The sequence below is a fragment of the Podarcis cretensis genome (genome assembly GCF_951804945.1).
Source record: "Podarcis cretensis genome assembly, chromosome: 17".
NCBI lineage: Eukaryota > Metazoa > Chordata > Lepidosauria > Squamata > Lacertidae > Podarcis > Podarcis cretensis.
In genome coordinates, this window is record NC_137187.1 from 37,468,075 (window position 1) to 38,025,733 (window position 557,659).

At 47.1% G+C, this 557,659-nt stretch overlaps 15 protein-coding genes and 2 long non-coding RNA genes across 38 annotated transcripts; 13 read left to right on the forward strand and 4 right to left on the reverse strand.

Moving 5' to 3' along the window:
- Positions 1 to 1,333: 1,333 nt before the first annotated feature.
- Positions 1,334 to 14,134, forward strand: GPKOW (G-patch domain and KOW motifs; the record flags this gene model as incomplete). The annotated part of the gene is given in 12 exon segments (XM_079960086.1): positions 1,334 to 1,354; positions 1,356 to 1,663; positions 3,129 to 3,274; positions 4,228 to 4,367; positions 4,468 to 4,574; positions 6,072 to 6,282; positions 7,611 to 7,743; positions 7,958 to 8,093; positions 9,137 to 9,293; positions 9,802 to 9,871; positions 10,488 to 10,573; positions 12,923 to 14,134. Coding segments are annotated over 12 exon segments (1,647 nt in total). The 3' UTR covers positions 13,055 to 14,134.
- Positions 14,135 to 15,428: 1,294 nt separating this feature from the next.
- Positions 15,429 to 26,411, forward strand: WDR45 (WD repeat domain 45). Its single transcript, XM_079960115.1, has 11 exons — positions 15,429 to 15,566; positions 17,126 to 17,237; positions 17,801 to 17,875; positions 17,979 to 18,083; positions 19,004 to 19,109; positions 19,972 to 20,066; positions 20,205 to 20,284; positions 22,231 to 22,439; positions 24,903 to 25,004; positions 25,086 to 25,231; positions 25,896 to 26,411. Exons 2-11 carry the CDS (start codon positions 17,189 to 17,191, stop codon positions 26,003 to 26,005), a joined length of 1,077 nt encoding a protein of 358 aa, XP_079816241.1. The 5' UTR covers positions 15,429 to 15,566; positions 17,126 to 17,188; the 3' UTR covers positions 26,006 to 26,411.
- A 3,109-nt stretch (positions 26,412 to 29,520) lies between these two features.
- PRAF2 (PRA1 domain family member 2) lies at positions 29,521 to 37,473 on the forward strand. Its single transcript, XM_079960161.1, has 3 exons — positions 29,521 to 29,730; positions 33,571 to 33,788; positions 35,939 to 37,473. Exons 1-3 carry the CDS (start codon positions 29,552 to 29,554, stop codon positions 36,076 to 36,078), a joined length of 537 nt encoding a protein of 178 aa, XP_079816287.1. The 5' UTR covers positions 29,521 to 29,551; the 3' UTR covers positions 36,079 to 37,473.
- A 6,067-nt stretch (positions 37,474 to 43,540) lies between these two features.
- CCDC120 (coiled-coil domain containing 120) lies at positions 43,541 to 87,277 on the reverse strand. 10 transcript variants are annotated; one of them, XM_079960077.1, is made up of 10 exons: positions 64,173 to 64,309; positions 56,816 to 56,961; positions 55,076 to 55,209; positions 52,171 to 52,284; positions 51,861 to 52,083; positions 51,167 to 51,223; positions 49,840 to 50,038; positions 47,330 to 47,434; positions 45,746 to 46,441; positions 43,541 to 45,264 (listed from the first exon to the last, which is right to left on the reverse strand). In XM_079960077.1, the coding sequence occupies exons 2-10, from the start codon at positions 56,862 to 56,864 to the stop codon at positions 45,174 to 45,176; spliced, it is 1,668 nt and encodes a 555-aa protein (XP_079816203.1). In that variant the 5' UTR covers positions 56,865 to 56,961; positions 64,173 to 64,309; the 3' UTR covers positions 43,541 to 45,173. The 10 variants fall into 10 exon arrangements, with proteins under 10 accessions (XP_079816203.1, XP_079816205.1, XP_079816204.1 ...); XM_079960079.1 differs by lacking the exons at positions 43,541 to 45,264; positions 64,173 to 64,309 and adding an exon at positions 87,124 to 87,277 and having other exon boundaries at positions 45,283 to 46,441; positions 49,840 to 50,083; XM_079960078.1 differs by lacking the exons at positions 43,541 to 45,264; positions 64,173 to 64,309 and adding an exon at positions 86,815 to 87,018 and having other exon boundaries at positions 45,283 to 46,441; positions 49,840 to 50,083.
- Positions 87,278 to 96,862: 9,585 nt separating this feature from the next.
- LOC307206799 lies at positions 96,863 to 432,702 on the reverse strand. The gene is made up of 3 exons (XR_013834505.1): positions 432,456 to 432,702; positions 99,473 to 99,794; positions 96,863 to 96,932 (listed from the first exon to the last, which is right to left on the reverse strand). It is a non-coding gene; the product is annotated as an uncharacterized lncRNA (long non-coding RNA).
- TFE3 (transcription factor binding to IGHM enhancer 3) lies at positions 100,264 to 136,818 on the forward strand. 2 transcript variants are annotated; one of them, XM_079960094.1, is made up of 10 exons: positions 100,264 to 100,617; positions 115,595 to 115,708; positions 123,052 to 123,265; positions 125,466 to 125,741; positions 125,857 to 125,946; positions 126,445 to 126,562; positions 126,694 to 126,750; positions 130,822 to 130,897; positions 134,168 to 134,315; positions 134,429 to 136,818. In XM_079960094.1, exons 1-10 carry the CDS (start codon positions 100,508 to 100,510, stop codon positions 134,735 to 134,737), a joined length of 1,512 nt encoding a protein of 503 aa, XP_079816220.1. In that variant the 5' UTR covers positions 100,264 to 100,507; the 3' UTR covers positions 134,738 to 136,818. The 2 variants fall into 2 exon arrangements, with proteins under 2 accessions (XP_079816220.1, XP_079816219.1); XM_079960093.1 differs by having other exon boundaries at positions 100,265 to 100,617; positions 126,691 to 126,750.
- On the forward strand, positions 127,186 to 129,437 carry LOC307206789. Its single transcript, XR_013834495.1, has 3 exons — positions 127,186 to 127,983; positions 128,228 to 128,639; positions 128,955 to 129,437. It is a non-coding gene; the product is annotated as an uncharacterized lncRNA (long non-coding RNA).
- GRIPAP1 (GRIP1 associated protein 1) lies at positions 143,685 to 219,487 on the forward strand. Of its 2 annotated transcripts, XM_079960018.1 has the most exons (26): positions 143,685 to 143,965; positions 149,019 to 149,085; positions 150,377 to 150,438; positions 150,619 to 150,645; positions 151,926 to 152,033; positions 152,965 to 153,118; positions 154,116 to 154,339; positions 155,803 to 155,850; positions 155,993 to 156,024; positions 156,358 to 156,405; positions 157,712 to 157,811; positions 159,768 to 159,845; positions 165,105 to 165,197; positions 165,667 to 165,801; positions 172,941 to 173,036; positions 174,643 to 174,855; positions 179,040 to 179,153; positions 179,307 to 179,384; positions 180,911 to 181,006; positions 182,580 to 182,636; positions 184,768 to 184,867; positions 195,240 to 195,367; positions 197,532 to 197,660; positions 198,965 to 199,058; positions 210,058 to 210,212; positions 218,389 to 219,487. In XM_079960018.1, exons 1-26 carry the CDS (start codon positions 143,924 to 143,926, stop codon positions 218,479 to 218,481), a joined length of 2,571 nt encoding a protein of 856 aa, XP_079816144.1. In that variant the 5' UTR covers positions 143,685 to 143,923; the 3' UTR covers positions 218,482 to 219,487. The 2 variants fall into 2 exon arrangements, with proteins under 2 accessions (XP_079816144.1, XP_079816145.1); XM_079960019.1 differs by lacking the exon at positions 165,105 to 165,197 and having other exon boundaries at positions 143,686 to 143,965.
- Positions 262,550 to 337,255, forward strand: KCND1 (potassium voltage-gated channel subfamily D member 1). 2 transcript variants are annotated; one of them, XM_079960050.1, is made up of 7 exons: positions 262,550 to 262,641; positions 264,632 to 266,428; positions 321,516 to 321,678; positions 321,803 to 321,886; positions 323,626 to 323,721; positions 325,030 to 325,277; positions 336,506 to 337,255. In XM_079960050.1, exons 2-7 carry the CDS (start codon positions 265,314 to 265,316, stop codon positions 336,720 to 336,722), a joined length of 1,923 nt encoding a protein of 640 aa, XP_079816176.1. In that variant the 5' UTR covers positions 262,550 to 262,641; positions 264,632 to 265,313; the 3' UTR covers positions 336,723 to 337,255. The 2 variants fall into 2 exon arrangements, with proteins under 2 accessions (XP_079816176.1, XP_079816175.1); XM_079960049.1 differs by lacking the exon at positions 262,550 to 262,641 and adding an exon at positions 263,345 to 263,561.
- OTUD5 (OTU deubiquitinase 5) lies at positions 345,670 to 394,267 on the forward strand. Of its 2 annotated transcripts, none has more exons than XM_079960074.1 (9): positions 345,670 to 346,269; positions 358,407 to 358,500; positions 384,519 to 384,583; positions 386,212 to 386,368; positions 386,548 to 386,696; positions 389,168 to 389,353; positions 389,535 to 389,745; positions 390,985 to 391,098; positions 392,133 to 394,267. In XM_079960074.1, exons 1-9 carry the CDS (start codon positions 345,685 to 345,687, stop codon positions 392,252 to 392,254), a joined length of 1,683 nt encoding a protein of 560 aa, XP_079816200.1. In that variant the 5' UTR covers positions 345,670 to 345,684; the 3' UTR covers positions 392,255 to 394,267. The 2 variants fall into 2 exon arrangements, with proteins under 2 accessions (XP_079816200.1, XP_079816201.1); XM_079960075.1 differs by having other exon boundaries at positions 358,410 to 358,500.
- PIM2 (Pim-2 proto-oncogene, serine/threonine kinase) lies at positions 406,124 to 413,964 on the forward strand. Its single transcript, XM_079960132.1, has 6 exons — positions 406,124 to 406,322; positions 410,326 to 410,432; positions 411,035 to 411,085; positions 411,197 to 411,569; positions 412,306 to 412,482; positions 413,329 to 413,964. The coding sequence occupies exons 1-6, from the start codon at positions 406,283 to 406,285 to the stop codon at positions 413,493 to 413,495; spliced, it is 915 nt and encodes a 304-aa protein (XP_079816258.1). The 5' UTR covers positions 406,124 to 406,282; the 3' UTR covers positions 413,496 to 413,964.
- A 707-nt stretch (positions 432,703 to 433,409) lies between the features above and the next one.
- Positions 433,410 to 452,141, forward strand: SLC35A2 (solute carrier family 35 member A2). Its single transcript, XM_079958624.1, has 5 exons — positions 433,410 to 433,543; positions 437,561 to 437,743; positions 439,758 to 439,909; positions 440,862 to 441,583; positions 450,205 to 452,141. The coding sequence occupies exons 1-5, from the start codon at positions 433,486 to 433,488 to the stop codon at positions 450,230 to 450,232; spliced, it is 1,143 nt and encodes a 380-aa protein (XP_079814750.1). The 5' UTR covers positions 433,410 to 433,485; the 3' UTR covers positions 450,233 to 452,141.
- Positions 452,142 to 453,151: 1,010 nt separating this feature from the next.
- Positions 453,152 to 459,702, reverse strand: PQBP1 (polyglutamine binding protein 1). The gene is made up of 7 exons (XM_079958623.1): positions 459,549 to 459,702; positions 457,619 to 457,749; positions 457,076 to 457,187; positions 455,596 to 455,705; positions 454,659 to 454,772; positions 454,437 to 454,497; positions 453,152 to 453,363 (listed from the first exon to the last, which is right to left on the reverse strand). The coding sequence occupies exons 2-7, from the start codon at positions 457,683 to 457,685 to the stop codon at positions 453,207 to 453,209; spliced, it is 621 nt and encodes a 206-aa protein (XP_079814749.1). The 5' UTR covers positions 457,686 to 457,749; positions 459,549 to 459,702; the 3' UTR covers positions 453,152 to 453,206.
- Positions 459,703 to 465,518: 5,816 nt separating this feature from the next.
- Positions 465,519 to 481,439, forward strand: TIMM17B (translocase of inner mitochondrial membrane 17B). Its single transcript, XM_079960162.1, has 6 exons — positions 465,519 to 465,626; positions 468,405 to 468,504; positions 477,593 to 477,656; positions 479,198 to 479,326; positions 479,976 to 480,086; positions 480,956 to 481,439. Exons 1-6 carry the CDS (start codon positions 465,601 to 465,603, stop codon positions 481,042 to 481,044), a joined length of 519 nt encoding a protein of 172 aa, XP_079816288.1. The 5' UTR covers positions 465,519 to 465,600; the 3' UTR covers positions 481,045 to 481,439.
- Positions 481,440 to 482,051: 612 nt separating this feature from the next.
- On the reverse strand, positions 482,052 to 489,185 carry LOC307206767 (chemokine-like protein TAFA-1). Its single transcript, XM_079960178.1, has 5 exons — positions 488,521 to 489,185; positions 484,456 to 484,634; positions 483,702 to 483,842; positions 482,967 to 483,091; positions 482,052 to 482,781 (listed from the first exon to the last, which is right to left on the reverse strand). The coding sequence occupies exons 2-5, from the start codon at positions 484,601 to 484,603 to the stop codon at positions 482,764 to 482,766; spliced, it is 432 nt and encodes a 143-aa protein (XP_079816304.1). The 5' UTR covers positions 484,604 to 484,634; positions 488,521 to 489,185; the 3' UTR covers positions 482,052 to 482,763.
- A 9,209-nt stretch (positions 489,186 to 498,394) lies between these two features.
- CDK20 (cyclin dependent kinase 20) lies at positions 498,395 to 513,243 on the forward strand. Of its 8 annotated transcripts, none has more exons than XM_079960120.1 (9): positions 498,395 to 498,453; positions 500,783 to 500,865; positions 500,980 to 501,093; positions 504,984 to 505,172; positions 505,322 to 505,443; positions 506,076 to 506,138; positions 508,411 to 508,534; positions 508,672 to 508,827; positions 512,613 to 513,243. In XM_079960120.1, exons 2-9 carry the CDS (start codon positions 500,791 to 500,793, stop codon positions 512,799 to 512,801), a joined length of 1,032 nt encoding a protein of 343 aa, XP_079816246.1. In that variant the 5' UTR covers positions 498,395 to 498,453; positions 500,783 to 500,790; the 3' UTR covers positions 512,802 to 513,243. The 8 variants fall into 8 exon arrangements, with proteins under 8 accessions (XP_079816246.1, XP_079816242.1, XP_079816248.1 ...); XM_079960116.1 differs by having other exon boundaries at positions 498,425 to 498,514; XM_079960119.1 differs by having other exon boundaries at positions 498,426 to 498,508.
- A 15,040-nt stretch (positions 513,244 to 528,283) lies between these two features.
- Positions 528,284 to 552,690, forward strand: GATA1 (GATA binding protein 1). Of its 2 annotated transcripts, none has more exons than XM_079960112.1 (7): positions 528,284 to 529,251; positions 543,351 to 543,564; positions 544,874 to 545,257; positions 546,221 to 546,366; positions 546,573 to 546,698; positions 549,970 to 551,486; positions 551,540 to 552,690. In XM_079960112.1, exons 2-6 carry the CDS (start codon positions 543,393 to 543,395, stop codon positions 550,282 to 550,284), a joined length of 1,143 nt encoding a protein of 380 aa, XP_079816238.1. In that variant the 5' UTR covers positions 528,284 to 529,251; positions 543,351 to 543,392; the 3' UTR covers positions 550,285 to 551,486; positions 551,540 to 552,690. The 2 variants fall into 2 exon arrangements, with proteins under 2 accessions (XP_079816238.1, XP_079816237.1); XM_079960111.1 differs by having other exon boundaries at positions 528,285 to 529,269.
- Positions 552,691 to 557,659: the final 4,969 nt, after the last annotated feature.

Sequence of the window (557,659 nt, forward strand, 5' to 3'; positions counted from 1 at the left end):
CCAGGGGCCAGCGCTGTCCGGAGACACTTCCGGGTCATGTGGCCAGCGTGACATCGCTGCTCTGGCCAGAGCCAGAGCCAGAGCCGCACACGGAAACGCCGTTTACCTTCCCGCTGGTAAGCGGTCCCTATTTATCTACTTGCACCCGGAGGTGCTTTCGAACTGCTAGGTTGGCAGGCGCTGGGACTGAGCAGCGGGAGCGCACCCCGCCGCAGGGATTCGAACCACCGACCTTTCGATCGGCAAGCCCTAGGCGCTGAGGCTTTAACCCACAGCGCCACCTGCGTCCCTATGCCACCTGCGTCCCTATGCCACCTATTAGTTCCTAATTCTTCTTGTATTCCAGGACTGGGTGCTAGCACTGTGAAAGGGTTCCCGGGTGGAGATTTAGCCTAACCTCAGCTTCTTGTTGCAAAGAGACCACAAACGGAAAATGAAGCTGTAAACCTGTTTTGAATCCGCAGCACTTCAGAATGAAAGGTGGAGACAGGCTTGTGAACGATTTGCTACTCTATACCAAAATAATTAAATCTTTCTGGGGGGGGGGGAATTCCCTTGGGCAGAGAAACGTGGTGCGGTGTGTCAAGGTGTGTGTGTGAAAGACTCCATCCCAGTTTTCTCCTTGACATTCCACATTTCTGTGTGCAGGGTGAGCCCATCATGCGAGTCCTCACATGCAGCGTTGAAATGGTGCAACCCAGAAACAAGTCCCCACTCCACCCTACCCAGCTTCCTATAAATCTTAGATCTGAGAGACGCTGTTGGTCTGGAAAGGCAGACAGGCAGGATTCATACTAACGTAACCGCCCTGTGACCTAAATCTAATAAATAAACAAGCTCTCTGCAGCTGCTTAGCGTCGTAACAAGGAGAAGCCAACAGGTGAAGAAATGCAACCGATGGAACAGAGCTTCATCTGTTGAATGTCTGCCTGTCCCACCAATTTCAGAGATCACGGAGTCCCAAAGGAGGCCTAGACTGGCTACCCCAAAACGCGCCGTCCCTTCCCCATGGAGGTATAAATCCCATATATACCGGAAGCCAGTCGCCCGCTGAAAACGTCCCGCGGTGGCTGTTTTTCACATGGCGGAAATGGATGGCCAATGCAAGGATCTGTAACTATGCCCCGCACTACGCATGCGCAAAGGGTATTGCAGTAAGCGAGGCGCTGCTCGCTCGTCTGCGTCAGTATAGCGCATGCGCAGTTTGGATGCCTTGCGAGCCTCCCGGATCACTGCGCTTGCGCCGGCGCCTTCTGGCTGTCGCAAGGAAGCACGGGAGTTGTAGTGTTTCTCTGATTTGAGAGAGTCGAGAAGCCCTCTGCCGCGCTGCACCATGGGAGTTATAGTTATTCCTCCCCCCCGACCCGCTTGCTCTCCCACGGAGACGGGAGGGGCCCGGGAACTCCGTCTCCCATGATGCTCAGCGGGCGACGCAAGTGACGCCAAAGGCACGCGAGGGAGGGAAGGAGCGACGAGGAAGCGAAGGGAAAATGGCGGACGGGGCCGAGAAGCCAGCGGGGGCGCAAGCTGCCCCGGTGTCGTTCGGCTTCACGCGGACAACCGGGCGGAGGCGGTTTCTTTTCGTGACGGGGCAGGATGGCGGCAGCGAAGCGAAGCAGGAGCCTGATTTCCTCTCCGCCATTGAGGGGCGCGAGTTGCAAAGGTAGTTGTTGTTGGGGGCGGCGGCGGCGGCGGGGGTCGTCTGCGCGGCGCCTCAGTCGCTCGCTTGAGCGGCTGGTTTAGGCTGCGCCTGGCCAAGCCGCGCCTATCCCTGGCGGGCTCGGTGGTGCCGCTTCTGGCGTGGCTGAGGAGAGAGAGAGACGGGGAGGGGGAGATATCCCTGCATGCAGAAAGCTAGCGTGCCAGGCTCTGCCTTCGCCTTCTCTCCGAGATGGCAGAGGGGATGTCACAGGGCTTTGGGTTAATCATTTATTTTAGAGTGTTGGTTCTCAGGTTTTTCCCCCTCTGGGTCGCACTTTCAGATAAAAAGTTTGCTTGCAGCACACCGATTTTTTATTGATAATACACTGGGAAACAAAAAGCAACAACTCCCAGCCCTTGATCGGGGTGGGAATTCTGCCTGTCTCTTCCCTATCCATACTCACGCTACTTAACCATCCCTGATCCTTGGTCATGTGGCTGAGGCAGACAGGAAGCCCACAAACATCTGGAGGGCCACAGGTTGCCAATCTGTTGCAGATGCTGCACAAAACACTTGCATCCCAATGTGTGTTCAGGACTTTCTACCACAATACAGACACAGAGATGTGTTTTCCTAATGAACTTAAATTCTTCACCGTGGAGGGGAGGGGAGAGGGAAGGGTGACATGGGGTCGTGATGCAAGTGAAAGGTATACAGTATTTTTCGTTGAAAGACACAAGTATTCCTTAGCAAAGGACGAACATTAATCTTTCAACAATGTAGTGTTAGTTGCTGGTCATATCAGCAAGTGACAGTAGATGCATTTCTTACCTGTATTACTGTTTTTGTCAGTCATTTGCAGGCTCAGTAACCTTTATTTTTCCCCCTTAAGTTCCTCTGCAGTGCATGTGAAGGCATTTGAAAAAGTTTGTGCTCTTCTGCAGTTGTTGTTGTGGTCCAAAATTGCTGTGTGTGTGTGTGTGTGTGTTTGTAACACAACAAATTACCTGAATGTGTTGGTCAATGGTGGGGGAACCTCTGGCTGGTGGGCCTTATTAAGCCCACCAGACCTCCCCGTTTGCCTTGAAAGGTTGTTTTGGCCAGGCCATGCTCATCTGTCAGTCATTTGATAGCATAGGACAGGTAGAGCCACTGTTGCAAACAGTTTCAAAAGAAAGAATCAGGAGTGCACTCTAAATCATATAATGCCAGGTGATTGACAGGTGACCCCTGCTGACCTGTCAAAGTGTCCTGCAGTGGGTTGGCCCATATCCTGCTCCTCACCCCAAGGGAAACTACAAATCAGTAGTCCTGGCTCTACCAGTATGTTTTGTTCAAAGCAGTTTCTGTTTCTCCCACCAAGTTTGAGGGCACCAGTTGGGTGATGGAATGAAGCTTGTCAGAATTTCACCCCATTGTACTTTGCTATCCCTCTGTGAGTAGACAAGCCCTGTTGTGGTCTTAATTGGTGTATGCTCCTCTGCAGTGTTCGGCCAGCCCCACCACCGAAAGAGCTTGTCATTCCCCTGATCCAGAAGAACAAATGGAAGAAGCCAGGGGACCCTGCACCACCCCAGGAACAGGACGGGAACAGCTGCGTAGAGGCCCAAGCAGTCAGGGAGCTCATTGAAGGTGAGCACTCCTTACTCCACCTTTAGAATTGCAGCCTTCTCCCATCCTTGAGAACTGGAGCAGAAAACATCAGGTTGGATTTTTTTACCCCATTGGTCATCACAGTAACCAGACAGGCTAGTCACCTCATTCTTAGGCTGTGGAGGCATAAGTGACTCTGAATTGGTAGGAAATGGTCCTTGTCAGTGGAGTTGACAAAAAGCGTTTCTGGTCACTATTGCAACATCAAGGTTCAGGAGGCACTCCCAAGGCTGTGAAGCTGAGGTCAGGATTGTTTATCACTATCAGGCTTGCTTACTCCACCTTAGGTGACTGTTGACACTCTTTAAAAATGAAGAATGTGGTACAAATATCCAGATATTTTGGTTTTTGCAAACAGCTGTACTATATGCTGGACCTTTGTCCTCTCCCACCCCACAGCCTGCCTAGGAAGGACTGCTTGATTCTGAGGTTTCTTGCCTTAGCTCTGCAGTATGTTGCTTATGCTTCAGCTAATTGTTTCGCCATACGCAGTAAGGACATTAAATCACGAAATAGAACCTAATTGTTTTTATCATGGTTTGATGAATATCAGTTTGTGGTAACACAGACATTTTCCTTTTTTGTTGGAGGCACCAGTGTTGTGGAATGCCCTCTCTGCTGAAATATGCAAGGCTGCTTGGTTTTGTCAATCTGCTAGCTCTTGAAGACACACCTGTTTAGACAATCATTCCCCTGAACATGAACCTGTTGATCTAACTGTTTTAATTGATCCTTTTAACTGCTCTAATTGTTAAGCTTTTAAACCAGCTTGTTGTACTTTATATTTTAGTAGAATTGTTTTGTGGCACATTTTTATTGCGTGTGGATAGTTCATAATGGGCTTTCTACTTGTAAAATGTTTAGAAGCCATTTTGGTGTGTGAGCAGTATATAAATTAATAAATGATAACAACTTGATCTCTTTGCATTCAGAATCTAGGAAGTCACGGGAGCAATGGGAGAGTGGCACCAAGATAGACCCTACACTTTCCATTCCCCTCCTCATGCAGAATCGTGTCCCTGATGGCTATGAAGATGGAGATAAAGTGGATGTTAGCCTCCGACCAGAATCGGTAATAGTGGTGGTGGGTCTCTGTAGACAACCTTCTGAGCTCCTATTCAGGAGAGTTTAATACTTGTCCTCTTTTTCTTTTCCTCCCCTCACATTGTTAGTCAACTGAGGCAGATTATGAAGAGGTACCAGTAGAAGCCTATGGTCTTGCCATGCTGAAGGGCATGGGCTGGAAAGCAGGCGAGGGCATTGGGAACACCTTCAAGCAGTGAGTCCTTGCTGAGCTATTTGGGGAGTTCCCTCCCTCCCTTAAGTCCCCCCTTTTTTGTTTTTTGTTTTTTTGTTTGTTACTGTGTTATGTACTTTCGTGTTTTTATATTGTAAACAGCCCTGTGATCCTTGGATGAAGGGTGGTATAGAAATTTAATTAATAATAATAAAACAAAAAATCTCAAGGAGCTAATGGTCCAGATTCTGGCAGTTCACAAATAACTGATGGGAAGGGAGAGGAAGGGGATTGGATGTGCGGAGGTTCGGATAATAATTTAATCTACTCTAGATTTGGACTCCATCCTATTTCTGCATGCTTGTGTGGGCTGCACTGCTGGGACAGTGATAACTGAACATGGTGGACTCCACAAGGACATAAAGCAGGGGGTTTGGAGTGGCCTGCTTTGCAACTGTGAAACTCTCTTCACTTTGCTGGAATGCTCCACAGCATTAATCCTTGCTGAAGCTACTTTTCTAATGGCCACAATTAAGCAGGTGGGGAGTAATTTTTAACCCATTTCTAGTATTTTAATAAAAGTTCTGCAGACAGGTTGTATTGAACTAGGGGTTTAGCATCTTTAGCATTAAGCCTCTGGTGTGGGCCAGCAGCAGCTTGAACAAGGATGTAGCCGAAAGATTATAGCTGAAAATACAGATACATTAGGGCGCATGCCTTATCTCAATCCAAGGGCAGTTACCAATATATTCCAAGCCAGTTATGAGCTAAATAGTCCCAGTTCTGCACCAAAAAAAGTTCCTGGCAGTGGCCTGTCACATGTCACAGACATCATAAAGCAATTTTGTTTAGAAAAAAGCTTCTGCAGGTTAAAGTGACCCAGAGCTGAAGTGAATTTAGCTGCAATCCTAAGAAGGTTGTTGGAGAGAGGCATTCAGAAGGGAAGAAAAGGTGGAGCTGGAACAGTGTTGAGAGAGAGAGAGAGAGAGAACCCCAGGAATGGGGAACCTTTGATCCTCCAGATGTTGTTGGACCTCAACTCCCATTTATCCTTGACCATTGGCCAAGCTGGTTGGGACTGATGGGAGTTGGGGGTCCCTAAAGACTGAGAAGGTCATGGGTTCTCCACCCCTCCTGTAGCCAATTGCTTGGTAGAATTGGCAGCGTTCTGAATTCAAAAGTAAATAATGGTTTTCCCAGCTTAGTTGGTGATGGGCTGTGGTAAACCCTTTGTAAATGCCTCTGGCTTGGCATGCCTAGCCCTCACTTGTAGATGCAGCTCTGTAGCATTGCAACCTTTGTTCCCATGGATGCTGAAATCTCTCCTTCGAGACACCCCAAATTTGCTTGGCGGAAACTTTCCCCGGTGAGTTGTGGCTGTGCCATGATTCAAGTCCACTGCTTCCATACCCACTTCTGTCCATTATGCAACAGTACAGGGTTGTCTTCTTGTGGGTAGAAACGCTGCCCCAAATTGGACAGAGTCAGTGATGTGTTTCTTTCTCATCCCATCCTGCTCCTCTTCTTGCTCACCTTAAGAGACGTGAAGCCTCCGGAGCACCGTCTTCGACCCAAGGGTCTGGGCCTTGGAGCAGACCGCTCAGCAGCCCAGGATTTGCAATCCTCAGCACCCCGGCGACCTCCCAAACCTGGCGAGGAGCCTTCCAAGAGCAAGGATGAGCCATTGGGATTGGTTCCAGGAGGTGCAGTCTACATTGAGGCTGGACCTCACAAGGAGCTGTATGGGAAGGTGAGCTGTTTCTTTCTGCGAACTCCTGCTATTTGTCACTTTGTGCTCAGGTCTGTGTTGACCCGGGGTTTAGTGTTCTGCAAGCAAGCAGGAGGGGCTCCTGAGAGAGGCATAAACATTCACTAAGGAAGACATATAGCCTCTACCCTGACTCTTTCTACCCAACTTAATGCTTATACAGCTCAGGACCAGGATACTTGAAAGAGTGTCTCTTTATATTCCCAGTCAATCTTACCCACTCCACAATATAAGAAGTGGGCTATTAGTGCTGCGGCACCCATCCTTTGGAAAATTATCCCCTGTTAAATATTAGCCAAGCACCATCTGCATTCCCCCCCCCCCCAATTACTGAAGACATTTCTTTTCCAACAAGACTTTTAGGTAGAGATCTTTCCTAGTCTGCTTCTATCCTGGAATTGTTTTTAAAATGTAAATAGGGTTTGGTTTTTTGCTTGTTGTATGCCGCCCTGTGCTGCTTTGGGAGGAAGGGTGGAATATAAATAAAATAAATATGTGCATCATAATTGAATCAGAAGGTGGAGAATGGACCCACCCACAGGGCAGCCTGTGACATAAGACTGACTGGATCCTGCCACCTTTTTCATCAGGGCTGTGGGCTGATACAGCTGGTTTTCCAGGTTTTAATTTCTTCCTTGGGATGTCTTTCTTGGTACCTTTTTGCAGGTGGTTATGGTGAGGACTTTCAGCTGCCTCAAAGTCTTTGTACTAGTTTGGTGGGGTCAGCCTATTTTGGGTCTTTGAGTTGAGGTTTGCTTTGTAAGTGTTGCAGAAAGTCCATACACAGTATAGGTTCTATTCTTTGTTCTTTGTTCCTGCTCTACAGGCTTCTCAGTGGAAAGAGAGATAGAGATAGATAGATAGATAGATAGATAGATAGATAGATAGATAGATAGATAGCTGAGCTTGGTCCGATTTATGAGCAAGGACCATAACAAAACAATGCTCTGGTTTTTCATATTTGCCTGTCTTTTTCCTACTTTGGGAAGAGATTACTATTTGTGGGTTGAATCCAACTCCATCTGTTCATGAGCAGAAAGGACTTCCACTTGCACAACACAACTGCCCCATTATTTCTCTCCACCCACCTCCACAGCCCCCCAGATCTGTTCCAGATGATCTGCCAATCCTCCAGAGCAGATTTTGAGGGTCATGCAGGGGAGGGAGGAGCAGAAGGGGAAAACCTGTTATGTAAGTAGTAGTCAACTTTAGCACCCACCCTGTAAATTCTGCATTTTTGTTACACCCAAGGCATTCTGAACATTGTAGTTTTCTGAATGACGTTTTGCTTCCCTCTTGCTCTTCCATAGATTGAAGGCGTAGATGGAGATAATGCTCGTGTCATGGTGAAATTGGCCATTGGTGGGAAAACAGTAACTGTGAGCCAGCATGGAGTCCGACCTGTGACCCAGAAGGAATACGATAAACTGGCCAAAGACCTGAGTAAGTTTTGGCTCCCTTCCCTAATGAGGTCACCTAATGTTGCCTTCAGTTCTTCCTTTGTGATCTATTCTGGGGTTTCCCATACAGATTTCTGACATTTGCCTGTGTCTTGCTTTGGGGGCTTGGGTTGCAAATGAGCAGACAGCTTATGCAGCCTCCTCCTTTCAGTCTGAGCGTCCCCTCAAGTTTGCTGTTTTTGCCCCTCCCACTGCAGGCCGCCTCAGTAAGGCCCACAAGGAGAAGGAGGCAGAACAGGGGAATGGGACCAAGTACGAATCAGATCACAGAACTTCAGAGGACAAAAAGGAGGAGAAGGAGAGGAAAAGGAAGCACCCACCTGGGGCCGAGAGGTAATGGCATCAGTATAGGGTGGAGCATCTGTGCTGCCAGTTCTGGAGAAGCAACTGTACCAGCATCCTCTTTGCTAGTGACTTAGTCAAGGCTAGATTATCCACAGAATGTCTTTAGGCCTCAAGAGGAGCCTCTGCCAGAACACTGTGCATCTTTTAACTTTGCTTCAAAGACCGCTCAGGTTAACTGACAGCCGTTGAAGCTGACAGTGGACTAGTTTGCAAGTCATGCTAAGTCACAGTAAGAATAAACGTTGGTTTAGCTGTGAACAAGCTGCATGCTGGCACTTGTGGAGAAACAAACTGCAAGTCTTGACTTAGTGTTACGTTTGAACCAGAGCGTGTGGTTTGCTTCTGTCCAACCCAGGAGCCAAGAACAAACCCTGAGAGAGTTCACCCAGCACCTGGTGAGCTTCTTTAGGTAGTGAAAATTATTCCGTTATTCCAACCCCCGGGCTGTGTTTTACTTGATAACAAAGCTTTTCATCTCAATATAATCTGGTACAGTTTAAACCATGGATCTGGAACCTGGGGCTCTCCAGATATTTTTGGACTCCAACACTCTTCTATGCCAGTCAGAGGTGATTGGAGCTATCGTTCTAACAGCTTCCAGAACAGACATCCCCAACTTGCGGCCTACAACTCCCATGATCCCTAGCTAACAGGACCAATGGTTAGGGATGATGGGAATTGTAGTCCAAAACATCTGGAGGGCTGAAGGTTAGGGATGCCTTTTCTAAAATACAAGGAGAGCCCTGCAGGATTAGACTGGTGGCCCATCTAGTGCATCATTCTGTTCTCACAGTAGCCAGCCAGGTGTCTCAGAGGAAATGCGCAAGCAAGACCTAAGTACAAGAGCACTCTTCCCAGCTGCAGTTTTCGGTGACTGATCTTCAGAACATACTGAGCATGGAGGCAGAGCATAGCCATCATGGCTAGCAGTCACTGATCTGGAGGGCCATGGGTTACTTGCCCCTGGTTTTAGCAGCAATCCCTCATGAGTGGCACTAATACTTGACTGCTTCTGTGCCTTTTGCTCATAGAGATGACCGTGCTGTGAAGCAGAATAAGGGTGGCGGTGGCAGCAGCAGCAGCAGCAATAGCAATTCCTCTTCCAGATCTTCTCACTGGTTGCGGCGAGACCTGCGGGTCCGCTTTGTGGATAAGCTCTTCAAGGGAGGCAAATACTACAATACCAAGGTATTTCATGGAAGTTCCCTTTTTAACATGGGCCAGTTTTATAGGAGGCCTCACTCAGCCCCCCTCCCCCACTTGCTGCTGTCCATTGAAACAGTTGCCAGCGCTGCAGCAGAGCATGTATGCTAAGTCTGCACCCATGCCATCTGTCATTTGGGCCATAGGATGGATTTCCAAAGTTAATTGTCTTGAGTGGGTGGGGGACCCTTCATCCAACGTTGGGCTACAGCGGGGCTGGGTATTTTTGGAGAGTTGCTTATTTGAAAACAACAACTATATAAATATGCAGCAATTGCATCAAAACCTCTCTGCACTCCCCCATTAAAAGCTGTGGTGATGCATTCCTGAGAGATGCCCGTGCCACTTCAGAATGTGAATGCTTAAACTCCCTTTTGATCAGAGTTCCCCACGCACCCAAGACCAAGCCTGTACCTGAGCTCTAATCTTAGAGGCAAAATGGCATGAAATCTTGTGCTGGCTTCTCCCCTCACCCTACCCCACTCCCCTCCAGATGGTAATCGAAGATGTCCTCAAGCCAGACTCATGTGTCTGCCGAACAGAAGAGGGTCGCGTTCTGGATGGTGAGTGTGTTCCTGACTCTTCCTGACTATCCCTGGCTTTCCCTTGGAACCTGAGGCTGTCTTTGTGTAGTTAAACTGCCCTCGTATAGTTAAGGTAGAAGAACATTTTCCTATTCTTAACCAGTAAACAGTAAGGACCAGAGTGCTTAAAAGGCTAGGTGCTTCACCCCACACCATTAGAACCCCAGTTTGTTTTTGGAGCCCCTCCCAAGTGGATCCAGTTTGTCATCTGCAACTTGGAAGGGGAAGGGTAGAAAATATAGGTGGACTCTGCTGCAAAGGGGCCTTCCTATAGGAAAGTGAGAGATCTCTCTCTATGGCAGCCAAAGCCCTAGCTTCAGCCAAGGGGTAGCAGGAGGGTCTTAGAATGTGACTTGTAATTAGATGGAGAAACTGTGGGTGACCAGGCCAGTGGCCCACCAAACTGTTGCTACTTCATCTGACCTCTTCTAATGGCTGAAGTAGTAGCCTCTGGGATAGTTTAGTTGGTAGAGCATGAGACTCTTAATCTTAGGGTCCCTCTCACATTGGGCAAAAGGACTCCTGCATTGAAAGGAGTTGGACTAGATGGCCCTGTGGTCCCTTCCTTCCAACTCTCTGATTCCTCCTTCCACAGGAATTCACGAATCCATGCTGGAGACAGTTATCCCTCGAAGTGATTCGGACTTGGTCATGGTGGTGCTAGGGGAACAGGCTGGCCGGGTGAGTCACAGATCACGATGGGTGGGGCCTGAGCCATTACCATGAGACAGGTTGGGCCTCTCGTGAAATGAGCCTGGTATTGATGGCAGAGGAGCAACAGCGGAGCACTTCTTCCAGGTGCAAGAGAATCCAGAGAGTTGCTGGGGAGGTCTCTGAGCTTCTCTTTATATTGGAATATGAGCTGCGCAATTCTACTTTAAAAACACACACACATGTAAATTATGCAAATGAAGTGAGAGATTCAAGGAAGCACTGGACAGAGAACAACACTAGTGGCGGTGGGGGGGTGGGGCTTCTTTGTTGTCTTGGCTTCAGAAACATGTAGCCTACATTCCTGATTCAGCTTCCTGGGTGTAGCTTTTAAGCTAAGGCTTTGCTCAAATGGTCTTCAGTGTCAAGACTCGACAAATTCCTAACAGTAATGTTTCAATGTTAGTCCTACTTGGAGTGTACTCACTGAAATTAATGGACATCACTAACAGGTCCAGCCATTTCAGTAAATCTGCTCTAAGTATGGTGGTTGAATACAACCCAGTGTCTCTGAGCATGTGTAGCGTGCTTTTTCCTCTCTTACCACAGCCACCTCTTGCATGTAAAAATGTCATTCCCCTCTCACTCTATATCCCATGGGTTCAAGGTGGCAAGCAATACTTTAAATTTATTTATTTAAAATGATGTGGGCTTATGTCTTACAGTTATTGCAATAAAGATGATGCATAAGCTACATAAGCGGGTGCTAGATGTGATTGTTGGAAAGCAATAGCAGTATTTTGAATTTTATCTGCAGACCTCTTGGAGAACAGTTGAATGGTTAGGGTTTGTTCATTTTTAATCTAGGGTGGGGAATAGAGGAGGGTGACTTTTCTCCTTTCCTTCCCCACACATTATCCCATAAGATAGCTGATATTGCAAAGAAATGAGACACTAAGCTAACATTTGTGTCAGTATGCCTTTAAAATATTTATAAAGCTCTGATATTAAAAACAAAACATTCAGAGTGGTTCCAAACAAGAAAACCTAATCCACGATAAAACTAATACAGTAATTCATAAACTTGGATTAAAAATGCAGTACACACAGCAGATGGTATGTGCCAGGCCAATATTATTGGGTAGGGAAGGCCTGGGTGATCAGAAGAGGTAATTTATAATCATCTTTTCATTAAAATCAATCCCAGAATGGGGTGCAATATACAAGTATATGATACATGATAAAATAGAACAATATGAAAAACCAGACAGCAATGATAAACCAAATTGGCATCCGAATGCTGTAAGAGTGACAATATTTGTCAACTAACCAAATCCCTGTGTAAATAAAAATGTGCCAAAAAAATGCCTACAGCCCATCAGGGTTAGTGTCAGCCTAATTAGCAAAGGCAGGGGTGCCACTATAGAAAATTCCTTCTCACACATCTCCACACCTTGCACAGTCAGCAGGTGTGGCCCTGGTAAGAGCGTGTCTGTAAGCTCTCCAAAGACTGGCCTGGTGCATAGGGCTTTATGTCCACATAGGCACCTTGAATGTGGCTTGGTAGCTAATTGGCAGCCAGTGCAGCTCCTGTACACCTGGTGCTGCATGTTCACAGTTAGCCACTGTTCTCTCCAACCTTGCTGCCGTGTTGCTGCTTCTGAACCAAGCCTAAAAGCAGCCCTGCACTGCAGCAATCCAGTTGCGAAGTTACAAATGCATGCACTGCTGTGGCTAAGCTGTCCCTGTCCAAGTGACTCCCATAACCAGAGCTGCAAACAGCAGGCAGTGTTCGCTGATAAAGCTCATGCCAATGTTGAAGTCTTAACTTGAAAAGTCAAGGGCAGAAGGAAAAGTGGAGCTAAGCACACATATACGCATGGTGTGTGATGATATGCAGTGTGTCAGGGAATGCATGGAGAGAGCAGTGCATGCTTGCATCTGTTAGGTAAAGGTAAAGGGACCCCTGACCATTAGGTCCAGTCGTGACCGACTCTGGGGTTGCAGCGCTCATCTTGCTTTATTGGCCGAGGGAGCTGGCATACAGCTTCCGGGTCATGTGGCCAGCACGACTAAGCCACTTCTGGCGAACCAGAGCAGCGCACCGAAACACAGTTTACCTTCTCGCTGGAGCAGTACCTATTTATCTACTTGCACTTGGCATGCTTTCGAACTGCTAGGTGGGCAGGAGCAGGGACTGAGCAACGGGAGCTCACCCCGTTGCGGGGATTCGAACCGCCGACCTTCTGATCGGCAAGTCCTAGGCTCTGTGGTTTAACCCACAGCGCCACCCACGTCCCGTGCTTGCATCTGTTAAAAAACACCCAAACCCTCTGCAGTCTCAGGCAATGAATTACTCTCTGCTCTCTCTCCACCTAGGTGGGCCGCATTCTTCGTCGAGACAAGGCACAGAGCTGTGCACTGGTGCAGCTGCAGCAGGAAGATGAGAAGGTCTTGACACTAGAGTATGATGCTGTCTGTCACTATGTTGGTGGATCAGAGGACGACTGAGCTCCCTCCAGAATACATAACATCTGCAGGACAGAGGAACTCCTAGACTGAAGGGGCAGCCTTGTTTCTTCAGGGCGGGGAGTGGAACGCTGAGCACATTAGAGGACAATGAACAAGACCGCCTCCATGTTTGAGGCAGGTGCTCAAATCACCCCCACAATTTTCTAGAGTGTTTTTTTAAATATATATATATGTGAGCTCTAGGTGTGAGGCTGCTTGCAATGTGCACAGACTTGTTTCTAAACCAATGACAGCACTCTAGAACCTGAGTGTCAAAGATTGCCAAAGGCAAGAACATACACAGTGAATGAAATCTAGAGCACAGCCAAATAAGTTGCGGGTCAACTCTTGTTCTAGAGCAACAAGCAATTAGGCTGGCCCCAGATCAAAGCAGTCTAAATCTGTCTGATACAGATCCAGGATTCTCGGGGGCTCCTTAATCAGTAATACCTTTCGGTATCTCTTTTTGAACTCTAGGCTGTGCTCTAGAGATGGACTACTGCAATTTGTAGGATCTACATAGGAGGGAGAGTGGTATTGTGTGTGTGTGTAGGTGAGATAGCTTGCTCTTAATCTAAAAATGCTTTTGAGCATTCAGGGATGGAATCTAAAATAATGTGTGTCTGTCCTGGGTTTTCCAGAATGGTGCCTATTGTTGCTGATAGACCTATGCTTACAGTGTCTGTGGGAATATATCTTCAAGCAATTCATGGCCAGAGGAGAATACACATTGCCTTGTACTAAACTGATGGTCTTTCATGAGGACAAGAGATGAGGCATTTACCAGGGTATGCCCAAAAGAAGGAAGTACACTTATCTTAAAGTCATTCTATAGCAATAGCTTGAGAATGCTGACCTGCACAAATTTGGTCATCTTAACTGGGTGTCTGTGCACTCTAAAGAGTTGTGTAAGTGGTTACCTAAAAGTGGCATGTGGAAAATACATGTCTTCCTAACTTGCTTTCATCTGCTGTGGAAATGAACATGGGAGGACCCAGCTTTCAAATGAACCAACTTCCATGAATTTCTTTTTAGTTAAATTGTGCTGTAAGCTGTAAATAAACCTCATATTTTTCCTTCTCTTTGTGTGGTTGGTAGTATGATTCTGAGGACAGGTGCAACTGTCTCTCTGCCATTGTGACCCTTGGTTCCTTAGGCAGATTGCCTTGATGTTGTTGTTGTTGTTTAGTTGTGTCCGACTCTTCATGACCCCATGGACCAGAGCACACCAGGCACTCCTGTCTTCCACTGCCTCCCGCAGTTTGGTCAAACTCATGCTGGTAGCTTTGAGAACACTGTCCAACCATCTTGTCCTGTCATCTCCTTCTCCTTGCACCCTCCATTTCCCCCAACATCAGGGTCTTTTCCAGGGAGTCTTCTCTTCTCATGAGGTGGCCAAAGTATTGGAGCCTCAGCTTCAGGATCTGTCCTTCCAGTGAGCACTCAGGGCTGATTTCCTTAAGAATGAATACGTTTGATCTTCTTGCAGTCCATGGGACTCTCAAGAGTCTCCTCCAGCACCATAATTCAAAAGCATCAATTCTTTGGCGATCAGCCACCTTTATGGTCCAGCTCTCACTTCCATACATCACTACTGGGAAAACCATGGCTTTAAGTATATGGACCTTTAGCACCCTGTAATTTGACAGTAGGTTTTAGCCCACTTGGGCTTTTCCAGACCTGATTTTAATCTGTGGTATCTCTTTACTAGATAATCAGTGTGGTGCTGAGAGAGAATGGGGCCACTACCTTGCCCTTAAAGCCTTCATCAGTGCTACGCCCTGTCTGTGGAAAAAATCTCACCTACAGGCACAATTCCTCCCCATCTGTTCCTCTGCCAGGTTTAATTCTACATGAAGCTAGCTGGGATCATATCCACTCCATTGCACAGTGCAATGGGGCTTCCTCCTCATTACATTGTCCTGGGATAGCTCAAGTCAAGTACAGCATGAGAAGCTTAATCTCAGGGTCGTGGGTTCGAGCCCCACGTTGGGCATTGCAGGGGGTTGGACTAGATGACCCTCGTGGGCCCTTCCAACCCTATGATTCCAAAATACTGTGTCTACTTTTGGAATCATCCAGTCACTAGCAGACTACGTACTCGCTGCCAGAGCAGCAGTGCTGAAAGGGAGGTTATGCATCTCCTCTTCTGCCTCTTAAGCTTCAACTCGAGGCCAAAACCGGCCGGCAACGCCGAAAAGCTCGGAGTTGCCAGTTTTAAAAATGGCCGCTCCGAAGTCTCCCCGCTCCCGCTCGCCTTCCTTCCAGTTTCAAAAATGGCCGCCCTATGGCGATACGGCTCCGAAGGTTCCCTCCCTCCCCGCGGCCTTTCTTGCAGTTTCCAATATGACTGCTGAGGCTTCAGAGTCCCTTCTGTGTCACGTGATACGGAGCCGCTCTGCGCCTCCTCTCGGTGGCCTGGGCAAAGCTACCCTGGACGGGCGGCTGGTGTTGACTGCGAGGGGAGCGCGACGTCCATGTAAACAAGGCAGGGGAAGAAGGGGCGCCGCAGGTGAGGAGGGGGCGCCCGGAGGGAAGGAGGGCAGGGCGCTCCGGGCACCTTTGGGGGCAGGAAGAGGTCGAAGGGACGTGCCTGGATCCGAACTGAGATCCATGGGTTTGCGTGAGAGGATTTGGGGAGGCAGGAAAAGAGGTTGGGGGGCCTGGCTGTGCCCCGTAAGGTCGGGCGGGGGGCGGGAAGAGAAGGCACTTTATTATTACCAATTTTATATATATATATACACACACACACCTATGTATTTTTATATATGCACACCCCACCCTTTCCCCTGACAGGGACTCAAAGTGACTTACAGATAAAATAATAACAGCTAAAAACATAGGGGGGGGGATCATCATTAAAGACAATTAAATATATAATTGTCTAGATATTCCATTTTCAATGTATATTCATTTATTTATTTAGAGCATTTGTACCTTGGCTCATCAGCCAAAACAGCTCCCAGATCAGCGTACATAAAATCAAAGCAAGACTACCCACAGGCTTACATTCTAATTAAGAAATAAAAATGCCACACACAAGGGAAAAAGGACAAGGAGGGAAGAGGAAAATAGAAAACTCAAAACTCAGGCACCAATTTCTAGACTGTCCTTCTTCTATTGAGCAGCTGACAGAGTTCAGAGGCGCCTGATGGAGCCGGGCTCCAGCAAAGCTCATGCAATGAACCCTGATTCCTATATCTCTTCCTCTCCCTTTGAGGCAGCTTGACGAAATGGCTGCCCCCAGATGACAGTTGAGAGGAGAGGAGGCCTGAAGAAGCTGGCCTCTTGCAGCAGAGCTAATGGGAAAACTTACAGATTGTAATTATTTGGTTTTCCAAAGTTGGAGGGTATTCCAAATTCTGGGAGCATCCACCATCGCGAAGGCCCTCTCCTAGGCTTCAGTTGCAGGGGCATTTACAGAGAATTACCTCCCAAGTGGGAAAACGGATCGGAGGAAGCCACAGGTGCAGGTTATGGTACAATAAGACTTGGGGAAAGTGGAAGAATCCGGTAAGGATCCCATTTCAGAGCTGGTTAGCTGGAGGCAGTGAGAGGCAGTACTGGGGATCTGGGGCCAAGGGAGGGTGCCATGGGGGTTGTTATGGGCAGTAGAGAGAATCTGAAGAGAAAAACATCTTGTATAAGGAGGGACAAGACTGGCAGTAACCAGCATCAGAGATTGGGATGTCCCAGGACAATAATAATATTACTGTAATAATAATAATAATAATTTATTTACCGTATATCCCACCCATCTGGCTGGGTTTCTTCAGCCACTCTAGGTGGCTTCCAAAAAAAGATTAAAAACACATTAAAACATCAGTCATTAAAAACTTCCCTAAACAAGACTGACTTCAGATGTCTTCTAAACATCAGATAGTTGTTTATTTCTTTGACATCTTGATGACAAGATTTGTAAGCTGGAGGAGCAGGAAACAATGAGAATAACAAATGTAACAGGAAAGTATTGGAGCTGCTTTTCATGTCCTTGGCATTGCTCCTCTGTGTTGATTGCTGTTTCTGACTTCCTCCTCTCCCTGTCATGGCAACCGTCACGTTGGGAAACAGTGTGTGGGAGCAGGCACCCCCTGTGTTCCTGACCCCACTGAGGGGTGTGCCCACAGGCTCATCATGGCACAGCAACGTGGGGTCAACAGCCTCCGCTTCAACCAAGATCAGAGTAAGTGATCTCCTCCTACTGGATCTCCAGCTTGGATCCTCCACTGCACTTTTACTAGGAGTTATGAGCTCCCCCAAAACTGAGCCTTTCTTTTTGGAGAACAGAAGGATCTTGGGCCCTGAGGAGGCACTGTCAGCCTAACATCTGAGGGCAGTGTGTGCCTCTGACTAAAGCTTTCCATTGTGGTTAACTTCCAAATTGTGGGGTGCTGGGACTCAGGCCTACCTCAAAGCTCTTCTCACAATCCCAAGTAATTGGAAAGTATGCAGTGGTTACTTATGGGTGAAAGAAAAGTCCTTTGTTGCTGCTTGGAGGCTTATAGCTTCATTTGCTTTAGGGCTGGGCCCTAGCATTGACTGCAGGGCTTCATCCTGACTCAGGCTAAACTTTCAAATGCTACATTTTCAGTGTGTGTTTATTTCCTTTCCTTTATTTTATATGCTGCTTCTCCCTCCAGCCCCTGCAAAATCAAAATTTAAAAAACCCTAAAAGTGGTTTGTGACAATAAAAATATACATACAAAATAGCCAGGCATGTTTGATCCGCTCCTTCTTCCACTGTAGGCTGCTTCTGCTGTGCTATGGAGACTGGGGTTCGGATCTATAATGTGGAACCTCTCATGGAGAAAGGCCACCTTGGTAAGAAATGGGGGGGCCTGAAAATGGAATTGTGGGGCACCTGTTTCTTCTACAAGCAGGTGTGTGTCCTAAAAGTACCCCTCTCTCTTTTTCCTTCTGCCAGATCATGAACAGGTGGGCAGTGTGGGATTGGTTGAAATGTTACACCGATCCAATCTCCTTGCTATTGTTGGTGGAGGTGGCAACCCCAAATTCTCTGAGATCTCAGGTATGTATCAAGGGAAAGAAGGGAGGGAGGCTGTCAGAACATACCGTATTTTTTGCTCTGTAAGACGCACTTTTTCCCTCCTAAAAATTAAGGGGAAATGTGTTTGTGTGTCTTATGGGGTGAATGCAGGCTGTGCAGCTATCCTAGAAGCCAGAACAGCAAGAGGGAGCGCTGTGCAGCGCTCCCTCTTGCTGTTCTAGCTTCTGGCTTAGCCGCACGCAGCCTCTTCAGGGCAGCGGGGAGCCTTCATCCCGCTGCCCTGAAGAGGGTGCACAGCTATCCCAGAAGCCAGCTATCCCTGCGCACCAATCCCTATTGCTCTTCTGGCTTCGGGGATAGTCACGCAAAGCCTCTTGAGCGCAGCGGGAGCGCTCCTGCCTCTTCGCTCAAGAGGCTTTGCGTTGCTTTCTTGTTTCTTGTTTTCCTCCTCTAAAAACTAGGTGCGTCTTGTGGTCAGATGCATCTTATAGAGCGAAAAAATAAATTACAGTGGTACCTCGCAAGACGAATGCCTCGCAAGACGAAAAACGCGCAAGACGAAAGAGTTTTCCGTTTTTTGAGTCGTTCCGCAAGGCGAATTTCCCTATGGGCTTGCTTCGCAAGACGAAACGTCTTGCGAGTTCTTGCGAGTTTGTTTCCTTTTTCTTAAAGCCGCTAAGCCGTTAATAGCCGCTAAGCTGCTAATAGCTGTGCTTCGCAAGACGAAAAAACCGCAAGACGAAGAGACTTGCGGAACGGATTAATTTCGTCTTGCGAGGCACCACTGTAGCGATCTGGCATAGTTGTGATTTCTGGAGATATATAATTTGCTTCACTTTCATCACTGAAAACTTATAACCTCCAAAGAGGGGGGAAGTTATCTCCTTGTTGGTTTTCTATGATTTTCTTCTCTCACCCCCCCCCCAATGTTTCCTTTGTAGTCTTGATCTGGGATGATGCCCGTGAAGGGAAGGAAGGCAAAGAGAAGCTGGTGCTAGAATTCACCTTCACCAAGCCAGCCCTGGCTGTTCGCATGAGGCATGACAAGTATGTTGAAGAATCATCCTGTTTCACCAGGTTCTGGAGCTGAAGTGGGGTGGGGGTATATGGAGTTGTGTTCACAGCAGAGGAAAAATTAGGATAGAAATGAAGGCACACTATCTTCATTTCTAGTACTCTTGTGTATGGCGTTTCCAAATCCAGATTTTGCTCCCAGGAATGTGCTTAAAACCCAGCTGTCCATATCAACACAACACAACTAATCGTGTGCCGATTGACTGTCGTTTGAAGTGAGTGGACTTAACAATTTAACAGCCTTGATGACGGTGACAATAAAACAAAAGCATCAGCCAAAAAACAGAAGGATCCAACATAAGTCTTGCAATAAAAAAACAGGACTACAGTAGAATGAACACATGAATGTGTACAGGTTTTTTTAATGCTGTAAATGTGGCAATGAGAGGATGACGTCTGTACAGCCATGCACTATCTGTGCCTCATAGTTTCACCACCATCAGGTCTTGGGAACTTTATATGTTTGTGTATTTTTTCCCAAGGGACCTTTTTCTGCCTGTGTTAGGAACAGAAGCATATTTTACTCTGCATGTGCCAAATTTGAGAAAGGGAGAGAGGCATTTAGATTTTTTTGAACATATATCTGCCGGAATGTAAGCTTGGATCATGGGTTCTCATCTGAGTCCTCCGTGGTGATAAAGAACTGAAGTTTTCCTTTTTCAAAAATGTGCTCTATAGCCAAAGGAGCAGCTCTGCCATTAATGCAAAGTCAGCCACATCCTTTACAGAACATTTCTCAGATATATATGCATGTATAGATGCACACGTGCAGGGAGAGAGTTTAAATTACAATCCATTTAGTTCTATACTTTTATTTTGCTCTTCCCACTTCCAGGATCATCATTGTGTTGCGGAATCGAATCTACGTCTACTCCTTCCCAGATAACCCCACCAAGCTCTTTGAGTTTGACACTCGGGAAAATCCCAAAGGTATGAGCCCCATACAGTCTCTCTTTCCTGCTACCTTTACCTGAACAGCCCCTTCTTAGCAGACTCCATCGCAGTCCTATTCATGTATGAGAATCGAGCCCAGCTTTGATTGTTGTCTGCTTTTCCCTTGTACCTCAGGTCTCTGTGATCTCTGCCCCAGCTTGGAGAAGCAGCTCCTGGTTTTCCCTGGGCATAAATGTGGCAGTTTGCAGCTAGTGGTAAGTGGAGAGGGCAGGAAAGGTAGGCATAGGATAACCATCAACAAACCCATCCTTAGTCAGTGCTAGCTTATTATCACTGTCATTTAACAATTTGGAACTGCCTCTGTTGAGCAGTACCAAGGCTCTTTCTAATCACAAAAAACAACCTGAGTCATTCAGAACCAAAGGCGGTTTATCCCATTCCCATGTACAGTGGTGCCTCGCAAGACGAAAAGAATCCGTTCCGCGAGTCTCTTCGTCTAGCGGTTTTTTCGTCTTGCGAAGCAAGCCCATTAGCGGATTAGCGGATTAGCTCTATTAGAGGCTTAGCGGATCAGCTGATAAGCGGCTTAGCGGATCAGCTGATAAGTGGCTTAGCGGATCAGCTGTTAAGCGGCTTAGCGGATCAGCTGTTAAGCGGCTTAGCGGATCAGCTGATAAGCGGCTTAGTGGCTTAGAAAAAAGGGGGGGAAAGGAAAAAAACCCCGCAGGAACATGCAATACATTTTCGTCTTGCGAAGCAAGCCCATAGGAAATTCATTTTGCAGAGCACCTCCAGACCGGAAAACCCTTTCGTCTAGCAGGTTTTCCGTCTTGCGAGGCATTCGTCTTGCGGGGCACCACTGTAGTACAGGAAAGGTCAAGGGCATTATCATTACTCATCTAGGATTATGTCCAAAGCTGCCAGTGTAATTCTTCTGGTGCAGTACCCTGCATGTACCCCAAAATCTACCCAGAGGAACCCCCAACCCTCTGGCGCTGGTTTTGAGGGCTTGCGGGGGGTTGGAGAGAGCAGGAGAGGAAGAGCATATGGAAGTCCCTTGTCGTTGCAGAGACATGTTGTAGGATGTATGCTGGCAGGTGGAACTTCAGTTTCCTGGCTCAGTTATTGGATATTTTTGCTCATTTGCAGATTCTAGTTTTTTATTGATATTGTTTATTTTGCTTGGTTAAGCAGCCATGTTCACAGATGGATTATCAAGCAGTCACAGGCAGGGTGTGAACATGGTTACACATCCCTAGTATTGAAACAATTCAGAATTCTGTGTCCTGCATCATGAAAAGCTGTGTGTGTGTGTGTGCGTCAAGGTAAACAGTTTGCATATGTATTATATGGGATCAATTGAACAAAGTCATTGCACAGCTTCCACACATGCCACAGAACTTCCACTGCACTTAAAAAAAAAAAAAAAAAGGTAAAGGATCCCTGGATGGTTAAGTCCAGTCAAAGGCGACTATGGGGTGTAGTGCTCATCTTGCTTTCGGGCTGAAGGAGCCGGCGTTTGTTCATAGACAGCTTTCTGGGTTATGCAGGCAGCATGACTAAACCACTTCTGGTTCAACGGAATACCGTGACCGAAGCCAGAGCACACGGAAAAGCCGTTTACCTTCCCACCACAGCAGTACCTATTTATCTACTTGCGCTGGTGTGTTTTCAAACTGCTAAGTTGGTAGAAGCTGGGACAGAGCAATGGGAGCTCACTCCATCACTGGGATTCGAACCACCAACCTTCCGATCAGCAAGCCCAAGAGGCATAGTGGTTTAGACCACAGTGCCACCCGCTTCCCTACTGCTCCCCTTTACCTTACCGCACTAGCAGAAGTTGCATAGTGGCTTCCATTGTATTCAGCTTTATTTTACGGGGATGAGTAAGATCTATGCAGGGCACTGATTGCCTCACTCCCTGGTTAAGGGGGGAAGGGAGAATGCAAGCATGATGTGGCACATGATCAGTCCTTACAAACCATAGGGTTTAGGAGGGGTGTTCTGTCTAGACCAGCCTCCCATGTTTGTGGCTGTGCTGAAACTTGATATTCCCAGTCAAGTGCTAGTATGTGAATCACTAGTTCATTTAGAACCCCACCTTCCGGCTGCTCAGTCACGTGACTTGGAGCAAGCAAGGCTGCGTATTGAATCATGCTGCTGCTTCTTTTGACCAAAAACTATTTTGTCCCCAACTTAGGATCTTTCCAGCACCAAGCCTGGGACCTCCTCTGCCCCCTTCACGATCAACGCCCACCAGAGCGAGATTGCCTGCATCTCTCTCAATCAGCAGGGAACTGTGGTGGCCTCTGCCTCTAAGAAAGGGACCCTCATCCGCCTCTTTGACACCCAGACCAAGGAGAAGCTGGTGGAGCTCAGGAGGGGGACAGATCCAGCTACCCTGTACTGGTGAGAAACAACACACTCCCAGCCATGCATGTTAGGAATACATTCTTCACGAAATAGGTTAATAGTTCCTCGAAACTTTAAAAAGGCGTTTCAGAAGTTTCTTCAATGTATAGGAGTGGCACTCCAAGCTTCATTGATGTCAGCTGGAGATGCAGTTAAAAGGAGGAAGTTGAGTTTGCAATGTGAGGCACGAGGAGAGTATACATACGCTGTTAGTACACTTGCTTACAGCTATCTGAAGAAGTGTGCATGCACACAAAAGCTCATACCAATAACAAACTTAGCTGGTCTCTAAGGTGCTACTGGAAGGAATTTTTTTATTTTGTTTCGACTACGCTAGACTGACATGGCTACCTACCTGCTTACAGCTAATTTCGATATATGGTGAAGTGTGCTACTGATACTATGAGTTTGCGGTATCAGGACTGTTTATTACTAGACTGAAAGTATACCGTGCCGAAGAGAGGAAGAAGGACTGTAAATAGTTTGTAGATGGTAGTAGCTAAAAATGCTTGTATAACGTAGTAGTAGTAAGAAGAAGAAGAAGAAGAAGAAGAAGAAGAAGAAGAAGAAGAAGAAGAAGAAGAAGAAGAAGTTATTATTTATACCCCGCCCATCGGGCTGAGTTTCCCCAGCCACTCTGGGCAGCTCCCAATTGAGTGTTAAAAACAATACAGCATTAAATATTAAAAACTTCCCTAAACAGAGCTGCCTTCAGATGTCTTTTAAAGATAGGATAGCTGTTTATTTCCTTCACATCTGAAGGGAGGGCGTTCCACAGGGCGGGCGCCACTACCGAGAAGACGCTCTGTCTGGTTCCCTGTAACCTCACTTTTCGCAATGAGGGAACCGCCAGAAGGCCCTTGGCGCTGGATCTCAGTGTCTGGGCTGAACAATGGGCGTGGAGACGCTCCTTCAGGTATATAGGACCGAGGCCGTTCAGGGCCTTAAAGGTCAGCACCAACACTTTGAATTGTGCTCGGAAACATACTGGGAGCCAATGCAGATCTCTCAGGACCAGTGTTATGTGGTCCCAGTGGCCACTCCCAGTCACCAGTCTAGCTGCCACATTCTGAATTAATTGCAGTTTCCGGGTCACCTTCAAAGGTAGCCCCATGTAGAGCACATTGCAGTAGTCCAAGCGGGAGACTATGCTTGCATAAAGTAATTCTTGATTGTGCATTCGAGTGTGGCTACAGTTCTTGTCATCTGCCGCCAGGGAAACTCTGCTAGACACTTTGGGAAGCAGTTATGGTCGGTAACCTCTAATAATGCACTGGGTCCTCAGCCACAGAGTACTCCTAAGATACACGTTTAGAGGTGCTCAGCCATTGAGCAATGCTGTACTCACTTCACCTGGGGCAGCAAGCCCCGCTGCTGCATAGATGTCCCACCCACTGATGCCAAGCATGTGTGCTGCCCTAGCAAGGCCTGTGGTGGTGTGATCTCATGAACTGCCGGAAAGCAGAACTGCATGTTGCTGTTGGTCCTCCGATTACAGCTTGCAGATCACGTGTCCCAGGTGGTTCACGATCAAAGATGAGTAGAAGGCTATTTTGGAAGCAGAACAGCTACAGTTATTTTCAGGGATAGGGCCCTCCCAGGTGTTGTTGGAAGCCCCTCAGCCCCCACCAGCATGGCCCTCGTATTTATGGGACCGCCTCTCCTGGTCTGCCCCGCAGAGGACCTTAAGGTCCATGAATAACCATAGTTTAGCAGTCCTGGGCCCTAAGGAAGTCAAACTACCCTCCACCAGGGCCAGGGCCTTTTCAGTGATGGCTCCAACCTGTTGGAATGCTCTGTCCCATGAGACTAGGGCCCTTCAGGATTTAACCTCCTTCTGTCAGGCCTGTAAGACAGAGCTATTCCACCTGGCCTTTAATTTGAATTCAGCCTGATCTTTTATTTCTCTTCTCTTCCCTCCCCCTCCCCTTTTATGAAGATTACCCACTCGGAGACCCCACAGCTAATTCTCCCCTGGCCTCCTCGCTGGCCCAAGTAGGACTAATTCAGCCAGCTAGGCCTGGGGATTATCTAATGCTTATTTCCCCTAAATTGATTTCTGAATTTTGGATTTTATTGTTATTCATGTTTTTATACTGTATTTTATGCTGCTTTTACAATTAAGTGTTTTAAATTTGTTGTTAGCCGCCCTGAGCCCGGTTTTTGAACCGGGAAGGGTGGGGTATAAATAAGAAATTATTATTATTATTATTATTATTATTATTATTATTATTATTATTATTATTAGTGGCCAGGTGGGCATGGCAGTCCAGCAACATTGAGGATCATTGGGCAGATAGTTTTGTGGGGCTTTGGGGAGATGCTCTGCAGTGGCGACTCTACTTTTACCTCTCCTGCTCTTTTTGCAGGGAATTCGTTATTGCGTGGATGCAGTGGTGGGAAAGAGATTTTTAATCAGGCGTCCTCACCGATCACCTTAACCTTCTCTTCTCTCCACAGCATTAACTTCAGCCACGACTCTTCATTTCTCTGTGCCTCCAGTGACAAAGGGACCGTCCACATCTTTGCCCTGAAGGATACCCGCCTAAATCGGCGCTCAGCGTAGGTAGTTGGTTGGTGCGCTTGAGGGGAAAGTGTTGCCGCCTGTACTGTTCTGACACTCTTCCTTCCCTCCTCTTGCAGGCTGGCCCGTGTGGGGAAGGTCGGGCCCATGATAGGCCAGTACGTGGATTCTCAGTGGAGTCTGGCCAGCTTCACGGTGCCAGCGGAGTCTGCCTGCATCTGCGCCTTTGGCAGGAATACCTCCAAGAACGTCAACTCGGTCATTGGTGAGTGGCACCGATGGGTGGCTGTGGGTGACTCTGTTGTATCGGCTGCTGGACAGCTCGCTGCAGAACAGCTGCGGCTGTGCCCCATGGCCAGCCCTGCCTCGGATGATGGTTTGGCTGCCACTGAACAGCAACAAATTGCCTGTTGTGGAGTTTATTGTTATAATTTCTTCCCACACTCCCACAGCTTGGCCACAGACATAGGTAAGGTAAAGGTAAAGGGACCCCTGACCATTAGGTCCAGTTGTGGACGACTCTGGGGTTGTGGCTCTTATCTCGCTTTATTGGCCGAGGGAGCCGGCGTACAGCTTCCGGGTCATGTGGCCAGCATGACTAAGCTGCTTCTGGCAAACCAGAGCAGCGTACGGAAACGCCGTTTACCTTCCCTCTGGAGTGGTACCTATTTATCTACTTGCACTTTGACATGCTTTTGAACTGCTAGGTTGGCAGGAGCAGGGACCGAGCAATGGGAGCTCACCCCGTCGCAGGGATTCGAACTGCCGACCTTCTGATCGGCAAGTCCTAGGCTCTGTGGTTTAACCCACAGCACCACTCACGGACATAGGAGGGAGGCCCAATTTTGAACTTCCTTCCTCGTAAGCTCTCTTTGGATAATCGTTCCTGCTGTGTCCAGAGTGTCTCAGTTCTATTTCTCCTCTTACAGCTATCTGCGTCGATGGCACTTTCCACAAATACGTCTTTACCCCGGACGGCAATTGCAACCGCGAGGCCTTTGACGTCTACCTGGATATATGTGACGATGATGACTTTTGAGCTCAGCTGAGTCCCTGCCATGGGCAGGCAGAAGACGCATGCTGGGCAACTGGGGGAGCATTTGCTTTGGGGCATGTTAAGGACCCAGGCTGGGAAAGAACAAGGTTCTGGTGGGAATCCCACTGGACTTTTATGACGGGGTGGGATAGATCCTCAGAGAACTCTCGTCTCAATGCTGTCGCCTCAGGTATCCTGTTCCTATGCTCCCTTTGCCTGGCTACCCATCCCATGTGGGACTAGTGAGAAGGCTCAGTGGGGTGGAGTGTTTGGAAAGAGAACTTTTCAGATTCTGCTCAGCCTGGATTTTGGAAGCTGGGGAGGCAGGTTCTCAGCTCTTGTCAGACATTTGGAGGGGGCAGGGTGGAGAAGGGGTAGAACTATCATTAAAGTTCAAGTGCAAATGCTTCTCATTTGCTTTATTGTCATTCTGTAAGGGGTGGAAGACAGAGGCTGAAGAATCCAGACCTATCCTAGGACTAATAGTCCTCTTGGGGGTCATTCATTTGTATCATTTGGGAGGGAATGAATAATCACTTTGTGTGGAGGTGTGGTAGGGATGAGGGGGAAGTGTTGTTTGAAAAATGGTAGGCCACAGATCATGAGCCAATGCTATTAGGTGTACCTCCCTGCCCCCTGAACACCCTTTTTCTTCACATGGATTTCTGTTTTGAGATCCAGTGTGGTGTAGTGGTTAAGAGCAGTAGACTCGTAATCTGGGGAACCGGGTTCGCTTCCCTGCTCCTCCACATGCAGCTGCTGGGTGACCTTGGGCCAGTCACACTTCTCTGAAGTCTCTCAGCCCCACTCACCTCACAGAGTGTTTGTTGTGGGGGAGGAAGGGAAAGGAGAATGTTAGCCGCTTTGAGACTCTTTAGGGTAGTGATAAAGCGGGATATCAAATCCAAACTCTTCTTCTTCTTCTTTTGTGCATTTTGGCTCCAGTAAGTGCAATTTAGCAAGCTCCCACGATGCATCTGATGCAACAGTAAAAGTTCAGAGGAACTTGCTTTATATTCTCTTTCATTCATAGGCAGAAGGCTGGTTAGATTCCTTATCAACAAACTACTACTGCATGGACAGGGAGTTCTTGCTTAAATGTTTGCATCAATGATCTCCTCTTGTACTTCTGAAGTGGTACAATCCAGACACAGATCATTATGTTGCTCTTAACACACTCTACTAGTTATTTTTGGTGCAGTTTTGCATCCAGCTGTTCAAATCCACACAAGGGGGTGAGCTCCTGTTTGCTCTGTCCTAGATCCTGCCAACCTAGCAGTTTGAAAGTATACCAGTGCATGTAGATAAATAAGTACCACTGTGGCGGGAAGGTAAACGGCATTTCCATGTGCTCTGGCTTCTGTCATGGTGTTTGTGCACCAGAAGCGATTTAGTCATGCTGGCCACATTACCCGGAAAGCTATCTGTGGACAAATGCCGGCTCCCTCGACCTGAAAGCGGAGATGAGCACCACACCCCGTAGTCGCCTTTGACTGGACTCAACCATCCAGGCGTCCTTTACCTTTACCTATCATACAGATAGCCATGGCTACAAGTGATCTTGCAAAGCAATTTTAAAAACCCAAAAACAAATACCTGATTTTTGGAAAATGAAAATATTTTCTGTTGATCATTTTCAGTGGACTTCCTTTGGTTTTCTGGAAGCAAGTCCTATTTCTAAGAAAGTGTGCAGCCTGATCCTATGCATGCATATTCCAAAGTAAGTCCCACTGTGTTTAATGGGTTTTCCCAGTAGTGATGTATGGAAGTGAGAGCTGGACCATAAAGAAGGCTGATCACTGAAGAATTGATGCTTTTGAATTATGGTGCTGGAGGAGACTCTTGAGAGTCCCATGGACTGCAAGAAGATCAAACGTATTCATTCTTAAGGAAATCAGCCCTGAGTGCTCACTGGAAGGACAGATTGTGAAGCTGAGGCTCCAGTACTTTGGCCACCTCATGAGAAGAGAAGACTCCCTGGAGAAGACCCTGATGTTGGGAAAGATGGAGGGCACAAGGAGAAGGGGGCGACAGAGGACGAGATGGTTGGATAGTGTTTTCGAGGTTACCAGCATGAGTCTGACCAAGCTGCGGGGGGCAGTGGAGGACAGGAGTGCCTGGCGTTCTCTGGTCCAGGGGGGCACGAAGAGTCGGACACGACTAAACGACTAAACAACAACAACTCTAAATTAAGTATGCACAGAACCGAAGCTTGCACAAACCTATCCTCTTGCATCTGGTTGGACTACAACTCCCATCACCCCTGACCACTGGGTCTGGTAGTTAGGGATGATGGGAGGAGTTGTCCAACAACAAGCATGAGAATGGCTGATAGGCTGTTGAGGAGAATGGGAAATAGAGGGCCTGGAGAAGTCTTGCATCCACAGAAGGGCATCACCCAGTGGTATTTTGGCAGTCTATTTGAAATATTTTAATAAACAAAAGAAGATAATTGATGTTCAGCCAACAACAATTATATATTTCACACCCAGACTGAGGTGGAGCCACTTGGGAAAACATGGGAGGGAAAGGGAACAAAATGAATGTTGCAACCTGTAAACATCAACAATGTAGAAAAATAAAGGGAAATTTCCACATATGGATCGCAACATTACAAAACAGGAATCTTGTATTTTGAGAAAGAACCCAAAATATAAAAATTCTTGGAAGGCAATTAAAGAGTGGCAATAGAGCTGGATGTCCAGTTTGATTGACGTTTACTGGAATCCCATTATATGCATGGCAAAGCTGCAGTCTATGCACTTCCATCGGAGGAAGCTGGGCTGACCTCAGCGGCACATGCTGTGCAAAGTGCCCTGATCACAGTGGGCTGCTTATTATTCCCCACCCCACCCCACCCAAAAACTGCAGGCACTTTTATGCTTCTCTTAAAATAAAGCTTTAAAATAGTAATCAAGAATCTAAACTTCTGCGTGTTTTAAAATATGGTTGGGTTTTTCTTGATGTTATTTTAGGGTTGCTATAGTTCATAGCTTTGTTGAGCATTTTTTTTAAAAAATCCAATTGTAAAGCTTTTTAATTTTTTTAGGAAAATCTCCCCAAAAGCCACTGCTGACCTGGGTTGCTGTAGGTCCGGACTGTCACGGACACATAAGCGTTTGGCGTTGTTTTCGACTACCATATTCCGGCTATGTCCGGACGTATGGCAACCCTATTTATTGTTTTATCATTTTGTAAACCGGCTTTGTGTTGAATATTTGCTATATGGTCATTTATGGACCTAATAGGTATCTAAAGCCATTTGCCACTGTTGCTGTATGAAGGTTTTATTTTATTTGTTTTTTATCTTATACTTTGGGAATGTACACCCAGGTGTGTTTTTCCCCTTTAATTTTTTTTTTTGGGGGGGGGGCAAGAGAGTGGGGCCCTAAGCTATAACTTGTTCAGTTTCTACGTAAGCGCGCCACTGGATGCGAGCCCCGTTCCCACTCCCGGGACTACAATTCCCATCGCTCCCCGCGGCGAGGCCCGTGCTCGCCGCGGTGCATCCTGGGGCTGGTAGTCCCGTCCCGCCGCCGGCCCGCGAAGATGTCCGAGGTGCGGCTGCCGCCGGTGCGGGCGCTGGAGGATTTCTTGCTGGGCTCCAGCCGGCTGTCTCCGCCGGACGTGCGAGACCTGCAGCGCTGGCACAACCGCGTCGTCAACAACCTGCTGTACTACCAGAGCAACTACCTGCTGGTGCTGGGCGCGGGGCTGCTGCTCGGAGGGTCAGTCCGGCGCCGGGGCCAGGCGGGTGCGGGGGGTGGTCAAAGGAGGAGCGGGGTGGAAGCGGGTTAAATCCAGGGGGAAGCCCCAAATGCCTTGAGTTGGGGGCCGGATGGAGGTTGGATGAGGCCCTCAGCTACTAAAGGCAATGGGGCCCTTGATATCCTCCGCTGTCCTTTGTCAACAACAAATTGTCGCTCTTTTTGTGTGTTGACTGCATGCTATATGGTAATTTATGGACCTAATAGGCATCTAAAGCCATTTGCACATAACAAAATATGTATTTGTTGAGCTGAAATGCAATTAAGAAGAACTATATTAATAGTAAAATACAATTAAGAAGAAGTATATTTTTTTGGGGGGGGGGGTGGCCAAGAGAGTGGGGCCCTAAACTATAGCTTGTTTAGCTTATACGTAAATCCGGCACTGGATTTAATGCATGTTCTGGCTTTGTCCATGGGCGTAGCTGGGATTTTTGTTGGGGGGGGGAGCAGGCCTTTTGTTGGGGCAGAACCTCAGTTTGCTATGCATTTTAATTGACTTTTATTGATTTAGGGGGGCAGCTGCCCCTCCCTGCCCCCCCTCTACTCCCATGGTTTTGGCTCTCCTTTGTGTATCCACGGTTGCAGATGCTGTAAATTGGTGATGGAGGAGTCACCACGGCTGGATGCTGTTGGACTCCAACTCCCATCAGGGGCAGGCAAGGTGGCCAGAGGGGAAGGGACGAAGGGGACTGTATTCCAGCGCGATAGGGCAAGGCTGCAGGCTGCTTCTCCATTAAAGAAATCCCTATGGGTAGGAAGGGGAAAGAGATGTGCAAGGTGGAATCGCCTCTTTCCTAACCTCCCCTCCTCACTTCCTTACATTTTATTTATTGCTCTTGCGGTGCCTGTAGCGGTAAGATGACACATTGCGAGCTGAAGCTTTTGGCCACAACTCCTCTCCAACCTGGGAAAAGGGTTGCGCGTATGGGGGACTGTGGTTAAACGCATAGGGGCGGCCAACTAGGCCCAGTAAAAAAGGGAGGCAACTCTAGTACAAGCAGCAGGGCTTCTCTTAAACTGAGCCCAGAGCTCGATCATAGAATTGTAGAATTGGGAGGGTCACATTTAGTTCAACCCCAGGAAGCTGTTGTCAGTGCAAGAGCCTAAGATCCTGTGTTCCTTACCAGTCAAATTGTTGAGGGGAGGCAGTTCAGGATTCCAAACATGCTCCCCCACCCCCCAATCCTTTATTCCCTCTCCTATACACAGTTACATGAGAATAGGTCTCGTGGAATTTACTGGAACTTACTTCCCAGTAGGGACACGGGTGGCGCTGTGAGTTAAACCACAGAGCCTAGGACTTGCCAATCAGAAGGTCAGCGGTTCGAATCTCTGCGACGGGGTGAGCTCCCGTTGCTCGGTCCCTGCTCCTGCCCACCTAGCAGTTCTAAAGCATGTCAAAGTGCAAATAGATAAATAGGTACCACTCCGGTGGGAAGGGAAACGGCGTTTCCGTGCGCTGCTCTGGTTTGCCAGAAGCGGCTTAGTCACGCTGGCCACATGACCCGGATGCTGTCTGCGGACAAATGCCAGCTCCCTTGGCTAGTAAAGTGAGATGAGCGCCGCAACCCCTTTACCTTTAGACATATATAGTGTTTTACGAAAAACTGCTCCCTTTCCCTTATGGGGTACGGAGCCCATATTGAGTCCTTAAGTGGGATCCCTATTGGTAGGAGAAAACAACAGAGGCCATCCAGAGTATATTGAGAAGCTAAGTGGCCTGATCTTTATTCAAGGAACTGTTTCAACAGGGTCCCCACTCACCACACGCAGGAGGGAGGAGAACCCGTAACAATGGTGCGCAAGCCCTTATATAGACTTTTGAAATTACCCACCCTGTAGCCCAAGACCTCCCCCCTCCAAAAAAACCCCCCACCATATATACATCAGCAAAAACAAGACCTGGAGCTGACTGTGGCTCAGATCATCAGCTTCTTATAGCAAAATTCAAGCTTAAACTGAAGAAAGTAGTTACAGATAGGTAGCCGTGTTGGTCTGCCATAGTCAAAACAAAATTAAAAAATTCCTTCCAGTAGCACCTTAAAGACCAACTAAGTTAGTTCTTGGTATGAGCTTTCGTGTGCATGCACACTTCTTCAGATACACTGGGCCAGTAAGATACAATCTAAATCAAATCCCTTATGAATACACAGTGGAAGTGAGGAACAGGCTCACCCTATTCACACACAAATACGCCCTTAAGACAGGATTTGTAAGCAAAAAGACAATGGGAAGGCTTTCCCCATTTGCCTCCCTTACTGCAGAGGAATATCTGAGGTCATTGGGAGAGTCAAAATGGCTTCAGGATTGCTCTCCCATATATGGTTCATATGTTTAGATGTGTGTGCATTTATGATTATTTATTCTATATTTGAGACCTTAAAATTCTTATAACAATGGTATTGCCTGGAAACATGGCTTCTGAGAACAGGAGAATTTTCTTCCAGGATTGAGGTTCATCTAGGTCAGCATTCTCCCTTCCAAGTGAACGGTGAGGTGGTGGGTGATACCAAATGGTTCAGGATGGTGAAATCCAGAATGGATTATTAAGAGGACCGAAAGGATGTCCTTGCAGGAGAGGTGAATGGCAGGCACTCCGACAGAACAGAGATTAGATTAGGGTTGCCATATTTCAAAAAGTGAAAATCTGGACACAAAAGTTGTTGAGCTCCCCCCCCCTTTTTTTTTTCTTTTTGGCCAAAGTTGTTGAACTTGTTTTGGAACTATTTTTAATGAAATTTGCTAAAATCTACACTACTGACATTGACTGCCATTCAGCCGGATTTTCCCAGACATTTCAGCAATTTGCACCCGGAAATCTGTTTACAAGGACTGAACACCGGCTATGTCCAGGAAATTCTGGACATATGGCAACCCTAGATTAGATGCAACTCTAAAGCTGCATATACCTGCAATGAAACTGCAATGTTCCATTTAGCCCTGAGAGAAGCGAGAAATAGCAGAATCAGTGTTGCAGAATCATTTCTGCCAAGGTTCTCTGATATCTGCATTATTTTTAGCAGGACTCGTGGTGATCTCTTGTAAACAAAGCTTATTGATCTGTCTTCTATGCATTTGTTCATCATCCTGTGCAAAATGGGTTTTAAGGCAAATTGCAGCAAAAAAATATAGTGCACATAACAAAATACAAAATCCCATAAAAATAAGCAGAAATAAACAGCCATTATAAGTGATCATACACTAAATCCCAGCAATTAAAACTCCCCAACCACCCAGTAATATTAGCACAATCATCGGAAAATGACAAATCAACAGTCAGTGATCAGGAAAGAGTCTGGGAGAAAAGAAAAATATTGAAGTGGTGCCGGAAGTCAGTGGCAGATAAGCTGCTTTAGGGGGAATATTCCACAGGGTGATAGGGGGTGGGGATGAGAGCTAAAAAGGCCCTTATTCATTTCACCACCCTTCAGTGTCCCACCCCATGACCAGTTCTCTGGCCAAATAGTAAAGGCCGCTACTTAAAATGGGTGTTAAAAGTAAGGACCAGCCCACAAGACCACCTCATGCTAACAGGATATATTGTCTTGAAATGGAATCATAGGAGCCAACTCCTAGAGGCCTGTGCGGGCTTCAGCCCCCACAATAAAATATTTGAGGGGGCTGCCCTGCCTCCAAGTTGATGGACATCACCGTTCAAATGGAGTTTGTGCACTGCGTCATGTGATCAGTGGTGCGGGGTGGGGCTGACCTGGGCACCCCAATATTTTATTCAAGTGGGCACCCCTGAATGGAATTGACATTGCATTCCTAGTTCCCACCCTGCCCATTTCCTTGCAGGTACTTTCGCCCCTTGTTGACTCTGCTGAGTGCTGCTCTCGTGACGCTGATCTTTGTGGGCTTCATCTGGGCGGCTGAAAACAAGGCTCCCGTGCGACGCTTCCGGCGGAATTACCCCGGCACCTGCCTCCTTGCCATCCTCGGCTCGGCGTACTTTCTGGTGTCTCTTCTCGATGGCTCTGCCACCTTCTTGTTTTTCATCGCTCTGCCCATAACGTGTAAGTCCCGAAAGGGAAATGGGGTAGACGCGGCATGGGCGCATCCAGGTTAATGTGATTGTTGTGTCTTGTTGCTGAGATCTTGCAAATCTAGTGCGCTGTTAATGTTTGCATGGAACTTTAGCTTCAATATAGAATAATTCAGTAGTGCAATAAGCAGAACAATTTGCATTCTCCGACCATTCCTGAGTAGAATCTATTCTGGCATGGAAACCACAGTATTTATTTATTTTTTGAATAATTTTTTATTATTAAAACAATTCAACATTAATACATACATGTTACGAATATACAAACATACATTTCATACAATCCTTAAAAGTATTCATACATACCCACACATACCTCAATCTGTGGGATTGAATGTGGGTAAGTAGAAAACCACAATATCTTAGCTTTCTCTTAAAATAAAAAAAACTCTAGTTCTCATAGAGGTTCAGATGAATCTGAAAACACACAGCCTCTGCAAAAAGCCCCAGTGCTCAGGGGTCTACCTCCCAAATGTGCTGGACCCCACATTCTGCACAAACCTCCACGTAGGTAGATTGAAGACAAACCTTCCTACATGCAACTGGGTAAGTTGCCTGAACATCAAAACTAGTTGCATCACTGCATGGCTATTAAATTTGTTCATTGAACAGCTGTAATGGTTGATTGAAGGCTAGTGTTAATCTGTGTTCCAGTCTGACTTTTGTTAGTTCTACAAAGACCAAGTCTAGGTTGATGCTCAGACACTTCCTTCTGTAATATGTGTGTAAGACAAAATGTCCTATATTTACACACCAATCAGTTCTTCCCTGCGGTGTTTCCATGATACAGTTAGGGCTCAGTGCATGTTGCAGTGCTGCTGGAGCCCAGAAAACCTACATCATGTTGTATTAAGTCCAGAGTATCTCAGCTTTCACTTTTTTAAAAAAGTAAGGTTGTAGTGCTGGTGGTTGAGAAGTTAAGCTCGAAAGTGTTTGGCGCAACGGCGGAAATCTTTTGATGAGTAGGAGCCAGTCGGGGGGCTTCTGTGATCTGCATGGCTCCTTCCTTTATCCAGAATCAAGTATGCACAATTATTAAAAATGCAGAAAGAGCCATCCAATTTAAGAGGAATCATGCAAATTTGCTCTTTTCACTTAGTTTATTTTGCTTTCAGCATTTTATTTTATAGTATTTTTTATTATGTCTGCAGGAAGCTTTCTTTTAATAGGTTGTTTTTGGCATGGTTGCTTTGCGGCTGCTCCAGCAAAGCTGGAGAGACAGTCGAGATAATGACCTGGGGGACTGACCTGATTCTTCCTTTGGAACTGCCTGCAACTCCCCTGACTCTCATGGTGCTAGTCCCTTCTAGTGCATGCTTCCCTTCTTGAAGGAAGAGATCTGTAGCAGGGGAACATAAGTTATTTCTTTTTCCATGTTTTGCCTCTAACACTTCAATTCCCTTGTAATAAACCAAAATCTGCCCTTATTCCCTTATGGGGGACTCAAGAGTCCTTATAGAGTCCTTTGTAGGTTCTCCATCGGTCGGAGGAAAAAACCAGAGGCCAACCAGAGAATATTGAGAAGCAAAGCAGCTAGTAAGCCTGATCTTTATTGAACTGTTGCAACAGGGTGCCCCCTTCACACAGAGGAGAAGGAGGAGGACCCCGAACAAAGGTGTGCCCGCCCTTATATAGACATTTTAAATTGCCCACCTTGGAGTCAAAGACCACCACCCCAGATACATCATACCTACATCACAGAAAGGGCAGGCAAAAGCGGAAATCTGAGTGGGTTGTTTACCTCATGTCTGGCAAGTTACCTGTTAATGCTTACTGGATTGATACCCTGGGGAGCCTGGCCAGTTTTTTGTAATGATAAGTACTTAGTTCCTGAGCCAAGTCACAGGCTCACCCTATTCATACACAGACATACCCTTAAGGCAGCATTTGTGAAAGAAAAGACAATGGGGAGGCTCTTCCATTTGACCTTGCAGAAAAAACACCTGGTCAGCCTGGGAGTCAAAATGGCTCCCTGGCTGCTCTCCTGTGGGGCTTCAGACATGTGGCCTATATATCTATGTATGTGTTTGCCTGGTACATTTATGAACCTTTATTATATACGTAAGACCTTAATTTATTTATTTCACCCTTCTACCTCCCCCAACCCTTTCGCCACTGCAGTGACCCTCATCCATGCCTCCCTGCGTCTCCGGAACCTCAAAAACAAGATTGAGAACAAGATAGAGAGCATCGGACTCAAGCGCACTCCCATGGGTCTGCTCCTGGAAGCCCTAGGACAGGAACAGGAAGCCGGATCCTAGACGATTCCCTTTTAATTCTCCCTTTTCCCTTTGGAAATATGCTACCTTCCTTCCATTGACTGTTCACTTTCCCCCTCTCTGATCCCTAGCCTGTGTGCTGTCTGTTCACTTAACCCAACCTAGTGGCCCAGCTATGAGCTCATGCAAAAGGCGGCCTGTGTCCTGTGGATCAGAGCAGATGGCCATTGGGACTCCCTGTCCCCAATGAATGAGGCTTGATAGCAGAGTAGAAGGGGAACAGCAAATAGAGTGGAAACCAAGGTAGTGTTTCTTACTGGCCGTTAAGTATTAAGTACTGAGACTCTTTACCTGTTTAAGTTTAAAAGGGTTCCAGTGCATGAGAAAGGGAGAAGAAGCTGAAAATAAGATTTATGAAAGACAAGACTGTATTATCTTTTTTATAAAAAACAACAACAACTGGTGTAAAATGTTAGACTGTAGTATGCCTAGACACATTTAAAAAAACAAACGACCCAAGGATCAGGACTTGATCCTACAGCAAAGAACAGTAGCCAGCCAACCAATTAAAAGGGAGCCTCGTTCTAATTATTCCAAGCGCGGGCGAACTTTAGTATTTACTAGTATAGCATTACTTAGCATTTATATAGCAGCTCCAAACACTCCCAAGTGCTCCACCTACAGCATGTACTCCTTTCAACAGCCATGTTGTGCAACTCAGTATTTGATCCCCCACATTGCAGCTAGAGGGAGGTGGGGCCTGCAGAAAGCTGCTCTTCTGTAGAACACCTGGCCTCTTGTTTTCAGAAAAGGGAGATTAGGCAAGAGTTCGGATTGGATGGAGGAAAGGGGAAAAGTAATTTTGAAGAAGCTCTAGCTAGGTCAGAAATGGGGAGCCTTTTCTTGAACTACAGCTCACGTGTCTCTGGCCATTGGGCTAGTAATTCATTAACCTTGTGGGCTTCCCTTATCTTATGCATTGTGTGGAAAGGACACTCCAAAGTTCAGAAGCTGTGTAGCAACCTATACATTCCGCTCCGCAGAGGGAACCCCCAGCCCAGGCAAACAGCGAGAGGTTCTTAAGAGGAGCAGAAGAGGCTTGTCTAGCCGTTTCCAGAGACCAATCGGGCAGAGTTTGACTCCTTGTCTTTTGCGGAGTCCTTATAGTATTCAAAACTTCAGAGAATGGACCAAACCCTGGTATAGTGTGTCTTTAAGAGATGTAGCTGAAGGGTAGGATGTTTTAATAAAATGAAGGAGCTTGGAGATTCTACAAGCATTGCCAAAATTAATAACTGTCCAAGGGGTTCAAATATTGTATCTCTCCATTTCTTCTATATGCAGTTTGCATTTCTTGGGTAATGGGAGGAAATCAGTTTCAAAACCCTCTGTATGGCACTTCTTTTGTTAAAAAAATGTTATTGATTGACAAAATGACTTAATCACTAAGTCTCTCTCTCTCTCTCTCTCTCTCTCTCTCTCTGTGTGTGTGTGTGTGTGTGTGTGTGTGTGTGTGAAGGGGAGGTGACTGCCTCTGTACCTCTCAATTTTGTGTGTATGAGGAAGGATAAAGCAAGCACAACCATTGCAACCTCCATGAATCGCGCCTCCTTTTACTGGAGCCCTATGCCCAGCAGTGGATTCCTTCAATCTCTCTTGCCCGATTCATGACCCTTCTGCCAATGTGCCCCTCAATTAAACTGTGTGCTAATTTGATTTTTCTGTGCCAGCAAACATTTCTGCTTGCCGGACGGGACAATCTTCCCTCTCCTCCCCCTGCCCGTTCTTCTAGGGGTTCTCGAACAGTCCCCTGAACCAATTTAGGAGGACAAGGCCTGTTATGCTAGCAGAACTCTTTGTGCTGGTTCCTGCTAGAGTATCTGTTTCGCTGAATCCAGCCCTGTATGTATAAGACCAGGAATCCATAGCTGAAGGAGGCCTTTCTTGGCTCTCTCCATAGGTTGTGCTTTGGTTTCAGCCATCTGTGTGCTCGACAGCAGTGCCAGCTTATTAATACAACTAAGTATTTCTACAACACTTGCCAGTGCTCAAAGGTCTTCTCTTACGTCACAGCTGGGGAACCTGTAGGATTCCAGAAGTTGGCCACTCTGAGGTCAGGATCAGCTCTTGGCCTGATCCCTCAGGGTTCTTCCTGTGTTCAGAACTGGTCCAAGATGTTTTGCTGCCCACGGCAGATCAGCAAATGCCTCCCCTCCCTGAGTCCAGCTGCATAGCTCCCAGGGCCAGCCAAGTTATTTTGGCACCCGGAGTCAGAATATCCCACAAAGTTATTCCATAACAAGTTGCTTTCATGGCACCCAAAACCTGCTCACCTCACCCTGCCTAATGGTGAAGTCAGCCTTGCCCCCTCCTTCCTGGGAGTGTGGTTGGGTACCCATTCTTTTCTTCCTATTCCTTGGGGCCAGTTTGCTAAAGGTGAGGTCAGTTGGACTGAGCAGAATAATAATAATAATAATAATAATAATAATAATAATAATAATAATAATATGCTGCCCCAGCCACTTTGGGCAGCTTCCCACAAAATACTAAAAACCCCAGACATTAAAAACTTCTCTATACGGGGCTGACTTCAGATGTCTCAGGAAAGTCAGATAGTTGTTTATTTCCTTGACATCTGATGGAAGGGTATTCCATAGGGTGGGTGCCACTACCAAGTAGGCCCTGTGCCTGGTTCCCTGTACCTTCACTTCTCACAGTGAGGGAACCGCCAGAAGGCCCTTGGTGCTGAATCTCCCTGTCTGGGCTGAATGATGGGGGTGTATACAAGGTATACAGGGCCAAAGCTGTTTAGAGCTTTAAAAATCATTTTGAACTTAACAGCAGAGGCTTTCTTCATTAACCCTTTTATCCCCCAGGCAGCGCACAGTATTTTCAGGACCTGCTTTCCAACACTAAACCCCACCCCACTCCTCAAATTTGTTTTACAGAGGATTAAGAAAACACATGGCACTAACCAACAAGTTGTCACAGGTTGACTATGACAATGTGGGCTTAAAAACAAAAGTAGACAAATCAGAAACTGCGTCCCATCTGATGAAATTCAGTCAGCAGCTCTCCCAGGTCTGAAGGGAGTTCGTGTCAACCCTGCAGTTTCAGCGGGTCCTGCCAATTATTTCATTAGGGACCTCCTATCCAAAGCATGCAGTCTCTCATTTGTGGCCCTGCATCCTTGAGTTAATGGGATACAGCATTTGATAACCACAACTAAGAGCTATTTTCCTATATTATAATTACAAACTTCCCCACAGTATTTTCTGAGGAACTGCAATTTGTGAAAAGGTTAATTTTCTCCCAATTGGAGCACACTCTAGGAACACCGGAGTAGAAGTTGGGTCAGGATGCATCTCTCTGTTCTCTCAGCCTTGATGGCTAAATGACTGTATGAGTGTGAACCCAATTTAAAATCACAGTGCTTGAGGAGATATGAAAGGTCTGTCTCAGATGCCTTTAATGCAGGCCAGCCATCAACTGAGGAAGCAAAATGAACTGTTCTAAAGTTTAAGGTAGTTGCCACCTTAAGCATACTTATCAACATCTCTGGGACTTCCAACAAAATACAGTGGTCCCTCGAGTTACAAACGCTTTGCATTACAAACTCCACTAACCTGGAAGTAGTTGCTCTGGTTTGCGAACTTTGCCCCAGGATGAGAATGGAAATCGTGTGGCGGCAGCGGGAGGGCCCATTAGCAAAAGCACGCCTCAGGTTAAAAATGGACCTCTGGAATGAATTAAGTTCGTAACCCGAGGTACCACTGTAGGGCTAGTTATGGGCATTGCGAAGTGCTCATAACTGCTGCTTTTTAACATCTACATGAAGCCGCTGGGAGAGATCATCAGGGGGTTTGGCCTGGGTGTCTATCAATATGCAGATGATACCCAGCTCTACCTCTCCTTTAAATCAGAACCAGCGAAGGCGGTGAAGGTCCTGTGTGAGTGCCTGGAGGCAGTTGGAGGATGGATGGCAGCTAATGGATTGAGGTTGAATCCTGACAAGACAGAAGTACTGTTTTGGGGGGATGGGGCGGGCAGGTGTGGAGGACTCCCCTGGTCCTGAATGAGGCAGCTGTGCCCCTGAAGGACCAGGTGTGCAGCCTGGGAGTGATTTTGGACTCACAGCTGTCCATGGAGGCGCAGGTCAATTCTGTATCCAGGGCAGCTGTCTACCAACTCCACCTGGTACGCAGGCTGAGACCCTACCTGCCCGCCGACTGTCTCGCCAGAGTGGTGCATGCTCTGGTTATCTCTCGCTTGGACTACCGCAATGCGCTCTACGTGGGGCTACCTTTGAAGGTGACCCGGAAACTACAACTAATCCAGAATGCGGCAGCTAGACTGGTGACTGGGAGCAGCTGCCGAGACCATATAACACCGGTCCTGAAAGTCCTATATTGCCTCCCAGTACATTTCCGAGCATAGTTCAAAGTGTTGGTGCTGACCTTTAAAGCCCTGAATGGCTTCGGCTCAGTATACCTGAAGGAGCATCTCCACCCCCATCGTTCTGCCTGGATGCTGAGGTCCAGCACCGAGGGCCTTCTGGCGGTTCCCTCAGGGCGAGAAGCAAAGCTACAGGGAATCAGGCAGAGGGCTTTCTCGGTAGTGGCGCCCGCCCTGTGGAACGCCCTCCCACCAGATGTCACAAGATAAACAACTACCTGACATTTAGAAGACATCTGAAGGCAGCCCTGTTTAGAGAAGTTTTTAATGTGTGACATTTTAATGTATTTTTAATCTTCGTTGGAAGCCACCCAGAGTGGCAGGGAAAACCCAGTCAGATGGCCGGGGTACAAATATTATTATTATTATTATTAAACTAATTGAGTCAAGTTTAAATTGTTATTACTCTGGCTCTTCCTAGAATTCGATATTGTATTTAAATGCACTATTGCAAATTGACGGCTTTGGAAACTGATCCACACATGGAACTTGATGCACAAAACAAGAAGAGAAAGGCATTGGTTTGTGTGCAGTGGAATTTTGCTTCAACTGGAGGGAGTGGCAATTCCTCCTTATTACTGCAGCCACCTAAAAAGTTGCTTTGGAATGCTTGTGAGAAATAGCATGGGAGACAGGAATCAGCTGAAATCCGTGTCCTGATCCCTTTTTCAAGCAAGGCCATGGACCCCAGCCCCCTCCACAAACAAGGGAGTCCTTCTGTTGGCAGACAAGAAACTCTAGATCCAGCCCATTCACTCAATTTCACCCAGCGCTTGGGTTTGCTAGAGTTCACCCAGTGCACATGTTCAGACAGGATGCAGCCATGAAAAAAGACCAAGGGAAGTGTGAGTTATATTTGCATTTTTTTTAAAAGCAGCTATATACTGCAACCTATTATGTCTGCAGGTGGCGCTGTGGGTTAAAGCCTCAGCGCCTAGGGCTTGCCGATCGAAAGGTCGGCGGTTCGAATCCCTGCGGCGGGGTGCGCTCCCGCTGCTCGGTCCCAGCGCCTGCCAACCTAGCAGTTCGAAAGCACCTCCGGGTGCAAGTAGATAAATAGGGACCGCTTACCAGCGGGAAGGTAAACGGCGTTTCCGTGTGCGGCTCTGGCTCGCCAGAGCAGCGATGTCACGCTGGCCACGTGACCCGGAAGTGTCTCCGGACAGCGCTGGCCCCTGGCCTCTTAAGTGAGATGGGCGCACAACCCCAGAGTCTGTCAAGACTGGCCCGTACGGGCAGGGGTACCTTTACCTTTACCTTTTATTATGTCTGGGGTTTTTTTACATTTCTGCATCCCCTTGAAAATAAAGGACAGTGCTTACCACGACACTATTTTGGATATACACTTGAATTAGTGAGTTGCTTTACTTAAAACAGTTGTTTTTGCATCTTAATCAACAGCAGTTTGCTCCAATAGTGATCTTGGATGGTGAGTGCTGCCAAAGATCGGACACAAAATGTGGGCCCAGGAGGGAGGAATCGGCAAACTCTGAGGTTTGCTGAAACACAAAAAAAGAGAGGAAAACCTTGAGGAGGTAATCCCACAAAAAATAAAATAAAATGCAACGAGCATGCTGAATGTTTAATCAGCTGGAAAATAAATACAGAAAAACAGGCCAGGTGGATGAGAAAGCCCTAAGGAACATTGAGACCTGTGAGTCTTGGCTCATCTAGTCTCCCAGTGTCTACACTGACTGGTCACAGCTCTCTAGGATTTGCAACCCTACCTGGAGATGCAGGGGATTGAATCATCAGCCTTCTGCATGCAAAACAGTTGTACAGTGGATGCTCGGGTTGCGAATGTGATCCATGCGGGACGCACGTTCGCAACCTGCAGCGTTTGCAACACACAGCGGTGCTTCTGCACATGCACAAAGCATGATTTAGTGCTTCTGCGCATGCGCGACCGCCGAAACCTGGAAGTAACCTGTTCCGGTACTTCCGGGTTTCGGTGGTCCATAACCCGAAAAAACACAACCTGAAGTGTCTGTAACCCGAGGTATGACTGTACCACCTCTGAGCTATGGTCAGGACTGTAGCTAGGGGGTGGTGAGGTGGGCCCCCACCAGGGCCGAGGCTGAGGAGGGGGAGCAAAATCGGCTTTAAAATATGTCCATAAATATGCCTACAAATAAAAATATAAATTATTGCTTCTTAAGAAAAGGTTTTGAATAAAGGGTGAATTGAATGGGTGGAGGGGGTGGGGTTTGGAGAGGCGGTAAGAAGAGCTAATTTGTCCATGGCTAGGCGTCGCAATCTGGATGTTCCTGCCACGGACGGTAGATCACCTAGCTATTGTTCTGGCTATGGTCCTTCCACTAGTAGAATGGCCCGTTGCAGAAATGGGAGCACTCTTGCCAAGAAGTGAGAGCACGCTGCAACATTTTGTTGCAGGGGGCCCCTTGCAATGTGTTGAGGAAGGGCTGGAAGTGTGCGCGGCAATTTTGGTGCAGGTGCAGTTTTTCCTCTGCCCATTGAGTAATTACGGAGTTTTCACCAAGCGTAGCCATTACAAGCAAAGGATTTACAGACCAGAGAATACTTTTGGTGTTGGTGCTGCAACCAACCTACTTTTGAAGACATCAAGAACAAGATAAGTGTGTGTGGCAGGGAAGGTAAACTAATCACACAGCCCACCGGGTTTGTGTGTGGATACATCTCATACCCCCCAACATGTCCCAGAGGAAACCACAATCTCACACGAGAGCATGGCTCAAAGAAAATGGGATATTGAGGGGTATGATATCTATGAACTTAAAAACTTTCCGAATGTTTACATCGGTCAAGTCACTGGGAGCTAGTTGCTTCTCTTAAGCCTGTTCAGACAAGGCGAATGCCCCACTTTGCCTCTCAGCGCACAGGGGGAAAATTCTGATTGCTCTCTTAGTGACTCTATGTATAGAACCAGGAAAGAGTAGCCGTTCCCTATTAATGCAGAGCAAAACAGAATCCAGAGGGCCAGGAGTGGATTCCCCTGTCTGCTCTCCTGCACCAAGAACACACGACACTTCGACTCGGTACCTGAAGCCACCACACAACACAGCCTCACTCGCCTTTACAATCTTTATTATAGAAACCCTTTCTCATTTCATATGCACAGTGCTCAGTTTTACATTCAGGCCCCCAATATACAATCTGTACAGCAGTGAATATTAAAAAGACACACAAGACAGTGACTCTGCTGCTGTGAACCTTGGTCCGTCACAGAGGGAAGTGGCGATAGGGGTGGGGGTGGGGAGAAGAGCCCTCCTTTATCCCTCCTTCACCCCACCCCCTCCCTGCCCTCAAATATGATCTGGATTCAATGGGCAAAAACTGAGATTATTAAACGACGTGACCACTTGTTGTGCAGCTGTGAAGAGGAAAAACCATCACATTTTTTAAAAAAGCTTTTAAATGAAAGCAAGGGGTTTTGTTTTCTTCATAACATTGCAGGGGGGGGCGGTGGCATGGCTGAATGGGGTTCGCGAAGGGGTCTCTCTGCCTGTGCTTTTTAGACATGGGACAGGCAGTGCTGCACACTGGGGCTGCTGTGTGGCAAACACCCATGTTTACAGAGATCTTCCCACATGTGAAAAGTCTGCCTGCCTGTTTTCCCGTGGGAGCCACACTCGCCCACGGACCGAGTCAAATTTCGCACTCGCAGCTGTAACAGAAACCCCCGCGGTTCCCACAGCCACCATAACGGGCGGCCGTTTCAGCAGGTAGCTTCTGACACCACCCCCCTTTCTACATAATTTTTTTAATAGATGGGGCACTAAGCCTGTGGCCCTCAAAGGTCTTGTCGGGTTCCCAACTGCCTTAAGTCCCAGGCAGCAAAGCCATGGGTCACTGTTATGCAACAACCTCTGGGCAACGACCGGGGGGGGGGGGGCAGAGAGAGATATGTTCCTCACCTTCGATTTGAGATGAACTGAAAGCAAGAACTCTCATCCTATAGCACCCATCCTAGTTTCACCTGCCAGGAAGCAGCTGGAGTTTTTTTTTTTTTTTAAGGAGATTGCATTTCCCTTACCTGGAGTCCCTTTTCTGCAAAAGTCTCCCCCACAACACCCCTTGTCAGAAGTGGGCAGGGGGATTGCTCAAGGGTGTGGGTGTGTGAGGTGGGTGTAGATTATTTCCCCCTTTTCCGGACATTTTTAAAGAGAACTGAAATTCCACAGTCTGCGCTATGCAGCCTTTGGGCCCCAAGAAACATCTGCACACCCCTCCACGATACATTCCAGGATCTCGGGTTGAAAACGCCACACCCTGACCCACAGCACCAGGGCAGAATTGTTGCACCACTCCTTGGGAACACAAGAGGGTGCAACCTGCAGCAGTTAAACCCTTTGCGGGGGAGTGAGTGGCAGTGGGGTACAGTAAATACATATCCCCCCTAAAAAAAATCTCAAATGGGAAAAGTTTAATAATGTGTAGGAAGAACTGGAGAGGCATCCTTGGCCTCCCCAAAGTTGTGTGTCCAGTGTGACATGCAACAACCCCCCTTCACACTCTCAATTTCTCTCTCACGCACACATACACACACAGATATATAGATATAGTATATAAACCCTGCCAGCAGGGAATTCCCGCCCCCCCCCCAACATGGTGTAACACACGCACACACGAGGCACCAGCGAAGAAAAGAAAGAGAGACCAAACTCCATTTCCCCTTGGGGGAAAAAAGCAGAGTGGGGGGGTCAGACCAATGTCCCCGGGGGTGGCTGCTCTGTGGAGTCCAAGCTGTAGAGGCCAGCAGAGTCATCTATGTAAAGCAGTTCCCCAAAGGGTCTTGAGAGGGCATAGCAGGGCATCAAAAGGCGGAAAGAGAGGGAGGGAGAGAGAGAAAAAGAAGAAGAAAAGAATTAGGCAAGGAGGAACACAGCAAGAAGTATAGAGATCTTCCTTTCGTCCCATGACAGTCCACCCCAAACTCCAGCCCCTTGGCCGCTCAATTGATCCCCTACAAATCCTTCGGAAATGGACCAAGAGGTAGCAACGAAAGGTTGCTCCTCCACCCCCCAAAACCCCCCCAATAATGCACTTTTAGTGGGTGGGGAGAAACAACAACAGAAAACAAAGCACAAGAATTCCCAAGCAGCTGGGGAAAAGTGCAGCATGGTGGAAGTGCCCGAAGAAAAAAAAGGAGAGCATAAAGACAGACAGACAGACAGACTCTGCGGAAGTGGTGCTAGGGGGTCGGGCGTTAGGCAAGCAGGATGAACGGGGCGGATGCAGTTACCGGGGCAAATAGTGCAGTCGTGCCCCATACCTGCCATATAGCGGCTGCCCGGCGTAGCTCACTGAGTGGGGCAGCCCCCCTGGCGCCCCATAGTAGCCCGTCTCAGGGTTGGCGGCAGCTGGCTCGTAGTAGCCGCGGAGCGGCTGGTGGCTGGGGTGCGAGGGTCCCCGTCTCTCCAGCGCCCCTCGCTGGCTGACTCCGGCGTTGCGCAGGTACCAGTCCCGGAGTCCCTCCAGGGCCAGGGCTTTGTGGAAGTTGCGCTGAGGGGGCAGCGGGGGCCCATAACCGACCTCCCGGGACTGGGGGGGCAACAGCGGGCCGCAGGATTTGGTGCGGGCAGCCGGCCGGGCTCGGCGCTGCAGCGGGCTCTCGGAAAAGGCCCCCCACTCCAGCTGGGGGGGCCCGTCCCGGCGCGAAAGGTGGTCGCCGCCGCCCCAGCACCTGCGTTCCAGGTAGTAGTCCAGAAGGAGGTCGTTGTAAGGGGGCCGAGGGTTGCGGCCAGAGATGGAAGGGGTCAGGGCCTCCGCACTTTTAAAAGGGGGTGCAGCGGGGAACAGAGGGTCATCTGAAGGGGCCCGCTCAATCAGGGCTTCTGAGCTGTTGCTGCGACGGGTCCGAGCGGCGAAGAGGGAGGCCCGGTCAGCGCTGGTGTCGCGGCTCGGGGGTCCGAGCTGGGAGTCATGGCTGCCTGACCATTGCCGGGGGTGCAGAGCTGGAGCCTCGGACCTGAGACAGAGAAAGAGAGAGAAGTGTCAAGAGAAGCCATTCCAGATGTTTGTGGAATCTGTTGAAGATGTGTGGAGAAAGTAACGGGTTTGGCAGTCATGCAATAATTATCTGGGGTAAAACAGGTGTATCGCATACTCTCTGATAATTCTTCTAGGGTATCTTAAAGGAAGATGCGAGATCAGAACATTCTAATTTAGATGGGGCTTTGTTAACAGTTGCCAAAATATTGAAATGGCATATTCCAGTGGTTCCAACACAACAAGAATGGCTTGATAAAAATTTGTTGCCACTATGACTCAATTAACAGAACAGTCTGTTTAAGGCAAACATACAGGTAGAGAAAGATCCCCCTTTATTAAATATATGAAACGAGAACATCAACTAGAATTATTTAAAGCCTTTTCAGTGCTGCAGTTATAATAATTTACGATACAGAAACTTAAAACAATATTTAATATAACATTTTATAATGTATTTATAGCTGTATCACATGAGGTTAAAGTTTACTTTAACATAGAATGATTTAGATGTCAATTTGGTGACTGTTAGAATGTAGTAGGTCTATAATTATAAAGACATCTATAAAATGTGACTTTCTTATCTTGTAATAATAATTATGATCAGTGTTTTTTTCTTTCTAAAAAAATGTTTAGGGGTATTCTCATTTTCCTACTCATATTGAAATACTGCCCCTCAATGAGGCCAAACTTAGATTCACAAAATGTTTAGGGGTATGTGTACCCCAGCACACCCCCCCCTAGAGAAAAAGCACTGATTATGATCAGCTAAACTTCTCACAAATTCCACATACACCCCCACCCCACTCTGCCTCCAGCCCAACCTCACATCCAGCCGCTGTGGGTGGAAACCCAGCATTTTGCCTACCTGAACTGGTGTCCGCCTGTGCAAGCACTTCTTGTCAACACTGGGGTTGCAGGCACACTCCGGCCCTCGAAGCTGGAAGCACTCCTGGGGAGCGTGCGGCTTGGGCTGAAAACAAGCGAAGACAAAATAATTCCTAAAAGAGCCAGTCCCATTCTGCACCCATGTACACCACTGTGTACATGCTCACATGTGTGTGTGTGAACTGTAATACGTGAACTGTAATCCCATGAACATCTTCCGCTTCCAAGCAGGTATGTGCTAGCTCTAAGAAGCTGAGTTACAAGTAGTTCAGTTCTGCTTGCAGAAAACACCAGTAAAGGTAAAGGTAAAGGGACCCCTGACCATTAGGTCCAGTCGTGGCCGACTCTGGGGTTGCGGCACTCATCTCGCTTTATTGGCCAAGGGAGCTGGCATACAGCTTCCGGGTCCTGTGGCCAGCATGACTAAGGCGCTTCTGGTGAACCAGAGCAGCACACGGAAATGCCGTTTACCTTCCCGCCGGAGCAGTACCTATTTATCTACTTGCAACTTTGACGTGCTTTCGAACTGCTAGGTTGGCAGGAGCAGGGACCGAGCAACGGGAGCTCACCCCGCCGTGGGGATTTGAACCACCAACCTTCTGATTGGCAAGTCCTAGGCTCTGTGGTTTAACCCACAGCACCACCTGTGTCCCTAGAAAACACCAGAGTGCCCTCAAAATGTTCTTGGACTACAACGTCCATAATCCCAGGTCATTCAACATGCTGACTAGGGTTCAAGGAAGTCTCAAGACCATCTGCAGGGCTACTGCTCCAAAAGCTGACCCTAGAGGCAAAGGTGTCAAGAGAGACTGGAAGTGCCAATGTCTATCATCCTTATGAATCTGGGAAGAAGGGCACCATCTCTGATCTGCCCTTATTGTTGAGACAAAAGGCAGTGCCAGTTGGCTGGGTTTCTTATTCCACTGTTATATGTAGCAGCTAATTTTCCCTTCTTAATAATAATAATAATAATATATTTTTTTTATTTATATGGCGCCCATCTGACTGGATTGCCCTAGCCACTCTGGGCAGCTTCCAGCAAAATATAAAAACAGAATTAAATATCAACCTTTAAAGTGCTCCCTATACAGGGCTGCCTTCAGATGTCTTCTAAAGGTTGTATAGTTACAGCCTTGACATCAGCTGGGAGGGCATTCCACAGGGTGGGCGCCACTACCGAGAAGGCCCTCTGCCTGGTTCCCTGTAACCACACTTCTATCAGTGGGGGAACCACCAGAAAGCCCTCAGTGTCTGGGCTGAATGATGGGGGTGGAAACGCTCCTTCAGGTCTACTGGGACGAGGCCATTTAGGGCTTTAAAGGTCAGCACCAACACCTTGAATTGTGCCTGGAAACATACTGGGAGCCAATGCAGGTCTTTTAGGAAGAGTTGTATGGTCTCCCCATCTCCAACCTTTAAGGAAAATCAGCTGCTACACATGTGGCCAGGTGAATGTGCAACTGAATGAGGGAGCAAACTCCGGAGGAGGCAGAGCAGGAGACGCCATTTAAGATTGCTAACGTTAAATAAGTTGGAGTTCTTGTTATTAAATATACCAAGAAAAAAGCACACCAAGAACTCAGGCCAATGTAAGTTTCAATAGTGGGAGTGGTCCCTACTCACAAATCATAGTCAATAGTAACAAAAACTAATCCATTCAAAAGTATGTATTCTGACAACGATTACAAACTCAAATAGAGATTACAAACTCTAACAGAGATTATAAACTCAAACTCAAAAATATGTATAACACGAATTAGAGATAAGAGTTTAGGAGTAGAGATAAGTTCATGTTAGTCCATAGATTTGTCGTGGAGGTCTTAGTTTCAATCATTGAGCAGAAGTCAGAAGTCAATTATGGATCAGAAACCAGGACAGGGCCCTGTTTCGATGTATTCACCTTCATCAGCTAATTTTTAAAGGGTTAACAAGTGTGGGTAGATCAATGGGTATATTGAGCTTTTCTGTGCATTTTGTTATCCTTGAGAAACGTAGAAAAAAACAGGATATATTTATCCAAAAGTCTTCAAACTTACACAACCCTTTAAAAATTAGCTGATGAAGGTCAATACATCGAAACAGGGCCCTGTCCTGGTTTCTAATCCATAATTTAAGATTGCTAGGCAGGCATCATTTTTTTTTTTTTTAAGTTTCTCTCTGTTGAAGAAACAAACCCAAACACCCTGCCATAGAAGGCCAGCACTTGGGCTACAGTCTACCTCACTCCCTTTCTCTGTCATAGGCCAGCTTTCTATTGTCGGGGAGCTGTGTGTTTTGCATTTTTATGTGGGGCGGCATTCAAAAATGGCACCCTGCCTCTTCAGCCTGAAGTTCTACAGTCCCACCTCCTTCTGCTGCTCACGTCCTTGCAATGGGCCCTTAAGGGGGCTCCCTGGGCGTCAATCAGCGCAGCAGCAAACTCCCTCCTCCCCTGGATCACTTTGCTACTGGAGAGACACATGCAAAAGGCCAAAGGCATCTCCTAGTCACCTGGCAGGACTGGCAACAGAGTTCCTGCGGTCCTTGCCCTCGTTGTACAGGTCCGGCTGCAAAAGCCGCCATCCTGGTCGGCGGTCGGGGCTGCTGGAGATGGCACGCAGGTGATCTCGGGCCTTAGGCGGCGAAGGACGGTCAAAAAAAGTCCCCTGGTGGTTGGAGACTTTGGAGGGGTGGAAGCTGTGGGGGTCGTCTGAGGACAGAGCACAGGGCACAGAGTAGAAGCATCCACACACCCCTACCTCGGCAAAAACAACAACAATAAAAAAATATGGTAGTCCAATAGTTTATGCTTTCTGAACATAAATGTGATCATCCTCAGCCTGGATATTTCAGATGCTGATAACGCCACGGTTGCAGGTTTGATCCCCCGCATTGCAGGGGGTTGGACTAGAATGGACTACAAGGCAAGGGAGAAAGGGGCAGAAAGCATGCTGTTATGCAGCTGCTGCCTGCAGTCTGGAATGGTACAGCCCAGGAGCAGTTTTACCATAGGATGAGGGTCCTTCGGAGGAGGACCAGGGAGTTCCTAGAGGAGGTACCAGCTCATCCGACTCAGTTACCCCCGGCATGCAGCATCAGCTGGGTTTTGTGCTCTCACTCGGCTGGGCGAATCAACAGCACTGCTCAGTGCTGGGGCCACACCTGCTCCTCTGTTCTCCTGGTGCCCCAACACCGTGGGGACAGTAAACGATGCTACAGGCCAATGAGTCACCCTCCTTAGATGTGCCCATTTTGAGGGCAGAAAGTAAGTAACACCAACAAAGCTGTTTTGGCCACGTTACATTTGAGGGTTTCTTCGCCACCTTTGATTTGGTCCAGCAAATGTGCTATGAGAAGGTTCTCTTCCCCTACCCTGACCCCTTCCACATTAGAACCAAAGCTGTCAACTTTTCCCTTTTCTTACGAGGAATCCTATTCGGAATAAGGGAATTTCCCTTAAAAAATGGGAACATTTGACAGCTATGGTTAGAACATGCTTCTTCCAAGAAGCTGACTCCAAAGTAGGGTTTATTTTCAATTCATGTCCGGATCCCATTGATGACACTATGCACTCAGATCAGGCATTAATTAAGATGCCACCCACAAACACACCCCTTTATATTAGCAGGCTGGCAGGCAAGACTTTGAGCACACTTATGCAGAGTCCCTTTGCTTCATCATTTCCGGGGCGAAAGATGAGGGACCAAGGGAGCCTGAGCCTTCAGCACCTCTCATTTGACAAAGGCACCCCTTTAGCCTCTTGTCGTTTACCCAGAACCACCAACCGCTCCCTCCTTAATCTAGGAAAGAAACGCACGGGGCCGCAGACCACACTTACCATTTTCATGGCTGGCCGATTCGGAGAGGGAGCTGCTCTCTGAATGAAAAGCCTCTTCTTTTTTGTTTTGTTTTGATGAAAGAGAGATAAATCAGGGATCAATCAGAAAACAGGGTGTGATGACTAACATTCCTCATAATATTCCAGAAGGAAAGGGTGGGTACAGAGCATTTTGGATTGGAGATTCACTCCTACAAGAGGAGGAATCATGGTAGGAAACCCTCACATTGCCAGAAAATGCACTCACTCTATTGGGCTACCAGGGGAAGGGACCCCTTTTGGACTGAGAGTCCTTATCCCAGTGGAAAGCTGTCAAGGGCTGCATTCCAGCAGTGGTTAGGGCCACCCACAAAATATGCCCTGGAGGGTCTCCCTGCTCCCGTGAAGCAGATTTTGAAGGTGTGCATAAGATTATGAAGGCTGCAGTGGAATGGAGAGGAAGGGGAAGATGTTCCATGGCACAAACCAGAGGCGGGGAACATGTGGCCCTCCCAGCGTTGCTGGACTCCAACTCCCTTCGCCTCCAGGCTGCATGGTCAATGTTGGGAGCTGGAGTGTGGCAACACATGAAGGACCTCTCTGGCTCCCCCACCCCGGGCACAAGCAGAAATCTTCTGCACAATCGGTACAGCAGGGTGGACTGCGCCCACAGATAGCAGAGGGACAGGGTTTAAAGGGTGGACGAGCAACGCACCATGGCTGCCCCTCTGGGGGGGCCCTTTGCCTAGTCGCACCCGGAACTCTGCCACCTGAGCCTCCAGCTCCCGGAGGCGCTGGGCGGCGTCTGCCTGGACCTGCCTCCGGCGGCGGCGCTGCTCAGCCGTCAGATCTGGAGCCACGGTGAGGCGCCGGGCGGCCTCTGCCACTTGCTGTTGCAGAGCTAGCTCCTGAGTCAGCTCCTCCAGAGAAGGCGCTTCCTGCAAGGCAATGGGAGGATTGTCAGAGCCGCCCCTGAAACCCCCCTCTCTCTCCACCACTCGATCTCCCCCACCCCCTCTGCTCACCTCATTCTTGAGGGCAGTGGGAATTCGGTAGGCAACTGCCGTCCTCCGGCGCACAGGCTGGGGTCTTTCCCCTGGTTCCAGTGGGTATTCGGGAGGCAACTGTCCTGTCAGTTCCTGGCAATGGGAAGGGATGCAAGCGGCATTTGTCAATACTGCCCAGGTGAGGCATCCTGGGCCAGGCTGGGACACCTGTGCATCTTCTGCGCTCAAGATTAAAATTCTGCACCAAGACCAGCTGGATTTTGGTAGCTCACACAAAACCAGCCAGATCTGCATGCATTTACTTGTTTTGCAGTGCACTTCCAAAACCGATCTGTCGCAGTTCACAACCTCTAAAAGCTTTACTTCAATAATTTCTACAGTGGTGCCTCGCAAGACGAAATTAATCCGTTCCGTGAGGCTCTTCGTATAGCGGTTTTTTTGTCTTGCGAAGCAAGCCCATTGACAGCTTAGCGGATTAGCGCTATTAGCGGTTTAGCGGCTTTTAGCAATCAGCTGATAAGCGGCTTATCAGCGGATCAGCTGATAAGCGGCTTAGCGGCTTAGGAAAAGGGGGGGGGAAGGGGAAAAAACCCACAGGAACTCGCAAGGCATTTTCGTCTTGCGAAGCAAGCCCATAGGGAAATTCGTTTTGCGAAGCACCTCCAAAACGGAAAACCCTTTCGTCTAGCGGGTTTTCCGTCTTGTGAGGCGTTCTTCTTGCGGGGCACCACTGTATTTGATTTCACAAGTGTAAAGTTATAACAATACCAAATACATTTTCATATTTTAGAGATTTCTCTGAAACTCCAGACTTCCCGCCATCCCCTCCCTGGGTCCTATATTGTCAACGTTTTCAACTGCGTAATATTTCACCGTCCATATTTTGCATCTCTCCATATCGCCCATGGTATTTGTTACGTTTCGAGTGTTATTAGGATCCTGCTAGCGTTTTCATTCTCTTACAGTGGTTCTCCTAAATAAACCTTCCCTGTTCTTTCTTGAAAAAAAATAAAAAATAAAAGCTTTGCTTCAGGGATGATGAATCTATGTCCCACCCAGAGGCTGCTGGACTCCATCTCCCATCGTCCTTGAACACTGGGCATGCTGATGAGAGTGGCTGAAGGGAGCTGGACTCCCAACAGCAACTGGAGAGCCACAGGCTCCCCATCCCCGTCCTAGATGATATGAATCCAACTTATGTAGAATAATGAAAGGTTGGATGGAATCTTGATGGTCAACTAGTCTTCTCCCCCTTGCTCAACGCAGGACCTGCAGTGCAGCATTGTTAAGAGTTGTTTGACAGTGGAACAGGCTTCCTTCAGAGGTGGTGGCGAGCCGCCCTTTGCTGGAGGGAGTTAAACAGAGGCTGGTTGGCCACCTGTCCGGGATGCTGCACTGTGGGATGTGGGATGCAACCCAAGGAAAGTGCAGGGAACCAGAGTTTGGCCATATGTTTGGCAGGACATCCTGCCAGGCCAAATTCTGAATCCCTGAACTTTTTCTTGCATTGCATCCCACATTTGTCATACTCCAGAGTAGACCCACTGAAATTGGTGGATGTGGCTAACTTGGGTCCATTCATTCCGCTGGGCCTGCTCTGAATAGAACCTGCTTGGTTCTACTAGTCTTCCCCTCTAGAGTAACAGAGAACAAGTCTACTCCATCTTCTGTGTGACGGCTCTCCAGATGCATGAAGACGGCTGTTGAGTCTCGCCTTCATCTCCTCTTCTCCCGGCTAAAAGCGCCCATCTGTTTTTCAACCGTTCCTCAAATCACTTGAGTTTCTACACCCCCTGACCCACCTGTCTGCCCTGCTCGAGTTGCACTCCAGTTTGTCAATGCCGTTCTGAAAATGTGGCACCCAGTGGCCTGACCAGCACAGGCTGGAAGTATTATTTCTCAAAGAGGCCTTCCCCGTGTGCTCCTCTTCATGCTTCCAGGCCCAGGGATGGAACTCTGACCTATCTATGTCTAACAAAGCACAGAGCAGGGCCTACTTGGGGGTGGCCTCTGCTGGCATTTTCTTACACGTGAAGGAAGACAGCCAGCCCATTACCCAAACTCTTTCCAATGTCAGCTTTTAACTGAAATCTTAAGGAGACATTTTTTCCAGAGAAAAATTCAAGGTTTTTCCTTTTTTTTCTTAGAAAAAGGAGTCTGCTTGGCAGAATTTTTTTCATGATTGAGAATCGCATAGCCAGGGACGGAGAACTTTAAAGCATTAAGACCAGAAGGTGGAAACAAGGTTGAAAACAACGAGAAGAGGCAGGACTGAAGATTTGGAGATATGCTTCAGAGGTCCAGACTATGGGGAGCCCGGAAAAATTAATAATTACAATTTGGTCTTTTTTTAAATTTTAGTTTCTTGTTTTTAATTGGATTATGATGTGGATATGTTGATTGGCTGTTTTTATTGGAAAATCAATAAAAATGTTTTTTAAAAAGAAAAAGGAGTCCGCTTGGCAGAATTTTTTTCAAACACCCTTCACTTTCTTTGGTGTGTGTGTGTGTATGTTGGCCATACTACCCCCCTTTTTTTCAGAGAAAAAAGAAAGAAACTCTGCTCCTGCCACTGCTAAGGGTGACCTCCTTCCCCAAGACACCACTGGATTGCTGTTCATCTCCTGGGTTCCTCTGCCCCAATTTCTCTACCCACAAATAGGGAGAAGAATTTCAAGAGGCCTCGACTTTTACTTCTCCTTGGATTTCACCCTCTGCTCCCCAGCAGACACAGACCAGGAATTTGCCCTCTTGAAACTGAGATTCTCGAGAATCTACCGTCTTGACGGGACACAGGCTGCTTTCTACATCCAGGGACGATTTTAACTTTCCACGTTGCCAGAACTGTCTTGGCTAGTCCTAGAGGCAGCGCCAGCCCCTCGCCCGCCCACATCAAGCTGTGCTCCGGCCAACGGGTACTCACAGCCTCCTGAAGGCAAATGCGGCGCAGCTCCTTAAGGCGCAGGCTGAGAACTTGCTGGAGCGACCGCTGCTTCTCCAGCAGCTCTTGCACCCGCTCCAGCCGGATCCGCGGACAGAGATCCCGCTGCAAAGCCTCTGTGGGGGAAAGAGCGGAGCAGATGATTAAAGCGGGGGGGGGGGGTCCTTTTCCAGCCTGAGGGCCACAGTCCCTGGTGGGCAATGTTCTGAGGGCCACATGCCAGGGGTGGGCGGCAAAAGCTAGCAGAGCAACAAACTCAAATTTCATCATCTTCTTCTTCTTTGAAGATAATCTTTATTGATTTTATAACTACATACTATGCATATACAGGGATGCAGGTGGCGCTGTGGGTTAAACCACAGAGCCTAGGGCTTGCCGATCAGAAGGTCGGCAGTTCGAATCCCCACGACGGGGTGAGCTCCCGTTGCTCGGTCCCTGCTCCTGCCAACCTAGCAGTTTGAAAGCACGTCAAAGGGCAAGTAGATAAATAGGTACTGCTCCAGCGGGAAGGTAAACGGCGTTTCCGTGTGCTGCTCTGGTTTGCCAGAAGCGACTTAGTCATGCTGGCCACATGACCCAGAAACTGTACACTGGCTCCCTTGGCCAATAAAGCGAGATGAGCCCCGCAACCCCAGTTGGTCACGACTGGACCTAATGGTCAGGGGTTCCTTTACCTTTTTACTATGCATATACACATTACTTTACATTTACATTTACTCCTAAGAGTTGACTTCCCTCCTTCCTTCTTCTGGCTTTTTAATGTCGTCTCTACGTTTTTCACATTGTCTTTATTGATTTTGTATATTGTTATTCTTCTTTCAACTTTATCCGTACAGTGTCTATATACAAATAAATCTTTCTGTATGTACGCGTCTTGTTGTTTGTCTATATTCATTTAAAGATACAATTAGTTACCTTGATTGTATTTTACATATTAATTCATATTGTCATTAACATCCAATAAAGTTTCTTTTAATTTCCCATTATGAGGTTTATTTCCATTCTACTGATTTCACTATTTCACCTTATCCTGTATATAACATAAATTTTCCCCATTCTTTTTGAAATGTTCCATCGCCCTGTTGTTGAATTTCCCCCGTTAATTTAGCTATTTCCGCATATTCCATGACCTTATACTGCCACTCTTCTGGAATATGCGGAAATAGCCAAATTAACGGGGGAAATTTGACAACAGGATGATGGAACATTTCAAATTTCATGTTTGTATGGTAGGTGAGTTTCTACACCCACACACATACATAAAACACACCCTCCCTGTTTGTCAAGAGGCAGGATCAGAGTTCAAGGGCACACACTTGGGGTGCAAAGCAGCGTGAGGGGTGAGGGCTGGGGAGAGGGGATGTGGCTGAGAGAGTTTCAAGGGTCCCATAAAGGGGTCTGGAAGGCAACATTGAGCCCCCAGGTCCGTGTTTCCCCACACCTGAATAAAAGGGTCAGCGAAGGTTTGAAATCCATGGCATGTCCCAGATTTAACTCTCACAGAAACATACATTTCATACAATGTTTGTATATTCGTAATATGTATTAATGTTGAATTATTTGAATAATAAAATATTTAAATAAAAAATAATTTAAAAAAAGATTTAACTCTCACACGGTGCAGAAATGGGAGGACGAGGTGATCAGCCAGGCAGGAAGGGAAAAAGTTGGTTTTTTTTGGGGGGGGGGAGGGTGTCATCAGATGTATCAGTCGGAAGGTACCTGAAGAGCTGTAGCTGGATGAGTTGATGAGTTGTCCCTTCAGCTCCATGTCTGGAAGATTGGTTTGTCTCCTGCTTCCGAGGGAGGGGAATCACTTTGATCCAAGACCCACCTGGAACTCCCGGATGGGGGGCCTCAGCTGGTTACTGCCATAGGGAGACAAGGAGAGAGTAAGAAGCGGGTGTGATTCTGCGGATGTAAGCAGCTGAGTCATCTGTGGAGGGCAGGATGCTACAGGAGAGGGATGAAAAAAAGGGAGAGATAGAATCTGCCTGAAGTCAGTGGAGGGCAGGCAATATCACAAGGAAACAGCAAGAAAGTAGAGTAGCATCTCAGACTATGGAGGGCTGAGGAGCATGGGCAGAGTGCACATCTATTCAGGATTAGGAAAGCTGGGCACAGAGGAGGTTCTGGAGAGCCACTCTCCCCCCAAGAGAGGGTTTTGTCTCCACAGGAATGCTTTGCTTCCCTCAGCTGCCACTAGACAGGTAGACCTTGAATGGGACTGGCATTTCCAGGTTCTTCCATGGCACACAGCCAATGGTCAGAGCAGGGCTGGGTACATTCTTGTGCCCCCCATCTCCGCCATGGGGCACAGCGGGGCTTATATGGTATTGGAAAGGGAGGCAGAGCAATGTAGGCTGAAGCGTCCCAAGGGTGGCATTTTACCCAAGCATCGCTAGCCCCACAAGTGTGCTGGAATCAAGGCTGCACTAAAGGAGGAAAGAGGAAATGTTTCCTTATTATCTGAAGGAGCGTCTCCACCCCCATCGTTCTGCCCGGACACTGAGGTCCAATGCCAAGCGCCTTCTGGCGGTTCCCTCGCTGCGAGAAGCCAAGTTACAGGGAACCAGGCAGAGGGCCTTCTCAGTGGTGGCGCCTGCCCTGTGGAACGCCCTCCCACCAGATGTCAAAGAGAAAAACAACTACCAGACTTTTAGAAGACATCTGAAAGGCAGCCCTGTTCAGGGAAGCTTTTAATGTTTGATGTATTATGGTATTTTAATATTTTGTTGGAAGCTGCCCAGAGTGGCTGGGGAAGCCCAGCCAGATGGGCAGGGGTATAAATAGATTATTATTATTATTATTATTATTATTATTATTATTATTATTATCTCCCCAGGTCTTTCTTCAGGAACTCTTCCATGTACCTGAAGTGCAAGCTATGACAGCCATCACAGATCCACCCGATGGGCAGGTCCCAGAAGGAGACTACGATTGGCTGTGGGATCCCAGCCTTTCTCTTACATCAGGGCTGAGTTTACCTGTGGTGCTCCAGATGTTTTTGGACTACAACTCCCATCATCCCTGACTACTGGTCATGTTGACATTCTCACCATGAGGAGCGGGAGGACTTCTTGCAGAAGAGACTCCTGTCTCAGAGGATGCTCAGCTTCAACAGGTCACTCAACCTACTTCATGGTGACTAGGGGCTCCAGTGAGTACAGACAGAATCACCTCAATCTGGCCATTCCTGGACCACATTCTGGGGCTTGTTGGAACCATAACCCAGCAGCCAGGGATGATGGGAGTTGTAGTACAACAGCATCCGATGACCAAAGGCTCCCCTCCCATCCCTGTTCAGGGGCAGTATTTTGGCCAGTTTTGAGTTGCTGAGGTTAAGTCAGTAATTGTGGGGGTATCATGGATTAGGAACAAACATTAGGCTCTGCCAGGGTCAGACCACCTAGTTCAGCAGTCTGCGGCCAGATAAATAGTCCAGGAAACCATGTGAAGATAAACACCACCACCGCCATCTTGCTTGCCCCACGGCATCTAATAATCACAGGCATATTGGCTCTTGAATATGGACACTGCATTTAGCAATTACATTTCCCTGCTGTAGCTTCACTCTAATTGGCTAGACAAGCTTTTAAAAGCTATGGTTTGCCTGTCTCATGCCCCCGCAATAGTGCTCTCCGCTGAAAGAAGCGTTTTACATGTATTACGTTGATTGGTATAATTCAGGGTTTCCTTGACAGAGAACGAGACCCAGTTATTAGAGAGGGAGAGAAACCTGAACCTCTCCCTCGTACCTGAGGCTGGCTCAAAGCCAGCACTCCGGATGGGGTAGAAACTGAAGTGCCCCCACCCCCAGCTCCCCTCCCCTCCACCCGGCTCGCCAGTCAACTCATATGTCCACAGACATCCAGGGTGGGAAGTCTGGGGGCAGCGAGACAGCTGGCCAGCTCTCCACATTTCTGGGCCCGGGCCAAAGCCCACAGCTGCTTCCCTGCGAGACCAGATCAAGGCCGAGCCCAGCTGGGAGTCCAGAGAAGAGCCAGGAAGCCTCCCCGAGTTACGTAACTAATCCCAGTTGCAGCAGAGACCAGAACTGCTCTGGGCATGAATCACACCGAGAAAGACATTCACATCAGGTACAAGGGCTGCAGAAAGCGTTCCCCGCATGCCCTGTGGAGCGTAGACGCACCTTGCGCCAAAGATTCTTCTTCCTTGTGCCACAACACTTAATGCATTCATCACTCCCCCCCCCAACCCCAATTCTCTTTCTCGTACACATACAGCATTGCCAAATGTGAACCCACGGAGCCGAAATTCACACGCACGTCTACGCCTCAATGAGAAGATCGGTCGCGTTGCACGCCAGCGTGACGAACGTGGGAAAGGGAAGGGTATGGGGTGGCACAGATCAGAGGCTCTGCCAGCCTCTCCTCTCTCCCCCTTCCCTGCCCCAGGCTCTACCGCAGTCAATTCCTTTGCTATGACTGTTTAGTGTCAACACCTTTCTCCCTACCCCTCCCAGACACTGCTGGCGGCTCCCTGTTCCCAGGGAGTGGATGAGGGAGGGATCTGCTGTGAGACAGGGTGGAAGAAGGCAGAGCTGTTGCATGTACCCTGTGGTAAAAACAAGCAAACCTGAGCCAAGGAAACCCAAATTGAGTGCTGACAGCACATCAGCTCCCCACATATTCTATTGCTTTGCAGAACTTTTTCTCCTGAAATAAAATGTCCAGGGGGAGGGGTGTTGCTGAGGGTTCAAGGTGACAGCCTGGTGTAGATCCAGATCAGGGGTCAGCAACCTTTTCCAGCCATGGGCCGGTCCACTGTCCCTCAGACCATGTGGTGGGCCGGACTATACTGTATTTGGGGGAGGGGGGAATGAATGAATTCCTATGCCCCACAAATAACCCAGAAATGCATTTTAAATAAAAGGACACATTCTACTCATGTAAAAACACCAGACAGGCCCCACAAATCACCCAGAGATGCATTTTAAATAAAACCACACACTCTACTCATGTAAAAACATGCTGATTCCCGGACCGTCCGCGGGCCGGATTTAGAAGGCAGTTGGGCTGGATCCGGCCCCTGGGCCTTACTTTGCCTACCCATGGACTAGATCAGGGATCAGCGAACTTTTTCAGCAGGGGGGCGGTCCACCACCCCTCAGACCATGTGATGGGCCGGACTATATATATTTTTTTTGGGGGGATGAACAAATTCCTATGCCCCACAAATAACACAGATGCATTTTAAATAAAAGAACACATTCAACTCATGTAAAAACATGCTGATTCCCGGACTGGATTGAGAAGGCGATTGGGCTGCATCCGGCCCATGGGCCTTAGGTTGCCTACCCCTGATCCAGAGCTTTGTGGTGCTTTGAGAAAGAGCACATTAGTGGACCCCTCCCCTCTCCTTACCTGAGACTCCCTCCACCCACAAAGTCGTCTATCCTGCAGCAGAGGGAGCATTAGCTCAGGGGCAGAGCAGGCACACTTGGTGTGCAAATGGTCCTGGTTCAAACCCTGGCATCTCTGGGTAGGGCTGGGAAAGATTCAAATCGCTAGAGTCGCTACCCATCAGTATCAAGAATACTGAGTCACATGGACCGATCAATGTGACTCAGATATGAGGCAGCTTCCAATGACCCTATGAAAACACGCTTTTTTGCTCTGCTCAAGACTCTGACTTTCTCATGTACGGCTGGAATAGGGGCATTTGGGGCTTGCTGATCAGAAGGTCGGCGGTTTGAATCCCCACGACGGGGTGAGCTCCCATTGCTCAGTCCCTGCTCCTGCCCACCTAGCAGTTCGAAAGCATGCCAAAAAGTGCAAGTAGATAAATAGGTACCGCTCCGGTGGGAAGGTAAACGGCGTTTCCGTGCGCTGCTCTGGTTCGCCAGAAGCGGCTTAGTCCTGCTGGCCACATGACCTGGAAGCTGTACGCCGGCTCCCTCGGCCAGTAAAGCGAGATGAGCGCCGCAACCCCAGAGTTGTCCGCGACTGGACCTAATGGCCAGGGGTCCCTTTACCTTTACCAGCCTGTGGTTGAAGCACCAGGCCCTCTGCACACATGATGCAGGGGCATAGAATATAAACAGCCTTGAACTATGCTGTGCTAAAGGGGGCACAGTAATAATAATAATAATAATAATAATAATAATAATAATAATTTATACCCTGCCCATCTGGCTGGGTTTCCCCAGCCACTCTGGGTGGCTTCCCACAAAATATTAAAACATTAAACACTGTCTATTTAATGTCTACTAAAGATTAGAAGCTTCCCTAAATAGGGCTTCCTTCAGATGTCTTCTAAAAGTCTGGTAGTTGTTTTTCTCTTTGACATCTGGTGGGAGGACATTCCACAGGGCGGGTGCCACTACCGAGAAGGCCCTCTGCCTGGTTCCCTGTAACCTCACTTCTCAAAGCAAGGGAACCGCCAGAAGGCCCTCGGCACTGGACCTCAGTGTCCAGGCAGAATGATGGGGGTAGAGATGCTTCCATAGGGTTGGAATTTACCGGTATTTTCTCACTTGGGTGACTGTATGGCTTTCCCCAATCCAATTCATCCTTGTTTACGGTCCCGTAAAAGCTGCTATCATTCCTGTTTTACATATGGCAGAAACGGAGAAAGCCAAAGGGAGGGGGTGAACCCAGGCCTGCAGGGTTCTGAAACTCTTACCCCTGGCTTATTCTCGAAACAAAAGAGCAAATCAAGGTTGAGACCAGAAGAACAGTAGCTGGAGGGTAAATTCAGGTAGGTTTGAGGAGGAGGACAGGAAAAATAAAGAGAAAGAGGGGGAGGGGGAGGGAGGGAGGGAGGGAACCCAGCATTTTATGAGCTGGGATTGTGATGCATGGGCAGAGTTCAGCAGGTGGAGCCCTTCCCCGGAAATCCTTGCAACACCTGGTCACGTCATCTTGGCTGGCTGCCTGAGGCAAAGGTTCACCTAATCCCCAGACAAGAGTCAAAATGGGCAGGCCAAAACCTATCTTCCAGAGTCAGCAAGGTAGCAATTTCCTGCAACCCCTCCCCCCTAGATCTTGCCTCCAAAAGCATTAATTTCCACCCTGGAATCACCTCCGAGAGCAAAATATACCATCCAGGAATCCTGGCTTCCAGTCACAGCTGTTTTTGAGCCAGGACTCAGCCCCAGGACTCTTTTTCAATACCTGGGCTCACCCCTGAACACACAAAGCAGACAGAGCGCCTCTGAGCACGGGTGCCACAATCGGAGCCACAATCAAGCTCCACCACACATTACAGAGAAAGAGGATTTCAAGCTAAAGAAGGAGATTTCTAAGCAGTCTTAGGTCCCAGTAATGCCAGAAATGAAGAACTATTTCACATTTTTCCTCTATATTCCACAGCCCTCCTTACTTTAGCCAGCTCAATTGTTCGCTCAAGGCTTAATGGCTGAGGGAGAACTTGAACCTGGGTCTCCCCAATCTTAGCCTGACACTCTAACCACCTACACTACAGTGTTTCTCATGTGGTAAGAAGACCAAATCACGTACAGTACTTTGTTTCTCTTCACTGGGTCATATTGGGTTGGCAATGAACCTGGGGTTCAAGTCCCTGTTTAAGCCAATAACTCATTCAGTGGGTCTGGAACAAACCGGGACCTCACTTACCCTCAGTTTTCCTCACCTGTGTAATGGGATGGCTAGTGTCCGACCTCAGAATTGTACAGAAGCACAGTAGTTATCCCGGGCATTTATGTAGCGTTTCTGCATGCTGAAAAACCCTTGTGATATTTACAGCGACTTTGTAAAGTAGTTGAGCATCATTATTACTCACAGATAGCTCAGTTGGTAGAGCATGAGACTTAATCTCAGGGTCGTTTTGCGTTGGGCGAAAGATTCCTGCATTGCGGGGGTTGGACTAAATGATCTTTGTGGTCCCTTCCAACTCTACAGTTCTATGATTCTAGCTCTATACTGCAAAAGTGGGGGCTGGAGCTGGGAGAGAGCAGCTTGCCACCTGGTGAGTTGATGGCAAAGGCATGCATGATTCAAACCCAGGACTTTTGATTCATAGTTAGTCTCTTACAGCCACAAAGCTGTGCCAAGTCTATACATAAAATTAATGTACAACAAAGTAATTAGTGTTTGGAAGAGAAGCAGTGCCATCATTACATTTCAAATGCCTCGGTGATCAGGCATCGGGGATATTTCCAGCCTTGTTTTAAATAATAATCCCATCTGCCTGGGTTTCTCTCCCACACCCATTCTGAGAAAGCCTGTTGTAAAAGACACGTGTCTACTCGGAACTCTGATCCACTGCTGCAAAAGACACGCGTCTACTCGGAACTCTGATCCACTGCTGCAAAAGACACGTGTCTACTCGGAACTCTGATCCACTTCTGCAAAAGACACGCGTCTACTCGGAACTCTGATCCACTTCTGCAAAAGACACGCGTCAACTCGGAACTCTGATCCACTGCTGCAAAAGACACGCGTCTACTCGGAACTCTGATCCACTGCTGCAAAAGACACGCGTCTACTCGGAACTCTGATCCACTGAGTTCAGTGGGACTTCACTGGGGGAATAATGCGCACAGGACTGAAGCATCCCCTTCCCCCAAGTCTTCCTGCTGTGTTTTCTAAGGACAGAAAGGTGCGGCCAATTCCTTCCAAAGCCAAATACTTTTAAGGTTCAAGGAAGGACCCTCGTCCCGTGCTCAGCTCGGAGCAAATCCGAGCGCGCTCTTTCTCCTCCGGCGCCGACCCCTCTCTCTCCGCTCTCCCACCTGGAAGCGGCACCTTCGTGGGAAACACCCGCAACTTCTCCAAAGTTTCCAAGGCGCGCCCCCCACCTCGTGCCCCTTCGCCCCCAACTCAGGCTCCCCCTGCGCCGCCAACCCCGCCCGGCAGCTTAGAAATCAGGAAACAAAGCAGAAAAAGGAAACGTGGGGCTTTAACCAGGAGCTTCCATCCCGAGAGATGTCTTGGGGGGGGGGGTTAGGATCCCTGACCCCCCCCGGAAACGGCTGGGATCGCCCTCCTGCCCCGTCGCTTCCCACCCCCCTCCCCAAAAAAAAACTTTTGCAAACTTGCCCGAACTTTGGGCGACTCTAAGTGGGCGCCTCCCCCGCGACGCGCGCCCTCACCTCGCTCCTTCCTTGGCTGGTCGGGGGCGAGCTGGGGAAGAGGCCGGCGCTCCCCCAAACGGGCCAAGGGCGGCAGCGCTGGCCGAACCCGAACTGCCTGCGGAGGAGAAGAAGGCGCCGCCAAAGGCAGCCGGGGAGGGGGAGGGGCCACACCTGTTAACCCTCGCCTGGCCGCGGGCTGGCCAAGCGCAGAGGCGGGCAGGCCAGTGGGGGAGGGGATTTTGGGAAAGAGGGAAAAGGGGGGGGGTAGGTAGATCTTTTGGGAGGGAGAACCCTTCTTCTTTCTTTCACCCCAGATGGGCATGGGTGTGCGGGTGGCCGGCGCTCTTCACGTGCTCAGAAGCACCCTTGAAGGACAACTCTTGTTGTTGTTGTGTCCGACTCTTTGTGACCCGATGGACCAGAGCACGCCAGGCACTCCTGTCTTCTGATGACTATGAGGGCCACTCCATTTCTTTTACGGGATTCTTGCCCACAGTAGTAGATGTGATGGTCATCTGAACTGAATTCACCCATTCCCGTCCATTTTAGTTCCCTGATGCCCAGGATGTCAATATTTATTCTTGCCATCTCATTTTTGACCACCTCCAACTTACCCAGGTTCATGGTTCTTACATTCCAGGTTCCTATGCAATAATTTTCTTTACAGCATTGGACTTTCCTTTCGCTTCCAGGCATATCCGCAACTGAGCGTCCTTTCAGCTTTGGCCCAGCCGCTTCATCAGCTCTGAATCTACTTGTACTTGCCCTCCGCTCTTCCCCAGTAGCATGTTGGACGCCTTCCGACCTGAGGGGCTCATCTTCCAGCGTCATAACTTTTATATGCCTGTTGTCTTTGTCCATGGAGTTTTCTTGGCAGGGATACTGGAGTGGCTTGCCGGTTCCTGCTCCAGGTGGATCACGTTTGGTCCAAACTTTTCACTATGACCTGTCCATCTTGGGTGGCCCTGCACGGCATAGCTCATAGCTTCTCTGAGTTATTCAAGCCCCTTCACCACAGCAAGGCAGTGATCAATGAAGGGGTGAAGGACAACTAGCCAACCACAACTAAGGTGCCTCTCCCCCACCAGGAGGGGGCAGCAGAGGGGCCACCACCTACACAGGGAATGGGGACCGGGGATGGGACACATACTCCATGCTCAATTATCTGGTTGGAGGGGGTGTGGTGGACATGGTGTCCGCCAGATGTTGATGGACTACAATTCCCATCATCCCTGACCACTGCCCATACTGGCAGCAGTTGAGGAGAGTTGTAGTCCAACAGCTGAAAGGAACTAGTTGCCACCTCTGCATAGTAAACACAACCCAAGGCAGTTCATCCTTTCCAACAGGATGGAGGCACAAAACACATATGGGCAAACAGGCAGCGGATATACAGTGGTACCTCGGGTTACATACACTTCAGGTTACATACACTCCACTAACCCAGAAATAGTACCTTGGGTTAAGAACTTTGCTTCGGGATGAGAACAGAAATCGTGCAACGGCGGCGAGAGGCCCCATTAACTAAAGTGGTGCTTCAGGTTAAGAACAGTTTCAGGTTAAGAACGGACCTCTGGAACGAATTAAGTACGTAACCAGAGGTACCACTGTACAGTGAAGTAACACACAGTGTTATAACACACACATCTGCCTTTCTCTTTACTGCCCCGTGGGGCAGATTTATTTAAGCCTGGTGTAGAGGGTGGTGGAAGTAGGTTGTAAAGTTTCTGCCATTGTTTTTTGTGAGCTTGATGGGTTATCTTTGATTTCCTGGATATTTTTGCTTTTCTTTTTCTTTGCTTCTGGTTTAGTAATGAATGTAAAAGCCAAGTAAAAACACTCTTCCCAAAACCCTTAAACACGCACACACACACACACACACACACACACAGCACCCCCACTGCCCAACCCTAGCCATTGTTTAGCTCACACTGTGCAAAATCCGAGTTCACAGATCAATTCCAAGGACTGATTTAATGTCTGTTTTCAGAGATGCTCCTGCAACCATTGCATTGAGGAATAATTCCTGGAGGGGGAAAAGTTCCTGATTTCATCAGCTTAAACCTCCAAATGAGGTTGTTGTAGCTTTCCCTGGTTTGTAGCTTCCTGCATGCTGTTGTGCTACCCATTTGGATTCAAGGAGGAAACATGGGGAGGTGAGAGCCCTTTAACATATTTTGCGGGATGAACCAACAGGTAGAATTCTGGACTGGACCATTGCAGACCAGAGGTGGGGGGGATGCGTTGTTCACTGTTCTCCCAGATGAACAAGAAGCTTTAAAGCTGCCAACAAAACAGGGAAATACTGAGGTTTGCTGTACAGTATTTATGGAGCTGTGTCTTGCTGTTTTTAGCACAGGAAAGTGCTGAAAAACGGGGGGTGGGGGGTGGGGAACACCCACATCCCACACTGCAGTCTGAAGAACTCCAGTCCAGAATTCTACCACTTGGTTCTGGACATTGCGGGCCTGGTCTACTCGTGGGCAAGAACGGAGGTGGCAATGGAATGGGCTGCACCATTCCTGGAGGCCAGAAGAACTCCAGGAATGACTGCTGCTGATGCATTTCTTTAAAATCCTGCAGAAATAATGGCATCAAATAAGGGTAGAGGTTGCAGCCTAGCTTTCTCTCTGTTGTGCTACTTGCTTGCAAGGTAGATTCATTTGTATACCAAGAGAATTATGCTTAAAATGCCGCCCTCACGGTGATGCAATCCATTATACCTATTTATCAGCTTCGCATCCTGCCAAGCAGTTCATAAATCCTGCCCTCCCCTCCCCCCTCCGGCTTCCTTTGTATCCTCACAACACCCCTGTAAGGTAGGTTCGCCTGCTTGGGACTCTACCACTTCTTTCTGCTGCATGTAGGGACCTGGCCATGTACACAGATTTTAAAATGATACCATAAACGTGGCATCAGCATGTAGCAAAGGAATGTGGGAATCTGCCTTATACCAATTCAGACCATCGGCAACAGCCCCCCACCCCCCAATTTCCGAGACAGGGGTCTTTCCCAGCCATATATGGCAATGGTGGGATTTGAACTCGGTGCCTTGAGATAAAAGCCCTCCCTTCACCTTAGGCCTGTTGTCTATTTGCAGTATGGTAGCGCTGCAGAGAGCTTGCTGGGGAGACCATGCATTAAAAAGAAAGGGACTCAAAAATAACTTAAACAAGGTTTTAATTACAAAAAAAACCAAAAACTCCTTATACACTAAATACATCAACAACAAACCAGACCCAACCACCAACCCAACCCCCAGGGTAATGGTAGAGCTAGGTGCTGCTCCTTATATACTCCATGCAAATGCTGACACACCTTAATCAATGCAACTCAGCAGCACCTGCTATGTTTCACAGCTGTAAAGCTGGGTATCGTTATCTTGCTCTGGCCCTTGCTCTGGCCCCTTAAAGACATACACATTAGGTGGAACAATGATGAACCTTTACATTTAAAGTAACCATTCAACAAGGCCAAGCACCAATCGACCATAAATCAGTGGGTAAAGGTAAAGGGACCCCTGACCATTAGGTCTAGTCGTGGCCGACTCTGGGGTCGCGGCGCTCATCTCACTTTATTGGCCGAGGGAGCCGGCGTACAGCTTCCAGGTCATGTGGCCAGCATGACTAAGCCACTTCTGGCAAACCAGAGCAGTGCACGGAAACGCCGTTTACCTTCCCGCCAGAGCGGTACCTATTTATCTGCTTGCACTTTGACGTGCTTTCGAAATGCTAGGTTTGCAGGAGCAGAGACCAAGCAACGGGAGCTCACCCCGTCGCGGGGATTCGAACCGCCGACCTTCTGATTGGCAAGTCCTAGGCTCTGTGGTTTAACCCACAACACCACCTGTGTCAGACCATTGGCAACAGTGTCCCCCCCCCCCCCCCGCGATTTCCGAGACAGGGGTCTTTCCCAGCCATATATGGCAACCGTGGGATTTGAACTCAGTGCCTTGAGATAAAAGCCCTCCCTTCACCTTAGGCCAAGCACCAAGGGACCCCTGACCATTAGGTCCTGTCATGACTGACTCTGGGGTTGCGGCACTCGTCTCGCTTTATTGGCCGAGGGAGCCGGCATACAGCTTCCGGGTCATGTGGCCAGCATGACTAAGCCGCTTCTGGCGAACCAGAACAGCACACGGAAACGCCGTTTACCTTCCCGCCGGAGCGGTACCTATTTATCTACTTGCACTTTGATGTGCTTTCGAACTGCTAGGTTTGCAGGAGCAGCGACCGAGCAACGGGTGCGCCCCGTTGCAGGGATTTGAACTGCTGACCTTCTGATCGGCAAGCCCTAGGCTCTGTGGATTAACCCACAGCGCCACCTGCGTCAGACCACTGGCAACAGCGCCCCCCCTGCAATTTCTGAGACAGAGGCCTTTCCCAGCCATATATGGCAATGGTGGGATTTGAACTCGGTGCCTTGAGATAAAAGCCCTCCCTTCACCTTAGGCCACGCACCAATGGACCATAAATCAGTGGGTAACGTAACAATAATTAGTAATAATTTTATTATTTCTACCCCGCCCATCTGGCTGGGTTTCCCCAGCCACTCTGAGCAGCTTCCAGCACCTGTAAAAACATAATAAAACGTCAGGCATGTTGACAGGCTTGTGAGATATGCACATAATCTTCACCACCTGGAACACTCTCTTGTGAATCCAGACACCTTTTCATTCCTCAAACTCCTGAGCACCCCCTCCTCTAGCTCAGTCCCGCCTCCCTGCCCCCTCCCACCCCTCTGTCCCAGAGAGTGGTACAGCCCAGCTCTCAGTACTGCTGCCCTGTGTTTGTCTTAGCCTGGGATGAGATCAGATTCCGCACATTCCTGGCTCCCTGCCCTGCAGGTAGAAGCAGAGAGCATGAGCCAAAGGGCCCCAAAGCATCCCCAGAGTGACCGCCCTGAGCCTCTCGCTCCATCTAGTGGTTGTCTGACCCCTTTCACAAAGACCTGCCATTTATTTCAAAAGAACTGGTATAACAAGGGCCATATGGTTGCTGTTCCTACCACATTCTTACAACAGCAGATTGTTGCACAGTAAAGTGTGTTGCCGAGAGAGGGAGGGAGGGAGAGAGTTTCGGCTATCACTACATCTCGATCTAACCAAAACCACAAAGCTGCCGAGAAAAAAGAATCATCTCTCTGCCCATTTCCATCTTGCCACCTTCCTAGGAAAAAAGCAAGCTTCCAAGCTGACTCGAATTAACAACACCATGGGCATACAGTTATTTTTTTAATTAAAAAAAAAAATTATCACTAAGCATTTATACAACGCAGCTCAAGGATTCAAAGAACTTCTTGTGCTCGGTAATTCTTACTAGGGCTGCGATGCAATTTTAAGAAGACGTATTGATCAGTTAATCAGATAAATTTCAGGGCAAGCCTATCTTTTGGCTCAGCTACCAGATATGGCTGTGAATGTATTAAAGCATGTTATGAATGGTGCTGTTTTTGGCAGAAATGACCGGCAGAATCCGCGACCAAGAGAAAGAGACTGTGGAAGAAGACTGGAAGAAGTTTAAGACGTATCTCAAGAATTATTATAAAATTGAGGAGTGCTAAAATGCTGAGGGAAAGGAAGATGTAGAATTGCAGCGGTAAACTGTGTTTGATTTTAGGGTGGAATTGAAAAGGAGAATGAATTTATATTTAATTGGCTAAGAAGGGTTGCTGAACAATTGTTTAAAATTAAGGATGCAAAAAGGGGAAGGTATGGGGAAGTCCGGGAAAAGAGGTTTATGGAAATAAGGTAAAGAAAATATGACTTTTTGTGTTTGCTTTTTATGTTGTTTTTGTGTATGTTAAAAATTTGGAAATCAATAAAAATTTTATTTAAAAAAAAAATGAATGGTGCTGTTTTTAGCTCGGAAGCAACAGCTTGGGGAAAAGCTGCATCTCGGAGGCAGAACATCTGCCTTGCATGCAGAAATTCCAAAGCTCAGGTGCCAGGTAGGGCTGCATACACCTGTAAGAGAGAAAACACGCCACACTTTTAAAGGCAGTTACCCCTCAGGAGGGAGTTCAATCTATCATTTAATTTCAGTTCAGCATCATGATCCCTTTCTCAGTTCTGATCCATTAGCAGCCTGCGCCCCCCCCCCAAAAAAAAATGGTCCACAGAATGCCCTGCCAAACTCCCTGCAATATTTTGCAACATGCTGCTGCTACTGAGCTATCCTACCTTGCAATGTCAACTGAAATGTAGTCCACAGACCCTTAATTACCTGCCAGCTTCAGTCTGTTGCTCTTGGTTCAAAAAATGCATTTTCTCCAGTTACTACCTTGATCTCTCCAGGATCTGCAACAAAACCCCTACTCTCCATGGCTGAAGCTCCTGGGATGAGGAGGGGAGAAGAACGGGGGAAATGAAAACCTTTGTGTGTGGCTGGGTAACATGCTCAGAGGGAAAAATGGGGCTGGCTGGTCTGAAAAGCTAACAGAATTGAGCAGAAAGTAAGTCGGGAAATTATTTGGGGGTTTTATGAAATCCATTACTTGGAACGTGCATGGATATATAGCTTTTAAGGTAAAGGGATCACTGACCATTAGGTCTAGTCGTGGCCGACTCTGGGGTTGCGGCGCTCATCTCGCTTTACTGGCCGAGGGAGCCGGCGTACAGCTTCCAGGTCATGTGGCCAGCATGACTAAGCCGCTTCTGGCAAACCGGAGCAGCGCACAGAAATGCCGTTTACCTTCCCGCCGGAGCAGTACCTATTTATCTACTTGTACTTTGACTTGCTTTCGAACTGTTAGGTGGGCAGGAGCAGGGACCGAGCAACGGGAGCTCACCCCGTCGTGGGGATTCGAACCGCCGACCTTCTGATCAGCAAGTCCTAGGCTCTGTGGTTTAACCCACAGAGCCACCCGTGTCCCTATATAGCTTATATTTCCTTTCAAAATAATGAATCTTTTGGAGTTGTAAAAATCTAAGACCTTTCTGAAGTATTGTATATTATACAAACAAGTACAGGCTAGGATCTTAAGCAACTTCAACTTGACAAGCAAGCTTGTATAAGGATTTTGGCTTTAAAAAAGTGTAATAATAGAATATTAATTTTTAAAAAATTTAAAGCATATTTAGGTTCTTCTGGATATGGAACAAGTTATATAGAAAACCTCTGTGGTTCCTGCTGCACTGCACATTTCACACGCCAGCACATTGCTATTGTGAAAGAATGCAGGGGAACAGAGAATCAGAAACCATGTACTCCCACAGGTCACTCCCCAATCCCAAAGAACAGAACATTGCTTCCAGTCTGATGCCAATATTTTTATAGCCAAGAACAGCACAGGGCAGGCAGGTCTGCTAATATCTGATTCTGGAACTCAGATCTTTGATATCCTCTTCTTAGGAACAACCAAAGTTTTTGATAGAGCAAGCAAGCTTTTGACTTACACTGAACACTTCTTCAGGCTGCATGCTAAACAGAACATTTGTGTCACTGGTGAGAGAGAGTTATGCCACTGCTTTGCTCTGAAGACAAGCGCTCTGGAGGGGAGAGGAAAGTGCGCACAACACGGGAAATCCCAAGACAGAGTAAAAATCACAGTCTCTCCAGAATCACCGCTGTACCACACTACAGTGGTACCTTGGTTCTCAAACTTAATCCATTCCGGAAGACCGTTCCAAAACCAAGGTATTCCAAAACCAAGGCGCGCTTTCCCATAGAAAGTAATGCAAAATGGATTAATCCGTTCCAGACTTTCAAAAACAACCCCTAATGTAGCTATTTAACATGAATTTTACTATCTAATGCGACCATTGATCCATAAAATGAAAGCAGTAAATAATGTACAGTGGAACCTCAGGTTACGGCAGGGATCTGCCGCAACCAGAAAACGACGCAACCCAAAGTGTCGCGTCTGTGCATGTGCATGGTGTGATTTAGCGCTTCTGCACGTGCGCAAATGGTGCGAACCCGGAAATAAATCCGTTCCCGTACTTCCGGGTTTGCGCCAGTTGCAAGCTGAGGGTGACGTAAGCCGGAGGCAACGTAACCTGAGGCTCCACTGTACTGCAGTCACACAATCAATCAATCAATCAGCAGCTGAACTTGGTTACACACAGTCACAAAAAAAAAGAAAAAAGAGCCGCAAAAACAAAAACGCAAAATAAATAGCAAAAACAGACAGACCTCAGCGTAACACTCAAAATGGAAGCATGGCACTCAAAACGGAAGTGTGGTACTCAAAATGGAGCACGTTCAGCTTCCGAAAAAAGTTTGCAAATTGGAACACTTACTTCCTGGTTTGCAGTGTTTGGGTTCCAAGTTGTTTGGGTACCAAGACGTTTGAGAACCAAGGTACCACTGTAGTCAGGGGTGGTGCTGAAGCTCATATGTCACTTGCACGTGGAAAGACAGAGCAACTGAATTCACAAAGGGGACATGGCCTTAACACACACACTGTTCCCAAAACATCACCCGCAGCCAGCAAAGAACCCACTGCTCAAAGTTCTGCAGGCAAGGGTTCGAATTCTGCTCTGCTCCTGACAGTCACCACTCTGGAGCACAGCACACGTTTGGGAAACAAGGAGAAACCGACGCAACACCCTGCCCACATAGCTCCCTGGCCAGGAGGGTTCAAGACCCACTAAGGAAGAAAGAGACACTATTGACAAGCAGACAGGACATAAAACAAGGACAGACCCACCCCAAGAGCTGCCTCCTACTGTGCCTTGTTTATACATAGAGCACCGGGTTGAAGAACAGGAGATAAATAAAGAAATAAATTTTTATTTATATCCTGCACTCCCCAGCCAAGACCAGGCTCAGGGAGATTAACACCGAATATAAATACAGTAAAAATATTAAACACCAAAAACCAAACAAACAGTTGGTTAAAATATAAGTTTGAATACCGTTTAAAATGCAGCTTAAAATGCAGCCTCGTTTTAGTGGTAGCCCATAGATCAAAGCCATAAGGGGAGAAAACGTCAAATATTCACCAGGGGCAACTATCCATGCTGGTCCTACATGGGCCAGCAAAAGAGCCGAGGGAAATTTTATATACAAAATCCCATATTAGGGGTTCCATTAAAAAAAAAAAATGAGAGGGGGGTGTTAGACTGAGTCTAGCCCAAAGGCCAGGCACAACAGCTCCATCTTGCAGGCCCTGCGGAAAGAGGTCAAATCCCACACGGCCCTGATCTCCTGCGGTAAGGCGTTCTACCAGGCCGGGGCCAGAGCTGAAAAGGCCCTGGCCCTGGTTGAGGCCAATCTAACCTCCTGGGAGTCTGATGGGAGTCTGAGCCCCATAGGGGAAAGGGAGGAAGCAGACCCACTCGCTGTGGGTGGGTCAATTGTTATAGGGACATAGGAAATGGGTTTCTACTGAGGCTATGTGCACATTCGAGGCAGAAGGGGCATTTTCCTCCTCCCTCCCACATTTAAAGTAGCTTTTTTACGCGGCTGTTCACATCAAAGAGGCGGTGGAGAGCCCTTCGCCCAATGCCCATTACCCAATGCGTTTCCCTGCGCCAAACTCACTGAAGCTGTCCTCTGCGCATGGGCAGTGGCTGCTTGAAATGTACACCCTCACGGCTAACACCATGCGCATTTGGCTTCAAACACCAGCGGCGAGAGCGCGTGCTGGAGCCAGAGGAAGCGGTAATGTATGTGCCCAGCCTGAGTCAGGCTGCTGGGTCCATCTAGCTCAGAATTGTCCAAACTGACTGCCAGCAGCAATCCAAGATTTCAGGCACAGGTTTGGATTTAAGAAGTTCTTGCTGATTGCTTGCGTTGGTGCTGCGCCTTGCGCTAACCCAGATCCATACAGTGGTACCTTGGGTTAAGTACTTAATTCGTTCCGGAGGTCCGTTCTTAACCTGAAACTGTTCTTAACCTGAAGCACCACTTTAGCTAATGGGGCCTCCCGCTGCTGCTGCGCCGCCAGAGCACGATTTCTGTTCTCTCTCTTTTTTCTTTTTTTTTACTTGGTGGTTTCCTTTTATTATTATACATTTTATAAATTTCCCTCCAATTCTTCGTTCAATCCCGCATACAACAAATCATAGTTATTTTTTGACTTCCTTCAACGTCTCTGACAATCATCCGTAGTTACACCTTTAATACACATTCCCTTCTTTCGTATTGCCATTTTTCCTCCTTACTCCTATTATTTCTCATAAACAATACTTATTTTCTTTTTTTACAGTGCCTTTTTTTACAGAGCACGATTTCTGTTCTCATCCTCAAGCAAAGTTCTTAACCTGAGGTAATATTTCTGGGTTAGCGGAGTCTGTAACCTGAAGCGTATGTAACCCGAGGTACCACTGTAAGTGGGTGAAGCAGAGGTATTTTGAGGCAGAGAACCAAGCGAATCTTGTTTGGAAATACAAAACCAGCAATTATTCAGCGGAAGCCTGGGCTGTTTTCCTCCATACCTGCAGTGCTTTCTCTCGCCACCAAAAACAGACCCTCTGCAAATAAGTGTTGTTTGGGGGGGGGGGCGGGGGGGGGAAATGTTGAAAGAGGAAACGGTCCTTATGACACAGCAATGCCCCCTAGTGATTGTCTTATTTCTTGCAGCAGAAAAGTGCCTATTGATCAGGTCTTTTGGGCCTTGATCTATAACGTGGCCTGCCCTGCTAAACTCTTCCTTGTACTCATCTCCAGCCTATCAGAAATATTCCCAGCAGAAGACAGAACAGCAAGTCCAGCACCTATTTAGCTTTCCCACACAGACAAGTCTCTACTGATAACAGAAATAGCCAAGCCTCAATATGCAGTATATAATGGTCATTTTGTCGTATTTGTGGCTTGTTATTGTTGACTCTCCTCCCCCCACTTTCTCTCCGTTCACTTCTTTCTTTCCTTCCTTCCTTCTTTCCTTCCTTCCTTCTTTCCTTCCTTCCTTCTTTCCCTTATGTTCTGGTTTTCAGGTGTAAAAATGGCTACAAAAGCTCAAAATCACTATTTTTGGGGTTGGTCTCCCCCAAAAAGCTCAATAATTTTGGTGGTTTCCTAAAAAAAATGAATTTTACTTTTTGAAATATGCCAACCCTGCCCTGATCGCCTCTTCCGCCATCAAACTGTAAGGTTTCTGGAACCAGACTTTTTCGTGTGCATGGAAACTCTGTGAATCACTGTGTACATTGATGGGTCTATATTAAAAGGCGAATCTTAATATTTATAATATACAGCTGCCCACCCTCTCTGCTTCCGACATAACGCTAATTCCTTTATCCAGAGATAAATAGTAAAAAAAGGCCATCTTGCCTGTTTTGTATTTTCCTTTTAACATGGAATCACAATGGCTGGGGTCACTCCCACCCTTCTCTTTCTTACTTTGCGTGACGGGTGGAAAAGAAACAAATGACATCAGTTCAGCTCTGGAGTTATTTAGGTTCTTTGCTTTCTTTCTTTCCCCAAGCCGGAAAAGGAATCATGTGAAATAAACCTTCCCTGGCTAATTCTCTTCCCAGTGCACTTGCAGCGCTTGGGGTTTCCTGCCACAGGAAACTTGCTTTGCTGGCTGCAGGCAAGTGAACAAAGCTCTCCCGGATCCTCCCACGCCAGCCCCCCCCCTCCTTTGGTCAATAACGGGAACCAACAGCATCTTGCAACCCTTCCCTAACTCTCCAACTTGAGAGGCACCGCGGCAGCCGGTGAGGGATCGACGTCATAAATCGCCAGCTCCTACCCTCAGAGGAGGCTGCATCAAGGATAAGCAGATTCCAGAACCCGCCATCGCTCTCCACCTTCTCTGGAAAACGCAGTCTTCTATGTCTGCCGGTGCCATCGTGAATGCAGCCCGCCCCCCAGCTGTAGCTGGACCCCAACCCCCACCAACACGATCAGGGATGATGACAGCCGGAGTCCAGCAGCAAGGGGAGGGCCTTCTGGCGGTTCCTTCACTGCGAGAAGCGAAGTTACAGGGAACCAGGCAGAGGGCCTTCTTGGTAGTGGCACCCTCCCTGTGGAACACCCTCCCACCAGATGTCAAAAAGATAAACAACTACCTGACGTTTAGAAGACATCTGAAGGCAGCCCTGCTTAGGGAAGCTTTGAATGACTGATGTTTTAATGTACAGTCATACCTCGGGTTACACATGCTTCAGGTTGTGTTTTTTCGGGTTGCGGACTGCCGAAACCCAGAAGTACCGGAACGGGTTACTTCCGGGTTTCGGCGGTCGCGCATGCACAGATGCGCTAAATTGTGCATGTGCAGATGCGCCGAATCGCAACCCAAGTGTCCACTGTATTTTAAATCTTTTGTTGGAAGCCGCCCAGAGTGGCTGGGGAAACCCAGCCAGATGGGCGGGGTATAAATATATTATTATTATTATTATTATTATTATTATTATTATTATTACAGTGGTGCCCCGCAAGACGAATGCCTCGCAAGACGGAAAACTCGCTAGACGAAAGAGTTTTCCGTTTTGGAGGTGCTTCACAAAACGAATTTCCTATGGGCTTGCTTCACAAGACGAAAATGTCTTGCGGGTTTTTTCCCCTCCCCCCCTTTTTCTAAGCCGCTTATCAGCTAGCCCGATAAGCCGCTAAAAGCCGCTAAGCCGCTAATAGCGCTAATCCGCTAAGCCGTCAATGGGCTTGCTTTGCAAGACAAAAAAAACCACTAGACGAAGAGAATCGCAGAACGGATTCTTTTCGTCTTGCGAGGCACCACTGTATTTTTGATCCTTGCTGGGCTACAGTGTTGGGGCTCCTGAGAAGGGCCAGGTTAAAGATTCAAATCAATTCTTGATCTGGGAATCCTTCCAGGCTGGTGCTGATTCCATTCCATATTGTTTGTGCTGTGTTTGAGGCACCCAAGCGACCTCTCTGGGGTGCAAGCCTGGGCAGTGTGTATGGAGGTCCTGAGATGCCCAGACAAGACCCTCCTCTTGGCCTCTCTGATGTGGTCCAAAGGAAAGCAGAGCAAGACGTTTGGCACCAGCTTGATTGCCGGAAGGAGGCACACGAGGCACCATCCAACCGCCTTAGGGACTCCACTCCAGATTTGTGTAGACTTTACTCCTTAGCTTTTTTTTCTCCTGAAGTTGTCACACAAAGCAGTGGGTACTGACTGTCCCTCAGAGTTTGCTCCCAAAGTGTGCTGGGCCCAGGGGTAACCCATGAAACGCGGTCCAGGTCCAGTCCAGAATCTGAAGGTTCTGCCAGGAGTCAGTCTGACAGGGCCAAGGCAGGACACAAGTTAGGAAACCAGGCAAGGACAGGTGCAGGATCTAGCATACAGCAATGTTGCTCCTGCAACCTGGGGCGGGGTCTGACAGCCTTTTATCTTTGTCAGGGTAATGGCCGGTCCTGATCCCCCGGCGACTCACCTCCCTGTCTCGCCCGAAGGTGAGCACTCCTCCTGCGAGTACTCAGGTCTCTCCTTCTCTCAGACCTTAGTCTCTGCAGCTTGGGAGACGTCAGTGGGTTACTAGACCCAGGGGCCGCCTCAGCCTCCTCTGACCCAACTGGTAGTGGAGCAGCTGTGAGCGATGGCCCAGCTGAAGGCAACGAGGTAATCCCTACATCTGGAGCCAGGGCAGGCTCAGGCCCCTGACTCGGCCCAGCTGGTGCTTGTTGCAGGGGAACCTGGCAGACTGGGACTCTTCAGGATCAGGCCCCAGACTTGGTTCAGATGATGCCTGAGGCAAAGGATCTGGTGCGGACTGAAACTCCTCTGGTTCCGAGTCCGAGCCTGAGCCAGAGTCCCAGGCCATCACACAAAGCTTTTCTCACAAATGACAACAGCTACAAGGCAGTGAAGGCTTTCCTTCTCCTAGATGGGCTATGGTACCTTCCCAGGTTGACAAGCCTCATCTGCCCCTCATTTCCCTACAGCACATTCAGTAACTGCCTTCTTGACTGTTGGACCCGCTATCCGTCTCGTCCACTCAATCTACCGCTGCCCGCCCTCCATCACATCCCAGCAAATTCAGGCTCGGCAGTTCTCTCCAACTGGAAAGTCTTTCACAATGAACCACCCCCCAAAGATCCGGCTTTTCGCAATAAGGAAAGTAACTGGGGAAAGGCACCAAAAAAAAGTGTGCGGCAATACATGCTTTGATGCAGCAGCGTCTAACCTCCCCGCAAACGAATCAGGATGAACGCTCAATAAACAGGCCACCCAGAAGCGGGCCAGGTAACATCAGAGTTACCGTCTCTCAGCCTGACTCGCCTAACAAGGATGTTGTGAAAATAAAATGGAGAGGTGGGTAGTGAGTTCGTGGGGGGGGGGGGAGATACAAATCAATATACTTCATCTGTAAGCAGCTGCCTCATTAGGCGAGGAATTACTGTATAAACAATGGCCTCCATCCCAAAAGCAGCTGCCACACACACTCGCTAAATGCATCTTAAAGGCAGGCTTCAAGGCTTCCCATCCACAAACATATTCACTGTAATATTGGGGCAGAAGAAGAAGCAGCAGCAGCTGCCTGCTGGCGGCCACGAGACTTGGGTACCACCAATGCTCAGCAAAAGGTCCTGATTCAGCAACTACACTTAACAACCGTGATCCAAAATGCTGCCCCAAAAAGGTTAACGGAATTTGCCACCTGGTTTGACTCTGAGTGCAGACAGGCAAAGGGACACCTGCAGAGAGCTTACCATAGATATAGGACCTCCAGGTTGCCTCTCTTATTTACTGCATACGTTTCTCTTAGATGGAAGTACAAACAACTAATTAAATGGAAAAGACAGAGAGCCAAAAGAAACTCCTGGTACAGCCTAATAAAGGCCTCGCACATCTGTAATGTTTTATGGTTGCTATGACCATTGGCTAATGCGAATAAAGTTTTATCTATCTATCCTGATTCAGCAATTGTGGTAACACAAGGGGCCACAGTGATTTTAAAGATACAGGGATGCGGGTGGTGCTGTGGGTTAAACCACAGAGCCTAGGTCGGCGGTTCGAATTCCCACGACGGGGTGAGCTCCCGTTGTTTGGTCCCAGCTCCTGCCAACCTAGCAGTTTGAAAGCACGTCCAGGTGCAAGTAGATAAATAGGTATCGCTCCGGTGGGAAGGTATACGGCGTTTTCGTGCGCTGCTCTGATTTGCCAGAAGCAGCTTAGTCATGCTGGCCACATGACCCAGAAGCTGTACGCCGGCTCCCTTAGGGCAATAAAGCGAGATGAGCGCCGCAACCCCAGAGTCGGCCACGACTGGACCTAATGGTCAGTGGTCCCTTTACCTTTTAAGGGTGGGATGGCCAACCTGTGGTTAACATCTGGAGGTCCACAGTTAACCACCCCTTGTTCCTCGGTGTGGAAAATCTGAGGAAACATGAAACTACAATCACGTAGCTTTCAACCTGCTCTCCGGTCTGCCTTGGCCTCAGACAGTGACAACCAGATTACTACCTGCCTGGCTCAAATGTGGTTGTGCCTCTGGACTGCCAGGAATCAAATCCATCTCTACACATGGTACCACTCAGAGGATTTTTCTCCTGGGAGAAATTCTTTCCAATAGCTGATGGCAAGGATGAAATCTGCTCCCCATTCTGAGATAAACCCTGTAGCAACTGACCATTGGAAGCTGGGATCCTTCATACATCCCTTTTGCTATTCTAGCCCATGTCAACAAATGTAATCAGGAGGTCTTTTGTCTAAATGCAAATGGACTCTGGGAAAGTGTGTGGATAATTAATTAGAAGGTCTGCAAGGTTATACCTCCTTGCAAGCGGGGAATGTAGGTAATTAAGACTTTGTGTGTCATCCATGGCTAAAGACATGTGTCCACAACAAAACAGGAATTAGCTCCACCAACTATGTGCTATGGATGTAGTTAACCCCTCTGAACCAATTGTTGTGTCATTATACTTCATTATATGCTTTAAATAAAGTGCTCTGACCATCAGACATTCTGGTCCGCGACCAGTAACAGTTACAATCTACGTGCCCACTTATCATGTTTAGTATTGCTGTTATTATTAATCACCATGATAATCTGATTTAATATGCATACACATTATAATTAAGGTGTCTTTTCCAAGCACACAAAATGCCCTGTGTGGTGGAGACACATCACTAAACGTATGGCCATCTCCCAGTTAACCAATGTTCAAAATGTTCAATTACACTAGTATTATCCGGCATTGTATTTATGGGCCAAAGAGAAGCAAACTGTTCTCTTGCAATATTTTAAAACAACTAGCTGTTCAAAAGGTATTGCTATTCTGAAAGAACAGTAAAAACTGACTTGCCACTTTCCCCAGTATTCTGATCCCAACAACAACCAGCCCAACACAATTGGATGCTTCTTGCAAGAACATCTTCGTTCTTTGGCTCCAGAATCTGGTACTTTGAACATGAAGACACGTTCTGCTGAAATAAACATTATATTTTGCTGCCTATGTTTTGGATAATTATGCCTGTTCGTTAATAGGAGAAGCCTGGTCTGAGCAACTGTATTTGTAGTGGAATGCAACAGCCATTAGTGCAGGCCCCCAGTGCTTAAAAAAAATGTTTAGGGGTACTCTCATTTTGAGGGACGTGGGTGGCGCTGTGGGTTAAACCACAGAGCCTAGGATTTGCCGATCAGAAGGTTGGTGGTTCGAATCCCCGCGACTAGGTGAGCTCCCGTTGCTCGGTCCCTGCTCCTGCCAACCTAGCAGTTCAAAAGCACATCAAGGTGCAAGTAGATAAATAGGTACCGCTCCAGCAGGAAGGTAAATGGTGTTTCCGTTCACTGCTCTGGTTCGCCAGAAGCGGCTTAGTCATGCTGGCCACATGACCTGGAAGCTGTACGCCGGCTCCCTCGGCCAATAAAGCGGGATGAGCGCCGCAACCCCAGAGTCGACCACGACTGGACCTAATGGTCAGGGGTCCCTTTACCTTTACTCTCATTTTGACTCAAGAAAATCACCATTTTTTAGTTCAAGTAGGGAAAAAATAAATACTGTAAATGGACAAAACTACAAAGATTCACAAAATGTTTAGGGATATGCGTACCCCTGCATCCCCCCAGGAAAAAAAATACTGGGTGCCTGAGCTAAGCTGAGCTGGGTAATGACAGGGCAGAGGGCCTTCTCAGAAAAGACGCCCCATTTCTATAATTCCCTCCCCAACCAGGATGCCAACCTTCCTATATTTTCAGTGCCAAGCAAATATATTTTTGTTCTCCGAGGCCTTTAAGATGTGTGTTTTAAACTGTTTCGATCAGCTGCTTTTAATTTCTGGGTCTTGGTGGTGATTATTTGTGTTCAACTTGGTATCGATTTTATTGCTATTTTGTTTTGCTAGAAACCACCCTGGGAACACTTTGCTGAAGGGCAATAAACGTACAAAACAAAGAAACCATAAAGAAAATAACGTCATGGTTATTGGATCCAACCTCCGTCCCACAGAGGGCATATCAGGGAACACTGCAAATAATACTTGCAGCTCAGTTTTACTAAAATAAAACATACCTGCACATGGATATTGATCCAATAATTGCACTTTAATTGATGACGAAGCGTTTTTGGGTGCCAGCACAAGGTTCACTGGCTCTCACATTTAGCCAGGAGCAGGCGAAATAACTTCCAAAAGAGTCTAGAGGTCAAGGCTTCATGACAAGAAATGTGTTTTGGGGGCAGGAGGTTGGGGGGAGGACTGTGGAAATGAAACGAGGGTTGCCTAGGGTTGCCAGCAGATCTCCCGAGGCTTAGATCGGCTCCATACGCACCATATACTTCTCCCCTCAAATAATTATGAGAACTGTAGTTTATGCCTTGCAGTGCTGCAATGCTCAGCACCCATGACAAACTACAGTTTTCTTTGGGGAGAAAAATGTCTTTTAAATGCATGGTGTGTACACGGCCCCTGAGACTCAGTTGTGGCGGCTCATGAGGGTGGGCTTATTTTAATTTTTTTTAATTTTCTGAAAAATACCACCAGCCTCTCCTTTCAATCTGATCTCCCCTTTGAGAATACATTTTATTATGCCTGTATTGGTATTTGCCTGTTAGTAACGCCCTCCCACGGAAAGAGAATTGCTGAGCCAGAATGAAGGTGGGAGAGAGAGGGTTTCGCTCTAACTTCAGACTTGACGGAAAAGGCTGGCTATGTGGGCCTGGTGGAAAATTAGGCCCCCATCACACCAGACCCTCCGAGTGTCCCTGTTCTCCAGGGAATGTTCCAGATTTACAGAAGCCATCCAGGTTTCTGATTTGATCCCGGAATGTCCCACTTTTCCTTAGGACGTCCCTATTTTCATCAGAGAAATGTTGGAGGGTATGGAGTTATGCAACCCCCGAGCCAAGGAGCTCAACCTATACAACCTTTAGAAGACATCTGAAGGAAGTTTTTTAATGTTTAATGTTTTGTCATGTTTTTATATATGCCGGAAGCTGCCCAGAGTGGCTGGGAAAACCCAGGGGTATAATTAATAATAATAATAATAATAATAATAATAATAATAATAATAATATATTTATTTATACCCCGCCCTCCCCGGCCAGGGCCAGGCTCAGGGCAGCTGACACCAAATATGAATTACAATAAAATGTAATAGAAAAACAACAACAGCAAACAATTAAAATACAGCTTAAAATACAGCCTCATTTTAGTAGTAGCCCATAAATCAAGACCATCAAGGGAGGAAACATCAGGTATTCACCCGAGCCAGCTATCCATGCTGCTCCTACATGTGCCAGCAAAAAAGCCAAGGGAAAATTTATATACCAAATCCCATATAAGGGGTCAGAGTGAGTCTAAGTGATAAAATTATTATCAGTGGTGGGTTTTTTTCCTGGGATTACGCATGGGTACACAGCGCTGGCACCTTTTTTTCTAGAAGCAAAGCACTGGTGATGGACGTCCCTATTTTCATCGGAGAAATGTTGGAGGCCATCTCCTACTATAAAGATGAGGCCCCATGGAGCTACCTGTGAACTGATTTCATCATTTTCCCATTAAGCACTTCCAACCGGAGAGGGAGGAGACCCAGGAGAAGAAAGAATCTGGACCACTATAAAGACCTAAGCTGAGAACATCTGGTCCCACATTCTGCTCTCAAAAGTGCCCAGCAAGATGCCCACAGGCTTTGTCCCTCCTTTAGTGAGTCTAGGTGATTTTGGCCAAGAGAGTGGAAGCCAGGATTTGGGGTCTGTTGGGGTGGGGGTGGGGCAAGTACTTTCTCTGGTTCCCACTTATCCGTCTGCCTCCCACTCCTTCCTCTTCCATTGAAGTTGGGATTAGAAAGTTTGCAGGGGAAGAAGCTGTCACCTGACTTTAAATCGGCTTAGAAAGGGGAAAAAAGGGGGAGACCAGAGAAGGACTCCAGAGGAATAATTCTCCCTGCTCCTTCCCACTTAATGCCCCTTCCCATCAGGAGACAAGGGGCCCCCTCAAAGCTCCCAGCCATGCATTTGGAGGGCTTAACTCTCTAAATCCTTTCACCCACCGTCCGCACACAACACAGCAGAAGTCTAGGGCGCTCTCTTCTTCCTGTTCTAATCCTCTGCAACAGGTCTCCTCTCCCTTCCCAGGGCCAGATTCCTTTCTCCTGGACCCGCCCTGAGGAGGGGAATGAAGGAATGTGGATCGTGAACATAAAAAGTCCAGCTTAAAAGGAAAGCACTCAGGGCGTGGAATGCACCACACACAGCGGAGACCTGGACTGCACATTGCATCAGGGCTTGTGAAAACTATTAGCCTCTGAGCTTCAAAGACACACAGACACACAGACACACACGGTTTTTACCCCGCACTCCAGCCAAAAAGGCTCCCACGGGTGTGTGTATACAGTCAACTAAAACAAAACCATTGTTTCCTTCTCAGTCTTGACTGCATACACACCACACATTAAAGACACATAACTTCTCCCCAACAATATTGTGAACTGTAGTTTGGAAATTGTAGCTGGGGATGGGGGATAAACTCCTCTGAAATATGTTCTCCTCTCTCCTCTCATTACCCCCGCCAAAGCTTTCTTCACTGTATAATCAGTTTTTCCTGTTCCTGCACTTCCTGTTCCAGTAGGTTTTAGATGCTGCAGGCCAGTCTCTCTACAATTTCCACCAAGTGGACCCCGCTCACAAACTTGCAATCCTTCCCTCCCAATGGTAACAACATCAGATAAAGGTAAAGGTACCCCTGACCGTTAGGTCCCGGCTCATCTTGCTCTATAGGCTGAGGGAGCCAGCGTTTGTCCGCAGACAGCTTCTGGGTCATGTGGCCAGCATGACTAAGCCGCTTCTGGCGAAACCACAGCAGCGCATGGAAACGCCGTTTACCTTCCCGCCGGAGCAGTACCTATTTATCTACTTGCACTGGTGTGCTTTCGAACTGCTAGGTTGGCAGGAGCAGGGACCGAGCAACGGGAGCTCACCCCGTCGCAGAGATTTGAACCGCCGACCTTCTGATCGGCAAGTCCTAGGCTCAGTGGTTTAGACCACAGTGCCACCCGCATCCCTGCAACCCTTGCCTCCCAATGGTAACAACATCAGATAGTTGCTAGGCAATTCACCAAGTGCTTCCTTCCTCCCTGGCTTGCCTGGAGGAATGGAACAGCCCAGGAAGCGACACAGAAGCAGCTGATCTGCCTTAGACCAAATTTGTGTTCCTCTCACCCCACCCTGGCACATGCTGAAGTCGTTACTAATAACCTTTGGAGGTGGAAATCCTGGACTGGCTTGTGGGTCCTGATCCAAATTTGATCCAGGGTGCACATCTGGCGCACACATTCAAATCCAGGAATTCTAGCTTGCCTCTCTTTTGATCCAGCCCTCTCTCAGTTCCCAGGCCTGCCCCCCCCCCCCCCAGCCACTGGTTAAGTTATTAGTTGATGTGTGCACCTGACAAAAGTCGGCTCAAGTGATGCCACAATAAATTTGTACCACTTTGAGCTTCATGCCCCCTTGTTATCTTTGATGGAGTAGATTAGCACGTCTACCCCTCTGGTGTCTGCTTTCTAGTTACAGAAAAATCCCATTGATTCTTCCACCGGTGTTAGTGGGGGTGGGGGAGAGGAGTGGATGGGATTCACCACCAGCCCGGTAAATTAAACTAGGTCAGCCTGCCGCAGAGCTGCTCCCAGTCTCCCTGCACTAGGCCAGCAACTGCTTTGCAATTGGGAACAGGACCCAGAAGTTCCAGCTTCCACCATGTACAGCCTTGGTCTCCCTAGACTTCATTTACTCCTTCTGTTTGGGTCGCTTCCAAACACAGGGGTCCCAATTCTCAGGCACCCCTCCACACACTGCTGAGCTGTTGACCCGCTGTCTCCCGAGGCTTTGGCCCTGATCAGGCTGGGTCTCCTTTCATTCCGCTTTCTGCCCTGTTTCACTCATTCAATATTTAACCGGTCCCTGTGGCTAATTCGCAGTGTGATATGAGATGGGTGGGTGTGTTCCTGCCGCGATCGGTGTCAGCCCTGGTTACTACAGAGGGTGGTTTTGGTTTCGGCGTCAGGTTAATTCACAAGGGGATTGTATCTTCCCAAAAAGCACCAAAGACCCAAACAAATGGGAAGTGCAAGTTTGTCTTGCTAGAGTGATGCAGCCGTCTCTCTGGCTAGGGCTGAGCAACTGTGTATTCAAGAGGTTTATTTCTCCAAGACGGAAAGGCTTCTATTTCTGGGGTGGCTGCGGAGAGGAGCTGTTTATGCAGCGATCCTTCACCCAAACACTCAAGGTTCAGACATTTCTCCTGCACAGGGAGGGGTTATTATGCCAGGAATGCACTAACCCACACCAAATCACAGCCGTTTCCTGACTAGAGGAGGGGAAAAGGTCACAGTGTCCACATCCAGGTATCAGTCATATGTCATTTGTCCATCTAATGAGGTTTCTGCCCTCTGTTGACTCTCCAGAGGTGGGGAGAAAGGCTCGCTTCCGCTGCATGCCCCCTACCAACATTACCATATATAGCAGCTGATACTTAATCATGCCCACCAACTCACACAGATTCTCCCGCAGAGGAGTGGGAAGTGGTCTAGACAGGCCTGCCAGGGTGTCCTATAATGAGAGATTGGGGTTTTTGCTCTGCCACAACTCTGGGGGACTCACTTAAAGGCAAAGTGATGTGCTCTACCAGATCTTCTGTCTGCTGCCCTTACCCATTCCCCACAGTTCCTAAACCTGGGGCTGCATTAGAGCCATTGAACAGAGCCGTGGCCACGGATCCCAGCCCTGCCACAGATCTTGGTACTGGTGCTTGGCAAGCCCCTGTCTCTCCCTGCTAATTTACGATCTGTAAAATGGGAGCAATGCTGACAATTACGCTGCCTTGCAGGATAGCCAAGAGAAACATGCATGCCGTTATCTGCCTTGAAACATAGGAAAGGGGCGGACTTTAAATCTAAATAAAGATGTGATTTCCGATCCCTTGTCCCCTGACGCCCCTACAGAACATGCACAACACACAAAACCCTTGGATCAGAGCTAAGGAATGCCTATGGAGCACAAAGTCTTCCCGTCCCAATTCTGCCCCTTTGTGTTGTTTTCATCTCCTCCTCCTCTTCCCAGCCCCAACACATTGGTGGAAGGTTGGCCCACCGCCAAGGCTGTTTCCCCCTCCCCACAATATTCCCCCTCGTACCCTGAAATAGATGGGGGAGCGGTTTGGCCACCCACCCACCCCCTGTAAACTTTTAAGGTGGGTGGATAGGGAACCACAATAGAGACTCCAGATATATATATATTTTCACATACACACACACACACATATATATATATATGAGAGGCCCCCTCCTCAATTGCCCATCTCCCTGAATGCTTACCATTTCCTACCCGACAATGTGGATTCCCTCTTGATCCGGGTTGGGCTTTTCCTTTTAGCCGTGTAAACAAGCCAGGTGTGTGTATATGTGTGGCCGGGGTCTTCACTCCCAGCGCCGACCCCATCTCCAGCCGGCCAAGCCAGCTTTCTTCCGCCCCATTGGCAAGGGGGTCTCGGGGAATCTCCGTCCCGGGGGGGGGGTTCACCCTTCCCGGGGTTCCGAGCAGGAGGGCGAAATGGGGCGGGGGAGGCGGAGACGCCGCGGGCGGGAATGCGGGGGGGGGGGAAGGTGGTCTTATTGTTTGTTTACCTCCTCGCGTCCGGCCCCTGGCGGGTCATCCTTCTTTCCCGGTGGCGCGTGCGCGCGTCTCCCACTTTCACACAAACACAGACACGCAGAGGCCGGCTGTCGTGCAGGATGGCTGTTGGCTGCACACCCCGACGGACGGGGTGTGTGTGCGTGCGTGTGTGTGTGTGTGTGTGCATGTGCACGCGTGTGCGCGCCTTATTCTCCTGCTGTCTGCTTTAACCCTTCGGGCGCTGGAGACACAGATCTGAGCATCCCTGCTGCATGTATATGTGGGGGGGGGGGTTTCCTCCTCCTCGGAAGCCCCTCCACGCCCTTTTAATCCTGGAAGACCCTGCCGTTTATAATCTCAGGTGTGTGTTTGGGGTGCTGAGAGAGAGAAGACGTAGGTTGCGATTACCAGGTGAGGAGGGAAAAGAAAGGGGTCTCTGCATACGCATATGCTTTGACTTCTCTGGCCACTGGCATTTAAAACAAAGGACAAGATCCAGCCGATATCAAGTACTCCTTCATCCCGATCCTACACAATTTTTTTTTACCTGCAAGTAAATCGTTGATTTACTGATTGTTCCTTAGATCTGGGAGACCACCCGCTTTCCACACCTCTCTCAGTGGATTGATGTCACTCAATCTCGCCTGTGTCCATCCGAAAAATGGAATAAGAAGCTATACTAAACAGTGTGCTTCAACTTGAGCCCCAGAAGCCGTTTTGGATACTGGACGGGGGAGAGAAGAGGTTAACATGACAATAGTGCATCTGAACACGTGCAGAATGCTTAGGGATCCGCTGATAAATCGGGGCTTCTGAATCGAAAGTTGTTTGCTTGCAGGCAGGCTTGAAGAAGCTCCTCTTTAAAAGAAAAGAAATGAAATGAAATCACCACTGTTTGTTGTGAGAATGAAAGTGACTTTGCACTTTCAATGTGATAATGAGGAGCAGTCAGGCAAGGGTGAATGACAAAGACACATTTGCACACAACACAAAGATTAAGTCAAATATACAGCTGCACGACTGTGACAACTGAGAACTGCTGGCTTATTGGTACAATTATGCACACACACTATGGAAATGAATTTTAGCCTGGTTCACACACATGCAGGCTCATCACTCGATGTACGAAATCCAAAGACTATCCGCATGTGTGAATGGTCCGTCACAAACATAACACCGGAGACAGTTTCATGTTATCTCACTACACATGCAATAGTGTTAGTTATGTCAGTTCATGCACTCAGTTGCCAGTCACCAAAGTCTGATTCCCACATGTGTGTGCACATCATTAAAGGTAAAGGTAAAGGGACCCCTGACCATTAGGTCCAATCGTGACCGACTCTGGGGTTGCGCGCTAATCTCGCTTTATTGGACGAGGGAGTTGGCGTACAGCTTCCGGGTCATGTGGCCAGCAGCACTAAGTTGCTTCTGGCGAACCAGAGCAGCACACGGAAATGCCGTTTACCTTCCCGCCGGAGCGGTACCTATTTATCTACTTGCACTTTGATGTGCTTTCGAACTACTAGGTTGGCAGGAGCAGGGAGGGAGCAACGCAGTGGCGTAGCGTGGGCAGTGCAGGGGGGGTCGGCCGCACCGGGCGCAACATCTGGGGGTTAGGGTTAGGGGGCGCAAATCCACGGGTTAGGGGGCGCAAATCCATGGGTTAGGGGGCGCAAATTACTTGCCTTGCCCCGGGTGCTGACAACCCACGCTACGCCACTGGAGCAACGGGAGCTCACCCCGTTGCGGGGATTCGAACCGCCAACCTTCTGATCGGCAAGTCCTAGGCTCTGTGGTTTAACCCACAGTGCCACCTGTGTCCTGTGCACATCATTAGATCTACTTTAATGCTGTAGAAACCAGGCCTGTCCTGACTCCACAGAACTGTATGTGAAGCGCTTGAAACACACAGTATGCCTAGGCATACTGCTCAGAGGTAAGTGTTATTTAGTTTGGTGAAATTAGTTTGGGTATGGGACTGCAGCTAAAGTAGTAGAATGACAGGTACTATAGGTTCAAATGAGAAAGATGCAGGTGTGCCTTCTACCTGACCCACCAAACACTCACTCTGCACCCTAATAAAGGCAGAATTGAGCTCAGTGTGGGAAGAATAAGGCAGGGAAGGGTACAAGGGCATGACTGACAGCTGGAACATGATGCGCAGCGGGTATGGCAGACTGGAAGAGGTGTGGCAGGCCCTCTAGAAAGCCCTGGGAGGCAGGATTAGGCCCGGGCACCAGATGTTCCACCCTGCTACTACAGAAACCAAGAAGAATGGGTAGAGATAACAGGAAGACAGAAGGATAACTGACAGGTGGAATCCATAGTTGCAAAGCAGAAGTAGAGAAGAGAGTAATGAAGAGATAGTGAGTATATACATATACTATATGTATATCCTTAAGTGGATATGATCTCATTTTATTTTCACAGCAGCCTTGTAAGGTAGACTTGGGCTGCATTACACTATACCATGAGTAGGCAAACTAAGGCCCAGGGATCTGGCCCAATCACCTTTTAAATCCGGCCCGTGAATTGTCCAGGAATCAGTGTGTTTTTACATGAGTAGAATGTGTCCTTTTATTTAAAATGCATCTCTGGGTTTATTTGTGGGGCATAGGAATTTGTTCATTTTTTTCTTCTTCAAAATATAGTCCGGCCCCCCACAAGGTCTGAGGGACAATGGACAGGCCCCCTGCTGAAAAAGTTTGCTGACCCCTGCCTATACCTTTAAAGCACATTCTTTTTCCTCAAAGAATTCTGGGGTTGGGTGGGGTGGGGAATATGCTTCTAACACCTGCTTTAAAGTGACAGTGTGTTCAGATCCTTGCCTAGCCCAAGATTAATTTTACATCGGGGATTTGAAGCCAGATCTGTTCTTTGCACCACCCTGCATGCAGAAACGTAGGCACGCAGGACTCCAGAACAGTGCAGGCAGAGGGAGAGAGAGGAGGGAAGCACCGAGAGAGAGTGTTAATCCCTGCAAAGCCTGGCATTGAGCATGGAGGCTAAGGAGGTAAAGAAACTTAATATGAGAACTAATTGGCCAAAATATTCTGAAATTTTAGAACAAGAAGGTGGTGAATTTAAACTACAAAGTTTTGAGAAAATAAAGTCCAAGGTACGGGATTGGCTCCATTATTTTCAAATAATGGAGGCCTACAAACAAGACAGGAAAATCGGTTTCCAGGTGGAGAAATCGAAATTAGAAACAGAACTGTTAGAACCCAATACTAAGAATTTATCAAGAATGTATAACTTGCTGTTGAAGTGGAATACAATAGATGAGACAGTGAAGTCAGCTATGATTAGATGGGCACAGGACATAGGTCATGACATTATGTTTGCTGACTGGGAGCAGTTATGGACCACAGGTATTAAATTCACGGCATGTAATGCCTTACGAGAAAACATTATGAAAATGATTTACAGGTGGTACATGACTCCAGTCAAGCTTGCGAAGATTTATCATTTGCCCAATAACAAATGTTGGAAATGTAAAGAGACTGAAGGTACCTTCTTCCACCTTTGGTGGACCTGCCCAAAGATTAAGGCCTTCTGGGAAATGATTTATAATGAGATTAAGAAAGTACTTAAATGCAATTTTCATAAGAAACCAGAGGCATTTCTCTTGGGTATGGTCGGCCAGCTGGTGCCGAGGAAGGATAAAAACTTCTTTTTGTACGCTACTACGGCAGCAAGGATTCTTCTAGCAAAGTATTGGAAGACACAAGAGCTACCCACGCTGGAGGAATGGCAGGTGAAAGTGATCGACTTTATGGGACTGGCAGAAATGACCGGCAGAATCCGCGACCAAGAGAAAGAGACTGTGGAAGAAGACTGGAAGAAGTTTAAAATATATCTTAAGAGCTACTATAAAATTGAGGAGTGCTAAAATGCTAAGGGAGAGGAAGACGTAGAATTACAGCGGTAAATTTTGTTTGATTTAGGGTGAAATTGAAAGGGAGAATGAATTTATATTTAATTGGCTAAAAGGGTTGTTGAATAATTGTTAAAAATAAAAGGATGCAAAAAGGGGAAGGTATGGGGAAGTCCGAGAAAAGAGGCTTATGGAAATAAGGTTAAGAAATTATGAATTTATGTGTTTGTTTCTATGTTGTTTTTGTTGTGTTTGTTAAAAATTGGAAAATTAATAAAAAATTATTTAAAAAAAACAACAACAAAGCCTGGCATTGAGCAGCCAGCAGTTCGCACAGCTTTGTACACCAGGCATATGCGCGCCCCAAACAGACACAGTCTGTTCCTCGCTATCTCCGTCAGTTCCCGGGAAGACACCGCTCCTCTGCTGCAGGGAGGAAAGAGAGCTTTGCAGACCCAGCCCAGGAGTCCTGCAATGACACCGGCGGCTGCAGGGGATGGTGGTGTTAACAATGCAGGAAAGGGTACCATTTGCCCATCTGCCAGCGCTGCCAAGGGGCCCCCGCGCAGTGCTGCTCGCTCCATCAGCTGAGCTGCAACAGAGGCCCGGGCAGCTGGCAAATCGCCCCATCATTTCCTCGCCTGCATCTTAGGTGGGCTGGAGAGAGCAGGAATCCGGCAGCTTGGAAACCGCAGGTCGTGGCGACAGCGCCCCCTTCTGACTCTGCCTGCAGCCGCAGGCGCGTTCCCTGCGCCCACTTTCAGCGGGGGGCGGGGGAAGCTTTTGATGAAATTTGACTGATGAAATTTAGAGGCAACCAGCCACAGAGCTTGCCTCGGGGACCGCGGTCATTGGGAGGGTGGGAAAATAATTTACTATTTTTTCATTGTGCCGCCTTTACTTTTAAAAAGTTATATTTTCCCCCCAATGTTGGCAGCCTTGAGCAGCTATAGAGAAAAGATGGGGATGGTGGCACATGAAGGGTTAAATAAATCAAATAAATAAACAAACTAGAAAGAGGCTGGATGTGAACCTCAGTGGTCTTGAATTTGATGTTCACCCCATATATGCCTGTGGCATTTATTCAAATAGCACTTTTTAAATATTAAAAGTGATCTGTTTGTATTCCTCTCGCAAAAGGCCGCTAGTCCTATGAGTCTGTCACATTAAAAGAAATGAGAGTGGAAAGAACTGAAGGGGGATCTTGTGGCACGACAAAGACCCACAAATTTGTTATGACCTAAATGTTTTTGAACCATTGCGTGACTTTTCAGCTGTAAGGCTTCAGCATTAACCTTAATGCAATGTTAGATAAAGGTAAAGGGACCCCTGACCATTAGGTCCAGTCATGACCAACTGTGGGGTTGCGGCGCTCATCTCACTTTACTGGCCAAGGGAGCCGGCGTTTGTCCGCAGACAGCTTCCGGGTCATGTGGTCAACATGACTAAGCCGCTTTTGGCGAACCAGAGCAGCGCACGGAAACGCCATTTACCTTCCCGCCGGAGCGGTACCTATTTATCTACTTGCACTTTGACGTGCTTTCGAACTGCTAGGTTGGCAGAAGCAGGGACCGAGCAACAGGAGCTCACCCTGTCGCAGGGATTCGAACCGCCGACCTTCTGATCGGCAAGTCCTAGGCTCTGTGGTTTAACCCACAGCGCTACCCGAGTCCCTTTAGATAGTTAGATAGTTCAGTGCTATTATCATACCCATACTGCAGATGAGGGAGACTGAGGTTGAAGGAGAATGCAGTGTTTATAGATTAATTTTAGACTCTGGGCAATAGTCATATGGAAATCCTCTCTTTGGATAGTAATGTGCATTTGCTTCAACGTATGGCAAGCCATTTGGGAGCCTTCCTGCTCATGGGATTGTGTTTTGTTTTTTACCAGCTGCGCAAATTCGCCACCAGATACCCCACACTAAAAGAAAAAGCCTAATAAACACAAAGCATGCTTTGTTCCTTGCCTGCACCGTGTTTCACTGGCAGTTTCTCCAAAGGAGCCCGTGGCTCTTATGTACTATACAGTGACAATTCATTTGTGCATCTGCCTCAGCTCATTAACAGGCACAAAAAGAGGGAACTTTTCTTAAAGCTCAGATTAATGATTTTGTGGGAATCACAAAATTGTATCACAGAATTGTAACTTTTGCCCAACATGGGGCTCAAACCCACAACCCTTAGATTAAGAGCCCCATGCTCTCCCATCTGAGCTACCCAGGAGTGTCACATAGCTCTGACATCCTAGCGCTTTCATTATATTTATGCAAGGAAGCATTATCTGCCTTGAGATGAAGGTGCAGAAGAGGAGGTTCCAGCCCAAATGAAGGTGTTTTAAATTGCTTTGGGCAGTTTCAGTTTTCAGCACATTCTATTCTTTTGTAATTTGTGTACATGCTGTTCCTGACATGCTGCTTAATAAAGACATATGCCTAATGTGACTGATTGCTGTTCCTTTTTGAAAAACTCTGCATTATCAGCTTTCCAACATCACTACTTCCTGCCTCCACTTTGCGGCTTCCCTAAGGCCTTCAAGTGAGTTCGTGGTAGAGAGAGATGAGATCTGAACCACGGATTTTCTGCTTCACAGCTCATACAGTGGTACCTCGGTTTAAGAACTTAATTCATTCTGGAGGTCCGTTCTTAACCTGAAACTGTTCTTAACCTGAGGTACCACTTTAGCTAATAGGGCCTCTCGCTGCCGCCGCGCGATTTCTGTTCTCATCCTGAAGCAAAGTTCTTAACCCGAGGTATTATCTCTGGGTTAGCGGAGTCTGTAACCTGAAGCGTCTGTAACCTGAAGTGTCTGTAACCCAAGGTACCACTGTACAGTGGTATCTTGGGATGCGAACGGGATCCGTTTCGGAGCCCCGTTCACATCCTGAACAGAACGTAAGACGCAATAGTGCGTCTGCGCGTGTTGTGTTTCACCGCTTCCGCGCATGCGTGTGACGTCATTTTGAACATCTGTGCAAACCTGGAAGCAACGGGCTCTGTTACTTCTGGGTTGCCACAGAGTGCAACCCAAAAATACTTATCCTGAAGTGTATTTGTCCCGAGGTATGACTGTACTTGTAACTGCTGTTCTCCCACCTTTCAGTGCTACTTCTACAGCCTACAGGAGTGACAGGACTCTTTCACGTAAAAAGGTAAAGGTAAAGGACCCCTGACAGTTAAGTCCAGTCATGGCCGACTCTGGGGTTGCGGTGCTCATCTCACTTTACTGGCCGAGGGAGCCGGCGTTTGTCCACAGACAGTTTTTCCGGGTCATGTGGCAAGCACGACTAAGCCGCTTTTGGCGAAACCAGAGCAGCACACGGAAATGCCCTTTTCCTTCCCACCGCAGTGATACCTATTTATCTATTTGCACTTTGACGTGCTTTCAAACTGCCAGGTTGGCAGGAGCAGGGACTGAGCAATGGGAGCTCACCCCGTTGTGGGGATTCGAACTACCGACCTTCTGATCGGCAAGCCCAAGGCTCAGTGGTTTATACCACAGCGTACAGCGACATTAAAAAGAAAGAAAAGCAACCCCAGACTCCAGTTCTGAAGTGGTACACCCCACTAGGGCACCTCAGGATCCAGCCCTTTATTTTATTGCAGGTGTAGGCAATGCTTCTGAGTGTGTGCTCTAGTCTAGCGCTGTTTTGCCAGTTCATTTGCAAATGCAATTTGAGGTGCTCACATTAGCGCTTAAAGCCCTACAGCAGAGCTTTCCAAACTTTCTACGCTGGTGGCACACTTTGTAGACATGCATCATTTCACGACACAATACAGTGGTACCTCGGGTTACATACGCTTCAGGTTACAGACTCCGCTAACCCAGAAACAGTACCTTGGGTTAAGAACTTTGCTTCAGGATGAGAACAGGAATCGTGCTTTGGCGGCAGGGCAGCAGCAGGAGGCCCCATTAGCTAAAGTGGTGCTTCAGGTTAAGAAAAGTTTCAGGTTAAGAACGGACCTCTGGAACGAATTAAGTACTTAACCCGAGGTACCACTGTAATTCAGTTTTACTAGCAAACCGGAGGTTAAACTAACCCCTTTCCATTCCCTCTCCTGGTCAATGCTCTTTATTGGTTTCATTTAATATTACATCTATTCCATTCATCATCAAAAATATCATAGAGTACAAAAAAGAAAAAATCATGAAAAAACACCCAAAATTAATTTAAAAATTCAACACCTCCATAAATCGTAAATAATCTACTTTTCCAGTGTAACTTCCATCTGCCTCACTGTGGGTCATTTCCTCCTTTTTTAACGGTGTCCTTTTTCACCTTATCAATTATCAGCATTATATACACTATATTATCCATCGGTCATGCAATTTGTGAAAATTAATCAAAGCAAACTAAAGATTTTATTTGGGAGCAATGCTTTTTTAAGTACCCTCCATAGCATCCCCACTCTTTTATAAAATTTTGGCTGGTTTGATTCCTGATTATTTCTGTCATTTTTGCAAGTTCCAAATATTCAGAAAGCTTTATCTGCCATTTTTCTCTCGTTGTAATTTTCTTTCCCTCCCAATTCTTAGCAATCAACATTCTCGCTGCTATTGTTGTGTATAGGAATCCCCTTCTTTTATCACTTGGGATATCTGTTGTCAAAATGCCTAGAAGAAAGGCTTCCGGGTTTTGGGGGGCAAATGTTTGTTTAAACTTTTTAAAAATTCCTCATAAATTAATGTATTACAGTATTTTAATATATTTTTTTGGAAGCCGCCCAGAGTGGCTGGGGAAGCGCAGCCAGATGGGCGCAGTATAAAGAATAAAGAATAATAATAATTATTAGTTTCATTTTATTTTTGTATACCCCCACCACCAATCCCTTTCCAACCCTGGGAGCGTTCGCACAACACACCTACAGACTCCAGCCGACACACTAACGTGTCGTGACACACAGTTTGGAGAGCTCTGCCCTACAACAACTTAGGCCCCAAATATCCAAAGGAATGTCTCCATCCCTACTGACCAAGCTTCTTGTGTGCAAGATCTTGGTAGGTGAGACTCCCTCGAGGTCAGGCGAAGCCTTCTTCCCCATCTTCCCTGGCAGAGAAGGGGCAGCATTTGGTGTTTCACCTCAGTTGCCCAAATGTCTTGGACCAGGCCTGCTGTCACCCTCAGAACTGCGGGTGACGGTGGCTCAGGAAAGGGCTTCCTTTGCAGCAGCCACTGAACTATGGACTCCCTCCCTGACGAGGTCCATCTAACATAGTGAAGGCATAGTTCCACTCAGTGGCGTAGCGTGAGGGGTGCAGGGGGGGTCGGCCGCACCGGGCGCAACATCTTGGGGTTAGGGTTAGGGGGCGCAAATCCACGGGTTAGGGGGCGCAAATCCATGGGTTAGGGGGCGCAAATTATTTGCCTTGCCCCGGGTGCTGACAACCCACGCTACGCCACTGGTTCCACTTGGAGTGGCTTTACATGTTTTTACAACTGCAACCATTTTATCTGCTTTTATAATTCTATCTTCTACTGTTGTAAACTGCCCTGCCCAGAGACCATACGGCAGGCGTGTCCAAAGTCCATTTCGGGGGCCTAATCCGGTTTAATCCAGCCCCTGTGGCAGTTTGTTTTCTGGGGTAAAATCCTAAAAAAAACCTCAGCAACTTCTTTTTTTAAAAAATCATTTTTATTGATTTTCCAATAAAAAACATCCAATTAATATATCCAATCATAATACTTTATTATTTCAATTGAAGTATTAAAACCTCAACAACTTCAATCCTAAAAAAAGGTCAACAATATGGGTTAGCCCTCTTGTCGGCCCTCACGGCCCTTCACTACATTAAATCTGGCCCTCTTTGAAAAAAGTTTGGACACCACTCCATATGGTGAAAGGCTGCTAAGAAATATTACGAAAGAAACGAAATAAGTCTATAATATGCCCCAGAATTCCTGATAGTAGAAAATGTGACATCCAGTAGCTCATGGTGATATTCCTAAAAGTGATAAAACAATCATTTGGTGCAATCATACTGGTGGGATTATAAGATAGTAGTAAGGTTATGCCTGAATCCATTATGTTCCATGTTCGATGTCTATGATATACAAGAATACGAGTGGGCACAGCTGACGAAGCCTGGTTGGGTGAAACAAGGAATTATCCTGGAATCCTTGTCTTATTTTCTGCATGTGCCATTCTTCCAAGTTCTTTGTCTGGAACCTGCATACCAGGAACGCTAGAATTCTTGAAATCATCTTCACATGGAACACCACAAGACTGATATTAGAATTCCACCCCATGGATATTGCTAATATAAGAACTGAATAGATTGTATTTCCTGATCAATCTGCTGGACTTTAACGTCTCATAATATTTTTCGTTTATATGATAAGTTGGTCTATTGAATCATAGAATCATAGAAGAGTTGGAAGAGACCACAAGGGCCATCGAGTCCAACCCCCTGCCAAGCAGGAAACACCATCAGAGCACTCCTGACATATGGTTGTCAAGCCTCTGCTTAAAGACCTCCAAAGAAGGAGACTCCACCACACTCCTTGGCAGCAAATTCCACTGTCAAACAGCTCTTACTGTCAGGAAGTTCTTCCTAATGTTTACGTGGAATCTTTTTTCTTGTAGTTTGGAACCATTGCTCCGTGTCCACTTCTCTGGAGCAGCAGAAAACATATATCCTGCTATATGTTGAGTTGCGTTTGAAAACGAATTTCTAGAGTTACATATAGCCTGTTACGTTTGTGTTGTTGGTAGTTAAGGTAATAGCAACTTGTTTGGAAATCAGGAGGTGGGAAGGAATCGGGTATGATTCACCACTAAACTCACATGTGATTATTGTGGGAAATGCCAAGTAACGTGTCTCGGACTGCAGCATAAGGAAGATTTGGAAGATAATGACAACAAATAATATCTATTTTGCTGGTATTTATGAGATTCTGTAGATTCTTTCCTTGTGTGTATGGCAGCTTTATATTGTCTGCTGGCAAAGGGACAAGACAGAAGAGAATGTGAGACAGCAACTATTACCTGTGGTAATGAAACCCACTGATTTATAGAATCATAGACTCTTAAGAGTTAGAAGGGAGCCAAAGGTCATCTAGTTCAAGAAGGACACTGACAAACTGGAACGTGTCCAGAGGAGGGCAACCAAAATGGTCAAAGGCCTGGAAACGATGCCTTATGAGGAACGGCTAAGGGAGCTAGGCATGTTTAGCCTGGAGAAGAGGAGGTTAAGGGGTGATATGATAGCCATGTTCAAATATATAAAAGGATGTCACATAGAGGAGAGAGAAAGGTTGTTTTCTGCTGCTCCAGAGAAGCGGACACGGAGCAATGGTTCCAAACTACAAGAAAGAAGATTCCACCTAAACATTAGGAAGAACTTCCTGACAGTAAGAGCTGTTCGACAGTGGAATTTGCTGCCAAGGAGTGTGGTGGAGTCTCCTTCTTTGGAGGTCTTTAAGCAGAGGCTTGACAACCATATGTCAGGAGTGCTCTGATGGTGTTTCCTGCTTGGCAGGGGGTTGGACTCGATGGCCCTTGTGGTCTCTTCCAACTCTATGATTCTATGATTCTATGATCTAGTCCAACCCCTTGCAATGCATATTCTCTGATGGCAAAGCAATATTGTCATATTTGTCGGTATAACAAATCTCTTCAATAATTTAGGTGCTCTTGCGAAGGAATGAATAAAATATGATATCCGTGAGTAACGACAGAAATTTAGCAAATTCAGACAAGCAAGGCTGGAACAGGGTCTTAGCTGATAGCCGAATTAATACAGGATGGGAAGAGTATTGCAAGTTCCTTTGGGAGAGCACCAGATCACATCCGGACCCTGGAATCTATTTAGCTCGATGCTTCTCTCACAGATCCCAGCTACTGGTTGCCTTAGGGCAGGGGTCTGCAACCCGCGGCTCCGGAGCCGCATGTGGCTCTTTTACACCTTTGCCGCGGCTCTGGGGCGGATACTAACGAGGGGAGGAGGCGCATTGTGCGCCCCGACACTCCCCACTGTGGCGGGCGCTGTACTGGCTGTGACGTCGCATGGGGGCGGTGTGTGCGTTAGTCACGCACCGTCCCGACGTCACCTTCCCGCCCGCCACATTGTAAGGGGCATGTACGCTGGTCACTGCATTGAAAGGGGGCATGTATGCTGGTCACTGCATTAAAAGGGGGCATGTACGCTGGTCACTATTTTGAAGGGGAGTGAAGAACACACACACAAAAAAAGGTAACTTGTTAATTTAATGTTTATTTCTATGAGGAGGAGTAATTCTGAGGGATCAAACAAAGAAATAATAAAAAAGTGACAAAAAAGTTATTTTTATAATGACGAGTTTTGCGGCTCCCAGTTTTTTTCCTTCGGAAACGGGTCCAAGTGGCTCTCTTTGTCTTAAAGGTTGCAGACCCCTGCCTTAGGGAGACCTAACCTCCCCCCCCCAAGTGGCAACATCAAGCAGGTGGCCCATCCGTCTGAAAATGTGAGGTTCAAGGGCGCAAGTCGACAAGCCAGACTCGGACCTGCAATCTCAGTCATCCGCGGCGGCGATCATTCTGCACATGCTCAGAGGCACGCTTGCTAGCGATCCCAGCTGTTGTTGTTGTTGTTTAGTCGTTTAGTCGTGTCCGACTCTTCGTGCCCCCCTGGACCAGAGAACGCCAGGCACTCCTGTCCTCCACTGCCCCCCGCAGCTTGGTCAGACTCATGCTGGTAACCTCGAAAACACTATCCAACCATCTCGTCCTCTGTCGCCCCCTTCTCCTTGTGCCCTCCATCTTTCCCAACAACAGGGTCTTCTCCAGGGAGTCTTCTCTTCTCATGGGGTGGCCAAAGTACTGGAGCCTCAGCTTCACAATCTGTCCTTCCAGTGAGCACTCAGGGCTGATTTCCTTCAGAATGGAGAGGTTTGATCTTCTTGCAGTCCATGGGACTCTCAAGAGTCTCCTCCAGCACCATAATTCAAAAGCACCAATTCTTCGGCGATCAGCCTTCTTTATGGTCCAGCTCTCACTTCCATACATCACTACTGGGAAAACCAGAGCTTTAACTATACGGACCTTTGTTGGCAAGGTGATGTCTCTACTTCTCAAGATGCTGTCTAGGTTTGTCATTGCTTTTCTCCCAAGAAGCAGGCGTCTTTTAATTTCGTGGCTGCTGTCACCATCTTCAGTGATCATGGAGCCCAAGAAAGTAAAATCTCAGCTGAGCGCCGACCAATTTTAAGACCCCGTCGCTTCGCCTTGGCAGAGAGATCGCCTCCGATCCCAGCTCCACCCGGGGGAGGATCCCAGTCTGATGTCATTTCCCGTGGAGATCTCCCCCCGCTTGCTCCCTCTCCAGCCGGAAAATGAAGCAACACTCCGGCTGGATGTTTTTCTCCCGCGCTGGGAGGAGACGGGTCTCTTGAACCCGCCACCCACCCGCAGCTCTTGGGCCTGAATCGCTTCTGCGCCATTCTCCCCAACTTGGATCCGGAGCGCCTCTCCCCGCATTAATCGCCGGGAGCCCCAGATTATCTACCGGGGGGGGGGGCTCCAGTGGGGGGGGGCGGGGGAATGATGTCCCATGACACGAGCGAGAGGCCCCCCAACCCGGAGCCGCCCCCCGCCACCGTCTACGTCCTCGTGGAAGATCCGCGATCCACGGACGCGCTCCAGCTGCTCAGGTGAGAAGGCGCCCCCTGCGCGCTTAGGATCGGGATGAGGATCGGGCGGGGCATCTTCGGCAGGCGCCCCTGGGGAATCCGAGTCGCCTCCCGGATCACTTATCCGTGCAACGGCACTTGTGAATCCCCGTGCAAGGAAGGCCGGCTGCGTTTCCCGCTAGGCTAGCGTTTCCAGGCGCGCGGACGGGACGACTCGTGGGGAGAGGCCCGACGCGTGTCCAATTGGTCCCCGACGGGTGAACGGAGCGGCGTGAAAAAAAGAGAACTCTGCTCTTGTGCACAGGGTCAGAAGTGACTCCTGGAGCACTGGCGTTATTGGGAATCGGGGTCCGTGATTTTTTTCTTCTCTCTCTCTCTCTCTCTCTCTCTCTCCCCGCCCCCATTATGGAAGGGGAAGTGTTGTTTATTGGTTAGGGCTTTTGCAAATATCTTGGAGGCACTGTTAGAAACTGAGATATGAAAGCTAGGAGCTAAATGGCACGTTAAACTTTCTAGGTTGTGGGCACAACAACAGAACGTCTAGGTGCACTTTTTTATAAGGAGAATACCAAGCTGAAAATGAATGAACTGCAGCTAAAATATTATGTTCATTTTTCTAGTCCTTCCCCTGCCCCCCTACCCCTATATATTCTTAAGAGGGTCTCGTTTCCAGTCTTCAGAGAGTAGCTGGAAGTGGGGAGGCAGAAAAGGTACAGTGGAACCTCGGGTTACAGACCCTTCAGGTTAAAGACTTCGCTAACCCAGAAATAGTACCTCGGGTTAAGAACTTTGCTTCAGGATGAGAACAGAAATTGTGCTCCAGCGGTGGGGCGGCAGCGGGAGGCCCCATTAGCTAAAGTGGTGCTTCAGGTTAAGAACAGTTTCAGGTTAAGAACGGACCTCGAAACGAATAAAGTACTTAACCCGAGGTACCTCTGTACTCCTTTCCTTCCGCTCTGCAGTTTTAATCTGAAATCTTAGGCGCAGTACTGTGCCCACAGCTTAGAAACTCCTTGCACTAATGAAATTCCCTGTCACAAAATGCGCCTAGAAAAATGGGAGTTTCGAATCCTGCTTGGAGGCCTATATGCAGTCGATAATACTTTCCTGCTTTCAGTTTAAGACACTTTAGCTGTAGACCAGCTGGGTTTAGGAACTGTGCTACCTTTATTTTATTTCCCTCCTTGCGGTGCATGGCATGTAAAGCTGCTTTTCATCCGAATATGGGCTCACCTGGGTTAAGCACAGAGAGCTGGTTCTAATCTCAGAAGCCTGGCCCTTAGGAAGAAGAGTGGAAAGGAGGTGTCTCTGAGCATGTGCCAAAAGCATGTCTCTTACCACCTCTCACCCAGTTGAGGCTGGACTTCCATGACCTAGGGTTAACTATATAACCCCAATTAAAATGAAAACAGAAGACCTAGACCAAACCCCTTAAGGGAATAGGAATTCCCCTGCAAAATCCAGGCCTCTCGGGTTTGGAAGAGGGACACAAAAGCTCTGTGTCCTGCCGGCTCCTGGTGTTTTCCCAGCCCCGTGGTTTGAATTTGCAGAAAACCACAAAAATATCTGTGTGTTCATGGTGTGTGTCTGGGGGGTGGGAGGACAGAGAAGTAGCTCAGTCAGTGACTCATTTTCCTCCTGTTTTGCTGACAGCAGTGCCTCTCTGGGTGCAGTTAGCTTCCAATTCTTCCCTTTTCTGCAAAAACTTTCTGCTGATCTCAACTTTTACCTGGGAACCGATCAGTGCCAGCCTTGGGCTCTCTTGTTGACTGTCGTTTAAATTCCCATTTCTGCTCCGTTCTCCCTGCCCCCAACCCCCAGGCCACCTGCCTCAGACTCAAGAGCTGGACTTTTGCTGAGATGTGCACTCTTGTCTCACTGGGCTTTGGAAAAACAACAAATGTAGATGATGGACCTTTGAGACGCAAGTCTGACAATGATGTGGGGAACGGGATAGTGGTCTCTGTTGATCAGGGGAGGGATGGGATGGGGAACCTCTGGTCCCCAAGAACATAAGAATGCCAAAGACCTGCTGGATCAGGTGAAGGTCCAATCTAGACCAGCAGCACTCACAAGGCCCAGCCTGGGGAAAAAGCTCAGAAACAGGATTTGAGTGCAACTGCATTTTCCCTCCCTCCAGTAGAGCTAGAATCATAGCTGTCAACCTTCCCTTTTTTTGCGGGAAATTCCCTTATTCCAGCGCCGTTTCCCGCTGCTATCCTGGATTGTTAGATATCCCATAGACTGTCCCCGGGACAGGTGAGGCTGCTGATCCCTTATTTTTGAGGCTGCTGGTCCCTTATTTTCAAATCTGAAAGATGACAGCTATGGCTAGAATATAGCCATCAGGGTTAAAAGACACTTGTATTGCTTGACTACAGCTTCCATTGGCTACATCCCAGACCATTGGCTGGGTGGGAAGACAAATTCTGGGGCCACCTTTGGATAAACTCCAGTAGTCTACCCACATTATGTCTGAAATATGTCTGGGGAGGTGATTGGGGAAACTGTGGACTTAAGAGTAGATACATTTGTGGCTTGTAAGGTATGGGCAGTTTGATGTGGCATTGCGAGACTCGGGTTCAGGTCTTACCTTTCTCATAGACTTTGGTTGCAATCCTAACTAACCCCATTCATTTGGAATAAAGCTCCATTTGATTCAGTAGGATTTGCTTCTGAGTAGACGTGGTTAGGGTTGGGCAGGGGTGAAACTAGGCTTTATTTCACTTGGGTCAAAGACCCAGATTGGCACACACATAGATTGGGAACCTCAACAGCGCCCCTCTGGACAAAGAAAGCTCCCCCCCCCATAGATACAGCTCTGGAATGGGCTTATTGAGTCATTCTCTCTGATCCAGTTTGTCCCATTTGCAAAAACAGGGATAATACTATATTATTTTAATGTATTGTCATGCCTTCTAATAGGCACTCAACCACTAAGTTCACTATCGACTGGAAGTGAAACAGAGCAACACAAAAGAAGCTAGTAGCTTCTACATACTGCCTAGGTGAGATGTGGGGAACTTTTGCTCCTTCAGATGTTGCTGAACTACAACTCTCATCGGCCCCAACCAGTATGGCTAATGACCAGGGATGTTGGGCGTTGTAGTTCAGCAATATCTAGTGGCTCAAAGGTTCCCTACACCTGCCCTAGGTATACGAAAGTATATAAAATTGTAAATTTAAACCATAGCACCCCTCAAAATGGCCTGACAAGGACTTGTGAGTTTCCAGGATGAAATGTTGAGGTACCGGTTGTGGAGATGAGGGAAAGATTGGATCTTGGGAGGGGAGAGAAAAAGGGGAATTAAATCACATCCCTTAGAGCTTCAGAAGCGGGAATCAGGATTGTGGGGTGATGTGAAATTTAAACTCCTTGCCTGTATTATAGAGTGATATTACAGGAGGAAGGATTGGGTGGGGGAGAGGGAATTATTTCCCACTCCCCAAAACACCTCGCCTATATACAGTGGTACCTCAGGTTACAGACACTTCAGGTTACAGACTCCGCTAACCCAGAAATAGTACCTCAGGTTAAGAACTTTGCTTCAGGATGAGAACAGAAATTGGGCTCCGGCGGTGCGGCGGCAGCAGGAGGCCCCATTAGCTAAAGTGGTGCTTCAGGTTAAGAACAGTTTCAGGTTAAGAATGGACCTCCGGAACGAATTAAGTACTTAACCCGAGGTACCATTGTAACTACAAAATGCTGAGGTTGGAACTATAGGAAGCTTCCTTAAGCTGAGTCAGACCATTGCTCTATCTGTCCCAGTATTGTCAACACTGTCTGGCGGCACTTGAGGGTTTCAGAGAGGGGTCTTTTCCAGCCATACCTGGAGATGCTGGCAAAAGCACCTGGGGTCTTTTGGGTGCAGAGCCAGTCCTCTTCCACCAAGGGTAGCTATGTAGCACAGCAGGAGAAGGCTTGTGGGGTGGTCAAGCAAAGGTATCTGCTTCCCCCCTCTCCATGGGGCTTCTGTTCCTTCAGGCTGGCTGGAGTCCCCCCCCCCTTAGGAGAGGAAGACACACTGCAACATTTTGTTGCAGGCTCCCCTTGTCTTATTTCAGCCACATGGGTGATGATCTTTCTCAAATGCAAAAGAAAATGTTTCAGCACACAGATCATTTTGAATAATCCTGCGAATTGTGATGTTAAAAATTAAGTGTCTTAAAAGTTTCAATTTCAGGCGCAGCAAAATCTCACTTTTTGTGCCTTCTGCTTTGCAAGTTTTGTCGCTGGTTCCTTCTGGTCCAGCGCTGGTGCCTGGAAATGTTTAGCTGATACAGTTGCCAAGCCAACTAGTCTCTTTTGCAACATCGTTGAGCGAATGTGTTTGTTTTTTTTTTATCAGTTTGAGCTTTGAGAAACCGTGTTCAAAATATAAAAGTAAAATATTATGATAAATTTACAAGACATAACAGAGACTGATCTGTTTAAAATCTTGCCTCCGATACATTCCTTCCCATGCCTGCAACTCGTTTCTCTGCTCAGGGTGCGGCGACAACGCAGCAAACGAAGATGCTAGTGTTTCCCAACCTTGGGCCTCCAGCTGTTTTTGGACTACAACTCCCATCATCCCTAGCTAGCAAGACCAGTGGTCAGGGATGATGGGAATTGTAGTTCAAAAACAGCTGGAGGCCCAAGGTTGGGAAACACTTATTCCATATTGAAGAATCCAGGCGCGGTCCCTTTAAGCAGTCCCCCCTCCCCCCCCCCCGCTGAAGGAAAGGGCGGGGGCCCCTTGGGGGATTGGAATGAAGCCTCCCTGCCTCCCCCTGGCGGCCAGCGGGGCGCACTGCCGAGCCGCTTGCGCTCCCGGGCTCGCTATTAATAGCTTCCAAACAAGGGCGCGTTTGCGGATGCGCAACACGGATTGCGCTTGCTCGTGTGGATTGGGGGAGAGATCAAGGGAGATCGGGGGTGGGGAAGGGGCTCCCTTGGCGGGAAAGCAGCTGGGGCTTCTGGTGGAGAAGGCGCTGCGCGTGTGCGTGCGACACACACACCCACCCACCCAGGGCGGGCTCTGTTTTTGCGCACCCCTCCTCCCCACGCAGCCAGGGATGCCGGGTTAAAATGCTGCTCCAAAATGGCCCGCACCAGGAAATGCAGCCGCCGCCGCCGCCGCCAGCCCTGGGCAGAGGCCTAAAGTGGGGCAGGGAAGCGAAGGATCGCGGAGAGCTGGTGGAGGAGCAGCCCGAGCAGCCCGCGGCCAGCTGGGGAACAGACGCCGGCAAGGGAGGAGGAGGAGGAGGAGGAGGAAGAGGAGGAGGAGGTGAGCGAGATCCGGGCCCGATCCTAGTTCTCACGGGCTTAGGAAACTCCCAGCAACACCCCCCTCCTTCCCAACATCTGATCTGGTTGGGGGTGTTTTTTTTGGGGGGTGGGGAAGAGAAGAGGTGGAGTTGTGGGCTGGGGTTTATTTTCCAGAAAAGCGCTTTTACGCAAAACCAGCCAGCAGAACGACCTCCTCTCGCAGCTTCTTCTAACACCGCCCTCTGGCGCATCAATGGACACAAATAACGACAGGTCGAAGGAAAGCAAAGAAAAAGACATAACGTGACATTTGAGATTCGGATATTATTTTTTAAATGTGCGCCCCCAACAACCCCAAGTTCGAAATGAATCCCATCTCGTTCAGCGAGCTTGGCGCCCAGCCAAGGATTGCAGGAAGTTTTTGCCACTCCCCTTTCCTCCCCCGGGTTCGTGTCAAGAGAATGAGGGAGTTGGCTTTTTTGTCGGAAGTTACTAGTCCACATGAAGGAGATTGGTGGGGAGGTTTCGTAACTCCTTTGCACAGAGCTGGGCGGCACAGTTTCTTGGAAGAGGAGCTGCTGGGACATCCACTCTTCAAATCTCATCTTTGCTCCTGAGAAGTCATTTAGTGCAGAGATGAGGAACCTTGTGACCCGCTGAGGTAGCAGGAGCCCCATCAGCCATGGCCCAAAACTTCTGCAGGGCCACCGATTCTCAATCCCTTCACTAAGTTGCCTTCTGGTGCAATCCTGTGGCTTTTACTGAGAAGTAATGCCCACTATGGTCATTGGGGCTTATTTACACATTAGCTCTTAAACTAATCAAGTTACAGGGAACCAGGCAGAGGGCCTTCTCGGTAGTGGCACCTGCCCTGTGGAACTCCCTCCCACCAGATGTCAAAGAGAACAACAACTACCAGACTTTTAGAAGACACCTGAAGGCAGCCCTGTTTAGGGAAGCTTTTAATGTTTGATGCATTATGGTATTTCAATATTTTGTTGGAAGCCGCCCAGAGTGGCTGGGGAAGCCTAGTCAGATGGGCGGGGTATAAATAATAATACATTATTATTAATCTGTTCCGGGAGTCCGTTCGACTCCCGAAACCGTTCGAAAACGAAGGCGAGGCTTCCGATTGGCTGCAGCAGCTTCCTGCACTCAAGCGGGAGTAGCTTCGGACGTTCAGCTTCTGAAAAACGTTCACAAACCGGAACACTTACTTCTGGGTTAGTGGCGTTCAGGAGCCGATCTGTTCAACAACTAAGCCATTCGAGAACCAAGGTACCACTGTATAGGATTGCAGCTTTGCAGCACCTAACACAATCTGGAAGTGCCATTGAACTCACTGGGACTTACCTCCGAGTAGATACTTATAGGATTAGTGTGCTTGTCTCCTGTCTGCCATGTGGCACTAATAATACTGACCTTTGCAGGAGCGCACAGAAATACTGTTGATCAGTGTTTTGCAAACTTAGGTCGCTAGCGGTTTTTGGACTACAATTCCCATCATCCCTGACCACTGGTCTTGCTAGCTAGGGATGATGGGAGCTGTCATCCAAAAACAGCTGGAGACCCAAGTTTGGGAAACACCAATTTAGATGAATTGTTTAGGCTGCTGAAACGTGCGATATAAATACTGTCAGCTGATTAGAGAATTTTAGTTGATTAATTTCTGGCTTTTAAACAAGTTGTCTGGTTGGTAAGTTTGATGTACATCAAGCATAGGCAAACTCTGGCCCTCCAGAGGTTTGGGACTACAATTCCCATCATCCCTAGCTAACAGGACCAGTGGTCAGGTGTGATGGGAATTGTAGTCCCAAACCTCTGGAGAACCGGAGTTTGCCTATGCCTGATGTACATATTACCAAACCTCATCATAGATGGTGTTTTTTGTGGCAGTGGTGGGGATATATATTGGAGAGAGTATGAAGTGGACTTACAATATCCTTTCTCAGCCTAGTGATCGCCGGATGTTGTAGGCTTTCAACTCCCATATACCTTGACTGGGGCTGATGGGATTTGGAGTCCAACATCTGTAGGACATCAGGTTCAGGAAGGCTGCTCTTGTTACAACTTTAGCTGAAAAAAACAACCACCACCATTCATTGTGAGCACAAGCTGCCTTCTATTCTATCCCCCCCCCCCCGAATTCTTTGGTAACAGCAGTGTTTATTGCTGTAAAAATAAACACTGCAACAGCTGTAGTTGATGAATCTTCTACTGACAGCTTGCATCCCTAATTGCCGATATTGGCTAAAGCCAATCGTGAATATCTTTGCCCAAAAGTTGCATGGCTGATCCATCCACACACTTAATGAAAAGCAAAGTTCTAATGGAAATGGAGGGGGTAATCCCATGTTGCAGGTTTTAAAATCAGGTTAAGAGGTTTGTTGCTGTTGGATTGTCTAGTGTGCTCATAAATTGATTACAGCCCAACATTTGCGGTACAGATAACCATGAGGATTTCCTTTATGTTGTTGTTCAAATGCTTTTGCACTTGCCCACAGATCTAGAATGTACGTCATAGATAGACTGAGCTGTGTCTTGTGTGAATGCTGCACAAGGGGAATTGTAGAAAGGTTGTTTTGGAAGGCCATGGTAGCGACTGTGGATAGATAAGACTAGGGAGACAGAAATAGTGTGTTGTCTGGAGTAATGGCTTCTATGTTGGTTTGTAATGTGGTATCAATGATTCAGGGGTGCAATCCTATAGGCACTTCCTGGGGAGTAAATCCCCCCGGCCACAGTGGGACATTCTTCCATGTAAACATTTATACGATTATGCTGCTAAGTCTAGAATTTTAAATAGAAAATCAATTCCCTTTAAATTATTTTTTAAAAACCCTGCTCTTCTTTAGGGGCCATGTTTTTAATCAGAGTACTTCTAACTGATTGATCAAGCTGATTAGCTAATTAAGCATTTCAGCTCTAATAATAGCTGATATTTATTTATACTGTACAGCGAATTCAGGTGCGGAGAGTGCTTCACATACTCTGCACTGATGGTGCTGTATATATTGAGAAATCTTTATTGCTGCAAGCAACAATCCTATGGGATGAGACAGTGTTATTCCTTCAGTACTGCAGACAGGGACCTGTGGTTGAGGGTACTGATTAGCCGAAGGCCTGGTGCTTTCATGGCTGAGCTCAAATCTTGAACTGGAGAAGCCCATCTCCCGGTTCATGGGCTTCTCAAACCACTACGCTAGGAAGGGCCAGTCTGTGGTGTTGGACTACACCCCCCACTGTCTCTGACCATTGGCCATGTTGGCTGGGTCTCATGAGAGAACAGCATTGTTTTTGAAAACCCCCAGGCACATTTTGTGACTGGTGCGGGTCCAATGGTGACTGACATCTCCATCTGGCTTCCCCCTCCAACTTTCTTAAGCAGAAGAGCTTATCTATTACATTTATACCCCATCTTTTTCTCCATGGAGTACATGGTTCACTCCCCTCCTCAGTTAATCCCCAAGACAACACTGTGAGGTTGGTTGAGAGACTGACTGGCCCACGGTCATCTAGTGAGCTTCATGTCTGAGTGGGGATTTGAACTCTGATCTCCCAGGTCCTACACCGACACTCTAACCCAGCCTTTCTCAACCTGGGGGTCCCCAGATGTTGTTGGACTACAACTCCCATCACCCCTAGCTAGCAAGGCCAGAGCTCAGGGATGATGGGAATTGTAGTCCAACAACATCTGGGGACCACCCTGGCTTCCTAGAGCAGTGTTTCCCAACCTTGGGCCTCCAGCTGTTTTTGAACTACAGTTCCCACCATCCCTGACCATTGGTCTTGCTAGCTAGGGATGATGGGAGTTGTAGTCCAAAAACAGCTGGAGGCCCAAGGTTGGGAAACACTGTCCTAGAGTATTTCTGCTATGGGGCAGTGCTATAAAAGAAAGTAGGTAAATAAATAAATATGGGGAAAGCCAAACATCCCTTCGAGAAGGATCTGAAATGTTTTCCTTGAAGCTTGAATTTGTTTTATTATAGTTACAGATAGGTAGCCGTGTTGGTCTGCCATAGTCAAAACAAAATAAAAAAATTCCTTCCAGTAGCACCTTAAAGACCAACTAAGCTAGTTCTTGGTATGAGCTTTCGTGTGCATGCACACTTCTTCAGATACACTGAAACAGCTTAGTTGGTCTTTAAGGTGCTACTGGAAGGAATTTTTTTATTTTGTTTTGTTTTATTATGTCTTGTTTTATTTGATGTTTTAACGTGTTGTAAACCACTTTGTAAACGGGACGCGGTTGGCGCTGTGGGTAAAACCACAGTGCCTAGGACTTGCCGATCATATGGTTGGCGGTTCGAATCCCTGCAGCAGGGTGAGCTCCCGTCGTTCGGTCCCAGCTCCTGCCCACCTAGCAGTTCGAAAGCACCCCTAAGTGCAAGTAGATAAATAGATACCGCTTTATAGCGGGAAGGTAAACGGCGTTTCCGTGTGCTGTGCTGGTGCTGGCTCGCCAGCTGCAGCTTCGCCACGCTGGCCACGTGACCCGGAAGTGTCTTCGGACAGCGCTGGCTCCCAGCCTCTTAAGCGAGATGCGCACGCAACCCCAGAGTCGGTCACGACTGGCCCGTACGGGCAGGAGTACCTTTACCTTTACCTTTAAACCACTTTGATATTTTTTTCTTAAACATACAAAACAATAGAAATTAAATGAATAATAATAATGAATCTCACCCCCCCCCCCAAAGCACATCCCTATTCTGTTATGGCGACTGTAACCTAGGTTTAAAATGCCATTTGGTGATAAATTTATATATCTGAGTTTCTAACACTGGTAAAACAGCACCTGAAGGTTCCTCTTCCCCAGGTTTTATGTTATACTGTACCAGTTTTCTCTCCTCTGCCACCCCCAATCTGAGTGGGATGAACTTTTGAGGTTACTTACACAGACCAGGTACAGGTCGTTTTATTCCACGAGTGTGGGCACTTTTGACATTGTGCTAGAGGTGCATATATGTTGATGGGAGGTGTGAAAAGAAAAAGTGTTCTTGTCACAAGTGGGTAAGATGAAACTTGGGAAGGAGATAATGTTGTGGGTCATTTGCCTATTGGTCCAGAAGGTTGACAGGGTGTGTTCATAGGAACCGCTGCATGGCCTGTGGTTCTCTGTGTTGATGCAGGTTGCATGTGTTGAAATTATTTGTGTAGTTGAGGCAGTTGATTCCTTGTATGTGGTGTGTGACTAGCAATTTTACAAGTAGTACATGACTAATAAGAATACTTCAATGTTTATGTAGTGCTTTCAGGAGTGACATTATAGACCAAACAATCCAGACTTTTAATCTACTGCTGCAGTTTGTCAGTTTGTTTTTTTATTGTATTTGGCATTCTACATTGTGTGCAGCTCTGAGAGCCAAGGCTGAAGGCCAGCTAATAAATGTTAAAAAGACTGATACATGCATTGCGATGTGGACCCACATCCTTACTAGAGCATCAGAACCTGCCTTATATAAAGTTAGAACGTGGATCCATTCAGCTCAGTATTGTCTATGCTGGCACCAGATCTTCAAGGTATCAGGCAGCGGGGATTGAATTAGGCACTTTTTTTTATATAGAATATTTATTAAAGTTTTCAAAAAATAGTACAATGTAAAATAAAAAGAAAAAATAACAAAAATACAAAAATACAAAAATAATTAAAAACACATAGAAATTCCATTACTTATTTTCTTTTAACTTATTTTCCAGACCTCCTCGTACCTCCCTTTCTTGTATTCCAATTCAAATTGTTAGTTCAGCAAATCCTTACCATTAAGTTTATAACCCTTTTTTCATATCTTAGAGCATTACAGCTGGAAACCATTTAGTTTCTATCCAACATCATTCTAACATTCCTTAATTTTACAATATTTCTGTAGGTAGTCTTTAAATTTCTTCCAATCTTCTTCCACCGACTCTTCTCCCTGGTCACGGATTCTGCCAGTCATTTCTGCCAATCCCATATAGTCCATCACCTGAATTAGGCACTTTGCAAACCAAGGCGCTGCAAGGCAGTTCAACACCATACACTGAAAGCCCAGCCAATGCACCTTCAAAGCACTTGGCTTATCCCACAGAGTCCTGGGAACTGTAGTTTTCCACACAAGCTACAATTCCCAGCACCCTTAATGAACTACAGTGTTGGATGTGCTTTATGGATCTGCTCACAGTCCCTGTGCTATCAGATGCATGTTGGACAACAATGGTAGTGTTGTAATAGGAATGTATACACTGAGGGGGAACCTAGGAAGCAGGCCAACTCCATATCTGTGCCAAGCTTAGTGTACATTGAATGGAGTTACCAAACTCCTCTAGATTACTCTTTTGAAGTACAGTGGTACCTTGAGTTACAAACACCTTGGGTTACAAACACTTTCGATTACAGACCCCGCTAACCCAGAAGTAGTACCTCAGGTTAAGAACTTGACCTCAGGATGAGAACAGAAATCGTGCAGCAGCAGCGGGAGGCCCCATTAGCTAAAGTGGTATTTCAGGTTAAGAACTGTTTCAGGTTAAGAACAGACCTCCAGAACGAGTTAAGTTCTTAACCAGAGGTACCACTGTAAATATGAAAAGGTTGAGATTTGGCTGGTAGGCTTATGGCCTCTGAGGCAATTTCAGTATGTAGGTACCATCATGTGGGAACAGGTGGTCATTCAGGTACCCTTGTCCCAAACACTTTAGGGCTTTTGTAGGTGGGAACCAGCACTTCTGATTGAACCGAGAAACTGACCGGTAGCCCAGAGTAACTGCTTCAAAACTGGCATGATATATTATACTCCATACTGCTGGCCCCAGTCAAGCAACGGGCTGCTACATTTTGCGCTACCAGTGAATTTGTCAGTCTTAAAAGGTGGCTTAGGATTCCTGTTGTTACCACTATAGGTGTAACTGTCTGCCACACATCTTGGTTTCTGCGGTGTTCAGTCATGTACATTCATCCCACAAGGAGTAGGAACCTAGAGGCCGAGGGATGACAAGGCAGAACCAAGACGTCCCTGGTTGAAATCTTGCCCTTTGCCAGAAACTCCAAAGCTTTAAGCTAGAAGCTTTACAGTTCTGTAACTGTAAAGTTACTCTACTGAACAGAACTCTACAGTTCTGTGGTTCTATGAAGGAGAATGCTATCAATGGCTATTAGCCATGAATAATGGCTATGTTCCGTCTTCACTGTTGAAGGCAGTCTGTCTCTGAATACCAGCTGCCAGGAATCACAAATGTTGTTGAGCTCAGGTCCTGCTTACAGCCTTTTCAGCGGCGTCTGGGTGACATTTGTGAGAACAAGATGCTGGCTTGAGGCAGACAGCTCCACCTCCAGGTCACCACTCAAATGTAGGGATGGTCGTTGTTGTTGTTTAGTCGTTTAGTCGTGTCTGACTCTTCGTGACACCCTGGACCAGAGCACGCCAGGCACTCCTGTCTTCCACTGCCTCCCGCAGTTTCGTCAAAACTCATGCTGGTAGCTTCGAGAACACTATCCAGCCATCTCGTCCTCTGTCGTCCCCTTCTCCTTGTGCCCTCCATCTTTCCCAACATCAGGGTCTTTTCCAGGGAGTCTTCTCTTCTCATGAGGTGGCCAAAGTATTGGAGCCTCAGCTTCAGGATCTGTCCTTCCAGTGAGCACTCAGGGCTGATTTCCTTCCAAATGGAGAGGTTTGATCTTCTTGCAGTCCATGGGACTCTCAAGAGTCTCCTCCAGCACCATAATTCAAAAGCATCAATTCTTTGGCGATCCGCCTTCTTTATGGTCTTTACTACTGACCAACACTGTAGGGTTGTTGCGAGGATTCAGGTACTGTACATGGATGTTCTTTTGAACACCTGAAATGACCTTTATTAAAAGACCAGAGGTTATTGCTGGAAACACTGTGGATAATTTTTAATGTTAAAATACACCATTGGTATTTTTTAGAGGAGCTGTTACCCTGCTAGAGTAGAAGAAAAGCAGACCTGTTAGGAAGATGGGACAAGGTGGCTGGGAGAGGCCAAGTCTAACCCTATATCTGGGTCTGCAAACACAACAACCCCATGTTTCTTAGTTCTGTGGGTGGGATTCTCACTCCTTTCCCCCAGGTTCAGCCCCAATACTGCTATTTTCTTTTTATTATGACATTCTGTGCAGTAGTTGTGAAAGTCTCTTTCGCTTCCTGATATTTGGCACACCAAAGCCTTTCTGTTTTGGTGAGCTTCACAGCCGAGTGGGAATTTGAACCTGGGTCTCCCAAGTCCTCATTCAGCATTCAAATCTCCACAGCACCGGTAGGGGCCTGGGTGGTAGGGCAAAGCTTGTGGAGATACCTTCCCAACGCCAGCACCACTGGGCAGAGCTGGAGCAGAGCAGGTAGCCGTGGGGCTGTGGCCATATGAACACACTGACACAGCCATTCCACTCTTTCTGCTATGCCCACACAGTCCTGGCATCGCTGCTCCCCCGTCTGCTCCGGCCTCATCTTGATAAATTGCAACGAAGTCGGTTTTGGGAGGTGATCTCTGTGCCACTGCCCCATTGTGGCTGCTGTCGTATGCCACGCAGACTTAGGTGTGGGCATTCCACATTCCCATTGGTTCAGCCTTGCTGTGTGAAACAGGACTAAGCTGTACTCTACAGAGATTTAAGGAAGGAAAAGGAGGAACCCGAGCTTACACTGCCGACTGTGGTGGGCGACATGCAGTAAAAGATGGCATCAAGGAAGTCGAGAGAAACTGCAAGTGTTGGTATACTTACAATAGCCTTTTCCCCATTCCAGTTGTTTTGGACTACAACTCCCATCAGCCCCAGCAGGCAAGGCCAAGGATCAGGGATGAGGGGAGTGGTAGTCCAGAACATCTTTGGTGCACCAGTTTGGGAGAACACCCGTCTGCTACATGAACAGTTGTTGCTACAAGAATTCTGGCTTTCTTCCTCAGAAGATCTACATTTGCTCCCAAGACTGAAGATGAACAATTTGAACAACAGTTCTCAAAACAAACAGCGAGAGTGCAGCAAATCAAAAGGCACAATCCATCAAAATAATAAATGCAGCAGGCAGACATAGGTCCATTGCAGCAGCAGTAGAGAGGTCTCTAAAAAGCCATGTTTGCCAGGGCATCTAAAAACACTCTCCGTCTGAAGCCACAACTGAAAAGACCCTGCATTGCTGGGGGTTGGACTAAATGACCCCCTAGTCCCTTCCAACGCTATAATTCTATGATTCCATGACCCTGCACCCCTGCTCTTTCTGGAGATCTGCTGTACTTCTGTCAGTGAGGAACACACAGAGCAGACCACTGGCATTGACACAAGGTGGGTGTGAGTGGGATGAGCATATTAAGAGAAGGCCGTCCCTAATGTACTTTTAAGATGCAGCTTTCCAGATACAAACAGTGTCCTAACTTAAACCTGGAAATGAATAGTCAATCAGTGCAGATTGGACAAGACTGGAATAATATGCTCTGACTAACCTGGCCCAGGTAGCAGTTCAGTGGTGGCATTTCTGCACCTGTTGAATGTTAGGAATGTTTCTTCACATCAGTCCCATGTAGAGTATGTTTCAGGAGTCCAATGTGAAGATTGTGAATGGCCATGGGCAAGTCAGATGTCTCCAGAAAAGGGCACAGCTTGCCTCCTCAGCAAAGCTGGTTAAATGCATGTTTTCTGCTCCTATGGAGAGAGGCTGAGTTGGGTCTGTGTCTCAGCCTGTTGTCCGAGATAATAGCCCTTGCAGTTCAAAGAGAACTCGCCTTTCTGACCCTGTGTCCTTTGTATTTTTCTTCCAACAGCTTCAACTCCCTCCTTCCAGAATCTGGGATTGTGGCTGACATTGACCTGGAGAATATCCTCTCGCTGAGCAGTGACAACTTCTACGAACTGAAGAGCCAGCCCATTGGAGTCAGGTAAGAAGCCTAGAGGGCCGCCATCTTGGAACTGTCTTGTAAGCTTGAGGGTAGGGCCTCTGGGCTGCTGCGGGGAGAGAAGGGGGAGGCTTTCCAAATATCCCAAGATCACCTTGAGGTCAGCTGGGATGATTTGCTTGATCCGCTGCTGTTGCGCAAGTGAACAAGGGAAACAAAGAGGGACCATCCTTTCCTACCTCCTCATATTTGCATCCTTGCGGTGCTTCTGCTACCCCTCCCTGGGGCAAAAGGATGTGTAGATGCCTCCATTCTTTTTCCATGGATGATCCTTAGAGCAGCATGGTGGCTCGTTTAAGGACTTCAGCCTCCTAGGGAGAGGGAAAGAGGCAAGATGACGTGAGGTCAGGCTAAGCTATGGTTTCTCTTTACCTTGCCCACGTCTCCGGACAGAATTGCTGCCCTTGCTGAAGATTCTAATATGGTGGTGCCTTGGTTCTCAAACTTAATCCGTTCCAAAACCAAAGCGTTCCAAAACCAAGGCGCACTTTCCCATAGAAAGTAATGCAAAACAGATTAATCCGTTCCAGACTTTAAAAACAACAATCCCTAAAACAGCATTTTAACATGAATTTTACTATCTAACGAGACCATTGATCCATAAAATGAAAGCAGTAATCAATGTACTGTACTATAAAATAAATTAGGTGGTATTGTAGATGATAAAAATTAAAATTAATTTTTTTTCTTACCTGCACTGATGATAGTCATTGTTTGGATGGGGGGCTTTTATCCATTTCCGCAGTCACACAATCAATCCATCAGTAGCTGGACTGGGTTCCACACAGTCACAAAAACAAATTAACTGAAAAAGCCTCAAAAACAAAAGCGCAAATTAAATATAAAAAACTGAAAGCTCCAAATTTAATCCGTTCTGGAAGTCTGTTTGACTTCCAAAATGTTAGAAAACCAAGGTGCAGCTTCTGATTGGTGCAGGCGCCCCAGAAACAATAGCCGACAACCACATCGGATATTTGGCTTCCGAAAAACAGTTGAAAACTGAAACACTTCCAGGTTTTCGGTGTTTGAGTACCAAGGTGCCACTGTATAGGGGAATGCACGTGTTTAGGAAATGGCCGAGACATCTGCCGACACAGCTAGATTTTTTTTGTCCTTGATCAGGAGACTTAGAAGGAAGTTTCCTTATTTGAAACAGAAGTTAAATTCAGACTGCTTGGGCATTTTCTCCAGCGTAGCGTGGTAAACACTGAATTTTCATAAAGGCCCCAAATGGTTCTTGGGAACAGTTGTGAGGGATTTGTACCCCGGATGTTTCCTTGCACACATGAGGACACCCATTTGCCTTGGTGGCCTGGCATTATGGACTTATACTTTCTCCCTAAGGTTCCTTCCCTGCCCCCATGTCCTCTGTTCCTTTATGAGTCTCTCTGTACAAACGTCTCACTGAGCATGGTGTACAGGCAGCGACCATTCTATTATTATTATTATTATTATTATTATTATTATTATTATTATTATTATTACAGTATTATTATTTATTTTCTTTTTTATACATTTCAATAATTTTTACAGTCATTTTACCATTTCAAAACTCGACTTCCTTCCCCCTCTCCCTGCAGTTCTTTAAATTTATTTTTTATATTTTCTGCATATTCCAAATTAACTTAATTTACTCATTTAGTCATCTCCTTTAAATATATACTGTTATAAAACTGCAGGTTATTGCAACAATCCTGCCAATGTTCTTATCTGTTGACAGTTTATTTGTCAATATAAATATTTCCATTCTTTTATAAAAAGTTTGTTATCTTGGTTTCTTATTTTTCCGGTAAGTTTTGCCATTTCTGCGTATTCCAAAAGGTTTTGTATCCATTCTTCTTTCACTAGGACTGCTTCTTTCCATTTTTTGGGCAAGTGGCATTCTTGCCACTGTAGTCACATACATGAATATATTTCTATACAGTTTGGGTAGTTCTGTCCCTATAATTCCCAAAGGAAGGCAGGCTTCTGGGGTTTTTTAAAGGCGGTGACCATTTTGCATGGGGTTGCCCATGTGTGCATCAGCAAAAGTCGGCGATCGCCTGTCCATTGGACTGGGTTTGGTAGGCACTGACTGTAGAAGCTGGCTGTTGTTCTCTGACCCATGTTCACCTTTGGACTTGGTGAGGCAGGCAGCCATCTGATGCAATCCAAACAGTGGGGAGGGAAGCAAACAAGACAGGGAAATTCCCCTTCTTTGCCAACCCATTGCTGTTTCCTGCAGCCAATTCCTCAGAGCACAAGATCTGCAACTGGCTCAGAGGTAGAGGATCAGTTTTGCATGCAGAATTTCCCACATCAATCCCTGGCATCTCCAGGTGGACCTATGAGTAGGTAGAGTCATGTCTGAAACCCTCGAAAGCTGTTTGCAGTCAGTGAAGACAACAGTGAGCTAGGTGGACCAACAGTCTAGCTTCCTAGTGTAATAAACGAAAATCTGCAATAAACGAAAATCTGCCCTTATTCCCTTATGGGGAACACAAGAGCCCTTAGAGAGTCCTTTGCAGGTTCTCCATCGGTCATTACAGGAATTTACTAATGTTACAGGAATTTAGTAATCACCATTTCAAAGGGTGACAGACTACCAGGAAAATACTGCCAGGAAAGGCAATCAGATAAGGCATTATTAGATAACCAGGGAGACAGGAAAAACAACAACATTCAAATTTCTGTTGTAGACCACCTTTTCTGTGTTGTAGGTATGATGTTTGGGGGGGGTGGTCTTGGGTTACACCCCTTCTGTGATGTCTGTATGATGTATGGAGGGGTGGTCTTGAGCTCCAGGGCAGGGAATTTAAAATGTCTATATAAGGGCAGGCACACCTTTTGTTTGGGGTTCTTCCTCCCTCCTGCATGTGGTGAGTGAGGACCCTGTTGCAACAGATCAATAAAGATCAGGCTTACTAGCTGCTTTGCTTCTCAATATTCTCTGGTTGGCCTCTGTTATTTTCTCCTACCAATAGGGAACCCATGTAAGGACTCTATACGGGCTCTTGGATACCTCATAAGGGAAAAAGGGCATATTTTGTTTACAACAAGGGTGAGGGTATGCCACAGTTTTTCAACTGGCATAGTGGTTTTTTTGTGTATGTGTTTTTACCAGAAGGCCATTTCTTTTACAACTTCTTCCTTGCAGGATGTAGGCAGGGGCTGCTTAAAGAGAGAGATTCAGAGTTGTAGGTTGCAGAGCAGGGAAAGAGAACAATGCAGGGAGATTAGGTGTGTTGGAGGAGAAGGGTTGGGGGCTGCAGTTAAAAAGGACTATGACCAGTGAGTGGAGATAAGCCCTTAATCACAGGGATCTGCCGTTCTTGTGGCTAATTATTAAGCAGAAATTGACCACATATCTTTGAGTTTCTTCCTCACATCCAAGGGGTCCTGAAAATGTTTCTCCCTCTCTCCCCCAGCCCTTTTTCTCTGGGTGTTTCAGTCTGATGATCTGCAGACCAGCTGCAGTTATGTTGTACTCTGTTCATGTTACGGATCAGGACATACTCCCAGCACAATGATCAAAGCAGCCAAGCTTGTTCATTTATTTTGTTACTGTATGGATAGTTAATGGAATTTCCTATCCTTTAATGGCACCCACAATTACTTGTTTAATTTACATATGCAAAGGTGGCCTGCTTATTCATAATAATATACAGATACCTCGGGTTACAGCCGCTTCAGGTTGCGTTTTTTCGGGTTGCGGACTGCCGAAACCCGGAAGTACCGGAATGGGTTACTTCCGGGTTTCAGCAGTTGCGCATGCGCAGAAGCGCTAAATCACGCTTTGTGCATTTGCAGAAGCGCTGAATCGCAACCCGCGCATGAATGCTGTGGGTTGCGAATGTGCATATCGCATGGATCACTGTAATAATAATTCATAATAATTTATATATATCCCGCCCACCTGGCTGGGTTTCCCCAGCCACTCTGGGCAGCTCCTAACCGAATATTAAAATACAGCGTTAAACATTAAAAACTTCCCTAAGCAGGGCTGGCTTTAGGTGTCTTCTAAAAGTCAGATAGTTGTTTATTCCCTTGACATCTGATGGGATGGTGTTCCACAGGGCGGGTGCCACCACCGAGAAGGCCCTCTGCCTGGTTCCCTATAACCTCACTTCTCGCAGTGAGGGAACCGCCAGAAGGCCCTCGGAGCTGGACCTCAGTGTCCGGGCTGAACGGACCTCATCAACCTCTGCGCTCAGGGCCGTCTCTGTTGCAGCACTCTGGATGTGGAACTCTTTCCCACTGGACGTACAGTGGTCCCCCATGTCAGTAGGTCACCATCAAGTCAAGATGTACTTTTTCGTTTGGGTCTGTGGAGGTGACTGATTTATAGAACTGATTTATAGTCTCTTCTGCTGGGTTGTGGGTTCATGACAAGTTTTACAAGTTTCTATGTTGTGTTTGATTTGTTGCTTTTGTAATGAAAATGTTGTCAGCTGCCTCGGGAACTTCTGGGTTCAAGGGCAGGTAATAAGTCCAATAAATAAATAGTCAATAGCACAAAGCCCATTCTTATACATTGTCTGTGTAGTTTTTAAAGCTAGAATGAAACTCCTGGCACTTGTTCAGTCTCCACTCACATAACTTATTTACCACCTCCTCTTTTTAAAAAACAAAAATGAAGACAGACCTTGGTATTTTGTAGGCTGGAAAGAAATTAGACTTTGTGATCTTTATTATTTTTTGTAAAGTTTTATTATTTCATTTTATAATGTGTATGAGAGAGAACATTTATAACAGGCAAATTAAAATATGAAAAACAAAAATATAAAATAGGCATTTAGAATGAGTAGTTGTACATGAGTTAAAATAACGAAGTTCAAGTAAATATTATCAACTTTATCAAATCATCAAGTCTAGTTCCAAATCTGCCATACTTGTGACGAGGGTTGTCTTGAAAATGATGGTTTTGATACATAGGTCATAAAGGAATGCCAGAGCATTTAAAAAGTATCTGGAGGTTCTAGCCTTTGTTGAAATCTGAAATTATAATAATTAAAAATAATAATTTTATTATTTATGTGCCACCCATCTGATTTGGGTTGCCCCATCCATTCTGGGTGGCTCCCAACAAAATATTAAAAACACAATAAACGTCAAACAGTAAAACCTTCCTGATACAGGGCTGCCTTCAGATGTCTCTAGAAAGTCAAATAGTTGTGTATTTCCTTGACGTTTACTGGAAGAGAAGCTCTACAGGAGCAAGCCATGAGAAACAGAGCTGAGTTGGAATCAGTCTTTTTTAATTTTTTTAAAAATTGATTTTACAAATTCATTCACACAAATAATATTCTTGCAAATATTAAAATTTTACACAAGATTCTTTCTCTAAGGAATCTTGTGTAATTATTTAAAACCTGCCAAAGAGTGGAATCTATGTTGAGTGACAATGTGGAATTCAACACTGCTCTCCTCCAGTCGTTCCTTCTGTGCAAGCAGAAGAAGGGGAGAGCCCCTTTAAACTGAGGGCTGAGTTCTGCCCATGACATCAGTGCTAGAGGGCGGGTTTCAAGGCTACAGAGAGAGAGAGAGGATTTGCAAGGTTTGACAGATTGTTGGGAGAACGATTTCCATGGTGACTCTGTAGGGAACAATCTTTGGGAAACACATTGCCCAGGTCAGAGAAGCAATGCTTCACATGGTTTTTAAATGGCATTGCACACTGGAGAAACGGGACGTGGGTGGCGCTGTGGGTTAAAACACTGTGCCCGCTTGGGCTTGCCAATCGAAAGGTCACGGTTCGAATCCTTGCGACTGGGTGAGCTCCCGTTGCTTGGTCCCTGCTCCTGCCAACCTAGCAGTTCAAAAGCACACAGCGCAAGTAGATAAATAGGTACCACTCTGGTGGGAAGTTAAATGCTGTTTCCATGCGCTGCTCTGGTTTCGTCAGAAGCAGCTTATGCTGGCCACATGACCCGGAAAAACTGTCTGTGGAAGCAGAAAAACGCCGGCTCCCTCGGCCTTTAAAGCGAGATGAGCTCTGCAACCCAGAGTCATTCGCAACTGGACTCAATTGTCAGGGGTCCGACTTGCTTCTACCCTCCGTGTTCCTTGTGAAAAAAATCATGAGCAGATGTGGGGAACTTGTGACCCTCCAGAAGTTGCTGGACTACAACTCCCATCAACCCATGCCATTTGCCATAATTTCTAGACCTGATGGGAGTTGCAGTTCAGCCAAATCTGGTGGGCCACAGGTTCCCCATGCCTGAACTTGAAGGGAAAACATTTTTTTTTTTTCATATTTAAAAAAGGAAACCTTGCATAATTTAACGTTTATCCAAATGAAATTCAGGAACATCAGCTTCCCCCCCCACCTGTGGCCTCCATTTTTTTTCAACTTTTTAGAGACACAAGATGGTGATAGGGACAAATATTTAACATTTAACTGAATCCAATGCAGAACTCTGAATGTAGAAAACAAATTTTTCTTTTAAAAGAACTTTACCAACCTACAGTACAGAACTGTTGTCTGACAAAGAGATACACTCAAATGGATTAGAATCTCAGCATTAAGTATTCTATTGACATCCGACATTAAATTCTCCTGTTCAGTAGGTTTTTATTTCTATTCCATCTCTGAGGCTGACCTCCCAGTTTTATACATTTTTTAAAAATAGTTCTCTAATGTGCTTGATCTAAGGTTTCGTTAGTAACACCAGCTTTCGACTGCCTGTTGTGTTCTGCGTCCCTGTTGTGTCTAGGGCAGGGAATCTTGCCACTACAGTGGTATCTCTGGCTGTGAACAGGATCCGTTCTGGAGGCCCATTTGCAACATGAAAAGAGCGCAACCTGCAGCAGAGCGTCTGTGCACGCGTGGGTTGCGATTTGCCGCTTCTGCGCATGCACACGATGTCATTTTGTGATTCTGCACATGCGCGAGCGGCAAAACCCGGAAGTAACCCTTTCCAGTACTTCCGGGTCGCCACGGGACGTAACCTGAAAGAACATAACATGAAGCAACCATAACATGAGGTATGACTGTAGTTTCATTACAGGAGTGTGCAGAACCCTGGTACAGTGGTACCTTGGGAGGTGAACGGGATCCGTTCCGGAGCCCCATTCGCAGCCAGAAACAAACGTAACTAGCGATGGCATGTCTGTGTACACATGAGTCGCTTTTTGCCGCTTCTGCACATGCGCGTGATGTCATTTTGAGCATCTGCGCATGCGCAAGTGGCGAAACCCGAAAGTAACTCACTCCGTTATTTCCGGGTTGCCGCGGAACGCAACTTGAATTCGCTCAACATGAAGCATATTCAACCTGAGGTATGACTGTAGTGAGATTTCCTTGATGGCTGCTGAATGTTCTCTCTCTCCTTCCTCTTCGGCAGCCCTCCGAGTGCCACAGCTCAGGGTCCCGCCATGTCGTCCCGCGTGCTTCTCCGCCAGCAGCTGATGCGGGCGCAGACGCAAGAACAGGAGCGCCGGGAGCAGCAGCAGGCGGCACAGTTCACTTCGGCGCCCCCAGCGCCTTCCACGCCCGCCATTTCCATGAGCCCCCTCGCCCGCCCTGCCCCTGCCCAGGTTCCTGTGGAGGTACTGAAGGTGAGTCGCAAGGAGAGAGGAAGTCCAGGAGGGGTGGTAGTCGGCTCTGATCTTGCCCGGAGGGACTGTGTGGCGGGAGGAGGGCTGGGTGGCCTAGTGGTGGGGGCATTTTCTTCTTTGGGGGTGGGATGCTACAGCACTGTAACAGGGAAAAGTGTAAGATGGCCATGAAATGGTTGATGGCTTGAGCTGGCTAGCATAAGTCATCATTGAAGCGTCTTTCTGCTGCGTGCTTGTGGTACCATTGAGGTTAGTGCTCATTGACTGTTTAGGTCCGTGGGTACATTTGAACTTTTCAGTGGGGGCCACCCTCTCCAGTCACTCCTCTCTCCCCTCCCCCGGATCAGCCCCCACCCAGAGAAACAAAGAGAAAGTACACCCCCCCAACACACAAATGATTTCCCAAAAGTCAGATCCAGCAGAATCTGAGCCTTCGAAAGCGCAATAAAGGCGAAAAAAGGAAGTGGGAAAGAATGTCGCTCTTTCAACTTCCTCCTTAAGCTCTGTGTGCATTTCAAGGGAGAAAAAAGTAGCAATTCTCACCGCTGGGGAGGTAGTGAACAAAATAATAATAATAATAATAATAATAATTGTTATGTAGTGAAGTTTCACCCTGGGCCAGCAGGGGGATACTGTATATAGTTTTCACTCAGGTCTGTAGATAGTTTTCACTCAGGTCCACGTCAGTTATTTTAGGCGGGAAATGCTGGGCTGTTGCTACAATGTTGACAGCCGGCTGCCTATAAAAGCAGGCCGGCTGAGCTGTTTGCAGTCAGTTCTATTCCAGCTTACAAAATAAAGAGCTACTTGGAGAAATCGCTGTGTCGTCTGCTATGTCAACCCACAACTTAATAATAATAATAATAATAATAATAATAATAATAATAATAATAATTTATATCCCTCCCTCCACAGCCAAAGCCGGGCTCAGAGCGCCTAACAACAATAAAAATAGCACAGATTACATAAAAGCACAATCAATTAATTAAAACACATTCTAAAATCAATTCGGAATCAGATTAATGGCAACCATTGGGCTAGAGTTCTATGAGGATTACATAGGGAAGGGGGTCTCAGAGGCTTCACGGGCACCATGCCAGGTGGCATGACATTGGTGGCCTCTGGTTTAGGTAGATCAGTATGGAAAGAAGCTTGGTCAGCAGAGCTGGTGGGCTTGGTGGGTCAGTGGTTCCGCCCCGTGACATGAAGGGTCTTGATCTGGCCTCTTTGATTCTCTTTAAATGCATTATTTATTTCAAACATTTCCATCCTGTCTTTTATTTGGAGAGCTCACGTCTGTTTAATGACCAAGATAACATAACCAAGTTGCCTTCCTCTGACACCGGCGTTTGCTTGTGACTGCATCCATGTCCAGCAGTTGTTACTCAAGGCTAGACTCGTTCTGCTGATGCTTATGCTGCTCAGTTTTAAGAATTACTGGTTTAGACAATCTGTGTCTTTTACGATTGCTGTTGAGCGTGACTATCTCTAGGGTCACAAGCCAGCTGAGGTACTCTTTGGGGTTTGCTATCAACATGCTATAAGGGACGCGGGTGGCACTGTGGGTTAAACCACAGAGACTAGGACTTGCCGATCAGAAGGTTGGCGGTTCGAATCCCCGCAACAGGGTGAGCTCCCGTTACTCGGTCCCTGCTCCTGCCAACCTAGCAGTTCGAAAGCACGTCAAAGTACAAGGAGATAAATAGGTACCGCTCCGGCGGGAAGGTAAATGGCGTTTCCGTGCACTGCTCTGCTTTGCCAGAAGCGGCTTAGTCATGCTGGCCACATGACCCAGAAGCTGCATGCCGGCTCCCTCGGCCAATAAAGCGAGATGAGCACCGCAACCCCAGAGTCTGTCACGGCTGGACCTAATGGTCCCTTTACCCTTTACCTTTACTTTATCAACATGGTGCACCTCGCAATGCTTTGGGCTATAACTCTCCTCATCACTTTGAGCTCAGCCGGGCTCAAGGGATGGGCAGAAGGATCCCATGGAAGAGTCAGCAGCATGCTCTAAGGCAAGGATAGTCCAGAACATCTGGCAAGCACATAGGCTGCCCCTGCAGTTGCTCCTTATTCTTCGAAATGAACCCTTCTCCCTCGTAAGTGCAGAGGTTGGGCTTCAGTCGCTTGAGTTCTGGCTGGCTGGCGTTCTTTTTCCTGTGGCTAATGGCCCTTCTCTTCTCACCTCTGAGCTTAGGTCCAGACCCACCTGGAGAACCCCACCAAGTATCACATCCAACAGGCGCAGAGGCAACAGGTGAAGCAGTACCTCTCCACTGCCATGGGGAGCAAGATAGCAACACAGGCTGTAGCTGGGACAAGTCCGGGGGCCCCCACCTGCTCCCCACAGGCTGCCTCTGCTCCTGAGCCACAACATGGTTTGGCCAAGCAGCCGGGAGTGGCAGGGGGTCCTGGCAGTGCCCCCAATAGCCCCATGGCTATGCTGAACATTGGCTCCAGCTCTGAGAAAGAGGTGAGTAAAACTCTGCCTCAATTACCTTTCGTTTGTCCCTCCCTCCTTGCTTTTATAAAGACTTCTGATTAAGGTCTCTTATCTCAGGTTTAACTGCTTCCCTTTTAAAAATTAGATTGATGATGTAATTGATGAGATCATCAGCCTGGAATCCAGTTACAATGATGAAATCCTTAACTACGGAGGCCTACAGATGCCCAGCACTGTGAGTCGCCTTCTTTGTGGGTTCTCGGCAGAGGCGTGATCGTGGGGGGAAATGGAATTTAAAATGGATCAGAACTTCCAGCCATAGCTAGCACAACTTATAGGGCTGTCAACTGATTATTATTATTTTTTAAAAAACAGCTCATTGATTTAATCTCTGTTGCATTAATGGGTGGAAGTTAATAAATCTTACTTATGCGGAGAAACTTTCCAGCTTCTGCTTTCGTCAGCAGCTCTGATAAAAACGAGAGGATGCTGTTGCTGAATAAAGTTCTCTTTTATTAATCGCGGTAGCATATCTCTTGTTTTAACCAAATCCCCAAAGGGACCTGGAGCCAGCTTGTGTGCAGCGCTGTTGGGTGAATTGTAATTCACCGAAGACCAGAGAGCTGCCAAGGTGGTGTCAGAGCCCTGTGGCCTGGAGACCTTGCCCACTTCTCACTTGGGCCAGTCTTATCCATCTGAATGTAAGTTGAACTCTTCCTATGATTATGTGCAGCTGCCAGTCTCTGGAAACCTCCTGGATGTGTACAACAACCCAGGAATGATGGAGCCAGCTGTGACGGTTAGCAACTCCTGCCCGGCTGACCTGCCCAATATCAAGAGAGAGATGTCAGGTACTGGGAGTTCTTGCCTTCCAAACCAACAGGGCTCAGCAGAAGCAAGAGGCTGTACGGCTGGGAAGGGGTAGCGACTTCAGAGTCATCCCTGACCATCATTTTTGTGGCTTATGTGTCTTCCTTAGCAGAAAATGAAGCCAAAGCATTCCTGAAGGAAAGGCAGAAGAAAGACAACCATAATCTGAGTGAGTACCGTTTTCTGGTGAAAAAGCCATCTTAAAAATGTTTCAAGCGATATTGCGTTGTGTCCCACTTAAGTGCTGCTGAAATTAATGGACGCAAAGTTATTCATGTCTGCAAATTTCAGTGGGCCTGCTCTGAGGATAAGGAGTGCTGTATACCTTGGTGTCGGCAGGAGAGTATTTAGTTATCTGTTTGTTATTTCGAAACCTAAGCATTGCATGGGGACGCGGGTGGCGCTGTGGGTTAAACCACAGAGCCTAGGACTTGCCGATCAGAAGGTCGGCGGTTCGAATCCCCACGACAGGGTGAGCTCCCGTTGCTCGATCCCTGCTCCTGCCAACCTAGCAGTTCAAAAGCACATCAAAGTGCAAGTAGATAAATAAGTACCACTCCGGCGGGAAGGTAAACGGTGTTTCCATGCGCTGCTTTGGTCATGCTGGTCATATGATCCGGAAGCTGTACGCCGGCTCCCTCGGCCAATAAAGCAAGATGAGCGCCGCAACCCCAGAGTCGGTCATGAGTGGACCTAATGGTCAGGGGTCCCTTTACCTTTAAGCATTGTATACTTGGGCAGAGAAGCTTGTAGGTACATAGAAAGGGGCCTTATACTGACTCAAGACAGTTTGCATAGTCTGCTTTGATTGACGGCAGCTCCCCCAGGGTCCCCGACAGAGGATCAGTCTCATCACCAACCAGCATGGCCAAAGTTCAGAGATAAGGGGAGTTGCCATAGAATCAGAGTTGGAAGGGACCAAAAGGTTCATTAGCCCAACCCCCTACAATGCAGGAATCTTTTTGGCCAGCAACCCTGAGATTAAGAGACTCATGCTCTATTAACTGAGCTATCCTAGGAGGGTAGAATTTTGGGGCTAAGCTAGAGTTGATACAGTACACCATGGTAGGCAAACTAAGGACCAGGGGCTGGATCAGGCCCAATCGCCTTCTCAATCTGGCCCATGGATGGTGTGGGAATCAGCGTGGTTTTACATGAGTAGAATGTGCCCTTTTATTTAAAATGCATCTCTGGGTTATTTGTGGGACACAGGAATTTGTTCATTATTTTTTTCCAAAATATAGTCCGGTCTCCCACAAGGTCTGTGGATCGGTCCCCTGCTGAAAAAGGTTGCTGACCCCTGCAGTACATTCTACTGTTTTGGGGTGTTAGCTACTCGAAAGCCTTTGGTCCACTGATGCATTTTAACCTACCAAACCTGAACGCATATTTTAAATTTTGTGTTACCTATTACAGTGGTACCTCGGGTTAAGTCTTAAGTCCGTACTTAACCTGAAACTGTTCTTAACCTGAAACACTTTAGCTAATGGGGCCTCCTGCTGCTGCCGCGCCACCGGAGCACGATTTCTGTTCTCATCCTGAAGCAAAGTTCTTAACCTGAAGCACTATTTCTGGGTTAGCGGAGTCTGTAACCTGAAGCGTATGTAACCTGAAGCATATGTAACCTGAAGCGTATGTAACCCGAGGTACCACTGTATTGTTTTAAAGCAAAGGGCAAGAGGAAATTTGTGGTGGTGTTAACCAAGGTGTATGTTTGGAGGTTTCGATGCTAAACTGGTTGGTCCTGTTGGATTGATCCAAAAGTGGGGTGGGGAATGAGGGATGGTTGGTTGACACCACTCAAACCAGTGTTGGGAGAGGAAGTAGAAGTGCAAGGCTGCTAGGCTTGTGGACCTGGTCAGGTAGGAGTGTGCAAACTGGCTGAGCCAGTTAACAGAGTATGCCCTGGGCTAATCTGATGGGTTAAGAACAGGATTGTCCGACTCAACTTGTTTGGTAGCGGCCATTGTAACTTCGCTCTCTCCCCCCCTGCATTTCTCCAAACATTTTGTGTGATGTACCAACACACCATTTGGGTCCTGTATCTGAGCTGCATTTGTGACCATGTACAGTGGTGCCTCGCAAGACGAAATTAATCCGTTCCGTGAGGCTCTCCGTATAGCGGTTTTTTCGTCTTGCGAAGCAAGCCCATTAGCGCTATTAGCGGTTTAGCGGCTTTTAGCGGATCAGCTGATAAGCGGCTTAGGGCTTAGGAAAAGGGGGAAAAAAGGGAAAAAACCCCGCAGGAACTCGCAAGACATTTTCGTCTTGCGAAGCAAGCCCATAGGGAAATTCGTTTTGCGAAGCGCCTCCAAAACGGAAAACCCTTTCGTCTAGCGGGTTTTCCGTCTTGCGAGGCGTTCGTCTTGCGAGGCACCACTGTATAAGCCTAGATTTTGCACAAGCACTGAGAAAAAAGCACCTTGTGTGGCACTGGAACAGGCTGTGGCACAACAATAGGAGCAAATCCTGCACCAAGATCCCCCAGCTTCTGTGGCAAAAAGGTGCTGGATTCTTGCAACCTTTATAATTATGGAAATTAAGCCTCTTCAGGCAGCTTCTCCTTCACATGCTGATGGTGGTGGGGAAGAACAAGGAGCTACTCAGGTCACTGAATTCCCGACTACTGGAAATATGATTGAGCAGTCTGCCTGGCACCTGAGACTTCACCAGCGGTGCTGCCTACATGCCAGGGCTGGATTTAGGTTTGATGAGGCCCTAAGCTACTGAAGGTAATGGGGCCCTTTATATGTCCAGCTGTCCTTTGTCAACAACCAATTGTGGCTGTTTTTTGTGTTGAATATATGCTATATGGCAATTTATGGACCTAACAGGTATCTAAAGCCATTTGCACATAACAAATCGGAGCCTACACAACACAAAACACTGTTGCAGTATGTAGGTTTTATCTTATACAGTGGTACCTCGGGTTACATGCGCTTCAGGTTACATATGCTTCAGGTTACAGACGCTTCAGGTTACAGACTCCGCTAACCCAGAAATAGTACTTCGGGTTAAGAACTTTGCTTCAGGACGAGAACAGAAATCGTGCAGCGGCGGTGTGGCGGCAGCTGGAGGCCCCATTAGCTAAAGTGGTGCTTCAGGTTAAGAACAGCTTCAGGTTAAGAATGGACCTCCGGAATGAATTAAGTTCTTAAACCGAGGTACCACTGTATTTTGGAAATGTACATCCAGTTTTTTTCCCTTTCAATTTTTTTGGGGCCCCCAAGAGGGTGGGGCCCTAATCTATAGCTTGTTTAGCTTAAACGTAAATCCGGAACTGTTACATATTTACAAGCCTGTCTTTACAACCATAAGGGCTGGAAGCCTGGGTTCTCTCTCTCAGCGGCGTAGCGTGGGTTGTCAGCACCCCGGGGCAAGGCAAGTAATTTGCGCCCCTAACCCCTAACCTGCTGCCGCTGCCAGCTTCTTCTTGCTGCTGCCTGGGCTGGGATATTTATGGTAAGGTAGCCATGGCGGCGGGTCCGTGTCAGGTGATCTGAGATGAGTTGCCGCTGGCGCTGGCGCTGCCGCCCAAACGACGCCGCTTGCCCGGAGGAGGAGGAGGGCAGAGAGGCGAGGAAAATGCAACATGGTCCAGCAGCTGCAGCAGCAGCAGCAGCAGCAGCAGTGGCGCCGCCGCCGCCGTGAGGAGGGGCTGCCTGGCGCGTCCTCCGCGGCCAGCGCTGAGAGCCGCTGCCTGCCGGACACCTTCAGCCTGGACGCGCGCACAGCTCGTCGGTTCCGCGAGACATGGGGCTCTGCTACAGCCTGCGCCCGAGGCTCTTCGGCGACTCCGGAGGCGGCGAGCGCCCCCCCCAGATGTTGCGCCCAGTGCGGCCGGCCCCCCCTGCACCCCCCACGCTACGCCACTGCTCTCTCTAAAGAAACCTGAGATCCTTGGGAAGCTGAATCTGGTGCCCAGTTCCACTTGGTTCTCGACTTGTGTGACATTTCATCATACCCCCAGTCCTGAATCCAGGGCTCATGCCAGTAAGGTATAGTTGGAGGTGTACCAGGCAGAGAGAAATACCTGCCTGGCTTTGGGCAAGGTACCGCATTCTCTGCCTAGCCTACCTTATAGGGCTGAGTTGATCGAATGGCAAAATGCTTTGCTTTCTGGAAAGTGCTGTGGAAATGAGTTTGTGTGTGTGTTATTTTCTTAAACCAATAAAGATAACACGAGTAGCTGTGCTTTAATAATATCTAGTGCCACTTACGTTTCTCTCCCTCTTGGCAGTTGAGCGGCGGCGGCGGTTCAATATCAACGACCGTATCAAAGAGCTGGGGACTCTCATCCCCAAATCGAATGATCCGTAAGTATAGTAGATGAATGACAACTGCTCAGCACCGTGACATAAAGGCCTGTTGGGTGGGGTGTATGCGTGGAGGAAGGCTGTGAGTTCCCCTCCCTTGAGAAGCCTGAAAGTGTAGGCCACCCTCTGCCAACCTGGCACCTCTGGAAGTATTGGGCTACAGCTCTAATAATAAGAATAATAATAAGAATAATAAGAATAATTTTTTATTTATACCCCGCCCTTCCCGGTTCAAAAACTGGGCTCAGGGCGGCTAACAACAAATTTAAAACACTTACCGTATTTTTCGTCCCATAGGATGCACCTAGTTTTTTGGGGGGAAATAAAGGGGAAAAAAATCCCTTTATTTCCCCCCCCAAACCGGGTCGAGGAACAGCGGGATGGCGGTGCTGCACCTCCCCGCTGTCCCCCGAGCTTGTGGGGCTGGCCGATGTCTGCCCGGCGCGAGGGACGCTCTGCTTCAGGGCGCCCCTCGCACAGGGCGGCAGGCTGCTATCCGCAGCGTAGGGAGCCCTGCGGGAACTCCCGCAGGACTCCCCACGCTGCGGATGTGTTCCTGAAGCGCCGGGCGCTCTGCCTTCAGTGCGCCCGGCGCTCCGGGAAGCAGGCTGCTATCCGCCTAGGCTGCAGATGTCTTCCTGAAGCCTGTAGAGCAAGAGGGGTCGGTGCGCACCGACCCCTCTCGCTCTCCAAGCTTCAGCCAAAGCCTGCATTCGCCCCATAGGACGTACCCAGATTTCCCCTTCATTTTTGGAGGGGAAAAAGTGCATCCTATAGGGTGAAAAATACGGTAATTGTAAAAGCAGCATAAAATACAGTATGAAAACATGAATAGCAATAAAATTCAAAATTCAGAAATCAATTTAGGGGAAATAAGCATTAGATAATCCCCAGGCCTAGCTGGCTGAATTAGTCCTACTTGGGCCAGCGAGGAGGCCAGGGGAGAATTAGCTTTGGGGTCTCAGAGCGGGTAATCTTCATAAAAGAGGAGGGGGGAGGGAAGTAAAGGGAAATAAAAGAACAGGCTGAATTCAAATTAAAGGCCAGGCGGAATAGCTCTGTCTTATAGGCCTGACGGAAGGAGGTTAAATCCTGAAGGGCCCTAGTCTCATAGGACAGAGAATTCCACCAGGTCGGAGCCATCACTGAAAAGGCCCTGGCCCTGGTGGAGGGTAGTCTGACTTCCTTAGGGCCCAGGACCTCTAAACTATGGTTATTCATGGACCTTAAGGTCCTCTGCGGGGCATACCAGGAGAGGTGGCCCCGTAAATACGAGGGCCCTAAGCCACCATGAGCTGTGTTCACTGGGGCAGATGGGAGTTGTAATCCAAAATATTGGGGAGGGGGGCACCAGGCTGGTGGCAGTGCATTCATCCACCTTCTAACCACTGTTGTATTCTAAATGTGTCTTCAGTACTGATAGTTTGGGTGGCAAGATTTTTTTGTCCTTTGAGCTATATCTTACCAGTGTATACAGTGCAGAGTAGAATATATTGTATATGTGTCTGTACACTCAAGAAGGATTCATTCTATGAATGCCTCTCCATATGTAGCCAGAATGATACCGTCTGCGTAGAAGTGGGGAGGTGTCAGCAGGCTTGGTGCAACCCCAAAGTTGCAGAAGCTCCAAAATCTTTAGGATAAAATCCCTTGGGTGGCAGGGAAAGGAAAAACTCAGAAAACAAACCAATGAGGGCATGGTATGCCCAGTGGTCATGGAAACTGACTGACTGGCAGGGGGAGAGAAGGAAGGAAGGAATGGAGTATCCTGGCAGTGGGTAGAGAGCCTGCCAGCCATACACACACAGCAACATTTTACATTACTTAGTCCACTAGCCATGATAACTAGGGCTGCAGATTCTAGGGCTGCCATCCTTTATGTGCCCTGCTTGCGAGTGCCATGGGGCATCTGGCTGTTGGAAGCAGGATGCTGGACTCAACCGGACCTTGGCCTGGCAATTCTTATTAGTGTGTATGTATGTATTGGAACGCACGGACCTTAATTTATGAGTTTAAAAAAATGTTTGGAAGCATTTCTAAAAAGACCAGAGGCATTTCTGTTAAGTATTGTTGGCAGGGACATCCTAAATGCCTTTAGGGAGGTATTTTTATATGCAACGGCTGCAGCTCGGACTTTGGTGGCAAAGGGGTGGAAGGAAGAAGACGTCCCGGCAATAACAGATTGGCATAACAAGCTACAAGAATTTGCTGAAATGGCGCAGTTGACAAATAGCCTGAGAGGCAATTCAAAACAAAAATTTAAGGAAAAGTGGAATAGATATAAGATATATGTTCAAAAATACAGTAAAGGTTCGCTGTCTGTGCTAGCATTCGGTTGACGTTGGAGAGGGACTGAGTTGAGAAATAAGACCAAGGGTACATATTGATATAGGAATGTATTAGATAAAATGTAAAGAAATATACAAAAATAAGAGTACTGTACATTCATTTGTAAAAAAGGAATATGCAACGGAATTGACAGGAAGTCCAAAGTGTGTGTGTGTGTGTGTGTGTGTGTGTGTGTATATGAATGATTCTGGAATAGTTTTTTGCCCTTGTTATTTCTTTTTTTCCCCTTTTAGTATATAAACTTTGTAGAGTCATACCTCAGGTTGAAGTAGCTTCAAGTTAAGTATTTTCGGGTTGTGCTCCATGGCGACCCGGAAGTAACAAAGCGCGTTACTTCTGGGTTTTGCCGCTTGCACATGTGCAGACACTCAAAAATGACATCATGCGCATGTGCAGAAGCGGTGAAACGCGACCCACGCACACACAGACGTGCAGTCGCATCTTATGTTTACTTCAGGATGCGAACGGGGCTCTGGAACGGATCCCGTTCGTATCCAGAGGTACCACTGTATACATGTTGAAAATTATAGTATAATAAGCCTTGCGATGTAATATGATAATGAGCCAGTGTGGTGTAGTGCTTAAGAGCGGTAGACTCATAATCTGGGGAACCGGGTTCGCGTCTCCGCTCCTCCACATGCAGCTGCTGGGTGACCTTGGGCCAGTCACAATTCTTTGAAGTCTCTCAGCCTCACTCACCTCACAGAGTGTTTGTTGTGGGGGAGGAAGAGAAAGGAGAATGTTAGCCGCTTTGAGACTCCATAGGTAGTGATAAAGCAGGATATCAAATTCAAACTCTTCTTCTCTTCTACCGATGTAACGTAAGAAATTTAATAAATAAATAAAATTAAAAGGAAGGAAAAAGGAATGAACAGACCTTGCTTGCCCAGGTGACTAGCTCCTCTTCCCCCTCCTCCCTAGGGAGATGCGCTGGAACAAAGGAACCATCCTCAAAGCCTCGGTGGATTACATCCGGAAGCTGCAGAAAGAGCAGCAGCACTCAAAAGAGATGGAACTCCGGCAGCGCAAGTTGGAACAGGCCAACCGCAGCCTGCAGCTGCGAGTGCAGGTAGAAGCAGCAGGTGCCGTGCTCAGGAGGGGGCAGGGGTGGGGTGGGATGCAGAAGGTGTAGTTCAGGCATGCTGCTGGGTCTCACTCTCCCGTCTCTGGTCTCTTCCCCAGGAGCTGGAACTGCAGGTGCAGATGCACGGGCTGCCCTTGACTTCCGCACAGGGGCTTCTGACTCAGCCCTTGGGAGGAGACCCGGTTCCTTCCTTTGCAGAGTCCCTGGACCTGCCCTTTACGGCAGAGGAACTGGGGCTGGGCCTTGCTCTGGGCTCCGACGGGGGAGCCCTGCAGGATGTTCTCATGGACGATGGGACCGCTCTGTCCCCGCTGGGTGCCTCTGATCCGCTCCTCTCCTCCGTCTCGCCTGGCGCCTCTAAGGGCAGCAGCCGCCGCTCCAGTTTCAGCATGGAAGATGATTCGTGATGGCAGCGCTTGGGATTTTTGGGCAGTGGAAGAGGAGCCGGAGAAGGCTCCCGCCCTTACTCACCGTGCCCTGCTCCTGCTCTTGAGTATTCCTCTCCCTCAAATCTTGGAGGCTTCTCCCCTCTACTGCTATAGGCTGTGCCCCTTCCTTTCCCCGACATTCCATATTTTGGGAGAGCTTGAGCTGCTGCCTCTTTAGCAAGAGGGCCATGGGAAAGAGGGCTTGCAGAACCACATAGTACCAGTCCTCCCCTGGAGCAGGAGAAATAGGGTATCCCATCACAAAATGAGGGGCCCTAAGCCTTCTGGACCCAAGCTTCAGAAACTCTGGGAATAGTGGATTTTTGCATTTCCCTAGACCTGCCATTTTAAACGTTAGTAGGGCGTTTCTTTAACACTGTGTGAGGAGCGTATAGCCACAAACCTCAGTTCATCCACTCCAACCCTCAGTTTGCATTCTTGCGCCTTTGCTGTATATAATTTGGGGAAATTAAGGTGGGAGAGGAGGAGGAGAAAGTGGCCTCCTTGCTTTGCATAATTTAGAGGCACTCGCCCCTTTAAAAAAAGTTAGGTTTATTTTATATAGTTATCGGACATTTTTTATTCGTAACTCTCACCCTTTCTTGTTTAAGTCGGCAGATTCAACGTTTTATCAAAACCACCGCTTTTAATTTTTAATTTTTTTTCTTCGTCTCTTTCCTTCAGTTCTGACCTGACCGCAGAAAAACTTGATTTTTGTCCCTTGTGACTTCTTTGTGGGCAAAGAAAGGGAGTGGGGTGCAGAGGTGGAAAAAATTGTGAAATAATGTTCTTGCTCATGTGGTTGCATTTAAGGGTACATTACTGCCACACAGCATTTAATTGTCACCCCATTTGTTTTTTTTAATATAAATGAAGCTATAATCAAGTTTTTTTTATATACTCAAAAACTTTTTGCATACCAAATGGACATTAGGAGAAACAGAGAGCAAATGAGACTGTACTGTTTATTGGATCCACTAGTTTTTTAAAATACTGGAAGCAGGCTTCTGTATGACCCAACTCTTCGTTGGATGTAAAAGTGTGGCCGTAATTGCTGCAGAGACAATCATTTGGGCTCCAGTATTAGCCTCACCACTCTGTGAATGAACCCCCTCAAAACAGAAGTGCTCACCCAGGAGTAGCTGTCTCAAAATATTATCTAAAAGCACTAAGCTTTTATGGCTTTTTAGGGTAACTCATGCCCCTCTAAGAAGTTATTAGATTCTACCTGCCGTCATCCCCTGATCATTGGCCATCCTGGCTGCAGCTGATGGCAGTTTAAATCTAACAGCTTCTAGAGGGTCTTGTGTCTCTCTCGCACTTTAGAATCACAGCATAGTCTGAAGTCTGTGCTGGAAAATGGAATACCAGACGTCTGTCCTTCAGAAAGTGTAATTTTGGTGGGATTTAACTAATGAGGCCTGTTCACAGAAGCCCAGTGCCCGACCCTTCATTTCTAGTAGGGGGCTTCTCTTCATCTCATCCGCACGTCCCATGAAATTGGCTCTGGGGAGGTTGGGAGAACTTCTGGAACAGTGGGCGGGGGATTGCTCCATCTGGCAAGCCAAAAAGGAACAATCATCTTAGCATGATGTTGAATTTCACCCTTTGAAACTGAGAAGAGCTGCCTTACTGGAGGTTGTCACTGGGTAGGAGGAAATATGGGTAGTTTCTAGGCTGGGACCTTTTTGAGCTGGAAATGAGGGTAACAGGAGTGAGTGTTCAATGTAAACCAGACGCTGTAGTGGTATTCCAGTGTGTGTAAGAAGCAAGAGGACCGAGCGCAGAGGAAGTTGCAAAGATGAGATTAGGGCAAGTGGTCGTAGATCTTAAAAGGAGTAGAACTGGGTTCCATTAACAAAAGGTTGAGTCTGATTGAGGAGATGAAAGGGATAGAATTTCAGGCTGAGGGAAGGGGCTGGTTTTCCTGTTGTGGATTCTACATCCTCAATGATGACCCAGATTGCGCCTTCTGTCCTTTTACTTTGTATGTTTAAACATTCCCACTACCAGTACTAGAGGCTTCTAAACAAATAAACCAGCAATGACCATTTTCTATAGATACTGTAGTACCTGTTTCCTCATTGTGTCATGTGGGGAATTCAGTTATGAGTGTATATAAAGAGTTTTTCTCTCTGTTTTTAAAGCCACACTAAGCTGGATGTCATAAGATGGTGGGACTTTGGTGGTGCCATTCACCTAACCAGACCCTGTCAGCGGAAGTGTTGTGCTAAGACTTCTGCTTCCTCTATAGGGCTTTCCTCCCTTCTCTTCCTCCACCCCCGCTGGCCTCCATGGAAGAGAAGGCGCCTTTGGCTCAGGGTGCTGGTCAGAAGATCCCCCAGAGCAGAGCATGGGGAAGGTTTTTTTTTGGGGGGGGGGATGTCATTCTGTCCTGCAAACTGAAATGCTTGCACAGATGGAATAAGAGGAAGAGAGTGATGCTGAATTCCACCCGTGGTGCTGAATAAGGAGACTGCTACTCAGTCCAAACGATGCTGTTAAGGCTGGCAGAAACCAGCAGCCATGAAGTTTTTACATACACCTTATTTTAGGCCAGGGATGGTCAGTTTTTGAATTTGCAGGAGTCACTTGGTTACTCAGGGCAGCATTTCCCCACACCTTGATTAAAATTTTGGTATAGCTGAGGGTGGTGGGGCTTCCAATTTACTATCTATTCTGGGAGTCATATACTAAACCTAGACACAACAAAATTAGGGTCACTAATCCACAGTATACTTTTGCATTCGAGAGTCCAATTCTGAGACCATACGGCTAAATACACATATATCTAGTCAGGAAAGGTGTGCATCAGTATGACTTGTCACTACTTCTTTCACTTGTCACTCTCAGATAGGGATGTGGCAATTTTTCTTGCCGCTTGTGAATATTTTATGGGGCAATGCTGCCAATCATACAGATGTCTATAATAATAATAATAATAATAATAATAATAATAATAATAATAATAATAATTTTATTTATATCCCGCCCTCCCCAGCCGAAGCCGGGCTCAGGGCGGCTAACAACAATAAAACAGTACAACAGTACAACAACACAACATGCTAAAATCAGTCATTATAAAATTAATTCAAATCAAGCCACTGGCAGCCATTGGGCCAGAGCTCCGCGAAGATTGCTGAGGGAGGGAGTCAGGCTGTGCCCTGGCCAAAGGCCTGGTGGAACAGCTCTGCCTTGCAGGCCCTGCGGAAAGATGTCAAGTCCTGCAGGGCCCTAGTCTCTTGTGACAGAGTGTTCCACCAGATCGGAGCCACAGCCAAAAAAGCCCTGGCTCTAGTTGAGGCCAGCCTAACCTCTTTGTGGCCTGGGACCTTCAAGATGTTTTTATTAGAAGACCGTAAGTTTCTCTGAGGGACATACCAGGAGAGGCGGTCCCATGGGTATGAGGGTCCTAGGCCGTATAGGGCTTTAAAGGTTAAAACCAGCACCTTAAACCTGATCCTGTACTCCACCGGGAGCCAGTGCAGCTGGTATAGCACCGGGTGAATGTGATCTCGCAGCGAAGACCCCGTAAGGAGTCTCGCTGCAGCATTCTGCACCCGCTGGAGTTTCTGGGTCAGTCTCAAGGGCAGCCCCACGTAGAGTGAGTTACAATAATCCAGTCTGGAGGTGACTGTCGCGTGGATCACAGTGGCTAGGTCAGGGCAAGAGAGGTAAGGAGCCAACTGCTTAGCTTGGCGGAGATGGAAAAATGCCACCTTTGTTATAGCTGCAATCTGCGCCTCCATGGAAAGGGAGGTGTCGAAGATTACACCCAAACTCTTAACGGACGGTGCTGGCACTAATTGCGCCCCCGCAAGAGATGGGAGTTGCCCCTCTCCAATCCCATATCGTCCCGTCCCAGCCACAGGACCTGTCTTCGAAGGATTTAGCTTCAACCGGCTCCCACGTAACCATCCAGCCACAGCTTCCAAACATCTGGTCAGTGTGTCTGGGGCCGAGTCAGGATGGCCATCTATCAATAGATAGAGTTGGGTGTCATCAGCACACTGATGGCAAACCAGCCCAAAACTCCGGACAAGCTGGGCGAGGGGGCACATAAAGATGTTGAAAAGCTTCGGAGAGAGTATTGCACCCTGAGGTACTCCACACACCAAGGAGTGGTGCAATGACAATTCCCCCCCCCCAGCGCCACCCTCTGTCCCCGACCAGAGAGAAACGAGTGCAGCCACTGAAGGACTGTGCCCTGGATCCCCACGTCGGCAAGGCGGTGGTCCAGGAGTTCGTGATCGACCATGTCGAAAGCTGCTGACAGATCTAGAAGAATCAGCAGCCCCGACTCGTCTCGATCCAGTTGTCTACGAAGATCATCTGTTAGGGCAACCAGAGCCGTCTCGGTCCCATGACCAGCGCGGAAGCCGGACTGGAATGGATCCAGAGCCGATGTTTCATCCAGAAATCCACCAAGCTGTTCAGCAACCGCTCTCTCAATCACCTTACCCAGGAACGGAAGATTCGAAACCGGGTGGTAATTGGATAGATCTAAAGGTTCTAATGATGTTTTCTTTAAGAGCGGGCGCACCACTGCCTCCTTCAGTTCCCCTGGGAATGTCCCCATGCCAAGAGACAAATTGATGATATCCCCCAGGAGGGCCCACACCTCGTCTAGACACGCTCTAATCAGCCAAGACGGGCACGGGTCGAGAGGACAAGTGGTGGGCTTTCCAGCTCGGAGGAGTCTGTCCACATCTGCTGGGGATATCTGGTCGAAGTGGTCCAATACTGGACCCGAGGACAGTCGAGGGGCCTCCAGTTCCTTTATTGTATCCAAATTGGCAGGGAGGTCATGGCGGAGCAACAAGACCTTCTCCGCAAAAAAGCTCGCAAGTGCCTCACAGCTGTGTACCAAATTGTTATTTAAATTTCGCTGTCCCTCAAGGGACGTTAAAGACCTAATTATACTAAATAATTGCGCCGGGCGAGAGCTAGCGGATGCAATGGAGGCTGAGAAGAGTTCACCGCCATCTCGTAGGTTTACATAAAAGCCCTATAAGATGTTCTTGAGGCTCCGTCACAGGCACCCCGCCATACTCGCTCTAGCCGTCTGAGGTCCCGCTTCATTTTCTGGAGCTCCTTGGTAAACCAGGGAGCCCGGTTTCTGCGGGGTCGCAGAGGGTGCTTAGGTGCAATCTCATCGATGGCTGCCAGGAGCTGGATATTCCAGCCCTCAACAAGCTCAATGAGTTGCTGGGGGAGCAAGGTCCCGCAAGGCTTGGCGGAATCTATCAGGGTCCATCAGCCTCTGCGGGCGAGCCCAAATTGGCTCGCCACCTAAGCAAGGTGGGGGTGGAAAGTCAATCCTGGCTTTCAGAGCATAGTGATCAGACCATGGCACCTTCATCAAAGGAGACATGATCACATCTATACCGACGCCAAAGATCAAATCCAGCGTGTGGCCTGCTTGATGTGTGGGGCCCGAAACAAACTGAGAGAGACCTAGTGTCGCCATGGAAGACACCAGGTCCAGAGCCTGTGAGGAGGGAGTGGCATCAGCATGGATGTTGAAGTCCCCCAATACCAATAGGTTAGGGAACTCCAAGGCCCAGCCGGCCACCGCCTCCAGTAGGCCTGACAGGGTGGCTGCTGGTGCGCTAGGTGGCCGGTACACCAGCCAGACAGCCAAGCTCTCCTCGGAGCCCCACACTAGGCCAACACATTCAATGCCGGGGATCGATGGCGATGGTAGAGCCCTGAAAGGACAATCTTCCCGGATTAATAATGCCACCCCTCCCCCCCGGCCCACAGTCCGTGACTGGTGGAGGACGGAGAAACCTGGGGGCGCCATCTCTCGTAAGGTAACTGTTTCCCCTTCGCGCACCCAGGTTTCCGTCACACAAGCCAGGTCGATCCCCTGTGAGATAAAGAAATCTTGCAGGGTGGTGGTTTTGTTGCCTATAGACCTGGCATTGCACAGCACCAGTGATGAAGGTGAGTAATCCTTGCTCACCCTACCCTCGTCCCTCGGGATGAGGCACAGATTGGAAGGGGTACGAGCATATCCATATCTCGATCCCCTTCGCCTATAACATCTGCCCCCACCGCCATACCTCCCTCGCCCCTCCACGGTAGCAATCCCAAGCCTCATATTAGCCTCCATTGATGGCAATTAATGTTATTCTTTCGCAGCCTAAGACAATAAAACCTTAAAGCAATAAAAACAAAAAAAAACAAAAACCCAGAAAACAATAAAATAGAAATAAAAACCGCAAAAATTACAAATCCATCAAAATCAAACAAATTCCCAATCCCACCCAAACATCCATTCCACCCCCATATATAAAAAATCTAAAGGGAAAGGAAAATTTTAAAACATGTTAAAAAGAACTCTGCACCCCTCCGGGTCCTCCTGGGCAGCAGCATCAGTGGCAACAACCGTCCTTGTGAGGCCCCACCCTGGGCCAGATAGTAAGTGGCAGGAGCAGTCCTTGTGAGGCCTGTCAGGCCCCGCCCTGGGCTAGGTGGTAAGTGGCAAGAGCAGGGCCCTCAGGCACTCACACAGCGGAGTCTACCCTTCGTAAGTGGCAGATAACTGTGGTACAAGAACCTGAGGGCGAGTACAGACCTAGTATTTAAAATCTCTTGGTGAGACTGAATGAAAGAACTGTATATTATACACCAGTCAGCTTGAAACCATGTCTGTACTCTAGGAGACTTCAAGAGGCTTAGCGGTTTTTTTTATACGGCAGCCATACTGTGAAATACTGCACAGCTAATGCCAAACCATACTGATAGATACACATATGTGTGTGTTCATGTGTATTTTTATTGGCATCAATCTGTCTTGAGAGACATTACAGTGCACCACCAAAATGACTTCCCTGGGGCACAAGCTTGAATGGAAGTCCAGGGCTGCCCAGATGACAACACCCTCCTCTGCCTCGCTGACGCGGACCAAACAAAAGCAGAGTAATACCTGCAAGAGTTTCTGGAAGGAGGTGTACAAAGCACCATCCAACCACCTTTGTGTAGGGCTTACTCCTTAACCTTTTCTTCTCCTGAATATATCCTGCAAGACAGCAGAGGTTTAGGATCAGTTTTCCAGGTTGGAAAGCCCCATTTGCTCCCCACTTCCCTCTACAGCATGTGCAGAAACCCCCCACTTGACCGTCGGACCCATGATGGTTCTCGTCCATCCACCAGAGCCTGTCTTCACATGCAGGGGAAGCCCCAAGGGGTTGAGACCCATTAGCTCCCTTCACCTGGTTTAGCCAGCCAGTCAAAGCTGCTTCCTGGGATGAAGCTGCTGGCGCATGCTGACAGCTTCTAGGAGCCACAGGTAAGAGCCAAGTGCAGGGTGGAGACCAAAGGTGGACAACATGACTCAGAAGGAGCAGGAAGTGTCACCCACCAGAGGTACTACCCCTCCCCTCCCAACCCGTTTATGTATGTGTATATATTATATACAGACATATATACATACCCATACCCACCCCAATGGCCTCACTGCTGCAAGGCAGCTTCTAGTGCTTCTGCAAGAATAATCCGGCAACGGCAACTATAATCATGTCCTAAACTCTTGTATCCAAGGGCAACCAACCTCCACTGACTGAAAGCCGCTCTAGGAGGGAAATGTGCCTGATCTCCATGGAGCCCACTTCTGCTTCGTGTGAACGTAACTTCCTCTCCCTGACTACCCTGTAAATTGTTGCCGTTTTCTTTAATTCTTTGCGGTAGGGGGCGGAGGAAGGTGGGAATAAGGAGGACATTTAAGTCTTCCCCTCCCACGGTAAGAGTCTAGTAGTTTTCCTAATCTCTGAGAATTATTCTTGCAATAGTTCTACGCCGCACACTTCCTAAAAAATGTCCGCTAAGGGAGAGAAAAAGAAATTGGGAGAAAAGCAATGACAAACCTAGACAGCATCTTGAGAAGTAGAGACATCACCTTGCCAACAAAGGTCCGTATAGTTAAAGCTATGGTTTTCCTAGTAGTGATTTATGGAGGTGAGAGCTGGACCATAAAGAAGGCTGATCGCCGAAGAATTGGTGCTTTTGAATTATGGTGCTGGAGGAGACTCTTGAGAGTCCCATGGACTGCAAGAAGATCAAACCTCTCCATTCTTAAGGAAATCAGCCCTGAGTGCCCACTGGAAGGACAGATCCTGAAGCTGAGGCTCCAATACTTTGGCCACCTCATGAGAAGAGAAGACTCCCTGGAAAAGACCCTGATGTTGGGAAAGATGGAGGGCACAAGGAGAAGGGGACGACAGAGGACGAGATGTGGGACAGTGTTCTCGAAGCTACCAGCATGAGTCTGACCAAACTGCGGGAGGCGGTGGAAGACAGGAGTGCCTGGCGTGCTCTGGTCCATGGGTCACGAAGAGGCGGACACGACTAAACAGCAACAAGAGAGAGAGATATAGTAAAAGGATGGCGCTTGACGACCCTCGTCTGCTTCCAGTCAGGCCAGGAGGGCTGCGGTGCCCCCTCCGCCGAAAGGGGGGCTGTGGAAAGCGCCGAAATCTATACAAGAGCGCGGGCCTCTGTGGGCTCCGCTGCGGCCTCTTCCACCTCCGCGTCTTAAGGCGCAGGGAAAGGAGCGCGCAGCTTCCCTCCGGAGCCAGTGGCCTCCGCACTTTCTCTCTTTCCCCCGTTCCATCCCATAATACTGGCGGGGAAGGGAAGAGGAGAAGCGCGAAGAGTTAAGCTGCCTCCCCACCTCTTGGTCATCTTCGCTCGTCGCGCTTCTCCTCCTCCTCCTCCTCCGCGCTTCCGGTCTTCGGCACCTCTATGCTCCCTTACTTCCGGTCTTCGGCACCTCTATGCTCCCTTACTTCCGGTCTTCGGCACCTCTATGCTCCCTCACTTCCGGTCTTCGGCACCTCTATGCTCCCCTACTTCCGGTCTCCGGCCCGTCTACCCTTCCCACTTCCGGCCTCCAGGCGCCTTTCCCTCTTCCCCCCGCCTTCGCTCATGCCGCTCTGCTTCCGGTGGGAGTGGGGAGGGAGGAGAGAGCGAGAGCGAGAGAGACTGAAACCCCCCATTCAGAGCGTTCCTCTTCCCGGCTTCCTCTCTATGATCTCCTCTTAAAGCCATCCCGGGCCGGTGGGGGCGGGGCTTCTCCCCCTCCTCCTCCCCCGCCTTCCCTCCTCCTCTCGTGGGTCGAACCAAGCAGGATCCGAACCGGGGGCCGGAGGGGGAGGGAAGATGGCGCAGGCCTTGTCTGAGGAGGAGTTCGAGCGCATGCAGGTGCGTAAGGCCGGGCGGCCCGGTGGGTGGGTGGGTGGGGAGCGGAGTGGGGCGGGGGGTTGGGAGGAACAGCACCCAGTGGGTGTCATGAGCGGGGGGTGGGGGTGGGGGTCGTTGAAAGTATTCAGGGCTGGTGGGAGGTCCAGTTGCCATTATGTGGCGCTGTGGGTAAAAGCCTCAGTGCCTAGGGCTTGCTGATCGAAAGGTCGGCGGTTCGAATCCCTGCGGCGGGGTGCGCTCCCGTCGTTTGGTCCCAGCGCCTGCCAACCTAGCAGCTCGAAAGCACCCCCGGGTGCAAGTAGATAAATAGGGACCGCTTACTAGCGGGAAGGTAAACGGCGTTTCCGTGTGCAGCTCTGGCTCGCCAGAGCAGCGATGTCGCGCTGGCCACGTGACCCGGAAGTGTCTCCGGACAGCGCTGGCCCCCGGCCTCTTAAGTGAGATGGGCGCACCAACCCCAGAGTCTGGCAAGACTGGCCCGTACGGGCAGGGGTACCTTTACCTTTACCTTTAGGGTAGAGATGCAGAGAGTGATGATGCCTGAAGATTTGAAGCTGGGGTCCAGAACTGGGTGGGAGCTGTTATTATTTGTTTATTAAATCTGTATAGCACCTTTCACCCCAAGATCACCCATAAAGAGAACCTAAGTACATAATAATAAAACCCCAATAACAAATCAACAACGCCCCCCCCCCCCCAAATACATATTTAAAAGGCTGTAGATTGTTTAATCAAAGGGATGTGGGTGGCGCTGTGGGTTAAACCACAGAGCCTAGGACTTGCTGATCAGAAGGTCAGCAGTTCGAATCCCCATGGCGGGGTGAGCTCCTGTTGCTCAGTCCCTGCTCCTGCCAACCTAGCAGTTCGAAAGCACGTCGAAGTGCAAGTAGATAAATAGGTACCACTCTGGCGGGAAGGTAAATGGTGTTTCCGTGTGCTGCTCTGGTTCGCCAGAAGCAGCTTAGTCATGCTGGCCACATGACCAGAAGCTAATGGTCACTGACTCTGGGGTTGCAGCGATCATCTCGCTTTATTGGCCGAGGGAGCCAGCGTACAGCTTCCGTGTCATGCTGCTAATGGTCAGGGGTCCCTTTACCTTTACCTAGATTGTTTAATCAGTTGTGTGATATATATGTGTGTGTGTGTGCGTTTGCTGCATTTGTTCTTTCGGCTTCATGGTTAAAAACTCATTAGGTCAGGGCTGAGGAGCCTGTGGCCCTCTAGATGAGCCTTTCCCAAGCTTAGGTCCCCAGGTGTTGTTCGACTACAACTCTCATCATCCCTAGCCAGCAGGAAGAGTGGTCAGGGATGATGGGAGTTGTGGTCCAACAACATCTGGGAACTGTCCTCATCCTGCCCTTCAGGTTGAGAATGGCTGCTCTAGATGTTTCTGGGTTGCAGCTCCTATTTTCCCTGACCACTGGGTGTTCCAGCTGGGGCTGGAATTCAGCAAGACCTGGAGGGCCACAGGTTCCCCGCTTGTGCCTTAAATGCATCCCTAAAATTTTAATGTGTGTAAGCCAGCCGTTGGCCTGTGGGAATTATCAAACACAGTACTTTTGAATTGGCAGCCTCTGCTGATGTTTGCTTTAAACCTTTCGGTTTGCTTTCTGTTGCCTCCCCCAAAATTATCATTGGCAAATTCTCATATGAACTGAAAATAATTTTATTTATTTTAATTTATATACTGCCCTTCAGCAAAAGATCTCAGGATGGTTCACAGATTTTTTAAAATAAAAAAACCCATCCTTTTTGTGGCTTCCTGTCTGTGGAATTGTCACCTCCTCTGAACTAAGCTGAGCACCAACACTGACGTCGTTAAAAACCCATGTTCAAAACCCACTTATTTTCTCTGGCCTTCACTGGCCATTACTGCCAGCATTGTGCATTCTTTTTTACGATCTTGTCATTTCAGATGAAAGGCGGTATCTAAATATTTTAAAGAAATAAAGTAGAATAAACATGCTTCCCCCAGCCCACCCTACCATGCTCTAACTCTGCTTTTGCCTTCCCACTTCTTGCTGGACTTGCTGGCCCTCTGTATACTAAGAGACAAAGAGAACGAAGAATGGAGTTCCTTTGCCCTTTAAATCATGTGTGGGGAATCTTTGGTCCGCCAGATGGTGCTCCATCAACCTCAGCAAGTATGGCCAATGGCCAGGGATAATGGAAGTTGTAGTCCAGCAACACCTGGAGGGTCAAAGCTTCTTCACATCTGTTTTAAATAGTTGTAGAAGATGGGATTCTAGCAGTACGCTTTTCTCTCCTGCTACTATTTCCTCTTCTATTTAACCATTCATGGAGCCCTGTTCTCATTTGCTATTTGGTCCTCCTAGCATACACAAATGTATGCCAAGGTATCTTCGCTGATTTCCATCATCTTGCACCTTGCTGTGCCCCAGAATCTTTGAGGGCTCAGTTCATCCCTGCAGGGGAAGCAGTGTCACGTCCTCCTTGGCTTTCTTCTCTTGCTGCTGCTTTCCTCAGTTGTTTCCCCTCTGGCTGCCCTGGAACCCAAGAAGATCAGGCCAAAGGCCCATCTAGTCCAGCTAGTCTGTTTCCAGAGTGGCCAAGCAGATGTCAGTGGGATGTCTGCAAGCAGGACCTGAGAACTGCCCCCTTGTGATTCCTAGCAGCTGGTATTCAGAGACGTAATACCGTACTTGCAACCTTGGAGGTTGAACATAGTCAGTAGCCCTTCCTGACTCACTGCTGAGAGTTTCAGCCCACGCTGCTTTACTTTTGAAGCATGAAAAATGGTGAATGAAGTTCCCATTCTCCAGTTGCTTTTATAAAAGAAGAGATCAAACAATAAAACGGTTAGCACATTTGGAAACCTAAGCAGGGTCTGGCATGGCTTCAAATTGGATGAGATTCCTGCATTGTAGGGCATTGGATAGAAGATACTTGGGGTCCTTTCCAATGCTACAATTCTATGATGATATATCCCATTCCTTGATCTCTTATTCCCACTCCCCAGCCACCTTTGATCCAATAACCAGATCACAGGTTGCTTTTCCAGAGTGCATAAGGGCCCATTGGTCCTTGATTAATCACATGCACAGTGGAGAATTTTACCTGTGAAGTGGCATGTTAATTTCACTATAAGGGTGCTGCCTGTTTCCGCAAGTAAGTTTTTAATGTATACGAGGGAACCTGTAGCCCTACAGATGATCTTGTACTCCAACTCCAATCAGCCCCAGCCACCAGAGCCAGTGGTCAGGGATGATGGGAACTGTAGTCCAACAGCAAGGTTCCCCGTTCCTGATGAATATAACACAGTAAGAAACTTGGTCCACTTCATTTTGTTTTAGGACCTTGAGGGAGTCAGTTCAGTGTCAGGAGAAACCAGCTAGCAGTGAAAGGAGCCATGGAGGGGGTTTGTCATGTGATAAACACAAGGACTCTTTCTGCCCTGTTCCAGACTTGGTTATGTTGACTTTTTGATACCTGCAGCAACTCTTTCCAGCACTCAAACAATGTATGCTTTTTGCTTTGCTGCTGAAACACAAGTATCTCTTGTGGGGAAGAAGGCAGCTGATACAATGATTTCTTTCACAGATCAAAAACATATGCAAGTTGTGGGGTGTGCTGTTGTGAGGGAACAGAGTTAAGACTATAAAGCAGGAGTGGGGAAACCTGTGACCATCCAGTGTTACTGGGCCACAACTCCCATTAGCTGTGACCATTGGCCCTGCTGTCTGGGCTTGATGGGTGTTGTTTGAGTACAACCTCTGGAGTTCCCCAGAAAGTCCCCAGCTCTGAACTCTTGGGTGAAATATGGCCGACTGCGTGGTGTTTGGCACCTCGTCCCACAATCCCAGAGTCATTTATTGGTGGCCAGAAAAACTAGTTGCTATCGAGGCTTTTGATGCCAAAACAGCCTTCCCCAAGCTGGTGCCCTCCCCTCCGGGTGTTTTGGAGTGTTGGTTTTAATGTGGGGAAGGGGTTGTCTGTCTCTTTGGTAGTAAGTCACTTTGGGTTGCCCTGGGCAAGATAAAGCGACTTAACAAATTTAATAATAATAACTCCCATCAGCCCTAGCCTAGGGGTTAGGGGTGATGGGAGCTTTGGCCACAAGTTGGGGAAGGCTGCATTCAAAAATAACAAATGGGGGAAACTGATGCAGACATATGGAAGTCTGATGGCAGTCTTTCCATTTCTTCCAGATTGCTGCATCCATATCCCCCATCTCAAACTCCACGGTAGACATGTATATTACACTTATCCCGAAACAGGAAACGGACCTATTATCTCTTAAAAATTATAGGCCGATCTCTTAATGGATTTTAAGCTGTTTGCAATTATATTAGCACACCGCATGAAAGTGGTATGAAAGGATATAATTCACCCAGACCAGGCCAGATTTCTTCCAGGCTGTCAGATGAAAGACAATATAAGGAATATAATTGAAATAATAGAATATCTGGAGGTGAGAAATGAAAAGTAAGGGGCATGGATGCTTACAGATTCATAGAAGGCTTTTGATAATGTTTCATGGACCTTTATGAAGAAATCTATAGAGATGATGAACTTTGGAGAGTCACTTCTTAAATGGGTGGTTACTGAGATTGGGTCAAGTCCTATCTCTGTGATTGCCTTGAACTGTTACTACTACTACTACTACTACTACTACTTATTATTATTATTATTATTATTATTATTATTATTATTATTATTATGAGATTCTTCTTCTCAGGGTTGTGGGTTTGAGCCCCATGTTGGGCAAAATATTCCTACATTGCAAGGGGTTGGACTAGATGACCCTTTTGGTCCCTTCCAACTCTATGATTCTATGATTGCTGGGCTTCACCTCTGCAAAATGAGAGCAATGCAGGCTTATTTCCTAAAGGTTGAGGACAGATGAAATAAGGTTTGGATTACATTGTCCATAATTCAAAAAGTGCCCCACACATTGTTTCCCAAGGAACTCATGTTCCTGGCCTGGCTTGATCAGTGGAAAAAGCCCTGGGCTCTTGGCCACAAACCTGGCCAGAGTTCTGCATTGACTGGCCCTGCCAGCTTCTTCATTCTTTACTGTTTCTCTCGCTAGGCTCAGCTACTGGAACTTCGGACTCAGAATTACCAGCTTTCTGATGAACTCCGCAAAAACACTGCTGGTAAGAAGCGCACCTTTCTCTGCCAGCCCCCTTGAAACTGCCGGTATCTCTGGTTACTGGGTACAGCATGCTGTTCACAGGCTTCTGTGTTCTGCAACTGAGATTAAAGCAGCGGTTTTCAACCTGTGGGTCCCCAGATGTTGTTGGACTACAACTCCCATCATCCCTGAGCTCTGGCCTTGCTAGCTAGGGGTGATGGGAGTTGTAGTTCAACAACATCTGGGGACCCACAGGTTGAGAAAGGCTGGATTAAAGTATCACAATTACCTTGACTCCTATTTATTTATGTTAATAGTTGCACACATGTAACGTGTGCTCTGTTCTGTGTTTCACAACGGAACTGTTGTAGAGTCTGGAATTTTAAGGAAAATAATGGTTGCAGGAGGAAAACATTAAGTAGGAGTGGCATTTTCTGTACACACCAGGTTACCTGCATGCTGTGGTTTTGTTGGAGCGCAAAAAAACAAAAAGGAAGGGAGGGCAGGATCTGGTGTTGACCACAGAATTCAGCTTTCATTAAAAACCACCAGTAGTCCATATGATTGCAAAGGCATGCTCGGAAGTGTACAGGCAGTGCCTGGTGAAATTGTAAAATTGAAGCAAATTGCCACATCACCTTTCCTGTGGTTAGAGGGTTGGGTGTTGGTGCCCTAACCACAGCCTCTTACCTTCCTATAAGTAGCAGAAGCGGAATAAACTATGCTGAAGTTCCAGGGGCTTGCCAGTCCCCCCGCATCCTTGGACAAGGGATGAAGAGGTTGCCAAACAGAGAACTTCCCTCTCCAGATTGAAGCTCTCTAGCCTTGCCATCAGATAGGAAGTGGGGTTCCACCTCAACCAATCGCTACTGGCATCCTCTTTCGTCCTTTGTCCTTCTTTTGGCTGCTTTTGCCTTCCTTAAGATGACTGGCTGACTGCTCTCTGTGCACTGTTGGAAGGCCTAACATCTTTCTATGCCTTCTTACCTCTTGTGAAACTCCCCTGCTACTCCTGTTTGGCTGTGCTGCTGCCGTGCTCCCCAAGCCTGTGGCCTCTTTGTCATTTCAATGACCAGGAAAAACATCTCACTGCAGCAGAAACATACGCACACTCTGCTTCTGAAATGCGGTAACAAGAGAGGACACGAAACTTGCTCTTTTATATGCATGTATTTAAAATGTTGAGATCCGAGTTCTGTGTCAGATACCAGAGTTCATGTCGTGTTCTACAAGTACAGAATCATAGAAAACCAGCAGCCCTCTCTCTAAAGTACTTCTTCAATTCTGATCCTTTGTTCCTTTGATATTTTTAGAATTAAATGGTCTTCGGCAACGGGTGACCTATTTGGATAAGGAATTTACCAAAGCTCAGAAGGTAAAGTTCTTCATTGCAGTGGATGTGTGGGAGGGAGTGGGGGAACCACAAAACCAAGGCACTGGGCACAAGTGGGTATACCCTGCCATAGAAATAATTGACTCTGACTCTGGGGTGTAATGATAACTGTTTTCCCACCTTCCTATTGATGTATTATTAACCAAATTCTCTCTTTCCCAGGCTCTGAATAAGAGCAAGAAGGCTCAGGTAAGACTTCTTGCATGTGCTGCTTGCTGTGAGTACTCCCAATTATCATCTTACCAAGGTCAACTCCATCTCTCCCATCAACATCTGTCATCATTTGATCATCTGTCTGTCAATGGTTTGGGGAGCACCTCCAACTTGTGGGCCTATCTGAGCCCACCAGGTCCCCCCATTTAGTCCAGCTGTTTTCGCCAGACAACACACCTATTTGCCACACTAGCAGGCGTCTGGATAGGGTGACCGACCCTTTCCACCTGTCAAACTTGGCCTAGAGGTGAGGTGGCGGGAGATCCAGTTCATGTGCCCCTGCTCTGCAAGGCCTCCTTTCCCCTGATGAAGGTCCGCCTCCCCATACGTTGGGAGTATCAATAACCTAAGCTGAGGTGGAGGCAGTCATACCGCACCCCGGAAAAAAATTGATTTCCCTACCCAGCCCTTCTCCACCCCAGATCTTGAAAAAAATCTAGCATTCTGGGAAGATGGGCCATTTGAAGATTCAGGATATGGTGACACAGCTACTGTAGGGATGTGGGTGGCGCTGTGGGTTAAACCACAGAGCCTAGGGCTTGCCGATCAGAAGGTTGGCAGTTTGAATCCCCGCGACGGGGCGAGCTCCCATTGCTCAGTCCCAGCTCCTGCCAACCTAGCAGTTCGAAAGCACGTCAGAGTGCAAGTAGATAGATACTGCTCTGGCGGGAAGGTAAACGGTGTTTCTGTGCGCTGCTCTGGTTCGCCAGAAGCGGCTTAGTCTTGCTGGCCACATGACCCGGAAGCTGTACGCCGGCTCCCTCGGCCAGTAAAGCGAGATGAGCGGCGCAACCCCAGAGTTGGCCACGACTGGACCTAATGGTCAGGGGTCCCTTTACCTTTATCTTTGACTGTCAAGTAGGGGAAAGATCTGGGAACTGGCAGTGGACACTTGAGGTAGGAATAATGCCTTCCAAACATCTTCCACTAAATGTAGAAGGGGGGTCGGGTTTTCCTCCTCCCTCCCTCCCTCCCTTCCAGTTACACCCTTGTCCAATCAAGTACCTCTGCTACCTATCCTATAGGTTGTCACATTTTGCCTATGAGTAAGTACCACTTGCCTAGGGCTGAGAGGCCCTGTATGTTACTGGGAGGTTAGCAGGAAGCTAACAGGAAGATAGTAAGTAGGGGCATTTCCTCTTGTGGTTGGGAAACAAGCAAACAAATCTTCTGCTTGTGGATCAGGTGCTGGCCCTTAGTGGAGGGACAATGAGTCTGTCTTTGAGGTATCATTGAATTCTCTCTTTCCCCCACAGGAGGTGGATGCCTTGCTTAGTGAAAATGAAATGCTTCAGGGAAAACTGCACAGCCAGGAGGATGACTTCAGGCTGCAAAATAGCACTCTCATGCAGGAGCTGTCCAAGGTACTTGACTGCTGAAGTTGCTTCTGCAGTAGCGCTAGGGGCCTACCAGAGGGCGCTGCTGTGAGGCATAATATGGCATTGAGAGTCGCCCAGAATTCTGGCACGGACGTTCACAGGAGCACAAGAAACACACTGTTGTCGGAACACAGTAGGCTAACTGTGTATATGTTGCTGTCTTTTTAGTCTTCCATCCACAGCTGTGGCCACAAGGAGATATTTCCTCCTCCAAGATCTTGTGTCCCCCTACACTGCGTGGGGGGGGGAGTATAAATAAAATTTATTATTATTACACCCTTTCTCATGGTGACCACAGCTTAACAAAATAGGGTACCAGACAGAGAGCATGGTAGATGTGCCAAAGGACCAGCTGTCAAGAGCTGTCTGTCTGATTGCTTGGCTTTCTTTGGGTTTATGAAATAATATATTTTACTCCTGTGCCCCAGCTGGCCAGTCAGACTGGTAGGTGGCACCAGTACAGGGTTTCACCTTCCCCTCCTCCCTCCCCATAGCGTGTTGCTTGAGTCATAGAGACCGAGTTACTGAATGCTTTCCTGCGTGGGAGGCACCTTGTTAGCTGCAGCATTACTGTAATTCTTAGTGTGGGTTAATTAATGTGGGCAGGAGTTTCTGATACAATCATGGGTTTATTTCCAGACCTGTGAAGTTGGAGCTGTTGCAGCCCTTACCTGTACCCTTCCAAAGAACAGTCAGAGGAGCAAAAGAGCTGTGCAGTCGTCATGCTGGAACAGGGCTGGCTCCAACGACTGTTCTTCGGAAGGGTGCAGGTAGCCCCGTTGCTTCCTCTGCGAAAGAAGATCCTGGTGTAGCAGTGTTCCTGTTTCTGCCCAGATGGATCAGCTGTGAATGCCTCCCCACTTCCCTGAAGACTGTGCTGTTGCCCGTAGTTAACCCTCTGGTCTCTCTAACCCAGCTGTGTGCCCAGATCGAGCAGTTGGAGAAAGAGAACAAGAGTCTCCGGGAAGGGGGGCCGGCAGCACCCGAAGGGGCCCCCCCGGCCAGCCCTGCGGATGGGGAGCTGCTGAGGCTCCAGGCAGAGAATGCTGCACTGCAGAAGAACATGGCAGGTACCGCTCTGCATTGGGCTGGGCTTGCTCAGGATAAACACAAGGAAGTCTGGGAAATGGGGTTGGTTGGATGCAGTGGAAGACCAACAAAGTGGAGCACCAAAGAGCCAGGAGTGAATATCTGGTGGCCTCTCGATACTGTTGGGTTGACACTTCCATCAGCCTCAGCCAGTGAGTGGCCAGGGGTGATGGGAGTTGGAGTCCAGCAACATCTGAAGGGCTGTAGCTTTTCCATCCCTGACCATGTATCTGTTGTATAACTCATCTGCATGCTGAACTGTCACTCCAGTCCTGTATTTGTCAAGATCAGGGGTCAACAACCTAAGGCCCATGGGCCACAAGCGACCCATGGGGGTGGTGTAACCAGCCCAAGAGCCACCCACAAACTGAGCCACCCACTTGACGAGTCCCCGCACTAAACCGGCGCAGTGTGGTGCGGCGACTCGCTTCCACGGTGCCAGAAATTGTGTCTGCACAGACGCAGATGTTGGAAATTGCAGGCACGCACGCGTACACACGCGCGATCCAGCCCACAAAGGGATCTCTGCTGGAGTGAACCGGCCCAGGCGAGGTAAACCTTGCCAACCCCTGGTCTAGAGAGAGTTCCTTGCCTGCAGCAGAACACACAAACCTGTGGTCCTCCGGATATTGTTGGACTATAACTCCCGTCATCCCTGATCATAGGCCGTGCTTTCTGGGGCTGCTTGAAGCTGGAGCCCAGCAACGCTTGGAGGCCATAGGTTCCCTAGCTTCCTGCTGCTGGGAGGTTGGAGCCTCCAGAGTTCAGATCCTGTCTCAGATCTGAAATTGCGTGGTCTTGAGTCTTACCAGTCTTTCTCAGGCCCACGACTGTAGCGATGGCAAAGCGCTTGGCACCATTTTCAAAAGGCTGGTTTCAAATAATAATTTCGCAGGGCAAAGGGGCACTGGTTGAGATGGCTTTGGAGGCAATCTGGGTTGAATCTGGGGACCCACAGTGGTGGCTCTTGTTCCTCAGCTTTGCAGGAGCGCTATGAGAAGGAAGTGGCCCGGCAGGGAGAAGACCGAGGTGGCGGGGAGGGTGACGCCTCCGTGGAGTCTCCTCCTGCTGGCCAGGCGGGTTCGGAGCCACAGGCAGCTGAGAGCAGCACCTCCCAGCAGCTGCTGTCCGAGGTGGAACTGAAGTGGCAGACGGAGCGGGAGGAGAAACGGCTCCTGAAGGAGCAGCTGCAGAGCCTCGAGGTGCGTGGGCGTGTGGAGGAGGCACCCTTGGGTGCTGCTGCCAGCCTTTGGCTTCTAGCCAGGAGCGGCAGCTTGAGCTGCGTCAAAAGCAGCCTGCAAGGACAGCTAATGTTTTGCACCCCCTTCTGGAATTCAGATGCTCAGCAAATTAAACCCAGTTCTGGTCTCCCCTCAAAAAACCCTTGCTGGAGAGCATGTGGAAGCCCAGCAAGACGTGGCAGGGAGCTTGGGATTCTGGGCCGAGGGCTACTGTTCAAGCCTTGTGCAGACTAAGGGAAAAGATTAGGCATTCTCCAGTTTTCTGCCATCTACTCCCTGGCTCAGCCTCCCTGTGCCAACTGGGCTCCAGGGGAGCTGGCCCTGATCTGGGTGCTACAAGTCATTCAGTATTTCTTCCCGGCTGTTGCGCACCACCTCCTGCGCCCTGTTCTCACAGGGGCCAACCAGAGGTCTATGGAAAGTGGGACCTTTCTCTCTGCTTGTGATTCCCGGCAGCTGGTTTTCAGAGACCTACTGCCGCTAACAGTGGAGGCAGAGCTTAGCCATCGTGGCTAGAAGCTGCTGATAATCCTCTCTTCTATGAATTTGTCTATATTGGGGGCTGAGTCAGCCCTAGTTTCTTTCCCCCCCCCCCCCTTCAAATTTTTTTCTTCATTTTATAACACAACTTAACAACAAAAACAGAAAAACAGAAAATACAAACTAATTCTTGTATTATCCTTATTTTTTCTAAACATTGTTAGGTGAGCTTCCCCAAGTCTCCCCATCTGATTTTCATTTTACCTCATCTTTAGCAGTTTACATATATCATAATTTTTAAGCATTTTTAATCACACTTACTTTTACCATAAAAGTCTTAACATTTTATCCCTTACAAGTAATACTATTTTAAAATACACTATGTTCTACTTCTAACCGTACAGTCTATATCTACTTCTAAAACTATTCTATATTTTCAAATACTCTTTAAATTTCTTCCAATCTTCTTCCACCGTCTCTTCTCTCTGGTCTCGGAGTCTCCAAGTCTGTTCGGCAAGTTCCATATAGTCCATCATCTTCATCTGCCATTCTTTGATAGTGGGGAAATCCTGTTTCTTCTAGTTCTTCGCTAATAAAATTCTTGCAGCTGTTGTGGCATACAGAAAAAAAGTAACACCCTTTTTGGGGATTTCACCCCCGAGTCAGCCCTAGTTTTTTGGTGGTGGGAATGTCTTGCCCCTCTCTTGCTGCTGCACTAAGCCACCTGTTCCCTTATGGACCAGGCTTTGCCAACCAGGTGTGCTCCAAACATTGTGGATTACAGCTTCCCTTAGCCCCAGCCAGCACAGCTTGATTGTGAAGGCTGTTGCAGACCTATCTGGCAGGGGTCCTGGAAGGGTTTTCAGAGAGAGAGAGAGAGAGAGAGAGGGAGGAGAAGCACTCTGAACCCTTGAGAAATGTGTGCTTTTCTTTGCCTCTTGTAGGCATGCAAGACGACAGAGATGTCTCGGTTGCAGCAAGAACTCAGCAAGGTAAGGAGGAGATGTAAACACCTGTGTGTGCTTTCCACTTCTTGAGGGCAGGAAAAGTGGCTTGGGTGGGCGGCATGGATGTTTTTGAGGGGCGATCATGGTTGCCATTGGGAACTCACAACTTATTCTCTCCCCTGTGCAGCTGGCTGAGAAGCTCAAGAAGAAACAGGAGAGGTAAGTTTCATTCTTATTAGCAGTCAGGACTTTCTGCCACACCCAACTAATAAGCGTGCTTCCTGTCATTGGGCATTGACACGCAGGAGTGTTACAGGCAGGGCTGAGTCTGTTCTGCATCTTTGTAGAATCTGGAATCTGACATTCTGCAACTGGTTTGATTTGGGTTTATATATATGCATATCTTTATTATATATTCTCATATTACACTTCAACAGCATAAAATACTGTGGGGGGAGTTCTTGCTGTGTTTAGGACAGAGTGTTCTTTTGGGAAACCTACCCTGATGCATGTGTTTAACATTTCTCTCTGTCTTGCCTCTCCCATTCTTAGCTTTCTGCGGCTTCAGACCGAAAAGGAAGCTCTTTACAATGACAGCAGGTATGGAGCGAGCTTCCTAGAGCAGGATTTCCCAAACTTAGGTCTCTAGCTGTTTTTGGACTACTCCTCCCATTATCCCTAGCTAGTGGTTCCCAAGTTTGAGAAACCCTGTCCTAGAGCATCTGCCTTTGTGTTGACACTCACACACAGACGCAGTGATTATATGATATACAATATCTTTATTGTCATTGTCCCATACAGAACAATGAAATTGAAAATCTACATAAAACATTCAAAACCCCCTAAAAACTATGAAACCCCATTTTAAAATACAATATACTATAGAGACTCCTTATGCTGCGTTTAGAACCAGAATTGCATTTGCGTAGAAACTGTTTCTCAGGCAGCTAGTCCTGGTCTTTATAACCCTATACCTTCTTCCAGAAGGCAGAAGCTGAAAGAGATCATTTCCAGGGTGCGTACTATCCTGCACTATCTCTGCAGCTTTCTTGTGGCACCTGACAGCATAGATTTGATCCAAGGTGGGAAGAGTGCACCCAGTTATTCTCTCTGCAGTCTTTACAACCCTGGACAGCATTGTTTTTCCCCTGGCCGTGCAGCTCCCAAACCACACACACAGACCATAAGTTAATACACTCTCCACAGTACAATGGTAAAATGCCTTCAACAGGTCCTTCAACAGGTTGGAAACCCAGCCAGATGGGCGGGGAATAAATAATAAATTATTATTGTTTTTATTGGTTCACAGAAAGCCCCCTGGGTGTTGGGGTGGAGCAAAGACTCCTGGAGGGGCAAAGTGAGCAGTAGGCAATGGTGGAAGTCACTGCTGGTGGCTACAGCCTTGACCAGCAGAAGACCACAAAAGGCTGGTGGCATTGCTTGTAGCCTGGCAGGCTGGGACCTGGAAGGTGAGCTTGTGAGGGCCAGTCAGTGGGTGGAATGAGCTGTGTCGCATGCCTGGTTGGGCTGGAGCAAAGGCACATGGGCACATACCCAGGAAGCCCAGGAACTTCCTGCATTGCACTGTGCCAGGAAATGTTGTGTTCTTCCCAGCTCCACCCATATTTTATTGTGCTTTATTTACCCATTTTAAACCTTGACTTTCCACTCTCAGAAGAGTGCTTAAGGCAGCTTAACTACATGTTGCAAGTAATGCAAAGAGCACAGGACACTCGTAGTGATGCAGCACGATATTGAACCGCAACCGGGCAACATGCTGTAGTCAGAGAGGTTAAGGCTGAAAATGAGATTGAAATGGCTGTGAGAATTACCAGTGAGAGGGGAAATGGGTGCATTTTGGTGAACCCCTTCCCTCTGTTGGTAAGCTCTCTTGCCTGCCTTTCAGGACCAAAATTGAGGAGATCCAACAGCGGAAGGAGGATGAACTCAAATCCCTGCAGGTTCGCAACCAGAAGCTGCAGCAGGAGCTTCAGACAGCAAACCAGGTGAGATTTTTTTTTTAATAATATTTATTAAGTTTTTAACAAACAGAAAAAAAAGAATTACCGTATTTTTCACTCGATAACACGCACCAGACCATAACACGCACGTAGTTTTTAGTGTACTTTTCATCTTTGTTGGAAGCCGCCCAGAGTGGCTGGGGAGACCCAGCCAGATGGGCGGGGTAAAAATAATAAATTATTATTATTATTATTATTATTATTATTATTATTATTATAGAAGAGGATAACAAGAAAAAAAATATTCTAAACGAAATAGTGGATATATGATTTTTGTGGTTCATGCTGTGGCCACAGACATGTGATCTGACAGTGAGTTTGGAGTAGCCCAATGCAAAAATCCTGAGGATACATGTGGATCCATGCTTTGTAACCACGGAGGAGGGAAGGAAGGGGAACCATGGATCCTCTGCTCACGACTGCAGCAGATCCCCCCCCCCCGCCACCCGCAGACATTCGCTCCATAACACGCACAGACATTTCCCCTTACTTTCTAGGAGGAAAAAAGTGAGTGTTATGGTGCAAAAAATACGGTACATAACAGTAAACAGTAAACAAAGAACACACAAAGAGAATACAAAAACCGAGATTTAACGTAAAAATAATAATAATAAAAAAATCCCTCTTTCTGATATCTTACAATCATTTACTTATTTTCCTGACTTCCTCACACCTCCCTTTTTTGTATTCCATTTAAAAATTTGTTCAGCAAATTCATACCCTCTTAATTTACCCTTAATTGTTTGTCCTCACATATTCTAACTTCAAATTTTCATCTGATATCAATCCCTCCTTACGTATTCTTATTTTGCCTTATTGCTAGAACCACTTAGTTTCATTCCAACACCATTAACATTCAATAATTCTACAGTCTTTCTGTAGATAGATTTTAAAGTTCTTCCAATCTTCTTCCACCGACTCTTCTCCCTGGTCTCAGATTCTGCCGGTCAAACCAGGTGAGAGTTGCCCTCCCCTTCCTTTGGAAGGGATGAGCTCCAGTTTTAGCTCTGCTCAGGGCACGAGTTCATTGGTTGCCCCTCATGGTTCAGAAATAGAGTTCAGGGCCTTTATTTCTTAAGCTGGAAAACCTGTTGATAGAAGTGTTTCAAAGTTCTGGATTCAAAGCTCAGCCTAGCTCCTCACCTCTGTATCTGTTTCTCTACATCCACCTACCCCATCCTCAGTTCTGAAATCTACATTTGGCATAATTGTGGTCTAGCATGGATAAAGTGTATTTTTATTGCTATGCTGAACTGCCGCAGCTTCCCTCAGGAATCCTAGAAATTGTGGTTCTATGAGGGAGCTGAGGATCTCCACCAGAACATTCCTGGCATCTCACTAAATTACAGTTCACAAAATTCCTTGGTTTGGGGAGAGCTGTGACTGACGTAGGGATGCGGGTGGCGCTGTGATCTAAACCACTGAGCCTAGGGTTTGCTGATCGGAAGGTCAGCGGTTCGAATCCCCGCGACGGGGTGAGCTCCCGTTGCTCGGTCCCATCTCCTGCCAACCTAGCAGTTTGAAAGCACGTCAAAGTGCAAGTAGATAAATAGGTACCGCTGCGGCAGGAACGTAAACAGCGACACATGACCCGGAAGCTGTCTGTGGACAAACGATGGCTCCCTTGGCCAGTAAAGTGAGATGAGCGCCTCAACCCCAGAGTCGTTCGCGACTGGACTTAACTGTCAGGGGTCCTTTACCCTTTTTTAATGACTGACGTACCATAAATAAGCCCAGGCAGAACAGCCTTAAAAACAACAACATTAAAATGGGAAAGGATAGAATATATCATCTCTCTCTCTTGTCTGTTTTGCTGTGAGCCAGATTCCTCCTTATCTACATAGTCCTTATTGGTGAACCACCTGTATATCGGTGACTGGTATGTTGGTGTAATCTTCCTCTGAATCTCACTGCCTGATCAGATTGTTCCTTGCTTCACAGGGCTTCTCAGATTTAAAGGACCAACTGCAGAGCCGTCGGAAAGAGCATGAGGTGGCCCTGCAGGCTCTCCAGGACCAAGTGAGTTCCCTCTGCCACACACCCTCTTTGTTGAGAAACTCTGGTCTGTATCAAACTGGTCCACTATCCCTCAGACCTTCTGGGGGGCTGGACTATATTTTTTGGGGGGAAATGAATGAATTCCTATGCCCCACAAATAACCCAGAGGTGCCTTTTAAATAAAAGGACACATTCTACTCATGTAAAAATGCGCTGATTCCTGGACCATCCGCAGGCCAGATTTAGAAGGCGATTGGGCCGGATCCAGCCCCCGGGCCTTAGTTTGCCTACCCATGTTCTATGCAGAGTAAATAATCTCTCCATTTATAATAATAATAATAATAATAATTTATTATTTGTACCCCGCCCATCTGGCTGGGTTTCCCCAGCCACTCTGGGCGGCTTCCAACAAAGATGAAAGATACACTAAAATGTCACATATTAAAAACTTCCCTGAACAGGGCTGCCTTCAGATGTCTTCTGAATGTCAGGTAGATGTTTATCGCTTTGACATCTGCTGGAAGGGCGTTCCACAGGGCGGGCGCCACTACCGAGAAGGCCCTCTGCCTGGTTCCCTGTAACTTGGCCTCTCGCAGTGAGGGAACCGCCAGAAGGCCCTCGGAGCTGGACCTCAGTGTCCGGGCAGAACGATGGGGGAGGAGACGCTCCTTCAGATATACTGAACATGTATCTTTGTCTTATGGTAATAAATTATTTTATTTTTTTGCTGGGGTGGGTAGGGCAGAACTCCTTGTGAAGCAGCCAGATTTGACACCAAGAAAACGGAATGCTGTGTCCTGTATTTTGCATAATTTTGCTTCTGGTCCCAAAATTTGTTGGGAGCCTCCCAGAGTGGCTGGGGCAACCCGGTCAGATGGGTGGCATATAAATAATAAAAATATTATTGCTACTATTATTTAAAAAGTCTCAAATCCCTGGTGAGTTAGGGACTTGCCCTGCATGTGAAGACAGGTTCTGGAAAGGAGTCCCAGCAAAATAAGAATGGATACAAAAACTTATGGAACATGCAGGAATGGCAAAACTTACTGGAAAAATAAGAAATCAAGATAACGAACTTTTTATAAAAGAATGGAAATGGTTTGTTGAATATTTACAAATAAATTGTAAACAGATAAGAACATTGGTGCGATTATTGTAATAACCTGCAGTTTTATAAGAGTATATATTTAGATGAATAAATGAGTAAATTAAGTTAATTTGGATATGCAGAAAATATAAAAAATAAATTTAAGGAACTGCAGAAAGAGGGGGAAGGAAGTCAAGTTTTGAAATGTTAAAATGATTATAAAATTATTGAAATGTAAGAAAAAGAAAGAAAGGCAAGTCTCTGGTGGATGGAGCAGACAAGAACAATAGTGGTTTTAATGGTCAAGAAGGAGGATTCTATACATGCTGTAGAGGGAAGTGATTGGGCTCTTCAACCTGATAAGAAAGCCCTTCTAGGAGAAGAAAAACTCTGATCCTAAACCTCCGCTACCATGCGGATACCTTTGAGAGGCAATCTGCTATCTGGGCTACCTGACTGATTGTGAATTGTGTTGGAGAGAGGATTTCTCCTCTAAAGAATTGTGCTGTACTTTTAGTTACTGATTTCGGAACTGTAATGCCCACAGGGGATTTCTTGTTCTAAATGTTCAATTTCACTTCCTCCCTTCTCCATCTTGAGCTCCTTCAAAGGATGTTTTACATCTATCTTAAATATCCCATTGCTTGTTCATTTTCATGGTGCATTCTACATTTCTCATGTTCTAAAATCGGAGCAGGAAATGTAGAAATGTGTAAAAGCTACAGAGCAGGGCAAGTTCTGGAGCAAAGAACTATATTATGAGTTTGTAACATTGAGAAGATATGTAGAGTTAATCTAGTGCCCCCATGGTTCCTTCCCTGCCAAAAAATGTTGAAGTGTGAACATTACAAATTGTGTGCTACAGCTCAGATTCTGTACCAGGAAAACTGGATTTTGTAGCTTGCATAGAGTGTGCCAATTTGTATAGTGGCCCACCTCAAATCTGGTGTTAGCGTTTGGTTGCAGTCAATGATGGGGACGCTTTCCTGGTGTGTGGACTCAGTATATGTCCCACCATGCAAGTTCCTTGCACTGGGCTTATCATACACTAACCACTGGAAATCCATCCCCAGCTTTTGAGATTTCACCAATCATTGCCCATATACTTTTACACCAAGTTTTACAGTCTAAAGACCCAGGTTTTTATTTTTAAGGAAAGCTGTGATTCTCAGGATCCTGAATTCTATACCAGTTTCAAAGTCTGTGTGGCACAAACACAGGATTGTGGAGCATATAGCTTTGGATGTGGCCTGAAAAACTGCTGGGGCTTAGTTTGATCTGCCCCTAGGTTTCCCAGACTTGAATTGGGGACTCATAAGAGAGAGAGAGAGAGAGAGAGAGAGAGAGAGAGAGAGAGAGAGAGAGAAAAGAGAGAGAGAGAGACCAAAGAGAAGCTTTGCTTTGGGTATCTTTTCTTCTTCATGATTGAGTTGAAATTAATTGTTGTGTTAGAGAAGAGAAGAACTTGAAGGATTTCTGCTGCTGGTTAGAGTGGCATAGTAAATCCTGGAAGTTTTCACCCTTCTCTAACAGAGTAGATACAGTGGTGCCTCGCAAGACGAAATTAATCCATTCCGCGAGTCTCTTCGTCTAGCGGTTTTTTCGTCTTGCGAAGCAAGCCCATTGACGGATTAGCGGATTAGCGCTATTAGCGGCTTTTAGCGGCTTTTAGTGGCTTATCGGATAAGCGGCTTAGCGGCTTAGAAAAAGGGGGGGGGGAGGAAAAAACCCCCGCAGGAACTCGCAAGACATTTTCGTCTTGTGAAGCAAGCCCATAGGAAATTCGTTTTGCGAAGCACCTCCAAAACGGAAAACCCTTTTGTCTAGCGGGTTTTCCATCTTGCGAGGCATTCGTCTTGCGGGGCACCACTGTACTAGCTCACTATTCTGGAGCCATCTGGATTGTTTTATGCAATCCGTCTGGATCAGCCTAGAAGATGACTTGCCTATTAAAACTGTACAGGGTGCCTCTTCTACGGAGCGCTGTTGGCAGGGGATCCTGGCCAGCGGGTGGTTTTGTCAGGAATCAACTGGAGGGTTTGTTTTCTAACCCCAGGTTATCAGGAGCTGTGGGGTTGGGGGTTGAGTCAGGATATGGAACAGAGCAGGCGGAGGCTCAGCCTTATTTATCAGGGAAAGGCAACTAGCCAGACTCCTAGCCATGGCCTATTCAGGCCAGTCCAGAAGCCAGCCGGCCTGGCAGTGACCGTAGCTGTTCCTGCTGTCCTGAAGAGGACTCTGGGGTGGGGGCCTGTGTCCTGGGGACCTCTGTAGCAGGGATGAGGGACCCGTGCTCCTCTACTGATTCCTGGACTCTAGACTCCTATCATCCTGTATCATTGGCCATGCTGCCTGGGGACAACAGATTCTTTATCCCTACTGCATAGCTTAGCTTGGGGGCTCAGTTGGAGTGCAGAGTTCGTGGTCAGGGTGGATTTGATTTAAATCAAATCGATTTCAATCACGATTTCAATCACTAGTCAGTAAGACTTGAGTTAAATCATTCTTTTACAGAAAGACTCATTCTTGCTGGTATAATCTTAATATTTACAAGCAGATGAAGGTTTATTTTTGGAATAATAAATTTTCAGAGTAGTTTTTACAGTTATATCCAAAATTACAGATTTGGTTACACTATTAGAAATACATAGACAGATAATTATGAAATTATTGTGAGGTTAACTGTTTATATTTGGACAACTTTTCTGCTTTACTTTATTGGAAGGAGAAAAATAATCATTTCCATAATAACAATTTAAACAATTTATTTAGCTAAAACAATAACATTATAGCATATGTATCCATGTTTGTTAACTGGTGTGGTTAAACAATTTAAAAAACAACAACTTAGATTGAGTTTTAGCACACGTGAAAAACTTAAAACAAATCCTTATTTCCTGATGAATAGCCTTTGGACTATAATGTAACTTAAATAGAAAACTTCCTTTAGAAAGAGTTTTCCTCCGAAAGCATTTTATTTTAAAAATCCAATTTTAATTTTAAAAAATCCGATTTAAATCAAAACAATCCAATTTAAATAATAATAAAAAGATTTTTATCCACCCTGTTCATAGTTCAGTGTCCAGACCCTCTGTCTTCTAACTCCACCCGAGTTTAAGAGTGCCCAAGGCACTGTGGGTGAACATAGGAAGGTAAAGGTAAAGGGACCCCTGACCATTAGGTCCAGTTGTGGCCGACTCTGGGGTTGCGGCGCTCATCTCGCTTTATTGGCTGAGGGAGCCGGTGTACAGCTTCCGGGTCATGTGGCCAGCATGACTAAGCCACTTCTGGCGAACCAGAGCAGCGCATGGAAACGCCGTTTACCTTCCCGCCGGAGCGGTACCTATTCATCTACTTGCACTTTGACGTGCTTTCGAACTGCTAGGTTGGCAGGAGCAGGGACCGAGCAACAGGAGCTCACCCCGTTGCGGGGATTCGAACCACCGACCTTCTGATCGGCAAGTCCTAGGCTCTGTGGTTTAACCCACAGCGCCACCCGTGTCCCTACATAGGAAGGTACCTTATACCAAGTCACACCTTTGGTCCGCGTCACTCGGTTTTGTCTGCAGTGATTGGCAATGGCTCTCCAGGGCTTCAGCCCTAACTCGAGAGGTCAGGGATTGAAGCTGGAACCTTTGCAGGCAAACAGATGCCCTGGCCCTGAGCCATAATGTAGAGGGCCTGCCTCGCGCTTGCCAGCTCCCCTCCATAACCTCCTTCTCGACTCCTCCCATCTTACCATCCAGCGATATTTTCCCCTTCGTGTTTTGCTTTCTTTTCCTAGGCCTCTTTTCTTCCTAAGAGGTTTTCCCTCCCCCTCTTCATTTGCATTTATCAACACTCCTCCTTTTTCTAAATATGTCTTGTGCTTATTTTGAGTCTTTAATAACAGTGCCTTGTCTCAATAACTATGTGTACGAAACTTGTTTTGTTTTGTTGGTCTCTTTGAAATTTGCAGTTTGTGTTGATTTCCCCTCCTCATTTGGTTTTAAAGCAAAGGAAACCTGCTTTTTTCTATTAAAAGCAACAACAACCCCCTATTGCAATACTGCTGCCTCCGTGTTCTGCTTTGTATTTTTAATCCCTTCTCTCCTCTTTCTCCTGCTTTGCTCTTTCTTTCTTTCTTTCTTTCTTTCTCCCTGTCTCCCTCTGGTCCCTGTCCTTTGCCCATCCTGTACTTCGTCGGGCATCAGGTTGCTTGCCAAAGTGCGGAGAGCCAGGAACAGGTTGAGACCATTCTGTCTGAGAACGATGCTCTGAGAACCAATCTGGCAGCGTTAGAACAGGTACCAGGCCCTCTGTGGATGCAAGCGCTCAAGAGGGTGGCATAGGGTGGCAGCGGAAGCTGGGATGGGAAAGGCTAAGGCTGGCAATTTTTAACAGGTGTGTGCATGCGCACGCACACATACATGTGCACGCACCCTATTTTCAACTCCAGAGCTCTGAGGCCCCATCTGTACTATACAGTTAAAGCAGCATCATGCCGCTTGAAACAGTCACCAGTTCCCAAAGAATCCTGGGAATTGTAGTTTGTTAAGGGTGCTGAATGTTGTTAGGAGACCCCTGTTCCCCTCACAATTCCCAGATTGGTTTAACAGCCTGTCCCTCTTGACAAGGAACTCTTGGGGAACCTGTGGCCCTCCAGATCCCAGAAGGCCAACCGTGACTTGGGTGGGTGTCCAGTCTACAGGGCATCCTGTGGTTTCCTCAAAAAGCCTTCCCTCTCCCCTGCTCCCCCTCTCTCTCACCATGTAGATACAGACCTCCAAGACCCAAGAGATGAATCTGATGCGAGATCAGGTGGCGGCACTGGGGGTCGAGCTGCAGCAGCGGCAGAGTGAGAAGGAGGTGCTGGCGGCACAGCGGGAGGACCTCAACACTCAGCTGCAGGTAGGCCCAAGGTGCTGTTCCTCCTCACAGGCCTTTTCAGAGGCCCCCAGGGGAGTCTGCTGCAGAATACAGGGGTCAGCTGGCCCACTTTGCATATTCAGGAGGGGAGGGAAGAAGCACTTCTCAGCACACTCCGTTTCCTTCCTTCCTCCCACCACCCTTGGGGCACACTATGCAAAATGGCCAGTTTTAGAACATTTGCTGTTCAGATTGCAATGACAGCAAGAAGGTAGGAAAGCAGGTTTGGGTCCTGCTTCACTGCCCAAAAGTTTGTTTCCATGACTTATTAATTTTCTCCTCTACTTTCATTTTATCTCTTTATAGTACCCCTTCTTGCTTCTAGTCTCCCACTCCACCCCAGCCACGTCTTTCCCTTCCTTTCAACTATTCCTTTGGGTACTTAGTCAATTTTCTCTCCCCCTCCCCTTCACCACCCTTCCTTCTGTTTCCAGGTGAAACGTTACTGTGCTGGACTTTGTCTCTAACTTGTTTTTAGGTGGTGGGTGCGAAACGGTGGTTCAAGTATATTGAGGGATCACTTAACAAAAATGACTTGGTTAAGTTGCGTTTGCCCGTGTTGGAAAAAGTTCCACCCTTTTTTCATTCTTAACTTGGATGGTGAGCACAAAAGGGTATTTAAAGTTCTTAGCATGTACATGAAGTGCTTGTGGCAGGGGCAGAGGGCAGATGTGTGTTCAAAGTGCACCATGTACTTCCGGAGGCGGCGCCATCGGTAATGGCGGATACCCTCTGAAACGGAGGGGGAAGCTCCGCAGAAATCGGGTCCACCGCTACAGCGAAGCGGAGGACCCTCAAAAAACCCACAGGCGGGTGAAGCCTGGGGCCGTGGGGCTCAGCGGGCACGCTTTGCGCCCCCCCGAACTGTCAAAGGAGCCCTGAAAAGAGCTCCGGAGCGGAGCGGGGGTGTAGCGCTGTGCTGGAGCCGATCGCTACTTCTGCGGAGTGAAGCTGCATAGCAGTTACCGGAGAGCGCTGGCCTTTTTCCTGTGAAACATCGGATTAAAACAGCTATCCGTGAGTAAGAATTGGGAACTTGGAAAGATCAAAGTTAAGACCAAGTATTGGACTTTGATTTTGAATTTGAATTTGAACTTGAAACTAGAAACTTGAACTTGAAATTTGAACTTGAAACTAGAAACTTTGATCGGGACTTTGAACTTGAATTTAAAATTCGGACCTGAAATCGGCAAAGTGCAAACAGGAAGTCCGCTTTGCCGATCCTGTAAATAGAATAAAAGCAAGGGACAAGGGAACTTTGAACCACTGACTTGTTTTATATAAAGAGCTAAATTTCACTGTCAGAGCAAAAGAACCCCCCCCCCCCAAGTAGGGAAGGGGGGATAAAAAATCCACCACTTTACTTTTAACACTGATCTGCCGGTCTGTCTTAAATAAATGCAAGGCTACTGTGAAAGTACTGTTTATGGACATTGTAACTTTTGCTACTGAATGCTTAGAAGGACTGGTAACAATCAAGGGAGCCTCCAAATTTATAACTTTTTTACTCTTTTACTCTTGCAACAAATTGGAAAGATAACTGGGGAGCTGATGAAGTTACTCTTTAACAATTATTGAAGAAACAACCTGGTATTCTGCTCCCCTAGAGGAACTGTGTGTTATAGCTGGGGATTTTCCACTGCAGCTGCTATTGTTTATAGCTAAGAAGGAAGCTTGGGAATTGTGTGAGTGACCTTGATTTCTAGAGGCAAGCAATGGAAGAGAAACAACCAGACAAGTTACAGCCTCCAGATAAAGTATCAACAAGAGCAAAAATTAAACAACAGCAGCAGCTGCAGGCACAGCAGCAACTCCAGCATAGAAGAACATCATCAGCAGGACTCTCTGTCCCACAAGCCACAGAAAGGGAAGAATCAAAAGGAACAGGATCGGATTCTGCAACATTAGATAAGATTTTATCGGCTCTGCAAAATTTGACAGCTAAGATTGATCAAAATACTTCAACTATTAAGGACCTGGGGCAAAAAGTAAACGATTTGGGGACGAATGTGAATTCTAACACCCAGGCGATTGACAGACTGGTGCAGGAGTCTAAAGAGACAAAGAAGACAGCGGAGGAAGCCAAAGAGAGGGTATTGGCAGTAGAACAAAAGATACCACCAATAAATAAAAAATTGGATGAATACAAGGTACAATTCTCTTTGATTGAACTTAAAGAGAAACAGACCAACTTGAGAATTAGATCGGTCCCAGAAATAGAAGAAGGAGACTTGATAGAACTGTTGACATCGGAATTTGAGGAGTGCTGGGACCTGGATCCAGAGAAAGAAGAATTTAAGATAGTGAGTGCTTTTCGATTGGGAAGGGTTAAGAGGAAAAATAGGCCGAGAGACTGCTTGATTGCTCTAAGGACAAAAGAGGAAAGAGATAAAATACTGAGTCTACACTACCAGAAAGCACTCGATATCCAAGGGGTGAGAATTGAGATTTTTAAAGATATCCCGAAATACCTGCTTGATCTTAGAACCAATTACGGAAATTTGGTGGACCTGCTAAAAAGAAACGGAATTTTGTTCAGGTGGGAATTCCCACAAGGCCTCTCGTTTACATTTAAAGGAAAGAAAATTAAGATAAGATCAGAGGAAGATAAAGAGAGTTTTCTGAGAAATTTTGGAGAAGAATTACAAAGAGAGGCCAGAACAAAAGACTCGGAAATATTAGGACTGGGACCACCTGACTTAGGAAGAACTCTCTTGGGACTGGACCAACGGAAAGAGATACCGCCGACAAACCAAGAGCAACTTCTAGGAGCAACTGGTGGAACATCAGAATAACAACAACATGTCTCTGCAGATGTTAACTTGGAATGTTCGAGGTTTGAACTCCCCCAGCAAAAGGAAGAGGATTTTTCATATTCTGAAAAAGGAACAACTGGACCTAATTTGCCTACAAGAAACACATATAACAAGACTCCAAAGGAAATTATTGATAAATAAAAAGTTAGGCCAAGACTTTATTTCATCAAATAGTAAAAAAAAGAGGAGTTGTGATCTACGCAAAAGAGAAATTATCACCAAAGTTTCTCCTTAAAGATGAACATGGACGATTTGTGGCAATTGAAATACAATTTCAAGGAGAGAAATTAGTAATAATCGGAGTCTATGCACCTAATGAGGGGAAATCAGAGTTTTATAAGAAACTGCATGAGACGTTAATGGACTTTATAGATCGAAATATCATTTTGATGGGAGATATGAATGGCGTTGTCTCGACATATATGGATAAATCTGAAAGACAAGTAGTCACAAAAGATGGAAGACTACCAAAGACCTTTTTTGAATTGACAGACAATATGGACTTGATTGATATTTGGAGAACTAAAAATCCCCTAGGTAGAGAGGGGACCTTCTTCTCTGAAGCCAATTTGACCTGGACTAGAATAGACCAAATTTGGATTACAAGAGGGATGGCACCCAAGATTCGAAAGGTGGAAATCTGCCCCAAAATCTGCTCCGACCATAACCCAGTGAAGATGGATATGAAACTAACACCCACTGGTTCCTTTAGATGGAGAATGAATGACACCTTGTTTAGAGACTCTGAAATTGTGAAAAAGGCCCAAAAAACACTAAAAGACTACTTTGAGATAAATTTGAAGACTACCGTGGAGAAAAGAGTAATCTGGGATGCAAGTAAAGCCGTAATGAGGGGGTTTCTGATCCAGCAAAATGCTATAAAGAGGAAACTTCAAGAGGAGAAGAAAGAAAAGATTTTAGAGAAAATTAGAGAAGGCGAGAAGAGATTAAGGACTAAACCTAAGTCACAGGACATTCTACGAGAAATTAAATTACATCAGGCACAATACTTGAAAATGGTTAACCAGGATATAGAATGGAAAATTAAACAAATGAGACAAAAAACCTTCGAATCGGCCAATAAGTGTGGAAAGCTGCTAGCTTGGCAGCTGAAGAAAAGACAGAAATTAAATACTGTTACCAATCTTGAAGTAAATGGACGAAATATACAAAACCCACGGGAGATTCAAGACTGCTTCCAGAGATACTTTAAACAACTGTATTCACAAGGGCCACAGAATGAGATTAAAATTGAGAAATTTTTGGAAACAAATGGATTACAAAAAATTTCTCAAGAGAATAAATTAATATTGAACGACAAAATTTCTGAACAGGAGGTTGAAGGTGCCATTAAGAACCTGCAACTAGGCAAGTCTCCAGGCCCGGATGGGCTAACCTCCAAATACTACAAAGACATGAAAGATTACTTAATTCAACCTCTAATGGAGGTTGGCAATGAAATTATGGAAGGGAAAAGAGCGCCGGAGTCGTGGAAAGAAGCTTACATCACGCTTATACCGAAAAATGAGATAGAAAAGACACAACTAAAGAACTACCGCCCCATATCCCTACTTAATGTGGATTATAAAATTTTTGCTGATATTTTAGCTAGAAGATTGAAAAAAGTTTTAGCAACAATGATTCATAAAGACCAAGCTGGCTTTCTCCCAGGCAGACAATTGTCAAATAACACGAGAAACTTAATTGACATTTTAGAGAAGCTACAAGTTAATATAAATACAAAAGCTGTTTTAATATTTATTGATGCGGAGAAAGCCTTTGACAATATTTCGTGGAGCTTTATGAGGAAAAATTTGCAAGGGATGGGGGTTGGAGAAAGGTTTGGAAACGGTATAGGCGCGATTTACTCAGAACAGAAGGCGAAATTAATAGTGAATAATGCAGTAACGGAAGAAGTTAAGATAGAGAAAGGGACACGACAAGGCTGCCCAATTTCCCCTTTGCTTTTTATTTCAGTCCTGGAGGTCTTGCTGAATATGATTAGAAGGGACCAACAGATTCAGGGTATACAGGTCGGAGTTAAACACTATAAACTTAAAGCCTATGCAGATGACCTAGTACTGACGCTACAGGAGCCAATCCCTAGTTCTAAAAGAGCACTGGAAATAATACAAGAATTTGGTCGGGTGGCAGGTTTTAAATTGAATAAATCAAAAACTATGGTTTTAGAGAAAAATTTGACAGCAGTAGAGAAGGAAAGGTTTCAGGAAGAAACAGGTTTAATATTGGTGAAAAAAGTGAAATATCTAGGGGTGAACTTGACTTCGAAGAATGTAAATTTATTTAAAGATAATTATGAGAAGTGTTGGTCAGAAGTGAAAAAAGATCTTGAAATTTGGACAAACTTGAAACTTTCCTTACTGGGTAGAATTGCTGTTATCAAAATGAATGTATTGCCAAGAATGTTGTTTTTGTTTCAGACGCTACAAATCATTGACAAAATGGACTGTTTTGAGAAGTGGCAAAAAGAAATTTCTAGATTTGTCTGGCAGGGCAAAAAGCCCAGAATAAAATACAAAATTCTTACTGACGCAAAGGAAAGAGGGGGGTTTGCCCTGCCGGACTTTAAGTTATATTATGAAGCAGCAGCTTTTTGCTGGCTGAAGGATTGGCTACTTCTTGAAAACACGGATATTTTGGATTTGGAAGGATATGATAACGTTTTTGGGTGGCATGCATATTTGTGGTACGGTAAGGCTAAAGTGTACAAGACATTTAAAAACCATATTGTCAGGAAAGCATTGTTTAATGTCTGGATGAAATACAAAGATTTATTGGAAAATAAAACCCCTAGGTGGCTCTCACCTATGGAAGCAAAGGCCTTAAAAAAGCTTAATATGGAATCTAATTGGCCAAAATATTGGGAAATTCTGGAGCAGGAGGGAGATAAAATGAAATTGCAAAGCTATGAGAAACTTAAGGATAAGGTGCGAGACTGGTTACATTATTTTCAAATAAGAGAGGCCTATCATTTGGACAGGAAAATTGGCTTCCAGGTGGAAAAATCAAAGTTGGAAACAGAATTGTTAGAACCCAATGCTAAGATATTGTCGAGAATGTATAACTTGCTGTTGAAGTGGAATACTGAGGATGAAACGGTAAAATCTGCTATGATAAAATGGGCACAAGACGTTGGTCATAACATTATGTTTGTTGACTGGGAACAGTTGTGGACCACCGGTATGAAATTCACGGCATGTAATGCCTTAAGAGAGAATATTATGAAAATGATATATAGGTGGTACATGACCCCAGTCAAACTTGCAAAAATCTACCATTTGCCCGATAATAAATGTTGGAAATGCAAAGAAACTGAAGGGACATTCTTTCACCTTTGGTGGACGTGCCCAAGGATCAAGGCTTTCTGGGAGATGATATATAATGAACTGAAAAAGGTATTTAAGTATACCTTCTTGAAGAAACCAGAGGCCTTTCTTCTGGGCATGGTCGGCCAATTGGTGCCAAAGAAGGATAGAACTTTCTTTATGTACGCTACAGCAGCAGCAAGAATACTCATCGCAAAGTATTGGAAGACACAAGATCTACCCACTCTGGAAGAATGGCAGATGCAAGTAATAGACTATATGGAACTGGCTGAAATGACTGGCAGAATTCGAGATCAAGGAGAAGAGCAGGTGGAAGAGGACTGGAAGAAGTTTAAAGTCTATCTACAAAAACACTGTAAAATCTTTGAATGTTGAGGACATTGAAAAGGAAAGAAGGGGTTCTAGTGACTGAGTTAAATAAGAGCACAAAGGGAGGGATCAAGAATCAAAATGAACAAAGATTGAGCTTGCTGAACTAATTATTACATAGAATACAAGATCGGGAGGCGGGTGGAAGTAAGGAAAATAAGGTTTTGAAGGTTATAATTGGAAAGTGAGGGATTTCTTTTTGTTTTTTTTTATGTTAAAATCTCCTTTTTTCTCTTCTTTTTTTGTCTATGTTTTCTTTTCTTTTGCAATGTTTGTGAAAACTTTTCTTTTTGTAATGTTTGTGAAAATTTGCTTTTTTTGTTCTTTTTTGTGAAAAATGCAATAAAAATTATTTAAAAAAAAAAAACAAAGTGCACCATGTAGCTGATCTCAGTAATTCTTCTAACAGCCTTGTAAGGTGGGCCAAAATGTGTTACAGGAAATCTATTCTCAGTGATGTGCTCTTGGATGTTTGTAGTCCCTCTGTCAGAGGCCTAAGAGAGTCTGTGACAGAATTGGGGTGCTGAGGAAATAACTTGGGGGACGGGGAAGGGCCTTGCTCTACAGCCATCTTAATTTTCTCCCTTAGGAGTCTCTCCGGGCCAACACTCGTCTCCTGGAGCAGCTACAAGAAATAGGACAGGAGAAGGAGAGATTGTTACAAGACCTTGATGAAACCAGGAAGGTGAGTAGTTTGGGGCAGGAAGGAGGGAGGGGCAGGCAGTGGATTTAATCCTGTTTGGCACCCAGTTTAGCTGAAGAAACTCGCCACTTCACTTTGGACTCTGGCCACATTCAGATGTAGCTTCAAACCATGGTGTAGAACACAGAGCCTGATGCTCCTGTGTTACTTTTTCCTTCCCCCCCTTTGCACCAGGGTTTCTGAACTGGCACCCACTCCAATCATCAGCAAAACCTGGCTTGTTGTTGTGTCTGAATATGGCAAGCTATGGCTTCCTCAAACCATAAAGGTAAAGGGACCCCTGACCATTAGGTCCAGTCGTGGCCGACTCTGGGGTTGCAGCGCTCATCTCGCTTTACTGGCTGAGGGAGCCGGCGTACAGCTTCTGGGTCATGTGGCCAGCAAGACTAAGCCGCTTCTGGCGAACCAGAGCAGCGCACAGAAACACCATTTACCTTCCCGCCAGAGTGGTACCTATTTATCTACTTGCACTTGGACGTGCTTTCGAACTGCTAGGTTGGCAGGAGCAGGGACTGAGCAACGGGATTCAAACCACCGTCCTTCTGATTGGCAAGTCCTAGGCTCTGTGGTTTAACTCACGGCGCCACCCGCATCCCTTTCCTCAAACCATATTTTGCCCTGAATTCTGATTTTCAAAAGGCAAGTAAGAGATCAATTCTAGAAATCCCCAGGTCTGTGATGGGAGGAGTGAGTCTGTGGGTCTGAGTCTCAGCTTTGCTCATGCACGGAACACCGAACAATAGTTTGGCTCTGTCTCTTGATACGGCCAGCCTGTTACCTGCCTTAAACAAGACACAGACTGGATTGCATCCGATCCTAAGCATTTTGAAAACCCACAGCTGATGGGACTGGAGGAAAGTGAAAGACAAGGGAGAAGGGGAAGTCGGGCAAGGAATGGTAGCTTTGAGAACTTGCGGTGAACTGAAGTGGTTCCTGCTGACTCATGAAAGCCTACTGAATTCTGCCTGGTTTCCAGGCTTTCTTGAAAAACTGGCTTATAAGTATAAAACAAAATTTACTAGATTAATAGCTAGAATAGAGATAGACTTATAACCATTCAAGCAGCAAACATACTAAGGTGCCATGTGCAAAACAAGGCCTGGAGTTACTGTAAACATGGAGTGGATAAATGTACAACTCTATCTTAACAAGTTACATGTGCAATAAACATTATACAGACTGGATAAATGAACCGTTCAACAAGTAGCGTAAGTCCAGTCATAGAATGGCAACCCCGTGCTGCCACAATGGCAAGGGTAGCACACTGGAGAATATGAAGAAATTTTTCAAAGCTGTTTTTCAAATATTGAACTGGATGAGATGTTCTTCAAGGGGTCTTGAGTTGGAAACACAAAGCCTTATGCATGGATCAGTCACAAGAAAGCAAATCAAAGCTACCACTCTGGTGAGAATAACACAAATGGGCAAAAGGAGACCTGTTCTCCGGATATATTACAGGTTTCGCTACACGTGTCATCAGTCCGAATGCATGATACAAAATAGTACTCCAATTACAATGTGTGGTAAACCATAAAAATTAGAAAATATCAGTCTCATAAGACTGCTCTGACTTGTGCCTGATTTCTAGACGGCAGAGAAGCGCAAGGCCATGCTAGATGAGATGGCCATTGAGACCCTGCAGGAGAAGGGGCGCCACAAGGAAGAGCTGGGCAACCTCCGACTGCAACACGAGAAAGAGGTGCTCGCTGTGCGGGCGCGATATGAGCGGGAGCTGAGGGAGCTGCATGAGCACAAGAAACGGCAGGAGGACGAGCTGCGTGGCCAGCTGAAGGAGGAGAAGGTACTGGTCAAAGGAGCTTGGGTGCCTGGGCCTGGTCTTCCCATCGAGATGGGCATGTTCATCTTAAGGACTAGAACCTTAGTATATCTTCTTTCAACGAGAGCTGAGGTTTTCAGGAGGCTGAATTTCTGTGCCTTCCATCTGTAGGTACGAGGGTCCTATACGGCCTAGGACCCTCATACCTACGGGACCGCCTCTCCTGGTATGTCCCACGGAGGACCTTACAGTCTTCAAATAAAAACATCTTGGAGATCCTGGGCCACAGGGAGGTTAGGCTGGCCTCAACCAGAGCCAGGGCTTTTTCGGCCGTGGCCCTGATCTGGTGGAACGCTCTGTCACAAGAGACTAGGGCCCTGCGGGACTTGACATCTTTCTGCAGGGCCTGCAAGACAGAGCTGTTCCACTAGCCCTTTGGCCAAGGCCCCCCTCCTTTGGTAATCTTCATAGAACTCTAGCCCAATGGTTGCCATTAATTTGATTCTGAATTGATTTGATTCTGAATTGATTTTAGAATGTATATTTTAATTAATAGATTGTGATTTTATGTAAACTGTGTTACTTTTACTGTTGTTAGCCGCTCTGATCCCGGCTTCAGCTGGGGAGGGTGGGATATAAATAAATTATTATTATTGTTGTTATTATTATTATTATTATTATTATTAAATTTGAAAAGCATTGACTCGCCTCACAATGCCGTTGCGGTGAGAGAATATGCACAGCAAAGGCCACACAGTCCTTTGTAATGCTGTACATTTTTGCTTTCAAAAGCCACTTCCTAGGTCCTATTTCATGCCAGCATCAGTTTCTAGAATGACCAGGAACTTGGGGGCAGACTTGGGGTGGGGGTGGGGGGGATAGATTTACCTCCTGCCCCAGCAGTGTCCCTCGATACTACCTATTCTTACCCCCTCACTGCAAGTGAATGCCTGACATTTTGCCCCAAAGTTCAAAGTAAAGTTTCTTCCTGTTACAACAGGAGCAAAACTTGCCACCTGCTCACCACAGGAGGCATAATCTTGTACATAAAATGTCCAGAGGCATCTTGCCTACCTCCTCCCCTTTCAGTATATCTGAAGGAGTGTCTCCACTCCCATCATCCAGCCCAGACACTGAGGTCCATCTCTGAGGGCCTTCTGGCGGTTCCCTCGCTGCAAGAAGTGAGGTTACAGGGAACCAGGCAGAGGGCCTTCTCTTTTTTATATATATATAATATTTATTGAAATTTTCCATATAATAACAAAACAAAAAGGAAAAATTAAAAAACACAAAAAATATCCAAAAAAGAAAAACAATTAAAAAACCACATAATATTTAAAGAACCTTATCTTCTTTCGGACGCAGGTGGCGCTGTGGGTAAAAGCCTCAGCGCCTAGGGCTTGCCGATCGAAAGGTTGGCGGTTCGAATCCCTGCGGCGGGGTGCGCTCCTGCTGCTCGGTCCCAGCGCCTGCCAACCTAGCAGTTCGAAAGCACCTCCGGGTGCAAGTAGATAAATAGGGACCGCTTACCAGCAGGAAGGTAAACGGCGTTTCCGTGTGCGGCTCTGGCCCTGGCCAGAGCAGCGATGTCACGCTGGCCACGTGACCCGGAAGTGTCTCCGGACAGCGCTGGCCCCTGGCCTCTTGAGTGAGATGGGCGCACAACCCCAGAGTCTGTCAAGACTGGCCCGTACGGGCAGGGGTACCTTTACCTTTACCTTTACCAGCGGGAAGGTAAACGGCGTTTCCGTGTGCGGCTCTGGCCCTGGCCAGAGCAGCGATGTCACGCTGGCCACGTGACCCGGAAGTGTCTCCGGACAGCGCTGGCCCCTGGCCTCTTAAGTGAGATGGGCGCACAACCCCAGAGTCTGTCAAGACTGGCCCGTACGGGCAGGGGTACCTTTACCTTTATCTTCTTTCACCTTATTTCTCAGACCTCCTCCCCCCTCCCCTTCTTGCATTCCAATTTATATTGTCTGCTCAACAAGTTCTTATGGTTTTTCTCAACCTTAGCTTAATAATTTCTTTATTCATGCTATTTATTTTCCTTTTCTTCTTTCTTCCATTTCTCAATTAATTTTAAAAGCCTTATTTCTAATTAATTTAAAAAACCCAATTTTAACTTAATCTTAAACCTTTTTCCTAAAGTCGACCCAAATTTCCCTTCCATAATTTCCCCGCATTCCATAAAAATCGCAAAAGTTATAAAAAGAAAAAAGAACTTAACAAACTATATTTTAACACCCTTTGGATTCCCAAATCCCACCCTCCCTTTCCCGGTTTGATCCCCAAGTCAGTGTCCGTCAATCCATCAATTCTCAGCCTGGATCCCAAACTTCCGAGGCTCCTAAAACTCTTTCCATTTCACTCTGCCGGATTTTTTGACCATCCTTTGTGTTCAACACCAACTCTCGGGGAAGATCTGTCCCAATAATGACCATTTTTCTTCCAAGCAGGCCTCTAAATTTAAAAGTGGAGCTCAAATTTTGTTCCTTAAATTTTTTAAAACTGTATGTCCCAAAAGCTCCAACTTCCATCTTGATCTCACTTGTGCTAAGAGGCCTCTGATCTGCCTTGATCTTCCACAACATTATAGCTTCACCAAATTTTCCACCAAATTTTCCACCAAATCCTCATATGTCTCTTTTTCCACTTTCTCAAATTTATCAGATTTCTTTTGCCCAGCTGCAGCAACTTCTGTTCCAACTTCAAGGGCTTTTGGTTCCACGACAAAGGCTTGTATCAAGTCTCTTCCTGTTCTAGCAAGTTTATTTACTGCTTCATTCAATGTTGTCACCCTTGTAGTCAAAATATTACCCTGGTCCTGGATCTCTCCCTGTAATTCCTGGAGCTTTCCCAGGAGATGAAATGTCCTATTCAGCTCAGTCAGTATTTTTCCACTTACAGCCATTTCTTGCAGTGTTCCAAAACTCCCCTCTAGGGGGATTTTGTTTACTTAGTATCTTTCCAGTTCCAATCCAAAAGTCCAATGTAACTTATTTTTCTTTATTCCCAGCAATTTGTATCCAAATTACAGAAAATCTAACCGGCAGAGTCACCAGAAACAACATTTCCTTTTATTTCCCAGCTTTGACAGCTAGTTTGACAGCTGTCAAAGTCCGTCTCTTTTCAGCAGGCTCTCTCACAGATCACTCCCGGGTCCCGGGGGGTTGCACTTTAACTTTCCAAACCGACTCTTGTCCTCCAGCAAAATTAATTGTAGTGTCCAATCATGAAATTAATAGTTTTTCTCCACAGAGGACAAAGATTTTTCTCTCAGCTTTAGCTCTCTAGTCCTTGCTTTAGGTTGTCTGCAAGGCGGGGGGGGGGGGGGCGGACTTCCTTTTTACACCTCCCCCGGTCGTACCGAATTTAAAGACAAAAATTCCTTTTTAAATCCAATTTCCGTATTACTCATGGGTTGTTGCTTTTAGTCCGAATGTTCAAGGGAAAAAGTCAGCGCTCTCCGTCCATGGCTTGCGGCTTCACTCAGCAGGGGAAGCAGAGGGCTCTCAGCACCGCGCCGCTCCCCCTTCCCTGTTCCGTAGCCTTAAAAAAGGCTCCTTCGCGGGTCGGGAAGGCGCTAATGGTGCCCACCTCAGGCAGAGGGCCTTCTCGATAGTGGCGCCTGCCCTGTGGAACGCCCTCCCAGCAGATGTCAAGGCAATAAACAACTGTTTTACTTTTAAAAGACAACTGAAGGTAGCCCTGTTTAGGGAAGTTTTTAATGTCTGATGCTGTATTGTTTTTAATATTCAGTTGGAAGCCGCCCATAGTGGCTGGGGAAACCCAGCCAGATGGGCGGGGTATAAACAAACAAACAAACAAACAAACAAACAAACAAACAAACAAACAAACAAATATTAAACATACGGCCTTTTTTTCACCCCTTGGCAGGAGCAGGGACTGAGCAACGGGAGCTCACCCCGTCACGGGGATTCGAACCTCTGACCTTCTGATCGGCAAGTCCTAGGCTCTGTGGTTTAACCCACAGTGCCACCCGCGTCTTTAGTTTGCGCTAATTCCCCTGGGCCTGCTGCCTGCATCTGGGATAGCTCAGTTAGTAGAGCATGAGACTCTTAATCTCTGGGTCGTGGGTTCAATCCCCATGCTGGGCAAAAGATTCCTGCATTGCCGAGTTGATAACTCTCAGGGTCCCTTCCAAGTCTCCAATTCTATGATTGTATCCCTTTCTCTTCACCCTTCAGGCGCGCAGTCAGGAACTGGAGTCCATGCAGCAAACCGTGGAAGAGCTGCGCCTCCAAATACAGTCCATGGATGGCACAAAGGGCTGGTTTGAACGGCGGCTGAAAGAGGCGGAGGTGACTGGACCCCCCTTCCCCTTAGTGATATGTCACAGGGCAGAACTGGCGTACCCTACCAGAGGGCCAGTAGGGTCCAAACGCTTGGTTCCCACCCCACCAAGTCTTCCTGTCCTGCTCCAGGGATCTGATTGTTCCCATCCTCTTTCCCAGGAGCTGATAGAGAAGCATCAGCAAGACCACGCAGAGGCCATGCGAGTCTGTAAGGAACAGCATGTGGCTGACTTGCAGGTACAGGAAATATTTTGGGCTTTCCCAATTGGGAGAAATGGCAGTGATCCACTCTGGCCATTGAGCTGCTTCCACAGTCTTGTGGGAGGCTAGTGAACCCAGGTGACGCCGTTGGCGGATGCTCCTCTTTGACTTCTACTCTCCAGCAGCTGCCTTGATGCAGACCGTGTGGGTTACCCAATTCCAGTTAAACTTTTTACTGCACTAGCCATAGGCCATGGCATCATTCAGAAGGAGAACAACAAGAAAAACAACAACAACCATAAAAATCACAGGGCGCCACACATACAATAAAACCACGGTCACGGCTACTAAAATTATTTGCTGCATTAAATAGAATAGAGTAGCAGAAGATTCTCAGGTAAGATGTGCCAAATTAAATATCTGAATCCCCTTTGCAGTTGACTGCTATTTTATCTAGTTCCTTCCTCCTGATCTTCTTAGCTGCCAGCACATAGAGTGCTACTTTATAAGTAACAAAGTCGTCCGTGTCGCTCAGCAGCCATTTCACCCTTTCCACCCTATTCAAATGTGTTCCATTCGTAAACAGGGGTTTTATAAATCGGTCTCTTGGGTCTATATATAATAAATAATGCAATAAATAATGGCATAGGTATGTGTGGGTTACCCTGTGGCAGGAGGTTGATGGGTGAAGTGTCTCTGGTGTGGACCAGCCGTTCGATGCAATGGATTTCTCATCAATTAGCAGGGGTCAGCAAACTTTTTCAGTAGGGGGCCAGTCGACTGTCCGTCACACCTTGTGGGGGGCCGGACTATATTTTAGAGGGGGGGGAGAGAATGAATTCCTATGCCCCACAAATAACTCAGAGATGCATTTTAAATAAAAGCACACATTCTACTCATGTAAAAACACGCTGATTCCTGGACCGTCCACGGGCTGGATTGAGAAGGCGATTGGGCCGCATCCTGCCCCCAGGCCTTAGGTTGCCTACCCATGAATTACAGCAACTGGACAGTGAAGTTCAGTTATTCAGATGACCAGCAGCATGCCTCTTTCACCCTCTTATTTATTTAGCTATTGCTGCAGTCATTCAAAAATGTTTTTTATACTGCCCTACATCAAAATGGATCTCGGGGCAATTTGCAATAATAGGAGCAAGGTGGGGACCCAAATTTAAAATGCAACCACCTGAAGCAGAACAGCACATAAAAGATCAGAAAACATACTTTAAAACACATGGGTGAATCCCCAAAACTAAAAGAGAAGAACATTGGCATTCAGCAGAGGGGAGGAAAGTGGTGGTGGGTGGGTTCTCTCTTGATATCTTTTCGCTTCCGCTCTTTGATTTGGAGTTTTTGGTGATTTTGAGATGTTTGCTGGTCAAATGGGCAGGAGGAAATGACGGGGGGTGCAGGTGGTACGATTAAGCGTGATCCTGTTTTCTTCTCCCCTCCAAGTGCCTCCTCCTCAGCCACTGGCATTTTTAAAACCAGCAACAATTGCAGGGTTGGGAAAATCCTGTATCTGCTCCCCAATGCCTGCTCTTGGGTTTTCTCCTCTGCAGCTAAAGGACCGTGAGGTGGAAGCAACCAAGGAGAAGCTGCGAGAGATTGAAAGAGCGAAGGATGAACACTTGGACACAATCAGCCGACTGAAACAGGTGTGTGTGTGCTGCTGCCTGCCAGCTTTCCCCAGGAACAGGTGCTTAGCAGTATGAGGTTCCTGGGTCCACCTGTTCCCTTCCCTCCTGATGGGTTTGCCCATCTGCTGGATTGTGCCTCTTTTCTTTCCAGCATGCTTGCAGTGTCAGGCACAGATAGGCAGGTGGTGCTGTCCCACCCCAAGTCACATATCCAGACTGGACTTCTGCAGATCCTTCTCAATGAGTCCCGGTTCCCCGTCTGGTGCACTAGGTGGAAAGTGCCCTGTGCTACGTTTGAGTGTAGCAGAGATCCTTGGGTATGGGTCCCTTGGATCTCTCTTCAGATGCCTCACCAGTATTTTTATCCCATTTATCCCAGTTTAGACCAAAGGTTGGACGCGGGTGGCGCTGTGGGTTAAACCACAGAGCCTAGGACTTGCCCATCAGAAGGTCGGCGGTTCGAATCCCCGTTACGGGGTGAGCTCCTGTTGCTTGGTCCCTGCTCCTGCCAACCTAGCAGTTTGAAAGCACGTCAAAGTACAAGTAGATAAATAGGTACCGCTCCGGCTGGCAGGTAAACGGTGTTTCCGTGCACTGCTCTGGTTCACCAGAAGTGGCTTAGTCATGTTGGCCACATGACCCGGAAACTGTACGCCGGCTCCCTCTGCCAATAAAGCGAGATGAGCGCCGCAACCCCAGAACCGTCCACGACTGGACCTAATGGTCAGGGGTCTCTTTACCTTTACTTAGACCAAAGGTTGGGAGATAAAAATGAAAATTGGGAGAGTGAGAGGAGGATTGTGCCCCTGGTGGTGGGTTGAAGGGGGCTGGAGGATTTGGAAGGGAGATCCGTGAGGAGGGACAGCAAAGTGTGAAGATTCTAAGTGTGAATAGTGCTCACTAATTATTCCTTGTCATCCTGCAAGAAAATGACAAGTGGGGTGACACAGGGCTCTGTCCTGGGCCTGTTGTTGTTCAATGTCTTTATAAACGACTTGGACGAAGTAATCGAGGGTATCCTAATCAGATTTGCAGATGACACCAAACTGGGACATAGCTGTCAACCTTCCCTTTCCCCCCCGGGAAATTCCCTTATTCCAGCGCCGTTTCCCGCTGCTTCCCACTGCTATCCCGGATTGTTAGATATCCCGTAGACTGTCCCCGGGACAGGTGAGGCTGCTGATCCCTTATTTTCAAATCTGAGAGTTGACAGCTGTGAACTGGGAGGAGTAGCCAATGCCGCTGAAGACAGAATCAGAATTCAAAATGACCTTAACAGATTAGAGATGTGAGCCAAAACTGAATGTCCAGTCCTCCATGAGGATTAGAAATGTCTCCTTTTTTTTTTTAAAAAAAAAGAGGTATTAGTATTTTTCGGTAAACGGAAGGTGGGACCCGGATTCCACAGCTTTCAGCATAGCCATGATCCACACAACCATTGTCCCCTGCATGATAATTGTTCTGCCTCTCAGAGGGTAAGACGGAGCAGAGAGGAGAATTTTCAAGCATTTTCACCCCCCAAAAGTGTGATAGAAACATCATTTGGCACTTCTGCTCCCAGTGGTTTGTGACAGCCTTGTCTCCCTGGCAGGAAGTGAAGGACACGGTTGACGGGCAGCGGATCCTCGAGAAGAAAGGCAGCGCAGCGGTGAGATGGGCTTTCCCCAAGGGAAGTGGGTTGGGGGGCGGCGAAGGCAAGAGACCCTGCTGATCTTTCTCTTTGAACCCAGGTTGCCATTCCTTGTTGACTCAGGCCTTTAACTGCCCTTCTCCCTCTGGGCTCATTTTATCTTGAGAGTCAGGGCACTCTCTCTCCAAGAAAGCATGTAGCTGGAGGCTGCTGGAGGTCTTGAAGACCCCCTCCCTGAGCTATATTCCCCACCCCTGCTAAAGAGAGAACAGCAGGAGCAGCAGGCCAATAGTTGTCCACTGAAATGTATCACTTGCAGTGGGGTGGGGTATTATGATTGAAGTCCCAGAAAGAAGGAGCTGCTGTGAATTGTGAAGGCGCAACAGCCACTGGGCTCCCCTGGTTTCCCCCCTGCCTGGGTCTTAAGTGCATCAAACTCTGAGCTGCTGCTCCTGCTGCTTTGGGTCTCCTCGCTCTGTGCTGAGCTGCATCTCACACATGCCCTCTTGCCCGTCTGCCTCACTCCCAGCTGGTTATCCGAGCGACCAGACGCAAAGAAGCTGGGATGCAGAGGACAGAATAGCAGCTGCACTCTTCTTTTTATGGACAGCACCTCTTTGCTCCCAGTACGTTTCTGAGCACAATTCAAAGTGTTGGTGTTGACCTTTAAAGCCCTAAACGGCCTCGACCCAGTATACCTGAAGGAGCGTCTCCACCCCCATCGTTCTGCCCGGATGCTGAGGTCCAGCCTGAGGGCCTTCTGGCGGTTCCCTCACTGCGAGAAGCAAAGCTACAGGGAACCAGGCAGAGGGCCTTCTCAGTAGTGATGGCTGCCCTGTGGAACACCAGATGCATCTCCCACCAGATGTCAAAGAGAAAAACAACTACCAGACTTTTAGAAGAAATCTGAAGGCAGCTCTGTTTAGGGAAGTTTTTAATGTGTGATATTTTAATTTATTTTTAATCTTTATTGGAAGCCACCCTGAGTGGCTGGGGAAACCCAGCCAGATGGGCGGGGTACAGATACCGTATTTTTCGCCCTATAGGGCGCACCGGCCCATAGGGCACACTTATTTTTTTGGGGGGGGGGGAATAAAGAATCCCCCCCCCGAGCCCCAAAGAGCAAAGAAGCCATGACAGCGAGCGGGATGGATCCCGCTCGCTGTCTTGGCTTCGTTTTTAGCCTCGGGGCTGGGGGTCCGGGAGCAAAGGCGAGGTTGCGTTCAACCTCGCCATCGCTCCCGGAGCTTGCGGGGCTGGGGGTGGGGGAAGCCCGCCGGGCTCCGCAGGAGTTCCTGCTGGGCTCCACAGGCTTGTGGATAGCTTCCTGAAGCCTGGAGAGCTAGAAGGGTCGGTGTGCACTTACCCCTCTTGCTCTCCAGGCTTCAGGGAAAGCCTGCATTCGCCCCATAGAACGCACACACATTTCCCCTTCATTTTTGGAGGCGAAAAAGTGCATCCTATAGGGCGAAAAATACGGTAAATTATAATTATAATTATAATTATAATAATTATAATTATAATTATAATTATAATTACTACTACTACTATTATGCTGTGATCCCTCTTCCCCTCCCACCCTGCACCGCACTAAGAAATTGCCCCCTTCCCCTGCTTAGATGCTCAGCTCTCCCAAGGCTCTACCCACCCATGATGAGGAGGTCACTGTTGCCTCCAACTGATGCCCAATTTTGAAGGGTTCCAAGATCCCTGGAAGTGTGTGTCTTCTGACCTTTAACTACAGAAGTGCATTAGGGTTAGGGGTCTCCATGGAGTTATTTAGACCGGTGTTTCCTGTTTCCACTGGATAGCAGCTATTTGGGTGGCAGCCTTCGAAGCTGGATGGGGGGAGAACCTCGCTCTTCCCACACTATGGTCCCGGCACTCAGAGCAACAGTTTTCGAACCGGAGCTTAGAAATTGTGATCTGTATGCAACTCTGATCTTTCCTCTGGGTTGGATGGTTGTGGGCTCGCACTGGTGAGAGAAAGGGGGGAGTATTAACTCTGCCCCTGCTCAGTGGCAATGCTGTTGCATTGGCCTGTTCAGGGCTGGGTTCTGGCACAGAAAATGGGTTGTGGGGCTAAGCCTTGCTGAAGCCTGCCTCCAGCCCTGATTTCCCTTGCGCCTCCCTCCCTCTTCTCCAACAGCTGAAGGACCTCAAGAGGCAGCTGCACCTGGAACGGAAGCGAGCGGACAAACTCCAGGAGCGGCTGCAGGAGATCTTGACCAATAGCAAGAGCCGAACAGGTGAGAAGGGGGCTCCTAGGAAGAGGAAGGAACTCCCCCTCCCCTCTAGAGAATGTTGTGCTCAGAAATGGGAGGATTGTCCTGTGTTTCTGTACCTGGAACATATGCACCTGGTCGATCAGCTGTGAAGAGTACAGGTGTTTTCAAAATAGCTATGATTTCCTTGTGAACTACTGGGTAGGAAAGGGGTCGATCAACTGCTGCCCCACCACTGCCTGTGTCTGTCTACAAGAAGGGTGGCGGTATTCCCTGCTGAGGGCCACATGTTGGTGGCAGGTGGTGCCAGAGGCAAAAGTAGGAGGGGCAACAAATGGAAATGTTGCCTTTGTACAGTGAGCTGTTTTCTGCATGCGCCTCCTTACGGGGTCTTCGCTGCGAGATCATATTCATCCAGTGCTTTACCAGCTGCACTGGATCCCGGTGGAGTACAGGGTCAGGTTTAAGGTGCTGGTTTTAACCTTTAAAGCTCTATAAGGCCTAGGACCCTCGTACCTACGGGACCGCCTCTCCTGGTATGTCCCACAGAGGAACTTATGGTCTTCAAACAAAAACATCTTGAAGGTCCCAGGCCACAGAGAGGTTAGGCTGGCCTCAACCAGAGCCAGGGCTTTTTTGGCCGTGGCTCCGATCTGGTGGAACGCTCTGTCAGAAGAGAGTAGGGCCCTGCGGGACTTGACATCTTTCTGCAGTGCCTGCAAGACAGAGCTGTTCCACCAGGACTTTGGCCAGGGCACAGCCTGACTCGCTCCTTTGGCAATCTTCACAGAACTCTAGCCCAATGGTTGCCATCAATTTGATTTGAATTAATTTTATAATGAAATGATTTTAGAATGTTGTATTATTTTATTGTTGTTAGCCGCCCTGAGTCCGGCTTCGGCTGGGGAGGGCGGGATATAAATAAAATTTATTGTTGTTATTATTATTATTAGCACACCCCTCTCCTTCCTCTAGGCAAGCAAAAGGCATTATCAGCATTCTTTCTGGGGGGGGGGGACAGGATACAAAGCAAGGGGGCAGTGAGGGGTGTGGCTTGGGGAGACTGCCAAGGGCCAGAAAGTAAAGTCTGGAGGGCCACATTCAAACCTTAGACTTCCCACCCTGATTTATAAGCATGTGTTCTTTTCAATCGGCAGGCTGAAAGCTGTTCTAAACAGCTTTTAATGCTATGTTTTATACTGCTGTAACCTGCTGTTGGACTTTCTGGTAAAATAATAATATGTAGTGATTGGTGGCTTGTACCCAAGTAGAAAACAGTGTGACAAATTGCCCCGTGGGTGAGCTGATAGGGATCTTGGAAGTAGCTTTTCCTATTCAACTGTCCTTCTCTAGGGGCCCCTTCACACAAAACTCTTCTAACAGGCCCATATTTCATACCCACTAAGATGATATTTGGAGCTGGGTGCACTTTGCCCTAAAAAGAATAATGAGAATCTTGCTCCAATGAAACCTAACTTCGTCTCTAAGAGAAAGCTGTTTTTTTCAGGCTATATAAATCATGCACTTTAAGTTGATCTGCACACTTGATTTCCCAGCGTTTGCTATTTTGCATAATTCTGGTTTCATTACATGTAGAGTGGAGCCAAGAGCTGTGCGTAGGGCCACTCAGGGTTGCCTGCTGACCACTAGAAATTTTATTATTCTGCCACCCCTTCCTGGCTTTTCAGCTTGACCAGCTGTTGCTCACACTTCCTTTGAGTCTGCATGTGGAACTATAAGGACTAGAAACCTGCTTTAAAGCAGAAACAAAGCAAAAACTGATTTTCTCACAGACAAGCTGAATTTTGCACCTTATACTGAATAGGATTTCTTTCCCCCACCCCACAGTTCCTTCAGAATCATAGCATATATATTTAGCCCCAATTATAATGTTAGCAGCACATAACATGTCTGTGTCTTCAACCTCATGTTAGATGCACCCCGGGGAGGAGAGGCAGTGATGACTCATTGTTGTGAGATAATGGAAGGTTTAAAAATGGTGAATGGTAGGCATTTAAAATATTACAGTTTTTAGCAGGTAAAGCGTTTGCGTCTTCAGCTTTTAGATACTGGAGAACTTCCAGACTTGACTCTTGAGACTCAACTGAAGATATGGACTTAGAGCCACCTCTGAATGGAAGAGCCATGATGGATGGAGGCACTGGATTCTTACCAGGCCTGCTTGAGACGTCACCTCTCGCCCCGCAGGGCTGAACAAAGTCCGCTTGAATTCTGTGTTTGGAATAAATGAAGCATTCAGAGCAAATGCATTTCCAGAAAATTTATTAAGAACTTGCTCAGGCAGCAGCTTTCAAAGCTCCTGGCTCAGCGTTGCTGTGAACACGGGTAGCATTCCTAATGGGAAAAACAGCCCCTTCTTCCATCCTCGGACACCGCTGCAGTAGGAAGCCAGCTGCCCAGCTTGTGTTGTGGTCAGTCCGACACCTGGCTGTGTCAGCTGCGTGGCCCAGGGGAGGGTAGAAGGAACTGTGCCAAGGTAGAGTTGACCTGCAGGTGCGTAAGCATGAAAACAGATGATCTCTTAAATGAGCCATCTGGTTGAGGCTTCAGAGAGAGAGAGAGAGAGAGAGGATAATGGGGAAGAGAGAATGTGGGTGTCAGATTTGTGTCTGGCAGCCCTGCACCATGACTGCATATGTTTGTGTGTGTAGGAGTGTTTAATGCTGGGGCAGAGCTGGGTTGTGTGAGGTCACAGTCAGAGCAAGCTGCTCTCCGTGGAGGAAACAGGTGACATCTATGAGGACTGCAAGCAAAAAGGAAGGTAACAGAGGTGGGGAGAGGAAGTCGAAAGGTTGATTCTTTAGAGTATCAACAGGAAACTGGAAGACATTGTCAGGACACAGTAGGAAGAAGAGAACTGTTTGAAAAATGTTCCCTTTTCTATGGGAAGAACTTCCCCTTGCTGCAGATGAAACGCATCAGAGTTTTTAATCAGCGAAGTGAAAGTACAGGGAACCTTGGGAGGAAGTGATCATGTCCTCTTGGGTTTCATTATACACAGGCAAGGGGAAGCTGAGCGTCGTCTTCTTCTTTGACGATCATTTGTAGCTGAGTAAGATTGTCTTCCATGAACACGGTCTTAATGGTGTGTCCGTAAGTGACTGTGGAGGCCAATTCTGGATCCACACGTCCTTCCACAGTTGGGACATAGGTTTCCAGGCGGGAGTTGATCACGGTGTGGATTTGCCAAGTGTGCCTTCCTCTTAGCACGTTTCTCCCTTTCGTCCTAAGTTTGAGAGTCTTCAAAGTCCATGACACCCTTGGTAAAGGCTGTCCTCCAATTAGAGCACTTGCAGACCAGTGTTTCCCAGTTGTCGGTGTTGATGCTACATTTTTAAGGGTTTGGACTATGGGGACCTTCCCACTCTACAATTCTATGATTCTATGCAAGTAAGACTTTCTCAGTGTCTTCTGTCTGACTGAACACTTGGTTTATGTTAAGGGCTTATTGAGAAGGCTTGTGGCTCAGTCGTAGAGCATTGGCTTTGCATGCAAAAGGTTCCAGGTTCAATCCCTCGCATGAGAACCCTGTCTGAAGACCTGGATTGCCCTTGCCTGTCAGCGTAGACCAGTGGGTCTGACCCAATACAAAGCAGCTTCCTGAGTAGACCTGGTTGACCCAAGCTTTTGGGGCTGCTGAATTTCTACCATCTTCCAGTGCACAAAAGAGTTCCATGTAGGAATTTAATCACGTGAAAGTGGCCCATGGCCTTAATTTGGAGACTAGAACTCCTAGCCTTGCCCTGCAGACACCATCTCGCAAGCGAAGGCTGTCTCTTTCACAAGTTCAGTCATTGCCCATCAGTACGGCAGGGGGTGATCCTGGCTTCACCTGGTCTGCAGTTATAAAATAAATAACATAATCTGCACAAAGTGTTTTCAAGCACTCTGAAAGGTGTCCCATCAACTCCTGCAGTCAAGTTCTAGAAACCAGATCTCTTGACCTCCCTTTACATGTTCTAAGCCACTAAACACTGCTCACTTGCTAAAGGACAAAAGCACGGTAAACCTGCCCAGTCTCCTCCTGGGACCACCCACTAGGATCCATTCCTCTCCCAGGAGCACCACCTTGTCCCTTGATGCTGCACCATTTTGCATTTCTTGGGCCACAAGCACAAGATTTCACCCTTGCATCGGGTAATCATTTGCATGCGCTTAGAAAATCTTTCCTTCAACCATAGGCATGCATTCGTTGGGTCGCAAGTGCAGCCCTTTCTCTGCTCCCTGGCTTTGAGGGCGGCAGAGCTGTCAAAAGGTATTTAAAGGAGCAGTTCCTCCATGTTTGAAAGCGATTTTCCTGATTGTGTCCTGCTTCTTTGCCTCCAAGTATGGTTGGGAAAAGGGATTGTCAGCTGTTGCTGCTAGTGCAACCTGCAGAGAACTCTCTCTCTTTTTCTCTCTCTCTGTTCCTCTCCCTCTCTCTCTTTAAAGGAGGCCTTGAAGTGAACGCCATTCCTTCCTTGGTTCCCAAGAGGCACTGTCATTTGGCCCCTGGCAAATTGCTTGGGAGGGATGCCTTTTATCTCCCTGCTTTGATCTAATGCACCCTGGAGTGTGAAGGGACTTTCATTGCCTTCTGAATTCCTCCGTTTTGTGTGTGTTGTGTGTGTGCGCACACACACACACACACTCGCGTCTGTTTTTTCCAGAGCAGCCTGCACAAAAGAGTCCTTCTCCCTCCACAGGGCTTTCTCCCAGCATGGAGTTCTGTTGAAAAGCCATCGTCTGCGTAATCCCCTCTTCTCTCTCCCTCTTAACAAAGAGCCAGTGACCTCCAACTCAGTTTGCTCCTTTAAAAGAAAGAAAGCTGAGCTAAAGAGGAAGAGAGTCACAGGCGGGGGATTGAAAGGCATCAGTTGGTCCCAGGGGAGGTTAGCACTTGAGTTAACAGGTGGGTTTGAAAGGCGCTGGAGGCCACTTGCAGCAGGGAGCTCAGGAGGTGCGTATAGTCAGCAGCTCCCAGCATTGAATGGGTCTCTTGTTTTCACCACCGGATTAAAAATTAACCAGCCGGGCTGGGCAGCTGCAGCACTTGCTTGTAGGATTTCTCACTTCCTACACACCCAGCACTCTCCCTCTGCAAAGCTCTCCGGCAGGCAGGCAGGCAGCACAAATGGCTAGAAATGCCATTTCTGGGCTTGTGGAACAGTCTGGGAACACCAGGTGCTCGGAGTTTAGTGGAGCAAAGTGGAGAAAGGACTTGATAGATCCTTTGGATAGGAGTTCCTCATGAGGCCCCATGCAAGAGCATACCTATTACAAGCTTATGTGTGTGTGTTTGAAAAAAAATTAAAATGCCTCTTTTTGCTCTGTCTTTGATTGAGGCATGGTAGATAAACGGCGACTGTCTGCTTGCCACGTTGCTTTCAGGTTCCGACTCTGTTCCCGCCCTCTATTTCCCTACTCCCCCACTTTTTATAACTAACCACAGTTTTTGAGAATTTTTATTTAGGGATATGTGGCACTCTAGCCTGACTCAAGAAACAGAATCCAGGCTGGAACTGGGCAGGGGTTGGGATTGTGCATATGCAAAGAGTTCTTGGTTCTCAGTGGCTGGGATCAAGAAGGGAGCAGGGTCCACATTTAGCCTTTGGGTGTCCTGGAATACAAAATTTTACTTTCGCCCATAAAAATGAACAGCGTCCATTTTACCCCTGTTTGGGGAATGGCCTCTGCTCAATTGCAGAGTGTACGCCTTGCAAGCAGCCAGTAGCCCAGGTTCAGTCCCTATCACACAAACAGCCCATCCATCGTCACGATGGGCATTTGGCTAATAAAAGGCTCAGAAAGGCTTAAAGTGCTTCACTTCACTTCACTTCAGCGATGCTTACAGCTGCGCTGTACGGGGGCATTCTGATCCCTTGTGTTTCCCATGGCTAGTGGGGGGGGGGGCTGAAGCTGCAGCAGATGTGCCTCACCTTTAACTACCAAACTCGTGGCAGAGGTGGGAGTTGTATCAGTGTCTTCACATTTCCACGTGATGGAGGGGAAATTGGGTCTGCTGCTCATCTTCTCTCTACATTTCCTCTGCTGTCTTTCTAGAGCAGGAATTTGTGCTCTTTTAGTTCTTTTTGGTTTCTTCCAAAGGATACTGTCCATTTTAGCTGTCCCATGGTGTTTTATTTTATCTATAGGGTTTATGGCAAGCTGGTTTATGGCAAAACAACCACAATAACATAAAACACAGTTGGTTAAGACACATTGGTTGTATAGTCGTTTAGCTGTGTCCGACTCTTCGTGACCCCATGGACCAGAGCACACCAGGCACTCCTGTCTTCCACTGCCTCCCGCAGTTTGGTCAAACTCATGTTAGTAGCTTCTGGAACACTGTCCAACCATCTCGTCCTCTCTCATCCCATTCTCAATCTTTCCCAACACCAGGGTCTTCCAACACCTGGAAGTCTTCTCTTCTCATGAGGTGGCCAAAGTCTTGGAGCCTCAGCTTCAGGATCTGTCCTTCCAGTGAGCACTCAGGGCTGATTTCCTTAAGAATAGAGAGGTTTGATCTTCTTGCAGTCCATGGGACTCTCAAGTCTCCTCCAGCACCATAATTCAAAAGCATAAATTCTTCGGCAATCAGCCTTCTTTATCAAAAACAAAATCCAGCAACATTATGCATCATAACAAGCCCAAATTTTCCCTGTAAAAACTACATTTCTGCTTGTCGATTAAAGCCTTGTGAACGTCCTCTGGACAGGAGTTTTGTAACCTCCGCACACTGCTGAGAAGGCTGTGCTTTGTGTAGTTACCCATCCCACTTCAGATGGCAAAGCAAAGCTGAGGGTGACTCAAGGGCCCAGATAACGTCTTATGCAAGACTCCTAGAGCTGGAAAGTGCCTGGCAGGTTTTCTCGTGCAATTCCCTGCTCACTGTGGGATCTGCAACTGCAGCATCCCTGACAGATGACTGTCCGGCCTCTGCTGAAGCACCTGCAAGGAAGGAGAGCTCTCGAGGCAGATTGTCCCACTGTCAAACAGCAACCTTCAAGGTACCAGTGATCTTCAACCTTGTAGTCCAGCATCTTCTGCTATTTTTATTTGAATACAAAAATAAGGTCACACGCCATGTAGATTGTTTCAAGTAATATAATCTGGATGTTAGCAAGACATTAGTGACAGTGGCCAGATTCTTTTTAACTTTATAATTTGTGGTTGTTGTTTTTTTAAAAAAATCACTTTATTCATTAATTCACTGCAGGCTTTAATTCATAGCAGTCTTGCAGTTGTTTCATTGGCAAGCTCCTGCTTTCGCTCACCTCTTTGAAAATCGTATCAAATGATTTGCCAAAGGGGGTCATCCCACATTACGATAAATTTGTATTCACTGTCAAATGATGCAATCCTGGTAGATGAGACCCTTGGGATACCAGCCAAGCCCAGGTAGGAGGACTGAGACAGGAGAACGGGGAAGAAAGGAAAAAGGGCACCTGGATCCCCATTGAGCCAATAGTTTGGGAACCCCTCTGGTCTTGGATACTCATTCCCCTTCCAGAGCCTTCTCTGCAGTCAGCTTTGCTAAAACGCATTTTAAAAAAAACAAAACAAAAGAAGCCAGCTCCGTTGTTTAGGGGGTCTGGTGAATGCACCAGATGGTCTGTACTGGAAGCTGCATTCTGCAATCTGCTGTGTAAAAAGTGTCCCTCGTCTTTTGTGTGTGTGTGTGTGTGTGTGTGTTGGGTGTGTGTGTACTCAAGCAGATTTATATCCTGCCCTTTCTCTAATGAATTCAGGGTGGAGTACACAGTTCCCCACTCCCATTTTTATATAATCACAATAGCCATGTGAGGTAGGTGAGACTGAGAAATAATAACCTACGGTAATCCAGCAAGTTTTGTGCCCAAGCAAGAATGTTAATAGCAAAGTTTTGTTTATTGGACCAAGGGTGGGCTAAATCTTGACCCACTAATGGATTAGTGGGCATTTATTGCTGGGATTCTGAGAGAATGCTTGACTAGCTAGAGCTTGATCTGATCCATTAAGGTACTACTTTATGCTCTTCAGCAGCAAGAATACAGACTCAGGATCACTTCATACATGTGAGTTACACTTTAGCTGTGTTAGAGATCTTGAGTATGTACTCTTGATGTGTACATTATAAAATGCACTGGTAGACTGTGAGCCTTCTGTTTTTTTTATTCTATTTTTAAAAAGATAGACCACACAAGACTAGTTGGTTCATTCCTGTACATCAGCTCTCAGCACTTGGGCTTTGCAGTGTGTTTCAGCACTTTGGACAGCTCCTTGGTCCTATCCCTTAGAATAGAGATGGAGAACTTGGAGTCCGCCAGGGATTGTTGGATCCCATCCCATCATCCCCAACCAGAATGACCAATGCTCAACATCTGGAGGGCCACAGGTTTCTCTTCCTGGCCTTAAGAGAAGAAAATGCAATAATAATGCTAATGCTAATAGTAGTAAGGTAAAGGTACCCCTGATCGTTAGGTCCAGTTGCGGACGACTCTGGGGTTGTGCGCCCATCTCACTCTATAGGCCAAGGGAGCCAGCGTTTGTCCACAGACAGTTTTTCGTCAGCATAACTAAGCCGCTTCTGGCGAACCAGACCAGTGCACAGAAACACTGTTTACCTTCCCGCTGGAGCAGTACCTATTTATCTACTTGCATTTGATGTGCTTTTGAACTGCTAGGTTGGCAGGAGCTGAGACTGAGCAATGGGAGCTCACCCCATCGTGGGGATTCGAACTGCCAACCTTCCGATCGGCAAGCCTAGGCTCTGTTGTTTAGACCACAGCGCCACCTGTGTCCCAGCTAGTAGTAGTAGTAACTTGTGATGTACAAGAGCTCCACAGGAAGCGTTCAGGAATCAAGCTGGATTTTCAGTATGGGTTTATTCAGTTGCAGTCTTGCGGCATCGTAAAACAAGCAGTTGGTATATTCAAGATACACAGCACACAGGTGGAATTATGTTCAGGGAGATGCCATCACTTCTTCACACCCCTACCAATTAACTGAAGTGGGAAGTCAACCATGCCTCTTTAAACTAGCTGGATCAGTTAGGCAACCCCCCATGTCTCGTGATGCTTAGTCATCACATGCAAGGAGAGTGTTTAACTCCTTGATCCCCACAACACTTCAACAGTAACAATATCTTGGACTTCTGCTATGTGTATCCTGACCAGAAATAAAATATAGGGTACCTTTTGGCAGGAAGGATTCCAAATGAGGCTGGCTGGTACATTGAGCATAATCTTTCATGAACGTGAGCAGACATAGCACAGAAGCTTAAAGCTGGGAATTCAACACAAGCAAACCACTTCAGACTGCCAGGAATCTCCCATGTGACAAACACCTTGGGCTTGTGTGCGAACACCATGCTCCCAATACATTAACCATGGTTGGGGAAGTGGGTTTTGGGGTGGGTTCTCTCATATCCCCCTGCTGGCCTTTTGCATGATTGAGAGTTACAATGACACCAACCTTTACAATGGCCAATGTTTCATTTTAACCAGCTTATGGGTCCTGGTGAAGATGCATAGCATTAACCATTCTATAAGAAGTATTAGCTGAGAGTAAAAGCCAGTAGAGGGAAGTTGAATTTGTACAGGGGGTGGAGGCATTGGTCTATGCGACTCTGGGATCCAGCAGCCTGCTCCTGATCCCTAATCTGTGGTTAATGGATTCTGAATGCTTGCCTCCACTGGGAACCTTGTGTGTTCCTGATTATGTAAACAAGATTGGTTCTGTCTAGCTCCTAGGGGCCACTTGGGAGTTCTGCAAAAGCAGAGAGGTGGTTTCTCCTAAGGAAAGAAGTTGGTGTTGTTTTGGGAGGAGATGTGAGAACAGTGAGATCAGTTTAGGACAAGATCCTGCCGCAGAGCAGTGCGGGGTGGGGGTGGGACTAACATCCAAACGCTCAGGTAAATCCTGCTTTGGGCAGACAGTCTCTGACACCATCTTTTTTCAAAATACTCCTTGGGATATGCTAGGAAATAACACCTTCCGAGAAATCAGATCCCCCAGGGAGCTAAACTAACTACTCAGCTGGTTATTTGCAGCCAGGTACTTTCAGAGATTTGAGGGTGGAGAGCGAGAGAGAGAAGAGCCTGAATCTGTGTTTAATATGAACTGGATCTTGTTCATGCCAGCCCCGTTTGAGGAGCAGATACCAGCCTGTGATGTGCAACGGACATTACCTAGGCTATGGTATATGTGTCTGTGTACTTTCTGACTGTTGAAAGTATTGTCTCTGAGCATGTAGAGAGTGTTCTTCCTGTGCCAAGGAGCTGCCCCCAGCTAGCACCTACACACCTGAGGGTTACAGGACAGGCAATGGGGAGCGGCTGTGGCTTTCTAGCCGGTTTGGACCCCAGAACTGCCACCCTTATTTGCGTTTCTAACATTGTGCTCTGCCCTCCAGGAATCGAGGATCTTGTCTTGGCAGATATCAGCTCGCCCAGCAGGGCACAGACAGGAGACAGCAGCAGCATCTCGTCCTTCAGTTACCGTGAAATCATGAAAGAGGGATCTGGAGCCGGCAGCAACAAGGTGAGGCATGATAGGTGTCAAGAGGTTTGGCTGTAGGTGCCAAGGACGCCAGAGCTCTCGAAGGGGTGAGGTCTGTAATTTCTCTTCCTGCCCCTGTAGATGGGAGCAGACACCTGGAGCTTTCCTTTCAAAAGCAGTGCCTTTCCTCAGATTTGAGGAAGGGCCATAGCTCAGTGGTAGATCATTTGCTTTATAAGCGGAAGGTCCCAGGTTCAGTCCCTGGCATTTCTAGGTGGGGTTTGGAAACATCCCTGCCTGAGATCCTGGAGAGCAGCTGCCAGTCACTGTAGACAGTACTGAGATAGATAGACCCAAAGCAGCTTCCTGTGTTCCAAACTTTCACTCCTGGGTTGTTGGTAGTTTTCCTATGGTGCCATTTTAGGGATGGTGCTGCGGGAGTCCCTGTCCCCATGCAACTGGTCTTGCAGACAGCACAAGAACTCCTTAGGATCGCCTCTATTTCTGGCCAGCTCATTTATTCTACCCAGGGGGTGATTGTTTATAACTGGTGGTGTTGGGGGATGAGTGTTCAGGCCCCTGGGCTCTCACTTGTGGGGTGCCTCAGGATTCCGTCCTCTCTCCCATGCTTTTTAACATCTACATGAAGCCACTGGGAGAGATCATCAGGGGGTTTGGGCTGGGTATCCAATATGCAGATGATACCCAGCTCTACCCCCCTTTAAATCAGAACCAGTGAAGGCAGTGAAGGTCCTGTGTGAGTGTCTGGAGGCTGTTGGAGGATGGATGGTGGCTAACGGATTGAGGTTGAATCCTGACAAGACAGAAGTACTGTTCTTGGGGGATAGGGGGCGAGCTGGTGTGGGGGACTCCCTGGTCCTGAATGGGGTAACTGTGCCCCTGAAGGACCAGGTGCACAGCCTGGGAGTCATTTTGGACTCACAGCTGTCCATGGAGGTGCAGGTTAATTCTGTATCCAGGGCAGCTGTCTACCAGCTCCATCTGATAAGCAGGCTGAGACCCTACCTGCCCGCAGACTGTCTTGCCAGAGTGGTGCATGCTCTAGTTATCTTCCACTTGGACTGCAATATGCTCTATGTGGGGCTACCTTTGAAGGTGACTTGGAAACTGCAGTTAATCCAGAATGTGGCAGCTAGACTGGTGAATGGGAGTGGCTGCCGAGACCATATAACACCGGTCCTGAAAGATCTTCATTGGCTCCCAGTATGTTTCTGAGCACAATTCAAAGTGTTGGTGCTGACCTTTAAAGTCCTAAATGGCCTCGGTTCAGTATACCTGAAGGAGCATCTCCACCCCCCATTGTCCAGCCCAGACACTGAGGTCCAGTGCCGAGGGCCTTCTGGCGGTTCCCTCGCTTTGAGAAGTGAGGTTACAGGGAACCAGACAGAGGGCCTTCTTGGTGCCTGCCCTGTGGAACACCCTCCCACCAGATGTCAAGGCAATAAGCAACTATTTTACTTTTAAAAGACAACAGAAGGCCCTCTTTAGGGAAGTTTTTAATGTTCGATGCTGCATTATTTTTAATATTCGGTTGGAAGCCGCCCAGAGTGGCTGGGGAAACCCAGCCAGATGGGCGGGGTATAAATAATAATATATTATTAGTAGTATTAGTATTATTAGTATTAGTATTAGTAGTATTATTATAATTACTGATCAACTTGATCTGTGATCTATGTATTAGCTGCACAAGCCAAAGGAATCCTTTTGTTGTTGTTTTTAAAGGTTGCCTGTGTGTGTGTGTGTGTGTGTGTGTGTGTGGTTGTTTGACCTGCCTTTGAAGTTGCCACAACAAAGACTCTTAAAATAAACTGGGTTTGTTATTACCCACCCCTGCAATATAATCTTGGACATATCCAAGGGAAACTCTCACCCACCCACTGGCTTCTTTTCTCCCAAAGTCTTGTCTGAAGATTGGAGAAAATGGGTTTCTGTAAGAAGAAGAAACAGCCAATCAGTTCTTTATTGGAAAATTGGCCAGGGTGTCAAGCAAGAGGTTCGTCGTCCTACGCTATAGGACGATAGATATTCTGTGGGTGCCTAGCAGCTAGATTGGTAGCTTGGGGCCTGCATCCCTATAATTGTTTTAAAAATGTTTAAAAATTACTTTGGGGTCGGAGGATGATGGATGCAGTGAAAGACTGCTTTGGCTGCCAGCCTGCCTGCCAACCCCCTTCTCTGCTTGCAGTCCACCACAGGCAGCCCGCAGTCACAGTCACAACCCCCTCGGCCAGCTGACCTGTCGGATGAGGAGATCTCTGAGCTCTTCCAGCGTCTGGCAGAAGTTCAGCAGGAGAAATGGCTGCTGGAGGAGAAGGTATGGAAACCTCTGCAGGCCTGGTTTTGGAATGGCAGAATAGGCAGAATAGTACATACTGGCTCTCCTGCAGTATGGCTGGCCCAGCCAGATGTCTGTACACAGTGATACATGCCCAGCTCCCACCAGTGACTGAGAATGTTAACTCTCGGGAGTTTTGCCTGTGCTTGACTCTGTGGTAGGGGTGCAGAACTTTTATCAGCCTGAGGACGGTATTTCCCCTGGATAACTTTTTTCGGAGGGGGGGCATGCGAGGGATGGTGGTAAGATCAGGGGCAAAAAGTAGGTGGGTTGATGGATGTGACTATTAACCTTTGTATAAAGGTAAAGGTACCCCTGACCGTTTGGTCCAGTTGCGGACGACTCTGGGGTTGCGGCGCTCATCTCGCTCTATAGGCCGAGGGGGCCGGCCGGCATTTGTCCGCAGACAGCATGTGGCCAGCATGACTAAGCCTCTTCTGGCAAACCAGAGCAGCACACAGAAACACTGTTTACCTTCCCGCCGGAGCAGTACCTATTTATCTACTTGCACTTGACGTGCTTTTGAACTGCTAGGTTGGCAGGCGCAGGGACTGAGCAACGGGAGCTCACCCCATCGCAGGGATTTGAACTGCCGACCTTCTGATCGGCAAGCCCTAGGCTCTGTGGTTTAGACCACAGCACCACCTGCATCCTATTAACCTTTGTACAGTAGGTTATTTTGAGCCACACACTGCCAGAGGTTCCTACATAGACCCCTGTCCCTGTCAACCATTCAGAAAAGCAAGAGGCGTTGCAGTTTGGGGTTACATTCCATCCACACAAAACACACTTCCGAGAGGGTGTGGAGCAGTACCAGTGAGTAGAATGTGACAGGGCCCAGGCCCTGGCCTAGTGAGAGTCCTGAGGGCCACATCTGGCCCCCAAGGCCTCTAAAGTCCCCAGAGGAGCCACCATGTGGCAGCACATTCTGATCTTTTGGAGATTATTTCCAGAGCCCAGACTGGTGAGATGACTTCCAAGATTAAAGTCAGCGATGTTGGGGTTAGATGAAGAAATATATTTAGCCAGGAGCTCCATCTGTAAAAGCATGAGACTCTTAATCTCATGGTTGTGGGTTCAAGCCCCCCTGGGGGGGGGAACACCTGCATTGCAGAGGGCTGGATTAGATGACCCTCATGATCCCTTGCAACTCTGCAATTCTATGATCCTAGGATCTAAGAGGCACGGGCAGGCCTGCCATTGGTGGAGGTTCTGGATTCCAGGCTTTTGGGGGCAGGTAAGCAGCACTGGCTGTGAGGAATGATGCCATCTCCCTTTGCTAGGTGAAACACCTGGAGGTCAGCAGTGCTTCCATGGCTGAGGACCTGTGTCGGAAGAGTGCCATCATCGAGACCTACGTCATGGACAGCCGCATCGGTGAGGACTCCTGGCAGTCAGGAGGGAATAAGCTTGAGCAAACCAGGGGCTAGTGGCCTTGACCTCAGCTTGGTGGAAGGGGGTGGATCAAAGCAAAGATTGTGTGTCCAGGAATTTCAGGCTAAGAGATCTACTTTGGACACCTGAAGATTCTCTCCGCTTCCATTGGATAGTGGTCCTAGGGAACCCTGAGGCTGCTGAATAGGCTTGCAGCTGAGGTGAGCTCTGAATCGGGGCCTCACACTTGACACAGTTCTCTGGTGGAATTCCCAATGGGTAGTGCCTGGTCAGGCCAGGAGGCAAAGTGAGGCGGTTGCCTTAGGCAGCAGGAACCACCGGTGCAGCAGATCTCAATGTTGATCTTTCTCCTCACCCCCACTTTATGCTTGATGTAGATTTTCTCTCATCCCTTCTTCTGTGGTGAGGGAGGGGCACCATTTTGGGGTCTGCAGGGAATAAGAGGTGATGTTAAGTCAGGAAGGAAGTTCGAGTGGAATGCCCACATCCCTCAGCAGTACTGTCAGCAAATTAGGGGCAGAACTGGGCAGGCGTAGTTGCACCGTCTCCCTTGGTCACAACTGGAGCATAACCAACCGGTCTGAGACTTTCTATATACAGTGGTACCTCGGGTTAAGTACTTAATTCGTTCCGGAGGTCTGTTCTTAACCTGAAACTGTTCTTAACCTGAAGCACCACTTTAGCTAATGGGGCCTCCTGCTTCCGCCACATGATTTCTGTTCTCATCCTGAGGTAAAGTTCTTAACCTGAGGTACTATTTCTGGGTTAGCGGAGTCTGTAACCTGAAGCGTATGTAACCCGAGGTACCACTGTACATAGATCTTAGGAGAAACTGAAGGTGCTTTGGAAATATTTTATAATTAGGGATATACATCCATAAAAGAAATAACATGAATCATAAACAAAAATAGTGTTATAGTTAGAGTCCCCTCCCCACACTAACTTACAAGTCCAGAATCTGACATTATGTCTCAACTTCATTTTAAAGACCAACATCATGGCTGCTAAGGGAAAGAATGTCAAGGGTGTGTGGATAACCTTGACTAAAACTGGGGAAGAAGATGGGTCTCAGAGGGGTCTCCTGAGACTTTGACGCCTCACCTCCTTTTTTGGCTAGCCTCTCTCTTCCACCATGGGGCCATCGCTCTTGTACACGGGGGAAGAGAGAGGATGGTAAAAATTCCACACTTCACACTCTAGAATGGAAAGGAGGTGCCCTTTAAATGTTACACTGGTGCCCTGGGAAATGTCTTTCTGTAGGTTCATCCCATGGCACACCTGTGACATTTCATTAAACGCCTGAAACCATGGGGGGGGGGGGTCCAGCCACGCACAACTTTCCCACTGAATCAGCACCTGCCTGCCCATTCCATGGGAGCAATGCTTTGCCTTCAGCCTGTCCCCCACCTCTTAAGAAAGCCTTGTCCCTGCCTGAAGCATGGGGCGCAGAGTAAATCGGAAGAAGCTAAATCATTTCAAACCGGCCATATTTGCAGAACTCAAGCTTGTGGGGAACAGGCAGGTGTACACATATATAGTGGTACCTCGGGTTAAGTACTTAATTCGTTCTGGAGGTCCGTTCATAACCTGAAACTGTTCTTAACCTGAGGTACCACTTTAGCTAATGGGGCCTCCCGCTGCCGCCACCGTGCGATTTCTGTTCTCATCCTGAAGCAAAGTTCTTAACCCAAGGTACTATTTCTGGGTTAGTGGAGTCTGTAACCTGAAGCGTTTGTAACCTGAAGCGTCTGTAACCTGAGGTACCACTGTATTAGCAGCTCCCCCTTTTTGCATATTTGACTGCTGACGGGCACAGAGTGAATTTGGGCAGCAGGCATGAACCGTGGCCTCTGCGTTAGCAGCCTTGCACGTATTTGGGGGTAGAGCGCAGGTATCCTCTTTTAAGCGCTGGAAAGGTTTTTTGGCCTGTGAAGCTAGGCCACAAAGAGGGGTAGAGCTAGAAAGAGCCCTTTGAAGCGTCCCCTGCCTGCGTGTAGCTGTTCCTCCTCGCCCGTGTCCCTGTCCCTCCCACCTCTGTGTTCCTTCCGTGACAGGCCGGGCCTGCGGAAGGGACCTTTCTGTGCCATTGGTGAAGCCGAGGGGGCAGGCCCCTCCCCCTGCAGCAGCCAGAATGACAGCCTCCGTGGGGACCTGCTGTCAAACCCTGTTAGTGCCTCTTCCCATCACCAGGCACAGACAAAGGCAGGAGGAAAGGGCTGTTCCCACTCGGCTTCGCTGCGGTACAAAGGGAACCATGTGCAGCGCAGCTATCCCAGGTCTCTCTGTCTGGCTGCGCCATCTCCTCCTTTGCACTGCCCTTTCGGCTCTCTGCGGCTCCTCTTGCAGGCCTTACAAAGTCTGCAGTATCTGCTGGAGGGCTTGCTTTTAACACTTCTCCTCAACGTTCTGTAGATTAAAGTCCTGGCTTTTCAGTGTTGGTGCCGACCTTTAAAGCCCTTAACGGCCTTGGTCCTGTATACCTGAAGGAGCTTCTCCACCCCCATCGTCCAGCCCGGACACTGAGATCCAGGGCCGAGGGCCTTCTGGCGGTTCCCTCATTGCGAGAAGTGAGATTACAGGGAACCAGATAGAGGGCCTTCTCGGTAGTGGCACCCGCCCTGTGGAACGCCCTCCACAGGAAAGGAAATAAGTTATCTTTAAAAGACATCTGAAGGCGGCCCTGTTTAGGGAAGTTTTTAATATTTAATGCTGTATTGTTTTTAACACTCGATTGGGAGCCGCCCAGAGTGGCTGGGGAAACTCAGCCAGATGGGTGGGGTATAAATAAATTATTATTATTATTATTATTATTATTATTATTATTATTATTATTATTTATTAATATTATTAGTATTATTATTAAATTATTATTTTGTTTTCCTTACAAGTTTCTAGCCCATGTGGTTGCAGAAATAAGCTTGAAAGAGTTGTGGTTCTGGCTAGAGGCCCTCTGGGAGGTGACTCCACCCGACAGCTCAGTCCCAGGCCAGCCGTCCTCAGTCCCACAAGGTGGTCCGATGGTACAGGATGAAGCAGGTCCAGACAGTGGCCTGTGTGTGGAGGCTGCCTGGGAATTCCCATCTTTGCAGCCGTGCCTTGGTCTGTTGTGGAGGAAAGGCAGGGTAAAAATGAAACAAGTACAAATAAAAATAGATCTGCCCGTTTTTTCCCCCTTCTGCCCACCCATGTCTCACTCCTTCTCCTCTACTGTATAATTTTGCCGCGAGGATGAGAGGACTGAACCCTGTGTGGGTGTGAACATGAGTTCAGTATTAAGCTTCAGATAGGATCCCGAGCTCCATGAATTGTGGGGTCTTCGTTCGCTACACACACACACACACACACAAATTGTGGGGAGAAGTAAGATCTGCTGCCTTGAATAAGCTGCTTCTGTGCTCAGTGCTGGATGGAACTGGTGTCTTAGCATGTTAACTCCGGCATTTCTGAGATCAGATAATCCTTGTGACAGAATTCCTGCTTAATGTTGCTTTTCAGAGAGCAGATCTTTGGTAATGTGGCTTTCACAGCCTCTGTGTTGCTGCCATTTGCCCCCTGGATGGTGCTGGTGGGATCTCTCGATGGCCGCATGTTACCTGCATGGCTAATATTTAAGAGAGAGAGTGCAGGAGAGGCTCTGGTTATGCAATGTGCATCGTTGCCAACGTAGGTTTTGAATTCACATCAGAAACCTGACTGAGGCATCAAGCCTTGTGTGGTGTGAAATTACCCTTGATGTGAAAGGGGGCTGACATGAGGCCCGCTGCCACGGCCCTCAGCCAGGATTCTTTGATATAAGAGAGCTTCAGATCCTTTGCAAGTTTGATTCCACGGATCTTTTCAAAATTCCTCTCTCATACTTCCGGCACCCTTGCCAGCATTCCACCTGGAATGTTCCCAAAGCTTGTTGAAGCTTTTGGAGTTCCCAATTTGGCTTTTGGGCATCATGGTCCCTTGGCTTATTCAATTAGTCTTAACCAAGATGAACCTGCTGAAAATTGTGCCTCGATGGAAGAACATTTCCACAACCTGCATAAATTATACCAAAAAAGGATTTGCATCTGTTTGCATGATGCGTTCTGCTACACCACATGGGACGGAATCAAGATGCTTTGCATTGCAATGAAGCCCCATTTCCTGACCAATGGAGATCCTTCTCCATGTTCCTCCCTCCCTCTATCTACCTTGTACCTTCCAAAATTCCACTCCAGCAGCCTTAAGGACTAGAAGCTTCTTTCCCTTCAAAAAATTAAAATCAAAGCTGCAAAAATCATGCTACTGAAATTTGCATCTGCCACCAGATTCCACAGCTCTGCTGTGTGATTGCAGAACCATAGCCTATACAGAACTTTAGTCCCAACCAACTTGGGGGAAAGGGGGCTAGGCCCCAGATAAGGATCTGACCACGGCTTGCAGTTGCTCTGGTTTTATTCCGGCTACTAGTGAAGTAGAAATTCCACGAGTTTGGGGGGAGTTTGAAGTAGGGAGACAACTGCTCGGGACTTCAGCTTCGCTTTAGGGTGGGTAGAAAGAGCAGAAGCCCCCCGTATCTCTTAAGGAAGTGGCCTCTCTGTGCTTCGTGGGCTTCCTCCTTGGCAAGGGGGAAAGAGATGGAGGAGGAGCAGGGCTCTTAAGTCTTGCATGACTTGGAGATTGGATGTTCCATTATAGGTGGAAGGAGAGTCCAGGGAGAGCTCTCTTGGTTTTTTTGTCCCGCTTTCTGCGCACCAAGGTGGAAAGCACAGGTGGCCCTCGAGTCTCTGCTCTTGGCACGAGAATGTGCGGCTTCAGCAGATTCATTTGGCAAGTCAGTTGGAGCGAGAAGCCAGGTCTCCAGGCCATGAGATTCTCATTCCTGATTCTCATTCCCGAGCCCCTCTCCCACAGACTCTGCAATCCGTCCCCCAGTCCCACAAACCCACATAGCATTCACATAGGGATTGTCTCCTCCGTTCTGCTTTGTTTTCCCTGCCTTTGAGGCCCATCTCTCTCTCCCCCCCCTTCTATAAGAACCCCCACCCTACTTTCACCCCGTTGGTAATCCTGCTTCTATTCCTTTGGCCCACCTGAACTTGCCAAAGAGCAGTGGTGTTGGACTCAGCCACAGTGCTAAGGGCAAGAGAAAGAGGGTCCTGGATGCTGAGGGGCGACATGCAAAGGGCCTCTCCTGTGCTTGGAGGTAAAAATCTGGCAGCCGGGGTGGTGGGTCCTCTTGAGCGGCTGTGGATAAGTTTTCCATACTTCCACGCAGAACTGCGCCGCGGGCAGGGAAGAGGAGCCGGTTATAAATAGCTTGCGCAGGGTCGCCTTCGCCTCAGCTTGGCAACACACAGCCCAGCCAGTGAATATTTCATGAACGCTAAAAATACAAACCTCCTCCTCCTCCTCTTGCATCTTGTGCCACTTCCTTCTGCCTTTGCCTGTCATTCTCAGGCAGATTTGTCCTCCAAATCTTTGTAACTGAACCCAGAAGTCACTGCTGGCCCTTCTGCTCCAACCACTTGACCCCGCTGCCTCAGGAGTCCTCAGGGTGTGTGTGTGTGTGTTTCTCTCTCCAATTAACTCCTCTTTTATTTCTACCTCTCCTACAATATAAACTAGATGGATTTAGCCTCAGGCAATTACCTTAGGTTTTGATAATTGAACTGAGGTTCCCTCTCTCTCTATCTCTGGGAGGGGAATGGGCTCAATGGATTTGGGCTTTGCAGATAGGAGGCAGAGAGGAGAGCAAGATGTTTCAGGTGGGAGGCTTGGTCCAGGGAAAGGATGGTAAGCCTGGTGAATTGTGCGGGGGCAGACAGTGGCTCACACTCTAGGCCAGTGTTTCTCAACCATGGGTCTCCAGCTATTGTTGGACTACAACTCCTATCATCCCTAGCTAGCAGGATCAGTGGTCAGGGATGCTGGGAGTTGAAGTCCAACGACAGCTGGAGACCCGAGGACGCTAAACACTGCTCTAGGCATTATTCCTAAAGCTTGTGAGAGTGGGCCACACTTGTGAACTCTGGGACCAGCCAGAGGAAAGTGGGCCTGATGTCAATGTATTCCTCAGCTAGGAGGATGGAGGGGAGAGAGAGAAGCAGCAACACTAAGGGTGCCACAAACAAAATATTGGTGGTTTTCCATTCCCATTGTAAAAAAAAAAAAAAAGCAAGCATTGACAATTAAATGTTTCCAACTTAGGTTAAAAATGCTATTGAGAGATCCATGGAACAAACCAAACCAAAAGAAAAACGATTCGAGATTGAACAAGTGAGCAGTTTGGCAATGAGGCATACGATATATTGGGAATAGATAGATATATTGGGCCTGAATTATTCTGTTTCTGTGATGCCTCTGCTTTAGTACAGTATGATGTCAGCCCAAAGATTTCATATCTCTATTGCAAAAAATCAAAAACAAAACAAATTGCGGGGAGGGGGGGAGATGATAACATCAGTGGGAAGAAAGGTCTTTTGCACTCAGAAGCCCCACACTGACCGACTTGAGCAGGAGGACTCAGAGGTTGCGGCCCCTACTGGACAGCAGGGGTGATTTTGAAGGTGGAGGAGCTGCCTGGGCTGTTGGAGGCGATGCAGGGATTTCACTGAGTGCTTTTAAGACACGCCTAGTTATTTGGATGCTGCTGCAGGTCTGCCCTCTTTATCAACAGCAGTTAAGCACAGCACAGAGCGAAGTTTTGGCAGGCAAGCGGCCCAAATGCTAATGCACCTGTTATCCTGCCCTAAAGAGCAGCTTCCTAGCTGAGGCAGACTTCATGCTCAGGTTGGCAGAACCTTCTGTTAGTTTAGACTGTTTTCAGGGTGGGCAAAAGGCTGAGTTTCCTCCCGCCTTTCAGTGAATGCTAACAGGCAGAGGTGGGCCCGTGTGGGGTTGCGGTACACGACTTTTGCAGGCTGCAGAATTAGGATTTTTGTTGTTATTGTTTAACAGTGGAGAATTTTAATTTTTAAACTTGCCTATACTCAGCCCTGGGGAAGGGCGCCACAGAGATCATAACTCATGTTGACAATTGTACGCAAGGGACACCGGAGTGGTTGTGGTAGTCACTCAGGGTGAACCGAAGGGTGTCAGAGGCGATTCTGCATACGAGTTGGGTTTGGTGGCGGGAGGAGCGGACGCCGGGAGTCAGGATTCCTGGCTCCTTCCTGTCCTGTGTAAGGCAGGGGCGTTGCGGGGGTGAGCGACGCATGACGGCACAGCCAAGGGATGGAAGGATTTCTGTCTTGAGAGACAGGCCGGCTGATGAGTGCTGAAGCTGCAGAGCAGGTGGGATCGATCGAGTTGTCAGGGTTACTTTAGCTCGGCATCAGTCTGGGGAATCAAGGGAGCAAACTGCAACGGACAGCTACTGGGGCAGCGGGGGGGGGGGGGGGGGAGATGCCTGCAGAAAGAGCACAGGAATCCTGGTGCTCAGCCGTAGCCTTTTCTCTACGACTCTTTCAAGTACTTATTACAAAGCACAGAGGGTGCTACCATCTAAGCTCCGTCCTCGCAGCTGCTTGGAATAGAGCTGTGTGCATAGAACCAGGGCTAGCATGGGAGTTGGTTGGAACTTTTGCACTCTAAAATAACCGGCCCCATAGGAAGGAGTAGAAGCGGGGTCAAACCCAGGGGTGATGGGTCAAGACGTGGAACCTAGAGGAATCTATTGGACCAAGAGAGAACCAGGATGGAACCCGGCAGGTTGTTGGGTGGAGATGGGCAGTAAATTCCAGGTTCTGGTTTCTTGAAATTCGGTACAGTGGTACCTCCGGTTAAGTACTTAATTCGTTCCAGAGGTCTGTTCTTAACCTGAAACTGTTCTTAACCTGAAGCACCACTTTAGCTAATGGGGCCTCCTGCTGCTGCCATGCCGCCGGAGCACGATTTCTGTTCTCATCCTGAAGCAAAGTTCTTAACCCGAGGTAATATTTCTGGGTTAGTGGAGTCTGTAACCTGAAGCGTATGTAACCTGAGGTACCACTGTACTGGTTAACTCACAGATCACGGTTTTACCACGCAGCCTGGTTGACCACTTGGCATCCCTGGGCTCGACTCAATGATGTTGCATCTAGCCTGCAGCCATTCATTCCCTGATATCCCCAGATATGTGCTCCCCAAGTGTGGTTACTCAGTGGTGAAGAGGGAGCACTCTGCACAAGCTCAGAGGAAACTCTTGCTAGTTCATCCAGAGCTCAGCTCTATTTTTTGAAAACAGGCTTCAAAGCGACACATGCATGTGTGTGTGTGTTTTATGATGCCTTTGTACCTGGTCATAGCCTGTGCCCTGCTTGCTTGTTTGCCTAACCCCACCAGTCCAGGCAGTGGCTGTGGTGTTAATGGGGGCCATGTCATCGTCATCCGTCTGGTGAGCCTGCCTTCCCACTCACAGAAGTTGCAAAACAGCAGGAAGGCCTCTTGGCTGTTCCTTCTAGCATACGAGTTAAGAATCTCATTCAGTTCCTCTTCCGCAGTTTTTCTTTTCTGTTTGAAGCCAGTTTCTCAGGGTGGGGGCAGAGAAGATGGGTGGCTGCTGTTATCTGTTCCCCTGCTGTTTTGCTAATTTCGTGGCTGAGCAGGTTTCAGGGAAAGACCCCAAATTTATGTCAGCTCCCTAAGGAGATCAGAGCAGGCCCAGGCTCTGGAGAAGAGGGCAGTGAGCAGTGGTTAGAGAGCAAGGGAGGAGATGGTTGTGGAGAGAGGCGTCTCAGCTGCAGGCTGCCAGTTCTGAAAGGAGGAGCAGGTGATGGGAGGAAAGTGGTGGATGTCACTGTTGTTGTTTTTAGTATACAGTGGTACCTCTGGTTGCAAACAGGATCCGTTCCGGAGTCCCGTTTGCAACCTGAACGGAATGCAACCCGTGTCTGCACATGCACGGGTTGCGATTCGCCACTTCTGTGCATATGCATGGTGTCATTTTGCACATGTGCGCATGCGCGAGTGACGAAACCTGGAAGTAATCCTTTCCAGTACTTCCGGGCCGCTGTGGGACACAACCTGAAAAGACGTAATCTGAACCGAACGTAACAAGAGGTATGAGTGTACTTAATGTAACACCCACTAGCAGGAGAGGAGTGTGTGGTTGTGTTGCCCCTGGGGGAAAACGCTCATTGTTTTAGTGGTTTTTCTAGGCATGGGGACCTGCAAGCAAAGGTGAGATTATTTCAGCACAGCTCCCTCCCAACGCTCATTCAGAGCAAGGGATAGCATGGCCTGTTTTCACTCTGAATTGGCTTTTTGACATTGTCACATGAGCAAATCTGGCGCTGCAATTGCCTCGTGTCTCCCACATGATCCCTGGGATCGCTCAGAGGAGGAAGGGCCTAAGAAGAGAAAGGGGAAATTATTTTCCTCAAGGGTATCTCATGGTATTTGTTACTCCCCTTGGAGAAATGGCCAAGAAGCTCTCAAGGTAGCTTGCAGTAAGCAGACAGTCATATGGAAACCCTGACAATAAAATAACTATAAAACCAGCTCAGCAGCTTGGGGGAGAAGGCCAGCCAGTATCGACCTGAAACCGTGTTTGTTAATGCACTTCCTAGGAGTCTCCAGGGGAAAGAGCCCTCAGAATGGCCTGGGAGACATGGCTCTAGAGGGAGGTGAAATAGCTTGTCTTCTGTTTAGGAAGGGACCTGGGGCAAGACTGCTGTCTGAAAGTCCTGGGCATGAAGTTTGTTGCATTTTGCAAGTTATAATGCTGGTGCTTCTGTCCCATTTTCCAGCATTTCCCTTTTTGCACTGCATTACCGGTTGTGTTATGAAACTTTGGCTTTTCGGCAGTCCAGATTTCAAATGGTGGAAAAGAACTGTAGGCTGGGATGCCGCTCCACCTTTCATCACATGACATTACATGGTGAAATTCTCTGATTTGCAAGTGGAAATGGAGTTGCAAATGGATTTTTTTTCCTGCGAACAATTAAAAATTAGCACTGAACTTCTGCTAGATTCCACCAGATTTCCTGACGTGACTTTTTGCAGTCTCTCTCTCCCTCTCTGATGTGCTAGACCTGTGTCCGATGCTGCTACTTCAGACTGGTGTTGGGGAGAAGTACATCTTCTACACAAGTCCCCTCCGTATCACACGTTTAATATCCAATCACTTTCAATAGTCATGGCTTCTGCCAAAGAATTCTGGGAACTGTAGTTTCTCAAATGAGCTGAAAGCTGTTAGGAGAGACCCCTCTTTCCCTCACAGAGCTACAATTCCCAGTGTGGTGTAACAATCAACCTCCCTTCCCAAGGGGAATAAGGGTCTCCTAACAAGTCAGCGTGGGGACGCAGGTGGCGCTGTGGGTTAAAGCCTCAGCACCTAGGACTTGCCGATCGAAAGGTCGGCGGTTCGAATCCCTGCGACGGGGTGCGCTCCCGCTGCTCGGTCCCAGCGCCTGCCAACCTAGCAGTTCGAAAGCACCTCCGGGTGCAAGTAGATAAATAGGGACCGCTTACCAGCGGGAAGGTAAACGGCGTTTCCGTGTGCGGCTCTGGCTCGCCAGAGCAGCGATGTCACGCTGGCCACGTGACCCGGAAGTGTCTCCGGACAGCGCTGGCCCCTGGCCTCTTAAGTGAGATGGGCGCACAACCCCAGAGTCTGTCAAGACTGGCCCGTACGGGCAGGGGTACCTTTACCTTTACCTTTAACAAGTCAGCACCCTTAAGGAATTACAGTTCCCAGGATGCTTTGTGGGGAAGCCATGACTGTTTACAGTTTTATGATACTTCTTTAAATGTATGGTGCAGATGGGGCTATAGAAAGGTAGTTGTCAAGGAGCAGGATTCTAGCAGAATCCTGACACGCTAGCTTTCTGTGTACAGAGAATTGTTTTCAGGTTAAGGAACACCTAGTCGTGTGAGGCCCCCCTTTGCTCTCACAAATGGTACATCCCTGACAGAGGTTTGTCTCTCCCCCCTGAGAACTAAGTTTGAGATGCCCACCAAACCACAACACACCCACTTCCTCTCTCTCTCTCTCTTGACTCTCTTCCCCTCTGCCCAATTCTGACAGACGTGTCGGGGGCCCACGGGCAAGTCGACCGCAGCAGCCTGAGCAGCGTCTTACGAGACCTGGTGAAGCCGGGAGATGAGAATGTGCGGGAGATGAACAAGAAGCTTCAGAACATGCTGGAGGAGCAGCTGACCAAAAACATGCACTTGCAGAAGGTTTGTGGGCGCAGCCTTGGGGATCACGGGTGAGGTGTGTGCCTGGGGAGGGCGTTATCTGAGGGTGTTAGAGATGGGAGCTGGTTCCAGGAGAACGGCAGAGCCAAGAGAAGACAACAGAGCAACAGCCAGCCCTGAACCCTGCTCCCTGGTCCAAATTGAAAGTGGACATTAACATAGTCCAGATAGATCTCATCTTTCATGGGGTTACGTTCCAGGCTAGCATGCAAAGCCAGAAAAACAAAACAAAAACCCCGACAACTGAGCAAATCACCCAAACACTCCTCTGATGACTCTCCAACCTCCTCCACAACTCTCTCCATGCACCTCCCAAATTCTCTGCAACTTCCTCTGCTCCACCAACTCTCCAGCCACATCCAAATGCTCTCCCAGTGGCCGATGGGTTTGCCAGTCATCTCCCCTTCCCCTCCTTCCCCTTTGCTTTTATGTATTTATTTTTCACCACCAATCCACTTAAAGTTGCAGTCACCTAAAGGAAACCAGCGATCTACCTGTATAGGATTATGGGCACGTCAGCCTGGATAAAGAGTGTGGTGCTGATAACGCCAAGGTTGCAGGTTCAATCCCTGCATGGGGCAGCTGCCTGTTCCTGCATTACAGGGGGTTGGACTAGATGATCCTTGGGGTTCCAGCTCTGCAATTCTATGATTCTATGTGGTTAAAGTGTTCCTAGTTCATGCATGTAACACATACACACAACAGTGCAAGGGAGAAAGTTAGAAGTCCTAGCTAACTTTTTGGAGGGGCAGAAAGCATGAATCCCTAGCCGGAATTAAGATTGCCGGAAGAAATATCAACAACCTCAGATATGCAGATGACACAACCTTGATGGCAGAAAGTGAGGAGGAATTAAAGAACCTTTTATTGAGGGTGAAAGAGAAGAGTGCAAAATATGGTCTGAAGCTCAACATCAAAAAAACGAAGATCATGGCTACTGGTCCCATCACCTCCTGGCAAATAGAAGGGGAAGAAATGGAGGCAGTGAGAGATTTTACTTTCTTGGGCGCCATGATCACTGCAGATGGTGACAGCAGCCACGAAATTAAAAGACGCCTGCTTCTTGGGAGAAGGGCAATGACAGGCCTAGACAGCATCTTGAGAAGTAGAGACATCACCTTGCCAACAAAGGTCCGTATAGTTAAAGCTATGGTTTTCCCAGTAGTGATGTATGGAAGTGAGAGCTGGACCATAAAGAAGGCTGATCGCCGAAGAATTGATGCTTTTGAATTCTGGTGCTGGAGGAGACTCTTGAGAGTCCCATGGACTGCAAGAAGATCAAACCTCTCCATTTTGAAGGAAATCAGCCCTGAGTGCTCACTGGAAGGACAGATTGTGAAGCTGAGGCTCCAGTACTTTGGCCACCTCATGAGAAGAGAAGACTCCCTGGAGAAGACCCTGATGTTGGGAAAGATGGAGGGCACAAGGAGAAGGGGGCGACAGAGGACGAGATGGTTGGATAGTGTTTTCGAGGTTACCAGCATGAGTCTGACCAAGCTGCGGGGGGCAGTGGAGGACAGGAGTGCCTGGCGTTCTCTGGTCCATGGGGTCACGAAGAGTCGGACACGACTAAACGACTAAACAACAACAAAGCATGCCGTTATGCAGCTGCTACTTGCAGTCTGGAATGGTACAGTCCAGGAGCAGTTTTACCATAGGATGAGGGTCCTTCCGAGGAGGAGCAGGAAGCTGCTAGAGGAGGTACCAGGTCATCCCACTCGGTTCCCCCTGCCTGCTGCATCAGCTGGGTTCTGTGCTCTCATAGGTAAAGGGACCCCTGACCATTATCTCCAGTAGGGGCCGACTCTGGGGTTGCGGCGCTCATCTCGCTTTATTGGCTGAGGGAGCTGGCGTACAGTTTCCGGGTCATGTGGCCGGCATAACTAAGCCGCTTCTGGCAAACCAGAGCAGCGCACGGAAACGCCGTTTATCTTCCCACCGCAGCGGTACTTATTTATCTACTTGCACTGTGTGCTTTTCAACTGCTAGGTTGGCAGGAGCTGGGACCGAACAACATCGCGGGGATTCGAACCACCGACCTTTTGATTGGCAAGTCCTAGGCTCTGTGGTTTAACCCACAGCGCCACCCACGTCCCCTGTGCTCTCATCCGGCTTGGCTAATTGACAGCACTGCTCAATGCTGAGGCCACACCTGCTCCTGCAGGCTCGTCTTGTGTTTTTAGAGAGACTTTGCCCCTAGATCTGTTGTTATTGTTTTGTTGTTTTTTGCTTTAACTATTTACTTGCATTTTTACCTTGTATTTTATCCTGTGAACCACCCTGGGGTCTTGTGATGAAGGGCAGTATATTACTATTACTATTACTATTACTATTACTATTATTATTATTATTATTATTATTATCATCATCATCATTTTTATCATCATTTTTAATTTGTATACCGTATTTCTATCTTACAATACTCAAGGCTGCTTACAAGCTGAAGAAACAAAAAACGTACATCTTATAACAATCTAATGCAAAAGAAAAATGTGACAATAAAACATAACTTTAAAATACGTAACCTATATCAAAAAAGTAACGTTCAACAATCACTAGAATAGTATTGAGTAGTAATAATAATAACGTATAAAAGTTAAACAGAAATCCACTCAGCAGTTGCAATAAATAATTTCTAAACTATAATCAATAAAACAACGGCAAACCACAGTACATAAAATAATACAATACAAACTGAGAGGCAGAGACTAGAGGGTGGGGCAAGGCAGGTGGAAGAGACGCCTTGCCTGACGAAATCTCTCCCCTCACAGTACTTCTTCTTATTATTAGACTATTCCTTGCGTGGAAAAGGAACTCTGCACATGCTTAGAAGCACACAACCTGAGGGAGTATGGTTTTTTGGGTATTCCCCCCCCAAAAAAAAAACAATTGGCACATGTAAATTGCATGGGGTCAAGAGAGGAGCCCTTATTGGAGTACCTAGCTTCCCAGGGACTAACAGTGGCAGAAATGGATTAGGTGGGGGAGATGTTCCAGGGAGGGACCCCAGCAAATAGCAGCAGAAGGTGGGGTCAGTGGGAGGAGAGTCCTGCTGCATCTTATCAGGGACATGCAACTGCAAAATGGAGGCAGTAAGGACTTGGGGTGGTTCCAGAACAGGGGTCGGCAAGGTTTACCTCGCCTGGGCTGCTTCACTCCTGCGGAGATCAATCTGTGGGCCGGCACCGTGGAAGCAAGTCCCTGCTCCGCGCTGCGCCGGTTTAGCGCAGTGCTTAGGGACTCGCCGAGTGGGCAGCTCGGTTGAGGGGTGGCTTGTGGGCTGTTTAGATGACCCCCGTGGACCGCTTGTGGGCCGCAGGTTGCCTACCCCTGTTCCAGAGAGATTGCAAACAGGGTGGCAAAGGGGCCAGCTTGGAGGCTGCCATCACAGCGAACCAGCAGCAGGGGCCCAGGGCCCTTCCCCACAAGCCCGCTTTCGTCCCACCCCTGATTTCACACGCAACTTCAGGCGTAGGGCTGGTACATGTACCCAGTCGGTAAGGAACAACTGAGAGCTGAAAGCGAACAACTGAGAGCTGAAAGCTCCACAGCTGCAGGAGATGAGAAGATATTGTCCCCTGGCGAATAAGGGCAGCTGGCAGCTCCTGGGATGCTGGCATCTTTTCCGGGTGCTCCTGCCGTGAGCCCATGGGGGCCGGGCTCCCGCAGCTGCCCTCCCGCTGCCTCTCTCCATCCTCCTGGTCTCGGGATGCAGGTCAAGGTGACTGCGAGGGGAACTGAAGAGGCCAGCGGGAGCCTGGCTCCTGGTACCGAGCGGCAGCTGAGGGAGTAGCAGGTTTCCCTGCCCATTACGAGCCGTGGTGACCTTGAGCTGCAGAGGAGCAGCAGCCGCCGCCACCGCTTCCTTGTGCCAGAGATCTGCTGGGGCTGGAGCCGCCTCTCTCCCCCTGTCACAAATGGGTGACCACCCAAAGCCAGAGAGGGAGGCTGTTCCCTGGGCTGTGGCAAGGCTGCCTCTGGGGCTGAGCAGTCAAACAGAACAGGACAGGGGTGCGCAGGGCAGAAATGGTCCCCGCAGCCTTGAATGGGGGTGGGGGGTGGGGGGTCTGTTCTGGCCATCATAGGGGCATGGCAGCGGGGGTGCTGTGTCCTGGGTCTTGCCGCTTTGGCCCCTCCTCACCCCGGGAAGATGCAGAGGGGTGGAGGAGAGAAGAAGAGGATGCTAAGTGTCCTCCCCAGCCCTTGTGCTCGGAGAGCCATAAATGCTCAGATCCTGCACAAGCGTTCCTTGAGAAGGGGCAGTGAGAGACCAGTGAGAGAAGGGGCAGTGGTACCTCGGGTTACATACGCGTCAGGTTACATACGCTTCAGGTTACAGACTCCGCTAACCCAGAAATAGTACCTCGGGTTAAGAACTTTGCTTCAGGGTGAGAACAGAAATCGTGCTCCAGCGGCACGGCGGCAGCGGGAGGCCCCATTAGCTAAAGTGGTGCTTCAGGTTAAGAACAGTTTCGGGTTAAGAACGGACCCCAAGAACGAATTAAGTACTTAACCCGAGGTACCACTGTATTGAAAATGCATCTCTCGGTTACTTGTGGGGCAAAGGAATTTGTTCATCCCCCCAAAATATATATATATATATAGTGCAGCCCCCCACAAGGTCTGAGGAACTGTGGACCGGCCCCCTGCTGACCCCTGGCTAGCCTTTCTCCCTAGCATATTATTTTTCGATGAGCAGGGAGGGGATTTTGGGGCGGTGATAAGGAATATGGAATTAAGTACTTAACCCCAGGTACCACTGTATAGGATATTCTGAGCATATGCAAAGGGTTTTCTCCCCACTCCACTGTATTCTTCCCTTTGGAAAGCTTGCAGCAGCTTATTGGGGGGGAGTCATGGGAAATATCTCTTCCAATGCACCCCTATCAGCCACAAGAGCTAAGTGAACCCTCCATGTTCAGAGGCAGTGTAACTCCAAATACCAGCTGATGGGGACATAGCAGTCTCCCTGCCCTGCTCTTGCAAGTTTCTCAGAAGCATCTGGCTAACGGCTGCTTAGCAATCAGGGCTTGGTAGACCTTAAGCCTGATCCCGCAAGGCCGTTCATGTGCTCACCTGTTTTAATCACCAGCGCTCACAAACACAGGCTACAGGGAGAGGCGAGAGGGAGCCCGCCCCGGCAAAAGACTTTGCAGCATATTGGCCTCCCCCCCCCACCCTTTCCTTTTTCAATATTAACTTGATGTAGAATCTGATCCTTCCAACGTCCTAATGGAGCAAGGGGACGAAAGAGTGATGTCAGCGGAAAGAGGCGGCTATTTATAGCTGCATCTGAGTGGGGAGGGATGGGGGGGAGTGGAGCTGCTTCAGAGGACGGACTGTCAAGGTTGGGGCTGCAAATGCTGTCTTGGAGACAGGGTGGGTGTGTTGCAGGGGGTGCAAATCCACAGATAATGTGGTGCTGGGGAGGAGGGGTGTGGGGTTTGGGGCAGGTTAAGGTGTGTGGGCGACCTGAGTGGGGGCCTCTAGGGGGCGCTGTGCAGCTGGGAAAGAGGTTGCCAGCCAGAAATACTTCAGGTGGTGGGTTGGAAGAGGCACTGGTCAGAAGGAGCCTGCTGTAGCCGAGGGAGGGAGCGTGGTCTGAGAGACAGCACGCGGCTTGCATCCAAGAGGACCCTTTCGCTATCGAAATCCACACTTGGTTTGTCCTCTCTCTGCCTCTTTTATTGATTGTGATTGGTTCTTTATCTCACGATTTTAAGAAACAGTTTCCCTCTGAACTCAAGCCCAATGGTGATCAATAAGCAATTTTTAACTGCATAATCCCATAATGAATTTATATATTTATAAGGTTTTAATAGGGACGCAGGTGGCGCTGTGGGTTAAAGCCTCAGCGCCTAGGACTTGCTGATCGAAAGGTCGGCGGTTCGAATCCCTGCGGCGAGGTGCGCTCCCGCTGCTCGGTCCCAGCGCCTGCCAACCTAGCAGTTCGAAAGCACCTCCGGGTGCAAGTAGATAAATAGGGACCGCTTACCAGCGGGAAGGTAAACGGCGTTTCCGTGTGTGGCTCTGGCTCGCCAGAGCAGCGATGTCACGCTGGCCACGTGACCCGGAAGTGTCTCCGGACAGCGCTGGCCCCTGGCCTCTTAAGTGAGATGGGCGCACAACCCCAGAGTCTGTCAAGACTGGCCCGTACGGGCAGGGGTACCTTTACCTTTACCTAAGGTTTTAATCCTGCCTCTGGTCACAAGTCATCTCATTGATGTGTGTCAATAGGCAGAGCCTGAAAAGGGTGTCCTCTTCAGATCTGGTGTTTCCTCTTAGCTGCATTTTTCCCCAATACAGTTATACCTCTGGATGCGAACGGTATCAGTTCTGGAGCCCTGTTCACATCCTGAACATAGCTGCCAACTTTTCCCTTTTCTTGCGAGGAATCCTATTCGGAATAAGGGAATTTCCCTTTAAAAAAAGGGAAATGTTGACAGCTATGATCCTGAAGCGAACGCTTGTGTGTGTTGCGATTCGCCGCTTCCTCGCATGTGCGTGACGTCATTTTGAGCGTTTGTGCGAGCGGCAAAACCCAGAAGTAATGTGCTCCGTTACTTCTGGGTCGCCGCGGAGCGCAACCCGAAAACACTCAACCTGAAACTACTTTTTTTTTTTAATAATGTTTATTCAAATTTTAAAGGTTACAAAAAGAAAAAGAAAAAAAAGAAAAGGTAAAAATAAAAAAGACAAAAAAAATCAATTAAAAACAAAGAAAACAAATTGAACCTTTACATAGCTTTCTTTCCTTTACTTGTTTCCTTGACCTCCTCACACCTCCCATTTTTGTATTCTAATTCAATTTGTTTCAGCAAATCCTTCCAACCTTGTTTTTATCTTAATAATTTGTCTTATTATACTATAATTTTACATTCTCTCTTTCACCAATTCATTTTTACTTAATCCTTTATGTCATTTCTGCCAAAACCACATAATTTTCTTTTTCCAACATCTTTCTAACAGTCCTTAATTTTACAATATTTTTGAAGATAAACTTTAAATTTTGTCCAATCTTCTTCCACCGACTCTTCAACCTGAAGCTACTTCAACCCGAGGTGTGACTGTATGGGGCAGGGGACTGAAGCGTTCCATTCCCTTCCTTTCCCAAACTCAGATTTGTGCCTGTGGCTTCTGCCTGTGCCTCTGTTGTCGGGGTTGCCAACTTACTGTTTTGGAAAAAAAGACTCTCCCTGCCCCCCGCCGTCCCTGAAGAGGACAAAGAGAGCTAAGGCAGTAGTGTCTCAGAGGCAAGCCAGAACTTGATGGACCAGAAGCAGGGCTTGAAGAAAACTGGCCGGCCAGGGTGGAGCCTGCAGAACACAGAACCGTAGAATTGGAAGGGGCTGCGGGGGTCCCCTCCAATGCAGGAACCTTTTGCCCAACATGGGGCTTGAATCCATGATCCCGAGCAGAGCCAGGCAGAGGCCCGGGCCAGGTAGATAATGTGCCCCCCCCCTTTTTACCCTGGGGATAACTGAAGTCTTATAGATAAGTAAGTATATAAATAATTTTCACAAAAGTTATGCTGACAAATAATTTTATTTCAAGGCTTGAACAGTATCTGCATATAAAGACAAAATGGAAAATATAAATATACAATAGTGCTTTTTAAAAATACATAGGGAAAAGGATTATTTTAAGTATTTACATTTAAAAATGCTTTCCTAGCTTTCTTTTCTGCGAATTCTTGAATTACGTAGGAAAAATCAATCAACGTCGCCTTATCGTGGTTGATGTTTATCATTGCTAAACCATTTAGGAGTTCTTGACCCAATGTTGATCGAAAGAAAGACTTACCGGTAATTCGTTTTAATATATCGAAACTTCTCCCATTGGAGGCCACTTGTAGCTGGTAATGATAAGAAAATGCGTCATGCAATTAGAAAATTTGGGGAAACGTTTTCCAAATTCAAGTTTAGTATTTGATCGGCCCCCTTTGGAATCGGAGGCCCGGCCCATATGGCCCCCCCTCTGTCTGGGCCTTATCTCGAGATTAAAAGTTTTACCAGGTAGCTGCAAACTTCGACCATTAACCTGAGTAGGGGCCGAGTGTGAATATGGGCAGGGTTTGTCCTGTGGGAGATGATGGCACCATCTTCCTGTGGGCTCAGCTGACCTGCTTCTTCCCCTTCCTTTCTTTCCCCCGCACTAGGATTTGGAAGTGCTCTCCCAGGAGATTGTCCGCCTCAGCAAGGAGTGTGTTCCGTCCCCTGACGCTGAGCCTGCCCTGGATGACGCCGTCTGAGCTCAGTCCCGTCCTGTGATGCCCATCCTTCACTTTGCCCTCGACTGCACTGCTGGCACGGGAGAGGGGGGTGGCTATTGGCGCCTTCTGCCTCCCTCCCAATGGGTCAATTCTCTTAACCTTGTTTTGTTTTAGGGAGGTGTTCAGTCCTCTCCAGCTAGCTGTCTTTCCCCGTCTCAGCGCCAACAAACAAGTTTGCCCTTTAACCGCCTCCCAACTCAGGCCTCCCCACTCCCTGCCCTGAAACGGATTTGTTTCTCCTAAGTAACACACATACTGACTATCCTCTATCTGCTTCTCTTCAAGGCTGTAAATGCTGGCCCTTTAAGAAGCACTGGTTGAGGTGGCCTTCCTGCAGCAGCACTCCTTGTGGGCTGGAGGGCAAACTGCAGCTTGGTTCTTAAAATTGACCCGGGGTGGGGTGGGATGCTGTGAACAGAGGGGAATAACAGAGGAGCTGCAATGCAGAATGGGAGGCATTCCTGCCATGGTAAACAGCCATTTCAAGCACCGCTCTTGAAATACTATTGCTCTAGGGATATTTAACTTTCTCCCAAGCCTCTCTGCCTGCTTCCGACTCTTCAAGCTACGTCTCTGAATCCTACCTTCCTGATTCATTCATAACACCTCCTTCCTCTGTTCTCCCATCACCTTGCATGCTCAGTCAGTCCTGAATCTTATTCTGCCCCAGCTCTGTCCAGCTGTTGCTGCTGTTAATAAAAAAGGTAAAATATTATAGATAAATAAATATAAATATATATATAGATATATATATATATTTGTGCTGATTCCCTCCCTCTGGGCGGGACTTGACCCAAGCGGAGCAAAACCCTTATGTCTCCAGGAGGGGGGGACTCTTGGGGCTCATTCAAGGTTCCAGCTGCACTTTTTTTTCTCCTGTTGGGTGAGGGTAGCGTGTGTGTTTTATTTAACGTATCAATGACTTGTACAAGGCTGTAATTGTTGAGCAACTGATAATGCAAACAATGATTTTTGACTGGCTTCAGCTCTGTGTGTTGTTCTTGTTTTGAGGAGGGGGGGTGAAATGGGGCTGAACTTCCCTTACTTCCCTTGCCTGAGTAAGTTGCTTTCAGCACCCTGGATTCATGGTAAGGGGTGGGGGCTCCTGGGGGGCTGTTCCAATGGCGCTTGACATGCTGTGTTTGCTGGTGTGGCATCGACACCTGAGCTAAGTTCACCCTGCTCTCTCTTTTAAGAGGTTAGACCAGAGTCAGATACCCTCTCCAGTCATCCCCTGCAAATCTTCACTTGCTGGCCCTGCAGTGGATCCTTACTACTGGAAAGAGGCAAGTGGGTGGCATTCGTAGACTTGAGAAGGGTGTTGTGGGGACTTAAGGCACATCACCAAAGTAAAGTGACCCTGGTTCTTCCCCATCCCGGTGTTATAAGAAAAAGCTGCTCCTTTATCCCTTATGGGGTATCCAAGAGCCCGTATAGAGTCCTTATGTAGGTTTTCTGTTGGTAGGAGAAAATAACAGAGGCCAACCAGAGAATATTAAGAAGCAAAGCAGATAGTAAGCCTGATCTTTATTAAACTGTTGCAACAGGGTCCCCCGCTCACCCCACGCAGGGAGGGAGGAGAGGAACCCTGAACACTGGTGTGCAAGCTCTTCTATAGACTTTTGAAATTGCCTACCCTGTAGCTCTACCCTGACGCAGGTGGCGCTGTGGGTTAAAGCCTCAGCGCCTAGGACTTGCCGATCGAAAGGTCGGCGGTTCGAATCCCTGCGGCCAACCTAGCAGTTCGAAAGCACCTCCGGGTGCAAGTAGATAAATAGGGACCGCTTACCAGCGGGAAGGTAAACGGCGTTTCCGTGTGCGGCTCTGGCTCGCCAGAGCAGCGATGTCACGCTGGCCACGTGACCCGGAAGTGTCTCCGGACAGCGCTGGCCCCTGGCCTCTTAAGTGAGATGGGCGCACAACCCCAGAGTCTGTCAAGACTGGCCCGTACGGGCAGGGGTACCTTTACCTTTTTTACCCTGTAGCTCAAGACCACCCCCAAAAACATCATACAGTACATACATCACAGAAAGAGGTAGTGCCCAGCAGAAATTTGAGTGTGTTGCTTCTCTCCTGTACTGCCAGGATACCTGATAATGCCTTATCTGATTGCCTTTTCTGGGCAGCCTGGCCGTTCCTTTGAGATGGTAAATACTTAGTTCCTGAATCTCTTACACCAGGCATGGTCGGCCCTCACGCATGTTCACTTCATCAAATCTGGCCCTCTTTGAAAAAAGTTTGGGCACCCCTGTCTTACGCATATTGATAGTGTGCTCAGCTTCAGATACTTGCCAGACTGTATCTACAGGGAGGTGGAAGCCCCTACAGTCCAAAGACAATTGGAAAGCTTTTCTCATTTCCTTCCTTCTTGCAGAGAAATATTTGAGGTCAATTTGGGAGAGTCAAAATGGCTTCAGGGTTGTTCTCCTGTACTATTTCAGACACGTGGTTTATATACTACTACTACTACTACTACTACTACTACTAATAATAATAATAATAATAATTTATTATTTATACCCCGCCCATCTTGCTGGGCTTCCCCAGCCACTCTGGGCGGCTTCCCAAAAAATATTAAAATACTGTAATACATCAAACATTAAAAGCTTCCCTAAACAGGGCTGCCTTCAGATGTCTTCTAAAAGTCTGGTAGTTGTTGTTCTCTTTGACATCTGGTGGGAGGGCGTTCCACAGGGAGGGCGCCACTACCGAGAAGGCCCTCTGCCTGGTTCCCTGTAACTTGGCTTCTCGCAATGAGGGAACCGCCAGAAGGCCCTCGGCGCTGGATCTCAGTGTCCTGGCTGAACGATGGGGGTGGAGACGCTCCTTCAGATATACTGGACCGAGGCCGTTTAGGGCTTTAAAGGTCAGCACCAACACTTTGAATTGTGCTCGGAAATGTACTGGGAGCCAGTGTAGGTCTTTCAAGGCCGGTGTTATATGGTCTTGGCGGCCGCTCCCAGTCACCAGTCTAGCTGCCGCATTCTGGATTAGTTGTAGTTTCCGAGTCACCTTCAAAGGTAGCCCCACATAGAGCGCATTGCAGTAGTCCAAGCGGGAGATAACCAGAGCATGCACCACTCTGGCGAGACAATCCGCAGGCAGATAGGGTCTCAGCCTACGTACCAGATGGAGCTGGTAAACAGCTGCCCTGGACACATGTATGTATGTGTTTGCCTTGTACATTTATGAACATTTATTTTATCTGTATAAGACCTTAGAATTCCTATAACACCGTGTTCCTTTGACACTCACCAACATTTTGGGTGCTCTCTCAAGTCCTTCTCTTTGTCTGGAAGAGGCAGTGCAAGCCAAGGATTTACTCATGCCTCTCTCCAGACCTTTTGGGAGCTCTCTGCAAAGGGAGAATGGTGGAGCAGTGGGCTCTTGTCTGTGTTTGTGGCCCTGGTGAACACCTGACCTTGCAGGCCCAGCCCCAGAGCTTGGCAACTGCTTGCCCCCCTCCCCAGTGCTTTCATTGAGGAAAGAACTTTCACCTCACAGAGCGGGAATGATCAGCAAGCTCAGCCTTTCCTAGACAAAACCAAAATAATGTTTTTATGTGGGTCTTTCACTGAGATGCCAGGGATTTCAACAGACTTTTATTGCCTCCAAAGTTTGTGTGTGTGCTCTGCTGTTCGTCTGTCAGAGCAGTTCCATAAAAACACAGACTCTTGTTTGACCCTGGCGAAAGAAAAGGCGAGCTTTGAACCTTCCACCCCAGCAAGACAACCTAATGGAAGCTTCTGCAGCTCAACTATTCTGTCCCATAAAAATAGTTAATTTTGCTTCTAAGAGTCAGGTGTACAAATAACCTGCCTCCCCTCCCTCTTTGAAAAATGCTGTGAGGAGAATGGAGGGAGGCTCTGGTAACTAAAATAAGGCAAGCAGGTGTCTCTCAGCTTCTTTCAGAGAAGGTGTCAAATATTCTTTCCAGAGCCCAGATCGCCTCCCATCAGGTGCAAAATTATTTCCATAACCTCATCTCAAGACTTCTGGGTTTGTGATGTTTCTGTGCAGCCTTGAGCACTGCCCTCCCTTGTCAAATGAGAAATGAATGCCTGGCTCTAGAAAGTAACCATCTGGGGAAGAAGGCACGGAGCAATGCTGGACCCCTGCTTTTGAGCTCACTCACAAAACTTCCAAGTGTTTGTCTGCAACCACGAGGGCCGGGATCCTGCTTTGTTTGTGAGGGGAAGAAAGTGGATGAGAAGAGAGAGCATCTCTCATTGTGCAGGTGTCAGCAATAGGATTTCCCAGCTGCGCAGCAACTCGATTGGTGCCCGGATTCAAGCGATGCCTTCGAGGGCAGCTCCGTTTCAGGCTCTCTTCACCCGCAAAGTCTTTCTTTGAGATGCTGAAACCAAAATGCCTGGATTCCTCTTGTTCCTCCCCCGCCCCTCCCTTTCTTCTACTGCTTAAGACGCCTCCGAGAATCTAAATAAAACTGGGCCTTTGATCTGGGGAAACAATAACAATGAAATATTTATCCGTGCATCAGGGACTTAGCAACATTCCAACATGCAGGTGTTGCAAGTCGAGGAGGAGATGCAAATTGTATCCATCAGACTAGTTTCCTACCCCTCCATCAATTCCCCCCCATACTGATTCCCTATATTTGTGGTAGGATACACCTAGGGACGCGGGTGGCGCAGTGGGTTAAACCACAGAGCCTAGGGCTTGCCGATCAGAAGGTCGGCAGTTCGAATCCCCGTGACGGAGTGAGCTCCCTTTGCTCAGTCCCAGCTCCTGCCCACCTAGCAGTTTGAAAGCATGTCAAAGTGAAAGTAGATAAATAGGTACCGCTCCAGTGGGAAGGTAAATGGTGTTTTTGTCCACTGCTCTGGTTTCACCAGAAGCAGCTTAGTCATGCTGGCCACATGACCCGGAAGCTGTACGCCTGCTCCCTCGGCCAATGAAGCGAGATGAGCGCCACAACCCCAGAGTCGACCACGACTGGACCTAATGGTCTGGAGTCCCTTTACCTTTACATGCACCTACCTATAATAAAAACCCAGTATTCCCATTATACCAAGTAACAAACCATTCCAAATGACTCCCTCTTTCCTCCTGTTAGGAAAAGGAAATCGGCTGCAACCCAGGATCCAGTTGAGAGGGATAAAACCTTCCTTTTAGACCAGTTACACCAGGACTTCTTATGCTGTTGAATTGACCTTAATGCTGCTAGCATTTTCACCTGTTTACAGGTATTTTCGAAATACTCCAGAAAGTTTTTCCACTCCACAGCTTCTTGGTCTTAGGTGGACTGCTTACATCCTGATGATAACAGCAACTGATCTGCCTCGCAGGGTGTATTTATATAGCTATTGCATTTCTATTCCTCTGTTTCTCCAAAGAGCTCTAGGTGACATACATGGTTTCCCCCCCCCCCCATTTAATTCCCACAGCAATCCTATGAGATTGGTTAGGCTGAGGGGCAATGAATAGCCCCCAAAGTCAGCCAGGGAGCCTCATGGCTGAGTGGGGATTTGAACCTGGGTCCCTGAGGCCCTAGCCCAGGGCTTGGCAAGGTTTACCTCGCCTGGGCTGGTTCACTCCAGCGGAGATCCCTCTGCAGGCCGGATTGCACATGTGCATGAGTGTGCGTGCCTGCAATTTCCAGTGTCTACATCTGCGCAGACGCGATTTCTGGCGTCTGCGCATGCACAGGCGAGATTTTCGGTGCCGCGGAAGCGAGTTCCTGCACCGCACCAGTTTAGCGTGGTGCGCAGGGACTCACTGAGCAGACAGCTCGGTTCAGGAGCAGCTCATGAGCCGGTTAAACGACCCCTGTGGGCCGCTTGTGGCCCATGGGCCTTAGGCTGCCGACCCCTGCTCTAGCCTGACACTCTAAGCACGACACCACAACGGTGGTGTAGTGGTTAAGACGGTAGACTCGTAATCTGGTGAACCGGGTTCGCTTCCCTGCTCCTCCACATGCAGCTGCTGGGTGACCTTGGGCTAGTCACACTTCTCTGAAGTCTCAGCCTCACTCACCTCACAGAGTGTTTGTTGTGGGGGACGAAGGGAAAGGAGAATGTTATCCGCTTTGAGACTCCTTCGGGTAGTGATAAAGCGGGATATCAAATCCAAACTGTTCTTCTCTCTAAACAATGCAAAATGTTACTCTGATAACGTTTGTCAAGTGGTTTGAACGCTGAAAGTGTTACATAAACATCCAGGATTATTATTTTTGCATAATTTGGCACATGTTTAATACACAAAGCTACTTTTAGAATCTGGGTTCTTGTCACTACAGCCCTTGTGAGTGAAGATGCAGCCTGTAACGTGAGTGGCGTTAACTGTGTAGATGCGCAACTGGTTCTTGTACTCTACAATAAGGAATCCAGAGTAACTACCACTTGCTCATGTGACGCTCACCACAGTTCCTTGCCATCTCTTAAGTTGGGGACAGGTGCTGCAGGCAAGGAGGGCAGGCAGCTCAGATGTGAAGGAAGGCAAGAGAGACACACCTGGAGATTCAAAGCTATACCTGGCATTTTCTTGGTAAGAGGCGGCAAACCCAGCTTACGACCGCTAAGACCTAACACACACATTCAGAAAGAGTCACATTAATTTTAGTTAACAAAAAGTATATAGTGCCCACTTAGTAGGAGACCTCTAAGCAATTTACTAAAAAATAAAAAAATGGTAATGCTGAAAAAATAGAGCAGAGCTGTAAAGTAACACAGAGGCTGAGACTGTGCCACTTGAGGTGGGGAAGTGTATATATGAATGCTCCCCTGTGTACATTTGGGTGTTGTTTTTTTAAGCCCAACAATAAACACTTTGCAATTAAAAAGCTTGTGCGTGATTAAGATGTCACTATAAATAGATAGTTGTATAAATACTATATTTACTTTATAAATAGATGAAATGGGACGGCCAACCTTTTGCAACATTAAGCCTGGATGTTGTAATTGTGGCGCATCCGTGCACCAATTGGGGAGGGGAGCAAAGGATACAGAGATGCTACTGTTTAGCACTAAGCCCCCTGTTCCCATTTAGCAAACAGGCTTGCTAGTTCACCAAGAAAAACAACAACCACCTCTTCTGCCTGTTTGCCTTTAACAATGGCTTTGTTTGCAGATAGCAGCAGGGAGACTTTTCCATGCTGCTGGTAAAAGACACCGGAATGGGGGCTTGCTTTAAAAAAAGGGAGCTGGCAATCCTATCTACCAACTTCAGATGTCTTGCCACCTTTTCCTTTTGTCAGGGTCTTTTTGCTTGATACTGAAATTCAGCCAGTGAAGTTTTTGTTCCTTTATGCGTGTGCAAGGCTGGTGTCCCTAAAAGTGGCAAGCCCTAGGACAGAGGGATGGGCAGGAACGGATGAGGGGAGAGAGAGAGATTGCTGTGTATGTTACATCACAACCAACCAGGAATCCAGGGGGGAATTGGATAACAAGAGATCCGAGGAAAAGAGGACAGTGAGCTGCAGTGAGCAAGACTTCCTGAGAGGTTCGAACTCCATCTGCAGAGCCATTGCGAGTGGAGACATCTTTGTCCTCCAGGGCCACTCTAAAGCAGAACTGCACAGCAGAAAAGAATTGAAGAGACAAAGCAATAAGGCTACAACCAGTGTGTGTGTGTGTTGGTTGGGTTGTGAATGCTGCTCTTGTGATTTCCCTGCTCCTAAATATGCTGAGTGGAGGGACGTGGGTGGCTCTATGGGTTAAACCACAGAGCCTAAGGCTTGCCGATCAGAAGATCGGTGGTTCAAATCTCCGTGACGGGGTGAGCTCCTGTTGCTCGGTCCCTGCTCCTGCCAACCTAGCAATTCGAAAGCATGTCAAAGTGCAAGTAGATAAATAGGTACCACTCCGGCGGGAAGGTAAACGGCATTTCCGTGCGTTGCTCTGGTTCGCCAGAAGCGGCTTAGTCATGCTGGCCACATGACCCGGAAGCTGTACGCCAGCTCCCTCGGCCAATATAGCAAGATGAGCGTCACAACCCCAGAGTCAGCCACAACTGGACCTAATGGTCAGGGGTCCCTTTACCTTTACCTTTAAATATGCTGAGTATCTGCAGAAACAGTCACAGTTCCTGGCCTTCCTGGAGCTATAGATTGCCTCTAGTAGCGATTGTGCCAGGTTGTCGATCAACCTGTCAGGAAAGGTGGGGTGAAAGTGACTTTAAAAAGCGAATCTGGCCATTGGAGGGAGACTTTAGCCTGGACCAGTGAAAGTGTCAAGCCCAGGAACTGCCATGACCATGAGGAAAGGTGAGAAGGGCTGCTCCCAGCTGCTGATTCAAAGAAGGCTCAGGCCTTTGGAGTCCAGTGCATCATGTGCAGACCTCACAGAAGTGAGCATGAGCTATGCAAGCACAGTTTTCCCCCTCTCAACAGCCCTATAAGGTAGCTTAGTCTGAGAGATAGCAGCTGGCCCAAGGTCATGCACAGAGCTTCCTAGCTGAGCAGAGATTTGAACCCATATTTTTCTGGCCAAACTCAGCACTTTGCCTACTGTTGCACCACAGTCAAGTAGAGTCAAGTTTTCAACATGCCTCTGTACCCATGCATCAAACAGCAGCTTCATTGGCTGGAATTAGCAGGTGCTAACACCTCCTCATGCTGTGAAAAACATCATCTGGCTTGTATCTGTGGATCAAGCTGCTGTTGGAGGAGCCCCCTGTGCCAGTGAATTTTCCCTGTCAGTTGGCAACTGTACTTCAGGGTTCTATAATGCCCACGTCCCGCTGGAACGCAAGTCCAGAAGGGAAAGCGCTGTATGCGCTAGAACTCTTCTGAGGCCCCTCCATTTCAATAAGAACTTCCCGATGGAATGTGCTCCTAGTTCAGGACTGCCAACTAGTCAGAAAAAGCCTGCAGACCTGCTCTTGCACTCCTAACAGCAACTCAATTTGCAGGAATTAGCAGCCTATATTAAGGTTTCCAAGGCTAGTAGTGCAGATGGGGAGAGATGTTATTACTTTCCGATGGCTGCAAATTACACGGTTGTTAAAGGGCCAGTTCAAAAGTTGGCAATCCTTTGTTATTCTGTATGTATTATGCATATTTAGGTTTTCTGCCGAGGGCATCTAAGCATCTTGAGCCAGCCTTTGCTGAAGCATCTGGAGAGTTGGGGACAATGATTAATTTCTTTAAAGTGAGGTTGCCAGGCTGCTTTTAAAAGCACAGGAGCAGGTGTGCTGTTAAAAGAAAAGAAGAAAAGTGGGGGGGGGGGAGAGACCTTAACAGATGATCTCCGCAGGCAGCTGGATCGAGGCGGGTCGGGGCTGCTGATTCTTCTAGACCTGTCAGCAGCCTTCGACATGGTCGATCACGAACTCCTGGACCACCGCCTTGCCGACGTGGGGATCCAGGGCACAGTCCTTCAATGGCTGCGCTCGTTTCTCTCTGGTCGGGGACAGAGGGTGGCGCTTGGGGGGGAATTGTCATCCCGCCACTCCTTGGTGTGTGGTGTGCCTCAGGGTGCAATACTCTCCCCGATGCTTTTTAACATCTTTATGCACCCCCTCGCCCAGCTTGTCCGGAGTTTTGGGCTGGGCTGCCATCAGTATGCTGATGACACCCAACTCTATTTGTTGATGGACGGCCACCCGGACTCGGCCCCAGACACACTGATCAGATGCTTGGAGGCTGTGGCTGGATGGTTACGTGGGAGCCGGTTGAAGTTAAATCCTTCGAAGACAGAGGTCCTCTGGCTGGGACGGGACGATATGGGACTGAGGGGGCAACTCCCATCTCTTGCGGGGGTGCAATTAGTGCCAGCACCGTCCGTTAAGAGTTTGGGTGTAATCTTCGATACCTCCCTCTCCATGGAGGCGCAGATTGCAGCTATAACAAAGGCGGCATTTTTTCATCTCCGCCAAGCTAAGCAGTTGGCTCCTTACCTCTCTCGCCCTGACCTAGCCACTGTGATCCACGCAACGGTCACCTCCAGACTGGATTATTGTAACTCGCTCTACGTGGGGCTGCCCTTGAGACTGACCCAGAAACTCCAGCGGGTGCAGAATGCCGCAGCGAGACTCCTTACGGGGTCTTCGCTTAGAGATCACATTCATCCGGTGCTATACCAGCTGCACTGGCTCCCGGTGGAGTACAGGATCAGGTTTAAGGTGCTGGTTTTAACCTTCAAAGCCCTATACGGCCTAGGGCCCTCGTACCTACGGGACCGCCTCTCCTGGTATGCCCCACAGAGGAACTTACGATCTTCAAATAAAAACACCTTGAGGGTCCCAGGCCTCAGAGAGGTTAGGCTGGCCTCAACTAGAGCCAGGGCTTTTTCGGCTGTGGCTCCAACCTGGTGGAACGCTCTGTCACAAGAGACAAGGGCCCTGCAGGACTTGACATCTTTCCGCAGGGCCTGCAAGACAGAGCTGTTCCACCTGGCATTTGGTCAGGGCGCAGCCTGACCCCCTCCTCTGGCAATCTTTACAAAGCTTTAGTTTATGGTTGCCATCAATTTTGATTTTAATTCATTTTTATAATGTTTTATAATGTCATACTGTTTTAGTGTTGTTAGCCGCCCTGAGCCCGGCTTCGGCTGGGGAGGGTGGGATATAAATAAAATTTATTATTATTATTATTATTATTATTATTATTATTATTATTATTATTATTAACTCTCCAGGGAGCTTTTTTTTTGCCTTCCAGCATTTTACAAATATCTGTCTCCAATTCTATCAGGAAAAGAGGTTCTGGAGCCGAGTCCTGGCTTTCATTAAGCCCTGGCCTTATACATAGTTGCCATTGTGGTGCAGTTGATGCAGGACACTGAGAAAATATTGTCCCTTTGCAACCTGACTGCCCAGTAAACTAACTAAAACTACACCAAGAACCCTGGGAACTGTAGTTTCTTAAGAGTAGTTGGAAAATTGTAGCACCGTGAGAAGTAAACTGTATTTCCCATGATTCTTTGCCAAGGGGTGTGTTCTTTAAATGTGTGATGTGTATGCAGCTGCCCAAACATAATGTAAGCTTTGGTTTGTGTAAGCAAATTAAGGAGAGCCGTTTATTATTAGCCTGACACACGTACCCTGCAGGGAATTTGCAGGATTTTTTCTTGATTCCCCATAATGGCTTCATCTCTGTCCTTCACTTGCATTTTAAATTTTCTATACAAAAACGGATCCAGATTCCTGATTGGCAAACACTTTTGGCTAGGATCAGGCAGTATGCAAAATTCACCCCCAATGAATCTTCTTTCTTGGCCAGGAGAAAAACTTTTCTTGATAAAATTGTAAGAATTCCAATTTTCAGAGAAATAAAAGAGCTTGGGGTGGTTTTTTTGGCTGTCCCCATCTAATACAAAGCAGGACTATCTAGCAACTTAAATTAGGCAGCAGTAGCAGCACCTCTGTTCCTGTTCCACTCCCTTCCTGCCTTGTCAGTAGAGAGGGCTTGCCATTGGTCAGTTTTCAAAGCACTCGGGTAGAATAGATCAATGACCATAATATATATTTTTAATGACCATAATATTAATAATCCTTAATTTAGTTTGGTGGAGAGGAATAGATAATTGGAGAAAGGATTCTCAGCGACAAAGGCATGATGGCAAGTATTGATACTTGCTCTCTGTGGGAGGGCTGCCAACTTCTCCATAGTTGTGCCTTAGCATCAGTTTCCAATTAGCAGTAGCTACAGTTTATGTCCCTGTTCTGGAAAGCTTCAGCTGCTGCTAAAGCCACAGAAGCAAGTCAAGCAGAGAGGTGTTGCTTAGAGGGATGGGCCAAGGAGCACAGTCCCCAAATACCTTTCTAGGTGTCTTGAGAGCCAGCGTGGTGTAGTGGTTAAGAGCAGTGGACTCGTAATCTGGTGAACCAGGTTCGCTTCCCTGCTCCTCCACATGCAGCTGCTGGGTGACCTTGGGCTAGTCACACTTCTCTGAAGTCTCTCAGCCTCACTCACCTCACAGAGTGTTTGTTGTGCGGGAGGAAGGGAAAAGAGATTGTGAGCTGCTTTGAGACTCCTTAAGGGGAGTGAAAGGCAGGATATCAAGTCCAAACTCCTCCTCCTCCTCCTCCTCTTCTTCTTTTTCTTCTTCTTGAGTAAGTAATGATTCTGGGCGGGGAGGCGTGATCTGGGTTCCTGAGTAGGATATGAATGTGGGTAAATCAATTTGATTTTATCTAGGGGTGATTTGGCAGATAATGCCTGGGGTTAGTGGAAAGACAATTGAATTGATCTTGTGTGGGTATAGGATCTGTTGGAAATAAACTGGCAGTGCCTGAATTGAAGAGAAGCTGAGCTGGGGGTTAGGTGCAAATTAACTGAAGATTTTATCTGGGGTGATCTGGGTGAGAAATCAGCTGGCTTCTCTTCTGTGCTATATACAGTGGTACCTCGGGTTACATACGCTTCAGGTTACAGACGCTTCAGGTTACAGACTCCGCTAACCCAGAAATAGTGCTTCAGGTTAAGAACTTTGCTTCAGGATGAGAACAGAAATCGTGTTCCGATGATGCAGCGGCAGCAGGAGGCCCCATTAGCTAAAGTGGTCTTCAGGTTAAGAACAGTTTCAGGTTAAGAACGGACCTACGGAACGAATTAAGTACTTAACCCGAGGTACCACTGTACATCCTAAATGTTTGTCTGTGTTTTCACAATGGAATGCCCTCCAAATATTGCTGGACTCCAACTCCCATCATTCCCAACCATTGGCCAAGCTTGCTGGGAGTTGGAGTCCAACACTGTCTGGAAGGCCACAGTTATCCCATCCTTGCCAGTCAGTTGACAATCTTAGCATGGAACCTGTAGCACTAGATGCCTAAAGTTGCCAACATATCTGTGGATAGATTCTCTTGGTGTTTCCAGGTGGACTGTTTATTGAGCTTTCTTTCTTTTTTTTTTTTTTTTGAGGTTTAAAAAAGATCTTTATTGAGCAGATTTTAAAAACCACATACAAAAATATAACAGAGTTAATAACAAGCATATACCAAGCATATAAAAGGAAAACAAACACCAGTGAAGAAGAAAAAAGAAGAAAAAAAAAGAAAAAAGAAAAAAATGAAAAATATAAAGAGTAAGAAAAATACAAGACTTACATACTTACAGACCTACAAACAATAAACCTCCGTCCATCTCGATTTTGGGTTATCTTATCTTATACACTTTCTGCAGTTATTAATACCATCATACTACAACATAGTAGGTGTTAGATACCGTCTGCTGTTAGATTATTAATTCCAAAATTAACCTCCATATAACTTGTAAATTTGTTCCATTCATTTTTTATTTTTGTACTGTTATGATGCCTAATTCTTTGTGTCAATCTCGCTAATTCTATATACTGGTGCAGTCTCACTTGCCAATCTCTGATCGTAGGCATATTGGGGGATTTCCAATTTTGCGCTATTAAAATTCTAGCCGCCGCCATGGCATACTGAATAAAGGTTTGATCCACTTTCTTTATCTCCTCACCAATCATACCTAGGAGAAACGCCTCTGGGGTTTTAGGGAAATTATACTTCAATATTTTTTTCAATTCCTCATATATTTGTCCCCAGAATTTTTTCACCTCGTCACAAGTCCACCAAATATGAAAAAAAGTCCCTACCTTTACTTTGCACCTCCAGCATGTGATGTCTCCAGTTTTATACATCTTCCCCAGTTTTGCCGGGGTTAGGTACCAACGATACATCATTTTTTCTAAATTTTCTCGGAGAGCAGCACATGCCGTGAACTTCATACCCCGCTTCCAAAGTGTCTGCCATTTATTATATTCCACACTGTGACCAAGGTCTCTATCCCATTTAACCATAGCTCCTTTCACCTGTACATCTTTAGTATCCCAGTCCAGTAATTGCTTGTACATTTTAGAAAGAATTTTATTATTACTTTCTAGTATTTCTACCTGATATTTTGACTTTTTTTCGCTCATACCTGATTTTTTATGTTCACTCCAAAGGGCGTTAATTTGGTGGATTTGTATCCATTCCTTAATCTTTTCCTTCATTTCCTCATATGGTCTAAGTTTCCATCCCTCTTCTGTTTTAACTAGGAGATCTTCATACGTCCACCTTTCACCAGTCATATTTACTTTTTTTATTTTAATAATGTCAATCGGGGAGAGCCACCAGGGAGTGCCTGTTTCAATCAGATTTTTATTCCTATTCCACACTTCAAGTAGTGAGCCTCTAATAACATGATTAGAAAAACCTCTGTGGATCTTACCTTTCCCCTGCCACATATAGGCGTGCCAGCCAAACCTGATGTTAAAACCCTCTAGGTCTAATAAATCTGTGTTCTTTAGGGTGGCCCAGTCCTTTATCCAGCATAGACACACTGCCTCATAGTAGAGCCTTATATTAGGGACTGCAAAGCCCCCTCTCTCTCTCGAATCTGTAAGGAGTTTAAATTTAATTCTCGCCCTTTTTCCTTGCCATATAAAATTAGCGAGGGTTTTTTGCCAGTTCTTAAAACAGGTGGTACCTTTGATTACAGGAATATTCTGGAATAAGAATAACAGTCTCGGAAGGATACACATCTTTATCGCTGCCATCCTTCCTGTCCAAGTTAATTTCAACCTATTCCAGGTTTCCAAGTCTTTCTTAATTTCTTGCCACGCCTTATTATAATTATCTTCTATTAAATTTATATTTTTCGGGGTTATCCAGATTCCCAAGTATTTTACCTTATTCACAACCTTAATGCCTATTTTTTGCTCCAACTGAATTTTCTCATGATCATCCACATTTTTTATTAAAATTTTAGTTTTTTTCCTATTTAATTTAAATCCGGACAGATTCCCAAATTCCTCTAAAAGGGCTATTACACTGCTGGTGCTATCCACTGGGTTTTCTAAAGATAAGACCAGATCATCGGCATAAGCCTTTAATTTATACTCTTTTTCTCCAATTCTTATTCCCTTTACCTCAGATGTTTCCCTGATTCTATTTGCAATTACTTCCAGCACCATGATAAATAACAAAGGTGACAAAGGACATCCCTGTCTTGTGCCTTTCATAATCATAAAGGATTTGGAAAGGTTACTGTTAATAATCAATCTGGCCCGTTGCCCTGAATATATAGCCTTTATTCCTTCCCTATAAGGGCCTTCTATTCCTGCCGTTTTCATGCATTGTAATAAAAATTCCCACGAAACATTGTCGAAGGCTTTTTCAGCGTCAATGAAGATCAGGGCCGCCGGAACATCTATCCTCATGTCTAAATATTCAATAACATTTATAATGTGCCGGACATTATCTTTCTGTTGCCTGCCAGGGAGGAATCCCGCTTGATCTTTATGGATATATTTCTTTAAATGCTTCTTTAATCTATTTGCCAGGATATCAGCGAAGATCTTATAGTCGCAATTAAGCAAAGAGATTGGTCTATAATTTCTTATATCTGTTTTCTCAATTTCCGTTTTTGGTATTAAAGTAATGTATGCCTCTTTCCACGATTCAGGGATCTTCCCTCCTTGTAAGATATTATTTATAACGTCAGCAAGCACCGGAGCTAAATATTCCCCTAATGTTTTGTAATATTTAGAGGGCAGACCGTCCGGTCCGGGCGCTTTCCCGGGCTTCATTCTCTTAATAGCCTCATTAATCTCCTCTACTGTGATCTTCTTATTTAGTTGGGCACTATCCTCTTCTGTCATGTATTTCCTTCCAGATTGATCCAGGTACTTCCCTATTTCCAAACTATCCTCCTTTCCTTTTTCATACAACTTCTCAAAAAACTGGACAAACCTTTTTTCTATTTCCTCTGGTTCTTCTATAATCTTATCCTCCAATATCAGTTTATTAATAACCTTTTGTTTATTCCTTTTTCTTAACTGCCACGCAAGTAGCTTCCCCGTTTTATTAGCCGACTCGAAATATTTTTGCTTCATAAACTTGATCTTCCATTCTACCTCTTGATTTAATATGGCTGAGTATTCTGACTGCAACACTTTGGAAATTTGGTTGGTCCTTTCATCCCCCGGCTTCATGGTCAATTTCTTCTCACAGTCTTTTAACTGGGTAAGGATGTCCTCTTTCTTTTGTTCCCTTAATTTCCTTCTATAACTATTTTGTTGTATCAAAAAACCCCTGAGGACTGCCTTGCCGGCGTCCCATACTATATCAATGGGGGTGTCCCTATTCAAGTTTAAATCAAAGTAATTTTTCAGGGTACTTCTAGCCTTTTCCGTCACCTCTTCGGATTCAAATAAATATTCATTCATCCTCCACCTGTATTGTCCCTTTACTTCATTTTTTATTTCCAAGATTATAGGGCAGTGGTCAGAGAGGGTCCTGGGTAGAATTTCACATCTCGCTACCCTAGGCACTAGTCTCCTTGACACCCAAATCTGATCAATTCTGCCCCAACTCTGGTGGGGTTCTGAGAAATGAGTGAACTGTTTTGTAAGGGGGTTTTTATGCCTCCAAATATCAATTAAATCTAGATTTTCCTCGAGGTTCTTAAATGATTTCGGTAATTTCCCCTGGTTAGATTTCCCCTTCTTTATACTTCTATCCAAATCAGGTACCGGAACCCCATTCATGTCTCCAAGCAAAATTAATTTATGGTCTTCCAACTCTAGCAGGATTTGTTCTAATTTTTCAAAGAATTCAGCTCTATTTTCATTTGGAGCATATACCGTCACTACATTAATTTTTTCACCCCGATAATTTAATTGGATTCCCAATATTCTTCCTTCTTTATCGTTACAAATTAACACAGGGTCCCATTTATCCTTAACATAAACCACTACTCCTTTTTTCTTATTTGCCTCCGAATTAATAAATTCTACCCCCAATTTTTTATTTACTAAGATATACTTATGTTTCTTCGCTATATGGGTTTCTTGAAAGCAAATCACATCATAGCTCTTACTTTTCAAAGCCTTCTCAATTTTATTCCTTTTAACTTTTTCGTTCAGCCCATTCACATTCCAAGACAAAAATTTTAATGTGGAGGTTATTATTTAACTATAACCGTTACTGTCCGTAATCACAGGCTATAGACCGAAGCCCTTGTTTCCTGGGAGTTCCTCCTCCTCTGCCGTCTCTTCTCCCACTACGGCTTCTTCTTCTTCGTCTCCTATGTCCTCCACCCTTTCCTCCTTCCCTTGCCCATTCTCCCTCACAATCCCTCTCTCCCCCTCCTGACTTTCCTCTCTGACTCTTATTCTACTTTCGGCCTTTCCAAGTTCTTTTTCATATCTTCTCATAAATTTTTCTGCCTCCTGTGTGTCCATGAGTTTAAATTTTTTATCTTTATAAAAGAAGGTGATCCCTTCTGGGAACTCCCATCTAAATCGTATCCCGTTTCTCTTCAGGGCGGCTACCACTTGTCTATAACCATCTCTTTTGCGTAACAATCTTACTGGTATTTCTTTGTATATAATAATAGGCCTACCGTCAATTCTTAATTTGTTATGGTAGCTCGTTTTTAAGATTAAGTTTTTCATTTCCATTGAATTAAAAATCACTAAGCAGTCCCCCAGAAATTTATTAGCTTTTAAATGTTGTGGTCTCGTCATTCTAAATACATTTTCTATAGCCAACGCCATTTCTTCTTCTTTGAAACCCAACCACTTAGAGAGTTCCTTGACCATTTTCCTTTTTATATCCTCATTCCTTTCTTCCCCTACTCCTCTAAATTTCAGATGTAGCTGTTTTTGCCGCATTTCCGACATAGCTAAATTATCCCAGATCTTATCTTGTGATTTATTTAACTCCCTTAATTCCTCTTTCATCTTAACTGACTCTTTTTTCTGTTCTCTCATCTCTCTCTGCAGTTTTTTGTTGGCTTCCTCAATTATCTTAGATTTAGCAGATAAGTCCTGAATCTTAATGGAGAGTTCTCCAACTGCTTCCTCAATCTTTTTATCAATCATCTCCTGCACTTCTCCCAATTTACCCTCCATGTATGATTCATTCTGCCTAAATTCTTCCTTTATTTTCGCCCATAGGTTATCTAAATCTTTAATTTCCTCTTGGAGGGATTGCTTCCTCTCCCCTGGGGTCCCGCCTCCTCTTCTCCTCTCCTTCCCCAACATTATCAAATCTCTCCCTTAACGGGCTCACAATCTTCTTCCTCTTTTCCCCCTGTGGTCTCCAGTTGCAAATAAAATATTTTACAACTCAGTCCCTTCACGGCAGAACACAAACACGTTCTCAATATATCTCAGTAGTCCAAAATAGTCCCACGGGAGAGTGCCAGAAGGTTCCCCCCCACTTCAGGCTCACTGCTTCTCTTTTTTTTTAAGCCAGTCCTTAATGAACAGAAGTAATGGAGATTGTTAAACCGCTGCAGAGTCTTAGCGCTACAGAGTCTTAACGCGGATTAATAAACCGCTACAGAGTCTTAACGCTGCGGGGTCTGCAACACTTTGGAGTCTCAACGACGTGTAATCCAATTCGTCCCACGCCGGAGTCCTCCGTGCAACCCAACAAAATCAAAGGCAGGGAAGAGTAAACTTATCTGTCTATGCAGAGTAGTAGTGGACAATAAACTCCCCCCAGGGACCGGCTCCAAACAAAAATGCTAAAATGGAGGCACCCTTATTGACCTCCTTGTTAGAAAGTCCTGCAGGTAAGTCTTGGGTTTTTGCAGCTTCTCTCCTAATATCTTCTATATATTCAATCAGTTCCTCAACCCCTATTGCCCACGCGCCCAGACACAAAAAAAAAACCCCGAAAGACCAGGTATTCAACACGTATTCGGTAACGCTGTATTCAGCAGCATGAGATAAAGTAATTAAAAAACTAAAAGCTTTTCATTTGGCATCCTTATTATTATTGATAAAGTCTTATAAGTCCGTGAAATTTCCCTCGGCGATATTGCCGTGAGTTCTCAGTTCGTACTCACTCAGACAGACTTGCTAAAACTTCCTCATTCCTACGACTTCATCTCTGCGCCATTTTAACTCCGCCACCGGGAGGACTCCATACCAAAATCCATAAACATCCAGGCTCCTTCCAGCTTTAAATCCAAACTCTCACTTTGAAAAACACTAAAAGAAACGCTGGGGGATCCTTTCTTATCCTTAAGGAAGCCCGTCGCACTTCTCAGCTGAAGCTAGAGGCATCACACTGTGGAGTTGGTGTCTCCCCGTTCGCGCTCCCGGCCCCGTCGTCCTCGCGTCTTTGTAACCCGAGGAAACGACACGGCCGCTCCAACGCTGCTGGGGCCCTATCCCCCAAGGGTTCCCCCCATGGGGTTTTTGGGGTGCGCAGAGCCTTTGCGTCTCCCCCAAGCCTCCACAATGTGCAGAAAGCCCGAGCGAGGCTCTCCGCGCTTCGTCTCTGTCCGCGACCGGAACCGGAAGTCCTGTTTATTGAGCTTTCTTCTTGATTTGTTTGCAGGGAAATGAGACAACACTGGCTATGGAATGAGTATTAAATTACGTTGGTTAGACGGAACGTTGTGTTAAGGCAATTGTAATCCCACACTTTCCAGTGCATTTTCCTATCACTTTCCTTACTGCAAAAAACCTGACCTTTGGGGAAGTGGGTTTGTTGTGCAAGATCTCTCACTCAGCTGCAATGAGCCAGTATGGGATTGAAACTCACCTGAAAACAGTGACCATGTGGAATTGTCTCTGTGCCTTTAGGAGTTGCAAAATAGGCAGAAATCCACAGGTGAAGTTTCTGTCGTTACACAGCTCCTAAAAGCAAAAGTCTGCAATTGTAGCTTCCGGGTTGGCGCCATCGCCGAATGGCGGACTCCCTCCGAGCTCCGGAGGGAGCCTGCTGGGTAGGGGTTGGGTCCTGCCGCGCCGGCGACGCGGGGACCTTCAAAAACCATGGGCGGTGATGCCCATGGACTTGGTGACTCGGCGGGCACCGTCTGCGCCGCCCCGACCTGCGAAGGAGCCTTTTTAAAGGCTGCGGAGCGGGTGACGGGGGGTGTGTGGTGCTATGAGTCCACTGCTTCCCCTGCCCAGCGAAGCCGCATGCCATTCGGTGGAGAGCAACGACTTCTTCTTTGGAAAATTTTGGATTTGGATTAAAAAGAACAACCCGTGAGTAAATTTATCGGACTTAAAAGGGAAAATTTGACTTACGAATTTGGAGCGAGCGGGGGAGGTGCAAAAAGGAAGTCCGCCCCCCCCTGTTGTAGATGTCTTAACGCAAGGATTTGACAACTAAGATCGAGAGATGAACTTGTTTATTTGAAAAAATTTAATTTCACGAAGGGAAATTACAATAATTGTGCTGGAGGAGAAGATTGGTTTGTGAGAACTAAAATGTAACTCCCCCGGGAACCGGGAGCGATCCGTCATGAGAGACTGGTGAAGAGACACAGAAACTTTGACAGCTGTCAAAGTAGCTGTCAAAGCAGGAAAATAAAAGAGAACTTTGTTACGATGGCTTTGCTGGTTAGATTTGTTACAATTTGGACATAAATTATTGGAAATAAAGGCAACAAGTTATTTGACTTTTGGGTCTGATCTGGAAAGAAATTAAGTTACCATATTCCCTCTAGAGGGAGGTTGGGACATTGCAACAGTAGCAGCAAATGGAAAAATACTATGAAATTGAGCAGGATTTGTTATCTCTTGGGAAAGCTGCAAAAACAAAGCATTATTTTGTCTACAGAGGTTTCTACACTAAAGGAGACAATGGATTTATCTATTGAAGAAAGGAAGGGACTTGACGTAAGTTTATGTTCCTGAATAAATAAAGCCTCTGTGGAGAACAAGAAGTTTCTGAATTAGAAGGTTCTTGCAGCAGAACAGGAAAAGAAACCTGAGGAATAAGAGCTGGACTAAACTCGAAGTTGGAACATTTGGGACATCCAGACTTTAAAAGGATCAAGAAACAGAATTTGAGTTATACTCTTAAACATAGAGGTCTGGATGGAAGAAGAATGATCTTTTCTGAGAGTTTCTCCGAGATTGGACTTTCAGAAACCAAAAGCTATCAAAAGACGGCAAAGTGGAACTGAGACATGGACGTGGGTTCTCCAGTTTGGCAGTAGACAGATGGATGAACTTTGGGGATCGGAACCGGGAAAAGGGGGAGGGAGATTTGGAATCCAAAGGCTGTAAAATTACATATTTTTTCTTTCTTTTTTTTTCTCTTATTTTTTCTTGCTCTATGAAAATAGGGGAATTCGTGGAAGGGAACTGGGGTCAAGCTTAGGGAAGCATAAAAACTATAAGGAGAAATGGTTAAATAAGATAAATTAATTTTGAATAAATGGGTTATTTATAATTATAATAAGGTTTTAAAATTTGGGGTAAGAATTTGTGGAACTAATTTTATGGAATGGGAATACAAGAGGGGGGGGAAGTTCGGGAAAGATGTCAACGAAATTAAGTGTAAACTTTATTCTTTTCTTTTTTCTATCTTTCCTTTTTTATTCTGGAAACTTTAATAAATATTATTTAAAAAAAAAAAAAGCAAAAGTCTGCAATTGTAAAATTGGAACTATCATTGTTGATGACAAGGATAAAGATTGTAAGCTTTCTTTCAAAATCTATAAATGGAGCCGTTAGTCTGATTCAATGTGGGGATGGCAGGTAGATGGATATTCAGGGATGGGAAGGAGCCAGTGTGGGACACGAAATTGAATTTGCAGGAAAAGCACTCTGTTACATCCTCCCTTGCAAAATTGTATTCCTAAGAGCCTCAAAGCTGGATTCAAGGAAGACCTAGATCCTTCCAGTTAGGGTCCCAAAACAGTGAACTGCCACCCTCCAGATGTTGCTAAACTCCAAACTCCACTGTCCTTGACCAGTGGAAATGCTGGCTGGATCTAAAGGGAGCTGGAGTCCAGTGAAACATGGAGGAACACAGGTTGCCCAGCCTCACGTGAAAAATATTGCTTCCCAGCTGATCAGAGAGGAGAAATTCTGGCCTGTTTCTTTGCTTTTATCAGCAACTTGAAAATGATGCTTGTTCGTTTTTCTGTTATGGTTATCTGTGAGCTCCCCAAATTCTCTTTTAAGTTTGGTGCTTTTGTTTGGCTATTTATTTTGCATTTTTGTTTTTGAGACTTTTTTGGTTAATTTGTTTTTGTGACTATGTGGAACCCAGTTCAGCTACTGAATGATTGATGGTGTGACTGCGGAAATGAATAAAAGCCTACCATCCAAACATTGACTATCATCAGTGCAGGTAAGAAATTTTTTGAATTTTTTTTTATCATCTACAATACTGTCTTATTTATTTTATAGTACGGTACATTGATTATTGCTTTCATTTTATGGATCAATAGTCTCATTAGGTAGTAAAGTTCATGTTAAATTGCTGTTTTAGGGGTTGTTTTTAAAAGTCTGGAATGGATTAATCTCTTTTGCATTACTTTTTATGGGAAAGTGTGCCTTGGTTTTGGAACGCTTTGGTTTTGGAACGGACTTCGGGACTTATTAAGTTTGAGAACCAAGGTACCACTGCACCACTCATGTTTGGCGATCAAGCTGCTAATCAATGCACACAAATGGGGGCAAGGGTGCCAACTTGAATAAAATATTGGGGGGGGGCAGGTAACACCCCATGCACATAATTGATCACAAGATGCAGTGCACACACAGCAATGTCCATCAACTTTGGGGGGTCCCAGCTCCCTCTAATATTTTATTTGGGGGGGACTTCAGCCCCTAGGAGTCAGCTCCTATGAACGGGGGCCAGAATACAACCCCTCACCTTGCATGTATCCCTTGCAGGGAAATAAGCTAACTTTTGGTCATGTTACTTGGCTTCCCAGCATTTAAGTGCTCTGTTTCCCCTAACATTTTAAGGGTGGGCTTTCTAGAGCTAGTGTTTCCTTTGAATTAGGCTTGACTGAGGCTGCAAAATGAGGTTAGGGTCTCCAGGCGAAAAAAGAGGACCAGACTCTTGCACCTTCAGTAATTGCGCAGAAGAGCAGGAATTTCAGCAGGTGCTGCTTGCTTTTCTTTAAACATTGATTTTTCTGAATCATTGCCACTTGGCAATGGAAGTGTGAACCAACAATTAAGAGTGCCTCTGAGCATGTATAGACTATAATTCCCCCCCCAGCTAAGCATGCATATCTGGGAATGGAGGGAGCTTCCACAATGGCACTGAGCTCACTTTAGAAATCAACAGTAGGTTGCAATGGATTGGGGTAGTTTGAAAATGGGGGAAGTTGGAACCCTTCTTCTCAGCGCTGGAATGCAGAACAATTCTGCAATGCCATTGAGGAAGAGTTCTGAGAGCGGTCACAATGCTTTGTGTTGGAGCAGGGGAGGTTGTTGTAGCACAATGTATTATGGAACAGTTCATGCTGGGTCTATGCATCTAGTGATTATTATGACCAGTGTCAATGAGCATATCCACTATTCATATTAAAGGACACAACTCCCTTTGCTTTAAAATATAGAGGGGAGAGAGGTTGTTGATGTGTGTTGATAACTTTGCAGTAGTTTCCAGAAGATTAGCCCTGTCACCATTCTGCCTAGATAATCGGTCACTGCAACAATTTCACCTTAGGTAATTGCCACTCTGTCCTTGTTTCATTTATTTCCCCTCCCACTTCACTCCTCTCTCTACATACACAAAAAAACTCCCATGTATGCGCTTACGTTTGCCAATTCAGGATGGAGCTTCGTGCAGCTTGTGACGCAGACGGTGGCCCACAAATGATTCAACCACAATAAATTTGTACTGTCAGAGCTGCCCCTAGGTCCCAGTTCACAGAGGACCAACGCCCGATCGTCGTTATGTACAAAAGTCTTTATTGAAGTTCAACTTCCATTCCAAAGCCGCAGCGCGCAGCCCTACGTCTTAAACCCTAGACCGGCGAAGTCCCGTCTGAATCTCCTCCCCTCTGACACCAGTTTAAGATCCTAGCCCTGCTCCACCTTTTCCGTTGTTCTCTCCTCCTCTGGGTCCTCCTGCCCGCCGGGGCTTTCCCCTTTCTGGACTCTTCTGACGCTGAGTCGGCTGACTCCTCCCCCTGTCTCCGGCGGGCTTTAGGACCCAGTTCCCAATCCTCATTCTCTGCTGTCCCGCGCTCCTGTACATTTGAACTTGCCTCTTGCGCCAACCCAGTGACCTTCCTCCTGACCGCCACACTGCTTCTGTCACTGCTTCCCTCTTCCGGGATACTGCCCGGATCTGACCTCCCCTCCGTTGTCTGGCTCTCCGATGGACGCGTGGCCAGCCCTGACTTATCTTCACTCCCTGGTGTGGAATCCTCTGCCCTCGATACCTGGGACTCTTCCCCCCCACTATGCTCTGGTGGGGAAGCTGGTCCTGATTTCCAACTGCTACTCTGGGAGTCCCTGCTGGCCCCTTGCTCCTGGAGTGTCCCCCTTGGGAATCCCCTTGCCCTGGCCACTGGCGCCCCCTTCTGTGAATCTTCCGATTTGCTGGAGAGGCTCATGGAATCTCTCGGGCCACTGTCATCTTCTCCTACGCTGCCCTCAGATTCTTCCCCTTCGCTCTCCACCTCCCCTCTTCCCTGTGCTTCTGCTCCTGAACCCCTGACATGTACGTTCCCTGTTTGCGCTTCTTAGCCAGCCCCACCCAGCCAGGTGGCCGCCACATGTGTTGGGGAGCAGAACTCCCTTTATCGGCAGCCAACACAAATATCTGAAGAGTACGGAGTTGAGGAAGACTGCCCTTAGTCTTTAAGGTGCCACAAAAAGTCCTTGCTACAGTTATTTTGTGACAGTATTAAAAACCCAAAAAGGTGATGATGCCGCACCTTTTTTGTGCAGTGTCATCTTGAATATATCTTCTCATCTTTGCTGAGAATCTTGCCCTCCCTCTGAAATCTACGCCTCCCCTGCGTGGTCTGATATGGCAGCTCTCCAGGGTCTCCTCTGGAGTGTGGCTAACTGCAGCCGTTATCCTCACTAGAACCTTTCCCTGTCTAGCAGTTGGGGACCCTGTTAAGGGAAGGTGCCACAAAACCCAACCTGAAACCTTCCACAAGCGACAGAGTGTGTTCCATGCATCATGGAGCGAAGACAGCCCTTCCCTCTTTTCGCATCCATGGTTCCACATCCCCCCCCAGGAAGGGGAGGGGGATTCTGGGGAGTGGGGGGGGGGTTGAGTGAGCCTCCTTCTTCTGAAACCGGTTGTTTTTCTGGGGCGCATCTCTCCCAAGCGCTGACATATCGGGGTCACCGTCACCCGCCTGTCGCTGAGCTGGCTTTGAAGGCTCCAGATTAAAGAGCGGTGGCTGTCACAGGTGCCGAGCTAATTGAGAGCTGACGTGGGCACCAGGGGCCTCAGGTGTGCGCGTGTCTATGGAAGGATCCTGCCTCTTCAGAAGAGAGTGGGGCACAGTGAACGCTGGTGGGGGGCACTTGCTCCAGCTCAGACCCACTTTGGAATGGTGTTGGGATGTGTGCTGTGCATAGGATGGGGAGACGGAGTCTGAGGGACCCATAACTAATGGGGGATGCCTCCTCTTAGGGTTCATTACGTTTCCAAGCACAATTCAAAGTGTCGGTGTTGACTTTTAAAGCCCTAAACAGCCCAGTATACCTGAAGGAGTGTCTCCACCCACATCGTTCTGCCCGGATGCTGAGGTCCAGCGCCAAGAGCCTTCAGGTGGTTCCCTCATTGCAAGAAGAAAAAGCCACAGGGAACCAGGCAGAGGGCCTTCTCGGTAGTGGCACCCGCCCTGTGGAACGCTCTCCCACCAGATGTCAAAGAGATAATAATAATAATAATAAATTTATTATTTATTTAGGTAGATAAACAACTACCTAACATTTAGAAGACATCTGAAGGCAGATGCAGGTGGCGCTGTGGGTTAAAGCCTCAGCGCCTAGGACTTGCCGATCGAAAGGTCGGCGGTTCGAATCCCTGCGGCGGGGTGCGCTCCCGCTGCTCGGTCCCAGCGCCTGCCAACCTAGCAGTTCGAAAGCACCCCCGGGTGCAAGTAGATAAATAGGGACCGCTTACCAGCGGGAAGGTAAACGGCGTTTCCGTGTGCGGCTCTGGCTCTGGCCAGAGCAGCGTTGTCACGCTGGCCACGTGACCCGGAAGTGTCTCCGGACAGCGCTGGCCCCTGGCCTCTTGAGTGAGATGGGCGCACAACCCCAGAGTCTGTCAAGACTGGCCCGTACGGGCAGGGGTACCTTTACCTTTACCTTTACCTTTAACATTTAGAAGACATCTGAAGGCAGACCTGTTCAGGGAAGTTTTTAATGTGTGATATTTTAATGTATTTTTAATCTTTGTTGGAAGCCACCCAGAGTGGCTGGGGAAACCCAGCCAGATGGGCGGGGTACAAATAACAAATTAGTATTATTATTACTAATATTTATTATTATTATTATTATTATTATTATTATTATTATTATTATTATTAAGTCATGACGGTTTCCATTCCAAGAGTCACAGAGACTTCATATAGTGACAGTCCATTTGTGATGGATACTTTTCAGTTTGCGCAAGACAAGCATGCGGAATGATGTGGCCCCCTGCTGTGTGCGCTTAGGATCTGTGCTCGTGGTTGCTTAATAAATGCCAGAAAAGCGTGTGACCAGGTCAAGGAGGGTATCAAGGGAGCCATGATCTCACCTACGGAGACTGTAGCAAAAACTCTCCTGTTCCTGAATCTCTCCATTACAATGAAATCACTCTGCCTTTCACGGGCGACAGTCCTAGAATGTGTGGTGACCAGTTGATTCCAGGTTTTTATATTTGAAACTAATTATTTTGCTCCCTTCCTGTCTAGTTTTTAGCATAGCTCTGGGACTGAAACTTGCCCCTCCATGAATGACCTGTGCTGAGAGAGATGAGGGAGAACAGGGTTGAGTACAAACCTGTTGATTCTCCTAGACTTCAGTACAGCTTTTGATAGTATTGACCACATTATCGTTCTGGGCTGCCCTGCCTAGATAGGCTTTCTAGGAGAAGTGGCACACTTTTGCAGTGGCTTTGCTCCTTCTTGGTACGATGAACTACTGCCTCACCCTGTAGCTCAGCGATGGGGAACCTTTGGCCTTCAAGATGTTACTGAGCTACAACTCCCAACTATTGGCCATGCTTGCAGGGACTGATTGGAGTTGCAGGTCAGCAACAACTGGAGGACCAAAAGTTCCTCACAGTTGCCATGCCCCCTCATGTTTCTGAACATCTCAATCAGCCTTCCTCAACCTGATGCCCTCCATATGTTTTGAACTACAACTCCCATTATCCTCAGCCGGCATGGCCAGTAGTCAGGAATGATAGGAGTTGTAGTCCAGCAACATCTTGAAGGCCACAGGTCCCTCACTCCTGATCTAGGCAAAACCACTGAGAGAAGTCATTCACAGATGTGGGCTGGGATTCAAGTGGGTATGCTGGCGATACCCAATTTTGTGTTTCGTTTCCATTGCCTGATTCTGGGGAGGCAATGAAAGTTCTAAACTTGTGTCTCATCACAGTTTTGGAGGAGAGGGCACTGAACAAACTGAAATGTAATCCAGACACAACAAAGGCACTATTGTGGAAGTACTGAAGATCTGGGAAGAGGTATTTTGGTTATGTTAGAATCCAGGGGTCAGCAAACTTTTTCATCAGGGGCCCGGTCCACTGTCCCTTAGACCTTGTGGGGGGCTGGACTATATTTTGAAGGGGAAAAAATGAACGAATTCCTATGCCCCACAAATAACACAGAGGTGCATTTTAAATAAAAGCACACATTCTACTCATGATTCCTGGACCACAGGCTGGATTTAGAAGGCAATTGGGCCAGATTCGGGCCCCGGGCCTTAGTTTGCCTACCCATGTATTAGATGGAGTTTCATTCACCCTAAAGCAACAGGCATGGATTGTAGGGGGTGTTCTTGAACCCATTTCTGCTTACTGGTGACAGTGGAACCAGAAAGCGCCCTTTGCTAACTCCACCGGGTTCTCCAGCTACACTTCCTAGACAAAAGTCAGACCTGGCCTTGGTCACTCATGCCCACGTTCACGGTGGATTACTGAAATACAATCTATGTTGAGGTGTCTCTGAAGGAAGTCCAGGAAGTTCAGTTGGTTCAGAATGCTGTGGCCAGGCTTTCATCTGGGGTCTGCACCACTGACGGTCACTCTGGCTACCAATTTGTGTCTGGGCTCAATTCAAGGTCTGCCTGTGGCTTTTAAAAGCCCTAAGCCACCTGGGACCAGCTTTGGGCTCCTTCAGGAGGAAGGGTGGGGTATAAAGCTCAATAAATAAAATAAAATAAATATCAAGCATTATTGCTCACTGCCCCACCCCACAACTAGCTGGAGATCTGCATTCAGTTGTCAAGCTCGGTTGTCATCCCTTTGTCAAGGTGTGGTTGGTGAGGATGAAGGGAGCAAATGCCTTTGGGGCTGTGGCAAAACGCTATTAAATGGCCTCTCAAGAGAGGCTTCTCTTAAGCAGGTGCTTTATACCATTTTATTACGGAAGGCATTTTATTAAAAAGCAAATATTTGCATTTTGTAAGACAGCTTGATTTAGGGAGCATAAACGCTGAAATAGAGCCTGTCCCATTCAAGCAAGCTGGCAGGTGCTGCCCAAGTTCTACATAAAATGCAGGGTTGCCAACTTTTCCCACTGGCCACAGTCACTGTTTCCTTTTTTTAAATAAACAACTTCATCCATGGGGCATGGGGAGAGATTTAGGAGTGCTCCCAGACACCCTGTTTGTTGAGTAATGCAGGGAGATTAGATGACAACTCTTTAATGAGCTGCATTCACTATGATTTGTTTGCGGAGATGTTAGACAGCTCTTGCGTCAAAGCCAGCATTATCCCACATTCTCTGGTGTGTTCCCCCATCCCTGTCCTTATCACAAAAGACTGATCTTTTGCGGAAGCGTGTTGGTTGCACAAGAGCTCCAAGTCAGCTTTAATTGCTCAGCCTCAATTTGCTGGTATGTGACTGAATCCCACCCAAAAATAGTGGCAGTCTGGAAGTTCCTCAACTCTACTGTGAAAGACTTTGCTCCTTGTTTTTTGTGCACCGGGCTGCTGCTGAAGGCATAAGAGCAGACCAAGCCTATCTGTTTTCTGATCAGTTGGCAACCCTACATGAATGGAAGGTTGACTTATTGGTGGAATAGAAAGAGATTCTGTGGTGGTGATCACATGCAAAGGGGGAGAGGGTTCCTGTGCCTTTAAGAGGGAATTTTAACAGCATAACAGCATGACAAGCTGCACTTCCCATAATACTTTGCTGGTTGCTCCCTTGCTCCTTGCTCCCCTTTGGTGGTCCATGTGTCCCACAATACACATCCTTTCCCAGACTCTATCAATAAAAGTAATTGCAACGAAAGAAAAAGATGTATTCTCCCCAGACCTGCCTTTTGGAACCTTGCTGGTGCTATTGGTCTGTAATTAGTATTTAGAGCAGTGGTTCCCAATTGGTGGTGGTCTGTGGCACCATTCACATAGCAAACCCCCAAGCTTTTTCAGCTGGAACTCACCAGAACTCTGTTCCGGCACCTCTCAGGTGGGCACCATTGTCAATAAGAGAATGAGAGAGGTCTTCGTGGTGAGTTCCGGCACCTACTTTTCTAGAAAAATAGCATTGGCAAAAACTATCAATTCTTTATTTTATTTTTTGAATTAAGGGATCCATGGCTTATCTTTTGAAAAACAGGAGGTCAATAGCACTTAGGTCATTGGGAACCACTGATTTAGAGGAATTTGTCCCCAAGCAGGATGGGGAAGTTGTAACTGCAGGACCAGACACCACTTTGCAGTTGCGCTGTTGAGCCCCTCACCAACATGAAGATGATCAATCCAGGATTTCACAAGTGCGAGGCTCTGCTTTTCTGCAAGTGCCCTCTGGTTGGTCCCTGCTTATTTCCTATTTATTATTTACTTACAATATCTATATCCCAGGAGCCTAGGGTGCCACACATGGTTCTTTCCCTCCCCATTTTATCCTCACAGCCATCCTGTGAAGTAGGTCTTGCTGTGGGAACACCATTATTCTGAACAAGTTAGAGAGCCAGTGTGGTGTAGTGGTTAAGAGCGGTTGACTCGTAATCTGGGGAACCGGGTTCGCTTCTCCGCTCCTCCACCTGCAGCTGCTGGGTGACCTTGGGCCAGTCACACTTCTCTGAAGTCTCTCAGCCCCACTCACCTCACAGAGTGCTTGTTGTGGGGGAGGAAGGGAAAGGAGAATGTTAGCCACTTTGAGATTCCTTAAAGGGAGTTAAAGGCGGGATATCAAATCCAAACTCGTCTTCTTCTCCTTGTGCCCTCCATCTTTCCCAACATCAGGGTCTTTTCCAGGGAGTCTTCTCTTCTCATGAGGTGGCCAAAGTATTGGAGCCTCAGCTCCAGGATCTGTCCTTCCAGTGAGCACTCAGGGCTGATTTCCTTCAGAATGGAGAGGTTTGATCTTCTTGCAGTCCATGGGACTCTCAAGAGTCTCCTCCAGCACCTCTTATCCATTACTGTTGCTTAATGTGGATTGCAGACTTCCTCTACCTCCATTACTTCTCCCCTTTCCATATGACATTCTCCCCCCAAGGAATGGCATTCCCACACTTTCCCAAATACTCCAAAATCCAAATTGAGGGAGGGGGGAAAGTATGGGGCCAACAGAGGGTCAATGGAGGTACAGGAAGCTTACGATCCACCTTAAATGGCAGTATGGATGAGCCCCAGGCCTAGTGTTCCTGGTTGGGTTTGGTATTTTAACATGTCTTCATAGAATCAGAATGGTAGAGTCGGAAGGGACCCTGAGGATCATCTAGTCCAGCCCCCTGCAATGCGGGAATCTCAACTTAGTAATACGTATAGAATCATACATATAGAATGGAGTGGTTATCCTGCATTCTGAACTATCTCTTCTCTGGGCCTAGCGAAGCCACTTTTCCTGGCTCTGCCAACATCTGAGAGGCAGGGGGCTTTTATGGGGAGGAGGAAGGGGTGCCATTGCTCGCATGCCAGCCTTAGAACTGGGAGGGAGAGGTTGGCTTTTGGCCAATGTAATGAACAGCTCTTAGCCAGAGCCTGTATTGATCGCTGCTAAGTGCTGGTTGTTCCCTCATTGCTGATTCAGAGGTTGATTCATGCTGGAGCGTCCAATTCAGAGGAGGTGGGGGAAGGAAAACTCCAGCGGAGGGGATTATTGGAGCGCCCAGTGATGTTGTCCATTACATTGGCCAGTGAGGAGATTCCCAGCTCAAGTGGAAGCTGGTGAATCACTTGATTCCAGCAGGAAATGCTGAGTTGAAGAGGATGGGGTTTCCAGGGGTCTCCCTCCTGCAGATTTCACACATGCTGCATGGGGCCTCTACTGCTACGTAGGTGTCCCAATCCGGATATTGGCAATTCCTCTTGTATCAAGACCTAAGCCTTTAGAGCAGATAGGTGTGGACATGATCTGGATTGGGGAGCTACCAAAAGCACCACCCTGTGCAAAATTTACAGCAGGGGTGGGGGAAGATTACAATATTGCCAGTTCTGTTTCCCCGTCTCAGGTAATGATTTTTTAATGGCAAATCAATTGACCAAATCAAAATTCAATATGCATCTCCATTCGTTTCCTGCTTTTTCAATTGTTCAATTAGCACCATCCATTGCATTGTTAGGCTTGTGTTACGATGCTCACGGTCCTGCTGCATGATGGATTTTGTAGTCTTGAAGCATCAATAACAGCTTTTTATCACACCTGCCTAGATCGTTCAGTGCTACACTGTGATCTTAAAGTTGCACAAGAATGATTCAGCAGTTATGCATTTTTGGGGAGGGTTGGGAGTTGCCACCTGTGCCTTTAAACATCAACCCATCATGCAAAAATTAAGCAAACTTTCTCCACTATCAGTTAATGTCTGAGCCAGGAAAATTTCACCAGCTCAATTCACATGTGTCAAATTGCACAGCAGCTTCTGAGAAAGAAAGGCAGCCCCTCTAGCATTTATCTGGTACAAAAGATGGCAGTACTGCAGGATTTGAGATTGGCTGGGGTTGGGTGCAGGGGAAATCTCATGGTTTGTAGGTAGATGTTGAAATTTAGACAGCAGTGTCTTTGTTTAGTAGACAGAATTCGAGTGATCCAGCTTTCCAGGTTAGGTGAAAGGGCAACAACAAGCAGTAATTACCAGAAGGGACAAAGTGGAAGATTTTTTTTACCAGCTCAGCCTAAAATGCAGAAATGAAATCATGCAGCCGAGGCCTGTCCCCCTGAAGCCTTGCTCTCCATGCCCGGAGAAGCCTCACCTGCTGAATTTACGCCTGCCATGTAGCTACTAAGAGTCTTGAAAAGCATAAAGTGGCAGTGCTCCCGATGATTTGAGGTTTCTTGGGGGAGAACTGTGGGCTGATCAAATGGAGGCACCTTTACAAGGAAGGTTGGTTCAACGAAGCAGCCCTGGCCTTCTGCCTGTGTTACAAGGAGGCATGTTCTCAGGCTTTGCTGAGAAGGCAACTTTGCTGCAGCATAACAGGCAGAAACCAACAGGAAATGTTTTCCTTAGTGAGCAGCTTTACCTGCTGAATTCTGCTTGTCATGCAGCTATCTAAAGGCAACAAGAGCCAGGCATACACCAGTCTTCTCTAACCTACAGCTCTCCAGTTATTTCAGACCACAGATCCCATCAGCCCCAGCGAGGACACAAGCTGCAGCTGATGGAGGGCAGCAGGTTGGGGCTGCTACACTTTACCTGCATCACACAGCATAGAGGAAGCTGCTTGCTACTGAGTCAGATCACTGGTTTGTCCATCTACTTTAGTGTTGTCCACTCTGACTGGCAGCATCTCTCTAGAGTCTCACTTGGGAAGTCTTTCCGATCACCAGCTGCCCAATCCTTTTAACTGGAGATAAAGCAGGAATCGAACCTTGCACCTTCTGCAACTGCAGAGCATGTCCTCGACCACCAGTGCATGGGAACTGAAACAAGGCCCAACGTGCGAATCAAGCCTGACACACAAATTCCAGGTATTGGCCGTGCCATTTGCAGGGCGGGGCAGAGAGGTGGACACAGACACACTTTGGAACTCCCTAACTCAAGAAGGTGGACTGGCTTCCTCCTTGCTGTCCTTCTGCCAGCAGCTGAAGACTTTTGGGAACTGACTGCTTTTAATGAAAGAGCTGGTGTGGTGCTATTTTTATTGTAAATTATGTGTAATTATTGTAAATTATTTGTAATTATATCTATATATCTATATCTATATAGATACACACACACACACACACACACACACACACACACACACACACTTTTAATTCTATCAATGTTTAATTGTTTTTAGCTGTTCTTATTATTATTTATAAGCTGCCATGAGTCCCTGTCAGGGAAGAAGGCAGGGTATAAGTACAATACAGACATACCTCAGGTTACATATGCTTTGGGCTGCTTGTTTTCGGGCTGTGCACCGCGCTGAACCCGGAAGTACCAGAACACGTTACTTCCAGGTTTTGGTGCTCGTGCATGCGCAGAAGTGCCGAATCGCAACCTGTGTGTGTGCAGACACGACGCAGCGGGTTGCGAACACTGAGGGTTGCGAACAGGCCTCCCGCACGGATCACGTTCGCAACTCAAGCGTTCACTGTATACTACTACTACCACTACTAAATGCATATCATACATATTTTAAAAAGCAATCTTGAAATTGAACATTTCATTCACACACACACACACACACACACACACACAGACACGCACATATATGAGAAAGTGAAAAACTGGAGACAAACGTTGAGTTTTTTCCTTCTATTTTGCCAAAGTTGTTGAGCTATTTTTAAGGAAATCCGCTCAAATCTACACTTCTGACATGGGATGACAAGCATCCGGACTTCCCTGGACACATGGCGATTCCCCCGAATCCGCTGTGCGTCCGGAAAATTCTGGAAGCATGGCAGCCCCGGATATGAATAATAAAAGCTCACGTGTATGCTAGCAATACAGCATTTCATTGTAAAGAGCAATGGGACTCAGCCTTACTGAAGCGCTGCGCCCCTTAACAGACCCCGGTGGCCAAGTGGGAAGGGACCCCATCTTGCGCCAAGCGGGTCTCCGAGGGGTCCCCCCCAGGCCGGACTCCTCCCTTGGCGCCCCGTTTCCAGGAGGGAAAGCTGTGGGGTGGAGACGCGGCGTCAGCTCCGGCCCCATGGCTGGCTAGCCTGGCCAGGGGAAGGCGGAAGGCGGTGCCCGGAGAGGCCGCTCGGACAGCAGCGCGCGCACTCACTCGCACCCACGGGTGCCCGCGCTGTGCCACCCCCATCGTCCCCTCCTCTGGGGGGAGCGGGAGGAGGGGGTCTGCAAAAGTACCCAGGCCCCAGGCTGGTACGCAGGGGCTGGAGGCAGTGGCATAGCGTGGGGGGTGCGGGGGGGGGGGGGCGGCCGCACCGGGCGCAACACCTGAGGGTTAGGGGGTGCAAATCCACGGGTTAGGGGGTGCAAATCCACGGGTTAGGGGGTGCAAATTATTTGCCTTGCCCCGGGTGCTGACAACCCACGCTACGCCACTGGCTGGAGGATCTGCAGGGTCAGAAGAAGGTGACCAGGTGGACTTTGGGCATCACCCCGTTTCAGCAGAAGCATCGGGTTCCTTGGGCGGACCAAGAAGAAAGCTTTTTCTGCCCCACACATAGCACTTTAAGCTGCATCACGCACAGTGCGGGATTTACTTATAAGCTAAACAAGCTATAGCTTAGGGCCCCACTCTCTTGCCCCCTCCCAATATACTACTTCTTAGTTGTATTTCACTATTCATATACTTCTTAATTGTCTTTCAGTTCAACAATTACTTTGATAAAATACATATTTTGTTATGTGCAAATGGCTTTAGATACCTATTAGGTCCATAAATTACAATACAGTGGTACCTCGGGTTAAGTACTTAATTCATTCCAGATGTCCGTTCTTAACCTGAAACTGTTCTTAACCTGAAGCACCACTTTAGCTAATGGGGCCTCCTGCTGCTGCAGCGCTGCCAGAGCATGATTTCTGTTCTTATCCTGAAGCAAAGTTATTAACCTGAAGCACTATTTCTGGGTTAGTGGAGTCTGTAACCTGAAGCGTATGTAACCCGAGGTACCACTGTACAGTGGTACCTCTGGTTGCGAACAGGATCCGTTCTGGAGACCCGTTCACAACGTGAAAAGAGCACAACCCACAGCAGCGCGTCTGTGCACATGCGGGTTGCGATTCGCCGCTTCTGCACATGCGCATGACGTCATTTTGCACTTCTGCGCATGCGTGAGCGGCGAAACCCAGAAATAACCCTTTCCGGTACTTGAAAGAACATAACATGAAGCAAACGTAACATGAGGTATGACTGTATAGCATATATTCAACACAAAAAACAGCAACAATTTGTTGACAAAGGACAGCTGGACATATAAAGGGCCCCATTACCTGCAGTAGCTTGAGGGCCTCATCAAATCTAAATCTGGCCCTGGTCAAGCGAGGTAGTGGCAGGGAGAGGGACCGCATGTCCTCACAGAAGATGGAAGAAGTCCCCTGTCTGCTCCAAGAAAAACTTGCAGCTAGTGGGAAAAGGGCCCTCTGTGCAAAGAGGTTCCCCCACCGGCCATGCCAAGCCCGGCCGCAGCACAAAGTGGTGCAGCAGTCCAAGAAAAATTTTACTACTTAATGCTGCCAGTGGTATAATAAACTGGCCCTCAGAGTAGTGGGGATCTGGGGCATACTGTATTTTGGAATGCTCCCTTAAAATACACTATACAGTATATAAGCGACCAACCTCCCAGAGTTTAATACATTCTGTTGGCCATTTAGCCTCCGGCCTTTTGGGAGAAACCAAGACTTTCTCACATGAATCATAGGAAAGGTGAGCTTGAATCTTTATCGTACCTTTCTTCTGCTGCACATGCACAGGGGTCTTCTTTTTTCATTTAGCTTCTGTTTGCAAAAATCACCAATGGATTACTTATGTGCCACCTATTATATTGTGGCATGTGTGCCATAGTTATGGCCATATCTCGCATGGGCCAAATGCAGTGCTGACTGGTGGGGCCTTGGAGATCTTAGGAGCCCAGCATTAGGTGCAGCCAGAACTTCTAGGCCCAGCTGAGGCAAGTTATTGCCTGTACTTTTCTTCATTTCATTTCTCTCTTATCTCACTTGTCCACACATACACACACGCCTATGATGTATAGTCATATCTTGGTTTTCTAACAGCTTAGTTCTCAAATGTTTTGGCTCCCGAACACAGCAAACCCAGAAGTGAGTGTTCCGGTTTGCGAACTATTTTGGAAGCCAAACGTCTGACGGGGCATGCGGCTTCCAACTGGCTGCAGGAAGCTCCAATCAGAAGCCGCGCTTTGGTTTTCGAATGTTTTGGAAGTCGAACAGACTTTCAGAATGGACTCTGTTTGACTTCCAAGGTACGACTGTATAGGTATAGGCCGGCCCTATGATGAGGCAGAGTGAGGCAGCTGCCTCAAGCAGCAGATGTTGAGGTGCAGGGAGTGGCCAGAGCTGTGGGTGCCCTGTGGCCTGAACCTGCATCCGCTATGCTAGCCTGCTGCTTTCGAGTGCAGTACCCATATTGGATCAAGGTTCCACTGCCAGTCCATTTGGCTTCTGTATGTTCCTTAGGAGAAGGCACTGTCTTGTCTTTTGTGGGAATGTTCAGGTGGCAGGAGAGGATATATAGTTTATTAATATCCTTCCTAACTTGTGCTAGCAAGTCCCTTTATTTAGCAGAGTGCATTCCCCTTTACACAGCACAAAACTAGTTGCAAACTCGTGTGAGTTTCTTACAACAATATGCAGTTCAATCTGGCTTGTCCAGATTGAAATGTGTTCTAATATTTTTCTGGTAAAATTCTCACCTAAAAGAATAAAGACACCACAGTCTTATTCATATGCAAGAAAAAGAAAGTTTACTCACGATCAGGCAAAGCGCAGTGTGAACCCTGAAGGCAGGCTTTAGGCTTAAAGTTACAAATTTATATATAAAGGATGTCACATAGAGGAGGGAGAAAGGTTGTTTTCTGCTGCTCCAGAGAAGCGGACACGGAGCAATGGTTCCAAACTACAAGAAAAAAGATTCCACCTAAACATTAGGAAGAACTTCCTGACAGTAAGAGCTGTTCGACAGTGGAATTTGCTGCCAAGGAGTGTGGTGGAGTCTCCTTCTTTGGAGGTCTTTAAGCAGAGGCTTGACAACCATATGTCAGGAGTGCTCTGATGGTGTTTCCTGCTTGGCAGGGGGTTGGACTCAATGGCCCTTGTGGTCTCTTCCAACTCTATGATTCTATGAAGGTAAAGGGACCCCTGACCATTAGGTGCAGTTGTGACCGACTCTGGGGTTGCGGCACTCATCTCGCTTTATTGGCCGAGGGAGCTGGCGTACAGCTTCTGGGTCATGTGGCCAGCATGACTAAGCCACTTCTGGCGAACCAGAGCAGCGCACGGAAACGCCGTTTACCTTCCCGCCGGAGTGGTACCTATTTATCTACTTGCACTTTGACGTGCTTTCGAACTGCTAGGTTGGCAGGAGCAGGGACCGAGCAATGGGAGCTTCCCCCATCGCGGGGATTTGAACCACCGACCTTCTGATTGGCAAGTCCTAGGCTCTGTGGTTTAACCCACAGCGCTACCCGCGTCCCAAACATATATACTAACAAGTTTATCCCATAAAGGAAATGACCTGGGGGACTACTTGGCTGGCAGCCAGCAGTTCATTCCAGGAAGTTCACAGGACGAAAAGAAGATAGGAAGGATAGAGACTGGCAGCCTTCCTTGGCCTTTTCCCAGGTCTGGAAAGGTCACGCCCACCCACTAGTCACATGCAAGGAAGGAAGGATGCTCCAGGCCAGGAGGAACAGGAAGTTTCGACTGGCTGGACCAACGTCCCCTGCATGACTGCTCTAGCAAAACAGGTAATGTTGTACTTGACTGCTCCCAATGGATTACATTCCACATCTTTCACCTTGGGCAGCAAAATGTTTTGCCTTCGACTCAGGATAACATTCCATGTATCTGATGAGCATAAGAAGAGCCCTGTTGGATCCAGCCCAGACCCGAGCTAGCCCAGCCTCTGTTTTCAAACTGATGCTCATAGGAAGTCCACAAGCAGACCCTGAGCACAGCAACAGCAGTTCCCACCAAGTGGTACCCAGAGACATACTGCCTCAAGCAGCCCAGATGGAACACAAGCATCATGGCTGCTAGCTGCTGAAAACCTTTTCCTTCATGAATTTGCCTAATCCTCTTTTAAATCCACTGTATATTGTGGTAGCAAGTTCCTTAGTTTAACTATGTGCTGTGGAAATAAGTACTTTTTGTCTCTGTCCTGAATCTTCCAACATTCAGCTTCACTGGACGCCCCCAAATTCTGATAATATCATGAGAGATGGAGAAAAGCTTTTCGCTATGCAGTTTCTCCATACTTTGTATAATTTTATAGATCTCTTTCATACCTCCTCTAATTCACCTTTTCGCTAAACTAATGCTCCCCCCCAAATGCTGTAACCTTTCCTTGCTCTGCCCCTTTGATCATTTTGGTTGCCCTTGTGTTTTTGTGAACTTTCCCCAGCTCTAAAATACCCTTTTGGGGGGTGAAGTGACCAACCCTTACTGATTCAGGCTAGTGACCCATCTGACTCTTCTCACAGTGGCCAACAAGACACCTGCAGGAAGGCAACAAGCCAGTGCCCTCTCTTGAATTGTGATTCCCACTAACTAGTATTCAGAGACTTCCTGCCTTCAACTGTGGAGGCAGAACATGGACACAGTGGACTGTAGTTCACCCAAGATTTTGCTGTAATCAATTTGTTAGTCTTAAAAGTGCCACAAGACTGTTGGTTGTTTTTCCTACAAAAGACTAATACAGCTACTCTTCTGGAAATGACTTACAATGATTGAAGTTCCCCGTTCAAATCCTACCACAATTCTGACCTAACCTCTAAAAAAACTTAAAATAATATTTACCATGTTTTTGACATATGATTCATATGTTGTTACTATATTTGGTGATTTATCTGACTTTTATTTTCAAGTTGTTTAGCTTATTTGCTGCTCAAAGAACTCTGGTTTGGGGGTGATTTGTGTAATAACTAAATAAAATATTGATGGAGCGCTGTCTCTTAAGTATACCCATCTGTGCATCAAATTCTGCTGACAAAATCCTTCCCTCTTCTCACACCCCCTCTCCCAATACCTTTGCTTTTAAAATCGGACCTCCACCTCGTTTCTGAGGTTGGCAATGTGGTTCTTTGTCCTTGCCTCCATTCCTATATTTCTGCTGATCTGTCCAGCATCATCCAGCACCCGCCTTCTCCTTGTCTTCCTCCAGCCAATTCACATTTTAGCTCTCTGCTGAAGGAAACCAAATGAGCCATTATCTTTGCCTTTGGATATATATGCCCTCACTGGCATGGTCCAGAAAGGGTTCTCTCAGGTAAAGAATGAAGTGGAATGACTCAGTCCACAGGAACTAGGGAGCTTTCCCTGGCAATGACACAACCGGGGTGATGGAGGAAACCAGTGAAGCCGAACGTAGGAAGGTTCAGGGCAAGCAAAAGGAAGTACAGTGGTACCTCGGGTTAAGAACTTAATTCGTTCTGGAGGTCTATTCTTAACCTGAAACTGTTCTTAACCTGAGGTACCACTTTAGCTAATGGGGCCGCCCACTGCCGCTGCCGCACGATTTCTGTTCTCATCCTGAAGCAAAGTTCTTAACCCGAGGTACTATTTTGGGTTAGCGGAGTCTGTAACCTGAAGCGTATGTAACCTGAAGCATATGTAACCCGAGGTACCACTGTACTTCTTCACATAAAGGTAAAGGGACCCCTGACCATTAGGTCCAGTCGTGACCGACTCTGGGGTTGCGGCGCTCATCTTGCTTTACTGGCCAAGGGAGCTGGTGTACAGCTTCCGGGTCATGTGGCCAGCAGGACTAATCCACTTCTGGTGAACCAGAGCAGCACACAGAAACGCCGTTTACCTTCCCGCCGGAGCGGTACCTATTTATCTACTTGCACTTTGAGGTGCTTTCGAACTGCTAGGTTGGCAGGAGCAGGGACCAAGCAACCGGAGCTCACCCCGTCGCGGGGATTCGAACTGCCGACCTTCCGATCGGCAAGTCCTAGGCTCTGTGGTTTAACCCACAGCGCCACCCGTGTCCCTACTACTTCACATAGCACATAGTTAAACTATGGAACTCCCTCCCACAATACGTAGTGATGGGCACCAACATGGCTGATTTTCCAAAGGATTAGACAAGTTCATGGCGGCTGCTATTATTATTATTATTATTATTATTATTATTATTATTATTATTATATTTGCATGCTGCCCATCTGACTGGGTTGCCAGTCAACGGCAACTACCCATTATGTCTATGTTCTTCCTCTGCTGCATGCCTCTGAAAACCAGTTAGTGGGACTCACAGATGGGGAGCATGTTCTTCCACTTATGTCCTGCTTGTGAGCTTAAAGGTAAAGGTAAAGGTACCCCTGCCCGTACGGGCCAGTCTTGACAGACTCTGGGGTTGTGCGCCCATCTCACTTAAGAGGCCAGAGCCAGCGCTGTCCGGAGACACTTCCGGGTCACGTGGCCAGCGTGACATCGCTGCTCTGGCGAGCCAGAGCTGCACACGGAAACGCCGTTTACCTTCCCGCTGGTAAGCGGTCCCTATTTATCTACTTGCACCCGGAGGTGCTTTCGAACTGCTAGGTTGGCAGGCGCTGGGACCGAGCAGCGGGAGCGCACCCCACCACAGGGATTCGAACCGCCGACCTTTCGATCGGCAAGCCCTAGGCGCTGAGGCTTTAACCCACAGCGCCACCTGCGTCCCCGCTTGTGAGCTTACCAGAAGCATTTGGTTGGCCACTTTGGAAAAAAGGACGTCGGTTAATGTGGACCTTTGGCTTGATCCAGTAGGGCTCTTATTATGTTCTGAAAGTATGTACCGTATTTTTTGCTCTATAAGACTCACTTTTTCCCTCCTAAAAAGTAAGGGGAAATGTGTGTGCATCTTATGGAGCAAATGCAGGCTGTGCAGCTATCCCAGAAGCCAGAACAGCAAGAGGGATTGCTGCTTTCACTGTGCAGCGATCCCTCTTGCTGTTCTGGCTTCTGAGATTCAGAATATTTTTTTTCTTGTTTTCCTCCTCGAAAAACAAGGTGCGTCTTGTGGTCTGGTGCGTCTTATAGAGCGAAAAATACGGTATTTTCTGCTTTGCCCCCATCGAAGGAACAAGCACCTTACCAGGAAAAATATGGTAACCCCACTACCAGGGTTGGGCTGTGGGTGTAAGGCTGGTGTGGGAATTGTTGCTAGTGATTTAGAGTTGGGGGGGGCACTAATTAGTTCATCTGTAACCTTCTCAGGGAAGGGACTTGTCTCACTCCCCACCCCACCTTGATGTTGGTGTACATAAATGGTGATATATTATCGACTGATTGTTTTTTGTGAGTAGCTGTTTCTGCCAGAAGGCACTCAGTCAGAGAAATGCACATCAATTAAAAACATAAAGCCAATAATATAGCAAAACTTAAAAATCACCCACACACCACAATAGCCACCAAACCAGTGGGCAAATAAACAAGAGAACATCATTCCTCTCAGCATTAGTTATTGTTAATTCAGGTTGTTTATTAATTCCAGTTGAGAAAAGGCATGACCTCAGGCCTCTAAGCAAAGGACAACACTTCCAGGCTCTCCCCGCGATTGTACCAGTTCAGACGGCAGAGAATAAGTTGCATGTTCTGGATGCTTACACATGGCAATAAAAACTCACTGCACGTAAAAAAACAAAAACGAAACCTAGAATCCCAGAGGGTGAAGTTCTGCCTAGGCCATGGGTAGGCAACCTAAGGCCCGGGGGCTGGATCCGGCCCAATCACCTTCTCAATCTGGCCTACAGACGGTCCGGGAATCAGCGTGTTTTTACATGAGTAGAATGTGTGCTTCTACAGTGGTACCTATGGGACGCAGGTGGCGCTGTGGGTTAAAGCCTCAGCGCCTAGGGCTTGCCGATCGAAAGGTCGGCGGTTCGAATCCCTGCGGCGGGGTGCGCTCCCGCTGCTCGGTCCCAGCGCCTGCCAACCTAGCAGTTCGAAAGCACCTCCGGGTGCAAGTAGATAAATAGGGACCGCTTACCAGCGGGAAGGTAAACGGCGTTTCCGTGTGCGGCTCTGGCTCTGGCCAGAGCAGCGATGTCACGCTGGCCACGTGACCCGGAAGTGTCTCCGGACAGCGCTGGCCCCTGGCCTCTTAAGTGAGATGGGCGCACAACCCCAGAGTCTGTCAAGACTGGCCCGTACGGGCAGGGGTACCTTTACCTTTACAGTGGTACCTTGGGTTACAGACACTTCAGGTTACAGATGCTTCAGGTTAGAGACTCTGCTAACCCAGAAATAGTACCTCAGGTTAAGAACTTTGCTTCAGGATGAGAACAGAAATCGCGTGACAGCAGCAGGAGGCCCCATTAGCCAAAGTTGTACCTCAGGTTAAGAACAGTTTCAGGTTAAGATCTGGACCTCCAGAACGAATTAACTTCTTAACCTGAGGTACCACTGTATTTAAAATGCACCTCTGGATTATTTATGGGGCAAAGGAATTCATTCATCCCCCCCCAAAAAAATATAGTCTGGCCCCCCACTAGGTCTGAGGGACAGTGGACCAGCCCCCTGCTGGAAAAGTTTGCTGACCCCTGGCTAGCCTTTCTCCCTAGCATGTTATTTTTCAGTGAGCAGGGAGGGGATTTTGGGGCGGTGATAAGGAACACGGGAACCCCCCCCCCTGCCCACCTCAAGAAGTGTTACTGTCTTGGGGAGGCACCCAGGGCGGCCTGATCCAGAGGGTGGCACCGCCTGCCAGCCACCTACTCCCTAGAGTTGTGGGGCAGGCATTACAACTGCTGCAGATTTTTCTTGGGGATACAGCCACGGGGCAACTCGGAAGGGAGGAGGATAGAGGGCTCTGCCTCTCCTTGGCTCTGCTCCACCTACTGGGGGGGGGGGGGTCCAGTGGGCACCAGTGAGTTACCACTTTCCCCGGCTGAATCTAGTGGTCCTGGGCCCTAAAGAAGTCAAATTAGCCTCAACCGGAGCCAGGGCCTTTTCAACACTGGCTCCAGCCTGGTGGAAGGCTCTGTCTCATGAGACAAGGGCCCTGCAGGATCTGATTTCTTTCTGCAGGACCTGTAAGACAGAGTTGTTCAGCCTGGCCTTTGGCTTGGAGCCAATTTGATTCCCTCCCCCTCTATTTTTTCCTTTCTCCTTCTGTGATGGAACTCCTATTTGGGGACTTCCCTGGCTTTTTTCTGGCCCATGTAGGACCAGCCTTAGTGAAGACTTGACGTTTTTATCCCCAAAAAGTTTTTGATTTGAGTTTCCACTGAAAGGAGGCTGCATTTTAAATGTTTTAATGTTGTATTTTGATCCTGTTTTTTAAGTTGTATTTTGATCAATTGTTTTATATCCGGTTGTTAGCTGCCCTGAGCCCGGTCTTGGCTGGGGAGGGCGGGGTATAAATTATTATTATTATTATTATTATTATTGATCGTTCCACGGACGGCCTTTTCTATTAGGATGGGACGCCGCCGCTCTGCAGGAGAAGGGAGCTGGGCTCTGTACCGCAGGGCAGTGGTACCCACGGCTTCCACAGGAGGCGCTCCCGGGACGATCCTGGGAGGCTGCTCCTAAAGCGAGAAGCCGTGCAGAAAAGGACGCAGGAGGGGCCGGCAGGTGGGGCTGGGTGGGGGGTGGCCCAAGGGGCGGCTTGCCGCTGCTCCTTACGAGGAGCTGACCCCCTCCCCATGGCGTGCGGATGACACCCCCTCCCTCCTCCTCCCCCCCCCGCCCCAATCCTGAGTGGCACCAAATTTGAAATTCCTGCCGAGGCTCCTAAAGGAGACGCGCGGCGGGAGCGCGATCAAAAGTCGCCTCGGCTGCGCACGGGGAAATCCCGGCTGCCCGGGCGCGCCGAGGGGAGAGCGGGACGTGGTCTGGCGAGGCGAGGGGCGCAGAGGCAGCCAGGGCTGGAGGAGGAGGAGAAGGCAGTGGCGTAGCGTGGGTTGTCAGCACCCGGGGCAAGGCAAGTAATTTACGCCCCCTAACCCGTGGATTTGCGCCCCCTAACCCGTGGATTTGCGCCCCCTAACCCGTGGATTTGCGCCCCCTAACCCGTGGATTTGCACCCCCTAACCCGTGGATTTGCGCCCCCTAACCCGTGGATTTGCGCCCCCTAACCCTAACCCCCAGATGTTGCGCCCGGTGCGGCCCCCCCCCTCCCTGCAACCCCCAGGCTACGCCACTGGGAGAAGGGCGCCGCCTGGGTCCCTCCATCGCTGCCTCGCGCCTTGGAGAGGCCGCCTCCTCTCCTTCGCCCCTCGAGTCTCCAAGACCCCAAGTTAGTTCTCCTGCGGTTCTTTTTTTGCGCTCTCCTTCTTTCCTCCGCCCTCCCCGCGCCCCCTTTTCTCCATTCGTCTTCCGCATCTCCATCTCCCCTTTCTGCACGTTTCCAGCTCTGGCTGTGGATCTGCTTTTTCTGGCTCCGATTCGCCCACCCAAGTCTCTCTCGACCCTCCTGGCCGGGGTTTCTCGCGTCCTCTCCGCTGCTCCGGCCATTCCGTTTCTCCGAGCTGTTCCTTAGCTCGCCCAGCGACTACCAGGCTGCAGCCTTGAATGTCTCCGCGATCCTGCTGAGATCTCTCCATCTCCATCCTTTCTGCATCCTCCTGCCCGTTGCGATTCTCTCCCGCCCAGCCCCCTTTCCTCACCTTCCTCTCTGCCTTCTCCAGTTGAACTTCAGCCTGTCTGCCTACTTCGACCTGCCTGCCCGCCGGTCCACCCATTTCCTCTCCTCCTGTCCAGCCATCCTCCCGCCGCCCCCCCCCCCAGCCCCCTTCCTAGGCTGCGTCTCCCGTCCCCTCCTTCGCCTCCGTCTGCTGCTGGTCCCCAGTCGGTCGGTGCGCTCGCTGCCTGGGGTGCGCGCCTCCGCCGCCTGCGATGCAGCCACTCGCCGCTGCCAACCGCTCGCTCGTGCCCCCTCCCTGCCGAATGCAGCTCGCACACACACACGCGCACACCCTCACTCACACGCACACACACACGCGGCGCCGGGAGGGAGGGAGGGAGGCAGCGCGGCACAGTCAGACGGGCGAGCCAAGGGGAGCGATGAGGATCGGCGCCGTCGGGGGCAACGGGAGCCCTCTCGCCCACGCACGGGGGGCAGCCCGGCACCCCACAGCCGGACACCCCTGGCCCTGCACCGGGGTTTGCGGACGCTCCGCCGCTGCCTGCTACCGGGACAGAGCCAGCACCCAGGGGGTAAGAGGATGGAGATCAGCGACCCGCGGCACGTCGCCCCACGGATGTGCCCCTCTGCCCTCCTTGCCCCATGGGTTCTCCACCCACCTCCCCACGGGGACACCTCTTTCCCCCGAATGTGGCCCTTTCCCGCCACAGATTTGCCCTTCCCCATCCCTTGATTGCCTCCTCCCCATTTCTCCCCCCCCTCCCTCCCCCCTCCACGCCCTGTGCTAGAGATTTGCCTGCCCCTTCCTTAAATTCCATCCCACGCTCCCCAAATCTTGGGGAAGGGGGGGGGTTGTTCTTTTTTAAAAAATTCCCGTTGTTTACTCCTGTCTACAAAGCGATGTAGATTCACTGCCGCCCTCGCCAACCCAAATTGTAGAGAAAAGGGTTTGAGGGTCGGAGATTTCAGGAGACAAAGGGTTAATGGGAAAGTTTGTTCGGACCCTGAACCCCTTCTTCTCCACCCTCTTTCTCTGGGGCTGCCTGCTTGCTCACAGGGAGAGCCCCTGCTCACGCTCCAGGCACCCTTGCAGTTTGCGTTGCCAAACTCCTTGTTGTGTTGCCAAATTCCTGCTCTGCCAAACTCCTTCTTGACAAAACCTTTGCTCTCTTCCTTGACACAGTATTATTAACTGCTCTCATACTCTCTTCCTTAAATGTCCCTTCAAACTCCTTTCCCAATATGAAACTAGCCCTGGCTCCAGCCACTCAACCTCCAACTCAAATCAGCTTAGAACTGGAGGGAGATTACTTAGAAGTAGCTGATCTCAAGTAACCACCCTGCTCTTAGATCCCATCACAGGAATCCTGGACCCCATCATCCTGCCCAGTCTGTGGATCCCCATTTCTTGCCCCCAAACAGAGGAGGGGTTCTGGGTCTCATGTTGCTCATCCCCTAACAGCTACTGTGATGGATATTTTACATAAAACCTTTCTTGTTTTCAGCTTTTGAAACTTGGCTAGTTTATAACTTCAGAACTGCCGCATTCAGTCCAAAAATTGCAGCCTTCAACACTATTATTTCTCTCGCATAGTTTTACTTCTCTCTCTCTTCTCTGTCTCTCTTTTTTCCATTATCACAGCATTGTGTGATCTACCCCTGTGACCATATCAACTGAGACCCCTTCTCTGACTCTGCTCCCACACCAGGAATACTTTCTCTCTTCCTATACATTCTCTCTCCTGCCAGGAAGAAAGAATTAGTGGAGCAGCAGCAGAGGAATACAGCACTCGTACATTGCAGATTTTCAGAGGGGAGTTTCCACTGTTGTTCACAATGCACAGAGCCACATGGGCTGAACATCAGAGAGACTGTGGACCGTGGATCACACTTACCTGCATTGCCTTCCTTTGACCTCTGCCCACAGCTCCTAAAGTTATCAGCACTAACAGTAAGGAGGCATCTTGCCTGGAAAAAACCCTGGATGCTGTTTGAGTGGGAGGCGTCTAGGTCCATGGGGCTTGCTAACATCCATTGAAAAGACCTTGGCTATTACTGTGCTGGGGAGAATAACAGCCTTCGTTCTTGGGTAGACCTGGATTTTGATGTCTGAGACAAGAACTAGACTGGATGACTATGCCTCTGCTGGGGCCCTCTGCTCCACTGATTCTTGGTGATAATTGAGCAAAGAAACCTTTTCAAGAAGGCTTTCAGAGAACGCCTCTTTATCAAAAGCTTTTCCTGGGACGATACTTAGAGCACAGTTGAGTTTGGGTGGTGAGACATTTTAGCAAAGGTTCTGTTGTCTACTAACTGTGTACAACATGGCTGCAGGGGTGGCAACATGGCTGCCCTTTGCCCGGGCAGCAGCTGTGGGCTGGCTCCCACTGGCCAAGAAGCCCATGCCCAAGCCTCCTGCTGACAAGAAACGCCGCAGCGATGAGATCTTGGTAGTCAACGTCAGCGGGAAACGCTTCCAAACTTGGAAGAACACCTTGGACCGTTATCCGGATACCCTGCTGGGCAGCTCAGAGAAGGAATTCTTCTTTGACGAAGACAGCAAGGAGTACTTCTTTGACCGCGACCCAGAGATGTTCCGCCATATCCTCAACTTCTACCGCACTGGCAGACTCCATTACCCCCGCCAGGAGTGCATACAGGCCTTCGATGAAGAGCTGTCATTCTACGGCATCATCCCAGAGCTCATCGGCGACTGCTGCCTGGAGGAATATCGCGACCGCAAGAAGGAGAATGCCGAGCGCCTCGCTGAGGATGAAGAAGCAGAGATGACCAATGACACTGGCCTGCCACCAGACAGCACCTTCCGCCAGCGGCTCTGGAGAGCGTTCGAGAACCCCCACACCAGCACCATGGCTTTGGTCTTCTATTATGTGACTGGGTTCTTCATTGCCGTGTCAGTCATTGCCAATGTGGTGGAGACCATCCCATGCCGGCCCTCTCCTGGGAGGAAGAAGAACTTGCCCTGTGGAGATCGCTTCCCCAAGGCTTTCTTCTGCATGGACACAGCTTGCGTCCTCATCTTCACCTTTGAGTATCTCATGCGCCTCTTTGCCGCCCCAAGCCGATTCAAGTTCATGAAGAGCGTGATGAGCATCATTGACGTGGTTGCCATCATGCCCTATTACATTGGGCTGGTGATGCCAGAAAACGAGAATGTCAGCGGGGCCTTCGTGACGCTGAGGGTGTTCCGTGTCTTCCGTATCTTCAAGTTCTCACGCCACTCGCAAGGGCTGAGGATCCTGGGATACACCCTCAAGAGCTGTGCCTCTGAGCTGGGCTTCCTGCTCTTTTCACTCACCATGGCCATCATAATCTTTGCCACCGTTATGTTCTATGCTGAGAAGGGCACTGCGTCCACCAACTTCACCAGCATCCCTGCTGCCTTCTGGTACACCATCGTCACCATGACCACACTTGGGTGAGTTGCGCACATCCTTGACATAATCACCAAAGGTTTGGCCTCAGTCCCCCACCAACACTACATTCTTCCTCTGCCCTCCTGGAAACCTCATTTCCAGAATCCCCACGTGGACCTCTTGATGGCTGTGCCACCCACTAGCACCCTTGCTTTGTTCAAAAGCACCTCTGACCCAGACTGGTCCCAGACAATGGGATTTGAGGGCTTTCCCTTAGAGGTATGTTACCTCAATGAGACAAGTGAATCCATTGGTGCACTAAAGTCACTTTAGACTCTTGGCCTTATGGAAAAGCCCCTCTTGAGATGGCGATGTGCATTACTTACCTTACCTCGACGTGTGGTAAACCAGCCTTGCTGCATTCAGAGGCCCTCCTGCTCAGTCCGCTGAGTGGAGCCCTGAAGTTCTGCTCTGGTGGTACCAGCATAGACGGCATCTCCCTTGTTCCAAGTTGGAAATAAGTTCCAAGTGCTTAGGAGGTGGATAAGCATGGAGACCATACACAGAGCTATGCTGGGAAAACAGGGTTCTGTTCAGCTGGGAGTGGGCCACCTCTCTTTCCTTTAATGTTTTGACATTAAAGTCAAGCATTTTGTGAACTGGGTCTGCCTAGCTTTCTCTCAGCCACCAAAACACCAGAAAACCGGTCCAGATTTCTGACAGTCCCCAAGTGGGGAAAAGAACATGGCCCCTCACACCTGAATGGTCCAGGTAGCTGTGTGGCACTGTCTTGCAAGGAGCCCTTCAAAAAGTGTTGTGCAAGATGGGGAGGTGCCCAGAAGGGAACCAGCAAGGGGTGGGGTGGTCTGCTGGTGCCAAGGAAGCAGAAGCAGCGAAGAGAAATATGGGTGGGAAGAAGAGTCAGATTGCGGGAAAGGGCTGGGAACGCAGGGAGTAGGGAGCGTTTTCCTAGGAAAGAGAAGCACTTTTGCGTCTACTATGGGTGAGAACTTTATCATGCCCCTCCCAAAATAACATTTCCTTCAGTGCAATGCTCATACCCTCCCTTTCCCCTACGGTTTTCTGGCATGCTTGGACTGCAAGCGGTTGCTGTGCTGTTTTGTAGCACTGGTATTCCCTGTTCAGATTTCACGCTGGAATCCTGAATTTGGATATATTCATTTTAGCATGGTTCCCTTCCTGCGGGAAAATCAAATACTGATTTGGGTGTTTGTAGTTGTGTGCGTGGTGCATGTCTGATCCTCAGAAACTGGTACAGTATTGGAATTCTGGCATTTCAGAATGTTGGCCGTATCCAGGGCCAGTTGACTTTCCTGGGCCAATTGACTGCCTCACTTTTTGTCTGGACTCTGCTGGATATCTTCCATGACATCAGAACAAGAGTAGAAAATCTGGTGTCTCATCAGATTTCTACATAATGTTTCACTTTCCAGTTTATTTCAGGGCTCTGTTGGGGCTGCATTAGCCTCCTCCCCGAGGCTACCAAAAAAAAAGGATGAGGACTATTAATATCGTGCCATCAGTGTACCTTCAGTAAAAGACAAGTCCCTGCCCCAAAGAGTTTAGAGAGCCCGAAGGGGCAACAGAAGGACCGGAGGAAGCAGCAATAATAATAATAATAATGATAATAATAATAATAATTTATTATTTGTACCCCGCCCATCTGGCTGGGTTTCCCCAGCCACTCTGGGCGGCTTCCAACAAAGATGAAAAATACACTAAAATGTCACATATTAAAAACTTCCCTGAACAGGGCTGCCTTCAGATGTCTTCTGAATGTCAGGTAGTTGTTTATCGCTTTGGCATCTGGTGGGAGGGCGCTCCACAGGGAGGGCGCCACCACCGAGAAGGCCCTCTGCCTGGTTCCCTGTAACTTGGCCTCTCGCAGTGAGGGAACCGCCAGAAGGCCCTCGGAGCTGGACCTCAGTGTCCGGGCAGAACGATGGGGGAGGAGACGCTCCTTCAGATATACTGGACCCAAGGCCATTTAGGGCTTTAAAGGTCAGCACCAACACTTTGAATTGTGCTCGCAAGGGATGAATGCAATGTGTGTTTCTGTGGAGGGAATTATTTGGAATGTTTTGTGTGCTAGTTTTGCAGACAGTGTTTTTGGAGGCTCTGCAACCCAGGGTGATTAACAAAGGGCTTTCTTGTACCCCATATATTAATGAAGCATCCATCACTGGCGCCGTCTATTTCTGCATGGCCTGCAAGTGGGTTCCCAACTGAACGAGGATGTTTTATTGTTATTGGGAGGTGTCAGGGGTTCAGTGTTGAATCAAAGTTGGTGAGATTTAAAACCCACCAGCTTCCATCTGGGAGAGATTATAACAGTGCACTGAGACTGCAGGAGGCCTGGCAATTTGTTTCACTTTTCACCCTTCCTTTGAGAAACTCCAAGAGAGGGGAGCACAGGGGTTACCCACTCCCCCATTTTATCTTTACAACAACCCTGTGAGGTAGGTTTTTGCTGAAGGAAGTGCCCCTGGCTCAGAGTGAGCTTGATGGCGACACTCTAACCACTATGCACAACTGCCTTGGGAGCATCTCAGTGCTGCTTGAAGGAAGGAGTAGAGGTGGATCTTGACTGTGAGAAAAAGGAATCCATAAGGCAGAGCTGGGGAAACCTCCAGGTGATGCTGAACTATCCCTGACCACTGGATGTGTCAACTGGGGGTGGTGGGAGCTGAAGCCCACCACATTTGGAGGGGAGCAGGGTCCTGTCTACAAATCAGAGAGGAATGGGATCTGAACTGATAGACAGGTCTGGCAGCTGAGACATAGTGCTTGCCCATCTAGGGTTCCTGGGTCTGCGAGTGTTGTGTCATGGGTTCTGACCTCTTTCTCAGAGTTTCCAGGCAAAGGAGTAAAATGCAACTTCTCTCAGTGCCCATGCCATATGAAAAAATAAAGTGGGGTGCCTCTGCTTTACCAAAAGTGCTATAAAGTTATAATGCAGCAGATGGTACTGCCTGGCCTGAGCTCTAGCTGGTGGCTAGATCCCACTTCCCTGTCCATCAACTGCCATACCAGACATGCCACACACGGGCAGATCTTGCTACCCATCCCACTAGGTGCAAGTCGCAGCCTCCTCCGGCCTTGCTGCCACCCCCCACATCTAGATGCAACCCCTGCTTTTCCAGGCACTTTGCACATGCTCGGAGATACTTTTCGCATGTGCCAAGGATAAGCTCTGCTGTTCCAAACAGATGCAAGGACCAGGCTAGGTTATGGCATAGAATTCGTCGTCGCAGGGAGGGAAGCGACAAGATAAGGAATTTGCGGGGTACCACCTGGCCTCTGTGAATGTTTTCTGGCCTGCTTCCGATCAGGGAATGAATGAATAAATGAATGAATGAATGAATGAGCAATTTCCCAGATCGCTGGACGGGTGGGAGGGGGCTATTTATTATCCTACCAATTGGAACTGCTGCTCTGCTTGAGGCTGAGAGAGTCTGGATGATGGATGAGCTGAGGAAGCCATTGGAGGTGACTTCCGATCTTCTGCACCCCAAAGGGGAGGCTGCGGTTCAGTGAGGTAATAGGACAGCCAGTAATAAGGCTATAGGGCTATAGGGCAGAAGGAGCACGCTTGTTCAGAGACGCTCTGGAGTATGATCCCCTCCCCAATGAACCAGCATTCCTCTGCAGTGGTATTTTCTGCACATTTCAAGCCAGTGAAGGGAAACCAGTTCCTGCAGAGCTGGGACAAACTGAGGCTTGGTTTGGAAATCCAGATTAAAGGCTGGGGCTCTGGGTCAGGATTGATGGGAGCTCACGGCAGAGGAGCAGGCGATAAACAGGTGGTAACCGGTTAGGATGGAAAAAGGAATCATCTTTCTTTCACACATTGCCCTGTCCAAACTTAATGAGAATCCACTGGTTGCTATAACATTTCCCCAATGTCAGCAGCTGAGCTAGCAAGAACTCTTGGCTCCCCCCTTCCCCAGCCCCCACTAGGCCTCTGCTGAGAACTACAATCCTCAATAAATCCATGCCACAATTCCTGAGCCCTTTCTCATCCTCTCCCAGCCCTCAGAGCTGAGGTATATCGAACCTTGGGAGCCCTGGTTCCTGCCCCTTCTCTCCTCTCCTGAAACCCAGCAGTTCCCATTATTGGGAAGCTTTAATTAGCTGCCTTGTTCCCATCCGCTCAATTAAGTTTTAATAACTCGCCTGTGCGTGTGCCAGCGAGGCACCCGCTGTCTGCAAACCACCACCCCAGTTCCCAGCATTGATGAGCTGCCTGTGCAATACACCCTGAAGCGCATTAACGAACAGCGGCTTCTGCTTCTGCTGATGTCCTTTTTCCACAAAAAAGAGGGGCCTAAAGGTGCCCTGGCCACTTCCAACCCCCCCTAACACCCCGCACTGGAATTGAGCCACAAAGGCAGATGTCTTGGGCATCCTCTTCCACAACCCACCCCCCTCCGCTCTGAATAAAGTCTCTTTTGTGTCTCACTGCAATCTTTGCTGGCTCTTCTCCATCTTGCGCTCCTGCATCGCTTCCCCTTTATGCTGGGTGAGTGCAGACTGGCCTTTAGCAGTCTGATACCCTGGCGCAGTGGGTTAAACCACAGAGCCTAGGACTTGCTGATCAGAAGGTCGGCAATTCGAATCCCCACGACGGGGTGAGCTCCCATTGCTCGGTCCCTGCTCCTGCCAACCTAGCAGTTCGAAAGCATGAAGTGCAAGTAGATAAATAGGTACCGCTCCGGCGGGAAGGTAAACGGCATTTCCGTGCGCTGCTCTGGTTCGCCAGAAGCCGCTTAGTCATGCTGGCCACATGACCCGGAAGCTGTACGCCGGCTCCCTCGGCCAATAAAGCGAGATGAGCGCCGCAACCCCAGAGTCGGTCATGACTGGACCTAACGGTCAGGGGTCCCTTTACCTTTACCTTAAGCGGTCAGAATATTAACACGGGCTCACCATCGCCACGACAACCACCGTGGGCCCTGCAGCTCCTTTGGTCTAACAGTGGCAATTCCCGATTCCTCATCCGTGAGGCCACCACCTGCCCTGCCCTTCCTGTACCCTTTGCTTCACAGGAAGCCCCTCACAGCGACCAGCCCCATCTCAGTTCTACCTCCTGTGGAGTGCCTTGCAGTAGGGCTGGCATGGCCTAGGGCACTAGTTGTTGTACCTCACAAAAACCCGAAGATCTGGAGTCAAAAGCCAACGCAGTCATGGAGTTGTACGTTCAAAGCACTCTGGTATCACCTGAGTCACGGAGAATCCCGGGAGCTGTTATTTGTTATGGGCCTTTGAGGTCAGCACCCTGAACAAATGGCGGCTAACAGGATGCTTTGGAGGAAGCCATGACTGGTAGAAAAGTCTTGGGCAAGTCCAATTTCTTTTTTTTTTTTTAATATATTTATTAAGGTTTTACAAAACAAAGAAGGTTAGTAAAGCAAAATAACAAGATAAAAGAAATACAAAGATACACAGGAAAAATTTCAAAATACAAAATACAAAAGGAAAAAGAAAAACACTTAAAAATAAATCCATCTTTTCTTTGTCTTATACTTCCTTTACTTATTTCCCTGACTCCCTCACACCTCCCTTTTCTGTATTCCAATTCACATTATTTAGTTCAGCAAATCCTTTCCCTCTTTGTTTTTAATCTTAATCCAATATCTTAACACATTATAACTTTATATTTTCATCTGTTATCAATCTATTTTTACAGATTCATTTTAACCTTGTTGCTAAAACCACTTCGTTTCAGTCCAACATCATTTTAACTTCCAATAATTTTGCAATATTTCTGCAGATAATCTTTAAATTTCTTCCAGTCTTCTTCCACCAACTCTTCTCCCTGGTCCCGGATTCTGCCAGTCATTTCTGCCAACTCCATATAGTCAATTACTTTCATCTGCCATTCTTCCAGAGTGGGTAGATCTTGTGTCTTCCAATACTTTGCGATAAGTATTCTTGCTGCTGTTGTGGCGTACATAAAGAAAGTTCTTTGGGCAAGTCCAATTTCATTGCCTCCATCTGTAATACAATTGAACTCCCTCCATCTGTAACAGTGAATTACTTCATATTTTAATACAAATTCTCTCTCTCTCTCTCTCTCTCTCTCTCTCTCTCTCTCTCTCTCTGTGTGTGTGTGTGTGTGTGTGTGGACTGGTACCTGGGAGGTGAGATTCAAATCTTGACTCAGCTGTGAAGTTTACTAGGTGACCTTGGGCCAATCACCATTTCTCAGCCTAACCTACCTCACAGGGTTGTTGTGAGGATAAAATGGAGATGGGGGGAACCATGCATGCCAACTTGAGCTCCTTGAAGGAAAAGTGGGGTATAAAGGTAACAGAAAAAACAAAGCACGCATGTTTGCTGCAGTTGGCTGGTTCTTTCAAATCAATGCGTAAAACTTACCCGCTATCTCTCGGCCTCGCTGTCTAACTAGTTATCAAGTCACAGTGCTGTTGTAGGTAGAAGCCACACTGAGCAGAAGTCTTCCTTTCTACTTGCCTCTTAAATGGACAGAACTCCTCTCAGGATCTAAAGAGGCAACTCTTTGTCTCCTAAGTTTGCAACAGACACAGGCTGTCCAATTCCTTCACACTAATATCAGAGAGCCTTTTTATTTTTATTTTTTAAATCCCTAGGCCCTTCGTGCGGGGAACCTCCAGATGTTATTAATCTACAACCCCCATCAGCCCTAGCAAGCATGGCCAATAGGCAGGAATTGTGGGAATTGTAGTTCAGCAACATCTGGAGGGTCCAGCGTTCCCCAGACCTGCCCAAGTCTTTACTTTCTCCATGCCTTCTGCCTTCATTACAGGTAGCTTCTACAGACAGATCTCTGCTTTTCAGTACCCTGCCTTCACTTTACTGACTCCTGGACAGAATTCCTTAACCATACAGCATCTCTGCTGCCTCTGCACCATCCTGCCAACAGCATAGGGCCTCTCTTGTCCCTGAGATGATAAGTCCTAGAGTTTTGGAACCTGTGGCCCACCCACATATTGTCGGACTCCAGCTCCCATCAGCCCCAGCCAGCACAGCCAATAGTCAGGGATGATAGGAGTTGCAGTCCAATGGCAACTGGTTCCTCATTCTGCTTTAAAGGCACCCTCCTTTCATTGGCACCTTCTCCATTTCCCGCCTCCTCCACTTCCCCTTCACTGTGTCCTTTGCCCCCCCTTGCTATGTTGCTTCTCAGGGAGCCTTTCGCCCTCTGGGCGTTGGTGGACTACAACTCCCATCAGCCTAGACTATTAGCCCCAGTAGCTGATGGGAGATGTAGTTCAGCAACTGGAGGACCAAAGCTTCCCTCCCCCTGCTTTAGGCTTCTCTACCACCTAGTAGGCGCTGTGGGTTAAAGCCTCAGCGCCTAGGGCTTGCCGATCGAAAGGTCGGCGGTTCGAATCCCTGCGGCGGGGTGCGCTCCCGCTGCTCGGTCCCAGCGCCTGCCAACCTAGCAGTTCGAAAGCACCTCCGGGTGCAAGTAGATAAATAGGGACCGCTTACCAGCGGGAAGGTAAACGGCGTTTCCGTGTGCGGCTCTGGCTCTGGCTCGCCAGAGCAGCGATGTCACGCTGGCCACGTGACCCGGAAGTGTCTCCGGACAGCGCTGGCCCCTGGCCTCTTAAGTGAGATGGGCGCACAACCCCAGAGTCTGTCAAGACTGGCCCGTACGGGCAGGGGTACCTTTACCTTTACCTTTACCACCTAGTAGACCAGCATTCACTCAGTTTTCTCGTCCTCACACCCGCCCAGCTAACTGGTTCCAAGGACTTAGCAAAAGCTCTCCATGCATGGCAGAATGAATTAAATGCAGCTCTGGTGCAGCAGTCCTGTGCAAACAGGCATCCTGAGCATAAGTTCTAGGAAAGGCATTCGGGAACATGCAAGTGTCTCTTCCTGCACCTCCACACCACTCCAGATACAGCTGCACCTCAGCCCCAGCTGCTGCACTCTAGGGTACCCTACCCCTTTGATTCTTCATTTTCACTGGAGGATTTCAAGGGGAACTGCCCGCTTGGCCTCTTGTGCTGGGGGTGATTCCAGCCCTGGGCTTCCCCCAACCCCGATGCAGCCAGGTCAGCAATTTCAAGCTTTTATTGTTGTTGCTGAGTAATTTATTTTTATGGGCTAAGTCACTTAATGTGTAACCAAAGGGAGGAGAATGAAATAAATAAATTTCCAGGCAGTGAAGGAGCGTCCGTAGGAATTGAATTATTTATGGTCAGCTGGGAAGAGAGGAGAGAACTGGCTGCCACTGAAACTGGAATTCTGATCAAACACTTGCAATGTAAAAAAAGGGTTTCTGCTGGAGAGCAGGGTGTCGGCTGCAAGAGCATGGGGGGCAAGGAGAAGACCAAAGTGGGGTGCGAATGGCTGGCGGCAGGTAGGCTATGGGATGGGGCAGGTGGGGGGGGGCAGAGATGGAGTCCAAGAAGAACTCTATTGATCGAATCTGTGTTCAGACAGGTAACCAGGTTTGGGGAGGGGGTAGCAGTGGCCTTTAGAAGCTAGGAGACTTTTCCCGCCCATAACAAGTCTAGTTTTTAAGAAAATAAGAACATAATAATAGGCCTGCTGGATCTGGTCAAAGGTGTGGGAATGTTCAGAGATGCAGGAGAGGATATATTGTCTGATAATAGCCTTTCCAACTTGTATTAGCAAGTTCACAAATTAGCTGAGTAACATTCCCCCTTTTAAACCTGCAGTGGATGCGTTTGCTCAGGCTCGCTAAAGCCTCTATAATAACTGTTCTGGTATTTCCCCCTTATTCCTTCATAAAAGATAAGACATGACACAGTCTTCTATAAAAGTATAAAAAGGTTTACTCACACATCATTCTGTTCACAATAGGATCCCAGAAGGCAGACTTAGTTTGGAAAAGTAACATATACCTAGAAACTATCTCATAAGGAGACAGTCCCTTTGTCCTCTCTTGGCTGGAGGGCATCTTTGGCTAAGCAGATGTTGCTTCTTTGATGCATGTAGTCAAAGGAGAGAGAGAGAGAGAGAGAGATGGCTGCCCTGCTCTGTGCTTTTGTCATTACCCGCACAGGTGAGGCCACACCCACCTCTAGTCACATGCAGAGGAAGTCTGTCCCAGCCCAGAAGGAAACAGAAATTTACCTGCTGGCTGGACAAACATTCCTCCCCATGTGTAAACATGTTCTCTCTAGGAATGTTGTACTTGACTGCTCTTGTGTTTCACATCCCACAAAAGGCACATACAGCATCTTGCTCTCACAGTGGCCTACCAGATGCTCATGAGAAGCTGGCGGACAGGACCCAAGTGCAACAGCGACTGGCATTTAAAGGCATACTGCCTCTGGCAAGTGAAGGCAGAACTTCGCCACTGTGCCCAGAAGTCCTGGCTTTTGTCCGGGGTTCCACCTCAACCTTGCAGATTCTTCCACAGCTCCATTCTGCCAGGCCTTAGCCTGCACTGGCTCTGGTTAGGGAGGCAGCAATTTTCAAATCAAAAGTTGGCAACTGCCCGCCGGTAGAAGTGCGTTTCCCAGCATTTGAGTGGAACGTAGGCCTGAGAATGCATTAAAACTATAAAATGCAACACATACCAAAATGCCACAAAAGCCCATGTGGAAAGAAAGAAAGAAAGAAAGAAAGAAAGAAAGAAAGAAAGAAAGAAAGAAAAAGAAAAAGTCGGCGGGCCTGAGACAGAGCTGACTATCAGGATAAGACTTGCTTCTAAACACCAAATCCATTCTTCAAAATGTCGAGGTTTGGCCCGATAATAAATGTTGGAAATGTAAAGAGACCGAAGGTACATTCTTTCACCTTTGGTGGACATGCCCAAGGATTAAGACTTTCTGGGAGATGATCTATAATGAAATGAAAAAGGTATTTAAATATACCTTTCTGAAGAAACCAGAGGCCTTTCTCCTGGGCATGGTCGGCCAATTGGTGCCAAAGAAGGACAGAACATTTTTTATGTATGCAACAACAGCAGCAAGATTACTCATCGCGAAGTATTGGAAGACACAAGATTTACCCACCCGGGAAGAATGGCAGATGAAGTTGATGGACTATATGGAACTGGTGGAAATGACTGGCAGAATCCGAGACCAGGGAGAAGAGTCGGTGGAAGAAGACTGGAAAAAGTTTAACGATTATTTATGGAAATATTGTAAAATTAATGAATGTTAGAAAAAAGGTGGAATGAAGCTATATAGCTTTGGCAGAAATGTTAGAAGGAACTAGGTATAGATAGATTGTTAATGCATTAAAAGGGAAAAAAAACTAGGCTATAATATGTTAAAATTAACTTTAAGATAGAAAATAGATGAAGATGGAAAGGACTTGCTGAAATAGTTAATTGAAGTGGAATACAAAAAGGGAGGCGTTGAGGAAGTCAATGAAACAAGTGTATGAAAGTTAAGATTTGAAAATATTGGAAGTGTTTTTAATTGTTTTTGTTTTGTTTTGTTAATTTAATGTTTTGTGTAGTGTTTTTGTTTTTGTTTCTGTTTTTGTATGTTCAAATTTTCTTTTTTCTTTTTGTAATTTCCAAAATCATAATAAATATTATTTAAAAAACAAAATGTTGAGGTTTGGCTTTGGTGAAATCTCTTCTAAGGATAGAATGCAGTTTGAAATGGGGTTCATCAACCCCAGTATCTCTTTCCACTGCTAGGACACAAACGAAAAATGAGGCAGGGAACATTTTGGCCGAGGTACAGGGTGCATTCCCTTCAGTACCCCAAACTACAGCCAATCTTATCTATTGTGGAAGGCTTCCAGATCTGAAGATCTTACTGTTTTCCAGGTTGTGTGTAAGCCACACTAAAGAAATAAATATTCTGTAGCAGGATCATCCAAATTGTGCACCAGAGAAAGCAGGAATCTGTGTTCTGTGTAAAATTATTCACGCTACTCTTCCTGCTGGGACTTATGGATATACAGTTAGAAAAGGACTATGGAACTTTGTTACAATACATGATTACGGCTGCGAGACTTTGATATGCACAAAGATGGAAGGACCCATTATTGCCAACAACAGAAGACTTAGCTGAGATGGCAAAACTGACATGTTTAATCAGAGGAAAGTCATGGTTAACAATGGTTAAAGATTGGAAATAGACTTTTTGCGTGGAAAAGAAAAAGAAATAATGACATTTGGATTTGAAGATTGAAGATAATGTTTGTTTATAGAAAGTGGCTTTATGGGTGTTATATTGGAGTAAGTGAAGTGAATTTGTGTGTGTGTGTGTGTGTGTGTGTGTGTGTGTGTGTGTGTATACACATACAAATTTTATATATATATATATATATATATATATATATGCGCAACATATATAATTATATATATAATAGCGACAGATGAAGAACTGGAAGTCCCTTACCTTCTGAATTTTATTTTTCTCTCTCTTTTAACCTCTTTTCTTTTTCTTCATTTCTCTCTTTCTCTTTCTTTATTCCTTTCTCCCCACCCCTTCTATTTATGTGTTTATTGTATTTAGATCAAAGTTTTAGTTTCAACAAAAAAAGAATATTTATTTGATATTAAGTTTTGTCTTTTTATCTGTAAACCCGAATAAAATTTATTCAAAACAAACATTAAAATTATTCACACTAAGTACATTTGCAAAAAAAATAAAAAAAATTCTTCGTTTGCGTATAATATATTCTGCTCCAGCTAGTCATGGGAAACTTGGAGCACTGTGAAGCACTAAAGCATTTTATCCAGGCACCTGTTTGGCTTCTGAGATTCAGGAAGCTGAACTGTGTGCCTAGAGCCACATTTTGTGGCTTTTCTGAATTCAAGCAGAATCATGGCACATACAGCTCTGACTCTGGGGCAGATCTGAGCCCTGTTTAGAAATTAATCCAATAGGATTTCATAATGGATCTCTGCCATGGGGTCCATTTCGTATTGTATTATAAGCTTGACTTCTGCTATTTTTTTTATTATTTAACTATTTCGTACATTTTCAGCTGTTTTTGTTATGTTTCGTACACCATCTTTGGAGTCGTGTGGATAGCAGTGAATTTAATAGCATTGCTAAGTGATGCGCTGCTATTGGGAATATGTGCTTTTTGATGTATGAAGACACATATTAAGGTCAAGAGAGTGCTGTTGTCTAATTGTGAAGAGGCATGGGCACGTATGAAGGAGGGAATTCTTACTCTCCGAGCAGAAATCAATGGGGTTTGTGGTTTGGGAGTGAGGGGAAGGTAGCAGCAGCAGACCTAGTAGAAAGAGCTCAGTTCCCTTTACCCTGCCCTTTGGCTACCCTGAGGCTGATGGGATTTGCTGAATCATTAACCCTGTCATCTTGTGAATGCTGTGCTAGCTGCCAGGTTGTGGAGGCACCAAGGATCAAGGCAGGACTCTCCAGTTTTGCATAAGTTGCCGCCTTACAGTGAGCCAAACTGGTAGTTCATCATGATCCAGTACTCTCAGGTCTCAACCCAGCTCTCTTGGGGCTCCTCAGGCAGAAATATTTCTTGGCGTTGACACTGGGACTGCAAATACTGGGACTTTTCTGGTGCCCCTTGACATGCTGTCATACATGTATTTTATCACTGCACTATGGGGAGGGGCTTGGGTTAAGCAGAGTCTATATCAGGGATCAGAAAACTTTTTCAGCAGGGGGCTGGTCCACTGTCCCTCAGACCTTGTGGGGGGCCAGACTATACTGCATTTTTTGGGGGGGGAATGAACGAATTCCTATGCCCCACAAATAACCCAGAGATGCCTTTTAAATAAAAATGCACATTCCAGTCATGTAAAAACACACGGATTCCCGGACAGTCTGTGGGCCGGATTTAGAAGGCGATTGGGCCCGATCTGGCCCCCGGGCCTTAGTTTGCCTACCCATTGTCTTTATCAGCCGTTCTTAATCTGTGGGTCCCCAGATGTTGTTGGACTACAACTCCCATCATCCCTGAGCTCTGGCTTTGCTAGCTAGGGCTGATGGGAGTTGTAGTTCAACAACATCTGGGGACCCACAGATTGAGGAAAGGCTAGTCTATATGGACTCAGTGTAGCGAATGGTGTCTGGGAACATAAGAATTCCAACAATGGGTGCGTCCCCATCTCTCTGCTATCACTTTGCCGAACAAAAGTACTCTGGATGTTGAGAGATTCCAGATGGGCAAAATGAAGTCCTTCTTTGCGTGGTGCACAGCAAAACTACAGAATTCACTCCCACAAGAAATAGTGTTGGTCACCAACTTGACTGGCTTTAAGAGAAGACTGGAGAAATTCAAGGAGGAGAGGGCTATCGATGGCTAAGAACCGTGATGTCTCTGTTCTGTCTCCATAGTTGGAGGCAGAATACCTCTGAGTAATGGCTGCTGGGGACTGCAAATGAGGACTCAAGTTGTGCTTGCAGGCTTCCTGTAGGGATCTGGTTGGCCATTGTGAGATCAGGATGCTATATCTTGATTTCAGGAAGGCTTTTGAGTGGGAGGGAGTGCAAGGGAGCTGGTGAATTGTGGGTTGAACGAGGTAACTGTTAGGTGGATTTCTAGCTGGTTGACTTCCCAAACCCAAAGAGTATTCATTGATGGTTACTCATCTTCCTGGGGAAAAGTGACAAGTGGGGTGCCACAAGGTCCTGGGCGCCTTGTTGTTCAATGTCTTTATAAATGACTTGGATTAAGGAATTGAGGCGATGTTCATCAAATTTGCAGATGACACCAAACTGGGAGGGGTAGCTAATGCCACAGAAAACAGAATCAGGATTCAAAATGACCTTAACAGATTGGTGAACTGGGCCCAAGCTAACAAAATAAATTTCAATAGGGATAAATGTAAGATTCTGCACTTAGGGAGGAAGAACCAGATGCACAAATGTAATATGGGTGACACCTGGCTTACTAGCAGTACATGTGAAATGAATCTAGGGGTCTTGGTGGACCACAAGCTTAGCATGAGTCAACAGTGTGATACAGCAGCAAAAAAAAGCTAATGCTGTTGTAGGCAGCATCAACAGAAGTATAGCGACCAGATCAAGGGAAGTAATAGTCGCACTGTATTCTGCCTTGGTCAGACCTCACCTGGAATACTGTGTCCAATTCTGGGCACCACAATTTAAGAAGGGTAATGACAAGCTGGAAGGTATGCAGAGGAGGCCAACCAAGATGACCAAGGGTCTGGAAACCAAGCCTTATGAGGAAAGATTGAAGGAGCTGGGTATGTTTAACCTGGAAAAGAGGAGATTGAGAGGAGATATGATAGCAACCTTCCAATATCTCAAGGGCTGCCACATAGAAGATGGAGCAAGTTTGTTTTCTCCTGCTCTGGAGGGTGGAACTAATGGATTCAAGTTACAAGAAAGTGGTTGTTGTTGTTTAGTCGTTTAGTCATGTCCGACTCTTCGTGACCCCATGGACCAGAGCACACCAGGCACTCCTGTCTTCCACTGCCTCCCGCAGTTTGGTCAAACTCATGCTGGTAGCTTCGAGAACACTGTCCAACCATCTCGTCCTCTGCCATCCCCTTCTCCTTGTGCCCTCCATCTTTCCCAACATCAGGGTCTTTTCCAGGGAGTCTTCTCTTCTCATGAGGAGGACAAAGTCTTGGAGCCTCGGCTTCAGGATCTGTCCTTCCAGTGAGCACTCAGGGCTGATTTCCTTAAGAATGGATACATTTGATCTCCTTGCAGTCCATGGGACTCTCAAGAGTCTCCTCCAGCACCATAATTCACAAGCATCAATTCTTCGGCGATCAGCCTTCTTTATGGTCCAGCTCTCACTTCCATACATCACTAATGGGAAAACCATAGCTTTAACTATACGGACCTTTGTTGGCAAGGTGACATCTCTACTTTTTAAGATGCTGTCTAGGTATGTCATCACTTTTCTCCCAAGAAGCAGGCGTCTTTTAATTTCATGGCTGCCGTCACCATCTGCAGTGATCATGGAGCCCAAGAAAGTAAAATCTCTCACTGCCTCCATTTCTTCCCCTTCTATTTGCCAGGAGGTGATGTTTTCTCCTGCTCTGGAGAGTGGAACCAATAGATTCAAGTTACAAGAATGTAGATTCCTACTAACTACCAAGAAGAACTTTTGGGCAGTAAGAGCTGTTGAACAGTGGAATAGACTCCCTTGGGAGGTGCAGGACTCTTCTTTCAAGCAGAGGTTGGATGGCCATCTGTCAAGTATGATCTAGTTGAGATTCCTGCATTCCAGGGGGTTGGACTAGTTACAAGAAAGGAGATTCCATCTAAGCATCAGGAAGAACTTTCTGACTGTACGAGCTGTTTGATGGTGGAACAGTCGCCCTCAGGAGGCTGTGAGCTCTCCTTCCTTGGAGGTTTTTAAGCAGAGGTTGGTTGGCCATCTCTCATAGATGCTTTAGCTAAGCTAGATGCCCCTTGTGTCCCTTCCAACTTTACAATTCTATGATTCTATGACTAGATGGACTTTTGGCCTGATCTAGCAGAGATGGTTTTATATGATGTCCTTATCCTCTGCTACTGCTGCTGCTTGCAGAAGGGTAGGCCAGCTCCAGTTCCTGGTCTTTACCTTCCATGGTGTGCTGTCAGTGAAGAAAATGACATTGCATCAGAAGCTACCAGCTTGAATAATCCCGCAGCGTGGCTTGTCTAGAAAAAAGATTTGCTGATTTTGGCAAGCCACAAAGTTCTACAAGGAGGGAGAAGTGTTGTAAATAAGTTTGCCCCTTTATGCTACAAGGGAAAAAAGTGAGCAGCACCAATCTTTACCAAAGAGGGCCACAAAAGTACAACAATCAGAGTGTTCTGGTCCAATGTGATGCCCATTTCATCCCCAAGAAAAATTTTTGGTTTCTGAAACCGATCCATTTGCCTTGTGTGAACAAGCTGAGACCCGTGGGTTTGCAGATAAACCTGGTGAGTGCCTGAGAGATAAATTGGTGCTTGGAATTCTAGGCAAAGAATTGCAAGCTAATAGAGGTCTTAACCTTTCACAAAGCCATTGAGATGGGCAAGGCAATCTGAGTTCATTGAAATCCTGATCAGGGAGCAAAGACAACTGGAGAGTGACTTGGAGGAGGCAAGGACTTAAAGAAGCCGTTTTGGAAAGGGTAAAAAGTCACTTCCTCCTCAGATCTCTGCAAAAGCAGGACAAAAGGAGGCCTAGAAAAAGTAGCCCACTCCCCAGATGGTGCAAGAAGTGATCACAGCCAAGTTTTCACAGCCTCCATAGTTGGGGAACAAGCCTATTTGTGGGACAGCCATTAATTTCAAAACATGTTCAGCAGCTGATGTCGCAGTTATTTCAGAGGTGATGTATAGAGGATGGTGGAACCACCCCACCTGCTGAAATCTTCAAAGTGGGCGGAATTGAACTTACACAACAACTTCACAAGCTCATTGAAAAATCTGGGAAAGAGAAAAGATCCCAGCAGACTTTAGAGATGCCAAAATTATCAATCTCTTTAAAAAAGGTGACAGAACTGATTGTGGAAACTATCAAGGCATCTCTCTATTAGCTGTGGTCCACAAAATTATTGTAAGGATCTTAGCAAACTGTCTCTTAACAATATCCGAGGTGACCCTTCCTGAATCCCAAAATGGTTTTTGGCCTTCTAGGTGGACAGTGGAGATGATTTTCACTGCTCGACAGCTTCAAGAAAAATGCAGAGAGCAAAACCAACCCCTGTATATGGCGTTTAGTGACCTGACTAAGGCTTTCGACACTGTAAATCATAATGCCCTGTGGACTGTCCTTCTGAAAATTGGCTGCTCAGATAAATTTGTAAACATCATTTGGCTCCTCCATGATAATATGACAGCAACAATCGCAGATAACAATGGCTCTCAAAGTGAACCATTCACAGTGGGATCTGGTGTTAAACAGGGTTGTGTTATTGCCCCAACTCTATTCATTATTTTCATTGCCATGATCCTACACTTCATTGAAGGCAAACTCCTCACCGGAGTAGAAATCATATATCGAACAGATAGTAAGCTCTTCAATCTGAGCAGGCTGAAAGCAAAGAGTAAGGTTACTGTAACTTCCATCATAGAGTTTCAGTATGCTGATGATAACGTAGTGTTCGCACGTTCAGAGGATGACCTCCAAACCATCCTAAATACCTTTGCAGAAGCTTACGAAAAGCTTGGCCTATCACTCAACATCCAAAAAACCAAAGTGCTGCACCAATAAGTACAATATAACTCCTCTGCAGCACCACAAATCCAACTCAGTGGTGTAACGTTGGAAAATGTTGATCACTTCTCCTACCTAGGCAGTTATCTTTCCACAAGGGCCAACACTGATGCCGAAATCCAGCATCACCTGAGCTCTGCGAATGCAGCTTTCTCCCAATTGAAGTGCAGAGTGTTTGAGGACCGGGACATTCGCAGGGAAACCAAAATGCTTGTTTACAAAGCTATTGTACTACCAACCTTACTATATGTTTGTGAAACATGGACCACTTATAAACGCCATCTCCAACTCCTCAAAAGATTCCATCAACGGTGTCTCCGAAAAATTTTACACATCACTTGGGAAGACAGGCGAACTAATATCAGTGTACTGGAAGAAGCAAAGATCACCAGTGTTGAAGCAATGAATCTTCAACATCAATTTCGTTGGACTGGTCGTGTTGTGCGGATGCCTGACGATCGTCTTCCAAAGCAACTACAGTGGTACCTTGGGTTACATACGCTTCAGGTTACAGACTCCACCAACCCAGAAATAGTGCTTCAGGTTAAGAACTTTGCTTCAGGATAAGAACAGAAATCATGCTCCGGCGGCGCAGCGGCAGCAGGAGGCCCCATTAGCTAAAGTGGTGCTTCAGGTTAAGAACAGTTTCAGGTTAAGAACAGACCTCCGGAACGAATTAAGTACTTAACCAGAGGTACCACTGTACTCTATTCCAAACTTAAAAATGGAAAGTGTAATGCTGGTGGTCAACAAAAGAGGTTTAAAGACTGTCTCAAGGCAAATCTTTAAAAATGTAGTATAAACACTGACAACTGGGAAACACTGGCCTAAGAGCACTCCAGTTGGAGAACAGCCTTTACCAAAGGTGTCATGGGCTTTGAAGACACTAGGACTCAGGACGCATAGTCAGATAATTAAGTTTTGGGAGATGCCCAAAAGACTGGGAACAGTTACCAAAACAATAAAACTTCTTGTGTTAGCTAATACCACTTATGCATAATAATCTTAGGGTTGTGAGTTATATTGCTGGCCATTTCACAAGACAGACTAACCTAGTGGATGAACTCTGTGACCCAGTTGCAGATTATATTTTTATTCTGACTGCTGAAGAAGATCAATTGGGTTGAAATACATATGGACTTTGACAATTTTTGTTGCCGTCTTTGGACATATAAGGATTTTGATCAGGCTTTGACCTAAATAGACAAGTCAAATTGTTACTATATCATCTTGCAATTTTATCCATGTTGACTACTGGTCTTTGACAAATGTCACTGTTATTTATTGGCTTCATGAGGACTTTTATTAGGTTTTGACCTGAAAAGAGAAGTCAATTTGTTATTGTATCGGCTTTGCGGTTTTATCTCTTTTGACTACATTTTTATATATTTACACTGGATTAAAGCAAAGAACATAATTTTCCTACAACAATTAGAAGCATTTCACATTTTTAATTCTAACCCAACTTAGCCTTAATGCATTGCACATCAGTGGAAGACCATGACAAATGCACGCATTACCTTCAATTTGATTTTTTAATCTGGGCTTCACCTAAACAAACAAACAAACAAACAAGTGTATTTTGCATCAAAGTGAAACCGAATTCTTGGGAAAGATAATTGCATTACACGGAACAAAGCTATGCTCATCAGAGAACTGAAAGCACCAATTAACATTACAGAAACTGAGATGCCTTCTGAGAAGGGTGAGCCATTATCGATATCGCTATTTGTAAGGCATCTCAACAGAGACACTACTGAAACCTACTACAGAATCTACTACTGAAATCCACAACATTTGGGGGAAATCATCAGCCTTTACAAATATAAAGAATATAAGAGCTAATGTTCCAATCTTACAGTTTTATGATGCTAGGAAGCCTACCATGTTCAGCACTGATGCAAGCAGCTAGGGAGTCAGTGGAATAAATCCACATTTTAGAACAGACGCCACTTGCATTCTGATCCAGAACTTTTACCAAAGCAGAAAAATGCTCTTCACAAATATTTAACAAACAGTGCCTTGCTAGCGTTAGGGCAGGTGAAATCGTTTACAGATACCTATTTAACCTACCTTCTTTTAGGGATTACAGAATTTCAGTTGCAGGATTTCAGCAGGAAACTACAGGACACACAGTGACTGGAAATGAAACAGCATGTTCACCCCAGACCTTTCGCAGGTGCAAACAGTACTGAATGTTGGTTTGCAGATAACCACCCCCGATACCCTCATGAACACAAATAATCATGCATGCGCAATAACAAAGGACCCTGGAGTGTCCCTCAGACTCCTGACATCTTTGGTGACCTTGATAAAAGGAAAAGATTTTGATCAAGCTTCATGGCAATGCCAACATCTGTGAACCATCCTGAGGCCCCTGGGTATAGGGCGGTATATAAATTCAATTAATAAGAATAATAAGAATTGAGATTCAGCCCAGTGACTTGGCATGTTTCTGGGAAAAAAAGTTGGCCATAGCAAATACCTTGCCATGAAGCTCGGCAATGTAAGTAGGAATTAGAAGAGGATGTAAAGATTTATGTCTGGGCTGTGCATGGTTCTCTACTAGCATCTGAAAATAAACCCAGTCACAACCCAAATGCTACTCAAGGAGATCAAGACCTTCAAGAAGCCATGCCTACACCCTTATCGGAGTAGGATGGCCTGCATCTCTTAACAGAACTTCAGAGATGACTAGAAGGCTCTTTGCTGTTCATAGACCACGGAGTGAACTGGAGGTTCTTAGACCTTATCAACCAAGGACACTATAGGAGCCAACTCCTTGGGGCTGAGGGGGCTTTCCCCCCCCCCAAAGTTGATGGGCACTGCCATTCAAATGGTGTGTGTGCACTTCATCATGTGATCGATTATGCAGGGTGGGGCTTACCTGGATCCCCACAATAGTTTTTTCAAGTTGCACCCCTGAAGGACATAAAGATCTAGCCAAATGCCTTGAAAGAGCCAAGCAGGCAGTGCGGTAGCCTGCTATTGGAAATGACATAAAGAGTAAACTCCATTCCATTCTAGGGGACTTCTCTGAGTAGACATGCCCAGATTAAGTGTGGATAGGGCTGCAACATTTTCTTGTCCCCTTTCTCTTTCTCTCCTGATCCTCTTCCATTCTAAGGGATGTGCTGGAATAAGGAACAGAAACACCCACAGCCTAATCTAACTCCCAGGTTTCCTGTGTGATAAAATGGGAGTGGGAAAAAGATGTGTATACACCATCTTGAGCTCCTTCAAGGAAAGGTGTGATACAAATATATCAATCAATCAATAAAATTTTTGGGAGCCCCTGATAGCACCCCACCCCATATCAATTCAATATTGCATGGTGCATAGGGTGAAGCTTCCAAAGCTGATTGGCTGAACTGGTGTGATGGCATGGCATGTTCATTATGGGGTAGGGAGCAGGTAGTTGAGGAGCAAGGCAGGGGTCAGAAGAGACCAGAGAAAGAAGAACTTGAGGGGAGCATAGATGATGGAGAAGAAAGCCTGGGAAAATGGGCAGAGGAGAAGGGACCTGAAGAAATGTCAGAGGGCTTATGATGAAGAACAACTGTGCCCTTAAGGGTGTGGAAAAGGAGACAGGAGTCGGGGGGCGGACAGCTGTGTTAGTCTGTTGCAGCAAAACCAATGAAGAGTCTAGTAGTACCTTTGAGATGAGCACATTAAGCCTGTACACATTGAGCCTATCTGCATAATTTCTATTATTTTGTATAACTGACTCCAGATTTGCTAGTCATGGGGAGGAACAGGGAGCTTTGCAAGTCATCCTACCCGCTACCCGCTACACACTGGAACACTTACTTGGCCATACCTCTGGGTTTTGATATTTTGGCTGCCTCTGCTGGACCATTCAAACTTGGTTTCCCCCTGCCCCCCCTCGGCTAAGTCAGAGCTCCAGTTCTCAGGAAGCTGTGTTCTGCCCCTGCTACCACATTTTGCACTCTCCAGTCACCCTTGTCGAACTGCGCCCTATTTTACACTAACACAACGGCGCCAAAACAGCTCTCAGCACTGTGCAAACTCTTCAAACTGGCTTTAGCTGGTTAATCAACTCAGGATCTTAGTGGATTGATCTGCGGGTTTAAAGGTCTGCAGCCCTCCCTACTTGCCAAGGCAGGATGTCAGAAGAGTGCTTGCCACACACCACTGCTGCATCCTGAGCAGCCGGCATGTTTCTGACTCATCCTTCTCCTTCAGCAAAGATGCAGGGAAGCTGACTCTTTCCGAAACATGTGAACTGGTGCATCCACCACAAGGGAAACACTCCCTGACAAACCAAATCATCTCCAGACACACAAACACACACACACCGCATCCCACACCCCAAATCTTGGCTCCTAGTGGCAGATGCTGCCACTACAAATGCAATGGGTGGGTTGTGGCGGCTGCAGACTTTCCTGGCTCTCTGACTTAACCCGGGGCCTACCAGCTTGCATGCTTTGAAATCCCCTCCCTGCATGGAGCCAGCGGATCCCATCGGTGCAGAATCGGCAGCCCCTGCCCGCTGCTTCTCACCCCTCCATACTGTGGCAATCTGCAACACAAGGTTACTGCATCCTCTTTCCATTGGAGCGGAAATGCTGTGAGCTGGTACCTGGGGATTATATGAATATTTCATGCCATCCGTATTTATAATCTGTGCCAGCAAAATATATCCTTCTCCAATGCGGAGAGGAGGGATCCTTGGTGTTTATTTTACAGCCCTATTGTCACTCCCATTTCCTACCCTTTGCAAACTCTCTTCGCCTTGGCGCCTGTAGAGGTGAAATAGAGCAAGTTAGGTAATTATTCTCTAATTGCCAATTTGCCTTTGCTTTGATTTTTTTTTTCCCATCTGGGTGGGCAGAAGCGAAAAACTGAAGAGTGGGGAAAGAGGAAGCCTATCACTCTGGAGGTTGGGTCTGGACACTGCTTGGTAATAAGGGCTTAAGGTTGACCCAAAACCTTTTACTGCCCAGTCCCAGAGTCATGGAGTGGGAGACATAAGTGCGGTTGGGGTAGATGGCAAACACACAGTTCAGAAGTTCAGAAGCCTGAGAGGACAATTACCCTGCAATTCCCTGCCTGTTGTTGCAACTGGCTGGCTCTTGTGAGAACTGGACGCTGGATTAGATCAGGGGTCAGCAAACTTTTTCAGCAGGGGGCCGGTTCACTGTCCCTCAGACCTTGTTGGGGGCCGGACTATATTTTTTGGGGGGAATGAACAAATTCCTATGCCCCACAAATAACCCAGAGTTGCATTTTAAATAAAAGGACACATTCTACTCATGTAAAAACACGCTGATTCCTGGACCGTCCGTGGGCCAGATTGAGAAGGCGTTTGGGCCGGATCCAGCCCCTGGGCCTTAGGTTGCCTACCCATGGACTAGATGGACAAGCGGGAGTGTGGGTGAGCTCCAAGGCTCTGCTAGGCCTAAGCAAGGCCTCTGCTCTGTCCGTGGTGCCACAGCATCAAAGGCCACAGTGCTATTTTCCCAGAAAAAGGGGTGCTGGGACTCTTTTGTTCTCTTATACAGTGGTACCTCGGGTTACATACGCTTCAGGTTACAGACACTTCAGGTTATAGACTCCGCTAACCCAGAAATAGTACCTCGGGTTAATAACTTTGCTTCAGGATGAGAGCAGAAATCGGGCTCCGGCGGCGCAACGGCAGCAGGAGGCCCCATTAGCTAAAGTGGTGCTTCAGGTTAAGAACAGTTTCAGGTTAAGAACGAACCTCCGGAACAAATTAAGTACTTAACCCGAGGTACCAGTGTAATGGCAATGGCGCCCAACTGAGAGGTGCCAGGACTCGGTTCCAGTGAGTTCCGGCTGGAAAAAAGCCCTTTAAGGCCACATTACTCATGATTCCCGATGAAAGTGATTCAAGGGCCCTTCGTTTTCTCAAGACTCTTTTCTTCACTCTCTCAACTCACTGCACCTTCTGTGAAAAGCCTCTCATAATTGTGTAAACAAATTAGCGAAGAGAGCAAGGATGCTCACCGCGTATATTGAGCACTTGCAGATTTAGCTTTTAATGCAATAGAAAGGTTGTTGTTGTTTTTAATTGTCGGAGAGATTGGTCTGCCTAGAAGAAAGAATCTCGCAGCTTCAAGAGATATGAATATGTTTAGGAAAGGATATATTGTGATGTTTAGGGTGGTGGGTCAACTTTTAAGTTCAGGAAATAGGTCTCTGTCTCTCCCCGCCCCCCGCCCCCCCGGCCACCCCTTCCTGCCTTCTACTTCTTGGACATTAAAGTCTAATGAGGTTGTAAGTTACATTAATAGAACCACAGTTTCCAAATCGTGGGAAGTAATAGTTCCACTTTATTATGCACAAGTCACTGCTCATCTGGATTCTGGTGCCCTGAGCAGCAGACAGCACTTTCAGAAGGCTATAGACAAATTAGAATGTATTCAGAGGAGAGCGCCAGAGATGGCTAGGGGTTAGAAAACAAATCCTGTGAAGAAAGATTGAAAGAACAGGGTACGTTAGCACTCTTCAAATATTTGAAGGGCTGTCACCTAGGGCCCATCTTCACTATACACGTGAAGCAGAATCATATCACTTTAAACAGCTGTGGTTTCCCTACAAAGTATCAAGGGAACTGTAGTTTCGTAAGGGAGTTGTTAGGAGACCCCAGTTCCCCTCACAGAGGTACAGTCCCCTGGGAAGATGGATTAACTGTTAAATCTTGATAAGAAGGGGGGAGTCTGCTTACAACACTCAGCACCCTTAACAAACTACCATTCCCAGGATTCTGGGAATTCAACCACATATCGGTAAAATCCGTTTGCAGAATTATAGTTGATTGGGAGGTCTTGCAACACAAGCATCCTTCTCCAAAGGATGGGGCTTTTTGCAATGAAGAAAGTGACAGGGAGAGGCACTGGAAAGTATCTAACCTTACCACAAACACCCACCATGCCTAACTATTCACAGTGCTTGCTATAGGTGATGGGAGTTGTAGTTTAGCAACATCTGGAGGACCAAAGGTTCCTCACATCTGGTTTAGGCCCATAAATGGAATGGCAGACTGTTGGGATGAGGACTGGACTCCATCTTTTGGATTCTGCAATTGTTAAATAATGACTCTGTTTTATTCATTTGCATAGTAACTTCATAGGTACCTAGCCGTCACTCAATGTTTCACAGTCCTTCCTCATTAATCTTTCCCCACTTTCTTTTGCTCCTTTCTGCTGTCTCCTTCACTGTACAAACAAACAAACAAACAAACAGACAGACAGAGGCTAGGTCTCTGCCATGAGGAGACTACAGCACAAATTTCACCAGTTAAGGGAGACCGCAAAGGGGAACAAAAGACAAGGCAGTACAAGGGTTAACAAGGGATGAATGTGAGGAAATGTAGTCACATGTACTTAGCCTGTTTTGCTTTGGGTGTAGGATTAAGTGATTAAGCCACGGGCTTCACAGAAAATAGGCAGTTTAATAACTGAGGTGTGTGTGTGTGTGTGTGCGTGTGTGTGTGTGTAGAATGCAGAAAAAGGTAACCAAAACAACCAAGGTGCTAGAATAACTCCCCTTTAGGGAGGGTTACAACATATCTGGTTTGAGTTGGGAGTGAAGGGTGTGAAATTAGGATGCGGAGAAAGTAGGCTTCTCTCATCTAATGAAGCTGAATTCAGGAGAAACAAAACAAAGGGCTTAGTTCTTCACTTGGCATATAGTTTAAAACGATGGAACTCGCTGCCACAAGATATAGTGACTGCTATCAACTTGAATTGATTATTGTTCATTTAATTTCTATACCACTTAATATATTAAAAATATCTCTAAGTGGTGGGCGTGGGACGTGGGTGGTGCTGTGGTCTAAACCACTGAGCCCTAGGGCTTGCCGATCAGAGGGTCAGTGGTTCGAATCCCCGTGACGGGGTGAGCTCCTGTTGCTCAGTCTCTGCTCCTGCCAACCTAGCAGTTTGAAAGCACGTCAAAGTGCAAGTAGATAAATAGGTACTGCTCCGGCGGGAAGGTAAGCGGCGTTTCCGTGCGCTGCTCTGGTTCGCCAGAAGCGGCTTAGTCATGCTGGCCACATGACCCGGAAGCTGTACGCCAGCTCCCTCGGCCAATAAAGCGAGATGAGCGCCACAACCCCACAGTCGTCTGCGACTGGACCTAACGGTCAGGGGTCCCTTTACCTTTAAGTGGTGTACAGAAAACTGAGGCAGTGACAGAAAACTTAAAACAAAGTATGGCAAGAGTACACCATTACATATAAGAAGGTTACATTAATGCAAAGTTACTAATGCCTATAAATCAATATCAAATCATTTTCGGACCTCACCCTAGTCTCTCGCTCTAGTCTTGCTTTTTATGGGCAGGCGCAAGGCGGGTGGAACTTGCTCAGCCTTCCCACAGCCGAGTCCCATTCAGCTGCACTCTCCATGTTATGTACTGAAGTTCTCACCCTGGGCCAGCAGGGGGATACTGTAGATAGTTTTCACTCAGGTCCACATATGCAAATAAGGAATTGAAAGTGACGTTCAGTGATTGGATAGTTACAGAAAGTGGTTACTGTTGCATTGTAGTGGAGCTCTATATAAGCAGGTGGGCTGAACCCTTCAGTTCAGTTCTGTTTGGGCCTGTGAATAAACAAGAGCTGTCTGAAGAATCTCTGTGTCGTCTGATATGTTCACCCACAACTTAACAGTCCACCCCCAGTTCCAGGTACAGCAGGTTTGTCGAGTTTCCCAGGGGGTCCAAAAGATGGGGAAAGGGCCCCCTCCACTGACAGCTCTTTCTCCACCCTCTGTCCTCTCATCCTCCTCCAGCTGGCTTTAAGTGGGGGCTAGAAATTCATGGAAAAGAATATGAGTCATGATAGCTGTGTATCGCCCTCAGTATCAAACAGAGTGTGCCCCTGAATACCAGTTGATAGGGATCATCATTATTGTGGTTTAATTCGATTTATTCCTCTCCCTTCTCCCTTGATCTGTGGGCTATTATTAAAATGAGGCTATGTTTTAAATTGTACTTTTAACCCGTATTTTAAATTGTCCCCCCCCCCCATTATGTTTTTATTGTAATTTTACTGGTGTTAGCCGCCCTGAGCCCAGCTCTGGCTGGGAAGGGCAGGGTATAAATCAAAAATTATTATTTATTATTATTAAAGTCTCAAGGCAAGTCACAACAATTTAAAATTCAACAATTTAAAATCACTAGCAGGAGAGTAACCCAGTCCTAACTGGGGGCTTCCCACAGGTGTCTGTTTGACCACTTTGGGAACAAAATTTCAGACACCTTTGGTTTGATCCAGCACGGCCCTCCCTATGTTTTTAACTGCTCAGGGAATGAATTTGTGGCAAAGGCAGAGTTTGCAAACAAATCCCAGCCTAGACCATCCCAGAATTATATTAAAATGTACACGCTGTGCATATATTATTGATTTGTATCATTGATTTTAAGGTTTCGTACATCCAGTCTGGGAGCTCTTCTATAATCTTAGCACAGAATTTTTAGACATGGGATGTTTAAGAAAGACAGTGTCGCATAGTAGCTAAGAGGGCAGACTGGGAAGTTCCCAGTTCATCCCTCACATCAGCCATGAACTTGCTAGGTGGTCATAGGGTTAGCTACCCTCTCTCAACAAAGCCTGCCACCTGAAATTTGAGCATTAATAACATTACTGGCCTTAATGGACTGTGCAGAATTGGACAAAATGACAGGAAGGATTCAAAACCTGCAGGACCAGAGATTCACAGAAGATTGGAAGAAATATACGAATTATTTGAAGAGCAACTGTAACCAACAAATTACATTAGTAGGACTACAAGAAGCTGTGTAAGGAAAAATGTATGAAACATTGCAAATTAGAGAAAGAATAGGGATATTAGTTATGAATTAAATGTAATTGAAGAAGTGAGAAATGTGTATTAGATTAGATTGGATTGGAAAATTCTCAGAGGAGATTGATGGAAGTCAAAAAATTGCATAAGATGTTAAAATATGTTTAATTACTGTTGAAAATGGTATGCTGAAAATTAATAAAAATTTATATATAAAAATAATCATAATATTACTGACCTGCCTTACAGGACTGTTGTGCAGACTGCTGAGATGAGGTACGCCATACACCTAAAGCACAATATGAATGCCAAGTAACAGAATCAATATTATGTTCCATGGCATCTATTTCCCAAGTGTTCCATCCAAAAGTGATTGAGTATAGGTTTGCCAACTGCCTGGAAGGGGAGGGGGGAGCAGCCTAGAATGCTCTTGTGCTTTTCACAACAGTTTAAATGTGCAGAAATAAGCAGGGGAAGAGGTTTTTTTTGTAGTGTGGAGATCACGTGCTTGTAACGATGGCAGCCCTCCTGCTTCCAGGGGCAAACCAGCCCCTTCCCTCCTAGCTCTCCCCTGCTGCCTGGCTCCTCCAGAGAAATGCCTATGTCTTGAATCGGCCTTGGGTATTTTTAATGAAAGCCAGGCTTATCCTTGCAGGGTTCCTCTTTTGCCGTGATGGCTTTGCTTGGTCTCTTTTTCTCCTTACGAGCCATTTGATTTATCCCCGCTCCCATTAAATTAGTAATGTCATTTCTGAGCGTATTTTATTACATAATAGCAGATCACTTTAGTTAGATTAATGATGTTGCTATATAAGCTATTTAGCTTTCTGCAATCTTCTAGCACCAGTCCCCGTCCCAAGAGAAGGTGCCGGCTCATCAGAGAACAAAAAGGACTGCCAACCTCGGTCAGATCAATCCTCTTTCAGGTCAGTGTCCTGTTACGGAGGACAGAACTTGACGTGCCAGAAGCAGACCTGGCCTTTCAAGCATGGACTGTGCCAAGCTGTTACACAGTAGAGTCGTGGGGGTGGTGGGCTTTCCCCCCAACCCACTCCTTCAAAAGCCCTTCTGTCCCACCTTCTTTTCTCCTAGCCAGACTTGAAGCCTGAGAATAGGTTTGGCTAGGAGAAAAACAGTCTTGTCAGCGGAGAAAGAGACTGCATGCAGACCATACAACGAACGCACATCTTTTCCCCCAAAGAATCATGGGAACTGTAGTTTAGCTCTCACAGAGCTGCAAATCCCAGCACCTTTAGCAAACCACGGTTCCCATGATTCTTTGAGGGAAGTCCTGTGCTTTAAATGTGTACACAGCAGGAGTCTCTTTTTTTAAAAAAAAATAAAATATTTTTATTAATTTTTACATGAAATTTCCAAAAAAAAAAAAACCCCATACAACATATTTTCTCATCTTATTCAGTGTTTTGGACTTCCATCAACGACATCTGAAGATTTTTCAATCTTTATCACTTAATCTGCATTTTATTAATTTCACTATTACCTTTAATGGGTAAAGGTAAAGGGACCCCTGACCATTAGGTCCGGTCGTGACCAACTCTGGGGTTTCAGCACTCATCCCGCTTTATCGGCTGAGGGAGCCAGCGTACAGCTTCCGGGTCATGTGGCCAGCATGACTAAGCGGCTTCTGGCGAACCAGAGCAGCTCACAGAAATGCCATTTACCTTCCTGCCGGAGCGGTACCTATTTATCTACTTGTACTTTGATGTGATTTCGAACTGCTAGGCTGGCAGGAGCTGGACTGAGCAACGTCCCAGTTGTGGGGATTCGAACCGCCGACCTTCTGATCAGCAAGTCATAGGCTCTGTGGTCTCAAACAATTCTCAGCACCCTTAAACTTCCCAGGATTCTTTGAGCAAAGTGGAATGATACTGCTTTAAATGTAAAGTGTGGATAGGGTCTTAATTACAAAAAGGTAGACCTAAGAGGAAACAATATTAGGATTAACCATAAGAGTGGTTCATCAAAAGACCCTGATGTTTGTGGAACCTCCTTTGCTGGAAGATATCGAGAGCTAGTGAGGCAGGGTAGGAGGCTCTCAGCAGAGAAAATTGCCCAGGGCAAGAGTGCATGACTCCAATCTAGGGCTGAGCTGTTAAAATTTTCTCTTCTTAGCCAAGGGCCAGGAGCTGGGCAACTAGCAGGCCAGCATGGCTGTTTCATTGCTTCATGTTGAGCTCTGAACACTCTTGATGCAGGGACCCTTAACTGTGTTGCAATGCAGCCTCAGGGGGAACTTGCAGGACGGGGAGCAGAAAGCATTGGGAGTGAGCCATAGCTCAGTGACAGAGCACATTGCTCTGCCTGATGAAGCTCTCAGGATCAGTCCCTGGTATCTGGTGGATGCTCTGTCACAAGAGACTAGGGCCCTGCGGGACTTGACATCTTTCCGCAGGGCCTGCAAGACAGAGCTGTTCCACCAGGCCTTTGGCCAGGGCACAGCCTGACTCCCTCCTTTGGCAATCCTCACAGAACTCTAGCCCAATGGTTGCCATTAATCTGATTGGAATTAATTTTATAATGAAATGATTTTAGAATGTTTTACCATTTTACTGTTGTTAGCTGCTCTGAGCCCAGTTTCGGCTGGGGAGGGCGGGATATAAATAAAATTTATTATTATTATTATCCCCAAGTAAGAGCGTCAGAGAGTAGAGGATGAGAGAGCCTTTTGCCTGAGTCTCTGGAGATTTGCTGCAGTCAATGTGGACAATATTGGGCTAGGCGGGATAGCAAATGTGGCTCTTTCCAGATGTCATTGGATTTCAACCACCATCAAGCCTAGCTCACCTACCTATGATCTGGAATAATGGGAGCTGTTGGCCAGGAACATCTGGGTGACACCATATTGGCCACCCCAGGGCTAGAGGGATCCATGGTCTGACCTAAGTGGAATCTACACACATATAAAAAACGCTGTGAAAATGCTTTTTTATAATAAAAAAAGTTTTGAAAAAATACATTAAATTTTGCATAGCTCACTGTTGCCATCTAGTGTCACATTTGTATACTGCACTTTACATTTAAAATGATTTATTTGCAGCTGTGTAGATGAGTCCCTAGTAAAAGCCAGCTTCCTGTGTAACGCAAGTCCCCGAGGCAAGGGAATAAGAGCAATCTGACTGCCTAGAGCCTAGGGAAAGATTTCATTGCCCTTCCGGGATAGGAGAGGCACATGGAGTCCCTGGGTGGGCAGTGTCACCCTGGGAGTTCTTTGATATGCAGCCTTACATGGCTGGCAGCAGAGCACAGCTCTGAAATGTCCTGGTTGTTCTAGCCCAGGAGTGCTAGACTACAATTCCCATCAACCTTGACCATTGCCCTTGCCAGTGGGGGCTGATGGGAGCTGGCCACCCCCACCAACAGGAGCCCTCCTATATATCCTGCAGAGCCTGCCTGCGGATATCTGTTAGTCTTGTGCCTGCTTCTGCAACAGCTGCCTGGCTCCCATTCCCTGTTAGTTCCCTCCAGGATTTGCTCACAGCCTGGCAGGAACGGGGTCCTGCTGTGGGACCCCACTATGGAATTAGGGGCATGGAATCAAAGAGCATGTCAAAGGGGAAGCCAAGGAATTCTTGCTAACAAGATAAAGGCAGTTGTGGGGTACTGGCAGTGCCAACATTACAGCTGTCTTTGCTTACCTGTCATGTTGTTCCCAGTTTCTGTGTTCTCCCGTACCCACTTCAAGCCTTACTTCGAATCCTGTCTGCTGACCCCACCCCCCAAGCCATAAGCCAAAGGAATCCTAAGAGCATGGCATAGTAGAGATAGCCTGGCAGTTGCTACCCCAGCACCCCTCAGCGGAGATGTGAGCATGCAGGCAGCTGAACAGGAAAGGTTGTTTGGAACTTCTAGATGCAGAGTTATGGGGTCCATGAGCAGGAAAACTGAGAAAGGGATAACAGAATGTTGACAGTACAGGTGTGTGTGTGTGTGTGTGTGTGTGTGTGTGTGTGTGTGTGTGTGTAGGCAGTACAGGTGTATATATATATGGAGCTGGCAGGTAAAATGGGTGGGGGAAACTCACAAAGAGCCTGTGGAATGGATATATGCAAGAACAGCTGCCAGGGTAGTGATTGCCACAAAGTGGAAATCTCAGGACACACCAACAAAGGAAGAGTGGATTTGTAAATTAAGTAATTGGAATTGGCAAAATTAACTTGAATTATAAGTTATCAATCAAATCAAAAGTTAAGAATGGAGTGGAAGTATTTCGAAGATTATATGTCAAAATATTGTTCTAAAAATGACATGCTAATAGGCTTAGAATAAAAAATGTAAGCAATAACAAAACCCATAAAGAAAGAAGGAAAAATCAGAATTTAACAAAAATAATTTATTATAGAATGCAAGGGGGAAAAGTAGAAAGAAATATAAAGAAGTTGAATTGCTGTGGACGGAAGTAGAGGGTGGGTGTGGGTTTTATAATTAAGTGTATAATTATGCAGCTGCTGTAATTTAGATATTATATTTTATGTGAGGGAGTCATTGGGAATTTTGGTTATTATGTATGTATGTTAAGTTTCAATAAAGATCTTTCGGGGGGAGAGCCTGTGGAATGGAGTTGCCCTATGCTCAGGACAGGAAACTGAGGCAAAGGCCTTCAGGGAGGCTAAGGTCGGAAGCAGGTAGGGATACCAGGTGTAGGATAGTTGAAGGGACAAAAACAGAGGCCTTGAGGAGGGGTAGGCAAAAATATAGACAAGGAATTGAAGAAAGAGGAGGAATATGTGCTATTGAAAAGAAGCGAGTGAAAAAATAAGGACACCATTGATCTTAAGGGTGGTGGAGATATTCAGCAATGTCCAAGGATCAACCTGTAGGTTTGTGAAAGTTCAGCTGGGATGGATAGATAAGATCACAGTCGACAGAGTTCAGCAGCAGAATATAGAAATGAATATGAATGGGAACCGTGGGTGGGTGGAGAGGCAGACTGTCAGGAATGGAGCCAGCACAGGAAAGCAGATGCAAGCAGGTGGTCAAAGCTGGGAAAGCCACAGGGTTTATTTTAACAATAAGAACTGAAACATCTGAGGAAAAGATAAAGGGGCTCCATTTCAGGCCCCACTTATACTGTGTCTCTTCTGAGCACCTGAGCACCTGAGCACCCCAAGGCCAGCCAAGTTATCTGGGCGCCCAAGGCAGAAAATCTCACAAGCGTCTTTCCCTGGCAGCTACAAATTAAAAACTGAGCAATTTGCTGCCTTTTCGCGACTCAAAATCTGTTGCCTGAGGAAGGCGCTTCACTCTGGCTAATAGAAGAGCTGTCCCTGATCCCGAGATGTTTTGTCGCTTCCAGAAGCTGCATTCATTGGCAATAGTGCTGCGGAGGCTACAATGCAGTTGCTGGACAGTTTGGGATCCTGGCTTGGCTCTCCCAGATTCGATGCTACGCCAGGGAGTCCCTGTCATCTCTTACAATACCTAGCAATATTGCTGGTGCATTTTTGCTTCTGCAGTCAGACAGTTCTGTTAACAGAGCAGGTGGGAAAGCCATCAAGAGGGTGGCTGTGCCCATCAGTGCATGGACAAGCCTTTTATAAGGAGGGACAGTGAGAAAAAATACTAGAAGTTCTGATTTGCTAGACAGCCTCAGGTTAGTTTCCTCCTGAGCCAGGTCAGCCTGTAGTAAGTCCTTGTACTTAGCCAAAACTGTCTTGCCTTTTTGTTTATAATGCTTCTGCTCCACTGCTCTGTTGATGATCTCGTTCCCTATTGTACATCTGCCAAGGGGGCCACTTCAGATTTGGCATCAGGGTGTGATGGCCCCAGACCAGGAAACCTTGGAGGCAAAGTCCTCCAGCAATGGCAGCCCTAAGGAGGAGTTAGAGCCACTCCCTGGTCTGTCCAATGCAGATCTACAGGCAATGGAGATGGCTTCTCCCCCCCCCCAACCCCAAGGAAACACTCCTGCCACCAGACTCCTCCGAGGATCAGTCCATCATTTTATCTGCATGCCACCTTTCCAGGTGGGAAAGGGCCTGCAAGACAGGGAGCAGGTCTTTCACGACTTTGCCAAGGTGGTATCCCTACAGCTTGATACCCCAGTGCGTTGTTGTTGTTGTTGTTTAGTCGTTTAGTCGTGTCCAACTCTTTGTGACCCCATGGACCAGAGCACGCCAGGCACTCCTGTCTTCCACTGCCTCCCGCAGCTTGGTCAAACTCATGCTGGTAGCTTCGACAACACTGTCCAACCATCTCGTCCTCTGTCGTCCCCTTCTCCTTGTGCCCTCCATCTTTCCCAACATCAGGGTCTTTTCCAGGGAGTCTTCTCTTCTCGTGAGGTGGCCAAACTACTGGAGCCTCAGCTTCAGGATCTGTCCTTCCAGTGAGCACTCAAGGCTGATTTCCTTCAGAATGGATAGGTTTGATCTTCTTGCAGTCCATGGGACTCTCAAGAGTCTCCTCCAGCACCATAATTCAAAAGCATCAATTCTTCGGCGACCAGCCTTCTTTATGGTCCACCTCTCACTTCCATACATCACCAGGGCATAGAAGAAGCCAACTCGTGCAAGCGAAGGCACCAGTTCTTTAACTGGTCAGATGCAGTATTCAGGGTGTGGGGCTTCTAGTCAATGAGTACCTAGCCCAGGCTATATAGATCTGCCAGTTGCTCCAGGACACGATGAGGCAACTTGTATGTTTTGCCTCAGCTGCAGAATCACCAACCATGGTTCTGAAACCTACCCTTTCGCCTCTCTCCAGGGTGCTGATCTTGCCTTCCTTTCTATCTGGAGCCCTGGGATTACTGAATCTCCCCCTTGCATGGGCCATTGCTTACCCTTCTGTAGTTGTTTTTTATATACATTTTTATTGATTTTTTTAACATATCATTTCCAACAGTCATTTAACATAACTTCTTATCTTATACAACATTTTAGACTTCCGCCAACAACCTCTGATGATTTTCCATTTTTTATCACTTATTCTGCATTTCTTAATTTCTCTATTACTCTTAATTATCATTAACTAATAATTCTCCTCATAGTCTTTCTTGCAATAAGGATTACGCAATAAGGATTAATCAGTCCTACTAGTGTAATCTGTTCATTACAGTCGCTTTTCTAATAGTTCATATATTTACTCCAGTCTTCTAAGAATCTCTGGTCCCGCAGGTTTTTAATCCTTCCTGTTAATTTATCTAACTCTGCATAGTCCATTAATTTTGTCCGCCATTCTTCTTTCGTCAGTAATTCTTCTTATTGCCTACCCTTCTGATTGGAAACCAGTCATAGGGAGTTGATGGGGGTATAGGGATCAACATTCTCGCCAGGGTTTAAAAGCTCTCTCTCAGTTATTCTAAAAAGATGAGGAGATGCAAAAAAGGAAAAAGCTTGTGTATTTTTTAACAGCATTTATTGTGACCGCGTTGAAATGATGAACCTAAGAACCGTAGCAGTTTGGTCAACCAAAGTCACCCTTTTCTGAAGGAAAAGGCTTGCATACCTTTGGTACATAGGACCTCTTAACTGTTTGCAACAAAAATAACATATTATGCAGAATCAATAATTGAATTTAAACCCAAAGTCACCAAGGAATAATCACCATGACATGGTTTGAAATATAGGCATAGGTGGGTTTGAGACCCCTTCTGCCCTCCTTAGTTTTACAGACTCCTCCTTCTCCTGTTAGTCAGGAATACTTGCTTGCCTTCTGGCAATCATATTTTCTTGGTCCCAGGACTGCAGATGAATTGACAGATTTCCAGGGGCTGTGCTCTTCCCCTGCCTGTGCAAGCCCCCCTCCCCTCCCCAATATCCTGATGGTTAGATTCTGTGACAATTCCTGGCCAAGGGCCATCCATGGTTCTCCCCTGTCTAATCCTTTTTGACCTAAAATAATATCGGCACTAGTGTTCAGAATTGATATAGTGCCTGACTCATGGCTGTAAAAGTGCTTTGAGCATTAGCGATTAATAGATTTCAAGGGACTGCTTCGATCATCAAACATGACTGTCTGGATGGCTCAGCGTACCCGGCTTCCGATTCTGCCATCTGGGTGAGCTACAGGCAGGGCTGTGTAGAAGAAGAATAAATGGAATATACTGATTGTGTTAAAGCCAGCTCCTTTGTCAACTAAAACCAGATTCTGTGATTTCTGTTTTGCAAAATAAGCAAATTTACATATATATATATATATATATATATATATATATATATATATATATGTTTAAATTGCAGTTCTCTGCACACTTACTTGGAGGTAAACCTATCTGAATAAAGTGGGGCTTAGTTCACAGCAAACATGCTGCTGTTGCCAGTCAGTGTAGGCAATACCGATGGTCTGATTTGGTATAAGGCAGGCCCCCGCATTCCCACATTCCTCTTTGAGTCCCAGATTTCCCTTATTTCAAGGGCTGGCTGGCTTTTATCTGACCCGCGGCATAGGGTGGCCCTGACCCACAGGTGACTCGCCTCTCCTGGCCTGGAGGTGAGAACTCCTCCTGCGGGAACTTAGTTCCCTCTGCCTCTCTGCCCTGAGCCTCTGCAGCTCAGGAGAGGCTGGAGGGTTACCAGACCCAGAGGCAACCTCCGCTTTCTCTGACGGGGCTGAGAGTGGAGCACCTGCAGGCAATGGGTCCTCCATCCCCTCGGGAGCCAGAGCAGACTCAGCTGGTGCCTGCACCTGAGGATCCAGCACAGGTGAGGACCCTTCAGGCTCATGCCCCAGCCCCGGCTCAGCTGGTTCTGGAGGCGGGAGATCCTGTGCAGGCTGGGATTCCTCAGGTTCAGCATCCGAATCCGAATCCCAGGCCATCACACCAATGGCTTCAACGTACAAGAAATGAGATTCTGAGTAAACATCAGGAAGAACTTTCAGACTATAAGAGCTGTTCAGCAATGGGACGGTCTCCCTTGGGAGATTGTATACTTTCTTTTTTGGGAAGGATTTTAAGCAGAGATTGGATGGCCATCTGTCATGGATGTTTTAATTGAGTCATGATAGGTCTATGCTTCTTCCAGGATCAGAGGCAGCAGGATCGTTGCTCTCATGTCCCGTTGTGGGCTTGCCAAGGGTATCTGGTTAACTTCTGTAGGATACAGGATGCGGGACTAGATAAGCCTTAGGTCAGATCCATCAGGGCTCTCGATTTGGTCTTCCATTCTTTGGGAAGACCACTGCAGGGTGTCTCGTGGAATGGGGCTGGGAAGGAACTAGGTGGAACCTGGAATCAGAGCTTCCTCAGCAGCTAAATACAATCTATGATTAATTAAAAGAATGGAATACAAATGCTTTAATTGAGAAACATTTTGGACATGAAATATGACTGCAGTTATATGAATCCATAACGTATCTCTGAAATGCAAAGCACATTAGTTAGATAATGTGTTTTGCTGCTGCTGTAATGACTTGCATAATTTGCATTGCTCATTTATGTGCAGGCATTTGCAGTGAAAACAGGAACAAAAAAATAAGGAAATCAAGGCAATTTGAAATTAACCAAGATGCTGTTATTGTCACCTCTGTGGTCCAATGTGTAGTGGTGATTTCCATGGGGCAAGGCCTCTAGTCAGTGTTTTACCACCACAACACAAAGCACTCAGGGCTGATGGGACAGGGTGAAATAATTTGCCCATGAGAGCTGCCCCCACATGTGTTGTTGTTTTGAATGCTGCCAAAAAAAATGGATAAAGAGCAGTTTCATACAAATGAAGCTGCAGGGATGTGTTGACTTCATTATTTCATTCTTTGACTTTAGTTTACTGCCACTTTTATGCCCCACCTTTCTACAAAAGGTGCACAAAATCAACACAGTGCAAAATAAGAGAAATGTACAACCTTAAATGAGATATGATTGCAACCTAAGAACAAAACAAATGAAACAAACCACAAAAAGCAATCACAGAGCACTTTTAAAAAGCAGATCATATATTAGAAGATAGGGAAGCTGTGGGATCCCAGTGATCCATCAGTGCACTCTTGAATTTACAAAGCATGAATGCATTTGCAGGATATTTTAACAATTAAGACTTAATTGAATCTATATTAAGTGGGTTGAAAATGGCCTTCCCTTCTTACTTAAGAGCATAAGAAGTACCTTGCTGGATCAGAATGAGGTTCCCCTTGTCCACTATTTTTTATGAGAAACCCGCACAACCAGTAGGCCATAAATAAACAAAGAGAAATTCTCCAGAAGCTCACCAGCGCACCATGAATGGCCTTGTTCTCTGCCCTGGCATTCTGGGTATATGTGTGAAATGAGAACTAATTTGGGTGAAAACCAACCAGAATAAGCATTGGCAGCCCTAAGCCTGTGTGTGTCTACTTATTGTTACTGATGAAGCACCTAAAATTGTCTTAGTGCTGTACAGAGGCAGTTCCTAAGATGATGCAGAAAGAAAATTGAATGGAGAGGAAAGGGAAAAGGAGAGCAAGCAAATTCAGACACAAATTCTTGAAATCATAACTGAGGTTTAATACAAGCCTGTTCCACAAGCGTTCAGCATCACTGGATGATAACAACAAGCTGTCTTATCTTTAAAGCTGCCAGACATCCTTTTATATTCAGATATCTGTTATTCTTAAGTGTCACAGCTTCATTTCATGTCAAGCCAGTCTCCTCCATGCCCCACGCCCCAAATATCCAGGGCTCTGTTTTTCTCTAAAACCTGAGGTTGGCTTTCCTGCTAAACATGGTCCTGGCCCAAGACGTGTTGCTGCCTGAGGCAGAGGACAACTTGGCACTCCCCGCTCAATTTATTCTACAGAAGCCACCTCCATCTACCCTAATGGTAGGGTTGGGGATGGGTTGCTGAGCTTAGTGTGAAATCCTCCCGGCCACCCTGCAATGTGTGCCAGAGACAGGAACTACACGTGCAGCAGGGATATGGTGGGAATCACCTGGCAGCATGTCATGGTGGGGGAAAAGTATCCTGTTCTGTTGGGGCTTGAGACACATGGTGGAAGTGGATGTGGTCAAGTTGAGTCTTTTCTGGGTGGGCCTAGTTGTTGTTTAGTCGTTTAGTCGTGTCCGACTCTTCGTGACCCCATGAATCAGAGCACGCCAGGCACTCCTGTTTTCCACTGCCTCCCGCAGTTTGGTCAAACTCATGCTGGTAGCTTCGAGAACACTGTCCAACCATCTCATTCTCTGTCGTCCCCTTCTCCTTGTGCCCTCCATCTTTCCCAGCATCAGGGTCTTTTCCAGGGAGTCTTCTCTTCTCATGAGGTGGCCAAAGTACTGGAGCCTCAGCTTCACGATCTGTCCTTCCAGTGAGCACTCAGGGCTGATTTCCTTCAGAATGGAGAGGTTTGATCTTCTTGCAGTCCATGGGACTCTCAAGAGTCTCCTCCAGCACCATGATTCAAAAGCATCCATTCTTCGGCGATCAGCCTTCTTTATGGTCTGGCTAGGGTACTTTATGGTTCTTTATAGTACTACTAGGGTGGGCCTAGTAGTAGTAGTAATAGTAATATGTCCCACACATCTGGCTGGGCTTCCCCAGCCACTCTGGGCTGCTTGCAGCATGTAAAAAAACATAATAAAACATCAAACATTAAAAACTTCCCAGTACAGGGCTGTCTTCAGATGTCTTCTAAAAGTTATGTAGTTAGACAGAGTCAGGTCAAGTCTTTTTAAGCAGACATCAGAACCATGCACAGTGTAATGCTGGTGGTCAACAAAAGAGGTTTACAGACTGTCTCAAGGCAAATCTAAAAAAATGTAGTATACACACTGACAACTGGGAAACACTGGCCTGCGAGCGCTCCAGTTGGAGAACAGCCTTTACCAAAGGCGTCATGGACTTTGAAGACGCTCAAACTCAGGATGCAAGGGAGAAATGTGCTAAGAGGAAGGCACGCTTGGCAAACCCACACCGTGATCAACTCCTGCCCGGAAACCAATGTCCCCACTGTGGAAGGACGTGTGGATCCAGAACTGGCCTCCACAGTCACTTACGGACTCACTGTTAAAACCGTGTTTATGGAAGACAATCTTACTCGGCTACGAGTGATCGCCAAAGAAAAAGAAGAAGATGGACAGCTCCCAGCAGTCCTTGCTGCTCTGACCTCTCCCCTTTAGCTGCAGTTACAGAGGGATATCATCTTCATGGTGAGCTGGAGTCATAGGACAAGGCATCTACTATAGGTGGCCTGGCCCGGTTCCCCCTGGAGGATCTGGCTGTGTTTTTTCAGAGGTCCTTTGCCTCATTTTGTATATGTTTACCTTCTGCAAAGTCGGGGAAGGGGAAGGTGCTGTTGACAATTCATCTTCTGAGTTTGAGAAACGATGGTCAGGCCACATCCTTCAGCAGAGAGGGCAGATAACAAAGGTTCCTCCTCAGGTGAAACAGCCTGTGCGCCCCTTTCCTTTGAGTGTTCTTCAAGATATTGCGCCCCCTGCAGTCAGGGGCCATGACAAAGGGATTGTGCCACTTCAGACCGTGGGCAGAAGATTTTATTTATTTATTTTTAATGTTCTTTTGTGTAAAAGTTCCCTTGTTGCAAGAAGTGAGGTTTCAGGGAACCAGGCAGAGGGCCTTCTTGGTAGTGGCGCCTGCCCTATGGAACGCCCTCCCAGCAGATGTCAAGGCAATAAACAACTATTTTACTATTAAAAGACAACTGAAGGCAGCCCTGTTTAGGGAAGTTTTTAATGTCTGACGCTGTATTGTTTTTAATATTCAGTTGGAAGCCGCCCAGGGTGGCTGGGGAAACCCAGCCAGATGGGCAGAGTATAAATAATAAATTATTATTATTATTTATCATTAAAACAACAACAACAACTCCTTGCGAATAGGAGGTGGGAACCTTTATCATACTGGAGAGTAAGTATTAGAAGGGCAGTAACCAAATGAGGTTGCCAGCTCCTGCACAGAGGTTCATTGTGGTGTGGAACGGTTCAGTACTTTCATGCAAGACTCGGAGGAAGGAGCACAGAAGAGCCTTATCAAACGCCCAGCCGTAGCAAAGCTGGCACTGATTGCACTGCATTACATTTTGGAGGTCAGGATTAGAATCCAGAATGAGTTTGGGTGGATTGACGAGTCAGCCTTGTCATCAAGAAGATGAAATTCAGGGCGAGATTAATATATAGTGCTGTGTGGAAAGCAAAGCCAAAAGACGTGCTGAAAAAGAACGAGACGTGTTGAAAACGGAATTGACAGTGGGAATGAGGGATCTGCACTGCTTGGTAGAAGGCCGAACTCTCAAACCCAGACAGCTACTGTGGTGTTGTGGTTAAACTACAGACTTTGACAAAGAGACCTGGGTGCAAATTCCCCCTCAGACATCAGTTTCACTGAGAGACTTGAGTTCTGTCATTATCTGTCAGCCCAACCTCCTTGACAGAGTTATTGTGAGGATAAAATTGAGAGGAAGAACTATGCATGCTAGCCGCTTGGCAGAAGGGCGAGCTATGAATATGATTGTGTGGTGTGATAGCCTTATTCCTAATCCTCTTTTAAAGTTGCCAGCTATCAGGGACTAATAGCTGTGATGGTTATATTCTATCTCCACTGTCGGAGGCTGCATATATCTGAATGACAGTTGCTGGGAGTCACAAGTGGTTAGAATGCTGCTGCTCCCATGCTGTACTTTAATAATAATAATAATAATAATAATAATAATAATAATAATAATAATAATAAAACAAAAACAAAAAACACTTCCCACAGACATCTGCTTGGCCACTGTGGGAACAGGGTAAGTTAAAGATAAAGGACCCCTGGACCCCTCTATGGGGTGCAGTGCTCATCTTGCTTTCAGCCCAAGGGAGCCAGCATTTGTTCACAGACAACTTTCTGGGTCATGTGGCCAGCAAGACTAAACCGCTCCTGCACAACGGGACACCATGATGGAAGCCAGAGCGCACGGAAACGCCTATACCTTCCCATCGCAGTGGTACCTATTTATCTACTTGCACTAGCGTGCTTTTGAACTGCTAGGTTGGCAGAAGCTGGGGCAGAGCAACGGGAGCTCACCCCGTCACGGGGATTCGAACCACCAGCCTTCCGATCAGCAAACGTAAGGAGCTCAGTGGTTTAGACCACAGCGCCACCCACTTCCCTTGTGGGAACAAGATGCTGTGCTAGGTAGGTTTTTGGTCTGAACCAGCCGGGTTCTTCTTATGTTCTTAGGATGAATGAATTGATAAAAACGCGAATGTTACTAAGTATGAGAACATTGTGTGGTGAGGGAAATGTATTTTGCAGGTGTTAACAGGCATATTTCTCCATTGTTATTTTATTTATGTATTTATGTCATTTATGTCCTGCCTTTCCTCCAAGGGCAGCACACAATTCTGACCCAGGGATTTTGTCCCTGCTGTTATTGTGGTCTATGCTTTGTTAACCTCTAGGTTAGATTGCTGCAGTGAGACATATGTGGGGCTGCCTTTGAAGACTCTGTGGGAACTGCAGGTGGTGCAGAATTTGGAGGCCGGATTGCTGACTGGGGCAAGGCGATCTGAACATATAACACCAATTCTGGCGCAACTGCACCAGCTACCAGTTAGTTTCCAGGTTCCATTTGAAGTGCTTTTGGTTTTGACCAATATTTGTTCATGCAGCTCAGGGCTGCAGCACCTTAAGAGCTGCAACTTTCCATATGAACCTAGCCAGACACTGTGTTCCTCATCAGAGCCCTTCTCCATGTGCATCTTGCTAGAGAAGTGGAGAGGGTGGCAAAACAGGAACGGGCTCCTCAGTGGTGGCCCCACTTTTGTGGAATGCTGTCCCTAGAGATGTATGCCTGGTGCCATCATTGTTTGCTATTAGACACCAGGCCAAAAAATTATGTTTACCTAGGCCTTGAATTGTTAATTAGAAGTGTCATGAGTTGTGCCTTTCTACTGCTCATCTGTTAGTGGGGTGGGTAGGATCTGTCTTTCCAGAAATATTCTTGGTTGTGTGGGGGGGGGGGTAGTTTCTGTGTTTTATTATTGTTTTACACTGAGTTTTAGTGTCTTTTGTCCTGAAATTTGCTTTGGGACATACTTCTGTATGTGAAAAGTGATGAGGAAATGTAATAAATAAATACATACAGTGGTACCTCGGGTTACATACGCTTCAGGTTACATACGCTTCAGGTTACAGACTCTGCTAACCCAAAAATAGTACCTTGGGTTAAGAACTTTGCTACAGGATGAGAACAGAAATCGTGCTCCGGCGGCACAGCGGTAGCAGGAGGCCCCATTAGCTAAAGTGGTGCTTCAGGTTAAGAACAGTTTCAGGTTAAGAACGGACCTCCAGAACGAATTAAGTACATAACCAGAGGTACCACTGTATTAGCCAAATTAGGGAGCAAATGACTTGGTTGTAGGACCTCATGAATTCAAAGGAGATATAAGCATGCATCTGAAGTAATTAAATGTAATTAAGTATTTTGACTGGTAATCTGCCTTAGCACGAGAGGATCGGAACAAGTATTAATTACTGTAAGCTGCTTTGTGTCATCTATGTGCATTGTAAGGGTGGCGTAAAAATTCCTAAACAAATAAACAGCAGCGTGACATAATTATAAACAACATAGATGGGCCACAACCCACGTAACCATAATCATAACTAATTGATAGCAACAGGAACAAATGATGGCTGACTTGTCTGACTGGCTTCAGTGGGACATAGGTGGAGGTCTTGTAAACAGCACATGAGGTAGGCAACCTGTGTCTGGTCTGTGATGCTTCAGACCAAAAGCTGGCTCTCATGCGGTGATGTAGCATGGGGGGTGCCGGGGGGCTGTTGCCCTGGCAACGGCGACTGGAGAGCATGGAGGGTGCTTTTCACCCTGTGCACCCCCACCTAGCGCACAAGCAGCTGCTTGTTGGGGGTGAGGGCTGAGCAAGCATGCTCTGCCCCTCCATGTGTGTCTGTACGCACCCGCCCCAGGTGCTGGCAGATGGCGTTATGCCCCTGCTCTCATGTAGTCAAATGCCGCTATGCACACACAATGCCAGTACCAGAAGACTTGAAGTCAGGGAGAAAGTTTCTAGCTAAGTCTTTGTCAGGGACTGGGCAGATAAGAAGAAGAAGAAGAAGAAGAAGAAGAAGAAGAAGAAGAAGAAGAAGAAGAAGAAGAAGAAGAAGAGTAGTAGTCTGGATTTGATATCCCGCTTTATCACTACCCTAGGGAGTCTCAAAGCAGCTAACATTCTCCTTTCCCTTCCTCCCTCACAACAAACACTCTGTGAGGTGAGTGGGGCTGAGAGACTTCAGAGAAGTGTGACTAGCCCAAGGTCACCCAGCAGCTGCATGTGGAGGAGCAGGGAAGCGAACCCGGTTCACCAGATTGCAAGACTATCGCTCTTAACCACTACACCACACTGAAGGAATGATGGAGACCACCTCCCCAGCCTGACCGTTCCAGAGAAGAAGAAGAAGAAGAAGAAGAAGAAGAAGAAGAAGAAGAAGAAGAAGAAGAAGAAGAAAGCAGTTAAGATTTACAACAGGGGTTTGAGGCAGGTCACAGCTCAGAGGCAGATGAGGGGGAAAGCTGGGAAATCGTGGGAGGGGAAGAAAAGGAACCACCAGGAGGGCAACAGCTGATGGACACAGTGTTTTTAGAAAGCTTTCCAGACCACCACCACCCTGAGCCCAGCGAGTACAGCAAAGGGCTCAGAAGCAAAGGGCCCTCAGCGCCACCCGTAGAGGAGATGATGATGAATGAGGAAGTGGGAGAAAAAAGGCAGTGGAGAGTCATTCGGGACAACACCATTATTCAAAGAGGCTGCGTTCCAAGCCTCTCTCTGTAAATATTGAATAAAAAGCAGATGATAATGACTTTTCTTTGTCTTATCCGTTCCTGGCAACCTGCTGTGGGGCTTGTTTCCTCGGCCACCTGACAGTCTTCTCCGTGACATACCAGTTTTCCGTGTGAAGGTTCCCCTTGCCTTTGAACAGTGAAATGTCCACTTATGTCAGCCCTCAGAACTGAAGAAGAAACAGAGGAAGAACCTTAGGGGCAGCTGCCACCAGTTACAGTCTGAAGTGGCTTTCCATCATGTGTCAGAACTAGACCTCAGACATATCAAACTCTAGCTGCATTGAGGCCATAGGTCCTTGTCGCAAAGGCTCACACTCTTCTATACTGGAACTACTGCGGCAGAGTGGGGAACCTGTGGCCCTCCAGATATTGATGGACTACAGCTCCCATCATCCTTGTCCATTGGCCAAGCTAGCTTGAGCTGATGGGAGTTGGAGCCCAACAACTATTCTGTTGTCAAAGTATTCAGAGGAATATCCTACTAATCCTATCTCCACATAATGGAGAAAGAGAGACTTAAGTAGCTGCCTGAACCAAGCAGCACCCCTTTTATTTGTGGGAGTCCATGTCACCCTCAAGAAAAGCCACTTCCGCCTTGAGGAGGAGGTGGAGTTGCGGGGTTCACGACCCTCCCACGTGCGCAGGGGGGGGTGGGAGGCCAGCCCTGCGCAATTGGGTGATTCCCGGCTGCGTCACGCCCCTAACCAGCCAATCAGGTTGGTCCAGGGGTGTAGCCTGACCCATAAAGGCAGGACGCAGCTGGGGATCTCCCTCTTTGGACACTCGCTAGCTCCTCCGGTTTTCCCACCCTCCCGCCCTTTAAGGCTTTCTTTCTTTGACCTTGCTATGGACTTTGGTTGGTCGCCATTGAGGGGCCTGGTAGAAATTTTTCCACTTGGCAAATTGGCTCCAGCCACTTGGTTTTCGCCTACCTCGTAGCAAATCGTCACAACTTTCTGGGTATTGGCGGTTAGGCATTGGAATAGTTCTGTAGATGGAAAAAGGGGAGGTAGCGCCATCACCTACCCCGCATATCAAAGGGTAGTTCGTTAAAGGATTCCGGGGTGTGTGGCCCTTTCTGAAGCCTAGGGAGGTTAGGGCCTAAGGCATGCCCCCTATTGGTGACCCCGGGGAGTTCCTAGCAGGACCCCACCTACTGGTGGTTAACCCTTCCCGGACTTCGAGCAGACGGGCTGGTGTCAGATATAGTCGGTTAGGTCCAATGCCTAAGCCAATACCGCTCATCACCTGTAACCAATAAAGTTGTGGCCCTTTTTAGCCCATTAACCTTAATAATTGTCTCATGTGTCATTATTTCTACCTGTGGGGGTCGGGAACTCGCCCCGCAATAGGCTTATACTGGCACCTGAAGAACACGACCATTTCCACAAGTGCCCCTATCTCAGCTTTTAGATTCCTTCCTTAAGACCCATCTTTTTCTGAATATCCTTTGCCTAAAGCTCTCAGTCAAAGCAGCAAGGATAGGAGCTGCGCGGACAGAGAAGGTGGTGGTAGTGGTTGGAGCAGCTGCACAGCTCTTTACCTCAGCGCATCTCCACAATGTTTCCCCATCTGTATATGCTGGGGAGAACCAGGTCTGTATCAGCTGAGCACATGCTAGATTTCAGGTTAGCATCTTTTGCTGTGGTGTGAGCCCAATTGAAAGAAAGATGTAGACTTCCGGGTTAGCGCGATAGGATTAATGGCGGATTCCCTCCGAGCTCCGGAGGGAATCAGCTCTGCTGAGGACGGGTCTTACCGCGCCGGTGACGCGGGGACCCTTAGAAACCGCAGGCGTGGAAGCCTGCGGACTTGGTGACTCGGCGGGCACCTTTAAGCGCCTTCCCCGACCCACAAAGAGCCTTTTTAAAGGCTACGGAGAGGGTACGGGGAGTGGCGTGGTGCTGTGAGTAGACCGCTACTTCAGTGGAGCGTAGCCGCGAGCCATGGCCGGAGAGCGCTGACTTTTTTCCCAAAATTCGGACTGGAAAATAAACAACCCGTGAGTAGATTGGAATCTGGACTTTAAAATTTATACCTTTGAATTTGGTACAATCGGGGGATGTGCTAAAGGGAAGTCCGCACCCCCCCTACCTACAAACGATCTAAAGCAAGGATTGGAGAACTAAGGTGGAGAGTATTGTTTTTGGTGTCAGATAAAAGATACTTCAATGAATTTGACAGAAGAAGTATTTGTGCTGGAGAGAAAGTGAGGAATTTTGGAAGCTTTTGTGTAACCCCCCCCCCCCCCGAACCCGGGAGTGTCCTGTGCGTAAGCCGGAGGAAAAAGAATAAGGAGTTTGACAGCTGTCAAAGGAGCTGTCAAACGGGCGGTTAAAGTTAAGAACTTTGTTACTTAAAAACTCTCTGAATTAAAAGTGTTGCATTTGAACTGAGGCGGTTGGAAACAACGTAGCTATAAACAATAAGTAACGGACTGTTGGAAAAGGACTATCAAGTAATTGGAATCCCCCTAGGGGGAACTAGAGACATTACAATGGCTGCAGAGGGAAAATTACTGGCAGAGATAGAAAAAATGTTTTTTCTCGTGGGAATCCTGCAAGAGCAGAGTACGGCTATGAACAAAGAACTTATGACCTTGAATTCTAAAACAAACAACTCTGCTGAATGCATAAAGGATTTGACTAATAAGAAATCTGCAGCTGAACCAGAAGAGACATTTTTGGAACAGGTGGAGAGGAAAGAAGGAGTGGAAAAGGAAAATACCAATCAGAAGCCTATATTGTCAGGAAATAAAGAAGAAGATCTTCAGATTACAAATCTGCGAAAGATGAGAAAGATGAAGGAGGAAGTCCCTGGAGTACCTGGAATTCTGGAATTTAAAAGAATAAAGAAATATGATTGGGACTTCCTCTTTGAGTATGGGAGATCAGCTGACCTTTTGCAGCAACTGCTTTTAAGTATTTTGGATGGAAGAAAACTTGGTGTGACTGCGACTGAACTCCTTCGAGACCTGAGGACCAACAAAAAGGGTTACCAACAAAATCGGCGGAGAGAGACTGACAGAGACTTGAAGGCCTCGGATGTGAGGAATCCGGGCTAGGAACTGTTTCTGTGGACATAAGGGATGGAAACCGGGGTAGGGAGGGAGGGGAGAACAGAATTTTAAAATTTTATGATTTTTGTATTTGGCCATTATGACATATAATTAATTAAAATATAAAGGGAGAAATTCGTGGGAGGGAAATTAGGTCGACCTTAGAAAAAAGATTTAATGTTTATAAGAGAATTGGATAAGTTAAATGTGGACAAGTAAAAAGAGTTAAGTTTTAAAAATAATAATAATATGTTAAAGATGAGAGATAAGAACTTGCTGAATTAATTATTGGAATTGGGATGTATGAAGAGGGGGTGGGGGGAAGTCAAGGAAAGAGGGTAAAGAAAGTAAGAGTATGAAATTATATATGTTTTGTTTTTGTTTTTGTTTTTGTTGTGTGTGTGTATAAAATGTGAAAACCTAATAAAAAAAATTATAAAAAAAAAGAAAAAGAAAGAAAAAGAAAGAAAGATGTAAATGAACCAAAGATCAGAGGAAAGCCACGGAGATGTTAAAGGATTTAGAAAGCAGCACTCATGGGAGAAGGATGAAAGAAACAGTCCTTGTTTAGCAATGAGGCAAGGAGGCAAAGAAAAGGAAAGCCTCTAATTGTTTTCCAGTGCACAAAAAGGCATAAAAAGGCACGATTTAGGTCTGCGTCATAGATGACCAGGGGCAGCTGCCAGGGGCTGCACTCTCTTGTGGGGAGAGAGTATAAAAACCACAAAGGGTGCCGGGTTTGGTGTTCTCTTATTGTGAGCCAGAACTTTCAGGGGTTTTACTCTTGAATTTGTTTTCAAGGCTTAAACCTAGAGCAGGGGTCCCCTGGCTCGCGGGACTCGTTTATCCGGCCTGCAGCAACCCCCGCCACCTGCTCTTACTGGCGCTGCGCTGCTGCCCACTTCCGGGTTGCAGGAGCACTGGAAATAGCTTGTGTGCATGTGCAAGCGTGATCATGCTCAAGCATTATTTCCAGTGCACATCCAGGTCGGAGGAGGCTTGTGCACATGCATACAAACTATTTCCAGTGCTCCTCCGGCCTGGAAGTGTGCTGGAAATAGCGTGTACACACACATACTGGCACTCCCCTGCCTTCAGGCCCACTGCACGATCAGCGCTGGAGACACTGGCCCAAGGCGTGGTAAGTTTGCTGACCCCTGACCTAGAGCATGCCAAGTAATCACCACTATTTTGGGCCCTGCAATTGGCAGGTGAGGCCCTGTTGGTGGTGCTGCTGCTGCTGCTGCTGCCAAGAGCTGCCCGGTTGGCATCAGTTCGTGACAGGGCCTTCTTGGTTGCAGCCCCTTGTTTGTGAAATACTTTCCCTGGTGAGGTGCATCTGTTTCCCTCGTTATTAACGTGCATGAAGAATTTTTAAACATTCCTGTTCACCTGGGCGTTGGATGAAGATACTGTTTGCAGTAACCTTGGAATTATTGTTTGTGAGGGTATGTGATTATTTCAAAATGGTTTCAGATATTCTTAACGGGGTGTTTTTTTAAAAAAAGAATCAGATGTTCTTAATTGCTTTAAAGTGTTTTAAATACATTATCTAATTTATTTTTAATTGTATTGTTTTATTGCTTTGATGTTTGATCCGGGGCTCCTTTGGGAAGAAGGGTGGGATAAATATTTTATAAACAGAGACAACAGTCATTCTGAACGTGTGCAGAATATCTTTTCTTTCCTATCAAGATGAAGGGAGAATGCAGGTCTTGGGGCAACATTACTCAATGAAATGATTGGGTACTATTGTGGCTGCCACTGACCTCAGTTCCTGGCCATTTCTGCACTGTTGCAGGAATTTATGTATAGGTTGGGGGGGGTTGCCCCTCCAGCAGATATCATGCACATGCAGCCCACTACCAAAATCAGCACAATCACTTTTGTGACTTTTGTGATTTGTCCCCACAAAACACTTCATCACAATTTCTTCCTATCTATTCAAAGGGCCTTTGCTGCACAATACCAAATGTAAGAATTCACTGATAGATGTATCTGTGTACTGGCTTGTTACAGGAAAAATCCGAGGGCTCCCTTGGACAAAACAAAGACACCAACCAGGATAACTTGGAGCAAAACAGCAGCCTGTAGGCTTGGCCTTTATTGAACTGTTGCAACAGGGTATTCCCCTCACGTGCAGGAGAGAGGAAAGACCCAGAAGAATAGTGTGCAAGGTCTTATAAAAACTTTTGAAATTCCCCTCCTCTAGGTCTAGCCCACCCCCAGAAACATCATGCATACATTACAGAAAGGAGGGGTTGAGGGAGGCATACATTACAGAAAGGAGGGGCTGATGGTAACCTGAGTGTCTTGTCACCTGGCTGGTTCCTCCTTTCCCCCTCCCCACAGTTTCCTGCCCCCTGAGGGAAGATCTGATCATTGTCCTTTGTTTCAGTCCATGTTGAATCCACTCCCATATGCAGGTTCTTTGTGATCTTGATTGTCTTCTGTCTGGGATCATCAGGGTTGGTATGGGCAGGGCTCCTGTGTATGTGCTGAGACAGTGAAGGGATTATGGCTGACCAGGACTAAGTCACCCCCCCTTTGTTAGTTCTTGTCATATGGAGTAAAATAAAAATGGAACAGTGCAAATCCAATGTATGGTTGATTTTCTATGAATTTATAACAGAAATGTGGCGCTATGAATTTATAACAGAAATGTGGCATATGTAGTGTGTGAGTGTGAAGTTTATACAAACAGAATGATTGGGGTGGGGGGGTTCCTGCTACAGGCTCACTGGGAAAACTTCAGACATTCATACAGAGATGTGAGCTGAGCTACTCAGCAGCCCCTCTGCCTGAGTGATAATTCCTGGCAACCTGAGTGCCAGACAGGTAGCCATTCCAGAAATAACAAACCCAGGTGAAGACAAAAGGGTGTAATTAACTTGGCTGGGAAACAGGGAAATATAAATATCTATTTTGTTACACTTGATGGGTGTTTGGTGGAGGGCAAGGGGAACCATGGGGCAGGGTCCAGGATGCTCAGATTACTACCACCAGACCTCCCCTTTCATAATGTAACCATGATGTATTAGTGATGTAGTTTGGGGGATGTAACATGGGGATTAGCAGCTAATAAAAGTTTGGGGGCTCTTTTGTTCGTGGCTTCCATCTTGTTCCACCTGGTGGCAGGTGGGAGTCCTGTCGCGACAGTCTTCAATAAAGACCAAGCCTACTGGCTGCTGTTTGCTCTGGTATTCCTGACTGGTCCTTGTTTTTTGTCCAAGGGAGCCCTCAGATTTCTCTGTTAACAGCACCATACATTTAAAGTCCTGCGGGTTGTACTCCATGTGGTGCTGAGGAGAACATTCCCTTGGGGAAGTATTTTCTCTTTCTGCAATGAAGCATTATCCCCCTCTCTTTCCCCAAAGCACCCCCTAAGTCTGATCTGTGTGTCCCCCCATCCTTCCCCTTTCATAGTCATGGCTCCCCCGTCAAAGAATCTTGGGTATTATTGTTTGTTAAGGGTAGTGAGACTTGTTAGGAGACCCCTATTCAGGCGCTACAACAGGGGTCAGCAACCTTTTTCAGCCGGGGGCTGGTCCACTGTCCCTCAGACCACGTGGGGGGCTGGACTATATTTTAAAGGGAGGGGGAGAACAAATTCCTATGCCCCACAAATAACCCAGAGATGCATTTTAAATAAAAGGACACATTCTACTCATATAAAAACATGCTGATTTCCGGACCGTCCGCAGGCAGGATTGAGAAAGCGATTGGGCCCCTGGGCTTTAGGTTGCCCACCCCTGGGCTACAACTGGAGAGCCAGTGTGGTGTAGTGGTTAAGAGTGGTGGACTCGTAATCTGGTGAACCGGGTTCGCTTCCCCGCTCCTCCTGGGTGACCTTGGGCCAGTCACACTTCTTTGAAGTCTCTCAGCCCCACTCAACTCACAGAGTGTTTGTTGTAGGGGTGGAAGGGAAAGGAGAATGTTAGCCGCTTTGAGACTCCTTAGGGTAGTGATAAAGCGGGATATCAAATCCAAACTCTTCTTCTTCAACTTCCAGAGTGCTTTAATGATCAATCCCTCTTCCCAGGAAACTCTGGGAGCTGCAACTCTGTGAGGCCTCCTGCAACTCTCAGCACCCTTAACAAACTACAGTTCCCAGGATTCTTTGAGGGGGGAGCCATGACTGTTAAAGTGTTGTGATAGTGCTTTAAATGTGTTGTGCAAATGGGGCCCTAGAAACCGCCCTTCCCTATGATAATACAGTGCCTGTTTGTTCAAGGACAATATGATAAGGAACCATGCAGAGAGTCAGCTGAGACTTGCTGTGGCCAGGGACTGTCAATTAAATGCTGCTTAAACTTATTTTGCACTCATACACCGGCACTAGAGTATACCAGATACAAGCACCACAGCAAGCCTGAAGGGCACATTTGTGTCTCAGGTAGCACTTTCTGTTTGAAAATACTCCCTAATGATAATGAAATATGAAGAAATAGCTAGATTAACGGGGGAAATTCGACAACAGGACAGTGAAACATTTCAAAAAGAATGGGAAAAATTTATGTCACACATAGGAAGGATAAGGTGAAAGAGTGAAACCAGTTGAATTGAAATAAACCTCCTAATATGAAATACAAAGAAAATTTCTGGATAAAGAAAATAACAAAAAGTAAAATGTACAATGTGATCAATGTAACCAATGGTACCGTAGTTGTAAACGAATATAGACAGACAATAAGAACTGTATATACAGGAGGATTTATTTGACTATAGACACTCTATGGACAAATACAAAAGGAGAACAATAATACACAAAATGGATAAAGACAATGCGAAAAAGTTAGATGTGATATAAAAGGCCAGAAAAGGGAAGGAGGGAATTCAGCTCTGGGGAGCAGGTGTAAATGTGAAATGTAATACAATATGTGTATGTGGAGTGTGCAAATGAAAACCAATAAAGAATATTATGGGGGGGGGGATACTCCCTAAAGGGAGTCAGAAAAAGACTGGGTCACCAGTTGGGAGCACTTTGATGCGGCAAGGCACGAATAGAAGAGTCCAGATACGCTTGTGTACACTTTTCAGTGGACATTAGCTGTGATACATAGCAAAATGGAACCTCCGTATTCAGTGGTAGTCTATCGGTGAAGTATCAGTGCTCAGAAGAAAGAGGCACATGGCTGGCTGCAAACAGAATACTGGGCGAGATCGATGCACCACTGATCTGATCTATCAAGTCAGTATTTATTATGGAGACACATTATGCTCCGTGTAATGTGTGTATATTTTGTACTTTGTACTTAAGTACAGAGCACTTTGTAAAAATAGGTAATTAAATCCAGGCTGTAAAAAAGAAATTCAGGGGTGAAAACAACCCATACCCCGCCTCCTCCCCACCGGAAGGAATGTGTGTGTGCATTTGTACAAATTCCTGAAATAACTTGGAGAACAAGACTGGATTGGATGAGCTCTCTAGCATTCATTCATTCATTCATTCATTCATTCATTCATCCCAGAAGCCTGCTGTGTCTTAATATTCAATTACCTGCTTCCCCTACTCCCTTGCCCAGTATTGCTCCCATTAATGATCTCCCAAGGGCCCGTCCATCAGAGAAAACCGAGGACTTATTAAGGCTGTAATTCTCAGAACCTGCTGTTTTCTGACAGAGCTGTAGATCCCTGGCCCATAACTCAACTACTTGGTTCGTGGAGCGTTGCTCCAAGCTGTACACTGGAGGGGTGACAATTTTCTGAAAGTTGTCCAAGGGAAGGAGAATCAGCCACTGTGGGCACAAGCTTACTATGCCCAGGGAATCTGTGGCTGTAGCCCTCCCTCTTGTGAAGCCTTGCACCCAAAGAATCATAGAATTGTAGAGTTGGAAGGGACCCCAAAGGCCATCTAGTCCCACCCCCAGTAATGCAGGAATCTCAATTAAAGGATCCAAGGAAGGGGAGCTTGCCATCTTCCAAGGGAATAACATTTAGAGGTCTCTCTCTGCAATGTTCAGGTAGGTGATGGGGATATTTTAGGACAGGGGGTGGGGAGCTTTGGCCACTCACATGTTGATGGACTACAATTCCCATGATCACTGGCCATGGGCCATACTGGCAGGGACTGATGGGAGTCGGAGTCCAACAGTATTTGGTCACCCATTGCATACTCCTGTTTGGGGTCATTCACAGGCTGGGGGAGGTAGGGGCACAGGGAGAGGCAAAACCTTTGCCTGGTGCTTGCAAAACAGCAATTATTATTCTTATGCTTTGAAATTTGTTTGACGTGTTTCAAAACTTATCTTTCCCAGGGACCAAGAGTCTTATCCCAGCACAGCAGGGAGTAAACTCTCTTTGGGCTGATGTACCAGACTAGGACAAATGCAGGCCTTTTGCCCTTGAGAATGAACATTTTCAAAATGAGTTGGGCAATCTTCAAATAAAAATTAATTGCTATTTTCAAGCGCTATGCTCAGGCTTTGACTCTTCCTTTGTTTCGCAGAGGGAGTTGGGTGAGGGAACTCATAGAATTAGTAAAAATAATATCTTTATCAGGACCAAGCAATGTTCACAATGCAGTATGTGACCTTTTGAGTTGCATGGAGTTCCTTCTCAGGCTGGAAATCGATAAAATTTAACTTGAAACCTTACAAACTTGCATTTTGAACCAGCCTGGTCCTAATCATTTTACTGCCTGTGTGAATTTTGTTCTTATGAGCCTATGCAGTTATCTGATTTTGATCTTCTTCAGAGAACTTTTCCTCCAAATTTCTCTTAGGCATTGAATTAGACTGCTGACTGATTCAGGCAGGCATGCTTTATAGGTTGAGACCCTATTCTTATTTGAGATTGTAGTTACCCAAAGGTGGGTGGGTGGACAAGGAACTCACTTTCCTTTCCTGCATAGATGGAGATGCTGAGATAAGCGTTCTCAATTCATATGCCCTTCAGCAAACTAGTGTTGCCAACTGACAAGAATCTTCTCCTGGTCTGCTCTTGGGCCTTCTAACACAGTGCAACGTGCAGAAATGAGGAAGTTTCACAGCAGACAGATGAGCATGACCACATTGTCACCTATTAATGTTTGCACAACAAGCTTCTGTTTAAAGTTCAGCTAGAGTGGCTAGTGGGAAAGGCTAGAAAAGGCTTGTAGGTCATCTTGTTCAGACCTTGTACCCTAATGCAAGGTCTGTGGCTGGCTGTGTACTCTTTGCGGTTTATAACAAATTTAAAATTCGGTGCTAAAGCAATACCAATTTTGTGACCTGAAATACCAGATTCTGTGACCTGAATAAATTCTACAAATGCAATTTGCAAATGCATGCTTTGCATAATTTATGCTGTTCTCACTCGCCTTTGAGAGAGATGCAGAGCAATGCAGCGCTCTCCCAAGTACGGGAAACCCTGCCTGGTCCTCTCCCAGTTTCTACAATTTAACCAGGCATCGCTCACATGGTTTCAAGCTTGTTTGAGGAAGAAGGAGCTCAGTGCTATGCTCAGTAAAATTCCATGCTTATGCAACCTTTATGCAAGACGTAAAATAAGGACCATGTGGGAGGGGTGCCACAATGGAGGGACAAATGTGTCAGTTTCAGTTTCAGTTTCTCAGTTTCCCAGGCTTTAAGCTCAGTTCTACAAATTTCTTCATCTTTGTGAAATTTGTTTTATGTAAAATAAAAGAATAATAATAATCCTCATGAAAACCCACCAGCATTTTTGTGTGCCTTTTCTCCAATATTCACATTTTTGCATGCATTTTTGTCTTATAGACATATTTTGGTGAGAAATTTCTCCAGATGTAATGCATTTTTAATGTTATTTGCATCGGTACATGTATATTTTATGTGCTCTTCTCTCGAATATACAGTATTCATGTTATGTGATTGAAGAACTGCATTGCAAAATTCAGTGATGTGCGAACTCTGAAGGAGTGGTGGATTTCTGTTTGCAAATCAGCTCTACTTTGCTGGATTTCAAACTGCTGCTAAACATACAGGAGGCAGCTCAGTGTGTGTGTGTTGGGGGTTGAGAAACTTGGCATCCCTACCAGAATTACACACACACACAAATGTTGCCTCTCTCCATTATCACAGCCTAATCATTGTATAACTTGCTAAAAGCAGCATCAAGAATATGCCCCAAGATAATCAACAGCCAGCAAACAGGAAAAAGCTAACTCTAACCTCCCTCCTTTTCCCTCTGAGTTGCCAGCCAATCCCTCCACAACCCACACATAGTATCGTCCTAGGAAGATGTGCAGCTCCATGCGCTGCAGGAGGAAAGGGGGTTAGCCATGCGCATGTGTGACGGGGCAAGGTCAGGCAGTGGCGTAGCATGGGGGTGCAGGGGGGGCCGGCCGCACCGGGTGCAACATCTGGGGGTTAGGGTTAGGGGGCGCAAATCCACGGGTTAGGGGGCGCAAATTACTTGCCTTGCCCCGGGTGCTGACAACCCACGCTACACCACTGAGGTCAGGCAATACCCCAAGAACTTCACTTACTTCCATCTCCCTTCCAGCTATGGTGATATGGTCCCGAGCACCATTGCAGGGAAGATCTTTGGTTCCATCTGCTCTCTGAGTGGGGTGCTGGTCATCGCCCTCCCTGTACCTGTCATCGTTTCCAACTTCAGCCGCATCTACCACCAGAACCAGCGGGCAGATAAGCGGCGAGCTCAACAGGTAGCTGTGCGGCCAGGCGGAAGAGAGAAGGCAGAAGGGCAATGGGAGGAGGGGGGAGGGAGGGAAGGGAGGGCCACACCTGCCTCTCATTCCATACACAGTCCTCCATCTCTCCCCCTTGCAGAAGGTTCGCCTGGCCCGGATCCGCCTCGCCAAGAGCGGCACCACCAACGCTTTCCTTCAGTACAAGCAGAACGGGGGCCTCGAGGTATGGACCACGCAGTTGCACGCTCAACACTGGTTTTCTCGGCTGCTTTGGGCTTTTCTTGGAAAGGAAAAGTGGGATGTACAAACAGAGGAGGCTCCATTAGGCATTGGCCCACCAACCGGAAGTCTGCCCTCAGCCAACCCCGACCTGCTTTCTTGCTTACATCAAGACTGCATTGGCCTCCTCCTCAGTCTTAGTTGCCCTTATAGAGCTCAGCAGGGAGATGGGGGGCGGGGCAGAGCTAGAATTGGTTGGCCACAGGCTCTGCCTACAAGTCCTAGCCGAGTCCTAGCCATGATGCCCTAGTTTTCTCTGCGCAGGGGAATTTCTTTTAAATGCGAAAACAGTCAAACTTGCATCACCCAGCTATAGCCCGAAGTACTTGCGTCCCAAGTGATTTTTCTGAATGTGCTGATTGGCTCTAATGTGGGCATGTATGCACATGCGCCTATACCCAAAGTGTGCCCCGATGCATAGGCACTTGTCACCTATGAGAGCCAGTGTGGTGTAGTGGTTAAGAGTAGTGGACTTGTAATCTGGTGAACCGGGTTCGATTCCCCGCTCCTCCACATGCAGCTGCTGGGTGGCCTTGGGCTAGTCACACTTCTTTGAAGTCTCTCAGCCTCACTCACCTCACAGAGTGTTCATTGTGGGGGAGGAAGGGAAAGGAGATTGTTAGCCACTTTGAGACTCCTTGAAGGTAAAGGGACCCCTGACTGTTAGGTCCAGTCGTGGACGACTCTGGGGTTGCGGCACTCACCTCGCGTTATTGGCCGAGGGAGCCGGCATACAGCTTCCGGGTCATGTGGCCAGCATGACTAAGCTACTTCTGGCAAACCAGAGCAGCAGCGCACAGAAACGCCGTTTACCTTCCCGCCGGAGCGGTACCTATTTATCTACTTGCACTTTGACGTGCTTTTGAACTGCTTGGTTGGCAGGAGCAGGGACTGAGCAACAGGAGCTCACCCCCTTGCGGGAATTCAAACCGCCAATCATCTGATTGGCAAGCCCTAGGTTCTGTGGTTTAACTCACAGCGCCACCCGCATCCCACTTGCGACTCCTTAGGGTAGTGATAAAAGAGGATATCAAATCCAAACTCCTCCTCCACCACCTGTATGTTGGTATTCAAGCCATAGCTTTCCTCAGAACAGATCCATTGAAATGTATGGACTTGACTTTGATTTCAATAGGTCTCCTCTAAGCAGAGCCCTCCTGGATCATGCCCAAGGCCCACCTGGTCCACCATTACAGTGGGGAATCAGATACCAATGGGAAGCACACCAGTAGGACCTGAGTGCGCCAGCGCCCTCCTCATTTACGATACCCAGGATGTCGTATTCCTCTGACATTGGAGGCGGAATATAGTCAACACGGCTAGTAGCCACTGATAGCCCTCTCCTTCATGAATTTGTCTAATTCTTTTAAAGTCAGCAAGGCTGGTGGAACCTCCCTGCCTCTTGCAGGAGCGAATTTCATCGCTTAACTATGCGCTATGTTTTACTCAGTGTTTTACATTGTTGGATAGCACCCAGTGCTGCCAATTGTTGAAATCAAATGTGTATGTATGTATTTATCCTATTTATTTGCATACATATATATTCCTGCCTTTATGTTCCTGGGCAAACACCCATCCAGGCATTGAGCCAGACCTGCTTCACTTCAGCAAGGTGGCGGTGGCCTTGTGCGCCTTCAGACGGTCTGCTTCAATTAATTGGTGCTCCTCTCTTTTCCTCTACAGGACAGAGACCCTGATGCTCATGTCTTGGCTGTGCGTAACCGATCAGCCTTTGAAATGCAACACCATCATTTGTTGCACTGCCTGGAGAAAACTACCGTGAGTAGCAGGAGAGGGTGCAAAGGAAGGAAAGGGGTTTGGACAACACAAGTGGAAGAAGCTAGACTTAGTCACTGTGAGGAGCTTTTTGGACGGCCAATGGAATCTGATTTCAATCCAGGATTGCCTAGATCTGACGCAAAGGAACCAGTGACCCTCCAAATGTTGTTGGACTCCAACCCCCCTCAACCTCCCCCTCCCCCGCAGTCTAGCATGCCTTAGTAATAATAATAATAATAATAATAATAATAATAATAATAATAATTTATTATTTATACCCCACCCATCTGGCTGGGTTTCCCCAGCCACTCTGGGCGGCTTCTGACAAAACACTAAAATACAATAACCTACTAAACATTAAAAGCTTCCCTAAACAGGGCTGCCTTCAGATGTCTTCTAAAAGTTTGGTAGTTATTTTTCTCTTTGACATCTGGTGGGAGGGCGCTCCACAGGGCGGGCGCCACTACCGAGAAGGCCCTCTGCCTGGTTCCCTGTAACTTGGCTTCTCGTAGCGAGGGAACCACCAGAAGGCCCTCAGCACTGGACCTCAGCGTCCGGGCTGAACGATAGGGGTGGAGACGCTCCTTCAGGTATACTGGGTCATTTAGGGCTTTAGAGGTCAGCACCAACACTTTGAATTGTGCTCGGAAACATACTGGGAGCCAGTGTAGGTCTTTCAAGACCAGTGTTATATGGTCTCAGCGGCTGCTCCCAGTCACCAGTCTAGCTGCTGCATTCTGGGTTATGGATGTGTTATGGATGACAGGAGTTGTGGTTCAATCATGTCTGGGGGGCCACAAGTTCTCCATCTCTGTCAAGGTTTTTGGGGGGTTGTTATTGTTTTTTTTAAAAAATGATCATCTTATTGAGTATCCTTTACAACTCCAACATTCTACACACGAATTCTGTACCGATTCAAAAACCAACCAGATTCTGCAATCTGAATAAGTTATACGAATGGCTGTTCTGCGTCATCTTTTCTCTTCGGAACAAGGATTACACCCCGATCCTTGTTCACCGAACACCCTTCAGGGAGTGGATTTCCCTACATGGCTTCAAGTCCATCTCTGCAGCCATAAGAAAATCAGCTGAGACTCTTGGGACGATGAATTCTGCCTCTGACTCGAAGTTCCTTGTTTGCGTAATGCCACGTAGCAGACCCACAGAATAGGCACAGTCGCAACGGCGCCCTTATCTATGTAGTGACGCAAGCAGGAACATACATGTTGTGGGGCCCAGCTGTAAGAGTGAATGCCCACACACCAACCTCCTGACATTGTTTTCTCTCTCCCTTCCCTCCCCCCACAGAGTCACGAGTTTACGGATGAGCACTCCTACAGCGAGTTTTGCCTGACGGAACCCCTGGGCTACCGCACCAGCCGCAGCACCTCCCTCTCCTCCCAGCAAGGCGGCAAAGGGGGCCTAAGCACCTCATGCTGCCCCCGCCGGACCAAGCGCCGCACCACCCGCCTAACCAACTCCACCATGTCAGTGAGCCGCACCAGCGCTCAGGAGCTCGATACGCTAAACAGCCAGAAAAGTGCTGCCCCCCAGAGGTAAGGGTAATGTTTGCATGCCGTCACACCTCGCCGTGGGAATGAGAGATCGGCTCTGAGCTCGTCCACACTTCTGCTTGTGCTGTGCCTAGATATCATGGGTTTGGGCAGTTTCCCCCTTGCACCTCTCATTTCCCAGGGCAAATCCACTCTTTAGTGCTCAATTGGAGCAAATGTCTCTCTGGAGAAAACCCAAATTGCCATTTGTTCTGATTGAGCACTAAAGAGCAGTTTTCACGGGGTGTGTGGGGGAAGCAGCATGACAATAAGTGTGAATAAGCTCTATGTTACATTTGAGTAGTTCCTTTCCCATGTGCGAGATTGAGATTTGGCCTTGTAGCTTAGCTGCAGGGGGATATTTTATAGGAGATTGAGGAGTCACATAAAAGGAGGCTGTATATCTACAGTGGTGCCTCGCAAGACGAAAAGAATCCGTTCCGCGAGTCTCTTTGTCTAGCAGTTTTTTCGTCCTGCGAAGCAAGCCCATTGACAGCTTAGCGGATTAGCGCTATTAGCGGTTTAGCGGCTTTTAGCGGCTTATCGGCTTAGCGGATAAGCGGATAAGCGGCTTAGAAAAAGGGGGGGAAGGGGAAAAAAACCCGCAGGAACTCGCAAGACATTTTTGTCTTGCAAAGCAAGCCCATAGGAAATTCGTTTTGCGAAGCACCTCCAAAACGGAAAACTCTTTCGTCTAGCGAGTTTTCCGTCTTGCGAGGCATTCGTCTTGCGGGGCACCACTGTACTGCAATCTGGTCTTTAGCAAAGGTAAGTTAAGATATCCTAGAAATATTGCTGGATCAAGGAACATTGCCAGTTGGATAAATTTAAGACACTTATTTTTCTTTTTGCATATGGGTCCAGAAGGGTTTCCCCTGCCCCATCAAATGTCATAGTAGTACACAAACCTTTAAGTTTTGCTGGTCAGGAACCAATTCCTCACTTCCTACATCAAACAGGTCACTGACCTCAGAGGAGGGAGCTGCATCAGTTCAAGGGAAGAGTCCTCCTGGGCTTGAGGATTGGGAACAGGAGAATGTTAATGCATGAAAACAGAAACAGAGGGACCACTGGTTCAGAGGTGGGTGGAGGAGGCGAAACTCTGACTCTGGTCCATCTGTCAAATGCTGTCAAATTTTTAGTGGGTCACCCTGCCTGATAGGTCAGCATACCCAGGGAATCTGGAAGAGGAAGAGATGAAGATGCAATTCCTGTTTCCCCACACAGCATGCCATGAGCTCTCACTGGCACGAACAGAGGGTGCTGTCGTGATGAGCCTGCATAGTTTGAAGCCACCAGTTGCGTGTCGAGACCCCGAAGCCACCCCCTCGTTGGGAAATAACACACACAAGAACACAGATGTTAGGTTAATGTTATTGGGCAAATTTTGGCCACAACTTTATTGATTACAGAATGTGAGCGGTATTGGCTTAAGCATTGAATGGACCCGACTATACCTGACTCCTGCCCAATGTGCAGGAAGTTCAGTACGGGTAAACCACCAGAAGGGGGAGCCCTGTCAATGCAAACCAACTTGAGCTCCCCCTGGTGTTCACGTCGGGGTCGTGTCGTGGCCCTAGCCCCCTACCCGGGCTTCGGACAAGATCGACACCCCGATGCCTTTAACAGAATACCCTTAAGCATGGAGGGGCAGGTGATGGCCACACCTCACCTCCCCCACACAAGGTCAAACAATGCCTAACCGCAACCCTAACAAAGTTGTGACAATTGTTATGAGGTAGGCGAAAACCAAGTGGCCAGTGCCAATTTGCCAAGTGGAAAAATTCCTACCAGGCCCCTCAACCGAGGTCCATAGCAAAGCTTTTGCCTAAAACCTGCAAATTAGGGAGGGAGGTTGGGTGATTGAGGAAGCGAGCCAAAGAGGAAGCCCTCCTGGGTGCGCTTCTGTTTAAATGGTCCCGGCCACACACCCCTGGCCAGCGGATTGGCTGGCCGGGCTCTGATGTGGCCTGGATCCCCCGGGCAACGGGGGACTAAGTCCCCGCCCCTGGAGGGGAGGGGTGGCCATGTGGTCCACCACAACTCCTCCCCACGGGGAAGTGGAGCGGATTTCCCACAGCATCCGCACTGGCTGCGTCCAGGTCCAGGCTGCTAGTGAGGCTGGCAGAGACCAGGGAGCTGTCGATATAATGTCTGTTGGTCCATTAACTGCGAAGGAAGCAATGCAACTGTCCTGCCATCCTCTTGCCACCCACAGCACCCAGTAGCCAGCCCCAGGAGGAATCCAGTAGGCGCCAGGGCGGCGAACAACATAAAACACTGAAATATACAGTGAACCGATAGTATTAACAAGAATATGAGGCAGCAGCTGAAAAGACGTAGCAGACTAAGTGGCAATACAAAAATTTTGTGTTTGTTACCTGTCCTGTGACTTCAGGTGGTCCTCATGCCCACGACTCACTGATTGGCTTTTGTGGCTTTCAGGGCAAAGATCTCAATCTTATAACTCTTACTTCCTTTTGTGGGAAGCCTGCCTCATAATTCCCCTCCACAGAGAGAGAGAGAGCACTGGGCCTGCTCTGCTCTGGCATTCCCTGTCCCCTAAAAGCCCTGCCTTTGCAGCTTCCAACAGATTCCTGAGCCTTTGTTGCCTCAGCGTTTGGGGCCCCTCTTAATTTCTTCTTTAAAACCCCATCATCTGTGTGATGGGACCCAGCAGCAAGTCCTAACTAACACTAGGCTGAAATTCTCTTTCCACCACCCTTCCCGTTTTTGCAAGATTTTGTGCCCCCGAGAAAGTGATGGTAAGGGAGGTTCAAGTTTCTTTTACATTGGAGGGGGGCAGTTGGCTTTCCTTAGACAAGATGCTCAAAGGTTTGTTTCCCCCTGTTTTATAAGTTAAAATAAGAAGGTTGATTGCCAGCCCTAGCAGTGGCAAGGCACTCCACAGCCTACTGACTGCATTTCCTTAGGCAAATTGTCCCTGGGAATGCGGCTACGAATGCACATGAGGCCGAGGCTGCAGAGGCAAAGGGCCATAGCTCAGGATAACAACATGCATTTTGCATTCCAAAGGTTCAAGGTTCAATCCCTGATATTTCCAGGCAGGGCTGGAAATGACTCCTGCCTCAACCCCAGAGACCTGCTGCCAGTCAGTTGTAGACAATACTGGGCTAGATGGACCACTGGTGTGGCTCAGTTGAGGACAACATGGGATGTTCCTTTGTTCTGTAAAGGGTAAAGGGACCCCTGACCATTAGGTCCAGTCGTGACAAACTCTGGGGTTGTGGCACTCATCTCGCTTTATTGGCTGAGGGAGCCGGCGTACAGCTTCCGGGTCATGTGGCCAGCATGACTAAGCCGCTTCTGGCGAACCAGAGCAGTGCACAGAAACGCCGTTTACCTTCCCGCCAGAGCAGTACCTATTCATCTACTTGCAGTTTGATGTGTTTTCAAACTGCTAGGTTGGCAGGAGCAGGGACCGAGCAACGGGAGCTCACCCCGTCACGGGGATTCGAACCGCAGACCTTCTGATCGGCAAGTCCTAGGCTCTGTGCTTTAACCCACAGCACCACCCGCGTCCCTCCTTTGTTCTAGAGCTTTGTTATTGCCCTGTGCAGCAGCAAGGCTTCTTTTTAAAGTTTAAAAAGGGGTGGAGTAGAAACATATCCTGGGCCATTTCATCTAACATAAGGTACATGTAGCCTCTTATGAAATATCTGCTGTGTTTCTGGAGGGGATGTTTCTTTTGTCACACTCCCTCCACAAATTGCTTGAAAACAATATATGCAAGCAGTTCGGTAATTGCTTATCTAGCTAATAAGATCTTGCAGCATTTGTTTAACTGCAGAACTGAACTAGTGGCACTTACAGAGCGACCGCACTGAAATTATAACCAGCTCAACTGTGCAGTGAGAGTATTCCTAGGCTTTCTTCTTTTGACGGAAATTTTATGGCCAATTTACTAACAAAACCTGCAGCAGCTCTGCAGCAGCAGGACTTGTGATTTCAGAGTAAATGAAAATAACATACGGTGGCCCAGGAAAAGTCATCAGCAGTACGTAATAGTAGTGCTGCAAGACTCAGGTGTGCAAGCAAAATGTTACATAAGAAGTGTCTCATCTTTCATCTCTGAAATGTTGGTAAATATGACTTCCTCATGCAATTTCCAGCAATGGTAGGAAAACCATTGGAGAACCATATCCTCTACTTGTGAGTTTTCTCTGCTAAATGGAGGAGTCCTGGAAGGACTATCCCGACAGATTCCCTAGTAAACTAGGAGGTTTTCCCCCCTTCCCCTTCAGCAGGGATGGGGGAGCCTGCAGCCCTCCAAATGTTATTGGACTCAGCGGCGTAGCGTGGGTTGTCAGCACCCGGGGCAAGGCAAGTAATTTGCGCCCCCTAACCCGGGGCAAGGCAAGTAATTTGCGCCCCCTAACCCGGGGCAAGGCAAGTAATTTGCACCCCCTAACCTGGGGCAAGGCAAGTAATTTGCGCCCCTAACCTGCAGCCGCTGCCAGCTTCTTCGTGCTGCTGCCATGGGGCTCTGCTACAGCCTGCGCCCGAGGCTCTTCGGCAACTCCGGAGGCGGCAAGCGCCCCCCCCCGATGTTGCACCCGGTGCGGCCGGGCCCCCTGCACCCCCCACGCTACGGCACTGATTGGACTCCCTTCAGTGATTAGGGATGAAGGAAGCCCAGAAACAGAAGCATGTAAAGAGGAGGGTGACCAAGATGATCAAGGGTTTTAGAAACCAAGCCTTATGAGGAACAGTTGAGGGAGTTGGGTATGTTTAGCTAGGAAAAGAGGAGGCTGAGAGGAAGTAAAGGTAAAGGTACCCCCTGATTGTTAGGTCCAGTTGCGGACGACTCTGGGGTTGTGGTCTCATCTCGCTCTATAGGCCGAGGGAGCTGGCGTTTGTCTGCAGACAGTTTTTCTGGGTCATGTGGCCAGCATGACTAAGCAAACCAGAGCAGCGCATGGAAATGCCCTTTACCTTCCCACCAGAGCAGTACCTATTTATCTACTTGCACTTTGACGTGCTTTTGAACTGCTAGGTGGGCAGGAGCAGGGACCAAACAACAGGAGCTCACCCTGTCGCTGGGATTTGAACCGCCAATCTTCTGATCGGCAACCCTAGGCTCTGTGGTTTAGACCATAGCGCCACCCGCGTCCCTGAGAGGAGATAGGCATCTTCAAATATCTGCAGGACTGTCACAAGGAAGAGGGAACATGCTTGTGGGTTTTTTTGCTCTGGAGGCTAGGATCCAAACCAATGGATTCAAGTTACAAGAAAGGAGATTGACCAAATATCAGGAAGAACTTTTTGACAGCAAGAGCTGCTCAACAACGGAACAGACTCCCAAAGGTGGCAGACTCTCCTTCTCTGGACGTTTCCCCACAGAGACCTGTCAGGGAGTCTTGAGCTGTGATTCCTGCATTTCAGGGAGTTCGACTGGATGACCCTTTAGGTTCCTTACAACCTTACAGTTCTATGATTCTATGAACCCTAATATATAGTTTGGGTGCTTGCATCTGCACAGCTTAATTCTGGGCGTGTTTACTGGGAAGTAAGCCCCACTGGGTATCCAGGACTGAAACCATTTAACAAGGGAACTTACCGTCTTTTTCGCTCTATAAGATGCACCAGACCACAAAACGCACCTAGTTTTTGGAGGAGGAAGACAAGAAAAAAAATATTCTGAATCGCAGAAGCCAGAACAGCAAGAGGGATCGCTGCGCAGTGAAAGCAGCAATCCCTCTTGCTGTTCTGGCTTCTGGGATAGCTGCGCAGTCTGATCTCACTCCATAAGACACACACACATTTCCCCTTACTTTTTAGGAGGGAAAAAGTGAGTCTTATAGAGCAAAAAATACGGTATTTCTGAGTAGATGTATAGGATCACACTGCTAGCATCATGTATAGGGCGCTTCCAGATGACCTGTTTATTTGAGTATATCAAAGCAAGTACAGTGGTACCTCGGGTTACAAACACTTCAGGTTACAGACTCCGCTAACCTGAAAGTAGTACCTCGGGTTAAGAACTTTACCTCAGGATGAGAACAGAAATCGCGCGGCGGAAGCCCCATTAGCTAAAGTGGTACCTCAGGTTAAGAACAGTTTCAGGTTAAGAATGGACCTCTGGAACGAATTAAGTTCTTAACCAGAGGTACCACTGTATTATCCTACACCAGGGGTCAGCAAACTTTTTCAGCAGAGGGCTGGTCCACTATCCCTCAGACCTTGTGGGGGGGGGGGCGGACTATATTTTGAACAAAAATAATGAACTAATTCCTATGCCCCACAAATAACTCAAAGATGCATTTCACATAAAAGCACACATTCTACTCATGTGAAAACACCAGGCAGGCCCCACAAATAACCCAGAGATGCATTTCAAATAAAAAGACACATTCTGCTCATGTGAAAACACCGGGCAGGCCCCACAAATAACCCAGAGATGCATTTTAAATAAAAGGACATGTTCTACTCATGTAAAAGCACACTGATTCCCGGACCGTCTGCGGGCCGGATTGAAAAGGCAATTGGGCCGGATCCAGCCCCCGGGCCTTAGTTTGCCTACCCATGTCCTACACTTTCCAGTGCATTCTCTCCTTTCTTCTTCCTTATCACAAAGCGTCTGATCTTCTGGGAAAGCAGGCTTGTTGTGTAAGAGTCCCTATCAAGTGTAATGGTGCAACCTGAATTTGCTGATTATGTGATTGAATCCCACTCGAAAACAGCAGCAGTCTGGAGGCACCCCAAATTCACTGCCTGAGTGCCACTCCATACATACGGTCTGCTGATAAGGTGGGCAGGACCTCATCACAACACTGCTTTCACCTCCTTGGGGGTCCCACCTCCTATTTCAAGGACCACAGATCTAAGGTTATACTGGATTGCGATCTAAATGAGTCAGCAGTGTGGTGCTATTGCATTGGAGTGGAGAGAAGGCAAAGGCTTTTTTCTTTTTCGGATTTTGGATTGACAAAAGCAGGATTGTGGTGATCCGGGGCAGGGGCCACGGGCACCGCTATCGTGCAAGTTTAAATTTGGGCCCACACTTTCAAGAATGATTCAGAGGAGAAGTGAGATGGCGTAGGGTTTTGAATGAATGATGAATGAGGAACTGCCAAAGGAGCTGGACATGAATAGCTCAGGGAAAAGAAGATTAAGGGGAAACTCATGAAAGTGGCTTCAAATATCTAAGAGAGATGTCATGAAGAGGGAAAATGACTGACTGCTTATCAGCGTCCCGTCGGGAAAGGATAATGACTGGTTGCAGCAAAGGCTTGGATCTCTGAAAATGTTTCCTGGTTGCGAGAACCTATGGGTGACAGAGCAAGCTGCAGAACTGGGGTAGATTAAGTCTGAGGAGCTTTGTGATTTGCAGTGGACAACCTTTGACTGTTAAAAACCTCCTCTGCTCCCTCTGAGTAACCAGCTGAGCTGCTGCTGCTGATGGAAAGGAAGTGAGCACTCAGTGGCTGACGGACAAACACTTCGTATGGAATCTGTGGAAGGACTCTGTGCATGGCTGAAAGAGGAGGCTGAGAGGAGAGGGGTAGGAACCAGAGCAAGGCTGCACAGAGGGCAGGATGGCTGGGTGAAGGGGGACTGGCAACCTGGAAGAAAGATGGTTAGATGAGATAGAGAGTCAAGGAAAAGAGGGAGAGGATAAGAGCGGGGAAAGCCACTTGATATCTAGTAGCTGTGCAAGAGATGCAGGCAGGCAAAGGGAATGAGTCTGAGACCCAGGAAGCAATGGGGCTGTAGAGATGGAAAGGGTCCCTGGTGATCATCTAGTCCAACCCCTTGCAATGCAGGAATCTTAACTAAAGCATCTATGATAGGTGACCAACCAGCCTCTGCTGAAAAACCCGCAAGGAAGGAGCATCCAGGGAGTCTGTTCCAGTGTTGAAAAGGGGGGGTTAAGCAGCTTTTCAGCTACAAGTCTCCAGTACTGTACTGCTGAGCCGAACTGTATTGCTTTTTCTGTGGCATATTTTAGAGGGCCTTTTCCCCGAAGTGTGGAATCTGCTGCCACCTGCTGGCGGAAGAGCTGCAGTGCCACACAAACAGTGGTCAGTGCCTGGCTTCATGAGTGGCTAAGTGGAGGGAATCAACTTTGGTTGCTGCCTCCTATGCTCCAGCCAGACACTGGTCCTGTGAAGGAGCAACTAGTGTCCCCCACCCTCCCTGCTTGGGCGCAAACCCACCTGCGAGCAGCATTCTTTGATCTTTGAAACTGTTCCCCCTAACCTCAGATGTGTGGCATCCAGCTATATCGGGGTGATCAATGATGATGGACCAGCACTCTGCACATGCTCATTTGGGTGAATAGAGACAAAGAGTTTCTTTTTTTCCAGCACAGCTATCTGCTAACTCAGCATTGCCAAACTGATCGCTTTTTATCACCCTTCGCTGCTGTTGTAATCCCTTGCATACTTTCTAGCTGGAAGCAAACTGTTGCTATCTGTTATTGCTTTACAGGTAGGTAGCCGTGTTGGTCTGCCATAGTCAAAACAAAATAAAAAAATTCCTTCCAGTAGCACTTTAGAGACCAACTAAGTTTGTTATTGGTATGAGCTTTCGTGTGCATATCTGAAGAAGTGTGCATGAACACGAAAGCTCATACCAATAAAAAACTTAGTTGGTCTCTAAGGTGCTACAGGAAGGAATTTTTTTATTTTGTTATATCTTTGCATTTCATTCCCCTCTGGCTCTGTTGTTTGCAACTTCGATTGTTTATTTGCTTATGTTTATTTAAATATTTTACTGTAAACTGCCCTGTGATCTTCAGATAAAGAGTGGTATATACATTTAATTAGTATTAGTTGTCGTCGTTGTCGTAATAGTAGTAGTAGTAGTACTAATGGTTATAACCACACTCTAGGGCTGAACTTGGCTGGGGACTGTAGTTGCCGGCCCCTACTCTAAACCCTGTTCTCCAAGGCATCGTTTCCAAGAACAATGATGGGTTATGAAAACGCTGGCCCAAGAACAGCTTGACTTTTTTTTTTTTAAATAAAATTTTTTATTAGGTTTTCACATTTTATACACACACACACAACAAAAACAAAAACAAAAACAAAACATATATAATTTCATACTCTTACTTTCTTTACCCTCTTTCCTTGACTTCCCCCCACCCCCTCTTCATACATCCCAATTCCAATAATTAATTCAGCAAGTTCTTATCTCTCATCTTTAACATATTATTATTATTTTTAAAACTTAACTCTTTTTACTTGTCCACATTTAACTTATCCAATTCTCTTATAAACATTAAATCTTTTTTCTAAGGTCGACCTAATTTCCCTCCCACGAATTTCTCCCTTTATATTTTAATTAATTATATGTCATAATGGCCAAATACAAAAATCATAAAATTTTAAAATTCTGTTCTCCCCTCCCTCCCTACCCCGGTTTCCATCCCTTATGTCCACAGAAACAGTTCCTAGCCCGGATTCCTCACATCCGAGGCCTTCAAGTCTCTGTCAGTCTCTCTCCGCCGATTTTGTTGGTAACCCTTTTTGTTGGTCCTCAGGTCTCGAAGGAGTTCAGTCGCAGTCACACCAAGTTTTCTTCCATCCAAAATACTTAAAAGCAGTTGCTGCAAAAGGTCAGCTGATCTCCCATACTCAAAGAGGAAGTCCCAATCATATTTCTTTATTCTTTTAAATTCCAGAATTCCAGGTACTCCAGGGACTTCCTCCTTCATCTTTCTCATCTTTCGCAGATTTGTAATCTGAAGATCTTCTTCTTTATTTCCTGACAATATAGGCTTCTGATTGGTATTTTCCTTTTCCACTCCTTCTTTCCTCTCCACCTGTTCCAAAAATGTCTCTTCTGGTTCAGCTGCAGATTTCTTATTAGTCAAATCCTTTATGCATTCAGCAGAGTTGTTTGTTTTAGAATTCAAGGTCATAAGTTCTTTGTTCATAGCCGTACTCTGCTCTTGCAGGATTCCCACGAGAAAAAACATTTTTTCTATCTCTGCCAGTAATTTTCCCTCTGCAGCCATTGTAATGTCTCTAGTTCCCCCTAGGGGGATTCCAATTACTTGATAGTCCTTTTCCAACAGTCCGTTACTTATTGTTTATAGCTACGTTGTTTCCAACCACCTCAGTTCAAATGCAACACTTTTAATTCAGAGAGTTTTTAAGTAACAAAGTTCTTAACTTTAACCGCCCGTTTGACAGCTCCTTTGACAGCTGTCAAACTCCTTATTCTTTTTCCTCCGGCTTACGCACAGGACACTCCCGGGTTCGGGGGGGGGGTTTACACAAAAGCTTCCAAAATTCCTCACTTTCTCTCCAGCACAAAGACTTCTTCTGTCAAATTCATTGAAGTATCTTTTATCTGACACCAAAAACAATACTCTCCACCTTAGTTCTCCAATCCTTGCTTTAGATCGTTTGTAGGTAGGGGGGGTGCGGACTTCCCTTTAGCACATCCCCCGATTGTACCAAATTCAAAGGTATAAATTTTAAAGTCCAGATTCCAATCTACTCACGGGTTGTTTATTTTCCAGTCCGAATTTTGGGGAAAAAGTCAGCGCTCTCTGGCCATGGCTCGCGGCTACGCTCCACTGAAGTAGCGGTCTACTCACAGCACCACGCCACTCCCCGTACCCTCTCCGTAGCCTTTAAAAAGGCTCTTCGTGGGTCGGGGAAGGCGCTTAAAGGTGCCCGCCGAGTCACCAAGTCCGCAGGCTTCCGCGCCTGCGGTTTCTAAGGGTCCCCGCGTCGCCGGCGCGGTAAGACCGGTCCTCAGCAGAGCCGATTCCCGGAGCTCGGAGGGAATCCGCCATTAATCCGATCGCGCTAACCCGGAAGTCCAAGAACAGCTTGACTTTTGCATGCAAAATATGTATACGCAGATCAGCAAATATGTGCTCAATGTATTTAGTGGAAATGGATGAAACTGCCCCGGTGGAAATTGTCATAGGAAATGGATGGGACGATTCCTTTTAAAATAAAAGCTGGGCTTCAGACCTCCCAGCAAAATTGCATGTTCCCTCCAGATGCTGTAGGATTGCATTTCCTATCAGCCCTGGCTGGTAAGGTCAAAGGTCAGGGCTGATGGGGCGGTGCAGACCAGCAACATTGCCCACTCCTGCTGCTGTGAATCATCAGAAGCACTCTTAAGTTAACCACCTCCTGTTTTTCCAGACTATGTGCCAGAATGGAGCCTGGGGAAGGTGCAGGTAACTACAGACCCCCCCCCAAGCCCCTTCCTAACCTTTCTTTCTCCCCTTCTTCCAGCCGCTCCAACCTGAACGCCAAGACCCACGACAACTTGAAGCTGAACTGTGACACCACAGACTTCACAGCAGCCATCATCTGCATCCCCACCCCTCCTGCCAACACGCCGGATGAGAGCCAGCCCCCCTCTCCCGGAGGCCCTGGTGGACCCCTGCGCAACTCCAGCCTGTCCACCCCCTACATACTGCACGAGACGGTCAAGATCTCCTCCTTGTAAGGGGAGACTGGGGCAGGGCGGGGTGCTTGTCCCGACTCCTTCCTCTGCCCAGAGTGGCTGCTGGCTGCCTGGGTCCTGCTTACGAGCCGGGGACGGGGTCCTCTGCCCGTGCCTCCCATCCCGCCCGTCGAACTGCAAGCTGGAGGAGGGCAGCAGGGGGCGTGTGTCGCGCAGTCCCTTCCTCAGAGGCGATATCGTTGGCCACCAACAGGGGGAGCTGGCGCATGAGGGGGGTTCCGATGCCCGCCCAGCTCCCCCTCTACAATCAAAGCCATATAGGAGGGGAGGTGGGTCCCCGAGGCTATGCAACTGCAAAGGGGTGGAGCGATGCGGGGGGAACTGGGTTCCGACAGGTGGACCTCAGTGGTAATAGGGAACATATCCCAACAGCGGGAACATATCCGGAAGACTTTTTTCACACTATACCAAACCTATTACTCCTTAGGTTGGGATCAGGCTGAGTCAAAATCCCTGGTTTGACTCTGAGAGGGGGTTTGGGGGCATTAAAGCAGCAGGAAGAGGGAGCGGGGGCTTCTGGGTCTTAATAGTGGGGTCTTAATAGTGGGACTGCAAGATTGTTGGGTGAGGGAGGTCAAGAGCAGGAGGTGTGCCATTGATGCCCATCTGCAGATGGAAAGGCGAGCTCTGAGGATCAAGGCTCTTTGATTCTGGTCCTAAGCATGATCAGAGTAGGGGGGTGTATTACCTAGTGGTTAGAGCAAGGGATTCTGGAGTTTGTTCCAGCTAAAGATGAGGAAGCCTTTGGGGGAAAGGGATGGAAATAGAACCGGCTAAGCTTCCAACCAGTCCCCCCCCCCCCAATCTTCTGCCTCTCCTTGCTGAGCCATTTCTGGGACGGACGGAGCCTTAGAAGCCCCTGTCTCCCTGTCTATCACTCTGCCTTTTTTCTCTCTCTGCCCTCCTCCCGATACCTGTTCTGTAACTTGGAAACTGCACTTTAAAAAAAGAAAAGAAAAAAGTCTATTGCACCAAAACACGACACCTCATGGGAATCTCATGTATCATTCTCCTGACACCCCACACAGCCCTGCACCCCACTGCGTAGCATCGAGACTGTGCATGTGTATTATACCTCCGAAGAGTGGGATCCAAAGCCCACGGCTACAGAGCACCACATGGCATGTGCAGCCGTGTCCCCCATTCCTACCCCACCCGCCTACCCGGACAGAAGATACGCTGTGAAGAACTGAAGCAGACCTGTAGAGCAGGGCTGTGGTCTGTGGTCCTCCTCCTCTGGACATTTTTTAGGTTATGATCAAGAAAGAGAAAGAGAGACTTGGCTCTTGATCCTGAAAACCTCGCACTGTTCTGTGTGCTCACCGGAGAAGGAACCGAACCTGGCAGAAAAGCAAAGAAAAGGAACTTGGGTGGGATGGCGGATGCCGTTCTAGGTATCGAGCGAGCCACAAGTCCCGTCGCATGCATCAAGCTGGCTGGCTCTCAGCATCCAGCAAAGGTTGCTCTCTCAACAGGATCAGCAATTTTTGTTTCGATCTGCTGGCCACTCTTTATTTTGCTCAGCGTCTTGGCTTTCTCTCTCCTGGCTACCGGTGGGGAGTCAGCATGGCCTTAGGTAGCTAGGAGTCACCCGTGAGTTAAGTTCAGAGAGAAGGCCTTGTCAGGGGAAGCAGCAGCAAATGAACGAGGAAGAATGGAGCGTGAGGATGCCTGGGGAACAAAATTCCTCCAGTCAGTCTCCAGCTCTAGCAAAGTGGATGTGTTGAAGTTAGCATCCTTCGACAGGACCATGTGAAACACGGAGCGTACTTGGGCTGTCTCTCGCCCCGGACCCCACATTCATTTTCTAACCAGAGTTTTCCTTGCAGCAATTATTAAGTACCTGTAAATCAACATCTCCCCCTGTTGGATGGTTAAAGAAATAACAGTTATTTCAGGGCACTTTAATGCGGATCAATTAACTCAAATGCACTTTGAACAGAATCATAGTGTCTGCTAGTGGGAGCGATGAATGAATGACACGAGAAGAGGTGGAAATGTCTCATAAGTGGATTTAAGGGCTGCCGCAAAGGCACAGAAGTGTAGAGAGGAAGTGAGAAGAAGTTCCTTGAGCTGAATCAAACATTCCAGTGTCTATTTCTCTACTGCAAAAAAGTGGGGGGGGGATCCTTATACCCTAACAGAGGTTAAATTACTACTATGCACACTTAGCTGGGGTCAAGATACACTGAACAAAGTGGAACTTTTTTCCAAGCAAATTTGCATAGAATCAGGCTGGCTTCCGTTATGTAACTGTGAATGAAATCTCTACTCCAGCCACTTTCCTTTTAAGCAAAGACATGAAGATGCATTTGTTCTGGCTGTTCGTCACTCTTTTACACCTGGAACCACATTGAATGTGTCCCAAAACACCGCAGGGGTCACTCTTGACCCCCCACAGTGTGAGATGAGATAATTATTGGATGATCAATCTGTAGTTTACAGTTCCTGTCCCCCCTGCTTAGACTGGGGTGCTTGAGAGAGACAGCATGGACAGATTTGGAGCAGAGCATAACTATTTCATTTCTCTTGAACATAAATGCTGCTCCATTTTCCCTGCTAGGTATAGCACAGAGGACAATGTCCCAAATTCCCAATGTTTAACTTTCTCAATACCAAACAAGAATACTCCAACCTCTTGAAACAGATAGCAATATTCCCAGCGTTTGACATATGCAAAGGGCAAACAGCATTTAGGGTAACCCAAGTCAAGAGCGGTGTGTGTGTGTGTGTGTGTGTGTGTGTGTCTTTGGAGCTGTTGTTCTTCCATCCCAGTCACACGCCTAAATTGCTCAGTGGAATAGATTAGGTCTCCAGACTTTCTGGGTTCTAGCTCAGGTAGAGTTGTTGCATCCTTGACAAATGCTCTGTAGTTTTCCCAGGCAGAAATAGGTGACATTTCAGCTGCACCACATATTTATGTGGGGGAAACTTTCACCTGATGTTTCCTCCCTCACCCTACCCCCAAAAAAACCTGTTCAGGGTTCAGACCATCTTTCAGGGGGCAAGTGGCAACCCTAGGTTTGGGGGGGGAGGTTTGTGTCTGTCCATGTGTCCATGCCCATGGCTAAGCTCCTCTAAGCGTAGGCCTCCTTATGGAGGCTTGAATCATTGCTAGATTCAATGCCCCCACCAAAAGAAGGTCCATTTGCCTTCTCTTGCTTCCAAGTTTCCCAGTGTAGGATGGACAGCATTGTGCCATACCAACCATTGCCAAGCTCGTGCCTTCCAGATGTTCTGGACTATGACTCCCATCAGCCCCAGCCAGTGGGAGTTGTAGTCAGGGGCTGATGGGAGTTGTTGTCCAAACATCTGGAGGTGTGAGAAGTTGTAATGAAATGGAGTTCTACCACAAGGCAAGCTGCCCAGGATATTCTGAGTGCCATTCAGAGGCAATGCAGGCTTTGTTGCAGCTGGCTAACTCCATGCCACTGTCATACTTGCGTGAGCACTGCTAACCTCTGAAGCGGGTCACATGTGGAACACTGCAGTGGCTACTTTGGTGACTAGGAGCAGAATCACAAGATGCATTATCCACCCTGCCCACTTCCAACAGGATTCAAACATATGCTGGCAAATTCGGGCTGCACAGTGAGAGTTGAATGGGAGATCCTGCACAGCAAACCTACTTCTCCAAAAGACACTTGATTGGATGCAATGGCATCTAACCTCTCAGCAGACAAATCAGGATGGATGCTCATTAAACAGCTGTCTAATCTGGACACTTGCTCAATAAACAGGTCTTCTGAGAGGACTGCTTGTTACAGAAGTAACTGCAATCTTCCACAGATTCCCTGAGAAACAATGTGTGTGTGTGTGTGTGTGTGTGTGTGTGTGTGTGTGTGTATCTAGGATTTATTGTCAGCAGTTCCTGTTCACAGAGTATCTGTAGGACTAACCCCTGTGAGCACAAGCCAATGGGGAGCCAGTGGTAGAGTATTTGCTTTGGGTGCAGAAGGTCCGATTCAATCCCCATGGCATCTGCAGCCAGGACTGGGAGAGACCCCAGGTGGATTTAAGGGAGAGCAACCAGTTCGGCCACACTGGGTGCCGCTGGGGATGCTGCAACTATAATCTGGGAGAGGAGCACAAGAGGCAGGGGGGTTGCTGAATTTTGGCATCACACAGGGTGCTGCTGAAATTTGAGACCAGATCTGCTACTGTAGACCGATGGGTCCCCAACTCTACCCTCTCTTTACCTCTCTCCCGCAAACAGAGATACATACCGGTAATTCTGTTGTAGTCACTTATTTACACTTGGGGAAATGCCGTTTGTTCCTTTCCAGACTCAAGAAGCCAATTCACACAAGCAGATTGCCAAAGTTTGCCGGGCCAGTGAATCCACTCAAGAGTTCATTAAGGGGTGAACCACTTTTGTGAATGGCTCACAGACATGTACACAAAGTACACTTCCCCTTTTTTTGGCTTGTAAACCCCTACTCACCTGTGGCAAGCCAGAGCCTTCTCCAAGGGATCAGGCAGGAGAGCCCCCTGCCCCTGGGCTGCCCTTTCGGGCCCATATTTTGCCAACAGTTAACCATAACTAATATTTGTGGACTTGACCAAAGCTGATTCCCCACTGAGTCCACTGCCTTCTTTCAACAGTTTTGCTGTGGCAAAGGAAACATGACATGACTTATGAGGTGGGCATAAGGCTAAATAAACAAATTATTTACAATTGCAACAGTTGCATCACTAATGGCTCTGCGCACACTGTAGACTTTCTCGACATGTCAATTTGTTCACTAACACAGGCCCAGCAAAATAGTGTTTCTTCATTTCAAAACCTCAACTTTTTGTTTGGTTTGGTTTGGTTTTTTTTAAAGAAAACCCTCTCATGAAGGGGAGAGGGTGATGGAGAAACTCCAAGCATAGACTCCACTTTTATCCCTCCTGCAGTTAGAGACTTAAACATAAGAGCAATCCTTCACCTCCTCTACCTTCTTGAAGAAAGGAGTGGGAGGGATCCAGATTTTTCCATCAAAAAGGCAGCTCCTGCAAGCCACTAAACAAAATGGGAAGGATGTCATTTCCCTCTGCTCTGATCTTAAGGGTGCTGCTTGAGAGAAATGGAAGGAGCTGGTTAGAACCCATCACTGGCTGTTGTTCGAGATTTGATGGCCATACTAGGAACTGCTTTTCTTCAGCTGGTGCTGCACTGAGCAACTCCATATGGTCATGTACAAGAGAGCAAAGAATATATCCCCTCCAGTGGAGGCCCTCGAGTGTTGTGTCTGTATGAGAATTCTAGCATGTCTGGTAATACTGCAGCAGAACCAAGTGGTAAAGCTTTATCCCAGCTGTATAACTTCATGCTGCACAGTGGGTAGTGTCTGAAGGCTCCTCCATGAAAAAAAAGCCCTCCCTATATCTAAAGAAGTAAAATGTCTAGGGAGGGAGAAGACTAGACAGAACCCTTTGATGCAGCATCAGAAAAAGCTCATGCTATTCTAGGCTGCATCAACAGAAGTGTAGTCTCTGGATCAAGGGAAGTAATAGTACCATTCTATTCTGCCTTGGTCAGACCCACACCTGGAGTACCTCTGTGTCCAATTCTGGGCACCACCATTTAAGAAGGATGTTGACAAGCTGGAACATGTGCAGAGGAGGGCAAGCAAGATGATCAAGCGTCTGGAAAGCAAGCCTTATGAGGAACCATTGAGGGAGTTGGTATGTTTATCCTGGAAAAGAGGACACTGAAAGGAGATGTGATAGCCATTTTCAAATACTGTTACATGGAAGATGGAGCAAATTTGTTTTCCTCTGCTCCAGAGGGTAGAACCAGACCATTGTCTTCAAGTTAAAAGAAAGGAGATTCCAACTAAACATCAGGAAGAACTTTCTGATTGTACAAGCTGTTTGACAGTGGAATGGGTTCCCTTGGAAGGCGGTGATCTCTCCTTCACTGGAGGTTTTCCACTAGAGGGTGGGTGGCCATCTCTCATAGATGCTTTAGTTGAGATTCCTGCATTGTAGGGGTTTCGGTGACCCTCAGGGGTCCTTCCAACCCTACCATTCTTTGACCCTGACATGCTAATTTTCTGCATGAAGCCAAATTTTGTTGTTATAAGGAAGCATTCAAATATGCAAACAAAACAAAGTCATCTGCAGTGTAAAGTGCTGCAGTCCAAGAAACGCTTTACCACTCAGTTCTGTTAGTGGTAGAAATTAGGCTGAACTTGATCCCTTACCATGGACAGAGTTGTCAAGGGCTGGAAATGAAGACTTCTAGTTCCCATGTTATCTGTAAATGTGCTGTGTGTGACCTTGGTCAAGTCACTTCAACTCAGGTTCCTGTTTGTGTACAAATGGGGAGAATAAAACTGACCTGAAGAGAGATTTATCTTAAAAATGTGCGAATGCAGAAGGAGAAAGTCTGGGGTGTTTGGGGGTCTTGGAGGGTTCATCACTGAGGTGCAATGAGGGAGAAGGTGCTGGAGACAAGAGATGCTTGAAGAAGGTGGATGCTACTGTAGTTTTGTGCCAATAAAGAAAATTGGATGAGAGCTCAAACAAAAGTCATGTGCTCTATTCTTATTCTAAGATTTGGAGGCGTATGAGGATTTGGAGATGGCTGTAACAATTTTGGGGGCCTACCAGTTCCATGTTTGTTAAAAATCATTTTCATGTTATTATAAGAAATATTACATGAATATTTCTCTAACCAAGTTGGAGGGGGGAAACTAGTGGACCATAATTCCTATTTATTAAAACTATGAAGGCAAGACAATTAATAAATCATCTGTGTTGGGGATTACACTCATATGAAGAAAAGTATCTGTGTAAAATTTGTAGACTGATATTAATGAGTGTAGAATTTGGGAACATTAGCATTTGATTTTGATTTTTTTAAAAAGAAAAAAACCAGGAACTTTAAAAAGTAAAAAAAAATTACACACACACACACAGAGCATAACAGATATTTAAATATGCTGAAAAGGAGCACTCTCTCTGACAAGCAATCTGCACATGAAGAAGAATGATGGTTATGAATTCCAAGTATCAGTTATCTCAGTGTTCAAGAAGTGAGCTCTGAGTCCTATCACAAATTAGTCTGTTGTTTTCTGTAAACCTGGTTGACATGGAATCTTAGAAATATAATTAAATTAAACCCAATTAAATAAGTATGTCAAGGCCGCCTGCCACATCACGCCAAGGAATTTGCAACAGGGGTATCTGGAGCTAGAATGGAGGGCTAAAATAAAAGTATGGAAAAGTTATGATTGTTTTCAATAAACGACACAAAAAGTCTGTAGGTTTGCATCCAGTTGTCCAATAAAAGGCTCCCAGCCCTTTAGTTATCAGTGAAAGAGTGTGTGTGTGTGTGAGAGAGAGAGTGTGACAGACACACACAAACAGCGCCTTGCTATATCAGAAGGTCAAACCTCCAACTACTATTGCAAAAAACATCTGGCCAGATGCCTTCCAGAAGCACACAAGAAGGGCACAAAGCAAATACTGTCGCTCTCCCCTACCACTGTCCCCCCTGCAACTGTTGTACAGAGACACTGCTTCTTAAATGTGGGTGTTCCATTTTGCTGTCATGAGCTGTAGCCCTTTTCTCCACGAATTTGTCAATCTCCCTTTAATGCCGCCGGCCACAAGCAACATCACAAATGGTGCTACCTGGGCTATAATATGCTTGTTTATTGGGTTTTCTAGTCCTATGCATGAGCTCAGAAAATGTTGCAGAAGATTCCCCCTAAGCCCACAGGTATATTAATTCCTGATCCCAAAGGGGTCGCAGCCTCAATAAGTAAGGCTTTTCAGAGCCCAAAGAGGCTAGATATATTAACAATTGTATTGCAGTAATTTAATAATTTATATAGAAAAATCTAATCGCTATAATAAATAAGGCTTTCCTGGAGCACGCAGATTCCTGCCTAACTGTATGGGATAAGGCACTTTAGGGACCAATCAACCAATCAGCTTTATAAGATTCTATATGCCAACCAGCTGTAGGAACTCGCGTCCAATCTATCAATTTCCGACCCTGGGAATGCTCCAAGCCAATAGGTAACCGGCCACTTTCAGCCAATCACGGTTCAGGTCTGTGTCCGCCGGCGAATGAAGAAACGGCAACTACTTTCTCTAGCCTATCGGAACAAGCTATGCTGACAAGGGGAACAATACTCCCGCCTCCCTCCTTCGCTCTCGCAAAAAGGGACGGGGAGGAGGGAAAGTGGAAAGAGGCGGGACATCAACGCGACCGGCAGCGGCGCCAGCCACTCAGTGACGAACATCCGTCACCCCCGGCCAACGAGAGCGCGGCTAGCCGCGGTTGCTACGGCCTGCCCAGGGCCCGCCTCACCTGTTGCCAGGGGGCGTGGAAACGGAAGTCGAGCTCGCCGGGGTCAGAGGCCGGCTGTGTTGATGTTGACACTAGGCCGGGCCCGCAGACGGGCCGTAGTAGTAGTAGTAGCCGCCGCCGCCGCCGCCGTCTCTTTCCAGAGACCGCGAAAGGCCCGAAAGCCTCTGAGGAGAAATTGGGGACGAGGCCGACCCGGCTGGTGTGGGCTCCTCGGGAGAAGCTTCGGCGCCTGGCGGGGAACTGACGGGCGCGCTCCCTACTGAGCGGCGGCGGCGGCGGCGGCGGGGAAGCGATGCGCTGCGGTTGATCTGGCCATCCGGGCCTTTGCCGCCGCCTTCCCCGCTTCCCTCAGAGAGAGCCCCCCGCTTCCCGCTCCCGGCCGCCCTTCCTCCCCCTCCCCCGCGGAGCCCTCTTCATCCGGGTAACCCTGTTTCTTCGCCCTCCTCATCCGGGTAACCTGCGGGGCCCCCTTGGCCCTCGCCGTCCCCTCACGCGCTCCTCTCTCCCGGGCGCCTCTTTCTCCTCCCCGCCCCGACCCTTGACCCGCCTTCGCCCTGTCCGAGCCCCCCGCCCGCCCGCCCGCCCCCTTGAGCCTTCCTCCCCGCCGGTCTCCGGGCCCTTCCCGCCCTCGCCATGACTATCCTGCCCAAGAAGAAGGCCTGCCCGGCAGCGGGGGACGGCGATAGGGACCAGCCTGGCTCCCGAGGGGGCGGCCCGGGGGGTCCCGGGGGCCCCGGCGGCGTGGGAGGCCCGGACCCGCGAGGCTGCTCGGGCTCGGACTCGCACCCGCGAGGCGTCGGCGGAGGCGTCGGCGGAGGCGTGGGCCCCGGCGACCCGCACTCGGGGCGCGGCGGCGCCCGCCCCCGGGCCTCGCCGCCGCCTCCGCCGCCCCGCTGGGGGCTGCCCCCCGCCGGGTCCCCCCCGCCGCCCAACCCCGGCGTCGGAGCCGGCGGCGACGGGCCCGGCCTCGGGCTGCTGGACCCCGGAGTGGCCGAGGCGCGGGGCGGGGTCGGGGGCGGCTGCTGCTCCGGCCCCGGGCACAGCAAGAGGCGGCGGCGCGGAGGGTCCGGCGGCGGCGGCCTGGGAGCCGCGGGGCCCGGGGGAGCGGGAGGCAACAGCCCCGAGCAGGATGAGGCCGGCGCCGGCTACAACAGTGAGGACGAGTACGAGACAGCGGCGGCCCGCATCGAGAGCATGGACCCGGCCACCGTGGAGCAGGTACCTCGTGGGGGTGGGGAGCGGACGGCGGGGTCCTGAACCCCGTCGGAGGCCTATGGAGCCCACGCGCTTTTATGGGGGGGGGGTGCTTGCTGCTTGACACCTTCGTTTCATGCTGGGCTGCACGCTTCCCTATTGCCCTACAGCCGGAGGAGTCCGGCCACCGGGAGTGCATGGTTTAATTGTTTAATTTACCTCGCGTGATGCACGCGTTTTGCGCCCTCCCACTGAAATATGTCTTAGCTATATAATGGGTACACATCAAAGCGTAGTATGTCAACTAGCCATGCTGCTCCCAGGGTGGTTCGCAGTTGAGGGTTCCTGCAGGATCACTTGGGCTGGATTTGTTTGAAGTTATCCCTAGGAGCAGGTGAAAGCAGAATCTGAAAGGCTCCCATTGAAAAGAGGGGAGCTGTCTCTCCAGTCATGTTTGGTTTCTGGTATCCTTTGTAAAAAAGGAGAAGTGTGCATATTCACTGTGTTGGCAGGAATGTGACTTACACGGCATATTAAATTGTGAGGCCTCCCGCAGAAGAAAGCAGAATCCCTTTTATGTGGCGTTATTGGTGCCTAGCTGTTTAATAGAGAAAAGATCGCCCTTTGGTTGAAAAAGAGGGGAGGCTTGCTCTGGCAATTGTAAGATTTTTAACTATTACTGAAGGGTGGGACAATGTCATGGAGCCAGGTGGGAGAAATAAAGGGAATGGGTGTGAAGGGAAATATTTTGCTTATCTGTACCGATTGATGCAGAAGGGTTTCGACATCATTTGAAAAGAAAATAACATAGCACATCAGCCCCACATAGAATATGAAGTTACCTTAGGGGACAAGAGAGAGATGGGGATCTCTCCTTGAGGAGAGGTTACAGGAAATCTTTCAGTTCAATGCTGTGAGTTAAAACAGGAACCCTTGTTTTATAGTTGTAGGTAGAAACACTGGAATGAATACTGGGTCTGGATATGGTATGGAATACAAAAGGGAACCAAAGAATTAGTCTCTGTTGGGTTACATTGCCTTTTAGCTTGTAGATGTGACACCTGAGGTCATCTTTGAGAAGGAAGGATTGATGGGGCCTTTGTGTGTATAGAAATGGCATCTTCCATCCTGTGACTCCAGACAACCTTTTGATACTAAAAATGGAAATATTACATTCAGAAAGGGGTGGGATCTTTGCTCGAGAGAAACTTGTCTCTGTAAAGAAATTGGATTTGCTTAGCTCCAAAGTGATAGAGTAGGTGTGGAGAGGGTCCAATTTAGAAGACAACAAAAGTAGCGGCATGAGGGGTTGGTGGGTCTCTATGCTTGATTACAGTTTTGTTTGTAAAGACATTTGGGAGATGAATAGCTATGGGGAGAAGAGTCTGTTTTGAGAACTGGCAGGCTGAGGAAATATGTGTGCTGGAAGAAATAAGGTTTTCTGCAAGAGTGGCATGCAGATACATGAAACTGACTTGTATTAAAACAAAAAATTCCTTCCAGTAGCACCTTAAAGACCAACTAAGTTAGTTCTAGGTATGAGCTTTCGTGTGCATGACCAACACGGCTACCTATCTGTGACTTGTATTAAGTCAGCCCATCCAGCCCAGTATTGTTTCCTTGGACTGGCAGTGGTTCTCTAGGGTCTTGAGCACAGGACTGAGTTCTGGACTTCCTACAGAGAACCTTTATTTGGAGAGTTGGAGGCTGGGTTTGGTGCATGATCACGGAGGTTTGAGCCCCCACCCACCCCCAGGTAGGTCTGTGGCTATTCCATGCAGGTAGGTTCCTAGATCACTTCTAGTTTGGTCTCACTATTACGTATGGCTTAGGACATTGTTGTCTGCAGCAAACTGTCATTTGTTGATGGCTAATATTGGGTGTTCTGATCCTGTTGGAAAACTATTATAGGAAAGGGAACCTCTTGGTCTACTCAGAAGCAGATTGTCCTTTATATTAAGCTACTGCTGTATCCCACAAGGTCATGATCCCAAGCTTGCAGGGAGGGAGGGAAGAAGGAAAATATTTCAGATGACTTTAAGAGCAGCTGAAAACAAAGGAATTCTCTCTCAGGCCCCCTGCAGAAAAATGCTTTTGTAAGCTAGCTTGAGATAGTTACTACTGGGGTGGCTAACCTGTGATCCTTCCAGATGCTGCTGAACTACAGCTCCCATCTTTCCTGACCTCTGGCCTTGCTGATGGGATTTGGAATCCAACATCAGGAGGGCCACAGGCTCCCCGCCCCCCCCCCCAGTTCTTCAGCAAACCTCTTCAAGTTTTCTTATCTTCAGAAAACACTTTCTACATCTATATATTGGCCACAAAAACCATGTGTGCTGCAGAGGATTCTGGGACATTCTCTAGATTGCCTTTTCAGTGTCTTCTAAACATTTTGACCTGGCAGTCCAGTCTAGAAGTGGACGTTGAGTCTGCAATTAACGTGGCAAATGATCGTAGGCAGACTTGGAATAGCTAGCTAGCACCACCATCCTGGTTTTTGGGGGTGGGGAGTGATGTAAAATCCAGATGTCAAATGGTTGAAACAGAATTCTTGATGGTTTGGAATTTAGCTTAAGATTCTGCCAGATGCAGCAATAAAGTGAGTGAAAAACCATTTCCCACTGCTATAGAGGAAAAAGGAATGCAGCTGTTTTAAATTGCAGCATGATGGATTTGGCCTGAATACTGGGCAGTGGGGAAAATCTTATATTTAAGAATAGGGCAGCTAAGCAAATTGCTTCGGAAAGCTACAGCATTTTGTGTTCTGAAAAAGAAGCCAGATTATGTTTGTTTTATTGGTAAATGTTTATGTTGCCATACCCAAATGCTCGGAGCAAGTAATTTCTATAAAAAATGTCAAATCGAAAGCTATTACAAATATTTACAGAAAATCTATCTATATGATTCAGTTAAATAATGACAAGGGCCAGCTTGGCACCTCACACCAGCTGCTTTATGTTGACAACCCCAACCTAGTTATCATATTTCCTTATGATGCATGCCCATGACTAGGATGTCAGCAACAACTGTGAGTAGTGTAGAAATGTGCAGTGTTGGGTGGGGGAGGGGCAAAATGGTTTCAGGACAGACCTATCAAATAGCAAGTCTGAGGTGGAATCACATGGGGGTGTGTCTCTTGATGACCTCACGGTGTGCACTGCCTCATTTGAAGTGTTGCGTCTGAGGCTACTTCAGTGGGTTAGAAAGCTAAGTTTTGTGACAATTGATCTGTGGTGGTAGACCCACACATCAAATGATAAATGGGCATATGTGAGTAATTCACCCTTGCTCTGGAAAACACTTTCATTCTAACTCTCCAGGGAAGGGAGTTCTATGCTACAGAGCAGCCACTGTGAGTGCTTTTGGCAGTGCTTTTGCTGTATTGATTAGGTATTGCTCCTAACATTTCCCCCAGTGGGTCGGCTAGCAGTTGTGATGGGACACATGAGAGGAGATAATCTCAGAGGGAGGTCTGCATCACACATAGTTCTTGAGGCCATATACTGCTATTAGTTCCTAGATACACTGTTTTTGCAACCTGCCCAAGCTCAGCAGACAGCATCTTCCAGTCCCTCCTCCAACCTTGGGAATTGCAGTTGTCCTATCAGCTACCCCTCAAGTCTGTGGCTGCTGTTGCTGAATACCAAGTTGGCTCTGAATATGACCTCTCATGATCTGCTTATGGATGAGGAGGCCGATCTGCTCTGTATCACTGAGACCTGGGTGGGTGAGTTGGTCTCACCCAGCTGTGCCCATCTGGATACTCTGTGCAGTATCAGGGCAAACTTAAGGGTCAGGGAGTTGCTGTAGAAATTCATTCTCTCTGTTTCTGTCCAGTTGGGGGAGGGATCTAGAGTGTGTGTTCCCAGCATTGAGCAATTGTGACAGATGAGGGATTCTGCTAGTTTACTGCCTGCCTTGCTGCACTCCAGTCTCCCTGACAGAGCTAGTGGCAGTGGCAGTGTTGAGAACTCCCAGACTATTGGTTCTGGGGGACATCAACATCCATGCCAAGGCAACTCTGGGGTGGCTTAGGACTTCATGGCTGCCATGAGAACCATGGGGCTGTCTAAAAATGCCATCGGCCCAACGCATGTGGCCTGCCACACTCTGGACCTTGTTTTCTCAACTAGGAAGGAAGATGGTGATCTGAAAGTAGGAGATATTGACATCAGTCCCTTGTCATGGTCAAATCACTTCCTGTTGAGATTTAGGCTTTGATCATCTTTTCTGCTCTACAGAGATGTGGTACTTACTAGGATGGTTTGCTCTTAGAGACTGATGGATATAATGGGTTTCCAAACAGCTCTGGGAGATTTTCCAGCTGATATGACTGGTGGTCCCATTGAAGTCCTGGCCGACCTCTGGAACAGCCAAATGGTTAGGCCATTGACACGATCGCCTCTGAGTGCCTTGCCTGTTTGGCTCCCTGGTATACTCTAGCTTAGGGCAAGGAAACAATCTCGGAGGCTGCTCAAATACAAATGGAGGAAATGAATGCAGTCCAACACTGTTGAGGGCTCACCATCGAGCCTACCTAGTAGCACTGAAGGCAACCTTGAAGGCATACGTCTGAATCCATTGCTGTTGCTTGAGTCTCAGGTGGCCTCAGTGGTGTGTAATGTCTTCTATCAGCTTCGGTTGATGGCCCAGCTGTGCCCCTATCTGGACAGGAGTAGCCTAACTTATGTTGTCTATGCTCTGGTAACCTCTAGGTTAAATTACTGCAATGTGTTATATTTGTAGCTGCAGCCAAATGGCTCACCGGGGCAAGGTCTGATCCTGGCCTGACTAATTGACTGCCAATTACTTTCTGGGCCCAATTGAAAGTGTTGGTTTTGACCAGGCATAGGCAAACTCCGGCCCTCCAGATGTTTTGAGACTACAATTCCCATAATCCCTGACCACTGGTACTGTTAGCTAGGGAAGATGGGTATTGTAGTTCCAAAACATCTGGAGGGCCGGAGTTTGCCTATGCCTGGTTTTGACCTATAGAGCCGTAAACATCTCAGGACACTTAATTGCTGCAGTATTCAGTCAGATTCCATCTTAACACGGTGCACCACTTTGTAGAAAGAAGTGTTTGCCTTCACCTAGTTGTCCCAACTATCTTGCTCTTGCATGTCCAGCAAAGATGTTCACACCTACAGGTTCAGGGAGTTTCTTTTTCTCTACAGTGTGACTGTGTGCAGGGTTCTGAAGGTCAGCTTGTGCATGTGCACTAACACATCAAGCTGTCATAGTACGTGACTGTCGTGTGGTGAGCGCACAATAGCTGTGGATAAAGAGTTATTTGAATGCTATGTTGTTGAGGAGGAGGGTGCGAAAGATGGTTAAAGAGTGGGGTTTGGTCTGTGTGTCATAAGTCACTTGAAAATAATTCCCTGCTTGGTGAATCCTAGCCTCCAAATGCAAGCCTATGTGAGAAGTTTGCATGATTGGGGAACAGCCAGAGCTCAGTAGTAGAGCTTCTTCTTTGCATGCAGAAGGTTTCAGGTTCAGTCCACAGATAACTTGTCTTCTAGATATAAAGTCCTTGAGTATAGTAGATAATTAAGTGTGGTAGCTGAACGCATCTGTTTTATGAGCCAGTTGGTGCTTTCTAGCATGTACATTTATTTAGTTATGAGATGTGAATTAACCTAGCTCCTCCCAGATTTGCACTTTGCCTCTCCCAATCCCATCCCCCCCCCCCCCCCGCACCTAGGAGAAAGAGTTCAGCTTGACAATACCTCCTCCAGGCTACACAGAAGGGAAGGGAAGGGAGTATGAGCTTGGGAGGAGGTTAGGCTCATTCATACCTCACAAAACCATGGTTTGGCACAATGTGTGAATGTAGCCTGTGTGTGTGTGTGTGTGTGTGTGTGTGTGTTTTATGTGTGTGTGTGTTTTATGTGTTTACCATCACCATGCAATATATGTTAGTGGGTTTTATAATTGTTTCTTCCTACATGAAAATACTTCCTGTGTGGGGAATATGTGACATGAAGATGGTCAGATTCTGTCACGTCTCCAAGACAAATAAAGTTCCATGGTAATCACTGAATTCCTCTCATTGCTCCAGTGTTCTGAATTCAGGGCCAAAGTAGGCATAAGGCTCATGATTTTGCCTTGGGTGTTTTTTGTTTCGTTGTTTTTTTTTCAAATAACTGGTGTAGAAGCTTGCTTCTTTTTTTGACAAATAGCAGAAAGGTGTAGCCCAGTTCTTCTAACTGGAACTGTGGCAGACAGAAAAACTTAAAGCCTCCCCTCCCCTATGCCATTCCTGATCTGGGTTGGCCCCCTCGGCCAGCTATGTTTTTTAAAAAGAAATATATAGGTCAAACAACATGGCAAAACATTGCCCTTAGTCCATTAATGTAATAGGATGCACTTTAAAGTGCTGTATAGAAGAGAGCACATAGGAAATTTGAACTTGCTTGGGCGGTATCTGGACAGAAATGGCAACAATTGAAATGAATGGGAGACTGGCAAGGTGTTTGTTAGCTTTGTTCTGAGAATTCATTCTCAAACTGTGGTTGCTGAGTTTTGCCAGTGTTCCACATAATTGTGAAAGGCAGTTGTATATCCTTAAAACATGGAGTAGGCACATACCTGGGAACTATAATTGGATATGCAAAGACTCTGAAGTTGAGGACTTGTTGGTCAGGTTTATTAGTGTGTTGAAGCGATGTGGGGCTGTTGTTCATCAGAGGAAGTGGGTGATTAATACACACACTTCCAAAACACGGCAGGTAGCTGAAGTGAATCATCCATAGGTGAGGGCTGAGAGCTCAGGAATCTGAAATACTCTAGGCATTCATTCCTAAATAGTCCCAGCAGAAAATCAAATACTCTACCCATTTTAACTGTGAACTCATGCAAAGGAAAAGGTGGGGTGAGGAGAGCTTTTTAAAAGAATAGCAAACATAATTTAGCCAGAGTGAAAAACAACCACTGGAAGGAAGGACAGAAAATGAGAGTTTGTTTTGTTCAGAAAAGCTTTTATGGAAGAGCTTTTGGGGCCGCATATGATGTTCATATTATTTATGTTAGTCAATGAAAGAAGTGTGTTCCACCTGCTTAGTAAGAAATAGGGAGCAGCTGTTGCCTGATTCTGTAAATATGCAGTGCCTTACATAGATCGTGGGGGCGGCAGGAGTACACATGCACTGTGTGGTGTGAATGAGCAGGTGCTGTTGTGAAATTCAGAATGGAGAAGTCTAAAATAGTCCCTGTACTGGAAAATTTGGGGTTGTGTCTCTTTTTCTGCATAGTTCAACATATTTATTATTACTGTGCTGCTAGATTTTGGTGGTAGCATGCTTTTCAGGTCTCTAAGATATATACTTGTCTAAATATTTCCAAGTTGCAAGAAGTTCATCATTCAGTTGTCTGTGTACACTAGCAGTTGTCTGCAAAAGTTTTGTGAAGGTCATTGTTGTCCTAGACTGGGGAAGAGGTTGTGGTCTGGATTACCAAGGTCAGAATATCTTCTACAATCCTAAGAATCTGAATTTTCACTGGAAGAAAAAAACAACTCATTCAGCCCTCATAGTTGTGAAGAGACAAAGATTTAGTTTCTGTTAAATGAAGTTTATTTTTCTTTTCTTTGTTGTTGTTTTTAAGTATGCCTTAGTTCCTGTAATTGAGGTAATTAAATTTGAAAATTTTCAGCGATTTTCATGCTCACATAATGAGCATGCTGTGTGCAACCTGTTGAGCTGCATCTTTCATTACCCTGTCTGAAAGTAGCAACATTTCTCTGTGCAGCTGTTGTGAAATAGCCTATACATTTGTCAGAACTCTGAGATGGTTTGTATATTTATTCAATTTTTAAGCCCTCATAAATGATCTCAGGGTAGTTTGCATGTGTGTATTTTTAAAACCATTTAAAATAACATTAAAATGTTCTGCTTATGGCTCAACCCAGTTTTCTAAGCAGTAACATAGGTTGTAAACAGTGTTAGAAACTTAATACTAATAATAATAATAATAATAATAATAATAATAATAATAATAATCTATTATTTGTACCCCGCCCATCTGGCTGGGTTTCCCCAGCCACTCTGAGCAGCTTCCAACAAAGATGAAAAATACACTAAAAGTCACATATTAAAAACTTCCCTGAACAGGGCTGCCTTAAGATGTCTTCTGAATGTCAGGTAGTTGTTTATCGCTTTGACATCTGATGGGAGGGTGTTCCACAGGGCGGGCGCCACTACCAAGAAGGCCCTCTGCCTGGTTCCCTGTAACTTGGCCTCTCGCAGTGAGGGAACCGCCAGAAAGCCCTCGGCGCTGGATCTCAGTGTCCGGGCAGAACGATGGGGGTGGAGACGCTCCTTCAGGTATACTGGACCAAGGCCGTTTAGGGCTTTAAAGGTCAGCACCAACACTTTGAATTGTGCTCGGAAACGTACTGGGAGCCAGTGTAGGTCTTTCAAGACCGGTGTTATATGGTCTCGCTTGCCGCTCCCAGTCACCAGTCTAGCTGCCGCATTCTGGATTAGTTGTAGTTTCCGGGTCACCTTCAAAGGTAGCCCCATGTAGAGCACATTGCAGTAGTCCAAGCGGGAGATAACCAGAGCATGCACCACTCTGGCGAGACAGTCTGCAGGCAGATAGGGTCTCAGCCTACGTACCAGATGGAGCTGGTAAACAGCTGCCCTGGATACAGATTTGACCTGTGCCTCCATGGACAGCTGTGAGTCCAAAATGACTCCCAGGCTGTGCACCTGGTCCTTCAGGGGCACAGTTACCCCATTCAGGACCAGGGAATCCTACACACCTGCCCCCCAAAAACAGTACTTCTGTCTTGTCAGGATTCAACGTCAATCTGTTAGCCGCCATCCATTCTCCAACCGCCTCCAGACACTCACACAGGACCTTCACCGCCTTCACTGGTTCTGATTTAAAAGAGAGGTAGACCTGGGTATCATCCGCATACTGATGAACATCCAGCCCAAACCTCCTGATGATCTCTCCCAGTGGCTGCATGTAAATGTCGAAAAGCATGGGGGAGAGGACAGAACCCTGAGGCACCCCACAAGTGAGAGCCCAGGGGTCTGAACACTCATCCCCCACCACCACTTTCTGAACATGGCCCAGGAGGAAGGAGCGAAACCACTGTATAACAGTGCCCCCAGCTCCCAGCCCCTCAAGACGGTCCAGAAGGATGTTATGGTCGATAGTATCAAACGCCGCTGAGAGATCCAGCAGAACTAGGAAACAGCTCTCACCTTTGTCCCTAGCCCGCCAGAGATCATCAACCAGTGCGACCAAGGCAGTTTCAGTCCCATGATGAGGCCTGAATCCCGACTGGAAGGGATCCAAATGGTCTGCTTCTTCCAGGCGTGCCTGGAGTTGTTCAGCAACCACTCGCTCAATCACCTTGCCCAAGAATGGAAGATTTGAGACTGGGCGATAATTGGCCATCGTGGCCGCATCTAAAGATGGTTTTTTAAGAAGCGGTTTAATAACCGCCTCTTTCAGCGGGTCTGGGAAGGCTCCCTCACGGAGGGAAGCATTCACCACCCCACGAAGCCCATCGCCCAGTCCTTCCCGGCTAGCTTTTATAAGCCAGGATGGGCAAGGATCCAGGAGACAGGTGGTTGGCTTCACTCGTCCAAGCAGCCTGTCCACATCCTTGGAGGTAACAGGTTGGAATTGATCCCACGCAACTTGACTAGACAGGACTCTAGCACTCTCCCGCCCTGGCCCTGCTCCCACAGTGGAGTCTACTTCTTCCCGAATCTGAGCGATTTTATCTGCAAAAAACTTTGCAAAATCATTGCAGGAGATCATGTGGCCCGTACTGGGCCCAGATGTCGCAGGTGGTTCCACCAAATTGTGAACCACCTGAAAAAGTCTCCTGCTGCTGTTTTCTGCAGATGCAATAGAGGCGGCGAAGAAAGTCTTCTTCGCCGTCGCTATCGCCACTTGGTAGGCTCGACGTTGAGCTCTAACCTGTTTTTCGGTCAGATTCGGAATGAGTTATCCGCCACCGGCGCTCTAGCCGTCTCAACGATATATAATCTAGGCACCAAGTGGCTCCTTAAACCAGGGTTACAGTCACCAGAACGTCTAGTTGCCATTTTGGGACCAGATGGTTTGAAAGTTGTACTTTTTGGTTCCTGATATTTGTTCTGCTTGCACAGATAAAATATCACGAATAGAATTCTAAAGGATGTGCTGTTAGGGTGTGAAAACAGGCAAGAGCCAAGGATCCCCAGACATGCCCCTCCAGATGGAGACATCAGACGCCATCCTAGCACCCAGACTTCTTCACTTGGTCACAAGTGACCAATAGCAAGGTACAAAATGCACCTGGCGCCTGGCAAATTTGGAACACTTGGTTATAAAAGTGTCATTGTGAAAATTTCCAGCGTGGTGGTTGGTACGAAAAATGAGCAAAAGCAGTTGTAGCCCCACTCCCAAAGATACAAAAGTGTATTACGGGTACTGGGACAATCTAGACAGCTTTCTGTTTATGCAAGACAATGTTGCCCTGAAAGATATTTTATGAATCATTTAATAAATCTGCTCACTATGATTTGCATTGTATAGGTTGTTGGGGTGTGTGGAGTTGGGAGAGGGGGTTAGACCCGGACTGCTAGTGCAGCAGTTAATAGAATAAGCTATGAGCTTGGACATTTTAGTTCAAAATTAGTCTCATTGTTGCGTTTGATGCTCTTTTTCTTCCCTTGCTCTTTGATTTTCTGCATACTGTCAAGTTGATCCAGATGACCAAGTACCGGTATATTGTCTGCCCTGTACAAAATGTTTGGAAAGAGCATCACACAGCACATGTTCCTTGTCTTTTTCCAGAACCCCAAATACCACAGATCTAATGGTTCTCCTCACACCAGTTATTCAATTTATGTATAGAAAATGTGATAATAGGGACAAGGAAGGCTGAGCTTTGCTAAGAAGGGGAACTATGGAAGAACAACTTGGCAGCCTATGGCATGCGTGTCCACTTGTTGCCAGAAGATGGCAGCACAATCATTTGAGCCAGAAAACACAAGTGTACTTTTCTTTGGAAGTTCTGACAAGTTCTGAGCTGCTCTAGTGTAAGTTGTTGAAGGAGATTAGTATTAAACCTTCTAAGATTCAGTGGTCCACAGGGATGTCTTCTCCTGAGCCAGCCCATTGAAATAAGTAGTTCTTGCCCAGCATTCTTGGAGTATTGGTTGTAATGCAGAATTCTAGATTTACCCTCCTGGCTAAATGCAGCTGCTTGTCTGCTGTTTACATACATACAGTCAGATCCGACCTAATAGAATGCCAAAAAAGTGAGAAGCTAATTCTGAAAAGAGTGTTTTTAATATTTATTACAGCTCAACACATCTTGGGGCATAGGTTCTTCCTTCAGGAGTAATCATAAAACTTATAACTTTCATACTGTAAGGCCAAGTCTGTAAAGCTTTGTAGTGAGGAATTAAATATCTTTAATCTTGATTCAGTAATGAAGCAGTTTGCACAAATACTGCTTCCTGTCTGGCACTGTGAGGAAGACCCTCTTTGGGATTTTAAATGGATTTTTATTAATTTTCAAAGCAAACAGTAACAAAACTGGGATGAGATATTAAAATAATATATTTTCCTTACTCTTGTAGTCGATGCATTTTTGGTGAAGAGCGCTGAGATTGGATTATAGGTGTGGGGGGCATCTTGAGCATGGAAATGTGGAAGGGGCATTTGTGTAACCAAGCATGATATTGTAATGCTCCTCTTAAAAAACACAAAGCGTTTGCACATATTATAGACATATTGCCAAATGTATATTTCTCTGGATGAGAGCCTTGTGCCAAATGAGCTTTCAGAAGTTGCTGAGACTTCTCCTATAACTGTGTTGTGGGCATGGAAGTCCAGTATCATCCCGCATTAAAACTGCCATGGTTGGATCACTGTTGGGATCCCGTGGTGTCTCCATTGATAAGCCCAGTGGCTATAATAATGGCCATCTCTTTGCATGGGTCAGCCTCTAGGGGGCACAGCGGAGCCATGCATGGGGGTAACCCTTTCTATTCCAGTTATTCCAGTTGTGGATTTTAAAGCTGGCGCCCCGTGTTTGGGTTGCCATATGGGGAACTGGAGAAAGAGTAGGATATGTCACCCTTTCTGGTTTGGGGGATGGGGTTGCCGTCTAACTTGCTGACATCTGCCCCTCCTGTCACCAGCAGGAACACAGGTTCGAGAAGGCGCTGAGAGAGAAGAAAGGGTTCATCATAAAACAGATGAAGGAAGATGGGGCCTGCTTGTTCCGGGCTGTGGGTAAGTCCTGCCTGCTGACGGGTCTTCCTTTTAGAGATTGGACAGCAGGCGGCACTAGAGCTGAAACAAATCCCCGTCCTCAAAAGTTCTCCTCCTGCAAATGTTAAGATTGCATATTTGCAGAATATTGGGTATAGTATTTTACATCTGACACCAGATACCAGTATTTAGATTTGATCGTTGACGTTGCTGTAATATTTAGTACATGTTGACTAATATTGGGTTGCCTGCAGTGGGAGGACAAATCCTAGCGCCCAGTAGGCACAAGATGATCAGGCATGGGGACCCACTGGCACCTTCATTGCTGAAGATGGCAGGAAGCAGACTGCTCCGCCTCCCAAGGATGCTGCCATTTCTTTGACCTGGTTGCTGCTTCCCTTTACAGTCCTTCTCCCTGCTTCATTTTTTCCCCATCTCAGTTTACGGTATTTTCAGTCTGAGCAGGAGGTAGTCTACTAGCCAGAGGCAGGAAGTGGAACTGAGACCCAAGAACGCACCAGTGAGGGCAGAGTTAATGGTGTCATTATAATATTTTTTCCTTGCCTGCTCCTTTTTGTGCTGTCTCATGAGTACTGAGCAAAGAGGAGAAAGCAGCTCTCTTATCACTGCATGCATAGCACAGCAAAGGGTGTTGGCCATTGGTGAAAATAAAAAGTAGGGTTGTAGCAAGCTAAGTTACAGTCAGAGTTGACCCATTGGGGAATCCACCATTACGCAAGCAGACTGCCACTTGCACAGTGTGGCATTTCCCCTGATGTTCAGCCTGCAGAATCTGTCCCAACCCCTTAGAGCTGATTTTGTGGGTGAGCATAGGACCCGGGGCAGGGCGAGTTTGCTGGAAGCTCTTAGCACTAGTGGTTCTGCTTGTGCATCAACAGCATTCAATTCACTCCATTAAAATTTATGGTCTTGATTAATTTAACATCCACTGATTTCAGTGGGTTTACTCTTGAGTATGACTTAGTTGGATGCAACCTGTTGTAATGGTTATAAGGTACAAAACTGAATATATTACAGAAGCAGTAGTCCCAGTGCCTTTTGAGTTGAAGCTCGCTCTTTATCAGCAAAATAATAATAATAATAATAATTTTGGAAGCAAGTAAGCTGAAATAGAGTATCAAAAATTCACCTGTTAAAGCAACCTTTCCCAAGTTGGTGCCCTCCAGATGTTTGGATTGCACCTCCCACCATCCTTGGGAGTAGGGCTGGGTGATACCTGGTTGTCAACACTGTGGTATATCACCCGCTAAAAATTGTAATATATCAATATATCACAATGTTTGAATTAAGGATGGAGCTATGTAGAGGCATTAGCTGGCTTCATTGTTTTTCCCACATTGTGATTTTTGTGTGTGTGTGCGCGCGCACACACACACAATTTGTGATATATTGCCAGGTCAAAAATTATGAAACTGATACCATGATAGAGACTTCAAACTGGTTTTGGACAATATATCGATATATAACCCAGCCCTACTTGACAGTTAGCCACAGCATCTAGAAGGAACCTGGTTGGGGAAGGCTCATTTAAAACATGACCCCTCGGTCTACGTCTCCACTTGAGAGCTTTCCTGTTCCCTCTGATCCTGCCTATCTGATTGTTCTACCTCTCTCTCAAACTCAGTATGTTCAAAACTAAGCTTCTCAACTTTCTTCCCAGGCTATCCTCTCATTGATTGTTCTTTATCCCTTGATCCTGTTGATTTGGCAAGAAGCATTAGCTTACTCCATGTACATTTGCTACCCCATATTCAATCTGTCATCCAACCTTATCAGTTTTGCCGGGGCGGCATTGTGAAAATTATACTTCTCAATCTCCATCCTCTTGACTAAAGCTCTAGTTCATTCTCCGGTCATCTTCCTTATTGGCGCTTGCAACTTTCCTCTCTCTGGCCTTCCTGTGTCTTAGCTTATTCCTCTTGCCTCTGTCCAGATTTCTGCTGCCAAAATAATTCACCACTCTTGTTGGACAATATGCTCTTTTCCATAGCCTCTTGTCTCCCACAATTTCCTGAAGTCCTCCTTTCAGCAGAGCTACTCCTTTCCCTTTTGTTGGTCCTTGTGTCTGGAACATCATCACAAAATACCTTCCTCTTGCACGTCTCTTCTGAAAGTCCACCTTTTCTGTAAAGCAATTCATTCAAACCTTTAGAGTGGGATTCACCTAATGAGCCCCATCAGCAAAGCCCTGAACATGGACTTCTGTTTGTGCAATGGGGCTTTCCTCCCTCTTCTCCCTCCTCACCCCCTAAAATTGGCTTGTGGGGGGTGTCAGGAGTACCCCCAGAACAGTGTGAGTTCAGAGGAGAGGGGAAGTGTTCCATTTGGCAAGCTGCAATCCTTACACAGATGGAATTTTTGCAAGAGAGCATTGAATTCTACCCTTAATCCTCACCCCCTTCAGAAACTAACCCTAAGTACATGCAACTGCATTATAGGCCATATTTTTCCATGTATAAGATGCCCCCGTATATAAGACGACCCCTATTTTTTTGAACCCAAAATTAAGAAATCAATATTTTAAATGTCAAACAGAACAACTTTGGTATTTTCTTAAATATTCAAAGCACTGGTTTATTTAGTACAGTGGAACCTCAGGTTGCGAATGTGATATGTGCGGGAGGCATGTTTGCAACCCACAGCATTCGCAACCTGCAGTGCTGCGTCTTAGTGCTTCTGCGTGAGCTCCGAAACCCAGAAGTAACCCGTTCAGCTACTTCCAGATTCGTCGCGGTGCGCAACCCGAAATTGCATAACCTGAAGCATCTGTAACCCAAGGTACCACTGTACCGTATATTTAAACATCAGTGGCAGTCAGGGAAGTTGTTGGGGTTTTTTTTTCAGTGATCGCAAGTCCCCCCCCCCCCCCGATCCGCCACCACCAAGCCCAGGCCGTCTGGGCCACTCGCGCCAGAACCCATCCCGAGCCATCCATGTCAGAACCTGAGCCCAGGATGCCCTAACCCCTGTGCATTAATCATCCCTGTATAAGACGAGCCCCAATTTTTGACTAAAAAAATAGCATAAACATTGTCTTATACATGGAAAAATATGGCACATTCTCCTGCTAACAGCTTTGTTCTTGTCATCTTTCTTTTTGGTCTCTCCATCCCTCCACTAGAAATGTAAACAATAAGCTCATCCAGGCAGCAGTGTGTGTTCTGTGTTACTCTATAAATGGCCATATACCCAGATAGTGTGTTGTTTACAAAAAGAGGATTATTGAATCTCCTGTTCTTAAGACAAATCCGAAATGGTTTCTGAAGCAACCCTCTTGGAATTCATAGCACAGCTCTTGTAGAAATTTGAAATTTCTATTCTGGGGACTCCTGTTTGGTGGAGAGGAAACACTTCAGTGTCTTCCCCGCAGCTGACATGCACTTTCGAGAAATGACGCTGACCCAGCCTCTCTTACAAGAAGTAGACTCCAGAAGACATTTCCTGCTAGATAGCAGTGGTGAGGGTTCTGACCACTTTGCAGCTCATGGATCTGAATTTTCTCAGTAAAACCTCATCTGTACCTAGAAGAGATGGTGCCTGTCACCATGAATAGCAAGGAGAAATATGTCAAGTAATTGGAGCCCTGCTCCTTACATTTTTTCAAAAAAAATATAGCATCATTAGTGTATTTATGGTTTATGGAACATAATAATAATAATAATAAGATGTTCATAACCTCTGGAGGACATCATGTTGGGGAAGAAGACTGCTTTATAGGGAGTGCGATCCCCAAGCTGGGGAGCAACTAGCAAGAATATTTCACTCCATGCCACCCTCCTAATTGTATTGTGTACGAAGTGGCTTTCCGGCCCAGCCAGCATAGCCTGTGTGCAGTGATTGTGGGAGTTGTAGTCCAAAAACATCTGGAGGGCTGCAGGTTAGCCACCCCCAGGCTAGAAAATTCAGATTTAACAGATGCTGCTGCAACAGGTGCTCAGGAGCACTTGTCAGTTGTCATGTCCCACACCAGTTGCACCCTTCAGGCAGCTGACATACGTTTGTATATTATAGCCGTAGTGTTGGAAGGGGGTCAGCTGGCCATTAATTCAGTGCTGTGCCGCAAAACAGGACCAGGGAACCCATTCACCCACTTACTCTCTACTATCAAGCCATTGGTTTGGTTAGCATTGGCAGTGTTGCCTACTCTGTCAGTCAGGTCCCAGAGTCTCAAGCTGAGGTCTTCCTGCTACCTGACTTCCTTTATAATTGGAGATGCCACAGGTTGAACCTGGAACTTTTCCATTCAGAGCATGCACTCTGCCCTAGTGTTATGGATTATCCCCCAAAAGAGACAGGCTGCAAAACAAAAACCCCAAACAACTCCAGGTGATTTGTTTAAGTAAGCCAAGCTGGGTATTGCAAAAGAAGGGTCAACATTTCCCCCCCCCCCCAGCTATTACCAGTGTGACAGGGAGGGGAAGCTAGTTCCTACTTGGTCTTAAGGGAAGTCATACTTCAAACATTAATAATACCCATTTACTGGGTGCGCTGTGGATACTATAGCACTACTTCATTCCCCATAAGTTTGTCCTACTGTGCTAGGGGATGTGGGTGGCACTGTGGTCTAAACCACTGAGCTCTTGAGCTTGCCAATCGTAAGGGTGGCAGCTAAAATCTGTGCAACGGGGTGATCTCCTGTTGCTCTATTCCAGCACCTGCTAACCTAGCAGTCTGAAAGCATACCAGTGCGAGTAGATAAGTAGGTACTGCTGTGTCGGGAAGGTAAACAGTGTTTATGTGCACTCTGGCTCACAGTGCTCCAGAAGTGGTTTAGCCATGCTGGCCACAAGACCCGGAAAAGCCGTCTGCGGACAAACGCCGACTCTCTCGGCCAGAAAGTGGAGATGAGCGCCACACCCAGTATTTGAATTTGACTGGACTTAACCTTCCAGGGGTCCTTTCCCTTTTTACGCACTATGCTACCGTAATGTGTAAAACAGGAATGAAAAGCCTATGGCCCTCCAGAACATTCCCACACAGATCTTGTGGGACTCCCAACTCCCATTGTCACCAACTGACAAGGCCAGTGATTAGGAATTATGGGAAGAAGGTGCACTGTCCGAACCTCCATCTTCCCTACAATTCTAGACTCAAACAAAAAACATCCAGGACTGGTTGTACAGGTCATGACCACATATTCATTACCCAGCCAGCACTGGAGAACACAGTGGGAACATTAAGGTCCTGTGTAATGGACCCCTCCCACATTGACTACAGCACTGCAGATGAACTTGTGAAACCTCCTCTGCTACTCACATGAGGTCTAAAGGGAGCTTGAGTCATCTTGAAACTGATACATTATTTTTTTAAAAAAATGTATTCTGTTGATTTTCAAATTGAAACCGAAGCATTCTTAACATTTGTGAAGGTGGAAGCAAAGACATTTCAAGAAACAAAAAGGGTCATAGCTGCCCATCTCACAATGAAGTAGGGAGTCCAGATGGGAAAGATTTGTATCCAAAAAGTATTCCAAGGGAGCTTGCTGATTAGGGGCTGGATTGAATTTTGAGAGAACCCCCAGAACCGCATGAAGGTGGAGGAGAGGGGATATCCTTTCATCAGGCAAGCATAAATGCTTGTACTGACAGAGTGGTCTCCTTAGCACTACTTTGAATTCTTCCCTTACAAGTCTTCCTGTTAGAGATGAAATAGTTTACATTTGTGCATTCAGGTTTTCAGTTGCTGCTGCTGCTGCTGCTGCTGTTTTGTAAATTAAAACTTACGGATGTTTGCAGTTCTTCCTTTCACAATGTCTTCCTGCACCTTAAGTGGGATGTGGTGTCTCAGCACAGCCGTTCTGCTGGAAATATAAAGCATCTTTTCCTCCAGAAACAGCTAAACTTGCAGTAAATTATTATCTTTGGACCAAAAGTTTGGGAGTCCAGAAAACCATCCGAGTTTGGTCACTGAAGTAAATCATGCTATTGTGGGTATTGTTGCTGAATGTGCTTGTATTGTTCTGGTATCTCCTGTGCTGCCTGTATAGCCTTTAGGGGGGATGAAGGTTTGGACGGCACATCTCTTCCATACCCCACCACACTTGTGCTTTCTTGGCAAGTAGATTTTGAAAAAGGCAGGAGTTTTAAAAGAAGCTTGTGAATGGAACATGAGGGATTAGGGAATTGTCAGGAATAGCACAGACCATTTTGTGTGAGCCTAAGGAGCTCTAACTTTCAAACTCCTGACCAGTTTGTTTCTACTTCAGACTTTCTTCTAATTTTCTTTCTAAGTAGGTAGTTATGCTCAGCTATGCCCTGCAGGGGTCAGCATAAGTTTTGCGGTTTACCTTCCACCTCCAGCTGCTGATAGAGATAAGACACCCCATTTCTTTGGCACAGAAACCTTGTGTTAACACACCCTGCTTTACTGACTCAGCAGGCCACAGCTCTTGGAGAAAACATGACTCTGCAAATTGTCCTGTGACACAGCATTTTTAAGAGAAGTTGAGCTGTGTGATAAATGGCCTGGAGCTGGCTTGAAGTCCACTGACTTTTGACAGTATTGTATGTGTGCAAGGAGTGAGTGTTGGTGGTGGGAGAGCTGTGCAAAATAATGTGGTATAATGACAAAAAGAATGTATAGACACCCATAAATCCCATTTAGCATCCACTTTAAAGGTGTAAATGAGCTTGGTGTTTGCCATGATTCATCACACTAAGTTTGCAGTGAAGCCAGTGGGGTTTTGCTGCAGTTGATTTAGCAATATCCATAGAATCACAGCGCTGGAATAGATCTGAAAGTAATCAAGTCTGATGTCTTCACCAAAGCAGATTAATTCATGTGTGCCAATACTGCTGCATATTACTTCCCATCCCATCTGCCACATGTTTTAAATTGTTTTTAATGCTGTATTTTAGATTTTTGTAACCTGCCCGAGGGCCTTCTGGTAAAGGACAGGTAATAAATATGATGGTGATTATTATTTACACACAACCCCATCACATTTGGATGAAGCAGAGCCCATGCCAGAACATAGAACATCATAAAAACCTTGGTACATCATACTGAAGGCCCTCTAATCCAGCATGCTGTTATCACAGTGACCAACAAGCTGCCACTGGGAAGTCCACAAACTAGACATGAGCACAATAAGACCCTTTTGGCTTGTGCTGTTCAGCAACCTTCAAGTGTCTTCCCAATAAGGACATAGGAATGTTGATATATCAAGAAAGTAATTTATTTTTCTTCCTTCTTCACACAATTCATAATTTTACAAAGCCTTTGTCATTCATTGACTTTTGTACTGTAAACTTAAATAGCTCTTAAGCCTTTTTTCAAAAGGAAAGTTTTGCCACCGCCTTTCACTCAATGATTTTAGTTGTCATTTTCTGTAACCTCTTTGGCCTAGTGATGTCTTCTTGTAAGTGGTGTAACCAGAGGATTGCAGTGTGTCAAATGAGAGCATATAATAGGATTAATTTTTTTATAATAACTTGGCACTTGTTGTTTAACCTTCCCATCTTTTTGGTAATAATTTTCAATAGTAATCTTCCTTTTTCATTGATCTTACATACAGTGCTAATGTTAAGCAAGTTTTCCACCATGACCCAATTTTTTTCCTGGATAGTCACAGCATCATAATGATAAATCGTTCAGATCCCAAACATGGGGAGTTGTTGTGCTCTGGCCATAAACCAATTTAGGATGGGGGGCAGGGTGTGTGAGGGACCTGCCATCTACTTTTCTTACTAAAAAGATCAGGCTTTCTTCCACCTGGTCATGTGCGAGTAGTTCTCTCTTTCTTCAGCCATTCTTGCTGTCCTTCCTTCTACTTGGTTTGGTTTGATTTGAATGAATGAATGAATTTGTGAGTCAAAGTGACCAATACTGGATGCTATTGCAAATCCCAGTGTGCTGCATAAACTATAATTAAATATTACCTTATATTTACCAGGGAAACTTTGCCTAGTGTACCTGAGAATTGTGTTTGCTGCTATATGCAGCTATCCCACTGCTTCAGCTCTTCCTTGTCTTATGAATTACAAAGGTCCTGTAATATCTGTCTTCCTCCTTTTTTTGTCCCCAGACAAAATACTTGCCCTTAGTCCCTTGAGTCTGGCGCCTTGCACTTGCTCCTACTGAACTTTGTTTCCTTATTTGTAGCGCTTGAGGTCGTCCTGTTCATTCTACATAATTTCCAAATCTGTATTTGCATCAGTAATGCTTCCTTGTTTACCTCTTCTTGTTTCTGAAGGTTACTACGAAAGACTGAATAAAGAATGGTCTGCTTTGCATGTAATTCTGAGCTTAAATTATGACTTAGTGTAGATAAGCAAATATGATGGTGCACAGTGAGAAAAGCATTGCCACTTCACTCCTCCACTGCTCCTTCTGTGCTACTGTGAACTAAGCCATGGCTTCGATTTAGTATTGCCTCTGAACCTGGGCTCATGGTTTGCCTCATTCCAAACAAGCTATGGGTGGGATTCATGTAAGTTGTTGCATGCACGGAACAAGATCTGCCTGAGCAATGGGCCTTCTCCCCCATACAGTGGTACCTCTGGATGCGAACAGGATCTGTTCCAGAGCCCCGTTCTCATCCTGAAGCGAATGCAACCCGCGTCTGCGCGGGTCGCGATTCGCCGCTTCCATGCATGCGCCTGACATCATTTTGACCGCCTGCGCATGCGCGATCGGCGAAACCCGGAAGTAACGCACTCCGTTACTTCTGGGTCACCGCAGCGCGCAACCGGAAATACTCATCCCGAAGCTACTTCAACCCGAGGTATGACTGTACCCCCTAAAACTATTCAGTGTGTTTGGTAGACCCCCTAGAACAGGTTTAGGGAGCATGGAGGAGGATAGGAGGGAAATCTAATAGTGCAAGTGGACCTCATTCTCTCCAAACATACCCCATGAGCTGAAGCCCAGGTTTGTTCTTAGTATCCTAGTCTTATTATCCTAGTGGTTTGTTTGGGAAAGATAAGCCATACACCCATATTGGACTGTGGCTTGGCTCCTGGTAACTCAGTAGCAGCAGAGAAAGAGCCAGGTGGTTGTGAATGTACCAGTACATTCACACAGTCACTCGTTCACATTAAGCTTAGCACAGCTATTCCTCACTGTACAAGTTTCACCTTGGGGATGAAAATCCACGCTGACTTGTTGGACTTGACTGTTTCGCGCCAATACAGTTTGCACAAAGATGGCACCCTGTACCCTGTTAACTGTATGGGGATAGCTGTATTCTTGGTCCTGCAGTTCTGACAATGGATCATGCAAGGATGAAATGTAATATATTGGATGAGACTTCAGCCTGCAAAGAACCTGCAATTTTCATTTATTTATTTGTAAGGAAGCTTTTTGTATCTTGTGTAGTACCTCAGCCCACAAAATTAGTATTGTAAACTCCACAAAAAATAGTATTGTATTGGACTCCACATAATTAGTATTGTAAAACAACAGCCTTTCATGGTCCCCTGTCCCACCTTAGTATGGTGTGTGGTTGGATCCTCACAGTGCTAAGGACAGGAGGGTTCAGAATTCTCGGAAGCCTCTGAGTCCATTGTGTTTTCTGCCCCCACCAGATAAGTGTTATCTGTTTTGTGTTGCTAGCCACTATATCTTGGAGCCAATGCCCATACTCTCCGATCTGGTTCCCCTCAACTTTGCTTTTCCCTCACGCTTGGCCTCCCCACTATGTCCCATGTGTTATGAATTAACCTGGATGTGGAGTTTAGGACTTTGTTCTGAGAAAACCCCGGTGGGTAGCTTAGGTCAGTGTGTTTGCTACTTCTCCCCTTTCTTATCTGTCCACTCTGCTCATCTGGGCAGAGCCTGTTTACTCCTCATGTGCTCTGTACTGTTCATGTTCAACGTATCATCAGCATACACTAACAAAGATTCTGGATTCTGACGCAGTAGTTGGCTTTCTGAGAATCTTGGGACTCGGCTACATTCGTAAAGATAAAGCGCTTGATATGCATTATAACACTGACACCAGATGGCACTGTGGAGTCCCATTTATCACCAATGGGATTTCCCTGTATGAAGTTGACAACACATTTAACTGAGTTGCTTCTTTGATCTGTCTAGATCGGGCCTTGGTTTTATTTTCTGGCATGCTTCGTCTTTAGGCATTCAGCAAAATCTTGGAATATGTACTTACCAGTGTATGCTTGAAAACCCAAATGGGTTTTTGACACTGCTTCAGAACTGGGGACTTCTGTGCTCCTATAACCATTTTGCACATCACATTTTTTTGAGGTGTATATCTGTATGTCTTGTGAAACTTCTGATTTATAAGCAGAATCAAAATATAAGGATAGATGAAATGCAAATCTGTACATGTCTACCTGAGCACAATGAGACTCTTTTCATGTAAGAGTGCAGAGGATTGCGCCTTAAGTTGTTTTAAGTGTACTCTTTAGAGTATGACGATCACAGTGGCATGGCTGAAAACAATTTATCATACCAGCACTATAATTGGGGAGTCATGATGGGCTGCAGTTCATTGTTATTGCACACACACACATAGATACAGTGCTTTTAAAGGAAAATAAGGTGCCAGTACTCACCATGCATAGAGTTGTTACAGTAAGTGCCATACTTTTAATATTTGTGGGACAAAGGGTGCCAATAATGAGTACCCCTGAGTTCCCCCAGAAAAAAAAATGAGTGGTTTATAAATACTGAGTGGAATACACAAAATACTGAGTGGTTTATAAATGTTCTTTTTAAAAAAAAAATAGTTTTGGCTCCATGCAGTGTGTGGAATGGTCCCAAGATGGATCCCTGAGCCCCATACTTCCTACTTCTCAATCTTATTTATTTTATTAAGCAAATAATATCCTGCTTAAAGAGTCCTCAGAGCATCTCACAATATAACAAGAGAGGCTTCTACATTTGGCATTCAGGTCTCCTTTAGGATGGACAGTTGGAAAGCCAGCACCACCAATGTTATGCTAGAGGTATTCTTGATGCCCCAACTGGAAACAAGTAACAGGATGGGACATGCCGTCATATTCTTGCATCCATCCATTGCTGCGGTACAAAGTGTTCTCATTTAACTTGACTGTTTCCATTGACAGTTTTGCCGTCACTTCCACCCTTCTCTTGCGCTCGTCTTTTTTTCCTGTCAAAAAGGAACATCCAACCAGAGGCAAAGCCTTCACAACAGGCTCTGTGGTTTCTCTTGTCCTTTCTTTGGAAATGAGATTAAATGAAAAGAGGAAGTTGATGTGCTGGCACAGAACCGAGAGCTGGGGAGATCTAGGTTCTAGTGTGATTTAAGAGAGTGATCTCTGAAGCCTCACCCCCCTTGTGGATTCACTATGGCCATTTATTTAGGGTATTTATATGCCACTTTTCAAGCAGACCCCCCCCCCAAGCAGTTTTCATAAGATTACGCCAGTAAGCTTTGGGTGGTATGCCATGCTTGCCCTATTCATTGAAGTTAATGGACACAAGTTCATTTATTTCAGTGGGTCTACTCTAAGTAGGACTTGGCTGACTACAACTTATTGGTTTTTTGGTTATTTTAAGTTGCAGTAAAATGGGGGGAAACGTAATGTTTCTTTAGACAAAGCTGTAATCATAAGATGGTTCTATAGAAGCCCTGGGGTGAGATAGGAGGGAGGTGAGTCCCACTGGGAGGTGAACAGCAGGCCATTTCCTTCCCTTCTACAGTGGTACCTTGGGTTACATACACTTCAGGTTACAGACGCTTCAGGTTACAGACTCTGCTAACCCAGAAATAGTTTCTCGGGTTAAGAACTTTGCTTCAGGATGAGAACAGAAATTGTGCAGCTGTGGCGCGGCAGCAGCAGGAGGCCCCATTAGCTAAAGTGGTCTTCTGGTTAAGAACAGTTTCAGGTTAAGAACGGACCTCTGGAACGAATTAAGTACAGTGGTACCTTGGGTTAAGTACTTAATTCATTCCGGAGGTCTGTTCTTAGCAGATGAGATATGTATTAGTTACATATTCCTCATGGGGGGTTTTTTCCAAACAAAAATGCAAGCCAATATTGCCAATGTACCCAAAACCATAACTCAGCTGCTTAGTCAATTCAACGGTCTGCACAACTTTAGAAGGTTGATTCCAGAGCAGGGAATCAACTTGTATGTGTGCTTTGGAGTTGGCTATTTGTTGTTGTTACTTATTACATTTGCTATTTGCTTTATCTTGTCCAAGCCAAAGTGACTTACACTGCTGAGCTCAGTGTAAGCAAGCAGAGGATCAAGCTGCACAGCACTAGCTGTAAATAATGATAGTCAAAGTAGCACCAACACCTCACTGTTAGTAAAAGCCCACCTGTATCTTTACCCAAATTCTTGTAGTGGGGCGAAAGACCACCTGTTCACATTACGCTGTGCCCATTGGGGAGTGTGATTGCCCCCCAGTCTTAGTTGCAACTTAGCCCATTGCCTACCAGAATGTTCTGCCCCACCCTTCCAGAGTTGCTCAGGGTGACTAACAGCAGGTTCAGTTAAACAGGTAGAATTACTTAGAGATAGTTTTTTTTAATATTAAGAAGTTTATAAATGCTTTTATAAATGCCCTTTATAAGAGGCTAATGCCACTTTGCACTTGAGCGTGGGAAATACCACTGGGAATTCCACTTTCAAAGAACTGGGTTTTTTAAAAAGTTACCTAGCGTTTCAGTTTCTATCAAAATATGTGCAGATTTTCCCCTTTCCTTCAGTGTGGCGCCATGCTAACGTTTCATGACTGGGTCTGAGGACCTCCGTACTCGGTTGGGTGACTCACTTTGTTTTTCAAAAGGAGAGAGTCTCAAGAAGGTGTTAGTTTCTAAATGCTGGGGGAAACCAGTTGTAAGGTGAAAGCTGGTAGGGAAATGAGGGGGAAGAAGGATACCAGTAGCTGCTCAGCCCAACTCATGCATGACACTGCTCTACTGAAGATCTCAACAGAGCCCTTGTCACTTTAAAACTTGCTGTCTGGGGCTGGCAGTCAACTACATTTTTACTCAGAGTAGACTGAAATATTAATAAACATGGTTGAGTTAGGTCCATTAATTTCAGTAGGTTTAAAAAGGTAAAGGGACCCCTGACCGGGGTCATGACCGACTCTGGGGTTGCAGCGCTCATCTCGCTTTATTGGCCAAGGAAGCCAGCGTACAGCTTCCGGGTCATGTGGCCAGTATGACTAAACCACTTCTGGCGAACCAGAGTAGCGCACGGAAACGCCGTTTACCTTCCCGCCGGAGTGGTACCTATTTATCTACTTGCACTTTGATGTGCTTTCGAACTGCCAAGTTGGCAGGAGTTCAGTAGGTTTACTCTTGAGTAAAAATATTGGCTATAACTCAACATGCCCACCCCATTTCCCACCCCATCTTCTGTGATGGATTGGAGTCTCCCAGAGCATGGAACTACTTTTCTCTTACACACATACGACCTCTGGCCTCTTGTCCTGGAAATGGGCCTGAAGCCATTACAGTAGCAGAAGAGATCATGGGCACAATCTATGATTTTCCTTTGATTTCTTTTTTCAAAGGCCGCTCTTCAGTTTCCTTGTCATGATTCGGTTTCGTTTACTCTCTCTGGAATGGGCCTTTCTCCTCAGCTGTAGGAGGAACAGAAACATGGCTGTGTTTAAGAATACACACGAACAAAGGAAAACATGCAACAGGAGCTGCCAGAACTGGTGGGTGGAGCAGGGTGCAAGTGGAAAGCATGTTGGATTTTTTTTTAATCAATGACTTTTTGACAAAAACAGGAAATCCTTACTGCTGAGTATTAACTTCTGACAAACTCCTTGCAAACTCAGGTTTTCAGTGTAAGATACGTGTAGAACTCTCAGACTTCTGCATTTGTCCAACTTGGTGGGTTTTTAGCACAGAATTCAAGAGCCAGGATGCAAAGAAGTGTGCAGTGAGTTCCGTGTGTCCAAGGCAGTTTAAATTTGTGTTTTTCGAAACAAAGCGAAACCGCCCCCTCTCCAATAAGGCAAACCACTTTTGAAATGTGTTGGGTCTCTGAGAAGCAGATTGTGGTATATAGCATGGGAGTTAGCTGACGGGGGGAAAAAAAGGTGTAACAAAATATCCCAATGGGCATTACCAAGGTCTTTGAGTCTTAGGCCATGTATAATGCAAGGGGTTAGGAGAAGGAAGATTCCTGTGGGTCATGGGCTCATAACTGTTAAGTTTTAAAGGCATATCTTTTGTACCAGGCTCCATCTGGGGGACCTAGTAAAAAAAACAAGGTAGAACCTGCAAGTCTGAAGTCTGCTTAGCTTGGAGTAGCATCCAGGATCCAAGAAGCTCCGTGTTTTGGTGCTAAAACTTTGAAAGAGGGGTGATTGGATTTGAAATGGTGATGAAGCTGTTTTGCAGAGCATGTCCACCCTTACTATCTTCTCACTGAGGAACTGCTTATATGCTTCCAAGGAATCCAGGGTTCCTTGGAACAAGTTTTGAAAACCACTACGCTAGGCAAACTGGCAGAAATCTGCTGGATTGGACGTCATTCTTAGCTGGGTGTTGCAAAATTTGTAACCTTGAAATCAGACAAAAAAACAAGGGAGGGGGATAGGTCTGTAAAGGTTGTGGGAGGAGGAAAGGCAATTGCGAAATTCTGCTGTGTGAAAAAGATACAAAATGTGGTTAACGCTTAAGTTGTCTTTCTATACACTTTCACAGAAATGGTCAGCGTATTTTCTATAAATTTGCTATAAATTCTGCCACTAGCTGTCCTCATTCTATCATAACATTGCTATATCAAATCGCAGAAGCTCAGAGCTAAAGAAGAAAGGGATGCCTACATAGAATTGCAGAAATGGAAGAGACCGTGAGGCCTGTCTAGTTCAGCCCCTGACAACATACTACCTTAGGGAGACTTATTATAAAGCGTTGTTGCTGTTTTGAGGTTTTGGAGGTGGTGGCTGCTTCCCCCAGCCATGGATGCAGACTGCCACAGGGGTTGCCATTGGCAACCTTTTTGGGCCTCCTTGCTCACATAAAGAAGTTCTTTGCACTTCTCTTCTTGCTCAGAACAGAATGGAGGGGCGGGTATCCAGTTCTGGCATCCAGCGAAATGTGGTCATGTTAAAGGGGACGTGTTCAGTATAAGAGAAGCCGAACCAGTCCAAACATGAAATCGAGCAGGAAGGGCAAACAGTCACATGTTCATTATAGATTTTTGAGGATGCATTTACTGAGTCCTTTTGCAGGTGTCCTATTGATGGGCAGGGCACACTGGCACTGCATTGACAACCACCACACCAGAGGATATGTTATGAAAAGGCATGAGTTGGACTTGTGGGGGTGGTATCATCTTCTTATTTTTACATTTTACATATTACGTCCATTCATATCTTAGCTTAGTTTTTTATAGACTTCCTGGCTTACCTTCTACTGGCATCCTATTTCATATTCTTAGTTTTCTAATGTTTCCTTTCCCCTTTATTATTTCTCTTTTCCATTCCTTTGTCTTGTCTACTGCCGCTCATAGACTTATCCCACTTGCCAGCTAACCTTAATACCACTCTTTTTAAAAGTATTCTTCAAAATGCTCCCACTCACCTCTTGTTTTCTTTTCATCATAATTTCTTACTTTGTGGGGGTGGTATCTTCTGGCTTTTGTAGATGTCAGAAGTGGTTTGCTCCCAACATTTTTGCAGGTATGCCCAAAGCATTTCCCAGGCTACTGTAAGACTGTTGAGTCTGATAAAAGGGTTGAGTGTTGTTTTTGGTAGAGGGAAGGAATAATGATAAATGGGGTAGTGGGTTGGGGGAAATGAAGAACTAATTAAGATTATGATAGGTAGGTAAGGTAAAGGACCCCTGGATGGTTAAGTCCAGTCAAAGGCAACTATGGGATGTGGTGCTCATCTCACTTTCAGGCCGAGAGAGCCAGTGTTTGTCCACAGACAGCTTTTCCAGGTCATGTGGCCAGCATGACTAAACCGCGTCTGGTGCAACGGGACACTGTGACGGAAGTCAGAGTACATGGAAATGCTGTTTACCTTCCCACCACAGTGGTAACTATTTATCTACTTGCACTGGTGTGCTTTCGAACTGCTAGGTTGGCAGGAGCTGGGACAGAGCAACAGGAGCTCACCCTGTAGTGTGGATTTGAACCACCATCCTTCCAATTGGCAAGCCCAAGAGGCTCAGTGGTTTAGATGCAGGTGGCGCTGTGGTGTGATAGGTATGGAAGCATGACTGGACAGTTCAGTCAAAGCCTATAACACTTTTGCCATTGCAAGTCTCCTTCCCTGATTACACAGTTTGCACCAGGATTTGTGTGTGCGCAACAAAGATGCTTTATATGGAGTCAGACTGTGACCCCCCTATCTAGCCTAGAACTGTGTCTTTGTTGCCAGGGGTGAAGGTCTGTGCTAACTCTGCTTCCTGAGTCCCTTTGACTGGAGATACATGAATGCGTGAAGAACTTGACCATCTGACTTGGGGGTTTGACAAGGGCTTGGATAAACAGAAGATTCTGGAAAACATTTTCACAGAGTGCAACTTTGTCCTTGAAATGGTTTTTGGAAATCATTCAGAGAGGGCTGGATTTTCAGGAAAGGAATGATTGCAGCCAGTTGCTGCAGTGATCTGTCCTGGGTTTGTCCACCAGCCCATCAATGTGCCAAACTGCAGACACACAGCCTTTACCTACCGCTTTCCCTTTTTTCTTCTTCTTCTTTTTCTTTTTTGGTTTGGTTTGGTTTGGTTTTTGGCCATTTCCATCTTGTTTGTTTTTTTTAATACATTTTTATTAAGATTTTAAAAATTACAGAAAGAACAAGAGAAAATAATAACAATCAAAGAAAAAAACGAAAAAACAATACATATAAAATACATATAAAAAAACACATCGTCAAAAACCAGAATAAACAGGAAAAAAGATAAAAAACAAGTCAAACCTGTACATCACGTGCTTACATTCACCTATTTCCTTGACCTCCTCACGCCTCCCATTTTTGTATTCTAATTCAATTTGTTATTTCAGCAAATCCTTCCAACCTTATTTTAATCTTAATCATTTGTCTTAATATACTATAATTTTACATTCTCTCTTTCACCAACTCATTTTAACTTAAACCTTTATGTCATGTCTACTAAAACCACGTAATTTTCTTTTCCCAACATCTTTCTAGCAATCCTTAATTTTGCAATATTTTTGAAGATAAACTTTGAATTTTTTCCAATCTTCTTCCACCGACACTTCTCCTTGGTCCCGGATTCTGCCAGTCATCTCAGCCAGTTCCATGTACTCCATCACCTTCATCTGCCATTCTTCCCGGGTGGGTAGATCTTGTGTCTTCCAATACTTTGCGATGAGTATTCTTGCTGCTCTTGTGGCGTACATAAAAAAAGTTCTATCCTCCTTTCGCACCAATTGGCCGACCATGCCCAAGAGAAAGGCCTCTGGTTTCTTCTGGAAGGTATATTTAAATACCTTTTTCATTTCATTATAGATCATCTCCCAAAAGGTCTTAATCTTTGGGCACGTCCACCAAAGGTGAAAGAAAGTACTGTATTTTTCGCACCATAGGGCGCACCGGACCATAGGGCGCACATAGTTTTGGGAGACGGAAAACAAGAAAAAATTATTCTGAACCCCAGAAGCCAGAGCAGCAAGAGGGATCTGGCTTCCGGGATACCGTGTGGCTGTTCTGGCTTCTGGGGTAACCGCGCCAAGCCTCTTCAGGGCAGCGGGATGAAGGCTCCCCCTGCCCAAAGAGGCTGCGCAGGGCTAAAGCAGAAGCCAGGACAGGCGCGTTGCTCAAGGGGCGCTGCGCCTTCTCTCTCTCTCTGCGCAGCGCCCCTCCTTCACAGGAGAAGTGCTGCGCAGAGAGGGAGAAGGGGTAGCGCCCTTCAGCGAAGCTGGAGAAGGAACAGAAGGAGAGCCTTCTGTTCCTCCTCGGGCTTCGCTTGATAGGCGCGTTGCTCAAGGTCGCTGCACCTTCTCTCTGCGCTGCGCCTCTCCTTCACAGGAGAGGCGCTGCGCAGAGAGGGAGAAGGGGTAGCGCCCTTCAGCGAAGCTGGAGAAGGAACAGAAGGAGACCCTTCTTTTCCTCGGGCTTCGCTTGATAGCGCGTTGCTCAAGGGGCGCTGCACCTTCTCTCTCTCTGCGCTGCGCCTCTCCTTCACAGGAGAGGCGCTGCGCAGAGAGGTAGAAGGGGCAGCGCCCTTCAGCGAATCTGGAGAAGGAACAGGAGACCCTTCTGTTCCTCCTCCGGCTTCCAGGACAGGCGCGTTGCTCAAGGGGCGCTGCGCCTTCTCTCTCTCTCTGCGCAGCGCCTCTCCTTCACAGGAGAGGTGCTGCGCAGAGAGGGAGAAGGGGTAGCGTCCTTCAGCAAAGCTGGAGAAGGAACAGAAGGAGACCCTTCTGTTCCTCCTCGGGCTTCGCTTGATAGCGCGTTGCTCAAGGGGCGCTGTGCCTTCTCTCTCTCTCTGCGCTGCGCCTCTCCTTCACAGGAGAGGCGCTGCGCAGAGAGGTAGAAGGGGCAGCGCCCTTCAGCGAAGCTGGGGAAGGAACAGAAGGAGACCCTTCTGTTCCTCCTCCGGCTTCCAGGACAGGCGCATCGCTGCGAAGCGGGAGGAGGAACAGAAGGAGACCCTTCTGTTCCTCCTCCGGCTTCCAGGACAGGCGCGTTGCTCAAGGGGCGCTGCGCCTTCTCTCTCTCTCTGCGCAGCGCCTCTCCTTCACAGGAGAGGTGCTGCGCAGAGAGGTAGAAGGGGCAGCGCCCTTCAGCGAAGCTGGAGAAGGAACAGAAGGAGACCCTTCTGTTCCTCCTCAGGCTTCGCTTGATAGCGCGTTGCTCAAGGGGCGCTGCACCTTCTCTCTCTCTGCGCTACGCCTCTCCTTCACAGGAGAGGCGCTGCGCAGAGAGGTAGAAGGGGCAGCGCCCTTCAGCGAAGCTGGAGAAGGAACAGGAGACCCTTCTGTTCCTCCTCCGCTTCCGGGACAGGCGCGTCCGGGCGAAGCCAAGGAGCCTGCATTCGCTCCATAGGACGCACACACATTTCCCCTTCATTTTTGGAGGGGAAAAAGTGCGTCCTATAGAGCGAAAAATACGGTACCTTCAACCTCTTTACATTTCCAACATTTATTATCGGGCAAATGATAAATTTTTGCAAGCTTGACTGGTGTCAAGTACCACCTGTAAATCATTTTCATTATATTCTCTCTTAAGGCATTACATGCCGTAAACTTCATACCTGTGGTCCATAACTTTTCCCAGTCAGCCATCATAATGTTATGTCCCAGATCTTGTGCCCATTTGATCATAACAGATTTAACCATTTCATCCTGAGTATTCCATTTCAACAGCAAGTTATACATTCTTGACAAATTCTTAGTTTTGGGATCTAACAATTCTGTTTCCAATTTTGATTTTTCCACCTTGGCCATTTCCATCTTGTTAACAATCCAATAGCAACCTTGGCTTGGAGTGCTTCATTCCTTTATTGTGACTATTCCAGACCAGTTCCTCTCTTTTCTAATTCTGATAGGCATCCCCTACTCCATTGCAATGCGCATTGTTTTGAAATGTTTTATAGTTACAGGTTATTCCTAACCTGTAGTGGCTTCCTTTTTGTCCAGGCATATATTTATTTATTCATTAAGTGTTTATCTATTAAATCCACCTTTCACCAGGAAGGTCCCAGGAAGGAATATATATAGTAACAACGCTGCACTAAGAAGAATATCACATAGACAATATAATTCATCGTTTAAAAAATCTCAAACAGTAAAGCTACCAAGTAGCAGCAGCAAAAATACACCCATAGTGCTTAGCTTTCTCTTCAGATAATGAGATTTAACCCCATCCCCCATTCACGGGACCTTAGATGGGATTTACCCCACCTACGTACATTTAAAAGATGCACTATCACACTTAAAATACTGGAAATATTTTAAAATTATGTGGGGAAATATTGTGGGGAAATATTAAAACCTCTTTCCATCTTCAAATGTGATTCAAGTCCTGCAGTAAAATCATTCTATTTTGCCTTTGGGGTTTCCCCAGAGCGGCTGATACCTGCGCCTTGTTCCCCGGTGGTGCTTTTTTGGCTACAAGAGCACTGAAACTCACCTCTGAACAGCAGATACAGAGGAAGTGATTGTAGTAATGCCTCCAAAACAGAAGCTGACTGTTTTTAGAGACCATTCCGCTGATGTGAGCCAGCTTTCAAAATCTTTTGGCATAAATATATTTAACTTGGGCCAATGGTTGAAGCAAAATTGCCCAGACTTGCAGTTGCTCATTATCACTGGCTGTGACATCAGGTTACTCAGGCCAATGGAGAGGGCTTACCTATGAGACAGCTGATTTTGCATGAGAGCAAAGACCCACCATGCAAAACTCATTGCTGGTGCCAGGTGTCCTGAATAAGCTGTTCAAGATTCACTGGCTTACAGGCTTGCCAAAAGTGAAAAGCATGAAGATGGTCATTTGCAGCAGAACCACTTCCCATCCTATAAAAAGGCAGCAGAAAAGAAGCACCATGTTTTGAACTTTTCACAGAAACGCTTTGAGGTTATTGTTGACACTTTTATGTGAGTTATTAACCAGCAGCGATACCTCGGAAATTCTGTGAATTTGAACTGCTTTGAGATTGAAACTGTATGAGGCATAATCACCCAGGAGTTTCAGCGATGCTCATGTCTTGCTTTCCTGGCAAGTCCCTGGGTCAGAGAGACATTTTAGATACATACAGCGAGCCTTGTTTGCCTGTCTTTGTAGTTGTGCTTGGTGTTGTGTTCCACTTGTACCTCACATAGTATGTGAACTCAGAAAGTTTGCCCTCAAACACCCAATCTTATGTCAGCTTTTGAATAATTTCAGTAGGTGTTCTTAGAAGTCATGTAAAAGCTGAACAATGAAATGAACCGGGGCTGCTTTTGTCTCTGTGTTTCTGCTCTTTAGCAATTTTGCTATTAGCTGCTTTTTAAGATGTAACCATCAGGCCCTGAAATGTTACACTAAAAAGAAAAAGTTTCCTGGCACCCTTACCCTCCCTCCAGATCTTGAGGAAGGAGGCTGTGGAAAGCCATCGTATGTTTTATAGCTTTGTTCTAAGAATAACAATTGATCAGCCTGAAATACAGCCTGGGAGTAAGGTATTCTCAAGGTGTCTCACAAAAAAACAAAAGAGAGTACAGTGGCACCTCTGGTTACGAACTTACAGTGGTGCCTCGCAAGACAAAAATAATCCGTTCCACGAGTCTCTTCGTCTAGCGTTTTTTTCGTCTTGCAAAGCAACCCTCTTAGCGGATTAGCAGGCTTAGCGGCTATTAAAGGCTTAGCGGCTAAGAGGCTATTAGCGGCTTAATGGCTTAGAAAAAGGGGGGGAAAGCAAAAAAGGAAGCAAACCCGCAAGACGTTTTCGTCTTGCGAAGCAAGCCCATAGGGAAATTCGTCTTGCGAAGCGCATCGAAAAACGGAAAACCCTTTCGTCTAGCGGGTTTTTCGTATTGCGAGGCATTCGTCTTGCGGGGCACCACTGTAATTCGTTCCGGAGGTCCGTTTGTAACCCGAAACTGTTCTTAACAAGAGGCATGCTTTCGCTAATGGTGCCTCCTGCTCCTGCGGCGCACGACTTCTGCCCGCATCCCGGGGCAAAGTTCACAACAAAGGGCATATACTTCCGGGTTAGCGGAGCTCGTAACTTGAAGCATTCTTAAGAAGGGCAGTACGTAACGTGAGGTTCCACTTTATAGTACTAAAAACTGAAAATGCAATAGTTAAAACAAAACAAACACAATAAGCATGCAACACAAAGCTTCCTTAACGGAGAAAAAAACTGTATGCAACTGTAGCCTCCCATTTCCTACCAAAGTTTTATCATGGCCCTAATTCTTCCTGGGGTATGTTTTGGAGCATGGACTAGGGCTTTCGTTTCTGTTTGTGTCTTTACTGAGTGGGCCTCTGTGCACGTGCACAGATCATCAACAAAAATGGGGCTTGGGGTGGTGACCACAACAGAAGTTTCGTAGAAAAGCCGATGCCCATGTGACTTGCTGGAACTGCCAGCTCTACTTCCCCACACCAGAAACCACATCCTTGTTTACATAGAGGTTAGAGATGAGTCACATACTCCCTTGATGCATTGCGCAGCCCGCCAAAAAGCTGTTGACCCGTCCTCATCTATCTGTCTTGCTTTCCTTCTGCTACCTTGAGGGGCCTAGAAAATTAGCCTCGGAAGGTCCTAGTGTCCTATTGCTGTCACGTACAGATAGGGAACTGCCTCTTCAGCCCCTTGTACTGTTGTAGGAAATGCCATGAAATTACTAGCACACTGTTTCGAAGGTGATCTGTTTGTGTTTGATGAATGATGCTGGGGTCCCCACCCTTACACCGTCCCATGTGCCATTTTCAACATCCTGCTGTTCATGGGCACATACAAGGGCTGCCATACAAGGCAAGCCACCTTCTTCTGACCTGCTAATTCCATGGTGCCTTGAGGCAGGCATGGATCTTGTCTTCATGCAGTGGAGGCTTTCAGTATTACAAATCTGCTACTTAACTGGGAAGGTTAAGAAGGTTAAGGAAGGGCCACTGCCATTCCTTTTTTTTTTCTAAATAATTTTTATTAACCGGCCAATCAAATCAAATCACATCACATAAATTCCGAATTACAAAGCCGAATTTTAAATTTTATTGAGGGGACCCATATTTCAAGATCCGAAGGGATCATATGGATGTCTCGCAAGGCAAGGTGAAGCGGGTGCATTGGGATGCCATTAAAGGCAGCTGGGCACAAGTCAAATGGATTTGACTGTTGGAGCACAACGTACTCTGTGCACAATCCCCAGAAGGAATAGGAGTGGCACAAGAGGATTTGAATGGGGCTTGTTCTGTTGTCTTATTATAGTTTTGGAGGGTGCTGCTGGAGTTTGTCACCTCTGGCGCCAAGATACGGTGATGCAAAAACAGCCACCATTTTACTCCCCACACTGGAGCTCTTATGGCTACAGTTCTTACGGACCCCAGTTTGGCTTGGGGGTATTGTTGCTGTTTGTTTTATGGGTGGCCTGTGGAGTCTTTGTGGCTCCTGTTTGGCCCAGAAAAGAGCAGCCCTAGGGTTTGATGCACCGAGGGTGCAAGAATGTCTTTCCAATTCCTGAAGCATAGGTGGTAGCAGTGGTTGCGAACAAGCTGTGGAGGCAGGAGGGAAGGTTCAGAGGGCAGAATATGAGAGAAGAAGTAGGAAAAAAGCAGGCATGGGAAGGGAAGCAAGGGGAAGAGGGAGGGGGAATGATTGCAGGAAAGTGGAAAAGAAGAGAAGAGAAGCAGGAGAAAGTTGCTGTGTTTGGAGAAGCAGCAGAGGCATCACCCCAAGACGCTTCGCTATGTACAAAGCATTTGCTACTCTTGGGCTTAGAAACTTTTTTCCATATGCTATCTCTTGACCTTGTGGTCCTGTGTGGTTGTCACAGGTCTCTTTTCTTCCTGGCATTTCTCTTCTACTCTCACCATTGAGTGTGGTGATGATCTGAGCCTCATTCTCCTGTCTCTGCCACCACTGGCTCCACATCAGGAATGTGCCTCCCCAAAATACTATTCCCAGGTAAGGGCTGCTGACAAGCATCCCAGGGTAGCTTCTTCTCTCCGCCTCCCTCAGTGTAAGTTGATTGGGCTGGGTGGGAGATTCAGGACATGGCATGTAGCTCAGTAGAGTCATTTGGATTTCTGTGTTGCTGAGCTGAGTCCCCTGATTATAACTGGAATTCTCTATACTTGCTACAAATGCTGTCGAAACTGCTTTTTCACTAAATTTTCTCATTTCTTGCACAGTCACCCCTCTCCCAGCTGCTTCCTGAACCGTGACCCATCCCAGTCCTTTCCAAACTCAGGAGGCTGTTCTCTCCTCTTCTTCCTGCCCCTTACGTTATTTTCTTTTGATCTGACTCCCCCAGAGCCATGGATAAGTTTGGACCACGCGAAGCCAACTTACTGATTTCAGTTTGTTATGCCTTAATAAGAATTGAGACTTGAATCTCATAGAGTCTGAATATGGTATTGCTTCGGGATCCCTGTGGGTCCTAACTTCTTTTCAGTTAACAGAGTAGAGACCATATAGGCAACTCAAAATAGCAAGGGATTTTGACACTTTTCAGTAATTGGTTGCAGATATCTGTGACCGCCCCTCAGCTACTTTGCCTTCCAAGGTAATCCACATTGCTGCAACATTTGCTTCTCTGATGCTCCCAGAGCTGGCATCTGGTTGTTTTTCTACACTTGCCCCTGGAAATGGTTGCACACCTGCAAAGAGTTTTTGTGATGTTGAAAAATCTGTAAGATCTTACTTTTCAGTGCATCTGTCAGTTTCAGTACTGGCTCTGATCAGTTTCATTAGCTGCCTTGTTGTGGATTAGCTGACAAATAATGGAACTGTGGCTCCCAGTTTCAATCGGTTTTAATTGTTAGGTTACTCAACTAAAGCTTTTGGTGACCCAGCCTGTGCAGAAACAAGCTGTGTGTGTGTGTTGCAGAAATAGCACCAAACAAAAAATCAGGGGAGAGAGAAAAAGTAGAAATAATAGCCCACTACTTTTCCAGTTGTAAACTAGATAAACTAGCATTAAAATGTTTTTTTAATGGAATCAATGACTCTGGGAGGAATTTAAGGTAGCACTATGTCAAATGTTCCGTCAACAAAAGCATTTCAGCTTCCCACATGGAACAATCCCCATACACCTCCTCCCATGTGCTGTTCTGGGGGTTCTCCCAAGCCCCCAGAGCCAATTTGGGGGTGTGGGTGCAAGAGCAGGCAAGGGTGTGAATAGCCCTGTTGACCCAGCAGAAGTCCTTGTTTTGGCTTCTGCTTGAGAACTCATCTGACCTCTCAGTGTCAAGAGAGTCCTCATAGTTCAGGTAACAGTGTAGTTGCAAGCTGAGTAGGTGTGTTGCAGCCACAAGCCTTAGCCTCAGCTACTAACCAAAATCTGTCCTGTGGGGAGGTTTTTCTTTCCTGACCCTAAATATGTGATCAGTCAGGTCCCTCTGGGTGACACGTGATATAATTATAATTAATTATATGGTGCTTTTTAGCCAAACAGCACTAAACGGCAGTATGAAAAGAACAAAATATTCAGTAGAGTGCAATAAACCGCCATAGATCAACAGCAAGCAAAATGGTAAAGGTAAAGGTAAAGGTACCCCTGCCCGTACGGGCCAGTCTTGACAGACTCTGGGGTTGTGCGCCCATCTCACTTAAGAGGCCAGGGGCCAGCGCTGTCCGGAGACACTTCCGGGTCACGTGGCCAGCGTGACATCGCTGCTCTGGCCAGAGCCAGAGCCAGAGCCAGAGCCGCACACGGAAACGCCGTTTACCTTCCCGCTGGTAAGCGGTCCCTATTTATCTACTTGCACCCGGAGGTGCTTTCGAACTGCTAGGTTGGCAGGCGCTGGGACCGAGCAGCGGGAGCGCACCCCGCCGCAGGGATTCGAACCGCCGACCTTTCGATCGGCAAGCCCTAGGCGCTGAGGCTTTAACCCACAGTGCCACCTGCGTCCCTACAGCAAAATGGTACAAGGCTACAAAAAAGGAGGACCAAAGAAAGCCTTTCAAAGCAAGAGGATTAAAGGGTGCTCTCGCCAACTCTACATCTGGCACATTTGGTGGCTAGAAATCAGAATAGGCAATGAGAAATACTAAAGAAGCTAACCCCAGCTAGAAGATTTAAGGGTGCCCAAGAAGTGTCTGCAGCTTGGGAGCCAAATGTTGATTGCTGTCTTTTGGTTTGGAGTTGGGGGTCGGGGTAAAGGCCACCTTCAGCACTTATATCTGCTGGGTTTGTTGTACTGTGGGGGAAGAGAACCATGATGCACAGCTTGCAGACGAGAGGAAAGCCACACACGCCCCCCTTGGAATGCTGAAGACAGCACTCAGTGGGACCATCCCAGAGTTTTTGAGTACTGGAGGAATAAGAAACTGATCTGGGGTTCACTTGGTGCAAATCGGCAACTTCAGTTATGAAGCTGTCCTACATGCAAGGAAAACTAGGTGCTTCCAACCCTGTCTCTCTTTTCTGCTTATAAGGTAAGCGTTTGTTGGGTTGGGTCATTGATGATCTCTCATTTCTTTTTGCAGCTGACCAGGTATATGGTGACCAAGACATGCATGAAGTGGTCAGGAAGCACTGTATGGACTACTTGGTGAGTGACGGCAGGAATCCAGAGGAGGGTGGGCTTCTGCCTCCACCTCTAAGCTTGACCTTCAGGACCGTGTGTAGCAGGCATTCTGTATTCTGTGAACACAGGCAGCCAATAAAGAACAGAGTCTTGCCAGTCTAAATCCCTGGCTTTAGCTTCTTCCTCAGCTGTTACTTCTGGGCACTAAGGACATTCTTCCTACGAAAATATTATACAGTGGTGCCTCGCAAGACGAAATTAATTCGTTCCGCGAGTCTCTTCGTCTTGCGGTTTTTTCGTCTTGCGGAGCACCCCTATTAGCGGCTTAGCGCTATTAAGTGGCGATTAGCGGCTTTGAAAAAGGCGGGGGAAAGGGAAAAAACTCGCAAGACTCGCAAGACGTTTTCGTCTTGCGAAGCAAGCCCATAGGGAAATTCGTCTTGCGAAGTGCCTCGAAAAATGGAAAACCCTTTCGTCTTGCGAGGCATTCGTCTTGCGGGGCACCACTGTACCTTCCCTCCTTTGAAATGGTACAACTGATGCTACAGCCACTGTTCTTTCTCCTCCTCTCCCAACCACCTCTAAATTATACAGATACACACACATCTGTATATGTATATCTCCACAGTGTCTCTTAAAATTGCAGCTCAGGGAGCCATCCATAAACTGCTTGAAAGGTGTTTGGCAGGCCCTTCCCTTGTGGAATCCTGTTGGCACTGAGGGGACTCTTAAGCATTACCCCAACTATACTGAGGCTGCTGCTGCTACATATATGTGTGTGTGTGTGTGTGGTATGTTTACAGCTTCCATGTGACTGGGGTAATAATGTTAAATGACCCAATTCCATGATTGGAGCCATTTTACACATTATTATTATTATTATTATTATTATTATTATTATTATTATTTATACCCCGCCCTCCCCAGCCAAGACCGGGCTCAGGGCAGCTAACAACCAATAATAAAAACAAGTTGATTAAAATACAATTTAAAAGATTAAGATACAACATTAAAACAGGGTGCAATCTCTTCATAGGAGGAGAAAGGAAAAAGAAAGAGGGGGAGGGAATCAAACTGGTTCTAAGCCAAAGGCCAGGTGGAACAACTCTGTCTTACAGGCTCTGCGAAAAGAGATCAGATCCCGCAGGGCCCTGGTCTAAAGAGACAGAATGTTCCACCAGGCTGGGGCCAGTGTTGAAAAGGCCCTGGCTCTGGTTGAGGCTAATCTAACTTCCTTAGGGCCCGTGACCTCTAGGGTGTTGCTATATATGGACCTTAAGGTCCTTCATGGGGCAGACCGGGAGAGGCGGTCCCGTAGGTACAAGGGTCCTAGGCCGTGAAGGGCTTTAAAAGTCAAAACCAGCACCTTAAATCTGACCCTGTACTCCACCAGGAGCCAATGGCCAATTATGCCCAATGGCCCAACATTATTAATTTGTTTAACCACTGCCCCATATATGTGGAACCTGCCTTGAGCAAAACCGTTCTAATGCAGCATGGGCGCCCCTTGTTCTCTGCAGATTCAGCTCTCCTAATGGGTTTGTGCCAAGAATCCTTTCCCGGAAAGACTCTCCCACCTCCCCATGCTGATTCTTGCCCCAAGTGGGAGCCTTTCTCCGTCCTTCTAACCTTGAGGCCCTTTCACATTGCAGATGAAGAATGCCGATTACTTTTCCAATTACGTAACAGAAGATTTCACCACTTACATCAACCGGAAGCGGAAAAACAACTGTCACGGCAACCATATTGAGATGCAGGCCATGGCAGAGATGTACAATCGACCTGTGGAGGTTTACCAGTATGGCACAGGTATGCATTGGCTCCTACTTCCTGTCCCCTAACCCTTGCCCATGCCCATGCCAGCCTTGGGCTGGGGATGCCAGCCTCTCAGCTGCCCCTATAAAGCGTGGTGATGGCATCTAGCATGTTTGGGCAAAGGGCGGGGATTATGCTACACCTCTCACTGAGCTGCCATCTTTCCCTTCCAGAGCCCATCAACACTTTCCATGGCATCCATCAGAACGAGGATGAGCCCATCCGAGTAAGCTATCACCGCAACATACATTACAACTCTGTGGTGAACCCCAACAAGGCTACCATTGGTGTGGGGCTGGGGCTACCCTCCTTCAAGCCAGGGGTGAGTCTTTCCTGGATGGGTTCTGGGGAAGGGAGGTCTCTTTAGCCAAGGAGTTCAGTATCCCTCACTACCAGGGTGTCCTCTGGGGGTTGAAAGGTTGGGGTGTGGCAAGGTAAGGCTTGATGGATAAAGAGAGAGCAGGGAGAAATCCAATTAACTAAGATGTGTGCCTGATCATTTAACCTTGCAGTATGATCTGTGTATTTTTATTTTTATAAACGGTTTCTATCTCGTCTTGCTGTTATCAGCTACTCAACTTGGTGGTGTTGCATGAATTTGAAATAAATAAATAGAAATTCTTGCTTTCCAAATTTGCTTGCTTTTGTTAATTGGTTGCAGCCATTTCAGGAAGAAACCATGGAGGGAGATTGGACAAATCATGAATTTGAAATGTTCCCATAGGAAATATTTTAATGAATGATTTCCTGGGAATGCATTGTGTTCAGAAAGCGGGACCAGCATGTATTTATTTTCTGCCTAATAACTGGGCTCCAACGCTACTGAGAAAAAGCAAAACATAATACATAATAGAATAATATTATGTGTTGGGCATGGGGCTTTGCACAGGGCTGTTCTTAGGTACTGGCAACTGGCTGGTTGGTGCTTCCTGCAAGCCCTCTTTTGGCCCAGCTGCATCTTTACCTGCCACACCCCTGGTGTTATGTTTGGTGCCCGGTGTAGAGCAGGTAGGGCATGGCTTTAAAAATGCCCTTGTATGCCAAACCAGGCAAGTGAGTCAGAAGTTCCCAGTTGTTGCTGCCGCTACTACAATGACTGTTTCAGCTGCTACCCTTTGAAAATTCCATGGTGCCTGGACTATGCATAATTAGACAAGATGACAGGAAGGATTTGAAACTTGCGGGATCAGAGATTCTCAGAGGACTGGAGTAAATATGTGAACTATCTGAAAAGCAATTGTAATCAACAGATTACGCTAGTGGGATTGCAAGAAGTTTTGTAAGGAGGACTATGTGAAATATTGCAGAGAAAAGTTTGAAGAGAACTGTTAGTGAAGGACTATTAAAAGTAATAGTGAAATTAATGAAATGCAGATTGATAAAGATTGAAAAATCTTCAGATATGGTTGATGGAAGTCCAAAACACTAAATAAGATGAGAAAATACGTTGTATTTTTTTTTTGGAAATTTCATGTAAAAATCAATAAAAATATTTTTTTAAAAAAAGAAAATTCCATGCTGCCAGGAGTGGCCCGGGACATTGTGCTGCTAGAGACAAAATCCCCAGTGCAGCCCCCACCCACACCTCCTGCCCCACACCGGCACCTAGTTCCCAGCACTCAGCACAGCTGGGTGTCCACCATTACCAGCTGCTTGCTGCCTCCTGCTCCTCAACCCCTGAGGTAGCACACCCCTCTACTCACCCCTGGAGTGTGCCACAGCAGCTGCTGGGGTCAAGGACCAGGAAATGGCAAGCCTCCACCAGCAGTGAGTGTCCAAGTCATGGCTAGTGCTGGGTACTAGCCACAAGGGGCAGGAGATGGCAGCAGGGGTGCTGGCTTCACCTGTGGGGAGGGGGAAGGCATGATGGTGCAGGGAGGGAGTGGTGGCGCCACTGCTGGCAGGGAGGCAGCAGGAGGTACAGCCCCCCAGCCAACCACTCGCTCGTCTCACAGCTTCTCCTCCTGCTCTCCTCTCCAGGTGGCTCTTTCTGTTGGCAAAAGGGGCAGATGAAAGCACTAGAGGTCTCTCCCTAGACCTCAGATATTGCTCAGCTTGATCTGGTGAATGAGGTGGGGCTGAATCAACCCACCCGTCTGAAGGATGGGGCATTTTGTCCAGAGTGCTGGGCCTGCCAATCACCATCGCATTTCTGATGTGGCCGTGTGGCGATTCTGGCAGAGCAGGTGAAGAAGCATGTAAAGAGTAGTAGCTGTAGGATGCCTTCCCCGGCCACTTCCAAGCCAACCTCAAAGAGGCTGGAGAAGGATATCTGATAACTGCTAGGAGACTATCACCTGCTTCCTCCCCCAGATCTGACAAAGCTTGTCCAGCCGCATTTAAGATGAATTAATCTCATCCTTTCCTTTATCTACTAGGGAAAAATTGAATAGACATGTGCTCTTCCAAAACAACCTTTGGGCAAGTTCCTCCCACTCACACCCAGATTTCTTTATTTCAGTTGTGGGCAGAATCCACATAGCACATTCTGTCAGCCCAAGGATTTCTCCCCTGCGCGTATCCCACACCTTTCCCATATCTGCTTGGCAGGCTTGGGGGTGCCTCCTAAAACAAATGGGGAAGGGTGGAAGGAGTCCTGCTGTGCAAGCGGAAATCCTTGCGCTGGCAGGAGGCTGACTTAGCACCGTGCTAAAGTATAGTTGCCCCTGTGGTTGTTTTCCTGACAGAGAGGGCTTATCTCCTTTTGCTGTTTAAAACATGCAACCAAACTTGGGCAGCGGGTTTGAGCCTGGGACTGAAGTGGGCTTGCTGAACTCCCTCCACTCTCTGTAGTATGCGGAGCAGTCCTTGATGAAGAACGCAATCAAGACATCCGAGGAGTCATGGATCGAACAGCAAATGCTAGAAGATAAGAAGCGAGCAACTGACTGGGAAGCAACCAACGAGGCCATTGAGGAGCAGGTTGCCAGGGAGTCTTATTTGCAGTGGCTGCGTGACCAGGAAAAGCAGGCCAGACAGGTTTGGTTTATTTCCTCCACGTGTGAAGGGGAAATGAGGGTTTGGGGGCATCTCAGGGATCACTAGAGGTGGGGAAGTGAGTCTTCCCTTCTGTTGAGACTGGCTGTAATACTGGCCTAGCTCAGGGAAACTGATCAACAAGATTGTTGGCCCTGAATAGCACCTTTTTCCTTCTCTACAGCCCTGCAAAGCCAGCGCTACCTGCAGCTCCGCCACGGCGGCTGCAGCCAGCGGTTTGGAAGAATGGAGTGGCCGCTCTCCACGCCAGCGCAGTTCGGCGTCTTCCCCAGAGCACCCCGACTTGCACAATGAGCTGAATGCTGCCAAGCCACCTTCCCCTGGGAGCACCGCAGCTCTAGCACTTACAAAGCCCCCCTCGCCGTGTGCTCCTGGTAAGTGCCCCATGGCTCAGAGCAGGGAGCAGAATGACTCCTTCGGGTGGGGAGCAAGAGCTATGGCAGGGGCTGGGTGAGGTGGCCACTATGTCACAGGGAGACAAGCTTGGTTGTGACTTGGGACATGTGCGGATCAAACGAGTTTTCCCCCAGGTGTCAGGCACATTCTTCTTGCACACGAAACACCTGCAAGCCGCATAGGTCTCTCTCAGCTCCTTCTGGTTGTCAAGGTGACAGGACAAGGTCATGCAGTTTGCCGCTTCCACCACACCTGTAGACACCATAGTGCTGTTCTGTTTTGATCCAGTCTTCATAGTGCTGTTCTGCTTCAAATCACTGTGGTCCTGTAGAAGCTGCATCTCCTTTGTAAGTTTAGAAGGGGGAGCAGAAGGGCTGTGGTGCAGCTGCCATAATGCACTACTGTGGTATATTTCTCCACAGCTGCTTCCTCACTGCCATTTTGAAGGGATAGGAGAGAGGGGAGATTAGCTATCCGGCAGCCAAAGTGGGGAATGAGGGAAAGGACAAGATATTTATCTTTCCTTACCTTAATTTTTTTTAAAAAATGGAGCGCCTTTCCAGTTGCATTGCTTGAGGAAGTTCACACTGATTGTGTTTAAAAACAACCTAGAATCTTAAAATAAATGAAGTAAGTAAAATAAAAATACATAACAGTCCTGTACAGCAGAAGCCAGGCATAAAGTGTTTCTCCAACCGATAAGATCTAGCTGTAAATGGGTTGAAAGCCATAAATGAGCCTGCAGGTTTGGAAGTGAAAATCCTTAAAGTAAGCTAAACACAACAGAATTAAATATCCCAGATAATTGTAAGTCGCTGATATTTTTACTATACAGTTGTATACAAAAAAGTTTGATAGAGAGATAAATGTTTTTTTAAAACACACACACACACACACACACACACACACACAAAATAAATAAAATAAAAAACACTGAGATTTTGGCCATCCCACAATATATACTCTGGTTTCTATCAAGGGGCAACCTGAGAATAGGTAAATTATGCCAGAATGTGGTCAGACTAATATACATGTCAGAGTTCAGAATCTTTTATCCATCACAGGAAAACACCTGCAAACTTGTTAAGTTTAAATTGCCTTTAAAGGAATACTGGGGGCAGGGCATTGTTGGAGAGTGTGTTGAGAATTGAACCTTAGGAGATGAACGTCCCCTTTGCATGCAAATAATTCTACCATCAATCTGCACACCTACCCAGGTACAAGCAGCCAGCTTTCTGCAGGCGGTGGCCGAGCAACCCCTCCCTTAGTATCGTTGTATCCAGCCCTGGAGTGTCGGGCAATAATGCAGCAGATGTCACCAACAGCATTTGGTAAGTGCCCTCCCTTGAGCCAAGCATTCGGGCGTTAAGGAAGGTGGCTCTTTAGCCATTCAGAACCTTATCTTCTTTTCAGACATTCTGATGCTGTAGCTGAAGACTCCTTCAGTTTTCCAGTACAGAACCTGCATTCAGTGTCTGCTTTTCACAATATATATAACTGCTTAGTGTGTATATGGAGAGGAGACAGGTCAAAATTTGTCGTTCTGAGCTTCAGCAAATCTAAAAATGCCAGGCCTTGTGGGAAGATGACAGAAGAGGAGTCAGCTTGAGCAGTTATTTTAAGTGAGGATTTCTGGGCTGCTGGAAACACACCTCAGATCTGTTTTCATTTTGATGTTTTCAGCAGGGTTGCCATATTTCAAAAAGTAAAACCCTGGAAATTGCCTAAGATTCAGGGCAAAGCTACCAGGATTTTCACGAGATTCTGCAACTAGCTGTCACATTTTCCCTGGCCCTTGCACAATCTCTTGGGAGTCAGCTGGTTTCTTTGGGAGGAGGACATCACGTACCTCCATTTGTGGTCTTCCCGCCTAATTCTTCCCTGACTTCACGCTATGGAAATGGTGGGCAGTAGGGTGGGTAGGGAGGAGGAAAATAAGTGCTATAAAAAAGAATCATGGATAATAGAGCCCTGTGAGTACAGAAAAAAAATTGCAATTCCAAAATTGTGTAAAATTCAGATTTTGATTTACAAAAATGAAAAGGGGTGAGAGCTTTCAGGTGAACTAGATTGAGTGCCAGAAACTGAAAACTGCTAACTCTGAAACGGGAATGCTTGGAGCATTGAAATGAAGTATTGCTTCACCACTCCTTGAGGAGTCTTATTGTGGCCATAAAGGTGAAAGCATTCAGTCTGGAGCATCAGCGGCTGTGGTGGCAAAGGATGGGGTGGACATGGAACTATGATGCAGTCGACTGCGCATGGTCGGCTGTGTGCGAGAGGTGGTGGGAGAATGGCTAGAGGCAGGAGCCGAGTGATCCATGACTCCACCTGTGACCGCTTCAACCCCTTTGTCTTCTGCCAGGCTTGAGCGACTGGGATGACGACGAGATCTTGGCTTCGGTGCTGGCGGTGTCACAACAGGAGTACTTGGAAAGCATGAAGAAGAGTGCCCTGCACAGAGACAGTGGTTCAGACAAAAGTTGATAACTCGTTTGCATCTCCTGTGTTCGCCTGACACCCCTTAGGTGCATGTTTTGGCAGGAAGGATGATAATACCTGGGACCCCTCCCCTCCTCTGCTGCTGCTGATCAAAGCTCCTTCGGCTGCCCTTTTGCCCCGTCATTTTTTGGCTCTTTGCATCCAACCTCCAATGTGCTTGGGGGAGAAGCGAGAGAAGGACTGGACCTCCTCTGCAAGGAGCTGGAACACGCACAAACTGGGGCATGCTGGGCTTCCCCCTTCATCAGCCGTTCCTTCATTATTGAATATATCTATATATATGATCCAATCCTAAGTGAGACCTCCCCACTTTTGAATGGGAGGGTTGCAGTTTGCTTATAGGGTGGTGGGAAGGTGGACTCTTCAGGTTGGGTTTTGGGGAGTGGAGAGAAGCTCAGCTGCTTCTGTGGAAGCAGAGTGTGACTGCAGGGCCCACCAGGTTCCCTCACCCTTGGGAGCTGGGGATATAATAATGTTCAAGCATGAAGGGGGTTAGGGGGCTAAGCAGTGTGTTAACGGTTCTTTCACCTGCCCCCTTTTAACACTAGTATCCTGGCTTCTAACGGAAGGGTCTTCAGTGGAGTGGGTCCCTAAACCTGCAACCATTTGAAATCACTCCGCCTTCATCTCTGAGGAACAGCTCCGGTCATCTCCAGGAGGACCACCTCCGTGGCTGTTTGTTCTTGCTCCACGTGGCAGCCTCCCTTCTCTTTCCCACTTGGGTGTCAGTCCCTGTTTGTTCACGTGTGGCCCCTGACATCTGGGAGTGCACCGCAGGCTCCCGACTTGTTGCCCAGCCATGTGGTCTCCCTGACGCTCTGCTTGTTGGCTTTCTTGGCCTCTCCCGCTGCTGACTCTTATATTCTCCCTGTGCCTAGCAGCGGGGGAGGAGGGACGGGGGGTGGGGTGGAGAAAACACCACTTGTCATTCCATGTCAGCACTTCCTAGGAATGGGCCAGGCCTTTAGCTGCATCGTGGGAAGGAGGTGTTGGTAACAAAACGGACTCTGGCACAAGGTCAGAAGCTGTAGGTGACAACTCTACAATGTTGGGAAGGTCCCAGGTTGTCCTGTGATGAAAGTAGACCTTGAACCCCACAGTTGGGACCCATGCAAATGGCGGGGGAACCTGTCCCACGAGGACCCTAGATTGTTAGCAGGCTGGCCTGAAGGTCAGTTAACTCTTAGAAAAGAAAGATCTTGCCTCTTGCGAGTGTGGTGTCTTCCTAATTACTGCTGTGGTTATACAATCCACCTAATGTGGCCATTTATTTTTTATTCTCAAATCCTGGTTGTGAACAAATGTTTCTGCCTTCTCCATTCATGCAAGGGGCACAGCACCAGTGCACTCAACTACTCCTGCAGCTTCGTGTTGTGTCCAAAATTCATGAAGGGCTGGGATTTGCTAAAGGTCCTGCCCCCGTGGCATTGCTTTCTGAGGCTGCAGAGTGGCAGCTTTGAAAAGGGGTGGGAGGGAAGTGGGTAGGTAGTCTACTGCTTTAGGAAGACAGGTTTCAAAGTGGTATTTGGTGCCTGAAATAAAGTATTGATCTATGCTCTACTTCTCTCCCCCCCCCCCAAAAAAAAACCCTTTGTGTTTCACCTGTGAGAGAGGTGATTAACTTCCCTGTGCAGAACGAGAAAATGAAGCAGGAACAGGTGAGGATGTACTTGAAGTATGAAAACAAAGCAAAATATCCAAGCCTCTTCCTCTGATGTGCTTTCTTGTTCCTACAAAACCCTTTCATGGGTTGCCTTTCCTTGGCCCCTCCAGGGATCCCTTTATGCTCAGCTCCCATGATTCCCCCACAAGAGTTTGTAGATGGAGCCACTGGTTATCAGCTTCTTCGAACTGAGTGGTGCACATGGGCCACACTTGGATGTGCCCTTGGTCCCACTCCATGTGCTGGTTTACTGCCAATTAGATATTAAAATTTCTGGACCAGAAATGCCAAATTCTGCAAGATCGTTATAAGCAGAATAAATCATGTAAATATTGCCTTGTTTGATCGAGTAAAGTAATCAAATAGATTTGCAATACACTGCAATGCACGGAGGATAAGCTACTTAACTGGTAACCATTCCTTTAGCCAGGCCTCATTAGGGACGGCAAGGCCTGTAATAGACTTAGTGGAAAACGTAGAGCGCTGTGAAGATCGAAGGAAGAGTTCCTTTATCTCCCCGCCCCCATGTTATATTCACCCTTTTTACCTTTCAGGATCTCCATTTTGGCAACTTAATTTTAAAAAAGGAATCTGAGATTCTCAGGAGCCTGCTGGGTTCCATGACTGAAGGCTGTTTTAAACAACAGTCATCCAGTGAAGCTATGTCTCGTATGTTAGAGTTGAGCTTTTGCATTAGACGGGGGAAAGACCAGTTGAACAAATAAGCACAATATCTCTGATCTTTTCTTTTGAGCTGGACTTCATTCCTCACTTGCCCTCTCATCCCTGATGCACCGTCTACTGCTGTTCTCCTGGAAAGACTCCAAAAGGGTCAGTGACCCATCATTACAGTTGGTGCCCTACAACCAGTAGGGAAGAACAGGTTTTTAAGTGCCACGTGGCAGCCAGGAATGGGCATTTGATCGCATTTCCAATCCAAAGAGATGTATATGTGTCTCTGTACAACTACAGCTGGCTAACAGCAGGGACTATTCAGAGAAAAACCTTTATTTTATACTAATTGTTTCATTGCTTACACATCACAGACCAGCTTTCATATCTTACACATCTCAGACCAGCTTTCTAGAAAGCGGAAGAGTAGCCAGGCACCATGCCTTAAGTAATTGCCAGTGCCAGCTTATCTATTGTTGCTGCATTGGCACCATATAACATCAACCCTGAAGGAGCAGTCACCAACCCGCTGATAACCAGCCCTCATATTTGCTGCCATTTGGGCAGAGGGAAATAGTTGGTAAGCAATTGCAGCTTGCTTCCCTGAACTGAAATAGCTACTCAAACCATGGCTAAACGAGCTTTTTCAAGTGCTTTGTGCAGACATCAGAATAGGGGAAGTGCTATTGGCTAAGCCTAAGGGAGCAGACCCAAGTTTGTTCATGAGAAGAGTCAAGGCTTTCCTGTTCCATTCAGGTAAGTGAGCAGGCAGAAAGCAGCTACAAATGTTTTTTCCTGCCATAAGATATGAGCTGGAACAAGCTGAGGATATGTACTAGACCTGGTCCACACATGGAGTAGAATAAAGTGACGTGACCTTCAGTTATCAATTACTGGAATGCTTTCCTGTGATTTAAGGGGGGGGCTTTGTAAACTAGTATAGCGGGAATATACTGGGGAATACTGGGATAGAACCTTTCTCCCAGTGTGTTACTTGCAGGAAACAATAAAAAATGGCAATCCCCCTTCCCTTGAAGTGGTGGTACAGTCTATTAAGATTTTACCACTTCATTCTGCTACATGTGTAAATCAGGCTTCCACAATGGTACAGCTATGATAAAGAAGGATAATCAGCTGGCAGGGTCTTGGTCAATCAGCTGCAAATCGGCCATAGTTAAAATCATGCTCAAGGTGGCTTAGAACATGAAATACAAATGTGGTCAAAGAGAATAATTAAAACCTCAAAAAAGCACACAACCAAATCGAGCAATTTCCATGTAAATCATCATAAAACTAATATAAAATAATATAAATAACAGCAACCAAAAAAAACCCTAAACAATAACCCAGCCCAAGACACTATTCAACGGCCTCAGCTTTTGTAGCTGGAGAGACAGGGCCCCAGGCCAGGTTGGAAGGCAAGAAGCAGGTCTTTGGAGATAGAATAGCTCCGTCTGGAGAGCATGAGACTCTTAATCTTAGGGTTGTAGGTTCAGTTCCCACGCTGGAGATTCCTGCATATCGGGGGGGGGGGTTAGACTCGATGACCCTTGTGGTCTCTTCCAACTCTTAAGATTCCAGGACTCACAGCCAAGATGGTGCTGAGCACATTTATTTTAACTTTAAATTTGTTGCCCTTGAATACACCATTAATCTGCTCCCTGAGGCAGGCTTCCTCCCTTGGGCTGGTGCTCTGCTCACTGCAGGGATCAGAAATTTGAAGCCCCCCCCCAATATATTGTTGAACTACAGTTCCCAAAATCCTTCACTGCTGCTTGGAACTGCTGGGTTTTGTAGTCCAACCACTTCCAAAGCGCCACAGGTTTCCCACTCCTGGTTTAATGCAACCTATTGCAGTTGCTTTGTCCCAGATAATGCTGTAGGGTTGATGCCCTACTTTTTACAGCTCCTTATCCCTCTACCATTCATAATTTCTATAATATATACAGATTGCAGAATCCACCTTTTTGTGTGTGCAGAATTAGAATTACCTTGATGTGGAATTTCATATTTTTAGTTCTTAAAAAAGCAAAGGAATTCAACATAGTGCTAAGCAGATTATTCCATCAGTGCAAGCGTTTCCGCTTGTCTGATGGAATGATCTGCCCTCCTTCCCCTAGATGCTGTCATGGGGGTTCAGCAGAACCAGTGAGGAGGAAGGGGAAGCCTTATTGTACTAGTGGTAGCCTTAGCACAGGTTTCTGCTGATGGGACTAGTTTGTTGAATCAAGACCTGACAGCCTGGGAATGTTGAACCAAAGCCTAGGGTCCATATCTGTAATGCAGAGCTGGGGAACTGCAGCCCCATGGCCAAATGTGCACCTCCAAGCCTCCCTCTCTTTCTGGCCTGGGCCACATGCCTCAGCAGCTCACCTTTGCACCTTCCTCACCTGGCTGAAACGTGTCTTACAAATGTCTCTGATCATGCCTTTCACTTGTTGGAATGGAGGACAGAGGGGCTCATGAGTGTGAATAGAATTCAGCAGACCCTGCAAAGATAAAGTTACATTTCTTGCTCTGCATCTGGACCCCAGAAGGGAGTTTGACCCTTGGGCTGAAAAGGGTTATGCGCCCTTGCTGTAATGTTTGAACTCTGTCTTCCCACTGTCTGCACAAAAACTGCAGCCATAGGCCAATTCCGTTCCTTATTCATGAAAACATGGTAGCTTTGGGATAACATCTAGATTCAGGTTATGTTGAAAAACTGGGCGGAAGACTAAAGACTTGCTCTACTATATGAACAGGCAAAAAGAATAATAGACAGATAAAATGGTTGGAAGGGAAGCTGGAGCATGTCTACAGGCTCATGGTGAAGACTGGAAGTGTTAGGAAGAAATAGGAGGAAATCCCTCATTGTGAAACAACAAGAACAGGAGTCTGGGTCAGGCCTGTCAAATCTCAGCTCAGAGGTATACGTTGCCTACATTTCCTTTCAACAGAAGCAGGAGGGGAGAGATTTGCCATTCTAGCCTCCTGCTCTTTGACATTTGCTGGACAAACAGTTCCCATGGCATTGAGTCCCAAAGGTTAACATTGACCTCAGCTTCTTGGGGTGGAGACAGAAGGCATGAGGAAAAGGCATGGAAAGGAATCCACCAGCACTTTGCGTTGGTCCCTTCCCGATGAAAGCCAGTCTGACTGGATCCTTTGGAATGGGATGACATTCCTGTGCAGCCGGGGCATGCAAGCGGTCAAACCAGATGCACAAGTTTCCAGCCCTTAGTGAACACACAAACTGAGTACACTTTAGCATTTGCTTTTGAAATGTGTCTTGTTCAGATTAGCAGATTAGCTCCTCTGGTGACTAATGTCTCATGCATCAAATTCCTCACAAGTCCTAACTGAATCCCAGTACAGTGGTACCTTGGGTTACATACGCTTCAGGTTACATACACTTCAGGTTACATACGCTTCAGGTTACATATGCTTCAGGTTACAGACTCCTCTAACCCAGAAATAGTACCTCAGGTTAAGAACTTTGCTTCAGGATTAGAACAGAAATCGTGCTCCGGTGGCACGGCGGCAGCAGGAGGCCCCATTAGCTAAAGTGGTGCTTCAGGTTAAGAACAGTTTCAGGTTAAGTACGGACCTCCGGAACGAATTAAGTACTTAACCCAAGGTACCACTGTATCTCCTTCATATAGCAACCACCCCTTCAACTATCGCTCTTGCTCCCGTTATGAATGGGCTCTTCCAGATATATAGTCCATGAGATCTTCTGCTGTAATACAGCTGGGGCCTCAAAATCATTTATAAGTTTTGTCCTCCAACACCACACAGGTGAGAACGGGGACACTCCTTTTTGTCCACAAGGCCCTCATTTTCACGTCCAAGATCCCTGAAATTGTCACCCTCCCTGCACTAAAACAATTGCCTGAGGAAGGGCTTTAATGCAGTGATAGGGCAGCTGCTTTGCATGTACTTCAACCCCTACAGTCCAAGTTCAACCCCTGACATCTCCAAGTAGCCATGGGAATTCCCTGTGCCTGAAACCCTGGAGAGTCACAGCCAGCCAGTGGAGACAATGCTGAGCTAGATGGACTTGGTATAAGGTAGGGTCCCATGAAAATAGGTTCCTACCAAAAGTTACTCTATGGTTACCAGATTTTTTTCAATGAATCCAAGAACAATTTTTTATTTTTGAAGCTGAGTAGCAACAGGGAGTCAGTAGTGGGGATGATGAGGCAAAAGACCCTGGGCTCAAACGAACATGCATATTGTATAAACGTGCAAAGCCCTTCTTTCGCACCCTGTGAAACATAAATGTGCAGAGTTTTTAAAAACTGGGCAAGAGCGCTCCGCCCACCCAGGACTTCCCCGATCTCCTGCCCCCTTCCCCCTTTGTTTTGATAGATTGGGGGAGTCATGGGTGGGTCATGGGTGGGTGGCCGTTGCCCAGGAGGGGCGCAAGACATGTGATTTCTCTGCCAGGCAAGGTGCAAAGCCCTTCTTTCCCACCCTGTGAAACATAAATGTGCAGTTTTAAAAAAACTGGGCAACACCCACCTGCAACTCCTGAGCCTCCCCCGATCAGTCAAAACAAGGGGGGCAGGAGATCGGTACCGCCAGATGTCCCCGGTTCCCCTTCGGCAGTGGCGATGGCAGCAGCAGTCAGCAGCCCCAAGCCAGCCTGGTAGCGCAGTTGGCTCTGGCCGGCTTCAGGAGCGGCTCGCTGCCGTGGTGCCCATTTTTCCTCTCTGGAAGTCCCCATGTGATGGGTTGCGCACAAGACTTCCGGAGAGGAAATATGGTGGGCGCCATGGCAGCGAGCAGCTCCTGAAGCCAGCCAGAGCCAACTGCGCTTCCGGGCTGCTGAGGCTGCCGCTGCCATGTTTCCCGGGGACAGAGTTGCAAATCTGGAGACTGTCCCTGGAAACCGGGGGCAGCTGGTTACTCTCAATGCACTTGGTTGGATCCAGGCTAACAGCATGACCCTTCTGTGCATGTCTATGGGACTTACTTCCAGAAAATGGAGTGTACGATTGTCTGGAAAATTACAGGCTGGTTAGTTTAACATCTGTCCTGGGAATACTGGTGGAAAATGTTTTTAGAGATAGAATGAGCTTATAGAAGCAGAAGCCTTGCTAAACAACCAGCATGGCTTCTGCAAGGATAAGTTCTGTCTCACTAACCTATTAGTTACTTGAGAATGTCAGAGGTAATCCAGTTAACACAGTGTACCTGGAGTTTCAATAAGCTTTCAATGAAGTACCTCACCCAAAACTTCAGAGTAAGCTCAGCTGTCAAGGAATCCTCTTGTGGCGAGATCCTCTTGTGGGTCAGAAAATGGTTAAGTAACAGGAAGCAGAGTAGACATAAAGGACCGCTCTCCTCGAGGAGGGGTGTAGAAAGTGGAGCCCCATAAGGGTCAGTATATGGGGACCTGTGCTTTTCAATCTGTTCATAAACAAACCAGGTTTAGGGGTGAGCAGTGAGGTGGCCAAGTTTTCTGCTGATACTAAACCGTTCGGGATAAACTACCGTATTTTTCGCTCTATAGGATGCACTTTTTCCCCTCCAAAATGAAGGGGAAATGTGTGTGCGTCCTATGGAGCGAATGCAGGCTTTCACTGAAGCCTGGAGAGCGAGAGGGGTCGGTTGGTGCGCACTGACCCCTCTCGCGCCCCGGGCTTCGGGCAGATATCCGCAAGCCTGGGGAGCCTGGCAGGAGTTCCCGCCGGGCTCCCAAGGCTTGTGGATAGCAGCCTTCAAACCCGACCTGGATTGGAGGCTGGCGGTGGGGAAAGCAGCGCTTCTCCCCACCGCCAGCCCCACAAGCTTGGGGGACAGCGGGGAGGCGGAGCACCACCTTCCCGCTGTTCCCCGACCTGGTGGCTGGCGGTGGGAAGAAGCGCTGCTTTCCCAACCGCCAGCCCCAAAGAGCAGGTTGAAAGGAACCCAAAGCCTCCAGAGCCCAGCGGGAACTCCCACTGGGCTCCGGAGGCTTCAGGTGAATGCACCTTGAACGCACAGAACGCACCTTGACTTAGAGGGGGAGAACAAGAAAAAAAAATTTTTCTTGTTCTCCCCCTCCTATGGTCCGGTGCATCCAATAAAGCGAAAAATACGGTAAACAAAAAGAGATTGTGACAAGCTGCAAAGGAACCTTTCCAAACTGAGCAAACGAGCCATAAAATGGCAAATGCAATTCAGTGCAAAGTAGTGGGTGGGTGTTGGGGCAAAAATTATTAATTTCATGTATACGCTCATGGGATTTGAGCTTGGTGACTGACCAGAAACGAGACCTTGAGCTCGATGAAGATGTCACCCCAGTGTGCAGCAGCTCTGAAAAAGACAAATTCATGCCAGGAAGAATTAGGAAGTGAATTGAAAATAAAGCTGCTGATTTCACAGGGCTGTTATACAACTCTTCATTTAGAACTATGTGTACAGTTCTGGTTGCCTCACATCAAACAGGATATTGTGGAGTTGGAAAAGGTCCAGAAAATGGCAACAAAAAGGGGTTTGTGTGACATTTCTATGAGGAAATGTTGCAGCATTTGGGACTTGTTAGTTTAAAGAAAAGGTGAGTAGGAGGGGACATGCTAGAAGTGTGTAAAATTATTTATAGCATACAGAAAGTGGATAAAGTTTTTCTCCCTCATTGCCCTAGAACTTGTGGACATCAATTGAAGCTAAATGTTGGAAGATTCAGGACAGAGAAAACAAAGTCCTTCACACAGTGTATAGTGAAAACTGAAAACAGGATGTTGAACTAGGTGGGCTTCTGGTCTGATCCTATAGGCCTCTTCTTATGTTTTTAATGAACATGACTTGGGTTCATTGATCTCAGTGGGTCTACTCTAAGTGGAATTAGCATTGGGTACAACCCTGCCAACCTAGCAGTTCGAAAGCACGTCCAAGTGCAAGTAGATAAATAGGTACCGCTCCGGCGGGAAGGTAAACGGCATTTCCGTGCGCTGCTCTGGTTCGCCAGAAGCGGCTTAGTCATGCTGGCCACATGACCCGGAAGCTGTACGCCGGCTCCCTCGGCCAATAAAGCGAGATGAGCGCCGCAACCCCAGAGTTGGTCACGACTGGACCTAATGGTCAGGGGTCCCTTTACCTTTTTTATAACCCTGAAACCTTAAAGAATTGTATCTGTAGCAGAAGTAGGAATATGAACAACATTATTAAAAGACGCTCCTCAAATTTCCTTCAAAAGTCCAAACAAGCAGAAAACTGACAGAAAGACAGGCAGTGTCCTTGGTCAATGGGGACATTGGGAGAATACAAATACTTCAGAAATGTTTGCACTGATTGAATGATCAGAAGAGGGAGATGAGCTCCTCAAATTCTCTTCTGGCATCCCTTATTGTTTGCTTGGATTTCAGTGAGTACGACTAGCATTAGATACAGCCCTCCCACACCCTTTTCTTTAGATATTAAGGCTGTAATCCTTACTCAGTTTACCTGGTAGTACAGCCCAGTGAATTCAGTGGGACTTACTTCTGAGTAGATAGTGTTGGGATTGCACTTTTACACACTTACATACCCTTTAGAAAGCCCCATTGAACACAGTGAGACTGGTTTGGGTAAACGTGTAGGCTTGCATTGCATGTTTTGAACTGTTAAATCTGGTCTACTGTAGGACAGCTAGCGGGAACCTTCAAATTCAAACCCCATCCATCCAGGCTAGCTTAACCTGGAACCAGTGATGATGGGACTTGTAGCCCAACAACATCAGACAGGCAACAGATTCTCCTTTACTAGAACCATTTTGGTTTTGTTATGTTTTTAACCAAAAGCATCAAAAGCCCTTTTGCTCCTGAATCATCTTGACAACCCCAGGCAGCTGTGAACTTGGTTATTCATTTGTCCTCTAAACACCAAACATGACTCTGCTGCTTCTGTCCCATCCTGTTCTCTTTATCCGAGTATTACATATTTTTGGATGTGTCAAGCTGAAAGTCTTCAATAATAATAATAATAATAATCAACAACAACAATCAGCTCTAACTTGAGATTAAACACACTATTAAATGTTGGAGTTTTAACAGATAAACTGTTGTCCAGTTTCCCAGCACACCTTTCTTAAGAAATCAGCAGACACCAAACTTTTGCAGACAAAATTCTCATCTCCTACTGGACTGTGATGGATTTTGTCTTCTGTTGTATTTGATGTGGTGCAAAACACCGGCAATCTGCCTTTGCTCTTTAAGAGCTCAGTGGGAACAGACCAAAATCCTATCTAATCCTCTTTCCCAGTGTGCCCAAACAAATGCCCCAAGAAGCCCACAAGCAGCATATGAGGACAACAGTCCTCTCCCATAGCGAAGAAGTTCCGCTGATGTCCATGGAAGTCAATCCCAGGTAAACGTGCATCAAGCTGTAGTGCAAAATGCACAGTTTTAAAATGACAAAAGAGATGGGGGCAGCGTGGAGTATTTATGTATTCTAATTCAGGGGTGGGTCGCGGGTGGCGCTGTGGGTTAAACCACAAAGCCTAGGACTTGCCGGTCAGAAGGCTGGCGGTTTGAATCCCTGTGACGGGGTGAGCTCCCATTGCTCAGTCCCAGCTCCTGCCAACCTAGCAGTTCAAAAGCACATCAAAGTGCAAGTAGATAAATAGGTACCACTCCAGCGGGAAGGTAAACGGCGTTTCCGTGCGCTGCTCTGGTTCGCCAGAAGCGGCTTAGTCATGCTGGCCACATGACTCGGAAGCTGTACGCCGGCTCCCTCAGCCAGTAAAGCAAGATAAGCGCCGCAACCCCAGAGTCGGCCACGACTGGACCTAACGGTCAGGGGTCCCTTTACCTTTATAGATTCATTAATTTCAGTAGATCTACTCTAACTTGGTTATATATAGTCCTTTGCAGCCATAACTGGCTGACTGACCGAACCCAAAGGGTGCTCATCAATGGTTCCTCTTCAACCTGGAGAAGAGTGACTAGTGGGGTGCCACAGGGTTCTGTCTTGGGCCCGGTCTTATTCAACATCTTTATCAACGACTTGGATGATGGACTCAAGGGCATCCTGATCAAATTTGCAGATGACACCAAACTGGGAGGGGTGGCTAACACCCCAGAGGACAGGATCACACTTCAAAACGACCTTGACAGATTAGAGAACTGGGCCAAAACAAACAAGATGAATTTTAACAGGGAGAAATGTAAAGTACAGTGGTGCCCCGCAAGACGAATGCCTCGCAAGACGAAAAACTCGCTAGACGAAAGGGTTTTCCGTTTTTCGAGGTGCTTCACAAGACGAATTTCCCTATGGGCTTGCTTCCTTTTTCGTAAAACCGTTAATACCCGGGGAATCCGCGCTCTGCAAGACGAAGCAACTTGCAGAACAAATTAATTTCGTCTTGTGAGGCACCACTGTATTGCACTTGGGCAAAAAAAATGAGAGGCACAAATACAAGATGGGGGACACCTGGCTTGAGAGCAGTACATGTGAAAAGGATCTAGGAGTCTTGGTTGACCACAAACTTGACATGAGCCAACAGTGTGACGCGGCAGCTAAAAAAGCCAATGCAATTCTGGACTGCATCAATAGGAGTATAGCATCTAGATTCTGCTCTGGTCAGACCTCACCTGGAGTACTGTGTCCAGTTCTGGGCACCACAGTTCAAGAAGGACACTGACAAACTGGAACGTGTCCAGAGGAGGGCAACCAAAATGGTCAAAGGCCTGGAAACGATGCCTTGTGAGGAACGGCTAAGGTAGCTGGGCATGTTTAGCCTGGAGAAGAGGAGGTTAAGGGGGGATACGATAGCCATGTTCAAATATATAAAAGGATGTCACATAGAGGAGGGAGAAAGGTTGTTTTCTGCTGCTCCAGAGAAGTGGACACGGAGCAATGGATCCAAACTACAAGAAGAAGATTCCACCTAAACATTAGGAAGAACTTCCTGACAGTAAGAGCTGTTCGACAGTGGAATTTGCTGCCAAGGAGTCTCCTTCTTTGGAGGTCTTTAAGCAGAGGCTTGACAACCATATGTCAGGAGTGCTCTGATGGTGTTTCCTGCTTGGCAGGGGGTTGGACTCAATGGCCCTTGTGGTCTCTTCCAACTCTATGATTCTATGATTCTATGACCTCAGACCTTGTGATCAACAAGGTCTAACTGACAAGTCAGCTATGCGGAAATTGTTCCCAAATCATCAGTGCAGCATGATTCTACGCAAGTTTACTTAGAAGCAAACCCCGCCATGTTCAATGTGGGGTTCAATGTATTTAAATCTGCAGTCAACTCTTAGGTATATTTATTTTGAATTAAGTCCCAGTGGGGTTTACTTCCAAGTAGGAGCAGGTGGCACTGTGGTCTGAACCGCCAGGCCTCTTGGGCTTGCTGATCAGAAGGTCAGTGGTTCAAATCCTCACTACGGGGCGAGCTCCTGTTTCTCTGTCCCAGCTCCTGCCAACCTAGCAGCTCGAAAGCACACCAGTGTAAGTAGATAAATAGGTACTGCTGCGGTGGGAAGGTAAATGGCGTTTCTGTGTGTTCTGGTTTCTGTCATGGTGTTCCGTTGCTCCAGAAGCAGTTTAGTCATGCTGGCCACATGACCCAGAAAGCTGTCTGTGGACAAACGCCGGCTCCCTCGGCCTGAAAGCAAGATGAGTGTCGCCTTTGACTGGACTTAACTGTCCAGGGGGTCCTTTACCTTTACCTTACTTCCAAGTAAATGTTTAGTGCATTTCACATAGAATCACAGTTGGAAGGGACCTTGAGGGTCATCTAGTCCAACCCTCTGCAGTGCAGGAATATGCAGCTCTCCCTTATAGGGATCGAACTTGCAACTTTGGTGTTGTCAGCACCACACTCTAACAAAGGACACAAAGTGTTATATCTGCAGAGCAGGAAATGAAAGAAAGGAGACGGATCTACTTGAGGACCTCTGGGTGACCAACAGTGGATCAGGAAGGATTTCTGACTCCCAGTTGTTTAACATTAGGAAGAACAAAATAACTCCCCTGCCCCAAACTGAGCCAATCTGTTGTGGCCCTTTTGGTCCGAGAAAGGAAAGGAAACCCAATTCCTAGACTCAGCATATGCTCAGAGGCACCTTGCTTTTTAATCCCAGCTGTGTGCCTTCGGCATCTGCTCTGGGTGGAAATCTTGGGGTTCCTAGAAGAAAGCAAAGCAGATTTTCCCCCAAGGCAGCACAATGTAAACTGCTTTGAGGGGTTTTGGGGTTTTTTTTTAAGCAATCAAGCAGGATATAAATTTTATGCAATAACTGAAAAAGCCTGAAGCCCTCCCGGGCTCCCATTCCGTGCGCGCACAGGTGCTTTGGGTGGGAGCCAATCCACTTCAAGGCCAAGAGGAGGGTCAAGGCTGCCGGGCACACGCGCCTCCTTGGATCCTCGCCACGTCCAAGCGGCTCAAGTTGATCTTTCCCGGTCGCGCGTGGAAAGGAAAAGCCCCGCCCGGCCCCGCCCTCCGCTTCCCGCCCCTCCAGTTGCGTAGGCTCATTTGCATAGAGGGCCAAAGGGAGACCTTTCATTGGCCGCCGCGGCGAGAGATGCAAATAAGCCGAGCCTCCTGAAAGGCCGGATGCGTAAAAGCGCAGAAAGGAGTTCTCGGCTGGTCGGCTTAGGAGCGTAACTGGCGAAGCACTTGGAGCAGCTATGCAGCGCCGGGGCGCCCGCTTGAGCCGCGCTTGAGCCGCCTGCGCTTCTGCGGGCATCGGTCCGGGCTCGAGATCGCGGACGAGGCAGCCCTGCTGGGGACGATGGTCCCGGAGCGGAGCGAAGTCGCTTGGAGTTCCGCAGGTAAGGCGTGCGCGCCCGTCTCCCCCGCTGGTGAAGGTTTCCTCCAAAGCTCGCGCGCCTCTTCGAGTGGGGTCGGGTCTGGAGGCGCGGATTTGCTCACTGAGGACTAGCTGCTTGCCCCCCAGACCCGGCTCCCCTAGGGCGCCCACACGAGGCACCGGCTTGTCGCGTTCAGATACATACTATAATAATAATTTATTATTTATACCCCGCCCAACTGGCTGGGTTTCCCCACACATGCTGTGCGTGTGTGTACACACACACATATATAACGTTGCCAAACCTATTGTAAATGGAGTACCCAGTACCTCTGCAAAACAGTTGCCATAAATAAAGTAGAGTAACTTTTATTTCAGTCCTGGGCTGTTGAAATGTAAATGTATCTGAACGCGGCAAGCGTGTGCCTCGCATAGTTGTATATGTGTGTGTGTTTATTCATTCATTACATTTATATCCCGCCTTTCCTGCAAGCTGCTCAAAGCGGGGTACATAACTTCTCCTCCCCTCACTTGCTACCATAAGTGTCAACTCCCTGGGTGCCCGAGCACCCCCAAAATTCCCCATGAAGGAGCTGGGCACCCACAGATTTCGGCGCCACGGTCGCGGGGCCAAGTTGGCGTTCCCGCTTGCTATCCCCGCAACAACTCTGCGAAGTACCGTACGTACGTTACGCTGAGGCAGTGACCCAAGGTCACCCAGCGAGTTTGGTGTCTGGGGGTTTGAACCCCGGCCTCTCAGGGCCTAGTGCAGCACTCTAACCACTACACCACATTGTCTCTCATCTCCCTGTCCGTGTGCCCCCCAAAACTTAATGCGTGAAGAGTTCCTGCGCTTTTTCAACGCACGGGATCCTATCCAACTTTCCTTTCTTGCACCCTCCCCCTGCTAAAGTTTTGGGTGCTGGGACGCTTCCAAAGGCGCAGGAGCAGAGCCGGTGCAATGGTTGGTGGTAATTAATAATAATCTCCCTGACCTCTCCATTCCCATCCTAAACTGGGTCGCCCGCAGTGGGTGTAAGGCGGGGGAAAAGGGGAAACTCTGCAAGATGCACCTTCTCGCTCGTGGCTGCAGGATAGGACGCATCTCTGTGCATTTTTCCTCTTCTGTTCCTCTGCCCTGTTGGGTTCCTTTGCAGAAAGCTTCGGTAGTAGCGGAGACCTGCTTTCCTTCTCTGCTGCAGATCGCCCTGGTTCTTCGTCCATCTCCCTCTCACTTCCTCGCCAGTCGCCCCTCCTTCCTTCATTCCTCTCGACGCCCTTTTCCGACAGGGCTGCCGGTTCCTTGGAAAGGTGGGCGCCTCCTTGAAAGCCCTTTCCCCCAGTTGCTGTCCACCGCACCTTGGGGTTAGGGGTGCGCCTAAGGCAACTCTAGGGTTTGGGCCCTGGAGAAACAGGGGTGTGCAATGCCTTAAAACCCGGAATAGCTCGGTTGTGAGTTCGAGCCCCGTGTTGGGCAAAATATTCCTGCACTTGCAGGTGTTGGACTAGATGACCCCGCGAGGTCCCTTCCAATTTATAACCTAATGATCTCTACAATAAATGGGAGTTCTGGGAGGGAATAAATGAAGTGGATGTTCCACAGATGCGCCCCTTTTCTGCCTCCATTACTCCTTGGAAAAAGCCACCTTTTGCGCGATCCTTCTTTTGCACAATGGTTTTAGGCAGCGGGGTCCCCTATTCCCGTGGCATCTGGTTACCTTGGTGCACACAACACAAGGAAAGCGGGCAGGCGACGCAGAGGGAAAGTCGGGGAAGCAGCCTGGGTGGCGAAATGCCTGGAAGCGGCGAGGGCGACTCTCTGCTGCCCCCCACCGAAGAAAGTGCGCGCGAGAAAGGGCGAGTCAGTTCGCAAACTCGTTAAGCATCCCTGCTCTCCCACTCCAGTGAGAAACTCCGCGGTATGCAGCCGTGGCTGGTTTGGATTCCTGTTAGATGAGATGTGCGGCATCTTTGTCATGCTTGCTTTATTTACAAACACATGCAAGCGGAGCGTGAGTTCAGCAAAGAGGTTGCATTACCTCCAGCTAGATGGAAACTCTCTTTTTCCAAATTGCCTTCTGCTCTTTTCCCCTGGTTCAGACACGCCTCCCCCCCTCCCTTCCATCCCCTGGAGGGATATCTCTCCCCTGATAACTCATTCAAAAACAGAGGATTTCCCAGAAACAACCTCCTAACCTTTACCTCCCATTGGTGAATCATCAGGCAAACATCCTGGATTCTCACCTTGCCCCATCTGCCTAACAAACGAACTCCTTTCTCATGCTATCTGTGGGATGGGCTTTTGCCTCAAGCGAAAGAAGCGCAGCTGAATGTGACCTAGTTTGAGTTGCTAATTCTTTGCTTCCTGAAGGGACCCTTGTGCCTTTTAAGCCCTTTGTAATGGGAAGCGTCCTCCCATCTCCTCTTGAATTCCAAGCGCTGCAAAATGCAGGCGGAGCGGTGTTGGGCTCAGCTCCTCCTGCTTGCCTGCTTCTGGCAAACATCTGGCTGGCTGGCCACCTTGAGAGCAAGATGCTGGAGTTAATTTGCCATTGGCCTCATCCATCAGGCTCTTCTGGCAATCTGTTCCTATCATAGTTTTGCAGCAAGCAAAATGTGTCAGGGACAGCCTTCCTCCATTGCTGCATGCATCTCCTTCCTGGAGAAAACTTTGCTAGTTGACTTCAGCTGCTCAAGGCAAGGAACCTCCATTCATAAAAAAGGAGTTCGCCACAACACACCCAAGGATCTTAGTCTGCAGCTCTTGCTCTCTCTTTCCTCCCACTTATTGTTTGTATTAAAGCTGGGCTGAGAGGCAGTCAACCAGGAAGTCCAGTTTCACCAGCTGCCAGGCTGGGGAAGCCGGTCTCTGATGGGCAGGAGAGCAGCTGTACTTCCTGTGAGTCACATGCAAGGTTCTGGGCGGCTTTGTCATTTACTGAGTTGTCCTGTGTTTAAAGCATGAGAAGTGAGGATCTAAAGCAGGCATCCCCAACCTTTGGCCGTCCAGATGTTTTGGACTACAATTCCCATCATCCCTGACCACTGGTCCTGTTAGCTAGGGATCATGGGAGTTGTAGGCCAAAACATCTGGAGGGCCGCAGGTTGGGGATGCCTGATCTAAAGCCTCAGAAAATTTGGCTACCGCCTGCCCATCTTCTTTGCTTCCTCCCTAACCCCTTCACTCCAGTGCCTTTAGGACCAAACAATCTGATGTTGGGGATGCCAAAATCCTTTCATGCAGCTAAATAAATGGCAGAGCTCTTCTTTAATTTCTGGAAACTGCAAGTGGAGAGAGTGTTTAGGTTTCCCAGAGGCATTGGACTTGATGGACCACTGACCAGATACAGCAATCTTCTCTTATGTTTTCTTCATAGCAGCTGTATAGCGGGCAGGAGATACAGGCAAGCCTTTCTCGGGCCCGGAGATGCAGAAATTAGGAAAGCTTCACGTCTTGCAAGACGGTGGCACCTGTGGCCCTGCAGGTGTTGCTGGACTACAGCTCTCATCAACCCCAACCAGTATAGCCAATAGCTGAGGATGATGGGAGTTGGAGTCCAGCAACACCTGCAGGGCCACAGGTGCCCCATCGCTGGTGGGGGTGCATCTTTCTCCTCTGCTTGGGAAGTTTGGAGGAGTCGCTCTGAATTTGGGAGCCATTTGCACTGTTCTTGAACTCAAATTCTTCTTGGAGGCAGTGATGCAGTGCGGTCGTTTTAGCCCCTGGCCTCAGTGGATTGACAGGAGAGAGTCCTTCTCTAGATGCTCATGTGGGCATTACTTTCCTCCCTCCAAGACGGTGGAGTGGTAAGCAGACCCTGTTTCATTTGAGGGTCCTTCTGCTTAGAGTCTTGCCCTCGCAGTGCCACTGTAGGAGTCATCAGAACTGTTGCTGGATCTGGAACACCAGTTGGAACAAGAATGAACAGAAGCCTAGCATGGTGCTGTCATGGTGAAACAGCTACAGCAACGTCCCAGTGTGAATCCAGCCCCAGTAACTTTGTCGTCTACTCTTTTCTCTCTAGGTAAAGACAAAGAATCCTTTGAAGCTCTGTATAAGCAAGGCAGTTTGCTGGGCAAAGGCGGCTTTGGGATGGTCTACGCTGGACACAGGATTGCTGATGGACTGCAGGTGAGACTTTGTGATGGGAATGGCTGCTGGAGGGGCACTTCGCACATGATGCAGCAGCAAGTGTGAGCTTGCAACAGCGCATGGCAGAGGTCAGCAACCTAAGGCCCATGGGCCACAAGCGGCCCATGGGGGGTCGTTTAACCGGCCCCCGAACCGAGCCGTCCACTTGCCTGGCTAAACCAGCGCAGCATGGCACTCACTTCCACGGCGCCAGAAATCGCATCTGCGCAGTCGCAGATGCCGGAAATCGTGGGTGCTCATGCTGAGGCCCACAGAGTGATCTCCACTGGAGTGAAACGGTCCAGGCGAGGTAAACCTTGCCGACCCCTGGTGTATGGGGTATTCCCAAAACATGGAGTGGAGAGGAGGAAAGGGAATATCATTCTGTTGGGCCAGCAGAAATGCCTGTGCTAAGACAATCTCCTTAGTGTTGAATTCCACCCAGAGAGTTGGCCAGGTGCAGGGAATGTTGCCAAAAGAGAGATTCTGCACTCCTGATCTAGGGAAAGTCTGGCTCCGAACCTGCTTCAGTCTCTGTGGGTGGAGGGGGTTTAAAAATGGTGTGATTTAGGCTCTTATCTCTCTTGTGTTTTCTCCCATAGGTTGCAATCAAGCATGTTGCCAGGAATAAAGTTTCACACTGGGCAGAGCTGGTGAGTTTGTTCGAAAAGCGTTCACCTTCCGTACTGAAGCAACATTCTGTTGACTCCTTAGTTACCCCTGAACTCCTTGTTCTAAGTTTATTCTTTGTCTTCCTTTTGCAGCCTAACGGGGCAGTGGTGCCTCTGGAAGTGGCACTGATGAAGCTTGTGTGCTCAGGATCTGGCCACCGGGGCGTGATTCGCCTCCTGGACTGGTATGAAGGCCCTGAAGGCTTTTTCCTCGTCCTGGAGAGGCCTGAGAACTGCCAGGATCTCTTTGACTATGTGACTGAGCAGGGGCCCCTCCCTGAGAAACTCTGCCGCCAGTTCTTCCGCCAGGTGGTGGAAGCCGCTCGCCACTGCCATGAAAAGGGGGTGGTGCATCGGGACATCAAGGACGAGAACATCCTGGTGGATTTGCGCACCGGCAACCTCAAGCTGATTGACTTTGGTTCTGGGGCTTTGCTGAGAGAGTCTGCCTACACAGAGTTTGATGGTGAGTGTCAAGGCATTGGAGCATTTTTCCACCTTGGAGGGAAGTGAGACCGAATGGCTCTGGCAGTGGAAAGCTGGGAGCTGCAACTGCTGAGAGCCTATATCAAAATTTACTTCTCAGCTCGACTTCCCAGGGTACTTTCATCCCCTTGGAGATGGTTAGGATCCTGGTCTAGAACACAGGGTCTCTAACTTCTGAGCTTGCTTTGAGTGTGGCCTATGTTCATTTATTCGTTATGAATTATTTTAAGTCCCAGTAATTGGAGGTTTAAGAAACCCACAAAGCCAGCTCCTGCGTGAAGATCTGCTCAGTAGGCCTTCTGTAAGGGTCCACCTTAGAGACCACTTTGTCTAAAGCAGGGACTTCTCAATCATGGCACTGTTTTTATGGCTTAGAAATGCCAGTCTTGCTAAATCTGGTGAGTTTCAGGAAACGACAAAGGCTGTCCTGTTCAGCCAAAGCTCACTAGGCAAAATTATTGCCAAGATTGTCTTTCAGAATCTGGTTCTGATTATTTGTTACTAGATCGCTTGTTGTTCTATCAGCATTGCTGGGTTTATTTTATTTTTTAACACACTCTTTCTATTTTTTCCTGCTTTAATTGCTATAGAAGTGGGCTTTAATTTGTTTTGAATGCAATACTTAAAGGAGTTTTTTTTGGGGGGGGGTTGTAAAAAATGAATGTATCTTAGGTTTGGAACAATTGGTAACCTGTTGGCTGCTCTCACCATCCTAGGTACCCGTGTGTACAGCCCACCAGAGTGGGTGGAATCCCAGCAGTACCATGCCCTGCCAGCCACGGTCTGGTCATTGGGGATCCTGCTCTATGACATGGTGTGTGGCGATATCCCCTTCGAACGGGACGAGGAGATTCTGGCTGCAACTGTGGAGTTCCGCACCCCTGTCTCTGCTGGTGAGTGTGTCTGCAAACTGAGGAGTTCTAGTTATAAACCCAACAATGAGTTGAATTTGAAATGGTTCTTACATTTCCCCTACTCGTGTTGATCTGGCCTCTTGACCACAGGGCCATTTGCCCTTTGAGAAGGACCTGGGTGGCTCTTGATATGATTTTCTTGTAAGCCACCTAGGAAGGAAGAAAAAATTGTAACTGTTCAAGATTCCCCATCTCTCCTTCATTTTTAGCTTGTGCCTAAAAGTTCACAGGGACATGGGTGGCGCTGTGGGTTAAACTACAGAGCCTAGGCCTTGCCGATCAGAAGGTCGGTGGTTCGAATCCCTGCGACGGGGTGAGCTCCCGTTGCTCGGTCCCTGCTCCTAGCAGTTCAAAAGCACGTCAAAGTGCAAGTAGATAAATAGGTACCGCTCCGGTGGGAAGGTAAACGGCGTTTCCGTGCGCTGCTCTGGTTTGCCAGAAGTGGCTTAGTCATGCTGGCCACATGACCCGGAAGCTGTACGCTGGCTCCCTCGGCCAGTAAAGCGAGATGAGCGCCGCAACCCCAGAGTCTAACACGACTGCACCTAATGGCCAGGGGTCCCTTTACCTTTTAAAAGTTCACACCCCATTTCTACCTATCCACAGCCTTAAGGACTAGTGACTTTGTTGTGTGTGCGCACGTGTACCTTTTAAACAAGGAATTTCATTCTCAGTTTCTCAAATTGGTAAATCCTTGATTGAATCCCTGCAATCTCAAATTCAGATTATAGTGTACAAATGCCTAACTGGCGCAGGGTGGCAGAATGCCTTTGCAAGCCAAGGCTCCTGTATATCCTTGTAATGTTGGCTCTTCTACTTTCCCAGACTGCCAAGATCTAATCCGATGGTGCTTATCTCTGGAACCTTCTGAACGGCCAACGCTGGAGCAAGTGCTGTTGCACTCCTGGCTAAAGCTTGACCCTCTTCTTCAGCCTGAAGAACTGCAGAGCCTAGCAAGCCCTCGGGCCACAGTTTGCAACAGCAGCGGCTGAGAGACTTAAAACCCCTTCTCTTCTCTTCTCTCCTCCCCCTCTGCGATGGGGAGGTGGTGCTAATTTGCTACCGCTGAACCTCAGGCAGCCAGGCTTGGTCACTGGCTGAGAAAGAGTTAACCTGGTTCTACAGGTGTGTGTGTGTGCGCGTGGGTGTTAAAGAGTTTCCCTCTTGTCTAGAGCCACAACTGGGTAGAGAATTCAGATGTCGGAGTGCAAAGTCCTCTCAGCTGCCCAAAGGATGTTTGAATTCTGGGCCTGCCCAGCAATCAGACGTAATTGTACATGTAAATACTTGTGTATTGCAATTTTTCAGCCTTTCGGAAGAAAAGGATTCTGGGGTAGGTTTTTGCTGCCCTATCTCGTGTGTGTGTGCTAATTTTTAAAATGGAAATGTTTGCAGATAAATTTTGCTCAATGAAATCTGAATGGAAATCTATTTAATAAAAAATTATTTTGTGAAAGTGAATCCTCCTCATTTCAGGTGAAGGGCTGTTTTGTCTGACTGCATTTACATATGGGAGGCTTGCAACGTCTGTAATGTGGAAGTCAAACCATACATTAGATTTCTCTCCCTAAAGTCTATCCTACATTTCTCATATGTCACAAATGTGAAACAAATACTTGGATGTGCCCATCTTGATTCTAACAGGGTTGTACCATGACCCCCCAAACGGCGCACTGTCCCCATAACTGCATTAGTCACTTTGAAGTATCATAATTGTTCTGGAGACCAAACTCCTTTGTCGTCTTGTTCTATAATTGACCTCACAATGGAGACTGAGAAGTTGGTTGATAAGACAAAACCGTATTCCACTATTACAGCACCTGAAACTTCTATATATTAATAAAATGTAGGGTTGCCATATATCTGGAATTTCCCAGGCATGTCTGGGATTAAAGTGGCGAAAATAGCGCCTGGGGGGAATTTTGGAAAATTGGCAAAATGTCTGGGATCTTACCAGCAGAAGCAGGAAGTGCCTTTTTGGGGAGGTAAATAAAGCTCAACAACTTTTATGTCCGGAATTTTACTTCCTGAAATATGGCAACCCTAATTAAAATGAAGCCTTTTGGTCCAAACACTCAAAGCTGGCATGAAGTGGGGATGATGGGGGAAGCTTTTGGTCTATACAGGCCACAGTTTTATAAGGTCTTGCAGGCCAAATTTGACCGATGGGCATGACATGATGTCACGCGATGTCTCCAGAATATGGCGAATTTATGGTGCACATCTGCTATGTAGTACCTGTAATAAACAAAAATCTGCCCTTATTCCCTTATGGGGGGGGGGGCACAAGAGCCTTTATAGAGTCCTTTGTAGGTTCTCCATCGGTCGGAGAAAATAACAGAGGCCAACCAGAGAATACTGAGAAGCAAAGCAGCTCATAAGCCTGATCTTTATTGAACTGTTGCAACAGAGTTCCCCCTTCACACACAGGAAAGGAGGAGGACCCCGAACAAAGGTGTGTCCGCCCTTATATAGACATTTTTAATTGCCTGCCCTGGAGTCCAAGACCACCCATCCATACATCATACATACATCACAGAAAGGGAGGTCTACAACAGAAATCTGAGTGTGTTGTTTATCTCCTGTCTGGCAGACCTGTTAATGGTCACTTGATTGGATACCCTGGGGAGCCTGGCCAGTCTTTTGTATTTTGACAAATACTTAGTTCTTGAGCCAGGTCACAGGCTCACCCTATTCATACGTAGACATACCCTTGAGACAAGATTTGTGAACAAAAAGACAATGGAGAGGCTCCCCCACCCCCTCCCTCCTTGCAGAGAAAACATTTTTTTTTTTCAGTTTGGGAGTCAAAATGGTTTCAGGGCAGTCCTCCTGTGCTGCTCCAGACTTGTGGTCCACACATCTATGTATGCACTTGGTTGGTACATTTATGAACATTTATTATATATACAGTATATACTCACTTTTTTCCTCCTAAAAAGTAAGAGGAAATGTCTGTGCGTGTTATGGACGGAATGCCTACGGGTGGCATGCCTACGGATTTTCCTCCTCTAAAAACTATGTGCGTGTTATGGTCGGGTGCGTGTTATAGAGCGAAAAATACGGTATATATATATAAGACCTTATTTTTTTATTTCATACCCAACATAACACCATTTACATTTTCTTGAGCAAATGAAATGGTCAAAGAAGCAGCTGCCAGTAGAAGAATTATAAGTGATTCACATATTAAGTGTAAAATTGATAACAGATACCTATTATTATTTCAGAGATTCCCATACCTCTTCCCAACATTTGTATGGTAGCAATTTCCTCCTGTCTTTCCCTTCATACTTTTGGGGTTTAAGAGAAATTACAATCCTGCACTACTCGACCCAGGGCTGACATGAGTGCGATATAGGAAGCTGCCTTTATACAGTATTGGCCATTGGTCAATCTAGCTCATTTTTGTCTACATGGACTGTGTATTGTCCACACAGCCCTACCTGGGGATGCTATTGGGGAATGAACTTGGCACCTTCTGCATGCATAACAGCTGCTGCCTTCTCCTGAAGTGCCACTCTTTTTGCTAGAAGAAGAACATTCCAATGCCAGGAAAAAAAACGAATTTATGAAATTAGCAAGGCAAGTTCCTGTAAATCCCGCCCTCAGGGATGTAAGTTTGGGATGTGACGCACAACTGATACTAGCGTCACTTGACTGTTTGCTTGCCCGCCCAAGCACACACTTGCCGGCCACACCCTGACAAGACCTGCGCCATTCGCTTGTTACCTGTGTGCTTGTTTTGTGTACCTGCCCTCGCCTTTCCGGTTGCAACATCCTGTGTAGGAAGTTCTAACCCTTAGGAATGAGCAGCAGGACAAGGGAACTGGGCGGCAGAAACCCCAGGGTTCAAGGAAGGTTCAGGGAGGACTGATTGGGGGGGAAACGGATGTCTCATCACAGCACAGTAAAGTCACTGTGTAAATTTCAGCAAATGTCAGCCTAAACCTGGTTAAGTGGATTCTAGTCCATGAAAGCTTATGCCGCAGTATATCCATTTCAGTACAATCCTATACAAGCCTACTCTGAAGTAAACCCCATTGAGTTCACTAGGTGTTAACTATGAACCCAAAAATCTGGGATCCCCTCAAAACTGGTGCCAAAGTTTTGCCGTTGTTTTGCAGCAAAATCCCTGTGTTTTGCATCATCCCACAAATGGAGTAATTGATATATCAAACCGGGGGTCGTAGTTAACACCCAAAAACCCAACATTGTCCAATCCAAACTGGCGGCAAACCTTGGCAAAAGTTTTACCGCAAAAACCCCACATTTTGCAGCACCCCACAAATGGAGCAATAGACTGTCAAACAGGGTCACGGGGTCACCCAAAAACCCAACGTTGCTCCGTTTTTGGCACGATGGAAAACCCGGGGTTTTCGCTGCAGAACGCTGCCAAACCTTTGCCAAACTTTGGCACTGGTTTGGAGTGAATCGGAAAACGTTGGGTTTTTGGGTGACGCTGTGACTCCCTGGTTTGAGGGTCTATTGCAGGAGTCAGCAAACTTTTTCAGCAGGGGGCCAGTCCACTGTCCCTAAGACCTTGTGGGGGGCCAGACTATATTTTTTTTGGGGGGGGGGGGAATGAACGAATTCCTATGCCCCACAAATAACCCAGAGATGCATTTTAAATAAAAGCACACATTCTACTCATGTAAAAACATGCCGATTCCCGGACCGTCTGTGGGCCGGATTTAGAAAGTGATTGGGCTGCATCCGGCCCCCGGCCTTAGTTTGCCTTCCCATGGTCTATTGCTTCATTCCCAGGTGTCAGAAAAGGTTATTTATGTACCCATTTTTGTTAGTCCCAAAATAGAAAGTGAGCAAGGACCCAACTAAAGAGGATTGGCAACTTAAGTTGACAGAATATGCACAATTTGCAGATTTAACATATAGAATAAGAGAGCAAGAAGAACATATGTCTGAAGAAGATTGGAAAACATTTATTGAGTTTATGGAAAATAACTGTGTCGAACTGAAAACACTGGCCCCATGGAGATAAATTAATAGAATAAATAATGCTTGATGGATGTAAAAGTGGAAAATTGATTTGAATGGTGATAGTAAAATATGCAGGGATATAGGATATGTAAAATGAACCATGGAAAGAGAAGAAGGGAAGTCATTGGATACTTCAAAGTTTGTAAAATGTTTATTTGAAATTGTAAAACAGAAAATTTAATTTAAAATATTATATATTGTTATAAGAATGTTAAGGTCATATATAAAAATAAATAAATGTTCATAACTGTATACATAAACCACATGTCTGAAACCCCACAGAAAAGGTCCTGAACAAATTGACCTCAAATATTTCTCTGCAAGGTCAAATTGGGAAACCTCCCCATTGTCTCTTTCCTCACAAATCCTGTCCTCACAAATCCTGTCTTAAGGGCACATTCAAGATATGAACAGGGTGTGAGCCTGTGACCTGTAACCTAGATTCAGGAATTAAGTAGTTATAATAACAAAAGAGTGGCCAAAACCCAGATAATGCAATCAGGTAACTTGCCAGACAGGAGATAAACAAAGCACTCAGATTTCTGTGATGTAGGTATGATGTTTCTGGGCGTGGTCTTGGACTCCAGGGCGGGCAATTTAAAATGTCTATATAACGACTTGCGCGCATCGCTCGGGGTCCTGCTCTCTCCTGGGTGTGGGGAAGCACCCTGTTGCAACAGTTAATAAAGATCAGGCTTACTAGCTGCTTTGCTTCTCAATAATCTCTGGTTGGTCTCTGTTATTTTCTCCTACCGATAGAGAACCTACAAAAGGACTCTATATGGGCTCTTGGGTACCCCATAAGGGAAAAGGAGCAGTTGGTTTTTTTTACTTATATCAATATAAAAAAAGACTTGTTAGATCCAACTTTCAAATCCCCACCAAGCCATGAAGCTTACTGGGTGTGACCTTGTGGACCAGTCCCTGCCTCTCAGACTAATTACCTCGCAGGGTTGTTGTGAGGGTTAAATGAGAAGGGGAAGAACCACGCATGCGCCCTTGAGCTCTGGGTGTGGGGAAAGGTGGGGTATACATGCAGTGAAATACAGTGGACGCTCGGGTTGCAAATGTGATGCACATTTGCAACCCACAGCGGCACGTCTGCACACACGCGGGTTGTGATCCGGCGCTTCTGCGCATGAGCAAAGCGCGATTTAGCTCTTTGCTGAAACCTGGAAGTAACCTGTTCCGGTACTTACTGGAACAGTACTTACCCCAGAGGGCCTTCTCGGTAGTGGCGCCCGCCCTGTGGAACGCCCTTCCAGCAGATGTCAAAGCGATAAACAACTACCTGACATTCAAAAGACATCTTAAGGCAGCCCTGTTCAGGGAAGTTTTTAACGTGTGATATTTTATTGTATTTTTGCTTTCTATGGAAGCCGCCCAGAGTGGCTGGGGAGGCCCAGCCAGATGGGCGGGGTATAAATAATAAATTATTATTATTATTATTATTATTATTATTATTATTATTATTATTATTACTTCCGGCTTTCGGCGTGTCCGTAACCCGAAAAAACACAACCTGAAGCGTCTGGAACCCGACGTATGACTGTAAATGAATAGATGACCTTCTTGTAGTGTATTTTCCTGTTTGCTTTTAAGGAAATGCAGTCTGTATGTGATGGGAAGGGGACTGCGAAGTTGAAAGAAGTAACAGGACTGGGGAAGTGGAAGGGAAAACAGCTGGAGGGCCCCCCAATTCTTTTATTTCACATGATTTATATACCATAATTATTATTTTTTTTGTTTTCTCCTGCTCTGGAGGGCAGGACCCGAACCAATGGCTTCAAGTTACAAGATTCCGACCCATAGCTGTCAACGTTTCCCTTTTTAAAAGGGAAATCCCCTTATTCCGAATAGGATTCCTCGCAAGAAAAGGGAAAAGTTGACAGCTACGAATCCGAATTTTGACTATGCAAAAGCCTTTGACTGTGTCGACCATGGCAAACTATGGCAAGTTCTTAAAGAAATGGGAGTGCCTGATCACCTCATCTGTCTCCTGAGAAATCTCTATGTGGGACAAGAAGCTACAGTTAGAACTGGATATGGAACAACTGACTGGTTCAAAATTGGGAAAGGAGTACGACAAGGCAGCATTTTGTCTCCCTGCTTATTTAACTTATATGCAGAATTCATCATGCGAAAGGCTGGGCTGGATGAATCCCTAGCCGGAATTAAGATTGCCGGAAGAAATATCAACAACCTCAGATATGCAGATGACACAACCTTGATGGCAGAAAGTGAGGAGGAATTAAAGAACCTTTTATTGAGGGTGAAAGAGGAGAGTGCAAAATATGGTCTGAAGCTCAACATCAAAAAAAGAAGATCATGGCTACTGGTCCCATCACCTCCTGGCAAATAGAAGGGGAAGAAATGGAGGCAGTGAGAGATTTTACTTTCTTGGGCTCCATGATCACTGCAGATGGTGACAGCAGCCACGAAATTAAAAGACGCCTGCTTCTTGGGAGAAGGGCAATGACAGGCCTAGACAGCATCTTGAGAAGTAGAGACATCACCTTGCCAACAAAGGTCCGTATAGTTAAAGCTATGGTTTTCCCAGTAGTGATGTATGGAAGTGAGAGCTGGACCATAAAGAAGGCTGATTGCCGAAGAATTGATGCTTTTGAATTATGGTGCTGGAGGAGACTCTTGAGAGTCCCATGGACTGCAAGAAGATCAAACCTCTCCATTCTGAAGGAAATCAGCCCTGAGTGCTCACTGGAAGGACAGATTGTGAAGCTGAGGCTCCAGTACTTTGGCCACCTCATGAGAAGAGAAGACTCGCTGGAGAAGACCCTGATGTTGGGAAAGATGGAGGGCACAAGGAGAAGGGGGCGACAGAGGACGAGATGGTTGGATAGTGTTCTTGAAGCTGCTAAAATGTGTTTAACCAAACTACGGGAGGCGGTGGAAGACGGGAGTGCCTGGCGTGCTCTGGTCCAGGGGGGCACGAAGAGGCGGACACGACTAAACGACTAAACAACAACAACAACAAACTTCCCTGAGCTGTCAAGTTGGAAGTGTTACGGAAAAATTCCGGGTGCTGGTTTTTTCTTGCCACCCGGCTCGTCGGACAATGTCCGCGGGTCCTAGCGGAAAAATGAGTTCAGCCGGAGACAGGAGCAATGAACGGAGATCCCAAGTTTATTGCGCAACAGGTTCAACAAATGGCATTGAACCCCGAGAGTGGGGCGACATAAACTTTTAAAGGTTCCCTCCAGGTCCCAGAATACAGTGCAGAAAACGTCACATATACATCATAAAGAGGTGGGGTTACACGGATCAGCAGTACAAGAAATTGGGTGGTGGTTTACACAAATCAAGGTGGGGGCTACAGAGATCAGCAGTACAATAAGGTAGGCAGGGCAGAGATCAGCAGTATAATAAGGTAGGCAGAACAGAGATCAGCAGTATAATAAGGTAGGCAGAGCAGAGATCAGCAGTATAATAAGGTAGGCAGAGCAGGGATTGCCTGGAGTGGTAGAGATATGCATAAACGTTTCCTGAGTACAGGTGATGGCAAGACAATGGCATAGCCATGCATCGCCCATTATCTGGTATTGTCCGGAGGAAGGGCTTGGCTGGACCATCCGACAGGATTAGGTTTCCCTGAGTACGTGACCTGTCGGTTCGAGGATTATGGCGTCGAGGGTAGCATCATGGAGTCCGGAGGGAATCGAGTAGAATAACATTAAAATGGAGAAGATCGAAGCTTTGGCTGATTTTATATGATTTTCCGAAGTTTTCGGCTTCTTGCCGGTCAAGTGTATATTGTAAATTGAGAGCGGAAACAAATGGATACAATGTAACAGGAGTTTGACAGTTTTACGAGGTCGCTAGTTTCGGATCCATTGTTGTAGCAGTGGGGGGCCGTCAACACCTTGTCAGGAGGTTAAATGAGGCGTGCAAGAGCTCCCTGAGCTAGCTCCTGCAGGGGAATGCACGTTCCTGATTGGCTAAAACGCGGCCATTATGGTCAATGGGGAAACAGTATGATACGGTCTACTCATTAGAAATAGGGGAAACAAGACTCAAGCGGAGGCTGTATATAGAAGGAAAGATATATAAGGAAAAGATATTATCTATAAAGTGGGGGGTATAGTGTGGTGCTTGTGCAACAGTGTGGGGGTTCAGGAGTCGCGGCAGAGCTGGGTGCCACCGAGGTCATCGCCTCGGGCCCCGTAGTCACACGGAGGAGGGGTGAGGAAAGGTCCCCCCCCCTCCTTCCGTATCAGTCCCCCATTCGGAGATAGATTTGCATTAAAGTTCTGTAAGAACTTGCAAATCCTTTCTCCGCACCCTATACCCCCGTGATTTCGTACTCTCCTTCCCCTAGGTGTCTCATTTGTACATATTCAGGGAATATAGAGGCACTGTGGGAGCGGGAATAAGCTCGGATAGGAAGAGGGGTGGATTGAGTAGGACAGCGGAGGAGAGAGCAACAAGGAGAGACACAGTGTATAGTACAGCAGAGCATTGAGGCACAAAGGATAATAATAAGGGCAGTAAGCAGTATCACCTTGAGTAACTGTCGGAGCCATCCGAGCTTGGGCAACCATCCCCACAAGTCTATGTCGGATAGACCCTCATGTCGTATCTCATCTAGTTTCCCTGCCAGCTCGTGGATATTGTTCAAATGTCCGGTAATATTCAAAGTCTGATCAGTCACATATGTACAACACTCAGTGCCTATTAGGGCACAGGTCCCTCCTTGACTGGACAGGAGAAAGTCCGTCGCAATCCTGGTCTGCAAACTAAGTTGTCTCACCTCTGACAGCTCCGACATCAGAGAGTCGGTGATTTGGGTTGCCTCTTGCATGAATTTCAGAAGGATGTCGGTAAGCCGGAGGATGTCCACATGATTAGAGCCGGCCCCATAGGCAGGGAAGAGTGCTCGACCGACAGTCTCTCCGTTGGCGGCGACATCGGATAAGTCCGACAGTCCCTTTTGTTCTCTTTTATTTCTCTGCCTCCCAGGGGGTAGGTGTGGGACTACTCTAATGCCGGGGACAATGTATCCTACGAAGCAAGATCCTGACATATGAGGGCTTACCCAGGTATATGCGCGATGGCCACATACCCAAAACAGGCCGCTGAGGTAAGACTCCATCCTCCCGGAGGCAAAAGCTTGGAGCAACATGGAGTCGGTGGGCTGAGGTAGCCAGGTAGGTGGGTGTCCGATGACAGTGGCCCAAGCAAGGGTGAGATTTTGGAAGGTGTGGGACCCAGTCACATCGGTAAGAGTGACGTGACCAGTGGGCAAAAGTTCCAAGTTGGAGGGGCAGGTACTGGACCCAATGAAAGTTCCCTCTCCTGTGAAAATGCGGCAAAGGGGCCCTTTTGTAGAGCCAGTGAGGTAGAGGTATTGGTGGGTCAAGTTCAAGGCCGTTAAATTCCAAGAGGTGACATCTCCGGATCGGAACTGTTCAGTGGTCACGGGTACAGGAACAAGGGGGAGACTTTGTTGGAGGTGGCTGGGTGCATGTGCGCATATCCAGCATTCAGGATAGGGTGCCTCTTTAGCCACCTGGCCCAAGAGTTTGATGTAAGAGTTCTGTTCCCAAGAGGAGAGGAGGTCTTCCCCTGGGAGGGAGGGATCGTTGCCGAGCTGACGGGGTGCCGTGCCGAGTGGATGAAGAGGGTCCGTGGTATTAAGGAGTCGCCTATCCTTGGCTATGCCCCCGCATCTCAAAGGTCCAACGTGATCCCAAGTGGGAGAGCGTGAGGGATGTACCGGATGATACCATCCTTCTAAATATTCTGCCCCTCTCCAGTCGTGGACGACTCCAAGATTCCAGAGGCAACAGAACCCTCTCAAGCAAAGTCCTTGTAGTTGGGGTTTCTGGGGTTCTGGAGTCATGGAGAGACATTGGAACCCGAAAATTAGGTTGTCAGAGGGGTCTGTTGTGTCGGTGTAGGACGATGTGGCCCCCCCTTTTGTGACTTCAGTCCAATTTGGGTTCCTTGAGACTTCTCCGTTGCTATAAAGAAAATGGGTCCCGTTCTTACAACTAAGGCGGTAGTAGGAGCGGTCAAGGGTGACTGTTGCCGACCCAATCCGGTGTAGGCGTCCATCTCTGATGAAAAGTTCCCAGTACTCGTTGCCAGTTAATCGGGGCACAAGGGAATGGCGTAGCAATGTCCGAGACTCAGGGAGGCAGAAATCAAAGTCCCCCATTCGGTCTGGGTTTGACTTCCCGCCGGTTTCGACTCGATGGTAGCCTAAAAGGTGGTAATCCGTAGTTAATCCGGTGCAATGGTCCGTTGGTGTGACTGAGGATTGAGTCAAAGTCCCGTAATCAAGGAAGAGGAAGAAGAGATACATGATCAGAGTCTGGGGACAGCAAGGCATGATCGAAGAGAAGAAATTATAAAGTGTGCTAATCACGGAGTCGTCAGGGCGTGCCGTCAAAGAAGCTGTCTAAGGTGTGCCGTTAATAGGGTTATCGAAGGTACGCTGTCAAAGACGCTGTCAAAGCGAGCTGTCAAGCGCGCTGTCAGAGGTGTACTGTCAAAGGCGCTCTGTCAGAGGAGCTGTCAAAGCTAGCTGTCAAAGGCGCGCTGTCAAAGGCGCGTTGTCAGAGGAGCTGTCAAAGCTAGCTGTCAAGGCGCGCTGTCAAAGGCGCGCTGTCAAAGGCGCGCTGTCAAAGGCGCGCTGTCAAAGGAGCTGTCAAAGGCGCTGTCCAAGCAGCTGTCAGAGGAGCTGTCAAAAGAGCTGTCAAAGGCGCGCTGTCAAAGGCGCGCTGTCAAAGGAGCTGTCAAAGGCGCGCTGTCAAAGGAGCTGTCAAAGGCGCGCTGTCAAAGGCGCGCTGTCAAAGGCGCGCTTTAAGCGTAGTTTGATGGCCCTGGGATCTGGGATGATCTCAGACGTCCAGATGGGTGGATCTGTGCTCGATCCGGTCTGTTGGGCCCGATTCTGGCCCCGGTCTGCTGGTCCGGTCTGTTGGGCCCGATTTTGGCCCCGATCTGCTGGTCCGGTCTGTTGGGCCCGATTCTGGCCCCGATCTGCTGGTCCGGTCTGTTGGGCCCGATTCTGGCCCCGATCTGCTGGTCCGGTCTGTTGGGCCCGATTCTGGCCCCGATCTGCTGGTCCGGTCTGTTGGTTGTCGTTGTCGTCGATATATGAGGTTGGTGGAGTAGGAGGGGTCGAAAAAGTGAAGTCCTCGCCGAGGTCTCCCTCCGTCTCTTGAGGGGGGGGCGTCGACTTACACCTGGTATGGTGTAACCATGAGTGCTTCTCACCTATTTTCACGGCGGTTGGCGATGTGAGGAGAATTTGGTAGGGACCTTCCCACGCTGGCTGAAGGAGTGCCCTCTGATAGACTTTGACAAGGATCCAATCGCCTGGTTTGAAGGAGTGTGCCTGGACGTCGGTGGGTAGATTTTGTCCTTCGATGGCCGCGTAGTGGTGGAGACGTTGAAGCTGTGTCTGGAGCTGAATGACATAATTAGTGAGTTCTGCTTCCCCCAGTTCAAGTTCTGAGAGGGGAAACAGAGTGTTGTAAATGGGAGGGGGTCTCCCAAATAGGAGTTCGTATGGGGATAGTTTCAATGGTCCAGTTGGGGCACTTCGTATGTTATGGAGAACTAGTGGAAGGGCATTTACCCATTTTAGTCCAGTGAGTTTGCAGAGCTTTCCTAGTTGTGTTTTGATTTCTTGGTTCATGCGCTCTACTTGGCCGGAAGATTGTGGGTGATAGGGCGTATGAAGGTCCCATTTTATTTGTAAGGCCTTGGCCACTAATTGTACTATTTGAGCGGTGAAATGAGTTCCTCTGTCACTGTCTAGTCGACGGGGAACCCCAAATCGGGGAATGATGTCGTGTAGGAGGGCTCTGGCCACTACAGAGGCGGTAGGTTTTCTACAGGGGAATCCCTCTACCCAGGAGGAGAGTTTATCCACTATGATCAGAGCGTGTTTGAAACCCTGACAGTGCGGTAAGTCAATAAAATCCAGCTGTAGACTTTCAAAGGGAACGAATGCCCACAGTCTGGCTCCTGGCGGTGCTCTAGGTTGTCGTTTGGGATTAAAGGAGCTACAGGTAACACAGTTCTTTGACGCTGCTGTGGCCGCTACCGCAAGTCCAGGAGCGTACCAGGATCTTTTAACGTGCTCTATCAGTCTCCCTTTTCCCCAGTGTGTACGTTGATGGAGGACCCTCACCAATTTTGGAACCCAAGCTTTTGGAAGGACAGTCCTTCCGTCGGGGAGAGTCCAAACGTCATTTTGTTCGATCGCACCCACAGAACGCCAGAGAGTCTTTTCCTCCTCGGGGGCTTCTTTGTAAATTTGTGTGGGATCAATATGAAGTGGGATTTGCAAGGCTTGAAATTCCGATTCATTGTTTGGGAGGCGGAGCGCGGCTGATTGGGCTGCCTTATCAGCTCGCCTGTTACCCCTTGAGACGGGGTCTCTACCCCGGGTATGCGCTTTGCAATGGACTACTGCGATTGCGGTAGGTAGATGGATAGCGGTCAGTAGTCTCTCTACTAAAGCGGAATGTGAAATTTTGGAGCCTGCAGCGGTTAAGAAGCCTCTTTGTAACCAAATCTGGCCAGTTGTATGGACTAGTCCGAAACAGTACTTACTGTCGGTGTAGATTGTAGTTCGCTTGCCTTCACTGATCTCGCAGGCCCGTATGAGCGCTATTAGTTCTGCAGCTTGGGCGCTATATTGTGGGTTTATCGGATTTGATTCTATTACTTCGAAGTCGGTGACTACAGCATATCCTGTTTTCCTTTCCCCGTCCACAACCTTTGAACTGCCGTCTGTATAAAGTATTAAATCTGGGTTTTCTAATGGTAGGTGGTCTAGGTCTTCTCTGGGTTTCTCGGCTTGACGGACTATGGTGGCGCAGTCATGGTGTGGGGTTCCATCATCAGGGAGAGGGAGGAGGGTGGCTGGGTTGAGGGAGTTAACCCTCTTTATAGTGACATTTGATGGGGTCAATAGAAGGGCCTCATACTTGTTTAATCGAGAGTTTGAAAAGTGATGGCTGCCTCTGAGGGTTAATAGGGTGGAGACGGAATGGGGCACATGGATGATGATTTCATGTCCCAGAACCGTTTCCTGAGCCTTTTCGAGGAGGACCGCTGCGGCAGCTATGGCTCTTAGGCAGCTTACTGCGCCTTTCGCGGTGGTGTCTAATTGAAGACTGTAATATGCTATAGGTCTCTCTTGGTCTCGGAAAGACTGTGTCAATACCCCGGAAGCTACTCCCATTTGCTCATGGATAAACAAGTTAAATGGGATCCTGTAGTCGGGTAAGCCTAGCGCAGGGGCAGATCTTAGTTCTCGCTTTAAACGTTCAAAAGATTTGTATGCGTCTTCCTCCCAAACTAGGGTGTCTGGATGATCTTGGCGGGTCATAGCGGAGAGGGGTTTTGTTATTTCGCTGTATCCCGCGATCCAGGCTCTGCAGAAGCCAGCCATACCTAAAAATCCCCGAAGTTGTCGTTTAGTTTTAGGAAGGGGAATCTTAGTGACTGCTTCTATTCTATCGGTCGCTAAGCTTCGGGTGCCTACTCCTAGGATATGCCCGAGGTACTTTACTTCTTGCTTGCAGTATTGCAACTTTTTTGGTGACACCTTATGTCCTTTTCTGGCTAGTTCTGCAAGGAGATGTTTGGTGTCTATCTTACATGCTTTCTCACTGGTGGAACAGAGAAGGAGGTCATCCACGTAAAGCAAGAGGGCGGAGTTTGCAGGGAGCTGGACATCCTGTAAATCTTGGTGCAAGATGGCCGAAAATATTGCAGGTGATTCCACGTATCCCTGGGGTAACCTCGTCCAGGTTAATTGACTGGGTCCCCAGGTAAAGGCGAAAAGAAATTGGCTGGCTGGGTCCAGGGGGATACTAAAGAAGGCGGAGCACAAGTCTGCGGCAGTGTACCATTTGGTTTCTGCTGGAATGGCGTTCAAGAGGGAATTGGGATTGCCGACTACTGGATGGCGGGGTATTACAAATTGATTCACCAGTCTCAGATCCTGGACAAAACGGTACCGGACTGGGGCCCCTTCTGTCGATGGTTTCTTTACTGGGAGTACTGGGGTATTACAAGGGGATGCGCAAGGGATTAGGATGCCCTTCTCGAGGAAGTCCTCTATCATAGGAGTTAGTCCCTCTATGGCTTCTTTAGGTAGGGGATATTGCTTTGTACACGGAAAGGGTAAGTCTGTTCTATAGACGATTTTGACTGGGGCTGCCGACAACAAAAGACCTACTGAGGTTGACTCAGTGCCCCATAGAGAAGAGGGCAATTCATTTTCCAGTTCTGGAGGGAGTTCCGGGAACTGCCTGTCTGTTTTGGCCTCTTCAATTATTCCCTGGAAGGCGGGGATGGATTCCTCTGGCATATGTAAGTAGATGCCTTCCTCAGAACATTTAATGGTGGCATTTAATTTGCAAAGTAGGTCCCTTCCTAAGAGGTTCACCGGGCTGTTGGTTAAAAGGAAGGTATGTTCAGCTAGTAGGGGTCCGAGGGTAACTTTAGTCGGACGCGATAGCGGGCAAGTGCGGGGTATCCCATCCAGACCCATGACTTTTCTGGTCTCCGGACTTGGTTCCAGGTGGCTATCCGTTAAGGTGGAGTAAGTGGCTCCTGTGTCCAATAAACATTGATATGGATGGCCATCTATCTCAATGGTACAGAATGGTTCTTCGGAGGATAACGTTAAGATTGGGCAGATAGTTTGGGTTTGGTTGGGATCCCCTTCTAATTGTCAATAACTCCCTTGATCGTCCGGAGGGGGTTGGTTAGGGGGGTGTAAGGGAGGTGCTGTAGCGTTGGCCCACGGGCGGGTGGATGGAGTGATCGCGGGCATCTGGGCCTTTGGTCCTGGTAAGGGTCTTTGGGTTTGAGCAGGTATAGTTGGAGGTGGCGGTGGTTTGTGGGGGGCAGAGGCTGGCTGAGGGTTGTAAGTGATGGGCGGTGGGTTTCCATATCCATAGGTTGCGTTTGGATGTGGTGTCCCGTAGATCGTGTTATTGAGGTAGGGGCAAAACCGCCTAATGTGTCCTTCTTCTTGACAATAAAAGCATCCGGTGGTGGTAGGTCCCCAAGGCCTATGGGGATTGGGGTTTCCTCCTCCTCGGATTCCCCTCCCTCGGTTGAAGCCCCTGCCCCTACTAGGGTTTAACTCCATACTAAGGGCTAGGACTTGTTCGGTTTCAGGTTTGGGGTCCCTTTTCTTCCTCTCATCTCGTGAGTTATAGACTGATTTAGCGATGGAGAGGATTTCGCTGATACTTTTCCCATCGTATCCTATCTGCAAATTTAAGGCTTTTCTAATATCGGGACAGGCTTGATCTTTAAAGAAGCCTTTCACTATGACTTCGTGCTGAGAGTTCTCTGGATCAATTCCTCCCCAGGTCTTAATGGCGGATACAAGTCTCGTATAGTAGTCGGACGGGTGTTCATTTGCTCCTTGTAGCACAGTCTGGACTTTCGTCCAGTTAACGGTGCGTTGTCCGGCGGCCTTGATGCCGTCTAAGATTGCCTTTTTAAACAAATTTAAGCACCAGATTCCATTTGTGGTATTATAATCCCATGTCGGTTCGGTGCGCAAGCATTGGGCTGTGAGCGCCGCTAACCCTACCGGGCGTCCTGTCTGATAATCCGGGAGTTCAATCATTTCTCCGGCTTTGGCTAAAATATCTGCCTTCTCAGCCTCGTTGAAAAGTGCGTTCAGGAGAACGTGAACGTCTGGCCAGGTCGGCTTATGGGTTGAAAATATTGCGCTGACCTGACGGTGACATTTATCTGGGTCGTCCCTCAATGATGGCATTTGGTTCGACCAAGTTACCAGGTCTGCCGTATAGAATGGTTGGTGGGTATATATCATTCGGGGGGCTCCGTCCGGCTGCAACGGTGGGATTGGCAGAGCCCTTAAGGGCATCTGGACGGCCGTAGAGTCCAATTGCCTGGACGTCTCTGGGGTCTCTTCAGGTCTTTCTAAAGGGAGTGAGGTTCCTAGGGTAGCATTTTGTACCTCCCTGGCTAAGGAGTTGATGTTTTCCGTGATAGCATTCTGTATCTCCCTTGCTCGTGTCAAAGGGCTGATGTTCTCTGAGGTCGTACCCTGAACTTCTCTAGCCGGTGGGAGGGAGCTAAGGTTTTCCGAGGTAGCATTTTGCATTCCTCTGGCTCGTTGCCTAGTTATGATTTGACTCGCCCCCCCCCGTGCCCCTTGTTCCTCTGCCTCTTCGCTGTTATCATTATCCTGGTCATCACTTGGGGCGGGTGGAACAGTTTGTCTGTAGTAAAAGGGGATAAGCGTTTGTTCCACGGAGTCGTCTATAGGGTGTCCTTCGTAAGGGGGGGGCAGAGGAGACCTCCCATGATTTAGGATAGGCAGTTGGTAGGTCGCTCCTCCCTTTGCAACGTGGAGCAGTCCTCGGACGGCTTCAAAAGCGGCTAAATACCCTAGTTGACGGGGTTTTTCTTCCATCAAGTAGTTTCTTAGATGCCTCAGGCGGTCTTCATTAAAGGAGCCCCCTGTTGGCCACCGTAACTCGGGCTTTGCAGAGGCAGTCCCGGCCGGCCAGGTTTCTTTACATAGATCTTCTAATTTCTGCTTCGACAGCAAGTTGTGCCCGGGGATAGACTTCCAATAAGAGATGACGAATTCAAGAGGGGAGTCGGGGTCCCTCTGGGATTCAGATGGCTTCCTTGAAGCCTTCTTCCCGGAGTGAGCCCGCTCATGTTTAGAAGCTTGGGTACCCATTTTATTCACGCGTGTCTGGGTAAAGAGAGGGAGAGGGGGTTGTTAGGGTTTATTTGGGTCTTGGGGATTATCAACAGTTTCCTAACGGGGTTTGAGAGCTCTTTCTACTTATTTCCTATTCTCTTCCTTTCCTACTTCTTCTTCAATTTCCTGGGGTTTCCTTTCCACTCTGCCAAGTCCCACCCAGTCCTCCCTGGACTATCCCTCCTGGCAACCTCCTACCTATCGTCACAAACTTAGGAAAAGGGGGCCCTACTGAACGCCCGCGCCGTGCGGTGCCAGATCGGGTGGTCCCTTGATAGAGTTTTGAACGGAAAATCCCCCTTGCTTTCGGAAGCGGGCTCACGCACGATTCACGTGTTACGTGGCCCGACCGGTGCGGCTGGGATTGATACAGAAAGTCAGACCCCTTCCTGCCCCCTCCGTAAGAGCGCTCGGGAAGTTCGGAAGAAGAATTCCAGACCCTTGCTTCAACTGAGAGAGTCCGTTGCGGGGAGTCGGCTATCTTTTCAAGCCGGGTCTCTCCGTCTTATTTTCGGACCCCCAATTGGTGCAGCTGACTGGAGGGTTTGAGAGGAGAAAGAGATAGAGCTCAGAACCCCCTTTTGGGTTGAGCAGTGGTCCCCGTTCTCTCTCGCGACGGACCAAGGGAAAAGGTAAGAAGGATCGATAGAGAGGAGGGCAGAGAATTCAGTTGCCAGGAGATTCCACCCCCTTACCACCAGTGCACTGGGTTTCTCCACTATACTCACGCGTCTTCAACGTTGATCCCGGGATCGATGAGTATGCCGGCCGGATTCCCTTTGCTCCTGGGCTGAACCCTGGGACGTTCGATTACCGCCCGGAAGATGGCCGGGGGTCCTAAGGATCTTCCCAGGCAAAATGGCCTGGTGCCGGCTGAAGATTTCGGGGCCCCCGGTCAGCAGCACGGGAGAACCGCCCGGCCCCACGTTGGGCGCCAAATGTTACGGAAAAATTCCGGGTGCTGGTTTTTTCTTGCCACCCGGCTCGTCGGACAATGTCCGCGGGTCCTAGCGGAAAAATGAGTTCAGCCGGAGACAGGAGCAATGAACGGAGATCCCAAGTTTATTGCGCAACAGGTTCAACAAATGGCATTGAACCCCGAGAGTGGGGCGACATAAACTTTTAAAGGTTCCCTCCAGGTCCCAGAATACAGTGCAGAAAACGTCACATATACATCATAAAGAGGTGGGGTTACACGGATCAGCAGTACAAGAAATTGGGTGGTGGTTTACACAAATCAAGGTGGGGGCTACAGAGATCAGCAGTACAATAAGGTAGGCAGGGCAGAGATCAGCAGTATAATAAGGTAGGCAGAACAGAGATCAGCAGTATAATAAGGTAGGCAGAGCAGAGATCAGCAGTATAATAAGGTAGGCAGAGCAGGGATTGCCTGGAGTGGTAGAGATATGCATAAACGTTTCCTGAGTACAGGTGATGGCAAGACAATGGCATAGCCATGCATCGCCCATTATCTGGTATTGTCCGGAGGAAGGGCTTGGCTGGACCATCCGACAGGATTAGGTTTCCCTGAGTACGTGACCTGTCGGTTCGAGGATTATGGCGTCGAGGGTAGCATCATGGAGTCCGGAGGGAATCGAGTAGAATAACATTAAAATGGAGAAGATCGAAGCTTTGGCTGATTTTATATGATTTTCCGAAGTTTTCGGCTTCTTGCCGGTCAAGTGTATATTGTAAATTGAGAGCGGAAACAAATGGATACAATGTAACAGGAGTTTGACAGTTTTACGAGGTCGCTAGTTTCGGATCCATTGTTGTAGCAGTGGGGGGCCGTCAACACCTTGTCAGGAGGTTAAATGAGGCGTGCAAGAGCTCCCTGAGCTAGCTCCTGCAGGGGAATGCACGTTCCTGATTGGCTAAAACGCGGCCATTATGGTCAATGGGGAAACAGTATGATACGGTCTACTCATTAGAAATAGGGGAAACAAGACTCAAGCGGAGGCTGTATATAGAAGGAAAGATATATAAGGAAAAGATATTATCTATAAAGTGGGGGGTATAGTGTGGTGCTTGTGCAACAGTGTGGGGGTTCAGGAGTCGCGGCAGAGCTGGGTGCCACCGAGGTCATCGCCTCGGGCCCCGTAGTCACACGGAGGAGGGGTGAGGAAAGGTCCCCCCCCCCTCCTTCCGTATCAGTAGGATACATTCAGGCATAATATTTGTAATATGTAACTTTAAAGACCCCTTCATGGATCACTGCCTTGCCGTGGCGAAGGGGCTTGAAGAACTCAGAGAAGCTATGAACTATGCCGAGCAGGGCACCCAAGATGGACAGGTCATAGTGGAGAGTTTTGACCAAACGTGATCCACCTGGAGGAGGAACCGGCAAGCCACTCCAGTATCCCTGCCAAGAAAACTCCATGGACAAAGACAACAGGCATATAAAAGTTATGACGCTGGAAGATGAGCCCCTCAGGTCGGAAGGCGTCCAACATGCTACTGGGGAAGAGCGGAGGGCAAGTACAAGTAGATTCAGAGCTGATGAAGCGGGAGAAGACCCTGATGTTGGGAAAGATGGAGGGCACAAGGAGAAGGGGGCGACAGAGGACGAGATGGTTGGACAGTGTTCTTGAAGCTACAAACATGAGTCTGACCAAACTGCGGGAGGCGGTGGAAGACGGGAGTGCCTGGCGTGCTCTGGTCCATGGGGTCACGAAGAGTCGGACACGAGCTAGTGTTTCCCAACCTTGTGCCTCCAGCTGTTTTTGGACTACAATTCCCATCATCCCTTGCCACTGGTCTTGCTAGTCAGGGATGATGGGAGTTGTAGTTCAAAAACAGCTGGAGGCACAAGGTTGGGAAACACTGCAACAACACGAATCCGACCAAACATCAGGAACAACTTTCTGGAATTCGGGAGGCTGTGGGCTCTCCTTCTTTGGATGCTTTTGATGACAGGTTGGGTGTCCCTCCGTCAGGGATGTTTTCGCTGAGATTCCAGCTGCGCGGGGGGGTCAGACTCGACGACCCTGGGGGGGGGTCCCTTCCAACTCTATGGTTTTATGACTCTATGGTTCTCAGCGGGCGGCCCCGCCTCCTTCCTCTAGCCGCGGAGTCCTCCGGAGGCCGCTCTGCCCGCTCTCTCGCACTCCCTTCTCTATGGCCTTTCCGCCCTGCCCGTCCCGCTCCTCGGAAGCGGAAGTGCGTCGGGACGCTGGGATGCGGAAGTGCCGGCTGCGGCGGGGGAACTCGGTTGCCCGGCGGTTGCCACCATGGCAGCGGCTGGGGGCTCGGGGAGCGGCGGCGACGGGAGCCCGGTGGCCGCAGGAGGTGAGAGTTGGGGGGCGGTGGGGGCGCCTCATCCCCCTCGCCTCAAGGCCCCGCAACCTGCCGGGGGGCTGGGCTGCGGGAGGGCAGGAGTCCCTTTGAGGCCGGGTCTCTCTCTCGCTCTACGTTTGTCGTACAGATAGTTAGATATATGGATGCCTCTCTCTCCCGAGAGACATACCAATATGTATGTATATATGAGAGAGACGTTGGTATGTCCATAGGGAGAGAGAGAGAGGCATATACAGGGCTAGCCAGAGAGAGAGAGAGATAGCCCTTACACACACACACACACACACATATGTATATGTGTATCGCTCTACATGTATCATACAGACAGTTCGATATATATATGCCTCTCTCTCCCGAGAGACATACCAATATGTATGTATATATGAGAGAGACATTGGTATGTCTATAGGGAGAGAGAGAGAGGCATATACTGGGCTAGCCAGAGAGAGAGAGAGAGATAGCCCTTACACACACACACACACACATATATGTATATGTGTATCGCTCTACATGTATCATACAGACAGTTCGATATATATATGCCTCTCTCTCCCGAGAGACATACCAATATGTATGTATATATGAGAGAGACATTGGTATGTCTATAGGGAGAGAGAGAGAGGCATATACTGGGCTAGCCAGAGAGAGAGAGAGAGATAGCCCTTACACACACACACACACACATATATGTATATGTGTATCGCTCTACATGTATCATACAGACAGTTCGATATATATGCGCCTCTCTCTCCCGAGAGACATACCAATATGTATGTATATATGAGAGAGACATTGGTATGTCTATAGGGAGAGAGAGAGGCATATACTGGGCTAGCCAGAGAGAGAGAGAGAGATAGCCCTTACACACACACACACACACATATATGTATATGTGTATCGCTCTACATGTATCATACAGACAGTTCGATATATATATGCCTCTCTCTCCCGAGAGACATACCAATATGTATGTATATATGAGAGAGACATTGGTATGTCTATAGGGAGAGAGAGAGAGGCATATACTGGGCTAGCCAGAGAGAGAGAGAGATAGCCCTTACACACACACACACACACACATATATGTATATGTGTATCGCTCTACATGTATCACACAGACAGTTCGATATATATATGCCTCTCTCTCCCGAGAGACATACCAATATGTATGTATATATGAGAGAGACATTGGTATGTCTCTCGGGAGAGAGAGAGAGGCATATACTGGGCTAGCCAGAGAGAGAGAGAGATAGCCCTTACACACACACACACACACACACACATATGTATATGTGTATCGCTCTACATGTATCATACAGACAGTTCGATATATATATGCCTCTCTCTCCCGAGAGACATACCAATATGTATGTATATATGAGAGAGACATTGGTCTGTCCATAGGGAGAGAGAGAGGCATATACTGGGCTAGCCAGAGAGAGAGAGAGATAGCCCTTACACACACACACACACACACACACACACACATATGTATATGTGTATCGCTCTACATGTATCATACAGACAGTTCGATATATATATGCCTCTCTCTCCCGAGAGACATACCAATATGTATGTATATATGAGAGAGACATTGGTATGTCCATAGGGAGAGAGAGAGGCATATACTGGGCTAGCCAGAGAGAGAGAGCCCTTATATACACACACACACACACACACATATGTATATGTATATATATAATACACACATGGCTGCTGGTGAGCAACAAGGAAAGAATGCTGTGCTGTCCTTCTCTGCATCTGGTCGAGGGTGAATTTTAGTGCACAGAGGAGGAGGGAGGAGTCTTTTAGCCATTTCGGTTGGGATCCTGGACGTGTGAATCCCTGTAGGAAACTCTGTCCCCACGTTAGGCTGCAAATCCCCCCTTTAAAAGAGAGAGGGAGAGCTCAAAGAAATATTAAAGGGAAGCCTTAGGGAGCCATGGTGAGCCAGGAGAGTGTGTTTCATTACAATTTTGGTAACAGTTTCTAGTGTGACGGAGGATTTGTGATCAGAATGAATAGGAATGGCAATAGCTACTAGCGAAAAGAAGGTCTGGAAGGCTGGCTTACCAGCTGGTAACTCTAATGATGTGTAAAAGTTCCGCCTTCATTTTCAAAGGAATTATACCTCTGACTACCAGATTTTGGGGATAAACGTAGGAAGTCATCATCATTGCTATGCCTGTCCCCTGTGGGAGGTGGGTTGCTGAACAAAACCAGCCTTCATTATACTCCTTTAAGGCTGTTATTCTTAACAGTGAGTTCTGCAGTCCTATTAGGACGTCATAGGTGACTCCAGGAACTGAGATGGGGAATGCCTGCACAGCTGTTTATTGTAATTATTTCCATAGCTTGTATTAGGCTTCTTGCTGTTTGATTTCTCTTTCAGGAAGCAGGTGAATACTTTTCTGTTCATAGGAATGTAGTTCAGCAAGCTGTGGCTGTGCCATTTTTCTGTCCCCACTTCCTGCTAGGTCTGCGTGTGTCTCCCATGGCAGGTGCAAGATATTGTTTGCTGAGCCAAGCAGAGCAGGATGCCAGCTCTCTAGGATCCGTTTTGTGCGTCAGAACAGTGGGGTGGAAAACCCTGACCTTTCGCATGCCACTGGAGCTCTGAGACCTGGATTAGTAGATGTTAAACATTGCAAGAGGGGTGGGATTTTGCTCAGCCGGGAAGTTTATCTAAATACTCTATGGTAGTAATTCCATTTGCCAGTTAAATTGGAAAGAAACCTTATGATTCTCCTTTGATGCCAGCAGCCAAGGTGATCAGGTGAGCCTGCAGCAGCAGATGGTGCAGGAAACAATTAACTCTCATAAATGCAGGACTTGCCTTCATCCTAAAAATCTCTGGGCCCTTTATTTTAATTCACATATACCTTTTTTCACTATTTATTTATTTCCAACTTTACAAAGTACATCAACTTCAGTACCAACAGCAAAAGTTTTAACATCAACTATAAAACTTGAGATCACTGTGTTACTTCATCATTTTTGTTAGTCATCTCCTAATGCATCTCATTCTCTACCACCTTAGATGCCTTAGGACAGGCACGTCCAACTCTCTAGAGGCTGCAATCTACTCCCAGCATAAAACAACTGGCAGTGATCTACCCATTTTCATGGGCGGGGGGGGAATACCAAAGTTGTTGAGCTTTTTGTTGAGCTTTTTTAAGGGAAGGACAAAGTTGCTGAGCTTCTTGGGGGGGGGGGGAACATGCACCACTAAAAAATCATGATGCTAACAAGTAGATGAAGCGAAAAAGACTAGTTTATTATCAGTAACAACCACCCGTTTCACAGACAAAACGATGATGGTGGGGGTGGAGACTTCCAACACAATTCTTTTTACAGCCACCAATCAAAAGGGAGCCCGCGATCGACCGTGATCATTCTGTGATCGACCTGTCGATCGCGATCAACCTGTTGGACATTGCTGCCTTAGGACATCATTCCATGGATTTCCACGAGTCTGGGGTGTCCTTACACTTCCCTTTGTTTTGTTTAAATATTTGATAAAGGATTCCCCCCTGCACCACTACCACATATAAAGCACCCATACCAAGTTCATGTTTGGCAATACCTGACTTGTTTCAAACAAGGGCTTAGTGTGCCAAGACTTTAGTGCTCTTGTCAGCAACTAGTTGTATGAGAGGATCACTTTCTGAGGAGATGGAGGCTGGTGGGCTAGGGCTTCCCTTTCCCCCATCTCCCAAAGTGGGTTGTCGCCACAGGGTAGGCAACTGCAGTGGGGAGTCTGGATGTAGCCCTTGGGCTTCCAGTTACTCATGCCTGCCTCTGTGGTCACTGATGGACTCGGCCCTGGAGAACTCAGATTGTTCCCATTGTGTGGGGTTTTCCATTTTCTTCCTTGGACATCCCCAGCTTTGTAAACATCATCTCCCATCTGTCTCCGTTATTCAAGCCTTGGTTGTGGTAGTTGCTTATCGCAGCTTTCTGCTGCAGGGTGAGATACCGAGATGATCCCTACTTTTCTTTTCCTAGGTAACAGACGGTTGAAGTACATCAGCTTAGCTGTCTTGGTGGTTCAGAATGCCTCTCTCATCCTCAGTATCCGCTATGTGCGCACACTGCCTGGGGACCGCTTCTTTGCCACTTCCGCTGTGGTTATGGCTGAAATCCTTAAGGGAGTCACCTGTCTGCTGCTCATCTTCATTCAGAAAAAAGGTGGGGACTACTGTGCCTCAGAAGATGGAAACCCTTGCAGCAATACTCCATTCCCAGCGCATTAGCCTGTGTTCACCGGCAGTCTTGCTGAGTGGATCATTGAGCTTTTGCTTTGGTGAAGACTAGTGGCTAGCTTGGAAAACTTGAATCTCTCTTGTTGTCAGTGATTTATTTTATTTAATTGTCCTTGCTCTGTCTTGCCTCTGGACTTGGCGCTCTATGACCATAATGCTATTGCTGTAAATATAAATGCATGATAGTATTTACACACACTCACTCTCACTCTTATTTCCCCTCTCTATCAAAAAGCAAAAATTCAACCATCCACTTAAATTAATAGGCCTTAGATTTGAAGTAAAAGGAAGTCATTAGTCACACATTGTATAATTAACCTACAGAATTGATAGCTCTGAGATAGCCACTAGCATCAATTCCTTTATAAAGAGATTAGTTGGAAGATCTCTGGCTATTACCTCACACTGCCTGAGGGGATTGTCAATAGGGTGTTAGGTATTTCTTTCAGTGTCCGCTTGTGAACCTCCCTGAAGCCACTATTGTTAGACAAAATGTTGAGATCAAATGGGATGACCAGCTATGTAAATTCTTATGTTCTAATGCCTATTCCGTTTTGCACATTGTAGTCTAGGGATTGGTGCCCAGGCTGCTACCTGCCAAACTTGCACAGGCCCATTCACTTCTAGGGATTTCTACCATCCAGCCCCTTTCATCCCTTGTCAGTTACAAATAATGACCCTTGTTAAAAACAACATTTATTTCCAACCAAGACAGTGGTTTCTTTGTCTGTCTCTCCTTTCCCAGGTAACCTGAAACAGTTCGCTGCTTCCTTGTATGACTCGATTGTGGTGCAGTATATGGACACACTCAAACTCGCAGTGCCTTCTCTCATTTACACCCTCCAAAACAACCTCCAATATGTGGCCATCTCCAACCTGCCTGCAGCCACCTTCCATTAAGGGGCCCATGATCCCTAGCTCACAGGACCAGTGGTCAGGGATGATGGGAGTAGGCCAAAAACATCTGGGAAAACAAGGTTGAGAAAGGCTGCTGCAGAGGGTGCCATTGAGGTTCTCAGCCTGTGCCTGGGGGTGCCAAACACTGTCTTTGACCTGGGTGAAATCATGCCTAGTTTCGCCCCTGCTTTCATGACACCTGAAACCAGATTTAACGGCAAAATTAGACCTGAACACCAAGAGTGTGACATCTAACACACAGATTATTCACAAATTGGTCGAGGAAAACGCCACAATAAGGAAGATTGCAGAAGAAGCTAAATCCACTGCGGAATCTACACAGGAAAATTTAGTACCGGTTTGCAGGAGGCTTGACCAGCATGAGGCGACCCTCTCTTTATGGGACATGCAGCGTAAGGAGAAGAATTTAAGACTTAGGCTGGTTCCAGAAAGTGAAGGGGACAACCTAGTGGACTTTCTCACAAAAGAAATTTCAGATTTTTGGCAGGAAAACCTAGAGGGAGCAGAATTTGAGATAACAACTGCCTTCAGACTGGGCAGAAGGCAAGGTAGGAAGATTCCAAGGGACTGCCTGATAACATTGAGATCCAAAGAGGAAAGAGACAAGATACTAAGTTTGCATTACCAGAAAACACTTCAGACAGGCCCATTCACTTCTAGGGATTTCTACCATCCAGCCCATTATAAACTTCAGCAGATGCTTCTACCTTAGCCAAGGCCTTGGCAAAGTAGTACTTTGTACTCTTCCCCCCGCCAGGTGAATAGTAGCACTAGGCTCTTAACTGTGTGCTCACTATGAGGCAGGTGCATGGAATGCCAACGCCTCTGTTGCTGTTCAGACTAGAAAGTAAAGGATTCCTTTTGTATGTTGACTCACATAAGAGAGAGCTTGGTGGGCGCTCTGCCGAGCCATCATTACAGCCTCTTTCATCCCTTGTCAGTTACAAATAATGACCCTTGTTAAAAACAACATTTATTTCCAACCAAGACAGTGGTTTCTTTGTCTGTCTCTCCTTTCCCAGGTAACGTGAAACAGTTCGCTGCTTCCTTGTATGACTCGATTGTGGTGCAGTATATGGACACACTCAAACTCGCAGTGCCTTCTCTCATTTACACCCTCCAAAACAACCTCCAATATGTGGCCATCTCCAACCTGCCTGCAGCCACCTTCCAGGTGAGACACCAGCTCTGGGACCCAAGTAGTCTTAGGTCCTCCCTTGCAGGTTATTCTGAAGAGGGTGCCCTACTCACTTTCATTCGCCCGCTTTATATAGATGCACACATCCTGTTCTTCCCACCTGCACAATGTTGAATGAAGCCATGATGGGTGGGTATCTGAGATGTGTTACAGTAATTCCTTAGAGCTCCTGCAGCATGTCTTAGCGAAGTCATGTGGAGGCATCCAGAAATGCCCGCTGCTGTGTGGGACCATACCTATAGTTTTATTTTCCAAGCCTTGGTTAATAGTACACACCTATCCTTACAGTGAGAGCCACAGACAGCTGTTCGTTATTCTATTTTCCGGTGGACAGAGGAATCCTGCATATTCTGTGCACAGAAAAGCAGGATTATTTCATCTGTATAAATTATGCAAATTAACCAATTCAGCAGTTTTCTAAATGTGGGAAATTCTTCATTAAAAAAAACAAAACTATTTTGTATAATTCTGGTTCTGTTAGTTAGGGGAAAGAGCAAACTGTCCTTCTGGGTTCTTAGAACTTAGCAGGTATCGCATTGTTCCCACAGTCATAAAGACTTGTATTTATGCGCTCCGTCTCTACTTCCATGGAATTGCGGTATGCACACTCCTGGGTATGTGATTCTGAGCCTCTACCACTTCATTGGCTTTCAGGGGTTAAAGTGAGTTCATTTTGAATTGGTTAAACCAATGCCACACCGTTTGAGATCTTAGCTGAATTTGGTATGTAGAGAACAGGATATGATCTGAAACAGAATCGGGGTACTTAACTGCAGTACTACATTGGAGGCTGTTGTCTGTTTTAATAACAATGTGAACCTATCTAGAGAATAGGGGTTGGGCCTTTGCTGTTGGTCCCACCCTGGCTGGACGTTCTCCTATCGCACGGCATGTTGGGATGCCTACTAAACTGCACTGCCTTTCTCAGGTCACCTACCAACTGAAGATCCTCACCACAGCTGTCTTCTCTGTGCTGATGCTCCGCAAGAGCCTGTCCCGTCTCCAGTGGCTGTCCCTTGTGCTCCTTTTTGTCGGTGTGGCCATTGTCCAAGTGGAGCAGCAGCAGGCAGGGGGCAGATCACCCCCTGGAGGCCAGGGAATGCAACAGAACTACATGGTGGGGCTTGTGGCCGTGGTGGTCTCTTGCCTGTCATCTGGCTTTGCCGGAGTCTATTTTGAAAAGATCCTCAAGGGCAGCGCAGCCTCCGTCTGGCTACGTAACGTCCAACTAGGCATCTTCGGAACCTTGCTGGGGCTGTTGGGGCTGTGGTCCACGGAGGGGGCAGCCGTGGCTGAGCGTGGATTCTTCTTTGGCTACACCCCGCTTGTGTGGGGAGTGATCCTGAACCAAGCTTTTGGCGGCCTGCTGGTGGCTGTGGTGGTGAAATATGCTGACAACATCCTCAAGGGCTTTGCCACCTCCTTCTCCATCGTAGTGTCCACTGTGGCTTCCATCTACCTCTTTGACTTCCACCTCAACCTGCTCTTTGCTCTAGGAGCAGGGCTGGTCATAGGAGCTGTCTATCTATACAGCTTGCCCAAGGGACCTTTGGCCAGCCGCTCCTTAGCGGGGACAGCTACAGAGCATCAGGGCCACACAGCACAGAGCAAGGAACTTCCTTCTGTGACTACAGATGGCTTCCTGTCCAAGTCAGTGTTGGTCAATTGAGAAGAAAAGAGCACATCCTCCATACCTGTTTTTGGTTTCTTGTGAAGTTTCCACAACACTTGTCCTCCCCCTTCAATTTAAACCTATCCCGCCTCTGATTCTCTCCTGCCTCGTGCTCATCTCTTCTTCTGCCCCCCCGCCCCTAACTTTGTGCGGACCACTCACCCACTCTCTTCCACACCGCCCCCATCCCACTTCTTCCATTGCCAACTCAACTTCTCCAGCTTCTCCCCGACTCTTAAATGTTATGTCTGTTTCTCCACTATGCCTGTCTGGGGACAATCCCTGCCCCACCAACAGAAGCAGCTGAAGGGCAAAAGCTGCTTTGGAATCACCTGGGTCCTTTGCCTTGAGACCCACAAAACTCCCTCCTGTTTGGTCAGCAGGGAGCAAATTCACAAAGAGGTGTATTTTTGTATGAACACTCGGAACGAAGGATCCCATACGGCCACTGAAGGGGATGTGTATGTTGCTGTGGAGATCACGTGCTGTGCATAAGCAGAGAAGGGTGGAAGGAGACCTCATCTGCCATTGTGGAGCATACAAATGTTCTGGGTTATTTTGGGGTTTTTAGTGTCGTTTTTGAAAACGCCACCTTTGAAGTGGTAGGACTTTGCTTGCTTACCACCGGCCACTGGGAATCTGTTAAGTTAATCTACTGTAGTAGATGAAAATTAAATGAGAAGAGTTCTGAGTGTGTGTGCTTGTGGGAGGGTGAGAGTGGCAGAATTTGTATGTTTGTGAAGTGAGAAGAATTGAGAGGAAAGGAGAACCAGAGAGGGGAAGTTGGTAGTGAGGGAGGGGGCTGCTGCTAGGAGCCCCAGTTCTCTTCTTTCTCTGGCTCTGGGTGGATAGTTGGAACTACTGGATCATAGCAGGATTGGAGCTGGGTTCTAGGCAACCTTAATTATTTCCTGCCCTCAGCATGTATTTAGTGTCTATAGTCTTTGAGGATCACTGGGTAAATGGAGGGGGAGCATGAATCACTAGTTACTAATGAAGATTTTCCTGTGGAAGACACTGCAGAACCAAACTGCAATCTGCTTGTCTCATTTAATGCTTGAAATAGCAGCAGTTGTGGGGGGTGATGGGACAGGGATGTCCCTTGTTGACAGTGCACAGAGGACTGACTTGCACAGATGGGAGGTGGGAAATCTTCATCAACACTTGCCTTATGCTGTGGCTCAGTGGAGGTACCTGGGAACCCAAGACTTGAATGCCAGATACTCTGGAATCGAATGGCTACCACTAGGGGTGGGGCAGAAAGCTGAAAATCGGCACCATTCAGATTCTTTCATACCCTGCAGCGTAGAACATTGGTTGGGTCTAAATTGCAACCAGGATTCCTCGCTAGCTCGGCAGCCTGCACAGTGTAAGGCCCACTGTGCAGTGCACAGTGTGTACACAGTGTGTGCACAGTGTAAGGCCCACTGTGCAGTGCACAGTGCAACTAGCAGCCATGTATTTGAGGGCTGCTAGTTTTACGGTTCCAGGCAAGCAGCCAAAGCAGGTCATAGATCCCCTTACGAGCTGCCGTATGTGTTTGGTGGGCTGTGCTCAGCTTGGTGGATCACCGAGTTGTGCAAACTGGAGCCTGAAGGGTTAAGCCATGGAGGAGTGGGGGGCACTGGGGGACTCGGGTGGTGGCAGCTGTGTCCATTTTGGTGCCTCACGTTTCCCAGCTCTGCTCATGGAGGGTTGGTGGGAGAGCAGCTGCCTTTTTAAGAATCCTTACGCATTCTGTTCCTGCTGGAGCGATGTTTTGTGGAGATCACTAAACCTAGAAAGGGTTTTATGGCGTCAGGCGTATCAGTCAGGTTTTGTGTTGGGGTGGGAAGATAATCAAAAGTAACATGGTATGTATGTATATAAGGTTTTTAGATTGCTGATCATTTTCTATGAATCCTGCTTTTTTTACAGAAAAAAAGCCTGTACCGTTTGTCAATGTACATGAACCACAGATGAATAAAGAGAGTGTATTTATTTAGCCGTATTGCTTAATGATTGAGGAAGCCTCGGAAAGGGCAGACCTTTGCCTCACTCACTGCATGTCTAACCCTATTAACACTGGAAGGCGCTTGGGGTGGTATTTGGGGCAGGGGGGAGGACCTTCATCGGATTGGGGCTCTGGGTCAGCCTTAAGGTAGACAAGGGGTCAAGGCTTGATTTTGAGCCAGGATGTGGAGAACAATCCTTTTTCAGTGCAGGGATTTAGTCTTGGAACACGGAAAGTAATAAAAGCTGTTTGGGTTTGTGATGCTTTCCCCTGACAACATAAAGTAGCCACAACCAAAAGCCACAGCTGGGTTTAGGAAGAAATAGGGGTCTGCCTGCTGATTAAATGGATTCATGGTTGCTCAAGTAAAGCTAAATATAGTTGCATTCTTAATAGATAGCTCTGGAAGAGGACATCATTTTCATTTTAGATGATGCATGCACATATCTCAGTAGACCTCATCTTAGAAGAGACCTTTCCTCCTGTGTGTAAGAAAAAATGGGGAGATGTCTCTTCTAATCTGGGACCTTCTAATCTGGCCCTGGTTTTTCGAACTACTTCTATTAAGTAGTTAGGTTTCTAAATGAAAAAATCTGCCTGATAAATTTGGAACATCCCTTTAAACAAATGTTTCTAATTGGCTAAATTTTTCAGTGCTCGGGATCTGACATTTTATTTAGTAAGATCTAGGGACACAACATGATAAATTACAGCCATAAGGTAGTGCCATATCTCTATGTCAGAGTTTGACTTAGTTTGTGCAAATAGCAGAGCTGTGCCCAGTCCCAGAAATAGTCTGCACACAAACTACTTGCATAGCCTACAGTCACCCCTTTATATCTGGGAGAGGCCCTGGTTTCTGGTACCTGTCCTTGATAAAGGACCGGAGAGAGATTTTAGGGATGTCTTTTAAAAATATGTATATAAATATGAAATGCTAGTCTTCAGATTTCAGTCCTCCCCACTTCTCTAGAAATTCACTCTCTGGGATGCATCTTGATGCTCCTACAACACACATCTCATTGCCGAAAGGGCCATAGCACATGGATGGCATGCAGACAGTCCCAGCGCCAGCGCCAGTGCCATTCCCAGGCAGGACTGGGCAAGACTCTTGCCTCACCCTTGCCTCACTGAGCAAGAAGCCGCGTTGGCCTAACTTCATATGAGGCATTTTTCTGTGTTCCTAGTAGAACAAGAGCCTAAGAGCTTTGCAGGATCAGGCCAAAGGCCAATCTAGTTCAACCTTCAGTTTTGGTGGTGGCCAACCAGAAGCACATGGGAAGGAGGACTTTGGTGATGTGCTGCTGCTTCTATTTGCTCTGTGGCCTCCTCAGAGAGTAAATCAGGAATGGAGAACCCGCATGTTTCTCTAAAGCTTCTCCCACCTGCCTGACTCCTGTTGGCAAAGGACATGGCTCCCTGCCAGAAGTTGGGTTGGCAGTTCCTGCCAAAATCAAGGGATCTACATCATGTCTGGTTTGATCTCAAGCTGTACAGGTGCCAGGTGATAATCAGGTGGACAGCCCCACAGGAACAGCCCCCCCCCCAATTAAGGGGCAAGTTATTTTGACATCTGAGACAGAAAACTGCCCTCTGTAGCAGTTTAATATACAGTGGTGATAAATCACAACATGCAGTGCTGTAGCTACTGGGGGTGGGATAGCTGTTTTTTTTTTTTTGTCCTGTGTGAAGCCTCCAGATGTCGCAGTGGTTCTCAACCTTGGGTCCCCATATGTTTTTGGCCTACAACTCCCATGATCCCTAGCTCACAGGACCAGTGGTCAGGGATGATGGGAGTTGTAGACCAAAAACATCTGGGAAACAAGGTTGAGAAAGGCTGCTGCAGAGGGTGCCATTGAGGTTCTCAGCCTGTGCCTGGGGGTGCCAAACACTGTCTTTGACCTGGGTGAAATCATGCCTAGTTTCGCCCCTGCTTTCATGACACCTGAAACCAGCGGCCTAATTCTGCCCAGCAGTAGTGCCAGCCCTGTGCACTGAAGCTGGAATGAGTGCTCTGCTGAAGTGAAGGACATGAGGCAGGAGTTGGTAATGCAGGTGAGCTGTGCACAAGCAAGCTGCCAGCTAGCTCTGTAGAGGCTCCTTTTATTGGCACAATATGCAAAACCAGGCAGATACATTTTGGACTGTGACCTTTACACATCTTCCAATCCCAAGATCGAGGGGTGGTACAAAGTTATTTTGGCACCTGTTTCCACCGCGTCATTTTCCCCTTGCACAATGTATGATGTAGGAGACAAAGGTCACAGACAGGGCACGGCAGACTACTAAGAGAGTAAAAGGTTAGAGGGCAAGATGTTCAGACAGCTGTGGCTTTATGGGGGGGGGGGAGGCTGCCCGCGGGTGAGAGTGTGCTCCACACCCAGCAATCATTCCTACACTTTGCTAAGCCCTGCCTGCTTCTAACGAAGTGGATACGGTCAGCCTACTAACACATCCCACGGAGTAAGCAGTTGCAGGATAGGGCATGGTACGTGAAAGGACCCAACCAGGTGGAGAAGGACCTTGAGCAATATTTAAGTGGGGCGGGGTTTGATGAGGTAGAGAAGGCGAGGTTTCTGGGTGTCAGAACATAGCTGAGCTATAATAATAATATAATAATAATTTATTATTTATACCCCGCCCATCTGGCTGGGCTTCCCCAGCCACTCTGGGCAGCTTCCAACTAAATATTAAAATACAGTACTACATCAAACATTAAAAGTTTCCCTAAACAGGGCTGCCTTCAGATGTCTTCTAAAAGTTTGGTAGTTGTTGTTCTCTTTGACATCTGGTGGGAGGGCGTTCCACAGGGTGGGTGCCACTACCGAGAAGGCCCTCTGCCTGGTTCCCTGTAACTTGGCTTCTCACAGTGAGGGAACTGCCAGAAGACCTTCGGTGTTGGACCTCAGTATCTGGCTAGAACGATGGGGGTGGAGACGCTCCTTCAGATATACTGGACCGAGGCCGTTTAGGGCTTTAAAGGTCAGCACCAACACTTTGAATTGTGCTTGGAAATGTACTGGGAGCCAATGTAGGTCTTTCAAGACTGGTGTTATGTGGTCTTGGCAGCCGCTCCCAGTCACCAGTCTAGCTACCGCATTCTGGATTAGTTGTAGCTATAAGGAATGTCCCTGGAAAAGGCTGGCCAGGATGTTATTAGAGGGAACCCAACCCAGAGATCACAGGGCAGCAGGTCGGAAGGCTCTGGTCCCTTCACCAGAGGGCACAAACCCTCAGGGCTGAATGCAAAAGGCGCCCAGGACTCATCATACAATTTCACCTGGGACCCATCATGTGCCATTTCAGACTGCAAGTTGGGGAGTCGTGTGGCTGAACGTTCCTCCCTGCACGCAGAAAACAAAATGTCAGAGAGAGTTGGTAGCCTAGTCTTCCCCCAGTTTAGCAGAAGAGTGCATGTACACATAAGAGCCTGGTATCAGTCCCTGTATTCTAGAGACAGATTAATAAAACTACTAGCACATTTGCAAAGCTAAGCAGGGTCCAGCGTGGTTTCAAATGGGATGGGAGACTGCCTGTTGAGATTCCTGCTTTGGGGGGTTGGCAAAGTTGACCCTTGGGGTCCCTTTCAATTCTGTGTTTCTATTCTAAGTAGGGCTGAGAGATTCCTGTCTGAGAACCTGGTGGGAGGATGGGGGAGAGATCCAGTTCCAGCCACAGCAGACAAGACTTGGATGGTCTGACTCTGTAGAAAGCAACTCCTGCTGTTCCAAGTTTTGCATGTGAAGGGACTTTAAAAAAAAGAAATAGTTTGCAGTGAATCAATCTCTCTCTCTTAGTAACATAGTCTGGGAATATTTATTCTACCTGCCGCATATATATATTTTAAAGATATTTAGCTCTCACAATCTCAAAGGAAAATGAACTACTATCTAAAAACAATAAATTGGCTACAAACCAGAGGTAGGTGTCTATATACCACCAAGGCTCTGACTTTAACTTGCAGGAGAACAGTTGCAGCTGGGAAGCCCATGTCCTCTTCATGGGCTTTTCAGAGGCATCTTATTGGCTGCTGTGGGAAGGGAGATGTTGGACCAGATAAGCTTTGACCTGATCCTTGGAGATGCTGTTCTTAGAAATTACGACTACTGCCTTGTCTGCTGTTTGTGTGGCCTAAGCCTTTGTGTGATTTGTTCTATGGATCTCAGTTCACTTTGACACTAAACTTTAAACGCAGTGTAAACAGGAGTGAGTGAGTTGGATTAATTATCTGACTCGGTATAAGGCAATTTCCTACATTCCTATGGGTACAGAATTTGAAATATCCTAGTTTGGGTGTGTGTTTTATTTATTTATTTATTTGTTTTTAGCAGAGTATACGCAGCTCTCTCCCAAGGCCTAAAAATGGTTTGCTGCAGTACGAAATAGCTACCGATGTTTCCCAGTGCTCACGGCTGTGTCTGTTCTGTCAGTTTCTGTAATTGCAGTGTGCAAGTGCAGAAATGGTCGGATGCAGAATCTAGTGTCCTAAGAACTGCAGCTGTCTCCTTTTTAAAGGAAGGTTTTAGTTTTTGGAACCTTCAAAGAATAAGAGATCATGGGCATGTGAAATTAGAAGCGGAAGGGAATGTATTATGCAAAAATTGCGCATTTTGTTCAACTGGTATTTTACTTTAGTATATCTGTCTCTGCTTTAAAAACACATGAGGTGCCTTTAACAATTTAACTTAAACTTCAATTGCATAATGTATACAGGCTGCAATGGGTTTGTTTGTTTGTTTGTTTGTTTGTTTGTTTGTTTGTTTGTTTCAGTAGAGAGTATTCAGAACCGCCCACTTCCCTTATCAACCCTTCCTGCCTTCCCTGTTGTTTTCTTTCCTGGATTGCATAATCTGTGGCTCAGCATCTTTCTCTGCTAAGCTGGAGGTGAAAGAATTTCAGAGGAAGTTGCATTTGTGGCACAGATCAGAGCTGGACAGGTTTCAGGCTGGTGATATGTTCAGTACTTTGGTTTTTTATTGCTAGAACTCTGAGGTCTTATCAAGCAGAGCCAAGTGCAATGTTGTGGCTTATGGGCAGGCAGGCAAATATCTGAGTGAAGGAACGGGGTACTTCTGAGCACATGCAAAGCCTGGGAATTTTGTGAGCACAATACCAAGCACACAAGTCCTTTCACATACCCCCCCCCCAAAGCCCCTATCACACACACCCCGATTTTTATTTTTATTTTTTTGCTTTTCCCCCCTTGATGCCATAGAACAGGATTAACCAGGGGCTAAAACTCTGGCCCTGGCTACTGGTAGGCCTACTCAGTGCTTTGATCGGTAGCATTTTAATGTCACCAAGCAATGTCGCTACTTATTGTCAGCCCTACCCTTTTTATATTTTTTTTTAATGATATTTATTACTTTTAAAACTTACAAAAAAGAAGAAAAAGAAAAAAGAAACAAAAGAAACAATATAGACAATACAAAACACAACCTTAACACCTAAACACAATAAACAAAACAAAACAAAACAAAAGCAATTTAAAAGCACACATCATACCTTTACCATAATCTATCTTTCATTCCCTTGTTTCATTGACCTCCTCTCAGCTCCCTTTTTGTGTTCCACTTCTATAAGTTATCTCAGCAAATCCTTTATCTTAAAATATTTTTTATCTTATTCCCCATTAAAACTAATATACCTATTTACACTTAACCTCTTAAAACATTTCCACTAAGGCCAAAAAAAATTCATTCCAAGATTTTTCTATCCCTCATTAAATTTTACAAAATTTCCCTATATAGACTTTAAATTTTCCAATCTTCTTCACCGTCTCCTCTTCCTAGTCTCGGTCTCTGCCAGTCCCTTCCATCAACCCCATACAGTCCATCAACCTGTCCTTTTTAAATGAAAGCTGCAATGCTGAGAGTGCTGAATTCTGCACTCGGTGTCAACATACCCTCCAACAATGTCCTATTCAGTTATCATCCTCATCATTATTATTAATACTCCACCTATCCGACTGGGTTGCCCCAGCCACTGCAGGCAGCTTCCAACATATATAAAAACATAATAAAGCATTAAACATTAAAAAAAACCCCACACTTCCCTATACAGGGCTGGCTTCAGATGTCTTCTAAAGGTTGTATAGTTACTTATCTCTTTGGCTCAAGGGCCGCATAACTCCATACTCTCCAACATTTCTCCAATGTAAATAGGGACGTCCTAAGGAAAAGCAGGAAATAAGCAGCTATCTTATCTTTAAAAGACATCTGAAGGCAGCCCTGTTTAGGGAAGTTTTTAATATTTAATGCTGTATTGTTTTTAACACTCGATTGGGAGCCGCCCAGAGTGGCTGGGGAAACCCAGCCAGGTGGGCAGGGTATAAATTATTATTATTATTATTATTATTATTATTATTATTCCATGATAAATAAGAAACCTAGATAGCTTCTGTAAATCTGGAGCGGTCTATGGGAAATAGGGACACTTGGAAGGTCTGTGTCAGCCTTTATGATTATAGAACAACGTGTAGCTCAGAGTCTGTTTTGGTTTGTTCAAGAGCATATAACAAAGAATGAATGGCGCACACTTCCATTTTCTCTCAAGGGTGTGAGTGTCCTTTTAGCTCAACCATTATATTTTCATGCTTTCTTCCAGGATCTTGGCTAAAGAAAAAGGATCTTAATGCACCAGAGGGAACAACTTGCAAGACCTCAGTAGCTCTGCACCTCCCCAGGCTGAAGAGGTCCAGGTTTTAGATTTCGTCCTGACGCTTCCAAGGAGCTGGCGAGTTCACAGCCTCATTGTGTTTACAAAGATGGTGGGACCACCCTAGCGATGGCAGCTCTTTGGTCACTCTGCTCTTCCTGGCATCAGATCAGCATGGATTCATGACGTTATGTGCTTTCCATTGACAGTGGCTTTTCTTTCAGGCACCTATTGCCAACCTGTAAGACCTCCAGAGGTTTGGGACTACAACTCCCATCATTCCTGACGGTTGCTGACTGTGGCTGTTGGGAGCCGGAGTCCAACAGCTGCCAGGGCTACAGGCTGCTTTTAGGCCCGGCTCACGCTTGATGCTTGTGACGTCAGGCAGCAATTTGCCATGTGTAACTGAACCATCACAGTTGCACGGAGTAGCTGCTTCATGAAATGAATCTTTGAAAAAGGGGGAAGCAGCCATTATTGCATCTACATCTTAGTAGCCCTGGGGGAATCTTCCAGTCCAACTTTTACCTAGAGAGGCTGAGTCAGTTGTGTTTACAGAACTTCTCCAGCATGAAGAATCTTACAAACTGCAGTTTGGGGCAACCAGAGCAGGTCTCTCTCATTTGCACCCCCTGCCTTACCCCAGTGTTTGTTCAACATCCAGCCTAGCAGTTTTTTTTCTGGAGAACTCAAAAGCTTGCTCACAACTTTGTGATGTTTTGATTGGTCCTGATAATGTTGCTGCCATGCATTTGATTGGGGATTCTTCACCATGGCCAAGGGACCAGCACAGCTGTCTTCCATTTTCATGGCTATCACAGATCTCAGTTGTCAGTCAGTGAAGGGCAGGTTCATGCAAACATGTATTAGATGTTATTACTATGCACTTTGTGGCCCCTTCTGTGCTGTACATTTAAATATGTACCATACCACTTTAAGTCCTCATGGTTTCCCCAAAGAATCCTGGGAACTGTAGCTTGTTAAGGGTGCCTATTCCCCCTCACTGAACTACAATTCCCAGTGGTGTGACAATCCTTATTCCCAGGGAACTCTGGGAATTGTAGCTTCAAGGGGAATTGCGGGAGGGGTCTCCTAACAACTCTCAGCACCCTCAACAAACCACACTTCCTGGGAATCTTTTGTGGAAGAAATGGCTGTTTAAAATGGTATAATACTGAATTAAATATATAGTGCAGCCAGGGCCTGTGACTAAATAGCTGAGCAGCTGAATGCTTAGGGACAGAATCCTGTTTGTTGGGGGGCAGCCCTACACATACATGCCAATACTTGTTGCATTCAGCTGCACTTGGGGATTCATTTTCTTTGAAGAACAGTGCCAGATTATAATTTGTGCCCAAACCTATTTTGTTTTGTTTCACCCCATTGCAGGAAAGTAAAAGCCTAAACAGTCCCACCAAGTCCTAATTCCAGTCCTCTGATTTGGGCTGCTCTTTGCAGCTTAGCAATTATTTAAAAGTATGGCCTGCACATTGTTTGGCCAGTTAAATTCAGGCTTGGTGGGTCAGAGGGATGAGAGTTGGAAAAGGGCAAAGATGCTTTGGCTGTTTACATGGCTGGGAACAGAGTAGAAGCTGATGTGAGAGCAGGGCACCTATCCACGCATTTCGCTTAGGTTGCCACATCATGTGTGCCTCATTTTTTGCTGTCGCTAAACCAAGTGGGATGGTGCCCAGGTGGAACCTACAGTCCTCATTCATCCCCTCCATCAGAGTGGCACTGTAGCATCATGTGTAACTCAGTATTATGAGAAAATCATTGCTTAAAGAGATCTGCGCTTGGAGCAAACGCATTATATTTTTAGTACTGACAATGCTTTTCCAACACTACTTTAACATTGTAGAAACTAATACATATTTGTAAGCGAACAGGCTAGATGTGGAGTTGTCATTTACAAATTGCTCCATGCCATGGCTGCTGGCTCTGGGCAAATGGATATGGCTTTTGTGATGTACATTTTCTACCTGGAACACGTCAAGGTGATACATGGTGTGGCTGAAGACATTTCGGTGCTGGGCTCTGCTGCCTTGAGTTCTCCAACCCTTCCTGACCAACGTAAAGGATGGGATCAGCTTGAGGAGATGGCAGAAGTTCTTTTCCTTATGGGACAACGTTCCCATGATGCTCATATACAGCAGTGAGAAAAGCATGGCAGAGACACCGACAACTCTAGAAGGCTTACAGACAGGTAAACAGGTGCCTTTCTAGACCTGTAGCTCCCTACAGGTATAGAAAGCCACTCCTGGGGCCTGATGACATCACAGCTGCTTTTTGTAGACTTCAAACATTACAAGAGGAAATTGAGTCAGACACAGCGGACCCAATGCCTCAAGAAAGCAGCGAAGGAGTACAACAGAACAGGAGAGTATCCTTTCTGTGTTCACTTGCAATGCTGTACTGCCCCTGCTGGCCCAACACAGGAGAGACAGATATTGCCATAGAGTGGGGATTGGGAATTTGTAGCCTTCTAGAGATTGCTGGGCCACAGCTCCCCTCATCCCAGATGGCAATTGGCAATGCTGACGGAAGAAGAAGAGTTTGGATTTGATATCCCGCTTTATCACTACCCTAAGGAGTCTCAAGGCAATCTCCTTTCCCTTCCTCCCCCACAACAAACACTCTGTGAGGTGAGTGGGGCTGAGAGACTTCAGAGAAGTGTGACTAGCCCAAGGTCACCCAGCAGCTGAATGGAAGAGTGGGGAAGCGAACCCGGTTCACCAGATTACGAGTCTACCACTCTTAACCACTACACCACACTGGCAAGAGCTGGACTCCCAATGCTTGGAGGGCTGCATGTTCCCCCAGCTTCCTGCATTGAGCCTCTTCTGTGCACAGCGAGTTCCATTATTACGATACACAGCAAAGCCACTCGCGTAACTTGTTTTCCTCTAGCTTTATTATCAAATACATTAGGGAAGGGGGAAATGAGCATCTCAGTCCTGCTGCTTGGCCCGCGAAGCTTCCGCATTAGCGCGCAAAACTGCACCAGGGCTTGGGTAGGGACGCTGCTGGAAGAGTGGGCCAGCTGCCGTGGTATCTGCGCCAGTCTTGGCTTCGTTTCTTTTCGGCAGCCCAGTGGACCAGGTTCCCCTAGAATGGGAAAGAGCAGGGATGTCAGAAACAATGTTAGCCAGCCACACCTCACGCTCAGCCTGTTCTCAGTTATAGCTTCCCTGACACATAGCCCCTGTTTTGCCTCAATTTCCCTGCCTGGATGGCAATACATCTGTGCCCCTGCTTCTCATTTCCTAGACTTCACTGTAAGATAAGGAGTCGAATCTCTCTAAGTGAGTGAAGACACCTTAAAAATACCACCACACTTTCAAAATTCTATGAACAATGTACAGAAACAACATTCAGGTCTCTTGTGTGTGCTGCCCAATGTTACAGGAGGTCAGTAATTTTGGAGATAGAATTAGACTTTCCGGAAACAGCTTTTAAAAAGTAAGTTTCTAGCTCCCGATGAGTAAAAAATAAGCTTCTCGGTTTATGGGCAATGGCTGCTACAACCTTAGAAGGCAAAGAAGTTGCTGAAAAGGGTTTTCCAGGATTGGGTTTTTTACTGCTCTGTAAAGTTCTCTTTTTTGTTCCTTCCCACGGCTAGAACAACTTCATTGTGAGATTATGCAAAAACCAAGTTAAACTCTGCAAATGTTATTAACCGATGGAAGCTTCACAACTCTGCCTCTGAGGGCAACATTTTAAGTACTTATTCTGGGACTAGTGCTTTAATCATCTGTTTCTCATGCTCTAACATTTGTCTGCAATGGTGGTCCAATTGCTCTTAGACAGCATTGGGCTGGGGTAAGAAGGTTGCTCACTGGGTTAAGAGGACTGCAGCAGGAAGTGCAGAGGGGACAGGCTTGTGAACACTGAAAGCTCTTTTTAATGATTTCGCTGCAATTTTACTTACCAAGGAAAACTAAATGGTATTCATTTAGCCAAAATATCTCTTGACTTCCCAAGTCATGTTACAGCTTTTTAGCACCCTTCGCTTTTGGAATTTGAAAAATTCAACACACCCTAGTGCTGAAGGCTGAATCCAAGACCTCCATCTTGCAAAGCACAAGCTCTGCCAATGAACCGGAGACCTCTGCCCATGCCTGTGGTGCCCCAGTCTACCATTGCTGAGCTCCCCACCCTCCCATTCTCAGCAGACTCACCGGGGAGCATCCGAGTAAGCGCTGGGGTCCATGGGGTCAAGTTCTTCATCCTTCCGGCTTGCTGTGGAGGACAGACAAGAGGAATGCAGGAGTTTGGCCACTGCCCACACTTCCCATGCTCCCCCTTCCCCATTGGCAAATGGATCCCAGAAGCCCTCCCTCAAGCCCTTGGGAAATCCTTCTGATGGCTGGCAGGGTCCCACAGTGGGGAGTGGCCCTTACGCTTCTTGCTCTTGGGGTAGGGGGCCAGCTCCTCCCGTCTGTGGTAGCGGCGCTCCTTCAGCTCTTCCCGCTCCACCTTCTCATGCAACGAGTGCTCCATTTTCTCCTCGGCATCTGGGGGAGATGCATGAAGCTTGCATTACAGTACTCAAATTTAGCTTCCCCTTGGCCCAAACCTGGACCTTTTTTACATAGTAAAGTCACAACTGCACTTGTTGCTGGGCTTCGAGAATTCTCCAGCACGTATGAAAACTGTCATTTGCCACGTCTCGGAAATCTCTGGAAGGTGGATTAAGTCAGGATGTGCTGAGCTACCCAAAACCAGTCCAGAGGTCCAAAATCCACTTAAGAGTCCTCATCAGCTGCCTTCCCAAAACGCATTGCTATCAAAGCAGAAATCCCCTCTCCCTGCACTCTCTTAGACACTAGATTTATGGAGTTGCCAACTGATCATGAAAGTCAGCTTGGCTTGCTCCTGTGTCTTTAGCTGCAACTTAGTGTGTAGAGATCAGCAGATGAAGTTTTTCACGACTTAAAGTGTTATCTGCTGGTGCAGAGATTAACTTGGTGGTTCTCAAACTTTTTTCTCTGGGCCACACATTCAGAATAAAAATTTGCTCGTGCCACACCAATTTTTTAATTGATAAGAAATACATTGGAAAACAAAAAGAAACAACTCCTAGCAGTGCTTGATTTACAACATAGAACACAACTACAGTCCACCATATCCCTATGGCTCAACGCAGATAAGAAATGTAAAATATGCTTGATAATATCAGACATGCATTAACCCCAGCAACCAAATATCAGATCGCACAGGACCGGGGTTTTCCTCCCTCTTCCACCAAGCTAGACTCAAACCTTTCCCCCTTAGCTTCACCTCCACATCATTCAAAATCAGCACATGCAATCCAAAAGCAAATGTAGGCAGCCTCACCTAAATTGCTCTTCAGTTTCTTAGCTGCTTTGGTCACCACTGAGCTAGGATCATTGGGCGAAAGCCACGAAACCAGATCCGTCTTTACGTTCCAATAGTAAGGGAGGCCGCTATGAAAGAAGACCAAACCATGAGTAAGCCACCATGCTTTTTGTTTTGTCCCCGTAGGGATGAGGAACCTATTGCCCTCCAGATGTTACTTGGCTTCAACTCCCATCAGCCCCAGCCACCTTTGCCAAGAGGGCTAATGAGAAGTGCAATCCCAACAGCCTCCTCATGCCTGTCTGTGGATTTCATAGGCCACTGGCACTCACTTCAGAGAATCTCAGGAACAGGAGCTTCAACTGCTCTCATTTACCAGGACACACACTCCTGTTGGGTCCATGGACAAAAGTAGATGCTGGAGCTAGGGTTTCAGTTTCATTAACTAAATAAATATCCTGGCTTGCTTCTCACCCACCAACCCCTTTCTGAACAAATTAAATGGATTCTTAATTGTCTTCCATCCAGGCACTGATGGGCCCATTTAGCTTCAATAACTCTGCAATAAATGGGACTCCCAGACACTGTTGTGCTTTCTGTTTGTTCGCTTGTAACTTATTTGTTGATTTATTATTTGGGGGCAGGTTTTGTTTGTGTGTGTTTGTTGTTCTTTTCTTATGTATTTTGTATTTTTATCTTGTATTTTTATTCTGCGAACCTCCCTGAGATCTATGGATGAAGGGCAGTATATAAATTTTATAAATATTAAGTCATCATGAGTATGAGATTAACAGATACATTTTCCCCACTACACACTTGAAAGCTGAAACCATAATTGAGAACTATTAACTATAACCTCACACCACTTTTACAAGTCTAGTAGGATATAACAGCTTGACTAGTGCTGAGAGTTCGAAACTCCCATTGTTCTAGGCACATTAGCGCAAGCAGTTTCTGAGCTCTGGGTGCAGTACTGCGCTTAAGAGTGCCTAAGATCTCAGATTAAAACTGCAGAGTGGAAGGAAAAGAGGACCATTTTCTGCCTCCCCACTTCCAGCTGAAGACTGGAGAAGAGACCCTCTTAAGAATATACGGGGAGGTGGGCTGGGGAAGGACTAGACCATGTGAAAAATGCACAGAATATTTTAGCTGCAGTTCATTCATTTTCAGCTTTGTATTCCTGTTATAAAAAAAGCATGCTTGGACATTCCGTTGCTGCACCCATAACCTTGGCTTAAGGTACTGTTTGCCTCCTAGCTGTCATATCTCAGTTTTTAATGCTGCTGAAGACATGGGTGGGGAATCTTTTTCACTGACAACCTTCCTGGGGTAGTAAGCAGTAGCGGACAGGCTAGATAGAGGCAAGGAGGAGGCAACATTACAGGCATAAGTGCAAGAAGGGCTTGGGGGGGGGAGTGTAGCTTGGGGAGGCAGAAGCATGACTTGGGGAGAGCCATATTCAAGCTCTGAACCTGAGATTCCCCACCACAGCTCTTACCAGGCAGGGTCGATGACTTTGTACCAGTTCGGTGGCAGGTTCTCAATCCTAGTAGCTTCATAATCAATGTGATCGTCATCATAATCTTCTGCAATAATTTCTTCCTCTGGCTCTGACAGAAGAGAGGGCCCGAAGAAAACGGGATTAGGCTTGGAAAAAATATGTGGGCAAGATGTAGTAAAGGCTCATGAGCCAGATTATTTGAGATGAACTGTTCTGTTCTGTTCCTTTATGCAAAGCCTAGACAAGCATCCTCCACCTCAGGGGTAGGCAACCTAAGGCCCATGGGCTGGATGCAGCCCAATCGCCTTCTCAATGTGGCCCACGGATGGTCCAGGAATCAGTGTGTTTTTACATGAGTAGAATGTGTCCTTTTATTTAAAATGCATCTCTGGGTTATTTGTGGGACATAGGAATTCGTTCATTTCCCTCCCCAAAATATAGTCCGGCCCACCACATGGTCTGAGGGATGGTGGACCGGCCCACAGCTGAAAAAGGTTGCTGACCCCTGCTCTAGCTAACCAAGGATACCTCTGTACTTACCAGGCTCTACATGCTTCAAGAGCCCTCGCCTGGCCAGGCGGGACTGCAGAGCCACTGGCAGTGGCATTAGGAACTTTAGGAACTATTCAAGCTGAGGCAGGTGGACAAGCCTTTCCTCTAGTTCCCTGTTCCTAAGCAGAGAAGGAAAAAAATAACACATTACATTTTGTGACATTTGAGTATCTCCTCCTTGCTTCCTACATTCCAGGAATAACCTGTAAGCTTCCCTACCAGAGTTTCTACTCCATTTCTCCCCACATTCTTTTCCTGACAACACGGAGCTACACAAAACCTTTCATGGCACTGCCAACTCCCATTCCTGGGAGTTTGGTGACAACTGCTGCACCACACAATGAGTTCCTCTATACACCTTCATGGACAGTTTAGGAACTAACATGAACTTGTGTGTATGAGCAAAGGGAAAGGGCGTGATGTAGTCTGCAGCAGGGGTCTGGGGAAAATTGTTTGACTGAATAGATTCAATGCTTATCTGTCTGCCTTTGTCTACAGGTTAAGTTTCTTACTCTTCTGCATGCTACTTCATTGCACTCTCCAGTTTAGCAGAAATATCCCGGGATTTATTTGAAGCATTTAAACCTGCCCTTTAGCCCCAAAGGCTCCCTAATCACTTCCATTACCATTTGATTCCCTTAAGCCTAGGTGAATGAGAACGCCTAAACACAGATAGTGATGGCGCCAGGCATGTCTCCCTGGGGAGCACATCCCATAGGCAGGCAACCACTGCTGAGAAGGCCTGTTCTCATATCACCACCCTCCACACCTCCCTCAGAGGAGAGCCTTGGATAACGCTGGCAAGGTCCAGGTTAGAGGATCATGCATGAGGCTAGTTCTTGCTGAAGTTTCATTAGTACATCAAGCTTGCAGCTCAGCAACATCTGAGGCCTAGCGCTCACCAAACTGGTAAACTCACATCTGAGCTGTGCCACTTTAGACAATGCATGGGCGCTGCCAAGGGAAGTGGTGGGCAGAGAGAAGGCTCCCTGCATGCAGAAATCTAGCATCCTGGCAAGGGCAAACAACAAGAGTCCTGGCAAGTATATAGAAACCTGTATTTCGTGGGTTCAGTAAAATACTCAGTGGTCTGTAATGTGTCAACCTTCGAGGTCCCATATAATAATAATGATAATGTTGTTGTTGTTGTTTAGTCGTTTAGTCGTGTCCGCCTCTTCGTGACCCCCTGGACCAGAGCACGCCAGGCACTCCTGTCCTCCACTGCCCCCCGCAGCTTGGTCAGACTCATGCTGGTAACCTCGAAAACACTATCCAACCATCTCGTCCTCTGTCGCCCCCTTCTCCTTGTGCCCTCCATCTTTCCCAACATCAGGGTCTTCTCCAGGGAGTCTTCTCTTCTCATGATAATAATAATGATAATAATAAAAACAAAATAAAAAAATTCCTTCCAGTAGCACCTTGAAGACCAACTAAGTTAGTTCTTGGTATGAGCTTTCGTGTGCATGCACACTTCTTCAGATACACATGTGTGCATGCACACGAAAGCTCATACCAAGAACTAACTTAGTTGGTCTTTAAGGTGCTACTGGAAGGAATTTTTTTATTTTGTTTTGACTATGGCAGACCAACACGGCTACCTATCTGTAAATGATAATAATAATGATAATAATAATAATAGTAGAATTTATATACCACCCTATAACCACACACACACACACACACACACACACACACACTGCTTCTGATGCAACACAACAAGCCGTCCTGGAAAACATTAGGGAAGGGGGTTCGAGCTTGGTTGCCTTACATGCTAGCTTTCTACGTGCAAGGTCTGGCAGGCGAGGCGCCCGCTCGCCGCCTCAGGGAGAGACAGCTCGACCCTCAGCCGCCCTCCGCGACCCCCCCGCGGCAAAGGGCCTCCCCTCAGGACCCCAGCCCCCATATATCTCCCCCCTACCGCGGCGCGGCCAACCCGCCTCTCGGCAATACCCGCCTCAACGCAAGCCGGGGAAGCTCAGTCTTCCTTCGGGTCGAGCGAGACTCTCTTTCATCTCCCGCCCCCAGCACGTGACGCGCCTCGACCAATCATCGTATAACGAAGGCATAGCCCGCCTGGGCCCCTTCCCGTCTTGAAAGTATTTGAGCAATAACAGGGATGGGGGGGGAGGGGGAAAGCCCATCCCGTCCAATCCCAAGAAAGGAATCCCAACTGGGCCCACCCACTTTCGACTTACTCTTAGCCAATCAATCAGAGATTTGGTTTGCTTCTCCAATGAGCGGGGGAGTGAAGCCCCCGAGAGCCCGCCTTCTCTTTGATTGGCCGCGGGTATTGCAGAGGAGGACCATAGAGGCAGTAATGAAGAGTCGTTCACCGCCATCCATCCTCTTTCTTGGCACTTCTGAAGTGACGTGGAACCGCATCTCCCCTGCAGAGTGACATTCAGGTTTTGCATCCACAGCAGTGACTAGAGGAGCAATGACTGCTGGGAGGAGCGCAGAGAGAAGAAACGCATCTGAATTGGGCCCACCTGCATCTGCAGCGGCACAACCAGATGCCTTCATTTGCAAGAAAACATGTCTCTCCCATATCAGTCTCTAACAGCCACAGCCAGTGTCGGATTTACATATAAGCTAAAAAAACTACAGTCATACCTCCTGTTGCGTTTGCTTCAGGTTGAGCGTTTTCTTTTTTTTAAAAAATAATTTTTTATTAAGATTTTAAAAATTACAGAAAAAAAACAAGAAAAATAATAACAATCAAAGAAAAAACAAGAAAAAACAATACATATAAAAAAGAAGAAAACATCATCAAAAAACAGAAAACAGAAAAAGAAAAACAAAAAAAGAACAAATCCAACATCACTTACTTATATTCACTTATTTCCTTGACCTCCTCACGCCTCCCGTTTTTGTATTCTATTTCAATTTGTTATTTCAGCAAATCCTTCCAACCCTATTTTTATCTTAATAATTTATCTTAATATACTATAATTTAACATTCTCTCTTTCACCAACTCATTTTTACTTAATCCTTTATATCATTTCCACTAAAACCACATAATTTTCTTTTCCCAACATCTTTCTAACAGTCCTTAATTTTACAATATTTTTGAAGATAAACTTTAAATTTTTCCCAATCTTCTTCCACCGACTCTTCTCCTTGGTCCCGGATTCTGCCAGTCATCTCAGCCAGTTCCATGTACTCCATCACCTTCATCTGCCATTCTTCCCGGGTGGGTAGATCTTGTGTTTTCCAAAACTTTGCGATGAGTATTCTTGCTGCTGTTGTGGCGTACATAAAAAAAGTTCCATCCTCCTTTCGCACCAATTGGCCGACCATGCCAGGTTGAGCGTTTTCAGGTTGCGCCCCGCGGTGACCCGGAAGTAACGGAACAGGTTACTTCCGGGTTTTGCCGCTCGCACATGCGCAGACACTCAGACACTCAAAATGACGTCCCGCGCATGCGCAGAAGTGGCGAATCGCAACACGCAGGTGTGGGTTGCGTTCTGCTCAGGTTGGGAACGGGCTTCCGGAACGGATCCCGTTCACAACCAGAGGTACCACTGTATAGCTTAGGGCCCCAAAAAATGTAAAGGGAAAAAACCCAGAATGTACATTTCCAACATATAAGGTAAAAAACAAATAAAGCAACAGTGTTTTGTGTTGTGCAGGCTCCTATGATGTAAGTAATGGGCCCCGTCTGCTAGCCTGCTCCCTAAAATATCACTGGTTTGCTCATTTCTATATATAGGGTGTCTACATTCTGCATGGACTGGTTGCATGGCAGCATGTGCAAATAGATTTGGAAACCTATTAGGTCCATAAATTACCATATAACATATATTCAACACAAAAAACAGCAACAATTTGTTGTTGACAAAGAACAGCTGGACAAAGGGCCCCATTACCTTCAGTAGCTTAGGGTCTCATCAAACCTTAATACGGCACTGGCCACAGCAGACACTAACTCTCCAACATTTGGACTTTACCTTCGAAGACACACTCCTCCACTGACTCCCGAGACAGAAGGATGCCAACAAATATACTCATGCATGTGCATATACATCTTCTTTGACGATCACTCGCAGGCGAGTAAGATTGTCTTCCATGAACAAGGTCTTAACAGTGAGTCTGTAAGGATCCGTACATCCTTCCACAGTGGGGACATAGGTTTCTGATGGGAGTTGATCATGATGAAGGCTTGCCAAGCATGCCTTCCTCTTAGCACGTTTCTCCCTTTCATCCTGAGTTTGAGTGTCTTCAAAGTCCATTGCACTTGTACCTTTGGTAAAGGCTGTTCTCCAACTGGGGCGCTTGCAGGCCAGTGTTCCCCAATTGTCAGTGTTTAGGGACGCGGGTGGCGCTGTGGGTTAAACCACTGAGCCTAGGGCTTGCTGATTGGAAGATCGCAGTTCGAATCCCCACGACGAGGTGAGCTCCTGTTGCTCAGTCCCTGCTCCTGCCAACCTAGCAGTTCAAAAGCATGTCCAAGTGCAAGTAGATAAATAGGTACCGCTCCAATGGGAAGGTAAACGGCATTTCCGTGCGCTGCTCTGGTTCACCAGAAGTGGCTTAGTCCTGCTGGCCACATGACCTGGAAGCTGTACGCCGGCTCCCTCGGCCAATAAAGCGAGATGAGCGCCGCAAACCCAGAGTTGGTCACGACTGGACCTAATGGTCAGGGGTCCCTTTACCTTACATACTACATTTTTAAAGATTTGCCTTGAGAGAGTCTTTAAACCTTTTTTGTTGAGCAGCAGCATTACGCTTTCCATTTTAAAGTTTGGAACAGAGTGGCTGCTTTGGAAGATGATAATCAGGCATCCGCACAACATGGCCAGTCCAAAGAACTTGATGTTGAAGAATCATTGCTTCAACACTGGTGATCTTTGCTTCTTCCAGTACATGGACTTGTACATTTCACTTGTCTCTCCAAGTGATGCGTAAAATTTTCTGGAGACACGGTTGATGGAGGAGTTGGAAATGGTGTTTATAAGTGGTACATATACACATACCACAGAGCTTCCAATATATAAAGAGATGCTATGTTGCATCTAAATCATTTTTTTTAATGGAATGCAGGCTTTCTCATATATATAATTTATTTTCCATTTAACATTATACATTCACATCATCATTATCCACTATACCGCCCTGGCTCTTTAGAGCCTATCAACTTCCTTCCCTCCCGCCTCATGGCTTTCGAAATTAACCTTTATAGCATTGCAATTTATACATTTTCCATTTCTAATTACACTCATTTTAGAATGGCTTAAAGATTTAAATAAATATAGAAAGGTAGAAATTTTCTCATTACAAGTCTTCAGACAACCCTGCTAGTGATGTTAATAGCTTACAATAATCTTTTACTCCAGTCCTTTCGGAATGCTTGATCATGCTGTATTTTTCCTGTTCAGCTTCGCCAGTTCCGCAAAGTCCATCACCTTCATCTCAGGAACGGCTAAGGGAGCTCGGCATGTTTAGCCTGGAGAAGAGGAGGTTAAGGGATGATATGATAGCCATGTTCAAATATATAAAAGGATGTCACATAGAGGAGGGAGAAAGGTTGTTTTCTGCTGCTCCAGAGAAGCGGACACGGAGCAATGGCTCCAAACTACAAGAAAGAAGATTCCACCTAAACATTAGGAAGAACTTCCTGACAGTAAGAGCTGTTTGACAGTGGAATTTGCTGCCAAGGAGTGTGGTGGAGTCTCCTTCTTTGGAGGTCTTTAAGCAGAGGCTTGTTGTCTTTGTCCATGGAGTTTTCTTGGCAGGGATACTGGAGTGGCTTGCCGGTTCCTCCTCCAGGTGGATCACGTTTGGTCAAAACTCTCCACTATGACCTGTTCATCTTGGGTGCCCTGCTCGGCATAGTTCATAGCTTCTCTGAGTTCTTCAAGCCCCTTCGCCACGGCAAGGCAGTGATCCATGAAGGGGCTGCTTCTTGGGAGACGCCTGCTTCTTGGGAGAAGGGCAATGACAGGCCTAGACAGCATCTTGAGAAGTAGAGACATCACCTTGCCAACAAAGGTCTGTATAGTTAAAGCTATGGTTTTCCCAGTAGTGATGTATGGAAGTGAGAGCTGGACCATAAAGAAGGCTGATCGCCGAAGAATGGATGCTTTTGAATTCTGGTGCTGGAGGAGACTCTTGAGAGTCCCATGGACTGCAAGAAAATCAAACCTCTCCATTCTGAAGGAAATCAGCCCTGAGTGCTCACTGGAAGGACAGATCCTGAAGCTGAGGCTCCAGTACTTTGGCCACCTCATGAGAAGAGAAGACTCCCTGGAAAAGACCCTGATGTTGGGAAAGATGGAGGGCACAAGGAGAAGGGGGCGACAGAGGACGAGATGGTTGGATAGTGTTTACGAGGTTACCAGCATGAGTCTGACCAAACTGCGGGGGGTAGTGGAGGACAGGAGTGCCTGGCGTTCTCTGGTCCATGGGGTCACGAAGAGTCGGACACGACTAAACGACTAAACAACAACAACAAAGATTTAAATAAATATAGAAAGGTAGAAATTTTCTCATTACAAGTCTTCAGACAACCCTGCTAGTGATGTTAATTGCTTACAATAATCTTTTACTCCAGTCCTTTCGGAATGCTTGATCATGCTGTATTTTTCCTGTTCAGCTTCGCCAGTTCCGCAAAGTCCATCACCTTCATCTCAGGAACGGCTAAGGGAGCTGGGCATGTTTAGCCTGGAGAAGAGGAGGTTAAGGGATGATATGATAGCCATGTTCAAATATATAAAAGGATGTCACATAGAGGAGGGAGAAAGGTTGTTATCTGCTGCTCCAGAGAAGCGGACACGGAGCAATGGATCCAAACTACAAGAAAGAAGATTCCACCTAAACATTAGGAAGAACTTCCTGACAGTAAGAGCTGTTCGACAGTGGAATTTGCTGCCAAGGAGTGTGGTGGAGTCTCCTTCTTTGGAGGTCTTTAAGCAGAGGCTTGTTGTCTTTGTCCATGGAGTTTTCTTGGCAGGGATACTGGAGTGGCTTGCCGGTTCCTCCTCCAGGTGGATCACGTTTGGTCAAAACTCTCCACTATGACCTGTTCATCTTGGGTGCCCTGCTCGGCATAGTTCATAGCTTCTCTGAGTTCTTCAAGCCCCTTCGCCACGGCAAGGCAGTGATCCATGAAGGGGCTGCTTCTTGGGAGACGCCTGCTTCTTGGGAGAAGGGCAATGACAGGCCTAGACAGCATCTTGAGAAGTAGAGACATCACCTTGCCAACAAAGGTCTGCATAGTTAAAGCTATGGTTTTCCCAGTAGTGATGTATGGAAGTGAGAGCTGGACCATAAAGAAGGCTGATCGCCGAAGAATTGATGCTTTTGAATTATGGTGCTGGAGGAGACTCTTGAGAGTCCCATGGACTGCAAGAAGATCAAACCTCTCCATTCTGAAGGAAATCAGCCCTGAGTGCTCACTGGAAGGACAGATTGTGAAGCTGAGGCTCCAATACTTTGGCCACCTCATGAGAAGAGAAGACTCCCTGGAAAAGACCCTGATGTTGGGAAAGATGGAGGGCACAAGGAGAAGGGGGCGACAGAGGACGAGATGGTGGGACAGTGTTTTCGAGGTTACCAGCATGAGTCTGACCAAGCTGCGGGGGGCAGTGGAGGACAGGAGTGCCTGGCGTTCTCTGGTCCAGGGGGTCACGAAGAGTCGGACACGACTAAACGACTAAACAACAACAAAAGCAGAGGCTTGACAACCATATGTCAGGAGTGCTCTGATGGTGTTTCCTGCTTGGCAGGGGGTTGGACTCGATGGCCCTTGTGGTCTCTTCCAACTTTTCTAGGATTCTATGATTCTATGATTCATCTGTCATTCTTCCGTTGGTACTGAATGCAGGCTTTCTCTAAACCTTCCTATCTCTAGAGTAGAAGAGCCCCTTTCACGTGACTGAAGCTGACCAATAGTTGGTTGTCACCTGACTCGGTCCCCGTGTTGTCTTCCTCCCCGTCACGTGATCCGCGGAGCCTGCGGCCGGAAGCCATGGAGGAATATGCCCGGGAGCCCTGGTAACTGGGAGCGGGGGCTGCCTGGGGCTCAGCGGGGCAGGGAGGCGCGCTTGACCCGAGGCCCCGTTTTCCGGCCCCGGGAGCGGCGGTGGCGGGTGGGGGGCACGTCCGTCCCGCGCCCCTTCCTCTCCGGCCCCTCGCCTCCTGCACCGACACAACAGCCCTGCCAGGTGGGGCCGGCAGGCCAGCTCGGTGGCTGAGGAAGGGCTTCCGCCGGGGGCTCCGCGGCCCCAGCTATGGACAGCCCAACAAGAGCTAGACGTATTTTTCTTACAATTCCCTTATGGGATATCTCATGGGTAGGCAACCTAAGGCCCAGGGGCCGGATCCGGCCCAATCGCCTTCGTAATCCGGCCCGCGGACGGTCCAGGAATCAGCGTGTTTTTACATGAGTAGAATGTGTGCTTTGATTTAAAATGCATCTCTGGGTTATTTGTGGGGCATAGGAATTCGTTCATTATTATTTTCCCCAAAATATAGTCCGGCCCCCCACAAGGTCTGAGGACAGTGGATCGGCCCCCTGCTGAAAAAGTTTGCTGACCTCTGGGATATCTAGAACCTGTATAGATCTCTCTCAGGAGATCTTTATGGGTCGGGGAGAAAGCAGAGTAGATTGAAAGCAAAGCGGCTAGTAAGCCTGATTATTGTTAAACAAAATAAACTGTTTCCTGATTTTTAATAAAGGAAATGAACTGTTGCAACAGGGTTCCAAGTCACCACATGCAGCAGGGAGGAGAACCCCGAACAATGGTGTGCAAGCCCCTATACAGTCATACCTCATGTTATGTTTGCTTCATGTTACGTTTCTTGAGGTTGCGTCCCGTGGCAACCCGGAAGTACCAGAAAGGGTTACTTCCGGGTTTCGCCGCTTGCGCAGAAGCGCTAAATCGCACTTTGTGCATGCGCACAAGCGCCAAATCATGCCGCACAGCTGCGCAGATATGGCGCTTCAGGTTGCGGGCTTTTCATGTTGCGAACGGGCCTCCAGAACAGATCCAGTTCGCAACCAGAGGTACCACTGTATAGACTTTTGAAATTGCCCACCCTGTAGCCCAAGACCACACTCCAAAACATCATACATACGTATATCACAGAAGGAGGCGTTCTCCAGCAGAAATCTGAGAGTGTTCATTCTCTCCTCTCTGCTAGGATGGCTGATAATGCGTTCCTTGATTGCATTTTCTGGGTAGCCTGGATATTCCTTTGAGATAGTAAATACTTACTTCCTGAATCTCTTACACATATTTATAGTTTCCTTAGCTTAACTGATACTTCCCAGACTATATTTGCAAGGAGTTGCAAGCCCCTACAGTCCAAAGACAATTGGAAAGTTTTTCCCATTTCCTTTCTCCCATTTCCTTCCACATCTTTTCCCAATCTTCAAGTTGTATATTATGAACTAAATCCTGAGCCCACTTTATTTATGTTGACTTTACCATTTCATCTAACGTTTCCCCATAAAGTAAAGATTTCAATATGTGGTGCAACTACAAACAAACAAGCACTGAGTTGGCTGAATAGTTATAATATTTTCCTGTTCTGATCTTTATTGTATTTTGGTTGGTGGAGTGTATGTGTAGCTTTATTGTTATTATCATTTTAAACTGTTTTTATATTCAAGTGAGAAATACCTAAACATAAGAAAGAAGCAAAATAAAATCTTTTAGACTTCTTCATCCCACTTGAGATGAAGTAACAAAGATGCATTTAAATAATACAAAAATATAGGTCAGAGTTGCAGCAAACTGGTCACAAATAACTTTTCAATCAGTAAATAAAAAAAGGATTTTTACATGGCATAAGAGACCAAGTTGGGAGCTTGAGTGTATTCCTGGAAAATCTAAACACTAAGAAATCAGTGGGGTGGGCTGGGTGCTATCTGGTTTTCACCAGCTAAACATCCTGATATACCAATATATCATGATCTCTGAAATAAGGATGGAGCTATGTAGTAGAGGCATTGACTGGCTTCATGGTTTTTCCTGCATTGTAATTTTTGCATAGCGCGCGCGTGCACACACCCACACACCCACACCCACACACACACCATGATTCACAATATATTGCCAGATCAAAAATTATGAAGCCGATATGGACTTTTAAACTTGTTTTGCACAATATATCGATATATCACCCAGCCCTAGTGGAGGGAATAATAATAATAATAATAATAATAATAATAATAATAATTTATTATTTATACCCCGCCCATCTGACTGGGCTTCCCCAGCCACTCTGGGCGGCTTCCAACCAAATATTAAATTAGTCTATGTTCAACTTAATTGGGTTGCTATAAGGTCTCTTAGGGGACGCAGGTGGTGCTGTGGGTTAAACCACAGAGCCTAGGACTTGCTGATCAGAAGGTCGGCGGTTCGAATCCCTGCGACGGGGTGAGCTCCCGTTGTTTGGTCCCAGCTCCTGCCAACCTAGCAGTTCGAAAACACGTCAAAGTCCAAGTAGATAAATAGGTACCGCGCCGGCGGGAAGGTAAACGGCGTTTGCCTGAGCTGCTCTGGTTTGCCAGAAGTGGCTTAGTCATGCTGGCCACATGACCCGGAAGCTGTACGCCGGCTCCCTCAGCCGATAAAGCGAGATGAGCGCCGCGACCCCAGAGTCGGCCACGACTGGACCTAATGGTCAGGGGTCCCTTTACTTTTACCTTTAAGGTCTCTTAAGATTGCCCACCCCCCAGCTGCTTAGCACCATTTCTAAGTCATCTCTCACTTTTGGGGGGCTTTCAGGGCCTCCACTAACTTCACTTCTCTTTCCATTTGGCAGCCCCTGGCGAATTGTAGATGACTGTGGTGGCGCCTTCACCATGGGGATGATTGGGGGAGGTGTCTTCCAGGCTGTCAAAGGCTTCCGCAATGCTCCAGTGGTGAGTCCCAACCTTCTTTTCTCCTTCCCTTTCCTTCAAGCTGCAAGTGAGGGACATGGATGGGGTCAGAAGACATAGATTCATGAAGAACCCTGGCCCAGATTGGCTCTTGCAAATCCTAAAACATTCTCTACCTATTCTTCCCCTTCCCCTCCACTCTCTTTCTTTGTCTGTTAGATTGTATGCTTGTGAGTAGCCTGGCTTTTGTTTTCAAACTACCGTATTTTTGGCCCTATAGGACACACCGGCCCATAGGACGCACCTAGATTTTTTTTTGGGGGGGGGGGGAATAAAGGGGAAAAAAATTATTTCCCCCCGCAGAACGGGACCCAGAGCAATGCCGAAGCTTGTGGGGCTGGCGGTGGGGCTCTCCTGAAGCCCGGAGAGTGCGCACCGACCCCTCTCGCTCTCCAGGCTTCAGCGAAAGCCTGCATTCGCCCCATAGGACGCACACACATTTCCCCTTCATTTTTGGAGGGGAAAAAAAGTGCATCCTATAGGGCAAAAAATACGGTAGTTTCGTTGTTAAGGTAATTGTTAAGGTCTTAGCACACATATAGGGCTTTGTTTTTTTTTTTTAATGAATATTTATTAGGATTTTCAATAACAAAACAAAAACAGAAATAGACAGAAAAAATGACAAACATACAAAACTTAAAAACAATTAAAAACACATAGAATTTCAATCGCTTATTTTCCTTTAACTTGTTTCTCAGACCTCCTCACACCTCCCCTTCTTGTATTCCAATTTAAATTATTAGCTCAGCAAATCCTTATTACTTATTTCTCAACTTTACTTAATAATTTATTTTAACATATTATTATTTTATTGTTTCTCTTTCTTCCATTTCCTTGATTTATTTTTGCAAACCTTATCTTCATTTAGTTTAAACCATTTTAGAGACCAGTTTTAACATATCCAAACTTAAACATCAAAACTTATACATCAGTACTCATTCTTAAACATTTTTCCTAATGTCGACCAAACTTCCCTTCCACGACTTTCCCAATTTTCATACCAATAGCACAACAATATAAAAACAGAACAAATTATAATTGTATACCCTTTGGATTCCCAAACTCCACCCACCCCTTTCCCAGTTTCAGTCCCCAGCAAGTGTCCATCAGTCTCAATATAGTATTAGCCTGGAGATCTCACATCCGAGGCTCTTAAATCTCTCTCAGTTCCTCTCTGCCGGTCTTTTTGATAGTCCTTAATGTTAAACCCCAAATCTCGGAGAGGCTCAGGCCCAACAGGATCCATGTTTCTTCCAGCCAGACCTCCATACTTAAAAATGAAGCCTATGGGGTATTCCAAATCTTGTTTCATACTCCTTTCAGGTCCAAATGTCCCCAAAGCTCCAGCTTCCGCCTTAATCAAGTTTATAATCCTTCGGTCTTCAGATCTCCACAAAAGGAGATCTCTCAATTTTCCACTCTCCAATTCTGGCCAGACTTTCCACATCAAATTTTTATTTTGCTTTGTTGCCATCATGTCAGGCCTCAAGTTACAGCTCTCCTTTAACATCTGCAAAATTACAGCTCCTCCTTCTTTTTCTTCAGGGGCAACATATGTTTCCTTCTCCGTATTTTCAAAGCTCTCAGATTTCTCTATTTGTCCAATTGAATAGGCTTCCTGTTTCAAATCCTTATCAGATTCAACAATGTTGTTTACTGTTAAGTTCAGAGTTGTGACGTTTATAGCCAAAACATCAATTTGGCCTTGTAACTTTCCCATGAGAACAAATGCTCTGTCCAATTCGGCCTGGATTTTCCCTCCTCCAGCCATTCTTGTAATGTCCCTTAACCCCCTCTAGGGGGATTTTGGTTTCTTAATGTTCCTTTCAGTTCAAATCCAAAAATCAAGTTAGTTTGTATCAGCCCTTCCTTATTTTCAACAAATTGTAACAAATATAACCAGCAGAAACAAAAGAAACAAAGTTCTCTTTTTCCTTCTTGACAGCTAACTTGACAGCTGTCAAACTCTTTAGTACTTCATCAACAGGCTCTCTCACGGAACTCTCCCGGGTCCGGGGGGGGGGTGACACTTCAGCTCCCAAAATTAGTTCTTTATCCTCCAGTAAAATTTCCTGTAATGTCAAACCGTGAAGTTAAAATCTTTTACAAAAAAGAAAAAAAGGAATTCTCTCGACCTTAGTTAGCAGGTCCTTTGCTTTAAATTATTTACGGGGGGGGGGCGGATTTCCTTTTTAAACCTTCCCCACTCGTTCCTAATTCATCAAAATTTCCTTTAAAATTCCAATTTCCGTACTACTCACGGGTTGTTGCTTTAGAGTCCAATTGTTCAAAGAAAAAAGTCAGCGCTCTCCGATAATGGCTTGCGGCTTCACTCCGCAGAAGAAGCAGTCTACTCTCAGCACCACGCCGCACCCCGTCCCCGTTCCGGAGCCTTTAAAAAGGCTCCTTCACAGATTGGGGGGGGGGGGCGCAAATGGTGCCCGCCGAGTCACCACGCTCACAGGCTTCCGCGCCTGTGATTTTTAAGGGTCCCCGCGTCGCCGCAGCGGCAAGACCCAATCCTGCGGAGCCGGTTCGCTCCGGAGCTCAGAGGGAATCCGCCATTAGCCGATGGCGCTAACCCGGAAGTCCCACACATATAGGGCTTTGAAGCCGGTGATGCACTTTGAATGCACTTGCCTGAGATAAGAAGTGATCTAATATATGATCTTATATATATATATATATATATATATTTATTATGACATTTTGGTTGCCAATGAGAACCAGAAATTTTATGGCTAGTGATCATTTTGTTGTGCTGTTGGTTGGCTCTTCCAGCATGCCAATAATCACAGACTGGTTCTGCTGAGCACAAGTTAATGTGGATCAGCTGTCCTCACAAATGTGCCTTTAGTGGGAATTGGTGATTGTTGTGCACAGTCATACCTCGGGTTCCGGACACTTCAGGTTGTGTTTTTTCAGGTTATGGACGCGCCGAAACCCGGAAATACTGGAATGGGTTACTTCCGGGTTTCAGCGGTCGTGCATGCGTAGAAGTGCTAAATTGCACTTTGCACATGCCCAGAAGCGCCGAATCGCAACCTGCGCGTGCACAGACACGGCTCTGCAGGTTGCGAGTGCTGCGGGTTGCAAACGTGCTTCCCGCACGTATCACATTCGCAACCCTGGCATCCACTGTACTGTCTGCCAAGAATGGGTGTCCCTAAAGAGCCAATACAGAATAGTGGTTCATGGTTCAATCCTTACTGGAAGTTTAGGGATGCAACGCAGCATATATTAAGGCCGATGGGGTTTTGCATTGGAGAATTTAGATTGAGAGAGGAAGCTTCAACCTTCCTATATTGTCTTTCTAACCTAACCTGTGCTGACCTCCACTAAATTGCTAGACTGGTACTTGGGGTTGCAGATCTAATTTTCTTTCCTCTCTGAAGCAGAGAGAGAGGAGATATCTTCCTTTCCTATCTCTCTCTCTCTCCTGCAGATATCAAAGACTAGGGATGGTTCTTTGCATCTCTAACTTAGGTAGCTAGAACTAAGAACTATTTACTGTGCAATATGTATTTCCTATAATAAACTTAGTATTCTTATTTTCCGTACCAAGAGTCTTTGTGTGATTGCATCCAGCATATTAAAACTGCTCATACAACAAGTATACAACCATTTTATGTGCGTTCAATATGTGTGTGACTGTGAACGCACACAACACCCAGAAGTACAGTGGTATCTTGGTTCTCAAATTTAATCCGTACCGGAAGTCGGTTGCAAAACCAAAGCGTTCCAGAACCAAGGTGCGCTTTCCCAAAGAAAGCAATGCAAAACAGATGAATCTGTTCCAGACTTTTAAAAGCAACCCCTAAAGCAGCAATTTAACATGAATTATGCTATCTAATGAGACCATTGATCTATAAAATGAAAGCAATAATCAATGTACTGCACTATAAAATAAGACGGTCTTGTAGATGATAAAAATTAAAATTATTTTTTTTTCTTACCTGCACTGATGATCATTGTTTGGATGGGTGGCTTTTATCCATTTCCGCACAATCAGTCAATCAATAGCTGAACAGGGTTCCACACAGTCGCAAAAACAAATTAACCGAAAAAGCCTCAAAAACAAAAACGCAAAATAGCACTTCCGGGTCGGCGCCATCGCCGAATGGCGGACTCCCTCCGAGCTCCGGAGGGAGTCGGCTGGGTAGGGGTCGGGTCCTGCCGTGCCAGCGACACGGGGACCCTTAAAAACCATGGGCGGAGATGCCCATGGACTTGGTGACTCGGCGGGCACCGTTTGCGCCCCCCCGACCCGCGAAGGAGCCTTTTTAAAGGCTGCGGAGCGGGTGACAGGGGGTGTGGTGTGGTGCTGTGAGTCCAATGCTTCCCCTGCCCAGCGAAGCCGCATGCCATTCGGCGGAGAGCAACGACTTCTTCTTTGAAAATTTCGGATTTGGACTAAAAGGAACAACCCGTGAGTAAATTGATTGGACTTAAAAGGGAAATTTGATCTTTGAATTTGGAGCGAGCAGGGGGAGTGCAAAAAGGAAGTCCGCCCCCCCTGTTGTAGATGGCTCAACGCAAGGATTTGACAACTAAGATCGAGAGATGAATTTGTTTACCTGAAAAAAAATTTTTAACTTCACGAAGGGAAATTACAATAATTGTGCTGGAGGAGAAGACTGATTTGTGGGAACTAAAATGCAACCCCCCCGGGAACCGGGAACGATCCGCTATGAGAGACTGGTGAAGAGACACAGAAACTTTGACAGCTGTCAAAGTAGCTGTCAAAGCAGGAAAATAAAAGAGAACTTTGTTACGATGGCTTTGCTGGTTAGATTTGTTACAATTTGGACATAAATTATTGGAAATAAAGGCAACAAGTTATTTGACTTTTGGGTCTGATTTTGAAAGAAATTAAGTTACCATATTCCCTCTAGAGGGAGGCTGGGACATTGCACCAGTAGCAGCAAGTGGAAAAATACTATGAATTTGAGCAGGATCTGTTATCTCTTGGGAAAGCTGCAAAAACGAAGCATTATTTTGTCTACAGAGGTTTCTATACTAAAGGAGACAATGGATTTATCTATTGAAGAAAGGAAGGGACTTGACGCAAGTTATGTTCCTGAACAACAAAATCCTCTGTGGAGAACAAGAAGTTTCTGAATTAGAAGGTTTCTGCAGCAGAACAGGAAAAAGCAACCTGAGGAATAAGAGCTGGACCAAATTTGAAGCCGGAGTATTTGGAACATCCAGACTTTAAAAGGACCAAGAAATAGAATTTAAGTTAGACTCTTAAACATAGAGGTCTGGATGGAAGAACAATGACTTTTTCTGAGAGTTTTTTCGAGATTGGACTTTCTGAAATTAAAAGCTATCAAAAGACGGCAAAGTGGAGTTGAGATATAGACGTGGATACACCAGTCTGGCAGTAGACAATGGATGAACTTTGGGGATTGGAAATGGGGGGGGGGGGGAGAGATTTGGAATCCAAAGGCTGTAAAATTATATATTATTTCTTTCTTTTCTTTTTTCATGTTTGTTGTTTGAAAATAGGGGATTTCGTGGAAGGGAAATGGGGTCGATCTTAGGGAATTATATAAAATATAAGGAGAAATGGTTCATTAAGATAAATAAGATAAATTAATTTGGAATAAATGGGTTATTTAAAATTACAAATAAGGTTTTAAAATTTGGGGTAAGAATCTGTGGAATCAATTTAAGGGAAATGGAATACAAGAGGGGAGGGGGGGGGAAGTCCGGGAAAGATGCCACTGAAACCAAGTGTAAATCATATTTGTTTTTTCTTTCTTTCTTGCTATCTTTCCTTTTTATTCTGGTAAATTTTTAATAAATATTATTAAAAAAAAACAAAAAAAACAAAAATGCAAAATAAATAGCAAAAACAAAAGCGCCAAACTTAATCTGTTCCGGAAGTCTGTTTGACTTCTGAAAAGTTCAAAAACCAAGGCACAGCTTCTGATTGGTGCAGGTGCTCCAGAAACAATAGCCGACAGCCGCATTGGACGTTTGGCTTCTGAAAAACGTTCGAAAACCGGAACACTTACTTCAGGTTTTCAGCATTTGAGAACCAAGGCGTTTGAGAACCAAGGTACCACTGTAGTCAGAAAAGGGGGCTGGGCGGGTGGGGTCAGGAACATAACCCCCATGCAAAACAGTTGTTGCCTTATCACATCACAATTGGCAGGTCTGAGGCACAGCAACAAGGATTGCTGCATCCCTGAATCCCCATACACCTTTCCCCTCACCTGAGGAAAATACACGGGCGGAACTTGAGGTGTAGGATTCCACAAAAGTGGCCTCTGGGCTTATAGGTCTATAACTGGCTTGTGCTGCAGAACTGATCTCTGGGCAGAAAATTGCTCATGGCTGTGTAGGCAGCAGCAAGGGAGAACATATTTCTATTCTGAGCAGGTGGTGTTGCCACTTTTGGCACCATCTCAATAAGTGTCGCTCCACTTCCTCCTCCCTGTCGCCTGGGAGTCAAGCGTGTAGAGTTTGTGCTCCTGCTGCTTGTATGTCAAGCCTGTCTCTTCAGTTTTGAGCATTTACTCTCCGTCTTCGGGCTGTAAGTGCTTGGAGGAAAACTCAGCGTTCCAGTTTTGAGACTGTTTTTGTCTGTTGTGGGAGATGGAGGCCTTGAGACCGGGTCTTGCTTGTGGCATCTGGAAGACCTTCAGAAGCACTCTTGAGCATTTCCAGAGTTCAGCACAACAGTGGCACAAGCCCCCTGTGTTCCTTCCCGGCTCCAAGCTGGGATGGGAATGCTGGTCCTTTTGTACTGTACTTCAGAGAGGATACCTGGATGTTTCCTTCTGCAAGGCAAATAACATCTTTCATTGGTTGTGGATGATCTAGAATGGGGAAGGTGTCTTTCAAAAACGCTCCCTGGTGCAGCCCTGATTTCATTGAGATGCCCTGTGTTTGTTTCTAGCTTTTTTGTGTGGGAACACCAGGAGGTCCAGTCCCCTGTCTTCTACAATCTCATCTAGTTTGCCCCCATGTTTGGACCATGTTTTATCTCCCAGATTGATACTTTGGGGACAGACTGGATGAAGAGCTACAGTGGTGCCTCACAAGATGAAAAGAATCCGTTCCGCGATTCTCTTCGTCTAGCGGTTTTTTTCGTCTTGCGAAGCAAGCCCATTGACGGCTTAGCGGATTAGCGCTATTAGCGGTTTAGCGGCTTTTAGCGGCTTTTAGCGGCTTATCGGCTTATCGGATAAGCGGCTTAGCGGCTTAGAAAAAGGGGGGGGGAAGGGAAAAAACCCCACAGGAACTCGCAAGACATTTTCGTCTTGCAAAGCAAGCCCATAGGAAATTCGTTTTGCGAAGCGCCTCCAAAACGGAAAACTCTTTTGTCTAGCGAGTTTTCCGTCTTGCAAGGCATTCGTCTTGCGGGGCACCATTGTAATTACAGAAACAGTCTACATTGAGTTGTGTGCCCCGGTGTTTACAGTCTGACCTTATGATTGCTTACTCAAGTTGCCCGTTGATTTTAACAGGACTTACAGGTAAAAGTGTTTAGAATGGCAGCCTAGGATTAAAACTGAGGCTATTTACTTTGCTGTCAGGCTCCATGTTCCTTACGTGTCAAATGGGCTGTTAATTAGTTACCTTTGACCAGCTACCATATTTTTTGCTCTATAACACGCACCCGACCATAACACGCATGCAGTTTTTAGAGGAGGAAAATCCGTAGGCATGCCACCCGTAGGCATTCCCTCCATAACACGCACAGACATTTCCCCTTACTTTCTAGGAGGAAAAAAGTGAGTGTTATGGTGCAAAAAATACGGTATTTATGCAGCTTTCCCCATGCATTTTATGGGGGTTAAAGGCTTCCGGTCATCTATAGGTAATTGTGACAGATGCTGCCCTTCTGAGCTACTGTTTTGTGCTTGGCTCTTTCTGATGTGAGCTACAATCAAGTGGTTTGCATCTGTGAGCCTGTTATTCTCCTTTTTGTCCTGTTCACATGCAGGTTTGAGCATTTATGCCCTAACTCTAAGTCATGGGTGGGCAAACTAAGGAGGTCAGATCCGGCCCAATCGCCTTCTCAATCCGGCCCGCAGATGGTTGGGGAATCAGCGTGTTTTTACATGAGTAGAATGTGTCCTTTTATTTAAAATGCATCTCTGGGTTATTTGTGGGGCATAGGAATTCGTTCATCCCCCCCCCCCAAAAAAAATATAGTCTGGCCCCACACAAGGTCTGAGGGACAGTGGACTGAAAAAAAAGTCCACTGCTGAAAAAGTTTGCTGACCCCTGCTCCAAGTGCTTGGAAAGAGTTTCAATGAATAAGTTTGGTAATTGCTTGGAGGGATTGAACAGGGTTATTTTCATTTCGACTGGCCAGGCAAAATTTGTTCTTGCCCCCCAGCCCCTTCCCCTTGGATTCTCAGTTGCTGTTGTTTTAAGCAGAACAGTAGATCATGCAAACCTTAAGTCTGCCCATTTCTATCTTAGGTAAGACTCAGCTGTCACATTTGTAGTATGGAGTTAATGGAGTGACCGGCCCGACAGCATTGTTGAAATGATTACTGTCATAATGCACATGCCATTTGAACACTTGAAAGAAACTACATGCATTTTAAATGTTGTTGCTCTTCGATATCTCCAAAACAAGAGTACCTCCTCTTCCTATTTTTGTCTTGCAATGTTTGCCTTGCAGTTCTGTGTGTCAGACCTTGGTATAGTTTTGTATGACGTTTCCCATTCTCACCCCCCATTGTGTCACACCATGGTCTGGCTCTCATAGATTAAATTGTAGAGTTTAATGCGTGAGATTATCCCACTGGATAACTGAGGTCGGGTAGGCAACCTGTTTTTCTGGTGGGAAAGTGGCAGTTGCAGAGACACCCTGAGCCCACCTGCCTTCCGTGGATCGAGACCTGTGGCTTCTGGCTCCACAGAATCATTGGAGTTTGAGAATTGTATGTGCCTGTGTTCCTTGAGATGTGGAGATGTCTTGCCTTGGCTCCCCTTACAGCCTCTTCTACCCTGAGCTTGAACATTTTTTTCAGGGTGTGGTTTTCTCCCGCAGTCCATTGTGAGTTTTGACTAAGGTAGTTTTTCCTCCTCTCTTTCCTAGGGTGTCAGGCATCGGTTCAAAGGCAGCATTAACGCTATCAGAGTCAGAGCACCACAGATTGGAGGTAAGGGAAGTGTCCTGACCCTTGGGTTGGCTGGTGGGGATGTGGGCAGTTGTAAATAAAAAGATGGATCAGACAGACTGTGGGGTGAGGTGGATCAGGATTTGGTTTATTTTAAAGGAGAACCAGCAGTGCTGTATTGTGGTAAAAGTGTCAGACCATGGTTCAAATCCCCTGTCAGCCTTGAAGCTCACTGGATGTGACCTTGGACCACCTCACAAGGTCGTTATGACCGTAAAATGTGTGGAGTGGGGCATCCCAGGGGGAAGTTTCAGGAAAAGTGTGATATAAATCAAATATTATAACTGCTGGCCAAGGAAGGCAGGAATTAAAGAGAAGAATGTGTAGAGTATGAAGTGCTGGCTTGGAGGCTGTTTTGTCATATTGAGTTAGTTGTATAGCCCAGTCCCAAAGCTGACAGTTAAATCTCATATTGGTTTGGTCAAAAGCAAGACCATATGCATTCAGTGAGGCTTACTTTTAGGTACCGTATTTTTCGCTCTATAAGACGCACCAGACCATAAGACGACCTAGTTTTTGGAGGAGGAAAAAAAGAAAAAAAATATTCTGAATCCCAGAAGCCAGAACAGCAAGAGGCTATCCCAGAAGCCCCCAAGAGCCGCACACACGCTCCACGGGGCTCTTTAAAGGGAGCGCTGAGCAGAGCCTCCCGCCTGCATTCGCTCCATAAGACGCACACACATTTCCCCTTACTTTTTAGGAGAGGAAAAGTGTGTCTTATAGAGAAAAAAATACGGTAAGTGTGCTTGCGATTGTAGCCTTAGTAAGTGACTCAATAAATGAATCCTAGTGAAACAGAATGACATTTCACCATTATAAACCTTAACTTAAATCACTACTTTTCTGGCTCAGCTTACAGCTGGAAAATGCAGCTCCCCCCCCCCCCCCGTAGTTATTGAGGTGGTTCTGGAGTGGCCTCATGGTTCAAGTTGGGCAAGTCCTACAGCAGGAGGTGGAGCCATACTTTTCTTGAGAGAAGGGAGGCGTCCACTAAGAATGCCTCTCTTCACACCCTTCCTCTCTGAACGTGACACAGGGATGGTACCATTAGTGATCTTGGAGATGGGAAGTGTCTTACCACCTGTGTGATTCTGCTTGCGCAGAACTCCAAGTGCCTGGCAAACGAGCCATGTGTCAGTGTTTTACAAAATCAAAACAAAAAATTGTTTCTGCCTTTCATAGTCCTTGGAGATAAGTTTAACAATCTGTTCGTGGGGAGAATATAACTTGTGTGTCCTGGAGTGGCTCTTGGCCCTTCTTCTGGAGCTCCAAGCCTGTCAGTCTCCCCATCGATCCCTGGTGCTCCCACCGACCCCATAAGGCTGCCTGGTTCTTTGCCAGCATGTTGTCAGAGTTCTACCCTGTCTCAGCCCAATTCAGCACGTGTGCAGGGCACATTTTCTAAGCCAAGCATTTGGCTTTGCTTGGCACGGAATTCTAATACCTTTTGGTGCCAGTTACAAATGAACATCCCTGAGTCCAGCTGGTGTCTCCACATGCTCTCCTTGTGTTCCCCCTCGCAGGCAGCTTTGCCGTGTGGGGCGGGCTCTTCTCCACCATCGACTGCGGCCTAGTGAAGATGCGGGGCAAGGAGGATCCCTGGAACTCCATCACAAGTGGGGCACTCACGGGAGCTGTGTTAGCATCACGCAGTAAGTGGTGGCCAGTGATCCTATAACCGCAGCGCCTCCACCTCGCCCCTTAACCTCCTGTGGCTGAACGCTGAGCCAGGGCGTTGGGACTGAGAGTTCTTTTTTTTTTTTTAATGATATTTTATTAAGTTTATATCAAAGAAAAAAGTTACATAAGAAAACACAAAACATAAAAACATACAAAAAGCATCGAAATACAAAATTACAAACAATTAACATATAAAGAAAATGAAAAAGAAAAAAAATCAAAACGTTAAAAATAAAAATTCCTCTTTTTAATTTCTTACCATTCATAAACTTATTTTCCTGACTTCCTCACGCCCCCCTTTCTTGTATTCCAATTTGAAATTGATTAGCAAATTCCTTCTTATTAATTTTATCCTTAATTCTTTCTTCACATATTGTATTTTTCTAGTTTTCATCTAATATCTATCCCTTCTTTCATATTCTTATTTTACCTTTTTTTTTTACTAGAACCCCTTCATTTCATTTCAATGTCATCAACATTCAAAAATTTTACAATGTTTTTGTAAATAGATTTTAAAATTCTTCCAATCTTCTTCCAACAACTCTTCTCCCTGATCTCGAATTCTGCCGGTCATTTCTGCCATTTCCATATAGTCCAGGACTGAGAGTTCTTTCCCTTTAGGTGGGCCCTTGGCCATGGTCGGCTCGGCTATGATGGGAGGCATCTTGCTTGCCCTGATAGAAGGTGTCGGGATTTTGCTGACGAGGTACACGGCCCAGCAGTTCCAGAACCGTAAGTTCCAACATGGTGGCAAGAAACAGAACTTGGGATTTCCCCAGAAGGATGGATTTGGACTAGGAACCAAAAGACCTCTCTGTGCCTTGGTTTCGGCCCCATAGCCTACCCAGGGTTCCACTGAACAATCACACCAGCACTCTTAAGAGAAAATAGCTCCCCAACCAGGCTTCCTTGTGGTTAAAGGAGTGGGATTATATAGTTTGGGGCAGGCTGAGTTCTCAGTCACTTGCAGCTCTGTTCTGCGGGACACAGTAAACCAGGTGAGTTCTGGAACCCATTCGGGAGAAGGCAAAAGCCTAGTGTCATCTGCGTGGGAGAGAGAGAGCATACAGAGCACATTCTCCCCCCTGGATGAGCGGCTGCCACTCTCTCATGCAGACGTGGGTGTGTGGGGAGGGAAGTGACAGGCAGTGTTGCTGTGGGGGGCAAAGTTTGCCTCCAGCCCTGACAGTGCCTGGCTTGGTCTCCCCTGACACCAGGGTGGTGTTACAATACACGCAAGTGCTTGTCGTTCCACCGCCCCCTTGGCAAAATACAGAGCCTTCTGCCACTCCACTTGCTGCGATTGGCATTTTGCTGCTCCTTCTATAAATGCTTGCAGAAGTTGCACTCCTTTCCCACGGTGTCTGACACCCTCCCTTGTCCCTTTTACAGGTGTAAATTCTAACCTGTTCTGCATTTTCTTGCTGCAGGAGTTGGGTTTTACTTTTCACTTTTTTGTTAATGAGTCACCCTCGCCCACATCTCTCCCGATTGCACTTCCATTGATTTCTATCCCCAAAGATAGTGGCCCTTGGCTGCGCAAAACATGAATCACATCTCTTCCCTGCTGCTAACTGTCCCTTCTTGTCTTCACTTCTCAGCCAACCCCTTTGGTGAAGATCCCAGTCAGCTGCCTCCTAAGGATGGCTCGCCACCTCCAGGGTATCCAGGCTATGGACATTATCAATGAAACTGTTTGGGTCCAAGGAGATGTCTATTTTTGTAGGACTGGAGCAGGAATTTCCCCATTGAAGCTACTCAAGACGATCACACGGAAGCACTCAAACCCCCCACAAACCCCAGCATTCAAGGAATGCCATTCCAAGAGTTGTCTTTTGAAAGGAGGCAGGGAGGGAAAGCGGTCAGGGGCTTAAGCGATATTTGAACCATGTAATATCTACCTCTCTGGTGGGCTTTTGCGTTGATGGCACGATGAGCCCCAGGAATCCTTCCATGTGTGCTGGGGGAGCCAGAGCCTGTGCTGGGTGATTGGCTAACACGAATTCTGAGACAACGTTTCTTAGCTTTGTAGCTTCTGGATGTGTCTATAAACAATTAAATGGTCATGACGAAGGACTTTAGAAAGGCTGTCTCTCCCTGGCTTTTGAGCGGTGGGGCTTCTCCTGCTTTCTCCATAGTCGGAGAGCCCGTCCCAGGTCAGCTTGCAAAAATCTGTCAGCAGAGCAGTGTGGGCCTTGTTTACCAGGTTTTGTGTGCAGTTAACGGGGTGCGATGGTAGCAAGGAAAAGCTGAGCCCATGTATCAAGAGCCACGGCTCCCAAAATAAGACTCCCTATTCTACATCAGGGGCTCAGTTAATCCCTCTGTTTTTGATGCCTGCTTGAGGCTGCAGAAACAGAGGGTTGTCAAAAGGCGTAGCAGGCTGCAGGAATAACATGGTTGGTTGACCACATTCAGCTTAGTGGATCAGTTGCGCAGGCCTGCCCTCGAGCCAAGTTTTAGCCCCAATAATGTGATGCACCGACCTCCACCATCTTGAACGTTTCAAACGAAGACAGGTTGGAGAGCCAGAGATGGACTTAGAGCTTCTGATCTGCCTGAAGTTTCCACCCAGCATGAAGAAACAACCCTTTTAATTGTGGGATGCAGAAGGATCTGAGGCTCTCCTGGGATCCAGGTTGACATAACCCTCCACATCTGAGCCAAACATTTCTGATCCTTGAAAATGAATGGTGATTGCCGTTTTATATGTTTTTAATGCTGGGTCCATGCACTTCCATTTTTATACAAAAGCCTACTAACATGTCGGAAAAAACCCTATTTTATATATATATATATATCAATAATTTGCTATGATGCTCATTAAAACTGAGTGCATCTTTACATATAAAACCAGACCTCTTTATAGCACACTTTTCGGACTGCAAATCCCCTTCTCTTTGGCTTCCTCGTGTTTTAAGATATTTTCAAAGAAAGATGGTATGTGTTATCTGTTACAGGTGTAAATACAAACTGGCTCTATGGCTTCTGTCCCGGAGAGTTTAATTAGACATCTGCCAAAAGGGAGCGAAGGAGGGGAGGAGTTAACTGTGCAAGTTGCATTGAGGAGGTACAGAAGGAGTCTAAGCTGACATGCTGCATTGCTATTAATCCAGGGAAACAGATTTTAGCCTTTGCTCCGATAAAGGCGAAAAGGTCTTTGATCCCATTCCTAGCCAAGGACGGCAGCAACCGTTGGAAAAGGCACCAAAGCCCAATCTGGGTACCAGCACCTGCTCTCCCCGGCCACTTGATCTTCCCCATCGCAGCTAATTGAGCAGTGTAGCTTCCTTTGTGATATTTGGTCCTGTGGCTGTGCAAGGTACTAGCATTTGTAGCAAAGTCCTTTGGCCATCACCAGGTATCTGTCGTATTCATTTGGGAGGTGAATCCTTTGGCGTTGCAGATCTCAATACCTGGGGTGGATCTGAAAGGGAAAACAAGACAACTTGTCAAATGGAGGAAGGAGGTGAGCCTTATCGACAGGACCTGCTTAAAAAACAAAATGGAAAGCAAGACAAGGGTAGCAGCTGGGAAGTGGAAAAGGAGGCTTGGTACACATTTGCCCTTTGTAGGCTTCACCTCTTGTGGGGAATGTTAAGGGACTAGTACCTTGGTGGTTTTGACACGGTTTCCTAGTGAGCACATCCAGCCGGAATTGTCAGGCAGCGCTTTGCACTCCTCTTCAATCTGGCAGGGCTCCATGTCACACCACCACTTTCCAGTTACAATGGAAGCTGCAGAGTAGAAATAAGGATCTGTCTCTGCCACCGCGTGTTCCAAAGTGGACAGCCTCTCCTATCCATGCAAACGCTTTAGGACAGGCAAGCTATAGGTCAGGAGCAGCTCTGAGCCTCCCAACGTCCTCCTGAGCCACAGACCAAAAAGATTGACTTGCCTGGCTGTTCTAAGGTTTGCATCTTGCTCTGCCCCAAAGATTCAAGGCAGATTGCATTATAAAAATTTAAAAAGTGCAGTAAATCCCATAGGCTTGAAGGGCTGGGTTACCACTTTCACCAATCCATTCCCTTGCACTTTGCCCAAGGCATCCTCTACACAGCTAATGTTTGTTATTTCCCCTTACTTTGACCGCTCAGAAAGGGGACTGCAGTGATCAACCCCTTTCATCTTCCGTCCCTGAATTCTCTCGCTTCACCATCATTCCCTCCAACATTCTGGCCTCTTTCCAGTTAAAAGACAATAGCCCTTCCCCATCCTGCCTCCAATCACTTTCCTATTCTCTCCCCTCTCCAAGGCCCCAGGTGTTTGGTTCCTTGCATGTTCCTTGGTCCCCCTGGACTTCCCTCCCTCTGGAAATGGGGAGAGGCCTTGGCTCCAAGCACTTACTATCCACGCAAGAAGGTTTGCCACGGGTTGTCCCAGCCACTTTCCCCGGGAGACAGGAGCACTGGATGGTTTGGGACCTCTCCTCGATGTGGTTGCGGTTACAGCAGCGGCGGATAGCAATCACCTTGCAGGTGCCGCCACCTGGAGCAGGGAGGAAACAAAGACCTGAGGTGGGAGCCATCAAGAGCTCCCTTTGAGAAACCACAGCAAAGTCCTGCACACTCCTTTCTCATCGGCTATAGCTTTGGTCTGTGAGAGTCCCAGCTCCTAACCTTTCCCCAAGCTTTGTTTCCCTTATTGGCATTAGACTGTCACATATATATTGTAATGCCTGCCCCTATCACATCATGAGTGTTGGCTGCCTGAAATCTTCCAACACCATATTTTGTGTGGTGCTGCCCTTGTGCGGAGTTTCAGCACGCACTGTTCTGGCCTGGGGGACTCACAAAGACTCCATCAACGGTTTGCCTTCCTAACTGAAGGTCTTGCTCAATCACGCTTTGAAAGTTGAGAATGTACAGGAAAAATGCAGGTGGTGTAATGGTGCGTGCATGAAATAATTGGGACTTCAGCAAGTAAAATACAGCGGTGTAAAATGGGCAATGTATAGCTTGCCTCTCTTTTCCGAGTAGATGTGATGGAACTGAAAGCAAGCCAAAGACCCAAATCTAGCGTCCTAATCACAAGACAGAGAGTGGGTACATTTTTCTTCTTGCATATCCAAAACCCCTTCTCCAAAAGAAAATTGACTCACTGATCACTGGGACTTGATCTCCTGTGGTTTGGTACCAGTACTGGTCATGATGATGCTGTTGAGTGTGAACAGGGAACTCCTGAGCACAGATTCCTTGACACAGGAGGATGGTAAAAGCCATGACGATAACTGGAGCAGAAGGGCACATTGTGGTAGCTCTGGAGAGGAGGGCAGTGGGGCTGGGGGAAGGGTGGGAAGAGAGAGGAGATCCTCTTAACAGTTAGTAGTGTTTCTTCCTTGGCCCATCAGGTTCTTTCTTAAGCCAGTTTTCTGTGGGTTGGAGAGATTTTTTTTTAATGTGCAGGGAGCATTCATACATACAATTCCACCCACTTGCATTCTGAAGTGGCGCTGCCCCTTGTGGACTATATAGTATGTGCTTTTTCTCAAAAGTTTGATTTGGCTCTCCAGAAAGTTTGGCAGACAACTCATTAATGTCTTGGGCTCTTGGGAAGTCCATGGTCGCATAGGCATGAGAGACCCCTGCCCCCAAGGAAAACAAATATATTTCTATAGCTTTGTGCTTTTCTTATATTGTAGGACAAAAGATGAGCTGTGCTGGGTGAGATCAAACACCTGTCTAGTCCAGCAATCAGAGGCCTTTTTTGGCGGAGGGTAGCACAAGCAGGAGATGGGTACAATAGTCCTCTTTGCAATTATTCCCCTGTGACTGGGACTTGGAGGGAGTATAGAGCCATCGCAACTTGTAGCTATTGAGGGCCTTATCCTGTCCATGCACACATTTTTCGTATGTTGCATTTAAGACATTTATTACCTGCTGTTCAAAACGAATTATTCCCACGGTGGTTTGCAACTTGTGCAATATACATATATATATGTTGTTTCGTGTAGGCTAAGGAAGTTTGGCTGCTACTTCTACAGGCAATCACAAATGCCTCTTCAGGAAGACTGCCCAGGCTGATATCTTTGTGGACTTTTTCCTCACACATTAATTCCTGTACAGATATCACGCCTGTGTAAGGAAAACATTACACATAGATCACATGTACAAAGTGCATCCATGCAGTAGGAAATAATGCTCATTTATCATACAAGATTGTGGGTTCATGATTTTCTGACCAACACTAATTAAACAACAACAACCCCAGATCATTGCTCTCCTTCCAACAGGCTCCAGTCTTGTTGCAGAAATACATGAGAGGTGAAAGCAAATGCAGCCTGACACACTCTAGACTACACCCTGCAAATCTCCCATGCTTAGAGTCTTCCAAAGGGATGGTGATGTTTGAATTCCTTCAGCATAATGGAGTCAGATAAGGAGAGGCTTATCTGCATACTCAAGAAGAATCACAAAAATACTAAATTTTAGGGAGAGACAGAATGCATTTAATCCATTCTCTGCCATAATTTTTTTCACTTCAGAACCTAGTGGTGGCTGTTCCAGTCTTCCAGCAAATCCTTGCACCCATACAGCCCCTGGTGCTTTGGCAGTTGAGCTCCACTTCCTCTGAATTCAGCTGTTGGGCACGGTTAAGTCTCTCTCACTGGCCAGGTTTTTTCAGCAGATCATGGATAGGGTCACTTCACCCTTTCAACTATTGGAATGCTGCCAAATGCAAACCAATTTTACCAAAAGGGATCGTTGCCAAACTTCCTTTGCTCTAACTCTTGATCTGTCCACTGTATAGTTGAGGCTAGACAACACTACACCTGCTTTTTCTGCTCAAATAAGTGAGCGCCAGTATATTTGCACTAGCACTTTGTCACTATTAATGATTGATACAGTCCCTGATACAGTAATCTCAACACTTCTCAGGTTCTTAAGACTCTTCCTAAGCAAGAGGGCAGGTTTCTACCTGTGGATGCAATCTTAGAAACAGTTACCGTATTTTTCGCCCTATAGGATGCACATTTTCCCCTCCAAAAATGAAGGGGAAATGCGTGTGCGTCCTATGGGGCAAATGCAGGCTTTCGCTGAAGCCTGGAGAGCGAGAGGGGTCGGTGCGCACCGACCCCTCTCGCTCCCCAGGCTTCAGGAGAGCCGCAGCGCCAGTCCCACAAGGTCGGGGGACAGCGGGGAGGTGGAACGCCGCCATCCCGCTGTCTCCCGATGTGGTTTGGAGGCTGACGGCAGGGAGACGCGTGCTTCTCCCGGCCGCCAGCCCCGCAAGCTCCGGGGACCTGGTCTGCAGGCGGGCGGCGGGGAGAAGAGCGCTTCTCCCCGCTGCCTGCCCCGCAAGCTCCGGGGACAGCTGGGAGGCACAGCGCGTCCTCCCGCTTTCCCCGGACCTGATCTGCAGGCGGGCGGCGGGGAGAAGAGTGCTTCTCCCCGCTGCTGGCCCCACAAGCGCCTGGGGGGGGAATAATTTTTTTTTTCTTTATTTCCCCCCAAAAAAACTTGGTGCGTCCTATGGGCCGGTGTGTCCTATGGGGCGAAAAATACGGTACCTAGATAGTAAGCTCCCATGGATTGCTTACTCTGAGTAGACATGCACAAGACTTCCCTGTAGCTATGCAACTATGACCACTGATTGTGACTTTAACTGAAACTATTTCCCCCCTTTCTGTTTATGAATACAGTATCTGAGCAACTGTGCATATTAAGGATAATTTGACCGAGATTTACAGAACTTAATCACGAGAGAGATGGAACTTTCACACTGGCTTTGTAAATCCAAAACATACTGATGAACAATTGGTATGTGAATAAAAGAAAGTCATGCAAGACTGACGGTCAGATTGTGCCTACCATAAACTGCAACAGTCCTGGCAATTAGAGTAATTATTGTACAGAGTTCCATTACTGTTGGCAAGGAATCGTGGGGTGGCAGTTCCTTGCAGGAAGTAGACATGGTGCAATTGCAGCATGAGAATTAACCAGGGACTAATTAGTTGCCATTAAAGTAAAGTAATATGCAGTGGCGTAGCGTGGGTTGTCAGCACCCGGGGCAAGGGAAGTAATTTGCGCCCCCTAGCTCTCACTCTGAGTGAGTGAGCCAGGTAGGGGCAGAGAGCTGCGAGTGCGAGCGAGTGCCCCCCCAGATGTTGCGCCTGGTGCGGCCGGCCCCCCCTGCACCCCCCACGCCCTGCCACTGGTAATATGCAACTGCTCTGAAGAGAGAAAATGTATGCCCTGTTGCCCTTGCTCCTCCCATTTTTCTCCTCTGCTTCTCCCACTCTTAGTTCACCCCGTGTAGAAGTGCTCATCGTAAGCTCCGTGGAACAGGGATCTTTAAAAGGAAATACATTTCTCCGTAAGTTAATTCCAGGTGCTTTCTTACTTAATAACATCTATATCCCACCTTTTCTCTGAAAAGCTCAAGGGGGCATGCAACGTTCTCCCTTTCCATTTTCACTTCAGGACAGCCACCCCTGAGAGCTGGGCTGGCTGAGAGAGAGAGTGACTGGCCCAAGATCACCACCCAGGGAGCTTTATGGCTGAGTGAGGATTGAACCTGCAGGTCCCCAATCCCAGTCTGACATTCTAATCACTGCACAACATTGGGTCAGTAAGGCACCAGGGACATCAATGTGAATTGTGAAATAAACAATTTATTTCTTGCTTCATCCCAGTGGTTCAGAGTGTGCTTAAATATAGTTTTGTCCTCTCAATTCATGCACAACAACCCTGAGAAGTAGGTTTAGGCTGAGAAATAGTAACCTTAACCGTAAGCAGCAAGCTGTGTGTCCTGCTTAGGGTTTAACCCTTTCACCCACCTCAATACCCATAATAATGGACACCGTCTAGTGAAGAAGGAAGCATGTGCAAAAGATCTGAGACACATGGGATAGATGAAACGATATCTTATTAAAACACAAACTTTCAAGAGCTTATTTGGGTTCAGACCCACTGTAACAGCATTATAGTAAAAGAATGTTGCATTTTAATTCCATTTGAAATTCTGGATCATTTTTTAAAATGTCAAGTTGGCTCAGCAAAATATGCATATTGCTTATTTGCCTTCAATTTTTATGGTGCCAAGACACCTTCAGCTACAAAAGACTTGAGAAACTTAATTGGTTGCCCCTTGATCCCATTTCTTTCAAGCCAGTCAGGCAAATTATCACACCCCTATTTTTCATATAGCAGAAATCAAACCTTACCTGTGACTCTGTCCTAGGTCCTGAAGTTTTCTCACCTCTCTATCCCAGCCATGGAGGGATACCTTGAACCCTGACACATCTTCCTCTTTGTTCTGGCTATCTATTCCCGTACTCAGTTTGCTGGGGAGCACAAAGTCCTGGAACCAAAGTAACTGTTCTTGCAGCTTTGATCTGTCCTGATCACAACCCCCTTATGATCTAGCAACTGAGCTGCTCTCCCATCCAGATCTGGGGACAGAACCAAACGTCCTGGCTCCCAGCACTCCTTCTGTAACCCAGCAGATGTCTCAGTATCTGTGTCAGTTTTTGAATCTGACTATTCTTCAGCTTCCGAGCTTGACTGATATCTGTGTATGCGGATTTGCATGTGTGATAGAAAGAGAGATCCAGACTGTCACTCCGTTATACTCTCTGTCCAAACAGCCTTCCTAAGACACCCACACAAGGCCGCCTCCTACAGATTTGGCAACCCAGCCCCACTCTCACTGGGCAATGAGCCCAGCATAGAACTTTGCCAGCTTTTTTTTTCTTGCCTTCACTGCTTCTCACTTTAGGAGTGAACTGTTAAACGTTGGAGTCACAAAAGAGGATATTTTGTAGGGATGCAACTACAGGTTTCTATTGCTCTGCAGGTCTTCAATATCCGAGAGCATAGGCTCTTTCAGGGCCCTGCAAATGAAGGAACATGTCTGAATACTGACCAGAATGGCACCTGATCTGTGATTGTAGCAATGTCACTGCTACAGGGTCAGTCAGTGGTGCACATTTTCAAGTTTAGATTTTTTTTTGTAGTCTGCAACAATGAGGACTTGAAACCCAACCTTTATTTTAAAACATAATCCAGCATGCCCTTGATATGTTAAAAGAATGTGTTCTATATGATTGCAGGGACTGCTGTATGTGGTTTGACATTAAGGTACAGGATGATGGTGAAATGCATGATACATCCTTTTGCTCTCTCATCCTGGGACTTCATAACCAGTCCCTGCCACCGCAGTGGTGTTTCATCTCATCCCTGATACTTTCCCCTCCACACACATACTTTCATCAGTGTCTCTTTCCCCAAAAAGCAATTTCTGGCCAATGACAACTATGTGAGGTGGAGGTTGCAGAAATTATTGATAGGTCTGCTGTTGTCAAGCGGTGGGTTGACCCCAAAGATGCAACACCAAAGGAGACCACTGTGTGTTACCTTGAAAGCTTGCCAGTGGTGTCCTACAGGATTCCACCACGCTGTTTATCATTTAGATCAGCGGTTCTCAACCTGTGGGTCCCCAGATGTTGTTGGACTACAACTCCCATCATCCCTGAGCTCTGGCCTTGCTAGCTAGGGGTGATGGGAGTTATAGTTCAACAACATCTGGGGACCCACAGGTTGAGAAAGGCTGATGTAGATGAAGCCACTGGGGGCTGTCATTAGGCGTTTTGGAGTGAAGTACCACTGATATAGAGATGACACCCAGCTCTATCTTTTCCATCTAAATCAGGAGAGGTGGCATAGGTGCTAGACAGGTGCTTGGAGGTAGTGATGGGTTCAAGCTAAATCTTGAAGAGACAATGGTTTTCCAAGTTCTCGAGTCCAGGAGGTGGGAAGACAGCCTCGTTCTGGACAGGGTTGTACTCCCCTGGAAGGAGAAAGTTCAAAGACGGGGGGGGGGGTTACCCCTGGATTCAACATTGTCACTTGAGACCCAGGTGGCCTTGAGACCCAGGGGTGCCTATTTCCAACTGCAGCTGGTACATGAGTGACAGCCCCTTTGGGGCAGAGGTGACCTGGCCATGGTACTCCATGCTCCGGAAACTTCCAGCCTGGATTATTGCACTCTGTGGGGCTGCCCTTGAAGATGACTTGGGAACATCAACTGGTCCAAAATGCAGCAGCTGGATTACTGGCTGGAGTTGCCTTCTGAGCACATATAACCCCTGTTCTAAAACAGCTGTGTTGGTTGTCAATGTGTTTCTGGGCCTAATTCCAGGTGCTCACGTTTGTGCTTAAAGCTCTAAATGACTTAGGCCCCAAATATATGAAAGAACGCCTCCTTCTCTACAGACCCTCCCAGATGTTAAGATCAGCAGAGGGGTCCCCACCACCCTCAGAAGTTTGGGGTGGTGGCCTGGGAGAGGGCTTTCTTTGTGGCAGCTCCTAAGTCGAGGAATTCCCTCCCCACAGAGGTGCATCTGGTACCTTCATAGCTTTCAGCAGATACTGAAGAAGAAGAAGAAGAAGAAGAAGAAGAAGAAGAAGAAGAAGAAGAGTGGATTTGATATCCTGCTTTATCACTACCCGAAGGAATCTCAAAGCGGCTAACATTCTCCTTTCCCTTCCTCCCCCACAACAAACACTCTGTGAGGTGAGTGGGACTGAGAGACTTCAGAGAAGTGTGACTAGCCCAAGGTCACCCAGCAGCTGTATGTGGAGGAGCGGGGAAGCAAACCCGGTTCACCAGATTACGAGTCCACCACTCTTAACCACTACACCACACTGGCTCTCTGAAGAAACACACGTTGGCCTTTGACTCCCGAGATGTGTGTTTTCAGGACACGCCCTATTCCTGTGACTAACTGTTTCCACTGTTTTTAATTCTGAATTGTTGTAGCCAACCCTGAGACTTGCTGGTAAATAACAGGGGATAAAGTAGTAGCTGTTGTTAATCATTGGTCATGCTGGCTGAGGCTGATGGGAGTCCAACAAAGCTGAAGAGCCACAGGTTCTCCACCAGGGCCAGGGCCTTTTCAGTGATGGCTCCGACCTGGTGGAATGCTCTGTCCCATGAGACTAGGGCCCTTCAGGATTTAACCTCCTTCCGTTGGGCCTGTAAGACAGAGCTATTCCACCTGGCCTTTAATTTGAATTCAGCCTGGTCTTTTATTTCCCTTCTCTTCCCTCCCCCTCCCCTTTTATGAAGATCACCTGCTCTGAGACCCCACAGCTAATTCTCCCCTGGCCTCCTCGCTGGCCCAAGTAGGACTAATTCAGCCAGCTAGCCCTGGGGATTATCTAATTGTTTTTTTATTTTTGAATTTTATTGTTATTCATGTTTTTATACTGTATTTTGTGCTGCTTTTATAATTAAGTGTTTTAAAGTGTTTTAAATTTGTTGTTAGCCGCCCTGAGCCTGGTTTTTGAACTGGGAAGGGCGGGGTGTAAATAATTTATTATTATTATTATTATTATTATTATTATTATTATTATCCTGCTTTAATCCAGGGGTTCAAAACCTGTGGCCCTTCATAGGTTGTTGAATGCCAACTCCCATCAGCCCCAGTCAGTATGGCCAAAAGTCTAGCCTGATGGGGCAGCAATATCCAGAGGGCCACAGATTCAGACACCTCCCCAGGCCCAGTCTACCTCCGTCTGTCCCCCATAACTGCACCTGTTCATATTCATCCTGTTATTTCTCCCAGTCTCCTCTTCTCTTACTTCTTCCTGCATAGGTTATTACCTTCTGAGGGCAAGGACCTTGGCCTTTCTTTCCCCCTTTTTCCTTTTCTTATGCTGAAAAATGCCATGTACACTAAGGACACAATATAAATAATAACTGTCAGCTGTGGCTCTGACGTCAATTCAAAAATAGGGCGTGAGGGACTGAGTGGCACCAAGTCCTCCTAAGGACTGAAATCCAAGTTTGCTCCTGACCCATCATTTCTGAAGTGAGAACAGTGGCAGAAAGCAAGGTGGGAGTGGAACACACAGTTTATTAATTAGGCCAGGTATGAAAAGGAATCACAGTTTGTTTGCTTAATGAGACCTTGTGAAGTGTGGCTCACGAAGAAAACCAGCTGTGAACCACACACTCTTGCCGTTGCGGGAGCCGGAAATAGAGAAGTGTTGTGGCTTTTAAAAAGGCCCACTGGAACAGACTTGTCTGAGCCAGGATTTTATTTGAGCTAGGTTCTTCTAGACCAGGCATAGGCCAACTCCGGCCCTCCAGATGTTTGGGACTACAATTCCCATCACCCCTAGTTAACAGGACCAGTGGCCAGGGATTATGGGAATTGTAGTCCCAAACATCTGGAGGGCTGGAGTTTGCCTATGCCTGTTCCAGACCCTGTTTTTGAGCATGTGCGGAAAGAATAATGGCCATTGTACCTCTGAGCATGTACAGACTGCATTCCACTGGATAACAACAGTCACACACCTGGGTTTTTTAGGTGGCAAAACTTCCACCTCCAACTGTTGGAGTTGTTCTGCCTACTAGCTGTTGTTACAGGAATCTCTGGTTGAACATGCTCACAGGTAAAGCAGGATCACTTCCTGTTTTCAAAAACCTATGGCCCCTTCCTCAGTCTCCCAGGGGCACAACACCTGTCTGTTCTGGTGTGTGTCCACACAAGAGATGTTTATAAGCTTTCAGAATTAATTTTCAGGAATGTCCTGCATTTTTCTCCCAGCCTTAACGTCTGATCCATGTGAAAAATACAGTAAGTATGCACAGTTACATTGCTAGACATTATTAAATAAATATATAGATATTATTATTGTTCTAATACATGATTATTAGTAACCTACTGTATTTTATATAAGCTTGTTCCAAATATCAATATATCCAAAGAAAAGTCTATGTCTATATAACTAATCCATTCTTTGTTGCAAGTGTTGTCATGTCATCAATCCATTGATTAAAGGGGATTCTATCTTTATTGTTCCAATTAATCAATATCAATCTTTTGGCCACAGTTAGGGCACATAGAAAAACCTCTTTTTGTTGTCCAGTCGTCAACTTCCATACAATAGGTATAGAATTTTTCACATTTCCCCCCCCCCTTCCTCTCTCCCCTTTTTCCTCTTTCGTTACTTTATTTTTGTACCTGAAATTCTTCTAATAAAATATTAACAAGCAACTTCTGATCCATGTGACAACTTGAGCTTGCCAGCATTCAGATACCCCTGGAAGAACAGCCAGGAACATCCTGGTCACTGCTGCTCACCGTGGGGTGGGCCTCACTGGTGATCAGCCTAAGACAGTCTGCAGGATGGGTCTGTACCTGTGGGATAACAGCCTGTGAATAGCAAAAGGAGACACACAGGAGCACATAGTCCTCTGACCAGGGTGCACAGCAGGTGTGTGTAGGCAGGTGAGAAAGGAGTTGTGTCACCTGGGTGCCCATCGAGTACTCAATCTTTAGCCCCACACCCATGCGAGGCTGTGAGGGCCAGGCTGCAGGACGTGTGGGTATATTTTCCCCCTTTTGGCTTGCAATGAAATGCTGTGAGCACAGAGACAGCTTGTTCTGTTCCAAGCATCCTGGCTGTGATTCTGCTAGGCAAAAAGAGCTCTCGGGTGTTTGGCCAGTCATGGCAGCAGAATGCCCATCTGGAGAGAACCAGAATTGTTGCTGGCTGTTCCATTAGGGTTGGTGAAGTGGGAGGCTTTGTGGTGTCGTTTTGTGTGACATGGTTTTGCAAAAAGGTAGGCTACGGATGTTCTCTGCTGACCTGTGTTCATTGGCCCAGCATTTGGGCACTGTTGCTTGCACAGACCCTAACTGGTGAGGGGAGAGACTTCATCAGTGTTAAGGAAAAATCTAGGTGTGAGGCTGCTCAGTCACCCAGCTCATCGGGCAGAGCCCGCGGGTCCCTGCGGAATAAAGGAAGGAGTCCAGCCAACCGGAGCAAATAGCTGTAGACCAAAGTTTATTGCGCAATAGGTTCAAAGAGCAAATTTTGAACCCCTTTAAAACTTTCCCACCACATCCCAGTATACAGTTCGAAGGGGAGGGGTTAACCTTGGCAAACATGTCCAGACAAGTCCTTGGTACAAGATTAGCATAAACAGACATGGCGGGGCAAGACTCAGGTATAAGATTAGCATAGACAAATATGTCTTAAATACCCACCACCCAAAAGTACAATAGAAGTTCCTTTGCATGTCTGGAGCCTGAGGCCAGTCAGGTGATGAGATTTGGCTTCCTTTGGCTAACAATGAGCCCAGCAATTGTCACCTCTGGGAACTTCCTGGAGTCCTTTTTCAAGGGGAAAATAGCTTTGGAATGGAGGAAACTGGGAAAGGAGATGATTTTATATTATTTTAAAGCTAGGTAACTTCCCTGAGCTGTCAAGTTGGAAGGATACATTCAGGCATAATATTTGTAATATGTAACTTTAAAGATGTGCCCCCCCCCGTAATTTCCATAACAATCAGGCAAGGTCTTCTTCCACCTGCCTGAGGCAGAAATCCAGTGAAAGCAAAGCTGATCTTTTATTCTCTGTTGCAACAGAGTCCTCGCCCCCCCCCCCCACCTTTTGTCAGGAGGCGAAGGACCCAGAACCAAGAAAAAACACAGTTTTTAAATGTTTGCCTTTTGGCATGAAGAAGGACATCCCCTTTTGCAAACGTCAGAAATACAGCACGCGTAAGGCAGGGTTACAGTGGCGCAGGCAAGTCAAGGTGTGACATTGCTAAGGATGTAGCAAGTTTCACATGGTTCCGGACACAGTTTTACACAAAGCATTTGCGTTTATAAAGACAACCAGGAAGCCAATCAGGCATCCCCTTTGCCAGGGATCAACAAACCTTTTCAGCAGGGGGCCGGTCCACTGTCCCTCAGATCTTCTGGGGGGGGACAGACTATTTTGTGGGGGAGGGAATGAATGAATTCCTATGCCCCACAAACAACCCAGAGATGCATTTTAAATAAAAGCACACATTCTGCTCATGTAAAAACACGCTGATTCCCAGACCGTCCGTGGGCCAGATTTAGAATGCAATTGGGCTGGATCTGGCCCCTGGGCCTTAGTTTGCCTACCTATGCTCTATGCAGAGCATCTGAGCAAACAAAGGCAGATTCAGGTACTTCCCCATAGGTTAGCTGCCCAAGTGATCTCAGGCTAGGGGAGGCATAGGCAAACTCCGGCCCTCCAGATGTATTGGACTACAATTCCCATCATCCCTGACCACTGGTCCTGATAGCTATGGATGGTGGGAATTGTAGTGCTAAACATCTGGAGGGCCGGAGTTTGTCTATGCCTGGGGTAGGGGAATAACGGAGGATTTCCCACAATGCAAAGAGGCAAGAATACATTGTTCTATGGGGAAACTCAGGTCTTCCTTGTTTTAACAGGCTAAAGTGAAAGTATACACTGGCATAAGTATATACTTATTTTCAAGTATATCTTGGGGACATGTGGCACACAACAGATGTATAGAGAAGGGAAAAGGGGAGGGGTATGTAATGGGCATTTTTCTGGTAACTCTTGGTAAGTAAAAGATGTGTAAAACTGCATAGAAAAAATTAAAAGTGATTGCCAAGTAATTTCAGTTATATTATTTATTAATATTTGCTGTTGTTGTTGTTTAGCATTACTGGACATTTTCAGAAGGTAAAATTATTTGATTTTCCAAATGCAGTTTATGTGCCAAAACTGCAGGCTTGCAAAAAAAAAATGTTGTCCAATCACAAAAATAATAGCAGATTTTAATTCCTCACACCCAAAAAAAATATTTTCAAGACCCGCCCCCCCCCCCCACGCGAGGAAATTTGCAAAAAAATTAAGTGCTACCCTCTAAAATGACACGCGCTACCTCAGCACCCAGCCAGCATGATCCTGGGTTGGCTACCCCTGCCTTAAGGGGCAGGCTCTGTTCGGGTGATGACAGGGTTAAAAGCAAAGCGTCGGGGATGGGTTGCTAGGCAACGCGGCCGCCTCCCGAATCCAGGCCAAAGAGGTAGAATGGTTCCTGGCGCAGCCATCACTTCCGGTTCCCGATTAGCCACCCCCTTGCGAGAGGCGAGAGTGGCGGAAGCCGGCGGCGAGAAGGCAATGCAGATCTTTATAAATAGAGACCGCTTGGTTGGAAGGGTCTCCATAATGCTGCACCTGGCGAATGTCTACCTGCCGAACTGTCTCTGAAAGGCGTGGGAGGCTTTCATGTTCCAATGCTGTAAGAAAAATAGGTCCAATTCCCTTATGGGGTATCTAGAGCCTGTATAGGAGATCTCTATGGGTCGCAGTTAAAAAGAAGAGACATCTCCTTGCCAACAAAGGTTCGTATAGTTAAAGCTATGGTTTTCCCAGTAGTGATGTATGGAAGTGAGAGCTGGACCATAAAGAAGGCTGATCACCGAAGAATTGATGCTTTTGAATTCTGGTGCTGGAGGAGACTCTTGAGAGTCCCATGGACTGCAAGAAGATCAAACGTATTCATTCTTAAGGAAATCAGCCCTGAGTGCTCACTGGAAGGACAGATCCTGAAGCTGAGGCTCCAGTACTTTGGCCACCTCATGAGAAGAGAAGACTCCCTGGAAAAGACCCTGATGTTGGGAAAGATGGAGGGCACAAGGAGAAGGGGACGACAGAGGACGAGATGGTTGGACAGTGTTCTCGAAGCTACAAACATGAGCCTGACCAAACTGCGGGAGGCAGTGGAAGACAGGAGTGCCTGGCGTTCTCTGGTCCAGGGGGTCACGAAGAGTCGGACACGACTAAAGGACTAAACAACAACAACAACAAATGGGTCACAGAGAAAGCAGAGGCCAAGCAGAGTAGATTGAAAGCAAAGCGGCTAGTAAGCCTGATCTTTATTAAAGGAAATAAACTGTTTCAACAGGGTCCCCACTCACCACAGGCAGGAGGGAGGAGAACCCCAAACAATGGTGCACAAGCCCCTATATAGACTTTTGAAATATTGTTGTGGGGGCGCTGCCTGGAAACGACACCTTTGCTCCTTTAACATGCGGGTGGCAGGCGGAAACCCGACAGGTGCATATATGGAAAATAATTGTGTACAGCTGAAAACGTACCTATGGGACCGCCCCTCCTGGTATGCCCCGTGGAGGACCTTAAGGTCCACAAATGACAACATTTTGGAGGTCCCAGGTCACAAGGTGGTTAGATTGGTCTCAACTAGGGCCAGGGCCTTTTCAGTACTGGCCCCAACCTGTTGGAACGCTCTGTCACAAGAGACTAGTGCCCTGCGGGACTTGACATCTTTCCGCAGGGCCTGCAAGACAGAGCTGTTCTGCCTGGCCTTTGGTTTGGACTCAGTCTAACCCTTATGTTTCCCTCCCCTTATGGTTTTGATCTATGGGCTACTATTAAAATGAGGCTGCATTTTAAATTGTATTTTAACCTGTATTTTAAATTGGGTTTTTTCCCTCCCCCCCCCCATTATGTTTTTATTGTAATTTTACTCGTGTTAGCCACCCTGAGCTTGGCTCTGGCCAGGGAGGGTGGGGTGTAAATAAAAAATTACTTTTACTATTATTATTAAAATACCGGCAGCATTAAGATAAATTCAACAGTGTAAATGAGTTTTAATGGATGTAATAATGAAAAACTGACTGGTACGGTTTTTGTGAAATATGCAGGGATATAAGATATATGCAAAATGAACCATAGGAAGAGAAGAAGGGAAGTCGCTGATATCTTGAGTAGGTAAAACGTTGATCTGAAATCGTAAAGCAGAAAAATTAATAAAAATCGTATATATAAAAAGCAAAGGAGCCTGGGGGTTGGGAACGCCCGGAAAAAATAGGTGTGGGGGGGAAATGATGCCCGTCCAGCTTTCTATTCCGCCCCCCACATCTATAAAAGGTGTGGGGGGGGGGATGTGAGACTATATATTTCCACTACCTTAAGATAAGATTGTAAACAAGTGGGTAATTTGCTGGGAAAATTTTTTTTTGTAACAATGTAAGTGGGAGCGGGAGATGTGAGGGAGTCCAAAGTAGTGACGAAATTATGTTATGATATAAGTAATGTCGTTTATTATTTATGCATTTGTATTCAAAAAAACTTTAATAAATATGTATTAAATATATATATATATATATATATATATATATATATATATATATTTCCACTACCTTCGCCCCGCAGAGGGAGGAGGTTGCCGGCTGCAACGGAGAACCTGAGCTGTCGTCTGAGAACCACCAGGACTGAGCCCCAGAGGGTGAAGTGGAAGGGAGAGGTGCATGATGGGAAAGGAGGAGGTGATGATGCTGGCAGTGGGTCCTTGGCGGGGATGCTGCAGCTGGATCTGTGCCTGTACCTGTGGGTGTCCCAGCTGAGCTCCCCCAGGCGCAGGTTCCTGAGTTTAGCAGGGGCCCAAGATGGGAGGGGATGGGGGGTGGGGGTGGCTGGTTGGGGGCTGTGCTGGGGGGGGGGTCCCCCAGATTCAGCTCAGTGCTGAGTGCGAATCCTCCAGGGCTCCCTCCTGGTGTGTTCCTGCAAGCAAGGCTGGCCCCACCCAGGACAGGAAATATCTCTGCAAATGTTGGATCCCATCCCATGCAGGGATAAGGGCCAGTGGCGTAGCGTGGGTTGTCAGCACCCGGGGCAAGGCAAGTAATTTGCGCCCCCTAACCCGTGGATTCGCGCCCCCTAACCCGTGGACTTGTGCCCCCTAACCCGTGGATTTGCGCCCCCTAACCCGTGGATTTGCACCCCCTAAACCGTGGATTTGCGCCCCCTAACCCGTGGATTCGCGCCCCCTAACCCGTGGATTTGTGCCCCCTAACCCGTGGATTCGCGCCCCCTAACCCGTGGATTTGTGCCCCCTAACCCGTGGATTTGCGCCCCCTAACCCGTGGATTTGCACCCCCTAAACCGTGGATTTGCGCCCCCTAACCCGTGGATTCGCGCCCCCTAACCCGTGGATTTGCGCCCCCTAACCCTAACCCCCAGATGTTGCGCCCAGTGCGGCCGGCCCCCCCTGCACCCCCACGCTACGCCACTGATAAGGGCTTGCCTTGTGGGGTTAGTTCTGGAGATGTTGTGGGGCTGAAGCGGAGGGGGGCTTTTCCATTGAGAGAAGGGGGGGGGGGAATGCAGCAGGAGGGATGTGGTAAAAGTCTGTAAAACCATGGCCAGGGTCGGATTTTAGGTTTGATGAGGCCCTAAGCTACTGAAGGTAATGGGGGCCTTTAGAGGTCCAGCTGTCCTTTGTCAACAACAAATTGTCACTGTTTTTTGTGTTGAATATATGCTATATGGTAATTTATGGACCTCTTAAGGGTGTTGGGTGTAGCTCTGCAAAGAGAAACTACAGGTCCCTGGAAAGTATGCCCTTAACAGTTTTGGCTTCCCGCAAATAGACTTGTAATTTTGTGAAGTGTTTCCAATTTCTTTTGTGCATACCTTCATACAATTTCAGTACTTTTGCTGGAGACCTGTGGAAGTAAATTAAATTTGACATATTTATAGATATCTGCACTAGTGTGACAATCTGGAACCAGATTACATTTATTGTGTAGGCATCCCTATAGAAATCTGTAGCCCTGCAACGATCTGCTATTGGATTAAATGCATAGTATAGGATTAAATGTATGTATAGACACAGCTATAGCGATCTGAGGCTGAGACATACCACTGTGTATGCATTAACAACAACAACAACAATAATAAAATTTTATTTATACCCCACCCTTCCCAGTTCAGAAAACCGGGCTCAGGGCAGCTAACAACAAATTTAAAACAATTGTTGCAACAAAAAACAGCATAAAATAAAGTATAAAACGTGAATAATAATAAAATCAGAATTCAAATATCAATTTAGGGGGGAAATCCATCCAATAAACATTAGATGATCACCAGGGTCAGCTGGCTGAATTAGTCCTATTTGGGCCAACAAGGAGACCAGGGGAGAATTAGCTGTGGGATCCCAGAGTGGGTAATTTTCATAAAAAGGGGAGGGGGAGGGAAGGAAGAGGAATCAAAGATGAGGCTAAGTTCAAATTGAAAGCCAGGCGGATGAAGGTGATGGACTACATGGAACTGGCGGAAATGACTGGCAGAATCCAAGACCAGGGAGAAGAGTCGGTGGAAGAAGATTGGAAAAAATTTAAAGTTTATCTACAGAAACATTGTAAAATTAAGGAATGTTAGAAGGATGTTGGAATGAAGCTATGTGGTTTTAGCAGAAATGTTATAAAGGATTAAGTAAAAATGGAATGGTAATTAGTGAAAGAGGAGAATGTAAAATTATAGTATATCAAGATAAATTTTTAGGATAAAAACAAAGATGGAAAGGATTTGCTGAAATATCTAATTGAACTAGAATACAAAAAAGGGAGGTGTGAGGAGGTCAAGGAAATAAGCAAAGGAAAGAAAGTTATGTAAAGGTTGGATTTGTGTTTTTGTTTTTGTGCTTTGTTTGTTTAACTTTTTCTATTTTTCTTTCTGTAACCTTCAAAACTTTAATAAAATCTATTATATATAAAAAAAACAAATTGAAAGCCAGGCGGAATTGCTCTGTCTTACAGGCCCTGCAGAAGTAAGTTAAATCCTGCATTGTGATTGAATTCCCTTTTCTACAAATAGAGGCCACCATGGACCAATATAGCATCCTAGGCCGCATTGGAGAAGGAGCCCATGGAATCGTTTTCAAAGCCAAGAACATAGAAGTAAGTGGGGTCTCACCTTTGACCAGGGATTGACTCTTGGTATTTTTCTCAAGCTCTGGGAGAAGAATGAGTCAAGCAGGGGAGCAGAGAGCTTTTGGGTTTCTTTCACTGCAGACAGGTGAGACTGTTGCCCTGAAGAAGGTGGCTCTCCGCAAGTTAGAGGATGGGATCCCCAATCAAGCACTTCGGGAGATCAAAGCCCTGCAGGAGATTGAGGAAAATCAACACGTGAGTAGCCGGTTTGAATTTCTTTTGTGTGTGTTTACCTCAGTTTACTCAGCGCCTAGGACTTGCCAATCGAAAGGTCGGCGGTTCGAATCCCTGCGGCGGGGTGCGCTCCCGCTGCTCGGTCCCAGCACCTGCCAACCTAGCAGTTCGAAAGCACCTCCGGGTGCAAGTAGATAAATAGGGACCGCTTACCAGCGGGAAGGTAAACGGCGTTTCCGTGTGCGGCTCTGGCTCGCCAGAGCAGCGATGTCACGCTGGCCACGTGACCCGGAAGTGTCTCCGGACAGCGCTGGCCCCTGGCCTCTTAAGTGAGATGGGCGCACAACCCCAGAGTCTGTCAAGACTGGCCCGTACGGGCAGGGGTACCTTTACCTTTACCTTACCTCAGTTTACCTTAGGCTGAGAAGAAGGGAGGATGTGGTTTGGGTTACCATAGCCTTAGAAATAAGTTGTGTTAGTTGGCCAAAGCTGCTAGTTTCTTAAACTGTGGATCTGGAACTCCATGCTACTGCAGTAGGATGCAAATGAAATTGTGTCAACTGGACAAATCTGCTTTCGTTTGCCAGTTGTTGTTTTTTAAAAAAAATTGCACGTTTGCATTTTAAAATATTTGTCGCACTGTGTGAGGTTTTGTCTAGGCCCGGAAAAAGAACAGCGATAAGAATTGTTTCATAAAGACGGGAGGCAGAAGATGGTGAATGCTCACCAGAAGTGATTGATGGTTATGATGAGGGAATCTTGTAAATCAGTGGAAAGTTCATCCAGGCCCTCTTTGTGTCAAGGCTTTTTTTTTGTAAACATGAGGGATGGAGACCTTGGAGTGGGGTGGGGGGTGGCGAGAAGAAAAACACACATTGAAACGCAAATTATCCAATTCCACATTAGAGGACGTGCTCTGTAGCATAGCAACATAGCAGGTTTATTGTTCAAAGCATATGAAACAAGGTGCTCATGTATTTCTAGCTGTGAGATGTGGTTGACATTACAGTGGTACCTCGGGTTAATGTGTTCTGGAGTTCCGTACTTAACCTGAAACTGTTCCACCACTTTAGCTAATAGGGCCTCCTGCTGCTGCCGCGCCGCCGGAGCACAGTTTCTGTTCTCATCCTGAAGCAAAGTTCTTAACCTGAGGTAATATTTCTGGGTCAGCGGAGTCTGTAACCTGAAGCGTATGTAACCTGAAATGTAGGTAACCCGAGGTACCACTGTACTTTTGTCTATTTACTGCATTTATTTATCCCAATTTGAACAATAAAATGGTGATTTTCTTGAGTCAAAATGAGAGTACCCCTAAACAAATTTTTAAGAAAACTAACTATATCCCTACCGCTGAATCAATATAGGGGGACTAGCTGACCTGGCTCCCTCTTCTGCTTGGACCAGAACAATGTGACAGCTTGGTGTTTAATCCTAACACTGATAACCCATATGTCTGACAGGACAGCTGCTCAGCACAGTCTCTGCCGTAACCCATGAGAGAGTAATAGTACAGTGGTACCTCGGGTTACATACGCTTCAGGTTACAGACTCCGCTAACCCAGTGCTCCGGCGGTGCAGCAGCAGCAGGAGGCCCCATTAGCTAAAGTGGTGTTTCAGGTTAAGAACAGTTTCAGGTTAAGAACGGACCTCTTGAACGAATTAAGTACTTAACCCGAGGTACCACTGTACAAAGATTCACATAATGTTTAGGGGTATGTATACCCTTGCTTCCCCCAGAAAAAAAGCACTGGTTAGGATCTCTGAATACCTTCACAGCTGTAATTGTGAAATACAAACCACCAAATAAAGAATTGCTCATAGTTTTTGCCAAAAACATAGAAAATGCTGATTGCTGGGGAATTGGGATTGGGGAATTAATCTGGTCAGGAGCGTTACCTTGATGGTAGCGTAAAGGTAAAGGTAAAGGTACCCCTGCCCGTACGGGCCAGTCTTGACAGACTCTGGGGTTGTGCGCCCATCTCACTTAAGAGGCCAGGGGCCAGCGCTGTCCGGAGACACTTCCGGGTCACGTGGCCAGCGTGACATCGCTGCTCTGGCGAGCCAGAGCCGCACACGGAAACGCCGTTTACCTTCCCGCTGGTAAGCGGTCCCTATTTATCTACTTGCACCCGGAGGTGCTTTCGAACTGCTAGGTTGGCAGGCGCTGGGACCGAGCAGCGGGAGCGCACCCCGCCGCAGGGATTCGAACCGCCGACCTTTCGATCGGCAAGCCCTAGGCGCTGAGGCTTTAACCCACAGCGCCACCTGCGTCCCTGATGGTAGCGTAGCTCATTGTTTTCAGTCTGATGCTTTATGGGGTTCCCTTGCACACGTGGAGCTCTGTATGAGTTCTCCATGCATGCACTGGAGACCTTAGGTATTTGCTTATCCCTACTCTCCTTCGTTTTCCAAGCCCTTTCTAGTTCCAAATTCAGCAAAGAAAGAAAAGGGGCTCGCAAAATCCAAGCTGCGCCAAAGCATTTAAATCAAGCTGTGTTTGGCCAAACTAATTTCAGATACAGAATTTCGGCGTTTGTTTTGGGAAACAATGACCACATTAAAGCTCCTGAGACCCTGGAAGTGAGGGGCCTCACCATATTAACATTCTTTCAAGAGCTCAGGTGTGCTTTGCATATGTTACCTTTCTGTAACCCTTGAAGCAAACTTGTAAGGTAGGTCAATGCAATTACAGTGGTACCTCGGGTTACATACGCTTCAGGTTACAGACTCCGCTAACCCATAAATATTACCTCGGGTTAAGAACTTTACCTCGGGTTGAGAACAGAAATCGTGCTCTGGCGGTGCGGCGGCAGCAGGAGGCCCCTTTAGCTAAAGTGGTACCTCAGGCTAAGAACAGTTTCAGGTTAAGAACAGACCTGCAGAACGAATTAAGTACATAACCAGAGGTACCACTGTATTGTCTCCAGTGTGGTGAAGTTGTTAGCAGGTTGGACTAGGACATGAGGAACAGGGGTTCGTATCCTCAGTCGTCCATAAAGCTCACTGGGTTGCCTTGGGCCAGTCACTGCCTCTCAGGGTTGTTGTGAAGATTAAATGAGGGGGAATAACTTTGTATGCCTCATTGGAGAAATAGATGGGGTATAAACGCAATCAATAAATATTGGAGAAGGCGGGTAGGGCTGATGCTGAGGCAAAGATGTGCCTAAAGCCATTTCATTGGTTTATGGCTGAGGTGGGGTTTGAGGGGCAAGGGCCGCGACACAGTTGTAGAGGATCTGCTGTGCATACAGAAGATCCCAGATTCGACCCCCATCGGCATCTCCAGAAACATAGCTGTCAACGTTTTCCTTTTTTTAAGGGAAATTCTTATTCCGAATAGGATTCCTTACAAGAAAAGGGAAAAGTTGACAGCTATGTCCAGAAAGGGCTGCCCAAAACCTGGAGTTCCACTCCTGTGTTCCTGTGAGGACTTCCTGATTTCTCTCTCGGCCTTTCTTTCTTTCTGTTTTTAATGATCTTTTTATTTGATTTTTTTAAAGAAGAAAGAAAAATAAAATAAACATACATCAAAAAACAGTACAAAATCCAAATATTGAGATTATTCTGAATCTTCTGACTTCCCTCTATCCCTTCCATGGAACCTTTTGATTCTGTTTTCAATTGCATATCAATACCTCTCCAGTTTTCATCTTCCTAGTTTATCTATACATTCTGCTACATTACGTGTATTTAAAATCCTGCTAATGTTTTGACCTGTTTACAATGATCTTGTATATGCATTATAAACATTTCCCATTCTTTTTTAAATTTCTTTTTGATTCCTGAGCTTCCCAGTTAATTTTGCCATTTCGGCATAGTCCATCAACTTGATTTCCCATTCTAGTCTCTCAGCCTTTTGTCTACTACACATTGAAGAGTCAGAAGGCAACTCCTTCTCCCTCTCTCCCCAGGTGGTGAAGCTGAAGGATTTCTTCCCCCACGGCACAGGCTTTGTGCTCGTCTTCGAATACATGCTGTCCGACTTGTCAGAGGTCATCCGCAACTCCGAGCAGCCGCTCACCGAGGCCCAAGTCAAAGGCTACATGCTCATGCTGCTAAAGGGGGTGGACTTCTGCCATGCCAACTCCATCATGCATCGGGTGAGGCCTGCTCTGGCTCCCAGATTGCTTTCTTCTCCCCGAGATCCCATCTCACCTTTTCTCACCTGTTTGCGCCGTACTCTTCTTTGCCCCTCAGCTCCCCCATTAAAAACTGCAGATATTTCTGAACTCCTCCTTGTCCTTTTCAGGATCTGAAACCGGCCAATTTGCTGATCAGCTCCACAGGTCAGCTGAAAATTGCTGATTTTGGCCTGGCCAGAGTGTTCACCAGCGATGGAGAGAGACTGTATAGCCACCAAGTGGCCACCAGGTGAGTCGGGATGGGCAGGGGTGTGTGGGCTGAGCATAAAGCCAGTGAAGGGAGAGCCCAACCCCTTGCTCCTGCTGGAATGACCACAACAAGAAACAGCTTTCCTTCCATGGCGCTTGCGGTCTGGCTTAGCATTGAGAACGCTGTGGAGTCTGATGGCATTGGAGTAAGAAGCTGCCAGGAACTGTTTCTCGAGATTAGTGTTGAGCCTGGTACAGTGGTGCCTCGCAAGACGAAATTAATCCGTTCCGTTAGGCTCTTCGTATAGCGGTTTTTTCATCTTGCGAAGCAAGCCCATTGACAGCTTAGTGGATTAGCGCTATTAGTGTTTTAGCGGCTTTTAGTGATCAGCTGTTAAGTGGCTTATCAGCGGAACAGCTGATAAGCGGCTTAGGAAAAGGGGGAAAACCCCGCAGGAACTCGCAAGACATTTTCGTCTTGCGAAGCAAGCCCATAAGGAAATTCGTTTTGCGAAGCGCCTCCAAAACGGAAAACCCTTTCGTCTAGCGGGTTTTCCTTCTTGCGAGGCGTTCGTCCTGCGGGGCACCACTGTAGCTGGAGCTGGGAAGCACTAGAGGCGAATGCATTTTGGTATGCTCAAAGATGTGACTCGCCTAACCTTTCTGCATTAGGTGGTACCGGGCTCCCGAACTCCTGTACGGTGCTCGGAAATATGATGAAGGTGTGGATCTCTGGTGAGTATATTTGCCCTGTCTTTTGCTACAAAGCAGGGATGGGGAACCTGTGGCCCTCCAGATGTCGTTGGACTACATCTCCCATCATCTCTGACCATTGGCCATGCTGTCTGCTGAGGATAATGGACGCCTGAAGGCTCACCACAGCTTTCCCATGTTATAAGAAAAAACCTGCTCCTTTTCCCTTATGGGGTACCCAAGAGCCCATATAGAGTCCTTTTTTAGGTTCTCTATTGGTAGGAGAAAATAACAGAGACAAACCAGAGAATATTGAGAAGCAAAGTAGCTAGTAAGCCTGATCTTTATTAAACGTGTTGCAACAGGGTGCTCCCCACCCCCACAGGAGGCAGGAAGAGGATCCAGAACCCTTATATAGACTTTTGAACTGCCCACCCTGGAGCCCAAGACCACCCCCCAATACATCATACGTACGTCAGAGAAGGGGAGGACTACAACAGAAATATGAGTGTGTTGTTTTTATCTTGTTTGCTGATTGGATTACCTGGGCATCCTGGCCACTCCTTTGTTATGATAACTACTCAGTTCCTGAATCCAGGTCACAGGATCACCCTATTCATCTCTTAAATGTGTCCTTAAGACAGGAATTGTGAGCAAAGAGACAATGGGGAGGCTCCTCATTCCATTTGACCTTGCAGAGGAATATTTGAGGTCAATTTGGAAGAGACAAAATGGTTTCAGGATTTTTCCTGTACAGTGGTGCCCCGCAAGACGAATGCCTCACAAGACGGAAAACCCGCTAGGCGAAAGGGTTTTCCGTTTTGGAGGTGCTTCGCAAAACGAATTTCCTATGGGCTTGCTTCGCAAGACGAAAATGTCTTGCGAGTTCCTGCGAGTTTTTTTTCCTCCCCCCCCCTTTTTCTAAGCCGCTAAGCCGCTTATCCGCTAATAGTGCTAATCCGCTAAGCCGTCAATGGGCTTGCTTCGCAAGACGAAAAAACCGCTAGACGAAGAGACTCGCGGAACGGATTAATTTCGTCTTGCGAGGCACCACTGTACTGATTCAGACATGTGGCTTATATGTGTTTGCCTGGTACATTTATTTTATATCTTAGACCTTATAATTCTCATAACACCCGTCTCTGCTGTGCAGAATCCTTCCATCCCCATGCTGTCTTACAAATCTCTCTTCCTAAGGCTGGGAAATTCATCCCACTCCGTACAGGAGGAGGGCTCAGATGGTGTCTTCAGTGCAGCAGGACAGACCAGCCACCTTTCTCTTGGTGGACCTGAACGGTAGTGAATGAACAAGTCTTGCAGTTCCTAAGCAACTGTTACAGATTTACTGTGTGCAGCCAGTAACAGTGCAGCATGTGGGGGGTGAGATAATGGGGGTGTCTGTTGCTGCTGAAACACTCCCCCCCCCCCGATTTCCTAGGCACATATGACTTTTGGCTAGTGAGTGCATCAGCCTGGAGTTGCTTCTGCACATATAAACGGCCTCGGCCCAGTATACCTGAAGGAACGTCTCCACCCCCATCGTGGACCCTGAGGTCCAGCACCAAGGGCCTTCGGGCGGTTCCCACACTGTGAGATTACAGGGAACCAGGCAGAGGGTCTTCTCGGTAGTGGCGCCCGCCCTGTGGAACGCCCTCCCATCAGATGTTAAGGAAATAAACAACTATCTGACTTTAAGATATCTGAAGGCAGCCCTGTTTAGGGACATTTTTAATGTTTGAGGTTTTATTGTATTAATATTTTGTTGGGAGCCTCCCAGAGTGGCTGGGGAAACCCAGCCAGATGGGTGGAGTATACATAAAATATTATTATTAAAATTAAAAGTTATATTGGAGCCCAAGATGAACCTCAGGGCAATGATATACAACAGAGATCAACTGGTTTAGCCATCATGCAGAAGGAATCTTGTCAGCTGTGGCTTTGTGAGCATGAGGAACACATTTAATACTTGTTTATGTACTGCTTAGTGCCCAAAAAGGCTTCTAAGGAGTTTACAAAATAAAAAAGGCAGGTTACATAAACCTTTCATAGGATTTGCTTGGGGTGTCTCTGTGTGTGGAAGACATACACACTATAAAACGAAGCCAGTTTGGTGCCTATTTAACTATCAAGCCTCTCAGCTAGAAATCCAAAATTTCTTCACACCCTTTCAGCAGTACAAAACTGTCCAGTTCCACACCAGTTTGAATATGCAGTGCAGAACCCAAAGCAAGGATGTGGTTGGTTTCTGAGCCTCATGCATTTCACCTCTGTTTTGACCCTGCTTCGGCTGCCCACCCTCTCTCTCTTTGACCAGGGCTGTGGGGTGCATCTTTGCTGAACTTCTCAACAACTCCCCACTTTTCCCTGGAGAAAACGATATTGAGCAGCTGTGCTGTGTCCTCCGAGTCCTTGGGACCCCAAACCAGAAGATCTGGCCGGTGGGTTTGGTAGTTATGGGATTGCCCCCAGGGGTTGTGGGTCAGCATCCCGTGCTTTTGTCTCTGGGATGAATGGGGTGAGTTTAAAAACAAAGAAACTTGAGGTCTCACGTTTCCCAACTTCTGTCTGGGAGCAGGAGATCACAGAGTTGCCCGACTACAACAAGATTTCCTTCAAAGAGAAGCTGCCAATTCCTCTGGAGCAGGTGGTGCCCGACGCCTCCCCACAAGCCGTGCAGCTCCTGAAACAGTTCCTGGTCTATCCTTCCAAGCAGCGTGTTCAGGCAGCACAGGTAAGAGATGCAAGGAGATTCCTAGCTGGCCTTTGCAGATACCAGAGCAGGGAACAGGGCGAGGAATTCTGTTGGGTTGTAGGAAGTGAGTACAGTCATACCTTGGGTTACAGCCGCTTCAGGTTGTGTTTTTTCAGGTTGTGGACCTCCGAAACCCGGAAGTACCAAAATGGGTTATGTTATGTACTGAGTTGAATAGGATCCAAAATGCAGCAGTCTGATTGGTCCTAGAACAATAGGATCCAGAATGCAGCAGTCTGATTAGTCCACAGGAGCCACCCAATCCAGCTCCAGGTGGAAGTGAATCCGCAACCTGATTGGCCTACAGGAGAATCCTGGAATTAGCCAATCACGTGGGGCCCATTGTGTAAATAATGTATATAAAGCATATATTTTGGGGGAACTTTCATTCCTCACTACTATGAGCTGAATAAAGAGCATGAAATCCACTCTCGACTCTGAGTATATTTCAGGTTACTTACTTATTTACAGGGTTTCAGTGGTCGCACATGTGGAGAAGCGTTAAATTGTGCTTTGCGCATGCGCAGAAGTGCCAAATCGCAACACGCAGGTTGTGAACGTGCATCCCGCATGGATCACATACGCAACCCAAACGTCCACTGTACTGGGTGCACGCTGTACAGTGGTACCTCAGGTTACATACACTTCAGGTTACAGACTCCGCTAACCCAGAAATAGTACCTCAGGTTAGGAACTTTGCTTCAGGATGAGAACAGAAATCGTGCTCCGGCAGCAGCAGGAGGCCCCTTTAGCTAAAGTGGTGCTTCAGGTTAAGAACAGTTTCAGGTTAAGAACAGGCCTCCAGAATGAATTAAGTTCTTAACCCGAGGTACCACTGTAATGGCTGGTCGCCATACTTCAGTTGAATGCTGTTTAATAAATAGCGAAGTCAGACCTGCACACCTCTGTGAGCCTCCGAGGTCTGTGCAGGTCACCAGCTATGGGATTAGCAGGAATCTCACAGATGGATGATTGTAGAATTGGTGCTTGGCGTAGTCCTGGCATTGGGTTGTCCCTGCCACGTGGTTCCTTCCTTTTGTCCCTTTGGGGAGCATCGGGAACTGGCAACTGGGGGAATTCTGTGCCCCATTCCCCTCTAGAATGTGCTCTCCAGATGTCCTGGAAGAGGCCTTCACCGTGAATACTCGCCTCTTTTAAATACAGTCATACCTCATGTTACGTTTGCTTCAGGTTGAGCGTTTTCAGGTTGCGTCCCGCGGTGACCTGGAAGTTACTTCTGGGTTTTGCCGCTTGCGCATGCGCATATGTACAAAACGACATCATGCGCATGCGCAGAAGCGGCGAATTGCGACCCGCGCACACGCAGACGTGGGTTGTGTTCTGCTCATGCTGCGAACGGGCCTCCGGAACGGATCCCGTTTGCAACCAGAGGTACCACTGTACGTGCATTCTAGGCCTGGGGAGATGCATCTCACATCAACACATGCTTGGAACACTCAATGGAAAGGGCAGTTGTTGTGCTCCAAATTGCCACCAGAGGGCACCCCAGTCTATTTCCATTGGCCTTTCATGGGGCCTGGCTTTCCCATGTTCCCCGAGGGAGGGGGTTTGAATGTGGCTATTTATTTAGAAGCATGAATGGCAATTAGTAATTGAAGTTCAGATAACGAAGAAATGGGGGGGGGGGGTTCAGGGTAATGGAGGGGAAGGAAAGAGACAGTCTAGCTTCCGGGGTCATTTCTACACAATACACTTAAAAGTGTATTGCTCAGAGGTTTTTTTTAAAAAATGTATTTTTATTAAAGCTTTTCTTGATTTACAAAAGTATGTGCAATGTCTCTCATGTTCTTTTTTTTTCATGTAACATTTTTACAAATCAGTTTCATTTGTTGAGCCATTAGGAAGAAAACGGGGTGCGCAGAGGTTTTCAACCTTTTTGAGTCTGTGGCTCCTTTGACCAACTACATTCTTTCTGTGGCACCCCTGTGGGGCTCAGGAACCCACCCTGCAGAGCTGGCAGCCTCTCACCCTTTTTCATTTTTTAAAATATATTTTTATTAATTTTTACATATCATTCCCAACCATCTTATAACGTATTTCCTTATCTTATACAAAGTTTTGGACTTCCATCAACCACATCTGAAGGTTTTTCAATCATTATCACTTAATCTACATTTCTTAATTTCCCTATTACTTTTAATTGTCCTGAACTAATAATTCTCTTCATAATCTTCTCTGCAATATTTTGCACAATCCTCCTTGCAAAACTTCTTGCAGTCCTGCTGCCTCTCACCCTTTTTCAAACACCCTCCTTTGTGGCGCATTCCCTCAGCCTCATCTCCCCTCTCCTTGGGAGTCCTCTGGGCAGCCACTGCTACCGTCCTTGGTCTCTGATCTGCCCCTGCCCCAAAGAGAGGTGCCTTCTCACACTGCCCCACAGGGGCCTGGGACCTGTCTGTCCATTCCCAACAGCAAGGGCTGGTGGACTTGCTGGCCGGGCTCCCTAGTCCGCTTGCTTCCTTACTCCAAAGCTGTCTTAGCTCCTGGCAACCAGCACCCCCCTGGCCAGCTCCAGAGGCACCATTCGCCTGGGGAGCTTGCAGCCAGGGCTGCTGCAACAAACAGCTGTGCAAGCCTTTGGGAGGCAGAGAAACAAGAGGACATCAGAGGAGAGGGAAGGAAAGAGGGACAGAGGCCAGGGTTGCCCATGGCACCCCAGACCATCATTCAAGGCAACCCAAGGGGCCACGGCACACTGGTTGAAAACCTCTGTCCTAGGGAATCCTGGAAATGGTAGCTTACCTCTCACTGAGCTGCAATTCCTAGCACCCTTAACAAAGGACAGTTCCCAGGATTCACTGAGGAAAGTCTTTAAATGTGTGTTAAATGTGCTTTAAATGTATGGTATGGATGAGATCCCAGTTTGCATGCTTCAGCCTCCATGCACGACTTGGTTTACCTCTGAATACCTTGTGTTAAAGCAAATGTGGAGAAACCAACCATCACCTTCAAGCCTGCGAGCTGGCAGAGACCTCTTTTTGCTGGCTGCTTCTGGGCTGCAGGCACACCAGACGCTTGAAGCACATGGCTCCCCCCCAAGGGATCCTGGGAATTGTAGTTTATTAAGGGTGCTGGGAACTGTAGCTCTGCGAGGGATAGATTCTTGGTGGAGGATTTGCTTGGTGGGCTAGTTGGCCCTTGGCTTCATCCAGCCCAGCCATTTTGTACTTCCTTCTCCAGGCGCTGTTGCACCCCTGAATGAAGGAATTTATTATTTCGGTCACAGACCAGTTCCAGCCCACATACAATATCAAGGAAGTCATAATACACAATAGGGATACATTTGAATTTGCAATTAGGTTATAACAGGGACAATACAGTGGTACCTTGAGTTAAGTACTTAATTCGTTCCGGAGGTCCGTTCTTAACCTGAAACTGTTCTTAACCTGAAGCACCACTTTAGCTAATAGGGCCTCATGCTGCTGCCGTGCTGCCAGAGCATGATTTCTGTTCTCATCCTGAAGCAAAGTTCTTAACCTGAAGCCCTATTTCTAGGTTAGCGGAGTCTGTAACCTGAAGCGTATGTAACCTGAAGTGTATGTAACCCGAGGTACCGCTGTACAGATATAGCTACAGTTAAGAAATATGCAAATTAAAACTTAGTCATTAACATATAACCTATAATTATCATTTAAAACCTTAATCATTATGATAGCACAGCTTGTTCCCTAAGTTTTATGGCAATCGCACAGCCCTTGGCTTCATCCAGCCCCAACCATTCTGTACTTCCTTTCCTTTTGCAGGCGCTGTTGCACCCCTATTTCTTCACTCCCCCGCTGCCTGCCCACCACCTGGAGCTGCCCATCCCTCAGCGTGGGGGCAAAAAAGCCCACCAGGGCCCCCAGCACCAGCGTGACTTCCATGTGGAGCAGCCTCTGGAGGAGTCGGTGGTGGACCTGGAGCTTGTGGCGCCTTACGTGGTTGACGTATGAAAAGAGGGTCTCTTTGCTCTCCGTGGGGCAGTGGGATTTCTGCTGCCCTTCTCTTGGGTCAGGAGAGCTAGTTCATCTCAAGCAGGATTGAGCCACTTCGTTGAACTGGCAGGAATGGGGTGGCAGAAGACAGAACTGGAGCAGGGGCAGCCGGCTATGTGGACAAGGGAAACGTCTCTTGCCTGAAATCCCTCTTGATGCTGCCGTGAAAGAGACAGGAGTGGACCAATTCCTTATTCCTCTGGAGCAGAGTTGGAAACCTTGGGCACAAAGCGCTGCCAGACAAGTTGGCCTTGCCAGCCTCTTCTCCTTAAAAACCACCACTTTGGACTTTTCCTTCCCGGACTTTGGGGTGCTTTTAGCTCCCTGTTTCTGTGGTGAAGCTCTTCTGTAGCGGCTCCGTAGCAATGTTTTGTAATTAAATGATTTGTTAAAACAGTGAGCCAAATTCCTGGTCTCTTTCTTGGATCAATGATGGTGAACTTGCTTTGTTAAGGAATATGGTACCTGGTGGGTGTGGCTTGCTGGGCTGTAGGTTTGCCATTAAGATATCCCAGTGGTTTTTTTTTGGGTGTTTGCTTTGCTCTGTTCAAAAGGCTTTTCGGTCCTGGCATGGTTTAGAATGTGATCTCGTGTGTAAACTCCGGAGCTGATGCAGAAGCGATTGTTTTGTGGGGGCAGCCATAAGAGGAGAAGGGAACAAGCCGAGAGGAATTGATGGGTAGGTGGTCCCCACTGTAGAAAAAGCAAGAATAGCCATTCAGATGCCACAACCATTAGCTTTATAGCGTGAGAAAGAAATCTGAGTCATTAAATGATTCTAGTTACAGGTAGGTAGCCGTGTTGGTCTGCCGTAGTTGAAACAAAACAAAATAAATAAAGTAAAATAAAATACGGTAATTCCTTCCAGTAGCACCTTCGAGACCAACTAACTTAGTTGGTCTCTAAGGTGCTACTGGAAGGAATTATTTTATTTATTCATTTATTTATTTTGTTTCATTAAATGATCTTAAGTAGGTACTCAGGTGTGAAGTGTCATCTCCCAAAGTGATACAAAAGAGTTGCTAGAGAAAACTCTTTGATTTCCCAACATAAATCCTGGATTCTGTGTTCATTTTGATTAGATTTGCCACTCCACCCTCTTGGCAATATAGTTTTTCATTCCATCTTCCCCTACCCTGGCCTGTGTTCCTTCTTTCTTCTTTCCTTTGAGTGGACCATCTTCAGCTCATTAAAGGAGAGGTGTGGGTGGCCTGGCTTCAGTGGCCCACTTCCCCCCCTTTCCTGTAGTTTTTTAAATGTGTTAAAGCAAAAGATCAAATATAGGATCTCTTAATAGTTCAAAAACATAATCAATCTTTGTGGGGAAATCCAGAGACTGCCCTCTTGCTTAAGAACCTAGGCGTGGGCAAATCTGTCAATTTCAGTTTCTCTTAGTTTCTCATTTTCCCAATCTTAAATTCAGTTCTGCGCATTTCCACATCCAGTTTGTGAGTTTATATTTAAAACGTCCTCATGAAAATGTGCTACCATTTCAGTATGAATTTCTCCAGCTGCACATTTTTGTTTGCAGTTTTGAGAAATTGCATGTTTTTGCAAAACCATTTCCCCTAATAATATAATGAATTCTTGCATGCTATTTTCACTGCCTCTAGTTTATGCAATTTTATACATATTACTTGGCTATAGAACTGCATTGCAAAATCCAGAGAGGTGCAAATTTTGAAAAATGGCTGCATTTTGATTTGTTTCTAGTTCCAGAAAGTGCAAATTTGTTAGGTCCACCTTTAAAAGTGAACCAAACCAAGTTTATTCCCCATTCCAACTCCCATCCTGTTGACCACTGCAAGAATCCCAGATTCCTGCAGGCACTAGGCAGTCCTGCAGAAATTGGTTAATAGTTCACCACCTCACTCTGCCCTAAAGCACCCCTTGAGCTGATCGTTCTTCCCTTCTGCTTTTTCAAACAATTTCCTGTTGTTCTCTCAGTTCCACTTGCAGAGGCTCCGATCCCTCCTTTCCCCCTTGGGGTGAGATGTCCATTGCCAATTTCACTGGGATGAAAACACAACCTTTTACAGCCCAGCAATTCAAAATTTCTGTCTTCAGATTGACTGGGTGGCAAATTATGCAAGTTGCACAGAAGAATGTGGTTTAGTGATGTGATCTAAGAAGTCAATCATATTTGATGTTTCAGAAACAAACTTCATTCAACGGAAGTAGCAATAATTTATCTGAGATGCCAGGACCACATAGCCTCAAATTGAATGTTGTGCCTAACTGCAAAATAAGACATAGAGAAACAACTCAAAGACAGGCAAAAGGAAAGAAACTGCAAAGAATTGCAGGGTTGGAGAATGTAGCTCAGTGACAGAACGTATGATTTGCATCCCAAAGGTCCCAGGTTCAAATCCTGGCATCTCCAGCAAAAAACTCTGGTCTGAAACCTAGCATGCTCTAGTTATCTCTCACTTGGACTACTGCAATGAACTCTCTGTGGGGCTACCTTTCAAGGTGACTCGGAAACTACAACTAATCCAGAATGCGGCAACTAGACTGGTGACTGGGAGCGGCCGCCGAGACCATATAACACCGGTCTTGAAAGACCTACATTGGCTCCCAGTACGTTTCCAAGCACAATTCAAAGTGTTGGTGCTGACCTTGAAAGCCCTGAACAGCCTCGGTCCAGTATACCTGAAGGAGCGTCTCCACCCCCATCGTTCAGCCCGGACGCTGAGGTCCAGTGCCGAGGGCCTTCTGGTGGTTCCCTCGCTACGAGAAGCCAAGTTACAGGGAACCAGGCAGAGGGCCTTCTCGGTAGTGGCGCCCGCCCTGTGGAGCGCCCTCCCACCAGATGTCAAAGAGAAAAAAAACTACCAAACTTTTAGAAGACATCTGAAGGCAGCCCTGTTTAGGGAAGCTTTTAATGTTTAACAGGTTATTGTATTTTAGTGTTCTGTTGGAAGCCGCCCAGAGTGGCTGGGAAAACCATTATTATTATTGAAAGCTGCCTCTGGTCAGTGTATTATAGACAATACTGATCTGTAGACACTATCCAGTGGTCTGAATCAGTGAACAGCAGTTTCCTGAGAATTCAATATGCCCTGAGCTCACTAGAACCTCTTTCCAAGGCCATGTCTAGACTTGAAGCCTTTAGTGAGTGCTGATTACAGTCAGAACCTCTGAGGTACTTGTGAAGCTCCATATGCACAGAAGCACTGTGCATTTTGTTCTAAGCATGTGTTTTCTAGGTAATAAGAAAACTGCAGGGCAGTCTGTGTTTGTGTGTACCCAAAGTTCCACCAACACACTGGCGCTTCTGTGATGTGGGCACTGGTGTGCTGCTAGAATGTGGCAACTGACTGTCTAGTTCTTTCCTCAGCCACGAGGACTAGAAACTTGTCCTCCTCCTTTGAAACCACCAGGAATCCTAACTGAGGCAGTACAGTCACAGCCACGCAGCAAACTAGCTTCTCTTTAAGTTAGAAAAATAGGAGGGAGGGAGTCCAGATTGTAAAAAATTAAATTCTAGTAAGAAACATTTTAAAAATGATAAGCTCCACTTATGGTTGTTGCTGCTACTTATTACAGTGGTACCTCGGGTTACAGACCCTTCAGGTTACAGACGCTTCAGGTTACAGACTCCGCTAACCCAGAAATAGTACCTCGGGTTAAGAAGTTTGCTTCAGGATGAGAACAGAAATCGTGCAGCGGCGGTGGGAGGCCCCATTAGCTAAAGTGGTGCTTGAGGTTAAGAACAGTTTCAGGTTAAGAACGGACCTCCGGAACGAATTAAGTACTTAACCCGAGGTACCACAGTACTGTGGCTCCGATGGCCTGGAAGGCCTTGCTGACAGTCCTCCCGGCTGGGGTTTCCTTGCAGACTCAGGCATATGACAAGGCCCCGCCGCCCCTTCCCTGCCTGGCCTCTGCAGATAACTTTATCTCTGCCTGCCTCTGCTGCTGCATCACGGACAAGCTGCTTTCTTCCAGCGCAACGGGTGGGGCCTGGGGGCGCCGAGAGGGTGCAGGGCCAGCCATTCCTGGGTGGTTTGTCTTTCTCCTTGCAGCCATTCATCCTGGCTCGCCTCACAGCCTGGTTGTGAACACCCACCCACTAGTCACGATTATCCCAGAGTCCCCACACCACCTCCGACCTTGTTTACAATTCTCGGGTAGCTGCAAAGCCGTGAGACTTGGAGTTCTAAGCTTATCCTCCCCCCCCCCCAAAAAAAAATTATTGATTTTCCATATCTATAACCAAACAAACAAACTTCTGAGTAGAGGGATGCGGGTGGCGCAGTGGGTTAAACCACAGAGCCTAGGACTTGCCAATCAGAAGGTTGGTGGTTCGAATCCCCGCGACGGGGTGAGCTTCCGTTGCTCGGTCCCTGCTCCTGCCAACCTAGCAATTCGAAAGCATGTCAAAGTGCAAGTAGATAAATAGGTACTGCTCCGGTGTGAAGGTAAACGGCGTTTCCGTGCGCTGCTCTGGTTCACCAGAAGCGGCTTAGTCATGCTGGCCACAGGACCCGGAAGCTGGACGCCGGCTCCCTCAGCCAATAAAGTGAGATGAGTGCCGCAACCCCAGAGTTGTTCATGACTGGACCTAATGGTCAGGGGTCCCTTTACCTTTACTTCTCAGTAGATATGGCTAGGATTGCACTGTTAAAGCTAGTTGAGATCAATGAGACTGAAGGCTGCAAAGTTACATGGGGGGTGGGGGGGGGCTTCTTCATCTGAAAGTGAAGCCAATGGCATGCAGATGTCATGGACAATGTGGAGACAAAGCTCTTTTATTAAATATTTGTCATAACAAAGGACTGAGGAAGACACTGGTGAAATTTGTAGGAAAGCAACGTTTGTGGCCACATCAGTTCCAGTAAAGGCCATGTAAGAGCCAGTGAGGCAGCAGTTTTGATCCCGCTTCACTTGGGCTTCTTATACTTTGTTGTTGGTCCTCATGGGATCGTGCCTTACTGTGTCAACGTATGGCATGTCCTTATTCAAGAGAGGCAATGTGGTGCAGTGGTTAGAGTGCATACTCTCCAAGTTCTCTCCGATAAAAATAGGGACATCCCATTCCAGAATAAGAATGTTACTATTTCTATCCTGCCAATCCGATTGGCTTGCCCCAGCCATTCTGGGCGGCTTCCAACATATATAAAAACACAACAAAACATTAAACATTAAGAAAACTTCTCTATACAGGATTGCCTTCAGACGGTTTGGGGGTCAGATAACTCCATACCCTCCAACATTTATCCAATGAAAATAGGGACACCCTAAGGAAAAGGGACGCAGGTGGCACTGTGGGTTAAAGCCTCAGCGCCTAGGGCTTGCCGATCGAAAGGTCGGCGGTTCGAATCCCTGCGGCGGGGTGCGCTCCCGCTGCTCGGTCCCAGCGCCTGCCAACCTAGCAGTTCGAAAGCACCTCCGGGTGCAAGTAGATCAATAGGGACCGCTTACCAGCGGGAAGGTAAACGGCGTTTCCGTGTGCGGCTCTGGCTCTGGCTCTGGCCAGAGCAGCGATGTCACGCTGGCCACGTGACCCGGAAGTGTCTCCGGACAGCGCTGGCCCCTGGCCTCTTAAGTGAGATGGGCGCACAACCCCAGAGTCTGTCAAGACTGGCCCGTACGGGCAGGGGTACCTTTACCTTTACTTTAAGGAAAAGCAGGACATAGGATTAAATCAGAAACTGGGATGGCTTCTCTAAATCAAGGACTGTCCCTGGAAAATAGGGACACTTGAAAGGTCTGGGAGTGTCAGCTTTGAACCAGGGAAACCAAAGCACAGCTCCTTGTTCATTCATGGATGTTTATGATCTGGGGCCAGCTCCTGTCTCTCAGCCTGGCCTACCTCAAAGGGTTGTTGAGGATAAAATGGATGGTAGGAGGGGAGGACGTGTATTCTGCCCTAAGCTCACTGGAGGGAGAGAGGCATTAAAATCCTTTTTGGGGTCAAATCATCTTCTAAAGGCCCAAACTGCACTTTGAATCAAGGTTGGTTCACGCATCTTAAAAGAGACATTGATGCATTAAATGTTGAAACTGCCTTAATATTAGCTGGTATCCATGTTGGATTTGAAATAGTTTTTATGCATAGAATCGTAGAAATTCTTTATATGTGTGTGAGCACTTATTTCGTGTGTGCTTTTATTGCATTGTGAAATAGCTTCTCGTTTCAGTAGCTCCCAACACATGAGATTCTAAGATCAGATGTTGACTTTGAAAAACAATTGCATAGAAGGGAAGCGATCTGCCTTGGTTTCTGGGAGAAAAGTAATTGCTATATATGCCAAGCCCTCTTTTCTCTTCTGCAAGTCCAAAATTTGGATTGCTTCTGGAACCCTAGGTTCCAGAAGAGTCAGCTATGTTCACTCTGAATAGTTACTGACTCCAACCATGAAGGCAAAGCATAGGCATCATGGCTAACAGCCAGAACAATGAACATTCATCCTGAGTTGCTTGTGGACTGTCTACACGCATTCCCCTTAATCATTCATTCATCCCACGCTTTCCAATTTCTTTCCTTATTACAGTGGTACCTCGGGTTAAGTACTTAATTCGTTCCGGAGGTCCATTCTTAACCTGAAACTGTTCTTAACCTGAAGCATCACTTTAGCTAATGGGGCCTCCTGCTGTTGCTGTGCTGCCGGAGCACGATTTCTGTTCTCATCCTGAAGCAAAGTTCTTAACCTGAGGTACTATTTCTGGGTTAGCGGAGTCTCTAACCTGAAGCGTATGTAACCTGAAGTGTATGTAACCCAAGGTACGACTGTACTTTCAAAACTGCAAAACGCCTGTTGCTTTTTAAAAAGTTGATTTCTTGCAAAAATCTAAAGTTTTGGTACGCGCTGGGATCCCTCCTGCAAATTCTGGCAGTCTGGAGGCAAATGAAGTCTGAGCATTTGCCACTGAAATGATCACGGCCTTCTCCTACCTCCATGTCCTTCTCCTTGTTGTTTGCCCTGTGTCAGATTTTAAACTGTGAGCCCCTCAGGGCAGGGACCTATGATCTTGTCCTCACTGCAAAGTGCTATGCACACTGATGTTACCAGGCAAATACCGTATTTTTCGCTCTATAGGACGCACTTTTCCCCCTTCAAAAATGAAGGGGAAATGTGTGTGCGTCCTATGGAGCGAAGACGCCATAGCCCCGCAACCCTCTCCCGGCTGGAGAGGTGACGCGCAGCTATGGAAGGAGCCTCTATAGCAGCGCATCACCTCTCCAGCCGGGAGAGCGCGCGCGGGGCTAAAGAAGCCCTCTGCGACCCTCTCCCGGCTGGAAAAGTGACGCGCGACTATGGCAGCAGCCTCTCCGCTGCGCCTTTCTGCTGCTCCCTGACCTGCTCTTTGGGGCTGGTGGTGGGCTTCCCCCGCCAGCCCCAAAGAGCAGGTCGAAAGGAACCTGAAGCCTGGAGAGGGAGAGGGGTCGGTGCACACCGACCCCTCTCGCTCTCCAGGCTTCCAAGGTAGCCGCCTGAACGGCACCTTGTTTTAGAGCGGGAAAACAAGAGGGGGAAAATTCTCCCCCTCTCTGCGCAGCGCCTCCTGCTGCTTCGCTGAAGGGGCGCTGGGCAGAGAGGGGGAGATTTTTTTTTTCTTGTTCTCCCCCCTCTAAAACAAGGTGCGTCCTATTGTCCGGTGCGTCCTATGGTGCGAAAAATACGGTAAATAAAATGATTACAGAAGCCCAAGCACTTGTAACATCTTTGAGCAAATGGCTGATCCGCTAAAAGATACCATCTCGTCGGTCTTTATTTATGTCTACTTGCGCTATGGCTGATGGGAGCCAGTCAAGCTGGGATCCTGACGAGTCTCTTTTTCCCTCAGAATATACTGCAGTGTGGATTAATTACAGCCCATTCTGCTCTATCCAAGCCATGCGCTTCCAGGGACCAAGGACTGTCAGCAGAGCAAGCAGAGGAGCAAAGCCAGTGATCAGACTTGTTGTGTTGAGATGTGCTCGTCTTCCTCTTGCGGAGACTCTTCACATTATCTGGTCCTGGAGATAACAACACTTCAGAGAACTGGCTGACGCTTTCACTTGAATTTTACATCAGGGGAAAACTGACTCTTCAACACACACACACACACACACACACACACACACACACACACACAAACACACACACACACCATACTTGTTTTTACCCATTGCTAGCAAGCACAAAGCCAGAAATGTTTGGCTTTATACTCAAGGGCAAGAACAGAAGTTTGTCAGAACATAGACTTACACACACACACACACCTCTGTATTTCAACAACCTCAACGGAACATCTGGCATAATTTCTTTAAAAAATAGACAATCTTAAATTTCTAACCATCATGGTTGTGAAGGATTTAAAATGAGAGTCCTCCTCAGAGGGCAGAAATTTGTAGCTACAGATGTGTAGCTCCTGCCCTGGCCTCCCACTGAAGAAGGGCTATGCATGTTTCAGGCAAGGCTTTGTTGAAGGAGATCTTGAAGAAATTTGGTGGTGGTGGCAGAAGAAGTGGGTTGACAGAGAAGGGTTTCTTTCCTAGACCTGGTGACTAGTGTGGAAGAATAAGGCCAAGGGAGCAGACAGTTCATGGGATTGTGCAGAACAAAAGGAGGAGGAGATGGAGGGGAAAGTTGGACACTATATATTGGGGTAGTCAACGTGGTGTTGTCCAGGGGCTGTTGAACTCCCAGCTCCCATCAGCCCCATTCCGCACGGCCAATGGAGAGGGATGGTGGCATCTGGAGTTCAGCAACATCTGCAGGGCACCGTGCCGGCTGTATCTGATGTCCTGTACCTGCTCTGGCACCTGCACCTGTTGGGTGCCTTAAAAGCCTTTGCAAACCTGCATTTGGTTTTTAATGGTTTTTTTTTTTTAAAAAAAAAAAAAAGCTGCATTACCATCAGTTGGACCAAGCAGAACGTCACGAAATATTGAGCAGGTTCTTGAGTTCTCAAGAACTCTTCACCAAGCAGGAGGATATGCAATTTTTGGGTGGGGTGGGGTGGGGTGGGGTGGGGAAAAGACATGGGTTTGTTTTGTTTTTGTTTCTATTATGTGCTTTGTGTTTTTATTTTGTATTTCTATGCTGTGAACTGCCCTGAGATATTTGGTATACAAATTTTAATAATAATAATAATAATAATAATAATAAGCCATATATTTACGGGACTGCCTCTCCTGGTATGCCCCACAGAGGACCTTAAGGTCCATGAATAACCATAGTTTAGAGGTCCCGGGCCCTAAGGAAGTCAGACTACCCTCCACCAGGGCCAGGGCCTTTTCAGTGATGGCTCCGACCTGGTGGAATGCTCTGTCCCATGAGACCAGGGCCCTTCAGGATTTAACCTCCTTCCGTCGGGCCTATAAGACAGAGCTATTCCGCCTGGCCTTTAATTTGAATTCAGCCTGTTCTTTTATTTCCCTTCTCTTCCCTCCCCCTCCCCTTTTATGAAGATTACCCACTCGGAGACCCCACAGCTAATTCTCCCCTGGCCTCCTCGCTGGCCCAAGTAGGACTAATTCAGCCAGCTAGGCCTGGGGATTATCTAATGCTTATTTCCCCTAAATTGATTTCTGAATTTTGAATTTTATTGTTATTTATGTTTTTATACTGTATTTTATGCTGCTTTTACAATTAAGTGTTTTAAATTTGTTGTTACCTGCTCTGAGCCCGGTTTTTGAACCGGGAAGGGCGGGGTATAAATAATAATTAATTAATTATTATTATTATTATTATTATTATTATTATTACTACTAGCCTGTCTCAGGCTCCAGACAGAGATTGAGCCTCTCCCCTGCCAGGTGCTGAGTTTATCAAGTTATGCTTAGGATGCTGCATGTGTTTGCTGCATCCATACTTGTGTGTGAAGTATGGGGCAGGGAGCTTAAACTGTGAGGACTGGAAGCTTGAAGCTGACTCTATCTACCCTTTGACCGATTTGTTGCCAGCTGCCCCCAGATGGATTTTATCCTTGGCCTGTCTTTCGGCTGAGATCTAGTCCCATCCCTCTTCAAGATACCTGACTAGCGGTCAAAGCTTTTCCCAAGTGCTCTTTGCACACAGACATCAACTTGCCAACAAAGGTCCGTATAGTGAAAGCTATGGTTTTCCCAGTAGTGATATATGGAAGTGAGAGCTGGACCATAAAGAAGGCTGATCGCCAAAGAATGGATGCTTTTGAATTATGGTGTTGGAGGAGACTCTTGAGAGTCCCATGGACTGCAGGAAGATCAAACTTATCCATTCTTAAGGAAATCAGCCCTGAGTGCTCACTGGAAGGACAGATCCTGAAGCTGAGGTTCCAATACTTTGGCCACCTCATGAGAAGAGAAGACTCCCTGGAAAAGACCCTGATGTTGGGAAAGATGGAGGGCACAAGGAGAAGGGGACGCAGAGGATGAGATGGTTGGACCGTGTTCTCGAAGCTACCAGCATGAGTTTGACCAAACTGCGGGAGGCAGTGGAAGACAGGAGTGCCTGGCGTGCTCTGGTCCATGGGGTCACAAAGAGGCGGACACGACTAAACGACTAAACAACAAGCTCATGCTTAAATGCATGCCTGCCTGCCACACACACGCATTCACACACACACACCCGGAAGGATTTTCCACTTGACATTCTGCCCCGTCACCCACGAGCCCAAACCGTCAGCTCTGACATCTGATAAGGCCTTATCAGAGCTGTCCAGCTCTGATAGCTCAGAACTGCTGTCTCCACCACCCAGAGCCTAGCGCCGCCAAAAGTTGCATGATGCGCAGCTTGAGCAATTGAAGGGGGACTGGCTCATAGCTTCCATTAAAAAAACAACCAACCAGTACTACTTTATATTCTCACAAATATAAACAAATCCAAACTGAATGTGTGCCTTGAGAATATGCCGTAACTAATACTTTCACTCCTTCCCTTTCAGGATTCAAAAGAGCTCTCCCTTGTAATGAACTCCCCCATCCCTGATCTTGAGAATTACCATTCACATGACTAAACATAAAAGCACTATAAGGAAGACAAACAAGATCAACAAGATCCAGGACAAAACAAACTCGTAGGGGATAAGGCTATCAATGGCAACTAGCCGTCATGGCTGTGTTCCACCCCCATTGTCAGAGGCACTGTGCAGCCGAAAACCAGAATTCCAGGTGAGGCGAGTGATGTTGCACTCAGGTCCTGCTTTTAGGTTTCCCACAGGAATCTGACTGGCCACTGTGAGAAGAGAGAGCTGGACTACATGGGCTATGTACTTGTTGTTGTTGTTTAGTCGTCAGGCACTCCTGTCTTCCACTGCCTCCCGCAGTTTGGTCAGACTCATGCTGGTAGCTTCGAGAACACTGTCCAACCATCTCGTCCTCTGCCGTCCCCTTCTCCTTGTGCCCTCCATCTTTCCCAACATCAGGGTCTTTTCCAGGGAGTCTTCTCTTCTCATGAGGTGGCCAAAGTATTGGAGTTTCAGCTTCAGGATCTGTCTTTCCAGTGAGCACTCAGGGCTGATTTCCTTCAGAATGGAGAGGTTTGATCTTCTTGCAGTCCATGGGACTCTCAAGAGTCTCCTCCAGCACCAGAATTCAAAAGCACCAATTCTTTGGCGATCAGCCTTCTTTATGGTCCAGCTCTCACTTCCATACATCACTACTGGGAAAACCATAGCTTTAACTATACGGACCTTTGTTGGCAAGGTGATGTCTCTGCTTTTTAAGATGCTGTCTAGGTTTGTCATTGCTTTTCTCCCAAGAAGCAGGCGTCTTTTAATTTTGTGACTGCTGTCACCGTCTGCAGTAATCATAGAGCCCAAGAAAGTAAAATCTCTCACTGCCTCCATTTCTTCCCCATCTATTTGCCAGGAGCTGATGGGACCAGTGGCCATGATCTTCGTTTTTTTGATGTTGAGCTTCAGACCATATTTTGCTATGTACTTAAATCCTATTACTATTCATCCTCCAGATGAATAAACCCACAGACAGCATGCAAAAGAGAAAGGGCTTCACCACCTCAGTTTCATCGTTACTGTAGATAAATGGTCTCCCTTCAAAATGCAATGTAGTCTGTTATGTGACTTTATTTTACTGGGTATACATTTGTTTTTGTAACATTTCAAATAGTTTAATAAAAGTAAGACAGACAGGCAGGCAGACAAGAGCGCTCCTGTGAGTCTAAAGCAGCGGTTCTCAACCTGTGGGTCCCCAGATGTTGTTGGACTACAACTCCCATCATCCCTGAGCTGTGGCCTTGCTAGCTAGGGGTGATGGGAGTTGTAGTTCAACAACATCTGGGGACCCACAGGTTGAGTATCCACTTGGAAAGGAAGATGTCCCGTATATATTGCTCTAGCCCTGACTCTTTCCATCTGTTATTGGGAGGTGGGGTATGATTCTGCCCAGTCTCTTTCTTAGTTGCAGGTGGATCATTCCCAGTGTAAAGGCACAGCACAATCTCTCTCCCTCAGAGGAGGGTGCCTGTTGTGTTCCTGCACGAGTCACTGCTTTGGCCTTCCTTCCTTCCTTCCATTCAGTCATCTATTTCATACGCAGGATTGTGTCTTGTCTCTACATGGGCTGCAAGTGGATTGTTGTTGGTTCTAAAGATGCAAAATCACCCCCTCTAAGAGAACACAGAACCTATGAAACTACATTATACTGAGTCAGTGTTATCCCTGCACTGACTTGCAGTATCAGCAGCCCTTCAGAGGTCCAGTTATGAGTCTTTCCCCCAGCTGTCAAGGGTTGAACCCGGGACCTTCTGCACGCAAAGCTCACTGAGCTACGGCCCTTCCTCCAAGATGCATGTTGTGCCTCTGTGCAAGTCCCTCCTCTGAGCTGGCTTCCTTCTAATTAGAACAGTGACTCACGTGGAAACACAAGTGTGGACTCCTTGGCAGGGGTAATGGAAATCCAGAGAAGAGGAGGAGTTTATTTGCCTCTCAGAGCTTTGGGAAACCCTGATTGACGGCAGCCAGAAGTAGACACAACAAAGATTTTGAAGAGACAGAAAAAGTCTTTTGAAAGAAAATTATATGAAAATGATGTATAGATGGTATATTGCACCAGCACAGATAGCAAAAATGTACAAAACTGGGTCAAATACATGTTGGAAATGCAGAGAAAAAGAAGGGACTTTTTATCATATGTGGTGGGAGTGTAGAGAAGTTAAATTTTTTTGGGAAGTGATATATAATGAATTGAAAAAAATGTTTAAAATGACATTTGTAAAAAAAAACCCCAAAGCATTTTTGTTAGGGATTGTAGAACAAGACCTGCCAAGAAAAGCAAAGAACTTATTTTTGTATGCCAAAACAGCGGCAAGAGTCTTGATCGCACAAAGATGGAAGAACGAGGAAATCCCAACGAAAGAACGGTGGCAAGAAAAATTTATGAGCTACGCAGAGCTGGCTAAACTGACATACAAACTGCGATACAAGGACAACTGTGACTTTAAGGAAGAATGGGAGCTTTTTACAAATTATCTAAAAAGACAACAAAATGAACTGGACTCCTTGGCAGGTTTTGAATAAACATACACAAAGTTACTGGTTGATAACATGATAGATAGATGATAGATAGATAGATAGATAGATAGATAGATAGATAACATAAGGATATGTATAATTTTATAAAATGCAGAGAATAATATGTGCTGAGAAATCAGAGAGAGGAGCTGAAGGAAGTCTCTGGTGGGGGGGAGGGAGGGATTGAAGGGGGTTGGGGAAAAAGGGAAATATAATGTATACAATTATATGGTTTGATAATTTGTTATGTTGAAATTGCCAATAAAAATATTTATATAAAAAAAGAAGAGACAGAAAAAGAGGTTCTCTTGTGATTTCCCCTACGTAATCAGGCAACATCATTAGCCTAGACACATGTACTCTTTCGCATTCCAACTCCTGCAGTGGCAAAGAAACCCAGTATTTCAGTGTGCGGGAAATGTGGCCTCCATCAAACAGAACTGCAAGTTTTTAGAGATTCTGTGCAAAGAAGGAGAAAAAAACATTATTGCAGGGGGGAAGGAGGAAAGAAAAACAAAGGCTGGTGACTTCTTTACTTGGCAACCATAGCCTGCTCAACATTGGCTCCTGAATGATGTTAATACACTATTACCTTTGCCACAAATCTGGCCAGGCTTATCAAACAGCTCCAGCTCAAACAATATCTAACACCATTTATTGTCATTGACTGGCAGCTCTGACTAGGTGGGGTCAGGGCAGACAGGTGGCGAAGGGATGGCAGATGGAAGGATGGGAAACCCTGTAGTGGTGTTTTCTCTTCATGTGGGTTATATTTACAGACTTGTGCCTGCATGCTTGCACATCTTGTGCAATTTTAACCTCTAGAGAGCTGGGAGGAGGTTGGACCTCACAGAACGACAAGGCTAGCAACTACCATATTTTTCGCTCTATTAGACGCACCAGACCATAAGAAGCACCTAGTTTTTGGAGGAGGAAAACAAGAAAAAAATATTCTGAATCTCAGAAACCAGAACAAGAGGGATCGCTGCACAGCCTGCATTCGCTCCATAAGACACACACACATTTCCCCTTACTTTTTAGGAGGGAAAAAATGAGTCTTATAGAGCAAAAAAATACGGTAACTTGTAAAATACACTGATGATGATGAGGATTAATAAATACTATATTTGTACCCTGCCCATCCGACTGGGTTCCCCAAAGACAAATACAATAGGACCAATGGCTTACCAGGGGCAGTTGTCAGAAAAAGAGAGAAAGCTGGAAGGTGTGGCATTATTTGGGAAGTGAAAACAGTCAGCAATGGTTCTGCCTACTTGTTCTCAGGTCAGGCATCCTGCTGTATAATCTCACATATGAAGCTGCCATACAGAGTCAGGCCACAGGTCCATCCGAGCTCATTTCTGTCAATATGGCACACTGGCTAGTGTTTCAGAGTTCTCCAGGTTTCCAGACAGCAGACATTTCCAGCCCTACCTGGCAATGCCAAGGATTGAACCTTTGGCCTGCAAAACATGTGCTCTGCCACCAAGTAAACTTGCTATTAACGTGTGTCAGACACATTCCTTTACTTTCATCCTGATCAAAACAACAACAACAACAACAACAATTTATTATTTATACCCCGCCCATCTGGCTGGGTTTCCCCAGCCACTCTGGGCAACTTCCAACCGAACATTAAAAACAATACAGCATCAGACATTAAAAACTTCCGTAAACAGGGCCGCCTTCAGTTGCCTTTTAAAAGTAAAATAGTTGTTTATTGCCTTGACATCTGCTGGGAGGGTGTTCCACAGGGCGGGCGCCACTACCGAGAAGGCCCTCTGCCTGGTTCCCTGTAACCTCACTTCTTGCAGCAAGCGAACTGCCAGAAGGCCCTTGGACTGGACCTCAGTGTCTGGGCTGGATGATGGGGGTGGAGACGCTCCTTCAGGTATACAGGACCGAGGCCATTTAGGGCTTTAAAGGTCAGCACCAACACTTTGAATTGTGCTCGGAAACGTACTAGGAGCCAATGAAGATCTTTCAGGACCAGTGTTATGTGGTCTTGGCAGCCACTCCCAGTCACCAGTCTAGCTGCCACATTCTGGATTAATTGCAGTTTCCGAGTCACCTTCAAAGGTAGCCCCACATAGAGCGCATTACAATAGTCCAAAATGCTTGGCTACTCTTTTGAGGATCCATATAGAAACACAGCGGGGAGGCGGGCAAGTAGGTGGGCAAGCAGTGGTCAGGATTTTCCGCCCCCCCCCCCTGCACAACCTTCAATGATTTCTCCATCCATGTGAATAGCTGTAACAAGATGTCTGCTTCTCTCAGGGTGGGGTGGGGGAAAATGCTCAGCTACATATCTCCCTCCACGGAAGGCTGAGCAAAAGATATCTTGCACTGGTGGATCCAAATAGCAAGAGATAAGAGCATAAAAGATACAGGAACTTGCATTGCTGACTTCCTACCGTCTCACATTCTCTTTTCTCCCTGCACAAGCCCAGGCCCCAAATTCACCCCATAGATTGGGATGAGATCTAGGAGTTTGGGCTTCCAGGCTTGTCACCAACCCACTAAATACAGCTCCCCTTCCAACCCTTGATACAATCTCCAGAACTTTTGGCCCTCTAATTCTCCCGCTCCACACACTTGAACTTATCCCTTGAATTGTTTCCAAACGAAGGGTGTTGGTTTTATTTGGTCTGCATATGGGTTTTTGTGTATTTCCTCCAATTCCCTCTCCCTCTTCTTCATCCTCCTTGCCGGTCGCCTTTGGAGGAGGCGGAGACATCACTTGGGTGGTTGCTGCTGACTTTTTTTTGGTCATCGGTCCCCTCCCTGTTGCTTTCAGTCTCTCTCTCTCTCTGTCCCACCAGTACAGCCTAGGACATCGTAGGAGGACTTGGTTGAGGCAGATCAACCGGCTGAAGTGGCGACACTTTCTCCAGTGTCAACCCAGCCCTTCCCCACGTTTTCTAGGCTCCGTGGACCAAGACGCGTTCAAAAATTTGCCAAGGTTTGTGCTCTGCACCAGGTCAGTTTGATTCAATGCATGCCCAAAATCCAGGTGTTTGAAGTACAGTTGTTGATTTCTATTTGAGTAATGGACAAAGGCAAGGAATTGATAAGAATAGTAATGGATAGGGATAGAGGAATGGGGTAGACAGAAAAGCAGGATTGCAACACGGGTGGATAGGGCAAAGTGCTGAAGATGAGACGTCTTTGGCCTCAAAAATTTATCCTCTGCTTTGGTTGCCCTTCACTGCTACTGTATTGTTGGGGCTGAGGGAAGTGCACTCTGCACATGGGTAGAGGCATCCTCATCATCGTTATTATTTTGCATGGTCTATGTCTGAGCTTTGGGACTGAAAAGAGCTTCAAAGGCTAAGCCCCGATGTTGGCTGCCTTGGCACAATGAGCATTTCGAAGCATGGGTCGGCTAGAGACAGGGCAAACTTTCCCCTCTTCAAATGAAAAGGGTGTTGGAAAACTGGCAGTGCATGGCCAAAGTGCAGTGAGTTCGAGAACGCTAGACGCAAAGTAATCCCACAACGGACCGAGGTATAAATTGTTAGGAATGTGTATGGTTGACTTGATTTTTTAAAGTTACATCTAGATGTGATTATCACTCCACAGATTAAAAAGGAGTAGTGGTATCCTAACAGATTGTGATAACTGAGATGAGGGAGTAAACAGATTAATAGATGAGCCAACTTCCAATCTTTGTCAATTTCTAAGTCTGATTCGATGGTGAGTCAGGGCTTTGAACATGGAGAGTGAATTCAAGAAAATAATCCTTGGGAAAGAGTTAAGGCCACAATCCTATAAACATGTACTTATTGGTGCCTAGGTCTCACTAGATCGCAGGGGACATGTTTCTGACGCAAACAGGCATAGGTTCGGGCAAAATGTGATAGGTTTTGAGTTCTATTATTTACAGTTGTGCTGGAAAGTTAAAATAACTGCACCCAAAACCCAGAGCAGATCTACAGTTCCTCGCACCAACTTCTAGTAGTGCAAATACAAACTCCCAAATTTCATTACCAAAAAAAAGGCAGAGAATGAAGTGAATCAGGATCACAGGAGCAGAAAAATGAGCATGAAAGCCATGAGAGAAACACACTGGGATGGCTGAGAAATGGCAGAGCGGACTTGTTGCAAGTGAGAAACACAAAGGCTGGCAGAACCTGCCGAGGTCAGAAAGGTGCCTGCAAGAACACAATGGGGAAGGGGGAGAGTAAATTGCCTGGACATGGCAGAGAAGGCAAATGGGACGGTTGCTGTTTGTGTAAAGATGCTGAAAGGATCAGTGTTGTGCAAGGAAGGGAAGAGCGCAGGACTATTCTTAAGTGTACATAAAATTATTAAATAACAATAACCGAGGGGCATTATTGTTTTTGCTTATTATTATGGTATGTATTTTTTTGTATTTTAATACTGTAAACCGCGCTGTAATATTTGGGTGAAGGACAATTTAGTAATTTTAATAATAATAATAATAATAATAATAATAATAATAATACAGTGGTACCTCAGGTTAAGTACTTAATTCGTTCCGGAGGTCCGTTCTTAACCTGAAACTGTTCTTAACGTGAAGCACCACTTTAGCTAATGGGGCCTCCCGCTGCCGCTGTCACGCGATTTCTGTTCTCATCCTGAAGCAAAGTTCTTAACCCGAGGTAATATTTCTGGGTTAGCGGAGTCTGTAACCTGAAGCGTCTGTAACCTGAAGCGTATGTAACCCGAGGTACCACTGTAATAAGTAGCATGGGGAGAGGACAGGGACAGGGAAGTAGAAAATCATTGTGCACTAGACGCAAAACATGCCACCCAGAGTTCCAGACCAACACCATTGGAGTTTCAGACAAACACATCAACCAGTTTCTTCACAGATAGACATGCTTTTCCACAAGGGAACATTTGATCCTCTTTTGCCCTGATGATGATGTGCTTCATGCAAGCAAATAACAATGGAGTTTTTGCATTCACTTTGGAGACCATTTTAAGCAAACAGTCCAGCAGCTGCAGTCCTATGTGCAGCAACTTAAGAGGAAGTCCCATTTGATGCAGTAGGTTTTACTTCCACCAAAATATACCCAGAATTGGGCTGTTCTTAAGCCTCCCATGGCAAAAATGCCCCAAGAATTATACGTGAGAAGGAAGCCGGTCAGTGTGGTGGAAGGAAGTTGGTCCTTCGACGTGGGGGGACTGGGTTCGAAAATTCCTATCTCAAATGCAAGCAGTGACTCACTTTCTCATCTGTAAAATGGGAGTCACATCTCTATTCGAAACCAACTGTCTTGTAAGGAAATCCTGTTGGTTTCAATTGAACTCCACCTCGTGCAAGACAATGTTCTGAGGATTCCACCCTGAGATTCATGATTGGGAAAGACAATTAATAACATTTAATATTAATTTATTTATTTCATTGGAACTAGGATCATCTCTACAATATATCTGTTAAGTCTTTAAAGTGCCACAAGACTCTTGTGCTTTTAGCATTAATGTTGCACATCAGAGCACCCAAACTGCTTCATGTGCATTATCTCAGTCATCCTTAGACTAACCCTGTAAGGTAGGCCAGTAATATTATCTCCACGTTGCAGACAGTGGAGGGGAAACTGAGGCTGAGAGAGTGTAGCATGCTTAAGGATGCCAAGGCTGCATATACACCGTGCATCTAAAGCAACCGCAAAGAATCCTGGGAGCTGTAGTTCTCTGAGGGGTAAACTGCAGTTCTGAGAATTCTTTCTATGTGTGGTGTGCATTCTGAACTGGGGACTTCCCAGCTCACACTCTTGTTCCTGCACTGCACCAAATATGGAAATACTGCCACACACACACACACACACTTAAGCTTCCAAGATAGACATAACTCTGTACAGAATGATTCAAAACTAAGGATCAACCCAGATGAAACTGGTGGCTACAGAAAAAGAGTGGGTGAAAAACCCCTGCATGAGTACGATGTACTGGGAAACTCAACAGGTAGAAAGAAAATGGATGGATGGATGGATAAACAGAGAGGCAGAGAGGACAGGCAAACAGGAACGGAATATAGTGAAAGGAGGGGACACATGTTAATTTCTTTTGCTCTCCATATAACCACCTTCCCATTAACATCTGATCCCAGAGACTAATGCATTTGCCTCTATTTTTTGGTCCTGGGAAGGATCCAAATCGAACGGTGGCAGGAAAATGGAGTTCAAGAAACGGGAGTGGGTTGGGTTTTCCATTCTTGTCCCCTGACTTCTTAAGACTTCTCAGTCCCACTTTTCCATTTGGGATCTATGGAGTTGGGGAAGGAGCAGAGGGCCTGAGAGGATGGACTCTACTAGAAAGAGCAAAGCCAGGAAGTCCTCCTGGTTTACCTTCTGCCTAGGCTCTCGGACACCTGGGTTCTTTGGAAAGTCCCATGTTCTTGTGAATTTTCTGACGGGGGAAGCTTTAGGCTGAAATGCAAGCTGGTATCTCTGTGGGAGCAGCATCTGAACAGCTTCAGGCTGGATTAAAACTGCTGCCTGTGATTCAATAGTGCCCCGATAACAAATACCCGGCAGATAATTATCTGAAGCCGGTGAAGCCGGAGATAAAGTTCTGGAAGCATCTCTGGGGCCCCCATGCCCAGCTTGGTAGCAGTGTGCAGAGTGGAGTTACTAAATAGCTATGGGCACAACTGTAATTTTGGTTGAAATGAAAATATTCAAAAGGAAATTTCATTGCTGCTGATAAGGACTGGTGTAACCCAGAGATAAGGTGACGCCTTTGATGTGTGTGGCATAGATGTTTGTGGCAGTGTTGCTTTGATGTATACAGTGGTACCTCGGGTTAAGAACTTAATTCGTTCTTAAACTGAAACTGTTCTTAACCTGAGGTACCATTTTAGCTAATGGGGCCTCCCACTGCCACCGCGCCACCAAAGCACGATTTCTGTTCTCCTTCTGAAGCAAAGTTCTTAACCTGAGATACTATTTCTGGGTTAGCGGAGTCTAACCTGAAGCGTCTGTAACCTGAAGCATCTGTAATCCGAGGTACCACTGTATATGTATTTGTGTGTTTGTGCATGCGCGTGGACACACACACACACACACACACACACACTAATATAAAGCTTAGGACATAAGTTGTTTGGGGCTGTGCTGTATGGCATATTTCACAGATGAATACAGCACAGGCTCTATTTTAACATCCCTATTTTCAAAAGAAGGTTCACTATTTGAGCTCTTCACCCCCCACAGATTATTACAGTGGTACCTCGGGTTACATACGCTTCAGGTTACATACGCTTCAGGTTACAGACTCCACTAACCCAGAAATAGTACCTCGGGTTAAGAACTTTGCTTCAGGATGAGAACAGAAATCGTGCTCCGGCGGCGCAGCAGCAGCAGGAGGCCCCATTAGCTAAAATGGTGCTTCAGGTTAAGAACAGTTTTAGGTTAAGAACAGACCTCTAGAACGAATTAAGTTCTTAACCCGAGGTACCACTGTACACATTGTTGAAGTCTCTCATTGACCTGCTATAGATCCTGCATTTATTTACCCTGCCATAGTCTGCCCTCCACTGGTTGAAAATCCAACACAGCATGTTCCTTATTGACTTCAGGACCTTCTATACTATTTAAATTCAGAATTTTGTCCCTTTGATTAGAGATGTCCTGGGGGGACGGACCTGCTTCTTCTACAATATGTTATCAAGAGCTGCAGTTGCAGTGTATGAAATGATAGAGAGATGTGCCCTGCATGGTGTTTTCATGTTCATGTTTATACACATATGAAGGTGCACGAGAGGCAAGGTGCGCTGTCCACCTCCAGTCAGAGATTTAATTGCTGGAGATCCCAGGGAGGGAGCTGAACCCTGATGAATGATTTTAGCTGCTTGCACTGACAAATTTCCTGAAATGCAAAATTAAGAAAAGCAGTTTACCTAGTACAGATATCAGAAATTATCATCCCTGGTAAATAGGAACATAGGAAGCTGCCTTATACTCAGATCACTGCCCCAGCTAGTACTGTCTACCCTGACTGGCCAGGGTTTCAGACAAGGAACAATCCCAGCCCTAGCAGGAGAGGCTAAGGATTGAAGAAGAAGAAGAAGAGTTTGGATTTGATATCCCGCCTTATCACTACCCGAAGGAGTCTCAAAGCGGTTAACATTCTCCTTTCCCTTCCTCCCCCACAACAAACACTCTGTGGGGTGAGTGGGGCTGAGAGACTTCAGAGAAGTGTGACTGGCCCAAGGTCACCCAGCAGCTGCATGTGGAGGAGCGGAGACGCGAACCCAGTTCACCAGATTACGAGACTACCGCTCTTAACCACTACACCACACTGGCTCTGTGAACCTGAGATCTTCTGTATCCAAAGGAGATGCTCTACCACTGATCTGTGGCCCTTCCCCAGTAAGAATCACATAAACGACTGGTGCGTATATTTCGGACCCTTTGGACCTGTGATTTGCTAAGCTGAAGACAGCACAGCATGTGTGGCCTGCCATCTGCTTGACATTGACCTGGGCTTTTGACATCCAAGGTGGGAGGCAGGAAAACCAGAATTACCAAGCCCTTGGAAGGCCATCACCACACATGGTTGGTGCAGATTGCATTCTGCTAGTGGGTGACGTTGTGAAGGCCTGTTACACATTTTGGGGAGTAATGATGGAGTCTAGGCCCCAGCTGCACCATACATTTCAAGCAGTATCACAAGACATGTGTGATTCCAGCATTGTGACCCTCTAGAATAACAAAGGGGACCACCACAGCTGTTACAGCTATGGTGGAATCTCCTTGCTCAGTACTGTGGGGAAAGTCTTTGTCCTTGTAGTTCTCAACAGATTGAAGTCACCCGCTGACAGGGTCTATCCTGAGTCACAATGCAGCTTTAGAGCTCAGAGGTCTACAGTAGACATGCTTTTCCCACTGCGCCAGCTGCAGGAGAATTGCCGAGAGCAGAGATGCCCCTTGTGCATCGCCTTCATCATGTCTTTGACCTCATCAGCTGAAAATGACTCTGCTCAACAAGATTGAAAGCTCACCTAAGCTCTGCAAGATGATTGTGCTGGTCCCGGGGGGGGGGGGTGGGTTACCGTGCAGCGTGGTCTGAGTCCGGCCTGGGTCGAGGGTCTGGAGGCTGTCCGTCAAGGGTGAAGCGGGGTCCAAGGCAGGGAGCCAGGCATGGTCAGGAACTCCAGAAGAGCAGGTCAGGGTGCTGGCAGCAACAGGTTTCCAACGATGTTGCTCCCACAAGCTGGGACTGGGCGGACTGGCCTTTATTGGCCTTTATCTCCTCTGAGGCCTGGGGCGGTCCCGACCCACAGGTGACTCGCCTCCCCTGGCCTTAAGGCGAGCACTCCTCCTGAGAGAGCTTAGTTCCCTCCGCCTCTCTGCCCTGAGCCTCTGCAGCTCAGGAGAGGCTGGAGGGTTACCGGACCCAGAGGCAACCTCACCTTCCCCTGACAGGGCTGGGAGAGGAGCACCTGCAGGCAATGGGTCCTCAATCACCTCCGGAGCCAAAGTGGATTCAGCTGGTGTCTGCTCCTGAGGATCCAGCACAGGTGAGGACCCTTCAGCCTCAAGCCCCTGCCCTGGCTCAGCCGGCCCTGGAGGCGGGGACTCCTGTGCAGGCTGGGATTCCTCCGGTTCAGCCTCTGAATCAGATTCCCAGGCCATCACAATGATTGTGTCCTTCCATGAGAACATGTGTGACTCTGTCCAGTATGATGGCTCATCCTTAACGGGATCCACAAGGACATGCTCTACAGGGAGCTGGCTTTAGGCACCAGGTCCGTTGGCAGACCAGCTCTGCATTACAAAGATGTCTGCAAATGTGACATGAAGGCTGGCAACATGAAGCACACGGTGTGGGAATCCCTGATAGATGACTGCAGCTCCTAGAGACAGTCTGGCCGTGCATCCATAGCAGTGAGCAGAGAAGAGATGACCACCAGGAGGAGCGCAGGGAGAAGAAACGCTGTGGTGTATCTGCAACAGCACAACCAGATGCCGTCCTCTGCCCCAGCTGCAACAAAACATGTCTCTCCCATATCGGTCTCTACAGCCACAGCAGGCGATGTAACTCTCCAATGGTTTGACTTTGCCCTTGAAGGCACACTCCTCCATTGTCTCTCGAGATGGACAGATGCCAACATACCACTTTGAACAGCTGCTTTCAGAAGGGGCAACTGAGGAGAGGGTTACATTTGTCTGCGCATATATGGTATAGGAGGGACGTGGGTGGCGCTGTGGGTTAAACCACACAGCCTAGGGCTTGCCAATCAGAAGGTCGGCGGTTCGAATCCCCACGATGACGGGTTGAGCTCCCGTTGCTCAGTCCCTGCTCCTGCCAACCAAGCAGTTCAAAAGCACGTCAAAGCGCAAGTAGATAAATAGGTACCGCTCCGGCGGGAAGGTAAACGGCGTTTCCGTGCGCTGTTCTGGTTCGCCAGAAGCGGCTTAGTCATGCTGGCCACATGACCCGGAAGCTGTACGCCGGCTCCCTTGGCCAATAAAGCGAGATGAGCGCCGCAACCCCAGAGTCGGTCACGACTGGACCTAATGGTCAGGGGTCCCTTTACCTTTATATGGTATAGGAATGTGAGCGGCAAAGTCTTGCATTCAAAAGTAGCCCCAGCCATGAACTCACTGACTGGCTATAGGCAGTTCCAGGCTTCCCAATTACAATACGGAGATAATGACCATGTTTGGATGATCATATCTTGCCTTTGAAAGCTGAGATATGAGCGAGCCTTTCAGCCACACACAGAGCTCTCTTTGTACAAGCAAGCAAAAAACAATGTTAAATCTTTTCATTAACCATCACAGGAGTTGCCAATCTGATGTTCTCTGGATGTTATTGGACTCCCAGCAGTCCCAGGCAGCATGGCCAATGGAACTGTAGTCCAGCTGTATCTGGAGAGTAACAATTTGGCAAACCTGATTTAACCAGGAAACCATGGTTAACAGCTTCAGAACAAGCCAAAGTATTAAATCGTGGTTTTAAATTGGCTTAATCTCTTGGCCTGTTTTGAAGCTGTTAATTATAGTTTCCTGATTCAGATGAAATGGGAAACTATAACAAACTGAAGACTTCTTGGTTTCATAGGTTCCATAGAATCAAAGAATTGTAGAGTTGGGTCTCCAAAGCCTGGTGCAAAAGACCCGGGATTTGTGGTTCTTAAAAATACCCCTGCCTCCCTCTCTGCTGCTGCTGTCTGAAGATGCAGATTTTTAGACAGACATGGATGTTAAGACATGCTGCCAAAGATACTGCAAAGCTGTGAATTGAAACAATCTCTGTGTTGCTGTTTTTTTTAATATAATCTTTATTATTTTAAATTACACACATATACAAAGAATTTACAATCTCATATTACAAAAAGGAAATTAAAGGGAAAAAGCAATTAAGAAAGAAAAAAGAAAATACAAAAGAAAAAAAGAAAAAGCAGATTTACATACATAGAAAAGCATAATCTTCCTTGTTAACACTTAAATAAACACCTAAATAAAAAGACTTCTGACAAAACGAGTCTTCCGGTCATTCTCGTTGTACTATTTATCCTGTTTCTATATGGTTTTGAAGTTTGTTTTTCACTGTACTGCCTTGCTGTCATTTTGTTGCTCGGTTTAAAATGATTCGTAAGCCACCTCAAGCTCCCTTGGCCCAGGACGGGGGCTGCAGAGCAGGTACAGCGCTGCAAAAAAGCACAGCAAATACCCACATATAAAAATGTGTATCTGAATTCCGCAGCCCAGCCTGTGACTCAGAATCTGGTCCCCCATTCCCCTCCCACAGAACAGAATCGAGGAGGTCCTTTAAAGGCCCCAGAGGTGCAAAGCGGGAGGAAATGAATCAGAGGACAACAGCGCCACTAGTCCCACGTTCAGAGGAAGCTGGCATGCGTACAAGGTTGATTTCAAAAGGCTTCCTTTGGTACCCCATGACTGAACACACTGCAAAGATCGGGCGATAAGGCCTGGCACCGGATCCAACTGCCATTCACAGGGCAGAGGAACAGGGCCCTAGAAAGATGTAGCTGAGGATGCAGTTTTCTGCAGGAAGACCCAAAAGAACCTGACAGGCAAGGAACTGCAAGCTCTGCTGGAAGGGCGCTTGTGAATGGCAGGTTAACGCGATGGGGTCTTGCTCGGTTCTACTTCCAGCAGATCTGAAAGCAGCTGGTGCTCCCTTGGGGCAGTGGAGGCTGGTCCACTAGGGCACATGGGACACTGCCCCATCCCCCTTAGTCTTTCCCCAATCACCTGCCAGTGTGGTGTAGTGGTTAAGAGTGGTGGACTCATAATCTGGTGAACTGGGTTCGCTTCCCTGCTCCTCCACATACAGCTGCTGGGTGACCTTGGGCTAGTCACACTTCTCTGAAGTCTCTCAGCCCCACTCACCTCACAGAGTGTTTGTTGTGGGGGAGAAAGGGAAAGGAGAATGTTAGCCGCTTTGAGACTCCTTCAGGTAGTGATAAAGCGGGATATCAAAGCCAAACTCCTCCTCCTCCTCCTCTTCTTCTTCTTTCTTACAACTAGCCCGGGGGATGACTCTGCCTGCCAACTTAGCTTTTGCCCTGTGCTTTCTGGGCACTTGAAAGCTCCATGTCCGAGCGCCCTGTTTTTGCCTGCAAGCCTTGCCCATGAAAGCCGGCTCTTTAAAACTGCAGTGCAACAAAAGGCAATTCAGGTTATCCATGGGTTGCTGTTTGCTCTGGTTCAGCCCCCAAATCGTCGTCCTGATTTGATTCCCTACTACCAAAGCTGAAATTAGCCAGAGTATAAGAGAGAAATAGGACGCGGGTAACACTCTGGGTTAAACCACACAGCCTAGGAATTGCCGATCAGAAGGTCAACGGTTTGAATCCCCGCGATGGGGTGAGCTCCCGTTGCTCCGTCCCTGCTCCTGCCAACCTAGCAGTTCGAAAGCACGTCAAAGTGCAAGTAGATAAATAGGTACCGCTCTGGAGGGAAGGTAAACGGCATTTCCGTGCGCTGCTCTGGTTCACCAGAAGCGGCTTAGTCATGCTGGCCACATGACCCGGAAGCTGTACGCCGGCTCCCTCGGCCAGTAAAGCGAGATGAGCACCGCAACCCCAGAGTTGGCCACAACTGGACCTAATGGTCAGGGGTCCCTTTTAAGAGAAAAATACAAGCACAATACAGACATCTGTGTTTCCCCCAAAGGAGTCTCAGGTGACAAACATTGCTTCTCTTTCCCTAGCCCTCCCCAATTTTAGCCTCACAATTTTAGCACTGGGAAGCCCAAGAGAGTCCTGCTCCTGCCGTTCCACAAACATGAGTTTTGTGGCTGCCTGGGGTTTTGAACCTAGGTCTTCCCCGTCCTTGTCCAGTCTTTGCTTCACACGCGCAATATATTATGTGGGACACACACTGCAAGCAAACTCAAATAAGCCACACACTTTCCCCCCCTGGAGCCTCATCAGATCTGGAAGCTGATATTGATAAGGAAAGTAAAGATGTCACTTCTGAGAAAGAGAGACTGGTTAGAGAAAGAGATAAGAGGAAGGAGGGTGAATTGCAGAGTCACTAGGAAAGGGGTTCCTCCAACAGGTCCTGGACTTCTCTGCCCTCCTTGGGCAAAGGAGGCAAATCCACAAAGGCTTTGCAAGCACTGCTCTCACCTGGGTTCCCATTAAATCCAACTCCCATCTAAGCCCAAGGCCCCTGGTTGGCCTCCACTGCCAACAGCCTTAAAGGTAAAGGTAAAGGGACCCCTGAAAATTAGGTCCAGTCGTGGACGACTCTGGGGTTGCAGCGCTCATTTTGCTTTATTGGCCGAGGGAGCCGGCGTACAGCTTCAGGGTCATGTGACCAGCATGACTAAGCGGCTTCTGGTGAATCAGAGCAGTGCATGGAAACGCTGTTTACCTTCCCGCTGGAGTGGTACCTATTTATCTACTTGCACTTCATGCTTTTGAACTGCTAGGTTGGCAGGAGCAGGGACCGAATAACGGGCGCTCACCCCGTCGTGGGGATTCAAACTACCGACCTTCTGATCGGCAAGCCAAACCTGAACTCCATTTATCACGCAATTCTTTTTTTTTATCCCATGGGAATCTGTTGCTGTGCCCCAATGTATCTTTGCCATGCTGTTTTGATGGTAGGGATCAAAATGGCGTGTTCCCATTTTAACACTGCAGAGCGGTAAAGGATGGGCTACAAAAACCAAGACTTTCGCCACCTCCCCACCAATCCATCCCAAACATCTTTTGGATAGAGTTGCAAATATCTGGTGGAGGCCCAGATATTTCTACACCCAGGGCTCACCATGGGGTAGGATGTCATCTCACATCTTTTCAGGTGGACACAGTTGGCCTGCGTTCCCACTTTCTGTTGATATTTTCACCCCTCCCATTGCGAGAATCTCCTGATCTGATGTTTTGAGAAAGGAGGGGGCAGAAACTGCTCTTCTCCTCTTCCGCTCCTGCCTGACTGCCTGACTCTGTGTGTGGAGAGAGTCTTATCTATGTAGTGACTAGATGGCTGAGTGGGAGCTGTGACACAAGCCGGTAGTTCGTTAGTTTGTAGTAGCTATTGGAAATAAAAGGAGTTATGCTTCACAGCTAGCTTCCGCGTTATTTATACTCTGCTGAGTCTGGTGCTCACAATGCACAGTTGTGAGTCCAGGACACTGAGACCTGCTTTCCAGGACTGGAAGGTCTCTGAAAGTGCTCCAGTCACCTAGCTCAGTCGGGGCAGAACCAGTTATTGAGCCCAGTCGCTGACATCGGTTGAAAGGCATACTGACACTTTCCTCTCGTTCACACTCTGAAATCATTCCAGTTTCTATCTCCACCCCGTTTTAGGCACTGCATAATCATAGAATCTTAGAGTTGGAATGGACCCCCCACGGTCATCTAGTCCAACCCCCAGCAAAGCAGGAATCTCAGCTAAAACATCCCTGACAGATGGTCATCCAATCTCTCCAGGGAAGGAGAGTCCACCATCTCCCGAGGGAGGCTGTTCCACTGCTGAACAGCTCTTTCCATCAGAAAGCTCTTATTGCTTAGTCAGAATCTCCTTTCTTGCAACTTGAAGCCACTGGTTCGAGTCCTACCCTCAAGAGCAGGAGAAAACAAGCATGCTCCCTCCTCCATGTGGCATAGCCGAAAAAACCTTTATTATTATTTTTAACCTCTCTTGCAAGCCTGAGCTCATTCTGAGCTTTAGCCAGCCTGATTTCCCCCTGCAACTGTTGGCTACTTATGTATACTCCTCCTTTGCGATTTCCGTTTCTTCCATTTCTTATACATGCCCTTCTTAACTCTCAGCTCATCTGTAAGCTCCTTATGCGGTCACACCGGTTTCCTTTTATTTTTCAGTTCCAATGTGGCTTAAGGATAGGCTGCCCGGTGGAGAACTGAACATGCAGAGGCACACATTTACAGATGTGATTCTAGACTCTAAAACCTAGAGCTGGTTAGAAATGCTTGGCTTGTAGCCAATATTAGTCCTATTTGGTATAGACCCATTGGAAATAATGGACATGACTAACTTTGGTCCGTTAATCTCAATGAGTCTGAGTGTAACTTAGTTGGTGCTGGATGTGTTGTGCTTTACAAAAGACAATCCTCTCTTTGAAGTCAAAGTTTGATTTAAGGATAAGAGAGAACAGCAGAGGCCTTGACATGGTCCATCAGCAGTTAGTAGCGCCTAGTCAGCAGATGGAGCAGGCAGCAAAAGCCACCTGTTGTCTTCATCACAATATTGATGTGCATTCTATTTCTACTACAGTAATTATTTCTACATTTGTGTGAACATATGAACTAGCATATTACAATGTTGTGCGAATTGGATGCCCTCTTTGATTCTTCTTTTTGTGTGATGCAGATCCTCCTTTTTGGCAATACATAACTGGCCAAAAAGAAGTGCCAGCAGCACAGCTTGTTATCGTTGCTTCTGCAAGCGGCAGTAAGAGCACCTCCTTAGCCTGACCACCGTTTTGCACACCCCATAATGCCCCAGGCCTGGCATCGTTCTGGGACACTGTGGGAAGGAAGAAATGGTGGTTGATTCTCTCTCTCTCTCTCTCTCTCTCTCTCCCTCTGTGTGTGGAGATATTCAGATAACATTTCTGCAGAATTGCCTTTTTTCTGGGATGGAATTTTCTCAGAAAAATGTCTTCAGGGAAATTTTGGCTCAGCTTTAGTTGAAAGGGGGCAGGTGAGCAAAGCAGCATTCATATTATATTTTATTTGCTATTATTATTACTCATACGCTCTCATCCTTTGTGTGCAGTTTGGATACTGCACTATGGGCTTTGAAGTGGGATTTTCAGGTCACCTCACGAAGTCCGAAATGCAATACGGGGCAAACTTCAAACTGATCTTGGTCTGAAGTAGCTTGGTTGCCAGTAATAGAGCTGCTAGGTATCTAAAACTGGCATGCTCAGGAATTTGCTGCCACATCTACTACCAAGAGTAGCTGCCAAAAGAAGAGGAACATAAATGTATTTATCGCTGGATAAATAGTGTTGCAAAAGCCCAGTGCCTGGCTCTCTCTCTGCCAAGCGGTGGCAAGAGCACATGGGATTACGGGACTTCCGGCTGCTGTGGAAAGGAATGTCGGTGTGCTAAGTGTCGGCTGCGACACGGAGCTGGCAGAAAGGCTTTTGAGGGCAGCGCCAGAGCTCAGCGCACCCCCCCAAAAACCCCACAGGAGTGTGGGGACCCAGGGGTTCCTGCAGAGCGAAATTTCTCGCCCCCCCCCCCGGGGCCCTCCAGTGCCTGTTTAGCACACAGGGTCTGTGTCCCTTTGGAGAATAGGTAGAATACACGGTGGAAACTGTCATGCTTTAGGAATGAATGAATGAATGAATAGACTTTATTTGCGTAGCCGACAGGCCATAGCATCAAAGGACAAACACCGACAAAAATAGGGAAATATGGTTTATTCACCTATTTACAACTTCAGTCCTCCAGAGGGCAACACATTGGTGACCTCTGCTGCAGAGTGTTTTGGAAGTAAAGGCGAACCAAGATAAAACTCATGAATGCTGGTTCTAATCACTAGGCCCTAGCAATGTACTCATTCACTTCTCAGTCGGGAATCTGGACTCTCCTTGTCTCATGTGCCATGCTTAAAAAGAATAAATTCATTGCAGGTTTTATCATCTGCAGAAGAAGATTCCAATTAAGAACGGACAATGGATTATTCTACTGTGGGGAATGAAGATTCTGCCCCCCAGTATTTTGAACATCCCCATTTGCAAGCAAATGATGACGCAGACCTATTCTTTCCTGCTTCAGAGGGTGTTGATGCTGGGGCCATGCCCACCTACTTCTCTCGTATGTCTGAATCCTACAGACACTCTCCAGGTAGGTATACAGTGATTGCAAGAGAACATACCTTTAAACAGAATAAGCAGCTGATCCCAATACCCTCCCCACCTCCCTCTGCCTGGAAGCTATTAGCCCTTATAATTACCCTTTTGAATCATAGATGGGTATGCTATATTTGGCAAAGGCCCTCTGTGCACTCAAAGGGACTTTTACTATTACTTTGGAGGCAAAAGTATTGTGCTAGTGCATCTCTGTAGCCGCCTCATTCTCAGAATTTCTGGCTGATTGGCTTACAGTGATACCGTTGTGTTTTCACATTGCAAATATTAAAGTATATGTCAAACCTACAATAAAAAAAAAAAACCATCAACGTTGTGGGCTGCTTCTATTCAGGGTTCCTGACAGACTGTCATGCTCTTTCTCAAGATACTCTGTTCCATTACCTTCCCCGACCCGTTTTCCATACGCCCCACATAGGTACCCAGCCTCACTTAATTCAGTGGGACTTATTTCAGAGTAGACATGGCTAAGACTGCAATCTCGGCATTGTATGGCCATTCACAGTCCTCACTGTGGGAATGTGGATCCAGCGAGAGGGCTGTATCCTAAACTGGCCCATCTTTGAAAGGTCCACCCACCAGTCAATCACTTGATGTCATATTATATCATGTAGTTCAATTTTAAACTTGCAGCAGCAAATGAAACCGCTTTGAGCTTTTTCCTTGCAGTCAAGGAAGGAATAATTTTTATGAATTAAAAGTAAAAGAAGGAAGGAAGAACTGACTCCCAATTCTTCCTTTACAACTATGGCTTGCATTTGGAAAAAAAATCAAGCCACGACTGATTCATCCTTTTGAATTTGGCACCATGGCTTGACCTGTGCTGGATGTCATGTGACAGGTGGCCATGGACCAAATGAAGAGGCTTGTTTAGCCTAATTACACCCACAATTCCCAGCACCCTGAACAAACTACAGCTCACAGGCTTCTTGTGGGGGAACCCATGTCCTTTAAATGTTTGGTGTCAACAGAGTCTGGGAGCTCTCCGTGGTGCTGCACCACCTGCCCTCCAGCCCCGCGGAGACCTCCATGGGACCAGAACAGGACAAGAGGCTGCATGCTTCTGAATACTGGTGCGTGCGTGTGAGAGGAGCGAGGCTGTCCCTATAGCCTGACTGTGGGCTTCTTGGAAGCATCTAACTGACCGCTGCTGGCAACAGGATACCGAATAAAGGAGCCCCTTATTCTGATCCAGCAGAGCCTGCTTGGCCAACTTTAGCGTAGGCCCACTGCCCTGAACACCTGCACACCCTACTTAATGTTTCCTTTTGTTTCCTCTCCAACAGTGCGGCAGTTGTATCCCATCCTCAATGGTTTGCAGTGGCTGGATGGGCACCCTTACAGCACAGCAGCTTGGGTCTCCAGTTCTTCTGGAAAGCCCCATGCTGGACTCCCAATCTACACCTCTGCCACGTCCTCATATCAGACCCTCCAAGCACCTCCCTCGCCCAAGGACCTCAGCCCCGATGACAAGGGGAGCCCCAGATACCTGGAGATGTTGAAGACGGAGCGGATGAGCCCCACCCATGCTGAACTGCTGCCTTTGGGAACCCCGACTGGAGCAGCTTACGCAATGGGGCAGGACTTTGGATACTTCCAGCCATCTGGGAGTCCCCTGACAGCTGGGTATTCCCCTAAACTACGGGGGGCAACACAGCTCTCTCCTACTGGTGAGGATTTTTGCTGGGGACCATCACATGGGCTGCAGAGCAAAGCAGGAACGATATGACACAATGGACTGCACCACTCCAGACCTCTTTCAAAAGCTCGCCTGCCTGTAAAACAAAAACACCTTGGTAAAATGGTGCAGACTGGAGAAGCAGATTGTCTGTTTTCAAATTTGTTAAAAGCTTTGTACCAAAGTTAAAAATTTGCACCAAAATACTTTTTCATTTCAGTCCTAATGTGAATATTTAAATGCACAATGTGTGGATCACTCAGATGACATTTCCCATTGGGAAGTTTGGCCATGATGTTGAAAGAGTTTATGTGCTCTAGCCAGCCCAGCTGATCAGCACTTTTTTTGTGCTGGTTGGACGTCAGAGCTGACTAACCATGAAGCTGTTTACCAGAGGCAACTGCAAGACACAGTTAGCGTAAAAAATGTGATTAGGAGAAGCGCAAATCTATAAAATTCTAGAGTGCCTGTGGGTTAATCGTGGTCATGAACTGCCACCTCTGAGCTGCAAAGTTCTGCTCATTAAATGTAGAACGTATTTCTTTCCCACATTATACTCTGCATATGCTTAGCGGCACAATAATTATGACCTTACAGGTTCCAGATCTGGACTCTGGCATTGAAAACACGTTCTGGAGCTGACCTCTTAGGTTCTAGGATGAGCTTATAGGCCAAGATGGATCCATAATGGAGATTAAGCTCTAGCAGCATTTATTGGACATGCAAAGATTGGCTTCCTTTACCCATTATGTAAATGAATTAATATTCCTCTACCCAGGTTCTGACGAATCATTGTTCTTGACGTCTTTCTCGCGCTTTCTCTATCTGGCCTTCTCCAGCCCAGCACTGCATCAGACATGCTGCTAGTAGCATCTCCTCAAAGTGAAGGCCTCATGCCCTTCTGAGCTATTCTGCCACTTCCCCACTGACTGCTTGTCCCCATCTCTTTCCTCAGAGGCGCGAGAGTGCGTGAATTGCGGAGCCACAGCCACGCCACTGTGGCGAAGGGATGGCACTGGTCACTACCTCTGTAATGCCTGTGGGCTCTACCACAAGATGAATGGGCAGAACAGGCCTCTCATCCGGCCAAAGAAACGTCTGGTAATATATTTTTATGTTCAGGGCAACATTGAGGTTTGCAGAGGTACATTCTGGGGGGGGGGGGTGCATGGAAATCTGACTGACAGAGGTGGGCAGGAATGGGTAGGTAGGGGAATGGAGTGGCGTGGCTGGACTCCCTGCAACAGTTTGTTGCAGGTTCCATTTGTCGCTGTATGTAACAATCTTCATCATATTCAACCATGCAGATTGTCAGCAAGCGAGCCGGCACCCAGTGCAGTAACTGCCAGACGACGACCACCACCCTCTGGCGCCGAAACGTGAACGGAGAACCCGTATGCAATGCCTGCGGTCTCTATTTCAAGTTGCACAATGTAAGCCAAGGCAGAAATGTTATAAGGAGTTAAGCATATATAAGTATTTTAGTTTTAATGTTAAAATAAGGTTAAAAAATATGTTATTTATAATATGATAGAGAATAGAGAAAGATGGAAAGGATCTGCTGAAATAACTAGTAGAAGTGGAATACAAAAAGGGAGGTGAGAGGAGGTCGAGGAAACAAGGGAATGAAAGAAAGAGTATCGAAAAGGGGGGATGTATTTTTTTATTTATTTAAATAGTTTTTGTTTTGTTTTATTTAGGGTTAGGGTTAGGAAGTGGGTTTGGTTTAGTTTAGTTTAATGGGTTTAGTTTAATGGGTTTAGGTTGTGTTTTGTATCGTTTATATATGTATTGTATTGTCTTTTTTTCTCTTTTGTTTTTTCTCTTCTGTCTTTTTTCCTTTTAAAAGTAATAAATATTATTTTTAAAAAAAGAAAAAAGAAAAAAGAAAGAAAAAAAACCAAACAATGTAAGCCAAGGCAGTAGGGCTTTTGGTTGATGGAATAAGGTCATCTCAGTGTGATTGTGTCCAGAAAACTGGATCTGGAGTGTCTTGATAAACAGCCTCAGGATTATCTCATGAATGCTTGCTTGCTTCTCTTTTGCGTTCTCTCTTTCTCTCACACAAACACCCATTTAATGGATAAAAAGCATTACACTGATTTTATGTTAAGTTTATAGAAAGATAAAGCATTCCTCGTGCAATATGAACTTAATTTCACAAGCAGCCGTCTCAGCCCCACCTGGGTTCTAGATACAAGTACTAGGTCATCAGCATACAATAAAACTGAGAGTTTTTGGTCGAGAATTGTGACAGGAGCAAACTGTAGGCCCTCCAGTTCTTTAACCATGTCATTAATATAAAAATTAAACAGGAAAGGTGCCAAAATGCATCCCTGTTTGACTCCAGTAATGGTCTTAATTCTAGTGGTGAGATAGCCAGCCAGATCCACCTTTACTTGTATTGATGTGTCAGTATCTAATGTTTTGATGAGAAATAATAGACGGAGGTCTATATTTCTCTTTTCCAATTTTTGCTACAATGCATGTCTTAGGACTGTATTGAAAGCTGACTTTAGATCGATAAAAGCGACATATAATAAGTGACTTAAGGACTGTTTTGGCCTAGTAAACCTGCCACACCAAATAAGGGCGCGCAACTAACTTCAAAATCTGCATTTCCCTAGAACTGAGAAAACCCATTTGTGTCATTAAACACCTCCCCAAATGCTAACGTTTTCAGAATGCAGATGTTTAGCGTGCTGTGATAGCTGTCAAATTCTGTCTGCAAGCTGGTGGACAGGATAACAAGAAACAGTACGGCACTGTGGACAAGGCTGCATGAGCACTGAAACGGGAAGCCTGCTGTTCAAAACCTGGCACTGCCATAAACGTGTGCCATGGCCTCGAACGAGCCATCCTGAAAAACTACACTTTATTACTTAAACCTGATGGTTTCTTCTTCTGAAGATGTTTTCAGAAGGGAACCTGCAGAAACTTCCCCCTTTGCCCACCTGTTTTCGGCTGCCTGGACCACCTGTAGCTCCTAACGGCAATTTATATGGCCCAGACACTTCCTGAAGCTGCCTCGTCCACCTATTCCATCAGCATTCCTTCCTTCCTTCTCATTCTTGTCCTCCCTATTCTTTCGGGCTTTCTGAAGTGTTTTTGCCCTTGTTCTGTGTTGTTTCAGAATAAGCAGAAGGGCCTTATGCACCTTTCTCTGCTCTTGCAAATGGCAATCTGTGGAAAGCCCAAATTGTTGTTTGCTCTAATTGAGAGCTAAAAAGCGGGTTTCTGTGGGGAAAGTTTGGGGCGGGGGAGAAAATGACACATGCTTGGACACAAAGTTTTTAAGTGCAGACGTGTCCCTGGAAAGAGCAGGACAAAAGTTACGTGTGGATAAGCCCTGAGTGTTTTATTTGATAAAAGGTACATAGTGTTGTGTCCAGTCATACCCAGAGCGGATCCATGTAAATGACTTGGCTAACTTAATGCCCCTTAATTTCAGTGGGTCTACTCTAAGTAAGACTAAGTTGGATACAATCCATGGATTTTAAAAGAACGTGTTCCCTCCTAGTTTGCCTGTTTCGGGGGAAATAAATCTGATCCCCCACCCCCAGATGTTTGAGAACAAATTGGTAGGCTTCTGCCATTCCCATGTTGCCTTGTTGTTGTTGTTGTTGTTTAGTCGTTTAGTCGTTTAGTCGTGTCCGACTCTTCGTGACCCCATGGACCAGAGAACGCCAGGCACTCCTGTCCTCCACTGCCCCCCGCAGCTTGGTCAGACTCATGCTGGTAACCTCGAAAACACTGTCCAACCATCTCATCCTCTGTAGCCCCCTTCTCCTTGTGCCCTCCATCTTTCCCAGCATCAGGGTCTTCTCCAGGGAGTCTTCTCTTCTCATGAGGTGGCCAAAGTACTGGAGCCTCAGCTTCACAATCTGTCCTTCCAGTGAGCACTCAGGGCTGATTTCCTTCAGAATGGAGAGGTTTGATCTTCTTGCAGTCCATGGGACTCTCAAGAGTCTCCTCCAGCACCTTGAGGAGGACTCAAATTTGGGTGACTCTATACTGCTCCAAAGGGAGCACCTTCAGTACCTTTTCCCCAGACCAAGGATGTGCCTCTCCCATCATCCTCAGATCCTGGGGTTGCCTACCCTGTAGCTTCTCCTGCAGAGCTGTCATGGCCAGGAAGCAGGATGAGGCAATTGCCTCAGGCTGTGGATCTGCCAGCTGCCACATGCATACATGCTCCTGCAACACGCACACACACACCATCTCTGTTTACTCCTTGGGTAGCATTATGTTGCACTACAGCAAGCAAGCAAGCAAGCAAACAAAATAATAATTCTTAATAATAATTTCCCCAGCCACTCTGGGTGGCTGACAGTATAGCTAAAAACTAAATAAAAACATCAAGTGTTAAAAACCTCTCATTACAGGGCTGCCTTCAGATGTCGTCCAAAAGTTGTGTGATTCTTTATTTCCTTGACATCTGAAGGGAGAGCGCCACAACCGAGGTCCTCTGCCTTGTGATCCTGTCAAACCCAGTGGGGTTTACTTCTGAGTTAGTATGGCTCCACAGCCAGCCCCGCGCCTCTCTGCCCTCTCTCTGAACCATGCACCTGCTCTGCAAACAGCTATTGCTCTAGCCCCTTCTTTACTTTATGATCTTCCTGCGATTCCTTCTGCTCGCTGGCTCTCGACCACTCTGCGGCACTGCTCTCACGCTCGCTCACGGCTCCATCTTCTGCCTTCCAGGTGAATCGTCCCTTGGCAATGCGCAAGGATGGGATCCAGACCCGGAACCGCAAGGTCTCTTCAGCCAAGTCCAAAAAGCGCAAGGGGAATTCTGGGGAAGCTGCCATGTCCACCCCAACCCCCCTGGAGTTGATGCCAGCGCCTCTGATGGGGGAAGAAGCAGCTGCTCTCTATACTCTCAGCCCCATGATGTTGCCAGGACATTTGCTCCCTTTTGGACCCAATCCACACCTTCTAGGCTCTCCACCAGGCTTTCCTCCACAGGCTTCTCCTGCCCCACATGGCTCCCCTGGGGTTGTCTCTGCACTGGGGTAAAGAGCCCTACAACCACACAACAACCCACGGCATTCATGTACAGTGACTCTGAGACCAATAAGCAAGGAGGGCACATCTCTCTTAATAATTTTTTGGAGCACGTGTATTAACTGCTTGCAGCATGGGCGCCTTGGAAGAACAGGAGAAAAGAAAAACTACGGGAGGGTGCTCTGATCCCGCATTTCGTCATCAGAGAAGACATATATTATGGGGTAGTTCCCCCAAGCAGCGGATGAGGTGGTGATAAAGCAGTCGAGCTCTTTTCCAGGCTGACTGTGCCACTTCATACCGCAGGTGAGAAATGCTGGGGCCGAATGCTTCCCCATCAGGGAGCAGGTGGTGGGAACATGTACTGTCCATGCAAGGGAACACAGGATGCTGTCTCACACCGAATCAGACCACTGGTCCATCTAGCATTTGCTACACTGACCGGCAGCAGCTAGCAAGGATTCCAACCAGAGGTCTTTTCTGGTCATTCTGGAGGTGCTGGGGGTTGAACCCAGGACCTTCCGCATGCAAGATATTTATGTTACATTCGGGCTATGAAGAACCAACGGAAGGACAACCCTTCTCTCTGACATCCACTGTTTCCTATGCATGAAAGAAGATTTTTGTGCAGTCCCTCCACCTACTAAGCCATAGACGGAAGCGAGCTACTGATCCCTCCACCCATCTGTAAATTGCTGCTGTCCAACTATCTCCAACCGCATTCTCTTCCTTGTCTATTTGGCTAAGCATGCCCAGCTCATTTGCGTACCTTACATACAGTACTCCAGGAGTATCTGCACCTGCTTTTCTGCCCTCACAGCTATGTTTCCCCTGTGGAATAATTCGGATGCGTGCTCTGCGTGTGGTCAGATGCGTCCCCTGCAGCCTGGATTGCGTGACAACAAGAAGTTCATAATGAGCACCTGTCCTCTGCACCTCCAGACTGGTGAATTGGCCCATCATAACCAAAGCACATACCTTTGCACAGTGCCTCCCTTCTTGTCTTAGGGAAGAACGTGTACAAATGCAAAAAGAAATCCAGTTTTATGCTTGTGAGAAATAGTGCTTCCGCTCACCCTATTTGTCATGTACTGTATATAGTAAACGGGCCCTGTCTTTTTAAGTCAGTCACCAAGCTTAAGTCAGTCACCCCATCCTGAATCCTCCCTGTGGTTCCTGTATATCTGCCTGCAATGCAAGTGGCAATCCTAATAGTCACCCCCCCATTATGTATCTCAGCTGTCCCCCCCACCCCTGGCAAGCCAAGACACTGGCAAAAGTGTGGCTATCAGTAGAGATTTGGGGAAAAGTTGTTCCATGTACATCTCAGCTGCTCGCTACTGCTTGCCTGTTGTGGGACACGGAGTTTTGTTTTGGGACTCCTTCGCCTTGGGGAACGCTGCACTCAGGCACGCCACTCCCACCTGCAGTGTTGTTCAATCCAGGAAAAAAACACCTTTCCATTCGTTTCTGCTGACTGTCTAAACCGACCCGTTAAAAATTAGTTGCTGAGCAGGGCAGTTCGTACATGTTTGGTACCGGAGTGAACCGTTTTTTGTCCTGCACAATCTACTGAAAAACGGGGGAACATCCATCAATGTCTTTCAATTTACAAAGCAAACAGGCACACTCAGGATCTCTTTAACAGTTAAGGCACAACTAATCTGCTTTATTATATACTCTGTTTGTAACCCAAAGGGTTGGACCTGGAATTCATTCACCTCTGCCTGCCATTGGCTCTGACTTCACCTCCTGTTGGCCTCTCTGCCTTGTGCCCTACCACTCTCAGTGAGCGTCAGACCAGAGTCCACTTGGCTTATCATTATTTTGAAAGGATTCCAACTATAAGCAGACGCTTATAGTTGGATAGCTAGGTGTGGACTAGGGATTCTGTGGCCCTCCAGATTTTGTTGGACTCCCAACTCCCACTGGCACTGCCCAGCATAGCCAATCGTCAGGGATTATGGGAGCTGGAGGTGGGGGGGGCACATGTTCCCTATCCCTGCACTAGGCAGGCCACCTGAAGCCATCTGGTGATCTACAACTGGACTACTTTCCACCGACTCCTATTTCATCCTTGCATCTCACCATTCACCCATCTTCTAATGCATGCAAGGAATTAATTTATCCACACCTTAAAATCCATTCTGAAATGCACTGGCCCAAATTCGCTTCCCTGTACATCTCCTAATGCTCCCTTTCTATGGGTATATTCATTCCCATCTCTAAAGCATCTCCAATAGAAGACAAAAAAAGAGGAGGGGATACATGCTGACCTTGAGCAGAGATAACACACCCTGTCGACTCTTCACTGGCTTTGTAAATTTGCCACTGAGCTTCCATTGATGCCCTGCTCTTTGGGGGTTTAAATTTGTTTCAGAGGGGAAAATATATATACTAATTTGTGTTAACAAACAAGAGGTGTGTGAGTGAGTTTTGTCTTTGGCAAGTTCCAGCTACGGCATAGCTTGGGCTACCTGGGAGTAGCTTCCACAGTAGAATGCCGGCTTCTTCAAGTGCCTTCAGTAATTTTTGTGCGAAATTAAATGGATCATGAAGACACATGATTCCTGTAAAAAGGAGTGGGGAAGGTAGAGACATGTTCAGCTACAATAGATCTGCTCTCCTGACTAAACACAGTCCACCAAGGAACATAGTTTATGCTGCATACCTGCCCTTCATTCAACGTGGACAGCTTACAATAACAGACAAAACACCAAATTTGCAATAAAGGAGCCTTAAAACCAACAAACTGGTTACAATATGAAGCAGCAGTAATAATAACTGACTCTAGAACCACACCATGGAAATAATACCATTTAGGGGCAAAATATACATTACTTGTGCTGAAGCTACTTATAAGAAAAACAAACAAACCCAAGACCCCATTCTCCTCTGAAAGCCACTTTTGGGTGAGGAAGATTAACATCAGTGAAGCGGTGGGAGGCTTCCCGGATTGTGCCTAGTTGTACTCACAAATGCCAGCGTCCCAGATCCTACTTTTCCCACAATTTCACCAACAAGGAAAGCTGTTGATTCTAGAATCAAAGCTAAAAATTTGATATCCTTCCAGGAAAAAGTTAAATGTGAGTTGTAGGCATTCGAAGTCTGAGTCCAGTAAAACCTTTAAAACTAAGGGCCCTCCTGATGCCCCCTTTATTGTGCATCCATGATTATTTGTACTCATGGTGCTGTTGGGGCAGTCATATATGACCCCTCTTTCAATACTATTGGTGCCTATAAAGGTTTTGGGGTGCTTAGACTACTTCATTTCCAATCAGTGCATATCTTGTAATTTCCTGCTGAAATTTCTCACACTACAAACATGGGGGCGGCCGGTGTTGTCCCGCTTTTGTTGTGCTACAGTCTGTCTGGCCATTGATCCTGTGGCAACACGGGGAAGCATTCTAGAACATCTAATGAAGCAGAATACTAATGCAATATTATTGTATTGATAACGTTTTGCAGAATGCCGTCACAATGAAACACCAATCTGGACCGACCCTGTTTTTTCCTAAAAGCACAACAAAACAATTTGTAAGCTATAGCCTACTTTTTCAGATGCCAGACACCTCAGTCCAACTTCACATTCTTCAGAGTTCCAAAGCATTTTGGAGATTATTATAAATATTTACTTATGGCGCTATCATTGCACATGGATAACAGAAGAAAAAAAGCAAGTCCCCGCCCTAAGGAGCTTACTGTCTAGTGCCTACATTTTAGCAGTGGGCAGAGGTAAGGGGAGGGAGGAGGTTAATGAGATATACGGGTAACAAAAGGATGGGTCTGCACAAATGCAGTTATGTGTACTTAAGCTATTTTTCAGTTCAAGGTAAAGATTCATGAAGCAGGTAGATTTTGAGAGGGATAAAGACCAGCAAGGAGGGGAAATGGGCAGAAGTGTTTATGAGACAAGACTTGTAGGTAGCAGGTTGTGGTGGAAATACTCTTCATTGGTGTGGCTGGCCTGTGGTTGGACTGCAACTCCCATTACCACTCACCACTGGCCGTGCTGCCTGGGAGGGAGCGATGGGTGTTGGAATCCAACAACATCAGGTGGAGAAAAGCAGGTTAGCCACCCCTGCTCTACGGGAGTGCTTCTTGACATCTACTTGCTACTCTGCTTCTTGAAGAAGAAAAAGAGCACCATCTCCCCAGCTGGGACACAGCAACCCTCTCCAGGGACCCTGATTCTTAGCACTCTCTCATCTCATCCCACACACAACATGATTCCTTTGCCAGAGCTGTTAGGGGACTCCCAGAGAATCCGTCCAAGGACAGCCTTGGCTCTCGCTCTCCCTTGAAGTGCTGGTGGTGGAGGCTGCCTATCTTCCAACATCTCTCCCACCCCTTTTCCCACATCCTTCAGTAGAGCCATCAAAGGAGTCAGTGGGGACTTTATCTGGCCCATCAAGTCACGGTCTCTGGAGGTCTGCAGAATGAGATCATCGCTCCCCACGCAGTCCCCTCCTCTGCAGATAAGGGGCTGGCATGGGTGCTGGGAACAAGGTTGCAAAAGGCAGGAAGAGGAGGATTGGCAGCAGTGCCTCCCTCTCTCCTGGGCTCTGGCCCAAACATGGGTTTCATTCCATCCCAGCAGCGGGTAGCACCAGGCTGACCTACTGAGACAAACCCTTCTGGGGCTAATAAGGAATAAAATAATAATAATAATAATAATAATAATAATAATAATAATAATAATAATAATATTTTTTATTTATACCCCGCCCTCCCCAGCCAAGGCCGGGCTCAGAGCGGCTTACAAACAATAATAAAAACAAGAAGAATGATTACAACTTAAAAACAAAAATAAAATACAACATTAAAATAATGGAACATTAAAATATTAAAATGTAGCCTCCCCTACAAGTTGCTGCTGCTGGGTGGGTCAGAAGGTTTCTCGATCAAAGGCAGATGATCTCCCTGGGTCATATGTTCTGAAAATGCAGGACTCACTTCACTGCTTTCTGCCACAGGTGCCTTGCAATGACATGGGCAACTTATATACAGGCTGAACAGTGCATAAAGTGAGAGTCTAGAGAAAATCCAGGTTTTGGATTTTCCAAAACCAAAGAGGCCAAGATCCTGGGACCACGATGAGGAGACTTAGCGTATTCTCTGCATGCAGTGCACACCACCTGCTAGCTTCTGAAGCTACATTCACACCACAATCCATATTGAGCTTGTAGCTTCTTGGCAAATACTGGTTTGATGCATTCACCACCTTTGATCTGACCATAAAAACTGGATGTGGAGTGTTAATGGGAAAATACCTTAACATCAACTGTGCATGTGCAGATGAGCGCAGATGGCAGGTGTCTGGAGGGACATGGAAATCACAAGGTTCATGCACATCAGGTTAAGACAGGGGTCCCCGAACTAAGGCCTGTGGGTTGGATAAGGCCCAAGGGACTTGTTTATCCGGCCCGCGGCAACCCCTGCCGCCCGCTCTTACTGGTGCTGTGTGGCTCCCCACTTCTGGGTCGGAGGAGCACCAGAAATAGTTTGTGCGCATGCACAAGCATTATTTCCGGTGCACATCCGGGTCAGAGGAGGCCCATGCACATGATCTTATCCCATGAAAATAGGCAGAATATACACTGTGCAAAATGCAAAGCAGCCTGATGCATGTGTACTCAGTAGTGTGTCAATGGGGGATTACCTCTAGCAAAATATGCACAGCAAGGGAAGGGAATCTGAGGCCCATGGACTGAAAACAGCCCTGTCTAGGCCTTGAATCTGCCTACCCACTAGTCTCCCCCAGTTCACACCCCCTCTCAGACCATGCTCATCAGACCTGTTCTGCATCCTATCTCCTTTTGCCTGGCTAGAATGCGTCGTTGAATGGCAATAATGCCTGTGTGTTCACATGTCCATATACTGTGCACTCAATGTCTTTCCAATAGCTCTGCCCCCCGCCCCACTGCCACGTGGCCCCTGAAAGGCTGCTTGTGATAGAAAGTGGCCCTTTGGGCTGAAAAAAGGTGCAGACTGATGCAGTCAGCAGCTCAGGCCAGTGCTTGACCTGGCTGACCACTGGGGCAGGGTATGCTCCCATCATCCTTGACTACTGACCATGCTGGTTTGGGCTGGAGTCCCGAATAACTGGAGGGCACTATGTTGGCTAGCCCAAGTCAGTTGGAACTGACTTGTTCCGTTACTTTATTCCATTAGTCACTGCTAACTTAAATTGGATTGAGGCTGCTGTGATTCAGAGGGAAAGTATTTTAGGCTTGGTGAAGCATTCAGCTATGACAAACTGACAACCTTAGTTCTCCTCATCTGCAAAATGGGAATAGTACCATTATCTCACACAGAGTTATTTGGAAAATGAAGAAGCCTAGAAAATGAAGAAGCCTGGGGGTTAGGGACAGAGAAGACCAAATAAATGTGCATTTCAAAAAAGGATATATCACCGTGTTTCTGATCAGATGAAAGATTGTAGCTCGAGACTGCCTCTGTCCTTTTGCAGCTGCGGCTTAGGTTTTGCCACCTACTCTGTCTCCCTTCCAATTCACAAGTCCTGCATTATTTTTAAAATATGTGAGACTTGCCTGTCATTCAACTATCACAGCTCTAGGGCCATTTTTGTCACCTCCTGTAGCACATGACAAGGTGGATGTGTCTCTTGTGCTGTGTCAGCTTGCCTGTGTTCACCCAGCCCAAGTTTATTCGGAAGCAACCTATAAATGTGTTTTCCCCACAACAAGCTGCGCCCAAACATTCAAAAACCACCAAAAGCAGAGAAGAGAAGAATCCGTATGCAAAATCATACCCTACGTTTCTCTGGTGAAAATAGGGACATCCTACTCCAATGAAGGGACGCGGGTGGCGCTGTGGGTTAAAGCACAGAGCCTAGGACTTGCCAATCAGAAGGTCGGCGGTTCGAATCCCAGTGTAGGGGTGAGCTCCCGTTGCTCGGTCCCTGCTCCTGCCAACCTAGCAGTTCGAAAGCACGTCAAAGTGCAAGTAGATAAATAGGTACCACTCCGGTGGGAAGGTAAACGGTGTTTCTGTGCACTGCTCTGGTTCGCCAGAAGCGGCTTAGTCCTGCTGGCCACATGACCCGGAAGCTGTACGCCGGTTCCCTCGGCCAGTAAAGCGAGATGAGCGCCACAACCCCAGAGTCATCTGCAACTGGACCTAATGGTCAGGGGTCCCTTTACCCTTTACTCCAATGAATGAGTGAATAAATAAATAAATATTATTGTTTATACCCCAACCATCTGAATGGGTTACCTCAAGCACTCTGGGTAGCTTCCAACATACATACATAAAGGTAAAGGTAAAGGTACCCCTGCCCGTACGGGCCAGTCTTGACAGACTCTGGGGTTGTGCGCCCATCTCACTTAAGAGGCCAGGGGCCAGCGCTGTCCGGAGACACTTC

What these genes read in the sequence shown, in the direction of transcription:
- OTUD5 (XM_079960074.1), top strand. Translation starts at nt 345,685, where the DNA reads ATGACTATCCTGCCCAAGAAGAAGGCCTGCCCGGCAGCGGGGGACGGC. An exon ending in TACCCTCCTTCAAGCCAGGG is followed by an intron (nt 386,697 to 389,167) that starts GTGAGTCTTTCC and finishes CACTCTCTGTAG; the next exon opens with TATGCGGAGCAGTCCTTGAT. An exon ending in GATGTCACCAACAGCATTTG is followed by an intron (nt 391,099 to 392,132) that starts GTAAGTGCCCTC and finishes GTCTTCTGCCAG; the next exon opens with GCTTGAGCGACTGGGATGAC.
- TIMM17B (XM_079960162.1), top strand. Translation starts at nt 465,601, where the DNA reads ATGGAGGAATATGCCCGGGAGCCCTG. An exon ending in CAGAGCACCACAGATTGGAG is followed by an intron (nt 477,657 to 479,197) that starts GTAAGGGAAGTG and finishes TCCCCCTCGCAG; the next exon opens with GCAGCTTTGCCGTGTGGGGC. An exon ending in GGCCCAGCAGTTCCAGAACC is followed by an intron (nt 480,087 to 480,955) that starts GTAAGTTCCAAC and finishes TTCACTTCTCAG; the next exon opens with CCAACCCCTTTGGTGAAGAT.
- KCND1 (XM_079960050.1), top strand. Translation starts at nt 265,314, where the DNA reads ATGGCTGCAGGGGTGGCAACATGGCTGCCCTTTGCCCGGGCAGCAGCT. An exon ending in GTCACCATGACCACACTTGG is followed by an intron (nt 266,429 to 321,515) that starts GTGAGTTGCGCA and finishes TCTCCCTTCCAG; the next exon opens with CTATGGTGATATGGTCCCGA. An exon ending in AAAAGTGCTGCCCCCCAGAG is followed by an intron (nt 325,278 to 336,505) that starts GTAAGGGTAATG and finishes CCCTTCTTCCAG; the next exon opens with CCGCTCCAACCTGAACGCCA.
- SLC35A2 (XM_079958624.1), top strand. Translation starts at nt 433,486, where the DNA reads ATGGCAGCGGCTGGGGGCTCGGGGAGCGGCGGCGACGGGAGCCCGGTG. An exon ending in CATCTTCATTCAGAAAAAAG is followed by an intron (nt 437,744 to 439,757) that starts GTGGGGACTACT and finishes CTCCTTTCCCAG; the next exon opens with GTAACGTGAAACAGTTCGCT. An exon ending in ACAGATGGCTTCCTGTCCAA is followed by an intron (nt 441,584 to 450,204) that starts GTCAGTGTTGGT and finishes GCTTTCTTCCAG; the next exon opens with GATCTTGGCTAAAGAAAAAG.
- PIM2 (XM_079960132.1), top strand. Translation starts at nt 406,283, where the DNA reads ATGGTCCCGGAGCGGAGCGAAGTCGCTTGGAGTTCCGCAG. An exon ending in AGTCGCTTGGAGTTCCGCAG is followed by an intron (nt 406,323 to 410,325) that starts GTAAGGCGTGCG and finishes TTTTCTCTCTAG; the next exon opens with GTAAAGACAAAGAATCCTTT. An exon ending in TTTCACACTGGGCAGAGCTG is followed by an intron (nt 411,086 to 411,196) that starts GTGAGTTTGTTC and finishes TTCCTTTTGCAG; the next exon opens with CCTAACGGGGCAGTGGTGCC.
- GATA1 (XM_079960112.1), top strand. Translation starts at nt 543,393, where the DNA reads ATGGATTATTCTACTGTGGGGAATGAAGATTCTGCCCCCCAGTATTTT. An exon ending in ATCCTACAGACACTCTCCAG is followed by an intron (nt 543,565 to 544,873) that starts GTAGGTATACAG and finishes CCTCTCCAACAG; the next exon opens with TGCGGCAGTTGTATCCCATC. An exon ending in TCCGGCCAAAGAAACGTCTG is followed by an intron (nt 546,367 to 546,572) that starts GTAATATATTTT and finishes TCAACCATGCAG; the next exon opens with ATTGTCAGCAAGCGAGCCGG.
- LOC307206767 (XM_079960178.1), bottom strand. Translation starts at nt 484,603, where the DNA reads ATGTGCCCTTCTGCTCCAGTTATCGTCATGGCTTTTACCATCCTCCTG. An exon ending in AGATCAAGTCCCAGTGATCA is followed by an intron (nt 483,843 to 484,455) that starts GTGAGTCAATTT and finishes TCCCTGCTCCAG; the next exon opens with GTGGCGGCACCTGCAAGGTG. An exon ending in CAAACCTTCTTGCGTGGATA is followed by an intron (nt 483,092 to 483,701) that starts GTAAGTGCTTGG and finishes TCTACTCTGCAG; the next exon opens with CTTCCATTGTAACTGGAAAG.
- PQBP1 (XM_079958623.1), bottom strand. Translation starts at nt 457,685, where the DNA reads ATGCCACTGCCAGTGGCTCTGCAGTCCCGCCTGGCCAGGCGAGGGCTC. An exon ending in GAAACTGAAGAGCAATTTAG is followed by an intron (nt 454,773 to 455,595) that starts GTGAGGCTGCCT and finishes CATCTCCCCCAG; the next exon opens with ATGCCGAGGAGAAAATGGAG. An exon ending in GCTTACTCGGATGCTCCCCG is followed by an intron (nt 453,364 to 454,436) that starts GTGAGTCTGCTG and finishes TTCCCATTCTAG; the next exon opens with GGGAACCTGGTCCACTGGGC.
- GRIPAP1 (XM_079960018.1), top strand. Translation starts at nt 143,924, where the DNA reads ATGGCGCAGGCCTTGTCTGAGGAGGAGTTCGAGCGCATGCAG. An exon ending in CAATCAGCCGACTGAAACAG is followed by an intron (nt 181,007 to 182,579) that starts GTGTGTGTGTGC and finishes TCTCCCTGGCAG; the next exon opens with GAAGTGAAGGACACGGTTGA. An exon ending in CTGGAGCCGGCAGCAACAAG is followed by an intron (nt 195,368 to 197,531) that starts GTGAGGCATGAT and finishes CTCTGCTTGCAG; the next exon opens with TCCACCACAGGCAGCCCGCA.
- WDR45 (XM_079960115.1), top strand. Translation starts at nt 17,189, where the DNA reads ATGGCACAGCAACGTGGGGTCAACAGCCTCCGCTTCAACCAAGATCAG. An exon ending in CAAATTCTCTGAGATCTCAG is followed by an intron (nt 18,084 to 19,003) that starts GTATGTATCAAG and finishes TTTCCTTTGTAG; the next exon opens with TCTTGATCTGGGATGATGCC. An exon ending in GAACGTCAACTCGGTCATTG is followed by an intron (nt 25,232 to 25,895) that starts GTGAGTGGCACC and finishes CTCCTCTTACAG; the next exon opens with CTATCTGCGTCGATGGCACT.
- CCDC120 (XM_079960077.1), bottom strand. Translation starts at nt 56,864, where the DNA reads ATGGAGCTGAAGGGACAACTCATCAACTCATCCAGCTACAGCTCTTCA. An exon ending in GCATTTGCCTTCAGGAGGCT is followed by an intron (nt 52,285 to 55,075) that starts GTGAGTACCCGT and finishes TCCCATTGCCAG; the next exon opens with GAACTGACAGGACAGTTGCC. An exon ending in TCTGTTGCCAGTCCTGCCAG is followed by an intron (nt 47,435 to 49,839) that starts GTGACTAGGAGA and finishes GCTTGTTTTCAG; the next exon opens with CCCAAGCCGCACGCTCCCCA.
- PRAF2 (XM_079960161.1), top strand. Translation starts at nt 29,552, where the DNA reads ATGTCCGAGGTGCGGCTGCCGCCGGTGCGGGCGCTGGAGGATTTCTTG. An exon ending in GCGGGGCTGCTGCTCGGAGG is followed by an intron (nt 29,731 to 33,570) that starts GTCAGTCCGGCG and finishes ATTTCCTTGCAG; the next exon opens with GTACTTTCGCCCCTTGTTGA. An exon ending in CATCGCTCTGCCCATAACGT is followed by an intron (nt 33,789 to 35,938) that starts GTAAGTCCCGAA and finishes TCGCCACTGCAG; the next exon opens with TGACCCTCATCCATGCCTCC.
- CDK20 (XM_079960120.1), top strand. Translation starts at nt 500,791, where the DNA reads ATGGACCAATATAGCATCCTAGGCCGCATTGGAGAAGGAGCCCATGGA. An exon ending in AGATTGAGGAAAATCAACAC is followed by an intron (nt 501,094 to 504,983) that starts GTGAGTAGCCGG and finishes CTCTCTCCCCAG; the next exon opens with GTGGTGAAGCTGAAGGATTT. An exon ending in CAAACCAGAAGATCTGGCCG is followed by an intron (nt 508,535 to 508,671) that starts GTGGGTTTGGTA and finishes GTCTGGGAGCAG; the next exon opens with GAGATCACAGAGTTGCCCGA.
- TFE3 (XM_079960093.1), top strand. Translation starts at nt 100,508, where the DNA reads ATGATGTCCCATGACACGAGCGAGAGGCCCCCCAACCCGGAGCCGCCC. An exon ending in AGCCAGCCCATTGGAGTCAG is followed by an intron (nt 115,709 to 123,051) that starts GTAAGAAGCCTA and finishes CCTCTTCGGCAG; the next exon opens with CCCTCCGAGTGCCACAGCTC. An exon ending in GCCTGCAGCTGCGAGTGCAG is followed by an intron (nt 134,316 to 134,428) that starts GTAGAAGCAGCA and finishes TCTCTTCCCCAG; the next exon opens with GAGCTGGAACTGCAGGTGCA.